Source organism: Cylas formicarius, unplaced genomic scaffold (assembly GCF_029955315.1).
Source record: "Cylas formicarius isolate icCylForm1 unplaced genomic scaffold, icCylForm1.1 PGA_scaffold_7__23_contigs__length_41026272, whole genome shotgun sequence".
NCBI lineage: Eukaryota > Metazoa > Arthropoda > Insecta > Coleoptera > Brentidae > Cylas > Cylas formicarius.
Genome location: NW_026844352.1, coordinates 3,618,956 through 4,054,700, shown reverse-complemented (window position 1 = coordinate 4,054,700; position 435,745 = coordinate 3,618,956). Strand labels below are relative to the sequence as shown.

Here is a 435,745-nt window from a genome sequence, read left to right as displayed (position 1 = left end):
GAACTCGAATACATTCACTGACACGACCGCCAGAATTGACAAACGTCAAAATTCAAAGCGTGGGAAATATCTCCAAAAACATCCCTGCGGTAAAATACCGGAAATGTCCGAAATGGCTCAGATTCGTGGGAAACGAAACTGACGCTTCCCGCACTCTAGATTGCGTGGTGTGTAAGTCGTTTATTAAACACTCGCTCCGCTCGTGTCAAATAAACTCGCGAGTCAAATGTTTGAAATGATCAAATGATTTTTATTATTATTATTATCCCCTTACACCGGGTATTTCAGCAGAAGTCGGCCTTAACGAAGAGAATTTCGTGCGTGTCTCTATATATTCTAAAAATGATCTCACGATATTTATCGCATCCAGGACTACAGGATTTTGCATCGTTCGATAGGTTGGTTAGGGAATATCAACGTCCTTAAGAGAAGTGCTCGGTTTCTTTACAATTCTTTCTGTTGTTAGGGACCGATATGTCAATTAGTAGCTTTTGCTTGGATTTGTCATTAATAACTGTAATATCCGGCCTGTTCAGTCTTACTGTCATGATGATTCCATCTCATAGAATGATTTTCTATAACTGGAGGTGGTTTATACTTGTAGTATGGCTCAAGGTTAAATTTGTTCAGTATTTCTAAGTAAACTATTGTAGCAGCTTTGTTGTGCCGTTGTAAATACATATTTGTCGCCAGGTGTGTTCGCAGCTAGATATGAAATGAAAATAATTCAAATCGACATTTTTTGTTAGAATCAACTCCTGTGGAGTAGTAAATTAATTACCCTGTATAGAGGACCATTATGACAATTCTTTTTTCTACCCCCGTTTGTAAAATCCCTAAATACACACCGATCTAGCGTGCGGGAAGCGCCAATTTACCACGTGAGTTTTATTTCCCACGGATCCGAGCCACTTCGGATATTTTCGCCATTTTACCGCACGGGTTTGAGAGCAATCGGATGCTTTCGGAAATATTTCCCGCTCCTTGAATTTTGACGTTTGTCAATTCTGACGACAATGTCAGTGAATGTATTCGTTTTGGTTAGTCAAACCGTCAAAACGTCAAAATTCAAAGCGTGGGAAATATCTCCAAAAACATTCGATTGCTTCCAAGCCCGTGCGGTAAAATCCCGGAAATGTCCGAAGTGGCTCGGATTCGTGGGAAACGACGCTTCCCGCATGCTAGATTGGTGTGTAATTAGGTATTTTACAGACGGGAGTAAAAAAACTTTTTAAGTCACTCTTTTATTAAACACTCCACTCGTGTCAAATAATGGCGAGTCAAATGCCGTTAACCACACTTGTTGCATAATATACTATTGTATAAATTACTTTGATTATTACGAATTAGGTCGATTTTTATGATTAATAATATTATCCCCTTACACCGGCTTTTACACCGGGTGTTTCAGCAGAAGTCGACCTTAACGGAGAGAATTTGGTGCGTGTCTCTATCTATTCTAGAAATGATCTCACGATGTTTATCGCATCCAGGATCCAGCGTGCGGGAAGCACCACTTCACCGCATCAGTCTAACGGTCGTAGAAAAAGTATAGTATGCAACGCGTTCGGTAAACTTTTTAAGTCACTCGTTTATTAAACATTCGCTCCTCTCGTGTCAGATGAACTCGTGAGTCAAATTCTGTTTACCGCACTTGTTGCATAACATACTATTTTACCACTATCACTCTCGATTAATTAAATTCCACGAAGTTTATTTGCTTTAATACTTTGCTACAATATGCAAACATAAATACGAAAATGAGAAAGATTCGATTTTCCTTGAACAGAAACGACGCAATGTCGGAAGCGCCGTTTCTTTTCATTTCCAATTTTATATTTTGCTGCCGCCCGGTTTGTCCGGCGCTAGGAATGTTGGGAACTTGATTCTTATTTGATAAGACCGTTTCGAATTGAAATATGGCGTATAAGGCTGAAGAGATAAGCCAGAATGGATGGAAATGTATAAGACGGCAGGACCTAAAACGGACCGTAAACATGGATATTACCTAAACGGCAGATCTATTACCGGCGTAATTCGTTTCGATTTTTTTTTTCTAAACGTTAATAACTTAAAATTCCCTACAAGCAAATACGGATCGCACTTGCATCCCCGAAACTCCTGTTTTATTTTTCTTTTCGGTGCTGTTCATTAAATTCGCATAAAAAGAAAAACATCTTCCTATAGCCGTAAATCTCGTGCTTCTCCGCATGGAAATATATGATCCATAAAAATCGGGACTTTTATTCTCTAATAACAAAACCGAAATGTTCCTCGAACAACCGCTGTGATTTCGCGTAAGAGGCAGTTCGGCCAACAACACAAATAGGAATGGATATATTTTCCACAAAATCGTAGAATTACATTTGTTGCGGGCAAATCGGGGCTGTACGGTTTAATATTATAAGTAAGATTCTTAGTAAAGTGTTAACGATAAAAAGTTTTAAAGATTGTTATGGTGCGCAATTTAAAATTACTTTAACGTTATCTAAATAAAAAATAACAAGACGCATGTGTTCTGTAATATTTCATTATGTTATATACATATTTTAACATCTACTTAGGAATATTTTATATAAATATTTAAGAACTACATTTAATGTTTCAAATAATCGGTCATTTTCTTTTGAATTTTTTTAATATGCCAATCTCGTACTTTGGCTTGTATTTTCACAATTTCTTCGAGGGATTCTTCCCTATGATACATAAAAAAATTCTCTAGCCGCCTAACTGAATATAGGGCTTGTCGAATGGTTGGTGTTGTTCCAGATTAACCTCTTCATATTCTTCTTCCTCTTGGTGCGCTTCCTCACCCTTTCTTGCTAACATAACTTCCTCTTTCAAGTCTGCTGTTGTAGTCAAATCCTGATCTATCACCATCAAATCTTGCAACTCCTCACTTGTAAACGTAATTGTTGTTTGAAACTGCTTTATCCACTTACTAAGTGGCTGATCACCTTCCAAGTCCAATTCGCATTCTGTCTCGGTAATAAGTCGTGCATGACGATAGGAGTGTTGAATTGTTTCTGCTGTCACCTCTTTCCAAGCTTTACTAATAAAGTTGACTGCATCTACCACATTAATGGAAAATTTGTATTCGAACTCGATCATTTCCATTAAAATATTTTTCCTGTATCGACTTTTAAGACTTTTTATTACGCTCTGGTCCATCGGCTGTAATACATTTGTTGTTTTGGCTGGAAGAAATGCCAATTCGATATTCCGTAGATTTGGAATATGGGGAGGTGCAGGGCAGTTATCTAAGAGAAGTAACATTTTCCACCCCTTTAAGTCTGCATCCCATTTCCGTATCTCTTCTTCAAAAATTTGCGATGTCATCCATGCAGACTTGTTTGCCTTGTAAGTGACCGGCAAATGCTTGACGTTTTTAAAACATCGTGGCTTAGTTGATTTTCCAATAACGACTAGCTCTCTTTTTTCTCTCCGACTCATATTGGCAGCTATTAACACTGTTATACGTTCTTTAGAAAGATTTTCACCGACACCCTTTTCGCTACGAAATTTAAGAGTTTTATCTGGGGTCATTTTGTAAAAAATACCAGTTTCGTCAACATTAAAAATGTCGCCAGCAGGATACTTTTCTCCTAGCTTTGGCCACGTCTTCTCCAGCCAATCGTTAGTGACGTTTCTGTCGACACCACTTATCTGTCCATAATTTATACCATGTCTCTGTTTGAATTTCCCCAACCATCCTTCCGAAGGCTTGAAATCCATAATGCCAAGCTGTTCAGCAAACTTTTCTGGTTTTAGTTTTACGATAGGTCCAAAGAGTGGTACATTTTTTAAGACGTTGTTGTTGGAACCACTGCAACATTGCCTGATCCAAATCTTCAAATTTTGGCTTTCTTAGTTTTTTACTAGAACTGCCTGCTGCTTCAGCCCGAATGATTTTTTATTTTCACTTGTGGATACAGTCGACTGTGTAAGTCCGTGTCGACGTCCCACATGAGTTTTCTTTTCTCGCCGTTCTATCTCCCTAATTAAAACAACTTTATCATCTAGAAATAAAATTTTTCGCTTATTCGCCATGCTCGTATTCGGTAAGTCAAACTAGAACTGATTGAAACAATGTTGTCCTTATAAACATACCGATAAAGGCATTAACATAATCGCTTATTACGAGAAAAACACTTAGGACGACCAGGTTCTCGGTAATTAGATTATTAGTGTTAGGAATTCTGAGAAGGTAAGAGACTCTATTAATTACAAGTCGGCCTACATTCCTTACTTTGTTACCTGATGTGCCCTTTTATCTTTTGGTATAGAGAGTGGGAAATTCGTTATACATAGTAGATTAATACATAGCTTTGTATGGAGACCTAACAGTACAACAAATTTTGTTCGTAATACAGATTTTTACGTCATACAGAGTTTCGCTATAGGGAGTTTTCACAAAACAATTTGTATGATTTCCTTAATAGTCTCAGGAAATGATTGAAAGTTTCAAAATTACCATTCCTTTCAAACGCAGATGAATAATTAGATATGGAGAATAGTATCAACCGTTGGTAAAATCCTTAAGCTAAGAAGTTTTTAATCGGTATTTCAGAAATCAGATTTACCATAAGCATCAAAAATCATTTTAGTTAATTGGCATTAATGTCGCCATTTTATTGCCAATATTATAAAACTCCGCTTAAGAGCAGCAGCAGCAGCGATAAATTAAACAAATATAAAGGCCCGTAGGCAGGTTTTAATTATTCTATCATTAAGGTGTCATTCATTTTCCTATACTGCTTCATAAAAGGAGCTCTACAGGGTGTTTCAAAACAAATACAAAAACTTAAGTGCGTGATTCCTTGTGTAATTTTTTATATAAATGTTGCGTCAAATGAGAACCATTCAAAATTATCTTTTTCTTTTAAAGAAAATCCTTAGAATGACAAAATGTTTATTTACTTTTTTTTAATTGAATGGAGAGGGTTGAATTCGATTACCCCCATTATTAAATTAAAAACATATATTTTTGATTTCTTGTTTCAATTATAAACTATTTTACTACCTCCAATTTTTTTCATAATATACTTCGTTTCCAAATACAAAAAATAAAAGCAATAGCATAACGGGATGCAAAAATTTAGTAGATCTAGTGGGCTGCTGTCACCGCTTAAGGCGTTCTATATTATTGCTTTATTTGACATTGTTCACGTAGTTTAAATACAAAATAAGACTAATTATTAATAAATAAATAACTATAAATAATAAAACTTTTAATTCAATAGTAAATCAAATAGTGTCGCAAATGTCTAATGATAACTTATTTATAAAATGTAATAAGGTAATTGATAAATGTTGGTACAAAATTCAGCTGCTTGATATCACCCGACTAAATTATTTTCTGAAACATTTCATTTTTGACATGAGGTACTTTATACTTAATTTTTTTATTTCGAATCTGTAAGTATTATGAAAAAATTGTGCGAGGCATATTAAAAACCAATATTCAAGGCATAAGTTTTTCCTTAAATTTAGTTAAGAGGAATATTAGAAGAATAGACTTTTGGCTGAACGTTGTGAAACATCCTGTCAAGAATGGCTCAAAGTTATACCTATGAACGGAGTTTTCCATTATGATAATTTACGCTTTTCTGTAACAGGCTATACATTTAGAAATTTTTTGAAATTTATCAACTTCTTGCTTAGAGATTTGCCTAAAGAGGTACACACTATAAATGGGAAGCTTTAGATGGTAACGACCGTCCATAATGAATGAAAATGAAAGCGAAACCGATACGCCAATGAAACGGGGCGATCTATATAAAGTTCGGGGATAAATAGCCACTCCCTTAGTCCGGCGAACAATCGGATCCTATTTTATAGGAAACAAACTCCCCCAAACACATTTATTATCGGGGATCAGTACCAGTCAAAAATGTAAATGCCGCATCCTGAATGCAAACACCATATTGGCTGTGTTTGAGGGATTTTGGATGGTAAATTATATAGACAATATTCGGGTGGATATAGACTTGGAATAAATGTGACAATAAATATTGATGCCGTTATTTCCTATGCGTATGGGCAGTAGAGGGGTCGACCTGGCAAAGTCGATCTGTTTCAAAAAGCGAACTCATCTCTACAGTCTTTGAGTTCCGATTCGTTCTTTTTATTTTTGTCAAAAGACGTGACAATATTATGAAGTATCTTTAGGGCACTAACATTATACATGTAGTGAAGTAAAATGAACCTAGAGTCAGTGGAAACAAATTTCAGACGAAAATTGAATTTGCTAATAGAAAAATTGAATTGTCCATTATCCATTATCTATTATCTGTGGTTTAAAATATTTTAAAGAAAAGAAAAGCAAATTAAATACCCCGCAATAATTATCGCATAAATTGTGGACCGATCAGATTAATTTTCCAGGTCGTGAGCTTAATTTTTGCTGGCCAAAAAACCACCAAATTTCCGCACTATTCAAAAATTCGGAAGACTAAATTCTGGGCGATTAACATATAAAACTTCAAATTCGGTTAAGTAAAATAGCAGGAACCGAATGTTAAAAACCGTTACTGTCAACGCCGATTTATTGATGATATTGACCGCCAAACCACCAAATTAATCTACTATTTACGTCATGAAACCTGGAAAAGGAACCTCTTAGAACACCTTCTACTCTCCCTAGTACTTCAACTTCTCGTCAGTTGTCAAACAGGATATTCTGTTGCTACCTGCAATCAGTGAATGTGATTCAACCCCTGCAAGGGAAGTTGAACTCTGTCAAGCTTCTTGCGAAGAACACAACATTACAAGAGGTTCTCATTTGAGGAGGTCAAGGTTCTTGGGGGCCCTCTATTCACATCAGGCAGATGAGACCAAATCCGCTAAGCTAATTTTTGAGTTGGCTTCTCTACCTCCAACAAATACAGCCACCGTACAACATATTTACCGGGTGTACCTTCAAAGCCAGGGCTGCTATGATAGACGAAAGGACCCTCTGAGCTGGGAATGGAGGACGTACTATGGATCCCGCGGAACACTGTTTCCTGCAAACTAAGGAGTGTAGAGGGAATGAAATGTTCTACTGCAAAGGCCAGTCATGCTCGAGCTTGGAGCATGGGGATGTGACCCATATTGCCGTAGAAGCAAATATTGGTAAGAATAGTGAAGATAATTTCGGTGAAGAGGATATACCACCGTGCTGTCCAAGTTTCACAAATTTGTATATACATTTATATCATCTTTATATTTAAATTTCCATCAGTAAACTTTAATTGTTTTTGTTACTTCATTGCACCTACACTGGCTATGATTAATTTGGTTATTAGGACATTAATAATAATAATAATAATATTACATATGAAAGATTTAAGTGTAATGCAGAATTTTGAAAAACTTAATGTTGATTTTTATTCGTACTACTCCAATTTCTACTCAGGTTATGCATTTTCATTTAACATTGCAAAGTACAAAATATTATATAGATTATTGATAGATTATATAGATTATACGCTTTTAGATTTTAAAGCGATTTGCAGATGACCTTAAATTAATTCCCCAAAACGGATTTTTCCGCTTGATTTTATTGGCCTATTGTAGTTTCACAAAGTTTTGCTGTATTTTCTAAAGTAGCGTGGAAACAGTTTGAAATGTATTAAGGAAAAAATCCAGATTGAAACAAATCAAGTAAACACACGTCTCGAAAGTGTGACACTTCTTTCCAAAATCAAAGGAGCATACTTTGATATTGTTCTATTGTTCTATATGATGTTGAATCGGCCATCTCAGACATGCTCAATCGGATTTAGTTCAGGCTTCTTGCTGGTTAATTCTTAGCGGGTATTTGGTAACTATCATGCATAAAAATGCCCCCTATACAAGGCCCAAAAGGGACTACGTGGGTCATCAATTCTGTGCGCCCGTTATAAGATATGCCCTTGCAGTAATAGTCAGCAGATCGATTCGAGGCATATAAAGAGGAAATTTGACCATTCTTCGATTTATAAAAGTGGAAAATTGTAACCTGGCCACATGGTGTTCCCTAGTTAATCGCGGACAATTTGGAAGTATTGTCAAAGAGGATATCTTACAGTTTGCAGGGAAATTTTAACTTTGCCGCTGTCTTAAAGCAGTAAGACGTAAACAATGATCATCATTACACCATTTGATATAATGCCGTGGGGACCTTGTCCTTACCTCCTACCTCCGTGGCGTTTCTCTGTAACGATATACAACTCTAGAGATGGTACTTTGAATGGCCTGTTCAGCAATTAAATGACATGCAAGAGGATTTGGAACTTCCACAACCAGACAGTTTTCTCGAATTTTACAATTGCTTACATAAAAAATGATCAATAAACAAATCCCTAGTTTTTATTCCTCCTCGACTATTTATTTGTTACAAATATTTTTTAGGTACAGAACAAGAAATGAAAACCCCGCATAGGTGTGAAATTTCAAGTGATGCGATGTCACATCACAAATAGTTATTAGTCCTCTTTTGATGTTTTTATTTGTAATTATTGTTATATCATTATTATCATTATTTCAATTCTAGGTTTGCTCTTTTAATGACATTCTTAACGATTTTCAACATTCATTTTGTCTGTTTTATTTGTTTATTTATTTATTTTTTAATTATTTTTGAAAATAAATAAGAACTAAAAGTTCAGATTTTCACGAAGTTATGTATTTTGACATGACAATTGTTTCGACAACACCGTGGGAAACATTTTAACTTTACACTGTTCGGTGAGTTCAAGAGTTCCGAAAAGAAAGCCCAAAATTTTCGGAAAGTTCTTCTATCTAATACTAAACTTCCCTTTTGAAATTTGACAATTTTAAATTTTGCTAACCTAACATATTTCTGGTTGTGCATTTTAATTGAGATAAAGCATAAAAGAAAATAAGTATTGCGCTCAAACACCTGCAAGATAAAATCGTATTATACCTAACGAAGAATAACATTCTTTCTTCGTATTTTGAAAAGGAAATTGAAATAAATTACGAAGCAGCCAAGAAAAACATCTTATTTCAGCCACCTTATAACATTGATTGTCAATTGTCGAGAAAAAAAAATGTGTAAAACCATGCCGACGATCACAAAGACATCAGCGAAAAAAAAAACGAACACGTGTACCATTTAATACGCAATCTTAATGGTAATTTGTTTCCATCGCGTGGCATAATTGAATCCAGTTGTTACCCGAATCCCTTAACATTTCGGTGGCCGAAGCGTATCTTGTTCCGGTTAAGTACACAATAAATATCTTGGAGGAATGGGCTAACCCCATCATACATCAAGAGCCAGTCCACTCTATTCCCTTCGCATCTTTGGCTTATTTCCTCCTTTAAGGGTCGGAATTGGATATATAAGCCGCTGACCCACGTACTGCGGATCGACCTAAGCGGCTTACTTGGGATATTGCTGAAATATAACATCCTGAAACGAAAACGGCTCCCAGACTATGCGATTGATTGTATGACGTGAGCTGCAATCTCAAATATACAGGGAGATTAATAAAAAATTGTCAATCTCTAAAATGGGCATGCTAGACGGGCAAAATATTATGATGGAGCTGTATTTCATGTTTCATGCAGGCAAGGTTTTTAATTTTATTGCGAATCTTCTAATTAATTGACAGTTTTTGGTTTTTTGACAATACAATTACGAGTTTGAAACTCATTTGGACGTTACTTCTAGAGGACACTAGTCCCATGGTATTATGTAGATAAATTGAATAATATTTTTGTATCTACATTACTAAATATTTCCGGGCTTTTGAGCCGTGGTCCCGAGATTAAACTCGACTCCTTGAACCACTCATAGGGAGGACAGCATCACACATCAAGGACTCGACTCAGTTTATACAGAAGATCAAAAACATCACATTGTCACCCACTATGGTGCCAGTCAAAGAGACTTTGGATTTAATATCTGCACGTTTTCGGAACGATGTCACAGAACTTTTCCGACACTGCTTAACCACCACTTATTTCCAATGGAACAAGGAGTTTTATGAACAAGTTGACGGTGTAGCCATGGGAAGCCCATTAAGCCCGGTCATAGCAAATTTTTTCATGGAAAAGTTTGAACAGCAGGCATTAAATACTGCCCAAAAGAAGCCCAAGTGTTGGTTCTGCTACGTGGACGACACATTTGTAATATGGAGCCACGGCGAAAAGGAGCTTCAAATCTTCTTGGCGCATCTCAATTCCATTAACAATAAAATAAAATTTACCATGGAGACAGAAAAGGACGGCAGGTTGGCATTCTTAGATGTGCAGGTAGAAAGGCGACCAAATGGAAAATTGGGTCATAAAGTTTATCGAAAACCCACTCACACGGAACGTTACCTGAACAAATTATCTAATCACCATCCGAGACAGAAAATGGGGGTAATAAAAACCTTAATGACAAGGGCTAATCGGATTAGCGAACCCAAGTACCTACGTGAAGAGATTAATCACTTGACCGATTCCCTGAAAAATAACGGATATACCACCTCTGAAATACAAAAAGCTATGAAAAATAGAAGATCTAAGACAAGAGATACGACAAAGGAACCTCAAGGGAATGTATCATTTCCTTTTATTAAGAACGTCACAGACAGGATCGGTAAACATTTAGAACGACACAACGTTCGGGTCATCTTTAAACCAACGACTACAATCAGACAAAGCCTCAGGTCTGCCAAGGATACAAGGGACGCCTTTTCTTCACCAGGGATATACCGCATTCCGTGTTCCTGTGGCTCGGTATATATAGGTACCACAAAGAGAAGCATTGAAACTAGGCTAAAGGAACATAAAAGGAACTGCCGGCTTGGACACACGGAAAAATCAGCAGTGGCAGAACATGCTTTTTACAAAGGTGACCATCGTATCATGTTCAAAAACACGCAGGTACTGGACAAAACACCACATTTTTATCCACGTCTTATCAGAGAAGCTATTGAAATTCAAAAACATCAGAATAATTTCAATAGAAAAGAAGAAGGTCTCAATATCAGTAAAACATGGACTCAGGTCATCAACAAAACAACGTGTTTACCCAGACAAGCTCAACCCAAGCCCGCCACCGAGGTCACGCCCACTACAGCGCGCTTAAATACGGCAGATCTTCCAGTCAACCAACCAGTCATCGGAGAGCAGTACGGAAGAACACTTCGACCGTCACCGCATCGCCGCTCTTGAAAATGTCTACCGCAGTTGTAGACGAAACGTCGAGTTTAATCTCGGGACCACGGCTCAAAAGCCCGGAAATATTTAGTAATGTAGTTTCTGGCCGTGAAAGCATAACATCTTTGATTTTTGTATCTGTCTAGTATTGGTTAAATTTTTTTCGATAGGTACCAGGTACGAGGGTTGCAAAAAATAACCTTTAACAATTTTAGTAATAGTAAAAGAAACCTGTCCAGCAAGTTCATTTTGCAATATACTTTTTTGAATTTGAATTTTTGAAAATTTCTCTGATATTTGTAATTCGACTCCTTGTATCTTATATCCCAACTCTTTCAGACTTTATTTAAGAGGTCAGCTCAGCGCGAAATTCACTAGATCCGCATTAGCATTCCATAAGGAATACTTTATAATTCTGTCCAACAACATTTGAAACAGCTCGTGTTTCTCTGTGCACATTTTGTTGCCTTTGCTTATAAGCAAGTTTCCTCCATATTAAAAGACATATTATAGACCAAAAATATGGGGTTGTGTGGAGTAGATCCATCGACTCAAATCTAATAATTCTGGGTTCCAGTCTAATGCCATCTATACAGATTTTAGCAGGGCCATCGACAAAATAAACCATAGATTCTTGGATCAGAGGCTTCCTGAGATCGGGGTTGAGGAGCAAGTTCTCTGATTTTATGATTTTAAATGCTATTTATGAATTACTCCTAAGCTGACTGCCTCAGAGTTCATGCCGGTTTTAACAGAATTGTATCCTACTCGCAAAGCGAAAGCTTATTTCTAAATGTAGCAACCTTCATAAATGTCTATAACCTTTACTAGAAACACAAACCCAACAATTTTTGACGTGTGAACAAAAACAGTGTAAAAAACCTAAATTAATTTAACTGGGTCCCAACGCCCCATAACATGTTTATTTTAAGGAAACTCAGCTTCTTAGGCTCTTCTGTCTAGAATCTGTGATATCAAATATACATTGAACGTTAAGAAAACGCACAAAGCAAATATTTAAAATATCTCTCTCACAAGAAATATCAACACATAAATGGTGATTATGACTCCTTTCGAATACATACATTTAGTTTCTTCCTACAAGATTTTTTATCAACAGTTAGTTTTTGCATTCCACAAAGACACTTGCACCATTACCAAACTTTTTCCACCCCATTTAGGTGGTGAGACCGAGTGGTTTTGCAGCCGAAAGATCGTGCGGAGACATCGTATTTACTATAAAACAAAACTTCAGAAAAGTGAGAGAAGAAGAGTAAGGAATCAAGAAACACATAAAATTTTTATTCAATTAGAAAAAGCGTATGAAGGTTAAATTAATTAAATTAATAAAATTAAATTAATAAATTAACGAAATCTTTTGAAATAGCCTGTTTCTTCAATGTATTCTTTGCCGCATATGCATGCTGTAAACTCCTGGTATCCCAAACGGGATTTTGTCTATGACGAATCGAAGATGGTGAAAGAGTGGTAAATCTGGTGGCCAGTGCAAAATTGGCGAAAGCAACCCCACACTTACCAGTGTTATCCTTCGTTACATTCAAAACAACATCTAGAAATAGAATAAAAAACGATCCAAGATTGTGTAGAATATGCATTTAGGAGTAAAAATTTCAAAAAAGAAAGAGAAAACTCGTAATATTTTCATGTCTCGTATCTCCAGTGTATAGCAGTATGTCTGTACTAGAAATTTGTATCTTCTTAGCTCTCAACAGGGAAGATCATTTTTCAAACTTTTCACTACCAAATTCCAAAAGGCATCATCGGCCCGTAACCGTAAAGTTTTACTGTTTCGAATTTTAAGGAGGACATGTGTCGATTTACAGCCGGTAGCTCTGTAGTAATACTTGGGATTTTTATTGTCAGTGTCTGGTAAATAGTCCTGCAGTAAGAGAAGAAAACAACGCGGAGGAAACAAATCCGCGCTGTTTGTATTTTTATGGCTCATTTTCTGTTCCATCAGTGCGACGTTAAGATAGGGTGCGAAATGTGACAAAGAGTGGACCAATAAAAAGTGTAATGGAGTTAGGAGTAATAAAATGCGCCTAACTCCATCGCCAATGGCGTATCGTTGGTTCGCAAAACAATGTTTCCCATTGCACCAGTATTAGCTATGAAAGTATGAAAAAACAATTCTCTGAAATGTAAGAATAAGAATATCAATCAATATCAATATGTTGAAATGTCAAATAAAACCTACGTTAACAATAAAATTACATCAAAGAAATTCGATGTTAAGAAAGGGGTACCTCGGGGTTCTATCCTGGTACCGTTTTTCTTTATTATCTACATAAATAGTATTTTTGGATGTCTTCTCTGTAAAAAATGATAAACAAATTAGATCCGATTCCGTAAAGTCCAACAAAGAAATGAACTTTAATTAATTTATTTCATTAATATGCTAAAATGGCAGTTGTTCTGAGGTCTTCAAACGCCAGACGAGCAGACAACTGTTCTTATTCTCACACATTTTTAAATACAAATGCTCATTTATATTAACAAGTTGAAATAATACCCTCAATTGCTGTGATCTGCTGTTGAATTCCTGTGAATATAAAACCAAGAGACATTTAAGAATTTTAAATTCCGTTTCTAATAAACGGCTGTTTTTATAAATAAATCGTTATTTAAATCAACCGTATTGTTGTTGTATTGTATTGTATTTGTTGAATTTGAATATATTTTCACGAAAATCTAATTAATAATTTGACTCTTAGCAAAAATTCTACTAATGGAAACAATTTAACAGTTTTAACTTTTGAAGAAAACAAGGTTATGTGGATATAGTTTATATTGCATTTATATATTTATTCAATTTATATGACATTTATATTCTGTTGCATTTTCGACGCCCATGCGATATTTTCATCAAGACTGAAGAAAATACTCGTCGCTTCAGCGATTTTGTATCTAAACTTCAGCTAATGTAATATAATTAAAATATTACTCCCAGGAAGGTAAAATGTGTGAGAATATGAAAAGTACAACAATGATGTTGAATACTTGCTGCTTTTACAGTAAAATCACATACGTACAATTTTTTTAAACTGGTTTAGTATTGAACTATCATTAAATTATTAAATGTTCTTGATAAATCTTTATTGACAATTTGTAACGTTATGTAACAATCTGAAATTGGTGTTTAGTAAAAAATAGAAATATTATTTTTGATTATTAAATGTACAACTGTTAGTATTATTTATTGGTAAGCAAGGTAATCCAGAATTATTTGTTGGTGTCATATATTTGCTTACTTTTATTTTTATAGTACTTTTTCTTTAATTCATCATCGACCCTGTTACTTTTTGAATGATTTTCGCAATCCTCTTCTTGAAAAATAATAAAACCATAATGATTCATATTGTCATTCAAAACATTCTAATTTTTATTGTGGAATTTGTATTTGTTTATACTAAATTTTCGCTAAAAATAATAAATAATAGATGGTCATGACTGTAAGAATGCTATTAACCTTTTAAGGGTTTTATATTGGCCCAACTTTGATTAGTGTTATATTTCTGGATTATTTGAAAATTTGAGAGATACAAACATAATGATTTCGGTATAACAAGAACTTTAATAACAAAATTCATTTAAACGAGTTCTTAGATATTTATTTGTTGTCTGATATCTCGTCAAATAATATATTAGTAATTTCTTCTAGTCGATATGCTCCAGTATAACCAATAATCAGCAAAACTTTAGTTATAAGAAAGTATTTATCTAGTGCTCCTATTAACAATTTATGCATATCCGCTTTATCTCATTTCCTAGACTTCTTTGCTTTCATGAATGTTGTTAATGGAAAATATTTGCTCATGTCGCCATTTTTCGTATTCGGTATTGAAAACGTACTCCCCAACCAGAAGGACTTTAGCATTTCCGATTTTTCTGATAAATATGTCATTAAAACGTCTTCACAAATGTTTATTAAATTCTTCTTTTTTATTTTTAAATTGTATTCTTAAAATTAAAATTCTTAAATTGTATGTTATTTTTTTATGTAAACCGTGATTTTCTGGACTAATATTAGATTAGGTTTTAAAAATGAGAAATTATTTCAAGTAACGATGCGATGACGTCAATCCACTTCCTATCACATCAATACCCGGAACTAGGTATCCTGGCCCAAATAAAATTAATGATCTTTCGTAACAGTGTTGAAAGGATAAGCATGTGCGACCATGGCCAACAGATGGTGCCAAAGGGTTAAAAATTAATTATCTCATCATAAAGAAAATTAAATTAAGAAACTTGCTCATAAGTCGAAGCATATGGCGTGGGGGTTCCATTAATTTCGTCGTTTTGAAAGAAAAAGGATAGAAAACAAGTCCTTTTATTTATCGCGAATTTTCGAGCATTAAATGAGCTTCCTGCTTTTTAAACTGACAGTCAACCGTAGGCAACTTGATCCAGTAAAATTTTTCTTTAGGCGACACCAAGTGGCTCATAATATTCCTTGATACTGGACCTTAAAAACTATATAACATATTTAAATCAAGCAGTTTTTTCTAACAACAAATTTATAATAATTGGTATACAAGATATTATACTGTACTATATATTTCGCTTCAAATTATTTAAAAAACCTTAACATTTAGATGTTAAATATATATAAAGTAAGTTTTTGTGTTGTTTTGGTTTGGCCAATAAGTATAGTTCGAACTTCGACATTTTTTCTATTTCTATATGCTAAACCAAACTAACGCAAACAATTATAAATATTTCTTAGTGTCACTCACATTTCGCGTATTTTGGTGTCTCATTTGCTACCTTGCTTGTTCTCTTTTTTGCCATAAAAATAAGTTATTGTTTATATTCTATACCAGTAAATTACGCTTTTTATCTGGCACTGTGTGACCCGATAGTTAATTAATCTTTTGAATTGCTAGGGCTATATTACGAGTGTTCTCCAATTTAACTTAAGTCCAATTACGTTCAAAGCCAAGTTTGTTGATTGTATACTGTGGTATGTGCTAAACCTAATGCCGGCATATTTTTTAGTTTTGTTTAGTATAATGTAAGATATATAAATAAAATTTTTGCTGATAGTGTCATAATATAGAAATTCCCATTAAAAACTTTCAAAGTTAAAGTCTGTTCATAGATATAAGAAAGTGACTAACTGATACGAATTAAGGAAAGACCCGGGCAAGCTGTAAGAATGAAATATGGCCGAACAGGTCCGTACTTTGCATAGAATTTAATTATTTGGGGTTTTGTTAGGAAAGATACTAAACAATATTTATTTATTTATTAATGTATTTATGTTTAAATCTAAAATAAAATTGCAAATTATTTTTATTACCTACTTAAATTAATTAAAATTCTAATTATTATTTGTTCTATATTATTTACAATATGGATATACGATTGTTCTGTTTTTTCTATATGAGTTTGAGGACATTGGAGTTAACACGGGGAAAAACATTGTTACGACGAATAGCAGATTTCAGTTGGTGGCAAACATGTTCAACGGGATTAAATATACAGCGGTAAGGCCTTAAAATTGTATGCCCTAGATTTTTTGCATAATTATCACAGACGTATTCCTTTTGTAGGTTCAAGCTTTGTAGAACCTCAATTAATTGCTTTTTGGTATAATCTTCGTGAAAATAAATGTCGTTTATTTTACACTCATCAGTTGAGTCAACCCAACCCTTTTCCGGGGTATCATAAGTATCGAACCAGGTTTCCTTCCAAGTAAATAATTGGCCTTTGTTGTTCTCTGCAAATCCTATTTTTTTCTAGATATTCCAGTTGCCATTTCCAAATCCTAAAAGATTCCATTATAACTTGCCTTTTGTAAATTTTTTTAAATCTAAAACCCATGTGTTGAATTCACTTCAATAAGATAGTTCTGGCACATTTAACACCGGTTTTATCTTTTTCAAGCCTCCTAATTACGATATCTAATATAGGCACGCTTTGTTCCTCGTATAACTGGTAAATTTTGCGCCGTATTATATCTTGATCACTTTCATCTACACTCGAGAAAATGTCAGCATCGCTTCTTTATTTCCTCACTGAAATGAGATTATTCACAATTTTCCATACAGTTGATATTGGAATTTTCGTCAATGTGGCCGTTTCTTCTAAAGACGCTTGCTTGCTGGCACCACGTTCAATGAGAGTCAAATAAACATTGTATATAACTTCCTTAGTCTCAATAGAATAGTCTTTTCTATATTTGGGCGGGAGCATCTCCTGAGATAAACTAGATTCTCACATATTTTGCATAATTTGCACACGATTCAACACACGCTGTATTACACACGAAATTAGAATGATTTCTAATAAACTTAAACTAAGTAGTATACCAAACCAAAGAATATTAAACACAGGTAGGTATAAAATTATTTTCTATTACGGATCACAATTTTACCTGAATTTAAATTCCGATACTTTAGGTAATAATCTTATTGCATTGTATGTTAATGACCACCCTTGGATAATCCCATTCAAAAGCAATTGGTCACTGTCTTATATCTATGAACAGACTTTACCTTTAAAACTTATATATTCTGAAACTAATTTTAAGCAGAAGCAATAATTCACCACTTATTTCCCAAAAGTTAACATCGCCGGCTGGCAATGAATGACCACGAAAATTATGACTATGTGACTGAACGTCCACAAAAAGGACATTTCTATACGCGTCTGCCAATAGGAGGGAGCTGGCTGGCTACCTTTAAACCGGATTTTAAAATAACCGCATGCAGGTGCTATAAGTATGACCGTGAGTTTATATTTAGTCGGCTTTTTAGAAGGGTGTTCTTATTATTAATATTTTTGGATATTATTGAAAAATAAAAAGAATAAATCTTTAAATGCATTGGATGCATTTTCAATATAATGTATATATTTCTACTAATTTATAGGTCTACCTAAAATCTGAAAAAGACGAAACTGACATTGAAGCAAACCAAAGTTTAGGGTGGTTCTCTCAATTGCTAGTTTAAATTTGTTTGCATAATCAATGGCAGAAAACTGTTAATGTAATCAAAATGAAGTTTTTTAGCTACATGGTTGGGTAGTATCTTATTTAATGCATTCTTCTTCAATACTTTGACGAAATCACACTTCACCGTTGAAATTCTTATATTAACAGTTAATTTTCAGGCCATATTTGACTCATAATAAATTAAATGGATTGAGATCGTATTGAGCAATATGGAATGCCGGTGCAAAATAATTTTTGCAATTGGTATTAATCAATTGAATTGTAGGAAATGAATCTTCCTAATGGAAATGGAAAACAACCCCCTGTAAACATAAATCTACTAGAAATGCCTTCCACATTTCTACCAAATTTCCCTTTTTAAACAAATTCACTATAAAAACCAAGCAATTTTCAATAAAGTTGCACAAAAAGCAGGTCAGAAAAAAATGATGAGGAATCTGTTCAGTGATAAACTATAATTGAATGTTATTTTACAAACCATAAGACAATTAACGAAAATAGTAATATTAAAAAATATGTTGATTATAACTAAAACAACGTGCTATTTTTTTATTGTAAAAACAAGAAAAAAAACAAGGAACATCAAACTTAAGCTATTACCTGAATAAAAATAAATTAACTAGGAAAAAACATAAACAAAAACTAAAATAATCAATGCAACTTTAAAAAGGAATATTACTTTTCTATTTGAAGTACACATTTTTTTTTGTAATTTGGGCCCGGATCAGAATGGTGCTCACCCGAAAATCAACAATCTATATATTGAAGCCAGGGGGAAATGATCTTTCGTCACAACAGTCACAACGTTTAAAAATAAAAAAAACTTCCTACTATTTCTCAACTTTGCGATGCCCATTTGTTTTCTCTTTACAATTCTAAATATAACACTACAAGAATTATACAACGCAAACTTCCGGTTTCCTTTTTTATTTTTTGTTTCTTTTTTTTAAACTTAGCACAAACCTGTAAATACATTCTCATTGGAACCTTTTTATTAAATTTTCTTTAGTTTCCTCATCCGTTCTGCAAAGAAATTTTTGTCTTAGTTTTTCAAACCAAGCGAACTCAGTCAGATTTCCATCCAATAATTTAAACAAAGTTCGTTGAGGGTGTCGTTTTTCAGGATTCATGTTCAAATACATTTCCGATGTCTCGTTTTTCTACATTTGTGCACTAGATACGAAATTGTCATCGACAGTTTTGAAAATTCATAGCTTACTAGGTATAATTTTGTTTGTTTGTTGAAAATTACAATTTATGTTACATCAATAAAAAAGAAAAAATAAAGTTCCAAACTGCAGACGAAGCCCAAAGCTAAGCGAAGATAACGCATCGCTGACACCGCATTAAAAGCCCTATTTACCTTTGTAACGGCCAGTTCGAATAAAACTATTTCGTTTTCCGTGTAAATAAATGTTTTTAAAAACGCTCTCCCGAATTTTGAACATTTAAGTAATGAGAAGGTATTTACAGATTTTTGCTAAGTTTTAAAATAAAGGCATAAAAAAATAAAAATCGAATTTTTTTCGGCCATATTTCCGGAAGTAACAAATATAACTTGAACGGAACATTATTGAACTCATCGATGCGTAACTTTGCTCTAATTTGAGTCACCCTGTTACTCATATTGAAACACTCGGTATAAATCTACTAGTGATCTAGTAAATTTAAGCTTTTAAAAATGTATAAATTTTCATACAATTTTATGTCCGGTTTCGTGATTGTGTTCGGCAACAGCTGATGATTTTATTTGTCTTAGTCGTAAGGCTCCTTCGTGTTCTTTGAGCCTAATTGATATTTTTTGCCCGGTCCCTCCAATGTATTCTTTGCCGCATATGCATGGAATGCTGTAAACTCCTGGCATCTCAAATGGAATTTTCTCTTGGACGGATCGAAGATGTTGAAAGATTTTTGGAGAAGTGGTAAATCTGGTTGTGACGTTATATTTCTTTAGAACTTTTGATATGTGGACAGTGATGTTTTGAATGTAAGGAAGAACAACAGTGGCAAGTGTGGGATTGCTTTCGACCTCATTGCTATTGGAAGGTTGTGGTGAAGTGTATTTTGTGATGGAACGGTTAATATCTTTAATGTGGAAATTATTAGAGAGAAGAGCAGAGATAAGGTGTTTTAATTGTAGTGTAGTGTTCAGTGACTCGGGCGGAGATAGTTTTACGGCTCTGGAAACAAGAGAGTTGATAATCCATGATTTTTGGGCCGGATGGTGATGTGACAATGCATTAAGGTATCGGTCTGTGTAAGAATATCTAATAGTGGGAGGTTGCTATTAGTTTATAATCCAATGGTAAAACGTATGTTAGGGTGGATAGAGTTTAAATGTCTAAGAAAATCGACTATGGATTCTTGACCGTGACAAATGTATCATCCACGTAGCGTTTCCATAATTTTGGTTTTAGATGGAGATGGAAGGAAGGCTCAAAGAACGTGAAAGAGCCTTAAGACTAAGAAAAATAAACGTATCAGCAGTTACCGAACACAAAATTTTATTCGATAAAACTAAAATTCTTGCATGTAATCAATTCTTCTACCAACGAAAAATCCGAGAAGCTACAGAAATCTATAAGCAACCTAACAATCTTAACCGCGACTCAGGTCTTTATCTGCAACCAATATGCCCCTCATTTAACTCCGCCCCCTCAAACAATATAAAAGCAGGTACAGAGTAAAATGCGAGCCAGTTTCAGTCAAGCTCTGAAGAAGCCAATATTATGATTGGCGAAACGTTAAGCAAGTTCGACTCAACAAAATCCAGAAGTTTTATAAAAAGTAATTAACTTGCAGTTTACAACGAAAATGGAAATGTTTCTTAATATTTCCAATTAAATTACAAACTTTTTATTGCATTTGCATGTAATTAAAAAAAATAGTGATTACAAATAAAGCCACGTGATACAATTTCTTTTATTGGAATATAAAACGCAAAAACAAAAACAGTAAACTTACGATATAATTTGCAGAGAGAGTGAGTGAAGTTTGTAGTACCAAAAATGGGAAAAATATCTGTTAAAACAATTTTCTGATGGGATTCGATCGAAATTAACGTGGCGAAAAATATGCAAGCATTTCGGCAACTTTCTCTCAAATCTACACGTCATATTTCTGGAAATAAAACTCTGATTTTACGATACTCCCGCATCCCGCAGGCATTTGCTTGGTCGTATTGTAGTAAATCTGTCCGCTTCCCGTCCCGAACCATCCCCTGTCATATTTGTGCATATTTACGTAGAGGGCTGGGCAGCATCTCATTGTGGCGTCAGAAGCTATCAGGCGTTTCCAAGGCTCTCGTGATTTAAATAAGCCCGGACTACGGACCCGCTCCGGGGAAACGGGATTTGGTTTTTGTCGCCGACCGAGTTTATATGTCACTGTCGCAGCCAACTACCTAATTTAAGTCGATATATTCCCGCGGCCAAATCCGTAAAAATGGGAACGAAACGACACGTTTTTTCCGCCTCTTTCATTCGTTTGTTCGGTGAAAAATAAGACCGATCAAAGAAGGCGAACTCGCGCGCATTCGGTTTATGATTGATGTTTTGTATTTTATGCGGCGAACGCGTAGGTGTCTTGGTTTTGGGTTAGATATTTAACCGGCCAAACATTTGCCAAACATAGATTTTTTGAATTAAATATTGTATTTTTTTAACAAACTCTTAAACTTAAATTATTTTCGTTTAGCAAATTTTGAGACCTTGATTGATAGATTATTCAAAATAAATCAAAACTCTATTCTATACTATCGGACAAAAGTAAAACAACACTTGCAGAAATATTTGCAAATTCATATTTCAACAATAACGTTTAAAACTGCAACGTAGGCTATGATTACAAGTGACAAAACAAATGAATTTATTTTGACATTTAATTTTAAATGTAAATATTAACGTGTCAAAAGTAGAGCGACAGTCAGAAAATGTGTTCACAAGACGGGTTTTAGCGAGAGTAAATACCAAAGAAATTGAATTCGCATCTCGCCGAACTTCAAAATTACGGCAAACTTTAGTAAATATAAACATTTTTGCTGGTTATAGCGATTTCCTGAAACTCCCTTTCGACACATTCTACCATACTGTTAAAAACAAATGAATCTATATTTTATAGTTTTTCATTAAAGGCTAATAATTTACCCACACAACGAACAATTTTCAAGGTCTTCTAGATTTTTTGCCCATAATCGACACACCATGTACATAACCCAAAAAAATGTCCCAAGTAAAAGTTATAGCCCCGAATCTCCCGCGTTTCCTGGTGTATTACTTTTATCTGATAGCATTTAATCGAAAACCGTCGTAATACAAAAATTGTAGCTTCCAGAGCTGCCTACAAACCAAACAGCCATATTTTTCACGAATTTTGATTTACGGCTAATAACTTACTCACGAAAAAACAATTTTCAGGATCTTTTGTATTTCTGTCATAACCTTGTATATAATCCATAAAATGGTTAAAATAAAAGTGTTACTCTCCAGATTTTCTGCGTTTATATATTCAAGAATTTTGCCGATAGAGTTAATAGTTTTGGAGGAAAGTGGAAATAAACAAAAAAAAAATTGTTTTTTTTTCAAATATTCGAAATTCTAAACCTTAAATGCGGGTATCGAATTTTACTTCCCTGCTAAATTTGAAGTCGATATCTGCAAATTTAAGACACATTATATATTTTTTAATGTATCACAGGATATCCGCAACACCTTGTACAATATTTTACAACATTAAATACCTCAAATACAACAGTTTAAGCTGCCTATACGGTCACGTGAAAGAATCTGACAACTGAAAACCACGTCTTCTAGTTATGATCTATTATTATTATCATCAATTTTTAAAAATTATTAAGAATACCCGTTTATACTATTGGACCTTGCGGATGTTTTGTAAATCGTTTTCGAGAAATGATTTGTTTCTTAGACCCATGCAAATACGATTATTTAAGGAGCAACAAAATATTCAAATCTGATACTTCATGTTATGCTTCCTTTTGCAGAATGGGAAGTGCCATTGCGTTTAATTTTCCAACAGGACAACGATCAAAAACCATTCACAAGTTGTTCAACAATGGTTTGGAGAAAACAAGGTTGGAGTTTTGCAGTGACCAGGACAATCCCCAGACTTTAACCCCATTGAAAAGGATTGGAAAGAAGAACGTCGCATTCGTATCCGACTATTTCCAAATAAACAATCCTTGCTAAATAAAATTGGTGAAATGACACGTTATCCCGAAAATGTCATTGAGAAGTTGTCAGGGTTAATTAGCAATGGATATTCTATCAATTAATAATGTATTACTCAAATCTGGTAAAGATTTTTTGCTAAAATAAAATACAATAAAATATTGTTGAATACTATTTGTTGATCTACTTTCGTGTTATTAAACTTAGGCAAAAATTACAACGCAATAATTTTTTCATTCAAACTTAAATAACTTCAGCTTCGTCCTGTTCCATTCTAATTTTATTTGTTCCGGACATTTTGTCAAGAATTAGTGTGACTGCAAGTCATCCAAAACCCTATGCGAGTACACCTTACAATACAGCATGAGGACAAATCAAGTATTAATATATCTGAATTTCTAAAAAAAATCTTATGGTGGCTGCAGATTGCACAGATCAACTGATAAATGAGTATCATATTTATCATTCCAGTCATGCAATTTCTGCAATAAATTAAACCTCCACAAACTATGCAAGAAGAATTATTGTCCTCGTAATCTTTTTCATTTAAAGAACCATTTTCCTCTTGCACTATTTATATCTGTATCTGATTAAAAAGTGCCTTGTTTTCTTTTTCAGCTTTTTTAAGATTTTTGCCCTTGACACCATTCCTCTTTCTTTTATTTCTTTCTTCTTTCGCTTTTATCAAATCATCTGTTTCACGTGTGTGTTATAATAGAGCATATTCCTTTTTTTCATGAAAAAACCATATAAATATGTTTTAGGGCTTAAACTCCACATAAATACGTGTTGCTGCAGCTAATTGCAATCCACTAATATGTTTCTACCTCCTTTACTCTGCCTTCCTAGAAAAACCATTGGTCGGTTTCGTTTTTTGTAAGGATCGATATTATCAAGCTCTAGCATAACATTTTTATAAATTTTTTTGATCAATCAATCAACATAATTAATTGTATTTATATTACTATTCACGGAATCTGCATTTTTTGACTATAGTTGGTTATCTTGTTCACGAAGCTCGATATGTTTTCAAATTTTTGAGGGGGATAAAAAAAAACTTCAAATTTCCGGGATTGTCGATTTTCAGCCCTCCGCGTATCAACTGCATCCCGAATTGCGAAGTTAAAGACTGCGTTAAATTTATTACACGTCAGGTTAGCGAAATTGACAGAATCGACTAAATTACAAGCTATTGATTCCTCCGAGGCCCAAACGAGATTAAGAAAGTTTCTTGTTGAAGTTTTGGACACGGCCAACTTGATTAAGTAGGGTGGACCTCGGTGACACAAACAATTTAATGCCGGGTCTGTACAGATTTACTAAGGTTCTTAGCCCGGCATAGTTAATGTGTACTTTACCGTTTCAATCCCCACAGACTAACAGTTTCGTGACGCCTCGTGAGAAATTAATTTCGTGCCGACTTCAGTTTATTTTTGCAGTATTAATAATTTATGTTTTATTAGTTGCTCCGAAATCAAATCATTTTTAATTCCACTGGATCTTTATACACAACAGGTTTTATAAAAACGTCACGTTTTCTACAGCCATTAGTGCATTTTTACTAAACAGCACTAACACATTCACTAAGTGACCTTCAAAACTAAAAAACTTCAAAATATCAAAACATTCCGGTCATCCCATCCGTGACTCAAGGAACAAAAACGATTGCAGTGTTTAATGACATTTTAAAGTCACATTTTCCGTACGATTTATCACTGCCTAATCAGGTATTTGAAAGTAGTTCTTCCCTATACAGTTTAGGAGCAAAGCAAAAATGCCTCCTTTTATTTGATGAACCAAAAAATTGCCATTTTCCCATTCTAATAACAATAATAATAACAGGACTTTGATAAATGACTAGAGGCAAAATATTTTCAAATTTGAGAATAGAGTTAAGTTTAGTTACATCCCGGCAACTGCCAGTACATAGTTTTTTATTTAATTTTTACTATTTAGGCCATTTATATTATTAATTGAACTGAGGTGGCTTTTACTTGATGAAAATCCATTTAACAAAATAAATACATAAATATATAATGTATAAAATTCACTATGGAGATTGAACAGGATAATTCTATCAATTTTTTAGACTTAACTATTACGAAAACGCAAAACAAATTAGATTTTTCCATTTTACCATAAATTTTCACAAACGGACACAGTCATACATAAAATCACCCTTATAGGCACAAAATGTCTGCATTTCACTCTTCTATACACAGACTTCTTAACAGGCCACTCTCAACAGAAAATTACAACAAAGAACTTAATATCATTAAACAAATTGCAGTGAACAACGGCTACAATTTGTCCATTAACGATAAAATTATAAATAAAAAACAAATCCAGACAACAGTAAACTCTATTTATCCGAAACCTAATACAGAACACGAACAATTTAAAACAATTACATACATATGAGAACCCAGTGAAAAAGTTTCAAAACATTTGTCAAAATTTCAGAACTAGCAACACAATAGGAAAATTTTTAAAAAACAATAAAACGAAAAGTCCAAAATCTCAAAATTCAGATGTTTATAGGTTGAATGGTAATGAACTGACCTCAGATCCGGTTACACATTCGGCACATTTGAAAGAAACGTATGAAAATTTAGGATTTTTTTTGAAGACAATAAACTACCGAGAACATCAGTTGATGCATTGAGAGCAATAGGGGGTTATACAAAATGTCCATGGTTTATTTGGGAGTGGTATAATCAGGCAAGCGATTTACTAATTGAGCTGAGGAGGCTTTATCAAATGTGATAAAGACACGGTGTTGTCGAAACAATTGTCATGTGAAAATATATAATTTCGTGAAAATCTGAACTTTTAATTCTTATTTATTTTATTTATATTATTGGAAATAGTAACCGAACTGAAAATAAAGCTTCTGGTAAACATGGTCGAACGAAAAGACACTTGAATGTGCACTATGTTGCCTGTACTTGAATTAAATACCTATTTGTATTTTGCACCACCCCGGACCAGTTTGATTAATTGGCACAAAATGCCTACCAACACATATAAACTTTAAAAGCATTATCACAGTGATAATTTTATACATTGGCCTAACAGCTAAATTCGTATTTTTAATAAACAAGAGACGTGAGATTAAAAACGCCACTCTTCAAAATTATTCCTAAATGTTTACCTTACGTACAACTGTTATTTCATCGATATTTGTATAAATTTTGAAGTTTTTGTTTAAAAACTGATTTTTGTTCTGCTCATGATATAAATGATAAAATGTTGAAACTATGCTACCATTTTATGTTGTCACTTTAAAGATTATTCGAGTTTGTTATACACATTTCTCGTAATCAATGTTATAGCAACAATTTATAAAGCCCTTTTAATCCTGTACATTTCTGAAAACGCAGTTTCACATTTTAAAAATAATTGCATTGCAAAACTGACTGATAACAATTGTGTAAAAAACATCACTCTCACGTTATGGACTCACATCAACATATTGATCTTATTAGAAAGCGACTGCGGCGATTTAAATTTACCCGGACTGCGATTCCGTGTACAATTACATTCCCCCCAAGTCCTAATGGCCACGTTTCTGGCGGGTCGCTTCGTGGGCCGTATGACAAACCGTCGCAGATGCTTCTAATGGATTTATATTTTTTGATGGTCCACTCTTCGATCAGAAGTAAACTTTCGGTGGGTCTTGACAACCTTTAGTTGCATGTCCTAGTATAAAGTTGTTATCGAGTTAAGTACAGTTTTCTTTCTGTTTAGTCCTTGTTCAACAGGTCAGTAAAGTACACACACTTATCTCAGGAGATGCTCCCGCCCAAATGTAGAAAACACTATTCTATTGAGACTAAGAAAGTTATAAACAATGCTTATTTGACTCTCATTGAATGTGGTGCCGGCAAGCAAGCATCTTTAGAAGAAATGGCCACATTGACGAAAATTCTAACATCAACTGTATGGAAAATTGTGAATAATCCCATTTCAGCGAGGAAAAAAAGAAGCGATGCTGACATTTTCTCGAGTGTAGATGAAAATGATCAAGATATAATACGGGGTAAAATTTACCAGTTATACCAGGACCAAAGCGTATCTACATTAGATATCTTAATTAGGAGGCTTGAAAAAGATAAAACCGGTGTTAAATGTGCCAGAACTATCTTATTGAAGTGAATTCAACACATGGGTTTTAGATTTTAAAAAATTGACAAAAAGCAAGTTTTAATAGAATCTTGTAGAATTCGGAAATGTCAACTGGAATATATAGAAAAAATTAGGATTTACAGAGAACAACAAAGGCCAATTATTTACTTGGATGAAACCTGATTCGACACTTATGATATCCCGTAGTAAAAGGCTTGGGTTGACTCAACTGATAAGTGTAAAACAAACGCGCCATCAAGAACAATTAAAAGAATGATTATTTTGCATGCTGGCTCTAAAGATGGTTGGATTCCAAATGGACTTTCTCTGTCTGCGAAAAAAAAGAATCTTCTTTGCATTACCATGAAGACACCACCGCGGGTTTAAAAACAAACTAGTTCCAAACATTCCTCCTAATAGAGTCATTGTAATGGACAATGCAAGTTATCACAATAGACAGTTGACTAAAACCCCTTCCTCATGTGACACAAAAGCAACAATCCAAAACTACATGTATAATAACGACATTTATTTTCACGAAGATTATACCAAAAAGCAATTAATTGAGGTTCTACAAAGCTTGAACCTACAAAAGGAATACGTCTGTGATAATTATGCAAAAAATCTATTGCATACAGTTTTAAGGCTTCCACATTACCACTGCATATTTAGTAACAATGTTGTTCCCCGTGTTAACTCCAATGTCCTCAAACTTATAGAAATCCAAGTCTTTAACATCCTTTCACAAAGTTGGGCAAATTCTGTTAAACATATAGAAAAAGCAGAACAATCGTATATCCATATTGCAAATAATATAGAACAAATAATAATTAGAACAGGCGATGATATCGATAGTGATACTGATATATCATGGGAATAATTATAAGTAATTTAAGTAGGTAATTTTATTTTATATTTAAACATAAATACATACATAAATAACAAATAATTAAACTCTAAGCAAAGTACGGACCTGTTCGGCCATATTTCATTCTTACAGCTTGCCCGGGTCTTTCCTTAATTCGTATCAGTTAGTCACTTTCTTATATCTATCAACAGACTTTACCTATTCGCTGTGTTAATATACAAGATCTTAAAGTCTTCGAGCCCTCCTTATTTAAAAGATAAGCTAGTTTTTAACTGTACAACTCATAACGTAAATATTAAGGAGAATACTGTGCATCAACACAAATCTGTCCTTTACAAACGGGGGTTTACCTAAAGGGGGGCAAAAACTTTTAATCGGCATAGACACTTCTTGGCCTTATCATGTTTAAAACTATTTCGGAAGAACATTAAACATTATTTTAATTATAAATTAAAACATTATTAAATAAATAAAATGCGGATTGGGTTTTTAGTCTTTTAATTAATTTAATTTAATTAATTGTTTTTGTTTTATTTTTCTTTACTATGGGTTATCTTGTTACAAATGGTATTGTCGAAGTATTGTGGAAGTACAAAAACTTGTTAAAAACATACACTTTTTGTTATGTTGGTAGACATGTTCCTAACATATATTCAGTTTCAGCTAATTTACAAGTTTAATTTTTTTTTGCGAGACAGAAGTGGAAGACGTCTTTTATGTGTTCGACGATTTTCTGCTGTCAAAAAAAATGGAACAAAGAATTTCCATAAAAATTTGAATAAAAAATGGAACACAGTGCTGCAAATCACTTGAAACGTTGACAACGGCATATGGTGAATGTACTTTGAGCAAAAAAAATGTTTATTAGTGGTGCAAGCTGTTCCAAGATGACCGAGAAGACACCGATGACGAACCTCGCTCTGGACGCCCTAGCAAGTCAATAACTGATGAAAGCAACGAAGAAGTGAAACAAACGATGTTGAAAAATCATCGAACCACTATTAAAGAAGTGGTTGAGGAAGTCGGCGTTGCCAGGCCATTGCTGGCTCGTGCCATACATTTTTGAGCATAAAACGTGTAATAGCCAAATTTATTCCGAAATTGCTTAATTTTGAACAAAATGACCGTCGAAGGAAAGCTGTTAAACGATGTTAATGATGATAGTGATCATAACTAGTGGTGAATCGAAAAGAGCGCATCAAATTCTATCAAAAGTCAAGGTTTTGCTTATTGTTTTCTTTGATTATCGTAGAGTAGTACATCAAGAGTTCTTACCACAGGGTCGTATGGTAAATCAATACTGTTACTTTGAAGTTATGCGCTGTTTGCGAGAAGCAATGCGAAGAAAACATCCGGAATTGCTTGTGTCTAACTTCTTGGCCAAAAACAAAACCACAATCACGATTCAGCTACCATGCTCACCGGATATGGCAACCTGCGACTTTTTCCTAATCCCAAAACTCAAGAAACCCATGAAAGTAAGGAACTTAAAAGTCACCTCTCTTTTTGAACACACCTCTTACAAACAATTTGTAAAAATTGTAAAATAAATATAACAGAAAATACTATAATACCCATGAAAGGAAGGAACTTAAATGTCACCTCTCTATTTGAACACAACTGTTACAAACAATTTGTAAAAATTGTAAAATAAATATAACAGAAAATACTATAACTGTTGTATCATAATTGATATTTTAATAGTGAAAGTTAATGATTACAGAGTTGTTGCATTTTTGCTTTGTTGCAGTCTCAGTATAATTTCAAAACGACTCTAACAAAATCTTTATGATAATGTGGTAAATTTTAATTATTTATCACACAATATTTATCTCGACCCTGCTGAACTAAATTCCTCTTCGCACACTAATTTAGATCGATAGTTAATAAATCTTCCAAAAAAATTAAAATCATTCTTCTACCGCTCTTTAAAATATCATATTTAAATAAATATTTATTTGACCTGCAGGTCAAACTTGTTTATAAAACATACAATAGCTAAAGACCCCGTCCACTTATAAAGTGCGACGTGTGATGATGCTGGGCACAAACAAGATCGAAACCAGATCACCCCTTCGGTCAAAGGTGAGAAGTCCTTGCGGATGCAGGATACGCTCAATTAGGAACGAGTTTGTCCCTTTACCATCATTATACTTTAAGCTAGGCATGTATAAAGGAAATATATATAACACTCGATCTAAGAGTTTAATGTTAGAGTAAAAATAGAACGTTATGCGGTATAACTGAACTGCTACTACTATCTACTATAACAATCATTGTCCAATATTTAAAAAATAATAAAAGTTTACTCGCCGCTGAGTTTTATACATAATGTAAAGAATTAATTAAAAGTCGATAGAGCATGAGGAACGTCAATTAGGGGTTTTGACCGGCAGTTGCAAATTTCAAAAAGCTTTACAGTATATACTGACAAAAGATATGTGTCTCCTTGGTGACAACATTTAACACAATGAATAATTGAAATTCAACAAGTGATGCTGCTTTTTCAAGCACAATAATTCTTAACGATGAAGCATATTTTCACTATCGTACCTTTGTTAATCATTAAAATTGTGTTACCCCCAGTAATTATCGAACAACCCACAACATGTCACTCTGGGTTGAAGGAAACATTGGACCCATAGGTTGTAGTGATCAAAATTGGCTCCTAGTGTGTAACATCAGATTTGTTCTTAGAGAGTATTTTAAGTCAAAGGTCGACAAGCCCCCAACCACCGATGCATCAATGACTCCACCGCTGTTACGCTGATTGATGAAGAACGATTTCAATAAAAGAGTACTTATTTGTTCAAGCAAAAGCGTATTATTCGAAACAATAATTCCAAAAAAAAATCAATATAAAGACTAAATCTGTATTTTCTTTTTGATGCAAACCTTGCATAATCTTATTTATAAATTAACTTAGGGAAATTTGATTTATTAAGCGACAAATTAATAAGTAATACGTATTACTAAGACGATATTTTCTGGCACTACATACGTTTGTACCTGCACGATAGACACTGTTAAACATTTAAGTGGTTATCCTGCCATGTTGAATTTTCCAAATACTGATAAATTTTCTTTCTCGTATGGTTGTATGACGTTTTCCACTATGTCAATGTATTCATACTGATCTATGTTACCAGTCACACCAATCCAAGAGTTATGGGTCAAGTACTTTACCCCTTCTATTTTATAAATTCAACTTGCCTTGGTTTCATCTGGTTTTTCACGAAAAACGAAACTTCATCTTATTTAACAGATAACACAAAACGTAATTATAAACTTTATTATTGACTGTGACAACACACAGAAATATAAATGTTTTCTCAGAAGGCTCAGTTGGGCAATACAAAGTTCAAAAAATCTTTTAAATTCTGCAACAAACATCTTTTGAGAAATAAAATCACGATCTACCTGTCATTATGACACCCCGCATAGATAACAAATTTTCAATATTAAGATTAAAAAAGGCCATTTTAAAATCCCTTAATATTAAAATTACAGTTATATAGCCGTTCTTTGAGCGTTTTCAATAAATTAATATAACAAACAGTCCAGGACTTGTCCCTGATATTAATTTTTGTTATAAGAGAGGGTTTCAAAAATTTCATGAAATGCCAGGAAGATATTGCATTTTTTGAGAATATTTTTAGAAATATTCCTACCTGTCTCCTTTATCTGTAATGAATTTAACATTTTTGATTTTCATCAGTCAATTCCCACTTTAAAAAAAATAAATAAAACACGGATCTTAAAGTCTCAGTCCCGTCCACTGTCTGATGTTGCGAAGCCAAGACATCCTGTTCCTGCCAATTCCTCTCTTTCCTTCAATCTTCCCTTCAATTATCAACTGTAGGAATTGGTATCTTTCGTTACGTATCAAGTGGCTCGACGTGTTCAGCAATTCGAGGTGTGTATTGATCATCCTCAAGATCTCATTGTTTGTTTTTCTTGATGTCTATGGTATCTTCAGTATACGTCTGTGGATCCACATCTCGAATGCTTCAATCTTGTTACTTCCGAAAATAGATGAAATCGAATTTCGCTCGTATTAAAATTTTATATCTCGGTAACGGTAAGTCCTACGGGATCGCCGTTGGTGCAGAAATGATCACCGTCAAAAAAAAAATTTTTTTTTTGTCTGTCCGATCTCCATTCTCCGTTCTCGTCTTTTGGTTTTTCCTGCATAACTTTCGAACCGTTGGAGCTACAAAATTGAAATTTGCCTCCTTTTGAACACTCCACGAGGCACATAAGCTTATAAGAAATGGCCCTGATCCGACGCCGGTATCCATCTTTTTTTCGCAATTTTCGACTGTTTTTTGGACCTTGCTATGATATGCTATGTTTACGAGACCAAAAAAATTTTTGAACCAGAAGATGCAGAAGATAAGGCTCTATATACTTTTATTTTTGACCATTTTTCAAAAATATACAGGGTGTGCCGCAAATTCAAAAAAACTGATAAATGGGCCCCCCTATTATTAAAAATTGGTTATGACTGAAAGACTATGATTCAGATCTCACTTTCTTTTATATTGCGATATAGCCTGCATAGATAGCAAAAACTTTTTTATTTAAGGTTTTCACCTATTGTACAGGGTGTTCCCGATATTCCGTGCTAAATGACAAATGTGTTAAGTGTCCTAAATTTGCACATATCAACTTCAAATTTAGCAGAGAAGTAAAAGTCCGTGTATACATTTAAACTGTAGAAATTGGGCGCAATCAAATATTACAAAGTATTTTTTAAATATATTTGAATTTATTTTTTTTTTAGTTTCCAGAGAAATATGTTTTCCTCCATAATCGTTCAAACCGATTGGCAAAATTCTTTAACCGGCAGACACAGAAGATCCAAGACAATAACTTTTATTTTAGGCATTTTTTCGATTATATACAGGGTTTTTAAATTGTAGGCAAAAATCTAAAAAACCTAGAAAATTGTTTTTTTACAGAGTAAATTATTAGCCGCAAATCAAATATCGTAAAAAATACGGCTAATTGGTTCAAACCGTGTCATAGGCCGCATCAAGAGCTACAATTTTTATATTTGCAGTTTTCCTCTATCACATATGCTGCTCGGGATATTTGAAAAAAATCATATTGAAATCGCTATTTCGGGGGCTGTCAAGACGCCATGACGTCATTGATTACTACGGCGCACTGCATGGTTTCAGAAGAAAAATATTTTCTCGAAAACCATTTATTATTTTCAAAAAATTCTTGAACCAGGACTCGTGGAAAATCAAGGGCTATAACCTCTACTTCGAACACTGATTGTATCATATGCAGGGTGTGTCGTTTATGGGCAAAAAATCTAAAATGTCCTTAAAATTTCCGTTTTTGTGGCTAAATTATTGGCGATAAATAAAAAACCGTTAAAGATGAGATAATTTTATTTGAACAGTATCGTAAATCGTGTCGTGAGAGTTTCAGCGTTCGTCAATTATATGAGAGATATTTGAAAAAACATCATTCGACAACGACAAAATTATGTATGCAAATTTTGATATTTACCTATGTTTGCTGTAATTTTGAAGTTCCACGAGATATGAAGGACATTTTATATAGAGTGCATGCATAATTAAATTACATTGATTTTGCAAAAGTTCCATAGTGGTCCGCAGGAGCACGATAGGACAACAATGCATCCCTTTACCACACTAAATCGTGAAGGTCTTTCCTTTTATGATAAAAAGCTGCTTCGCGCTAGGCGCTATGAACTTGTCCCACCCAGTGACGTTTTTTCGAAAGCAGTCTTGTTTCTTCTGTAGTTTTACTGAGTATACTAAAGGGATAGTATGGAGCCTTATAGCTGCAGCTTGCATTTTTTTAAATTTACCCGGAGATTGGATAGCAAAATCTTAAACCAAGTGCGGAAAATTTTTGAAAGAAACTTCTGGATTCCTTCTACGTCGGTTGTTGTTGGTTCCGAACTTCCTGGCGCTCTGAGGAAGCGTAGAGTATGATTGGCGAGACGTCAGCAAGTTCGACTCAACAACTATGGACGCAGGAGCAGTCAGAATTTTTGTAAATAGCATTAAATTGCGACAAAGTTTGAGACTTATTTATCTGGGGATAGACCCAAAAGGACGCATATATAAATCAGTAGAAACGAGAGCAAAACAGCAAAAATGAAAAGAATATTTTGAAGAACAAAAGAACAATCAACTAAGAAACGTATGTAAGGTATGCAGGGAAGACAGAGAAGGCGGAAGTGGAACCGGCTGTAACACGAATGGAATGCAATAGACTAGCCCGAACAGCAAGGGATTCCATTCCAGCATGCAAGAGACAACCAGTAAGGCCCTTTAAAACATGGAGAGATAGCTGGCAGTCCACATCTCAAATAGGACTGCCCAGCTTTAGAAAAAAAAAAGAGATCGGCCAAGAACAGCTCCAAGGCCTAATTTAAGAAAACGGGAGAAGGTAATGGTCAGAAGTATTACTAAATGTAACACCATCCCAAACGACCAATACTTCTAACATCGGGAACCTAATCTGTACGGAAGAACGGACTAACATAAACTCCAATTACTGTGAAAAATTTGTTAAATCAGCCCCACCAAGACCAGAATGCATCTTAAAGAGTAAATGTAAAGAAAAGTATGTGCCAAAAGACTCCCTTTCAGAAAAAGAATATACTTCGAACGTGAGTTATTTATATTGGGCAGCAATTTAAACCTTTAACTCCATATTCTATTAATCTACTTGATATTCTAAAATATGTCATTTATATAATTCATAGTTCAATCTATGGGTCTTTTCTAGAAACAAAACTTTATTTAAGATGTTTTTAACAAAGTTTTGCCGAACTCTGTTCTAGATTGCGATCTTTCGAAAAAGGCAAAATAACGCATTTTTGTAATTTAGTTATTTTGTAAAATATTCAAATGTTGTTAAAACTTCCATGGAGGAGCTTTCATGTAGAAATAAGCGCTCATATTTGATTTGCAACATTTTGATTTTCTGATGTTATTATGAAATTTACCTTTTATACAAATACATAATAGAAATTTTATAAAAATATAGTAATATTGACTTTATTTATTATTTAAAAAAAATAAATTTTTCCCATTGAAAAAATGGGAATTTTGTTAAATAAAACAGAAAAGGTGCAATTTCGTCTACACAATCTACTTCAATATAAAAAGCTGATCTAATAAATTTTAAACAATAATAACAAATGAGAATGGGAGAAGTAATCATGCCGGCTCGAGTTCCCAGATTTGAATGCTTCTATCAATGTCTCATAGTCTGAAACCAAGTTTAACACGTCAATTTGTAAGTATTATATTTTCTTTTTTGGAAACAGTATTTTATAATATGGATGATATCGTGCCTCGGTAAGATGCCTTTATTTCAATTTGATTTAATCTAAAAAAAAAACATCAAAAATCAGAAAACATACCAAAACCTTTACAATGTTTGCCAGGCATATTTCTTACCTAAAAGCTACTACTCTGCTAACATTGCAAACCACCAAAGCGAATATAGACTCGTTTTAGACTAAATTATGGCCATAACTATAGACAAACTATTTTCGTCATATCGGTTAGTTGCCCTACGAACGCAGATAAAAGGAATAGGTTATTTACTATGAATTAAGTATGGTGGTAGGAGGGATGTTGTTATTTATATAGTCTAGATGGTTGTTGATCAATTCATAATTTTACCTTAAAGAATATTTTTTCTAGCACATTCTAAGAACTGTGTATAAAAAAATATTTTAGCAGTGTGTACTCAGTATATGTGATGTACATTCATGTTATGAGGTGTACCTAATATCCTAATAAATATGTAATTCACAGATAAAAGCAAATGCGACTAAAAAACCCTTCTCGCCATCGGGAATTGGAAATCATCAAAAAAAAAAAGCATCGCTGTAACGTGAGTGTGTGAGTGTGCGTGTGTGTCGGGAGAAATCAAAGAATATAACCCTAATTCATATGCTAACGACGTTCTCGATGATATCCCATCTTCTTTTATTGCTTGATCAGAATATAAGGTCGAAATGTGTTGGGCGTGCGATACCATTTTACGTCTGGCTTTTTTTTATTAGCAACAAAACATAAAAGATGCAGCTAACGTTTAAAGATCGGAATGTGATGTGAATTTTTTATTGCCGCCAATTATTTTTTTTGTTATCGTCGTTGTTAATATTCCGATCTGGTGTCAGTTATAATCATTTCTCTATTTGTTTGTTATTGCATCTGGCTCTATAACGGCTATATGTCGCTACACGTTTATTTATGTTATTTGGTTAGGTGTTTTGTAGAGTCTGTCTCAATAGAGAAAAGCCCAGTGACGTCATTGTGAGATGCGCGAAATAAGCGTCGTATCTCCTTCTCCAGTTATTGCGTTCTTTATCGTATAGATGAAACAGTTGCGGCACTTATTTCAATTACATTATAACTGAAAATTTTGGGTGAAGGTGTATAGCTAATAATGTACATATGGCTCTTTTCAATTTATTAATGATGCGAAGATTGCTGGAATTTTTTAAGAAAAACAAAAACAATTAAATGAACTAAACACAGTACAAAGGTAAATATCCCCATTTTGCTCAATAACCAACATTTTTCGTAAAAAAATAAAACAAATTTATCAATATCTCCCAAACTTTCCAAAAGTCGGATGGGATTTTACAGCTTAGCAGGACAGTAGTTTCACTGACCAAAGACAGAAAAAATATTGAATTATTTAATCAAATGGGAAAATAAGTTAGGCACATCAATAATAAGTAAACAATATTTAATCAAACTACATAATTAAAAGGCATAAAAAATAAATAGAACACATTCTGAAAAAAAAAGAATTTTATGTAACAAGTCCGGAAACTGTAAATATCAGAATTTTAAATGACTAATGTGGAGTGCTGTATGAGCAACTGGAGTTGTCTGCACCCTTTGACGTTTCATTTAAAATCCTTTTGTAGGTAGAGAAGGAAACCTTCCTAGCTGCCAAACATTATTTTTTTTACTCAAGGCAGGAAGCTAACCTTACCTACAAACCTCCTCCATTACCCGGTCTTGAGACCGGCAACATGACTATGAGCTACTCAATCCACCAATAATGCAGGCGAAGTTGGTGTATCTCAATCCAAAATCTAAAAATCCAAAAGAACTATGACATTTCTGTTTGCAGCATCTTTTAATTCCGAGAAGGCAGAGCGTTAAATTTTAAAAAATATATATAATCAGAAAAACAAATAAACAATACAATAACAAAAGATGAGAAAAAATAAACATAGGCTGAACCTCAAAGTATTAAATCTATCAAGTCAAGAACTGGAAACGAGAGTAATATGGTTTAACTATGGTAGTATATATTGCTTTTTTTAAGATATGGATAATAAACACAATAAAATGTTTCCACCAGGCAACCAACGCAATTCCTTTTTGAGGAATTCTGGAGTATCTTCTCTTTTTGCATTTTGTATAAATTTGACTTCAAAACCTTCGGTTAATTTTGACCAAACTTTTAATTTAGATCTTTTCTAATAATCACCCACATACTTCAATTCGCAAATAAAAGCAATAGGGAAGTTAACAAAATTGCCCAAAATATACAAAGTAACAGGTTCCGGACCTAACAAAAGATACGGATCAAAAGTTCAGTGCAATAATGTAGACAATAGAGTAGAGAACATTTCCATAAACGTATTGATGCTGAACAAGATCTAAAGTGGATCACCCCTCGGGTCAAAGGTGAGAAAATTAAAACGGATTTGGGATGCACCGGTCCAGCGAGCTGCAAGTGGAATCTGTAGGGGAATATATATAGTAACAGAAGCGTGTCGCTCACAGGTTCCCTTTTTGTCACCGTTGGGAAAGAGAAATAAAGTCGATGACAACAGAACAAATAAATAAATGAAAAAAGAGTTTGCGGCAGAAATAATTATTACTAAGTTATCGTTTCAAAGGTTAAAAAAATTGTGAGGATTCATATTCTTTGAAATAGATGCAACAGAGAGAGAAATAGTATGTGCACCAAACTCGATGGCGTATTAGAAGTAAAGTCTGTTCATAGATATAAGAAAATGACTAACTGATACGAATTAAGGAAAGACCCGGGCAAGCTGTAAGAATGAAATATGGCCGAACAGGCGCGTACTTTTGCTTAGAATTTAATTATGTGGGGTTTTGTTAGCACAATACTTATTAATTTATGTATGTAATTATGTTTAAATCTAGAATAAAATTGCAAACTATTTTTATTACCTACTTAAATTACTAAAAATTGTTCACATAATATATCAGTATCACTATCGCTATCATCGCCTGTTCTAATTATTATTTGTTGTATATTATTTGCAATATGGATATACGATTGTTCTGCTTTTTCTACATGTTTAACAGAATTTGCCCAACTTTGTGGAGAGATGTTAAAAACTTTGGTTTCTATAAGTTTGAGGACATTGGAGTGAACACGGGGAAAAACATTGTTACGACGGATGGCAGATTTCAGTTGGTGCCAAACATGTAAAATGGGATTAAATATACAGTGGTAAACTGTATGCCCTAGATTTTTTACATCATTAATACAGACGTATTCCTTTTATAAGTTCAAGCTTTGTAGAACCTCAATTAATTACTTTTTGATAATCTTCGTGAAAATAAATGTCGTTATTATACATGTAGCTTTGGATTGTTGCTTTGGTGTCACATGAGGAAGGGGTTTTAGTCAACTCTCTACTGTGATAACTTGCATTGTCCATTACAATGACGCTATTAGGAGGAATGTTTGGAACTACTTTGTTTTTAAACCAACTTTCAAATAAATCAGCGGTGGAGTCTTCATGGTGATCCAGAGAAGAATATTTAATATTTTTCGCAGACAGAGAAAGTCCATTTGGAATCCAACCATCATTAGAGCCAGCATGCAAAATATATTCTTTTGCCTCTTTTTGATGGCGCGTTTGTTTTACACTAATCGGTTGAGTCAACCCGACCCTTTTACGGGGTATCATAAGTGTCGAATCAGGTTTCATCTAAGTAAATAATTGTAAATCCTATTTTTTTCTAGATATTTTCTGAATTCTAAAAGATTCCATTAAAACTTGTCTTTTGTCAATTTTTTTAAATATGAAACCCCTGTGTTGAATACACTTCCATAAGGTAGTTCTGCAACATTTAACACCGATTTCATCTTTTTCGAGCCTCCTAATTAAAATATCTTATGTAGGCACTCTTTGTTCCTCGTATAACTGGTAAATTTTGCGCCGTATTATAACTTGATCACTTTCATCTACACTCGAGAAAATGTCAGCAACGCTTCTTTTTTTCCGCGCTGAAATGGGATTATTCACAATTTTCCATACAGTTGATGTTGGAATTTTCATAAATGTGGCCGGTTCTTCTAAAAATGCCTGCTTGTTGGCACCACATTCAATGAGAGTCAACTAAACGTTGTTTATAACTTCCTTAGTCTCAATAGAATAGTGTTTTCTACATTTGGGCATTGGACTCGCACATATTTTGCATAATTCGCACACGATTCAACACCAGCTGTATTACACACGAAATAGGAATGATTGCTAATAAACTTAAACTAAATAGTATACCAAACCAAAGAATATTAAACACAGGTAGGTATAAAATTATTTTCTATTACGGACCACAATTTTACCTGAATTTAAATTCGGAAGCTTTGGGTAATAATCTTATTGCATTGTATATTAATGACCACCCTTGGATAACCCCATTCAAAAACAATTGGCCACTTTCTCATATCTATGAACAGACCATACATTTAAAATTTAAAAATCGCGTTGCAGCGTTGCCACGTCGATTCGAACCAAGCAATAACTTGATCACTTTCATCTACACTCGAGAAAATGTCAGCAACGCTTCTTTTTTTCCGCGCTGAAATGGGATTATTCACAATTTTCCATACAGTTGATGTTGGAATTTTCATAAATGTGGCCGGTTCTTCTAAAAATGCCTGCTTGTTGGCACCACATTCAATGAGAGTCAACTAAACGTTGTTTATAACTTCCTTAGTCTCAATAGAATAGTGTTTTCTACATTTGGGCATTGGACTCGCACATATTTTGCATAATTCGCACACGATTCAACACCAGCTGTATTACACACGAAATAGGAATGATTGCTAATAAACTTAAACTAAATAGTATACCAAACCAAAGAATATTAAACACAGGTAGGTATAAAATTATTTTCTATTACGGACCACAATTTTACCTGAATTTAAATTCCGAAGCTTTGGGTAATAATCTTATTGCATTGTATATTAATGACCACCCTTGGATAACCCCATTCAAAAACAATTGGCCACTTTCTCATATCTATGAACAGACCATACATTTAAAATTTAAAAATCGCGTTGCAGCGTTGCCACGTCGATTCGAACCAAGCAATAACTTGATTTTTTCAAGTGGAATGTCATGTATATTATAAAATTTTTAGGTTCTATGAAAAATTCATTGCGACAAAGAAAAATAAAAATAGTTGAAATTTTCTTTCACGAAAACAATTGACTATATTCTTCGGCCATTTTAGTTAAAAATTCGAAATTTTGGTTACCGGTTTGACAATGGGGTGCTGTATCATATTATGATATAAAATTTCAATGGTCGTATATTCAAACAAAACGGGAGGAATCCAGACGTGTATATAATATTACAGTAGCATGAGCTTTGAGAAATCAAGAATGTAAAAGAATTATTTTGACTGAGAAATATAAATTTTCCAAAGAAGAAATACTTAACAGAAGAAACTCACACTTTTGAGCTACATAAAACCCCAATTTGTTGGAGAGGCGGCTATGCTAAAAATTTAAATTCAGTGTTTTCTGTGGTGATAAATGATGAATGATTTCAATATTGTTCTTACACATACTCCCATTGAATATTTTACCTAAATGTTGTTATGGAGCTGTAAAACTTATTAGATAGGAGGCAACGTCTCCAGATATTACCCCACTTAATTTTTATTTATACAAAACGCTAATAGAAATAAGTTTCCAATGAACAACAATTTACTAAGCAATTTACTAAAATATACTAATATTTATACTTATCAGCTAATCAATAGTTTCAGTAACAACACAGAACAGAGCGTTATATTAAAAAATGTGGGAACAAGAAACTAAAATTAAATGATACGAAAAATAAAAAAAACATGATCAGCTAATGCTTGAAAGAGAAGCTATATAGCATGAATGAGTGTATCAAATATTCAGTGATCCAATAATATACAGATGATTCCCAAATTTACTATTATTTTTCTACGGAGAACTTGAAACGTTCTCTAATAAACTTCAATCTTGAATAGCGTGTTTTTCTATTATTGAAAACAAAATAACATGGAGTTTTGAGCTTTCTATAAATAATCGTTATCGAAACTAAGAATTTAGTAGTAATTTTTGACAAATTTCCTGCTTTTCAATCACATATTAATAGCAAACTGAAAATTGCTGCTCATGCTATACAGAACGTTCAAAACATTTATATGCATTTTTTTTTACAATATCCCATTTGGTAATCACATATTTTCGAGGTTAGCGCCAAAGTTTCCCGGCCTGACATAGATGCAGCTCCAGTTTTGTCTTCTTTTATATATATATATATGTATATATATATATATATATATATATATATATATATATATATATATATATATATATATATATATATATATATATATATATATATATATATATATATATATATATATATATATATATATATATATATATATATCTTAGTAGGTTGCGAAAAAAAATTGAAGTCTTGCGTGAAATAGTTTTTTATTGACAGCATTTTAAAGAAGACGTGTCCAAGAAAATGTCGCCAATAACGCAAACTGAGTATAGAGCAGTCATAAAGTTTTTGACAAAAGAATTGTTAGTACCTAAAATCATTAAAGAAGGGCTGGATGGTGTATACGGCCAAAGTGCCATTGTGGAAGAGGTGGTATTGAGTGATCGACGTTTAAAGAGCAAGGAAATCTCAGAAATTACTAAGCTTTCTGATACAAGTGTTCGTCGAATCCTGTGTGATAATTTAGGTATGCATAAGGTTAATGGAAGATGGGTTCCTAAAAACCTTTCGGCTATTCAAAAACAACGCCGTGTCGAGTGGGCGCGGTCTTTTTTGAAACTCTGTGGTTCGGAACCGAAGCCTGTGATAGAAACTATTGTGACGGGAGATGAAACTATGGTCCTCTATTATAACCCTCTATCGAAAAAAAAATCAATGGAATGGCGTCGTAAGGGTGAAGCAACTCCAAGAAAATTCAGAGTCTGCCAGTCAACAAAACAGGTGATGGCCACGATCTTCTGGGATTGTGAAAGAATTCTTTTGATAGATTTTAAAGAAACTAATACCACTGTCAATGGTAAATATTACGCAACATTATTACATAAATTGAGAGACTGCATACATGTAAAACGTCGAGGAAAACTGACTACAAGCGTGCATCTTTTGCACAATAATGCACCTGTCCACACTGCTAGTATTGCACAAGCTGCCATTTTAGAGTTTGGGTTCCAACAGATAGATTATCCTCCGTATAGTCCAGATATGACCCCCAGCGACTATTATTTGTTTGGATATTTGAAAAGGGACTTACGTGGACGGCGGTTTAACGACGAAGTTGAGTTAAAAGAGGCTGTTTTAGCTCATTTTGCAGACAAATCAAAAGAATATATATTTTTTAAGGGATTGAGTTGTTAATAAAGAGATGAATTGAAGGGGGATTATATTGAAAAATAATAAAAAATTGTTACTCTACTTTGTTTCTTTCATATTCAGGCTTTGAAATTTTGGCGCTGCCCTCGTAAATAGCATTATTAACAATCCAACATAGCTTGACAACTAAATAAAAAGTAATAATATTATTTTCATGATAGATATTTTTTGCCAAATTTTCTAAAAAAATATTTTGCTCCAAAACGTCTCAATCCAAATAAATAATCAGAATTTTTTCATTGGAATTTATTTCACTGCATTTAGAAAAATGAAGTTGGTGTTTGATACGGGTGGGTGTGGCAAGGCTGTTATGTTTAATATATTTTTAAAACCCCGTATAAGCAAAAAAAAATATTTAAAATTTTTGTCACCTGTACGTTTTTTTTTATACTGGAAATCCCTCATATTTTCGCGGACCGATGTAGGGCAAACAAATTGATGAGAGCTTTAAAGCGGATGGGAAATTTTATTGTCCACGACATCTGGGTGTTTGAAAGATCTTTCCCTATAAAAAGGCCACACGGTAATGGACAACCATTAGCTAATGGCAGATCTAGAAACGAAACGGCACACACGAATATATACGTTTATTTGGGACAAACCTCTTGCGTGCCACATTCGATGTGTAGTGACAATCGCACTAAAACTGAGAATCACTATGAGCTTCGACAAAAAACTTTATAATAACGCATTCCAAATCAACATTCTACAGAAATATAACTAAAGAGCGCCAGACACGAAAAAAAGGTTGGTACACAAATTTCTTGGACTCTCCTGAAGATTTAAAACATTATAATTTTGTTGATAGAGGGTGTCCCAAAAGTGTCCCCTCCCCATCAACTTTGTTATTTTGAATGGAACACCCTGTATATATTGACATTTTTGGAATCCTTGGTTAAAATAAACGCCGCTTTCTTAATAAATTCTTATTCGAATTTTGCATAGTCTAGGCAGAAATTGAGGTTATATGTTTTTTTTTTCATATTTTGATTGCCCCATATAAAATTGTGTTGTGACGCTACTGATCCAGGTGTTGCAATTTAACCACAGATTAAGGAGATGACTCAATCAGTTTGACAGCAGCACCTCAACTTATACAGGATGTCCCAAATAGGTGGTGCCGTTTTGGCCAATTTATTTAACGAAATTTTCAAATGTAATACCATATATTTTTATTAAGATATCAATTATTGGATAAAAAATAAGGTAAGTTGTAATTTCATACAGAACACATCTAACGCTTCTGTCTATAACGCTTATACAGGGTGTCCCAAAAAAAGGTTAACCTGCCAACTGGCTGAAACTGTGAACATATTTTTGGCACATGTGTACCAACATAACAAAAAGCTATCGAAGATGGAATGTACGTCCCCGCCCAATTACAAAAATCACCTTACTTTTTGAACACAGCTTGTATTTATAACTGGTTATTGTTTGGTGGCAGACACGATGCAATTTTCTAGGACAAAATGGGCTTGATTATTTTCGTGGAATTTCGTTTTTAGATGTTGTTTTTTAATTTTGGACATTTAATATAAACAAAGTTTTCAATGTTGGAACATCTTAAGTACACTCTTCAGCGAGAAGATTATAGGTCGATTGAGAGGACTACTTAGGCCAAGGCATATACTAAGTCATTGTATGAAAAAAATGTTATGTGATTCCATTGTTTTGTCAATTTTTAATTACTGTGACGTAGTGCATGGACCATGTCTAACGGTTAGACCTTCGAATAAGATAAAAAAAAAAAATACAAAAGTACTGCTTAATATGGCATACCACTGCATAGACAGCCAGTTAGACACAAAACAAAAAGATGCTTGCTAGCTAAATATGAAAACAAGATACTCAAATGCCGCCTATACTACAAAATTGTTAAATTTAAAAACCCAAATTATCTTTTTTTCTAAAATTAAATTCCTTACCCATGTTAATACCCTAAATTTAAATTTAGATCAAGGTATTTTGATAGATCTTTTACGTTTGACGAATTCCTTCCTATAACGACCCTTTCCTGTGTCTTCGTGGTTGCTAAATCTCAACTTTCCAAACATTATTGCAAGAACATATTATTTTATTTTTCTATCGTGTTCCTATGGACCACTATTAAACTTTCGCAAAATCGAACTAATTTTATTATGCACCCCGTATCGTTCAAGCCGAATTTCAGAGTTATTTCAGAGAGTTATTTGTTCAAATAGCAGAGGTTTCGAATGACATTTCTCCCAATATCTCGGGCACCTTGTATAGTATACGAAACCCGAAACTCTCTCGATAAAGTATACCTGTTTAAACCTAATTATCCCATGTTTTATAATTATTCATTTGCGGCTGTAATTTTATCGACCAAAACGGCACTTTTCAGGGTTTTTTAGGTTTATTATCGAAAAAATGCTAAAGGTAGAGGTTGTAGCAGTGCATCTTCCACGTTTCCTGGTATACGAATTTTTAATTTTTAAATGATTTTCAAGAAAATATGTTTGCCGAAAACTATGCTGTACGTAGTACTAGAAAATGATTTCATCGCGTCTAGACTGGTTTGGTCTAGACCTACAGGACCGTCTACAGCTATTTATTTACTCCCGAAAAGAACAATTGTCAGGGTATTTTGTCCCTAAGTCAAAAAAACTGTATATGCAAAAAACTACAAAAAATATTATTTTTCAAAAACTGTTTACGAGACCAAAAAAATTCTTGAACCAGGAGAACCAGAAGATACGGCTCTATAAACTTTTATTCTTAACAAATTTGCAAAAATATACAAATTCAAAAAAACTGAAGAATGGGTCCCCCTATTATCGAAAATTGGTTATAACTGAAAGACTTTGCATTTAAATTTTTCACATATTTTACAGGGTGTTCCCGATATTCAGTGCTAAATGAGAAATGTGCTAAGTGTCCTAAATTTGCAGATATCAACTTCAAATTTAGCAGAGAAGTAAAAGTGCTTGTCCACATTTAAACGGTAGAAAATGCCAAATGCCAAATTTTGCCAAGTATTTTTTTAACATTTTTGACATTTTTTTTTGGTAATTTTAGCTTCCAGAAAAATATGTTTTCCTCCATAATCGTTCACCCGATCGGCAAAATTCTTTAACCGGCAGACGCAGAAGATCCAGTGCGATAACATTTATACAGGGTTTTCAAATTATGGGCAAAAATCTGACGATGACGTCATTCATTATTACGGCGCACTGCATGGCATGAAAACCATTTACTATTTTCAAAAAATTCTTGAACCAGGACGCGTAGAAAATCCATGGCCATAAGCTCTACTTCGAACACTGATTGTATCATATACAGGGTGTGTCGTTTATGAGCAAAAAATCTGAAATGTCCTAAAAATTTCCGTTTTTGTGGCTAAATTATTGGCGATAAATAAAAAACCGTTAAAGATGGGATAATTTTATTTGAACAGTATCGTAAACCGTGTCGTGAGAGAGTTTCAGGTTTCGTCAATTATACAGGCCGCGAGATATTTGCAAAAACATCGAACTTGCCCCGCACAGTGACAATTTTTTGAAAGCAATCTTGTTAAAACCGTTCGGAAGTTATTCTTATATATATGAAGAAAGAACTTTCGAAAAATTCTATTTCATCGATTTTTCGAAAGCAACAAGATAATTTGTTGGTAGATGGCAATAAACGCAATTGTTCATTTTATGTATTTTCAATATCGAACAATAGAATTCCAAATAATTTATCACCACTCAATAGAAACGAGCGAGCAAAATTAAATTCAATTATAATATTACAAATTAAATAACAACTCCAAACTATCCGATTCCGTTTCTTAGCCATTCCTCTCACGGCTGTTCTGCGTACATACGGACTTTCAAGTTCTTTCAAGTTTGATGTTGTCTCTGGGGTGGCACATGGTCTTGCGGGGGGGTCAAAGACGACTGTAATGAGTTTCCAATTCCCCAAGGGCCTAACCCGAGCCGCAGCTATCCTTATTGTATCCCGCCTTTTCCTTATTTTCTTTCCGGAATAGTCCGGGAAACTCGCTCGTTGTTGTTTTTGCGTTCCCTGTTTTAGTTTTAAAGAGATAATAGACGAGGATAAGGTAGAACAGCGAATGGGGTAATTGGTTTTCGACCGTCTTGTTTCTATAGCGCAACGCGTTAATGTTTTTGGTAGCTATTTATTTATAACGATAACGCTAAATAATTACACCTATACGACGGATACAACTAGTGTTAAAGTAACTGCAAATCCCAGAAATGCCAAAGATGGAGCGACAGTCTCCGTGTTGGATTCCATGGAGGTTTCTAACTTAAGAATTACGCAGTCATGGGGTCCAAGTTCTGCTTTATCTGCACAATCATCGCTGAAATTTGAAAAAAAAATTATACTTTGTGCCCTGAACTACATTTTTTTTTTCGCCTATAGAATTTCAATATCTTCTATTAGTATCTTAGTATATTAGTACTTATTATAGCTTGTTTCTTAATGACAGTGAATAATAAGATGTAAAATGGCAATTTGCAGGGTGCACAACTTAAAGGTTATATTGTAAGGTCCAGATTAGTTACAATGATACACCTTGCATACAATAGACCTTTCATAAGTTTTGAAGAAGTGATTAAATAAATAAATAATCGTTTATTGACCACTTATAAATACAAAAACGTATTTTTGAAGTCAGGAAGAGTACAAACAAGATAAATATGTTACATATAAACAGTTAAAGCAGTGTAACTAGAAAGTAAAACTTTGTATATAAGAATAATTAATTACAAAATAAACTACTATGTAACAAATTCGTTTATTGGTTTTTTGATAATTGCTTGAATTTTTTAATGGAAAGTCGTTTAACGTCAATATTTTTGGACCGAAAAAGAGTGTACACAAATGATTTTAATGTTATGATATTCTCAGCTGTTTGAATCATGTAGCTGTGATATCCAGCATCAGTCGGAAAGACAAACAAATTTGAGTGGATTTCAATCTAAAGTTTGGAGAATAAACATACATGGTAACGTAAGTATTTTCAATTTTTTGAATATTGCAGACCGTAGGCACAATAGTAGCCCATATAAGACACTGCCAAACAGTGCAAAATAAACTATACGGATAGGGCTTGCAGTTATCTCAGAATAAAAACCTGAGAAGACCACTGACAGCACAGGTAGTCAATATGAAGCGACCAGGTTAAAAATGCATCTAGGTAAACACCAAGGAGTTTAACCGGTTCAGATTTTTTACTTCTTCTATTGGTATTGAAAATTATGGTCTTTGTTTTAGCGGAATTTAATTTAAGTTTATTTGCAGAGAACCGCTGCTCAATCATGGAGAGTGTAGTGACAGCCTTTTTATTTAAATTAGTTAGATCTTTCTCCGATTCAATCAATGATATGTCATCCGCAGCATTTGTTACAAATACTACCTCATTTATGTATATTACAAACAAAAGTGGACCAAGAATGGAACCCTGAGGCACTCCATTAGTAATGTCCAATCCAATAGATTCCCGATCATTCCAGACAACACATTGCTTTCTTCCGGTCAAATAAGATAAGGTAATAAATGTTTACAGAAAGGTCTACATTATTTATGTAAAATACGAAGCCTAACCTAAATAGTTTAAAAATTTTAAAACATATTTTCGCTTTTTTCATTTGTTTTTAACTCTTACATATTTTTTTCTAATAATTCAATTATTTTTATCAACATGCATTTATATTTATTAATTTACTTGTTACTTCGAGGTGCACAGAAAAAATTATTGAGATGCTTTTTAAAATCATTTGATGATTTTCTTCATATATAAAATTGTAAAATAATGATCACTTCAATTCTACTGGAAGAACTTTTTTTGCATTAAATTGTTTGATTCAAGTGAGGAGTGAAGTGAACTATTTAAATGTTTATTATTATTCGTTTAACAATGTGATGCTTTTTTTTATATTTGATATACTATTTATAATGTTACACACTTACATCAATGTGAGTCTAACGGATATAAATGTTATTATTATTATTGTTGCTATTATTATTTTCATTATTATTATTATTAAAATGTAGAATCGTTAATGACTAAAATCTATTTTGGTTATTACGAAATTTTTTTAAAACAAGTAAAGAAAACGACTATAAATATTACTTACTAAAAACTGAAAATAAAAAATATTTTAGACATATGTAAATAATAGAAGTAATAAAACTCGTTACCCTTAACAACTAGTTTCTAGTTACTTCAGTAGGATGTCTAAGCCGAATAATAGTCGTTCCTACATTTCATCAAATTATTTAAATACAAGCCTCGAAATCTACAATTTTTCGGACGATTCTGTCTGAAAAATACTGCTTGCTTTAAATCTAAAAAAAGCCCAGGGCCTGACGGCAATTTTTAGAATGTTGTCCAACTTTGGTATTGCCTCTCAATATTATTTTTAATAAATGTTTAGCACCGGGTACATTTCCAAAACGTTGGAAAGTAGAAATCTTAACAATCCAGAATAATCTCGATAGGTTCACTGCCTACTGTAAAAATCACAAACTTTTTTTATATTTCGATAAATGCAAAGTAATAGAGTTACCAAGATAAAAAGAACCTGCTAATATTGACTTAAAATTAGACTAATCAAAACTTAAAAAAGTTACTCATACTAGACTCTCAGTTAACATTTGCACATGTAGTAAATATCGTAAAGAAAGGCTTGAGAAACCGTGGTTTTGTATTACATAACACTAAAGGCTTTAGCAACAACAAATCAGTAATTCTATTTTATAATACCACATTAATCTTGGAGTACCCCACTGCATGGAATCTGATCGATCGGATTGAGAGTATCCAAAAGAGCTTTTTATAAACCTTAATTTTGGATATAAGAAAGACTACAATTAATATAAAAATAACCTACAGATTTATAAATGTAAAATGCACACTAGGCGAACTTTTTTTATAGACAGATTCAGATCTACTATTACTACTTCCCAAACTTGGCGCATCTCAGATGTGCTCGTATGTATAATAACTATGTTTTTCTGAATTAATTAATTAATTACTGTCCATTAGCTTATGGAATATCTGCTTGTTTGTCTCGACATTTTCAAGTAGCTGAAGAACTTCAGTTTTAACGTTAATTAAGCTTACCAATTCGACAAAATCATTAATTTTCAACAAGATGGGGCAAAATGTAAGAGACTACCTGGATCAAATATTTTCAAATCGGTGGATCGGACGAAGAAAGAATGGCCGCCTCATTCGCGAGATTTAAATCCACTAGATTTTTCCCTTTGTGGTCTCCTTAAACCTAAAGGGTACAAAACTAAGCCCAATATTTTAGGTGACTTGGAACCATAACACTGCTGAAAAAAGCACCTTTTTTCTTTGTTTTAATTGATACTTAAATTTACCAATTCGTTAATATGCAACAAGTGCGGCAAACGGCATTTGACTCACGAGTTTATTTGACACGAGCAGAGCGAGTGTTTAATAAACGAGTGACTTAAGTTTATCGAACGTGTTGCATACTATACCGTTAATTTTTGGGTATATTTTCGCAAAACAACACGAATACATTCACTCACATGACCGTCAGAATTTACAAACGTCGAAATATCTCCGAAAACATCCGATTGCTCCCAAACCCGTGCGGTAAAATCCCAGAAATGTCCAAAGTGGCTCGGATCCGTGAGAAACGAAACTGACGTCGTAAAGTGACGTTTCCCGGATGCTAGAGCGGTGTGTAATTAGGTATTTTGTAGACGGGAGTAGAAAAAATCGTTAATTATGTCGTTCATAAACTAGTTTATTAATTATTTTTGTTTATCATTCTTGCAAAAACTAAAAATAAAAACTTTGTCTAATATTATGAAATTGTTAAACATTAGTGATTGGAATAGTTCTACTTAATTGGGTGTGCTTTCAAGAACATTGTAAATATTTCGCGTGTCTTCATGCGAAGGTTATATTGCAACGCGATCTTACTTGGTGATGAACGGAACTGAAACCGAAACATCAAAAGAGTGACACTTCTATATTGTTTCCAGATGAAATGTTGATTTAATGCATGCAAATCGTTTCACATATTTTGTAGAATATTGTTTTTCTACTCCCGTCTGTAAAATACCTAATTACACACCGATTTAGCCTGCGGGAAGCGTCACTTTGCCATGTCAGTTTCGTTTCGGACATTTTGCCGCACGGGTTTGGGAGCAATCGGATGTTTTCGGAGATATTTCCCACGCTTTGAATTTTGACGTTTGTGTATTCTAACGGTCATGTCATTGAATATATTTGTGTTGTTTTGCGAAAATGTACCCAAAAACTAACGGTATAGTATGCAACGCTCTCGGTAAACTTTTTAACTCTTTCGTTTAATAAAAACTCGCTCCGCTCGTGTCAAATAAACTCGTGAGCCAAATGCCGTTTACCGCACTTGTTGCATAATATACTATAAATCACTCATAAGTTAAATGTCGCATAATATACTATTAAACATACTGATAACTGAAGTATTAGGTGATGTTGGCAAAATTATTTCCTCATGTTCACGAGGAGACAACAATGCCATCTTATCTCCTCGAGTGCCATCATCTGTGAGTAGATTTGATATTAATAATACTTTAACGCTAAAAACGCGCGTTAAAGTAAAAAAACACAATTGATCAAATTCACTTACATATTATTTCACAGACAGGTTTTATTTCATGAGTAGTAGGTAGGTCAAATTTCATGAAAATACATAGAGTCGTGTTGTATACGTGCATTATTAAAAAACGAATTCTTCTTAACAACTTTCTCTCTCTGTAAATCATTAATTGAGCAACAAGTTATATTGTAAGAAAAATTTTGTTTGAACATTTATTTTCATCTTTCATTCACCTCCAAACTTTTATTCTAGTTAACCTATGTTAAGACAATGTGTGCAACATTAATTGCTGGGCACAAAATCAGAAAACCAAAAATTGAATTGCATTTATATATAAAATGAATTTATGTACTGGGTATCCCAGTAAAACAGAAAACAATAAATATTAAGTGAATCGGCAAAAAGAAAATGCAAAAATTTGTTTTTGAGTTTTTAAAATGGCCGCCCTCGAGCGCAATCGCTTTATAACTCGGAGATTGCTCACCCTGCCACCAAGTGAAGTTTTGTTTACAAACAATTAAAAAAAAATTGATATGATATGAGTTTTTTATTATGTCCTAAGATAATAAAGGTCCCAACATCCCACCGAAAGTCGCATCTCAATACCATTCTTCTAATATAAAATATGAATAAAAGTTGGATTTTGGAAAAAAACTTCCACTTAACAGGGTGTTATTAATGTGTAATTGTTCCCAACGTATAAATAAATAAATAAAACACTAATTTATTTTTTATGATACCAAATGATATTTCAAATATAAATAAAATGTCATACTTGGCTTGCTTAGCGGGTTTCAAATATTTAGTATTATAACTGAATCTCCAACTTATAATTAGGTTTTATCGACTAAATAGAAAGTAATCACTTTCATTTTTATTGATTATTGATCTACAGGCAGTAGAATTTTATTCAATTATCAATAATTTCAATGCAATAAATATTTAACAAATTAAAAGTAATTAAAATGGTAGGAAATCAAAATACTTTGACGAGCATCAAATAACAGAAAAGATGCGAAGGCCTTTTTTTTTTGTTTTTTATATTTATATTTTATTTATAATAAGTGAATAATTTCTGTGGAACAATACTGCAAAATTGTCAGATGCGGGACCTTGGAAGTAATTATAAATAAGTAATAAACATGAATACCAATATTTTATTTTGATGTTAAATATCATTTGACACCATAAATAATAAATTAAAGGTTTAATTGGTAAATTCGGCATGATAATACATTAATAACAACCCATAAATTGGATTTTCTCTCAAAATCCACCTTTTTATAAAGATATTGTGATGAAGTTTTCACTGGAGTGTTGTATTTATTCTTTTTTCAGAAAATTATTTTTTTTTGTGTCACAAAAATCCACCCGGTAGCAAGGGTAACCACAATCGCGACACTTATAGCACTATTTTTAGACGTTGGGAGATATGGAAGTTTATTTAACATAAAATGTTCTCCAGCGTCAGCCCCCCCCCCCTAATGAACTTTCTTTTTAGAGACGGTATTAGACCAACAGGATTTGAATTTGTCTCAGATTTAAAATAGCATCCGAGACAAATGACAATTACGCCCATTGATGACCATTTCAGAAACTCGGAAATAACTGCCAACATTTTGTTTTGGTCGATTTATTTGAAATTGATTTTTTCGAATGTCAAGGACATGGGACGCCCGGTATAAGCATTAAACCCCATAGAAAGCCATATTGCACATTTCTAAAATCTTCATTATCTTCAATGAAACTTACTCTATGGCAAAACTGCTGTTAGTAGATGCCAGGGCGACCTTATACATTCCAGCTGTCTTCCAAATCTGTACTTCCTCAACAGAGTTACCGGCGTTGAACACGTAACTATAGACGTTGTCATCAGTACGTCTAACGATCTGGATGACGTTGTCCGATAGCGTTAACAGTGATAACGCATCAGATGAAACGTTCTTGAAATTTTCTCTGAATCGAATCAGCGACTTGTAAAGATTGTAATGGCTTTTTAAATCAGTGACGTTTTGTGCTGCAAGATTATTTGTGAGGTACTTCTCGCTGACCGGCAACCAGGTCGATTCAGCTTCGCTGAATCCCGCGTTGGAGCTGGTGTCCCATTGAAAAGGGGTGCGTTCAAAGTCCCTCGAAATTTCCGAAAATGTCGTACAGTTTTTAGTCGCCTGCGGATCGTAACCTTGCTGGCACGACACTTCTCCTACAATTTAAGAAACTTTCTATTGAACCAAGCCCATGTCCACCTAATTGCCTCGCATAAAGAAAAGGTATGCACCAAATTGCCAAATATGAGGTTAGTGAGACTATCAATGTACAACAGGAATTAAAACGTATACTTGTTGGGCAGTACAGTTTGATTACTAAAATGAGATTTATAGTATCTAGGAATGAAATCCTCATTGACCTGTATTGATTTAGTGTAAATGCACATATCCCAAAAAGAATTCCTTAAAATTGACCAAAATTAATCTTGTCATCTTAGAAGCTTTTCAAATTTTTAACTGATAAAGAGTAAAATACCCATATTTCAAGAAATTGAACAAAATGTTAAGAAAAGAAGAGTTTTTTGTTCGAAATATATTAAAAAATTTTTCAATAATTTTAAGTACTGTCGCAAATTAATCAAAATCAAATCAATTTAGCATATTTTGTTTCAATTCCGAATTATTTGTAAAATTGACTAAGCCGAAAGCTAGGCGATTATCAAGAGCACTTTCCTAATAGATAGGCGAACATCTTCAAATGTACGTAGAAGATTGACTGAAACAGGTACTTTGATAAATTGGCAAATCATAATCTAAAATCTATCTATTGATGAAAATCCGTTTCTATTGGACCTCAACCATGGCCCCCTAGGTCCCCAGATTGAAATGGTATTTACATGTCCTTTGTCTTTGCGTTTTTGAACTTATTGTGGTACATTCTTCTTTATTTCTACTGTTTTATGTATGGTCTACTTTGTCTAAATAAATTCCGCCCTTTTGGATGTGATGATATTTATAATTTCACTTTCCAGAAAAAGCATATCGCTAGGATAAGTTGTTCATTGCAATGGTTGTAATGAATTAAGATTTCTCAAATGATTTTCGGAGACTCCGCCCAATACAGCAAATCCAGCACATCATATGACTCTGTGCAAGTGACATATAAAGTTGTTTTAGAACAATCTCTGAGGTAAGTAAATTCTGCTTACAGTGTCCTAATCTTTTTGATAACGGTTTTAATGTGTAGGTCCCATCTTAAATGACAGTCTACAGTTATATCAAGATAGTGTATTCAGTCTCATCCACTTTCATACTAAGAAGATTCCAGATTTTTGTACTAGCCAAATGGAACGTTTTTTACCAGGTTTCATCGACAACTTCAACATTTGCCAAGCATTGTCAGAACAAATCAATACAGTATCATCAGCAAAACTCAAAATTTAACTTGCAGTTTTGCGCCTTGATGCACATTTGATAGTTTTTGTGTCGCCCTAGAACGGAAGATACAATAGAATATATCCCGAGATGTCATTCTTGTGAAAACGACTTAAGTGTATACAGATCGCTGTACTAATAGAAAATGACCGCCTCTAGACAACCATGTAATTATATCAGAATATGTGTCCTAATAATGAAACATTTGAAACTTCTCACCGTCTTCCATGCCAATTTCTTCCCCGTTATAAGTGACCTGTATCCCAGGCAAAAATGCGGCCAACATGTTAAAGGCGTCGACATTTTGAACCCCCAGTCTCGTAGCTACTCTACTGTTATCGTGATTTCCAAGCTGCAACGGAGCAATCAAGCAGCGTGAATAAAAAATCCTTCTAACTTACGACCCAGTTACTAGAATACTGCTCGGGAATAAAGCTTAGCCATTTGTCTATCGCCTGGATCAAATCATCAGCTGTAAATCCAGCTTTCAGATCCGATATCAGGTTGAAGTTGAATGTAAAATGCGCCCCCATCGTAGTCCCGTTTATGGAGCCGTAATATTTGAATGCGTCTTCTTGCGTTTCGGTGTAAGCTTCGGTCATCATTATCCTGCAACGCAAAGTTACGTTGTTGAAATTTAAGATATCGTTTCCGAAAAAATCAAAGACCTCGAGTAATTTTGGCCGACGTTAAAATCGTCCAAGACCCGTCGCCACTGGTAGATCATGTCGTAGGTTTCGTCTAGGTTTTTGGTGTAAGGATGTTTCAGGTACTCATAGTCAGTCGCAACGTAACCAGATACTCCTGAAAGGGTTTCCGAAAATCTGTTGTGGATTCCGCTACTCCCGAAAATGGCAGGTGTAAGAATATTTGATCTTAACATTTCTTAAACACCCTCTGTATTCAATTTATTTCATTAATCATTAATACTCATCGATTGAAATTTAAATTTTTATGTATTTTTTTGCTATTTAATACCAAGTTTCAAAAATTTGAATGTTCTTTTAATTTTTTGCAAAAAAATTAATAAATATATTTTGAAGATGTCAAAAATGATGTTTTGTCTTTTTTGTCAATTTACAAATCTTTTGGAGTCCTCCTTTTATTTCAATCTTATTTTTATAGATAATGAAATAATTTAAAGAGACCATTTAGAAAGAAATTTAATTTCTTTTTTTTTTCAATCAGATGTACGGTTTTCGCATAGAAAAATAAAAACTTCTTCTCTGCATTGTTTGTTAATAAATTAGTAACAACCTTTTTGAAAGAAAGTAGAACGCAGAAATTAGATAAGTTGTTGGAAGTGTTCTCCACCTTGAAGGATACACGCTTCAGCTCGTTCCCTCATACTCTGATTCTTATTAAATCACAGGAAGCTCTTCAGTAGTATTAACTGAGTTGCGATAAACCAGACTTTTAAGATGATCCCATAAGAAAAAGTCCGAAGTATTTAAATCTGGGCATCTAGGAGGTCACGGTTAAGGTCCGCCGCGACCTACCCTACTTTTTTTACAAAACTTCTGGTTTCCTCCGGCGTAGGTTTTTTTTGAGTCGAAACCGATTACAGAAGTTTCTGTGAAAAATTAACAAGCCTTTATGGAGAGGACATCAAGCGTAAAAGCAGTTAAAAGATCACCGACTGAAACTGGTAAGATTACTCTGGACACTGACCTTTTTGTTACGTTGTAGAGACCATAACGTTATCCCCGATTTTCTTAAAACATCCCATCAAGTCAAAACCCCATCCGAAAATCTAGTTTCGCTATACTTCGAGAAAGAATTCATCTTCTCTTCTGTTTCAACATCTTGAAATTGCTTCCATCTTGTCCCTGTCCGAGTTCGATACTATTTCAAACATGATTCATGACAAAGCTTTAAATCTTCGTTCATCTTTTATCCAAAATCACATTTAGAAATTTGCAAAACTATCGTCAACAGTAGTGAAACCATCAAACTCTTCTCAACTACCAAACACTGTGATAAATGTATAATCGCACCCACTTTCGAAAACGGAAAAATCAGTTTCTTTCAAATGTTTCCAACTTAGTCCTTGCCCCACGTATTATCCCAAAAGAGGAAATCATTTCAAATGTCAAATCTACCCTAAACAAACTGCCATCTCACACAGCTAATGAAATTCGATTTGAAACCGCAAAAATCCTTAAAAAATGAAAACCTAAAAAATCTAAAAAAAACACAAACAACGCAATCCTAAAAGCAGAGAAAGGAAACTGTGGTCATAATCACAATCAATATCAGGAAAAGATTCAAGATATTCTTACAGACAGATCATATCGTGAACTTAAAAAAGATCCTACGTCATCTATGGAAAGCAACCTTAAATCGGTTATTCAGGCTTCTTCTCTATTAGACTCCTTGAAAAAATCTTCCCAAAGATTCACAATCCAGTATTACCCCTTCGACATATTGTCAGCATCATTCGTTCCCTAACATATTCTTAAGCAAAATATCTAGCTTCCTTATTAAAACCCTTCACACGGAAAACTGGTTCTGGTCAGTTTCGACGTAAAATCCCCCTTTCCTAAAGTTCCTATTCCTGAAAATCATTTCAAATATATTAAAATGCAAGAATCTGCGGTCGTTGATGATACTTTTGTTATTTGGCCTTATGGTCAAGAATCCCTAGTAGATTTTCTTAGACATTTAAACTCCATACACCCTAACATACGTTTTACCATGCAATTAGAAACTAATAATCAGCTCCCATTCTTAGATATTCTTATCAATAGAACATCAAACCTACGTGCACAGACCGATACCCAAAAATCATCGGTTATCAACTTTTTCGTTACAGCCCGACTCACTGAACCCAGAATTAAAACACCTTACCACTGCTCTTCGTCAGCAATTTCGACCCAACAAAAACCGACGCAGAAGGAATCCAGAAGTTTTGTAAAAACTATTACAGTAGGCTGTGGAAGTTTCTTTGAAAGGTTTTTATTTTATAAGCGGAAACCGTACATCGGATTGCAACAATTTTAATCAGTGACGTGCCATCAATGTCTGCCAAAATAGACAGGTCAAATTCCGTACGCCTCAGACTGGAGTATTTAAAAAAAAGTGGTAAACTAAATAACGCCTCTAATGTGTACCAAATTTCATTAAAATATCTAAAGTGATATTATAGATATTAAAAAAAAGATAATTTATTTTTGAAAACTTTGCTGATCTGTGTCTCAAAAGTTAAGATTTTTGTAACATAGGTTCATATGAAGTTTTTTCTTTTTAAAATGGACACAAATATGGCCTGCTTTATTATTGACATTCAAATAGACAACCCTATATATTACCAACTTCCTTTTTAATTAATTACCTACGCATCATTACATCATGATTTAACTATGATTTCAAACTCAAAAAATTGTAATTTAACGTTCATTAAGAATTTAGTATTCGATCCTTTGGAAATCAATTTTATACAATTTTGAAAAATTTGTTTGAATTGAAAAAATGAAATGCCAAAGTTCCGTCATTTTGTCATGTTGTAATTTTCACAGTTGCTACAATAGTGCTACAGAAACAACTATTTGGGTGTCATAAAATTTTGTGCCAACAAAAACGAAGATTAAATTAGATATATTATTCATAATACCGATGCTTAAGTAAGTTTATGTCAATGCAATGTCACCTAATTTTTGATATACATATATACAGAAAAAAAGCGTTTTTCTTTTTTATTTTTGGAAACTACTTTTCTATATTCACCAGTGGTTCTGTAGAAAACATTATAATGGATATTTTTATCGAAAAAAAAACAACTGTACTCCACTGCCAAATATTAAAATCTTGATTAATCATTGGAATTAAATTAGAAGTTATGTACTCGTAACTGAATACGAAAATGAAGCATTAAACAAGCTGGAGGAATATAAGAAACATCTTAATTAGCCATTCAAATTGTCCCCAATCTGCAAGTATGCATACTTCAGCTCATTAAGTTTCGTCTTTCAAAAATTGCTAGAGCATTTCTGAAATACCCTTTATGTTAAAATAAAGTCATTGGGGAGGTCCCCAATCAATATAGGTACATTGATATCAACTCGTTTTCTTACTTGTTTCATACAAGAAATCCCTCCCTTAATGATTCGCATATTATTATGAAACACTCATTCGCACCACAGTGTTTTCCCAACCGTAAGATCTTGGCACATCGCGAGTAAGGAATGAGTTGCTTATTACCTGAAAGGGGTTCATCACTGAAGGAATCATCCTCAAATAAATACGGTACGGCGTCCATTCTGAACCCATCGGCTCCAAAATCCAGCCAGAAGAGCAATATTTCCTAAAATCGCACTCTTTATTAATTTTATGCTACGAAAATGAGAATTAGGACAGCAATTGGTAGAATTCTGGTACAAGAATAATTGCAACCTCTTGTTTAAGCAGACACTATAAAAAGCTATAAAACAACCGTATCTATCTGGTTTATACGTTTGTTGTTTGGGGTGGTCAACAAAAAACCCCCTACTGTTCACTAAAGATTTGTCTAATAAGACTGTAGTTTCCCCAAGTAGTCAACTAACAAAAGTGACCTTTTAAGCTCGCTGTGAGTTCATTTGCAAAGGCGGTTGATGCTCCCGATCTATAGATCAGTTGGAGAAGACCTTTTCTAGATATCAGTTCCATTAGAAACTCTAATCTAATATGACAAATTGACTTACAGAGTTTCCTACAGACTTGAAACGGATTCTACTCACCTTCATAGCCGCAACTACTTTTGGATTGCGATAGTTAAGATCTGGCTGGGCAGCGGAAAACTGGTGCAGGTAATACTGTTGCCTAAGCTCGTTCCAAGTCCACGCAGACCCTTTAAAAAGACTGACCTGATCCGAAAAGAATACGCATTGAAGTTAGTTGTAAGCTCCACATAATCGAGCGAAGAGCACTTGCCCAATTGTTGGGAGGGTATCTGGTATGATCGACAATTTTTGCATCCCTCCATATGTAAAAATCCTTGTATTCTTCATCATTCTCGATCGATTTTATGAACCAATCATGTTCGCTACTGGTGTGATTGGGTACGAAGTCGAGGATGATTTTTATTCCTGCGTCGTGAGCAGCTTTTATCAACTCTTTTAAATCCGATATGGTACCGAATATGGGGTCTAAAGTAAAATGGGAACGTACTTCTAAGATTAAAAAATGCAATGCTTTGCTTACCGATGTCCCTATAATCAGATATATCATAACCTTGGTCTACTTGAGGGGACCTAAATATGGGGGATAGCCAAGCTGCTGACACACCCATATCTTTCAAGTGGTTGAACCTTTGAATTATCCCTAAAAATACAGTTCCCGCAAAGTTCATACACATATACACAAAATCAACTATGCTTCGTAGTGCATAAACGCAGAAGTAGATGAAATTTCTGTATTAATGGATTGATGGGGTCCAATATTGGTTTTAATATTGGCCGATTCAAGGACCACAATTTACAAAGTTACTTGACGTAAATAAATTAACAACGTGTTTTAAATTATATCAAAATCAATGCAAATGAAAAGGACTTGGAGTTTGATTAAACAATGACAGAAAAAATATAATAATTCAATAATATTCTATTTGACAAAATAAAGTTTTTTGGTTTTGAAAATGTAATTGGTTGGTGAATGTTGAACACAGATATATGTCAATTCCGAATCCGAATAATCAGCGCTTCCCCTCGTAGCTGTATTGCTGTTTGCGGTTTGTTTGGAATATGGAACTATAGAATAGAGAATATACTATAGAACGTGAAAGCAGAAGCTAGAACAAAACGAATTAGCAAGAGAGATGAAGTATGCCTTTGGCCAGGAACCCATCATATCATTGCGCTCTCTTCTTGTAAATTGGATTTTGCTGCTTTCAAAAATTCAATATTCTAATTTTTTTGCAACCAAGATCCGTTAGAAACCCTAGACAAGACAAGGTTACAGATTCACCCGAGCGATCACCAATGGAGATAATGACAATAATAAAACTGTGCACATGGGAAAATAGAAAACCGGAAACAAACATGGAATAACTATTTGGAAGCAGGGCAATATTGGTGTGGTCTGCTCATAGATATAAGAAAGTGACCAATTGCTTTTGAATGGGAGTATCCAAGGGTGGTCATTAACATACAATGCAACAACATTATTACCTAAAGTTTCGGAATTTAAATTCAGGTAAAATTGTGGTCCGTAATAGAAAATAATTTTATACCTACCTGTGTTTAATATTCTTTGGTTTGGTATTCTACTTAGTTTAAGGTATGTAATACAACGTGGGTTGAATCGTGTGCGAATTATGCAAAATATGTGCGAGTCTAGTGTACCTCAGGAGATGTTCCTGCCCAAATGTAGAAAACACTATTCCATTGAGACTAAGGAAGTTATGAACAATGTTTATTTGACTCGCATTGAACGTGGTGCCAGCAAGCAAGCATCTTTAGAAGAAACGGCTACATTGACGAAAATTGCAATATCAACTGTATGAAAAAGTATGAATAATCCCATTTCAGCGAAGAAAAAAAGAAGCGATGCTGACATTTTCTCGAGTGTAGATGAAAGTGATCAAGATATAATACGACGTAAAATTTACCAGTTATAAGAGGAACAAAGCGTGCCTATATCTATCTATAGATATCTTAATTAGGAGGCTTGAAAAAGATGAAACTGGTGTTAAATGTTCCAGAACTACCTTACGGAAGTGTATTCAACACATGGGTTTTAGGTTTAAAAAAATTCACAAAAGGCAAGTTTTAATGGAATCTTTTAGAATTCGGAAATGGCGACTGGAATATCTAAAAAAAATAGGATTTACAGAAAATAACAAACGAAAAATATTTACTTGGATGAAACCTGGTTCGACACTTATGATACCCCGGAAAAGGGTTGGGTTGACTCAACTGATATGTGTAAAACAAACGCGTCATCAAAAAGAGGTAAAAGAATAACTATTTTGCATAATGGCTCTGAAGATGGTTGGATTCCAAATGGACTTTCTCTGTCTGCGAAAAATATTAAACATTCTTCTCTGGATTATCTAGAAGACACCACCGCTGATTTATTTGAAAGTTGGTTTAAAAACAAACTAGTTCCAAACATTCCACCTAATGGCGTCATTGTTATGGACAATGTAAGTAGACAGTTGACTAAAACGCCTTCCTCATGTGACACAAAAGCAACAATCCAAAACTACATGTATAATCACAACATTTATTTTCACGAAGATTATAAAAGAAAACAATTAATTGAGGTTCTACAAAGCTTGAACCTACAAAAGAAATACGTCTTTGATAATTATGCAAAAAAGCTAGGGCACACAGTTTTAAGGCTTCCACCTTACCACTGTATATATAATCCCATTGAACATGTTTCGCACCAACTGAAATCTGCCATTTGTCGTAACAATGTTTTTCCCCTGTTAAGTCCAATGGACTCAAACTCATAGAAACCAAAGTTTTTAACATCTCTCCACAAAGTTGGGCAAATTCTGTTAAACATATAGAAAAAGCAGAACAATCGTATATCCATATTGCAAATAATATAGAACAAATAAATAATAGAACAGGCGATGATAGCGATAGTGATACTGATATATTATGTGAATAATTTTAAGTAATTTAAGTAGGTAATAAAAATTATTTGTAATTTTATTTTAGATTTAAACATAAATACATACATAAATAAATAAATATTGTTTAATATCTTTCCTAACAAAACCCCAAATAATTAAATTCTAATCAAAGTACGGACCTGTTCGGCCATACTTCATTCTTACAGCTTGCCCGGGTATTTCCTTAATTCGTATCAGTTAGTCACTTTTTTATATCTATGAATAGACTTTACCAAATAGACTCCAAAGGGGTGCAAGTTGGTATTTATAGTAATCATCAAAGGAGCTATCGAGATCTTTTCAAAGATTATCAATATATGATGGCAGTAATATCTCTTCAGTGCTAAGGCTGAGATTGTAGAGAATGCCAAGGGGTTGACTCCATGTTGGGTACTCGAAGCAGAGTAATGTTGACACCTGAACGCAGTAGACTGTAGGGGAGCAAAAGATCTCACAAAATGCAATAGTCGATGTTTGTGCGTGACGGAATGAAAGATCATCCAAATCATAATTAATAATTTTTAGTTCTTAGTAGTTCTTAGTCAGGTACTTTAATTAATTCATTGAACATTAATTTTGATCAGTCTTTTATGGTCTCAGTCATAGAACTACGTCAAAGATCTTATTCGTTGTTCAGGGTCTGAGAAAGCGAAAATTACCTTGAATATCTCCGTTTCCATCCTTGTTGCTGTCCATAAAGGATCTCGGATATATTTGGTAAAAAACTGCAGTTTTCCACCACTCGTCATCATTTGATGCGCCATCATCCGTCGACGATTTGATTAAGTACCTCTTTGAAATTTCGGCATTGACCAAAACCGTCCAGGTTAGCAAAACTAAAAAAATTAATTTGGATGCCATCTTCCGAGACGCCTACAACGGAATAAACGAATTCTACATAAATTTGACGTGCTGATAAATCTCAATTATATATAATAATCGGTATGTTTGCGAGTCGATCGTATCTGCAGGACTCGTTTCAATGAAATTACGATCAAATCAAAATACCTGACAGTAGAGAGCGCAATTGTAATATGAAAAATTTTGCCTTGAAAAGAATAATGCCGGATAACGAAGATGCTTTGTATAACGCTTCCCAAAGTTATAGTTATTTTAACTGTATTTTTAATAGTGTTTGTCGCTAAATCAAAAATCAATTTCAACCAAATTCATGTATTTAATTTATTTATGGAATACTGCGTCCTTATTTACAACAGTAGAAGAAAAAATAACACAAAAGTTGTAGGATGGGAGTTGATGCATATTTTAAAAATATTTGTAAATATACGGGGTGGGCCAAAAAATTGTGACGTCATAAAAAATATATTACACACCCTGTCTTTTTTGTGGCAAAATAATTTTTTATTTGCTTCGATATTTCAGGCGCAACAAATGAAAACAAAAATAGAAAAATTTATGTTTTCTTTTCTTTAAGTAAAAGGGCGCCTTGCTGCAACTTTGACATTTTGAGATATGTATGAGAAAAATAAGACATTTTAATTAAATAAGCATCGTTTAAAAAAAATACAATCAAACCGAGTCCTGTGATTAAGGCCGACATCATCCACGATGTCAAAGAACATATAACCGCTTATTTTCTCGTCATTTCCCGTTTCACAATTTCCCCATTTAATTCAATTAACTCCGGGTCCATCGTTCGGAAACCGGAAAGGAATCCATTAAAAAATAACGTTTTTTTCGAGAGAATTTTCCGATAACGCACACGATTCCGAAAGCGGAAACATAAAAAATGAACACAGTAAATTATATCGGTAGACAACAAATTTCCTCGGGGGCCGTCGACAGCCACATAATTGAATGGGTCTCGCTGGCATCTCAACAAAAATATTGTGCTGGGACGGAGGGACTTCGATAGTTTATTTTCCAAACAAGCGAAATCGACAATTTCTCGTATTTCGACCGTGCATGCGAAAACGCTGACATGCTTCTGCAGCGCATAATTTCAATCTGGAACGTTCCAAATCAATCACCAATATCACCCCATGAGTGGAACCAATACTTTGAAATGATGCTGCCTGAAGATAGGTCACAATTTAAAGATGACCTAAATGTAGGCTCAAATATAGTCATACAAGGATCCCCAATACGAGCAACAGTAAGGAAGGAGGTCAAGGAAGCATGTAAAACACTAAAAAATGGCAGAGCCCAGGACCAGGAAATATCTCGGGGAAACTTATAAAATGCGGAAGTGAAAAACTGTATCATGCATTGAGACATTTATTCCAAAGATGCCTTAACACATCGGCAGCACCCGAAGAATGGAAAATGTCATACTTGTCAACTATCCACAAAAAAGGAGACAAAAGCAACTGCTACAATTATCGAGGTATAGCGGTTACAAGTTCCCTCAGTATAATATATGGAAAAATACTAAAAAAACGAATAGCTTTTTATTTTAAAAGAAGGCGCGGATTCTTGTTCTAGAGGGACGCACTGGACCACTATGGAACTTTCGCAAAATCGATGTAATTTGATTGTGAATACACCCTGTATAAAGTGTCCTTCACATCTCGTCGAACTTCAAAGTTACGGCACACTTCGGTAAATATTAAAATTTGTACTGGTAATCGCAATTTAAATTTATATTTTTTCAAATATCTTGGGTCCCCTCCATTACAGACGAAACCTTAAACTCTCTCTCGACACAGCATAGTGATTTTCATGTGGATTTTTTCAAGTATCTCGAGCAGCGTGTGTGACGAAAACCGCAACTGAACCAGCAAGTACACTGTACTCATAAAATTTAAATTACATACAATTATATACTTATCAAGGAAAATGCTGTGTAATTTGTTGTATATGAAGTAAATGTTTTTTTTTAATTTAGAAAACCGTTATCCATGAAATATTTCGTTATATAAAATATAAGTGTCATGTACTTGAATCAAAAAATACATTATTTTCATTAAAAAAAATCTGCTTTGCAACAGAACTATTTTCACTTGAGCAAATGTTGAAACAATTGAATATCGACTAAAATTTTCATCATTTATATCTCTTGTTCTTTTAAATTTGTGCAAAGCACTATCTCGTTGCCTCATAAAGATTTTTAAATTAAATAATTTAATTTTATTGCCAATTTTCCTTCCAACTCTGAATTAAAATTTGAAATTTATTGTTTGAATAAAATATGGGTAAGAGAACTTATGTTTGCAGATATTCTGGTAGGCTCCTCCACAATTTGTGTATATTGGAATTTTGTCTAAAAAGTGCTCTTAGCGGATTGAGTGGGTTAATTAATTAAAATCTCCTAAACAAATGTTTAATAGAGGAGGCAAAATAAACAAAAGTCATACGTCTTATTTTGTATTTTAGTTGAAGATAAACATGAATAATTATGTTTATTTTTTATTTATTTATTTATTTATTGAAGTAAAGTAATCACCAGACTAACGCCCAATAACGGATTACAGTCAATCAACAGTTAGCAAACAAAGAAAAGAGAACACATGCGTAAGGCCAAGGGTTTCATCTATGTACTAAACTAATAAATTAACATGTTACTTTTTAATCTCGGTAACGGTAAGTTCTACGGGATCGCCGTTGGTACAGAAATGATCACCGTCGAAAAAAAAATTTTTTTTTGTCTGTCCGTTCTCCGTTCTCCGTTTTCGTCTTTTAGTTTTTCCTGAATAACTTTCGAACCGTTGGAGCTACAAAACTGAAAGCACATCCGTAATACGTGGGAGACCCGACGCTATAACTTTTGTTTCACGCATTTTTTTGATTATATAGAAGGGGTTTTAGTTATGTACAAAAATCTAAAAGACGCTGAAAATTGTTCTTTTAGAGAGTAAATTATTAACTGTAAATAAAAATTCGTACAACCAATAGCTAATCCCTTCAAACAGTGTTATAAAGGTTCATACATTTAGTAACACGGATGACGAATATTTTATAAAGATACTAACTATTCATAATTCCGAAACCCCCATTCACAGGTAAATTTAAAGTTAAATTCGCGACAAGTTTCCCATTCTACAATTCCCCGCTACAGCTACAGCCTGCAACTCCTTAGATATAAAAAGAATATGGCGTAAGTTATTAGCCTCGGAAAGAGACGCGATACGTTTTCGACCGGGATATTTAAAAGTCTTTAACATCGGAAATGAATCGAACCTCCTTTTAACGCAAGAGACAGCCATTATGTGGGCAGTTTGTTTAGTAAAGAAAACGACTACATTTAAAGGGATCGAATTACCCTACTTTGAATTTTCTATAGTGCATTGTCCTCGTTTTCAAGTGGGAGTGACAACCGCTGACAGGCTTTTTCTTAATTTCTTTTGAAACACGCTGACGGTGCGAGCAATACGGCAGACCAAAAGTGCATTGACCAAAGGGTTTTGTTTTTTTTTTTCTGTAAAGAAACATTTTTTTATTTAGGAATTGAAATATCGTTCGAAAGAAAAACGAATTCGAAATTTTAAACAATCTGGGGCTCCCTTGCGACGGAAACAATCTGTTTCTACATTACTATGATCAATATTGTTAAAACTTTAAGTGGATATGTAAAATCGTATTCTGTTTCGTTCATCTTTTATCAACAATAAAACAAGACCATAACCAACATTACTAATGGCCAAGAATTGTAAACCAATCCCATAAGACTTGTGACGTAAGCGAAGTCCTCTAACAGTTTTTGTGTCAATGCATTTGAAGGCGTATTAAATCGTTGTATTTTGTGTTCTTTGAACAATTAAAATAGTTTAAACTAGTGAGTAGTGTCCTTATGTTTGTGTTAATTGTATTTCTGTAAAAAAAACTTGGACAAAACAGTGTTTTTAAGCTTTAACAAATACTTTAAAATTGAATGTGCTTGAGTGGCTAGAACTGAGAAAAACAGTATTTTTAACCTTAAACAAAGACTTCAAAGTTTTGTGTTCGTGCTGCTTATTAGCGGTGTTATTAGTTAGGAGGTAAGCTCAAAATATTACACATAATAATATAGGTAAAGGTAAGAAATACATTTCTTTTACCGTTTTCAGTGGGATAAGTTACATCAAAAAATAGTTAGGTATGCCTGGAACGAGATGTGCCATATATGGGTGCAACAACAACTATTTTGATGAAAAAGCAAGTTCTCGAAAATGTAGTTTTCATCGCTTTCCCAAAGGGAAAGATCTAGTGTCCCGAACTATTCGGAAGGAGTGGATAGTTCGATGTAGAAGAGAGGACAAACGTGATCCAAATAAAAGCTATGTCTGCTCAATTTATTTTACAAAATGAGTTATTAGGTTCTTTAATATATTCAAAAATAGGGATTTCTAGTTTATAAGTTTTGTTAATTTTTGCATATTTAAAATGGTAGCATGCTGTAAAACACAAAGTTTTACAGGTTAATCGTTTTGTTGCTAGTTTTATGTATTTATGTGTAACAATATTTAATTAATATATGTATTTCAAGATAATACATATAAGCCAAACCTGATTGCAACAGTATTACTTTTACCCTACCTGAGACCCTACCCTACGCTACTTCCCAATAATTATTAAATAAGTACTAAAATGATTTAATGTTGATATTAAATGAAAATAACGAGTGATTATCCAAACAAAATGCTATATTAGCTACTCAAAATACTCAAAGTCCATCAAAACTCGGGTCAGTTTCAGATTATTTCCATGCAACGCGCCAATACAGGACTTCACCTACGTCACAGCGAGCGAGAGTTTTCGCATTGCATTTGCAGATAGATTTGACGGATTAGGCAATCCTATTAGGTTTGCGATTCTTGACTAATGGCATTGCCAATTGGCTATTGAACTAAAGAAGAATGCAACAAACTGCATTGAACATAACCTACCATAGATAACTTACGTCCTAACCGCGTTTCATTTCGTTCTTTGTTTTCTTTTAACAGTAAGTAAACTGTTTCTGCCGAAATATGCTCTAAAGTTGTTCATTTTTAGTTTGGATAAGAGATGAAGGAAAAAAGTGTAGGCGAAAAATAAAAAGAAAAATTATTTAATAATTCTGCTTACTGCTTCCTAATTGCAATCATCGATCTATAAAGTCATAAAATAGTGTCATAATTATACTTTTCCCCTTTTTATTTGCCTGTAAATGAAAAGGAATATTGTATCTTCGTTGTGGAGCTTGTATAAATGTTTGTATTTCAATTATTAAATTCCTGGTGACCTCTTTGTTTAGCCGAAATAGGTTAATAAATTAGATTTAGATATAATTATAAGGTAACATATGATGATAATAATAAATTCATGTCTTAAACTGTCAACTAGTAGCGAAAATGTGATTGCTAAGTTAACAATCCAATTGAACAATGCATTGTTTTTTATGCTCCAAGTGCTACTGCGGCTACTGACTCTGTTAATAAAGCAAAAATAATAATAACAGTAACCGAGTAACTGACTGACGCAGGTTAAGTCTAATCGACAGCTGATTAGAGATTAACGATTTTCTCTGGTTGATCTAGCAGGCCGCGGATCGTTGATTTTATTTTGCAACCAATGATTAAATTAAATAAATTTGTTTACTTTAAACTCGTGTCGTGCTTCTTGTCAACATGTAAAAAAAGGTTTAACCCTAAGTCAGCCCCTTACCACACAAGATGGAAACGTTGGGAACAGTAAAATTATGATCTGGGAAGGTACTTACACCGGCCCAATCAATAAATTATGTCCTTTAACTTACTTTAATATCCGAAAACAACCTCTCTTAGAAATAGTCCTTTCCCCTCCTATTTTCTTTATTTTTTAATTTAAATTCTCTTTCTTTTTTCTTTATTTCCTATTTGAAGCTGAATGCTCGGGAACAGTACGTTGTGAAAACCCCAATAAATATTATAATAAATAAAATAAAGTTTTTTTACCTGAATTAACACTCCACTCAAAAAAGTTGTTAAGTTTCTCCCGTTTGTAAATTAATTTTAAAATATATTTCACTTTCTCTCTCTGCCTGCGGTGTAGCAATAGTTTAGATCAATAGATGTAGAAATGTTGTATTTGAAGCTTCTACGTCTCGTACAATTTAAAATTAAATTAATTGACGTAGAGTCGATTATAAGTACTGCAGAACTAAAAACAACCCCAGCCGTCTCAAGGAAGGCACAATTGTTTTCCGGAGTTTTAACAGTATCCGCAATAATTTATTTGTATAAAACAATCGCAAACTTATTGGATGGTGCAAAAATATAAAATAAAAAAAGCCTCAATGAAAATAAAAATAAAACTGTAACATGTCTAGTTAATCAAAACAAGAATTAGTGATGCTAATCTCATAACAGAAAAAATTATTAATGATTTTGACGATTTCAAGATTTGTGGAAATCTATAAAAAAAAATATGATAAAAATTAGAAGCCAAAAACTCAAGTTAAATTTTTTTCGAATAGTGGAGTTTCAATTCAGTTCAAAAAGGATACACGCATTTCAAAATTGTTCAGTTTTTATCTCATGTTGTAACGAACCACCACTGCACCGATTCCATTAAATCAACCGCAACGCTTTGAGACGGCCCGCTCGGACCCCGGCACGTGACGACGAGTCCGGATTCCGACACGGGAGTTGCGATTTGACGGCGTTACGCGTCGGACGCGAAGTTTTATTTTCGTTTTATTCACGCATTTGATCATTTCTTTTGAAACTAATTGTTAAAGACGCGCAAATTTAGTAAAATAGTAAGAAGTCTCTTCTGTGTTTTTCGTGCTATTCACTTTACCCCGAGAGGACCCCGTTCTCTTACAATGTTTTATTCCATTGATTATGAATCCGTTATAGTATTTGTCTGCTAGTCTTCTAAATGGGCAATAAATATAGATTTTTAAATTTTAGATAGTATTTCTCAAAGTAATTTTGATATATTTCAACAATTTTTTTATAAGAAATTCTATCGTCCAAAAATTATAGATAAATTATCGAATCACAAATATGGAAGCTACTCCAAATATATTTATAGTTAATATCATGCAGGTCTAATAGCTTTTATTTAAGTCTGGTTAGTTATAATTGGTCATTGATAAAGAGCGCAGAAGCTAATGATGATGCAAGCTAGCTGATGGTAGTACTAATAGCTTTTTGAAAACATTATCTCGAACTGGTCTAGCATATCTCCAACTCCAAATTTGTTTTTTAATGAATTGACTGGGAGTTGATTTTGTTTGTTTGTATGATGTAAGTTGATGTTCGGACGAGACCAGCACACATTTTCGTTTCCCGAATCCCACCAATAACTTTGAAAATGGCCTGGAATACCCAAATCATTGTTTTTTTTTTAAATTTTTTTGAAATATGTTGTTATTTTGATATTGCCTCAATCTGTAGTTCATAAAATCTTTTGCGCAATAGAGGAAGATCTTTTTCTGCAGCAACGATATTGAGTTTTTTTGTTTTATGTTCATTCTTTGCGAAACTTCGACAAGACTTCGCTCGACACCCAAAGAGAGGCAAAATTCTTCATGGAATTGCATTTTGAATATAACCGCTTTACACTGTGACTTGAGGGAAACTTGGTTGCCAAATGCTTTCCTGCTTTCAGCAAAAAACATTAAAGACTGCTCATTAGACTACCACGAATAAATTTAGTAAATTGAAAATTAGGTGAAAAATTCGCTTCTTACAGGTATGTCGCCAGGCAGCGTAATAGTTTATAATAATAATAAAAAGTACCAACGATCAGCAGCAAAAACGAGGCACTGACTTGGGTCCTACAGAAATTTTATGGGGCGAATTACAAAATGTGAATTAATACCAGAGAATGTCGTATTCATATATAGGACCATTTATCTTGGTAAGACACTACCATTCTGAGAAACTATAGGAGATGGAGCTAAAAGTTAAATAAAATACAGTGAAAACTTTCTATAGCAAAACTCTGTATAACGTAAAACTCTTTATTTCAAACAAAATTTGTTGTACTATTAGGTCCCCATACGAAGCTATGTATTAATGCGCTCTGTATAACGAATTTATCACTCTCTATACTGAAAGAAAAAAGGGCACATCAGGTACAAAGTAAGGAATGTAGGCCGACTTCCTTACCCTAATAATCTAATTACCGAGAACCTGGTCGTCCTAAGTGGTTTTCTCGTAATAAGCGATTATGTTAAGGCCTTTATCGGTATGTATAAGATCACACCATTATCTCAATCACTTCTAATTTGACTTAGTGAATAAATAAAAAAAATAAAATTTTATCTCTAGATGAAAAAGTTGCTTTAATTCGGGAGATAGAACGGGGAGAAAAGAAAAGTGATGTGGGACGTCGATAACAGTCGACTGTATCCACGATTTGGAAGTGCAAAGAAAAAATCATTCAGGCTGGAGCGGCAGGCAGTCCTAGTAAAGAAATGACAAGATCAAAATTTGAACGAAGCGGACAATGTTGCAGTGGTTCCAACAGTAACGTCTTAAAAATGTGCCACTCTCTGGACCTATCGTAAAACTAAAAGCAGAAAAGTTTGCTGAACAGCTTGGCATTATCGATTTCGAGGCTTCGGAAGTATGGTTGGTGAAGTTCAAACAGAGACATAGTATGAATTATGGACAGATAAGTGACGAAGCCCATGATGTCGATAGAAACGTCTCTATCGATTGGCTGGAGAAGACGTGGTCAAAACTAGTAGAAAAGTACAATGCTGACAACATTTTTAATGCTAACGGAACTGTTATTTTTTACAAAATGGCGCCAGATAAAACTCTTCAATTTCGAAGCGAAAAATGTGTGGGTGGAAAACTTTCTAAAGAACATATAACAGTGTTACTAGCGGCCAATATAAGTGGGAGAAAAAAAAGAAAGCTAGTCGTGATTGGAAAATAAACTAACCCACGATGTTTTAAGAACATCAAGCCTTTGCTGGTCACTTACAAGGCAAAAAAGTATGGATGACATCGCAAATTTTTGAAATGGAGATACGGAAATGGGATGCAGAATTAAAGGGGAGGAAAATACTACTTCTCTTAGATAACTGCCCTAGAGGATATCGAATTGGCATTTCTTCCAGCCAAAACAACAAGTGTATTACAGCCGATGGACCAGAGCGTAATAAAAAGTCTTAAGAGTCCGGGACAGAATGCGAACAGGACTTGGAAGATGATCAGCCACTAAGCGAGTGGATAAAACAGTTTCAAACAACAATTACGTTTACAAGTGAGGAGGTGCAAGATTTTATGGTGATAGATAAGGATTTGCCTGCAACAGTAGACTTGACAGAGGAAGCCATATTACAACAAGTTAGAAAGGGTGACGAAGAGCACCAAGAGGAAGAAGAAGATGAAGAAGTTGATCTGGGACCGCCACCAACCATTCAACAAGCTCTCTATTCGGTTAAGCTGCTAGAGAATTTTTGTATGTATCATGGGGAAGATGCCCCTCTCGAAGAAATGGTGAAAACACGAGCCAAAGTACGAGATGCGTTTTGGCATACTAAAAAAAATCAAAAGAAAATGACCGATTATTTGAAACATTAAATGTAGTTCTTAAATATTTATATAAAATGTAGATGTTAAAATATATATATAGAATAATTAAATATTAAAGAACACATATGCGTATTGTTATTTTTCAAGTGGCTATAACTCTTTATAACTAAAACTGTTTATCACGAAAAAGTCATTTCAATTTCGCTATATAGAATTTCGACAGTTAATTTGGGTATTACAAACGTTTTAATTTGTGTGTTGGTGTTTAATTTTTCGTGGACGAGTATCAACTTGCCTATTTTAAATAGAACACCTGGTATATTACTTCATTTTTGAATTCCATACAAAATTCTAGATATATTTTGTGTATAACATCCTAAACCTAACTCTAACCGTTTTTGACATTTTTATTTTTTTGCGAAAAATGACGTTTGCACGACGTAAAATGTCTGCCAATTTCTTCATTCGGAAGCGTTTATTGTCGCACTTGAGTAAGTTTTGCTGTAGACAAAGGCCTCGAATAACAGATTTCGTAAGAAATTTCGATACATATTAACACAATGTAAACCAGAAATAAGATTAAAAATGAAATTAAAAGAACTGCAAAAAAAAATTTTTTTTAATGGAAACTACCTATTTTTATAAACATGTCATATTTAAAAATAAAAATTAAGTGCAATTTTATGTAAGGTTGTATATGCCTAATATTTTTACTTTTTGAAATATTTCCTTTTAAACCTTTGTCTATCACAAACAAACATGCTGTTGTCATATAAGTTCAGTTAGTGCAACGTTTCAACAAAACAAGTGCTAAAGTGCTGCCACTATTATTGACCACTTCATAGTTGACTATAATCTTGCCGATGCGCTTGTGAAGATCCAAATATTATGTAAATGTATGTATGCATTATTTATACAGGATAAGACCAAGGATACGCGACAACGTTGGTGAATATTTTATTAACGAGGGATCAATAAAAAATTAATAGTTTACAAAAGATAATAATTATTATAACAGTTGTTCAATATGTTCTCCACTTTGAGAAATACAAGTAGTATAAACGGATTCTAGATACATAACAGAATTTCTAACAGTTTCAGTCCTATTTAAATATCCAATACCTTCTCTTATCCCACGTTTAAGTTCCTCGGCAGTTGATGGTTTGTGTTTACTCATTACGTGTGGCCTCATAGAAAAAAATGTAGGGGTGTTAAGTAGGGGCTCCTTGGAGGTCAGGTGTAACTACCATTCTCTCCAATCCATTCTCTGGAGTGCGCATTTAAATAGCTGCTAATTTTTTGACTTCTGTGATAAAGCACTTAAGCACTTCATTTTTAATAAAGGGCTGGATAATATTTAAAAGCTCTAAGTAGCCTTGCGCCCCATGACAGAAATGCTTCCTGATCTTGTAACTTCCATATGTATTTTATTATTCTTGTTGCTCCAGTAATGGATAATTTTAGTTGAGGTTGTAAATATGGACTCATCTATACAAATAATATTAGCCAATATATTTTCTGCAAAGTGTCTCTCCATCAAATTTCTGTACTGGACAGAATTTATAGGACTTTCATTTGTTTAATTGAAGGCAGGTTCGAAGCGTTGTCCCTTTGACATCTAGATCTAAAACCGCATTTCGGGTTGAATTTTTTTGTTTATTCAAGGTTCCATATATTCTGAAGTGTTTGGAAATCCTGTCAAAGACCTTTGTTTCTGTGCGCGTTCTTAATAACAATTTTGTTCTACAATCTCTCCGGTTTTATTCTTCTATAATTAATTTTCTAACATATCAATCTTTTCCTCTGTGGTAAACATGGCACGCAAGCAAGCGAATAAATTATATCTATAAATGATGAATAAATGAATCAATAATGTTAAAAAATATTTGAATTATGACAATAATCAACGACAAAATACGCGCCAAGGAGGCAACGTTCTATCACTTGTTTTGTCCGTCATAGCCACCTTACACTAACTGAATTTACATGGCAACAGCATATTATTTGTGTTTAAATGGAAATAATTTATAACGTAAAAATATTAGGCATATACGACCTTATATAAAAAGTGGATTCCATTTAAAAAAGGGTTTTGGCAGTTTTTTTATTTTGTTTTTAATCTTATTTTTGGTTTACCCTGTATTATTATGTTTCGAAATGTCTTATGAAATCCGTTATTCGAGGCTTTTGTCTACAACAAAACTTACTCAAGTCCGACAATAAACGCTTCCGAATGAAGAAATTGGCAGAAATTTTACGTAGTGCATACGTCATTTTTCCCATATACTAAAAATGTCAAAAACATCAAAATAAATTGAAGGTTTGTAATACCCAAATTAACTTTTTTATTTAACTTTTAGCTCCATCCCCCATAGTTTCTGAGAAAAGGTAGTGTCCCAATATAAACGGTTCTATTCATGAATACGACATTCTCTGGTATAAATTCACATTTTTGGTTTTGTGTTGTCGCGTCTAACTTTGTTTTTTAATTCGCCTTATAACATTTTTGTGCTGAAAGTAGCATAGCGGTTGGCACCCAAACTTCCTTGTTGCTGCAGAAGAAGATTTTCCTCTACTTTGCATAAGATTTTAAGTTGTCATTTCATGAACTACAGACTGAGCTTAGTCAATGTCAAAATAACAAAACATTTCAAAAATTAAAAAAAAAAAAATAGCCTCAGTAATGATTTTTTTTTAGTTTGTGTGGGTATTCCAAGCCTTTCCCAAATTTATTGGTTGGATATAGGAAACGAAAATGTGTGCTGGGAGGGGTCTCGTCCGAACATCAACTGACATCATACAAACAAAGAAAATCAACTCCCAGTCAATTCATTAAAAAAACAAATTTGGAGTTGGAGATATGCTAGACCAGTTCGAGATAAACCTTTTCAAAAAGCTATTAGTACTACCAGCAGCTAGCTCACATCATCAACACTGCATGCTTAGAATTTAACCAATTACAATTTCAAAATGAGCATACATTAGCTTCTGCGCTCTTGACCAATAACCAACTATAACTAACCAGAGTCGCAATAAAAGCTATTAGACCTGCTTGATAGTAACCATGAATATATTCGGACTAGTTTCCACATTTGTGTTTCGATAATTTATACATAATTTTTGGATGTCAAAAGCTATACAAATATGACATGTTTATAAAAATAGGTAGTTTCCATTAAAAAATATTTTTTTGGCAGTTGATTTAATTTTATAAATCCTTTATTCGAGGCTCTAACATAAATGCGACAATAAACGCTTCCCAATGAAGAAATTGGCAGACATTTTACGTCGTACAAACGTCAATTTTTCGCATGTAAAATTAAAAATGTCAAAAACGGTTAAACTTATATGTCTAGAAATTTGTATAGATTTCAAAAATGGAGTAACGTACTAGGTGTTCCATCTCAGAAATAAGAAAGTTGATTTCACCCACGAGAAATGAAAGACACAGAAACTTAAAACATTTTGATTCTTGCGTTTTCTAAAATATAATAACAAAGGTTTTCATCGCATATAAGATGCCAATTAAAATTTCCGAAACGGACTTTACGTCATTCTACGACGAGGCGTTCGGCAACTGCGTACCTCGACAACCACCCCCGTGAACCTTCGACCCTACGTTTTAGCCAGACCCGAGCAGTTACACGTATTCCGCATCTGCGGTATGCATTATTCATGTCCGGTCTGGCCGTTGTCCTAAGTTCCAAGCCCTTCGGCCGACCCACCCTTCGTGCTCCGACAGAAATCCGACCCTTGTAAATAGCCACTGACAAGGCCGATACGAGAAAAGGGTAGTACGTGTCTGTCCGGCAAAATGGTGGGGTTCGCTGGCCGAACGGAATGAAATGAGAACCGGTAAAGTCAGGACGGTGGAGAAATCAAATTCCGGCGTAAATTTTATCATTAAAAGTGATTGACAGACCAAAACTATCTCTATTTGATAAACTAAAATCGCAAACAATAACAAATAATAACTCAAGTCTAAATGTGACGAATTTATTTTTGAAAAAATAAACTATCGGTTGAAATAAAATCGATATTGCTTTCAAATGTTCTAATTTAAAATTAATATAAAGTATACAGGGTTTCCTAAAAAACGTAAAAAATATGTAAATTCTGTTTTGAATTCCTTAAAAAATGCTTCAATAATACATACCTAAACGTAACAATTTTTTGAATATTTTAATTTAAAAAAAAAATACTTGTTTTTAGACTTAAAATTACGATATCGCCATTACTTTTGATTGATATTTGATATTGACTTACTACTGTGTTCAAAATAAACGAATATATACATATTATATTTTTCTGAAATACCTTACAAAGCCCTACAACTATTATTAGGCCAAGTATATCATATTTTTAATAGTGGCCTTTGAGATGCCAGGGTTTTACAGCATTGAATGCATAATATCAACTAAGCTCAAACAACGTGAAAGAGTCTTAAGATTAAGACAAATAACACAATCACGAAACCGGACAAAATTTTATTCGATAAAACTAAAATTCTAGCATGTAATCAATTCTACTACCAACGAAAAATCCGAGAATCTATAGAAATATGACAATCAGTCATCCGAGACGATGTTGATGCCCCTCATTTAGCTCCGCCCCCCTCAACCAATATATTAGCAGGTACCGAGTAAAATGCGAGCCAGTTTCACTCAGTTCTGAAGAAGCCAACAGGATGATTAGCAAGTTCAACTCAACAAAAGCCGACGTAGGAGTAATCCAGAAGTTTTATAAAAAGTATTACAGTAGGCTGTGTATGTTTCTTTCGAAAAACTAGCTATAATATTTATTAGTTGACTAAACAATAACAAATTCAAAACATTTAGCCAATTTTTCACTATGTTTTAAAACCACATTGTTTTATTTTTGAAAAAATGAACTATAGGTAGAAATTAAATTTACATTGCTTTCGAATGTGATAAGAGAACGGTACATGAAAAAGTGGTAGAGATTGTTAGGATGCACAATTTAAAATTATTTTAAAGTAAAAAAAAACGAGACCAACAAAACACACCTTTTTTAAAAACAATATTTTTAAATTTTGTTTTGAATTCCTTTAAAAATTCTTCAATAATACATACCTAAACGTAATACTTTTTCCAATATTTCAATTTTTCTAAAAAAAAATACTTGTTGTTAGACTTAAAATTACGATGTCGCCATTACTTTTCATTGATATTGACGTAAAAGATGTATGCAACTGAATTTGAATTATATACTACAGTGTGTTCAAAATAAACAAATACATACATACATATTAAAATTTTTTCTGAAATACCTCACAAAACCCTACAACTTTTATTAGGCAAGTATGACATATTTGTAATAGTTGCCCTTGAGATGCCAGGAGTTTACAGCATTCCATGCATATGCGGCAATGACAATACATGGGAGAGAACGGACTAAAAATATCAACTAAGCTCAAAGAACATGAAAGAGCCCTAATATTAAGACTAAAATTCTTGCATGTAATCAATTCTTCTACCAACGAAAAATCCGAGAATCTATAGAAATCTATAAATATGGCAATCAGTCATCCGAGACGATATATAAAATAAATAATAAAATATATAAAAATATAATATACAATATATAAGCAGGTACAGAGTAAAATGCAAGCCAGTTTCAGTCAAGGTCTGAACAAGCCAACAGGATGATTGGCGAAACTTTAGCTAGTTTGAGTCAACAAAAACCGACGCAGGAGGAATCCAGAAGTTTTGTAAAAAGTATTACAGTAAACTGTGGAAGTTTCTTTGAAAAACGATTGCTATAATATTTATTGGTTGACCATGACGAAACTATTAGCCAACAGTGCTCGGTTAAAATTTACAAATGGACAGGACAAATAAATTTTTATTATTATTATGGCGCAATAAATGTTGAAAAATTTGCCCTTCTGCTTGGATAAACATGTTGAGTCATTTTCCTATCTTTTCTTAGCCTATACACGATCTTTGGCATATCCCCACAAAAAGAAACCTAATTCAATTGATTAAGGGGTCCATCTAATGAATCAACTTTTACCGATCCATTTCTGTGGGCAACCTTTTTCGATGGTAATGTGAAACCACATTTGTTGAATCTCAATGCTATCAACTTGGGATCGCAGTGCTATCAACTTCTTGAAGAAGTTGAGGTGAATCATTCTGCAGAAAGTTTAAGTGGTTTCCGACAAAAAGAATGGTCCAATCACTTTAAAGTGTATCATTAGACGCTACACATTAAATGAGCAATGATTTTGGTTTTGGTTAGTTTTGGTTAACTGCACCACTACTGCAAGAAGTAGTTTCGTCGGAGACAATTATTTAATATAAAAAATTTGAATCAGCCTTTATTGCTTTTTAACTTAGTTTAGACTTTGTTCAAAATCACGGTCTGGAAGTTGTTGGTGTAGTTCCATATGGAAGGGATGATATTTGTGTTTTGGGATGTATCACATGAGCCAGCTACTGGACAGCTTCTGACCAGGGGATTATCTTGAACGAGAAAGAAAATTACCAATTCTCTTTTCTCATCGGTAGCATTCGGATTTACCACACGTTTTTCATATTCAGTACTACCACTAATATCAAACGGTTCCATTTAATACTGAGTTGGTATACGTACGTCTATTAGGTTAGTTCGACCTGTAAAGTCTTAGGAAAATCCATACTTTATTATCATTTACTCAGTTGCCAGGTAAGAATTTCACAGTCATTTTGCCATAACCATGTTATAGCAATATCCTTAGACAGAAAACATTGGGAACGTTAAGAAAAATTCGCAAAATATTAAAAATAAATACTTAATAAAACCTGTAGGTTTCTGTTATAACTTTTAGAAAAAATAATATATACGATAAACCACATACATTCGTTTTTTTGAACACCCTGTAGCATTTAATTCAAATACTGTTGCATATGTCTTTTACGTCATCAAATATTGGAAAAACTTTTTCGGTTTAGGTATTATTATTAACAAAAAAGTTGTCATTGTCATTCGAGCCACGCTGTATGCCTTAAAATAATTTTAAATTGTGTGTCCTAATAATCTTTTAACATTATTTTCTCATAATTTTGAAAACAAAGAGATAATGAATATTATCGTTGACTCTTATGGTTTTAGCATCATGAGACAGTTTTACTTTTAAGTATATTTTTAACAAAAAGCTTGGGTAAATTGCTTACACGTCTTAAAAGATGTTATACACAAAGAGCCAAATAAATAATTTTATTGTTTTCCAATACAGTGTTTTTTCTTTTAGTTAGACGTCCGTGGGGCAACTTGTACATCGGTGAACTCCAATACGAAACGGTCACGTTCTGAAACACACCGACCATTTGCAAAAAGGGACGACCGCTGCAACTCTTTTGGGACCCGTCCAAAGAAAATTACATTCTTCGAGCTTTTAGACCGCCGCCATCGAATTTCGATACGTGTGAATACAACCATCGAAGTGCAAACGAACGATATTTTATTCACCTCTAACTTCTTTCTCAATTTCACGATTTTGTTATGTTTCATCTTCGAACGTTATAGAAAATTAGCGCAGTTATTTTTTGAATGACCTGAAGATCTTAACATTCAGCAATTTTTCTTTTTTTAAATACTAGTTCTATGTGTTCTACGTCTTCTCTATTGTTTAAGAATGTTTATAGTATTTTTTTTTAATGCACTTATGCTGTTTCCTTCAATTTTCATTGTTTCATATTATATTATGTATTATATTGTAATGCAAATATCATTTTATATCATATAAAGCAATTGAATAATTAATACTTTCGGTTCAAATCCAAGTAGGAAATTTTCTTTATCTTTTTACGATAGCTCGAACAACTTTGGAGATCATAGCGTTAAAAAAATTCAATATGTTATTCATAATCGGTCAAGTTAAGTAAATAAAATCATATTTTAATAAAAAAATTGACAAAAAACAAACTCTATGAGGTATTGACATTCAACTTTTGTATTATGTATTTTTTTAATATAATATAATATGGTAGTAGTAATTTGATTATTCTTAACCTGCTCGTGTGTGGCAAAAAGCAGATAAATAAATAAATAAATAAATCAATAGGTAGGTTGGTATACCGCGTGTCACTGAAATTACTAACGAATATTGAACAGCACTTTACCGGAAATAAGATCAACTTTCTTATTTAAAAAAATATATCTTTCCATTTTTATATTCTGCGGTAAATCCAAGCAGGAAATGTTCTTTATCTTTTCCGATAGCTCTAACAGTATTGAAGATAATAGCGTTCAACAACTTTAATATGTTATTTATCCTCAGTCACTTTAAATTAAAGAAAAACATATTTTTACCAAAAAACTCTCTTATTGACGATGAACTTTTGATGATTTTGGAATTAATGCTGATATTTTTTTTTTTTCAATTTCAATACAAACGTAAAGGCCGCAAAATATAAAAACAACTGGTTGGAAATAATGTCAATGAAGTCGGAACATTTGTTTAATAAGGAAATACTTAAGAAAAACTTTCAGATTTGTTTTTCCACAAAAAATAATAATAACAAACCATCTTTATTAAAAATCGAAATATTACAAGTTATGAGTAGGGACATTCGCAAATTGCGCTGTTCCGTGTAACCACAAGAACAACAGCACCAACGCCACAATTGTGAAAAGTTACCGAAGTGTGTCTAGAAACACAATATCTCAAACAATGACGGGTGTCTCGATTATGAATACCATTTCCTCTGCAAAGTTTATCAAACAAATACGACGGGATCTTATTGGAATTTACTAAAAAAACAAAGGTGGCTAACTGAACTTTATAACTCTGGTTCAGCATGAGCCAACCCGAATCTGAGAGGCACTGGAAAATATGGTCGTACTTTCTGAGGTTATAACTAAAACGAATAAAAGCATTCTGAAGTCGTTGGAGTCTCTCCTTATCTCGATTAAGTATATATATTGAGTAATCTTAAAAGAGGCGTTTTTTGCAATATCTTCCCTTTTATTTGCAAATAATAACATATGCGTTTTGTTAGTTTTCAATTAGAGGTTGTGAGAAGCAGGTACTTCTGCAATTATTTTTAAATCCAAAATTATTTTAGTAACAGTTAGCAGTTATTTTAGTGCGTATTGATGAGATTTAAAAAACAAGTAGAAAATTCAGCTGCATAAACTGAAACCAGCCTAGATTCCAGAATAATCCCCTGGGAAACACCCCTTTGATGAAAGAGCAGTACCTTTTATCCTGAAGAATTTCAGATTAGCTAAGAGAAGAAAATGATCCAAGGTTTCGAACGTTTTGCTATAGTCTAAGAGTATGAGACAAGAGTTTAATTTAGAATCAGCTGTTCCAAATAAATCAACAGTAACATGAAGCAAGGCAGAAGTAGCGTTGTGAAGAGGTCGAAAACCAGATAGAGTGTCTGGGAGGATTTTGTTATCGCATAAGAACTGACAAAGGTGTATAGCTGCAATTGTTTTAACAACCTTTGAGATGGTTCGCAACAAACTGATTGATCTGAAACCGTTAATGCCACTTGGACGCTCTTTCTTTGGAACGGGAATAACTTCAGCTTGCTTCCAAGAGTCCGAAAAAAGACACTTGTTAACAAGGAAAATGATATGATCGACTAAATAAGGGGTAGTCAAAAGAATCATTTTTATATTAATATTGTCTGAGCCATGAGCGTTAGTTTTAACACTAATCAAAGTTTTATTAACTTCCTCAGAGTAAACTTTAGCAAAACAGAATGAACCCAGGATCAATACCACCAACAGTTCCAACCTCCTGTCTGAAATCTTCATTCTGCATATTTGATTTACATCGATTCCGAGTTTTCTGTGTGTTTTCAGTTCATTAAGCAAATGATGCAAACTGAATTAATTGAACTAATGAACAAATTTTTTTAAAAACGCCGCTGATCTCTAATATCTTGCCCCACCAAGAATTTCTCAACTTCTATTAAAAACATGATTGTTGGACTTTATAAACAGTTCAATTTTAGCTGAACTGACGAAGTTGAAGTGCTAAATATAACTAACACTGGTAAGACTTAAGCAACCGAAACCGCTACAATTGTTACCTCACAATTGTGCATTATATTATCCACCTAATGAATGTATTTTGTTGTCATATTTTCTTGTACTGTGGAAACAAACGAAAATAAAAAAGAACTATTAGTATTCTGTCAACACTCTCTAATATCAAATAGCCAAGAAACAAATTTCAGCTTCGTTCAAAAATTGAACTGAGGCGGCTTTACCATTTGATAAAATAAATAAGAACTAAAAGTTCAGATTTTCACGAAATTATATATATTCACATGATAATTGTTTCCACAACACCGTGTTTTTATCAAATGATAATACCCATCTCTGTCCAATTTTTTTGAAACTTTCAAACTGTGGAATGAAGAACACCCAAATCAAACACAACCTCTACAACGCATATGGAAACAAATGCTGTTGAAATAAAGGCAACATTGACCGCATTTTGACCTTAGGTGCCTTTCAAGCTTCAAAAGAACCGATAGTAATGTTGTGGTGTACCAAGAGAGGTTACACTAGACCAGTTATTCCTGCAACTATGTCTCGCTCACGTTTTCAATTGTTGAGGAGTTTTTTTCGTTTTGACCATCCAAAAACAAGGGACGTCAGAAAGAAAACTAATAAGCTGATAAAGAGTGTTATAATCCCGGAAGCCATATTACAGTAGATGAGCAACTAGTTGGATTTGAAGGTGGTTGTTCATTTAGAGTTTATATGAAACGAAAATCAGATAAATATGGCCTGAAAATTTGGGCGGCAGCAGATAGTGAAAATTCATACACTATAAACATGCAACCATGCTTGGGAAAAATTATTAATACAGCAGGAAAGAATCAAGCCGAAAGAGTCGTCTTAGATCTTGTCGGAGATCTAGGAACCGGATATGGCATAACCACAGATAATTTCTTTACAAGTTTGTCCCTAGCAGATAAACTATTAGAAACAAATGACTCTTTGCGGAACATTACGAAAAAATAAATCTTACATTCCTGAAGAACTCTTGCCAAAACCTTCCAACCCATTTTTTCGTCAATGTTTGGTTTTCGGAAACAACATACAATTGTGTCCTATGTGCCTAGCAAGAATAAGGCTGTCCTTATGTTGTCCACGGAGCAGCATCATGATGATTCTGTTGCGGGAGAAAATATGAAGTGCAAGCCTGACATAATACTTCATTATAATAAAACAAAAGGTGCTGTAGGCACTACCGAAAAAATGGTGAAAGAATATTCAGCTCGTCGAATTAGTAACAGACGGTCGATGGCAATTTTTGGACAGCTATTGGACGTCGCGGCACTAAATGCAATTATTTTATGGAGTGCAAAATTTCCAGATGAAAAATCAAAAAGCAAAGACAGCAGAAGAAAATTTCTTTTGAAGAGTCATTGATAAGGAAAAAGAAGATTTAAAACAGAACCAAGAATTCCCAACAGTGTCAAATCATATGTGCTAGAAATGTTTCCAGAATTGGAAATACACCATGAAATCCATTCCGAAGAACCTGAACGACCTGTTTCTGGACGATGTTATTTGTGCAATATAAAGAAAGATCGCAAGTCCAGGCAATAACGTTGCGACCGCAAAATATTTACATGCACTGACCATAGCGTAAAACAGATAATTTGCACATTATGTATTGAAAAACGTATAGCTTTTTGTTAACGTATTTGAGAATTGTTTATTTTGTTCAACTTTTCCAATAAATATAATATGTATTATACATATTTTATTTACATTAACTATTTAATTTTGTTGTTACAATGTATATCTACGAGAATTGAGTTAGAGTGGGGTGTTCTACGTATCTTTTTGACCGCGGTACGACGAAGGTTAATTGGCTACCCTGTACACTTTACATCACCACGCATTAGGATCAGCAACGTTCTCTTTTATAATATCTACCTTATTTTATTTGAACGAATAGCTGGAAACAACAGGCCCCTCACATTCTAAGGACATTACAGAGGCGCGGAAAGGCGAGGTGTATGTTTGCGAATGACGCTGACAAGACGGCCATGTACGAGTCCCCCGAGGATGCCCCGGGGTCTTTGTCAGGGGCAACGCCGAACAAAAATCCCACTTTCTTATGCGACTGGCCGGCTTTTCATCCCCGAAAATACGGCACCTGATGCCGCCATTTATATAAATAATTTCGTTCTTCCCCATTCGTGCTTGGCCGCGTTTTGTGCGTCATTTATTATGGTTTACCTTTCGCGAATTATTTATAAACGCCACGCATAAAGCTATACACCAGCAAGTTTTATGGATTACCGACGCAAAATTTTAATAAGTCCAATTAATCTATAGTACGCTGGTAATTGGATTTAATTTCAATCAAGTTTAGTGTTTTTGACATGTTTACTATATTAAACATAACCAAAACAAACAAACATTGAATTAATTAATGAAATTAAAACAATTAATAATTATTGCCTATTAACAGGCGTGATATCAGCACCTTGCAATATGTAATAAAGAGTACAGTAAAATAATAATAAAAGGATTCCAATATCCAACCCAATAATGATACAAAAATTGTTATCGAGTAACATCCCTCTTTTTCTAATTTATGTCAACTGAAAAAATGAGAGCCCTGGAGAGTCATTTGCTTCCATATCACGCTCATTCAATGTCGACGAATCAACTGTACGATCGAAGATAAAATGAGGTCGTCTCTAGCTTCAACTTCACTGTGAACATTGGTGCAAGGGAACGATATCCACAAGACTTTGCAAATCTAGTGCCTGATCGAGGATTCATGTATTTATTGCAGAAGAAACTGCACTGTTCTAGAAGAGAATGTCAAACCAAAGATTCATTTCTAGAAGTGCTGCTGGATTTAAGGCAGCAAAGGATAGAGTTACCCTGCTGCTACGTTCTAATGCATCTGGAGACTTAGCCGCGGGGGTGGGACTCTGTAATTCGTTTTATGTGAAGAAGGAGAGATTATTTCGATAATGGCGCATTTTTAAACTCTGTAAGCGCTTTCGGATACGTACGGTGGAGCCGAACGTATTTCCGAACTTCAAGACAAAAGATCGCTAAGAGATTCTCGCTAAAAAACGTTTTTATATATTTGGTTCTTTTTGAGTGTCGATTAATTTATTAGTTTATTCGAATATGTGAAAATTAAGAAAGACACAATGATTTGTTTCCACAATTATTGAAGAGGTTGGAGCCAAAATAATTTTTTAAATTGAAAAGTGTCTGCATATTCTATTATGTAATGGTTTGTGTTATGTAAAATGTTAAATTAGTTCCGGTTTCTGCAATATTGTAGTTTTATTTTTTGTGTTAATTATTGTTTGTTATAAATAGTTTCCTTGTGATATGTTTTTTTTGTGTGCAATTAAAAACAACAACTATGAGCGGACAATGAGCGCTCCCCATTACTTGGTATACGGTTCAAATATTGATCAATGCAAATTTAAAAGAACTAACAGATTTTTCAGCACGTCATAATCCAAGTAAATCATCTGTTATTCTCTTTGTGCAAAAAATCTTGGCCTAAGAATTAACACAGATTTTGCGGTTTTGAGAGCTAGTTGGCTATTATTTACAAAAGGGATACGTCTCCTTAAAGTTGCTTTATCCGCATCGCCATTTATTGTCTGAGGCTCAAAAGATTAAATTAACGGATTCTCTAGTGTTAAGTCACTTTAACTATTGTACAAAAAAACTGTTCGCAGTTAATTTATGGTATAAGAAAATGTGATCCAGTCTCACAGAAAAGTACAGTAGTTGAATATGCAGAATAGGCGTAGACTACACTCCTTGATATTTTTTCACAACATTATTTTTAATAACAATCCCCCTTACTTGACAAATAAAATAACATTTCGGACAGATGCTTACAGATTGAACCTTAGATTTAGGGCTCTTATCTCTCCACTACTACACAGGACCTCACTTTTCAAAGAAGCTTCTCCTAAAACGTTTACAAACTTTACAATGCCGTTCCTCTCTCTTTAAAAGCCTTATCACCATTAAACTTAAAAAAAAATAAGGCAATAAATGTTCAGCCAACAAGCAAATTGCAAGTGATTTTCGAGTAAGTTCCAAATTTTTAATTTTTATATACATGTATATTATTTTGTAGGGGTTGAACTTGGAACAGTTTTAATTTCTTTCATCTCCTTTTTTGCAATTTATGTGGTTTATTGGTATTTTATTGTATTCTAAATTGAACATTGCAGAATAAATGTATTAATATTATTATGCATCTAAATCGAGTTTTAAAAACACCAATGCATCTTTCCATAGTACTTCGGGTGTATCACAAGTCATGACCCAGGGTTGTAATGCATACGCTGAATCACCAATATATTCCTTGGAGCTCGAATGAAGGAAACAAATATAATTAAAATATTCCTCGAAATACATAGGTTGGCATAAAAATAAAGTAAATGCTGAGGAGTTGACCATTTTTATCATATTCATTCAAAAACAATGATTGATAGATCACATACTATACATAGTGAAGAGAAAATAAAAATAAAAATATGTAGCGCAATCAGTTCTCGTTGGTTTCGGAATTCTTGAATTCCTAATACTATTTTCCATGTGTGGGAGCAATTCGTTAAATAAATTGAGAACTAGCTCTTTATTGCAGATTAAATGGATCACTTCTATCTCTCACTAAATTGTTTGCAATTTTTAAATTTGAGATCAGTCGTCGATTCTTCTCCTTATACAGTAAATGCGTTAAAACAGGATATATCTGTTGGGGATTATGAACACAAATTAATTAAAGTCGGTTTCAATAGAGAACTGCCTCCTTACCGCGTTATCGCGTTATTGCGTTCTTCATCGTGTAGGTCAGAAAGTATAAGATACAGGGGAAGGCTCCCATTAGTGGCAATATTAAAAAGCGTACACGAGTTTCAGCGCCCTCTAGTGATTGTGCCCAGTCATGAATTCAATTCAATTTAAAGTTTGAAAGGTAAAATGTGAAAAAAAATTATTTATGTCGAAACAGTTTAAATTTTTTTTATTAAAATATAAATAAAGTGCTGTTATCCGTTACAAGCTACTGTAGTATTTTCAGTGTGACCCATACTTTAAACCGCCATGACAGTACTTTAGTACTTGGACACACATAATAGATGGCATTCGTAGCAGTAACCTTCCCCTCCATCTTATACTCTTTGGTGTTGGTGAAACAGTGGCGGGACTTACTTCAATTACGTGTATTTTATTTTCAATTATTGGCGCTTTCACCAAATTTTTAATATCAGTTTGGCGGAAATAATATTATTTCATTAAAATTCATTCATTTTTTCATTAAAATTCCTTACCTTAACAAAGATACTAATCAAAAACCAAAACTAACCAACCAAAACGAAAATAATAATCTATAAATACCAAGGAAATATAACCACCCACGAAACGTAAACGACCGCAAAGATTTGATCCACGCCAGTGGGCCGCATTTTCGAACCACAGCTGACAGCCACTTGAAATTCGTCTTCTGGGCATCTGACGTCACTGGGCTCTTCTCTATTGAGACGGACATGTATTTTGCAATTTACCTATAACTCTCTTCAAGGAATATCCCCATACGTGGTGCCCGCCATGACGACAAAATGAACATAAATAAATATAGATTTCATGGTATTTTAAAAATTATTTTAACTGCAATCATTAACAAAACTAACTACTTACGGGGCAAGGTGAGTTAAATAAATGGCACATTAACAGGCAGAGATAGCATTTTCATCCCTCTTGTGAAGAATAAAAAAACAATGAAAATATTACATCGTATTCCACGCCCAAAAAAATGTTAAAATTGGCAAAACTAAGTTTCTCGCCGTCAGGAGTAAAGGTAAACAAAAATGGGCGTATACCAGGGTGCACCAAAAACTTTAAACGGAAAACGTGGCTGTTATTTTGTTGAAATTTGTCGTTAAAATGAGATTTAAACTTAAATTTCATAGTTTTCATTATGTTGTAGTCCTCTTTTTGCAAGAGATAAAAGATAAGAGCAAGTATGTAAAAGATGTTGTATTCCACGTTTTTTATTTAGAGTAAGTAGATTGAAAGTTGTCTCAAAAGCTTCGAGAAGTATTCGTTATATAATTTTGATATCTGCAAGGTCAAGTCTTAATGACAGTCTTTTATAAAATTATTTATAATTTTGTGTAATTCGGTGGTAATTCCGTAATATTGAAGGAATAATAGATAATAGTATATTATGCAACAAGTTCGGTAAACGGCATTTGACTCACAAGTTTACTTGACAAGAGAGGAGCGCAGAGGAGCGACTTTTTAATAAACGAGTGAGTTAAAAAGTTTACCGAACGTGTTGCATACTATACTTTTTCTACGACAGTTAGTTTTTGGGTACATTTTCGCCAAACAACACGAATACATTCATTGACATGACCGTCAGAATTGACAAACACCAAAATTCAAAGCGTGGGAAATATCCGTGCGGTAAAATCCTGGAAATGTCCGAAGTGGCTCGGATTCATGATAAACGAAACTGACGTGGTAAAGTGACGCTTCCCGCACGCTAAATCGGTGTGTAATTAGGTATTTCACAGGCGGGAGTAGAAAAAAACGTTTACCTAAGAGTGCACAAAAACTTAAAAAGTCAGGATCTCAATCCAATTGAGCACCTGCAGTATATATTACCATTCGGTGTTATGACATAGCATAGAATTGAAAAAAATAGGGGAAAATAACACAAAAACCGCTAAATTTAAAAGGTTACCCAACGAAACATTAACCTAATAGTGTAAACTGCTTCTATCAATACATTTTTAATTCACTAGCTTTTTGTATGTGCCTAGAAACATTTATATTTTGTAATAATTTAGTAGTTTTTTGGAATCTGTTTTTTGTTTGCTGCTATAAAACTATTATTATACCGAATATTTATTACGCTTTATTTCCGAAAAGATTGTTACTGTGCCTATTTTACTGTAGGCAGATATTCAGTCACTGCAATTTAAAAAAAATCAACTTCACAATAATATATGTACAATTTATTGTGGGCTTTTTTTACACGGAGTTTGATACAATATTTTACGCGCTACTTTAGAATTCGCTAGCTGTAACTAAAACGTATGTTGAATACAAAAATTTAGAAAGGTATAAAATCACATTGAGTGACATCTCTTCACATTGACAGTAAAAAGTACACACACAACGTTAAAAAAAATCCTATTGATACAACTAAGGGTGAATTATTGTGTAGATTGAACACTAGTTTGTAGCAGTTGAGATCTCAAAGGAGTTTTATTACATTTTGGTACTTGATTTTCACTTTAACTTATTTCACTAATCTAACACCATATGCATTGTTTGTGTATACTTTTTATTCATTTATTAAGTTGTAATAAGTATTGTTGTTAATGGATAAAGGAACTCGATGGGTAACCAATAGCAATTTTTAAGTGTAGATACAAAGAAAAAGATTCACTTAAGAAAATAATTAAATTGATTGTGATGACATCATATACTTTTCACAAAATGTATCCCTATGGATTATTTGTAAAACTATTCTAAATGATTGTACCTAGAAATTCCGTTAAGAAAAACGCATCGATACTAAAAAAATAGTCAGCGAACATTACAAACAACTTTCTCTGAGTTTTAAATTTAAGGGCTGACAGTGCCCCAGCCAACCGAAACTTGGTCGCACTTGAAACAAAATTTAAAAATCTGAAAAAAATATACAGTTTTCCATCGTCCTTTCTTTTTCAATATACAGCGCAAAATGTGCATATTAAGAGCATATTCAAGTCAAATACGATTTTTTTTAAAGGGTATTAAAGTTCCTCGGTTTTGTTGGTCAAATAAAACACTATTCAAAATAAATAAGAACTAAAAGTTCAGATTTTCACGAAATTCTATATTTCCACATGACAATTGTTTCGACAACACCGCGTCTTCATCAAATATCATTTGATAAAGACACGGTGTTGTATATAACTTCGTGAAAATGTGAACTTTTAGTTCTTATTTATTTTGTTAAATGGAGTAAAAGCCACTTCAGTTCAAAACACTCTTTGTAAATATAAGATTTTTCATCTTAGGTTATAATTAAACACAAATTTTTTCTATTTCTATGTTGCCGAGTTTAATTAAAACCAAGGAAATTTAGACACTTTATGAAATATTATGGTCAGGAAATAGTTATAGAGGTGATTTTTGAAGTCCGACAATGCAGGGTTAACTACAATCTCTCAACTACTTTTGGGAAATATGATAAAAAACCATTGGGATTATCACAACTTACATTAATCCTGGTTAATACTTTACTGACTTGTGACAATTCAAAGGCAGACTTTAGTCCCCATGGTAGTAGCGATGATCTTGATATGCACACTAGGAAACACTACGCTGAAATCAAACAACAGTTACTGTGGACTTTTAGGTCAAATTTAAACACACATTAATGGAAGTAACTCAAAACCTGGGAAGCATATTAGTAAAGACGGAATTTTTCAAATAATTTAGAACTGGAAAACTGTGAAGTGAAACATTAAAAACTATAAATTCTAATTAGCGTGGGTCACTTGGTTTTCAATGCCTCAAATTACAAAAGGACAACAGAAACATTAAAATCAGCATTTATTAACTTAAATTACGGAAAACACCAAAGAAATTACGTTGCCCATAGTGCAATGAAGAGCGAAACTCAATTTAGTCTCCAACAGCGTAATAATAAGGCAGTTTAAAGTGTTGTTAAAGAAAACAATTCAAATACTACACTTTATTATCGTATGTACTTTTTTATAGCTGGTATCACAAATAATACAATATCTATTCTAAAAGAGTAAATAACACAGTTGCTCACTTGATGGTCGCCGTGCGAAAGGCTTACGATTATTAAATGTTGAAAAAATGCTTCTTAATTACGTTTATTATTGATAAGGCGTGATGTCAAATAAATGTCAAATGTCAACTGTCAACCAGCTTGATGATGAAAGTATTCTTTCGTTCTGCGTTACTGATGTGATTTAGGTGAAGGTTATTTCTTATCATTTAATTTTGCTCACTTCAACCACATCGAAGGAACAGGTTTGAGGTTACATCATCTCATCAAAAAGTAGCAGAACTGCACCTATGGTGGCCAAGTTCCGCTCGAATCAATCAATGTTATAAAAATGATGAACCCCTGTTTAAAAATTAACAATTAATAGTTATCTACAGGCACGTTTCAACCAAACAAGCAACTGTTTAACAAAGGCGATTTTTTCTCGGTGTTATATACAACAGATCTGTTGCACACAATCACGCTTTCGCATTTATATCACTTAAAATAAAAATAAATAAACTTATTTACAAAAGATTATATCGGATGGGATTAATATATACAAATTAAAAAATTCATTGTTATATATTATGTACACCTAAGCTAAACTGATACAAGACTGATTGAACGAAAAAGTACTAGACTCGTAATATATATATATATAAAAAAAATAGATGTACACTAACATGCAACTAATAAATGGGGTTTCGATTAACCATATCGACAAAATTATCGTTTTCCGAGTCTCCGTAATGTGTCGGTGTAACAAAAATCGTCCCAAAAGAGACACGCAATTTGGGAACTAAAAAAACATCATATTTTAGGCGAAACCTCTAGCACCTACGTAACTCTTGAGTAAATCACTAACTACGCGCCGAACAAAAGTCGGCCATCTAAATTTTCAACTATCTTCTTTTTTTCTTTTTTTTTTCAATGGGCCCGTCACTTTTGGAACAAGCGTTTTGCCTCCGTTCGGTAATTATATACCAAAGTAAAAAATATATAAATATTTGCTGGAATTAAACGAATACTTTGGCTAATCCGTCAGCACCCGCGCTGGCTATGTAGGGTCGTGATGGATGGAAGGCCACGTCCAAAATGCTCTCGTCGAACTTTTTCCGATGGGCCGTGATTTCTTGCACGCAAGTTTTGTTATCCAAATGCCACAATCGTATAGAGCAGTCATGAGAACCTAAGACAAAGTTAAATTTCGCTGTTCAATGTACTCAAAGAATTTAGTTCACTTTTGGACACTTTTGCAAATTATCTGGAATATTATCAGATGTGGAAGGTTGTGGGGTCTGTCCCTCAATCTCTTTCAGATTTTGCATAAGTCGAAAGAACTCACTAGTAAAGTGTTCGTAGTCCCTTTTTTCCATTTAGTAGCTTTGATTATATTATTTTCGTAAAAGCAAAAATTTAAATTCCATTTTTTACAAAAAATAACGTTTTCAATAATTTCCAGATAATCCTCAAAAGTGTCGAAAAGTGACCGTGGCTAAGACATTCATACAATTTAATTAAATATGTGTTCTAATTATTGCTGAGACTGGTCAATTGACCACTTTTTAATTGACCAATTAAATTCGATCAAAATGTTTTAAATAACATCTTGCAATTATACAATGATATCCATCATTATTAAATAATAATATGAATTTTATATTAAATTATTATGCGTTTGTGACGTCCAAATTTACCAACGCTCAGAAAAAGTTTTTTAAAATGTACAAGAAATCACCTTAAATGTAATATAATATGTAATATATATGTAATATAAAATAATATAAATAAATATAAATATAAAATGATATAAAATAAATCAACCCTTTTCTACCATTTAACTAATCAAAATATAACATTTTAGGTACGTTTCATCAGGAGGAGAAAGGAGAAAAGAAGAATAACTTAGTTTAAATTTCTTTGCTTTAAAATTTTATTTGTCAGTTGGGCGTATATTTGTGACCCATTTTGTCCCAGTGGTGCGTTAATGCACCACCTATTCTATGATTTCTTTTTGTCACATCCAGGAAATATTTTTGCACATCCATTTAGAAATTTTATTATAATCACTAGTAAAGGACATAAAACCGTAGAAATCGCTAATTTATGTGTAAAGGAAACATGTTACATATGACTTCAAAAGTTAACAAAAGCGGTACATACATTTGTAGCATATTTTCAAGTGAAACCAAAATAGTAAAAAAAAATATTTTGGATTTGTATTGCCATTTTTGTTAAGTCTATAGCATGTAGATTACATAGCAGAAAACATACAGTGGAAACACTATATTAATTATGCTTTATTTTTTGAAAATATTTACTGGTGAGTGAATGCACCACTGGTTTTATCTGCGTAACAAAACTTTGTTATTGCAAGTCTAGACAAGTAACCGCATGTAGAATATACATCCACCAATTAGCGTGTTCTTTTGTATTAGTTTGTGTCTTGTGCAGTGAACGTTACAGTTCGTAAAATATTTTCGGAGGTATTTGACTCAAAAGGAATTAGAGGCGGCTATGAAAGAGATCGTGATGGATGACGGCAATAACAATGAAAGTCGTAAGTATTATTTGGATTTACGTATTCTTATGTATTGTAGCATTCCATTCCTTGTAAATTTATGCTAAAAATAACGTGAAAAAATATTTACAGAACATATTGACGCGAAAAATATGAACGATAACATAAATCTACAAGTTTGGTGAACCAAATGATATAGTTGGAACTTTCGAGTTAGATACACCGAATGATACAGCTGTCCTTCAACAGTCCTGCAATTCATCAACTACTGAACCTGAATGGGACTCATCAGATGATTGGTATGGGCTCGGGACGGCTGTCGGTGTGCGTGTTCGCTGTCATCAAAGGGGCATTCAATAACACGGCCCTGCAACTCGATCTGCAGGGCGGTGGAGAGTACTGGAGTGGGGACGGCCATTGTAAGGTGGATCCGCTCCATGCTAACCGACCGGAGGGTCGAGGCAAGACTGGGTGGGGAGCAGGTCTCCATCGGTTCATCACGGGGTTGTCCACAGGAACGGGGACAAGACCCCGCCTAGTGGTGAACGAGATATTGCATATTCTGAGGGAAGAACACGGGGTCTATGCTCAGGCATATGCAGACGACCTTGTGATAATGACACAAGGGACGGATGTGAGGAGGATGCAGGGGCTCCTGAACGGGGCATTGGCAAGATTCTCACAATGGTGCCTCGACAGCAAGTTGGCTGTCAATCCTGGCAAGGTGGAGATGGTCATCTTCACTAGAAAAAGGAAGATGGAGTGCAACCTCAACATATCGATGGATGGGGTGCCTCTTTCTGCAAGCGGAAGTGTCAAGTACTTGGGCGTATGGTTGGACTCTAAGTTGACCTTCCAGGAACACATAAGGTCAAGGACCAGGTCGGCCTTTGGAGCTCTGTGGGCGTGCCGGAGAGCGGTAGGGGGCACTTGGGGCCTGGGGCCGAAGATCATGCAGTGGATCTACGGTACCATGGTGGAGCCTATGATCACGCATGGGGCAGTGGCATGGTGGCCGGGGACCAAAAGAGCGGGAGCAAGGCTAGTTCTTGACACACTGCAGAGATTGGCTTGCCTCTGCATAACGGGCGCCATGAGAACGGCGCCCACGAGGGCCCCAGAGGCTCTGGTGGGGTTGCCATCTCTGGCGGCTCGGGTGCAGATGGAGGCGGCCAGGACAGCTGTGAGGCTGGCGAGCTGCGGGCTCTGGAGGGAGGGAACCTTCAATCGGGGTCCGTACGACATTTTAGAGAGCTGTCGCGGGGTCATGGGCATGCCGAGTGACGTCATGATCCCCGAGATGACCTTCTTTGACAAATTGACCTTTCTCTGTCCATCAAGGGAAGATTGGAGAGAGGGCAGGGTCGGCTCCTGGGATGGACTTGTCTGGTACACGGACGGGTCCAGAATGGGAGATCTGGCCAGAGCTGGAGCGTACTGCGAGACAACGGGATCGAGCTTGTCGGTCCCTCTGGGTCAGTACTGCACTGTGTTTCAGGCGGAAATTTTCGCTTTATTGATGGCGGCAAGAGAGGTGCTTCGGCTCAACCACGGAAGCAGGAGAGTCTTCTTCTACTCGGACAGTAGGGCTGCATTCATGGCGCTGAAGTCAGTGCGTACGCGCTCCTTGTTGATAAAGGAGTGCAAAGGGGTACTGAGGAGGGTGGCTGAGGAAAGAAGGGTCACGTTGGTCTGGGTCCCGGGTCACACCGGTGTCCGGGGCAATGAGGCAGCAGACGCCTTAGCCAGAGAGGGCTCCTCGCATAGGCATATAGGGCCAGAGCCCCGCTTGGGGATCGCCCCGTGTGTGAGGCGCGGAGCTCTCGAAGCCTGGGCGAGAGACCGGACCGCGGGGGGCTGGAGAGTTGCTCCGGGAATGAGGCAGACGAGGCTTATGATGGATGGGCCCGCCCTTCCTCGGACCAGGGAGCTGCTTAGACTGACCAGAAGGGAGTGTAGAGCACTAACAGGGACCTACACAGGACATTGCAGGCTTAGGAGGCATCTTTGCTTGCTAGGCATTGGAGACGACCCGAAGTGTAGGTGGTGCATGGAAGGGGAGGAGACCCCGTATCATCTGCTCACCGAGTGCCCTGCCTTGACATGGGCAAGATTGGGAGTCTTCGTAACCGCCTTGATCGATCCGGACTCAGTGCACGGTATTGGGCTAAAGGAGTTGCTGACCTTCTATAGGAGGAGCGGCATTCTGGACGCCCTCTAGAGCGGCCTGGGGGCACAACGGGCCCATCTGGTGGCCTAAGTGCATGGTCGCCCGCGAGGTCGCCCCCCTTTAATACCAATACCAATACCAATGCCAACATAAATCTACAAGAGTTTGGTGAACCAAATGATATAGTTGGAACTTTCGAGTTAGATACACCGAATGATACAACAGTCCTGTAATTCATGAACTACTGAACCTGAATGGGATTCATCAGATGATGAAACCTTGGAATTCAAAAGGAGACGTATGCTTTCTACAAACGACAGGCTTGCTTCTACTGTCAAATGGAATAAAGGTCAGATTGAGTACACTAACACACCTATATACGATGAATTTAGATCATGTGAGGAATTAAAAAAATTTTTGATGACGAAGTGATTAATTTGATTTTAAATCTTACATTGCTTTGCGACTTTTAAAAACTCATAAAACAATTACTCAAAGAAATCTTGCACCTGCCATATATGCGTTATGATAATCAAGATCACCTCATGATTATTCACGCTACTAAAGCCCGAAGCCACACAATTTACGTTTGTAATAAGTGTAATTGTGCATTTACATACTTCATGCTTTGTAAAATGTCACAAAAAATGAAACCGAGTGTTACCAGCACCATAAAATATTACGCGTTTTTTTGTATCAAATCAGGTTCTATTTGGAAAACAAGCTACTTTTAGTTGCGTCCTGTCGAATTTGAACTTTCTTTTGTATATTTATGTATAAATTATATGTTACATCTTATGTGCCCCAAAACATTATTAAATGTTTTTTCCCAGTGGTTCGTTTACGCACCAGTATTTTTTTGTATGTTTCGAGTTTTTTTTTTTTTTTTTGATACATGTAATGTATTCTTAAGCGCAACAAAATAAATAATTTCAGAGCAAAATGGTATTTTTTTATTTTTTTATGCTTGGGATAATATGGGTTAACTAGGCTTAAATGAACACTTTATATCTTATTTAACAAAAGAGTGTGCGAGAATGATAAATGTATTGGTTAAAATGATGAAGGTATGAAAGAAAAAAATCTGTTGGTTTTATTTTAAGAGTGTTATTATTAATTCAATATCAGGGTAAATTTAATTCCAATATAAACATTAATATTACATTGCTCGAAACTAAAAAACTGGACCGTCCAGTCTAGGCATAGCGTTAATAGAAAAAAGCACTTTCCTTACAATTTATAATGATGGCTTCTCTGTTTTAAATCTATAAAACGTTTAAATTGTTATTTTAAATATTTACAACAATATTTCGCGATGCTTATTTTATTATCTGTCAATTATCATATGAATGGTTTCCTTTTCAATCCAAATCCAGACAATGTTTTTTTAATAATAATAAGTAATACAAATTATCCTGCACACGTTAGTTTCAAGAATACATTATAGGATCATATAACGTCTTATTGATTTATGACAGAATCAAATCATTATAGAATCATAGAGCGTCTTATTGATTAATTAACAAAATCAAATTTAATTTTGATCAAATTGTTAGAAATTTTTTAATTTTACAACGTTTTTTCTCTCTTCAAGATATATCCGACCAGATTTACGTAACGCATAATATAAATAAGCATAAATATAATAAATATAAATAAAAAAATATACATTTCATTGTATTTTGAATATTATTTCGGCCAATTGTCAAATGTAGGACATAAAGAGTGTTTCCATGAAAAAAATATAAAACTTTTATTTGTGGGTGATTTCCTGCAACGCTCTGTACAAATGGTACAAATAATTTATTGATATTTCATTTAGCCGTTTTTAACATATTTCAGTCTAAAAATTATTATCATTCGATTTCTGGACAATAGCCATATTGTTTAAAAATTGTCAATTCTGCCTTGATGGTAACCATCCATATTATCTATGTTTGCAATTGCTTTAACAATGTTCTACTTTTGACAACTAATCAAAATTAAAGATCTGCAGCGTAAGTCAAATAACTTAAGATATTTGAAATGGGTTATACTGAGGAAGAAAAACGCCAAATAAAAAGATTACATTATTCAAATGGACATAATGTTGCAAGGGTTAAAAGAGAATATCGACAAATATATTCGGGTAGAAGAGTTCCTGCATTAAATACAATTAAAAATGTAATTAAACAACACACGGAAGACCAGGACAATAGAAAGAAATTTTAATGAAGACCTCAATATACTATTTTACTTTCAAGTTTTTGAGTTCTACTTTTTTAATTTTCATATTTCATATTTTTTAGAAAAACCTGAATATTCTATACTTGACGCGGAAAATTATTCGGAGCCTTGTAGTAAAATTCAACGAACGCTAAAATCATAAGTTTCACCCGTATAAGTTCCTTTCAGTGCAAAATTTAACCGATGAACATAAAAGACACAGGCTCGAATTTTGCACTGAAATGTATAGAAGATCTCAATCTCATCTCATCTCATCCCAACAGCAGGTGTATTTAATAGGAAGAATAAAAAATTTTGGTGCACTAACAATCCACACAAAATCCAAGGACAGGTGTCAGTTAATTTGTTAGAAAATATGCCAGTTAGGAATTATTTAAACTTAATTTGGCATCAAGATGACGCACGTTCACATAATGTAAAATCGGTTACCGATTATCTAAATAACAAACTAAATAGCAAACGCACCGACCTGAATCCTTGTGACACTTTTTTGAGAGGATACTTAAAAAATAAAATTTATTATAATAGGCCTGAAAGTTACAAGTGATAAGATATCGTTTTACAAAGTCTAAACAGAGAAAACGCTGATTTTACCACCTCGTGCATTAATAGGAAATAGAAAATAATGGAGGTTATGTGGAAAATGTTTAGCATTAACAATAGATATTTTTAATGTTTAAATAATATAATTTTATTTTGGGTTTTCCTTCCTCCATTTGAAATATCTTAAGTTATTTAACTTACGCTGGAGAACTTTAGTTTTCATTAGTTGTCAACAGTACAACAATGTTAAAACAATTGCGAAAAACAGATAATATGGTTGCTATCAAGGCAAACTTGACCATTTTTAAACAATATGGCTATTGTCCAGAAATCGAATGATAATTATTTTACAAACTGAAATATCTCAAAAACGGCTAACCCAAATGTCAATAAACTACATGTTTTTGAAATAAGGAAAAAAGGATCTTCAATTTAAGCTACTAATATACAGAGCATTCCATTTTTTAAAAAAATGATGTTGCGTAAGATTGACATTTGCAGAAGTTAATAGAGCAAAAATCTTCAAACTTTCGTATTTACACTTTTTTTCCTATCTGTGTCAAAATATAGAAGCAGTCGCCTCGCGCAGCGACAAGATTGCGAAAGCAATCTTACTACTTTCGCAAAAATCGATAAAATCGAATTTTTCAAAAGTATACGCGCTTGCCAACCAAACTTATATCTCGGCTACGGGATGATAAACATAGAAAAAAAATTGTTTGTTTTCAATGTCTGGCCGTTCTCTGTTCTCTGTCGACGCTCCATAAAAAATGTTGACATAAAATTGGGATCCCAGGGGCGCAATTTGTTTGAATTATGTAATTATATTATTTATAAATAAAAAATAAAATAAATCCCTTATCCCTCGCGCGCTACAAAAAAAGGTAACCAACAACGCAACAGACTCACCGGACAAAATGTACAGCCCGTTCGGGTCGACAGCCAAACTCGTCACAGCATCCAGATGGGCCACCATCGAGTGTACCATCTTGCCGGTGTGATTGTCCCAGAACCGGATGTGTCTGTCTTCGTGAGCCGTTATTGTCAGGGGCAGCGTCGGATGCGAAACGATTTTGTTTATGTACCTGGCGTTGATGTTGACGCCGTCCTGCGCGGAAGATTCCAATCGGAGGACCGGTTTGCTGGTTTCCGCGTCGAATATGACGCAATGGGAGGACGTGTAAGAAGCGACTATTCGATTCGGTTCGTCGCGCACGAAATCCACACTAGACGGGTTTCCGTCTTGCTCCGAAACGAACGTGTTCAGCAGTTGAACCTGTAACCAGAAATCGAAAAATTCTTTTTTTTAATGTATATAAAAAGGTACCCCAACATGACGGACCACGTCACAATTTACAAAGGCACACTGAGGATAATTACATTTATCTTAATTCAAAAGAGTAAAAATATTTCTAAACGAAACAGAAACAAAAAAGAACGAAACTAAGAAATTAATTGAATTTGGTACAAACCCGTCGAGTGACAAAAACAAAAACATTTATAATAAGTTATAACCAAAAATATAGCGCATTTATTGCTTTTACAGTACCTTAACCGCAGACCTTCGCAGGGCCGCGGTAAAACCCATCCCAACAGATGTTTATTCTGCAATGATGTAACGAATATTTGTAGAAACTTGACATTTTAATTTGAAACGTTTAAGGACCGCCTTAAATTTGAAGGCAGTCGCGTCGCGCAGCGACAAGATTGCGAACGCAATCGTGCTACTACTAGTAACGGTGCGCCGTACAGCATCGCCATTGGTACAAAAGGAATCGGCATCGAAAAAACTATTTTTATTTTTTTCTGTTTCTCCGTTCTCTTTGTCACGAGTTTTAATTCAATAACTCTTGAGCCGTTTGAACTAGGCGGCTCAATTTTTGCTCCTTTTTTACCGTCCACTAGGTGGTCATCTTTTTTTTTTTTCGATTTTCGACCGTTTTTTGAATATTGCTATGAAACACGATAAGTGTTCGAAAGTTGAAGCTATCTACTCCATTTTTGGCATTTTTGGAAGCTGGGTTCCCAACCAGAACGTATTGAATTTGAGGAGGCTGGGGGGTCGGGAAGTATTTAAAAAAAAAATCGCGTTTGCAAGGGTCTAAGAAAAAAATCATTTCTCTAAAACGGTTTATGCGACTGAAAAAATTCTTAAACGAGAAGACGCAGAAGATTCGGCTTTTTCCTGAAAAAAAAATGTACAGGGTACGTCGCAAATTCAAAAAAAAACTGGAATATAGCACTTAATATATTAAGTGCTATATTCAAAAATTAACAGATGTCCTTAAATTTGCATCTATCGACTTCAGATTTGGCAGAAAGGTAGAAGTACACACCCGCATTTCAAATGCAAAAAAGGACTTGCTCAAATCTCGCAAAGTATTTTTTAAAAATTAAAAAAAAAAAAATTCAAAATATTTTCTCCAAAACTGTTAACCCGATCGGCAGGATTTGTGAACCAGAAAATCCGGGAGATCCGGGACTATAACTTTTATTTCAGGCACTTTTTCCAATATATGCAGGGTTTTTCAATTATAGACAGAAATCTAAAAGACTCAGAAAATGGTTATTAGCCGTAAATCAAAATTCGTGAAAAATACGGCCAATTGGTTTAAACAGTGTTTTACAGGTCACATTGAGAGCTACAATTGTTGTGTTCACGGTTTTTGTCATCACATACGCTATTCGAGATATTTGAAAAAATTCAAATGAAAATCACAGTTTCTCGCCCTCAATCTAGACGCGATGACGTCTCTACGTACGACGTACTCTATTGGAAAAAATCATATAACTGCAAATGTGGGAGATCCAGGGCTATAACAAAAAATCTAAAACATACTAAAACTTTCCGTTTTTGTGTGTAAATTATTGGCGATGAATGAAAAAGTAGAAAGATGCGTCAATTCGATTTGAACAGTATACTAAACTGTGTTGAGAGAGTTTCAGGTTTCGTCAATTATGCAGGAGGCGCGAGATATTTGAAAAAATGTCATTGGACAAATTTTAATATTTAACAAAGTTTGCAGTAACTTTGAAGTTCGGCGTGATTTGAAAGACATTTATTTTATACAGGGTATATGCACAATAAAATCACATCGATTTTGCGAAAGTTTCATAGTGGTCCGCAGGAGCACGATAGAAAAACAATGCGTTCCCCTAAGACAAGAAACTGAGAAGCGACTTCTTTTGGAAACAAAAAGCTGCTTCGCGCTACTCGCAACGAACTTGCCCCGCCCAGCGACGATTTTTCGAAAGCAATCTTGTTACTTTCGCCAAATTAATGAAATTCATTTTTTGCGGAAATATACGCTCTTTACTTTACTTTCGAAAAACCGATGAAATCGAATTTTCAAAATTCGTGAAAAATATAGTCAATTGGTTTAAAACAGTGTTATAGGCCACATCGAAAAGCTGCAATTTTTGTATTTACGGTTTTTGTCTTTCACACACGCTGTGAAAATCCAAAAAAATCCGATGACGTCATTTACTATTACCATGGTTTCAGAAAACGTATTTTCTTGAAAACCACTTACTCCATTCAAAAAAATATACATATACCAGGAAACGTGGGAGATCTAGAGCTATAACCTCTATTTCTAACATTGTTTGAATTATATACAGGGTGTGTAGATTATGTTCAGAAAATCTTCAAGTTCCATAAAATTTCCATTTTTGTGGGTAAATTATTGGGGATAAATGAAAAACTAGAGAGATGCGATAATTTGATTTGATTGAATTTGAGAAAGAGTTTCAGGTTTTGTCAATAATACGTGAAATAAAAAGATGATCCGCGATACATGCGACGAACTTGCCCCGCCCACCGGCGATTTTTCGAAATCAATCTTGTTATTCCCGTATTTGTCCGACGCTTTCGACATCTTTGCACAAAAATAAGTCCAAAAGAGAGCTTTGAGTGCTTCTATATCGGGTAGGAACATTGATTATTTGGTGCATATTATTTTCTGAAGGTTTCTAAAGGTCTGCGTTTTTTTATCGGCTGGGTACACCAATAGGTTATCCCAATATACGTTTGAATTTCTGGTAGTAAATGCGTGCTGATCATCCTTCTATTTACTTGCTAGGTTGTGATCGAGTCCGATCTATCAATACAGGCCACTATTATCTTAAGTTGACCCATTTGCAGATCAAGACGTAATAAGTTAAGGTGGTTTAATATAGCATTTTTGACATATGCTACTTCGTTCCCTTATTCGATTTTTTACTAAAACGCGTCCACCATTTTGCAATTCACATCGCAGAAAACTACACAGAACTATTACAGAGGATTCAAATTTCAGGTTCACCGAAAATATGGTGTCATCCAGCCCAAACTTGAACTGTTAATATTATTATAGTCTTCGGTAGTGAGCAACTGTTTATTTATTCTATTTTCACAAATTACCGGGGTTATAATGTGAAGTGCTTTTCCCCGAAGTTACCAATATGAAAAGATAAGATTTGAATGGTCAATATACTGAGATTAAGAAGCGAATAAATTCCCACCTTGCTATGTGGAGCCCACAGCTTTACGGTTCCATCGGCGGCACAGGACACCACTTGCTGCCTCGAATTCAGCACAGCTAAACCCCACACGCCATCCGAATGACCATTCAGGGTTGTGTTTAATATATCAGGTTCGAACAAATCATAAGGATCGATATTTGAGTTCGGTATGTTCCAACAGTTGATCGCCCCATCTAAACCTCCGGAATAGCAATGTTCCCCTGTTCCCGATATAGCAAGGCAGAGTACAGGTCCTGTAATATGTGAAAACATCGAAAATATAAAATTTATCGCATCCATGTCGTGACGAACCTGCGTGACTTCTGAAGGTGTACAAAGGTTCCACGTCTAAACTGGCACTCTTCTTCGCTTGAACGGTTTTCTGCAAATTCCACAATTTCAAAGTGTGATCCTCGCTGGCCGTAATTAATACGGGTTCAGTGGGGTGGAAGGCCAAGGCCCTCACAGAGTCGAAATGACTGCGGAGGGTATATTTCGCGATCCACGTCTTCCGGAAGGCTTCTTTGCTGCTCGCGATGTCGTAACTGTTTTCGGCGTCGTTGTTGACCGTCAACTGAGCCAATTCACCTAAACCCAATGCGGAGTCTATGTGATCTTCTTCGCTCAGACCTAAAGGCCGTTTAGGAACTTGGGCTAAAATAACAAAGTCGTTTTTTTTGTTAAGGGACAATTTTATCCTAAGTTTACTTTTGTTCCAATCGGTCGGTTCGTTCTTGTGTTCTTGTTTCTTTTCGGCTTCCGAGAGCCGATTCAATTCATTGAAAACTTCCAATGCCAAGGCGTCCACGTCCTCGCCTTCTGGAAAAAATCCAACTAATCATAACTTAAACTAAACTTATCTACTATCCAATTAATCCTTTTTTTTCCTTTTTATTTTGCTTATTTCTGTGCGCCCTTGCAGGACCTCCTTTCCACTGAAGCGACTAACTATAAAAACGGATTTAAGTTTTCTTTTTTTTTTTTGTTAAAATGTGTATGAATGTATTTTTATGACCTCTCTTTTACAGTGATACAATCAACCCTCTTATCTCATACTATTTTATTTCTTATTGTTTATAGATATATAAATATAATATAATAATAAATAAAATAAATAAATAATAATATAAAAATTATTATTATATACCCTCAACAAAAAGAACTTAAAACATGTAGAAGAGCGGAAAGACCTTGGAATTATGACAACTTCCAAATTGAAATGGGAGACACTCTCTATAGCTAAACTCTGTATAACGTAAAACTCTGTATTACCAACAAAATTTGTTGTACTATTAGGTCTCCATACAAAGCTATGTATTAATCCACTCTGTATAACCAATTTCTCAATCTCTACACAGAATTCCTTACCCTAATAATCTAATTACCGAGAACCTGGTCGTCTTAAAAATAAAAGAACACCATTATTTCAATCAGTTCTAATTTGACTTAGTGAATGCGTCGAGCATGGCGAGTAAGCGAAAAATGTTATCTCTAGAAAATAAAGTTGCTTTAATTCGGGAGATAGAACAGGGAGAAAAGAAAAGTGATGTGGGACGTTGATACGGACTTACACCGTCGACTGTATCCACGATTTGAAAGTGCAAAGAAAAAATCAATCAGGCTGAAGCGGCAGGCAGTTCTAGTAAAAAACTAATAAAGCCAAAATTTGAAGATTTGAATCTTAAAAATGTACCACTCTCTGAACTTATCGTAAAAATAAAAGCAGAAAAGTGTGCTGAACAGCTTGGCATTATGTATTTCAACGCTTCGGAAGGATGGTTGGGGAAGTTCAAACATAGACATGGTATAAATTATGGACAGATAAGTGACGAAGCCCGTGATGTCGACAGGAACGTCACTAACGATTGGCTGAAGAAGACGTTGGCAAAACTAGCAAAAAAGTACCCCGCTGATGACAGCAAACTGGTATTTTTTACAATATGACAACAGATAAAACTCTTAAATTTCGAAGCGAAACGTGTGTGGGTGGAAAACTTTCTAAAGAACGTATAACAGTGTTAGTAGCTGCCAATATGAGTGGGAGAGAAAAAAGGAAGCTAGTCGTGATTGGAAAATCAACTAACCCACGATGTTTTAAGAACATCAAGCATCGGTCACCTACAAGGCAAAAAAGTATGGATGACATCGCAAATTTTTGAAGAGGAGATACGGAAATGGGATCCAGAATTAAAGAGGAGGAAAATATTACTTCTTTTAGATAACTGCCCTGCACATTCCCATATACCAAATCTACCGAATATTGAATTGGCATTTCTTCCAAAACAACAAGTGTATTACAGCCAATGGACCAGTGCTAATAGCCTTAAGAGTCGATACAGGAAAAACATTTTAATGGAAATGATCAAGTCCGAAGACAAATTTTCCATTAATATGCTAGATGCAGTCAACTTTATTAGTAAAGCTTCGAAAGAGGTGAGAGCAGAAACAATTCAACACTCCTATCGTCATGCAGGACTTATTACAGAGACAGAATGCTAACAGGACTTGGAAGATGATCAGCCACTAAGCGAGTGGATAAAGGAGTTTCAAACAACAATTACGTTTACAAGTGAGGAGTTGCAAGATTTTATAGTGATAGATCAGGATTTGCCTACAACAGCAGACTTGACAGAGGAATTATATTACAACAAGCAAGAAAGGGTGAGGAAGAGCACCAAGAGGAAGAAGAAGATGAAGAAATTGATCTGGGACCAGCACCAACCACTCAACAAGCCCTGTATTCAGTTAAGCTGCTAGAGAAATTTTTTATGCATCATGGGAAAGATGCCCCTCTCAAAGGAATGGTGAAAATACAAGCAAAAATACGAGGAGATGCGTATTGGCATACTTAAAAAATTCAAAAGAAAATAACCAATTATTTGAAACATTAAATGTAGTTCTTAAATATTTATATAAAATGTTCCTAAGTAGATGTTAAAATAGGTATATAAAATAATTAAATATTACAGAACACATATTGTTATTTTTCAAGTGCCTATAACTCTTTAAAACGAAAAAAAAAACGCAGTCCCTTCAATTTTGCTATATAGAGTTTCGACTGTATTTCAAAAGTAAAAAGGTAAATTCTTTGACGCCATAGTAAAACTTTATAAGTCTTTATATGGTCAGACAATATGGGACCTCTACTTTATTAAACACATTGAAATGCTTGAGAGCGTGCAAAGAAGAATTCCTATGAGGAAAGACTTGTAAAGCTGAATTACCCGACCTTGAAAGAAAGAAGATTACATGGCGATCTAATTGGGACTTATAAGATGATACAAAACTATTACTCATTTACATATATTTCTCATTATTCTTATTATATTAAATGGCCCGAAAATCCATCTACTCCAAAAAATTAATCAAAGACTGCCAAACTGCAGAGAAAAAAATTCCTGTCCAACAGAGTGGTATATACTGTTTCTTTTTGTGATATCATTGAAGATTTTTTTAATATAATTTGTATACACAGTAAATTAGACATAAATGTTATTCATCAGCCTCATCGTTAACGCATGCTTTTGTAAATAAATAAATAAATAAATAAATAAAAATATAAAAAGGCAACACCGCGCATGTACCTTTCTTATTCTGTTTTACTTCATCTTCCATATCAGCGGATGGATCTATGTCTCCTTCGTCGCTCATATCGTCATCGTCTTCCATGTCAACATCAGTATTGGACAGAAATTCCAGGTTTGCCATCACTGCGGCCTCAGTATCTAGCATCATTGCCTCCGCTAGAGAACTCGGCTGTGACTTTTTGGCTGGAGTTCTTCTCCCTTACATTTAATAATTTTAAAAAAACCTTCTAGCTTCCAAAGCAAAATAAAACCATATACAGCTGTTTTCGTCATTAACAAGGCAACCACTTTTTTGCACAGTCCTCAAAGCAGAGACACAAAAATTTGTCCGTAATGGTGACAGTGAAATTCGTATTCACACAAAAAAAAATACATTTTTTTTATTAACTAACCATGAGTATCAAAAAATGTCAGACCAAAAAACCACCATCAAATTTGACAACACTTCCAATAGAGAGCAAAATGCAAAAAGATAAACAAATTAACACTTACCCTGTGTTTCACTGGCCCTCTTATTAGATTCATTACCATTTACTGGTCCGCCATTATGACTCTCCTCCTGTTCTGGATTATTGTTGTTTAAGCCCAGTAATGCTCTAACCCGTGTAGATCTGACATCAATTATTCTGTCAGTATACCCAATTTCCTGCAAATACTGCCTGAGCAACTGCCTGCCTTGCTTCCAAGTTGAATTGGACACTGATACGTAGCTCTGCTCAATGTCTAATTGAGATTCTCCACTTTCCTCAATTATTGGAGGCTTCATATCACCTTGTTGCAGCTCGGTACCGTATTTCAACTTGTGAAACTTTGCCCTTTCTTGTTTCAAAGCATATTCCAGCATTTTTATACGACGCACCAAGTCATTTTTCAAATTTTCTTGGCCTTTTCTCTCCCCTTGTAAGAACGCAATCCTAGCCTAGCATAACAAAAACAATGCATTACATGGTGAAAACTTTTACAGAATTACTGAAGCGATAACTGCTAATAAAATGTAGATAGGTTTTATTAAATATTTCTCAACATTTAATCATATGGTTAAAATACAAAAGTAGAAAGTGGCTCTGGTGGAGTATAATCATTTGTTTATCAAAGCGAACGCTTTCTGATGGCATAATAACAGTTTGATCTTAGTAATAAATGCTGCATATCTTAATTTATGCGGCTTGAAACTTTTTAACAAACCATAAAAATAAAACAGAATGTACAAAAATTCACCATTCTTACCATGGCCACCTCATGTCCTCAAATAACTAGATACCAACCAACCAAAACTATATTTATCTTGAAAAAAAAAAGGTAGAAATAATACTAGAAAACACTGGTACCACTGACTGACTCTGACTTTTCAATGGGTCTTACTTTTCAACATACATAATAACGAAAGCAAGAACACTTGCGATACACAATAACACCGATTTTTTTTTTACTTTAAGTAGATAATATCACAAACAAAATACTGTGCAATATGTGAGTAAAGAAAATATCTACAATGGCCATCAAATACATTTCATAAAATTAGTCTAGTAACCACAATAAATTTGGAAGCTTTTTATAAACTAAATACTATTATTATACTATCTACCAAGATGTATAAAATGCAGTAAGAAATAAGTTTCTTGAAGAATTGAGGCAAAAGAATATTTACATAAAAATAAATTCTGATCTTTTTATATTTTCAATAGGATTGGATAATTTATTAAGGAAAAAAAACTTACTTGGAGTTCCGCTCTGTCCACTTCCCATTGGGTTCGTTCCAATTCGAATCTCGCCCATTCGTGTTGAATAAAATGCAATATACCTGGAATAGAGTAATGGGTTTTTTGAGCGGCTTCTTCAATTTGCTTGTTGTTTGTCGAATTTGCTGCTTGGGAACTCATTTGCCCTCCATTCTGATTAAGCGAAGTATCTTCCATTATTGTAGCTTTGTAGTAAAAATACTTTTGCACATACAACAGTCCTTCTTAAATCGCCATTTTAGCTTGCCTATGGATGGTATTCTAGCCTAATCATGCATTCGAACACTTAAAACACACACGACCGCATTTGCACCGTACGAACTTATTTTATGAATCGATAAGTTGATTTCAATTTATAAATAGGGATAAACGTATAAAATCTAAAGGAAAATCTGATCCGAACTCTTCCCAACCATCCATTAACATCTGGAACACCCTTCTCGCTCTTGCGCCTAGCGTTTCTATCAATCCATCTCTATTCGGAAAAAGACGTAGCACGTAACAAACCAAATTTATCTATGCTAGTCTGATAGAAAAAGCCCGAAAAAAATATTATGTCAGTTCCAGAAATATTAATGCAGTTTCTCCTCCCGGGACGATTCGCGTATTTAACATTTTGCAGAAAGCGACATATGTCCCATGACATCATCAAAAATTTTTTTAGCTTCTCGATATTGGCAACACTACATGCATTTGAAATGTTGGTCACAATGTGATTTTTGACGTCCTTGTTTCTTGAACCGGCTAATGAAATAAAAGTAATTTGTTAATTTGTTTGCAATTTGTAAACTTTTTTTTTTTAATTATGTCGAGTACCTCGCAAAAGCATCGCAATTTTGTCGCCGAACCCATGGGGGATAAGCCGGTTACCGAGTTGGCCGGTGTGGGCGAAGTTTTAGGCAATCGTTTGGTGCAAGCGGGATTTGATAAGGTTAGTCAAAATTTTTTATTTGAGAAAAATTTTCAATCCTTTGTACTGATACGGAACTGTGTTTTAGGCGTACGTTGTACTTGGCCAATTTCTTGTGTTAAAGAAAAATCAAGAGTTATTTAAAGAATGGATGAAAGACACTTGTTCTGCAGATTCCAAGAAGTCCACGGATTGTTGGCAGTGTTTAAATGATTGGTGCGAAGAATTTTTGTAAATAATCATTAAGCAATCATAACAATATTATTTTAAGGATTTTATTTTAATACATAATATCTTTAGGTTTGTGATTTAATAAAAGATTATCCAAAATTTGATTTTTCTCCAATTGTTTGAAATTTTTTAAAATGCTCACAATTATAACAATGAAAAATAACCTATGATTCATAACATATTAATAATCCACTAATTTTCTTTCTCGTTCTCTGCTTCTTTCCCGCCTTCCTTCCTTCTCTCTCTGCCTTCTATTTCTGGAAGATGATCTCCTATCCCTGTCATTACTAGTCCTCCTACTCCTTTCTTTGCTGCGACTTCTATCCTTAAGTCCTCTGCTATTCTCTTTATCATACTTTCTCAAATCCTTTTCTCTATTTTTGGGGGACTCACTTTTGTCACGGTGCTTGGAGCTGTTACTCTTATCAGAATCAGAGGAATCCGAACTTCTATTGCTATCATAAGCATGACGCTTCTCTCGTTGGCTAAACAATACTGCTTTCAATCTTATTAAATGTGACAAATTGACTTACCGCTTCCTTAATTTTATCGCCATTTCTCTAAGTTCGTCTTCCCTGGTTTGTTGTTCCTGTTTTTCGCGTTCCGCTTTGAGCTCTTCTGCAATTTTGTCTTTTTTAACTGAAAGAAAAACATTTTGAATAACGTTAGATAGAGTTCTGGATTCAATAATTACATTGCTTATTAATCAATGCTTGTCTCTTTCTTCTAAGTCGTTCCATAACGGACAAATTTGAGGTTTTCTAAAAAAAAAAGATGAAACAATATAAATCCATAGGGAACACATCTTAGTATTTCACTATTATTAAAAAGACATTTTATAAAACAAACTCAATGTCGATGAAGTTCTTACTGACTTTGATCTCAGTGCCTGAATTATTACCATGTCCAAACTTAGAGTCACCAGAGGCCCTAGAATAGTAAACATAAACGCCAAACATTGCTAAAATATACTATGTATACATATTATCGGCCAAATCAACATCCATTTTCTCTTCCTCTGAATTGTCTGATTCCGATGAACTTTGATCGCTTCTTTTACGACCGTAATACCTTGGCATTATACGTGGTGGTGCAGGGGGCGATATTTCCTTTTTCACTGAGGGACTTTTATTCGGGCTTCTGTTACTATTTTTTGATAGGGATCTGGATGACGATTTTGATTTGCTGGAGTCTGAAGATGAGGAAGCCGATGATGTTGAGTGCAAAGACCTGACAAGTAGTAGTTTATAATAAAAGTTAAATACACCTCTATACCAAGTAATACCCATCATTGGATCTGCTTCTGCTCTTTCTACCAATGGATCTACTTCTTGTGAATCTCGATCTTGAATAACTCTTAGACCTGCTTCTCCTTGACCTTGATCGGCTTCTTCTGGTCTTAGATATGCTTCTTCTAGACTTGAACCTACCATTTCTAGAACGAGACCCGCTTCTATTCCTACCGAACCAACTTCTTCTGGTTCTTGACCAACTTCTTGACTTCCTTCTTCTTTTATAAGACACTTCCCTACTGCCGGATCTTCTATTATAATACCCGGGTCTACCAGCACTTAGTTCCTGCTTTCTCGATTTGCCATATTTTACTTTATCCGCATAAGTTGTGGTTCTGCTGCTTGAGGGAGCTTCTTCATCATCTAAAAGAGAAAAGTTCAAGTTCAAGCTAGTTTTAACTAAATATATCCATACCACCAAATGATGTGATGTAAGTAATTTTGCCTGCATCAGGTGACGGGGATTTTGATGGAGATTTACTCTCATCTCTAAGAGATAAGCGTGTTGTTGTATCCCTAGCTGCATAGCTAGGTGGGCTGATAGTTCTGTTTGCTAATCTTTTTTCACGATGTGCTCTACAATATTAAAGCACTTTATACCAACTAGTTTTAAAGCAACCAATTTTACAAACAGTACCTTCTCTCTCTTCGGGACTTTCTTCCAGAAAATAAGGCTTTCTCATGTTCCTCTTCTTTAGCTAACCGAAACGTCTCTGCTTCTTCCAGATCATTAGTCAAGAAAGAGTAGAAATCATTGCCGGCCATTCCAAAATTACGACCATGTTTGTTCATCTCATGAGCCTGCGTGGAATCGATTTTGGAAACATTTATAGCTAAATCGACGTCCAAATCACTATCAGAATTGTACTCATCAGAATTATCATCAACTGAATCCTGAGATGGCATTGCTACGGCTATTGTTTATGGTTTTTAAAAACCGGTTAAACTTTGTGTAAGAAGATTACCTGTGCCTTCCTCATAGTTAAACCCTATGGCAGCACCAGTGCCCTTTGACTCCTTCTTCGTTTTAGTTTCTGTATAACCAAACTGTTCTTCCAAATGAAGTTGCTTTAGAAACTTTTCTTCCGAAATTCCCAAATAAGAATTTTGAGCAACTATCCTATATCTCTCATAATTTAAGTGTCTCTCCTCTTGAGTGAGTTCCATGCCTTCTTCCTTCCTTAAGGGTGGAATGTGGTCTAAATGAGCTCTTACATCAAAACGATCTATCAGATTATCAGTCTGACCCTGCCAAGGCATCCTGCATTACATTGATAAGAATATTAATATATTAATTCAGTTAAAAAATCATTAAAAGACATTTAATTACACATTTGTACTTAATGGCTATTTCATACATTACAGCGCTGTCCGCAGCAGAAGCTATAGCAGGATCCAAGTGAATTTTGCATTGTCTCCCGTGAACTTGTAAGAATTGTGTTGGATCAGCTTTCTTAAAAATGGGTTCTTTGAGATTAAAATAGACTCTCATTTTAAAATTCTTACAATTTTTTCATAAAAATCTCGACGTCTTTCTGCCCTTTTCCGATAATCTACTAACATGCCCCTAATTTTACGTTCCTGCCGTCTTGCTTCGTGCCACATTTTACTTATTGCGATATTATTTCTGTTTTAAAGGTTGTGTGACATGTTCAATGAAAATCCGACTTGGCCATATTTATGTACATTTAACACATATACAAACCAAAAATCGAGGATCTGTCACACTTTTGTTAATTCTCTGATGCAAAAAGTTTTTCCTCCTCTTTATTGTTTACTCAATTAAAGGTTGGGCAAAATTCCCTAGTTTGGAAACATTTGTAAGCTTTTTGCAAATGTGTTTCACTCTTTTAAAATTAAAAGTAATTATGTGACCTCCGAGATAGCCTCTCTGGAATTCGGTAACGACGAAATTGGAAAGGTTTTCCGTAATCCCTTATTGGTCCATGCTACTTTAACAGATCATCACGTCAGAAAAAGAAGAACATTTGAGGGGTAAATTTTTACCGTGGCCGAATGATCCTGGCATTCTGCCTAAAAACATTAAATCCGTAGCAATTAAAGCGATATGCTTATTACTATATGTATAAAATATAAGCTAGGTCTAGTAAGAATTTTCGTCAAGCGAGAGTATGACACGAATACAATCAACGAAACAAAATGTATGGAAAAATAATCAAAAAGTAAGGCATGCATTTTGCGTATCCTTAATGCAGGACAAAATTGCTTTTCTTTGAGCTTGTGAAAAATAAAAAAATATGTTATACGCTTATTTTGCATTTATTATATACCAGAAACAAATGAAGGACTAAATGACTAGTTAATTGCACCATAGCAACCAAAAATTAGCGGTGTAATAAAAATAAATTATACTTATATTACAACTTCTTAGTTACAAATAAAAAATAAATAGTAATAACAATACACATACTATAATTATTAAGAAACTGTTTGTTTAAGCCTCAGCAACTTAATAGGTAACAGGGTAACCATATCTTTGCATATCCCAAGTTCCATGGGAATAAGCTCTTGTGCCTTCAAATGTTTTTCACAGTAATCTGCTATATATTTGTAATGGGCGTATTGTTGCTCATTGTGTTTCAATTGGAACTGTTTATCCAAGGTAATGTATCTTCCAAAAAGTGCGGCAACATGGAAGTATGCTTGTAAAAATGGCTTTTCATTTTCATCTGGAATTTTTTCCAAATTTGTAATGTCCAACTTAAATGAATCTATAAATTGTTTATAATATTTTATACTTTTATCAACAAGAGAATTTATTTTGTTTAGAGCTTGGGGCTTTGGTCGGTCATTGCATTCTTTTAATTTTTCTGCTTTAATATCTAATAAATCCGAGTAAGTCCGACCCAACTCAAACCACATCTGTCTAGAGTAGTGCATATAGTATTGCGAGTTGATGTTAGCACTAAGAGTTTCTAACAGATCTATCCTTCTCTTATGCAATTTTGCTTGGCTATCATAGTTATCTTCAAAAAAAATCAAATTTAAATATAACTGAGTAAAATCCAACACGATCTCAATATAATCCGAGGCATGAGTATCTAAAGTATAATATTCTTGTGCTTTTCCTATCCATTCTTGAGCATTAACAAATATCCGTTTGGCATCTGCAATCGTTAATGCAAATTGATCTGAAATACAATTTTCATACTTGTCAACACTAATAGATGTAAACGACAAATTTTGTAAATCATCTATTGAAACTTGCGCTTCATCCGTCAGCTCGATTTTTGCAAGGTCTGACGTTATTTTGCAATTTTCGTCAATATCCTCAGTGTGTGCTAACAATCTTTCTTTTGACTTGTTCAATAAAAATATTCCATACTTGACCCAACAACGTGCCACATCTGCACTGCGATGATTAAACACTTCAATTTTAGAATCTAAAATCTCTCCCTGGTCTGTTCCCGAAAATAAATCTGCTTTATATTTATCAAGTATATATAAACTGGCTGCTAAATGATGACGAGCTTGTTTAAAACCACATTTCTCCATAAAAAATTGTGACAGTGTTGCAGAGTTCAATGCCCAATCTATTGGTTCATAATCATCCATTTCTAATTGCCTTTTTAATGTGATGTGGCAATAAACTGCACTTTTAAATGTCTGTTTTAGCACACCAAAAATCTGGGCCAAGTAATATAAAGTCAAAGTATGTAACTTTTCAAAATTTATTATAGCCAAATTATCATGGTAGGTGGCTAGATTGGGTTCAAAAAGGTCAGCTATATCCACGGGTATGTTTCCAGAGTTTTTAAAATTTTTATACAGTTGTTCAGCAACTTCTAGGTAAAATTTGGATTTCTCTGGATCACTTTTTGACCAAAGGATCCCAAACTGGTTGTACATATTCAGCGCAATTAATATCATTTGGGGAACATCTTCAGATAAGCAAATAACCTCCTTACACTTTTCCAAATGTTTTTCTCCCAAAGACAGTTCTTCTGTATCAATAGCCACAGTTCCCAAATATAAGTAAACAGATCCAAGCATGGCTGAAAATTGTGTGTAGGATTAAATTTGCAGTGAAGGGTTTCGGTACTCTTACCGGTAAACTTTAAGTGATCCTGCGTTCCTGGAGTTTGACTCCGTAAAATATTTTCTATATTTGCCTTCATACCTATTAAAATTTGTTTAGCGGAATATTTTGATAAATACGGTTCGGTTTCTGGATCATATTTGCTGTCTTCTAAGAGAAGTTTCAATACTTTTTGGTATTTTTCATGCAGATCAACAAATATTTCTTTATTAATGGTCATTCTGAATGGAAGACCTAATAAGCACAGAACATTAAGGTTAGCTTCTAATAAGGTCAATGTTTTTATTTCTTCTTCTTTGTAAATTACTAATCAAAAAGTTGGATCATTAGCTGGAATCATTCGTCCAATATAGCTGTACTTGCAGGAATATATACTAATACAATTAGGACTTTTTTTTAACAAGTATTTATTACGATTGCGACCGTGAGAAAGCGCTTCCCATGTATATGAATTAATATACGGATTATAGCAGCAATAAATGTACTTTTTGTGTTTAGAAGTTTTCTTTTCTTTCTTATTATACGATCACTTTGTAAAGAGGAAGAAAGGTGGGCGTGGTCTCGTGACCTTCCCAGTCATTAGAGGTGAATACGCTTCACAAATTTTCATTTGCTGTTGGGCGAGTACGTTAAGTGCTGAGAATAAAGCCGATTAATTTCTATTGCATTTTTAAAATAGGTACGTGAATGAATTATCAGTTAGCTACTTGAACCGAACCTATAGGGGTTTTTTAAGACAACCCTAGGTAACTGCGATTTTGAATTATGAAACTAAAAAAAATTAAATTACATAATTTTGGCAGATTATTTTTCAATAATTTTTTGTTTTAATAAAATTCGAGAAAATGGAATCCTCAAAATCGCTTAACGAGTGCAAATGCGTTAGTATTTTTTTGAATTGTTTTTCCATATTATAAACCTGAAGGTACATTTTTGAGATAATTTGGGGTAATAATTATTAAAATTAATTTTTCAGCGGCTAGCAATGGGTCGAAAATTTGTCGTTGGCGGAAACTGGAAAATGAATGGTACTAAACAGCAAATCAATGAGATCTTGAGCTTCTTAAAAGCTGGTCCCCTTAATCCTGATACAGAAGTGATTGTTGGTGTACCAGCTGTATATTTGGACTATGTTAAAACAAATTCGCCGGCAAATGTTGAAGTTGCTGCCCAGAACTGTTATAAAGCAGACAAAGGAGCTTTTACAGGTATTAACATTTGCAGACAAATGTCCAGGTGTCTGAAATTATTACTGCCTTAGGTGAATTATCTCCAATTATGCTAAAAGATATAGGTGTAAATTGGGTTATTTTGGGGCATTCCGAGCGCCGGCAAATTTTTGGCGAATCAGATGAGTTAATAGCAGAAAAAGTAGCATTCGCTCTCAGTAATGGCCTAAAAGTTATCGCATGTATTGGGGAAACATTACAAGAACGTGAAGCAGGCAAAACTGAAGAAGTTGTTTTTAGACAGACACAGGCTATTGCCAATAAAGTTAAGGACTGGTCAGTTATTAGTACTAATTAATTAATGAAAATTAAAATGATTTGTTTTTAGGTCTAATGTTGTCATTGCTTATGAGCCTGTGTGGGCCATTGGTACAGGGAAAACCGCCACTCCCCAGCAAGCCCAGGAGGTACATAAAGCCCTTAGGGAATGGATTGGTAAAAATATCAGTCAAGATGTTGCTAATTCTATAAGAATTCAGTACGGTGGTTCTGTAACGGGCACCAATTGCAAGGAATTGGGGTCACAGGCTGATATTGATGGTTTTTTGGTTGGCGGGGCATCTCTCAAGCCAGAATTTGTCACTATCGTAAATGCAAGACAGTAAATGGAGTGCGACATTGTTCGAAACTAAATTAAAATTTTGTTGAATATTTGGATGAGGTAATCAATGAAAGTATTGAATAGATCAGTTGTCTAATAAATTTGTTATAAAAAATCTCTTGATAACCTTTGCAGCAATGTGTTTTATTTTGGCCCATGCCTTGGTAATTGGGAAACAAAAAAGACCAGCAAAAATGATCAAATATGCTGGACAAATAATTGATAGAAGTCCATAAGAGGGCATTAAAAACTTCTATTTATTACAAATTATGGAGCACAAAAACAATGATAGTAGTTCCCAAGGCCGAACAAATCATTTCATTCAAAATTTTCAAATAGTTGATCGCTTAAATATTATTTGAACGAACTGGGTTCCCACTAAATCCATTTGCAATTCAAATAGGATTTTTTTTGACTCAATTCAAATAGGATTTTTTTTGACTGGATAGTCACAGGCTTATTATTGCATAAACTTCATTTAGACATTTTTTTAAAAACAATAGAATGTGGGATGATTAAATTGTTTTAATGTTCAAGACTGCACTCTCTCAACATTCTTCATTGAATAATTTTCCCAAACCCATAGATTCTCATGACTGTGGTAGTCAAAGTCTAAGAATAGCTTTTATCATGATTTCAAGTTGATTTTTTTTCTTAACTTTGAAATCTTCCACTAATCAATTCTCTGATAAAGAAATGTCTAATCTTTATGCTTTGAAGTTGAAAATCAGGTTTTCTTGCAAAGCAACTAAAAAAAAGATTTAAATCGACATTCAACAAATCTGCTACTGACAGGTCGTCATAAGTTAATGCTTGGATCTCGTTAAATTTTCCGGAGTTAAGTGTGTGGAGATCGCTGGTTAGTAAGTGACGCGAAGTGCAGCTTAGTATATGAAATGGAAAGGCATGCGTGGAAAATATCCATGCCGCATTAATTTTTTACCGTAGGACGGCCACTACAGTACCTATTTTTGAATTTTAGAACAAAAAAAACAACATAACCTCATTTTGCTGCTCCATACGATGTTAGACTTTGCGCAAGCGTCATATTCCGCGCATACTCCCTTTCCCAACACCAATCTCTGTTGTCTGTTAAACGGTCCTTCTATTGGATGGTTTCCACATCAAGTCACGAATATGTGGCCTCATTATTTTTAAATGTGAAATATTCAGTAGGAACTGAACGCACTGAAAGAATTGTCTTTAAAGCACTCCCTCCTTATTAATGCTTATTATTATTAGGACTTAAATTACATATTGACACTGCATATGCCGGCTTAGTATTTGATAGTTCTCGTAGATTTACCGCTCATATAAATAGTTGTCGAAGAGCTTATGTCAATAAAACATATCAGTCATCGTCACTTCATATAAAAAAAGGTAAATACTTTAGTTGTTTACACAAATTGTTTAAACAATTCTGATAAAAAAAAAATTCAGTTAATTTAAAATTCATGCCTTAGACTTAATCATGGAATAAGGAAGTAGCAGCCACTTTCACACAAACTCTTTGAAACAGGGTGGCTTAGCATGGAGAGGAGGAGAGAACTACATTCTGTTTCCTTTTTTTTTATAAAATTATAAACTTCAAATGCCCTACGTACTTATACAGTATGTATTCAGAACACATGTGCATAATTTTAATATCAGGTTTAGGGGAAAGATCACTCCACCATTTCATAGGACGCCAATGGTAACATTGCCCGACTTTTTAACTCACTCCCAGACGCATTCCAGGCATTGTCTGCCTCCAATTTTAAACGAAAATATAAAAATTATATTTGGCGATATGTAGAGCTTTTCATTATTTATTGATATGTTTTTCTAAATTACTTGCTTATATCACTTTTAGTTTTTTTCATTTATTTTATATATTATAGGTGCACTTCTTGGCCTAGGTTAAGTTTATAAATTAATTAATTTCCTACTTTGTGTCTCATCTGAACTTCTCCATTTTTTGAACATTTGTTTACTTCTCGCTATTCATTTGTAAAATTTATGTTCGAAAATAAAGACATTATTATTACTATTATTATTATATGCACTTAATCTTGCATTCTACCATTCTCTAGGGACGATTATCTACTACTTCCATCAGGCACCATTCGGGTGCATCCGGTCTGGACAGCGGCGTGATTCGGTACCGTCGACTTTTCTTACTGGTCTAACCCAGCCTCGACATCGGCGTGAATGGCGGCCTTCCCGATAGTTGAAGTGTACTTAACAAAAGTCCGCACAGCAACAAAACTGTCCAATGGAACTTAAAATTTATAGTGCAAACTCTTGTCTAAATATTTTAAACCGTTTTCTAATAATTAAATTTTTCATATAATTTATTTGAAAGCTGACAAGGGCGATGTCACTCACATTGTTGGTTGTTGGAATCGTAATTTGTCATCGTATGAATTTGATATATTTCTATTATGGCTGAACTTTCGTAACTGTGACTACAAAATCCTATCACGTTCATTAGCATTTATTTAAAAAAAAAATGTGTGTGCAATATCCGAAATTTATTTGCATAGTTTCCGAACTCATTGATTGTTCGATACATTAATTCACTTTCAAAAATCCCTGAACCTTTGGTAGTATTCTTCCAACCAAACTTTGGAAACTGCCTCATTTTTTTTTTACTTTTGTAATGCTGTTAGTAGCAAACTAGTCCGACAGTTATCAAACTGTTAGGAAATGATGAATAAACAACAGACTCTCGACAAGTTGGTGTTTGACTAATTCTCCTGCGCAAGTACTTAAACGGATAACCTGCGCAGGCTGATTAGTCAGTCTACTCTACGTCCAACATCGGAAATGGAAGAACCTCTAGAGAAGCTTCCTACTTGGCGAATTCTCCTGGATAGGTTAGCGGTATAAATAAAAGGCCTAGAAGTTAGTCACTGCTCCTAGTCAAACGTTAGGAAACAATTATAACCTGAATCAATACAATTAGTGGTTCCAACATCCCAAACCAGTTGCAAACTACCTATAATATCCAATTCTTCAGCACTTGAATAAGGAAGTGGGGAAAACAGCAAGTTAGGTTGCAAACGAAACACGCCAATTGTGAAGGGATGATTTAGATCTTTATTAGTTCCAAACGCATATTAATTGGAAAATAAAAGTCGAAAACGGCCCGTAATAAATTATAAACTCCGGGTAAAATGGAAATTTTTGTCTTATTGCACGATAACTAGTTAAAAAAAAAAACCCTTCACGTTTTACTTTTCGATTTAACAAAATATTTCTTTCTAATTACGCGTGCGCGAAAATTCGTTACCCGTCGAGAAAAGATAAACTTTAACGCGCGCGTAATTAATGTTTTTAATTAATAACTTTCCCCCCAATGAAAATAATCCAACAAAAAATGATTCCGTCTACTTTTTTTTTCCAAAACAAAAAACGTCAAGTTACTACGCCGTTGCTGCGACGCTTACAAATTTTGAATGTCCCAGAAAATTCAGCAACGCTAGGGGGGCCCCCACCCGCCCCCTCGACCAGAATCTCCTCCAACTGCCCGATATGATATTCCACTTGGCGCACGCGCCGTATCCAAGGATACGTTGTCCCGCCCCGAGTCTTTTTTCGATCATCAGTCGATGGAGTCCGTTTTCTCCGATGACGCACTCGAAATCGCACCTTTGTTTCACTCGAACCGCGATTAAACTTACACCAGACGAGCGCCGCTGCCGTCATTCGGACCAGAGTCGACGGAGATTCTGTTGATCGACCCGGTCCGATTGGCGGAACGCCCCGAATCGTGACGAGCGAGATATAGGGTGGTGCCCCCCGTGGACACGTTCGGATCGACATCGGGTAACGAGGATGTCGGTCTGAAACTAGCGACAGGCGTGTGGGGGCGCTGCCGCCGATGGCTTTGTACTTTGAATAATATACAGGGAGTTTCAAAAAACTCGTCACCGATTTCTGGGATTAATAAATTAATGAACAATGTTATTTCGGTTAATAAATGTGCACCCAAAAACAGGCCCCTAAAATGATTATTTTAGACCTGTAAATGAAATTTAAACCGCAAATACCGTTTGATTAGGTCTTCAAAGTGACTGTAGGCAAGAGTTTCACATTTCGTACAGCAACATTTTTAAAAATAATTTGGCGTTGATACGTATGGGGTGGCACAAGCGCCTGCCGACATTTTTATATTTCGTACAGGAATGTCGCGAAAATTATTTTTATTATTTATTACCATTTTTTGCCCAAAAATTATAATTTCTCGTCAAAAAGTTATTTATTCGTTCTTCGTAACACTTGTTACTATTAAAGCTTTTTGCGATTTTTGTTACTCGATTGGTTCGATTTTATTTGATGGTTCCTTTGGTTAGTTCGATTGCATTTCACATTAAGCAGCATACGTTGATAACTTCACAGTTGTTTTTGAAAATTATTATTTCCTAAGATCGTCTTTTTTTTTAAATCAATATGTCGTAAAAAAAAATACTTAGCTTGAAGGGATGGTAAAACCTAATGTTGATCAAATTTTAATCAATTTATCAATTTAATTTAATGTTCTGATTTTCAAACAATTTGTCGTTCATTGTCTTTTTATTTTTATTATTATTTTTTAGGTCATTGTTTCTTGCCATATATTATTAATTATTAAAGTTAGTAATTATTTTGGAAATTGTTTTGGTCTCGCAAGTTTAATCAAATTTCACATTAAGCATAACCTGACCTGACCTGACCTGAAAATAGCTTCAGAAGTTTACAAAATTTCTACTTCACAGTTCGGTCAGAATTGCTTCCTAAAACTTCAAACCTTTGCAATTAGTTTTATTTTCCTTCAAAAAACTGTTTGTTTTTTTTAATCACGCTCCTGTAGAAAATATTATTAATATATATATTTTCGATCGAACACAATTTTCTACAACAGTCTTCCGTAAGTTTAAGAAAGTAACGCCGACCAAAATAATACCTTGCTTGGCAGTTAGTTTGATTGCATCTTTTTTTTTTTAAACGGGCTTTGAAGTTAATCGAGGAAGTAACAACTCAGACCAAAACCATTCCGTGAACTCGAATTTTGTTGTCAGCAGTAAGTTTTAATAGCCAACCGAAGATCGAATTTGAAATTTCCCTTGTAAATTAAAAAGAAAAGAAAAAAGTTTTTTAGCACCCTGCTTTTTCGGCAAAAATTTATTAACCAAACTAACGTTATTTTTTTTTACGTTCCCTTCGCCCTAGCAACTAAGGGCGCGTTTTCTGAAACACCCCGCAGATTAACGCATATCCACCTTGCGGCATGCCCCCGCCCCGCTAAATTGCCCGCGACGGACGTCGCACCCTTATCCTCGACCCCGCCACGTCTCGTGGGCCCGTTTAGAGTCAATAAATATTCCCCAAAAATTTTTGTTGTATAAAAATTAAAAAAAACTTCTCTTCTGATAACGAAACGCAAAAGAAATTATACGATTTTTGAGTTGTTTCCGCCTATTTACAAGTTTTTTTTTTTTTTTTCGGACGCGCACATTATTTGGAGAGGGTGGCCGTCAGGGCGTTTTCGTCCGTCTCGTCCCCGTCGGAATTGGCCACGTACAGTTTCGGGTCGATCACTTTCGGTATAGGCTTGATTTCCGTACCCAGTTCCTGTTCGATGCGGTGCAACGCGAACCTGTCGTCGTAGGTTATCAGGTTGATGGCGATGCCCAAGTGTCCGAAACGGCCCGACCTGCCGATACGGTGCAGATACGTTTCTGCCATCTTTGGAAAATCGAAATTGATCACGACGTTTACAGCTTGCACATCGATACCTGAAAGGAAACATCGTTTTATTAAGTATTATTATTATACATTTAGAACGATAATGAAAAAGAGGCAAAAAAGTCAATGATAGAGCCGTGCAGAAAATATCCGAGCTCGAGCAAGAGGCAGAAAAGACAGGACCGGATGATGGACGAGATCCTTAAGTTAATGGAACCTCAGACCAGAATAAGTACCGAGAGCTGAGAAATAAAGTAAGGTATTAAATATTGACAAGTAAGGTAAAACTGATTAGTCAATTTTTTTAAATAACATCTTGCCCCTACAATGGCTAACAATTGTTATCTATCATTATTTAATCATATATTTTATAATCAATTATTAAGCATTTGTGATATCCAATTTGCCTACAACACTTATATGGTACTTACCGATTCGGGGAATCCCAATAAAAATACGAATTCTATAAACTATAAATTTTATAGTATTTTTAAAATTATTTCGGTCAATTGACACAAAAAAATTGGACTGGTCAATCCCAACAATATGCAAACTTTGATAGAACTAAACCTCCACACAGTCAATATCTGTGCTCATGTATATTTAGGATTTTAAGTTTACAATGTGATATTCGAAGTAAAATCAAGGAATGACGTGAGAAACTAAAGTCTGAATTAACCTATAGGCCCAGATTTTTAGCAGCTAGCTATAAATATAAAAATTAAAATCTTTGTCATTTAAAGACCATCAATTGCCCTGCTACTATTAATTATTAATTAATTAATTGATTAAATATCACAGTTAATAGGAATATTATGGTCATCTGTAAAATGGTAAGAATTAAAGAAATTTAAAAAAAGGCATAAATCGACTGCACAAAGAAAAAATTAGAGAACCCAATACTTTGTGGCGCTCTCAAGTGCTTCAAAGTTCTAGTAAAGATCTTAAAAGGTTAATGCTGTTTCTCATGGACCTCAAAGTAAATATACAAATGCGAGGATAGATTTAAATGATACCAATGCTAATGTTGAGTCATGAAAATATGAAAATTTTAAGAAAATGTAATTGTAGTGAGAAATTTTAGTAATGACTTATTCTTAATTGAAATAAGACATTATTTCCCCTTTTTTTGAAGAAAAGATTATGTAGATGCATATTGTTTATTAATTAAAGTGAAGGGAAACTCCGCAAAAAGTACAGATGTAATAAAGTTTCCATTGTCAATTAAAGAGATTAAAAGAAACTGTTGCTGAGGGTTTTCTCAAACACTGATTGGGCTACTGTTTTGGGACTATACAGAGTGAAGTGAGCATACCTCTGCTTGAGCTTTGTAGAAAAATTTTCAAATCCTTTGGAATACTTTACTCTCTTTGCATGTATTTAACTGATAACTAGCAACTTTGTCAGTTGTAATTAAAATTCATTACCACAGAGTCCTGATATTCTTTCATATGATTTTTCGAGGGTCGGGGAGGAGAGCTGATATCTTTTCGTTTGCTACCTTCTAGACTGGGCATCAAACTAACACACAGAACTTATTCCAGTGTATTGTTATTTTGCAGTGTTTACCCTTGGAATTGTTTATTTTTATTATTCCATCCTTCTACTTATTAACTTGGTAAGATATGTGTCTTATGAATGAGTTATTGTGATTTAAATGATTTACAAATTAAATTGCAATTTGACATCCTGTGTACCTATTTTGCCTAGTTACAAATAAAATGCGTAATAATAAAACAATAATAATTTTATTCATTTAGTTTGTATCCTGAATTTAACACAAAATTGAAATGAGCTTAACACCTCATTCTGGAAATAAAAGGTCGTACTAATCTTATATGTGGTAATATTGGTGTGAATTGACTGATGGATGTCCAATTTAAAAATGCGAATAAAAAAAAAAATCGGAAAATTATTTTTGCGTTACAACCACTAATTTTGATGATATTCATAGTTTCCACTTATAAATAACTCAGCAGTACGAGATTTTTCACGATGCATAATGGACAAAACAAAGAAATAATCCACATTTTTCAGTCCACCAAGGGTCCTGGTTAGTTTTTTTAAATTATAGAACAGATGATGGATATTGTACAAACAAGGTATATTATAACAAAAAAAATCTCCAGCAGTGTCAGCGCATGTTTTTCAAACACCTCGTACATACTCACAAGGACCAAGTCATAAAACAAAAAACCCTTTATATGCAACAATTAGTGTCCACTATCCACGGATAATGTTATAATATTATAAAAACATATTATGTCCCACAAATTTTATTTTACTCCTGCTAAAGGGAAAGGGATTATATATATATCAGTAATTTGGCTATCAATGAAAATTATGGTTTCAATGTTCGAATATAAGTTATATTTTAATATCTACTATTTATTTATATTTAATATTATTTTTATAAATAAATATCACAAAAAAAGGGATAGGAGTGTAACATAATTTTGAAATACCATAGTAATCTAGGGCTAAGGGTTCAATATAGATATTCAAATGAAATTATCTGAAATCTGAAAAGTTACCTCTTGTAAACAGATCAGAACAGACTAGGTTCCGGCACAGGCCGACTCTGAAGTCGTGGAAAACTCTGTTTCGATGCGCCTGCGCCATTTTCGCGTGAATGTAATAGCAGCAATATCCCAGCTCGGTGATTTTCTTGGCGAGCAATTCCACCCTCTGCGTGGAATTGCAGAATATAATACTTTGGTTTATTTGCAACTGTAAGAAAAAAAAAAGCGTGACAACCCAAAATCATAGGAGAAAGTGGGTCGTGTCACCTTGGAGAAAAGAGTATTCAAGCAATGGACCTTTTGCCTCTCTTGGACGAACGCGTAATATTGGGTGACACCCTTGAGCGTCAACTCCTCCATCAAGTTAATCTCGTATGGTTTCCGCAAATGTTTCTTCATGAACTGCTCAACAGACAACGGAAATGTAGCGGAAAACAGTAAGATCTGCCGCTCCTTCGGCAGATTTTTGATCACAGTGTCGAGAATACCTTTAAAATCTTGCGACAATAGTTTGTCTGCTTCGTCCAGTACGAGTATCTTGCATTGATCCATTTTGGCCACTCCTATTCGAATATCGCCACTAATTAATAACAAATTCATTCGCAACAATCCAAACTTAACCTTTCTCCATGAGATCCAATATTCGACCTGGCGTAGCGATGATAACCTGTACCTTCTGGTAGATTCTCATGATATCATCTCTCAAATTGGTACCACCCGTGGTAACCATTATGCGTACTTGCAGGTGTTTGGCGAGTTCAATGCATATCTGAGACGTTTGTAATGCCAGTTCCCTTGTAGGTACAATTACCAAAGCCTGAATATAGTCTTTCGCAGGGTCAATTTGTTCCAACACTGGTATTGAATATGCGCCAGTCTTTCCTAGACAAATACTATATTTGTAATAACAAATAATGAAATTCCAATCAATATGCATACTTTAAATTAGAAATAATAAAAATAAGCTCTGAATGAAAATAAAACTGAAATAACTTATTTTTTTCAAGATCCGAATCAATTACAACAAATATTATGTGGCTTCCTGTAAGTACTTCCAAAATAGCTTACCTTATCTTGTACATTTATCAGCAATATTAATTAAATAAATAAATAAATAAACAAAAATATTTAAAAAAAAAAAACACAATTAGTGTTACAAATTTGCAGAAGAGTAAACTAAATTTGGAAAAAATGAGAACCCCCATGAACTCCCAAAACTTCTTTCTATGACAAAATACCCAATGAAAAATTGGGCAACCGAATGAATTAATAAAACTAACCAAAACTAAATTATTAATTACATATATTACCAGAGTACCAATACTAATATACCAAAAGAAAGTTGCATCAGGAAATAGAAATAGAAATATTTTTTGAAAAATTACAACCAAAAAAAATATACATATATAACAAATAAAAAAAAAAATTAAGTGAAAAAGACCATCACACAAAACGCAAAAATGTGTCACAAATTCGAGAGTATTTTAATGTCAGTAAATATAAAATATTTGAGAGGTGATTCTTTTTATAGCAATACTTTAAATGTAAGTTATTTTTCTCTTTTATCGAGTAACAATGAATGACAGATCTTCCTTGAAAGTTCTCGTTACATTGAAATATATAAATTAATTGTTAAGTAAATAAATACCGGTCAATTAAACAACAGTTCTACGTTGTTTAAGTTGTATATTAACAGTATCATGATTTTTGTTGGACAAAAAATACCGATCAGTTAAAGGAGGATTTTAATGTTAATATAGCAAAATATGAACTATTAAGTTTTCTAGAGGCAGTCTGTTTGATTGGACCACCCTAATTGACGGTCAAGTTCAGTTATAGCACCTTGGTCTATTCATATTTTTGTTTATTGTTAGTTACATTTGTTCAGTTTCGACTATACAATGGAAAGTATAATACAATGTATGTGGCTGTTACTATTTGTACAAAACCGGTACAAAGAAATTATGAACGAGCCAAGCTATTTGTTTAGCATATTTGTCCCCCTAACCTAACATTTAAGAGTTAGGCCAGGCTTACTAATAATATGCCAAAATATCAATCACAAATCATTTACCAGTTCCATTTTTTGCTCTGGCAAGTACATCTCTTCCAGATAGTGCCATTGGAATTGCTGCCTCTTGAATAGGTGAAGGCTTCTCCCACCCTTTCTCAAATATCCCCATCAGGAGCTCCCGTTTTAAACAGAATTCGTCAAACTCGTTGCCCCTTGTATTTGTTACATCCTGATAGGAAGAAAGTTAATTAATATTATACCAGCATGCTAAAGAACGCTACTATTTTAAGCATGCACTTGGAAATTCAGATAGGAAACTGTCATTCACACAAGAATGAAGGGGAATCCATTTTTCATCATATTAAATTAAATAGAAACCAATACAATGAAAATATTTAAGTCTTCCAACTAGTAACAAGTAAATATTCAAAGACATAGAGAAAAACTTACACTTGTACGAATTCTGTGATCCTTTGGGGGAATTTTTAATTTAGCCTTCCATCCCTTGTCATCCACTTTGGAATTCATGTCACTAAACAGCAAAAACCTTACAAGGGCGCAAAAATACATTTTAAATAAAAACTTACACTTTACTATCCAAGGTCATCACATGATTGTGGTTGTTGGAAGTGTTTATACTATCTGCGGCCAACATTTTTTTTTTGTCCAAATGCCTGAAGCTGAGTTAATAAAAACTAGGGTTTATGAAACCCAAATCCTTCTACAATATGTAGATCTAAAGAAATCCTCTTGTAAACAGGAAACAGATCTGAAAGACTGAAAAAGTCGATCAACTTTTTGTTATACAGGGACGACCAAATAAACTATAGTACTACTGAAATAAAGTCTAATATTAATTAACGGATCAAAAGAATATTTATCGAAACGACCATCAGACATACAAAAAGTTCAAATTTAATTGTTAAAATGCCAAATTAACAACAGATGTAGAAGAAATTTTCGGAATTGAGAATATTATTTTTAGCTCAACTAAAATGGCTACTTCTCGCTTAGTACCCTTGACAAATCTGGTATAATAAAGTGGCTGTAATTTGTAAACAAGACTTGCCTGATTTTTACTCCGTTTGCCGTTGATAGATTTCTCGATCGTTAAAAAGTTTATTCATACTTTTCGAATACTGTCTTTTCTGCACTCAAAGTTATTTCGATTCCTCTTTTTTTACGTTTACGTCGACGTAGTTCGCCACACAAAGAATGATTTTACTAAAATGGCAGACCAATAGTAAAGAAATACAAGAACGAACCCTAGCGGCGTTTCTCTAAATCAGTGGAGCGTTTTTACATAGATTTATTATAAGAAGAAGATTGTACATTTTAAATATGATGACAAATGCATTAATTGTTAAGCTTAGCTTTATCAGTATATTCCAAAAAAATATATGTATTTTATGGAGATACAGTTTTCAAAATAGAGTATACCAAACATTATCGATTCTACGCCACTATGTGGCAATATTGAAATATTGAAACAGGAATAATAAAGATAATGTATTTATCCGACTAGTAACACAAACAATAATGCTTCTCAGAATGGTAATATGGGCTTAGTATGTTGTCCAAACGATATACGAGAATATCCCCGAAACGTAGAACATATTTTTTCATAAGATAACCTTGCAAAGTGAGAACTGCGCTATTTTATGTAAAGACTCTTTATTCATAGAAATACTTGACAATGTCGTATAACTTGGGGTAAAATTTAGATACTATTAACGCAATTATATATCACACATATTTCTTTTCTAATTTTAGAAATCATAATAATGAAAATGAGTATGACCCCTCTAGTTCTGATGACGATTATGATGAGAATGAGAAGAGGTTGTTGGAAAAGTTCAAAAATTCAAGTCAGGACAATTCAGATAGCGAAGTTATTGAACTAGTAAGTCAACTCTATAATCACACTTATAGCTCAATTTTTTTAGAGAGAAGTCTTCAGTGTAGGAGTAGAGAGTGAAAATGATTCCAATAATAGTGACATCGCTCTAAGTGATGTGGAGCGAGAAGATGATTATGATGACCTCCCAGATGTGAGGGCATGGGGTAAAGAAAAGAAAAAGTACTACGGAGCTGATTATGTCGATGAGGACTATGGAGGTTTTCAAGGAAAAGATGCTGAGGCTGCTGAAATTGAGGAGGAAGAAGCAAAAAATTTACAAACTCAGCTCATACAACAACTGGATGATAATGATTTTGCTTTCGATACTATTTTTACGGTAATATGTTTTAGCAAAATATTTGTATAACATTCAGGTTGTTAAATAAGAATCTATTTGGGCTGTTAGAAAAAGGATGAAGAACCTGAAGAAGGCGTGGAACAGATATTAAAAACTGGCATTGCAACATTATCAGAAAAAGAAAAACTAGAAATACTGCATAAGGAATCACCTGAAATGTTTGGACTTATAGGGGACTTTGAATGTATGTTTGTGTGTTAAATCTTTTTTTTTTTAATAATGCAGTGTTTTTTAGGTAAAATGATAATTATTAGGGATTATTTATACCCAGTTATACAGAAACACCAGAATGGAGACATCCCCAGAACCAAAGCTGTAGAGTTTGTTGAAAATCATTATCAATTAATTTGCAAGTAATTAAATTACTTTATTTTAAGTATTATTTCAATAAAAACTCCTTTTCAGTTATTTGGGCAACATATACATGTATCTACTCTTAAAAAATAGTAAGCAATTGAAAAATCATCCAGTTATAAAGCGGTTGTATCAATATAGACAGTTAATCGCTCAGTTAGGTCCAGTTTTTGATGAAATTATCAAACCACAAATAGAAGTGTTGTTGCAAGAGAAAGTCGAACCTCTGGAGGAAATAAAGGGAACTACAACGAAAGAAAAAAATAAAAAATCACGCAAATCGAGTGAAAATGTTGAGCCACCCAATAAAAAACTTCGAGCCGAAAAATCATCGGCCAAGAATAAACATGTTACATTTGAGTTAGAAGAATCTGGACTAAAGGAACATGTCGAAGACGTAGAAAAGGAGGCTGAAGGTACAATCTGGGAGAAGGTTCAAAAATAATTGTTTATTTTGCAATTTCTTATAGATACAGGCAAAAGAGCAATTACATATCAAATAGCAAAGAATAAGGGGTTGACTCCCCACAGAAAGAAGGAGTTCAGAAATCCCAGAGTCAAACATAAGCTGAAATACAGGAAAGCAATCATTCGCAGAAAAGGAGCCGTAGGATTTGTAGGCCCCTTGTCATTTAGATTTACTATCTTTTTTTTTTTTAGGTGCGTGAACCAAGAAAAGAGCTTACTAGATATGGCGGAGAAATTTCTGGTATCAAAGCCTATGTTTCTAAAAGCATTAAATTTAAAAGTTAATTTTGTTGTTTTATTTTTTTAATTGTATAAGTAAGACTTTAAGGCCATGGATAAAAACACAATCTGATGTATATAAATGTTTATTTACAAAGTGATATACATATACCAATAAAATTTGAAACACATTAATCCTATAGTAAACAGATGACAACTATAACAGATTGCTTAAGATGGAATCATGTAATTTCTTGATAAATCTAAAAAGAATCTTAATATATGGCAAAAAAAAGATAATAAATTAAATTCACTTAAAGCTAAAGGAAATGTTGTTTTTCTTTTACCACACCCGACTAGAAAAATAATAGCTTTTTTGTTTTATGTAAAAAAAAAACTGAAAGTGGTTGTTAATATTAAGTCTCAATCCAATGACTTTCGTATCAAAATACAAAACATGCGTGTGATGTTCGTTAATTGCCATGGGAACGGGTTATAGACTCATGAAGTGCTCTGAAAAGGGTATTGACAATTTAAAAACATCCCTATCGATATCGAAACAACTTCCAGTATAACAAAAATATTTGTTAAAAAAGTTGGGGGATTGTAGTAACATTAAAAATTATGCAAAAAGACGAATGCAACAATAATTATCAAATCAGTCTTTTCATCCTAATATTTTTAGGTTGTGAAATATAAAGAGGTCCAAAACATGATATGTACAAAGTAAATATTTATTTGAGTAGTTTTTCTGAATGTGGGCATGTATGTGAATAGCATATCATGGGAACCTTATAACTATTATTTTTTTGTGGTTGACATATATTACAAACAGATTTTGGGTTACAATGTGGATTATGACCCATGGCTGAAGTGTGGAAACAGTGACATGTTATAATATTCTTTTTCATCGTTTCAACAATGTGGACATTAGTATAAGTGGCGTCAATTATAAGTTTTCTCACATACAATCTATCACGTCAAGTTGCATTATATTTTCGGTGATAACATTCAGTCATGGGGTTCGTAAATCTGACAATTTTAAATATTTTATATATCCATTAGTGCTTAGTTAGTTAGGTTTCATCTGTATCTGATGGCGGATCTAAAGCTGTGTGTAAAGTTACACTGACTCCTCGATTGAGACTGACTGCGGGATAAAAAACCCCGTAGAGATCCCTGAACGCTACCAGTCCTTGGGGCTCCTCGTTTACGTAAAACTGCAAAACATGTTGGTCGAGATCTAATAATACCCCGATTGTGGACCCTATGTGAATTCCGCCTTCTACCCTTTGCTCGTGCGCCCCGCCGTGTTGGAACCAAGACCTTTGACGGTCAATGTACATTGCCCAACCTTTGTCGTCTTTACCTAAAAACATCACAATAACAATATTCTATAACAAAAGATAAAAATATTCTTTCTACAATAAAATGAAAAAACAGCATCTTCATCTACAAAAACTTTTTTTTTTCGAAAATATAAATACAACTTTTTCAGTTAACAGTTAAAAAATGATTTACCGCAATGAAATAGAATAACAACCTGCAAGAAATAATTTAACTATATTTGTTACATAGTGACATTTTGTTTATACTAAGAGTGTGTGGCAATAAAACCGACCATAAAGAAATAACAGTTATGCTCTGTTAGTGGTGTTAGCCGTATTACATAGGCGTAGTACTGTACCTATGGTAATCGTCAAGGGCCTCGAGAGTGTTTAAAATTAGAATTATAGTTACTTTCAGGCATTAGCAAAGTTCGTTCTTGAAAATCTCTAGCGTTTCTGAATTTGTTGCTGAGAAACAGATTAGTAAAACAGCGCTTTCTAAAACTGAGAATTGTTATTGGAGATGTGTTCAAAGTCAAAGCTCTTCAAAAATAGTTGAAATGTGAAATATGACTCAAGTCATACAGTCAACATGTATGCATGCAGGAAGAAAAGAGACTAATAAGTGTTGATAAAAAGACTACCATCAGAAGAATAATACCCTCGTTTTAATTAAAAAAAGGAAATACCACGGGTAAGAAGAAATTGAGGAAAACTTTGAAAGAAATGAATTTTCATTAAGAGCAAAACTGAAAACAGGAAATCATTTTAATAGAGAAAGGCGAAATTATCTGTTGGCGACGACGACATTCGAGAACAGTTTCGAAGGAAAAACGGGAATATTTATTACTGGACTAAACTTGAATAAATGCTGATGCTGATGCAAATATACAGAAGCGGAGAGCATAAAAGAAAACACTAGATAGAACCGCTTATTATTTCTCTAGCCTTCAACGACTACAGTTCACTTAACTACTTGGAAGGTTATGAAGTTTGTATATGGTAGATTTTTACAATTTATCTATTTTCAAATCCTTCTTATTTCTGTAAAAGTTATTTAGTTGAAATTGTCCGCTAATTTACAATTTAACATTAACTTATTGCTCATCTTATCGAAAATCATATTTAAAATTGGCTGTACCCATTTATTGAACAGTCAAGTATCGTTTAATAGAAACCTATTCTTATTCCTATTCTATTTGCGGTGCGTCCCTGCCGTTTACAGTATTTAGACTTTTCGATCCATTATGTCCCTACGTCTTCACACCCCAAGTTGCCTAAAATAGTATATTATGCAACAAGTGCGGTAAACCGCATTTGACTCACGAGTTTATTTGACACGAGCGGAGTTTTTGGGTACATTTTCGCAAAACTCGAATACATTCACTGACATGACTCAGAATTGGCAAACGTCAAAATTCAAAGCGTGGGAAATATCTCCCAAAACATCCGATTGCTGCCAAACCAGTGCGGTAAAATCTCGGAAATGTTCGAAGTAGCTCGGATTCGTGGGAAACGAAACTGATGTGGTAAAGCGACGCTTCCCGCACGCTAGATCGGTGCGTAATTAGGTATTTTACAGACGGGAGTAGAAAAACGTATTTACAAGGTATTTCCTACTCTCATTTTAATAATATTAATTGAAAAATATGTGAAACCAAGCCAACAATTGAAATTATTTTAGAAACAGCGTACCTAACATTTTATCCCTGGTGACATCTATCCGTGCAATTCCGAAAGCCGGATCGGTATCCGCATCGTATTTATCAATGGTGAATTCCCAATAGTGAATTCCTCTACTAAATCCCACGCTGCCCAAGGAAACGCGGTGTTCCCAGCCTTCTCCAGTCACGGTCGTGTTGTCCTGTGAATATTGCAGCCCCGGTCCCGATAATATCGGGTCAAAAGTGAACCACGCAACTAAAATACAATTTAACGTATACTGGCAATTTTACGATTTTGGTTGTTACCTTCGGCTGTTTGCAAGCCTATTAGTTCGCTGTACTCTCCTTCACCAGAACTGTTAAACGCCTTCACTCGGGCGTTGTACATGCAGTGAAAATGTAAGCCGTCGACGGTGCAGATAGTTTCAATGCCGCAATAGACTTCCTAAAAGTAAATTTTAATATGTTACACGGACACTAAATATTTTTAAATCGGAACATGGCCGCAACTTCGGCAAGTTTTGGGGTAGTTGGTGTTGAGGTTCGACTATATAGTTATTAGTGACGCGATACATTAAGGGAGCAAGAAGAACTTTAGTTTACCCCTGTATTTGTACAAATGAGCGTTTCATTCTATACAGTGTCGTCACTTATATAAATTACTTAAGTATACACAAACGAAATTTATGCAAAACCTCTCTAAATACCAGAAATATCAAAATATGTCCCAATTAAATTTTTATTGCAGTTAAATCACAGACCATCAATTTGTACGTGCAAAATCTTAACTAGTAAATTAACTACTAGATTTTTAATTTTTAAATGAAATTAATGTATTATTATTATTATTACAACTTGCAAGTACCCATAAAAAGAAAACAATAATAACAAAACGAAAATATGAAGCACAGACTTAGAGGCTTATATTAAATCTAGAAATTGGTGCACACCACTAGGTTACACTTTTGGGTAAATATTTTTAAGGTTTTTCATTATCATTACGATCTCTTATGCTAATTGGTACACAATTATAGAGCTTCGGACCCAAGCTTGTAGCAAATCTATAGTTATAGCCATAGAATTAAACAAACAAGTTCTGGACTGGTATTTCCCAAGTTTTATTTGCAAATTTGCGTTTTTGTATAAAAAGAGGCAGATGTTATAGAAATAAAACATTCCATTGGACGAAAAATGTTATTCTTATTGAAACACCACTTTTAATATATAGTTTTGAATTACACTGACATCACAGACCACTATTTGCTACTATAGCCAGTGCTTTATACGTAGATAACTACATTTTTTTGTTGACAAGTCTTCATGTCTTAACCACCAGGTGGACCATTTAAAAGTTTCTTCGTTGTTTTTGGTAATTGCAAAACATTTTTGAGGGTTAATTTAGCAGCCTCGTTCTGATTTAGATTTTAGGTATGATATAATTAGGCCTTGTATTTTATTATCATGTCATGGATTGATGTATACAACGTGTTTAAAAAAAAATGACCTTTTTTCAACAACAAATCGGCTCCGTTTCGTACCTACACGGTTTGAAAGAATTGATATTTGGCTGGATTAACTGACGTGTTTATGGTGATGCGAGGCAAAATGGAAGAAAAGCAACTAGAATTAAATCAAGACCGGTTTAAGAGGAATCGGTAACTTAAAGCCTTAAAAATCTAATTCCTACTACAAATATTAGAATCGTATCTAACGAAATGAGAAATATTTCCGCCTTATCTCTACACAGAATCTTGCAGGAGTAACAATTAAACCACCCCACTGCACAGGTGTTCAAGAACTTTTGTTGTGTTGTTTTTACAGACGAGAGAAATTTACATAGCTCGTCAGCTGAAAATCCCCATTTACTAAGTAAGTAACAAACTCGCAGCATCCATTTTTTAAAGAAACTTCCACTGATTACTGTAATACTATTTATAAAAACTTTTGGTCTAATCCTGCGTCCTTGCTAGTAAGTTCGATTCAACACATAACGTAGAAGAAAGGTCCTAGCGTTACAGCGTTACAGAAATATGCAAGGCAGTGCGAGTGTCCAATAAGGAAAATTGTACAGTTTGCATAATCCACTCTTCTTTTGTGCGAAAAAGGGCTGTTATTACATCTTGTTGTTGGTTGTTTATAGGGTACGTATTTCCATACACTCGTTGCTGGCCACAAAACGAGTGTATAAAACCGATGGGTCTTATCGCTCGCTTTTATAAAACGAATAATATATCGCTTAAAACTTTTTTCCAAAGCAACAGGGGGATAGGAATGCATCTTATGGGTAGGTAACGCCGAAAGGCGTCCATCAAAAAAACGAGGCCCTTGTTTCGTGCAAATATATCGCGTCATCCGCAGCTAAATTATATATTCGGGCGGCGGTGATGATTTATATTTGTCATTTTTTTATCCCAACCCATTTACCATTGGAATTAAGACCTTAAAATATGGATCAGATGTTTATTTGCAACGCCGACAACTGGAGAAACGTTTTCTTTTTCTTTCTTCCTCGGGGAAATTAATAAGAGTAACTAGCACTTAAAATATTCATTCGAGTTCTAACTTTGTCCAGAGTCGACTAATAAAAGCATTTGTCAACACAAAGAAAACGTGGACTCGTAAAAATGAATATTTGTTGTGTGATCGTGAAGGATTTACGAGTGCAGATAAAGTCCTTAGTCACATGGTGGTGGCCTCGTATTTACGATCGTGTTACTCGACTCGCCGCATTCACGAGACTCCATAAGCACGCGATTGGTCGTAAGTGAAGTATAAAAGTATAAACAGTTTGAAAAGACTGGTTGATTTGCGTTACGTATTAACGGACAAAATTTCTAAAGTACTATACTAAAGTATACTACAATATATGAAAGTAGCTCTTTTCAGCCAAGCAGCTATATATATATATATATATATATATATATATATATATATATATATATATATATATATATATATATATATATATATATATATATATATATATATATATATATATATATATATATATATATATATATATATATATATATATATATATATATATATATATATATATATATATATATATATATATATATATATATATATATATATATACATATATATATATATATATACATATATATATATATATATATATATATATATATATATATATATATATATATATATATACATATATATATATATATATATATATATATATATATATATATATATATATATATATATATATATATATATATATATATATATATATATATATATATATATATATTCTTAAGAAATGGTTCTTGGGTTTTTTTGGTCCTTTTTTAGTGAAATTAAAATAAGTTTCCGTTACTTGTGAAACATTTTTTTTTTTTGTGACGTTTCGGCCTTCAAGACCTTCTTCAGACATTTAATTTTAACCTTAAGCCAAAAATCAACGGTTCACTATATAGTTGTTTGGTAATTTACAGTTTTACAACATTCACAACAGACATATCGAATATGTAAATCGACAAGCCACATTGATCAAATGAAGATGTCAAAAACCATCTGAACCAGTTTTTTGCCAGCAAGGACCAAAACTTTTATGAGAGGGGAATTATGTTACTGCCAGAAAGATGGCAAAAGGTGTTGGACCAGAATGGCCAATATATAATTTAATAAAATATTTATTCATTATACGAAAACTGTCTTTCATGTTCCCCAAAAAAAACGAAATGACTTTCCGAACAACCCAATATATGAAAGTAGCTCAAACTAGAAAAAAAAAAAAAAAAAAAAAATATATATATATATATATATATATATATATATATATATATATATATATATATATATATATATATATATATATATATATATATATATATATATATATATATATATATATATATATAAGGAAATCGCTAAAATTTCAGGAGTGAACTAAAATTTAATGAAAACAACAGCTCAAACTATATATGTACTTTATAAAAAAAAACGAGGCTGCTATCTTATATCTCTAAATCTGCCTTTTAAATAAAGGCTTGATTTGACGCTGATAGTACTCTCATAAAAGCGATCTTAGATGCTAATCTCCACGATGATGTGGGTATACATTTATGTATTTCATCGCATTAAATACAAACCTTATTAAACTCTCATAGGTAATTTTTTTTTCATGAGAGTAGGTACTATTGCTCGCAAAAAAAAACTAGATCAAATATGACTTTTCAGTTTGACAGTAAAGGCCTATTTTATACAATATTTTTTGTCAACGAAAAATTTTCCTAGTTTTTTTTTGCTCGTGATGATACCTACTATCACCATGAAAACAAGCCTTAAAAAATAGGAAAAACGTTTTCATGAATTAACTTAAATTAAATTATACTTTATGAACGGTGATTCCTAAAATTAATACTTGTTTTTGGGAGGTGATTCTTGCATCCATTTTAAGAAAAAATATACTAATTATACTATATTCTTCAGAGCTTGACTGAAACTCAGAAGCCAACAAGATGATTAGCGAACCGTTAGCTAGTTCGACTCAACAAAACCCGACGCAAAAGGAATCCAGAAGTAAAAACTATTACAGTAGGCTGTGGAAGTTTCTTTGGAAAATCATTCACATGTTGATAACGACGGAAGTCCACATCTCGAATGACTCCACTCTTCTCAGTGCTTCCTTTGTCAGTGTCCATAATGTGCTGTGTTTATTTTCAGTTCATATTCTGCGCTAGTCTGTGCATTACTTATAGTTCCTGTGAATTATTACATGTTGGGCTTACCCAGTAACAATAGGTATAATTACATTTTGGGGGAGGATCCGTCAAAAGCCAAGACGCTATACTTTGAAACACACTTTACAGAGAACAAACTTACAAACAGATAACTCGGTTATTAAAAAGGCCCGTTCGGATCCAAACCCTTCATCGCTATTACTTTTCACTCGTAAAAATGACTTTGCCTTTTACAGGTCGCGTTTTAAATACCCTCATAAAATATTCACGTAAAAATTCCCTGCTCGGGAATATGAAGCGGGATTTCGGAACTTTACTGCCTGACGCGTAAAGCTATAAAAGAACAAACAACAGACGGAACTGATATTGAGATAGGACGTCCCGTCAGCCACCGCATACAGCATTTATTTTAAACTCGTCTAATCTCGACGGAATATTGAATATCCTCCCTTTGAAGTTCCAGTCGACGGGGGAGAGGGCGCAAATCTCCCATTTGCACCGACTGTGTCCTTAATATATGCTAAACGTTGACCTGGGGGCATTCGAATTTAAATCCGAAAGCAGGGGAGCATTGACACCGATAAAAAAAATTGATCGCTTGTCGTCGGCTTCGAAGGAACTGTGCTAAATTTAGAGGGGCGGAGTTTCGATGCTTAGATAAAATTATTGAATTAAAAAACTGAATGCCACAGAATATTGATAATTTTCAATATTTACGTTTTTTTTGACGAAAATTAAAACTCGTGTAATCTTCTTACCAAATGGGAAAATTTTCGACAAACAGTCCCTCTCTCCCCGCTTAAAAAAATATCGGGTTTAAAATTAATTAAAGACGTTGCCTTGGGCCTCTTCTACTGACTATATTTGTCACATGACATCTTGTTTGCGATTTTACAATGTACTCCTTTAGGCATGTACACTGTGTGTCAAATAAACGACTCACTATACGATCTGGAAACCCATAGGAGATACAAAAAAAGTTTTGTACAAAAGTTTCTTGGACTCTCCTGAAGATTTAAAATATTATAATTTTTTTGACATAGGGTGTTCCAAAAGTGTCCCCTCCGATATCAACTTTGTTATTTCAACTTGAATTGTATATATCGACATTTTTGGAATCCTTGGTTAAAATAAAGGTCACTTTGTTAAGAATTTCCTATTCGAATTTTGCATAGTTTAGGCAGAAATTGAGGTTATGTGTTTTTTTTTTATATTTTGATTGCCCCATATAAAATTGTGTTGTGACCCTACTGATGCAGGTATTGCAACGAAAATTTAACCACAGACTAAGGAGATGATCCACTACTCAATCAGTATGACAGATGCGCCTCAGCTTATACAGGATGTCCCAAATAGGTGGTGCCGTTTTGGCGAATTTAATTAACAAAATCTCAAGGTTTTCAAATATATTTTTATTCAGATATGAGATATCAGATTCAGATATCAATTGTAGGACAAAAAACAAGGTAAGTTTGTAATTTATCTTATATTTAAACTTGATGTCAAAGTCATTAAAACCAAGATTGTTTGATTTGTTGGTTTTAAGTCAATCAATTTTTGTGATACTGTATATGGCCCATATATGGTTTTGTGTGACATCAACAGAACACAAAGTGTCCAAAAGTCGGGTTCACGAGCCAGGGATCCAGATCTTAAAGAAACAAAGTGGCTAACAATGGAAAGTAGGCATAAATTACATTCAGTCTGTTTCTTAATATAGTATTGAATAGATATATAATAAAATTAACTTTCGTGCTGACGTGCACACACTGAACTTGAGATTTCAAAGATCTGTAACAACGTTTATAAACTTTAAGACTTAAAGGTCTCTATAGAAAGGACCTTCCCTGCACAGACCGTGAATTGTTGTACTTTTTTTCTGTTATGTTTTGTGTTAGTATTTTTTGTAAGAATTTATTTGAATATCACTTTCAGTGTTGTAATTGTTTTCAACTCCTTTTTTGCCACCATAAGGCTAAATTTTATGATACTTTCTATATTATTTTGTTGCGAAATAAATTTGATTATTAATTTTATCGGAGTTTCTTTTCTTTATTCCATCTGTTATTATTGAGGTATCTCAGTAGATTTGATGCTGTTCATTTTAAACCACGTTCAATAGATCATGTTTATAATCCTGATATTTTTTCTGTTTTTACGTTAAGTCGTTTAAGGATAGGAAGATATACAGTCGAAACTCTATATAGCGAAATTGAAGGGTCTCCTTTTTTTTCTTATAAAGAGTTTTCGTAATATAGAGTTATAGGCACTTGAAAAATAACAATACGCATATGTGTTCTGCAATATTTATACATTTTAGCTTCGTTTTTTTGTGACGTTATTATACATTTGTAGTTTAAATTGATTAAAATGTATTTTTGCATTTTAGGTTCAACGTTGTACCCCATTTTATGCATGAACCACTTCCATAAGGGCTCCGCTCTTCATTGCAGCATTCTGCAAATCGCTCTAATGGTCTTCGGTAGACTTTTTTTCGTCAATCACTACCAAAAAGGCATATTCTGGTCTCATCTGAGAACAGAACAAACCCTCGTTGGTTCAATGTAAAATTCAGATGATCTCGTCGATGAGCTGGAGAAAGTTTTGGACCGATTGCAGTTGTTTTTGGGATTCGATTATTTTCCTTCAGTCTTCTTCTCACTGGCAACAAGATGATTGGCGAAACGTCAGGAAGTCAACGGTGTTTAATAAGGAAAAGAACTAATTTCTTATATGAGACAAACCAATCGAAGTTTCCAAACAGAAATTTATTAATGCTTTCATTATTACTATTTATTTTTAATTGTTTAGTTGATAGTTGTGGGTGTTAATTCATTATTTTAAAACATATTGCAATCTCCAGAACTGTTACATTAACAATAATAGTCACTTCAAAACGAACGAACTTTTAAAAGTAGGAAACAACAATTTGAAGCACTTAAGGACAAACTTTTTGCTTATTTCTTGATATGCTTCATTATAATTCGGATAATTTGATTTGAATTAAAAATTCTCAATTACCCGCTCCCTACTTGTACACAAAGTAAAGCTTAATATTAAATATAAATAAACAGTAAGCGTTAATTTTCCAAACAATTCAATTTCCATCAAGTAGCTTGCTTTAAGTCGGGAACGGATTTATTAAAGTTTGAAGATGGGAATTTGCCCGAAATCGGGGCCGGGGTAGTTGACGAAGGCGAATGTCTTAAATTAATTTTGAATTATTTTCCATCCCGGGGACGAGATCGAAATCCTCGGAAACAAACAAGAATTTTAGGACGAGTTAATAGGTTTAACGAGTTGGGGTTCTCTGGAGATGTGTGCTTAATTGATTATCGATACCGAAAAATCAAAGGTTGGACACTGAAAGTACGGGTAGTACTCCCAGTGGGGTACGGCACTGGGTTCTGTTTAATTATGACCGCATCTGAATTTCATCTGGTGTGTATTACTGAATCCAAACATTAATGATGGATTTAACAACCAGTGGGAAAAAAGATTGTGGAGGACTATTCATAGGTGTTCGTAACGCTTTTTATAAAACTCCTGCGTCGGTTTTTGTTGAGTCGAACGTTTTGTCATTCATCCTGTTGGCTTCTTCAGAGCTTATCAGCTTATGTCCGGTTTCGTGATTGTGTTCGGCAACTGCTGATGAGTTTATTTGTCTTAGTCCTAAGCCTCCTTGTAAGGGGCAAGTGTGGGATTGCTATCGGCATCATTGCTATTGGAAGGTGGTGGTGAAGTGTATTTTGTGATGGAACGCTTAATATCTTTAATGTGGAAATTATTAGAGAGAATAGCAGGAGTAAGGTGTTTTTATTCTGGGTTGAGTCACTCTGGCTGAGATAGTTTTACGGCTCTGTCAACGAGAGAGTTGATGACCGATGTTTTTTGGGCCGGATGGTGACGTGACAATGCATTAAGGTATCGGTCTGTGTACGTCGGTTTTCTATAAACACAATGACCCAATGTTAGGTCTGATTTTCTATTGATAATAATCTCTAAGAATGGGAGGCTATTCATAGTTTCCCACTCAATAGTAAAACGTATGTTAGGGTGTATAGTGTTTAAATGTCTAAGAAAATCTACTAGGGTTTCTGGACCATGAGGCCAAATAACAAAAGTATCATCGACGTAGCGTTTGCATAATTTTGGTTTTAGATGGAAGGTGTCGAGATCTTTCTTCTCAAAGGCTTCCACAAATATATTCGCGATGACTCGTGATTGTAGATAACCCATAGCTGTTCCCGCCGTTTGTTCAAAAATTTGAGAGTTATAAGAAGTGAGAAGGCTTGGTTCCAGATTCTCGGATTTTAATATATCTGAAATGATATCTTGTGTATCAAATGTAATGCTTTTTAATTGTTCAATGAAGTGAAAGGAATTAAGTACGAAACTATTAGTTTTCCCTGTAAAGGGTTTTAATAAGGAAGCTAGATATTTTGCTGGAGAATATGTTAGGGAACCAATGGTGCTGACAATAGGTCGAAGGGGAAATCCTGGTTTGTGAATCTTTGGGAGTCCATAGAGACGAGGAATTTTAGAGTGGTGAGGGTTCGTAATGTGTTTGGTGCTGAAAAGGTGTCCAAGTGGTGTAATAACGCCTATATTATCGAGGACTTTGGAGGGCGGTAAGCAACTCTTTGCTAGTGCTGTGTGCTCAGCACGCCTCATGAAATAATTATGTTGCTTTTCCATCAAAATTGGAAACAATCTGCCATAGATATGCGGATATCAAATTTCCATTTATTGGAGGGTTTTAATTTTATCAACTTACATTTGGAATTGGCCCACGATATTTCTGTTTTTGCGCCCCTGTTTTGCGATAGCTTTTTCACAACATCCGGAGTAACAATAATAGGATTTTAGATTTGGTTATTTCAAATAACATGTTTGCTAGTGCCGTACGGCACTGTCGCCACTATAAAGAGACTACACGAGATTGGCGATGGCTGTGCCAGGGAGATATTAGGGAATTGGGAGAAATTTCCACAGGCTTCTGTAATACGATTGACATTTTTTTTATTTACAAAACTCCTGGTATCTCAAACGAAATTTTGTCTTTGATGTTGAGAGATTTTTGGACAAGTGGTAAATCTGGTTTAAACGTAATACTTTAGATATGTGGTCAATGATGTTTTGAATGGAAGGAAGGACAGCAATGTGGGAAACGCCTATTAGCTCCAATAGGATGTATATTTATAATTTATAGACTAATTTATATAAAAAAACTACATTTTAAAATAGCAATCTGAGTGAAAACACCACATTAGGCTTATTATGAGATTTAATATCGTTAACTTAATATCGTCACCATATAGTTTTAGTGAGTTGTCAACTTATTCCTGTTAATAATTTAATGTTAATTAATATTCCTTCGAATTTCTGCAGATATAAGTAAGATGGTTTCGCAAAAGAGTTACAACGAAAATAAAAGACAAGTTATTATTAATCTTCATAGGAAAGTTTATACCTCTGAAAATATAGCAGAACTGATTCTTCTACTTCTTCTTTTTTAGCGTTTTCTAAGTCCTATTTGGAACCTTTCTTCTACTATAGGCTATTTGTATCCAATTTCGGTAGGCGATTAGTTTTAAATCATCCGTTCATCTCTTTGGCGGTCTTCCCATGGGTCTTCGAAAATCGTATAGTCTAAAAGCAGGACTGATTTTGACCATTTGTTAGTTTCTCCCGTTGCAAGATATCCTGCGTATTTCCATTTCAGTCTTAGGGCTTTGTCCTCTTATCATTAAGAGTTCATGTTCTTCTTTGTGATAATCCATGTGCTGCGTATGTGGAATAGAGGCGGCTGTTAATTGATGAAGACCCATTTAACAAAATAAATAACTACTAAAAGTTCGGATTTTCACGAAATCATATATGTTCACGTGACAACTGACACATGACAACACCGTGTCTTTATCAAATGTAATACCTGCTACTATATATACCGAAAAATGACAATAAAACCATAATTAATGTTGTGAGAATTTAAGTTTAATCTAATTGATCGTTAACATTTGAATGTCTCATTTTATTAATCTCCCTGGCTTCTAATAAATTGAATTTTCTACTATTTGTGTGAAGAATAATTAGAATCTAGACTATTGTTTTTAAACGCTCTTTTATGTTCGTTAATGCTTTTCTTGAAGGATCTACCTGTGTGTCCAATATAAATTTTAGGACAAGATCCGCATTTCAACCTGAAGACGCCTGATTTTTAAGATTTTGGACATTTCGTTTTATTGTTTTGTAAAATTTTTCCTATTGTGTTGTTTGTTCTGAAAGCTATTTTGAAACCACATTTTCACAAATGTTTTGAAACTATTTCATTGGGTTCTCCTATGTATGTAATTGTTTTAAATTGTTCGTGTTCTGTATTAGGTTTCGGATAAATAGAGTTTGCTGTTGTCTGGAATTGTTTTTTATTTATAATTTTATCGATATTGGACGGATTGTAGCCGTTGTTCAGTGCAATTCGTTTAATGTTCTTTGTTGTACTTTTCTGTTGAGATTGGTGTATTAAGAAGTCTGTGTATAAAGGAGTGAAATATGTATAAGAATTCAATTGTCTGTCCGTTCCAACAAAGCAAGCAGATATCATCCATGTATCTATACCACCATAGAAAATTTTTACTTAAAGGATGTTCTAGTATGATATTTTCCAAATTATCCATAAAAATCTCGGTTAACAAAGGACTAAGTGGGTTTCCCACAATCAAACCTTTCTTAGAGATGTAAATCTGTAAATTAAATTCAAAATAATTTTGGTCTAAAGATACTATTAAGCAATCTAATAAATCTTGTTTCACCAATGGGTCAATCTGTTTCCGAGTGAGGGTGAAATCTACTAAATCTGTCACATCCATAGGTGAAATACGTATGTAAGTATTGGCAAGATGAATGCGTCAAAAACTTTAGTTCTTAGATTTAGTTGAATTTGTTGGTTCTTCAGTATATAGCTGCTAAGCAGCTTGTTACTTTCTTGTATTAAAAAACTCGCATAGCTATAAAAAAAGCGTAATTTGCAAGCAATCTTCTAGGTAGACCACAAGAGGGTTTCAACCAAACCAAGCCGGAAATCAACAACAAAAGCACAATTGTATTGAAACCAAAGGAGATTTGACAACCCGTGATTAATGTGAACATACATATATCATCATATTCGAAACTTTTTTAAATATAATGTCAAGTATTAAATAACAAAAACGATTGGCCATTCGTGTTCATGTACGATTCTTGAACCTTCTTCATATACACGGAGAACTGGTTTGTCCTTTAAATTAATAAAGAATTTATTGAAACGCAATTTCAGGTAAAAAAATCGACAGCATAAATTGGGAATACTTACAATTAAAACAAGTTGTACCAACCAGTATTTCATTTACATATATCTGAAGATTTCTAAAGATTTTAGAGCACTTCTTTGAATATATTTCAACATTTTTTTCCATGTGGTGGTTTCTGTGGAAGGGGATGAGGCATGAGCAGCAATTTCTTCCAGATGAAGAAGATAAAACGTGTGCGCTATCCATTCATTCTTCTTCTTCGTGTGCCCTATCCCTTGCGGTCTTTGACAACCAACATGGCAAGTTTAACTTTTCTAACTTTTTGTTCTGCTTGGTCTTCTTTTACTTTCCACTTTGATTTGTATCTTTAGTTGTAATACATGGTATTCGTTATTGCGCATGACGTGTCCAAACTATTGAAGAATATTGAAGTTGTTTAATAGTGAATGTAATTTTGTCTTTTCATTTTCCGTCTTTTTTTTATAGCGCTCTATAACTCAAAAATGTTATTTTATTAATATACATAGCTATGACATGAATATGTTTGTTTCATGTTAGGCATGACTTTTAAATGAATTGATTTTTACGACAGAGTTGGTGCAGAAACGTCAGTACAGCGTTGTCACCTGCTTATGCGCAGTTTGGTTGTATTGGTCGTCGCGCTACGGCGTTCGCGGCTGTTGTCTTCGTTGTTGTGTATTTCTAGAGTTCTATAACGTATAAATATGGACAGTGTGTGTGAACAATTCATATATCTGTGGTAGTTATGTCGTAGTAGGGCAGAGTATGTGCTTGTGATGTGATGTGATGATTGTTATTTTTGTTCGTGTAATGTTCAAGGATTACGCACAGAAAAAATAAGAAATAAATTGTGTATGAAGTGCTGTGATGCTCCTAGGATAACAGGTTTTACAGAATTAGAAACATCGTTTTTTTTTCTTTAATATTTGCAAAAAAACCTTACGTAATGCAAATAAATGCATCGAATTTTTGAAATCACCATTTTTTGTCAGAGAAGGTGACGTAAATATTCTATATTTTCTATTAATTTTCGATTAATTTCCGTAAACGCAATTAACTTCACGACTGAATATCCAATTGCGGCTGGGGTGCGTACGGACGTCATAAGGTAGTATCAACGTGTCGCCCCAAAGAAAGATTAATGACCCATTCCAACATGTGCAAGCTCTCTCTGACTCATTGATCCTATCGTTCGGATGGCGCGTTCGATATTGCTACGGGAGAGCATTCGGAAAACGAATATGTTTCGGAATAAATTGGTTTTGCGTATTTTGCGGCCGAACACGCCAAAAAGTCCGTGAGTTTTTGCTTTCGCGTTCTGGACTGCTTTTAACTGAACCGAAAATTAGGTGGAAATGGAAGAAATTTAAACTAGTCGGATCTCAATTATTTGTTTTTAAGTTTATAAAAAAGGCAAATGGAAGTTGTAATAAAATAATATTTAGTTCCTTTGACTTGAACATTCTCGAAAAAGCAAATGTAAAATACTGCCTTTCAAATTAGGAACATCTAAAACAATTTCTAATTACTGGCCTTCTGTACAAAGTTTTGATATACTAATAAATGAGTTTGATTTAATAAATAACATATTAAATAAAATTCCCTTTCCAGTTAAAGTTAAATAATAAATATAACATAAAAATACAAGAATATCACATCAAATTCTATTTTGGTTACTTTTAAAATTCTTCAATTTTTTTTATTAATAATATTACATACCTAAACCGTTTTTTTACTTCCAAAAGAGAAGATTACAACGGAAGTGCAGCTATTAAAGAAAGAGACAATAATTGTTGCTGCAGAGTAGATTAGTGGTACGTAGAGTAAATTCTGCTATAATGTGATGAGAGAATGAAAATTAGGATAATATAAAGAGACAATAATTGTTGCTGCAGAGTAGATTAGTGGTACGTAGAGTAAATTCTGCTATAATGTGATGAGAGAATGAAAATTAGGATAATAAAAAGAGCTATAAAAACTAAATCAAATTGTAGCCAGCGGCACCCAAAAATCATCTAATTTTATAGATTTATCAAAGAGAAGATTGCAATGGGGTGCAGCTACTTTTTACCTGCCACTAAAGAAAGAGTATATGTTTGCAGCAGTAGAGAAAATTAGTGGAAGGGAAACCGTACTGATAAGTAGAACACACGGTGGTGAGAGAATGACAATTAGAATGATGACAAGAGCTACTGAAGTTTGAGCAACTGTAGTTGCAATGATTTTAGCTGGCCTAATCACCAGTTTTCGATATTTCCAAAGGAAAATATTGCAGTTTCTTTTTGCGTGTTAGTAAAGAAAGAGTAGATATTTGCAAATGTAAATTATTAAATTAGGGCAGTGGGTACTGTAGTGGCGCGTAAAGCAAAGTGATGAGAGTAAAGAAAGAGTAAAGTCTGTTCATAGATATAATAAAGTGACTAACTGATACGAATTAAGGAAAGACCAGGGCAAGCTGTAAGAATGAAATATGGCCGAACAGGTCGGTAATTTGCTTAGAATTTAATTATTTGGGGTTTTGTTAGGAAAGATACTAAACAATATTTATTAATTTATGTATGTACTTATGTTGAAATCTAAAATAAAATTATAAATTATTTTTATTACCTACTTAAATTATAAAAAATTATTAATATAATATATCAGTATCGCTTTTGTTATCATCGCCTGTTCTAATTATTATTTGTTCTATATTATTTGCAATATGGATATACGATTGGTCTGCTTTTTCTACATGTTTAACAGAATTTGCCCAACTTTGTGGAGGGATGTTAAAAACTTCGGTTTCTACAAGTTTGAGGACATTGGAGTTAACACGGTGAAAACATTGTTTCGATGAATGGCAGATTTCAGTTGGTGCCAAACATGTTCAATGGGATTAAATATACAGTGGTAAGGTGGAAACCTTAAAACTGTGTGCCCTAGTTTTTTTGCATAATTATTATTATTATTTGTTTTACACTCATCACTTGAGTCAACCACACACACTTTTGTAGGTTTAAGCTTTGTAGAACCTCAATTAATTGCTTTTTGGTATAATTTTCGTGAAAATAAATGTCGTGTTATTATACATGTAGTTTTGAATTGTTGCTTTTGTGTCACATGAGGAAGGGGTTTTAGTCAATTGTCTACTGTGATAACTTGCATTGTCCATTACAATGACGCTATTAGGAGGAATGTTTGGAACTAGTTTGTTTTTAAACTAACTTTCAAATAAATCAGCGGTGGTGTCTTCATGGTAATCCAGAGAAGAATCTTTAATATTTTTTGCAGACAGAGAAATTCCATTTGGAATCCAACCATCTTTAGAGCCAGCATGCAAAATCTTTTTGATGGCGCGTTTGTTTTACACTTATCAGTTGAGTCAACTCAAGCCTTTTCCGGGGTGCATAAGTGTCGAACCAGGTTTCGTCCAAGTAAATAATTGGCCTTTGTTGTTCTCTGTAAATCCTATTTTTGTCTAGATATTCCAGTTCTAAAAAATACCATTAAAACTTACCTTTTGTCAATTTTTTTAAATCTAAAACCCATGTGTTCAATACACTTCCATAAGTTAGTTCTGCCACATTTAACACCGGTTTCATATTTTTCAAGCCTCCTAATTAAGATATCTAATGTAGGCACGCTTTGTTCCTCGTATAACTGGTAAAATTTTACGCCGTATTATATCTTGATTACTTCCATCTACACTCGAGAAAATGTCAGCATCGCTTCTTTTTTTCCTCGCTGAAATGGGATTATTCACAATTTTCCATACAGTTGACGTTGCAATTTTCGTCAATGTAGCCGTTTCTTCTAAAGACGTTTGCTTGCTGCCACCACATTCAATGGGAGTCAAATAAACATTGTTTATAATTTCCTTAGTCTCAATAGAATAGTGTTTTCTACATTTGGGTGGGAGCATCTCCTGAGATACACTAGATTCGCACATATTTTGCATAATTCGCACACGATTCAACACAGGCTGTATTACACACGAAATAAGAATGATTACTAATAAACTTAAACTAAGTAGTATACCAAACCAAAGAATAATAAACACAGGTAGGTACACAATTATTTTCTATTACGGACCACAATTTTACCTGAATTTAAATTCCGAAACTTTAGGTAATAATCTTGTTGCATTGTATGTTAATGACAACCCTTGGATAATCCCATTCAAAAGCAATGGGTCACTTTCTTATATCGATGAACAGACCATAACTAATTGCAGCTGTAAAGTAGATTAGTGGGGTGATAGCTCTAGTGGTACGTAGACCAAAAGCTACTACACTGTGGTGAAAGAATGATGAAAAGATATTCTTCTTCTTCTTCCTAGTTAGCGGCACTATAGTTTTCGATATTTTTAAACGAAAAGATTGAAATCGATGCTTTTTATTTGCTTTTGAAGAAAGGCTAGATGTCTACATTTGTAGTGGTCAGTAGTTTAAAGTGTGCTCCGAGTATTTTTGACAATTATTTCTGTACTTTGCTGAGTATTATATCCATCTGAACGAGACTTTACGATTGAAACTTCTGCTAACGACATTTCTGAGTACATAGTTCCGGTAGAAAGCTCCGGGCGCGGTATCCGCATCCCCCTTTAAATTAGATATAATCCAATATTGAAAATTCCACTTTGCCTTACACTTCTAGATGGTTACGTCGTATTAGTTTTGCTTACCCGAAAGTCTCCCCCGTTGCCGTCATCGAGTTCTAGAACGTAACCTTCGACGTGACTGTGCGGGGGCGGTTGCCAAGCCACTGTAACGGAATTATTTTCGGCGCTACATTCCTCCGGAATTATTGCCGGTGCTGCGGGCGCTGTGAGGAGGGAAATTTCCGGTTAAAATTTGCAACAAATCATCGATAGTTTGAGGCTAGAGAAAAATGTTTTTTCAAAATCCATTATTAAAGATTCCAAGGACCTATCTTGGAGATAAAAATGAGACTTGCGTTGGTGGGCAATGGCGTTTAAAAATATGAAAAAACACTTATTTTATTCATTTATTTTTTATTATAATTTATTATTTTTTATTATTATTTTAAATATAATACCCAGTGTGCTTTAATTTAATTGAAAATAATTTCTCTTCCTGGTTTTAAGAATGTAAAGTTTGCCCGTACTATCATTAACCATTTTTCCAATATTCATGTGTAAATTTTAAGTGCAATTAGTAAAACTTGAGTAGTTATGTTAATATTTTCATTTCTTACACAATATCTGCTCTTTCTTACTAAAGTTCTAGCTGCCTCAGACTTTGTTGCTTCGCAAGTGTTTGAAGGGAACTTAAATGAAAGCAACTGACTCGTTTTTTAATAAGATGCCTTAGCCTAGTTATTAATTTTAACATTTTATTATCAGTTTTAGTTGGGCTCTGAAGAATCCAACAGAATGATTGGCGAAACGTCGGCAACTTTCATTTATCACAGAAGGAATCAGTAGATTTTTAAATAATATTACAGTAGCCTGTGAAAGTTTCTTGGAAAAAAAAAAGAAATATGTTTATCAAATTAATATACCCAGTATATTATTTTCAAGATTGGCATTATACAATTTTTGTTTTAATTACACGATCATGAACATATTTCATCATATTTTTTATATAATATAATTTGTCATTCAGAGAGAACCTATAATGTATCAGCTAAATGTCAGTACCGTGCATATTTTTTTAAATTTAAACTAATTATTTTATAAGTTCTTCTTTGATCAATTTAAAAAAAAAATGAATCTTTCTTGGTTGATGTTTTAAGTTAACACTAAAATCCGGTTCCATAACTTTTGTAATCATGTTGGAAGTACTTGAAATAGATGAAGATGAAATAGTGCAAAAAGAGTTTCTATGATTTTAGAACTCAATAAGTAAAAAAGTAACAGTTAGAACGGAATCACTAATAAACTGTGCGGAAATCAAATACGAAAGGTGCCTTTGTGCCTAATTATCTTATAAATTCTTATTTCTTTGATCAAACTAAAAAAAAAGATCCTTTCTTGGTTGATGTTTTAAGTTAACACTAAAATCTGGTTCAATAACTTTAATCATGTTGGAAGTACTTCAAATAGATGAAGATGAAATAGTGCAAAAAGTTTCTATGATTTTAGAACTCAATAAGTAAAAAAGTAACAGTTAGAACGGAATTACCAATAAACTGTACGGAAATCAAATAGGAAAGGTGTTTTTGTTTTTATCCATTGCACTTAAAATTCCATTCCATTATTATTCAAAAGTGAATAATCTAAAAATTTCCATAAAACAAAAAAATTTTTGTATTTAATTTTTTTTTATGACAATTACGCCTTATGTGAGACACCACCTTATTTTTATACCATTATTTTATATAGTATGTTCTTATTTTTGTAGGGGAAAAATTTGTATCTCCAAAATAGTTCCTATGTCGTCCTGGGCCAATAAAATTCAAACATTTCTGTGGAAGTAAAATAAAAAAAAGCATGCTGAATATGTCCCATTAAAAACAACATGCTCTCGTTTCAGCGTCATGCCTTTTACCTGCTGGTACTCTCTCCTCTCCGTCTACGTATGCTGAATAATGAAAGGACATTTTTAAAAAATATAAGTTACGATTCAGGACCGCTGTGAAAAAACGCATGTAAGAGAACGAAATGATTCGCGAACGATGTTAAACGAAATATTATTTCTGGATTCACGAGAAGGTATTGTTAATTAGAGCAAATTAATAAAAGCTCTCGGCAAAAAGGCAAACGAAGCGAAGTTTTAAAAGCGTTCCCGGGATTATTTTGTATTCAGCAAAGAATGGAACTCCCAAAACGTTTCAAAAGAGACAAATCAAAACGACATATGCGTGAGGCAGACGTAGACTGCACAATCGAGGCCTGGTTTAACCGAAAATGAACTGCGGGGATGAGTGGCAACAATGCTATCGCGCCTCTATTGTTATTAATTGCTTTCACGCAAATCACACAATCACGGTATCGGGAGATTTTTAAACCTTTCAACGATTCGGACAATTTTAAGTGTTACCATTTTGCATTTTTTTCCAAAAGACACTGCAATTCATTTTATTAATTTTGACAGCCAAAATTAAGATGGAAGACTAATACAACTTTCCTTTTCCTTCCAATATCTTTACCAATAATAAATTATATATGATATAAGAAAATTGTTGCTGCAGATTGTTGAAATCGATTTTTTAAATAAAAAAAAAATTATTCCAGAAATCGTAAGAAGCTTTATTTTATTGAAATCAATTTTTGGACAAAACTAACCAAAACCAAAGCTATATAGAGTAGTGTAGAAATAGACAATTTTATTTTATAGTTACAAAATTTAAAAACTAAATTGGTTTTTACTTTTTGTTAAGAGAAAAAAAATTATTACTTTCGCTCATTTGTGTTTCGAAATTATATTAATACCTTTATTTTTTCACAAAAATTGGCTCGCCATAAATAAAAAACGCATTTTTTATTCGGAAATTTTGTTGTAATCATTTTTATCCTCTTGCCAACAAGAATTAATATTTTTAGAAAACAAACCTTAGAAATTTTCCTATTGTTATTATTTTAATTTGTGGTTTTTATGAAATATTCTTTACGTAAATTGACTAAGAAATAAAATTAAAGAAAACTGCAGCAAGCAATATAAAAAAGAGTTCAAGTCTTAATTTTAATAGATTTCGGTTTGCTAATTGATACACCAAAGCCTGGATTTGGTAGAACAAAGGATGACAATTCAGGTAGGTGTTTTTTTTTTGAAAATTCGGATATTTCTGCAAGAATGACAGGTATTGATGAAGAAATAATAGTTGGATTTCGAATAATGTTGCAACCCATATTCAGTAACTTCAAAGTAAACACAGAGCATTTAAAGACCCAGACCATGAACTCTGCTACAGAGATAAAAATATTATTGAGGAGGAAGATTATTATCTTAACTAAGTAGTAGTAGTAGTAGTAGCAGTAAAATGAAATTCTTTTTAATGGTAATCTAAAGTTGTTTAGTTTCGAATGGATTTACTACCAAATTGAAGTCATTTTCGCAATATTGGTGTATTTTGACGTTTGTTGACGTGCTGATTTGCAAAAATTAAACCAAAAGAAAAAGTATAGTATGTAAAAGTATAGTATGAAGTTCGGAACTTCAGTTTAAGAATTAATTAAGAGAGTTATCAACATTTCTGCGTTGAATCAATGAAATAATATGAGATATTAGTACTGGGTTTTTCATTATTAATATTCCAGAAGGAATTAAATTTGAAACCCATCGCTGGGTAAAAACCCGAATTCTTTCTCTCTCAGATAACGAACTCAAGGACATCTGAGAACAAACTCAGATGGCAGTACTGCTATTAACTTTTAGCCATTATACTAATCAATTACATCTCGTAAGTAGATGTACAATGAACTGTTAAAATATGGAACAACAGAAAATATACCGAGTGGGTCAAAAGGTTGATATCAAGTTTCTTTTTTTACGGAATACGATTTTTTCGAATCCATTTTCAAATTCTGCGTCAAATTTCATGTAGCTATCTCTTACTTGTTAGGAGCAATTTAATTTAATTTTGAAATTTAATTCTGACAGTTGCTAGTACCAGTAAAGTTCTTAAATCGTCACAATTACATTTCTGTCACTAAAACAAATGCGGAAAAAACGAGAACTCATCAACTTTGTAATTTATTGAACACAAAATATCAAGAAAGACTCATTATACGATCCACTAGTGAGTAAAATTGGGAGAAAATTGTATCGGGTGTCGAAAAATTTGCCTAATTTCGTATCTGGTTCTAAATTTTAAATCATACACATTTTGTGGTTTCTACCTACACACTTTTTATCTTAAATACTTCTAGAGGAAAAAATACAGTGGAGGAACATCTGGAGACCTTATTCACGCATTAGTCTAGCCAAAATCCCGGCCCAAACATATTTGTTTTTAGTGGATGTTGTAAATGATTTTATCTCAATTTGTTTTTTTTACCGTGAGATTTAAAAAACCCTGGCTTCATCATCAAACAGTATCTGACGGTGAAAAAATGGATTTTCGTTACGTAGTATTCTGCAGTCTGGATTATGTTCGTTCAATTCGTCGGTCGTAATGTCATCTTCTATTCATAATATTCTTCTAATAAAAAGGATAACATGAATTTTTGGATGATCTGGGATTAGACGATATGTTAGATGCTCTGTTTCAATAAATTTTCTCCCAATTTTGCTCACTGTGAATCTTGTAACTGGTGTTTCTGAACATTTTGCGAAAAGCAAATTACAAACTTCCTCATGAGTTTTCGTATTGTGCCCCTATCCAATAAAAATTAAAGTTTCGATTCTCTTGATTTCATTTAGATTTAGATTTAGTATTCTCTTTTTTTACTGATAGAAATGTAATTGCGACGGTTTAAGAACTTTACTGGGACGAGCTACTTACCCGTCCATCTCAAAATCAAATTCATGTTTTTAGTCTTTTTTACCAACCCCGTACATTTTCTGTTTACAGCAAGACACGAGCAAGAAAAATATTACGATGCACGTGCGAGCATTTTTCCTGAAATCCCACAGCTGATTTTTAAATGAATTTCTTCCATATTTTTGCAGTTCACTGTATATTTCAAAATTAACCGCCAATGACATTTATTTATTCTGTTAAACTTGGTATAAAGTCGTCATCCAGAAAATAAGACCGATTGAGAGACTTATTTTAATCACGTGACTAATCTTTTTTTTGTTTTCGCGCCCACCGAGGATCGAACTCTGGTCCGTCAGTTGTTGAACGCCGACTTTAACGCCGAGCTAACGAGCATATGTGTTCAATAGTGAGAATGTAAGTAACTAATATTAACTACGCTTACGTTTCATTTGGATAAAGTTGAGCTGTTCGATGGCTTTCAGTACAGATTTATCGTCCAGGGTGAGATCGAAATGGGGTGAGACTCGGGGCGCTGACCATTCTTTGTGCCATGAGTTGTCCGTGTTTGCAACGCGGCTTATCAGCATCGAACCGACCTAAAAAGTAATTAGCAGTTTGTCAGCGTGCAAATTGCTGCCAGCAAGATAGGCCCGATATCGACAAAGGGAGCCCCACCGACAACAACAAACAGAGACTACCCGAGTTTAAAGTTTTATTTGTTTCCGTTCGCGGGAGGATATATCGCTTCCCTTTATCTTTGGGTTTGAATATTTGTCGTTTGTCTTTTTATGAGTTATTTTTTTTTTAACAACGATTATTATTTTTCACCTGTAAGAAAGCCGAGCTATCTGTCTCCTTTAGCGCTTCGATGCAAAACTGAAGGAGAGCCGTGGTTTGCTGGAGTCTGGATGTACACGTAACCACTTGTTCCTTGAGCGCTCTCACTCTTAGTTCCTTGTCTTGTCTGATACATTCGATCAGCTGGTCGCGTCTGGCTTGAATCGCCAAGATCAGAGCTTCGCATTGCGCCGTCACAATCTGCTCGAATTCCTCGCAATTCTCCTGAAATAAAGTAAGAATAGGCTTACAGTTATTAAAAAATGCTCAAGCATTATCCTGTAAAAACAACACGAGAACAAGCTATCAAAGCTATGTGCGAATAAATAAAGTTTACAATAGAGCATTATATGCAAATGCTGGTTAGGCCAGAGTTAATCTAACTTGAATGGGATACCACTGCCAATGACATGTTTATTATGCGTAAAGGTATAATTATTGAACTGACTATGTGAAGTAGGAATAATATCGCTTGAATAATTAGTGAAACAAAAACTCTTAAAGCATTCGACTTAAAGAGTTAAGCTAAATCTATCGATAATCATTATATTTTTGATGAATTTTCAGATCACTATTTACAGATCAGCCCGCTAAACTAGTTTCAATTACAAATCCAAGACTGTTGATTGTTGATGAATCGAATTTGCCACGGATTGTCAGTCATCCCACTACCAAGAAACAATTCAAGATATTCTAACAAACAGATCCTATAGTCAACTTAAAAAAGTTGTTGTGGTATCTATGGATGGGAACCTTAAGGCAGCTATTAAAGGTTTTTTTCTATTAGAATGCATGAAAAATCTGTCACTCGCTTTGCCTCCAAAATTCCTCGTTTCTACTGACTTCCCAGGAACACCCTATCGACCTACTGTTAGCACCTATATTAAAACCCTTTACAAGAAAAACTGGTAGATTCGTAGTTAATTCCTTTCACTTCATTCAGCAATTAAAAAACATTACATTTTTTTTCCAGATATTTTAAATATTTTCACAGAGTTTGTAATTAAATCTTCTCATCTAAATTGAAAAATGTTTATCGGGAACTTATTTTTCCTGTAATGGTCAAATTTATCAACAAATATCATGAACAGTTATGGGTTCTCTCCTGGATTGATGATACTTTCGTTATTTGGCCTCGTAATCAAGAATTCCATTTTTAGATATTCTTATCAATAGAAAATATGCATTGGCGCATCACCATCCAGTCGAGAAATCAGCGGTTATCAACTTTCTTTTATGAAGTCATAAAACTGTCTCAAATAATTTCCGCATTAAATATATTAAGCTTTCCACTACAGAAATGCAGTGAGAAATAGGACAAAAATATCAACTAGGCTAAACGAACATGAAAAACCTTAAGACAAATGAACTCATACGCAGTTGCCAAAAAAATCACTATTTATTCCCCCATCAGATTCAGCTCTCGTGTGGACACCTCAACTGTGGACTTGATGGTGGTGTCTCCCCTCCCATCCTTGCTAGGAAGTTTACATGTTAATCCACTATGTCGTGGTATTTATGTTATTGTTCCCTTCCCTTCCCAAGTTCTTACAGTCTTAGAGGCGCTATGAGCCGTCGGAAAATATATTAATTCCTTGTGGCACAAGTTGCTTATTTTCCAGTATCCTTGCGGAGCTTTCTTGAAATACGTTGGTTGATAGTTTGGTCCTTTGGTGCTCCCCATAAATGTCAACCCTCCACAGCTGTCGATGAAGCCGCTGCCTTTGCAGCATAGCAATTTCCGCCTGGGTTGCTGTTCCTTGTGCCACCAGACTATACGCTATGATAGGCCTAATGAATATCGTGTATAGCAGGTATATCTGTTTAGAACCCATGCCCCAGGTTTTGCCACAAACACTCCCGCATGTCCAAAGCGATCGATGTGCTCCCACTATAGTGATGTGATACCCAGTAGGTTGTCCACCATGGAAGGGGGGAGAACATGCCGCCTTGTGGACAATCCCTGGTGGTCCTAAAGCTGGCCACATCTCCTATGGACGTCGTGATGGTTTTCCATTTGCATAAAATACTTATTGACAGTCAGTTCCGCTGATATGTCTACTCATGGATCCGGACATCAACTAACCAAACTAAAATTCTAGCATCTAATCAATTTTTCGACCAACGAAAAATCCGAGAATCCATAGAAACTTTTAAACGATTTCAAATTCAACTTAAAGCAACTGGTTTTTCCTCTCGACCGGATTATTGAGTATCAGTTCTGTCGATTTGCTGCTCTTGCAACCAGAATAAACTAAAATTTTAGCATGCAATCACTTATAGCAACTAAAAATTCGAGAATCCATTGAAATCCTTTAACAACTTTAATTTCAACTAAACTTCGTAGATAAACTGAAACAATCAGTCAGTTTCAGTTAAGCTTTGAAGAAGTGAACAGGACCAACGCAGGATTAATGCAGAAGCAATACTGTTTAGATATTGTTATAAATAAATAAATATTTTAACTCTGTGACAAGTATTTTTAAAGTGATCGCAATGCTTATCCAGGAGTCGTTAAACAAAACTGTCTAAATATCCTTTAAACTTTTTAATACCTCAAATCCAAAGTTCACGCGTTCCTAGCGAGCCTTTCGATATGCGGTACGTAAACTAACGAGACATTTTTTATTTGAATAATTACAAAAGTTTTTTGAATGCGGGGAAAAGTTATCCATTCGTTCCATTTTCCATTAATTACGAAGTTTCGTTATCGGATTTGACGAACGTCCGACTCCCTTTGTCACTGTCCAATTCGAAACGTCCTATCACTCCATTGTCGTAATATTTTCGACACAATCGCAATATCTGTTTCGATGCAACTGTGCCGTTGTTTTTGCGTTTTTTAGCTTTGTGTTGAAGTTTTAACGACAAATGCCAACATGTTCGATAGAAAATGGTATTTAACTCAAAAAAGCATTCATTTACCTCTTCAGCACTAAAGCTCGGTTTATGAGTTCGTGGTTCAATAGGGCCACTCTCGTCAACATTTTAACCATCAGCTAATCAACGAACAATAATAAAGTTTTGTATTTAGGTCATTGCTCAACTATTTGATGCCAAGGAGATTTTCTTAGAAACAATTCACATCAAAACTTCTCAAATAATTAATATTTTGTTTGTTTAATGTATCCTTTGGGTTATGGTCTGTGATCAAAGATTGGTAAAGTTGTAAGTGCGATAGACATTCTGTATTAGAAATAACGAAATTGTGGATTAGGTGGCCAACTAAGCTAGAGAGAAGGACCCATTGGAATTAAAACCCCACTTTTGAATTTTTTAGAGTTGTTAAAAATAATCTATGGATTTCTTGGTCCTTAAGATGGAGAAAAATGAGATCTTACAAAAATAGAATTCATACCAGCTTTCACGCCGATCCTCCGGTTAAAGTGTAGCTTCACCAGAAAAGAAAATATCACTACTCTCAATCCCTTTATAGAGATTTGATAAATTCTTATGTTCCCTCTTCTATTTCTTTGATACCTGCCATATTTTCTATGAATAATATGGAATCCATTCCTAAGGCTTTCTTATTGCCCATGCCTTACGTTTATAAAACTCTCGAACCTTCGAGTAACAACTGGTCGGTAATGTGCCCCCGTTGCAGAATAGCAAAGAACAGAAGGAGAATCCATTCTGTGCTAGATGTTAAGGTTATAGACAATATAATGTTAATACTAATAACAATAATAATAATAACATACAAGTTGGCTGTTGTGTTATCTCTGGCTACTAATAATATAATGCAAAAGAAACCAAGTTGTTACTCTTTTTTTTTTCAAAGAAACTTCCACAGGCTGCTGTAATACTTTTTACACAACTTCTGGATTCCTCCTGCGTCGGTTTTTGCTAAGTCGAAATTGCTGACGTTTCGCGCCAATCATCCTGTTGGCTTCTTCAGAGCTTGACTGAAACTGGCTCGTATTTTACTCTGTACCTGCTTATATATTGTTTGAGGGGGGCAGAGCTAAATGAGGGGCATCAACGCCGTCTCGGATGACTGATTCCCATATTGGTGACAGGTAGAGACCTGAGTCGCGGTTAAGATTGTTAGGTTGTTTATAAAATTCTATAGACTCTCGGATTTCGCGTTGGTAGAACTGATTACATGCAAGAATTTTAGTTTTCTCGAATAAAATTTTTATGTCTGATTTCGTGATTGTTTTCGGCAATTGCGGATGAGTTTATTTGTCATAGTCTTACGGCTCTTTCATGTTCTTTGAACCTAGTTGATATTTTTCGTCCGGTCTCTCTAATGTATTGTTTGCCGTAAATGCAGGGAATGCTGTAAACTCCTGGCATCTGAAATGGAATTTTGTCTTTGACGGATCGAAGATGTTGAGAGAGTTTTGGACAAGTGCTAAATCTGGTTTTGATGTCATATTTCTTTAGAACTTTTGATATGTGGTCAGTGATGTTTTTAATGTCAGGAAGGACCACAGTTGCAAGTGTAAGATTGCTTTCGGCCTCATTGCTCTTGGAAGGTAGTGGTGAAGTGTATTTTTTAATGGAAGGTTTAATATCTTTTATGTGGAAATTATTAGAGAGAAGACCAGAGGTAAGGTGTTTCTGTTTTCAGTGACTCGAGCTGAGATAGTTTTACTGCTCTGTAAACAAGAGAGTTGATAACCGAAGATTTATGGGCCGGATGGTGATGTGACCATGCATTAAGGTCACCAATTTGGGAATCAGTTATCCGAGACAGTGTTTATGCCCTTCAATTAGCTCCGCTTCCCTCAAAAAATATATAAGCAGGTACAGAGTAAAATACGAGTCAGTTTCAGTCAAGCTCTGAAGAAACCAACAGATGATTGGCGAAACGTCAGCAATTGCGACCGACGCAGGAGGAATCCAGAAATTTTGTAAAAAGTAAGTTGTTGCTCGTTTTTTATTAATCTACAACGAGAGCAACTTTATATAAATATTATATATTATATTAGGTATGTCCGAACCGCTGATTATCTTATTGTACGGAATAACATTGCTTAATGCGACTGAATACAGGAAATTCATTATATCACTGTAATTAATTTAACTATTTTAAGGATAACCTCGGAGTAAGTTAAAAGTAGTAGTAGTAGAGTAGAAATGAGAGAGGTTTGTGTAGTACGTTGTTTAAAGCAGGAGCAAACGGTTCAAATTTTTTTCGACCGAAGAATTTTTTGCGGATCTCAACAGTTTATATCAAAAATGTGAAGTAAATATGGATATAGTATGCCGATAATCATACAGTATCTAGAGGAAAAAGGAAATCGATTTTACATTGTGGCTTGAGTGAAAGTTAGACCACCGTCAGAACATGACGGGTGGAGTTTTTGTAAAACCGGGCAGCGAAATAGTTTATGAGAATGCCAGTTATCGCAGCACTTCAGCTGAGAAACTCCCAACGATCAGCAGCAAAATAGTGTGACAAAACTTATTTCGTTGAAGAGATCATAAAAAAATCGGTAATACGAGGTATTATATCTGGGGATATTACTTTTCGATAACACTTAAAAGTCACCTTACTTTTTCAACACACCTCGTATATGCCTTAGTTCACCACCACCACTGCTATTTGAATCTTATATGACCCCAAGAATTCTCGGCCAGGTTATTGATGTAATTAAAATACAGTGTAAATTAATACCATAGATTAACTTGGGGCAACTTAAAACTATTAATTATTCCTTAGATGGTAGTGATAGGACATATTTTAACTATTCTATTATATGTATTTATTATTTATATAATAGCAATTATACAGTACGCAATAAAGCAGAATATATTCCTGTATTTTGTGTTTTAATTTCATTACTGCTACCCCGGAAGGGTTTGACTTATTGGCCCAAAAATGCCTACGAGCAGATAAATGGCATTATTACAGTCATGAGCATTTATCGTTAGCGTATAATCTGTGACGATTACTTTGAAGAGTTTTTTGACCTAAAAATATTCTGGTGCTTCCGTGCGCGTGTGTGTATCTGAAATATTGAACTTATTATTGCCAAGAATCCAATTTTGCTGAACTTTGAGTACTTGTTGAGATTTGAGATAAATAAAACTCTGAGACGGCTTCCGGAGAAATACGTTTGGGAACAAAGTTTTCATATTTAAATTCTGGCAGTTTCAAGAGTTCCGATAGGGTCCAACGCGGCGTTTTATCTGATTTACAACAAAAGCACTTTTACGCGCTTCTGGTTCAAGAATAAGCTCCTCGCTTTCTCTCGACAATACAGTTTATCGGACCTAACGGCCAAGCTGATAAAAAATATGAAAGAACTTACGTTAACTTTATCGCTCATCCCTTTGAGTCGCTGAATGAATTCCGTAGTAGATCTCGCTCGTTCGGACAACTGTTGCAGGTTGTGAGAGAGTTCAGTCTGCAAGAAAAAAAGTCATCTTTAGCAATATGTTAATTTAGCGTATTATATCATCATTATTATCAAATAATTGTTTTATGGTATGTGTAGTAACTATTCCTTTTAGTCTTGAATAAAGGGGTAATATATCAGACAATTTAAATACTACGTACTATTAACTACAATTAAAATCTAGTGGACTAGTCGGTAAATAAAGTGACATTTATAATTTAAGTTAAGTTTATTAAGCACTCGCTCCGCTCGTGTCAAATAAACTCATGAGTCAAATGTCGTTTACCGCACTTGTTGCATAATATACAAATAGCTACTCTACTAGCGTGCGGGAAGCGTCACTTTACCCCGTCAGTTTCATTTCCCACAGGTTCGAGCCACTTCGGACATTTCCGGAACTATACCGCACAGGATTGGTAGCAATCGGATGTTTTCGGAGATATTTCCCACGCTTTGAATTTTGACGTTTGTCAATTCTGACGGTCATGTCAGTGAATGTATTCGTGTTGTTTTGCGAAAATGTACCCAAAGACTAGCGGTCGTAGAAAAAGTATAGTATGCAACACGTTCGACAAACTTTTTAAGTCACTCGGTCATTAAACACTCGCTCCGTTCGTGCCTATTAAAGAACGGAAACAACCAAAGATAACTGAAAATTAAATTTTATTAATATTAACATTTTTATGTTAATATGATGTGATAAAAGAAATCATTTCAGAAATATGAAATTATAAAATTGGCAAAGACAAATAACTTTCAAATGTTCAGTTGAATTGTTAGGTTTCGTAGGAGTTCAATTCTTACTTCGTTGATTAAAACAACTAATAGGTAAAAAGTTTTTCTATTCTGTGTTATTCACTTTGAATTTGTTCTGCATATATAGCTACTAGATATATATTTTTGAGTATGCCAGTATTACTGCTCATATATAAACATGGCAACATCTTGCATAGTTAAAATGGTACCCTCTGTATATCATTTCAGGAAATAATTTGCTAGATTTTTAGGCATTTTGGACCTTTGAAGAAATCTTAATAATTACTTGCTTTAAATGAACTGAATATCAAACTTTTCCATATAGTTTCTGGAAGGACTCAGGAATTCTTTCCTGGCACACTATTTTTAGATGGAATATACAGGGTGTCTCAATTTTTGTTAAAAAAGCAGTCTGCATTCGAGGTGGCCTCAAAAAGTAAGCCGACCTTTGAGTTTTATCAAAAAGTATTTATTTATTAAAATTAATATTGTCCCCTTCAAAGTTACTCCCCTCCCCCACACCAAGATATACTACACTTTTTCCAGTTCTCGGGTGGCTCAGGTACGTTTGTGATTTTGTTTTTGACCAAAAGGTTAGACACAAGCAACGATGAGAGAGCAGATGCATGATGTAAAATGCATGATTTGTGGTAGGAACTCTTGATATACTACGCCACGATAATCAAAGAAAGCAGTAAGCAACATTTGATCGAACTTTACGTGCCTTTTTCGGTCTTGGTTTCTTCCATAGGAACGACTGGGCTTTGGTTTTGACGTCCTAACTATATATCCATGATTCGTCATTCATATCGTTTAGCAGCTCTTGAGCGATGGTCCTTCAATTTTGCTGCTATGCGTTTCATGCCCAAATTTCGGAAAAAAATTCATGGTACGCTCCAATAGAGATGCCGACGTCTTCAGCCACTTCTCGAATAGTAATTCAGTAATAAGTAAACGATTTTTCAACACCATTTGCTATACTTCTTCAACGCTTTCATGAGTTATTGACATGCTGGGGCGTTCAGAGCGAGTTTCGTGATCGGCGTCTTCTCGGCCATCTTGGAACAGCTTGTAAAACTTTTAAACTATTTTTTTTGCTCAAAGTAGATGCACCATATGCCGTTGTCAACATTTCAAGTGTTTTGCAGCACTGTATTTCATTTTCTACATACAATTTTATGCAAATTCTTTGTTCCAAATTTTTTTACAGCAGAAAATCGCCAAGCACGCAAAACACATCCAACGCTTCTGTCTCACAAAAAAAATAAACGTGCAAACTGACTGAAACTGTGAACATATGTTAGGGACACGTGTACCAACATAACAAAAAAATATCGAAGATTGAATATACTTAGCCCACCCACTTACAAAAATCACCTTACTTTGTGAACATACCTCTAAAATCTAATCTCGAAATCGTAATCCTAAAAGCAGATAAAGAAAATGCTACAGTGATTCCGGATATTCTTACAGACTTAAAAAAGATCCTACGTCATCCATGAAACGCATCCTTAAATCTATCACTAAGACTTCTTCTCTATCAGACTCCGTGAAAAAATCTGTCACCCCTCATGACTCCAAAATTCCTCGTCTCTATGGACTCCTAAAGATTCACAAACTAGGATTACCCCTTCGACCTATTGTCAGCATCATTAGTTCTCCAACATATTCTCTAACAAAATATCTAGCTTCCTTATTAAAACTCTTTACAAGGAAAACTGACATTTCCGTACTTAATTCCGTTCACTTCATTGAACAAATAAAAAGCATTGCATTAGATGAACAAGATATCATGGTTAGTTTCGACATAGCATCCCTCTTTACTAAAGTTCCTGTTCCTGAAACTCTCACGATCATTTCAGATATATTAAAATTGGAGAATCTGGAACCAAACCTTCTCACCTTATTTGAAATATATTTGTGTGGAACATGTTTTCCTTATATTGGTCAAATTTTTGAACAAACGTCGGGAACAGCTATTGGTTCTCCACTATCACCAGTCATAGCAATATATATTTAAGCCTTTGAGAAAAAAGCTCTCTACACCTTCCATTTAAAATCAAGATTATGGAAACGCTACGTCGATGATAGTTTTGTTATTTGGCCTCACGGTCAGGAATCTCTAGTAAACTTTCTTAGACATTTAAACTCTATACGCCCTAACACACGTTTCACCATTGAAATAGAAACTAATAAGAACCTCCCATTCTTAGATATTCTTATCAAAAGAAAATCAGACCTAACATTGGGTCATTGTGTTTACAGAAAACCTACGCACACGATACCTTAATGCATTGTCACATCACCATCCGGCCCAAAAATCATCGGTTATCAACTCTCTTGTTTACAGAGCCGTAAAACCATCTCAGTTCGAGTCATTGCACCCAGAATTAAAATAGCTGCTCTTCTCTCTAATAATTTCCACATAAAAGATATTAAGCGTTCCATCACAAAATACAATTCGCCAATACAACCTTCCAATAGCAATGAAATCTAAAACAATCCGACACTTACCACTGTTGTCCTTCCTTATATTCAAAACATCACTGATCACATATCACACAAGTTCTAAAGAAATATAACGACAAAACCAGACTCACCACTTGTCCAAAAATCTCTCAACATCTTCGATCTGTCAAAGACAAAATTCCATTTGAGATGCCAGGAGTTTACAGCATTCCATGCATATGAGGCAAAGAAAACTAGTCTCAAAGAACATGAAGGGTCTTAAGACTAAGACAAATAAACTCATCAGCTGTTGCCGAACACAATCACGAAACCGGACATAAAATTTTATTGGATAAAACTAAAATTCTTGCCTGTAATCAATTCATCTACCAACGAAAAATCCGAGAGTCTATAGAAATCTATAAGCAACCCAACAATCTTAACCGCGACTCGGGTCTTTACCTATCACCAATATGGGAATTAATTATCCGAGACGGTGCTTATGCCCCACTTGTAGCTCCGCCCCCCTTAAACAATATATAAGCAGGTACAGAGTAAAATGAGAGCCAGTTTCAGTCATGCTCTGAAGAAGCCAACAGGATGATTAGCGAAACATTAGCTAGTTCGAGTCAACAAAAACCGACGCAGGAGGAATCCAGAAGTTTTATAAAAGTGTGACTTTTGTAATTGGGCGAGCTAAGTATAAAGAGTTTGCATAACATTTTGTGTAAAAAATGTAATCTACTTTGAGCAAAAAAAAATGTCTTACAAACTGTTCCAAGATGGCGGAGAAGACGCAGATGACGAATTTCGTTCTATAATTGATATAATATAATAATGAATATATTATGTATATATAATATAATTGATGAAAGCATTGAAACAAATGGTGTTGAAAGAAGAGCTATTAAACGAGGTCAATGATGATCTTGATAGACTCAAAAAGGTCATAACTGCTAACGAATCATAGGTATATGGTTATGACGTCCAAATCAATTACTGTATTTCTTCATTATCGTGACGTAGTACATCAAGACATCTTAGCACAAGTTCGTACGTTCAATAAAAAGTAATTGTGTTATGCCTCGTTTGCGAGAAGCAATACGAAGAAAACGTCCGGAATTGTAGGAAAACAAAACCGCAATCACACCTCAACCACCATATTAACCGGATATGGAAGGAGGTTTGGTCGGATTAAGGAGTTAAAGAAAAAATTGTTGGAAAACCTCAAGGCCACAACAGAAATTGCTCACCAGGAATGCTTCGATGATTGGAAAAAAAGTTGGAGGAAGTCTGGGGGAATTACTGTGACAGGTACAACTTTAAGTTTGATAAATAAATAAATAGTTTTTGCTCAAACTTTTTGAACACACCTCGTAGATCGCAACGAGGGAACAGCAAGCAGACGAGTTCACAAAAGTACTTGACACAAACAGATTTAAAGAGTTAAGAAATTTGTTATGTCTAAAAGAAAATAATGGGCTAAGAAAAATGAAACTGTAGTGTAATACCTAAGTTAATCTTAAATAATGATGCGAAACAAACAAAAAGGGGAAATGTTGAATTTATATCGATATTCTGTGTGTTATGTCAACACTGTTTAGTGTTTTCGTGTGCCAAAAGTTAGCAGTACTTCATGTGCATATGTTATATATAGCACAGCTTGTACGTCGTATATATTAATAAAAATCTTAATTGTACGCCACTCAATCAATTGCTATGTTGCGCAACAAATTAAAAATATCCGCAAAATTTACTACGACGTTAAAAATTTAATGAAACCTTGATGATCCCTAAAATATTGTCCTCCCTTTGTTTCCGTTCGCCTTATCAAATTTCGCGTGACAGCAAAACTTTCACCGACACGCTTCTTTCGGAATAAAAATTCGAGGCCATTTTTCTTGTTAGTCGTCTCTCCACCCCCGAGGACCCGCCCCAGAGGAATATAAAAACGAGCCTTTTCAACTGAATTGCAGTGAAACTTTTACTTTTTGTTTTCGTCCGAAAATTATTTTGGACTCTAGTTATTTCATAGTATTCTGGAGATATGGAACCCAACCAATTTATTAATTAGATCCAAAAGTAACATATGCCAGTATATGCCGCACGTATTAGGATTTGAACTAACAGAATGACTTTTGACCGTTCCGCAGCCACAGTTGACAGAAACTGCGTTGAAATTATAACGAAAATAATGCACAGATATATAATTGCTGGTATCTACTGACATTTTCCTTTTGAGAAAATTATTAACTAAATCATAACCTTGTACACAGGTTCAATTGTAAAATAATGTTAAACACCCTCTATATAAAAGAATAAAGCAAGAATCGAAGATTTTCTCGTTTTAAAATCAAATATAGATTTCACAAAATGTGATATACTAATTGCAACAGTATACCTTGTATAGAAAATTGAAACATGTTTCTTTGTTTCAGGCTCCTTCTCCTAGTTTATACTAGAAAGGACATTTACGAAATGGTAAAGGACCGCATAAGACACGGGTTATCTGATCTATTGCATCATCTGAAACCAGTGATTACCGGACGTAGTGGGAAAACGATAGATATTCGTGAAGACACGAAGGCATCATTTTCTACTCTATTTTCTAAAATTAGACAGAAGTCGCAAGCTGTCAACAGGACCGCGCATAAATTTGTACATGGAAAACAAGATTACTTTCGAAAAATCGTCGCTGGGCCGGGCATGTTCGTGGCAAATAGCGCGAATCAGCTTTTTATTTTAAAATCGTGCTCCTGCGGACCGCTATGGAACTTTCGCAAAATCGATGTAATTTAATTGCGCATGCACCCTGTATAAAGTGTCATCTCGTCGAACTTCAAAGTTACGGTAAACTTCGGTAAATATTAAAATTTGTATTGGTAATTGCAATTTAAAATTATATTTTTTCAAATATCTCGAGTGCCCTGTACTATAGACGAAACCTTAAACTATCTCTCGACAGTTTACGATACTCTTCATATCAAATTATCACATCTTTATAAGTTTTTCATTTATCGCCAATAATTCACGCACAAAAGCGGAAATTTCTAGGACCTATTAGAATTTTTTGCCCACAAACTACGTACCCTGTATATAATTCCAACAATGTTCGAAATAGAGGCTATAGCCCTGGATCTCCTTAGTATCCTGGTATCCGAATTTTTCCAATGGAGTAAATGGTTTTCAAAAAACTACTTGTTTTCTGAAACCATACAGAATGTGGTAAGAGTAAATGACGTCATCGCGTCTAGATTGAGGGCGAGGTGAATGGTGATTTTCAGTTGGATTTTTTCAAATATGTCGAACAGCGTATGTGATAGACGAAAACCATAAATACAAAAATTGTAGCCCTTGATACGGCCAATAACACTGTTTGAACGGATTAGCTATTTTTTTTACGAATTTTGATTTACGGTTAATAATTTACTCTCTAAAAGAACAATTTTCAGGGTCTTTTAGATTTTTGTCCATAACTAAAACACCTTGTATATAATCAAAAAATATGCGTGAAACAAAAGTTATAGCGCCGGGTCTCCCACCTATTACGGTTGTAAAATTTTTCCGATCGGATGAATGGTTTTGGAAGAAAAGATGTTTTTCTGGATGCCAAAACAAATAAAAAAAAATCAAAAATTAAAAAAAAAACTTCGCGTTATTTTATTGCCCTAAATTTAAAGAGTCTAAATGCGGGGCCAGACTTCTACTTCTCTCCCAAGTCTGAATTCGGTAGCTGCATGTATGTTTTTTAATATTGCACGAAATATCGCGAACACCCTGTACAATACTTAAAAACCTTAAATACAAAAGTTTTAGCTGTCTATATGGGCTATATCGCCAAGGAAAAGAAACTAACATTTAAACTACCCTCCAGATACCTAAGAAATATTGAATAATCTGTGACAGTTAAGGCACAATTTATAAATATTTTCTAAATTTTTTTTCTCAACATAATCCTAATAATTAGTTCTCCCCCACCTCCATAGGTCATTCTTTTTAATAGTTATTACAACATTACACGGGCCAGTTTGAAAAATTTCACTATACTTTTTTCAGAAGGCATTTTTTTTGTCACATTAGCCAAATGTCAACCGCCATCTTGTAAATGACTTTTTTTGAGTATATTAGGGATCAGAGAGATTGTCAAAACCCCGGAAATCCTATCGGAGGTCCGAAGTAGTTGCCAAGGCAACATCTCAAATAAAAAAGTGTCGTATTAATTTTCATGTAAGGAAAACTTTATAGCGAAACTCTGAAACGGGATCAAACTTTCGGATAGCGTAAAATATCTTTCGGTTTTCAATTTCGACGGCGACAAAGTTTTAATGGCTGCCAGCTCAGAAGAACCAGCAGTTAGAGGAGCATCTAGAAGCTGACAAGAAAAGGTTAATATACACAAGTTTAAAAAGTCTAAAAAAACGAATGAAATTGAAAATGAATAAAACAGTATATTTTTGAAATCCGTGTGTACTTTTGTCCCGAACAAAGTCTAAAAGTCAACCCACAAAAAAATATTTTAGATTTTGTTACCTGTGCTCCTCGTAAGTGACGTCTCTGGCTAAAATTTGACATTTTTAATTTTAGATTCAGCATGCCAAAATTACTAAAACAACTAAATTTATGTGAGTTTTCTTAATTTGCATAAGTTATTTTATTAGTTAAAAAGAAATTGCTTTTATAGGTCTGATGAGTCATGAGTGAGTGAAATACTTTTAACTTTTAAAAATAACAATTCCATATCGACTTCAGAGTTTAATTGAATCCTTAGGCCAGTATTAAATCAGTTGTTGCAGCAGTGAAACTTAATTTGAAATGTATTCGGACTGAGACGAGGAAGACGTAAGTGATTATTATCAATACCGCAGATAATGCAAGGTATGGTCTGTTCATATATATAAGAAAGTGACAAATTGCTTTTGAATCCAATCCAAGGGTGGTCATTAACATACAATGCAACAAGATTATTACCTAAAGTTTCGGAATTTAAATTCAGGTAAAATTGTGGTCCGTAATAGAAAATAATTTTGCACCGACCTGTGTTTAATATTCTTTGGTTTGGTATACTACTTAGTTTCAGTTTATTAGTAATCATTCTTATTTCGTGTGTAATTCAGCGTGTGTTGAATCGTGTGCGAATTATGCAAAATATGTACGAGTCTAGTGTATCTCAGGAGATGTTTATTTGACTCTCATTGAACGTAGTGCCAGCAAGCAAGCATCTTTAGCAGAGGCAGCCACATTGATGAAAATTTCAACATCAACTGCATGGAAAATTGTGAATAACCCCATTTCAGCGAGGAAAAAAAGAAGCGATGCTGACATTTTCTCGAGTGTAGATGAAAGTGATCAAGATATAATACGGAGTAAAATTTACCAGTTGTACGAGGAACAAAGCGTGCCTGCATTAGATATCTTAATTAGGAGGCTTGAAAAAGATGAAACCGGTGTTAAATGTGGCAGAACTACCTTATGGAAGTGTATTCAACACATGGGTTTTAGATTTAAAAAAATTGACAAAAGCCAAGTTTTAATAGAATCCTTTAGAATTCGGAAATGGTGAGTGGAATATCTACAAAAAATTAAGATTTATAGAGAACAACAAAGGCCAATTATTTACTTGGATGAAACCTGGTTCGGCACTTATAATGCCCCGGAAAAGGGTTGGGTAAACTCAACTGATAAGTGTAAAACAAACGCGCCATCAAAAAGAGGTAAAAGAATAATATTTTCTATGCTGGCTCTAAATAGACAGTTGACTAGAACCCCTTACTCATGTGACACCAAAGCAACAATCCAAAACTACATGTATAATAACGACATTTATTATCACGAAGATTATACCAAAAAGCAATTAATTAAGGTTCTACAAAGCTTGAACCTACAAAAGGAATACGTTTGTGATAATTATGCAAAAAACCTAGGGCATACAGTTTTAAGGCTTCCACCTTACAAATGTATATTTAATCCCAATGAACATGTTTGGCATCAACTGAAATCTGTCATTCGTCGTAACAATGTTTTTTCCCGTGTTAACTCCAATGTCCTTAAACTTATAGAAACCGAAGTTTTTAACATCCCTCCACAAAGTTGGGCCAATTCTGTTAAACATATAGAAAAAGCAGAAAAATCGTATATCCATATTGCAAATAATATAGAACAAATAATAATTAGAACAGGCGATGATAGCGATAGTGATACTGATTACATAAATAAATAAATATTGTTTAGTATCTTTCATAACAAAACCTTAAATAATTAAATTCTAAACAAATTACGGACCTGTTCGGCCATATATCATTCTTACAGCTTGCCCGGGTCTTTCCTTAATTCATATCAATTAGTCACTTTCTTATATCTATGAACAGACTTTACACGCACACGGGTGGATAAACCCCTTATAGAAAAAATGAACACAAATATGCGAAAATGTGTTCCTGCATTTACGCTGTAAGAAATAATTCACATTTTGATATTTCATGGAAACCACCAAGTTTTGACAGATGATTTAAGACCCTTTTTGGTGAATGTGAATTTCCTATTGAATGGAGTACGGGGTGAAAAGTCATTATTTTGTAGTTTTGAAGTACCAGGTTGAGACTGTGAAAAATCTGTGGGCTTCCAGGATGATAGTTCTGTCTAAGATTCCTATGTAGATTTCACTGGTAGTGAATTTTCCATGCAGTCACTAGCACAAGATATGTCTATGTCTGCAACGTCTCCGACATTGTCATTAGTTGGGGAAAGTGGTACTGGCTGCAAATTTTCTGCAGAAGGAGGAGCGCGCGTCTTTATAGACGGCAAACAAAATTGCATGGCTACTGCGTGAAAACTCCCTATAGCGGAACTCTTTATAACGTAAAACTCTGTATTACGAACAAAATTTGTTGTACTATTAGGTCTCCATACAAAGCTATGTATTAATACACTCTGTATAACGAATTTATCACTCTCTATACTGAAAGAAAAAAGGGCACATCAGGTAACAAAGTAAGGAATGTAGGCTGAGTTCTAATTAATAGAGTCTCTTACCTTCTCAGAATTCCTTACCCTCATAATCTAATTACCGAGAAACTGGTCGCGCTAAGTGTTTTCCTCGTAATAAGCGATTATGTTAATGCCTTTATGGGTATGTATAAAAGCACACCATTGTTTCAATCAGTTCTAATTTGAGTTACTGAATACTCTAGATGATAAACTTGCTTTAATCCGGGAGGACTTATTACCGGGACATAATGCGAACAGGAGTTGGAAGATGATCAGATGTTTACAACCGAGGAGTTGCAAGATTTTATGGTGATAGATCAGGATTTGCCTATAACAGCAGACTTGACAGAGGAAGTCATATTACAACAAGCAAGAAAAGGTGAGGCAGGGCACCAAGAGGAAGAAGAAGATGAAGAAGTTGATCTGGGACCACCACCATCCATTCAACAACAACAACAACATTCAGTTAAGCTGCTAAAGAATTTTTTTATGTATCATGGGGAAGATGCCCCTCTCGAAGAAATGGTGAAAATACAAGATAAAGTTCTAGATGCATATTGGCATACTAACAAAATTTAAAAGAAAATGACCGATTATTTGAAACATCAAATGTAGTTCTTAAATATTTATATAAAATATTCCTAAGTAGATGTTAAAATATGTACATAAAATAATTAAATATTACAGAATACATATGCGTATTGTTATTTTTCAAGTGCTATAACTCTTTATAACGAAAAAAAAAGCAGTCCCTTCAATTTCGCTATATCGCGACTTAAAACAGGAGGAACAATTTTTGAGGATTTGTAATTCTTCTTAAGGCAACCTGTTCTACCTAGTCCAACTAAATAAGATACAGGGAAACTTAAAAAAATGTTCAGGTAAAGTGCCCTCTGATGATAGATTTTTGAAAAACTTTTATTATGTAACGATGACTTTTACTAAATCAGGACTGCGAGTAAAATACCATTTTATTCTGTTGAGCATTAAGCCCACTGGATTAAAAATAAAATTTCAAAAAATGAATTGTGACAAGCTATAACTCGGAAAATATTACTATTTCGAATTTTTGTTACATGACTTACTGCCATTATTTTGCCACGTTGAATCTTTCCTCCAAGTTTTCGAACACCCTGTATATATGTTTTAACTATATCTGTGCCGCGCGATTACAAAATGACGAATAAAACGCAGACACGAAAAAAATATAGCCAAAATCGAACCGTTTTCTCTACTGACGGTGCTTTAATTTCGCGATAAATTACGTAGACAGTTTTCGATCCAAAATTCGAACTAAAATGGACTTGTACCATAAACACACAATGGGTTTATGCAAGCGAACGTGGAAACGGCACATCGCATTCGGCGGCAGCCCCTAGCATCGCCGAAGGGCCAATAAACGCTGAAAATGCATTTTGCGGCTCGAAGGAGGGTCGTTATTTTCGACTTTACTCCGCATAGTTATAAAATTCTCGCAGTTTTGTAGCGAAAATTATGGTCCCTTCCGCGATTATCGTAATAAGAACGTTGTCTGGGCCGTTATCCTCCTTGATCGCGAGGAGAATTGATAATGAATACATTACCTGACGGGGTTAATGTTACCGAATTCTCGTAAACCTATCCGGAAAAATCGACGGAACTATTACACGGGTAATAAAAATCCCAGCTCTGGAAATTCCAGATTTGTACGTCACTGTTATTTAATGTTTGTAAGAACTTTAACACACGCACACACACAGTAAGAAGCGTTTATGTAAAATTCCCATAACCTTCATTGGTAATATAATGCCTTGGATATACCAGTAAAATGTTAATTTTTCAAAGAAACTTCCACAGGCTCCTGTAATACTTTTTACAAAACTTCTGGATTCCTCCTGCGTCGGTCCAATCCAGACATCGTAATCCTAAAAGCAGATAAAGGAGATGCTACGGTAGTCGTGGACACAAATGAATATCGGGAAAATATTCAAGATATTCTTACAGACGGATCATATCGTCAACTTAAAAAAGATCCTACGCATCTATGGATCGCAACCTTAAATCTGTTATTAAGGCTTCTTCTCTATCAGATTCCGTGAAAAAATCTGTTACCCCTCAAGACTCTAAAATTACTCGTCTCTACGGACTCCCAAAGATTCACAAACCAGGATTACCACTTCGACCTATTGTCAGCACCATTGGTTCTCCAACATATTCTCTAGCAAAATATCTAGCTTATTAAAACCCATTACCAAATCTTCTCACCTTAATTGAAAAATGCTTATCGGGAACATGTTTTTCATATAACGGTCAAGTTTTTGAACAAACGTCGGGAACAGCTATGGGTTCTTCACCACCACCAGTCAACGCGAATATATTTATGGAAGCCTTTGAGAGGAAAGCTCTCGACACCTTTCATCTAAAACCAAAATTATGGAAACGCTACGTCGATGAAACTTATTTGGCCTCATGGTTAAGAAACCCTAGTAGATTTTCTTAGACATTTAAACTCGATACACCCTAACATACGTTTTACCATTGAGTTGCAAACTAATAACAACCTGCCATTCTTAGATAATTTTATCAACAGAAAATCAGACCTAACATTGGGTAATTGTGTTTAGAGAAAACCTACGCGCACAGACCGATACCTCTTGTTTACAGAGCCGTAAAACTATCTCAGCCCGAGTCACTGAAAACAGAATTAAAACACCTTACCTCTGGTCTTCTCTCTAATAATTTCCACATTAAAGATGTTAAGCGTTCCATCAAAAAATACACTTCACCACAACTTTCCAATAGCAATGAGGCCGAAAGCAATCCTACACTTACCACTGTGGTCCTTCTTTACATTCAAAACATCACTGACCACATATCAAAAGTTCTAAAGAAGTATAACGTCAAAACCAGATTTACCATTTGTCCAAAAATCTCTCAACATCTTCAGTCCGTCAAAGACAAAATTCCATTTGAGATGCCAGGAGTTTACAGCATTCCATGCATATGCGGCAAAGAATACATTGGAAAGACCGGACGAAAAATATCAACTAGGCTCAACTGACAGGAAAGCGCTTTACGACAAAAATGAACTTGGTAATACGAGAATCTATAAGCGCTTTGTCTCTTTGCAAAATAAAAATTGAATTTTAAACACAAGTAATATTAATTTCTTAATTTTAATTTAAGAACATGAAAGAGCCTTAAGACTAAGACAAATAAACTCATCAGCTGCTGTTGCCGAACACACTCATGAACCCAGACATAAAATTTTATTCGATAAAACTAAAATTTTTGAATGTAATCAGCTCTTCTACCAACGAAAAATCTTAACCGCGACTCAGGTCTCTACCTGTCACCAATTTGGGAATCAGTCATCCGAGACGGTGTTTATGCCCCTCATTTAGCATTAGTTGTTGATTAGATTGGTTGAGATATGAAGCTAGTCTACTTTCATTGAGTAAATTTGTTGCTTAAACTTTGGGAAATTAACCATCCTGTTAGCGGCATTTCGTTCATGAATAATAAGTATTTGCCATAAATTTTTGCTATCTACTCGAAACTTACTCGGCTCATCCAAAGTTCGCTTGTACATGGAAAAAGTGGAAAGTTTAAGAGGTTATTTTGCCAGTGGCTGGAACTTATTTAAGAACTTTCCTTTGAAAACTCGCCCGTGCATTTTAGCGTCGTAAAATTTTCAATTCTCAAAGGGGGCCGAAGTCGAGTAGTGGCTGATGAGTGCCAAAGTGCTTTTATTTACTAATTGGCGACCCAAAGTTATAATTACGGAAAAAAAGGAAGCGGCAAGCTGGAGGTTAGGAGGGCAAAGTGTGGAGAAACTACAACATTATTGAGTGTTGCCGTAAGCAAATATCCTGGGCTAATTACAATAAATATCTTCGACGCCAATAAATAAAATCGTTGATAAAAGATTTGTTTGATCGGTTGTGGTTTTTACCATATTTGGTTTACCCCATGTTTATGTTATTGTTGTTGCATCAATTTCTATAGCAAAAGTAAAATATTTAAGTACCAAATTACAATTACTTGTTTAATTAAATCGTAACATATTGGCAAACCAGCATATTATTCACAGAAGATGACGTTTAGATAAACTGGGATTTAAATAATACAATCTATGATTTATTGTCGTTTCAAGTGAGTTGTGATTGATGTACGTAATTAATATTTAATAAACTCATGATGAATAAAAAAACTTTTTATTGGGGATTTGGTTTGTAAATGTGATCAAATTATTTAATACATTTTCCTTTATTGTCACAGAGTCTCTCACGCGAGAAGCTGCCGTCTCGCTCGTGAGTCAAGGATAGTGTAAAGTTTATTATCTAATTGGTTTCAAAAGTTTTGAGAAAATGAGGATGCACAATTTAAAATTATTGTAAAGTATACAGGGTGGCTCAAAAAAGCGCGACGAATGAAACATATTTTTTTTATATGGAATATCCTATTTTCTAATTTTATTTTAAATTCCTTTTGAAATTCCTCAACTTTTTTAATAATAATAATACATACTTTAACCGAACAGTTTTTCCAATATTTCAATTTTTCTAAAAACATACTTAGTTTTCACTCTTTTCAAAAAATTACGATCTTGCCATTATTTTCGGAGGTAAATTACATTTTTTAATGTTTGATATATGCAACGGAATTTGAATTTGATGCTGCACGGTGTTTAAAATAAACGAATATATTTGAATCGTTTTAAATTGATAAATACAATATGAAACAATAAATTTTATGAATTTATTTACTCAGTTGTGAAATAAAAATTTGACAATGTCAGAAAGAAGAGTAAATATTGGAAATGAAAATAAATCGCAAAGTATTAAAAATAGATATATGAGATACGAGGCCTTTCCGAAAAAATAATAATACATATGCCACTTAGGAAAATTGAGATTTTTAAATTTAAAATGATCCAGATATATTCGTTTATTTGGAACCCTCTGCAGCCTCTAATTTAAATTCAAAATCTTTAACGACTTCTTTGGATGTCTTACTGTCTTACTGAAAAAGTACAGCTTGTGCGCGTCCAGAACTTCCAATCCAGAGAAATTAAAGTACCTTCTGGTGTTCCGCAAGGAACCCCTACTCTTCAATGTATATGTGAATGATATTGCCTTATGTTTTCATCATGCATTTTCCTATTATTTGCTGACGACCTAAAATTCTATATGAGAGTCCAAAATGCTGATGACTGTATAAAACTCCAATCCGATTTAGATCACGTATTGCTATCGTGCGATTTGAATGGAATGAAGCTAAATATAATTAAATGCCAACTAATGAACTTCAACCTGAGCAGAAACTCCATGCATTATACGTATAACATAAAAAGGTCACCTTTATTGCAGGCCTCCGTAATAAGGGATCTTGGAGTGTTACTCGGTATTAAAATGACTTACACATCTCATGTTTCATTTGTTGTGTCTAAATCACTTCAGATTTTGGGCTTTATTAGGCGTTGTACAGTGGACTTCCAGAGTATTCCGTCAGTCGGATTACAATTCTGCTCCCTCGTGCGTCCACACCTTTGTATAACATCCACATACAGGCCATAGAAAGAGTGCAGCATAGGTTCTTGCGGTATATAGCATTTAAGGAGCACCAAGGACTTGAGGACGACGATTACTGGGAATTGGAAATCTCTCTCCAACTTACAACTCTCGCCATTTTTTATAATCTGCTGTAACCAACTTCTCATGGACCTGAGCTGTTATGTAAGATTGGGCTTCACTTTCCCCCCGCCAGACCAGAATAAACCACTCCTTCCAGGTAGAGTTCCATGGTACTAACTATGGGCAGAGTTCTTTTCTTACTTGGTTAGCCGCACGAGCTCGCTTTTCGCTTTTCGGACCAACTTGACTGTTTCCACGGTGCAAGAATATTTAAGCAAGAACTTAAAGACTGTCAGCAAAACCGTTCCGTTGTTTGACTTCGAAATAGTACTGTATAATATTGTGTTGGCACCTCGCTACTGTTATATTTTATATGCGTTATATTAATATTTTGGAAAACCAATGTTTGTCATATTAGGATTGGGTCTTCATCTATCTATTTCATTCTGTTCTATTTTTATTTTATTTTATTGTTTACTATTTTGTTTATGTGAATCTTATTCTATACTGGGCGGTTGGACCGTTGATCAATAAATAAATAAATAAATAAAAACGTTTATAAATAAAAAATATATATTTTTTGGGTTAGGTTTTTCCATAAATTTAGTTAAGAAGTCTATTTCCATGCTTTGCAATCATAAAAAAATACTTTCTTAACATTCGTTTTTAAGATAAAACAAAAACCTTATTTTTCAGCCATATTTGTGTCGTTGGTTTTTGGTCCGATGCTTATACAAACTGCCATTCACCCCTTAAGTGTTTCGCATTTCTTTAGAAGCACTATGTACATTTCCATTTATTGGTCTCTTGCTTAATTTGAAAGGGAATTCTAAACATAAAACCCACGTTGCCTTGGGTTGGCTAGGACGTACGGTTCAATTTAAAGTTTGAAAGGTAAAATGTGAAAAAAAAATGTCGATAATTTTTTTTTATTAAAATACAAATTATGTCATCCGTTACAGGTCCCGGCCTGAATATGAAAGAAACAAAGTAGAATAACAATTTTTTATTATTCTGCAATATATTCCCCCTTAACTTCAGTACACTTATTACATCTCTTTATTAACAACTCAATCCCTTAAAAAAAATAATCTTTTGGTTTGTCCGCAAATTGAGCTAAAACAGCCTCTTTTAACTCAACTTCGTCGTTAAACCGGTGTCCACGTAAGTCCTTTTTCAAATATCCAAACAAAAATAATAGTCGCTTACACGTATGCAGTCTCGCAATTTACGTAATAATGTTGCGTAATATTTACCATTAACAGTGGTATTAGTTTCTTTATATCTATCAAAATAATTCCGTCACAATCCCAAAAGATCGTGGCCATCACCTTTTTTATTTCTTGGAGTTGCTTCACCCTTACGACGCCACTCTACTGATTCTTTTTTCGATAGAGGGTCATAATAGAGAACCATAGTTTCATCTGCCGTCACAATAGTTTCTATCACAGGCTTCGGTTCCGACCCACAGAGTTCCAAAAAAGACCGCGCACACTCGACACCGCGTTGTTTTTGAATAGCCGAAAGGTTTTTAGGAACTCATCTTGCACTAACCTTATGCATACCTAGACGATCATGCAGGATTCGACGAACACTTGTATGAGAAAGCTAAGTAATTTCTGAGATGTCCTTGACCTTTAAACGTCGATCACTCAATACCACCTCTTCCACAATCGCAACAATATCTTCCGTAATGACCTCCACTGGTCGACCAGTTCTTGAATCATCTTCAAGGGACTCCTGCCCCATTCGAAAACGTTTTGCCCATTCTTTCACTACAGAATACGAAGGAGAACTTTGGCCGTACACACCATCCAGCCTTTCTTTAATAATTTTAGGTGTTAACCCTTCTTTTGTCAAAAACTTTATGACTACTCTATACTCAATTTGCGTTATTTGCGACATTTTTTCGGACACGTCTTGTTTAAAATGCTGTCAATAAAAAACTATTTGAGGCAATACTTCAATTTTTTTTTCGCAGCCTACTAAGATGTATGTTTGAAAGAAGACAAAGTTTTATCGTGATACTGGAGCTGCATCTATGTCAGGTCGGGTAATTTTGGCGCTAACCTCGTACTTTAAGCCGCCACGACAGTACTTTAGTACTTGGATACAAATAATAGATGGCATTCGTAACAATATCCACGACCTTCCCCAGCGTTGCCAAGTGAGCAAGTTTACTTTTTTCTGATGGTATATGATGGACCCGCGAGTACAGTGGTTTACGAATCACTCGTTAGGTATAGCTTGGGGTTTATAGCCTGGGGTTTAGTGTATTCTCACCATTTTCAAAACACTGAAACTAAACTAACGACCAGCATGGCTATATTTTTGCGATCTGCGACGCTACCTTAGAATCGGCCTGTCGCAAAAGACGGCCATAAACTAGGCGTATAACGATTGTATTGCCTCCATTTCTAGCATTTGTCTTTTTTATTACTGACACGGAACAAGGATCGGATGAATCAGGATTTATAGAACGCGGGGATTTAGAATGAAACCGAAGCGGGTCTCGAAAACTCGTAGAAGGTCTGTAGGGCTCGGGTTTAACGGCTTATCGATTCGAATATTTCGTATTATGCGGCAATTTTTTGCCTTTAATGGTGTGTTCCGGCAGCGATTGAAACAGCCAGGGAAGGGTGGGTTGTTATTATTATATTAGATTAAATTAGACGGTATAGAATTGAACCCAAGAAATGATCATCAGGAAATCCCGTTTCATAAATAGGTAGGTTTTGACTAGTCGCTAAATCGCTGAATCCAATGGAAGTTTAAAGTTGAAGTATCCTGTCGTTTTCTATGAGACTGAGCGGAATTCCCAAATCGCATACTTTTGACAGAAATATCAAGACGAATATATTGTTTTCGGCAAATTTCTCACGTCTTGTTGTTTCGGAAAAATCAACAAGGTCGCATAGAACAGTTTATATAATATTAAATTATTTTCAAAATTTTATTTCAAGCTGGAACCTAATAAATATGCTATTCGCAGGAATTGTACTATTAATATGAACAACAATTTTCATATTACTTTTGTATACAATGATTTGCAAAATAATTCTATCGGTCCCTAGTGCAAATTTTTAACAATCGGAAATTCTCTAACCTCCAGACAGACAAATCCAGACAACAGTAAACTCTATTTATCTGAAACGTAATAAGGAACACGTACAATTTAAAACAATACATAGGAGAACCCAATGAAAAAGTTTCAAAACATTTGTGAAAATGTGGTTTAAAAATAGCTTTCAGAACTAACAACACAATAGGAAAATTTTTAAAAAACAATAAAACGAAATGTCCAAAATATCAAAAATCAGGTGTCTACAGGTTGAAATGCGGATCTTGTCCTGAAATTTATATTGGACAAACAGGTCTAGATCCTAATTATGCGACACACTTAAACACAGAAAAACACATTTTTGACGACAATTTTGATATTTTACATACAGCCACAAAAAGTAGAAAATTAAATTTATTTTAAGCCATGGAGATTAACAAAATGAGACATTCAAATGTATTGCTTAACGATCAATTAGATTTAAATACCTCTACATAAAAGGTTGACTTCAAGTATTTACTTTTCCTTTATTGAACTTAAATTCTCATAACAACATTAATACAGGTTTTATTGTCATTTTTCCGAATATTTAGTAGCAGGTAGTTTGTAAATATTACATATGATAAAGACACGGTATTGTCAAAACAATTGTCATGTGAAAATATATCATTTCGTGAAAATCTGAACAATTAGTTCTTATTTATTTTCTTAAATGGATTTTCATCAAGTAAAAGCCACCTCAGTTCAAAATTTATAAAAATAACAAAACATTTAAAAGACAATATGGCAAAAATATATCTCGACAACACTCATTCGGCTGTATGTAGCTGTAGGCTGTAGATAATTTAAAAAATATATAATATAAATAAAATAATAATCCTGTGCAATATAATAATTTAATTTTATAATTTAATAATATAATTTTTTTAAAAATATATTTACAATGAATATTGTAAATTTGAATAAACCTCTTTGTCGGAACTTTGTTGTTATGAAACTCTCTTGCAAGAGGAAATAGAGAAGAAAACCATGATATCTTCAATTTTGTAAACTATAAGCTCTTAGAAAATATGAAATATGAAATATTAGGACAACGAGGCAGAATTTCTAATGCAGATACTTGTCACTAATTAAAAAAAGACTGATTGGAACGGAAAATCCTTCTCTTAGGTGTAAATAAGCAGTTATATTTAGCATAGGTAAACTTGTGACAATTTGGAATCACAATCCAGATGACAAAAACTATTAACATATTCTCACCACATTCGTTATATGCTCAGAGCCTATTTAAAACTCCAAAAGTAATAAAGATACGGTTGCTATTAAGAAAATAATTAACTTTACAAATTACCGCGTAAGATTTTATTGTTTCTGAATAACTCTAAGAGGATAAATTTCAGAGGAAAGGCTAACGAAGAGTTAAAGGAAAATCATTGATAGTAGTTCCGCTAATGTTGTTGATTTTTAATTACTTTCGGGTCGATTTCGAATGTATTATTCAATGCGGGCGAAAAAATCAACTATTTCGCTTAATCCATTTACGGGCATTCAATTTAATGGCCGTCCAATATCGATTCATAACAAATAAAATAACAATTGAGAAATTAAACGAAAATAACCGCAAGCGAAATGGAAAAAGCTTTTCCGACAAATTGGTAATAATGTTTGCTTTAGATCGTGCATTTTTTAAAAGTTTTTAATGGATGAGTATGGAGGGGTCTGTATTTTATATCTTACCGAAGATATAGTTTATTTTGTGTCTAAAGAAAAAAGTGTTGTTGTGTACAATCAAGCTTCAGGTTAAACTTAATTTTCATTTGCTCTTTAATGAGAATAGAACGTAGAGGCACTATTTTGACTGTCCATACTGCTGATGTTACACAAGCTGCCATTTTAGAGTGTTGGTTCCAACAGATCATCCTCCCTATAGTCCAGATATGGCCCCCAGCGAGTATTATTTGTTTGGATATTTGAAAAAGGACTTACGTGGACGGCGGTTTAACGACAAAGTTGAATTAAAATAGGCTGTTTTAGCTAACTTTGCAGACAAATCAAAAGAATATTTTTTTAAAGGGATTGAGTTGTCAATAAAGAGATGTAATAAGTGTATTGAAGTTAAGGGGGTTTATATTGAAAAATAATAAAAAATTGCTATTCTACTTTGTTTCTTTCATATTCAGGATGGGAAATTTTGGCGCTGCCCTCGTACAGATTAAGCCATCCTGAAATGTGTAACTTCTAATATGGGTTTGCAGTATGATATTTAACAGGAATAAAATCGAGGAGTTACAGTGAAGTATTTTGGTGTTTCGTCATAAGCAATGTCATTAAGCAAAGCATTTAAGTAACATATTCTCTAAATCTAAATTTATAGTCTAGATAGGGGCCCGAGCTTCTACATGATTTTTAAAAATTGCAGTGGCAATTCCTCAACTTTTATTAGAAAATCTTGTATTCATCTTCTTCTACCTGAATATCACTTTCAAAAACTACTTTGCGGAATCACTTTTTTTAGAAATTAGTTATAAAGGAATTAATACATCCCTTGTTTTGGTGATGGTTACTGTCATCAAAAGACGTATACAAACTAGTGCTGTCCGCAAACAGATAACATTTTAGATTCTTAAGCTACCGAAGAAATTGGTAAATATAATTAGTGCACAATAGGGGCCTAGGTACTACCTTGAGCTACTTCGTATTTAATATTAACAAGTTTTGACAAAACAATTGATAGAACGAAGATGACTAAACTCATATGGATTATTCATTTTTGGAAGGGGTTCAGTTGTTTCCATACAAGCGAGAAATAATAAGATAATATGAGTTATCTAGTTCAAAAGTTTGATTAAAATATTTTTAATTATGTTCAAGTTATCTGTGGACTATTGCTGCTTGATGAGCAAAATTGAACCATTGCAGCACAACCCGCGTAATTTGACATTGGCTACTTTTGGAAAGGTATCAAGTACGATGTGAATTTAGGAGTGGAATTAGATGGTTTTTAGTGAGTTACATTTTTATTTTTTGACTCACAATCGTCATAGAGAAAGACAGTAACTTTGCAACTAATTTTGAACGAAACGGGTGACTGACTGAAATTTGTATTGCTCCATTATAAACTATTAAGTTTTTGCTTTCCTTGGTGCCCACAGTAAAGTACTCACATTTACCCTAATTTATTTTAAAGCCTACCTGTTTATATTCTTTATTCCATTTAGGAACTATATAGTTTATTTACTGTTGATTAATGTTGATCTTGTAGGTGATGGACACATAAACGGAAGCAAAAAAGGATGCTTACCACAAAAACCAGCAATAAACGCATCAATTAATTAATAAAAAAAAATACCGCCCATAAATCACACCATGGGAATTTTCTGGAGCGTCAGCTATTAAACTGGTGGTTCTGTATTCATATTTCATATTCTTTCAGCTGTATTGAAAAAGAACTATAAGATCTCCGCTACTATAGATGGATAGATAATTTATGTAAAGGTTAGACGAAATAAAAAGATTAGGTAAAAATTGGAAGATATAGAATATAATTAAATAGTGGTCATTAACAAGAAGCACACTATAAATATTTATTTTATTTAATCTTTAATATTTAAAATTTTCAAATGGCAAACTTCTGTGCTGATTTCTAGGTCTAGGCTATATAAGTTTAAGTCACGAGAATTTTTCATGCTTGTACTGTATTTAAACTTCTTTGTTTGAAGAATGTTTGAGGAGGAAGTAGGATATCCATGATTTTCTGAGTGGATTAATAACAGATTTTTTTCGAACTATATGGCGGTGGCAGTGCTTTTCTGAAATACTGACAATGGTCTCTAAGTCTCTGTTGAGTTCCCCCCCAAAAATGAATAAATAAACCAAACGAAACCAACACCAACTTCGAAGATTTCTTCTCTAAATCTTTATATTTGTTGAAAAGTTTAAAAAGTGATTTTTATCGCCATTTTATTTTCGGAGATTGGACTTACAGTGGATCCCTCTGGAACACTTATTGCAATGAGTTCCAAACCGTAAGAATCTAGTTTTCCTGTAACATTGAATGCTCATTGGAGCTTAGTACAAAGCAACTTTTCAAATAAAATTTTGGCACTGAAAATCCTCTAGGAAAGCAATACTAATTGTCATGTGTCACGTGTGGCCTCCCGATTTTAATGCCGTGCAAATAAACTCAAATGTAAAACTGACTATTGACATTTTCTCGTTATCTCTTGCTCGACGTTCTTTCGCCGACGTATTCGCAAACACAAACAGCGCTTTCAAATACTAATTTGAATTTGCATACTCCCCCCATCTTCGGTAATGTTCACTGGAATAAAAAGCCGTTTAGCTTCCCAAATTGAATAAGTTTTATCGAAAAGCTAATTTGTGGGGGGTGGGGGGGCGCACGAAAAACAAAGCCTCTACGTTTGTAGAGGGTACTTGTTCGGAAAACGAATCGAGTGCCCTTTTTTCTTTAAAATATAATGTATTTATTTACGTGTTTGTTTAGACAAGCAAGCAGCAGCAACTCAACAGACTGCTTGGAGCAGACCAATTATAGAGCAACGCGAATTAGAAACAACACGAATATTTTTTCAAAAAAATACGTGAGCTCATAAGACAGAAGCACTATCCTGCAAAAAGAAATTTGTAGGTTTAATAGCCGAATGTGGGGTGATAAAGCTTGTTGAAGGCTTTAAATAATGTGGCATGCTTCGTTGCCTCATAAATCTTCTGAAATAAAAGAAGACGATTAGTCAGAATAGAAACCATCAAATAATCAGAATTATTTGAATAACACGATTGCGATGTTAGATGGCGATTGATAGTCAAAGAAAACAGTACGAAGGCAGCGCCAAAATTTCCCGGCTTGAATATGTAAGAAACAAAGTAGAGTAACAATTTTTTATTATTTTTCAATATGATCCCCCTTAACTTCCATACACTTATTACATCTCTTTAATTAACAACTCAATCCTTTTAAAAAAAAATGTTCTTTTTGGTTTGTCTGCAAAATGAGCTAAAACAGCCTCTTTTAACTCAACTTCATCGTTATACCGTAGTCCACGTAAGTTCTTTTTCAAATATCCAAACAAATAATAGTCGCTGGACAGGACAGGTGCATTATCGTGCAAAAAACGCACGCCTCTGGTCAGTTTTCCTCGAGTGTTTTACACGTATGCGTCTCGCAATTTATGTAATAATATTATAGAATTCCCTCACAATCCCAAAAGGTCGTGGCCATCATCTTTTTTGTTGACTGCCAGACTTTCTTGGAGGTGCTTCACCCTTACGACGCCAGTCCATTAATTCTTTTTTCGATAGAGAGTCATAATAGAGAACCCTAGTTTCATCTACCGTCACAATAGTTTCTATCACAGGCTTCGGTTCCGACCCACAGAGTTCCAAAAAAGATCGTGCACACTCGACACTGCGTTGTTTATGAATAGCCGAATGGTTTTTAGGAATCCATCTTGCACTAACCTTATGCATACCTAAATGATCATGCAGGATTCGACGAACACTTGTATCAGAAAGCTGAGTAATTTCTGAGATTTCCTTGACCTTTAAACGTCGATCACTCAATACCACCTCTTCCACAATCGCAACAATATTTTCCGTTATAACCTCCACTGGTCGACCAATTCTTGAATCATCGTCAAGGGACTCCTGCCCCATTCGAAAACGTTTTGCCCATTCTTTCACCACAGAATACGAAGGAAGACTTTGGCCGTACACACTATCCAGCCTTTCTTTAATAATTTTAGGTGCTTACCCTTCTTTATGACTGCTCTATACTCAGTTTGTGTTATGTCCGACATTTTTTCGGACACGTCTGAATGAACATTCGTTGACACTTTATTCCTAAAGAAATCCCTAACAATCCTTCTCGATAATTGACATAAAAAATTAATCCCGGTTGACCATGACTTAACATAAGGTTTTAGTGTGTTTTTGAGAGATCTTTCCAAACAAAAACAATTATAAAAATCGAAGCATAAACAAAGATTTTAAAAGGGTGTACAATTCTTAAGTGTGACACGCTATACATATCGAATTATAAAAAATTTTGATAGTGTGATCAAAATTTTTGTTGTCCCTTTTAAAGTAATCCCCCCATACACTTGTACCAATGACTTTCGCAATCCTCGAAGTCCTTCTGGTAGGCACTTTCTGGTATAGCTTTGAGTTTTTTCAGCGATTTTTTCTTTATTTGTTCAATCGTTCCAAACTTCTTCTTTCCATGGGTTTCTTGAGTTTTGGGAACAGGAAAAAGTAGCAGGGGGCCATATCCGGTGAATATGGTAGCTGAAGCATGATTGTGGTTTTGTTTTTGGCCAAAAAGTTAGACACAGAATGAGCAGGTGCATTATCGTTCACAATTCACAATTCACACAATTTGTATTGCTTCTCGCAAACGGCGCATGACTCTTTATTGACGATACGACCTTGGGGTAAGAACTCTTGATGTACTGCGTCACGATAATCAAAGAAAACAGTAAGCAAAACATTTTATCCAACTTGACGTGCTTTTTTCAGTTTTGTAGATTCTGGGTTCTCTTATTTACTTCTTCAACGCCTATCTTAGAACAGCTTGTACCACCAAAATTGTATTCAAATTCTTCTTACCTTACTTATTTAACGTACCTCGTATTATATCACTAAGCAGCTTATTTCAAAGAAGTAGAAATAGAAATGTGTATTTTTTATAGATTCCATTGAGCTTTTCCGAAAATGTAGACTAGAAGTTTGACAAATAGAACATGATTCTACGTAAAAAAAGGTCTAGAATATTTCCATTTTCATAATCGCAAAGGGTAAATGAAAAACAAAGTCAGCTAGGATTATTAGGAAAAGAGGATCTTTTGCTTTACGAATATCACGAATGAAACTAATACCCCACAATAATAAAGAAAAATGGACACGCTGTATATTATCCCCGAATTTGGCCCGATTCATTCTTCTTCGGCAAATCCTTCTTTATTTTGTGCTCACCTTAAAGTGTGTGAGTTCAAACCAGTGCAGTCTCTGATGTTCTTCAGCCAAGAGCATTGTCGACGTCCGGCTTCACATTAAGAAAACAGATTTTTTATACCGAGCTACGGGGTTTTTCGAAATCTCAAAAAGTATTATTTTTACAAAAAATTCGTAAGGAACATTTTTTTTTGTATTTTCGACGTTCTTCAATTTGGTATTTTTTAATTTCACCAACTTTGTAGTTCTTATAGTTACCAAGATAGCCATAGTGGTCCATGGAAATTGGGATTCTCTGTATAATTATTCTCAACTTTCGTTTAGCTAAGATCAGTTATGGAAAAAATATTTATATCTTTTGTATTATTATTTTATAGAAGTACATATTTACGATTTATCCTATTGTAGTAGTATTGAAGCCTTGATTAACAGAAAATAGTGAAGTTTTTTCGTAAAAATGCTTTTTAATAATTTGCATTAGTTTGGTTAGGTTTCATTGGGTTGGATGTCTTTTCGAAATTTTATTTTTTATACGGATATTCACAATGTAAAATTAGTCGTCTACTAGGTGATGATTCCCTTGCGCCAAGAAAAAAAAAATTCTCTAAGTGAGTGAAAAAAATGTGGAAATACGACATATGTCCGAAATTTTACAGAGAATATATACGTTACGTTTTGCTGCAGGAAAACAATTTAAATCTAGAGTTGCTCAGTTTGTCGTAGACTTTTTTGAAAACATCCAGAAGATGCTAAAAGTATAAAAGGATTTTGTGAAAGCGTAGAGAACAGTGTATTAGTAAGGAAGAAGCATTAAATATTCTTGTCACCGCAAATAATAAATAAATAATAAATAAATAAATAAAATATAATAAATAGATAATAAATAAATAAATAAAATAAATAAATAAAAAAAATAATAGCGTAATAACAAAATTTTGTCAGCCATCTTAATTGTTTATACAATGCCGTAGGTGAAAATTTTTTTATGCTGAAATCCCTACTGCCTTTTTCAAAAATGACTAAAATTACAAAAATATTTGAGTAAAGAGCAATTGTCAAAGGCCCAGTTTTGTTGAACACTCTGTCTCGTTTTTTACCATTTTATTTAAATTGAAAGCTCCTTCTTTCCAAAAAATTGAAGACGAAAAATTTAGATGACATTTAAGAAAAGTTATATGCATATAAAAAAATGGGTTTTTGTAAAACGCGCTGTATTTTTGGGTTGCGCTGAATATGGTTTAAATCATGTGAAGTAACTATTTTCTTTTTAAATTTAAGACGTTGCTTTTGTACAATATAACTGTGTATAAAACTCATTTCTAGCGAGATTAAAAGTTTCAAGTAAAAAATTCTCATATCCATTGTGCTATGTGGACGTGACAATGAAATCTTAATTATTCGGATAGGCGTTAGTTTCCACTTCACCGCAGTCAAATTATCTGAAAATCCGAATGCGATTGCGTCCGCTTCCGTTTTAAAAATTCTTGCAAATTGACTCCGGCCATAATTTACAAAAGTAAAGTCGGCTTTTGAACAAACGATGCAGCCGGAGCGGCAATTCTGAATGAATTTTCCGGCAAATCTCTTCCCGGCAGGGTGCAAGGGTGTTTCTATGGCGACACACTGCGGGTTTTACTGAAAAGCCCGTTTCTTCGCCGCAGCTTCTTCAGTTCTTTGAGACGCACTTTACTTAATTTTACACGTCGCGCCTGATGCATCATCGATTTGGGAGACGCAGCGATTAATATCCTAAAGGAGTTTGTTTGTTTTATGTCGTTCCTGTCGGTTTTTATGTTGATAAATTGAATAACGTCTGTGTGTTCCGCCAAAGATCGAGCAAAACAAACGCCGCCATTTATTTTCCATGTGAAAGAAACGCATTATCAAATGGCAATGAAACTACTACTACTAGGTACTTCAGATGCAGATCTAATTTCTTTTAACACTTAATAGGTTAAGTCTTCACGAATCTTTTTAGTTGCACTTATCTCCGAGACTGACATAATAACTGAATCAGAGGAACCTGAGAAGCTTTCGATTCTAATGTCATATGATAATTGTAGTCTTTATGAAATAAATACTACTTGTTTTCAATACATTTAATAGTTCGATCTAAACATTATATGCACGGCGAAGAGTTGTACTGTTACATTCGAAGCTTTTTAATAATTGGAAGACCCAAGCCTAACTTTATTTATGATACAAGGGTGCCGACGGCATATTATAATAATGTACCATATGTTTAAGTTACTCTACGTTACTTTTCAAAAAACACTATCAGTTATAATTAATAATGCGATATGTTTAAATTCCGAAAATTTATTCACTCTGGTCAAGGAAATACACTTTTTTATCTTAATGGTATCGTGTTAAGTAAGCCATCAGGATTTACGGCTGGTTGTAGCTGTTCCACTGCAATATCTAGTGTACCAGATGATATATTGATATATTTATGAATTATCCTGTTGGCTTCTCCAGAGATACTGAAACTGAGGAGCCTGAAAATTGAAGCTTTCGTAACTTTGCTTTTATTAAAATCCAACCCATTTTGGCACACAGCGGATATAATTCAATTTTATTAACACTGATCAAAGGAATAAAGTTTTTATTTAGCTTGTTTTCTTTATATTTATCTTGGTGCAAATAAAAAGTGTGGTGGATGAAAATGGGTCAGAATATCTTAATGTGACCTGTGGTGTTCACAATGTGATAATTTAGTTCCTTTATCTGAAATAGTTCTGGTCAACAATTACAAAGATTAATCTGAGTAGATCGATCGCCATTTTGTTTCTCTTACATTAAGAGTTTATATAAACATTCTATAAAAAACTGGATGTGAACCATCCGCGCTGCCATGACACCATCTAAATTAGGACACAACAAAAATACTACCTGAATCTCTTGTTTTGCCGTCAATAAATTATTGCGACAGTGTATATAGACCATGCAATAATAAGTCTGATAATAATAGACGTATACAGAAACTCCAGAACTCTTGTCTGGGGTTCAAGGGAGGTATCTCATAAACTTAAAACATAATTGACTAATAGATAAAATAAGAAAATATTACGAAAATATTACTATTCTAAAAACACACATTCTGCATATTTTTTAAATTATTTTTAAACGAGTGGAGGGGATCAAATTAGACAACCCCCATCATTTTTCTTAATTAATTTAAAGGCATTTATTTTTGCTTTCAATCCGTTTTACAATTGTCTTAGCTTGGTGTTATTAAGTAAGTTAGAGAACCTATAAGGTTCTCTAACTTACAGAGATAGAGAATCATTATTTTAATCAAAGTCACAAGATTGATACAGGGTGAGTCAAAAAGTTTGTCTTGCTAAATTTTACATGTTTTGAAGTAAATCTTATTCAAAATAAATAATAACTAAAGGTTCAGATTTTCACGAAATTATATATATTCACATGACAATTGCTTCGAAAACACCGTGTCTTTATCAAATGTAATATTTAAAAACTACCTGCCACTATATATACCGAAAAATGACAATAAAACCTTAATTAATGTTGTGAGAATTTAAGTTTAATAATGGAGAGGTATTTAAATCTGATTGATCGTTAAGCAATACATTTGAACGTCTCATTTTGTTAATCTCCATGGCTTCCATAAAAATTTAATTTTCTACTTTTTGTGGCTGTATGTAAAATAGCAAAATTGTCGTTAAAAATGTCTGTGTTTAAGTGTGTAGCATAACCAGAATCAAGACTATTATTTTTAAACCCCCTTTTATGTTCGTTAATGCGTTTCTTGAAGGATCTGTCTGTTTGTCCAATATAAATTTTAGGACAAGATCTGCATTTCAACCTGTATACACTTGATTTTTGAGATTTATTGTTTTTTTTTTTTTAATTTTCCTATTGAGTTGTTAGTTCTGAAAGCTATTTTTAAACCACATTTTGACAAATGTTTTGAGACTTTTTTTGATTTTTTTTTTAAATTATTCGTCTTCGGTATTAAGTTTCGGATAAATAAAGTTTACTGTTGTCTGGATTTGTGTTTTATTTATAATTTTATCGATAATGGACGGATTGTAGCCGTTGTTCAGTGCAATTTCTTTAAGGATATTAAGTTCTTTGTTGTAATTTTCTGTTGAGAGTGGCGTATTAAGAAATCTGTGTATAAAAGAGTGAAATGTAGCCATTTTGTGTATAAGGGTGATTTGAGCTGTTATGTATGACTGTGTCCGTGTGTGCAGGTTTATGGTAAATCGAAAAAGCTAATTTGTTTTGTGTTTTCCTAATAGTTAAGTCTAAAAAAATAATAGTTATCCTGTTCAATCTCGATAGTGAATTTTATACGATTATGTAATGAGTTAATGTGATTTAAAAAAGAATTCAATTGTCTGCCGTTCCAGCAAAGCAAGCAAAGACATCATCCACGTATCTATACCACCATAGAAAACTTTTACTTAAAAGATGTTCTAGTATTATATTTTCCAAATTATCCATAAAAATCTCGGCTAACAAAGGACTAAGTGGGTTTTCCATAATCAAAACTTCCTTAGAGATGTAAATCTGCCAAATTAAATTCAAAATAATTTTGGTCTAAACATACTACTAAGAAATCTAATAAATATTGTTTCACCAATGGGTTAACCTGTTTCCGAGTGAGGGTGAAATCTACTACATCTACCACATCCATAGGTGGAATATTAGGAAATAAGTTTTGTACATCAAAATACAATAGTGTTGCGTTAGAAGGGATTTTGATATTTTGTTGATTAATTAAATCTGTGTGGAACTTTAAAATATTTATTAATTTTGTTGAGAGTTTAACTGCTGGAGCCGTTACATAAGACACGACTGGTCTAATTGGCATATCTTGTTTATGTAATTTAACTAAAGAATATAATTTTGGCGGTTGTGGATTCGTAATTGTTAAAAAATACTTGTTTTTGTCACTAAATAGTGTGGAGTTATCTTATTTACTGTTATTTCGAATATATTCTTTTATCTTTCAGGCACTTGTGGCTGAAGATGGTGTCCTTGAGAATGACGCTGAGCATATATTCTGGAGGCTAAAAGAGTACCCTTTTCTGCATTGCCATACTCCATATCGACAAGTTCCTCGCGAGGAATATATTATAAACAATAACATACGTAATTTATAAAATGCGAAATGTGTATTAAGCTTACTAAGAACAATAGCCACTGACTAGAGTCACTGTCAAATTATTCATTTTTCAAAGCAATATTGATTGAAATGTTTCAAGAGCCGCTACTTTTGGCAAAAATTAAGGCAAGTAAGAGATAACAGACACTCTGTATAATATATTTTGAAAATATGACATTGGTAATGATTTTGAACGCCTTGCTGAATTTTTATAGGGTCTATGTTAATTAAAACAAATAAAATAAATAAACAAACAAATAAAATATATATTTTTGACGCAACCCGTATAACTACAAATATTTTTAGCAAGTAGCTCCTCTATGAATCTTGCAACTCTGGTTAAAAGTTTCTTTCTCCTAATTTTTACCTATCTTAAGCTAATCTTTGCCATATCCGTTGTCGAAGCACCCTGTATAGTGAGTTTATATACAAAACTATGTGGCTATGTCGCCATCATCGCATAGAAACAGTCACTATTTTAACATAACGTAGCACAATAGTTACAAATTGTTGTCACTTTTGTTGACGGTTCTAAAATCAAATTTTAAGTTGGCAATAACATCGCCAACTTTCCGACAAATATTACCAACGAGCAAATGCAATTGTCTCCGAAACTGTCGGAAAACGTCAAATCAAGTTAAACACTTGCAAACGATTTATAATTAACCAAATCACCGTCCCCGTTAGCAATAAGTTAAGCCGCCATACTTGACGCTCCTCCAGAATTATCATTTTAAATGTCGTTCTTCAATAATTCGCTTTAAAATGATAAACGTTAAACCGCGAATCTAATCATCGAAGTCCCTTCTGAAACAAGTCAATAGGGAGTGGGTTTTAGGCTACAAGGAAACCATTTTGAATTCAATGCGGTTTTCTTTACTCTATTGCAGTAAATAATACCAAACCAGATCACGAATACAGACCCCGTATTCAACAATTCACTCACGTTTACTTGTTTAAGCGTTCACTTTATCGATGATCCCCTAGGAGAGTGTCGGAATACTTAAAATCCGCTCGAGGTGGAATTTTCTCTCCTTTTTCGCAATTAATCGCGAAAAGAAGTCGTTGTTTGGTTACCAATCTTCAGTCTATAACAATAGGCGGGGGCTATGTGGCAGAATTCGTTTACTTCTACTTCAAATGATAAAATTTCTGTTTAAATTTTTAACATATCCGGTACCTGCTGTATTTCCCAACGATATCTGTTTTTAGTCACGTATCTACTGAATCCTGTTAATTTAATTAACCTCGAGAGCAATGGAAACTCCATAAATATCCAAAAGTACCAAATGGAAGAGATATGAGATTTTTTAATATACAATCGAAACTCTATATAGCGAATTTGAAGGGACTACTTTTTTTTTTGTTATAAAGGTTTTTCGTTATAAAGAGTTAAGCACTTGAAAAATAACAATACTCATATGTGTTCTGTAATATTTAATTATTTTATATACATTTTTTAACATCTCGTACTTTGGCTTGTATTTTCACCATTTCTTCGAGACGGACATCTTCCCCATGATACATAAAAAAAATTTCTAGCTGCTTAACTGAATATAGGGCTTGTTGAATGGTTGGTGGTGGTCCCAGATCAACTTCTTCATTTTCTTCTTCCTCTTGGTGCTCTTCCTCACCTTTTCTTGCTTGTTGTAAATGGCTTCCTCTATCAAGTCTGCTGTTGTAGGCAAATCCTGATCTATCACCATAAAATCTTGCAACTCCTCACTCGTAAATGTAATTGTTGTTTGAAACTGCTTTATCCACTCGCTTAGTGGCTGCTCATCTTCCAACTCCTGTTGGCATTTTGTCCCGGTAATAAGTCCTCCTGGATTAAAGCAAGTTTATCATCTAGAGTATTCAGTAAGTCAAATTAGAACTGATTGAAACAACTGTTAGCATTCTGTCTCGGTAATGACGATAGGAGTGTTGAATTGTTTCTGCTGTCAACTCTTTCCAAGCTTTACTGATAAAGTTGACTGCATCTAGCATATTAATGACAAATTTGTCTTCGGACTCGATCATTTCCATTAAAATGTTTTTCCTGTATCGACTCTTAAGATTTGTTATTACGATCTGGTCCATCGGCTGTAATACACTTGTTGTTTTGGCTGGAAGAAATGCCAAATTAATATTCCGTGGAATATTAGGATGTGTAGGGCAGTTATCTAAGAGAAGTAATATTTTCCTTCCCTTTAATTCTGCATCCCATTTCCGTATTTCCTCTTCAAAAATTTGCGATGTCATCCATGCAGACTTGTTTGCCTTGTAAGTGACCAGCAAAGGCTTGATGTTCTTAAAACATCGTGGGTTAGTTAATTTTCCAATCATGACTAGCTTTCTTTTTTCTCTCCCACTCGTATTGGCAGCTACTAACACTGTTATATGTTCTTTAGAAAATTTTCAACGCACACACTTTTCGCTTCGAAATTTAAAAGTTTTATTTGGCGTCATTTTGTAAAAAAATGTCCGTTTTGTCAGCATTAAAAATGTATTCAGCAGGGTACTTTTGGAAACGTCTTTTCCAGCCAATCGTTAGAGACGTTTCAGTCGACATCACGGGCTTCGCCGAATATCTGTCCATAATTTATACCATGTCTCTGTTTCAACTTTCCCACCATCCTCCCGAGGCCTTGAAATCGATAATGCCAAGCTGTCCAGCAAACTTTTCTGCTTTTAGTTTTACGATAGGTCTAGAGAGTGGTACATTTTTAATTGCCCGATCCAAATCTTCAAATTTTGGCTTTCTTAGTTTCTTACTAGAACTGCCTGCCGCTTCAGTCTGAATGATTTTTCTGACATTCGTCGTAACAATGTTTTTCCACGGGGAAAATTCCAATGTCCTCAAACTTATAGAAACCGAAGTTTTTAACATCCCTCCTCTGGGCAAATTCTGCTAAACATATAGAAAAAGCAGAACAATCGTATATCCATATTGCAAATAATATAGAACAAATAATAATTAGAACAGGCGATGATAGCGATAGTGATATTTTAAGTAAATTAAGTCAGTAATAAAAATAATTTGTAATTTTATTTTAGATTTAAACATAAATACATACATAAATAAATATATATTGTTTAGTATCTTTCCTAAGAAAACCCCAAATAATTAAATTCTAAGCAAAGTACGGACCTGTTCGGCCATATTTCATTCTTACAGCTTGCCCGGGTCTTTTCTTCATTCATATGAGTGAGTCACATTCTTATATCTATAAACAGACTTTACAAGAAATTATCTTGGACGCGGCCACACTATAATTTATTAATTATACCACTTTTTTAGTATATTCCACGCCTGTAGAAGTAGTAATTAGCATTTACGTTGTACTTTATAACTGATCCAACTAAAATAGTTGCAGTTAGGTTGTGTAGAAGTCAAAACTAACCAAAACGTCAGCAAGTTCTTAGGAGGTATCCAGAAGATTTGTAAATAGTATTACGGTAACACAGTAACCTATAATATTTGATGATAATGACTTTCATTAGTATTGTTATTATTGATTAATGTCTTACTGAACTAAACGAGGAAAAAGAATTTCAATTTCAAACTGTCGATCAAGCTCCTTAACGCTAAAAAATTGACGTGCCACCAAAGAATAATAGGGACAGTTAAATTGACAACACGGTTGCAGATTTATCGAGTTGGTGTTAAAGTACAATTAATGTTGTTTCGGTTACTTTATAGACACTCAAGCGGTAGATTACGATATTAATAAATCGCATTAAGCAATCCGCTTATCCCTGAATTACGGCACGGAGAGGTTTAATTTGGACGTAGCATTTGTAGATTTGTTCTGGATCGATGAAGTCTGGGAATTTTCGGCATTTTTAATGCAAAAGGCAACTAACTAATCGGCAATATACCGCATTATGTATATAATCATATATCAACTGGACGTAACACATAGGCCTCTCCTATGCTGATAATACAGGCAGTATCGTAATGAACATGAAAAAATTTCGAAGAGTTACAACTTTGACGCTAACATGGCCGTTGAAAGTTTTCTGTCCGCTTGTGGCTTTTTTAGTGGTATTTCCAGCTCCAGATTTTTAAAATAGAAAACGATCTTTCTGTTGATACGTTACTCACGGGAATTGTGAGAAATATTTGAAGTATGTGTAAATATTCGGAGTGGCTGTTATTAAATCATTGAAATTATATAACCTCACTTTAAAAAGAATTTCCGCGACGTCTACCTCTTCTAGTTTTATAAGGAACCTTTCTAAGATTTGAGGACGGGTAATAGGAGGATGTAAATATTCACAATGCTTCCTGTTATCAAACCTTTCTTTATTTTCATCGTCTTTTGGACGAGTTTTTCCAGTTTTGCCTACGAAAATGTCAGGGTTTTCATTAAACTGACACAATTTAAGATTTTCCATAAAAATAAAATAGGAATTTTCAAAACATGTTGTAGAACATTTTCAATTTACATTTATTTCGCAATCTTGATTAGTTTATAACGTGGATGGGCGGATTTACATATACATCTTCTTCTTCTTGGGTTTGAATTTGAATATGATTTTTTTTTAAGAAATAGGTTAATTTGGGAAATTGAGTGAGTTCTTCTTTTTCATTTTTTTTTTTGTTTTTTTTACCGCCATTCTCATTTAGACATAACTAAAATTAAATTTGGAGTTCGTAATTATAGGAATAATATTTAATTGGCAGGTTAAACAAAATTATCGCTTCTCTTATTTTTGCGGAATTCTGCATACATATTCGAGTACATACTTATACTTATACTTAGCGTAAAAATAGGTTTTTAGTTTTTTATTCGAATCTTCTTTAATTCTTAAAATAAGCAAACAATTGATTATACTAACAATTTTACTGTGAAACTAAGTAATGAAATAATTACAAATAAAAATGAGGAGTATATTTTCAGAAGAAATGCAAAAAAAGTGCGTTGCAGTGAAAGCAATTGCTTATGTTTGCTAATCTAAACCTACGAAACGTTAGACTAATGGAATTTGTCTACTTCCTTCAATTATTTAATGTCAGAAAGATATTTTACTTTGTCTTTAGCGATATATTCCTGCTGAATTTGCCATGCAAAGTTTTTCGCCATTTGTGACATCTGTTGTCATAAAGTCGATATAATAATGATTAGCATCGATTTGGGCATACAACTTAAAGAGAAACAACAAAATAAATTTTATCCTTAACGCAGATCCGGCAGTGGCTGTTTCCTTAAAGTGTTCAGGTACCATTAAGTGGTTGAAAAAAAATGGTTAAGCCCATGAAATTCATATTCTGTACGAAAATCTATAATCTACCTGAGGTATGATAATTCTACTCTGTTATTTATTAATGTGCATAATCATTATCGGGTACGTAAATCACAAGAGCTGGTAAATTTTGATTAACCACATTTTAACCGATGGGACTTCATTTGGAATGCATCCTCGTTATTCCAAAAGCCTTTTCGCCATTGTGAATGATTTAACCGCATTAATAAACACGTTGGATCGGAATCCTCTCAACATGAATAGATGTATCAGATATTTAATTGGTAAGTATTAGGTCGTCTCCATTTACAACCGGATAGCATTTAATTAACGCGTATGGAGAGGTCTGACGCTTGATGGGTCATTTTTCTCATTTTTCATGTATTTATTAAAATCTCACAATACAATTACCTTCATTTTTTTTCGATAAAATAATAATAGTCAATAGAAGAACAATATTTATTCAATTAAGTGAGCAAATAGTATTTTATGGAACAAGTGCGGTAAACGGCATTTGATTCATGAGCTTATTTGACACGAGGGAAGCGAGTGTTTAATAAACGAGTGACTTAAAAAGTTTACCGAACGTGTTGCATACTATACTTTTTCTACGACCGTTAGTTTTTGGGTACATTTTCGCAAAACACTGACATGAACGACAGAATTGACAAACGTCAAAATTGACGGAGTGGGAAATATCTCCTAAAACATCAGATTGCTCCCAAATCCGTGCGGTAAAATCCCGGAAATGTCCCAAGTGGCTCGGATTCGTGGGAAACGACGCTTCCGTTAGATCGGTCTGTAATTTGGTATTTTACAGACGGGATTAGAAAAATATTTTTACATATTTTAACCATAATTACAATATTCAGTATCGAGATTTTTGAGATTTAAATATTTCTTTTTGTCTACAAACCCTAAATCTAAAACCTGAAAATATCCATAGGTCGCTGGTTCATATCCGGCTCGAAGGACCAAATAATTTCTTTTCGCGGAGTAACCACCGATATGAAAAGAAAATGGGCGGCGAGCTCGGAAGAGCTTTAAAGTGGACTGTAGGCTTTAAAGATTTAGAAATACTACCGATCGCCAAACGGGCCGCTAAAGAACTTTAAGGTCTCACCTTAAGCGCACGCCTCCGTCTCCTCAGCAGGCCTGCTTCCTCTTTGCTGTAAGTTTTGCTACTCAATTCGCAGAACTTACTGGTGTTACGCCACGGACAACATAAAAACGCACAACGAAAATCTTTAGAATTAAAATTCCCTTCGCGGAAAACGCGCGACAGATCTCGCTGCTGCCGCACACGCCTTGAGTAGGTAGGAGTGCAAAATTATATCAAAATCTGATTTTCGACATGCGTTTTGACATTTTCGGTCGTAGAAAAAGTATATATAGTATGCAACACGTTCGGTAATCTTTTTAACTCGCTCGTTTATTAAAAACTCGCTCCGCTCGTGTCAAATAAACTCGTGAGTCAAATGAAGTTTACCGCACTTGTTATATAATATACTATTTCATTTTCTGTACAAATAAAATTCGCCAGCGTCAGTTTCTGCGTTAATCCTATACCTCATTTTTAATTAAGTAACGAAATAACAATAAAAAATTGAAGACACACAGACAAAAAATTAAGACTAATGCCACAATATTTATTAGAATTTTATGAATTTAATAGATAAATTCTTGATTATTTATTAATTAATTCATATTATTCTTACTTTTTACTAAACTTCTGGATTCCTGATTACATGCAAGAATTTTAGTTTTATCGAATAAAATTTTATGTCCGGTTTCATGAGTGTGTTCGGCAACAGCTGATCTTTGAGTCTAGTTGATATTTTTCGGCCGGTCTCTCCAATGTATTCTTTGCCGCATATGCATGGAATGCTGTAAACTCCTGGCATCTCAAATGGAATTTTGTCTTTGACGGACCGAATATGTTGAGAGATTTTTGGGCAAGTGGTAAATCTGGTTTTGACGTTATACTTCTTTAGAACTTTTGATATGTGGTCAGTGATGTTTTGAATGTAAGGAAGGACCACAGTGGCGAGTGTAGGATTGCTTTCGGCCTCATTGCTATTGGAAGGTTGTGGTGAAGTGCATTTTTTGATGGAACGCTTCATATCTTTAATGTGGAAATTATTAAAGAGAAGACCAGAGGTAAGGTGTTTAAATTCTGGGTTCAGTGACTCTGGCTGAGATAGTTTTACGGCTCTGTAATTATTATTATTCTTGCTTCGATACAAGTTTTGAGTTACTTGCACTTAGAACAATTAAGATCTCAATTATATTTCCATGTCTATAATTATAATAATTACTAACTATTACTAACTACTACTATAATTACTAAACTCGTCTTACTATTGTATTGTATTGTATTGCATGTATGTAATAAAGATTTGAGGTGTGTTGGTAGTAAAAACTTATTTTTAGCTGAAGGATATTGAAATAATTCTATTTTGACTACTGTGTGGATATTGAGGCAAGGAATACCTCAATCTATTTGAACTTTACGATATAACATTTAAATTTTAATTTTTACGTTTGATTACTCTCTCCTTAATGACCTTAATACCTGGGAAAACTCGTTACGAAATCAATAGAAAAACTGGAAAAGCTATGCAGACCTACTGTAGAAAAAAACCACATGAAAAAAAACTGTAATAGTTTAATACACAAGTGTATTAAAAAAACTTAATAGGTCTTATTTTGCTCTCTTATGATTGAAACCTTCAATAAATCAGTATACTCAGTAATATTTCACAATATCATAAGTTGGAGAGACTAGTAGACGAATCTTTGTCCAATAAAAAAACTTAAAAATAGTACAATCGTGTAGAGATACTATTTGAACTATTTTTTTTTTATTTATTTACATAAAAATAAAGACAACTTTCAAACAAGATCTGATCTTCATTCTTACTCGACAAGAAAGAAAAATAACTTTCATTTAGAAAAATTTGATAAAAAAATGGTGAATAAAAAATCATCTTTTCATTCAGTGCAAACAAACTATAATATGTTTCCTGCTGAACCTAGAGAAGTTGTGCAAAAAAAAAATTAAAATCTTTATTGACAACAAATGTTTTTTATAATCTCTCTGAATATGAAAATCATTTGAATAATTTTCCTTTTTGTTGGTCTTTTTCATGTAAAATGTACGTACTTTACTCTACAGAAACTAATGAAGCAACTATGAAAAAAATTTTGAGAAGGTTCATTCAATATGCGCATGCGCTAGATATAAAATCATTAAAAAAGTGATTTAAATCACGAATTAACTTCTATTTTTTAAATCTTTTTCTTATTGAGACCAACACATAAAGCACAAATATTATCACAAATAAAAAGTAAAACACAACCTTAAACAAAGGCAAATAACATAATGATGTACAAATTATGCTTCTGCATTTTCGTTGTATAGTTTGAAAAAAAAACTAATTTTCCTCCTTTTTCTACCCCGACCTGTTCCTTATATCTGAGTGTACAAAAGTGCTGAATGTTCGTTCTACTAACGCTGAAGAAGCAGTTGCACACAGGAACTATTTCGCAAATTCTGGCTCATTCTTTTGTGATGGCGTGAGTGCCTGCTTATATCGATCCTGAATTTTTTGTATTTTTGATAAGGATAATTCTACAACACTCTCGAAAATGTATTGAAACGGTTTTCTTCACAGATTTTTAATAATATATTCCAATGAGTGACCGTACATCGTTGCTTTTTCCTCGTCATAGGCTTGTCGATAACATTTTTCTTGATGACGGCGCATAACCAGTTCATAATAAGGATTGAATGTGCTATTTGTTTGACAATCTTTTCTTTTTCAACTGTCGCAAATGTTCGCATTACGAAACTACTCAAATTTGGCTGATTTTCAGTTTTTTTCTTTGTTTGGACTTTGCGTGAATTTCAGGCAGACGATCTAGTGGCAAGATCTATAGAACTGTCAAGCGATATTCGAGTATCTAAAAAGAAAATAAAGATATTAATACCATTAATATTTATACCATTGTTAATAATTGATAAACCAAATACACGCCCAATTTTCCTTTAAAAAATTAGTAAAGCTTGGATTTTATTAAATTTTTACGCTTAATTTTTTTTTTAAATACATTGAAAATCGTGTATATTCTTTCCTCAAATAAAGAAAGTATACAACGTGAAATACCCTTCTTTATGTATAGTAAAATAAAATATGAATGAATACAAATTTTGCAAGAAAAGACAAAAAGGCTATGACACTTTTTAAATGAGAAATGCCGTAATTGCCGTAATAAAGGTGAAAATTCATTTAACAAAATAAATAACACTCGAATGTTCGAAGTGTTTTCGGAGCGCGAGCATTGAAGATGCCAAGTGATATTTTGGCGAAACGTCTGCAGGATTCCAGTCGGATGCAAGATTTGCAGGATTCCAGTCGGATGCAGGATTCCAGTCGGAGTTCAATGAGCGAACGGATGATATCCCGGAATATAGTGTCATCATATATATATATATATATATATATATATATATATATATATATATATATATATATATATATATATATATATATATATATATATATATATATATATATATATATATATATATATATCGAAAAATGACAATAAAACCTTAATTAATGTTATTCCACCTATGGATGTGATAGATTTAGTAGATTTCACCCCCACTCGGAAACACGTTAACCCATTGTTGAAACATTTGGATGTCTCATTTTGGACATTTCGTTTTATTGTTTTTTAAAAAATTTCCTATTGTGTTGTTAGTTTTGAAAGCAATTTTTAAAATTTACCGTAAATCTTCACACCCGGACATAGTCATACATAACAGCTCAAATCACCCTTATACACACAAAATGGCTGCGTTTCAGTCTTTTATACACAGACTTCTTAATACGCCACTCTCAACAGAAAATTACAGCAAAGAACTTAATATCATTAAACAAATTGCACTGAACAACGGCTACAATCCGTCCATTATCGATATAATGATAAATAAAAAACAAATTCAGACAACAGTAAACTCTATTTATCTGAAATCTAATACAGAGCACCAACAATTTAAAACAATTACATACATAGGAGAACCTAGTGAAAAAGTTTTAAAACATTTGTCAAAATGTGGTTTAAAAATAGCTTTCAGAATTAACAACACAATAGGAAAATTTTTAAAAAACAATAAAAGGAAATGTGCAATATCTCAAAAATCAGGTGTCTACAGGTTGAAATGCGGATCTTGTCCTGAAATTTATATTGGACAAACAGGTAGATCCTTCAAGAAACGCATTAACGAACATAAAAGGGCGTTTAAAAACAATAGTCTAGATTCCAACTATGCTACACACTAAAACACGGAAAAACACATTTTTGACGACAATTTTGATATTTTACTTACAGCCACAAAAAGTAGAAAATGAAATTTACTGGAAGCCATGGAGATTAACAAAATGAGACATTCAAATGTATTGCTTGACGATCAATTATATTTAAATACCTCTCCATTACTAAACTCAAATTCTCACAACATTAATCAAAGTTTTATTGTAATTTTTCGGTAAATATAGTAGCAGGTAGTCTGTAAATATTACATTTGATAAAGACACGGTGTTGTCGAAACAATTGTCATGTGAATATATATAACTTCGTGAAAATCTGAACTTTTAGTTCTTATTTATTTTAGTAAAAGCCACCTCAGTTCAATAAATTGTCATTATCATTTCAATCAATGATTTTTGATTCTTTTAATAAAAATTGATTAAACTGCGGAGCATCAATTTTTACCGTAGTAGGGCAGTGATAGTGATATTATCTAATGTTGGATGGAATTGCGCACGTATTGGGTTAGAGTTAATAGATAAATAAACACACTGTGGAAATATTTCCTGGACGGAGTTTAGGTGGCCGGTTGTTTTACGATCCATATAACTTCCTTGAGTCACGTGAAAATTATTCAAATATCATGGAACTACCATCGCGAAAATTAAATTTTAGCGCAAAATAAAACATTCTCCGCGTTCAAACCACAATACGGAAAACGCTCGGATATGAACCGGTCCTCCTCCGTTCACCCCTTCAAAGGATCTAATATTTGTTTTATATTAAAATCCTTTGCCGAGGAAATATTCCCAGCGACTGCGTTTCTCGAATTCGAATATTTGTTGGGCTTTAAAAACACTACAGGAAATATAGATTAAATGGGAATCTGCTCCTCGAAGATTTGTCTTCGTCTTCGCAATTGCAGCTCGCATCGTTTCACAAAAGACCATTTATTCTTGTGCCTTTACGATGAAAAACTGCTTGGTGAACTTGTTTGGAAACATATAATAATAAAAGAGCGGCTCATAATCGCAACACGTTAATTGGGGCTCGAATGCGATGTATATCTCCCTACACGAAACATATACCACGATGGAACAAGGAAGAATGTCTAAAATAAGCTCTTACGAAAAAGGGGGCGATATAATGACCAGGCTGGTTAGTGGAGATTATTTGGTAGGCCGGCGGTATTGAATTTCTATATAATACTACAATGGATGTTTATGTATGGCGGGTCTATTTTTAAAGATTCGGTTGCAGAGATTCAGAAGCCAGATTTGCTTCCGATGACGCAGAAAACACGTCCATAAACGTACAGGGGGCCTCGTTTAGGAGCTACGACTACTAGAGACTAGAAGAGATTGAGCAAAAAGTTAAATACAAAAGTGGGGTTAATTCGGACTTTCAATTTATTATATTTTCATCATGTTTAAAAGATTCCTGTTTTTTATTTTTCATTCCTGCAAAATAAAATTAAATTATAGAATGCAAATTGATAATTATATTAACGATTGGGTAAATTTAATTTGGCTTCTGACCACTACAGTCCTGCCATAGAAAACTACTTAAGTACACAGTATAGGAAAGGCAGCCTAGACCTAACTGCACTGGACTTTTTTTACAGTTTATAAAAATTTACCAGTCACTGCCAAGGTAGTATCTGAATATATACATTAATGTATACATTAACATATTGTCCAAAATACTATAAATAATTATTCATGTCAGTAAGTTTCGTTAAGATTAATTAAAGTTTAAATATGGGGTCAATAACGTTTCGTTTAAACCCCATACCGTTGAACTTCTCTTTCATAGTGGTAATATACAGGATGTTCTATTTTAACTAAAAAATATAATAAATTAACGGAAACAATTTTTTTAAATTTTTTCAACAATTTATTCCAGTTCCTGAGAAAAAGTAGTGGTCTCCTAACAAATCAGTTATTTTACATAATAAACAGCAAGCCCACTGTTTCGTTATAATTCAATTCTAAACACAAACTGTCTTCGGTAAAAAGTTTGGTTGAGACACCATCCAGAAACACCATGCAAAGAGAGTTTTAATGAAAAGCAATAGAAAACACTAGAGATAGAAAAATATTCTGACCAGGCTGGGCAGTTTCTCTTTTCATGAAATGTTCTGCTCATAGATATAAGAAAGTGACCAATTGTTTTTGAATTGATCATCCAAGGGTGGTCATTAATATACAACGCAATAAGATTATTACCCTAATTAATAATTAATAATTAATTAATTAATAATTACTTTAATTAATAATAATAATCTTGCATTGTATGTTAATGACCACCCTTGGATAATCCCATTCAAAAGCAATTGGTCACTTTCTTATATCTATGAACAGATCATACATTGTAAAAAAGATGTCCATAAATATGTCTATTGAAAGCAGTCTAGTCAAGCAACTTATAGCATATACTAGAATGATAGAATGTGGAAAATCATATAACGGAGGATGCATTGCGTGCATTAAATGTAGTGATACCGCCGAAAAGAAAGTAAAAAAATATTGCCAATTTGAACTGTCTGATTTAAAATACAACGAGAAACTTACTATATCTTTTAAAAAGTTTCAGGATCTGCAAGACCTTAAACGATTTTGTAAGTCTAATGTTAGTAAGCGCTTTGAAAACTTGCCTTATAAATACATTATCTTTTTATATGTTAATTTTACCACTAAGCGCATTCGTATTAAAAATATTCAGTGTTTGTTATTAAGAACTCGCCCTAAGCTTGCGCTATTCTTGAATAGTTATTTATAACTAGTAGGAGGTTTTTCTTCAAACCTATTATGGTAAGAAGCATGCTATTCACTTCAAACCAGTTTTCAAATAATTCGGCATGTTCAAGAAAGTATTAAAATATGAAATAAACAATAACAATATTCTGTGCCATCCCGCCAAGAAGATTTTGTTGAATTTCGTCAACAAAAATAACTTGCCTTGATACTTCCGTGTTTTTGGTCTTTCACTAATTCCTTAAAAGTTGTCATCTGAATCCACATTGGACAATCCACACAAGAGTTTTCTACTGTGGGTGTTCCAAGCGTAACAATATATCTGAGGGTTAATTGCAGGTTTTATTTTCAAATTCTATATCCAAATTAGTAAATTATGTTTTATTACACATTGGTAACTAAATAAATAAGTAAACATTTTTAAATGATTCTGTTATCCAATAACTTGAAAAGAATGATCTACATCGAACAAAAATTGATTTTAAAGTTTATTATAAAATAAATATATTGCAGGAAATATAAATGGCAAAATGCAAATAAATACGTCGCAGCCAATGAAATGACAATGCGTTCGAGTAATAAATGATGATAATACTACAAAAGTAACTATCACAAAAATAAATTACAATAGCAACAAAAATATATAAATCTGCAAAAAAAACTCAATGGAGAACGGTAACGTTTCCTAAAGTGTTTAAAAAAAAGTAGTACACATTAAATTGCATCATTTTCAACTTTCCCACATGCCGATTGACTTATCATTATTATTTTTAAGTCTTTGTTTATTTTTGATATTCAGGGTAAACTGAGTGTTTTGATAATTAGAAAATTGCAGATTGGCAGGAGACCACTTTCGACCGCTGGCGAAAAAGGTAAGGCTTTTGGTAATTTTCGAACACAGTAATACGGTCCACATTGTTTCAACGGTATCATTAATGGAAAAACAATTAAATTCACGGATACGGCACAGTTACAGATAAAAATAAAAGGATGAATGTTCATTAATCTTTCAGTGTTTGTTTGCTTAAAGTAGGAATAGGAAATCACCAACTCTCAATCTGGGAGAAAAATAACATTATTATTATTTGAGATGGGAAACACGGAAATTTACTGTTCTGACGCGTTTGGAAAAAAATATTTATTAAAATACCGCGGAAATTTGCAAGAATATTTTAATGTCCCCACACTTCTATTAAAAAAATAGAATTTGATGAGGGTGCTGGCTGGCAAGAGTCAAATACTTGATCAGTTTGTTCTCTTGCATACGTCTAAAGATGCCAACTAAGAAAAACTAGCATCCACGCCTACCTACACAAAGAATAACGAATTGATGAGACACCAAGATTTTACTATAAGCAAAATCCTTTTCAGACTCCATGGCTACGGTTTCCGATTCGTTATAGCTATACTTCTTTAGTTGTTTTTGTTAAAGCTCCAAACGAAACTGACCAAAACTTTGTATTGAAAACAAAGAAAACAGCAATAGAACTGATCATGTTCTTAAAATCATAAAATAAATGCCACCGCCAACCATTAAAATTTTTAACCATCCCTAAGCAATTAAATCAAAAAACTAGTTTATTTACGCTTAATATTACTTTTTTTTCCAGTACTTCCATCCATCCTACTCTGTTCCACAATTACGCACACCAGAGGTTTTGTAATCACTATAGAAGTTACTAAGTAAATTAATATTCAAGGAACACAATTAAACGGTATATTCCAATGTCAGTTTAAGTAGAAAGACAAGCTCTATCGTTTACCCAACTGTTTGTGAAACGTACTAAGAAGAACAAGAAGTAGTTCTATGTTAATTTATATAACGGCGCCACCATACCGGAATCCAGACAACTAAATTCAGGTTTCCAATTTGACTTTGGTGACTAACGCAGCTGACGTTTGAAAGTGAACGTTGTGCGCACATTTGATCAGTGCATAGCATAATTCGGTATTTTTTAGGAAGTGATTTTCTTTTCTATATTCATCTGCAGAAGCAGCATACGCTTTCGTTACTTATTATTCAAACAAACAATCCCGCGGCCGCGCCTAAAAAATTCCGTTTCTGTGTTTCGTAAGCTTCCATTTTGACGTGACTCGAACCCTATATATGGCTGGCTCGCATCAAAATTGGGGGGAAACAATACCCAGAAGACTTTTTTGCACGGTCGAAAACGTCGCTCCGGAAAGTTGAAAACACGCAACGTGTTGCCTGAATGATGAATTGCTTTAATAAAGTGTCTCATGAAGGCACAGCAGCTACTTCCACGGCTAAGGAAGTCACTTACTGACGTACGTCTCTGATTTTTGTTTCCCTTTTTGTTAGATCGATATCGTCCGTATGAGTTGCAGTATTGCAATATTGAGGAACAGAGCGAGTGTAAGGATAGCTAGACTTAAATATTGAAAATTTTCTCTTGAAAATTGAGCTGAGGTGGCTTTTCATGTGAATATATATAATTTCGTGAAAATCTGAACTTTCAGTTCTTATTTATTTTGTTAAGAACTAAACGTTCAGATTTTCATAAAATTATATATATTCACACATTTGTTTCGACAACACCGTGACTTTATGAAATGTAATATTTACAAACTACGTGCTACTATATATACGGAAAAAGGACAATAAAACCTTAATTAATGTTGTGAGAATTTAAGTTTAACAATGGAGAGGTATTTAAATCTAATTGATGGTTAAGCAATACATTTGAATGTCGCATTTTGTTAATCTCCATGACTTCCAATAAATTTAATTTTCTACTTTTTGTGGCTGTATGTAAAATATCAAAATTGTCGTCAACAATGTCTGTGTTTAAGTGTGTAGCATTATTAGAATCTAGACTATTGTTTTTAAACGACACCTGATTTTTGAGATTTTGGACACTTCGTTTTATTATTTTTTAAAAATTGTCCTATTGTGTTGTTAGTTCTGACAGCTATTTTCACTGGGTTCTCCTATGTATGTAATTATTTTAAATTGTTCGTGTTCTGTATTAGGTTTTGGATAAATAGAGTTTACTGTTGTCTGAATTTGTTTTTATTTATAATTTTATCGATAATGGACGGATTGTAGCCGTTGTTCAGTACAATTTGTTTAATGATATTAAGTTCTTTGTTGTAATTTTCTGTTGATAGTGGCGTATTTAGAAGTTTGTGTATAAAAGAGTGAAATGCAGCTATTTTGTGTGTATAAGTGTGATTTGAGCTGTTATGTATAACTGTGTCCGTATGTGAAGGTTTATGGTAAATTTTAAAAATAGCTTTCAGGACTAACAGCACAATAGGAAATTTTTAAAAAAACCTCAAAAATCAGGAGTCTACAGGTTGAAATGCGGATCTTGTCCTAAAATTTATATTGGACAAACAGGTAGATTCTTCAAGAAACGCATTAACGAACATAAAAGAGCGTTTAAAAACAATAGTCTAGATTCTAATTATGCTATACACTTAAACACAGAAGACACATTTTTAATGACAATTTTGATATTTTACATACAGCCACAAAAAGTAGAAAATTAAATTTATTGGAAGCCATGGAGATTAACAAAATGCGACATTCAAATGTATTGCTTAACCATCAATCAGATTTAAATACCTCTCCATTATTAAACTTAAATTCTCACAACATTAATTAAGGTTTTATTGTTACTTTTCGGTATATATAGCAGCAGGTAGTTTGTAAATATTACATTTGATAAAAACACGGCGTTGTCGAAACAATTGTCATGTGAATATATATAATTTCGTGAAAATCTGAACTTTTACTTCTTATTTATTTATTTTTTTCTCTAGAACTTGCTCCAATCGATTTATGATTAATGGAGAGGGCGAGCGATATACTGCAGACGGATTGATCCGAACTAATTTTTTTTCGCAATCGTTGCAGAGTACTTTATTCCAGACTGGCTGATGATGCGGCACTCGAAGAGAAATATGGTTCTAATTTGTTTCGCTAGTACGTTTAAATTCTCGTCAGAATATTTATGTTCGAAATTAGTGAGTTGCTCAGTTAAAAATTAAGACCGTTTTGAACGCGAGTTGTTTTTAAAGCTTTTTAAGTTATATTTTGCAGAGCCGTAGGAATTTATGGCAAAAAAGGTTCAATTTCCGTTTAATCTGCGGGAAAAGTTTCAATATTGTAGCGGAAATTGTAAAAGCGAAAAATTTAATAGGTATTTATATTATGTAAAAAGGATGCAGAAAGCCGTCGTCGATATTTTAATACTAAAAGAATATTCAAGCAAGTTAATTCAGTATAATTACTTAGATATTCTAGTGTTATTCCAGTAAAGGGCAGAGGCAAGAAGACTGAAAAGAGGTACATTTTTGTTTGTCGAGAGAGTCCAATATTACTTCCCAGCGTCTCCATTTTTGCGTTTGCTGATTATTGACCTTTATCCTGAAAACTCTTTTTTTATACAAATAAAAAGTATTAAGTAAGTTTAGAAAGAATCGTTGACACTCTTTGCAGCGATTGTCAGTGTCTAAAAAACGTTTCACCAAAAATGATTGCAAAATTAATATTGAAAACATTCATACGTAGATTATAATTGTAGCAAGTGATAAGATATAGAAGTTGTTATCTAATGGAAAGTCAATAATTATGGGGGCGATTTTTGCGTCCATTTTAAAAGAAAACTTTACTTACTTTACTTTACTTAACTTTAATTGTTAAGTTAGGTTTAAAAAAGAATGGTCGAGTTTACTAATTAGGAGTTGGCATGCATTTTATGTATGGTTTGGCTGATGACAGTGGGAAGCTAAGAGCTTATGTTAAGAGCTCTTTCGTAATAGAATCACACCAGATAGTCGAACATTTTCAAATGTACATAAAAGGTTGACTTAAACAGGTACTTTGAGGGGAAATAATTATTTAAAAGGGACTTCATAAATTGAAGAAGAAATTCAATTGATGAAAATCCTGTAGTAGAAAAATTGGAAATAATCTCGCACGTCTTTGTTTGGAAAACATATTCAACGAGTCCGAGCATTACTTTGTAGAGATTTTCCCCTGCGTGTCAATGGTTTTTGGACAAAATGTCCACTATCTTTTTCCAGAAATCCAATCAGAAAACCGAATGGAATTTACAAAATTTAATCATCATTCGGTAAATGTTTGGGCTGAAATTGTTGGAAATTACTGAATTGGATACTTTTTCCTACCAGAAATGCTAAATAGTCAATATTGCTAGAAGAAATACCACATTTAATTAGGAATTAGGAACCATGGCCCCATAGATTCTCAGATTTAAATAGTTTGGTCTTTTTCTTATGGGGGAACTTTAAAAGTCTGGTTTAACGCACCCCAGTTAACACTGTAGAAGAGGTGAAGGATCGTATAAGAGCTTCCTGTGATTAAATAGGGAAACACTGGAGGTATACTCCCAAGAGTACGCGACACTATGAGGAAAGAGCTGAAGCATGTATCCTTCAGGGTGGAGGACACTTTCAATAACTTATCTAGTTCCTATGTTCTACTTTTATTCAAAAAGGTTGATATTAATTTATTAACAGATTAACTAAGTTTTTTTTTCTAGTTGTTAACTATCGCGTTTTAGATAGATATTTTATTTTTAATAAGTTTAATTATAACCTAAAACGTTACCAAATAGAGAAGAAATTAACTATGATTTATGGTTGTATATCCGCAGTATCTAAAAACGGAATCGAAGGATAAACAAAAAATTAGTAATTTTAACTATTGCACCTCATTTTTTGGTTACGCCTAAAATATTAATATTTTTTTCTTGAAAGTCGTTTTATTAAGTAACCAAATGAGCTGTGCTACAATATTACATGACATTTGTTTTAAGGTCTTAAGGGAGGGTGCTTTCTAAATACTGTTTATCTTCTTTGAAGAGGCTTTCATGGCAGGATATTTCTGCAAAAAATTAAATCGGCGAATTTACTCATTTATTTAATATCGCATTAACTTGTTTCCCTATTGTTGGCATTCGCTTGTTGTGACTTTCCTTCTTCCGACATCCCAAAGGACAGATTAAATGCCACATTTGGTTCGACAAGGCATGGAAAGCTTATCGCGAACACCAAGGGACTTATATAGCCTCTAAAGGGTTGTTTTCCCTTTGACCATCCGTATACGAAACAACCCTGCCATTAACATAGTAACATGGCGGGTGACGGTGGATTGGGGAAGCAATTAATTCGCTCTAAGGTTAGTCCTGATCAAAAATAGCCATCGTCAATAATAAAATGTTTTCCGGAAGCGGTCCACAAATCGCCCTTTAATGACGTAGTGTACACCGTGTGCCAAATAAAACGATATACTATACAATCTGGAAACCCATAGGAGATACGAAACAAAATTTTGTACAAAAGTTTCTTGCACTCTTCTGGAAGATTTAAAATATCATAATTTTGTTGACACAGGGTGTCCCCAACATCATCTTTGTAATTTTAATCCGACATTTTTTGAATACTTGGTTAAAATAAAGGTCATTTTCTTATAAAATTCCAATTCAAATTGTGCATAGTTTAGGCAGAAATTGAGATTATGTGTTCTTTTTATCATATTTTGATTGCCCCATATAAAATTGTGTTGTGACGCTACTGAACCAGGTGTTGCAACGCAAATTTAACCACAGACTGCACTACTCAATCAGTTTGACAGATGCGCCTCAGCTTATACGTGATGTCCTAAGTAGATGGTGCTTGGTTAAGTATTATAATTTTGAAATGAAAACTATGTAAGCCGAGCGGGGCGACGAAATAACTGTAGCGACTTACCTCGGTGCCGCGGAGCTGCCTTGTATTCTGGGTTAGTCTTCGGGGTACCCCGTGGTGATACGGAAATGTTATTTGGCAAAATTAACGACCGGCGAAATGCAAAACAGGAAGCTAAAGCGGAAGCAACGTGATTTTGTAACAACAAAATTATAACATTTTAAATCTTCAGGAGAGTCCAATAAACTTTTGTAAGAAACTTTTTTTCGTGTCTCCTATGAGTTTCCAGATCATGTATGTCAAATTCAGCGACGCCAATAAAACGTAAGCAAATTGCTCGTATTGAACAGTTGACAGCCATATAATCACGAACGTTCCATCGGAATAAAATATTTGGTGGGGTGTCAAAAATGAATTCCTTCATTTTCTCGACTGCCGCGTTTGATTGGGGCGCAGACGAGATCAAAGGATTTTGTATGCCTTGAAGGTGTCACTAGGAAAGCTGAGAAAGGCGCAAAGTGATTAAACAGGGACGACATTTGAGTGTGGTAGATTGATATTTACAAAGAGAGATATCGACATCTGCCAATTTTAGTTTTAGTTTCTACGATATGCCCATTCCGAAGAAGAATACAGATCAGCCTTAAAAAAACAGAGCATTTCCAAACAGTTATCTGTATATATGTTACGTTCAATAGTTGAATTCTGACAAACGCGAAAAATTTATTTTAGTTTTGCGCAAGTAGAAGATAAGTGCTTAACAACTCTATTTTTTGCAGACGACCAAGTGCTCATAGCCGGTGATGAGGACGATGCAGACTATATGCTAAGAAAATTAGAAGACGAATATACAAAATGGGGTTTAAATATGAATATGACAAAAATGGAATACCTACCGGTTGGCAGCAAGAATGAAGACCCCGAACTTCATATAAATAGAGTAAAAAAATGTAAACAGTATAAATATCTAGGAAGCAAAAGGAGACATAAAAAACTGCAACAAACTCATTGCTTTGGTCAGAAAAAATTAGGTTAAATACAAAATTGACAATCTACAACGATATAGTGGAACCTATTCTAACATATGGATGTGAATGCTGCCAATTGACGGACAGACAGGAAAAACAAATTGATGCTATTGAAATGGACTACCTGAGAAGATCCTTCATGATATCTAGAACACAACAAATACGAAGTGAAAACATACAACGAAGAACAACCCCTGGATAGAAGAAGAAGAGCAATACCCTTAAGGACCTGGAAGGAAGCCATAGAACAGACAATGAAAGGCAGAGCTATCCAGGAAGACAAGTGGATGGATAGAAAAGTTTGGCGTACGAAATGCGGGATGCGCCAAAGAAAGCTGTATATATATATATATATATATATATATATATATATATATATATATATATATATATATATATATATATATATATATATATATATATATATATATATATATATATATATATATATATATATATATATATATATATATATATATATATATATATATATATATATATATATATATATATATATATATATATATATATATATATATATATATATATATATATATATATATATATATATATATATATATATATATATATATAGGTGAAGTAACATAAAAAAATCCAATACATACATGCCAACAAATGTCAAAATTATATTTTCCGCAAAAATTATAATTCATTCCAAATCATACTAAGTATACACTTTTTTTAGAATTAAAATCCCGCCAAAATCAGAAGTTACCATAAAACAGAAGTCCATAGGACTTTCCGGATAATTTTTTAATAAAAAAATTAAGAAGGTAGAACTCAAAGCCATGATGTCCAGTGTCGTATTTGCCTTGAAAGTAAAGTAATATATTGAGGTTTTCATGAAAATCTTTTTCTATTGTTCCGTGGGACTGTTTCGGTCTTCAAATTGTTTAATTACATTTTTAATTGTATTTAATGCAGGAACTCTGCTCTCTTTCAACCATTGCAACATTATGCCCGCTTGAATAATATAATTTTATTATTTTGCGTTTTTCTTCCTCAGTATAACCCATTTGAAATACCTTAAGTTATCTAACTTACAAACTACAAAACTAGAACGTTGTTAAAACAATTGTAAACAAAGATAATATGGTCGCTATCAAGGCAGACTTGACCATTTTCAATTGTCCAGAAATCGAACTGAAATATCTCAAAAACGGCAAGTCTAAAAGTCTAAAGTCTAAATTAGTTGGGAGTACAAAACGGAGGCATAAATACAACAGGACCATTCCTGGAGCTAAATGGGGGTATTCCATTTCACTTTGACAGCTTGGGATCGTCGTTGGTTTTTTTCTGACATTTGCATAAGATAATAGAGCAACAATCTTCACAATTTTGTGATTACACTTTTTTTTCTATATTTCAAAATTAACTCTGTAGTCATAATATAATGAATATCCCAATACGTGGGTACTTAAATATACAAAATAACCTTGTACCTCGACATGCATTACCGACGATGGAGGCTAAGATATAATAATGAGTATGCTCATACATTTTTTGTCACCTCTTTATGCGTCGATTGAACTGAGATGGCTTTTACTTGATGAAAACCCATTTAACAAAATAAATAAGAAATAAAAGTTCAGATTTTCATGAAATTATATATTTTCACATGACAATTGTTTCGACAGCAAATTAAAAAATCACAAACTACCTGCTACTACAAATACGTAAAAATGACATTAAAACCTTAATTAATGTTGTTGTGAGAATTTAAGATTAATAATGGAGAGATTTTTTTCGAAAATTTTGATATTTTACATACAGTCACAAAAAGTAGAAAATTAAATTTATTGGAAGCCACGGAGATTAACAAAATGAGACATTCAACTGTACTGCTTAAAGATCAACTAGATTTAAATACTTCTCCATTATTAACATTAAATTCCCACAACAACATTAATTATGGTTTTATTGTCATTTTTCGGTATATATAGTAGCAGGTCGTTTGTAAATATTAGATTTGATAAAGACACGGTGTTGTCGAAACAATTGTCATCTGAAAATATATAATTTCATGAAAATCTGAACTTTTAGTTCTTATTTATTTTCTTTATGAGTCGTTTGCTTTTATCGATAAAGGAACCAATTGGATTGCTGTTTGCTCGTGTCGCTTAGTCTGAAATGTTGAATAGTTTGTGGAGGTAATTTATTCCGACTTCGAATGCTGTTCTCGTTTTCCCATGAAACGGAAACATATTCGATCCATGTTTCACAAATCTCTGAACCGAGTTCGATATAAAAAATATGAGTTAAACAAATGCTGTGTTTATCTAATCTTGGCGACTCGCCCCCAATATTGCTACCGCTTCGCCATCATCACGTCCGACAACGCGATAAATTAAGCGAGACGTGGGACGGCGTTGAACGTACAGGGTGGCCCTACCTAAAATTATTTTCCTATTTTTATATACATTTTTCTAAATAGAATACCCTACATTTTATTTCATTTTTGGAAGACAAATTAATTATATATATATATATATATATATATATATATATATATATATATATATATATATATATATATATATATATATATATATATATATATATATATATATATATATATATATATATATATATATTTTCGTTTCGCAAAATGATACTTTTCTTAATTTTCTTAAATGAAACACATGGATGTTTTTTTCGATGTATAGAACTTTAAGTTGGCATTACTGTTCAAGATGGCTACCGATTTAAAAGCTGTCAAGTGATTTATTCTCAGTTTGGTTTGGCAATTCATTTTTTATTTCGGAAATAATGGTTCTGTGCGGAATCGTATCGCGCACTATGTCGATTTTATCGTTGACAAAATCGTCCATCAGAGCAGTTAATTCGATTAACCATGGAACGTTTTCGCACCACGGTTACTCCGTACGGTGCGTCCAGAAGAAGCTATTGCTGCTGTAGAGCGTAGCATTGAGGAAGACCCGAATCCAGTAAAACTGACTGTTTGGTGTGCTTTATGGGCTGGTGGAATTATTGGTCCGTACTTCTTCAAAAACGATGATGGCCAGAACGGTACAGTCAATGGTGATCGGTATAGAGCTATGATTACTAACTCTTTCATTCCTGAATTGAATAACCATGATGTCCAGGAGATGTGGTTTCAACAAGACGGCCCAACATGTCACACAGCTCGTGCCACAATCGATTTATTGAAAGACACGTTTGGTGACCGCCTACTTTCATGTTTTGGACCAGTGAATTAGCCTCCAAGATCTTGTGATTTAACACCGCTAGACTACTTTCTGTGGGGCTATGTAAAGTCATTGGTCTATGCGGATAAGCCACAAACGCTTGACTATTTGGAAGACAACATTCGCCGTGTTATTGCCGATATACGGTCGCAAATGTTGGAAAAAGTCATCGAAAATTGGACGTCCAGATTGGACTACATCCGCGCCAGTCGTGGCGTTCATATGCCAGAAATCATATTTAAAATGTAATGCCACAAGATTATCTTTCGGATAAATAAAATTTATGTCAATCGAATAATCCATCGTTGTTTTATTGCAACTTAAAGTACTATACATCGAAAAAAAAAACACAATTTATTACATAATACGGGTGTTGGACTTACCGTTTTGGCTTAAATGGCAATTATTTTCCAATAATACATAAATTCTATTACATTCATCATTTAATTACCTTGTAAATACGGACCTTAAATTGAAAAAAACTTTGAAAAAATATTTATATTCTTAATAATAAAAAATATATAGAAACCTACCTGGTGAAAGACACAAATACAAAATTGATGATATTATTAATTTGGGCATAGCACTAGCTTTGAAAACAATAGTAGTCCTCTGTCGTGATAATATTACTGATTTTTTGACAGTTATCAGTGTATTATAATATTTTAAGCGTATTTTTTCGGACTTCCACCATTTTCTATTTATTTTATTAAGTTGCATTATTGTTGAGTCTATTTTGTATAATGTGAACGAAGGAGGAGAAAGTTGATCTATTAAAATGTTATATCTCCAATAACAAAAGTCCGGCTCTTGCTCTCAGACAATATAGAGTCAAATTTCTCCATAGGCGATTGCCAGAATATTTGCAACAATATACTAGCAGTTTCAGTGGAACAAATTAGGAGCCGAACGGTTTTGGATGAAAATATGCAGCAAGATATTCTTCTGCATGTTGAAAATACTCCAGAGACCTTCACCCGGCAGCAAACAAACCACATTTGAAATATGTTTAAAAATTAACAGTTATAAGCCATTTAAATTCAGACCAGTACAAAAACTACAAGAAGCAGATTTTAATTTAATATTCGATTTTTGCAATATAATGATGGATATGCATTTTTTAGATAACGTATTTCAAAATATAACTTGGATCGATGAATCAATATTTACAACATCTGCGGTAATATTTAATAGAGATAGTAGTGTAGTTCAGAAAATAAAAAATGTGTTTTTCAAGTAAACAAGCAGCGGCGAAGATCCGTGAAAGTGGTGGTGCGTAAACTTATTAATAAACGAAATTCCCCATAGAGAGCATCCGAATTTAATTTGGCAGCAAGATGGGGCTCCTTACTATCGAAGTCCTGTAATCGTCAGTTTTGAATTTTACCTGCTAATTAAGCCAAAACGGTAAGTCAGAGACACGTACTATGTTATATAATTGAAATTGCTATTAAAGTGGCTATTCGAAAATCCAATAATATGCTGGTTGTCTCATTTAAGAGAATTGAGAAAAGTATCATTTTGCGAAACGTAGCAACACCGCGTATTTTAAGAAAATATTTGAAATTTGATCATTGCCCAAAGAAAATCAATATTTTCGTAAAAATAGTAGATGGAAAATGGAAAAAAGTTAAAAAAGTTAATAGGCAACCCAACAATGATGGTTTAAACATAACCCGAATTTTGAAGATGATCGTTAATAAGTTCGAAACGGTGCATCTCACATCTTAGAAAGGACGATCCAAAAAATACAATAAAATGTAGGGTGTTTTTTTAAAATGTATATAAAAAAGTGACCATCAGGAAAATAAGAAAAAGGTCATTCTAACAGAAACAATTTTGTATTTATTTTTTTTGTTACCTCCGTAGGCTTCGAGATAAGGTATAAGCCCTTTTTAAACGGGCCATCCTGTACGTTCAACACTATCCCACGTCTAGCTTAATTTATCCCTGTACGTTTTCCAGTTTATTTCCTGCGTTCCTGTATTCGCGGAACAATCCTTCACAAAATCAACGTGTCGTCTCGAGTAATTTCATTAGCAGATACGCCACTTTCACGGCGTATCTCGAGCGCGCGTGATAGACTTACTGCATTACGGATTTGCTTTCGACTCTGTTTACACCGCGAGCGTGTATCGAGTTTGAGAGCGCTTCAACGTTTGATTCAAATCAGAGATCACTTCTGATCCGGATTCTTTGTTTGTGTTTACGTTCGGTCCTTGTCGTTCCAAACTCAAATCACAGGTTTGAAACATTCTACCATCCAGTCAAAATAGACAAAAATAAGTCAAAACTAGGGCAAAATTCGCATAGAGCTGAAAATTGGCAGAGGCGTTAAATATATAAAGTTTCTTGGACTCTCCTAAAGATTTAAAATATTATAGTTTTGTTGATACAAAATGTCCCGACATCAACTTTGTTATTTTAAATAAAACACCCTATATATTTCGAAATTTTTGGAATCCTTGGTTATAATAAAGGTCGCTTTCTTAAGAAATTCCTATTCGAATTTTGCATAGTTTTGTGTTCCTTTAAATTTAACCATAGACTGAGGAGATGATGCACTACACAGGGTGTCCCAAATAGGCGGTGCCGTTTTGGCGAATTCAATTAACAAAATCTCAAACACACTATACTTACAGCTCAGTCGTGACATATACGTGATCGAGTGATAGAATGTTTAAGTTAGAACCAGCGATTTTTATAGGGATATTAAGTTTGAAACTTATTTAAAATGTTAACATTTTAATACTTTTCTTAAACAGGAATTCAGTTAATTGTGGGTTGTAAATTCATACGGTAATGCAGAACAGGAAAATAACCCCTTAACAAATGGTTTTTCACGACGACGTTTCATGCAGAAGGTGTAACGGAACGAGGTAAAATTGATTTAATATTTTATAGTAGCTCATAAAAAAGGCATTTTGCATGTTTAGTACAGAAACGTGGTATTTTATAACATTAATCAATTTATAGGATTAAATAAAGGTTAATAAATATATGTATATTCGAGTTATCGCAAAAAAATATCTCAGAAGCACAGAAACAAAATATCAAGCATCAGGAAAAGTTGAAGAGAACGGTGTATTCATCTTAAGGAAGGAGACCAAAAGAATATATGACTTGAGACAAGGTAAAGAAGTTATCAGTAATAAAAATATTTGTAGAAATGTGTAGTACATTACACTGTACGACTGAAACTATATTAGTATTAATACATTTCAATTATGTTAACGTAATTTTAGAAAGGCCGAAGGTGCCTCACTTCCTTCAACTCAGTATGTACCTCTAGGCAGAGGTGGAGGCAATCGAATGTACCTCTAGAATTGAAAGACTTGACTAGAGTTCTGGGAGCAAGCAAGTGACCTAGATATTAGTTTGGTTGTACAGTTTGGCACAAAAACTTGGCATGAGCAATTTTTGTCAACCTGTATGAAAGGATATTAAACTAATATGGGCATGATTTTTTTCTGGGATTAGCAAGTATTTTATATTTTTTCGGTAGGTAACCTCTACCTCTGTATAAGTTAATAGGAACCACCAGATAGGTATATGATAATTTTTGAAATCTTAAATAAATATATTTGATGGTTATTAACAAAATTACTGGTAACTCCTAATAAGGTGTATAAAGGTAGATGTTACCTTTGTCATAAAAATAAAAAATGTTATTATTATAGGCTTTTACTTGGACAAGGCACTCTTGATTGTACGTCAAATACAAGGAAATATGGATGAAAAAAAAATATTATACTATGATTTGGGAATAATTATTAAACTGTTTGAACTTATAATTTTTGTTTCATTTCAACCATTTGAACAGTTTTAATGAGGCCATTAGGGGACATTTCTGGACCGCTCTGGAGCCGTGAGTCCAGAAAGCAGGTCCACAATGCTGTAGATTTAAAGTATTTTTGTATAAGTACATTTTTATGTGATTCTCATGTGACTATAGGAAATTCCCCATCTTATTTATAAAGTAGGGTAGAATAGGTGTGTTATCCCAAGGCTCACTCGCAACTGGCTAGAACAAATTGCACGGTGAATTCAGTCAGCTTATAATCAGTTTTATTCCCATCGTCAGCTGTGGACATTGTCATTTATAAATTTTTTATAAATTTGACGTGATAGACGTCAACACCTTTCGATAAAATTAACCTATATTTTTTTGGAAACAATAATTGACCGGATGCATAAGAATTCATGGGTCATGTCCAATTTAGCAACCGATGTACGTCTAGTATCTTTAAAACAAGCACCGTTTTCCTAATTCGCATTTGGATTATAGCTATCTAGTATCGACTATCAAATTGCAAAGTCTGCCATTTGACCGCCTGCTACATCGAGATCCCCCGCGAGGCGAGACTCACCGAGACTTTCCGAAACGGGACCGAACGTCGTTCGGGATTCTCGATCATTTTAACATTCGATCATTTGTGGTGTTCCCGAACCCGTGCTCCCGGATCCGTGCGACAAGAAACTCACGTTTTAAAGTTACGCTTTCCGCACGCTAGATCGGTGTATAATTAGATATTTTAGAGAAGGGAGTGGCAAAATTAAATAAATTATATATTTAAAAGAAAAGTACTTTTTATTATAATTTTATTTATTTAGTTTTTTTTGCTTTATCCTTACTATCAATATTGAATATACTAAGACAATGTATCTTTGTTAGTTTCTGCGTCATGATCTTGTGGATGTACACAAGTGAATACCTATATACGCTTTCCAATTTTGCACACGGCACCAACCTTAAATACGAATATCTAATAAGGGACAATTGGTTTATCTCAGTCACACTATACAATCATTAGGAAAGCAAGCAAAAACTCTATACAGTGTATATAATGTCAAATAGCGTAGTAAAAAAATACTTTCAGGTTAATTGAAATTTAAAAGTTGTAATTAAAAAAAAACAGATTTTTAAAACCTAGAAGTAAAGCAACCTCTTCTACTACATTTATTTTATTTTTATAAATTTGATTCACACAATTACCTCATGGAAAGTCTAGGTATCTACAAACGTAAGCGTCGACTAAGATAAACCAGAAATTGATAGCCATAAATCCAAACAATAACCGAGTAGAATGAATATTAAGCATGCAAACCCCAAAAATTCATATTCCAATTACGCCAGTTCAACCCCAGAACTTTTAAAATAATGAAATACTTGTATTTACGTGTTTGTTAAACTAACATAATCCAAGTGTGCAATTGTCACTCGCTCACTGAAATCTTTCCTAGTTTTGTAGTTCGACATATCTATATAGTAGAACTAAATTAATAAACAATTTTTATTTTAATAAAATATATTTATTTTACGTCGTTTCACACTTGATAGTAAGGAAAAGAGAACGATACGAAGGTACGTATAATTGACTGAAACGAACCTAGAGGTTAAAAAAGAACTGAAAATTATTTATAGACTCAGCTTTGTCGCTGTCGATAACTAGCTATTGGGAAATCTGCAAACTACGAAAGTTAGAAAATCACTGATCGAAACTGGGAAGAATACTTTGTACACTGAACTGTTTGTTAAGCTATCATTATTTATCATGAAACCTTATCCGCTTATAAAATTCTTCGAAAATCTAGTTTAGGCCAAATCAAAAAGACTCTTTTGTTTCTTGATATTGACATTGCTTCCATCTTGTCTCCATCTGAGTTCGATACACTTTCAAACATGATTCAAGGCAACGCTGAAAATCTTCCTTCAATTTTACACAGAATCACATTATCTCAAACGAGGAAATCATTTCAAAAGTCTAGTATAGCATAAAAATCCTTAATCAAATATTCAGAAGTCTGAATGCATTGCTTTAAAATCTCTGAAATCTAATCCCGACATCTTAATTCTAAAAGCAGAGAAAGGAAATGCTCCGGTGGTCAGTCATCCGAGACGGTGTTTATGCCCTCATTTAGCTCCGCCCCCCTCGAACAATATATAAGAAGGTATGGCCTGTTCCTAGATATAAGAAAGTGACCAATTGCTTTTGAATGGGATTATCGAAGGGTGGTACTCAGGCAGATCTATATCACTATAACACTAGGTGGTAGCCGATTCAGAATACTAGGAGCTCAATTCATTGGTGAGAGTACAGGACTTCTCTACGGAAAAATAGGGAAACGAAATATTCGAAAGATCTGAATGCAGTGAATATAGCGCCATGGACATTAGGGACAGGTATGGTCTGTTCATAGATATAAGAAAGTGACCAATTGCTTTTGAAGGGGATTATCCAATGGTGGTCATTAACATACAATGCAACAAGATTATTACCTAAAGTTTCGGTATTTAAATTCAGGTAAAATTGTGGTCCGTAATAGAAAATAATTTTATAACTACCTGTGTTTAATATTCTTTGGTTTTGTATACCACTTAGTTTAAGTTTATTAGTAATCATTCTTACTTCGTGTGTAATACAGCTTGTGTTGAATCGTGTGCGAATTATGCAAAATATGTGCGAGTCTAGTGTATCTCAGGAGATGCTCCCGCCCAAATGTAAAAAACATTATTCTATTGAGACTAAGGAAGTTATAAGTAATGTTTATTTGACTCTCATTGAATGTGGTGCCAGCAAGCAAGCATCTTTAGAAGAAACGGCCACATTGACGAAAATTCCAACATCAACTGTATGCAAAATTGTGAATAATCCCATTTCAGCGAGGAAAAAAAAAAGCGATGCTGACATTTTCTCGAGTGTAGATGAAAGTGATCAAGACATAATACGTAAAATTTACCAGTTATACGAGGAAAAAAGCGTGCTTACATTAGATATCTTAATTAGGAGGCTTGAAAAAGATGAAACCGGTTAAATGTGGCAGAACTACCTTATGGAAGTCTATTCAACACATGGGTTTTAGATTTAAAAAATTGACAAAAGGCAAGTTTTAATGGAATCTTTTACAATTCGGAAATGGCGATTGGAATATCTAGAAAAAATGAAGATTTACAGAGAACAAAAAAGGCCGATTATTTACTTGAGTGAAACCTGGTTCGATACTTATGATATCCCGGAAAAGGGTTGGGTTGAATCAACTGATAAGTGTAAAACGAACGCGCCATCAAAAAGAGGTAAAAGAATAACTATTTTGCATGCTGGCTCTAAAGATGGCAGCAGAACAATCGTATATTCATATTGAAAATAATATAGAACAAATAATAATTAGAACAGGCGATGATAGCGATAGTGACACTGATATATTATGTGAATAATTTTAAGTAATTTAAGTAGGTAATAAAAATAATTTGTAATTTTATTTTAGATTTAAACATAAATACATAAATAAATAAATCAATATTGTTCAGTATCTTTCCTAACAAAACCCCAAATAATTCAATTCTAAGCAAAGTACGTTCGGCCATTCTTACAGCTTGCCCGGGGCTTTCCTTAATTCGTATCAGTTAGCCACTTTCTTATATCTATGAACAGACTTTACAGGGTAGAACGCGAGTCAGTATTAAGCCCTGAAGAAGCCAACTGGATGATTGACGAAACGTCAGCAAGTTCGATATATATAATATAAAGTTGAAGAAATAGCTGCGAAATACGGGATAGATGTGTTACGTTTACCACTGTATTACTGCGAGTCTATTGACTCTTTCAACTTAGATTCAACACAGATTTTTTTTTTGTTTTTACTCTAAACAATTTTCCTTCGATTGTTGCTCAACATTTCAAGCTAGAAGCATTAATAGTCTATCCTTTCCTGAACGGATTTCCCTCTCCCGTCACACCCATAAATCCCCACGAGGCTCCAAACAAAAGTGAATCCAACCGAAATTCCAGACGCGTCCGTTTCGTCATTAAATATTTAAAATAATCCGGAAACCTCTTTAACGTGGCGGCACTTAGTCACCTCCACTACTCCACTCTCCGTATGTCATTAAAGTCCCCTATTAAGATAAAGGAAAAGTCATTACCTAAAGGCGTTACGTTACCACTCAATAATCTTACATGAAACAGGGTTCCTTTTAAGGAAAAGCTGCACTTAGCTCCAGGTACGGAGGAGCTGTTAATTTGATTTACGCGGGTATTTTTAATAGCGAGAGGAATCCGGAAAGGGCACACGTATCAAGAGATTGCAATTTTCGGTGCCGAGACTTACCGACGTAGGGTTGCCCGATCCTATATTCAACCAGCTTGGCTTGTTATAACGGCATACACGCCGAAAACAAATCCGTAACGCGCAAGAGGTTCGTTAGCATTTATCCGGCTCCAAGTTAATTGGGAATTAATATACCGTCGTCATCGAAAATAATTAGTAACTGGCTTCGATATCATGAGCGCCCTAAACGATCAAAATGGAACAATGAGGTTGTTCTAGTTCGCCAGCGAAAGCATGTTGAGACCAGTTAAAGCACAAAGGTTTTTTACACAGATCGGTATCGAGAAGAAAAACTAAGCAAAACTTTCGATAATTTAAACGTTAAAAAAAAATAATTTAGAGCTTAGCTGGTTGTTGATAACTTGATCCTTACTCACGTCCATCTCCTTCTGCCTGGAATACATTGTACACTGTACACCAATTTTGGTCGCGACTGAGTTGTTAGTGAAGACAGAGCCTTGCGTTTTCGCAAACCTTTCATACCTTTTCAAATACAGGTTGATTTTGAAAATGTGTAGTTTTGGGATACGCCTCGTATCTCGGGTAGCCTAGGAAATGTCGGAAATGTGTAAAGCGCATCCGATATAGATTTTTACTTAGAATTCAGCGGCGTAGTGAGTTTCATTTTAAATATTTTCGTCTTGTTTAAAGAAAAACGTTTTTTTTTTTAATGGAACTGAAATGTCAATTTGATTCCACAAAAAACACCGTTATTTTCATTAAACAAATTGAAAAGGGAACGGATATGGGCTTTGGGATCTGTACTAGCGTGGAATAAGATTTAAGGTAAATTATGGTGTTCATGGACCTTGCAATAATCCGACAATTTAGATACATAACCACACCCAGATGTTGAAAACAGTTTCTTCCTCTAATTTTTATTTTTCGCCATAATCTAAGGTATTTTAATATATGTAGGATCTTATGAAGAATATAGTTCCTATTAATTGTATGACCTGGAAATTAAATGGTAAAATAGATGTCGTTAATAGTATATTATGCAACAAGTGCGGTAAACGGTATGAGTTTATTTGACACGAGCGGAGCGAGTGTTTAATAAACGAGTGAGTTAAAAAGTTTACGGAACGTGTTGCATACTATACTTTTTCTACGACCGTTAGTTTTTGGGTACATTTTCGCAAAACACTGACATGAACGACAGAATTGACAAACGTCAAAATTGAAAGCGTGGGAAATATCTCCGAAAACATCCGAAGGAGCTCGGATCCGTGGGAAACGAAATTGGCGCGGTAAAGTGACGCTTCCTGCACTCTAGATCAGTGGGTAATTAGATATTTTACAGACGGGAGTATAAAAAAAAATTACAGAAATTTATAAAATTATATTCTAAGCTACTAGTTACGTAAAAATCTTTTTATATTCCAAAAAAAAGATAATTTATATTTCCCAGAATATTATGATTATGTAGAAATTTATTTTGATGGAGAATTATGCTGTAACAGCTAAGACTTCAATGCAGTCAATTTAATTATCAGCTTTACCTACTATAATGTTTAAAAAAGTTGAATTCTAGAAAGTTGACGTTGAACATTCTTCCTATAGTCCCAGCACTAACTGATTTTTCTGTCCCCTACAGGATTTAATTCAGGAATACGTAAGTTAATTTCGTTAAAAAGGACTCCATGACCAAATTTGTCAAAAGCGTCTAACGGAATTAAGATAAATCTAAGCGGGGGCTACAGCTAATGACCGCGCTGGTCTTCTGCATCTGATAAGGGACGCGAGGCAAGCTCGAACCCGCATGAAATTTTTGTTTGATTATTATCAGACGATGATAGGCACTTATACCAATGGGGTTAAATGAAATCTAAAATTTAAATCTTCCAAAAAATGCTTTACTTTCAGCTTTCTGAAAATGATCTAGTGGTCAGTACAGAAAGGAAACAAGTGTCAAATTATCCAATAATTTTTACAGCGAAATGCTGATAGAAATATTGATAATTGTTTTACGAGTATAAATTACTTAACCCATATTATCCCAAAGATAAAAAAAAATAAAAAAATACATTTGTGCTCTGAAATTGTTTATTTTGTTGCACTTAAGAATACATTACATGTGTCACAAAAAATAATAATAAAAACTAGAAACATACAAAAATATGCTGGTGCGTAAACGAACCACTATGAAAAAACATTAGATAATGTCTTGGGGCACATAAGATGTATATGTATGTATAATTTATACATAAATATACAAAAGAAAGTTCAAATTGGACAGAAAACAACTAAAAGTAGATTGTTTTCCAAATAGAACCCTGATTTGATACAAAAAACCGCATAATATTTTATGGTGCGTGAGCGCACCACTGATAACACCCGGTTTCATTTTTGATGATATTTTACAAAGCATGAAGTATGTAAATGCACATTACTCTTATTACAAACGTAAATTGTGTGGCTGTGGCAGATTCTGCATCTCCTTCGGGCTTTATTAGCATAAACAATCATGAGGTGACCGTGATTATCATAACGCACGTGCAAGATTTCTTTGAGTAATTGTTTTATAAGTTTTCCAAAATCGCAAAGCAATGTTGAACGAAAATATGCCAAATTGAAGATTTTTTTTATTTATTACATCAAAGAAGAGTCTAACTTTTGAAAATTTATCATCATTTATCGTTTTGCTTTATCAATTAGAATCTATTGCGGCTCATACATTTTTTATAAGATCAATTCCTCTGTCTTCATTAGTAGACCAATAATGCTAAATATATGGCAGAGAACAATAAAATGCCTACAAAATTTAAAAGTTCATTTTTTGACAACGATAATTTATGACGGTTATTTTCTTGAGCATATTTTACTGAAAATTTTAAAATCAAATCAATCACTTCGTCATAAAAAACATAAAAAATATTTAAAGTGGAGTTTTTCCAGAAAGCCTATTTTTTAGTCCCTCTCATAATTTAAATCCATCGGATATAGGTGTGTGAGTTTACTCAATCTGACCTTTCTTCCATTTGACAGTAGAAACAAGCCTGTCGTTTGCAGAACGCATAGGTCTTCTTTTGAATTAAAGGGTTTCATCATCTGATGAGTCCCATTCATGTTGAGTAGTTGATGAATTACAGGACTGTTGAAGGACAGCTGTATCATTCGGTGTATGTAACTCGAAAGTTCCAGCTATATCGGTTGGTTCCCCAAACTCTTGTAGATTTATGTTATCGTTCATATGTTCTTCGTCAGTCAATGTATCCACGTCGAGTGGAATATGGACCGCGTCAATATGTTCTGTAAATATTTTTTCAGGTTATGTTTAGCATAAATTTACAAGGAATGGAATGCTACAATACATAAGAATACGAAAATCCAAATAATATTTACGTCTTTCATTGTTACTGTCCTCATCCATCACGATCTCCTCCATAGCCGCCTCTAATTCCTTTTGAGTTAAATAATACCTCGAAAATGCCATATTTTACGAACTGTAACGTTCACTGCACAAGGCACGAACTAATACTAAAGAACATGCTAATTGTTGGATGTTTATTCCACATGCGCTGACCTGTCTAGACTTGAAATAACAAAGTTTTGTTTCACAGATGAAACCAGTGGCGTTCACGCACCAGTAAATATTTTCTAAAATAAAGCATAATCAATATAGTATCTCCAATCTACAAGCTATAGACTTAACAAGAATGGCAATGCAAATCCAAAATATATTTTTTACTATTTTGGATGTAACAAGAAAAAATCATAGGTGCATTAACGAACCACTGGGTCAAAATGGGTTATTGCAGGTGAAATTTTTAACATTGAAAGATCAGAACTGTCTTGTTAGATGTAATAGGTAATGACTTCACCAAAAATAATTACTAATTCCTGCAATTTTGCGACACCTGGTTTTTTCTTCTGTGCATTGTGCTTGTAAGCTAAATCACAGTTGGCGCATTAATGTTGCAGTTCCGATGAATGCATTTCTGTTCTATCATTGTTACAATTAATGCTAGTTGGCTGCGAATGCAATAGAATATTGCTCAAGTCGAAGGGTGCCGATCGAAAACCTAGAGGGTTGTGTTATTTAATTATCAAGTTGCAAGGGTGAAATCTAATTATGCACTGGGAATAATGGTGTTCCGACAGTCGGTTAAACGCGTTTTATTTGACGCTAGTAGCCATTTTAGGGAGATATAATAAATGGTAATAGGGTAATATTTCAATCTAGACCGTTTCCAGCCTTAATTGGAATCATTCGATTCTTTCGCTTCGAACGGACATACGCTTGATAAAGGTTAATTCCGGCATTGCTCGACGACTGTCTTCTCTAATTAGTTAACTATTTTTAGATAAAAATGAAACATTTAAATGTCTACTCGACTTCATTATTTGCCTTCTTTTCCTCTGGATTGCCAAACGATTAAAACGCTTTTGGAAATTTGTGGTGACGGCCATCCCAAGAAATATAAAAAATGTTAACCTATAAATAAATTAAACCTACTTTAAGAGAATTCGTAACCGCATTATACGTAACATTACAATGTTAAATAAATTTGAATAAAAGCATTTTATACTCCTTTATTTATTTTGTAATTAAAAACACAAATGCAAAAAAAAACGTACATAAGCTAAAATGTAGACTTAATCTACAAAAATGGAGCAGAAAACAGTAAAAACTAATCAAAATTCAGTAATTACCATAAATCGATATTCATTATATTCATAAAATCGCAAAGTTATTATTTAATTTTAAACTACCGAAACACAAAATTTTGTAAATGTAAATACAAAGCTTAACAGAGAAGCGGAAAGCCGCAAAATGAAAGACAAAAAAAGAAGAACCATAAAACCAAAATTTTGTGAAAAATAAACAGATAATGTAATGTACGCCCCTTTGGCGCAAAATTTCTTACTCTTCTGTGTTTTCCCTACTGTGTGTTAATCTGTGTTATATAGATATTGCAATTATTAAAATGGCTTAATGCGAGAGAAGAATTTTATCTAATAAACGTATGTGCGATTATAACGTAAGGTAAGATTGCAATGTGTATTTTGAATCTTGAATTTAAGTATAGAGTTACCAAGTCCACTGACCAGATCATTTGATATTCTAAAATTTTAACTTTACTGTAAACATAGCACGAAGAATTTGTCAAAGGAAGCAGGTAAATTTGAAGCCAACTTTGCTTTATTATCAAGGAACCCCGGAAAAAGCTGTTACAGTTAAATATATATCACGTAGGTATATATTAGCTTTCTTTATTTCATTCTACACACATTATTTACATTTGTTGTTGTGAAATTCGTGGTCGTGATAGTAACTTTATTGCTATAGCAACGAATCCATTGGAGAATTAAAACGATATAACTTTTTAAGATGTATTGGGTTGTTCGGAAAGTCATTTCGTTTTTTTTTGGGGAACATGAAAGACAGTTTTCGTATAATGAATAAATATTTTATTAAATTATATATAATATACATATATATAATATACACCTTTTGCCATCTTTCTAGCAGTAACATAATTCCCCTCTCATAAAAGTTTTGGTCCTTGCTGGCAAAAAACTGGTTCAGGTGGTTTTTGACATCTGTCCAGTTGATGACAATAGACTTCTGAATTAATCGTTGTATTGTCCGGCAAAAGCTCAAAAAAAAACAATTCCTTTGACATCCCACCAAACGAAGAGCACCTTTTTTGGTGAATGTTGGCTTTTGACACGCTTTGAGCCGGTTTATCTTTTCTGCTCCATGACCTCTTGCGTTTAACATTGTTGTATACAACCCATTTTTCATCCCCAGTAATAATCCGCTTCAAAAATGGATCATTTTCTTGACGTTTGAGGAGCGAATCACACACGTCAACGCGACGACACAAATTTCGCTCCATAGGGACATGGGGCACCCACACATCGAGCTTCGAGGTTAAGCCCATGCCTTTCAAATGGCCATAAACAGTCGAATTCGACAAATTTAATCTCTCACCGATCTCTAGTGTGGTTATTCGCCGATTTGCATCAACTAATGCCTTTATCGCATGTTTGTCAGCTTCGACCGGCCTTCCAGCCCGTGGTGCATCTTCGACATCAAAATTGCCGGATCGAAATTTTGCAAACCAGTTCTGGCACTGGCGTACTGTTAACACGCCTTCTCCATACACATCCGACAATTTTTTTCTCGCTTGGGCGGCATTTTTACCTTTTCTGAAGTAAAAAAGTAAAATATGACGAAAATGCTGCTTATTGCTCTCCATATTTAAAAGGGCACCAACCAAAAACTACTGCGTAGAATTAATAGAACTTTTTCACACACAAGCCTTGCAATATCAGCTCTCAAGACATATAATGGTTATGCGGCTTAAGTGTGAAGTTGGTTTCGAAAAAACGTAATTAAGTCCTCTGACGGGAAAAAACGCAATGACTTTCCGAACAACCTTATAAAAACAATTCCAATTCGATGCAGAATTTAATGGTTTAAATATATTTTTAAATCTAATAGTTTAATAGTTATCATGTAGAATAGCCTGCATGTTTTTGAAAATTTCGAAAATGTTTCGAAAATTTCCAAGAATATATTCGGTTTGGACGACGCTGCTATAATACAATACATAATATTAATTTTTGGTTCATTTTAGTTTTATTCGTAATTTTACTATGATTATTTGCAAACAAGTTAATCTTTTAAGAAGTTAACAGCAACTTCAGCAAGTTCGATTTATCGTCTACTGACGTAGTAGGAATCCAGAAGACTTGTAAATAATAATGGAGTAAAATGTGGAAGTTTTTTGAAAATGCCAAAAACTATACTCTCTTCCCTTCCCTCTCAGTTGCAAAAAATTACCATTTCGATGAAATCCCTCTTATATGTTATGTGTTTAAAAAGCTCATTGAAATTATGGAAGGACATACAGGGTGTCCCATTGAAAAAAAACCTTTGGTTTGAATATTAAAATTTGCGATTTTAAGAATAAAACTGACTTCGCTAATAGAACCTACGTAAAAAGCTCTATCCATCCAATTTTTGTGTCTAAAAATTCAACATTTTCAAAATCTATCTATCTAAAAGTCCAATATAGCTATGACAGTACTGTTCGTGCCACAATTTGCGAATGAGATAAGTCGTAAAACCATAAAAAATGGGACACATTGTATAATGGCGTTATTTTAAGTGCCTCATTAGAAATAGAAAATTTCCTATTTTCCTTTTTCAAGTGTTTAAAGACATTTTCCATGTATGTACTTGTTATTTTACAATTTCAAAAGATGTTTTCCATTTTAGTATTATTGGTGCAAACGAGTTCTTGACATAAATAACATAAAACAAAATTCCGCATAAAAAAGTTCTTCCAAAAATTGTTAAATGTTATACCTAGTGGAAATTGCTATCAGTTTTTCTCTTCTATGTACAGTGTATCTCAAATTGGTTGTATTCTTTATGGTACCTTGTCATGAAAAATTTCATAGGCTATCAGATTACCAGAAGATATCGAGTCGTATCTTTGACATTTGCCAGATTTGTCTATGAATCATCGTTTAAAGACCAAAAAGCCAATGTTTCAAAAATTTACGAGACTGTTAGTTTTTAATTATATTTTTATTACCTATCCACGTGTTACTTCTGTATTAATTAATTTAATTAATTTTCTATAATAACGTCAGTGTCTTTCAGTTTCAAAATAAGGTGTGTAGCAGAATTTCACGGGGCAATTAATTTAACTTTCGAAACTATACGAAGGAGAATTATAATTCCTTTAAATACAATTAAAAAAATGTGTAAGTTTAGCATTAGAGAAAATGGTTTCCAATTTAAACAGCAGTTTTAGGTATAATGTTATGTTCATATTCTTTAGACATAATGTTATTTCCTATTAATTAGTAGTTCATAACCTATAAAACACATTTAAAAATTGACTTTCAAAGAATTGACATTCTAGTTTGTTAATAATTGTTTACTTGTGTATATAATATAAAATAGAATATGAAAAAAATTAGATTTTGGCATTAATTTTCAAAACAACTTTATACTAATACATATTTCTGAAAAGCTTGTATGATTTCCAATTAACTTAAAAATATACACGGCATTAGATTTAAATAATATATGCTTGTTTTATAACCGATAAACGGTTAGAGCAAGTAAAAAACAAACTATGCCACGGCATTCTAAGGAAAAACCGTATAATAACATTTGTTAAACTCCTCAATAACTTAAAAGACAACGGAGATCCGAGGGTGGTTCCAAAACTGACAGTTTTGGATTTTAAAAATCAAGAGGGCTATGACAAATTTGTTGACTGTATATTTAATTTCACAGAAAAGTAGCACAGATTCTCGTAAACCGCAACTTTCTATCTTAAAAAATAACAGAGATACCGCATAAAAGTGCCCAAAATGCGATAGCCGGTACATGTATATCTCGTAAAGTCGGAAAATCGAAAAAACTTTTTAAATCAATTTAAAAATCCGCAGTAACGAGCATTTATTATTTCTGGTAAACGCAAATAAAAGCCAAAGCGAATTGCAGTTAATTTCACTGCAAGCCCAATTTGCATTTCAAATTAACACAATTTTTTTCCGATCTCCGCCACTGTATAATTGATTTCAATTTTTTTGTTTGCGACAACGGCGTTTACCGACACGCAAAACGATGACACGATTTTTCCAGCGGAATTTCATTCCGATTGCAAATTGACTTTTAATACGTTAGAGAAAATTCTCTGCTTATTTATTCAATATATCGCGTTTTCGAAATTGGCCGATTTTACGGTCGACACCGTGGCCCCGGCATTTTATTTAATTCTAAAATAAAGAGCGGTAAATTATCCAACGATTGGAACCCGTTTTAACTGTTTTCCTGCGGATTGGGAAATGTCGGAGTTAAATAGGAAATGACAAACTGTCTGGCTCGTTCGCATTCGAATTCGCTGGAAGCCCAATTTAACATTTTGTGCGCTTGGTTCCTGGTCTTATCCTAGGAGGATTTGGTTACTAATTTCCAGGCCGACAAAGATGTTGTGATTTGGTATTTTTCATGTTTTTGAAGTTGTAGGGACTAAATTAATAGAGGAACGATAGTTTTTTGTTTTTATCGCCCATCGTATTTCCACCTGCTTCCATAATGCTAATTATTTTCTTTTCGCCGATGTTCGTTTACAGAGGGATTTAGAACGGTTGGCCCCATGGTGTCACTTGAATGGTATGGATACAAATCTCTCAAAAAGTCTAATTTGGGTGAAAACCTAAGAGCGTTACCAAATGTTAAAGACCTTGGCGTGCTCTTCGAAAGCTGCTTTACCTTTAACAGTCATATGTCAAACAAAGGCTAATAAAATGTTGGGCTTTATTAAGAGGTCTTCATTGGATTTTCAAAACGTGAATTCCATAAAATTCCTATGTTGCTGGTTTGACCCCACTTGGTATATGATGCTTCATCTCTATGGAATCCTGATTATCAATGTAATATTCGTCAAATCAAACAAGTTCAGCACCATTTCCTTCGCTATATAGCTTTTAAGTTGGGTGGCGACTGAAAACCCATTAGGCCGACCGGATGTTGCTGTTAAAACTTATTAATTACAGATTGCTTTTAACACCAATACGTAAAATAGTACATTTTTCCTAACGTACCACAAAACAAACTATGGACGTAATTCAGTCGTCGCCAGGGCAGCCCGGCTGGCCAATGAGAACGAGTCTTGACTTTTTCACTACTGCGGATAGGATTAGGAATCAGATTCAAGCAAGCATAACATAACATTACATAGCTTACATTAATTATTTATTTTTCCGTTCTTAGCTTGTGAGAGGGTAGCCTAGGCTTTTACTTTTAGTTTTTACTTTTGTATCCGCCAGTAATTTAACTGTGCAAGTTTTATGTAGAAATGGACTCCAGAAATAAATAAATAAACATTTCTTAATTAATTTTTAAGTCATATTTATTGTTTTTCATTTGTTCATGTATTTGTTTATACATTTTGCATTTTGAAGAGTAGTCCATTCATTTTCAATTTTCAAGTAGATGATATCAAAAACACTAGAAATTGCATTGATTCTGTTTGCAATGTCATTCATTTAAGACAGATCTTTTTGCTTTTACCGGGAATACCCTATAGTGTGGGTATATCTTGGGTAATTCTATAAATCTATTCATATATAAGAAAGCAGTAAAGCACGTGAGTTGGCCACAAAAATGCATGTTTCGTACAAAACAAACTAACGCGAAAATGTGCATTTTGCAATTTATCCGGGTTTTTAAAGTTTTTACAACAAAATTGAAGGTTGGGACTTGCCTTTTCCTGCCTAATACCATCTCAAAAAGTTGATCCTCTTGAAAGCAACAGTCCTCGTCCTGGGTCATCTTTTTTTCAAATTGTAGCCTATTTCTTTTAAATAAGCTGCTTAGTGATTTAATACGCGGTGTGATCAAAAAGTAAGGTGGCGGGCCTCGTACAGGGTGGGCACTTTATCCGGGTCTTGTACCTTTTCTCAGGAAAAACATTGGTTTAAATTAAATTTTAAAATTATTTATTTTTTATATATACGGGGTGTCCGATAAGTTTAACACCCTATATATTTTATAGAAACTGTTTATTCGAATTTTGTGTAGTTTAGACAGAATTTAAGATTATATATTTTTTATGCAAAATTATGTTCTTAGTAAATATGGTCTTCCACGGCAGGCAGTAATGACGACTTGATCAAATCTTAAACACATTTTTAGAACAATTCCTTCTAACGATGTGCGATGATTATGACTTGCAGTGTTCTTTTTTTTTTAATGAGACGCCCACGTTTTAGATATTTTTTCTTAAAGCGGGTCAAAAGAAGTATAATTTTGTATATATATGTCCTATATCTAAATCTACTGGTTTTAAATTTAAACCATGGAACTTTTGTATAAACCTTTTTTTTTAAACTATTTTCTGCCGTCAAAAAAAACAAAGACTTTGCATAAAATTTTGTGTGAAAAATGGAATACAGTGCTGAAAAATTCTTTTAATGTTAACAACGGCATATGGTGAATCTACTTTGAACAAAAATGTTTACAAGTGGTAAAGTCTATTCATAGATATAAGAAAGTGACCAACTGATACGAATTAAGGAAAGACTCGGTGAAACTGTAAGAATTAAAAATATGACCGAACAGGTCCGTACTTTGCTTAGAATTTAATTATTTGGGGTTTTGTTAGGAAAGATACTAAACAATATTTATTTATTTATGTATGTATTTATGTTTAAATCTAAAATAAAATTGCAAACTATTTTTATTACCTATTTAAATTACTTAAAATTATTTACATAATATATCAGTATCACTATGGCTATCATCGCCTGTTCTAATTATTATTTGTTCTATAATATTTGCAATATGAATATACGATTGTTCTGCTAAACTAATTGCTTTTTGGTATAATCTTCGTGAAAATAAATGTCGTTATTATACATGTAGTTTTGGATTGTTGCTTTTGTGTCACATGGGGCAGGAGTTTTAGTCAACTGTCTACTGTGATAACTTGCATTATCCATTGCAATGACGCTATTAGGATGAATGTTTGGAACTAGTTTGTTTTTAAACCGACTTTCAAATAAATCAGCGGTGGTGTCTTCATGGTGAAATAGAGAAAATAATCTTTAATATTTTTCGCAGACAGAGAAAGTCCATTTGGAATCCAACCATCTTTAGAGCCAGCATGCAAAATACTTATTCTTTTACCTTTTTTTGATGGCGCGTTTGTTTTACACTTATCAGTTGAGTCAACCCAACCCTTTTCCGGGGTATCATAAGTGTCGAAATAGGTTTCATCCAAGTAAATAATTGGCCTATGTTGTTCTATGTAAATCCTAATTCTTTCAAGATATTCCAGTCGCCATTTCCGAATTCTAAAAGAGTCCATTAAAACTTGCCTTCTGTCAATTTTTTTAAATCTAAAACCCATGTGTTGAATACACTTCCATAAGGTAGTTCTGATACATTTAACACCGGTTTCATCTTTTTCAAACCTCCTAGTTAAGATATCTAATGTAGGCAAGCTTTGTTCCTCGTATAACTGGTAAATTTTATGCCGTATTATATCTTGATCACTTTCATCTACACTTCTTTTTTTTTTCCTCGCTGAAATGGGATTATTCACAATTTTCCATACAGTTGATTTTGGAATTTTTGTCAATGTGGCCGTTTCTTCTAAAGATGCTTGCTTGCTGGCACCACGTTCAATGAGAGTCAAATAAAATAGAATAGAATAGTGTTTTCTACATTTGGGCGGAATCATCTCCCGAGATACACTAGACTCGCACATATTTTGCATAATTCGCACACTATTCAACACATGCTGTATTACACACGAAATAAGAATGATTACTAATAAACTTAAACTAAGTAGTATACCAAACCAAAGAATATTAAACGCAGGTAGGTATAAAGTTATTTTCTATTACGGACCACAATTTTACCTGAATTTAAATTCCGAAACTTTAGGTAATAATCTTGCTGCATGGTATGTTAATGAGTGCCCTTGTATAATCACATTCAAAAGCAATTGGTCACTTTCTTATATCTATGAACAGACGATACCGATGCCTGGAAGTGAATTTGGGGCCTACATTATACAATAGCCTTCCATTAAAAATAAGACTGATGAATAAAATAGGTAGATTTAAAAATGAAACTCGTAAATTTATATTGAACTTTATTGTGCGTTGTTTTGAACTGTGGTTTATTTTGTTATTATTTTGTTGGATTAGTTGGGAAGGGATTATTGAACTGCATTACGATATGTTAGTTTATATAATAGGGCAAGGGGGTAGTATAGAGTGTTAACATAATTATTATCTTATTCTGTTCTTAGAAACCTAGGCGTAACCAAAAATTAAGTGTATGTATAACTCCTTGTTCTTGGAATCTATTTGTACTTGTTAACCCAGCATGTTAAATAGATAAATAAATAAGGGGAAGCAAGATGCAAAATCAATTTAATTCTGTCTGGCATTTTATTGCCGACTATGCCATCACAAATATATCATCCCGACGCCTGTGGTGTCGGACTTGGTGGATTTACAGTCGAAATTATCCAGTCTTTGTATGATTTACCTCGGCCGTTGTCGTGAGCGCAAGTGCAATTTGTTCCTTAATCAAAATGATCCATGCGTTCGAGATAGCGTTAACCTGGTATCGCTTCCAGATTGCCCGAATTTCTCTTAAAACTGGCTCCTGAGCCAAACACGCGGCAAATTGACAATTAGCACTCTCGATATAATGTCGTTAGCAGGTCGCTAATCAGATTCCAAAAATGGAAAGTTTCTGATGAAAATACTATAGGTTTTGTAATGACGGAATTTATCCATCGCGTTAGCATGAAAAAAAAAGAAGAGTTTGTACTGTGGATATGGAATGATGGATGGAAGGTAGCGATGACAACATACATAACCAATATAACCACAGATCGGCAAAAAAGCATAACACGTACTTTAGCAGTAAGATACAAAGAATATCTCCAAAAAATTGAGGTAAACTTACAAACGCACCACGCACCACGCAAAATGATTAGGGATTGTGAAACGATAACAAGGAATAGTCCAGTAATAAGAAGAAAACAGTTCAGATAATTGGCGAACGAAAAAATTAGAGAGGGCTGGCAAAAATCCGAAGTAAAAACAAAGTATGAATCTACACAACTTTCTAGACCTGAAGCAGTACGAGTCTTTATATTGCGTTTTTTTTACGTAATTTTATTCACGTGTTGATATACAATGAAAAGGAGACGGTTCGGAGGAACAAAACAGACAAGATATTTTGTGCCTCCGTTTTTAAACCTATCCTAAGGAGAAGGTAGCACCGCTAGACAGAAAAAATACACATAAATAAATAAATAAATACCTAGTACGATCTGTGCAAATAGAGGGACTTACACTTTGGAAATAGTTTACAGTAGACGTTACTTAAATATTTAATGATAATAATACTTCACGCATGTGTGTGGAACGGTATTGTTTAGCCATTTAAGAGACTGATCCAATGCATTATATGTTTTAGGCATGTCCTATGTAAAGGATCTTTCAAAAATTCCATAGGTGTGACGTGGAGGGGCGAGCAGGCCTTTAAATCTTAAATTTAAATTGTGAACGTCCGCGTGAAAGCTGATTTTTTTGAAAAGATAGCCCGGAGACTTCAATCTTATAATTTTGTTATAGAGATTACATTTATGGAGATATCGCCGATTTTACATATTAAGCCATTCTGTTTCCTCCAGTTTATGACTAACAGGCCTGCCGCGTTTAATCCCAAAAATGAATCTTAGACAGTATTTCTGGATTTTTTGAATCCGTTCTGAGGCAGCCGCTGTCAGACATGGGCCATATACGACATCACAGTGGTTAAAAGAAGATAAAACTATCGAATCACACAGGAACTTTTTTAATGATTGTTTTAAAATATTTTTAGAACCATATAAGCATTTTAAGTTAGCAATGGATTTTTTAATACATTATGTAATGTGACCATTAAATCTTAGCTTACTGTCGAGCATAGGCCCAAGGTTTTTTGCCTCCGTTTTCCGAGGAATGCACACATTCGATATTTTTATCTCAACTAATTGCGATAATCGATTAACATCCACGGGCCTACCAAAGACCATTGCTATAGGTTTTTTTGGATTTAAATGGAGTAAATGTTCTAGGGGCACCCTGTTAATGATTTCTAGATTATTATTTATGATTTGACAGGTTTCCAAAATTTTATCTCCCGAAAATGAGTAATAAACTTGTGTATCATCTGCATACATTTGGGTTTTGCAATACTGTATAAAACTAGGACTCGCGGACGTATATATACAGTATAAAATTGGCCCCAGAATGGAGTTTTGAGGCACCCCAGATATTATAGCACGGCAGTCTGATTGCTGTCCATTTAGAATCACTTTTTGTGTACGACGTAAGTAGTTCCCCATGAATTCGACAGAACTCTTATCAAGCCCTATGTATTTTAGAATAGTTAGCAAAGGTACATTTGGCTTCGTCAATTGTGCGGAATAAATTATCAGTGACGTTTAGGAGAGCAGTTGCATAACTGTGCCCCTTCTTGAAGCCAGACTGAGTTTCAGGAAGAATACTATTTTTTCTCCAAATGATCAATCAGTTGCGTTTTAATGACATTTTCCAGAATTTTGGAAACTACAGACAAAATGCTAATAGGGCGTAATTCACTATAACTTGTGGGACTTTTAGTTTTAGAAAGAGGCACAATAACGAAATTATTGATGCAAAAATTAACGATGTGGCAGATATATTTAAGAATAAATGGACAACAAAAGATTAGAAAGTTCACATGTAAACCATCTGCTCCGACTGCTCTGGACTTAATGTTGCATACAAAATTTCGACACATCAGTCTCTGTGATAGGACAAAATTTCAGCTTCAAACTATTCAAGACAATTGGGTTATGATAATAGTCCGATATGATATCCGTACTAGAGGTGGGTGACACCGGGATTGAATTAAGGAAGTACTTAAAAAAGGAAGAAAGAAAGAAGAAGAAAAAAACGAAGAGAAGCGAAATACTATTGCGTACTGTCGTGTATATTAAACTTAAATTGAACAAAAACTATATTTCAACGTAGCGACTTTTTAAAATTCTTGTTACGATGTTGATGTTGAGGAACAATAATTCACACAAAATTAGTTACAAATACAATTTTACTTTACAGACATCAAGTCAGGTACTATGGGCGTTGACGGAATCACCTTGGAGATGGTAAGGTTGTGCATGGCAGCAATAGATAAATACATTTGCCATCTAGTGAATTGTTGCCTTGAAATTGGATACTTCCCAGCTACGTGGAAGGAGGCATTGGTTGTTCCTATTCTCAAGAATACTGATCCGTCCGCAGTTGCAGATTTAAGACCGATAAGCTTGTTACCAGTTTTGTCTAAAATTCTAGAAAAAGTGCTGTACAGACAGATAAATGAATATGTTGCTGTAAAGGACATACTCCCAGCCCACCAATCTGGTTTTAGGAAAGGGTATAGCACGGTTAAACTTGTGTGATGATATCCTAAGAGCCGGTGACAAATCTATGGCGACGGCTCTGGTCCTACTGGATTTTTACAAAAGCATTTGATACTATCAATCATAGACTGTTGATTGCCAAGTGTCAGTATATGGGATTTGATGACAAAACGTTAAGCTTTTTTGAATCGTATCTATATAACAGGTGTCAAAAAGTTCTGTTGCAGGACAGGCTATCAACTACTCTAGATATTCCATCAGGGGTACCACAGGGTTCAGTATTAGGTCCATTATTGTTTTTGATTTATACAGCAGATTTGGGTGCCAAGTACAATTTTTTGTCGATGATACGCAATTGTTCCATAGTTTCGAACGCGACCGTTGCGAGGAGGCAGTGAATAGCATAAATAAGGATTTGGAAAACAGAGTCACCTTTGCGGAGGGTCATAATTTACGTTTAAATACATCAAAGTGTAGTGTCATTATTTTTGCCCCTAAGAGCAAAAGAAACAGTTTAAAGTCCAAAATGAAATTATACGTTGACAACAATCTTATTCAAGTTGTAGAATTTGTTAAAAATTTGGGTCTATATATAGACGAGAACATGAAATTCTTTAATCATGTTAAGCACTCTCCAAACAATGTTATATGAGTTTAAAATTATTATATTCAAATAGAGATATATTGTCCTACGACATGAAACTACAGTTGTGTCAAAGTCTTATCCTCTCTCGCTTGTCTTATTGTAACATTGTGTATTACCCCTATTTTGACGCTGTTACATCTTATCCTCCACAAAAAATCCAAAATACTTGTTGTTGCTTTCTTGTTAACCTACGCAAGTTTGACCACATATCCGCCGCTCTCAAAAGATTGAATTGGTTAAAAATCAAAGATATTTTCAAATACAACTTTTTATGCTGTTTGAAACGTGTAATAAATTCCAAAATTCCAAAATATTTGAATGACAAACTAGTATTTCGGAAATCCATTCATGTCTTGAATCTAAGACACCAATCATCACTCACTATGCCATTGCACAAAACAAAAAAATTTCAATGTTCTTTTACATATAATGCTGTAAGCTTATTCAACTTCTTAAATATCGGTCTCAAATCAAAGTTACTTGGTTCATGTAAAAATTTGAGCTTACATTTAAAAAAAACAGTTGTAGTTGTAGTTAGAAATGGGTTAAGTGTGAGTAAAGAGTATTTATTATTATTATTATTTAAACCTGGAGACCTAGAGGGCCATAGCTGAAGTCCGCAATTTTTGTTTTTGTCCAAAAACCATTGACAAAAATTAATTCGAAAAGGAAAATCTCTAGGATCTCTCGCTTGGATGGCAAAACATAGGCCTGCGAAGTACTCAGAATATTTCCATTTTTTTAGTACTAAGATTAGGTTTTTCATCAAAAGAATTTAAAACTGCTTCTTCAATTTTTGGAGTTCTTCCAGTCCGATGGGCCCCTTTTAAATGAAATGTTCCCCTATCTGGTATGACTCTATTAGGAAAGCGCTAGTGATATAATTCCCTAGCCAAACCATAAAAAAAAATGCATATCTGCCAATTGCTCATTAGCAAACTCGACTATTCGTTATTAAAATAACAATGCTGGGATATTTTAAACACCAAATGAACAAGACGCGAAGAACTTAATTTAAAAAATTAATCTTTTTAGAAATGATTTATATTGTAAGAACATTTTTTTAAAGAGAAATCAGTGGCTTACCATCAGTGTTTGCCAAAATAGACAGGTGATATTCCGTACTCTCGTCTCTGGTGTATTTAAAAAAAATGCGGTACACTAAATAATGCCTGAAGTGGTGTTACAGATACTCCAAAAATATTTCATATTTTTATATTTTTAAAAGCTTTACCACCTTGTATCTCAAAAGTTAAGACGTTTAGCACATATGTTCATATGAAGTTTTCTTTTTAAAATTTACGCAAAAATCACCCCCTTAGAAAAGATTCTGTATATCTCATAACTTGCTACAATTATACCATTTCTTGTATGAGATGTAATCAATAGATCCATCTTTGTATTTATCAATTTAACAAATTAAACAAAAATGTCATCGCTTGCCGACATAAAAAGCCAAAAGCACACAATGCTTTCAATAATCATTTTACCACCAATTTCTCTAAAAGTTTGTTAGGCACTGACAGATCAAATTAATAAGACGGGAGAAAATGAATTTAAAAAAACTGATGCCAAACAACCGCCTTGGCAACAGACTTAATAATTCTTACAGCCTACCACAATGATAAGAAATAATTATAAAGATTTCAAAAATAGTATTTGTATTTCGATTTTAGAATAGTCAAAGCCAAAAAAGTAATAGGAGCTCTGAATGGTATCCTATGGAGCCAATAAATATCCAAGAAACGGAAATTTAATATCTATGAAGCAATGGTAAAAAGCACCCTTCTATATGGATCAGAGACATGGAGAATTTCCGAGGGATATAAGAAAAGGGTTGAGGCTGTCGAGATGGATGCAATTAGAAGATCAATGCGCATTTCACGAAGAGAAAGAATAAGAAACGATACCATAAAACAGCTAATGGGATTAGAAGGCACAATAACGCAAAATATAGAGAAAAAACAACTTACTTGGTACGGACACGTGGAAAGAATGTCAAATACCCGATGGCCGAAAACGATATTCCACTGGCAACCAACAGGTAGAAGAAAACGAGGCAGGCCAAAACTAGAGTGGCAAAAAGCTAAGCATAAATGCATGAGTGAAAGAAATCTGACTTCTGAAGATTGTTAAGATTGACGGGGTTGGAGTTTAGATAATTCTCTGCATGCTATCTGCTGTGTTTACTTTTTTAAACGAAAACCGTACATCGGATTGAAAGAAGTCAAAAAATAAAATTTCTTTAGAAACGATTGGAGATAAATAAAAAAACAAAAAATAAAAAATAGATAATATTGTGACATACTAAATAATGGCTTTTGATATATAGTACACGTGTGCCAAATTTCATCAAAATATCTAAGATATTAAACAAAAAAAAATTGAAACTTTTACCACCCTGTATCTCAAAATCGCCAGCTTAATTATTGAAATTCAATTATAAAACACCCTGTATATTACACGTATTTAAAAAACTAGTAAAAAGTACAGGACGTTCTATTTAAAATATGACAGTTGTTACTTGTTTACGAAAATTCAAGACTGAGTAAAACCTAACTCGAGCAGTGCTAAAAAATCACAACATCATGTCCACAATTCGTTGCAGGTTACAGAGAGTAACAAGGAATCTGACATCTAAAGCTGGAACCATCTACGAAGAAATTTCCAAAAGCAGAATAGCACAATTAGTCGTCTACTATATCTGTAAATTTGCTCAATTTTAAAAATGTAGTTCAGCTAACGTTAACACAATCTAGTGATGTCTCCTAGCTTCACCGGAAGCAATACTCGTGCCAAGATCTCAGGTACTCCTTGTTAAAGAGTAATCCAGTGATTTGAATCAATATTAGTGAGTGAAAAATTCTTATCAATAGGTTCACAATTGCACCCCTGTTCATGAAAACAACTGGACAGACTCTTTGAAACCTTTAATATATAACTATAAAAAAATAGTGATATTGTCTTACCATTGCCCAAAGGGTTTATTTTCTACCTTGTTTGAATTGTGCGCAAAGCTTGCGAATGGCACTGCTGACCGCGAAATCAATGGATTTTCATTATTGTCGGTTGCAATTAATTCTCGTTATAGTCTTGACCACACTAGACCGCCTCGCAATATGTGGAGCGTCTGAATGTGGTCAATAATTTAGCGAACTTCGCGTTAACTTCAATTACGTGGAATAACGAAATAAATACCTATTAAATTTATTGAGTCATTGTAATTAAATAAAGAATATAATGGAAGGTCATTGTAAAAGAGACAACTTTTAGAATATTTTGCAACTAACGGGTTTCTTATGAAGAAGCACGGAAAATATATAAAAAAAAATCAAAAATAAAAAAATTAATAGAAAAAAAAAAGATTTTTCCAATTTGTTAAAAAAATGTGTGCCTTGAGAATACGATTCGAAAATCAAAATTAACACAATGCGGTACAAAAACATAAAAAAGTCTATGCTACAAAAATTAAACCCAAAAAAAATGCTCTATAGTTTTCGAAAAATATTAATAAAAAATCAACAAAGTCACTAAATAAACCGACACTGGCTGACAATTTCAATGTAGTGATACCGGGAAAATCAAAACAAGACATTAACACAAAGGCAGAATCACATCAAGTACCAATGAATGTAAAATATGATTGAATAAAATAACACGATGCTCAAGAGAAACTATAAAACTGCAGTCACATGCTCTAAGTATATTATCAAAACATTTGTAGTGAAATGGAATTTGCACAATTTGTTTCAATTCTTTTACCATTGCGTGTGAAATAAAGCATTGCCACATATTTTTAAAAGCATATTTTTCAAACTAACCAATTTTATTTCGGATTTCATCTGTGTGTGTAATTTAAAATAACTCTGTTATTTCCTTTACTCTTAATTGGGATATTTTCTGGCCCACAAATTGATTCTTAAATAACTTTCAGCATCGGCTAGACCAAGTTGGAACTAATGATTAAATAATCATTAACCACTTTTTAGTGTAATGAATACTAACCGTAATGTTGGGTGATTTGATCTTAATGGTTGCTTATAACCCTGTAGAGTAAACAATATGGCCGGTCCGGTTCAATTTCCAGTCGATCATTCGTTCTTTAAATTGGCCTTTAAATATTTCCCTGTCCTTTATCTATTTTTATTTATTTATTGGCCTGTGGCCCCACAAAATCATGTTGGAAGAAAAATATAACTTAATATGTGAGCAACAAAATGGTTTCCGTGGGGGTCTATCGAAAGAAACGACGCGAAATCAAACAATATACGATAGATACCAAGCGTTAGACAATAGGGCTATTTTTACATATGTAACTAGTTTTTAACAAAGGCGCTAAATGAACTACTCTTAACTGGGCCAGATTCTACCCTAATAGACAGGTACAAACTGAGAGACAAAGGTCCAACAAACAATTAGTCACAAGAGGCACACCGCCAGAGTCTTATCTATCATCAACGTTTTTTAATATCTACGTTTTCGGAGATCCCTAACAGCCGCAGGACTTCTAGTGTCATTCGCTGACAATTTCATTGTAATGATACCGGGAAAATCGAAACAAGACATTAAGACAACGGTAGAACCAGCCATAAACATAATGTCAAATTGAGTATAGGCAGTATATCAATCGAATTTGCCGCCAAAAATGTAATAGCTACAAAATTCCAGCATTCTATTAAAAACTCACAAAAAATCCTTATGACACGTTTTTGCGACAAAATTTCTTCGAATATTTATTGACTAAAACTTACAAGGGCTACTCATCTTGATTATCCACCATGCAAATTAAGCGCATATTGTTTTCTATTAAAAAATAGAAGAGACATAGTAACTATAGATATTTTAAAATTAATATACAATCTACTATCTCTTAAGGGGTAGTCTTGTGGGAAGCTTAAAAGATTCCGGAAAAATATGTATTTCAAAAATACAATATGTTGACTTTTCCATATATTTATTCTGCGATAATGTCCACAAAAAATCATTGCAAAGTATGATTAAGAGATGCGAAACAAACGAATATAACATTAGGAAGATTACATGTTGGATAGTTAAATGAAAACTGCTATTCTTAATTTGTTTTTAAACTTTACACGTATAAAAGTTGTCCTTGAGTAACGTTTTTTGTGTTAAATTTTAGATATCAAGTTTCTTTTCTTGACAATCCCATAGTGGCATTTGTGTATTTTTCAAAGTATTTAAATGCTCGCTGTGTATTCTGATACGGTCCCAACCTTTTGGAACATCTGTGATATTACAGAGACTGTGATATAGAGATGACCGCTATTTCTGCATATGCCATGTTTGTGAATATAATACTAAACATTTGGAAAATAAGTTTAAGTCTGCAATAAGGCCAGTACCACATGACCCAGATGTCCCAATACCTGAGAATCCAGCCAATTTAGAAGGAGATAACATCAGTTATTCTAAATCTGAAATAGATGAAAATACCCTTAGTGATGTTGGTGATATAAGAGGTGTTTCTAAGCAATCACAGTTATTTTCACAATCAGAACATAATGACTTGGTGAGAGACTTAGGCTTACTTAAGGATAAATATAAACAATAAAAATAAAATTTTACTGGTGCAAGACATTAAAATCTCATATTTCAGGAAGCGCAAGAAAGAATTTATAGTCTAGTTTGAACACTTGTTTATTGTACCAATTTTCCTAATCTATTTTAATGACTCATCCAAGAGGAGCCTTAGAGCTGTTCTTTTGTACATCACATGTACTTGCTTCTGTACCTGTTGCTCATTCGGCTCAAATGAAAGAATGCTACGAGAACCTGAAACTATGGCTTGCGAAAATCAACTACAAATACTATAGTTCGGTCATTTGTGGTGACTTAAGAAATTTGTAACTTCTACTTAATTTTTCAAAACCAGATTTACCACTTGTCCAAAAATCTACAAGACAAAATTCCATTTGAGGTGCCAGGAGTTTACAGCATTCCATGAATATAACTAGGCTCAAAGAACACGAAAGAGCCTTACGACTAAGACAAATAAACTCATCAGCTGTTGCCAAACACAATCACGAAACCGGACATAAAATTTTATTCGATTAAACTAAAATTCTTGCATGTGATCAGTTCTTCTACCAACGAAAAATCCGAGACTCTATAGAAATCTATAAACAACCTACAATCTTAACCGCGACTCAGGTCTCTACCTGTCACCAATATGGGAATCAGTCACCGGGACGGTGTTTATGATGATTGGCGAAATGTCAGCAAGTTCGACTCAGCAAAAACAGACGCAGGAGGAATCCAGAAGTTTTGTGAAAAGTAACTTCTACTTAGGTTAGCGTCAGGTTATAAGAAGTACACCTCTTTTTTGTGTGCGTGGGGCAGTAGAAACAGACGGCAACATTGGGTAAAACGAACTGACCAAAAAGCGATAATTTCCCTCCCAGTTCAAAAAACATTCTTAAAGCCTTAAATAAGGATTGAGCGTGTGTTAAATACTTCAGCTGGAAATTTCTCGCTCCTGCAGAGAGGATTTTTTCTGGGTCCTCAAAAAATGCGATTAATCCAAGATGAAGATTAAATTCTTAGCAGGATATTATATCTTTAAGTAAAGATAGAGAATGATTTAAATATTTATGTGGAAAATTTACAGCTATATCAGATGCAAAATTTAATGAAGGAATTTTTGCAATTCCTTAATGGGGTTTCATGTACTGGTGTTATAAAAGATTTTCTAGGAAACGACTTAAAAAGAAGTTGTGGACAATAGGTTAGCAAAATTTAGAGAAAACTACATTGTTTAGACTTACATCTAGACTACTTTCCCGAAAATCTTAGTTACGTGAATGAGAGGCAAGGTGAGAAGATCCACCAATGAAGTTTTTCGATCAAGGGGGAAAGACCCACCAAACCTATTATTTTTAATTCGGTTTTTGTTCTGGTACTAATAAAAATAATATTTTAATCATCCCAGATTTTCATTTTTTTTAATATCGATAAAAAACCTTACGTGATAGAAAAAAATGCTTATCAGATAAAAATTCAGGAGGCCTAAATTATACATAATGAAATGTCAGATGGAAATCAACTTTCAAAAGTTTCACAATTGTTGACCTGCGTAATTAGAGTTAATTATAATGGAATTCGGTCTTCTAAAGTGCAAAGTTTTCTACCCATTCAATTTGAACTTTATCGAATATTAGTTCAAGTTTCCCCCGATGTAAGATAATAACCGGACTTACCAGACTCGGTAGAAAGCAATGTTATTTTGCAGTCGAGCATTACCTGCAACAAAAAAAAACTGTTAACGATCAAACGAATTAAATTTACATTTGAAAAAATGCGACAACTTCAAGCAAAGTTAGATAGCAGGATCAGATATTGATTTTTCCATAAAACAGTCCCAATTAGGTTAATGTCGAAATACAGCGTTTAGCTATCATGCAAATATGGATCGTGAAACCGCAAACCGAATAGCTTTTTGTAAATACGCGGTTCTCATTAAATGACCTCTGACCCGTGTTCGAAACAAAACATAATAATTATGATGCGGCTCATTATCCAATTAAATATCCCTGTTTCGCCCGTATCCCCAATACACGTTAAATTAAGCCTAATTGCCAGGTCAGGAATTTCAACGCGAAACACGATTAGCAACATGGCTGCAACATAAATGTGCAATTTTCACAACCTGGCCGCAATTTCATCAAAATGGTAAATTGCACAGATTGCCAACCGGGCATGAACAGGCGAACAACGTAAATTCCAAGTCACTTTTGTGTTTTAACACAAAACACACCAAAAAATTAAGCACTACTTCCTTGCCAATTAACTATAACGAATGTCTGTGTGGTCAACGTGATTGAATTCATATCCTATAAACTCTGCGGCATGTGTAGGTTGTGTGAATTTTTTTTTTCAAAGAAACCTCCACAGGCTACTGTAAACTGTAAACTTGCTGAATCATCCTGTCGGCTTCTCAACTTAAGCTCTATCAGAACAAAATTAATTGAAAGGAAAATAAAAGGTCTTTATAAATGTTCAAATTGACTCCCGTTATTTTCTATAGAGGAATTTATCCTGCGTCGTGTGTTTAATACTAATTTCAGCTCTTGAAAGGTTGGTTACAGCATCTGGGATGCGAACAACCATATTTTCAGAGGTAGTAGTTTGATAAACAATATCTTTTATTCTACCCCAAGGGTAAATCCCAGGAAGTAAGGTTTGGATAAGTCTGGTCTAGAAAATTCCTAACTGGATATCCATCGTGTTGCAGCCACATATCTCTTCTTCAAAGTCTTCAAACAAAGTTACAATACTTAAATTTAGTCTCATAATTTCCTTCTCAAACTCTTGTCTTACATATATTACTTTAGAACATTTTTAGTGAGTCTTTTGGAAAATTTGATCCAAGTGATCCTCAAACTGAAGCTGAGCATCCAATATCAGTCCCAGATTCCTTGCTTTGCTAATTTTTATGTTAAGCATATCGATTAATTTTTACTTCCAAAAATCAGTAGGCATGATCTAGTGGAGTTGAATCTGAGGCTGTAGCTTGCTGAAGTCACTTGAAATACGTATATCAGTGTTTACATTATCAGCTTCAACGCAATCCTCAGCGTCAAAGGAACCCTTTAACTGCACGCTATGTTAGCAACTTGCAGTAATGAAGAGGTCAGAATATCGGATGTATAAACCGAAAAGGCATTCCAGAGTGTGAAGCTATTTAATAATATATCATCATCATATCATCATCACATTTGTAGTGAAGCGGAATTTCCGCAATTCATGTCGACTCTCCTTTTACTATTGCGTGTAAAATAAAGCATAGACTGTTATATTTTAAAAAGCATAGTTTTCAAACGGAGCAAAACTAGCCTATTTTTTTAAGGATTCCAGTTATCCTGAATATTTTCTCACGGAAGTGTAATTTAAAATAAATCTGTTATTCCGTTTGCTTTTAATGGCGTATTTTCAGGCCCACAAATTGATTCTTAATTAACTTTCAGCATCCCCTAGACCCGGGCAAGTTCGAACTAATGATTAAATAACCATAACATGCACTTTATAGTGCAATCAATACTGACCGTAACGTTCGGCGATTTTATCTTAATGGTTGCTTATAACCCTGTAGAGTAAACAATATGGCCGGTCGGGTTCAATTTCCAGTCGATCATTCGTTCTTTAAATTGGCTTATACATCCTTCCCTGTCCTTTATCTATTGCGACGCCTTAATATTCATCGAGTTACTTATATTCTCGAAAAAACTTACTAATTGTTCATTTACCACGGGGTATCGTGACTTTTCCCCAGCGAAAAAGTTAATTAAAACCTTCCAAATTTAGTGGCCGGTCCAGTCCAAATTTAATGAATAAATACATGTATAGGGCCGATTAGCATTCACCGAGGTTACCGAATTTATGATGGTTGCTACCTTGTATAGAGCTCTTTAAAGGGACGCTTTCTGGGGTGTCAAATTTTATTTATTTATTGTTATTTATTTTATTTATTAATCATAAACAGAAAATTTTAAACGCCATAATGGTGAATAAACTAACGAATCCTGAAATTACGGTTTAATAAATAATATTTGAAATACAACATATATATATATATATATATATATATATATATATATATATATATATATATATATATATATATATATATATATATATATATATATATATATATATATATATATATATATATATATATATATATATATATATATATATATATATATATATATATATATATATATATATATATTTTTTTTTTTTTCGCGTATTGATTCACGGATGGAAAAATGTGATGACACTATATTCCGGGATATCATCCGTTCGCTCGTTGAACTCCGACTGGAATCCTGCAGACGTTTCGCCAAAATCTCACATGTCATCTTCAATGCTCGCGCTCCGAAGTGTTCGAAGTGTTTTCGGTGACAGATAGAGACCTGAGTCGCGGCTAAGATTGTTACGTTGTTTGATTACATCCAGTCCTAGTCGTAATGCTCTTTCGTGTTCTTTGAGCCTAGTTGATATTTTTCGTCCCGTTTCTCCAATGTATTCTTTGCCGCATATTCATGGAATGTTGTAAACTCCTGCCATCTCAAATGGAATTTTATCTTTGACGGACGGAGAGATTTTTGAACAAGTGGTAAATCTGGTTTTGACGTTATACTTCTTTAGAACTTTTGATAGTGGTCAGTGATATTTTGAATGTAAGGAAAGTGGCCTCATTGCTATTGGCTCGGGCTGAGACATATTTACGGCTCTGTAAACAAGAGAGTTGATAACCGATAATTTTTGGGCCGGATGGTGATGTAATCATGCATTAAGGTATCGGTCTATGTGCGTAGGTTTTCTGTAAACACAATGACCCAATGTTAGGTGTGATTTTCAATTGATACGAATATCTAAAAATGGAAGGTTATTATTAGTTTCCAACTGAATGGTAAAACATATGTTAGGGTGTAAGACAATCTACTAGGGTTTCTTGACTATGAGTCCAAATAACAAAAGTATCATCGACGTAGCTTTTCCATAATTTTGGTTTTAAATGAAAGGTGTCGAGAGCTTTCTTCTCAAAGTCTTCCATAAATATATTCACGATGAGTGGTGATAGTATAGAACCCATAGCTGTTCCTGACGTTTGTTCAAAAATTTGACCGGTTTAAAAAAAATATGTTCCAAACAAGTATTTTTAGATTAAGGTGAAAAGGTTTGGTTCCAGATTTTCGGATTTTGATATATCTGAAATGATGTTGACAGTTTCAGGAATAGAAACTTTGCTAAAGAGGGATTCTACTTCGAAACTGACTAGAATATCTTGTGTATCTAATGTAATGTTTTTAATTGTTCAATGAAGTGAAAGGAATTAAGCACGTACTTAATTTTTTACTGGTTGATTTCTTCAACAATTCTTTTTTTGTTCTCATTTATCTATGCTCTGTTTCTTAATGCCAGAGAATTATTATGATGATTGCCAAGGGTCCCGAGAGTGCGAGGTAGACGGACAGGTAGTTGTTCTACCAGTGCCAGTTTTTGGCCAACGTTCCTCAAAACAAGCTTATTCATAATACCTGCAGATATTTAAACTTTGGCAATTATCATGGAGGGTTTTCTTTTTCATTGTGCCCCAATTCTAAGATGTACACACTCTAAAATCTTGATCCGTGAAGCATAAATTTGTTAATGTAAACTGGTGCAATCAACGTGTTACAGTATTCACTGCCGTAGCATGGGTCTCCAATAACTGTCCCTTTTTTGCCGTGGTTGGTGACAATCATAATCACGACAAAACTATTCAGATTATTCAGTGGTTAAGAAGTTACTATTCGGTTCTAAAATAATGTCAACAATTGAAAATTTTTTTTTTGAACAACTCTCGTTTACTGGGGAATTTTAAACTGTCCTAAAGATCGTTAAGCCGCGCTTAGAGATCCATTTATTTCTAAAACTTAGGCATGACAAATGAATTTTGCCAACTTTTCAACGTTATTATTAGTCGTTTCTGCCTTTTCAGATGTTACAGAAAACATCCCGCTTTCCAGGTGTCAGGCGCCTTATGTCATCCCTGGAGTAACATTGTTTTACCTGCTTTACCAAATCTTCGTCCAGTTAAGTTTATTTCCTCACATAATGTTTATTTGGAACTTTAACTACATACGAATTAATTTTTTTCCACAACTTCTGTTTGTTTTTTTGGACAAATTTCATTTCCCTCAAAGCTTTTCCTAGGGCTTGCGGCGACTGTGGTGACTTAAAAACCGTTGCCTTTGTGACTCATTTTCTTTAAATAAGTTGTAATTTTTTGGATTTTGTTTCAGTTTTTCTGAGTGCAATTTAGCACTTTGTCGTTCACTTTCTTCACTGGAAAAAAAGGACTAAAAAAATAAGTATGGCCTATACGATCTAGGCAACCAGCAGCTACTCTTTTACGTAAGAATTAAAATAATATATTTTGTAATGTAGCTAAGTTAAAAATAGATAAACAATATCCAAAAAATTATTGTTATTATTATGAAAAAACATACTTTAAGGGATGTGTACATTTTGGTAAGCATCTCCACTATACGAAATGCTATTGAAATAAGAGTTCGTTGTTTATCTTAGTTTATATTAGCGTTTTACAATATCATAGACTAGACATTGATACTACGTTGTGATATCCTTATCTGTTTTCAAATACTGGGTATTATCACTTTTCTCATCATTATTATTACTGATGTCTTAAGTAATAGGTAGGTAAAATAAAGTATCTCCTTTCTTTTCAGAAAACGTCATTAATATTCTTGCCACATTAATGCCCATTTATGTTAAGAAGAAAAAGTTTGGATCTTGATATTAGTAAAACATTATTATCTACATCCCTGTTATTTGAATTACATTAGGCTCTAACCAACCAACCCAAACTTCTTTTTAATTTTAAATTTTTTTATTTATGCGTTTTTGAATGGACTGTTTGGGCTCTTGTTCAACTATCTATGACGTAATTTTTTTTGACATTATATCATCATGAGTATGATCTGTTCATAGATATAAGAAAGTGCTTTTGAATGGGATTATCCAAGGGTGGTCATTAACATACAATGCAACAAGATTATTACCTAAAGTTTCGGAATTTAAATTCAGGTAAAATTGTGGTCCGTAATAGAAAATAATTTTATACCTACCTGTGTTTAATATTCTTTGGTTTGGTATACTACTTAATTTAAGTTTATTAGTAATCAATCTTATTTCGTGTGTAATACAGCGTGTGTTGAATCGTGTGCGAATTATGCATGTGAATAATTTTAAGTAATTTAAGTAGGTAATAAAAATAATTTGTAATTTTATTTTAGATTTAAACAAAAATACATACATAAATAAATATTGTTTAGTATCTTTCCTAACAAAACCCCAAATAATTAAATTCTAAGCAAAGTACGGACCTGTTCGGTCATATTTCATTCTTTTAGCTTGGGCGGGTTTTTCTTTAATTCGTATCAGTTAGTCACTTTCTTATATCTATGAACAGAATTTACCCTGCGATCTGGTGGCTGGCAATCATCTCTCTCATTACGCGTTTGATAGCATAGAAAAAGTCCTCGTATAACGACTCCCAGTTTAAGCTTTAAAACACTGTCCTCCTTTATATAAATTTTTTTTGCAGAAAACGGGTTTTAAAATTTAAGATTACGCCCTTTGATGGTCATTGCAGAACCTCCCGAACCGCCCTTACTGGTACACCTGGTACACAAGTGCTCTCCCCAAATCTTACCCAGAAACAGTTGAAACATGCAGGCACCAAAGTATATGTGGTCGTGTGAAGCAAAATGTTTTAAAAAATGTGTTGATTTGTTTACAGGCGTTGGTGACAATTTTTAATATTCAAAAACATCAAACGCCTAACGTTTTTACAGTAGCATTATCCACCGTATCTTATTCACTCGAAGAATTTCACTCCATTAGATTTAATAAACAACTTCGCGCAGATAGGCAATAAATCATGAGAATTTTCTCATCGAACCTTATAGGAAACCTCTCGTGAGTGATTTTTTCCTATCCGCTGAATATTTTAACGTCGATTATAATTCCCCAGGGTAACCTTTGAAGATTGATGCATGTCGACCGTATCATATCGTGGCATTCTGCGGGAATTGCAAATGAAGCGTGCTGAACTTGAGGAATTTAAAACGATTCGGGGATCTTATCGCTCTCAGTTCGGCGAAAACTCGTTGGGTTTTTTGCAACGGAGTATTTATAAAGGCTGCATTTTTGGTTTATGTGACGATTGACACGCATGTATACTAATTTCGTCGCAACCATTCATGTGGTTCGGTTTTTGACTTTACAATTATTTGGTATATTTTATTATGGCTAAAACAATAAGTACCCAGAGAAAGATAGGTATTACAGTGGTAGAAAAAAGGATGGAGACTTCAATTAATTCTTGAAGTAAACCGTTTTTGTTTTTAAATTTCCATACACTAAGAGACGCCACTAATAAACATTCCTATTGCGTTTAACAAATGAAAAGGAATTTTTATTTAAGTTTAAGTATTGAAACTTTTTTTATATGTGTTTCAAATTATTGAGTCTTGATTTGATGCAAAATAGCTATTTATCATGCCCAGTCGCTGTTACTCTGCATATGGTTTGAGATTAAAAATTCTAGACAAAAATAAAATGGGGGAAAAGGGAAGGTATGGTCTGTTGATAGATATAAGAAAGTGACCAATTGCTTTTGAATTGGATTATCCAAGGGTGGTCATTAACATACAATGCAACAAGATTATTACCTAAAGTTTCGGTATTTAAATTCAGGTAAAATTGTGTTCCGTAATAGAAAATAACTTTATACCTACCTATGTTTAATATTCTTTGGTTTGGTATATTATTTAGTTTAAGTTTATTAGTAATCATTCTTATTTCGTGTGTAGTTCAGCGTGTGTTGAATCGTGTGCGAATTATGCGAAATATGTGCGAGTATAGTGTATCTCAGGAGATGCTCCCGCCCAAATGTAGAAAACACTATTCTATTGAGACTGAGAAAGTTATAAGCAATATTTATTTCACTCTCACTGAACGTGGTGCCAGCAAGCAAGGCATCTTTAGAAGAAATGGCCACATTGGCGAAAATTCCAACATCAACTGTATGGAAAATTGTGAATAATCCCATTTCAGCGAGGACAAAAAGAAGCGATGCTGACATTTCCTCGAGTGTAGATGAAAGTGATCAAGATATAATACGGTATAAATTTACCAATTATACGAGGAACAAAGCGTGCCTACATTAGATATCTTAATTAGGAGGCTTGAAAAAGATGAAACCGGTGTTAAATGTGGCAGAACTACCTTATGGAAGTGTATTCAACACATGGGTTTTAGATTTAAAAAAATTGACAAAAGGCAAGTTTTAATGGAATCTTTTAGAATTCGGAAATGGCGACTGGAATATCTAGAAAAAAAATTGAATTTACAGAGAACAACAAAGGCCAATTATTTACTTGGATGAAACCTGGTTCGACACTTATGATAAGTGCAAAACAAACGCTCCATCAAAAATTGAGGTAAAAGAATAACTATTTTGCATGCTGGCTCTAAAGATGATTGGATTCCAAATGGACTTTCTCTGTCTGCGAAAAACATTAAAGATTCTTCTCTGGATTACCATGAAGACACCACCTCTGATTTATTTGAAAGTTGGTTTAAAAACAAACTAGTTCCAAACATTCCTCATAATAGCGTCATTGTAATGGACAATGCAAGTTATCACAATAGACAGTTGACTGAAACCACTTCCTCATGTGACACAAAAGCAACAATCCAAAACTACATGTATAATAACGACATTTATTTTCACGAAGATTATACCAAAAAGCAATTAATTGAGGTTCTACAAAGCTTGAACCTACAAAAGGGATACGTCTATGATAATTATGCAAAAAATCTAGGGCATTCAGTTTTAAGGCTTCCACCCTTACCACTGTATATTTAATCCCATTGAACATGTTTGGCACCAGCTGAAATCTGCCATTCGAAAATCTCTGCCATATAGAAAAGCAGAACAATCGTATCGTTGCAAATAATATAGAACAAATAAAAATTAGAACAGGCGATGATGATACTGATATATTATGTGAATAATTTTAAGTAATTTAAGCAGGTAATAAAAATAATTTGTAATTTTATTTTAGATTTAAACAAAAATACATACAGAAAAATATAAATATTGTTTAGTATCTTTCCTTACAAAACCCCAAATAATTAAATTTTAAGCAAAGTACGGACCTGTTCAGCCAAATCTCATTCTTACAGCTTGCTCGGGCCCTTTCCTTAATTCGTATCAGTTAGTCACTTTCTTATATCTATGAACAGACTTTAATTTCAAAGTCTTTAAATAATTTCAAAAGTGCTATATAGAAAAGATTACAAAAATATGTGATGTGAGAAATGCAGCTCGTAAATGTATATGCAGGATTGATAAAACAATTTTAAGAATATCGAAAGTGGAAGACTTGCTGTTAAAAAAACGCGTCTCTCATAGAATAGAAATAGAAAGGCTTGAATGGAGTTTGCCAGAGTCATCCGTATGGGTCAAGAGAAAAATGAAATGCGGTTCTTTGGAGTGACGGATGTGATGGTAGATAATATGTAACCATGAAACCTTGAAACATGGAGAAACATAATGGTTTGGAACAATTTTTCTGTATCTGGAGCAAGGCCAAGAACAGGGTAAAATGGACAGTTTTTAATGCAATTTCAGCACGAATTCAAGTTAGTCAAAAAATGGTTCAAATTGAGCCTATACTCGAACGGTCATGACAATGGCCAGATCTGAACCACATTGAACATCTTTGTGATGTATTCGAATGCATTCTAATGTAAAAATCGAGAGCAACTCTTTGCTATCACAGAAACTCTACAAAAATTGACTAGTCTAATGGTCGAAGTCATGCTGCCAAAGAATAAAAATAATAAATCGAAATTTTGTATAACATTTTTTTATAGAATAATAACAGTTTTGAAAGTCCCTTAAAATATGAAAATACCAATCTGAACGAAAATATTAAGAAAAAACATTATAATTAGTGCTCAGATGCACTTTTACTTTAAGTCTTTGATGTGGAAAAACGACCAGGATTTAGATTAAACTATCTGTGTTTCTCTCGGAAAATGAGGCTTTTGGTTAATAACTAAAGGTTTGCGGTACTTTAGAATAAAAAAATTGTGTCGGCTGGAATTTGATGGTAGTCCATTGGAGAAGCACCACTGATTTTTTCGGTTTTTTTCTGTCCAAAAGCTGGTGGTTTGTAAACTTGTGCAAATTGGTGCAAAATAACACGGATATTTTCGCGTAACTCTATCAAAAACAAAAATAATAATATAAAAAAAAATCTGCCTTAGGACAAATTAATCCTATGAATTGTGTTGGTTGATTTAAAAGAAAAACCCGCAAGGAGCAAAAAAACTTCGCTAATGACCACGACAAACCTTAATCGCGTTTCCCTTAAGAAATATGGCTTGCTTTTTCAGAGTCGCCCGCCACACCTAAAGGGCTTGAAAAACTTTGATCTTATCAGTCGTTCGAAAGTGATTAACGTTCTTTGTATAGACGATTTACATAATTTTGCACTTAACTGTTGTAAAGGGGGAGCGTGATTTCGCGTTCTAATTCGTGTCATTTTACTACGGCGCCATTTACAAGATTTGAGTTTTTGGAAAGGGTCAAAATTGTTTAAGAAGTTTCAAGTTTTTTTTTGTCCTTATATTCCATATAAAAACCATACGCTGCTCACGAAGGTTTGATTCCTTTTGAAGTAAGTACCTGCATATTTTGGGATAAAAAAAAATTGTTGCTAATAAAGTACGAGGTGTGTTCAAAAATTAAGGTGACTTTTAAGTTTAAGTATTTAGTTATTTAAGAAAATTAATGTTGTCCTCTTCAAAGTAATTCCCCCAAATATGCCAAAGTTTTTGCCTTGAGTTCTGCCAGAGATTTTTTCCTTACCTCTTCAATCGTTCCAAACCTCCTTCCTTTCATGGGTTTCTTGAGATTTTTTAAAACAGAAAAAAGTCGCAGGAGGCCGTATCCGGTGAATATGGCGGCTTTGACAAGCGTGTGGTTTGGTTTTTGGCAGACGTTTTCTTCTTATTGCTTCCAGCAAACCGCGCACAACTGTGTACTACGTCACGATAATCGAAGAAAACGGTAAGCAAAACCTTGACATGTAATTTTGGCGATTCTGGATCCTTCCATTGGGACGACTGGGTTTTGGTTTTGACGTCACAACCATATACCCAAGATTTGCAACCAGTTATGACCATTTTGAGCATATCAGGATCATCATTGACGTCGTTTAACAGCTCTTGAGCGATGCTTCTTTGATGGCACGAGCCAATAGAGATGCCGACATCTTCAGTCACTTCTCTAATAGTGATTCGACGATTTTTCGACACCATTTGTTTCGCTTAGTGAGAGTGAGGTGTGTTTAGTTCTGCACAGTATGACAGACTTAAAGGGATCTCTAATGTCTCCCTGAAGTAGGAGTAGGACTCGCAATAAGAAAGTATATACCGGGTTGACAAGGTTATGGACAAGGTAAAAACAAACAAGTCCAAATACTGTTTCCAGGACTAACAAGATTGCTTTCTGAAAATTGTCGGTGAGAGGGGCAAGTTCGTCGCGAATAGCGTGGGAATGAAAAATGTTGGTTGGGTGAATCTGGCATTTCCACAAGAGTCTTCAAGGACGCTTTTGCGGTGGTTGGAAATCGAATACTGGACGTTATCAATGCGGCATTTCCTAAAGGGCAAAGGTTCCAGGTACTAAGCTGCATTCTAATTTTAGACCGATCAACACTGTGCCAGTGTACGAGAAATTATTGGAACAAATTTGTGAATGTGATTCTGAGTAGAAGATAAACGGAGATCTAAAGCTTTGTCATGTCTCATGTCGGATGGAGACAAGATGGAACCAATTTCAAGATGTAGGGACAGAAGAGTCTTATTGATCAGATCTATTTTCTTACGGGTATGCTAAATTCTTTCTCGAAGTAAAGCGAAACTAGGTTTTCGAAGAATTTTATAAGCGGACGAGGTTTTGACATGACGGAATATTGTAAGAAAATTGGGGCGACGTTATGGTATCTACAATGTAACAAAAAGGTTTGGAGTACAGAGTTCGAGTCAACAAAAACCCACGCAGGAGGAATCGAGAAGTATTATAAAAAAACAGCTATAATATACGTAATATACGTTTATGTTTAAACACGTTATAATACTGTGTAATGTGTGCTTCGAAATGATATGGCAATGCTGAAGTGTCCAAATTTTTAAATGTTTATCCTCCCTCAGTATACTTCTAATGGGCAATAGTTGGGAAACCCTGACATGATATACCAAATTTTCTTTCTTGACTTTACATCATAGAACAAAATACAAAAACGAATATTTCAATCTTATAAAACTAGATTCGGAAATTTTAAAAGTGAAATTTATCTGACTTAACGGCTTCTTATATACACCGCACTTAAACGATCCGAGGCGCAAATCAAGGAAACGTAGCAACACAAAACAAGTGAATGTACATTTCCAAGAACTTCTTATACGGTGCCAACGGTGCTTCGGCGCGTCGCAACTTTTTGCATTTCAAAAACTCGTCTTCTATGGTTAGTTGAACCTCCAAGTTATTAATATTGCGCCGCTTTGTGCTCTCGAGTTTTGCTTTTTGCTTCGGCGGATCGGTCGCAGAGACTTTCTTTGACTGACACTCGGTAGTTTAAATTTAATCAGAACTTTTGCGAGACGTGCCTTTTGGAATTATCGTTAATTTAAAATAGATATTCCTATTAACAAAATAAATAAGAAATAAAAGTTCAGTTTTTCACGAAATTATATGTATTCACATGACAATTGTTTCGACAACACCGTGTCTTTATCAAATGTAATATTTACGAACTACCGGCTACTATGTATACCGAAAAATGACTATAAAACCTTAATTAATGTTGTTGTGAGAATTTAAGTTTAATAATGGAGAGGTATTTAAATCTAATTGATCATCAAACAATATATTTGAAAGTCTCATTTTGTTAATCACCATGGCTTTCAATAAATTTAATATCAAAATTGTCGTCAAAAATGTGTTTTTCTGTGTTTAAGCGTGTGGCATAATAGAATCTAGACTATTGTTTTTAAACGCTCTTTTACGATGGCAGCGCCAACATTTCCCGGCCTGAATATGAAAGAAACAAAGTAGAGTAACAATTTTTTATTATTTTTCAATATAAACTCCCTTAACTTCAATATACTTATTACATCTCTTTATTAACAACTCAATCCCGTTAAATATTCTTTTGGTTTGTCTGCAGAATGAGCTAAAACGGCCTCTTTTAACTCAACTTCGTCGTTAAACCGCCGTCCACGCAAGTCCTTTTTCAAATATCCAAACAAATTATAGTCGCTGGGGCCCACATCTGGACTACAGGAAAAAATGGCAGCTTGTGCAACACCAGCAGTATGGACACGTGCATTATCGTGCAAAAGACCTGTGGACACCTGATTTTTAAGATTTTGGACATTTCGATTTATTTTTTTTTTAATTTCGCTAGTGTGTTACTAGTTCTGAAAGCTATTTGTAAACCACATTTTGACAAGTGTTTTGAAACTTTTTCACTGGGTTCTCCTATGTATGTAATTGCTTTAAATTGTTCATGTTCTGTATTAGGTTTCGGATAAATAGAGTTTACTGTTGCCTGGATTTGTTTTTTATTTATAATTTTATTGATAATGGGCGGATGTCGTGCCGTTGTTCAGTGCAATTTGTTTAATGATATTAAGTTCTTTGTTGTAATTTTCATGTTAAGAAGTCTGTATATAAAAGAGTAAAATGCAGCCATTTTGTGTGGATACGGGTGATTTGAGCTGTTAGGTATGACTGTGTCCGTATGTGAAGTTTTATTGCAAATGGAAAAATCTAATTTGTTTTGCGTTTTCGTAATAGTTAAGTCTAAAAAATTAATAGTTATCCTATTCAATCTCGATAGTGAATTTTATACGATTATGTAATGAGTTAATGTAATTTAAAAAAGAATTCAATTGTCTGTCCGTTCCAACAAAGCAAGCAAGGACATCATCGACGTATCTATACCACCATACACAGAAGATGGAAATCATGTGTCATAAACGATGATTGTGTAGAAGACTCAATATATGCCGAAAGAGAAATGAGGAAATGAGTTGACAACAAATATAGACACATTAAGAAAAAGTCACAATACAAATATTCACAAGTAATAATCTCAGAGGAGGGTGGAGACAAAAAAATATACTCAGTGCACACTTGTAGAACCTTGTGCTGCTTGGGGGGGATCAGAAATATAGACACTGAATAAAAAACTTCAGCAAAGAATAATGACAGTTGACAATGGATATTGGAGTCAATGTTACAAAACTACACTGTTGGACCGCAAATGATCAGAATGTATAAGAAACCAAATGGAAGTAAAAAATACCATTCTAGAAATAATAGGATTCCCGATGATCGATAGCCAAAGAAAATATGGAACTGCACTCCAAGTAGAAGAAGTACCAGAGAAAGGCCAAGAACAAAATGGATGATGGAAACTATAAACGAAAATAACTGGCGAAATAAGAATGAACGAAGGATGCGACAAAATGTAAACAAAAACTCGATATAAAATAGCTAAGTATCATAAAAAGGATATCTGGGAGCATCAGTATGAACGCGAAGTCAAAATTTCGTCCACAGTTTGAAAGAGGAGTGATTCCAACCAGTTTATTTCCAAAAGAGTATCTTGCACACCCTCTATATTTATGCTCATTATTTTCAATGTCCATGTTTATTTCTAAATCCACAGTATAACATTCTAGAATCAAGTTATTTTAAAATGCCGCATAAGACCCATCGCATAATAACTTTCGGGATTTGCAGGTAACACTAACAATAAAACGTCATAGTCAATTTGCCGTTTCAAAACTTGTATTTTATTTCTTATCATTTCAACCGTGGGACGTTTAAATTTAAACGCCTTCGGAATCACAAAAGCGGAAAAGTTGGCGTAGTTCTGGCACTGACGAGTTTCCGCAACGTCGCTCGTAAAAGCTGCAGAAATATTAATTCCGCGCACGATCTGAATTGTTCAGATGCGTTTAAGGTGCACTTAAGCTATCCGACGACAAACTCGCAGTAAAAATACAACGTTTTCCGCTGTTTTAAAACTTCATTTTAACTCCACCTTATCCAAAATCAAGTCACATTTTTCCGTTCTCAGGAGAAGGCGTTACGTATCATTATGGGAAGGAAAGCATTGTAGTAACCAAGAGAATGAAAGTTATACTATTTAAAAATCTTGTTGTTGGCGCTCAACATTCTAGTTTAAGTAGAAATATTTTGATTTAATTTCTAAAAAAAATATCAAAAAACTAAAAATTCGAAATGCAAAATCCCACATGGCTCATATTGGTTATATCTATGTAAAAATTTGTCATCTGCCTGGCATAAGAATGATTTTACGCAGACGTCATGCCTTTTAATTTTAATTTTCGGCAGTTATAGAAGTTCTGTGTGCAAAATACCTACATTCAGAGTCAAAGAGTCTTCTGCAAGCCTCTTCTAGTTTAAGTGGAAATATTTTGATTTAGTTTGATCGGGAAATAATTAATCGCACCAAATATACCCGAGAAGATCGTCTAAATTTACCATACAAAAGTAATACATCACTGGCATCAATTCGGTTCTCGAGTTTCCAGATATAACGTCTGATTCGATCAATCAAATTTTTAAACTTTTCTGAAGCAAACCACTATTCATCAATTGCGGTTGTCCATGCAAGCTGATTTGTGGGGAGCAGAGGTAAGTGGAAAGTTTCGACTATTAACTAAAGGCCGCATAAATAACATTCTAACTGTTTTTAAAAATACGGCCTCAGAAAAGCTTCCATATCTGAACGATACCCTCAGGGACATTCCTTCATATAAATAAAATTTAAAAAAGAACAATAAAACCCCACGATTATAACAATAGAAACATAACAGAAGAGAGAGAAATGATAGCTAAAATATTTCTAATAATCTAAAATAAATCAATCGATCCAATCTTTAAACTTAAGTAAGTGACAAATTTTGGTTATTAATTAAAGACCGAGGAAAGAGCTCAACTTTTTTAAATACAGCGACGCTAAGAGAATTTTCCATATCTGATAATTCTCTTCATATTTTCATTTAAAAAAGCGGCTTGAGGAAGAAATTTGCTTTCGATCAGGAAGATCGTGCATAGACAATATCTTTATAGTGCAACAATCTTCCTACTCATTTAATATTCATAGATTCATGATTCCCTTAATAGAATGCTTTGAGACTTTCGATTTAATAATCTATACATAAAAACATCTGGAACCTCCATAAAGATGCACAGAGGGCAGTAAAAATTGCCAACAATGGATCAAATCATTCTTCGATTAATAAATACTTCAAGCAAGGGTGTAGCTTATCTCCTATACATTCGGGAAGCCCTAATCAGCTAATCAGCTTCACCTTATCCAAAATCATGTCACATTTTTCTGTCTCAGGAGAGGACATTACGTATCCTTATGGAGAGGAAAGCATTGCAGTAACATACAGAACTTTATAACCAAGAGAATGAAAGTTGTACTATTTAAAAAACTTCTTTGTTGAGTCGAACTTGCTAATCATCCTGTTGGCTTCTTCAGAACTTAACTAAAACTGGCACGCATTTTACTCTGCTCATATATTGCTTGAGGGGGGCGGAGCTAAATGAGGGGCATAGACACCGTCTCGGATAACTGATTCCCATATTGGTGACAAGTAAAGACCTGAGTCGCGGTTAACATTGTTAGATTGCGTATAGCTTGCTATAAACTCTCAGATTTTTCGTTGGTAGAAGAATCGATTACATGCAAGAATTTTAGTTTTATCGAATAAAATTTTCGTGATTGTTTCGGCAACTGCTGATGAGTTTATTTGTCTTAGTCTTAAGGCTCCTTCATATTTTTGGTCCGGTCTCTCCAATGTATTTTTTACCGCATATGCATAGAATGCTGTAAACTCTCTATCTCAAATGCAATTTTGTCTTTGACTGATGTGGAACTGCACTCCAACAAGTGGACAAGTGGTAAATCTGGTTTTTGACGTTATATTTCTTTAGAACCTTTGATATGTGGTCAGTGATGTTTTCAATGTAAGGAAGGACAACGGTGGCAAGTGTGGGATTGCTTTCGGCTTGATTGCAATTGGAAGGTTATGGTGAACTGTATTATGGAACGCTTAATATCTTTAATATAGAAATTATTAGAGAGAAGAGCAGAGGTAGGGTGTTTTAATTCTGGGTTCAGTGACTCGAGCTGAGATAGTTTTAGGGCGCGGTAAACAAGAGAGTTGATAACCGATGATTTTTGAGCCGGACTGTGATGTGACAATGCATTAAGGTGTCGGCCTCTTTGCGTTAGTTTTCTGTAAACACAATGACCCAGTGTTAGGTCTGATTTTTTATTGATAAGAATATCTAAGAAATTCTACTGAGGATTCTTGACCATAAGGCTAAATAACAAAAGTATTATCCACGTGGCGTTTCCATAATTTTGATTTTAGATAGAAGGTGTCAAGAACTTTCTTCTCAAAGGCTTATATAAATGTATTCGCGATGACTGGTGATAGTGGAGAACCCATAGCTGTTCCCGACGTTTGTTCAAAAATTTGACCATTATAAGAAAAATATGTTCCAGACAAGCATTTTTTGATTAAGGTGATTCCAGATTCTCGGATCTTAATATATCTGAAATGATGGTGAGAGTTTCAGGAATAAGAACTTTAGTAAAGAGAGATTCTACGTCGAAATATATTGTGTATTTAATGTAATGAAAGCAATTAAGCACTAAACTATCAGTTTTCCCTGTAAAGGGTTTTAATAAGGGAGCTAGATATTTTTTGATTGATAGAGAAGAAGCCTTAATGATAGATTTACGGTTGCGTTCTATAGATGACGTGAGATGATCTTTTTTAAGTTGACGATATGATCCGTCTGTAAAAATATCTTGAATCTTTTCCTGATATTCATTTGTATTCATGACCACCGTAGCATTTCCTTAAACAATATATAAGCAGATACAGAGTAAAATGCGAGCCAGTTTCTGTCAAGCTTTAAAGAAGCCAACAGCTAGTTCGACTCAAGAAAAACCGACGCAGGAGAAATCCAGAAGTTTTATAAAAAGTATTACAGTAGCCTGTGGAATTTTCTATGAAAGAATGTAAGTTAATGTCGCTATGGTCCACCCTTTTCAACAATTTCCGAATAAAAGAGACCCATTGTTTATTTGAAGGTCATAAACAGTGATAAATGATAATGGAACGCGATATTTTGAACTTTTATTGTTTGTACTATCAACTTTTACCGAAGTTTCAATTGAGCAAGTATCTCCAGTCGTCTTCGTATATACTTCTAATGGCACTCGATTTGTTTGGTGGTTTTGTTTGAAAATTAAAAAAAGCAATAAATTACTAGTTATAAAATATTGCACTTTTTATGGTTACAGTAACAATGCTTTTTAGTCAATAGTTGGCAGAACCTGATGGCCCCCTTATCCAACTTGAGTAAAATTTGAGTAAAATATCCTGAATTCCTGACATGGTTCTCTCTATTTCACTAAAGGTTCTTGTGTTCTGTGTACAGACCGCTACTTCGACTTTAGACTTTCACAAATGCTTTTTGAAGGTTTTACTTAAGCTTTTTATTATTTTTTGACTACCTTTAACTAAATTTGCCAAAATTTTCGCCAAGCTTCTTCTATTTATAATGTCATATATAATAAAAAGTATTTAATAAAAAAAATGTTACTGATAAATAACTATTTTTCTATAGATTAAAAATTTGTTATTGGTATTTATAAAATTTTCGAAAGCTCTGGCTTTACGCTAAAAATTATCCAAAACTTAAGACTTTCAATATAATAATTATGATTCGGTAACAATAATATTAGAATTTTTACCCCTATAATTACACAAAGGACTAGAAATGTACAAATAACCAGAATTTGTGATAATAGGAAGAAAAAACGAAAAAAAAGTTTTGGTCAGGTTTTGAGGTGGGCCTTCTTGCCCCAGGGGGCCGCCTGGCCAGACCCTCCCCTACATTACTAATTATTTTTTTATGTACACATGACCCATTGCAAAGGCGATATTCTGATGCGCAGTAAACTGTGTTTTGATTGATATTTGACTATGTCTTTTGCCCTTAGCATTTTCAGCAACTTGACCATTCAATTCAAGCATTCCAGTAGACGAATCACTAGTAGTAATAAAAGAACGAGAGTCACCCCCCCCTGGCATTAACAAAAGAAGTTTTTGAATAATTTTGAAGAACTTGAATATTCAGTAAGACTTCATTGCAGAAATATTACACAAAATGTACTGCTATTAAAATCGAAAATTATTTCATTTTTTTTGTGTGTTTTTATTTAAAATTTGTTAAAATTTACCATTAAGATTATAATCGATAAATATTGGACCAAGAATAATTTTTTCAAAATTTGTATGCGAACAAAGCGTGAAAAGACGTTTACATGACCCCTCTTAGCATTAAAGAAAAACTGAAAATGGCACCCTGCTGTTATTCCGTCATTTTGAGATATTGTTTTATACCAAAAAGTAGCCAGGGTACAAGAAGAGGCCCCAACATTTCCCAGACACTGTATATAAAACTTCTGGAAAGAATTCAAAGTAAGTTTATGAAATATATATCCTTCAATTCAAATTATAAAAATCCTATGAACAACATTCCACCGGCTAGACAACACTTCCATCTATCATCCTTAGTACGAGGCTTCTATTATCTATAGCGATAATTTACAAACTTTTTGGATTTTTTTAAATACAGAATAAACCATAAATCTTGCGAAAACTGTCGAAGCTCTGACAAACACTAGGCAGTACTTTTAATAAATTGGGTACTTTTACTTACTACCCGAGATATAGAGAGAATACAATTTAAATTCGGAAAAAAAAACTTTTTTGAGTGAAGGGCTGAGTCTGACATGTTTCTTACTGACGCCATTAAATTAAATGGCGACAACAAAAATCATTACCCCCTGGCAAAATAAATAATAAATAAATAAAACCGCCTTCATTTTAAGGTCAGCTGAGCTGTTAACCGAGTATGTAACAAGATAATGCAAACTTAATTTACGTACAAAGATATGAATCAAGCAATAAATCAAAAAAGAAAAACGATAAAAAACAATATTAAATAAAGAGACTGATTAACAATCTAGGCATTGTACTAAGTAGCCTAAAGGGTATTTAGAAAATTAGGTATTTCATACCGAAAATTGAAGTGGGTTCAACGGAAATGAATGAGATTTCTACAAGTTAGTTCCAATAAATATGAGGGGCATCCAGTTTTATGTAGTTTATGAAGAAAACAAGCAAAATGTAATTCTTCTAGGCTCGATATGTTTAACCATTTTAAATGAATGAATTACATGATCTCTTCGTTTAAGGTTATAAATAAATCGAATACAGGAATTCTGTACTTTTTCTAACTTATATTTTGTCAAAACATCCAAGCGGGTTCCATAGACAAAATTACAGTAATATAGATGATTCAAAACCAGTGCTTCATAGAGATTTTTTTTAAATCTAAAGTATAGAATGTCTTTACTTTTATAAATACAATACTACGTAAGCGCTTAATATCTACGACATACAAACCTTAACGAATAACATGAACGTTTAGAAACCCAAAACCAAAATACAAATTGCATTAAATTAATTAATACAAATTAACGCTGTTTTTCCAAATTTGTGAACGCGCCAAAATGGAATAAATCAGTCGCAAAAACATATAAATGCATAAATTAAATGGAAAATTGAAATTTTAGACTAAAATTTAGGGCCACACCAAATGGAAAAAACTAATACCGAGTTGAGAGTAAATTTAACTGCATTCGACATGTTTTTACGCAAATGATTTAATAAATTTAATGGTTAAATAATAAAACACTAAACGTGTAGCAACGCGTTACAGAGCTCTGCAAATTTTCTATAGAACCGATATCAAATGTCGTTATTATCGACGAACATTGTGCGCAAAAAAAAATATTTGCTGAAAGTCCATTCCGAATATTAAAATTTTATTTCAATGAATATGTTTTACTGTTATTAGGATTTCCATATTTGATTTTTAATAACGTCAAAAATATACGACAGTATTGGCTAAAATCATATCAGAAAAAAGGGAAAAGTATGGTCTGTTCATAGATATAAGAAAGTGACCAATGGCTTTTGATTGGGATTATCCAAGGGTGGTCATTTACATACAATGCAACAAGGTTATTACCTAAAGTTTCGGAATTTAAATGCAGGTAAAATTGTGGTCCGTAAGAGAAAATAATTTTATTCCTATATGTGTGAGTCTAGTGTATCTCAGGAGATGCTCCCGCTCATATGTAGAAAACACTATTCTATTGAGACTAAGGAAGTTATAAACAATGTTGCAAGCAAGCATCTTTAGAAGAAACGGCCATATTGAAGAAAATTCCAACATCAACTGTATGGAAAATTGTGAATAATCCCATTTCAGCTAGGAAAAAAAGAAGCGATGACATTTTCTCGAGTGTAGATGAAAGTGATCAAGATATAATACGGCGTAAAATTTACCAGTTATACGAGGAACAAAGCGTGCCTACATTAGATATCTTACTTAGGAGGCTTGAAAAGGATGAAACCCGTGTTAAATGTGGCAGAACTACCTTATGTATTCAACACATGGGTTTTTGATTTAAAAAAATTGACAACAGTCAAGTTTTAATGGAATCTTTTAGAATTCGGAAATGGCTACTGGAATATCTAGAAAAAATTAGGATTTACAGAGAACAACAAAGGCCAATTATTTACTTGGATAAAACCTGATTCGACACTTATGATACCCCTGAAAAGGGTTGGGTTGGCTCAACTGATAAGTGTAAAACAAACGCGCCATCAAAAAGAGGTAAAAGAATTACTATTTTGCATGCTGGCTCTATAGATGGTCGGATTCCAAATGGACTTTCTCTGTCTGCGAAAAATATTAAAGATTCTTCTCTGGATTACCATGAAGACATCACTGCTGATTTATTTGAAAGTCGGTTTAAAAACAAACTAGTTTCAAACATTCCTCCTAATAGCGTAATTATAATGGACAATGCAAGTTATCACAGAAGACAGTTGACTAAGACCCGTTCCTCATGTGACACATAAGCAACAATCCAAAACTACATGTATAATAATGACATTTATTTTCACGAATATTATACCAAAAAGCAATTAGTTCAGGTTCTACAAAGCTTGAACCTACAAAAGGAATACGTCTGTGATAATTATGCAAAAAATCTAGGGCATACAGTGTTAAGGCCCTTACACCTTACCACTGTATATTTAATCCCATTGAACATGTTTGGCAAAAACTGAAATCTGCCATTCGTCGTAACAATGTTTTTCCCCGTGTTAACTCAAATGTCCTCAAACTTATAGAAACCGAAGTTTTTAACATCCCTCCACAAAGTTGGGCAAATTCTGTTAAACATATAGAAAAAGCAAAACAATCGTATACCCATATTGCAAATAATATAGAACAACTAATAATTAGAACAGGCGATGATAGTGATATATTTTGTGAATAATTTTAAGTAATTTAAGTAGGTAATAAAAATTATTTGCAATTTTATTTTAGATTTAAACATAAATACATACATAAATAAATAAATATTGTTTAGTACCTTTCCTAACAAAACCCCAAATAATTAAATTCTAAGCAAAATATGGACCTGTTCGGTCATATTTTATTCTTACAGCTTGCCCGGGTCTTTCCTTAATTCGTATCAGTTAGTCATTTTTTTATATCTATGAACAGACTGTACATTTTAAAAATTTCTAGCCCAAATTTAGAAAGAGTCTAGTGTGTGAAAATGCGAAATGCGACTGACACAGCAGGTGTTGTCGAATTTCCTCACATAACCAGGTTTCAATTGTTCTTTTTCACTTTCCACCCGATGTGTCTTCGCAAAATTGAAAGTCGTAACATCACTAAACTATACTTTTTATAAAACTTCTGGATTCCTCCTGCGTCGGTTTTTGTTGACATCATCCTGTTGGCTTCTTCTGAGTTTCAGTCAAGTTCTGAAGAAGCCAACAATATGATCGGCGAAACGTTAGCTAGTTCGAGCCAACAAAAACCGACGCAGGAGGAATCCAGAAGTTTTATAAAAAGTATTACAGTAGCCTGCGGAAGTTTCTTTGAAAAATTATTAATAAAATATATCTATACCGCTATATTATCCCCAGTAAAATAATAGTAATAGTTAGTTAATGTGATGTGAGCGACTAAAAGAGGAAATGTCACTATCCTTAGAGAAACAAAGAAACAAAAAAAGATTATTTTCATATTTCGAATCTTTGAAGGCATAAAGTTTGCTAAGCAACTCAGGGTAGCCTAATAATCTAGTTTCATAAGTTTGATATTAACTTAACTATCGCTCACTTCCCCTGAGCTATTTTGTTCAAGATATCTTTTGTGCTTTTGCCATCCTCGGACACTAAGTTATTAACGGCGCCATTATCAACTTGCAAATCTTGTTGGAGGTCATCCCCTGCTGCTATATATTCTGGGATATAAGTTGATTACAAGACCTCATTTTTTGTACTCTCTTCTAGCTGTCTGATCATGTAACTAGAGTCCTCACTATCTGCTGCAATCACGACCTGGTCATTTGCGAATTGTAACTGAAATATTCTTAAATACACCAACGGCGAACGGCAGTCGGCTATATTACTTGGCATTACACTTGATAGTAGACTTGACTGCAAAGATCATGTTTCATCTCTTAAGCGAAAACTATCTTCCAGTCTTTAGAAAAATTAGGGACAGCCTGGACCAAAATTTAGGGCATTTTGGTTTGACAGTGTATTATGATTTATTTCATTCCCACATATCATATGGCACAATATTATGCGAAAACTCTGTCATTGCTTTTCAAATATTCAGGAAACAGAAAAGGGCTATAAGAATTCTTGCTGGGGCTACGTACAATGTACATTGCACTCCATATTTTAAAAAATATAATATAATGACACTGCCCTGTATCTATATTCTCCATAATCTTTTAGAAATTCACATATATAATACATATAACACATATATTTGAGGGTGTGTCTCATAGTTAGCCAACACGTGCAAAAAATCTTATAAGAGTTCCAAAGCACAGACTTGTTACATCAGACAAAAATTCTTTAAACATTAACTTGTACAATATGCTAAAAGATAGGTACAGGCATATGGCTTTTGAGGTGTTCAAGACAAATATTAAAGTGTTGCTTATTGAAAATCGTTTCTATAGTGTGGACGAGTATTCCATCAAAATAAACAATCTTAATTAAAATCCTTGGCTTACTGAAATGTGTGAAGATCATAGCATACTATCTTGCACTTTACATTTGTTATTGTTCACTACTGTGTTATTTATAAAATACATTTTTTTACAACTTTTTACATTTTGTTTTTGTATTTTACCTTATATTGAAAGGCTGCAATTGTATTATTATTGTACAATATGAGGTTAATAAATTCTTCATGTTCTTTTTCTTCTTGACAGAACCGTAAACGGTGCTACTTTCAAAGTTTGCCAACCACAGTTTATGTTATACTGTGCATCGTTTACTTTAGTTGATTTTCTACATTTTCCATTTGTTCCACATCGTTGGTTTTGGTAATTGTAAAGCATATCACGTTTCTTAGAACTCATTGTGATTTTTGTTATTCATTTGTTTATTAATTTAATTATTATTATTATTATTATTATTATTATTATTATTATTAATTATTAAATCGATCGCCTATATTGTTTGTCGTTCTTTAATAATATATCTTTGAGCTTTAAGCATACTGGCAAAGCAAACACTATAAGGGAAATATTTGTGTTGACATGTCTTTAAGGCAACGAACACAGTCCAGCATTGTCGATTATTTTTGACTATGTATTAAAACTGGGTTTCTACAATAAACTCAAAACACAAGTATTTCTTTGTTCCCAATTCTCCTGTTATTGATTCTCATCCACCACCAAAACTTGCTTTATATACGAAAATATAATATATGATTTAGCTTCCGGGGATATAAGCCCCCAATGTCAGAGACTAAAGACAAATGGAAGTCGAAGAGGGTAATCTAAAATGTGATACATACTTTGAACCCTAATAGACGAGGTTAGAAGAGATTTGCGGGGGCGACCCTGATAGCTCATGGGCTGCTTTAACTAGGACGTTGTAATTTGTTCTACAAAAAAATTTTCCTTTCGGTCGATATAAACATAAAAAAAACTGGATATATGTGAACCAAACCTAATTAAAATAATACATATTCAATTGATTATATGTTAATTATATATGTATATAAAGCGTTTATGGAATCACTAATTAGGTATAGAATTTTTGTTTGGGGAGGCTTATAAACTTATACAGCTTATATAAGCTCAATATCATACAGAAATGTATTCTTAAAACTATTTTTAAACAAAAGAAACGATATCCTCCTCACGCAAGAAATTTTAAATATTAGATATATATACATAATAACTGTCTGTGAATATCTTCATAAGACGAAGGCTGTGAGGAATCTCCTTGACCTTAACTATTTGACATGTCACAGAACAAACAGAAATATTCAAGTACCAACCAACTACAATAACATAAATTAAGTAAATAATATATTACCAGAAGAGATAAAAAATATTACTAATTCTAGAAAATATATTCAAGCTCGTAAATCTTTTTTATGGCATAACAGTGAAAGATAGCAATCTCTAATATATACTGTACATATTTTTGTTGTAATACATTTATATGTTGGGAATATTATTTAAGCACTATTGTTCATAGTATGTAATGAAATTATATGAAATTGAATGTTATACCTTTTTATTTTGCCACTTATTGTGAGATACATATAATGATATTGTACTTGTTGCGTTTTGTTTGTTTTTTTTTTCATGTAAGACTTTGCAATAAAAAATAAAAAAATAATAAAAAATAAATTAGCTAAGACTAGTTGATCAGTGTGTGTCTTTAAAACATACTGTTTGAATCGTATTACGTATACATTGGAGTACAATATGGACTGCCCGGAGCCCTTATTTAAGGGTGATGGACAAATAACAATAAAAAAAATACAAATAACACATAGTGCAGTGGATGTAGATGTAGACTCCCAGTAATTGAGGTTTCGGGATATTCCAGCAGTATATGAATGACTAACAGTGTGATCTATCTGTTGGAACCCACACTCTAAAATGGCAGCTTGTGCAACACTAGCAGTATGGACAGGTGCACAAAAGACGCACGCCTCTGATCAATTTTCCTCGACGTTTTACACGTATGCAGTCTCGCAATTTATGTAATAGTGTTGCGTAATATTTACCATTGACAGTGATATTAGTCTTTTCAAAATCTATCAAAAGAATTCCTTCACAATCCCAAAAGATCGTGGCCATCACCTTTTTTATTGACTGGCAGACTCTGAATTTTCTTGGAGGTACTTTACCCTTACGACGCCACTCCATTGATTCTTTTTTCGATAGAGGGTCATAATAGAGAACCATAGTTTTATCTCCCGTCACAATAGTTTCTACCACAGGCTTCGATTCCGACCCACAGAGTTCTAAAAAAGACTGCGCACAATCGACACGGCGTTGTTTTTGAATAGCCGAAAGGTTTTTAGGAACCCATCTTGCACTAACCTTATGCATACCTAAATGATCATGCAGGATTCGACGAATAGTTGTATCAAAAAGCTTAGTAATTTCTGAGATTTCTTTGACCTTTAAACGTCGATCACTCAATATCACGTCTTCCACAATCGCAACAATATCTGCAGAATAAGAAATTCAGAAGGGGAAGTAGGAGCAGCAATGGAACCAAGTGACATGACCAAAGTTCCGAACTGAACTGTAAGAAAAATTGTTGCGAAAGTGAGAGAAGATGCTGGTACTTCGGTACATGCAGATCTAATTAGGAGTACAATTTACGACGCTTATAAAATGAATATTGTTTTAACCCTTGAAAAACTGCATAAAAAAGTACTGACAGACTCAAACATTAGTTGTGCCAAAGAGTCGTTGCGCACTTTTTTGAAGGAAATAGATTTCCGCCACAGGTAGCTAAAATATCAGTATAAAGTTGGTCTATAAATTCCTAGGACGGAATGGTTACGGTGTGGTTTTGTAGTAATTAAGAGTAGGCAAAATTAATCACGGGGTCGGTTGTGAAAGCACTATATTTCTGCTCTAAGTATAACTAAAAAGCGACAGAAACGTAAGCGGCGCGGAACAGTTCCGATCTTTGGGTGGTGGAACTAATGCGGCAATCGGCCTAAACAGACGCAGTTCGATTGTAAGTAAAGCGAACTTTCAGCATTTCAGGTGTCGAAGCGATAACCCGTCCATTTCCGCCACTCATTCCGTTTCAACAAGTCCGATCTAAAATAAATAAAATGAAATGTGCCGCTCGTGCCTCATTTCTCATTTTATAATCACAATATGTATGTTTAACGTCCATTTATTTATGGCGGCGCGGGCATAAATTTGATAGCGGTTATTGATAACTTACACTGCAATTCGACGCTGAGGTTATTGAACGTGTAATGTTTGTTTAATATGTCGGTACGGGAGGCGAAATTTTATGGCCATATTGTAGCAGTGTTTTTGATAATGACGTTAGTTGTTAGTTCGGTTGTCTAGCATTAGTTTGCTTGGGGTTATTTAAGAAATTTATAAGTACCATACTACAGTACCATTTGTGAAAACATAAATTGAAATAGAATTTGCTCCCATCAAATATACAATTAAAAAACATGATACGTTTAAGAAACAAGGCTTTTTGCAAATATAAAAAAAAAGAAAACCGTTAGTAGTTGGGATTTTTGTAAGCAAATGAATACGAGAGAAGTACGTATCTCCAGCATACGATTACAACTAACGTAAACAATTCTAAAGTTATATAGCTAAATAATTTAGGTTTAAAAAATATACAACAGTGCTACATCTGACATTTGACTTCTACATCCTTGCTATTATCTTCTTGCACTTTTATCTGTGTTCAGCCTTGTCTCGCCAGTTTTCGAAGTTTTCGTTGCTCTTCTCTCTTAGATTTTCAATGGCATTTTCTAGTCACTGCCGACGGCTTCTCTTTCTTCTTCCTCCATCGGCTCTCTCCAACATCGTTTTTGCCCATCTGCCCCCATTCATCTGCTATGCCCTAGCCAGCTTAGCCTCTGCTTCTTAGTTTTTCTTCTCCACTCCGTTGCATTTACCTTAACACCTCCATAGATTTTCCTTAAGATTTATCTTTCCCACTTCGCTAATTTCCGTTCTTCTGGTAATCTAATCATTACTGGCTCTTGCTATGAGGTCTATATTATCTGAGTTGTCTAAACATTGCTATCATAAATTGTTCTTTTTCTATCGATTCCGCTATCTCTAAGCACCACTTCCAAGACCAGACTAATGAATGATGTCGACAACGGGTCTCGCTGTCTCAGACCTTTACCCACCTTAAAACGATCCGACAAGTGGCTACACTGTTCTCCGTATTAGTCAAAGTCATTTTAATTAATCTTTCATCTTCCTCGGGACTTGCAGTCTTTGCAACACCCTGATAAACTCATAAGCTTGATTAAAGTCTATGAATAATAAATGCAGATTTAGGTTTTGCTCTGACGTGTTAGACTGAAGCATCTTGCGGCTAAAAATTTGATCACTGTTACTACTCTGGTACACTACTACCCTGCTCCTTTTCTTTAGGATCCTTCCAAATATTTTATAGACAACATCTCCTAACGGTTAGTCTCATTTCCCTTTTTGAGTATCGGGCAGATTATAGCACAAATTAGTTGAATTATTTACCCGATAACTTGAGCAATGAAATAAATGAACATTATTTAAATGCAAATAAAAATAATTCCACCGATTTTTGGGTACATTTTCGCAAAACAACACGACAACATTCACTGACATGACCTTCAGCATTGACAAACGTCAAAATTCCAAAAAATGTTCCATTATGTAATTGAGCGACAAATGAAATAATACAAAAAAATTCAAACTTTTTTTATAACACTGACAGATTTTGAGATAAGGTATAGCTCCTTCTTAAACTGGCCACCCTGTACATCAAACGCAAAGTCTGTTAATTTAGATTTTACAATAATCCTAGAAGTTAAAAAGTTAGGTTCGTTATTTAATTTTCTTTTTTGATATTTTATTTTATATTTTTCTATGGTTCTATATTCTATTGACAAGTTTTAAGTATCTCACGCTATGCGTATGCGTATACGCTCGAAATATTACCGGCATTATCTGAAGCTTTCAGGCGGGCCGCGTATAATAAAGACGACCGAATCGAAATAGGGGGAAAATTAATCTGCATTAGGGTTTTCGACCCTCGTCGCCCTAGGTGTGTACTACAAAATTTGGACGTTTAGGGTAAAGGTCATTTTAGCGTTGGGATTCTGCTTTTTCCCGCCTATGGCCTTTTACTTTATGGAAATTCAAAACCAGATGCGGCCCGCTAGGATGATTAGGGTAAACCTGGCGCTACGGACATATGCTGAATGTTTGCAAATTGATTAGTCGGGAGAAACCACTTACGAAACCGCTTTCCGTAGAATGATGGCCCAAATTTATTTGTCCAGTATATAGAAAAACATAGAAAAATACAACGTAGAAAAAAGTGGTTTTTTAAAGAAAACCTTCGCATCCAAGTGAAATCTAAAATGCATATTCAATACACTTATTTAACGGCCCTTTCAGAACCATTATGTATTCAAACATCATAAAATTTTGAAATAAATATATAACTTTTATTTCGCGTGAATACTATTTCTGAATCATAACACTGTCAAATGAATAGTTTAGAATAATTTATTTCCTATGTCATTTTAATCAATCAATAACAGTCGGTTTTAATCCCTGTTCTTTTCTCTCGAATGATTGTTCTGAATCGGCTTGCAAAAATCGAGTAAGATACAATGAAGCTTATATAATGTGGACCAAAGTGATTTCGAATAATCCAAATTTCGGTAAATAATCCTTTTTTCGAAAATTGTTTATTGTACATACATCAATCGTTACATCAACTTAATAGTATATTACGCAACAAGTGCGGTAAACGGCATTTGACTCACGAGGAGCGCAGAAGAACGAGTGAGTCAAAAAGTTTACCGAACGTGTTGCATAGTATACTTTTTGTCGACCGTTAGTTTTTGGGTACATTTTAGCAAAACAACACGAATACATTCACCGACATGACCGTCAGAACTGACTAACGTCAAAATTCAAAGCGTGGGAAATATCTCCGAAAACATCCGTGCGGTAAAATCCCGGAAATGTTCGAAGTGGCTCGGATTCGTGGGAAACGCACCTGGCGTGGTAAAGTGACGCTTCCCGCACGCTAGATCGGTGCGTAATTAGGTATTTTACAGATGGGAGTAGAAAATAGTATATTATGCAACAAGTGCGGTAAACGGCATTTGACTCACAAATTTATTTGACACGAGCGGAGCACAGCGGAGCGAGTGTTTAATAAACGAGTGAGTTAAAAAGTTTACCGAAAATGTTGCCTACTATACTTTTTCTACGACCTTTAGTTTTTGGGTACATTTTCGCAAAACAACACGAATACATTCACTGACATGGCCTTCAGCATTGACAAACGTCAAAATTCCAGCCGTGCCGAAAACATCCGATTACTCCCAAATCCGTGCGGTAAAAGCCCGGAAATGTCCGAGGTGGCTCGTATTCGTGGAAAACGAACCTGACGTGGTAAAGTGACGCTTCCCGCACGCTAGATCGGCGTGTAATTAGGTATTTTTCAGATGGGAACAGAAAAAGCGATTAGTTAAAAGAAACATGGAACAAATTATTTATTTGATTTTGATTACTTATACAAAGCCTTCTTCTTCTTCCTTCTGAAGGTCACATTCTTATGGGAATATTGTCAGTGCCTTTTACTTAGTCATCATCATCACTCTTTATTTCAATAACATTTTTGCAAACACTTTTAAATATTTTTTTGTCAGTCATTTCAATACCGTTGAACCATTTATACACTTCTGTTTCAGTGAAATTGTCGCGTCCTGTATTTTGGTGAAAATTTGCGGTAAACTTTCATCATGCACCTGTCAAATGTTCCTCCTGTTGTTGAATTCAATGTGACCAATATTTTTCCAGTTTCCAAGTTAAAGTTATATAATATACATCATTTTGCAAGTTTATTTTCTTCTGCGTGATACCTTTTTATATTGTGTTGCATTTAAAATTTAGTTTTTTATCTTAAATGATTTATTCACTTTGCCTTTATCTTTCCATTATACAATTATTATTCTTTCTTTTTTTCATTTTTCTATGATTACATATAAAACTAATAAGCTAAAGTTTCACCCACGAGAATCCTTTGAATTTCCTTGGTTATATTTTTATATTTTAAGTATTTTAAATTAGTATTAATATTTCTCCTAAAGGACATTTAGTTGACTTTACTGAAATGATATCCTTTTTACCTTTTGCCATTATATCGTAAAACTCTGACACGTGTTAACCTGCTTATAAGTCTAGAATGAAAAATAAAATCGATATGCGGCTTTCACATAACTTTATTAATTTTTTATAAGTTTCTTGTGACAGTGTTGCCAATTTGCGACATTTTCTTGAAATAAGGAGACAAAGTTTTTTTTATTATTATTAATTATCCGCAATATGGAATAGGGATGAGAACCCTCAACTGTCACCATTTACTCCTAAAATTACGCGAAGTATATAGAGCGTTCGCAAACATATCCCCGAATCAACTTAAAAGCCGCTTTGAAAGTAAATTTAATTCCCCACGTGATTCGTGTAGGGGATCGGATCGGGAGAAATAACACGGATTCATGAAAGAAATAACAAGGGGGGTGGTTTCCCTTTATGAACGGTTCAATGGACAAACATAAAAGAGTACTTCGAAGGACTTTGTGCCGTAAAATTCTTTCTACGCGTTTAAATAAACCGCTGCGGTTGATATTTACGCTGCCGAAGATTTAAGAGCGGTAAAGTGTGAAAGTTGCTCCAACGATATCGTCATTAAGACGTAACGAAAATTCTGAAAACGACAATAGGCGCACAGGCGCGAGTGAGATTCATAAAATGCAGGCACATTTCGGACCTAATTGTCCGTATCATACTTAGTAATTATTACTTCGCCTGTTTTCTTTGTGCTTTACGTGAATAGGATCAATAAAAAAAACAATTTCGCAGCTGATTTGAAAAGAAAAGCAATTTCCTAGTGTTTCTTACAAAGTGATATCGAGTCCCATTGCCACTTTTGAAATTTACTGTAAAGACTGTCCCTGTTCGAAGGCAACAGCAGTATATTTTTATTGTCGTGTGGATAATTGACATTTTTTAGCGGAGTATATTAGCCAAATTAAATTTAAGGCCGATTTTCAAAAAGGGCGATAAAGGAGACATAAAAAAATTATAGATCCGTCGCTATACGAGGTTTATGCAAAAAGTAATATATGTTCACAGTCTCACCCAGTTAGCAAGTTTACTTTTTTCTGTGTAAGAAGCGTTAAACGCGAAGAAGCATCACGCAACAGCTGTTACACGACGTCCATGATGAACCTGATATGCTCAGTCGTCCCAATGGAAGAACCCAGAGTCGCCAAGACCAAAAAAAGCACGTCAAGTTCGATCAAACATCAATTTTTTGCGTACTGTTTTCTTTGATTATCGTGGAGTAGTACCACAAAGTAGTACGATCAATAAAGAGTATTACTTAGAAGTTATGCGCCGTTTGCATTATGTATTTGGCACCATCCATCGTTGCTTGTGTCTAACTTTTTAGCCACAAAAGCAGAATATTGCCTCAGCCACCATATTAACCGGATATGGCCCCATGCGCCTTTTTGCTGTTCCCAAAACTCAAGAAACTCATCAATGGAAGCAGGTTTGGAACAATTGAGGAGATAAAGAAAACATCGTTGGAAGTACTCAAGGCTATACCAAAAGTGCTTCGAGGATTGCAAAAAACGTCGGCACAAGTGTATTATATCTGGGGTGAGTAGTTTATAGCAACCAACATTAATTTTAATAATTTATAAATACCAAAATAGTTCATAGTTAAATTAATGATGTACATTGACTGGCACGAATAAATTTTAATGTTCAACAAACAAGTGCAGCAATGTAGTAATCAATAGAATGCGTGGACTTGCTAATGACAATCAGAATGCATTGGATATTTTTAGTATATCTACATCACAACTGTGTAAAATTTTACAAGACACACTGTAATTGATACGTAATTAGCAAGTAGCTAGTTTTATTTTATTTCTATGTTGTTTATACTCGAGTGTGTTTGCGTGAAAGGTTGTGTGTTATGGAAGCTGAGGCTAAGTATAGTAAGGTAGCCGGAGCTAATTAAAAAATGAAACTAATAGGAGATGGCACTGGGGATATCACTTTCAAAGTAGGTACCCAGTGATGACAGCAAGTTAAAACAAAAGTCACTTTGACATATTCACCTCATTTTTGAGTTGTGCGGTGAGTTGTCGGTCTTTTTATGTTACGGGTGCGAATGTCAAAAACTGGAAATGGAAATATAGATGAATTTAAATATACCATCTAATTCTATGGCTTTTTTTGCTTTTTTTCAGGCTTAAAAGAATATTTTGGGTATAGATGTTAGGACAAGTTTGAATATTAATTTACTTGCTTATTGTCGGGGTTGCAGAACCCCTTTCCTGTGTGGAATTGAAGAAAAGATTTAAAAGACAGGTAATTTGATCTTGGTTAGAATAAACCTTAATGATGTTTATTTGCTTCTGTTTATGTTGCTACTAATTTACTTTCAAAAATAAATATGGCTAAATGCTCTGTATGCCATCCTCACAATTTCTAACATCATATTCAAAATCGACTCGTTTTTGTACAATTTAATAAATTAAGTAACGAAAACAGCTTAAATTGTACCCGCAAGAATTTCATTTACCTACGGCTTATTTTCATCAAATTGTTTTGAACTTTCTAGATCTTAAAAATCTTAAAAATTAAAGAATAATATAAACAACAAATACGTTTATTTAAATTTTGTAATGATCAGAATAACGCCTCTTGTTTTCTAATTTGTCAAGGACAGAAAAAAAAGCAGCAATTCAACCTTGGGCCTTATAAAAAAGCTAAACAATTCAAACAATTAAAATGTAATCTTAAGACTAATACTTGAGGAAATGTTACCGTTTTCTTTTCTATTGTATTGTTTGCATATGTACTTTGTATAGAATGAATACTTATCTGTTTATTTTTTTCTGCAATTTTTACTTGTTACTGTGATTAGGTGAATACTTAATAATTTTTGCATTATACTTTTGTTCCAATGTTTCTTGCTTCTTAATTTAAAACCATCTACACATCAGAGTAACAAAATTCTATATACTTGGTCAGTTATTGTTTTAATTTTAATTGAAATGATTTTACATTCAGAATACATTTACATTTAAATATTTTATACTTTAAGGTTTAGCGTGAGTCCTGCGTTTAGATCAAGCTATTAAGCTGCAGGTCTAGCTGAATCATTCTGTCTGTTAGTTTCTCTATAAGTACAGTAACATGAAAATGAAAAACATATAGAAAACAATGGCTTCCTTAATCAGCACGCATATGCTTAAACATATAATTTTATTAGAATTTATATTATAGGCGGCAATGGCTTTACGACATTTAACATAGTTAAGAAACAGACAGAGCCGAACTTTTTTAACCCAGATAATTCCGCGGTAATGCGCCAGTACAACCTCGGGCTAGTTCGTAATTACGTAATACCGTTAATAATTTTGCCTTTCTCCGCATCGATTCATCACCGAAAACATGTCTTCTGCGATTATACAGTTTTAAAAGAATAATCTAGGCAAAACTCTAATCTCCAACATGATTGATTCGAAGTTGCTTCTCTCCACTATGATATATTGAAGCTTAAGAAACTTACAACATGGTTTATTACAATAGAAACTCTTTCTGCGAGAACCGCTTCCTATAATAAAGATTTCGCATTGAGTAGAAAGTCTTCAGACGTTCCAGCACGTGAGTTCTAACCTAGCTTTAATTTATTCACATCAACCACACCGTAGTACTTTCTGCTTTTATTTTTTTATTGCGATATAGGATACTCTGAGGATTAGAAAATTACAAAGCGCCTCCTTATCGTTGACGTTTTATGTAAACATATAATAGGTAAATAGATGGGTATTTTATTGACTATATTTGAGTGTGTATATTGAGTGTAGGTCAAACATATAAGATAAACAAAATCGCAATAACAAATAACGTAGAATATTGCATTTTCTACGACCGTTAGTTTTTAGGTACATTTTCGCAAAACATCACGAATTCACAGCTTGGGAAATATCTCCGAAAACATCCGATTGCTTCCGAACCCGTGCGGTAAAATCCCGGAAATGTCCGAAGTGGCTCGGATCCGTGGGGAACGAAACTGACGTGGTAAAGTGACGCTTCCCGCACGCTAGATCGGTGTGTAATTAGGTATTTTACAGACGGGAGTAGAAAAATAATATTGAGGACAATTATCATCGAACGCGATTGATACTCAGATATGTTAGAGAATGCTTGCAATTCTGCAAATGCTTCAATCACAATTTTTAACTTTTTTAAGATATTTAATATGATTCGGGAGAATATTAAACAGTTGTAATGTTCAAGGAGCTTAATATCGATTTAAGCAGTAGTTATAGGAATAATAAAAATATGCACGGTAGAAAGGTTTTTCCAATAAAAAAGGATTTTAATATAGCTTTGAACACGTCTTAGCAGGTCCGTAAGTTATTTGGCAAATGGTTAACTACTACTTACAGATTACAACAACTTCAGTATTTAAATTATGTGTATCACAGTTAAAATATAAAATTGTTTGAAATAAATCTCTACAACTATGAGTTTTTGATATTCTAGAACGTGTACACCTTTTATCAGCAATAAATAACAGGTGTGTTCAAAGCGACTTTAAAGTTTTATTAAAAAGAATTTAATTTTTTTATTAAAAATTTTTCCACACTTCTGGTAAGCACCTTCTCGTAGGGCCTTGAGTTCTTCCAGCGATTTTTTCTTTATCTCTTCAATCGTTCCAAACCTCATTCCTTTCGTTTCTATCCTGAGATTTGGGAACAGGAAAAAAGCGCATGGGATCATATCCGGCGAATATGGTGGCTGAGGCATGATTATGGTTTTGTTTTTAGCCAAAAACTTTGGAAAAAATTGCATGGCACGAACCAATAGAGATGCTGACGACTTCAGCCACTTGTCTAATAGTGATTCGAAGATGTTTCAACACCATTTGTTTCACTTCTTCAACGCATTTATCAGTTATTGACGTGCTGGAGCGTCCAGAGCGAGGTTCGTCATCGGCCATCTTGGAACAGCTTGTACCACTTATAAACATATTTTTTGCTCAAAATAGATTCAGCATCAACATTTCAAGTTATTTTCAGCACTGTATTCTATTTTTTACACAACAAATTTTTTGTTCTATTTTTTTTTTTTTGACAGCAGAAAATCGCTGAGAACACAAAACACTGAACATATGTGTATCAACAAAAAAAATGGAATAGACTTTTTGAACACATCTGTAACGATGTTTGGCAACTCCAGAAACAGACATCATATCGGCAACATTGTCCAAATAAACCTGAATCAGGTTAATTAAGTCAGGACAGAGCTTTGAGAGTTTGCTTTGATATTAAGTTAAGACCTTAAGAACATATTTTCACATGAAGTTGTCTTATTGACATTCAATTAGAAAACACCCCGAATATCCCGCTATTGAAGGTACTCTCTCCTTGCCACATTGTTACTTTAGAAAAATATAATTTTTCCAAATTACCTACGCTCGTATAAAAATTTTATATCTCGGTAACGGTAGGACCTATGGGATTGCCATTGGTACAGAAACGGTCAGCGTCGAAAAAAAAAAATTTTTTTTGTCTGTCCGTTCTCCATTCTCCGTACTTGTCTTTTGGTTTTTTCTGAATAACTTTCGAACCTTGGAGCTACAAAATTGAAATTTGCCTCTTTTTTAACCCTCTACGAGAGCTTGTAAGAAATGGCCTCGATCCGACGCCGGCATCCATATTTTTTTCGCGATTTTCCACTGTTTTTTGAATATTGCTATGAAACACGATAAGTGTCCGAAATTTAAAGCAATCATATATATGCAGCTTTGCCCTGTGACCGAACCTATTGAAGATGGGAGGGCTGGCGGGTCGGGAAGAATTTTTAAAAAATTAAAAATTGCGTGTGCAAGGTTCTACAAAAAACCATTTTCAAAAAACCGTTTAAAAGACCGAAGAAATTCTGGAACCAGAAGACACGGAGGATACGGCTCCATAAACGTTTATTCTCAATAATTCTTCAAAAACATATAGGGTGCGCCGCAAATTCAAAAAAACGGAAAAATGGATGCCCCTATTATTGAAAATTGGCTATAATTTAAGATTTGTTTTAGATATCAGTTTCTTTTGCATGACGATATAGCCCATATAGACAGCTACAACTTTTGCATTTTTAATTATTGTACAGGGTGTTCACGATATTCCGTGCAATATTAAAAAACATGCCCTAAATTTGCAGCTACCGACTTCAGACTTAGAAGCGAAGTAGAAGTCTGGACCCGTATTTAGACTCTTTAATTTGGGAGCAATAAAATAACGCTAAGCGTTTTTTTTTTGTTTCTCGCCCTCAATCTAAACGCAATTACATCATTTACTATTACCACGTACTGCATGCTTTCAGAAAGCAAGTAGTTTCTTGAAAACTACTTACTCCATTGGAAAAATTCGCATACCAAGAAACTAAAGAGATCCAGGGCTATAGCCTCTATTTCGAACATTGTTATAATTGTATACAGGGTACGTCGTTTGTGGGCAAAAAATTCTAATAGATCATAGAAATTTACACTTTTGAGGGTGAATTATTGGCGATAAATGAAAAATTTTAAAGATGTGATAATTTGATATGAACAGTATCGTAAACTGTGTCGAGAGAGGGTTTAAGATTTCGTCTATAATACAGGGGACGCGAGATATTTTAAAAAATATATACCAGTACAAATTTTAATATTTTCCGAAGTTTGCCGTAACTTTGAAATTCGACGAGATGTGAAGGACACTTTATACAGGGTGTATTCACAATCAAATTATATCGATTTTGCGAAAGTTCCATAGGGGTTCGCAGGAGCACGTTAGAAAAACAATGCGTCCCTCTAGGACAAGAATCCGCCAAGCGCCTTCTTTTTAAAATAAAAAGCTGATTTGCGCTATTTGCGACGAACTTGCCCCGCCCAACAACGATTTTTCGAAGGCAACCTTGTTTCATTTGCGTCAAATAGTGTGGACAATGTCTTAGCCGATGTGGACCCACCTTAACGCAGGTGAATTACGTTTTTAATAAGGAATGTAAGGGAAAACCTTAAAAACCTTGGCAGGTCAGAGCAAAAGCCCCATAATAAAATACCGATTCGATTTTCTAATTCCGCCACGTAGTCCTTCGAGTGGATATATTTTCTGGCATTCTCACTGATCCTAGATTTTCGAAAGTAAGTAATTAAAGGAAGAAGGAAGGATTGAGGCCCGATGGGGATTTATCGTCGATGTCTATGGGGACACTACCTAAAGCCTAGAAGATGTAAAATTTGAACTATTATTATAAAGAGCACCTTTGATTTTGTTTTAGGTTCTACAAAATAACAAAAAAATCCTATTCTCCATGACAATAAAATTCTGAAAAACCCTTGAATAAACTAATTAGTGCCGCAACAGCTATGTCGTATTAATTTAAATTGCAAATACATAAATAAAAATGTTGGGAATTTACACTGATGCGATTTGTTAGAATTGGCGTTTAAAATATGCTTTTGACATACAAGGAATTCTGCAAACCCAACAATAACAATTAACGGTAAAATAATTATCATGTTGGTGGTGTATGGTTATTTTAGTTAAATTTTGATGCGGTAAACGCACGAAATGTAATTCCAAAGTTTGTTTAATAATGAAATTATTATTCGGTACATTTATACGGTTTTAGTTGCGGTCGGTTAAATGAAATTACTGTTTCAAAATACAAAGCTTTTTACACAAAGAGGAAGTAAAAATATTTTTCGAGATCGAAATATCCAGGATCCAGCACTTAAAAACAATTGAAAATTGAAAATAAATTTAAAAAAATTAAAAAAGTATAATTTTTAAAAATATAACTAATGTTCTAGCGGTAGTCCTAGACAGAAAGAAGGTTAAATATTAGAAAAGTTAAAATAAATCGCAAAGTTGTAGGTTTTTATAAAATCTTTCAGAGTAAATAATATTATATTTACTTTTAAGTAGTTTCTTTTAAGTTTAAAAATAATCGAGCCCCGGAACCGGAGGATATCCCTGGCGAGTTGCTAAAGTGCGGAACGAAAAGACTCTTTAACGTGGCAAAGGCTCTAAGACACTGGAAGAGGAAGTGCAACGGTACAATTTGCGGATGAACAGGTTATCATGGCCAATGATAAAGAAGATCTACGAGAAGAGACGAGAAAATTGCAATAAGAGTATAAAGAATGGGGTTTGGAGATCAACACGCAAAAAACCAAATACCTACCGATTGGCGCGTAATTATCTACTGTACAACTAGAAAATGAGGGGAGTGATATTTGAACTGGCAAATATGACGAGGATATCAAAAAATGAATAACTCAAGCTAGGCGAACAGTTGGCTTTCTGAACGGAATATTTTGGAGTGCAGAGATGGGAAAGAAACGGAAAATCAATATATATGAGACACTGATAAAAAGCAGTCTACTATACGGCGCAGGAACGTGGAGGATAACGGAGGCCAATCGAAGGAGACTTGAAGCGGTAGAAATGGACGCTTTTAGAAGAACACTGAGAATTTCGAGAAGAGACAGGATCCGCAATAAAGAAATTAAACAACAAATAGGAATATATGGCTCTCTAAGTACCCATATTGAAAGAAAACAACTAATATAGTATGCTCACGTTCAAAGAATGGACGATAGCAGACTTCCGAAGAAAGTAATGGAATGGATACCCCAGAACCGTTTAAAAAGTGGTAGGCCCAAATAAACATGGAAAGAGGGGAATGGAATGGAATGACAGAATGACGTGGAAAATAGGCATCAGAAAACGTTTTAAAATCGATATCTTAAAGTAAAGTTTTTTCTTGGGTATTAGGTCCATATCAGCAAGAAATAAGTGCACTGGTTTTAATTCATTGAAATATATTGACGTTTCGACCATAAACTCGGTCTTTCTCAAAAAATCTAAAGACATCAGGCTTCTGTAGAATACATAAGCATAAAAATATTAAAACTTACCCTAAGTTAGAAAGAGTTGTCACAAATTAGAAACATTCAGTTAATTCAAACAGATACTTCGACGTTACATTGTATAAATAAAATACAAATAAAAACAAAAAAATAAAAAAAAAATTGTTTGATTTGTGTACGTCATTATTATCATTTTTTATTTTTTGGTTATTCTCTTGCTTTTTTGGACTTCGATTGACTGGTGCAATTCTCTTTTCGTAACGTTGGGTTCTGTCTTTATTATTTTTATCTATTGGAAATTAAAAGCATGTTTAGTTTCTTTACTATGTGAGTGAATGGCTGTTTTGTTCGTCTTGTCAAATTTATGTCCATTTATTCGATTTTTCAAATATTAGAACAAGGGATTTCATACACCACGTTGCTTCTTTTTTCATCCGGTATTTTTGATTTAATTTAGCTGAAAAATTGTTTTTGTAAATTGTATCCTTTGTGGCATATTTTAATATCATGTTCTTTTAAAATGTTTTGAATTTTTTCAGATAAGCCAGGAATGTATGCTAGTGGTAGTTATTATTCTGATTTTGATTTTTGTTTTGGTGGTTATTGTATATTCTGGGATATCATCCGTTCGCTTGTTGAACACCGACTGCAATCCTGCATACGTTTCGCAGAAGATGCCACGTCTGCAGGATTCCAGTCGGATGCAGGATTCCAGTCGGAGTTCAACAAGCGAAGGGATGATATCCCGGAATATAGTTTCTGTTAGTTAGAAACTGACAAAATTAAGCGAGAATATGGTTTTACAAAACTGCAATTGCATAAAATAAAATTCACTCCATTTCCAGGCGAGGAGCTCCAATTTACGTATTTTTAGTGTTTCTCCAGGTTTGCACTATTTAGAATTGCAGGTCTGGGAACACATTTTTGAAACAAATTAGTTTAAAGCATTTTATGAACATGAAAAACAATTTTTTATGTAGTTCTTTTGAAACACTTTTTATTGTTACTCAGGACTGCAGCATACATCCCTGCAATTACAAATTATGCAATTGCTTGGAATAAACTTGTGCGAGTAAAATTACTTACTGATTATTACGTAATACCTATAAAAACCATTGCATATCAAAACTACAGTTAATGATAAAAATGCCAACTTTTCTCCAACTTATAATTATAATATAGTATTTACACCTAAGGATTAAGTAATGCCGTTTAAATGGTTAGGTTTATTTTATTGTTGATTGGTGATTTTGTGTTGATTATACAGGGTGTCGGAAATAAGGTTCCCAACTCTCTTAGCTGAGAAACTACGAACGATGGAAAAAAATTGCGTAGTTTATCTAAATTTTTGATTTTTTTATGTTTCGTATATATAGAGTGTTCATCTGAGGTAATTGCAAACTTTATTACTAGATATTTGAATTCCGTGAGAATTTCTAAATTCATTTATAATATCCTAGACCTAAGTCTCTGAAAGGGACCTATTGTGATGTATTGAAAAATGAATTACCAAAATTAAATTAAAAAAAGGTAAAAACTCAATTTTTTCAAAAGGAAATCCCCCTATTTTTATAATTTTATCCGATTTGGTGTTAAATTGAGGTGACTTTGTATAAGGTCAATTCCGCAAATAATAGTAGTAGTATAGTTTTATATTGTTTTATCGACAATTGTTTGTAGATATTTTTTCTGACATTCTCTTGAGGTTAAAACGATACTTTTGTTGTTTTCAATATAGATTATATAGATCCTATCTTTCATTTTCCGAATACATTCTGGAGTTTAATGGAAAAAATTGATTGATTAAATCAGAAAATAAATTAATGACATGGCATGTTATTAGACAGTGCTTTGTCAAATGACATTTTTGTGCTAAAACGTCACTCGCCTAAATTATTAATTATTTCGTAAACTATACATTTCCCGAACCATATACAAAGTCACTTTAAATTTAATGCCAAATCGGATATAAATTTTTTAAATGCAAAATTTGGCACTGTTCCACGCTTTAATTCGGCTTCAAATTAGGTCTTTGTTTCCGCTTATTTTGTTGAAAATGTTAAATTATTTTTAAATTAAACAGACGATAAATAAATGGAAACAAAATTAACAGTCCTATTGAAAAAGTCAATAATTTAAATATGCGTTTTGGGAGGTTGCTTACAAGATTATACAGAAGGTTCAGCTTGAAAAAAGAAATCCTCTTCTAACTTTCCTTTTTTTGTGTGTTTTCGATATTGAATGTTTTGATATTATTATTTAGTTTTAGTTAATTTAGCAAACAATACATTAATTATCGGTAGTTTTCCTGATCTGAACCTAAAACGCATGTATCTGATTATATACAATTATCTTGAAGATAATTAAAAAACCTGTAAAACATAGAATGCTTTCGCTTTTGCAGAAATATATATACAACGAAAAATTCCAGTTTGCACAAGAATACCCTAAGCGCTACAGTGGAGCATAATTGTGGAGTGCCCCAGGGATCTCTACTAGGGCCACTGCCGCCTTAGTGTTGAAAATACTACAAATGGGTGGTATATCAAAACCCCAAAATTAATTTTAAAACAACGAAATACAGTCAAGTATCTGGGACTCGTCCTCGCTGACAATCTGAATTGGAGTACCTAAATAGAAAATATCGAATACAAAATAATTTCCCTAATAGGGGCCACTTTTAGGCGTAGAAAATTCTTGTCAAACAATGCTAAATATAAAATTTGCAATGCATATATTTTATCACCACTAACATATCTGTTACCTATTTCGGGCGCGTATGGGAAACAACTTCAGAACAAGGCTCACATAGAGGATCTCGAGATGATGCTAAAAGTTTTGCCAGTTTCTAGTGTGTTTAAATTTGAGCAGTCTAAATTAGTCTATAAAATCACTAATAATTTGTAAAATCAAATTCACATTGAGGAAGTTCATTATACAAGGAGAAACAGCAATATCGATGTAGGTAATGCTCGAAGAAACAAGTTTCTCTCTATAATCTCATAAGTGAAGCATCAATCACATTTAATGACCTTCCAGGGATGATAAAAGTACCTTTAAACTCATTGAAAAGGAAATTTAAAGCTTATTTCAACTAATGACTCAGGATGAACATCACCAATACTTAAAGTATTGTCTTGGAATTATTTTTTTTTAAATCAGTTAGAAACTTGTTTAACAAAAAACTAAAAATCCATAACCAAAACAATGAAACAAACTTTATACCTAATTTTTGCTGGTCCTGTGTTAATTTATATCAAAAATATGGGCCCTTTCCTCAAAATTCCACCAAAATTAAATACCTAAGGCTCCCTTATAGAAAACGTGATTTATTACCTAAAATTCAATATTTATCGAAAACGGATAGATTTGCAAATTGCAAAAACATAGAGGATGATCTTTTTAAAGTAGGAAAGCTGCTTTCTGGCACAGATGAACGGAGCAATCTGTAGATACATAAAAAATAATAAAACTGCAAGTTTCTATTAAACTTTTTCTTCTATCGTTAGTAGTTTCTGAGTTAAGGCCGAACCTTGTTCCAGACACCCTGTATATTATTAAACATTTAGTTCTTAAAATAAATTCGTTACTTGGGGTATTTTTCTCGTGCCAGATCACCCCGGAAGTTTTGTCTGTCCATAGACATTGTTTGACGCGAAAGCTGGCAAACTGTAAACGTCAAAGATGCTTTGCATTCAACTTTAAAGTTTCAAACACAATAAGGCTTCGTTAATTTTTAAATAGTTGATTATACGTGCGCAGATGACAAATTCTCTCTATTTCCGGATGCGGTCCAATTAAACTTTCCATTCCACTTGAACTTCTGTTTTGATTAAGAAGAAAGTTGAAGTGAATACTTGAATCAACTTAAGGATGATTGGCAAGTTCGATTCATCAAGAAAAATTTGTCAATGACAAATAAAAATCATTCCAACTATATTATCTCGATAATATAATTGTGTTTAAAGTATTCGTCCAAATTGTGAGAGTAATTTTTGAATGTGAAAATTAAACCATAGAATAAATAATAATACTGAGCGGCACTACGTATCTACTACTTTTTAATACTCTCGTTTTAGCATATCACTTTATGTGACGTTCTAAAAGTTATAGGAATTTTAGTGACGCTTGAGGTAGGATTTACGAAATTTTGCCGTTTTCCATCTTTGCGAGAGAGCGGTACAATAAATCAGCAATAAAATTTTGGCCAGAAAGATGTGAATTCCAAAAAGTGAAATGTACGGGGTTTTCATTTCTATTTTGACACCCACTTGCAGAGTATATTAAAGGGGATAGGCCAAAAACTTTTTATACCAATATTTAATTTTTCTCTATTATCTTCTCAACATACCAATAAAAACAAGTGAGCGGCGCAAATGTGGAATAGAATTTATTAACCACGTTTTGTTGATACAATTATGGCAAGTCAGAAAAAAAATAAATAAAGTGTGTATAAATTACATAAAACAGTGTATAGTGTAGTTATGGTAAAAGGAGTTCTGACTGAAGCTGTCTATGTTTTTGTGCATTTCTAATAATTGATAATAAATATACAGATAAGGAAATGCCATAATTTCCAACTTCTTAAGAATTGGTCGACAGTGTTCCAGATAACCTGCGCCGGCAATCAAACGAACAACTTTCTTTTGGAGTTTAAATGCTTGGTCTGTCGTGGCAAAATTATCCCAGAGAACTATGCAGTAAGTTAGATGAGAGTGAAAAAGAGAAAAATAGGTAACTCGCAATGTACCCACAGTAACCAATCTTTTAAGTTTATCGATTATAAAAATATTAGAGTCAAGTTTTTCACGCAAGATGTTAATATGAGGGGCCCAATTTAAACTATCGTCAAGCGTTACTCCCAAGAGCCTTACATTCTTGCCCTCCAGTAGATTATTATTAGTTGAGAAAACAAGACGTTGTGTCTTATCTGTGTTTAGTGTAAGGTTTGTTGGTGAACCAATGTTCCGCCATCCGCTCAACATGATCAACATTGTGCATAAGTTCATTATAGTCTTTGCCATAAGTCACAAACAATGTATCGTCCGCGTAAAGTGTATATTTATTGGGGAACAGAAAATGATACAAGTCACTGATGTAAATAGTGAACAGGAGCCGGCCAAAGACCGAGCCCTGAGGCACGCCACTGCTCACAACCCTTAACTCCGTTATGTTATTGTTAAAGACGACACAATGTACACAGCGGATAAGATCCTGAGGGTGACCACGGACACCATATCTGCCAAGCTTCTCCAGAAGCAGGTCATGAGAGACGCAGTCGAAGACCTTAGTGAGGTCACATAGCGTCACTGCAGCTTGCTCCCCTTTTTCCAGGCCTTCCACCACGTCTCCCACAACCCTGCAAACCGCCTGCACAGTGGAGCAGCCGGTCTTAAAACGATATTGGGAATGACAAACTCATTTTGTTTTTTGAAAAAATCGTGATCATTGATTCTTTAAAAGTGTCTCGAAGACCTAATCAAATATGGGAACTATTAATATGAGTCGGAAATCATTTAGAGAGTTCAGCGACTTCAATATTTGTTAAAAAATGATTGGAAAAATTATTTTTACTGATGAAGCGATATTCAATACTACAGGGACGTTCAACAGTAGTTTTTGAAGGGTACGGATACTAGGCATTGATACTTGAATACATAAGAAATAACCAAGCAAGGCAAAGCACTTTTAGATGGACGCCGAATAGCGTTGATTTAAATCCCCTTGATTTATTATTATGGGGTTCCTTTGATAGACTAGACACCATTCTGGTTTTGTTTTGAAAGCAATCACAAGTAGGTTAAGAAGAAAAACCTGCTCAGCTGCAGAGAGTAAGATGAAAATTAGAAAATTAATTATTATTTTGAGTTACTGTTGGACTGAAAAAATATATTTTTCTTTTCCAACGCAATGTGTATGTTGATTATTAAATTCTACATTTGAATAATAAACTCAAGCTACTTAAAAAATTGCTAAACCAAATCCCGACGAACTATACAGTTTTGAAATCGGGTCAAAGAAGACTTTTAGTTAAGTAGAAATATTCAGGGTGTTCTATTTAAAAAATGTGAAGTTAATTTGTTTGATGATGCAATTATTTTGTTAGTCTTTAAGTAAGTTCGTTTTTATTTTAGCGCAATATATGGTAAAAAGTTACTATGCGTCTGATAGCTGGAGGTTTTTTGGCATGAAAAATTTGAATTCGTTCTTGTTGCGCTCCAATTGTAGAGAGATATTTGTATGCCTCCTCTTACTTTCAGCGGCTTTGTACGACCCTCAATTACAAAAAATAAAGAAATTTTAGGTGAATAAAGTCATCTTATTGACCGTTATTTATTGGGTACATTTTTGCAAAACATCACGAATACACTGACATGTAATGAGGAACCCTATGGGCATTCTTCAAAGAGCGTGTATATTTTGTTTCTCTATGTTCTACTTTTTGTTTTAAAATGGACCAAAAAATAGCTCCCATGCGCATAAAATTTGTTCTTATGTAGAATCACCTTCAAGACATGTTTTTGAGTAGCAATCAAAGATTCGATCAATCAATCAAGTATTATTGACTGCACCGCATGCAATGATACAGTAATTAGGAACTGAATCAACTAACAAAATAAATAAGAACTAAAAATTCAGTTTTTCACGAAATTTGTTTCGATAACACCGTGTCTTTATCAAATGTAATATCTACACAAATTACCTGGTACTATATATACCGAAAAAGACAATAAATCCTTAATTAATCTGGTGAGAATTTAAGTTTAATAATGGAGCGGTATTTAAATCTAATTGATCGTTAAGCAATACATTTAAATGTCTCATTTTGTTAATCTCCATGGCTTCCAATAAATTTAATTTTCTACTTTTTGTGGCTGTAGGTAAAATTTCAAAATTGTCGTCAAAAATGTGTTTTTTGTCTTTAAGTGTGTAGCATAATTAGAATCTAGACCATTGTTTTTAAACGCTCTTTTATGTTCGTTAATGCGTTTCTTGAAGAATCTACCTGTTTTTTCAATATAAATTTTAGGGCAAGATCCGCATTTCAACCTGTTGACACCTGATTCTTTAGATTTTGGAGATTTCGTTTTATTGTTTTTAAAAAATTTTCCTATTGCGTTGTTATTTCTGAAAGCTATTTTTAAACCACATTTTGACAAATGTTTTGAAACTTTTTCACTGGGTTCTCCTATGTATGTAATTGACTTAAATTGTTCGTGTTCTGTATTAGGTTTCGGATAAATAGAGTTTATTGTTGCCTGGATTTGTTTTTTATTTATAATTTTATCAATAATGGGCGGATTGTAGCCGTTGTTCAGTGCAATACTCCGACGGAATTTAGAATCCGAATACGCCATATCTAAAGTGTTCCATTCATCGGCCATATTGCCGTCGACGACGCGGAACAAAGCGCATTTACCGGAGGGAGTATGTTTTATTGTGTATCGTCGGGCGGCCTAGAGGTCGACAGGTTTGCAGAGCTGTTATCGGGATTATACACGATGCCCGTGGGACCAACAAAACCAAGGGAATACTGGTGCCAAAGTGCGGTGCGTTGATAGATGCACTTGAGCCGAAACCCGGGAGATGCGAACGGAATATCTTTGGTTTTATTGGGGGTCATATATCACGAGAAGAGCAAAGTTTGCAATCTGTATGGACGAGCTGGAAGCGTGTGCTTTTAATGACCTTTGCGAGTGATTATTACATTCATAAATATCCCAAATATATACAGCAACAAACTTTTTTTAGACCAAATAGTCAGAGAGAGTTTCAAACTGTATACTTTTGATTTGATTTCGTACTTAGAAGTGAAGTTATTCAAGGAATTCTACGTCCTTGCGCCCTGTCCCTTTTGCGAATGAGCTTTCGACCATTTAATGTGTTGGTTGTTATTATATATGTGGGTTTTATCCCTCATTGTGTGTCTCCTATTTTCTTCGACTCTAACGTTATTGGGTAGGACTACTGCTCGATGCTTCTAATTTTGTGCTTGTAATTATTTCTGCGGAGCATTTTAAGCATTGACAACTATTCATGTTTTAGGGAACGATGGGAACGAAAGGCTTGCAGATTTTGGTCTTGACAAGAACTGTTTTGGTAATAAAGAGAAGAAAACAAAGTTGTTCTAAGTAGAATCTGTTCAGTACGGTTGTACAGAAAATTGTGTGGTTAAGGAATTTTTAAACTGATGACTTATTAATCAATTTGCTAATTGTATCAATCAGAAAAAGAACCTTATTACCTTCTTATTAAATTAAAAGATCACAAAAAAATGTCCTGATTTTTATATAAAAGAGATTATTTTCACGATCTATGTTACAATCGCTTCTATAGTCAATAGTTTTGGTTGCTAATTAGATTCGACTTCTGTGGTCTCCGTAAGCCATACTTTGAACATTAGTCCTTACCGTTTTGTTATTTTCTACGATCAAATACGAGTAATTTATACCTTGACGTTTGAAAATAAAAAAGTAAAGAATTTTTCGATATTTCATAGACATGTTAAAAATAACCGTATTAATTATATTCAGTCAATCGTCCGTTATTTTTGCGTTTGTAGTCGACATCGATTGGTAATATTTCGTGCAATGGTTCAGTGTTTTGAATTGTTGCTTCTTTTGGCAGTTATGGGGCTCGATATTATGTACAAAGAACGCCGAATAATGTTATCCTTCGTGGAAGAATAAGTGGCAAATTTCGCAGATCTAATTTTTGCTCATATAAGTGCTTTTTTATATTTTGTACAATCCTGATGCCGAGTATAATAATGGCGAAAGCTTGATTGGCCAATAAAAAGCCGTCAGGTTGAAATAGATCCTTAATTACCTTTGCATTGTTATAAATTTAAATTTAACAATGAAGACCCATTTAAATGAAATTGGTCATTAAGTAATTTAGTTATTTGCAATTATATTCTATATGTAAGTGTCCGAACTTTTATTTTTATACGCTCTTTCATGTTCGTTAATGCGTTTCTAAAATGTTCTACTTGTTTGTCCGATATCAATTTTGGGACATGATTCACATTTCAACTCCCTATATGAGGCCAAATTTAGATAGATGTTTCGAAACTTTCTTGGTACATTCTAGTGTGTATGTTATCTTATAAATTTGGGGATCGCTGTTTAATATGGGAGGGGTAAAGTTCAGAGCTATTTAAAACTGTTTTCCAATTATAATTTTACCTATTAAAAGCAGTGTTAAAAGCTATTTGTTTTTTCAATATTTAATTTTTTTCAAAATTTTCTATGGAAAGTAGTGAGGGTGATTTCTGTTATTATGTATTAGTGTGTTGTGTGTGTGTGGTTTATGATAAATGAAAAAATCTAATTTGCTCTCTAATTTAGTTATAGTTAAGTCCAGAAAATTTACACATTTTACAATAGCCACAAGGTAAAGACTTTGTGAAAAGTAGTAAACAAGAGGTTAAATAGAAACATAATTACAAAAGACACCATTAATTTTGGTATGTTTTTCCCTCGATTGTTGCTAGTCGGTTGAATACACCCTTTGATGAAGGTCTTTTTTTTTACTTTTTCCCCGTAATTTGCAGCCAATATTGCTAAACTTCATAAAATATCTATAGAGACTGGAGAGTTTTTGAAAAATATATTTAGCTATACCTATTCATGAGAAAGATGACCCAATGTCACCCGAAAACTATTGAGTACTATTTTCAAAATTTTAGAAATAGCCATAGCAGCGGGGCATTGGCAAGATTCTCACAATGGTGCCTGGACAGCAAGTTGGCTGTCAATCCTAGCAAGGTGGAGATGGCCATCTTCACTAGGAAAAGGAAGATGGAGTGCAACCTCAACATTTCGATGGATGGGGTGCCTCTTTCTGCAAGCGGAAGTGTCAAGTACTTGGGCGTATGGTTGGACTCTAAGTTGACCTTCCAGGAACATATAAGATCAAGGACCAGGTCGGCCTTTGGAGCTCTGTGGGCGTGCCGGAGAGCGGTAGGGGGCACTTGGGGCCTGGGGCCGAAGATCATGCAGTGGATCTACGGTACCATGGTGGTGCCTATGCTCACGCATGGGGCAGTGGCATGGTGGCCGGGGACCAAAAGAGCGGGAGCAAGGCTAGTTCTTGACAGACTGCAGAGATTGGCTTGCCTCTGCATAACGGGCGCCATGAGAACGGCGCCCACGAGGGCCCTGGAGGCTCTGGTGGGGCTGCCCTCTCTGGCGGATCGGGTGCAGATGGAGGCGGCCAGGACAGCTGTGAGGCTGGCAAGCTGCGGGCTCTGGAGGGAGGGAACCTGCAATCGGGGTCCGTACGACATTTTAGAGGGCTGTCGCGGGGATCGCGGAGTCATGGGCATGCCGAGTGAGGTCATGATCCCCGAGATGACCTTCTTTGATAAATTGACCTTTCTCTTTCCATCAAGGGAAGATTGGAGAGAGGGCAGAGTCGGCTCCTGGGATGGACTTGTCTGGTACACTGACGGGTCCAGAATGGGAGATCTGGCCGGAGCTGGAGCGTACTGCGAGACAACGGGATCAAGCTTGTCGGTCCCTCTGGGTCAGTACTGCACTGTGTTTCAGGCGGAAATTTTCGCTTTATTGATGGCGGCCAGAGAGGTGCTTCGGCTCAACTACGGAAGCAGGAGAGTCTTCTTCTGCTCGGATAGTAGGGCTGCACTCATGGCGCTGAAGTCAGTGCGTACGCGCTCCTTGTTGATAAAGGAGTGCAAAAGGGTACTGAGGAGGGTGGCTGAGGAGAGAAAGGTCACGTTGGTCTGGTTCCCGGGTCACACCGGTGTCCGGGGCAATGAGGCAGCGGACGCCTTAGCCAGGGAGGGCTCCTCGCATAGGCATATAGGGCCAGAGCCCCGCTTAGGGATCGCCCCGTGTGTGAGGCGGGGAGCTCTCGAAGCCTGGGCGAGAGACGGGGCCGCGGGGGGCTGGAGAGTTGCTCCGGGAATGAGGCAGGCGAGGCTTATGATGGATGGGCCCGCCCTTCCTCGGACCAGGGAGCTGCTTAGACTGACTGAGTGTAGAGCACTAACAGGGGCCTACACAGGACATTGCAGGCTTAGGAGGCATCTCTGCTTGCTAGGCATTGGAGACGACCCGGAGTGTAGGTGGTGCATGGAAGGGGAGGAGACCCCGTATCATCTGCTCACCGAGTGCCCTGCCTTGACATGGGCAAGATTGGGAGTCTTCGGAACGGCCCTGATCGATCCGGACTCAGTGCACGGTATTGGGCTAAAGGAGTTGCTGACCTTCTACAGGAGGGGCGGCATTCTGGACGCCCTCTAGAGCGGACTGGGGGCACAACGGGCCCATTTGGTGGCCTAAGTGCTTGGACGCCCGCGAGGGCGCCCCCCTTTAATACCAATACCAATACCAATAGCCATAGCAGATTTTGACTGAAAATAAAATTTTATTAAATGAACAACAGTTCGGCAAGGGCATTCTACTGAGATAGCTACCGTTAGCGTTATGTAACATATTAATGATTCACTGGGGAGGAGGGAGTACGTGTTGGGGTTTTTGGGGTGACTTGACGCGTGCGTTCGACTGTTTAAAATTTGGATTCGTAGTCTCTAAGGGTCAAACAATGGGTATGTGCTGCAAAATTGGGGACTGGATAGCGTCATAGCTTAAGGGTTTATTCGTCTGAGTATGACGTCAGACTGGAGTGCCCCAGGGTAGTACTTTGATCCCACTCTTATTCCTCATATTTATAAACGATTTGTCGTTTCATGTATCTCACCAGGAAGGTGTTTTTCTTATCGGCAATGACGATCTAAGTGTAAGACCATCTGTGTCTATTTTCATAGGCAATAAAAATAGATCCACAACAGGTTTTGTTGCTAAATAACAATTGAAACTGGCTTGATCACGTTGAGACAGTTTATAAGAAACTAAACATCGGTTATTATGCTCTTTTAAAAATTAAACATGCTGCGTATTATGCACTATGTTCAGCTAAAAGCTATAACCTGATATCATATGACGCCGCTCTGAGCGGCATAAATCCAGGTACACAATGTGCATTCTCGCAGATCTAGCAATACCCGCGTTCATTGGGAGGACGAGGCATGCAAAATAGTTGGTTTGTCTTTTTAAGTCTGCAAGCTTTTCTTTTAGCGTCTCTTTTTTGCGGTGGAATTTTATCTCGATACAAAATTGAAGATTCGATTTTCTTGATCATTTAAATGTATTTGACAGTAAATGCAGTTGTCAAACCGACTTATTGAAGATATTGTGTTATGTATATGAGCCTAGATAATGCATACCTGACTAGCAATAGAGATCAATTAAAATTGAATGCATACACATTGCAGGTATAAAAAATCGCCTGAATGTGCAGGATATCTTCTCTAGAAAGAAAATTGAAAGCGGTTCTGATAACAGAGGCATTTTATGACCTACATGAATTAAAAGAATGCTTTTCGGATACCTAGAATGAGCAAGCATTTCACATACAATTATTTTTTTTTATACCTATGTGTTAAAATTTTGTAAAATTCTGCTTCTATTTTATACATATTTTAATATGTATTTTTTCGTTGCCTCTTGACTTGTCCAACACATCTATCATTAATGACATTAAGCAATTACTAGAAAAGGGGGACAGCTACAGACCAATAAGTCTGCTGCCGGGATTCTCAAAAATCTTTGAATTTGCTATGTGCAAAAGATTAACAACAAACTTACTGAATGAGTGGGACCTACTTTTGAATCACTTTGAAAAAAGGGAAGCAGCGGTTTTAATGTTCTTAGACCGGGCCTATGATTGCCTAGACGGAGACATACTATTAACAAAATTAGCGAGATATGGCGTAAGGGATAAAACGGATAAAGTAATATCTAAGCCAACATCCTCGAATCGTTAAAGTCTACAAAAATCGACAGAGTGAAAACCCAAAAGTTTGCTATAATAACCATGGCGTAGCTCAGGGAAGTATATTAGGGCCCATTATGTTTTTTATATTCATCAATCAATACACGGTTATAGAAAGGTCCAGACAAATAATAAATTATGCAGATGACACGAATATCCAAATTGGCTACATGTGTCTGTATAAACTCCTAAATGAATATAATAATTTTATTAATTAGCAATTAAAAGGGAAATTAAAAAACTCTTAATTGAATTTGAGCCACATAGCTTAGACAACTATCAAAATTCGTAAATAATCCTTATTTAGAATATAATGTAGTATTACGATTGTTCTAGCAATAAATTGAACTGAGATGGCTTTTACTTGACGGTATATATAGTATCAGGTAGTTTGTAAAAATTACATTTGAGAAAGACACGGTGTGTTGTCGAAACATTTTTCATGTGAAAATATATTGGGTTGTTCGGAAAGTCATTTCGTTTTTTTTGGGGAACATGAAAGACAGTTTTCGTATAATGAATAAATATTTTATTAAATTATATATTGGCCATTCTGGTCCAACACCTTTTGCCATCTTTCTGGCAGTAACATAATTCCCCTCTCATAAAAGTTTTGGTCCTTGCTGGCAAAAAACTGGTTCAGGTGGTTTTTGACGTCTTCATTTGAGGTAAAGGTTTTGCCATCCAAAAAATTTTGCAGAGACCGGAACAACTAGTAGTCGGAAGGCGCCAGATCTGGAGAATATGGTGGATGTTGCAGTACGTCCCATTCAAGCTGTAAAAGTTTTTGGCGAGTGACCAAACTTGTGTGAGGTCTCGCATTATCCTGGTGGAACACTACACCCTTCCTGTTGATTAATTCGGGCCTCTTCTCTTTAAGTGAATCATTCAATTTGTCCAGTTGATGACAATAGACTTCTGAATTAATCGTTGTATTGTCCGGCAAAAGCTCAAAAAAAACGATTCCTTTGAGATCCCACCAAACGGAGAGCACCACCTTTTTTTGGTGAATGTTGGCTTTTGACACGCTTTGAGCCGGTTCATCTTTTCTGCTCCATGACCTCTTGCGTTTAACATTGTTTTTCGTCTCCAGTAATAATCCGCTTCAAAAATGGATCATTTTCTTGACGTTTGAGGAGCGAATCACACACGTCAACGCGACGACACAAATTTCGCTCCGTAAGGACATGGGGCACCCACATATCGAGCTTCGAGGTTAAGCTCATGCCTTTCAAATGGCCATAAACAGTCGAATTCGACAAATTTAATCTCTCACCGATCTCTTGTGTGGTTATTCGCCGATTTGCATCAACTAATGCCTTTATCGCATCTTTGTCAGCTTCGACCGGCCTTCCAGAGCGTGGTGCATCTTCGACATCAAAATTGCCGGATCGAAATTTTGCAAACCAGTTCTGGCACTGGCGTACTGTTAACACGCCTTCTCCATACACATCCGTCAATTTTTTTCTCGCTTGGACAGCATTTTTACCTTTTCTGAAGTAAAAAAGTAAAATATGACGAAAATGCTACTTATTGCTCTCCATATTTAAAAGGGCACCAACCAAAAACTACTGCGTAGAATTAATAGAACTTTTTCACAGACAAGCCTTGCAATATCAGCTCTCAAGACATATAATGGTTATGCGGCTTAAGTGTGAAGTTGGTTTCGAAAAAACGTAATTAAGTCCTCTGACGGAAAAAAATGAAATGACTTTCCGAACAACCTTATATAATTTCGTGAAAATCTGAACTTTTTATTTCTTATTTATTTTGTTAAATGGATTTTCATCAAGTAAAAGCCACCTCAGTTCAATTTTTGAAAGAAGCTGTAATTGATTTCTTGGCTATTTGGTATTTCAAATTGTTTCTACGTCGCCGAATATGTTCCCAAAACATTTGGTTTTTTAACAAAGTTCTACAAAATAAAGGTGGTTCCCAAGTTTATGAAATTAAAAACCAACAACAGAGGTCCCGCTGCAAGGAAAGCCCTGATCCAAGGCCAGACGAAATGGATGAAGGAAGAACCAAGACACGAGCACAGAAAATGGGATACAAACTACATTTATGTAAATTCTTTTCATCTATCATTCATAAAAAGTTTCTTAGACAACCAATTTTACAACTGGTTCATAAACTTAACAGACACAACATTTTCTGAAAATGAAGTTGAATTTCTGGAAAATGGTTTCAACTTTAACTTACATCACTCGAACATTAATAGACAATTAGACTGTTCAGGGATCGACTGTGAATTAGCAATTAAGGACATTAACGATTCTAAATTAAACAAACGTGTATTAGCGAATATAATAAATTCTCAATTAACAGATAACAACAAACACCAAGAAATTTCTCAAATGTAGCTAGGAAAAACTATCAAAAACAAAGCTTCTGAAAATAATATAATATTTACACGTGCAGATAAAGGGAAGCAGTCATAGCTATCGATCTCCCAGAATATATTTCAAAAACAAACAATTTTCTTAAATCAGAACTTTTCCAATTTATCAAACACGATCGTACTGAGTTATATCAAAGAAAAGTTAAGGAAGTAATTACTAACTCTACACTATTTATTGACAAAGACAAATATTTTTTACCAATTATGAATCCACAACCGCCGAAATTATATTCTTTAGTTAAATTAGATTTTAAACCAAAATTTGTAATAAAAAATTCTTTTGAATTAATCAACAAAATTAAAGATATGAAAATCCCTTCTAACTCAACAGTCTTTTGATGTACAAAACTTATATCCCAGTATTCAACCTATGGTTTGATTATGGGAAACCCACTTAGTCCTTTTTTAGCCAAGGTTTTTAAAGATTTTTAAAGGATGTTCTAATATGATATTTTCCAAAATATCATATTAGAAGATCCTTTAAGTAAAAGTTGTCTATGGTGGTATAGACACGTAGATGATGTCTTTGCTTGCTTTGTTGGAACGGACAGACAATTGAATTCTTTTTTAAATTACATTAACTCATTACAAAATCGTATAAAATTCACTATCGTGATTGAACAGGATAACTCTATAAATTTTTTAGACTTAACTATTACGAAAACGCAAAACAAATTAGATTTCTCCATTTACCATAAACCTTCCCACACGGACACAATCATACATAACAGCTCAAATCACCCTTATATACACAAAATGCCTGCATTTCACTCTTGTATACACAGACTTCTTAATACGCCACTCTCAACAGAAAATTACAACAAAGAACTTAATATCATTAAACAAATTGCACTGAACAACGGCCACAATCCGTCCATTATCGATAAAATTATAAAGAAAAAACAAGTCCAGACAACAGTAAATTCTATTTATCCGAAACCTAATACAGAACACAAACAATTTATAACAATTACATACGTATGAGAACCCAGTAAAAAGTTTCAAAACATTTGTCAAAATTTGGTTTAAAAATAGTTTTCAGAACTAATAACACAACAGGAAAATGTTTAAAAAACAATAAAACCAAATGTCCAAAATCTCAAAAATCAGGTGTCTGCAGGTTGAAATGCGGATCATGTCCTAAAATGTATATTGGACAAACAGGTAGATCCTTCAAGAAACGCATTAACGAACACAAAAGAGGGTTTAAAAACAATAGTTTAGATTCTAATTATGCTATACACTTAAACACAGAAAAACACATTTTTAACGACAATTTTGACATTTTACATACAGCCACAAAAAGCAGAAAATTAAATTTATTGCTTAACGAACAATTAGATTTAAATACATCTCCATTATTAAACTTAAATTTTCATAAAAATAATTGAGGTTTTAATGTCATTTTTCCGTATATATATATAGTAGCAGGCAGTTTGTAAATATTACCTTTGATAAAGACACGGTGTTGTCGAAACAATTGTCATGTCAAAATATATAATTTCGTGAAAATCTGAACTTTTAGTTCTTATTTATTTTGTGTGGCGATAAATACTTCTAGTCGTAGCTGACCTACTGCGAGTCTTTGACGTCGTTTTATTTATCGTTAACATGAGTAACAATTTTTGGAATCAATAACTATCTACCTATCATCTATCTAAGCATAGCATCGGGCGAGTCAGAAATGTCTTCAAGAAATTTCGATTACCAGTCGTAGGAGACATACCTGTTTGCAGATTTTAAGAACGTGGTTTGGAAAAATATCGGCAGCAGTAGCACCATCGAAAGTTAAAATTGCAGAAGCACCGAAGAAGAAAATAAATCGATGCTTGTTCATAACCAAACGTGTGCACGACAAAATTTATGATACAGATAAAGATCTTCTTAAGAAAGTTAAATCGGTTCGAAAGCGTTAATAATATCTAGACCCTTCGGCCAAGTCTAATTAATTATAGTGAAAGCAAAACGGGAATAATGCCCGTATTTTATGCACACATTGTCCGACATGAAAGAAGATCTCGCGAGGGGGCAAACCTGGTGGCAGCGCAACCGAAGCATATGTATTATTTTTAGGTTCACGATCTCTACGGTACTTTCTCTCCTTCGTACGCTTATTGGCCGACGTCCCACAAATTTTAGTCGGGTTTTAGTTGCCGATCTCTCGACTAATCGTAGATATTTTTAGTAGTCGATTTTGCGGATGTTGGGCAAGACGCGCGTTACTGCTACGTTGCGGTCCATCATGACGGTTTGAGCTTTATATCACTAATTACAAAGCGCCATGGAAACTGTGTCAGTAATTAAGGCACGATGTGAAGGCGGACAACAATAAACAAAGGTAAATTATTAAAACGTATTTTTAACCTTGGGACCGTTAATTGGAATACTTTTTAGTCGGGTTTTTTAATGTTGGAACTGGGTGATTCGTAGTTTAGTAATTTTCAGAAATTTGCGTTTTCAAATAATAAAGACTGATACAACAACTGAAGGACTAAGTACGTAATATGTTTGAATGACAGTAAACCTGATTTAAAAATATACAAAAAAAAATCTAAGGCCAATTCCAATAACGTATATATTTTGGAAACAACAAAATTGAAATTACCTAATTCTTACGTTTATTCGAGGAAATGTTCTAAACTAATCCGTAAGCAAGCAATTTAAGCGCCATTCATTACAGCGTCAGTGGAGTGTAGCTTGAATAATTGATCTAATTTTAGAGTTTGAATCGATTTGGTCATTGCCAATATTATGCGCCAAACAAACTAACATTCTCGTTTCCATTAAAAATAAACGGGAGTTTGTGAATGGCAAAACCTATATAGGTATGTCATGAACGTGCCTAGGTTGTCACAAAAAATGTAAACGAAAATATAAATAAATAAAAGGTATGTATATAAAAAGTACTGAAATTAAAGTCTGTTCATAAATATAAGAAAGTGACTAACTGATACGAATTAAGGAAAGACCCGGGCAAGCCGTAAGAATGAAATATGGCCAAACACATCCGTACTTTGCATAGAATTTAATTATTTGGGGTTTTGTTAGGAAAGATACTAAACAATATTTATTTATTTAAGTATGTATTTATGTTTAAATCTAAAATAAAATTACAAATTATTTTTATTACCTACTTAAATTACTTAAAATTATTCACATATCAGCATCACTATCACTATCATCGCCTGTTCGAAATATTATTTGTTCTATATTATCTGCAATATGGATATACGATCGTTCTGCTTTTTCTATATGTTTAACAGAATTTGCCCAACTTTGTGGAGGGATGTTAAAAACTTCGGTTTCTATAAGTTTGAGGACATTGGAGTTAACACGGGGAAAAACATTGTTACGACGAATGCCAGTTGGTGCCAAACATGTTCCATGGGATTAAATATACAGTGGTAAGGTGGAAACCCTAAAACTGAATGCCCTAGATTTTTTGCATAATTATCACAGACGTATTCCTTTTGTAGGTTCAAGCTTTGTAGAACCTCAATTAATTGATTTTTGGTGAAAATAAATGTCGTTATTATACATGATTGTTGCTTTTGTGCCACATGAGGAAGCGGTTTTAACCAACTGTCTACTGTGATAACTTGCCTTGTCCATTACAATGACGCTATAAAGGAGGAATGTTTGGAACTAGTTTGTTTTTAAATCAATTTTCAAATAAATCAGCGATGGTGTCTTCATGGTAATCCAGAGAAGAATCTTTAATATTTTTTGCAGACAGAGAAAGTCCATTTGGAATTCAAACATCTTTGAAGCCAGCATGCAAAATAGTTTTTCTTTTACCTCTTTTTGATGGCGCGTTTGTTTCACACTTATCAGTTGAGTCAACCCAACCCTTTTCCGGGGTATCATAAATGTCGAACCAGCTTTCATCCAAGTATATAATTGGCCTTTGTTGTTCACTGTTAATCCTAATTTTTTCTAGATATTCCATTGTATGTTAATTACCACCCCTGGATAATCCCATTCAAAAGCAATTGGTCACTTTCTTATATCCATGAACAGCCCATATAACAAATACATATCGTTAAAGAAAGATTTTTGGTTATTCTTGAATTCCTGGCTTAGTAAATGATTTTCAAAAATTATTTTTTTCTCCGTAGGGATATAGGTTTCATAATATTGGTTTTTGCAGCAAATTTACTAGAAATTTGTAATGGCAATGGATAATTTTTGTGAATTTGATTAAATAAATATATATAAATCGTAAATCACACTCTGCATTTCCATTTTCACATTTTGCCTCGAATCTTCAGTTTATATTTTGTAGTCTTCTTCGGTATTACATTGTGACAGCCCTTAAACTGATCCCCAGAACTTTCGATACTACTGAATATTCGTGGAAAGAGAATAAAGAAATTCTCTTTCATTTTTAAAATAAGTTATTAAATTTAAAACTATCGATTTTTCATGTCAAGTGTAGGTCTACCTTATTTATATAACGAATTTTATTTTGAGGGCACAGTTAAACAAACAGACGGGTTAATTAAACAGGGTGGACAACTTAAAGGCTATATAGATAAGTTTACATAAATTGCAACGATAGATTTCCTTATTTCAGTTTTTAAGGTCTGCACACCCCCAAATGTTGCTAAATTAGAGTCACACTAATTTCCATGCAATTTTTTAATTATATAAAGTTATAATTAATTAATTTAATTATAAGACCGCAAGTTATAATTTGGTATTAGTGTTAGGTTATGTTGTGAAGGAAGGAAGAATATCACCTTTTTGGGATGACGCGAAGAAGCAATTACGATGTAAACTTTATGGTACACTTTTATTTTATAAACCCCTTTTAAAGAGCTGTTTTCGTTTTTTGACCCCGAGAGTACCGACTACAGAAGTAAAAATATTATGAAATTAGATACCATTTTAATCATTATGCTTAGAGCAGCGAGCCCAGGGAAATAATAAATTGCTCTCCAATTTTTTATAGCTAACGAAGAAAAAACACACACAAATTTAATTTTGATATGAACAGGTAAGTGGCTAGCACCAGTAAAGTTCATAAATTGTCACGATTACATTTCTGGCAGTAAAAAAACTTAATATGACGCATCTAAATGAAACGTAGAAAATTCCAGTTTTTATTTTCGTTGGATATGGAGGCAAACGGAGGTTTACGGAGAAGTTTGTAATTTGTTTAAAGCAAAAACAGGGCGTGTTAAACTCGTCTACTCTGAGGTCGTCAAAAAACCAACAATCCAACCAGTCAATCTTCTGAAGTAGCTTTAAATAATACCCCATTTTGCTCCACAAGTGCGTGAATGTTAAAACTATTTCCAGATACTAATCTACAAGATTTTTCGTCCGGGGCTATTTAAAATAAAAAATGTATAAGGAAAGAAACAAAATTTAGATTATATGAAATTGGGATAAAATTAGATACGAACTAGGGCAAATATAGCCTGAGTAATGTCACGAAAGGTTTTAAACCGATCAAGAAGCTAATGATGGGCATTTTCGATATCTAATAAAATAATTTCTTTGACATTGTGAATTTTATAAATTACGAACTTCTTCTTATCGTTTTGTCTTCATATCCCATAAAAATGAAAATTTCAATACTCTGGGTTTTATTTAGGTAGCGATATTCACTTGCTTTAGTGACAGAAATGTAATTGTGACTATTTGAGATCTTTATTAGCACTGTTGTGTTTGTCTTTTTATTATTATTATTATTATTATTATTATTATTAATTTATTTATTTTATAGGCGCTACACCAGTTATGTGCGAAAAATGACGCTGAATTCGAAAATGGATATAAAAAACTCATGTTCCATTCCTTACTCGAATCAAAATAGTTGATCTCCCAAAGGAATTATGTAATCCCGAAATACTTGATAAATATTTTGCATCGTGGTTGATAGTATTTCAATTGATAAAATAAACTATTATAACTCCAATGTGCATCCAAATATTATACATAATCCTCAATTTTAATTTAATTAGCAAAAAAGACGGAATATCTATAAAAGCTGTCAAGCTTTGTCCTCCATACTGTATAAATCCTTCAATTAATACTGTTAACAACTGTTTCTTGGATAATTATTTTCCCACTGTTTGGAATAAGGCCATTATAAAACCAGTTGCTAAAATATCAAATTCCTCACATCTACCAACAAATGTCTACCTTTGTAAATTTGGTCAAGTACAACGACCAGTCTAGTTAAGTTATTGAATGACGTTCGCCACAATGAAGATAGAGGGAAGCTACCTGTTCGGCTCTTTTGGATTTTAGTAAAGCTTTCGACAGGATTAATCATAATATATTGTTGGAAAAACTTAATTATCTCCGTTTCTTAACTGGATTTGTAAAGTTAAATTTAATCTAGAAAAATCTAACTATACCCCAATCACAATTGGATGGCAAAAGGTTCAATTTTGGGACCCTTATTGTTTAGTATTTATTTAGCAGAAGGAGTGTGTCAAATATTCAAGGAGGCACCTTTTTTTTAAGTTTTATAGTTAGTTATGTATTTTTTATATATTTTTGTTATCGTTTATTTCTTATACAGGCTGATGTGTTGTACCATAAATGCAGGGTGATGCTTGAAGCTTATCCGACTAGTTTTTTTTGTAATCGCGGTGCAATCTTCTTTGTCATTGCTATTGTTAAATGTTAATCACACTATATAGCTCGACAAATAAATAAATAAATACGTACATAAATAAAAGGAATTTGGTATATTTTCTTCCAGTATACTTTCTATTTGCTGCAATTGTGCTAAATATTTTAGCCGTTCAAAGTATATCTTCGATCGCTTCGACATCCTTTGGTCTTTAGACGTTGAGTATAATGTCTCTGAGCTCTATAAATACGCCAACCTTTTTTTTTAGATTGAAAATTTGTCAAGGTTATCTATCCCGCGTTCTAATTTAGTTAAACGGAAACTGAGTAATTTCTCTGGTGCCAAAAACGCTCACTACCGCAGACTACTGTCTTCATAGTAAACTTTAGCACTGCCATCGGGATCGAATCGAATTTTATTAAACTATACGCGTTCATTTAAATAATTATCAGATAGTAGTTTATCGTAGCAGAGTAAACACCAAATGTCTCATCGCCCTGTTTGTTGCAGGATATTAGTCATACCCCGGCCGCATTGCAAACAACAACGGATTGAAATCAAGAAGACTGACTCTACGAAACCTGTGATCATTTCGTGTGATTTTTTTACTACTAACACTTCCACAATAACGACGCAAACCGTACGAGATGGATTTCCTCTCGGAATTCGACGAGGTGATGGCGAAAGACAACATGTACGACATAAAATTCGGCAACAAGATCCAGAGGGTGGGCAAGATCTTTTCCTACACGTTTTGGAGGACGAAGATCGACGGCGAGATATTCTGGAGCGTCCAAGGCAACAATAACGACGGTTCGGCGTGGATCGTGACCCAATATTTTGGCCCGCCGGAGGAAGCTAAACGCTATCAGCAGGAGATCATTTTGCACCATCCCAGCGAGAAGAAAATCAAGATGGTGTATACGTCGCCGTGCACCAAGGGAATGAACTCGATCAAGATCTCCAGGGCTATCGTCTACCATTTCCGGGACGACAACAACAGCCTCAATTTCGAATACAGGATAACCCGTTTGAAGAGGAGACCCTATCCTCAGAGAATCATGTGGTAGACACATTTGTTGCATTTGTAATCTTTATTTATGTTATTTGGTAACATAACTTTTAAGATTACGTAAGCGTTTGAAGTATATGCGGTCATAATCTAGTAGATAGCGGCATTTTAATGGAAGGCGTCTTAATTACGCATCGTGCGTGTGCTTTACGATTAGTTATAATACGGATACGGATTCATATGGACGGCGAGTTGTAAAAATTGTTAATCGCGTTAATTCTTTTGACCCAGACGATTTTCTATTAATTTGAGTTTGTTGTGTACGAAAAATTTAACTTTTACTTAACGGTTTAATTGTTACGACACAAAAACAGCGGTTCGTTGCAAAGTAACGTAAGACAAAAACGGCGGCCACGTGAAAGCGACAGACACGCCACGAGACGTAAAAAGAAATAATTAAGAAGTTAGAATTACGGCTGATTTTCATGGTGCTTGAATCCTAAGCCGCCATTTCGTTAAGTGGAATATTAGAACCGCGTGGAGATGAGTTGAAAGTTCGTTTACGCACTAGACAAAAGTAACGTTTATTTATTTATTGCATGAGCAAAATTTTGTTTTAGTAGTCGATATTTCTACACGTAGTTTCGTTTTAAAAACTCCCAAAAAAATATGCAAATATTAAAAATGTTCCCAAAAATAAAGGTACTACTTAAGCATTGTGGATTTTATTTGATTTCTACCTAACTACCGTTTTATCACTGAAATGAAAGTGATAATTAGGTGATGATTTATATGTGAAACTAACCAGAACCATGATTAACTCGGCTCAAATATGTGAAAGCATTCATTGTAACTATTATTGCTTACTTAACATTTATTACGAAATATTACTAATGAATTAGCTTTAATTGCTTTCATATATGAAGTTTTTTTTTCGGCGTAACAAACGCAAAAGTTTGTTCGGTTTGATCAACAGGAACTTATTTTTTCAAAGAAACTTCCACAGGCCACTGTAATGCTTTTTACAAAACTTCTGGATTCCTCCTGCGTCGGTTATTGCTGAGTCGAAATTGCTCTGAAGAAGTCAACATGATGATTGGCGAAACATCAGCAATTTCGACTCAGCAATAACCGACGCAGGGGGAATCCAGATGTTTTGTAATAAGTATAAACAGGAAGTTATATTTTGTTATTATTAATTGCAATTTTTCTCTTACAGTTAAAAATAATATTAAAAAAACAATTTCCTAAATTCATTCCTAAATATTAAACCTATATTAAAATATAAAAAACCTTAATAATATTAACAATAAATAATTTCTTTTTAATGTAAAAAATAAATATAACAATTAATTATCATTTAAAATTAATTCATTGATTTTCTTAAGTAATTCAATTAAAATACTGTTCTTGCAAATCATTCATGAAAATTTCTTCTTTGTTTCAGTTAAGCTACCTTTGTGGGGCCAAAGATTGCATGAAATGTCACAAAAAATGTCACTCACATAATTTTTACTAAGAAGTATTTGTGATTTAGCATTTAACATAACAGCATGCTCCGTCTAAAAGATTGTTCCTTGTTTGTTCAATATATTTTATTATTACGTTAGATCGTAAGAGAAAGACAACAAATACCGTGCTCCTTATTATTAATATGAAGCCGAAATATATAACTCAATGGAAATTATTTAATACGTGAGTTTTTCCTTCACTTAATTCTTCAGTATACAGGTTTCCTTTTTAATAAGTCCTCTACTGATTAAAGGTTCATATAGCTATTTCATAACTCATAAAACCGTTTTTTTTAAAGCATAGTAAACAGGGATATTAAATATTGCTACTGATATATCAGTTGAAATATTAACATACCTAACTTATTTTAAGTATCCTGTGCATTAACAACTAATGATGATGATGATGATGAGACTAGGACTGACTTACTTAAAAAACTTAAAAAGTTTTATTACTTTATTATATTTCGCATATCCAGTGGCTTTGTTACTTACCCTTGGCTCTACTTTCTTATTATTATTCTTATTGTTTCTAATTCTATAATAAAATTGGTCGGATGCGTATATTAAATATATAAATAAAAGCTAAATTCTGTTCATAGCTATAAGAAAGTGACTAACTGATACGAATTAAGGAAAGGCCCGGGCAAGCTGTAAGTATGAAATATGGCCCAACAGGTCCGTACTTTGCTTAGAATTTAATTATTTGGGGTTTTGTTAGGAAAGATACTAAACAATATTTATTTATTTATGTTTAAGTCTAAAATAAAATTACAAATGATTTTTATTAACTACTTAAATTACTTGAAATTATTCACATAATATATCAGTATCATTATTGCTATCATCGCCTGTTCTAATCATTATTTGTTCTATATTATTTGCAATATGGATATACGATTCTTCTGCTTTTTCTATATGTTTAACAGAATTTGCCCAACTTTGTGGAGGGATGTTAAAAACTTCGGTTTCTTGAGGTTGAGGACATTGCAGTTAACACAGGGAAAAACATTGTTACGACGAATGGCAGATTTCAGTTGGTGCCAAACATGTTCTATGGGATTGAATATACAGTGGTAAGGTGGAAGCCTTAAAACTGTATGCCCTAGATTTTTGCATAATTGTCACAGACGTATTCCTTTTGTAGGTTCAAGCTTTGTAGAACCTGAATTAATTGCTTTTTGGTATAATATTCGTGAAAATAAATGTCATTATTATACATGTAGTTTTGGATTTTTGCTTTTGTGTCACATGAGGAAGGGGTTTTAGTCAACTGTCTACTGTGATAACTTGCATTGTTCCTTACAATAACGCTATTAGGAGGAATGTTTCAAAACTTTCAAATAAATCAGCGGTGGTATCTTCATGGTAATCCAGAGAAGAATCTTTAATATTTTTCGCAGACAGAGAAAGTGGCGCACCAGGTTTCATCCAAGTAAATAATTGGCCTTTGTTGTTCTCTGTAAATGCTATTTTTTTCTAGATATTCCAGTCGCCATTTCCGAATTCTAAAAGATTCCATTAAAACTTGCCTTTTGTCAATTTTTTTAAATCTAAAACCCATGTGTTGAATACACTTCCATAAGGTAGTTCTGCCACATTTAATACCGGTTTCATCTTTTTCAAGCCTCCTAATTAAGATATCTAATGTAGGCACGCTTTGTTTCTCGTATAACTGGTAAATTTTACGCCGTATTATATCTTGATCAGTTTCATCTACACTTGAGAAAATGTCAGCATCGCTTTTTTTTCCTCGCTGAAATCGGATTATTCACAATTTTCCATAGAGTTGATGTTGGAATTTTCGTCAATGTGGCCGTTTCTTCTAAAGATGCTTGCTTGCTCACGTTCAATGAGAGTCAAATAAACATTGTTTATAACTTCCTTAATCTCAACAGAATAGTGTTTTCTACATTTGGGCGAGAGCATCTCCTGAGATAAACTAGACTCGCACATATTTTGCATAATTCGCACACGAATCAACACACGCTGTATTACATACGAAATAAGAATGATTACTAATAAACTTAAACTAAGTAGTATGCCAAACCAAAGAATATTAAATACAGGTAGGTATAAAATTATGTTCTATTACGGACCACAATTTTACCTGAATTTTAATTCCGAAACTTTAGGTAATAATCTTGTTGTATTATATGTTAATGACAACCCTTGGATAATCCCATTCAAAAGCAATTGGTCGCTTTCTTATGTGAACAGACTATACCTAATGGTCAACGCTCAAGAAATTCCGTCCAGACACTGAAATATGAACAAATTATTCATTGACGCCAGCAGCATGTTTTATCTATTGGTATAGCAACTTTTTAATTATATTGATAGCTTGTCCCAACCTTAGATACACTAGTGCGAAATGTGTGGAATGCTTGGGTTCAGTATGTTAGAAGTATGGGGTTCTATTGAATATTATTGAAACTATGTTTGTAAAAAGTTATTGGAATAAAAACTAGATATATCCTAGACTAGATTGCCTTCCTATAAATTTTATGATACTTCGCGAATACTGTTACTGCTACCGCTATTACAACGTTTTTTTTTGTCGACACTTTGTGTTGTACGAGTTGTGTTCAATGAGTCAGGTAACTTTAAAGTTTTATCAAAAAGTATTTATTTATTTAGCAAAATTGATGTTGTCCGCTTCAATAATAGATACAGATATAAAACACTTGTGCCAACGTTTTTTCCAATCTTCGAAGCACTTCTGGTATAGCTTCAAGTTTTTTCAGAGATTTATTCTTTATCTCCTCAATAGTTCCAACCCCCTTCATTTCATGGGTTTTTGTTTTGGAACAAAAAAAAGTTGCAGGCCAAATCTGGAGAGTATGATGACTAAGGCATGGTTGCGATTTTGTTTTTGGCCAAAATGACGCAAGCAACGATGAGTGAGCAAGTGCATTATGCCAAATCCATGAATTGTTTGCACACAATTCCGGACGTTTTCTTTATATCGCTTCTCGCAAACGGCGCATAACTTCAAGGTAAAACTCTTTATTTACCGTACGACCGTGTGGTAACAACTCTTGATGTACTAAGCCACGATAATCAAAGAAAACAATTAGCAAAACCTTGACATTTGATCGAACTTGGTCCTGGCGATTCTGGGTTCTTTCATTAGGACTACTGCGCTATGGTTTCGACGTATTAACCATGTATCGTCACCAGTTATGACCTTTCTGTTGCTGTTACACGTTTCATGCCAAAACTTCTGAAGAAATTGCATGACACGAACCAACAGAGATGCCGACGTCTTCAGCCACTTCTCTAATAGAGATTCGACGATTTTTCAACACCATTTGTTTCACTTGTTTCGACGCTTTCATCACCTATTGACGTACTGAGGCGTCCAAAGCGATGTTCGTCATCGGCGCCTTTTCGGCCATCTTGGAACACCCTGTACCGCTTATAAACATTTTTTTGCTCAAAATAGATTCGCCATATGCCGCTGTCAACATTTCAAGTGTTTTGTAGTACTGGACTCTATTTTTTACACAAAATTTTATGCAAGTTCTTTACTCCATTTCGACAGCAGAAAATCGCACATAAAACACATCTAACGCTTCTATTTCATAAAGAAAAAGTAAACGTGTAAATTGGCTGATCAGATGAAATGTACCTAGCCAGTCCAATTGCAAAAGTCGCCTTACTTTTTGAACACCCCTCGTATATACGCGTCTAGGTTAGAATTTGCTTTAAATTAATCATACAATTAATTAATTCAGGTAATAAATAATAAATAAGGGGCATTTAAATTTTATGACCTATTTTTGCTATGCGCTTTTTTTGAAAGCCAATTTGTCAAATGACTTGGGTTAAGGGTATTTTGAAGCTTTATTTGAATTTGAGGGTTTATTCACTGGTATACTTCTCAAATAAGAGGTGATTTACGTTGCTATTGCCTAAACAGTTATCTAAACAGAGACAATTGTTTTGCGTGGTTTGTTGATTTAAGTCATCCTAACCTCAATTTTCTCGGAAATCAGTGACATATTGGCATCATAATTGGTGGTAAAAAAAACCTATTGCTCAATGAATAGAGTGAACTTACATTTACTGCTAAAAATTGCATTTATTCAACACCAATCGAGATATAGGGGGTCTATTCTTATTCAAACCCCACAAATGTCAGAATAAACGCGTTAAATTGCCTTTTAAGTCACATCATGCACTCGTTTTTATCGGGAGGGCCATACGTGATGAATAACCATTAAATTAAAAAGTTTTGTATTTCTTTCCTGCCGTAATTTACCGAGGTTTCTACGGTTGACAGTATCCGGGTGAGTTGTGTGAGCCCATAAATTTTTTAGATTTATGGTGTATTCGATTTGAGCGAGCAGCTATTTTCTCGTAAGGAATGGATCAATTCCATAATGCTTATAAACGGGCACACCTGGCCACCAAACTTTAAAATTAATTGAGGAAACTTGAATATATTAAAATATGTAATTGCAACATATGTACATGCTGTATATTTGAGTAGGAAAATTTAGATTCTGCCTAATAATAATATCTTTATTATCCCATATATTTAGAATACAATCAGTAGGACAATATAGATCATGCAAATGAGGCAGAAAATTACATTAAACATTTATATAATAAAAATATATGACAGAGCACAACAATACAATGATGACAAACATTAATAGGTAAAATATTCGTTTAAATTATAAAAACAGTTTTATAGGAGGAAAAACTTTAGTTTGGATTTAAAAATGTTGACATTACTACTGCTCTTTAGCTCTGGGGAGAGTTTATTGTAGACTTTAATACCGATGTTCGTAAAATATTTTTGTGAAAATTCTAGTCTATTTTTTTTATGGAGAAACAATCTTTGTTACGTGTATTATAGTAATGGAAATCTCCGTTTTTGTGTAAGGTATGTTTATCTTTATATACCCATAAATAAACTTCTAATATGTATATACACGCTAAAGGCAGTATCTTAAACTTCCGGACGAGGGGCCTGCACGAACTATCAGACGACACTCCAGCAATACACCGTAGGACTTTTTTGGGATTTGAAAACAGATGTCGCATGACTTGAATTTCCCCAAAAGGGAACATCATAGAGTGATCTCGAATAGATGTGAGCATAGTAGAAATTTATCATGCACTCTTGAAGAAAGTAATTGACAATGAGTTTCCCAAGATAGTGCTCTTTTATTTGAAGGCGTCCCCGTCCGACCAGACATTCACCGACAGATCTTTTTTGTTTTGTGGGCATTTGAATATTAGTACACTTGTTTTTTGGGCATTAAAAAAGAGTTCGTTGGTGTTAAACCAGCTATTTAGCAGTGCAGTGCAGTGCAGTGTAGTACAGTGCTGAATTAATTCTGTCATGAAGAGTTTGATAACAGTGTGAGGAGACAAATTGAACAGTTGTCAGCGAACTCTGATAGACCCACCTAGGTTGGTGAGCCCAAAGTTCATTGATAAAAAGGATAAAAAAACAACAGGGCCAAGCATTGTACCTTGCGGTACACTTCTATATACAGATTGGACTTGGGATTTTTTAATTTGACACCAGTTGCCCCTCTCCTGCCTTATTTCAACATACTGGCTACGATTTGTTAAGAACGATCTGGACCAGTTCAGAGCAATTCCACGAATTCTGTACAGTACATACAGTCAAACGCCCTGCTAAGATCACAAAATATCCCAGCAGGGTGCTCTCCAGACTCAATATAGTTGATAGCATGCTCCAAAAATGAATGGATTGCTGTTTGGGTTGATCTACATGTTCTGAAACCGTCTTGACTTTCAGACAAAATTTTGTTTGATGTGATTGCTATTGGACGATAATTTTCTGCAGAGTGCTTGTCGCCCTTTTTAAAGATGGAGGTCACAAGCGGAATTTTCAGGGCTGTAGGAAAAACTTCCTCTGTTAATGATTCATTTATCAGGGAGGTCAATGGACTCAGGATATAGCCGGCACACTTTTTGAATATTACAAAAGGCACACTATCAGGGCCATAAGAATTTTTGTTTTTTATTTCATTTTTTATTAAGTTCGATATTTCCTCTTGAGAGAAAGGTCTAATGTACATACTTTTAGGCAAGCTTCCAATTACATCTAGAAATGAATTTTTCTGCATGTCATATGACTTCTTAATTTTTTTAACTATTTTATTAGATGTATGTGTATATATTAGAGATTTTAATTTATCGAATTTAACTTGGTCGAGAGACGTAAATTGCAATGATTTGTTGCCTAGTAATTCCTCTGATCCGCTGAGTAAATGTTTTTCATACTTTTTTTCCTTAATAATCTGCGACAATATAATAACGTTTTAAATACTAGAAACAAAATTTTGGATCTAGCCATGTCTGCTTCTCTAAAGACGAAGGTAATTGAATGTAATAGTCCGCTAGTTCCTGTGGACAATTTGAGCCGCGAAAAAAAGATTATTTGTAATTTTTGCGAAAAATTAATTTTTTCTAAAGTAAATTATGCAATTATTAATGAAATTCGTTCTATTCCTTGGAATGCTTTATTGACATCCAGTCATGTTGATCGTAACCTCGACTGTTTTTATGAAAAATTGTCAGAAATTGAAGATACACATATACCAAAAATTAATATAAAAAAACGGAAATATACCTTATGGTTCTCGAAGCACATTATTGGATTGATAAAAAGCAAGGAACGAGCTCATAGAGACTGGAAAAATAGCGGACTAATAGTTGATGAAGTTTTTTCGAATTTAAGAAAGACCGTTAAAATTATTATTAGTAAAGATTACAAAGCCTACATTGCTGTAACAGAACAAAATATTAAGCAAGATACAAAATATTTTTGGTCGTTCATTCGCAACAAAAAAGAACACAAACACTTCAGATGCTTGAACAACCTTGATATCTGTGAATTTTTCTCAAGCTTCTTTAGTAGTGTCTTTAAATCATCTGACACCTCTTCAGTAATATATCCAATTAAATGACAAGAATATTTTAATGTTGGTTATATATCAAAGGAAAAGAAGTCTTTATGCTCCGTTAATCCCTAAAAGCGACCTGGGTCAGATAGTTTTCCTTCGATATTTTTAAAATCATGCCCGATCTTTGTGAGCCCCTCTTTTTTCTCTCTTAACTGGTAAATATTTTTAAAATTTAAAATTGAAACTAGAGAATTTTGGTGTGCTCGCCCTCCTTAAGGGTTACTTGTGCGGGCGATCTCAGTATGTTGTTGTAAATGGGATAAAATCAAAGAGTACAAATAAAACTTCGGGGGTACCTCAAGGGTTGCATTTGGGTCCCTTATTGTTTACTATTTTCCTATATGATGTTGGCCAGTGTTTTCTACTTGCTCCTTGTAAGCATATGATCCAAAAATTTCAAAATCAGTCCACTCGGCGGCAGATTACGTATTGTTGAACGGAGATTTGTCAAATTTTGAAGAATATTGTTCTCTGCACAGATGGTTTGTTGACCATGAGAAATGCCACTGTGTTTTGTTTTCAAAAAGGTTACCACTGAACTTTTCGGACTCTGTAACGGACCTGGGTATTACATTGGATTCAGGGCTTCTTTTTGAGATGCAAACATTGTTCAAATGGTTCTAAAGAATCTTGGATTTATTTTACGGGTGACTCATGGGTTTAATAAAAAAAAATCTTTAATAATACGTTTTTACAATCTTGTCAGACCTGTGTTTTAATACGCTACGCCAGTGTGGAGTCCAATGTATTTTAAAATTTCGAACGGCTGGAGAGTGCACAACGAAAATTTGTGAATAATTAAATATCTCGGTTATGAGTAAGACTGGCTTGCTATTTGCGCGTCATGGTGATACTTTTTTGAATTTTTTATAGAAAAACTATCTGGTCTAATGAAGCTTGTATTAACAGTCCGGCATTTCAAAGAGGGAAAATAATCGTTACTGGTCCCAGCAAAACAAACATGTATTTCCTCGGGAGCAACAAGCCAGATTAGGTTTTAGCATTTAGTGTTTTGTTTCAGGAAGCAACATAAAATTTTTTATATGCAAAATAAGCTCGGGCAAAAAGCATATTTTTTCAAAGAGTCGGAGCTACTGTGTATAAAAATTCTAAAAAATATTATATGAGACTCTACGGATAAAGATGTGAGTTTTGCATTCGAGAAAACGGTCTCCAATTTGAACAACCGTTTTAGGTAGAATATTATATTAATATTCTCTAGATATATTGTTATTTCGTATTATTCAATATACATGACAATGGACTATAATAAATTGAAAATCATTACAAATAGCACTTCATAACGTATGAAACATTGAACTGAGATGGCTTTTACTTGATGAAAATCCAAATCCAAATTAAGAACTAACACCGTGTGTTTTTCAAATGTCACATTCTAATTTGACTTTGAGCATGGCGAGTAAGCGAAAATTTTTATCTCTAGATGGTAAAGTTGCTTTAATTCGGGAGATAGAACGGGGAGAAAATAAAAGTGATGTGGGACACACCGTCGACTGTATCCACGATTTGGAAGTGCAAAGAAAAAATCATTCAGGCTGAAGCGGCAGGCAGTTCTAGTAAAAAACTAAGAAAGCCAAAATTTGAAGATTTGGATCGGGCAATATTGCAGTGGTTCCAAGAGCAACGTCTTAAAAATGTACCAATCTCTGGACCTATCGTAAACACCAAAAGCGGGAAAGTTTGCTGAAGAACTTTGCATTATCGATTTCAAGGCTTCGGGGAAGATCAAACAGAGACAAGGTATAAATGATGGACAGATAATTGGCGAAGCCCTTGATGTCCACAGAAACGTCACTAATGATTGGCTGCAGAAGGCGTGGCCAAAACTAGCAGAAAAGTACCCTGCTGGCGATATTTTTAATTCTGATGAAATTGGTATTTTTGACAAAATAACGACAGATGAAACTCTTAAATTCCCAAGCGAAAAGTATGTGAGTGGAAAACTTTCTAAAGAACGTATAACAGTGTTAGTAGCTGCCAATATGAGTGGGAGAGAAAAAAGGAAGCTAGTCGTGATTGGAAAATCAATTAACCCACGATGTTTTAAGAACATCAAGCATTTGCCGGTCACTTACAAGGCAAACAAGTCTGCATGAACGACATCGCAAATTTTTAAAGAGGAGATACGGAAATGGCATGCAGTATTAAAGGGGAGGAAAATATTACTTCTCTGAGATAACTACCTTGCACATCCCCATATTCCAAATATACGGAATAGTGAATTGGCATTTCTTACAGCCAAAACAACAAGTGTGTTACAGCCGATGGACCAGATCGTAATAAAAAGTCTCAAGAGTCGATACAAGAAAAACATTTTAATGGAAATGATCGTGTCCGAAGACGAATTTTCGAATAATATGTTAGATGCAGTCAACTTTATTAGCAAAGCTTGGAAAGAGGTGACAGCAGAAACAATTCAACACTCCCATGGTCATGCGGGACTTATTACCGAGAAAGAATGTGAACAGGACTTGGAAGATTATCAGCCACTAAGCGGGTGGATAAAGCAGTTTCAAACAACAATTACGTTTACAAGTGAGGAGTTGCAAGATTGTATCAGGATTTGCCTACAACAACATACTTGACAGAGGAAGCCATATTACAACAAGCAAGAAAGGGTGAAGAAGAGCACCAAGAGGACGAAGAAGATGAAGAAGTTGATCTGAGACCACCACCAACCATTCAACAAGCCCTATATTTAGTGTTAGAGAATTTTTTTATTTATAATGAAAAAAAAAAAAAACAGTCCCTTCAATTTCGCTATATAGAGTTTCGACTGTAATTGCTTCAAAACTAATAAACGGTTTGAGCAAGTAAAAACCAAAGGGTTTTAATGCTGTTTTGTGTTGTAAAGCGTAATTCCTGTGGGCTTAAATTTATTTATAAATAACAACTTCCCAACAAATAAAAAATATTGTTAAGTTGCGAATATAATAATTTAATGCTGTACTTCTTTCTCCAATGGTCAGTACAGTGACCACCCGCTGTTAGAACGACGTTCCAGAAACAACGATGAAATATAATTTATTTAAAAATTACGCAGGGCTTCAAAGCGGGACCTTTGGGGAATGTTTTGATGAAAGCGAACAAAGCACCCGCGCCTTTCGCAACACGGAATACAAAACACACAAAATATCTCTGATTTGCGTGGTGCGTGCAAAATAATAATTGCCCCCTCATTCTTCGGCAGCTAGACACACGTGAAATTAAATTTCGTGCATCCAGGCTAAAACAAGCATTCACGTTAATTGTATTTCGGAGGGAAACGAATTGAAGCGCTTTTATTTTTCGGCGAATTTCCAGACAAACGCAGGACCGTGTCGCAGAAAACAGACAGAACGGTTAGGTTTAGTTGGGCTAAAACTTAAATGGATTTTACGATCTTAATAACACTAAAAACTTGTGAATTAGTGGGAAAAATATTTAATATTTTAAAAAATTATTTGGGAGCAATCGGATGTTTTGGGAGACATTTCCCACGCTTTGAATTTTGAAAAAACTCGTGAGTCAAATGCCGTTTACCGCACTTGTTGCATAATATACTATTTTCTACTCCCGTCTGTAAAATACCTAATTACGCACCGATCAAGCGTGCGGGAAGCGTCACTTTACCACGTCAGTTTCGTTTCCCACAGATTCGAGCCCCTTCGGACATTTCCGGGATTTTACCGCACGAATTTGGAAGCAATCGGATGTTTTCGGAGATATTTCCCAAGCTTTGAATTTTGACGTTTGACAATTCTGACGGTCATGTCAGTGAATGTATTCGTGTTGTTTTGCGGTAAACTTTTTAACTCACTCGTTTATTAAACACTCGCTCCGCTCGTGTCAAGTAAACTCCTGAGTCAAATGCCGTCTACCACACTTGTTGCATAATACACTATTAAAATAAAACTAAAACACCCCCAATTAACAACTGAGAATCTTTTTGCACAGAGTAAACTGTTCATTGGACTGTCTTGAAATAAAAAAAACTTAATTATGTAAAATAGATGTCAACCTAAACAGTTGCCCTTAAAGCCCGTGGAAATAGAAGAAAATACCATTTTTTCCCAGGACTGTGCAAGTCACTACCAATTAGCAAAAAAAAGTTTAATATCAAAACCAAATCATGGGCATTCAGTAAACAGATTTTTTTCTTAACCAATTTAATGGATTTTAATTACTTAAAATGAAAAACGCCTCTAAAATTTTCTTTTCGTTGGGTACTTATTTAGACAAAAAATTAGCACACAGATCCCTATAAAGTGTAAATCATTATCTAATTACACATAAGGTATTAAATCCTAATACCACAACAAGGTGGTGCTTCCGATGTTATCACCAAAGGTTCTACATTTGGAAAATTTGTTGTTTAAGTATTATTTTGATTTTGATTTTTTTCATTACATTCTATTCTATTTCCGTGATTTTCGGAATAAGGGAATCGAAACTAAAATAAAAATGGTTCTTGATAATAATTAATAATAAGCTAGCTTATAACAGGGTAGCGCTTAACACTCATTTGAAAAAAAAAAAAATTGCTGTCACATAACATTAAAAGATAAATATCAATTATAGAAATTGTTTTATAAAAGCATAGTAATACAAGCGTATATTACATATAAATTTTTAATAGCTTAATACAGTAAATCTCTTTATTGGACCACCCTGTATCTAATCTAAAGATCACGACAGAAAATCTGTCCGTCAGTTCCTGCTAAATCTTGCTAAAGATCTTATTGACCAAGGTATAAAAAGTATTAATTTAGCCCCATCTTCCTGTGTCAGTGCGAACAAGATGAAATTGTGTAACTTATATTTAATAAGTTTATTTATTATATTTAGTTGAAAATTTTTTAGTGGTTATGGTGTGATATGACAAAAGAATTATTTATTGTTCTTTAATGCCTATGTCCAAAAATTGTGTTTATTATTCTGGAAGGCAAAAATGCATTGGAATTGTTTGTGATTAGTTAGATTTACCAATAAACTTGACGATTTTATAAATAATGGTTTCCACCTATCTTATCACATAAGCCACCCCCCCCCCCCCACGTACCAAAAAAATATAAAAAAAAATCAACCGGTTTTAACTGTAATTGTATCTATTGTAATGTTTATTCTCACTCAATAAAAATTTTGTATTAATTAGATGATCATGAACATATTTTTTGTTTGAAATTTATCTATAAATTCTTAATTTTTTTATGTCGCAATACATAATCTAAATTGCCTCATAATTTCTTATTTCTATGAACAAATCAAAAAAATTACACACAAATTTGTTTGTAAAATAAATGAATTTTTGAAATTTTAAGTAAAAAAGTAACAGCTAGAACGGAATCGTCGATTTACCAATGCAATGTGATTATTCTATATAAACAAATTTTTTTCTTTTTAGTAAATTTGTGTCTTTTCTTTCCTCTCTTTTCTTTTTTTTTTCATCTTTTGTATGGTTTTGCTTTTTAGTTTGCATCTTGTACGGGCTTAGTTATAAATTAAAAATTTATAAATATTAATATTGAGTAAAGTTAAGTTAATTGGTAGAATTATTGAACAACTAATAACTACTAACTAATAAAACTAAAAAAAATAAAACTAATAAAATAGTCGTTTTCTTAAGTAAGCATTTCAAGTTTATATACTACTTGATATCGCGAAACTAAAGAATATTTTTTTAACAGTTTTTTGGGGTAGTAAAATCCAATTACATTTCAAATTTGGGATCACCAAAACAATTTAGTGATGAAGGGTATCAAATGGAACAGCATCTAAAGGTAAAGTACCACTTTTGTCTTATATTTCATATGTAAAATTATTTTTGTAAATTATTAATAAAAACGAATATAACGGAATAAATGTGGTAGAAGGACGAAAGCTGAACACCATAAATCAGTTAGATACAGGGTTTATTCAAAAAATAAGAAAAAAAATTATCTAAAATTCGTCAAATTTGACTTTGGAATGAAATAATGTTTTAGTTCCCCTACTAAACTCTTAGTAATGGTTTTGACTTTATTAAAGGATATATTAGATATATCCGCATGCCTTTCGAGTTTATGCAAATATATGGAGCCACATTGTATCTATTTTGAAACACAAAAGTATTTACGTATAATTTGGAGTTTTACTTTTTGGCCAAAGCACTCAAAGTCTCCTGCGTCTTAAAAAGGCTTTTAGATTTTACCTCTCAGTAAATATCTATATGAAATGATGTTGCGAGCACAGGGTAATAGCAGGAATTTTTTATACGAATTTCATTTTCTTTCTTCATTCTAACATTACAAATTGGCAATTATCCGAAGAATGCATTACATTTGGCCAAGCACGATCCTGGAAACAAAATGTCGGAATTACGCTTTTAATGAAAACATATTGCGTGTTCAGATGGATGGGGTTTTAAAATATAGCGAATAATTAATTTTATTAAGCGCGAGTACTTTTAATTTGAGTGTAAATTTTCACATTGAGCAGCACAATACGTGGCAATTAAATGGCGGCCGTGGTAACAAAACGTAACCAAATGATTTTTAGAAGGTAGCAAAGGATAATGTTTGCAAAATTTATTTCAGATTCGTAAATATTCGATGATTTCGACTCGTTCTATTGACACAATGGCGGCTGCGCATTCAATTAAATAATAATTGACGTTACTGCTCGAGAAAACGCAATAAGACTAATACACTGGTAAAATTCTCCGGCAACTGTCAATGACGACAGATCCATAGATAAAAGATTTAAATGGTTGTATGTAATAAAAACCAATTCGTCCTACCATGCTGCCAACGGGATCGCAGAATATTTGTAAATAGTATTACAGTAGCCTGTGGATATGTTTTTGATAAACTACAGCAGTGTTGCTGAATTTCCAAAAAACTTCTATAAATCTTTGATTTTCGTAAAAATAAGAACGAAATATTCACAACAAATTTTGTGATATTAGCAATCGTCACCAACCATGATATTTTCTATTTCAGAACAACTGACTAATGATCGGAACAGTTTTATCTCCGTAATAAAATACTGAGATACGAATTTTTCAAGTAACCATTAATACAAAAATATTTTTCTACAGCAGTAAAAAGCAGCAATATATTTTTTCTACTCCCGTCCGTAAAATACCTAATCACCCACCGTGCGAGGAACGTCACTATACCACGTAAGTTTCGTTTCCCACGGATCCGAGCCACTTCGGACATTTCCGAGATTTTACCGCATGGGTTTGGGAGCAATCGGATGTTTTCGGAGATATTTCCCACGCATTGAATTTTGGCGTTTATCAATTCTGACCGTCGATGTCAGTGAATGTATTCGTGTTTTGCGAAAATGTACCCAAAAATTAATGCCATTTACCGCACTTGTTGTATAATAACCTATTCCCTTAACAAAGATTCACAGCAATAATTTTATTGAAGTTATTTAATTTCCTATACAATATATCCACGGATTAACTTCTTATTAAAGCACAGAGAATAGACAATATAGGAAATGGAACCTAAATTTCACATATTGCTTAATATAGCTAAATTTCAAAAAATTCCTTGAAATCTCTACTGTAAAATTTTATAATTTGACATAAGCCATTTTCGTAAAAATAGGGACGAAATATTCACAGCAAATTCCTCAATAAGTAAGACATATTCTAATTCAACAAAAATGACTAATGCTCCGAACAGGCCCCAACATCTTAATTGATTGAACCATCGATATTTTTCATTATCATTTTAAACAAACTTAACTCGAAAAATGTTGCATTGGCGATTTTCTTCGACCCTGTTATTTTGTTTTATAAATATTTTCCTTTCCAAAATCAACATCTTTCTTGTTTTGACGTATTTGTCACAATCGCTAAAGGTGAAAAAATAAATAAAAGAGGTGAAATATTTTTTTTTAAATCGAAATTTTAAAATATCTAATTTTTTCTTGCAAATGAGTAAAATAATGAATTTTTAAATGTAAAACATTTTTTTTTATAAAATTTTGTATTTAAGCTGTTAACAAGCAAACAATTTTACCAAAGAACGACTTTTTCCATATCTTTCAATTTTAAAAAAGACTACAACCCAAAAAGAAATTCCTGAAACGGTTAACATTACAAAATAAAATTGTGTCTTACAGTTTCAATTGTCACTCGAGAGAGTATGCAATAAAGTTTTTCTTCTAAAAGTTAACACAAACGTGCCTTTTACTTATCTAGGACTCATCCCAATAGATAATGGGCACTCACAGGACATGGTAAAATAAAACTGTACGAGGACAGTATAAAAGCGCAAATGATGAAATATTGAGGCGAAAAGCTCATTGCTTTCATGCATAAACTGATGAAAGAAGCAATGAAAAGAGGCAACACCATCTCCTATTCGTAAGAAAGGTGACAGATCTGAACGTGAGAACTATAAAAAAAAATATATTCTTTAGTTAAACTACATAAACAAGATATGCCCATTAGACCAGTCGTGTCTTATGTAACAGCTCCAGCAGTTAAACTCTTAACAAAAGTAGTAAATATTTTAAAGTATCACACAGCTTTTAAACCAAAATTTGCAATAAAAAATTCTTTTGAATTAATCAACAAAATTAAAGATATCAAAATCCTTTCTAACGCAACACTATTGTCTTTTGATGTACAAAACTTATTTCCCAGTATTCCACCTATGGATGTGATAGATTTAGTAGATCTCACCCTAACTCGGAAACAGGTTAATCCATTGGTGAAACAAGATTTATTAGATTGCTTAACAGTATCTTTAGACCAAAATTATTTTGAATTTAATGGACAGATTACATCTGTAAGGAAGGTTTGATTATAGGAAACCCACTTAGTCCTTTGTTAGCCGAGATTTTTATGAATAATTTGGAAAATATCATACTAGAACATCCTTTAAGTAAAAGTTCTCTATGGTGGTATAGATACGTGGGTGATATCTTTGCTTGCTTGGTTGGAACGGACAGACAATTGAATTCTTTTTTAAATTACATTAACTCATTACACAATCATATAAAATTCACTATCGAGATTGAACAGGATAACTCTATTAATTTTTTAGACTTAACTATTACGAAAACGCAAAACAACTTAGATTTTTCCATTTATCATAAACCTTCACACACGGACACAGTCATACATAACAGCTCAAATCACCCTTACACACACAAAATGGCTGCATTTCATTCTTGTATGCACTCTTCTTAATAACAGAAAATTACAACAAAGAAATAATATCATTAAACAAATTGCACTGAAAAACGTCCGTTATAGATGAAATTATAAATAAAAAACAAATTCAGACAACAGTAAACTCTATTTATCCGAAATCTAATACAGAACACGAAGAATTTAAAACAATTACATAAATAGGAGAGAGAACCCAGTGAAAAAGTTTCAAAACATTTGTCAAAATGTGGTTTAAAAATAGTTTTCAGAACTAAAAACACAATAGGAAAATTTTTAAAAAACAATAAAACGAAATGTCCAAAATCTGAAAATTCAGGCGTCTACAGGTTGCAATGCGGATCTTGTCCTAATATTTATATTGGACAAACAGGTAGATCCTTCAAGAAACGCATTAACGAACATAAAAGAACGTTTAAAAACAATAGTCTAGATTATAATTATGCTATACACTTAAACACAGAGAATTTTGAGGTTAGAGAAGGTATCTTAGTCCACTATACACAGAACAGGACTCATTTCTGGCAGTTGAAAATAACAACAGCAGAACTTGCAGTTTGCAGAATTTACCAGAAAACCAAATCTAAAGCAAGAAATTCAAAGCAGGTTATTGAAATAAAACAAATGTATATACAAATTTGAGAATTTACTTAATAGCAACTTGCTATCTAGAAGTCCAAAACTAAGAATAATATTATTCAATAAGCAACAATAAGCAACTGCCAGAGCTATTTAATCAAATTGACATTGTAGGCACAGCGACGGGTATATATAATAAGATGAAAGGGAAAAAAGATAATTACCAGAAATAATGAGAGTTGAATAACATAAATGAATTAGGTATTAATAATTGGAGAAGAGAAGCAGAAAATCTTCTAGACCTCCAAAGCTATTAATCAAGATGTAAATAGTACTAAAATAAAAATATCCCCCTGTATTATTGAAAACGGTTTTTTTTATTGGTTTATTACTCCGTTTATTGTAGCCGGTAGACCAGGCAAATCATGGCCATTACTGGTATGCTGGACTATACCCCGTCCAAATGAAATAGAAGGCATATTTTATTCAAACTGTCAATATCCAACGCGCCTAAAGACTTCGCAAGAAACGGACGTTATTTTTATCTGAAAATCGATATCGTAAAAACAACCCAAGCAAACAGAAACCTATTGGCATAAATCGAATTGAACTTTTTAAAAACTATTTCTATTCTCTTTCGATTGACTGTCTGTCTATTTACCGGAAATTCGGCTTTAATACCATCAAACGACAAATTCAATCGAGCAATACGTCAATCACTTCGTACGTTCGAGCAACCTCCGATTGACTGTATGTAATTTCATTTGCATCCAATAAAACATAGGGAAATTAATAACCAAATATTGTGTGCACTAATTACACATGTTTTATATACACAGGCGACCAGAGTTTAACGGCGCTGAGCAAATCCATATTACATGAAACCCTAGCGTGAAGTATGGAATAGACAGGGTGATTCATAAAAAAATGTCGATCGACACTAGAGATATAGTTCAAAGTTTAAATTGAAAAGAAAAAGGAGTCCTGTTAAGAAAATTCGTTTTTTCACTTGTACATTGTAGGAGACCTGGTAAATATTGAGGCAATAACTTCTGGAAGGAGTTATTTCCATAACATAACGACAACTTTTAATTTGATTTTATTATATGTGTGTCTGTTATTTAGAAATAACAATAAATCAGTACTGTGAACTTTAAGAAAGAAAATATGTTGGTTAAATGTACATATCAAGTAAATAGGTGTCTATGGTAACCCTTTTTTGAAATAATACTCATAAAAACGTACTCCTATTCTCTGACCAACACGTTGCTTCAAACGGTTAAAAATGAATGAATCATTTTCAATTTCTAATCAATCAGCAATTATCCATGTATGCGCTTTTTTGCGGAAATTTTCTGGTAAGATGAACATAAATTCCATTTTTTTGTATTAATATTTAAGAAAGATTTAATTAAGATAAATTAACACAATAAGGTAATTAAACAAACCCAATTTGTATAAATGAGCAAGAGAAAGTTTTAGTATTTTTTTTTCCTTATACAACATAAAATAGTAATTTAGTAACATTTTACAAGATTTTCGAACATTCCGTCGTTACAGATCATCCCATCAATATTTTTGAAAGCCTCATTTACATATTTACATTTCTTGCAGCTAAGGATTTTTGTAAATTTTGTCTCTTAGAAATCGTTACAAAAAAAGAGCCTAAAACTGAAAGATCTGGGAAATATTTCATGTTTTCTTTCCGTTCGAAAATTGACAATGGTGGCTAACGGCGGTCAAAATATCTGTTAAAAGGAAGTCTAAGGCGATGTAACTGGAAGTGGTCAAATTAATAAAACATTGTTCTTTGTCACAATGGTGACTATCATCAAGGTTCTCCCATGATAGTCACATCGAGATTCCTATCTTTAATCTCTAATCAACCTAGAAAAACAAGGAAAAAACTAAGAAGATGTTGATGAGAAAGTGGGCAGCAAGAAGAATTACTAGAATACTAGTTTTGCTTTAAACACAGTACCGGCGTTTGTTATAGTTCACAGAGACTTCCTTATTTCAGCCACTTCTTGATTATAAGTACATCTAATGACGCAAAGTCGCCATACAGGTAGCAGAAATTCTCCTCCATGATCTCTATGGACTTTTTATTTTTTTTATCTATTTTTTATTTATTTATTTATTTATTATTTATTTATCAAATTATAAGCCTACAATAAGTCAATGCTAATTAAAATCAGAAATTTTAAATTAACTAAAGAAGATTAACCATACCAAAGGAAGAATTGTCTAGAATATAGATTATGACCTCTTCAAAAAATATCTTAATTTTTTAAATTTTCCTTACATATACAGAAAGTAGATAACTTATAAAATGTATGCAATAAGAACCTGGTTTTTTTTGTTAAGTACAGCACATGAGTATCCTATTTAAGGTTTCTATCAACCGTCACTTCCAAGTACTTATAATATTAGTTTACTTAACTAGCTGTACTAAAGTTTTATTTATATTAAGGGATAGTTTAAAAGTGCCCAAGTGCCATCTTTAATATTCTGAACCATGCTACAATTTTATTTTCGCAGTGTCGTCAGCATAGGAAACAATCCCGCTACGCACGTCTAACTTTCTTAATTCATTTATATATAATTAATAATAATAATTTATAAACTAATAGAGTATACTGCCAGGCTTAAATATCTTTGTTATCATAAGATCAACCATAAGCAAGTGTAAATATTAAAAAAATTGTTATTTTCTCATTCATAGTGACTGGAGTTAAAACACTTTGTTTTATTATTACATTATTGTACTTCTTTTTTATAGATTGTTAAAACATCGTCATCTTTTTAAAAGATATATTTTCATTAAGTCGGCTTTTATTTCCACTTGTAGCTTAATTAATTAGTTCATAAATTTTTCTAATATTTTTATTGTTTTCATTTACTGTTTGCATAAAAAATTTTTTTTAGCATTCATTAAGTTTTATATTCATTAAGTGCAGGTGTGGGCTTCTTATCAATTCTCATTGATAAATATTTTTGTATTTGAACCAGGAAGTCCCATCTGTAGTGAATTAAGAATACATTTAGCTTGCTATCAGGTTGTCCAATGCCATTGATGATATGTCACGAATTTTCCGCATTAAGCCGATTCAAGACTCCGCAGCGCAGTTTCCTCAAAACACTGAAATGCCAACGATGCGTTGTTCAAGGTAAGAGCTTTCAAATAAGAGATGCGTGTAGAGCGACAACGGTTGCACTTTTATCCCATTACAAAAAATCCAATTTGCTTTAATAAGATTCTCGTGCCAGCAATTTTGCGTAGGTTAAGGTCGGAAAATAATAGTAGATTGTGACGACCGGGATTGTGCCAGTGTTCCTTATTTGCTTGCCAACTCTAAATTTAAACGTTATTGTAGCAATAATGGTTTTGCGTCATTCGAGGTGTGTGCGTTACTACGGTCCTCCGGGCGTACGTTCAGCTTCTAGCAAATTTCAAAAACAATCCTTTTTAAAATTTCAAGAAATCTAACGTTCACAACAAAGTCGATCTAGCTCATTTCATGTTAAAACCGGTATGTTAGTTTTCGTGGGCCAAGATGGTAAAAATTTACCTCTACGTACATGGTGTACCGGAATACCCCTAATAAATTAGTAACACAAGAATTTGATTTTATAAGATATCAAGTAAGAAACCGATTAAATTTTAAATAAAATTGTGGTATTTGCGTAAGTGGGCGATTGTTGTGTCCATTTTAGAAAGAAGAAAAGAACATATGTCAGAAATTTCTTAACTTTTGGTAAAGTTTTCAAAAATAAAATATATTTTGTTAATATCTGTTACACCACTTCCCTGTACGATTATAACAATATCGTTAATATGAAAACATACATCATTATTATTTCTTACTTAAGTAAATGTCTATTTTTTTTATTAAAATACTTCCAACAATCGAAATACGTATGTAAACAATGAGGTATTTTTTTGAAATCCTTATCTTCAAGGTGGAGGAGGTCACTTTCAATAACTTATCTAGTTTTCCAAAAGGTTGTTATTAATTTATTAACAGAAAATTTTGTAAAAAATTATTAATAGTAGTTATTTTTTTAAATAAGATTGTTTATTATTTATCTGGCTGTTAAAAACTGAAAACGGTAAAAGTAAATATAACAGTCTCCTTTTTTTTTTCGAAAAGACACTAGTTGGTAACTAAAAACTAAATATTTCCTTTTAGATAGATATTTCACACAAGTATTATTTGTTCATAGACAGTCAGTGGCACGCCACTGGTATCGTTAAAAAAATGACATTTGCATTCATTTATGAACAGTATATTGCGGTATTGCTATGACGAAAACCGTATATCGGAATGAAAAAAATCAAGAAATTAAATTTCTTTAGAATTGATTGGAAATCGTAGGATGCATGCACTGGTGTATTTTACAAAAAATTGTGATAAGCTAAATAATGAGTCTTGATACATAGTAGGCGAGAAGGAGCCGATTAGAACAGAGACTGAATTATTGGATTTACGAACGCATCATTTGTCTTTCTTAATCTCCAATGCCTTTTTAATACTGGTAACACGGAACTACAAATCTATCAGTTGCCAATTTACGTCAATGTCATTGTTAAACAGAATAAAATTTGTCGGTTACTTTACGGAAACGAAACCAAACATTTTTATCTTTTATTGTAAACAGATTACTGAAAACGTAGGTATTAATTTTGAGTTTTGACTATTTCATAGTGTTGTGTATATTATAGCAAGTGTGTTACCAATATAAGTTAATTAAATACAAATTTCTTGGTCGTCTACATAATTTTGTCTCTGAAGGATGGTATTGGGGCAGATTTAACAGATTTACATTTGTGAATCACAATGGTAAGAAATTACAAAAAGAAAAAAGAAAATGAAAATGAAACGAAGAAGATGCTGAGAGAGCTGTATTGTGTGTTGTCAACCGCTTTGTACTTTGTACTATAGAGTAAAGAAATATAAAGATAATGTAATGCCAAAAAATATAAACTATAGCAGCAAACACACTGTGCACCAAGTTTTCACTAATCGTGAGGAATTTATACTGGAAAGGTACTTTTTACATACTTACAAGGTTGAAAATTGGCATATCAATATGCAGTAGCGTTAGATAAGTATCCTGAAAAATGGTTAGATAGAATGGATGAAAACTTTATGAAAAGGCAAACAGAATTATCTTTACGAAAACCTGAACACACTAAAATAAACAGGAACACAGAAAATATATGGAGAAAAGTAACCATTACTCTTGAATCAATAAGACCGTTTCCTAAGGCAACTCCTAGTACCGGAAGAAAAGGCAGAAAGAAAGGTTCATCAGGAATCTTAACTGATACTCCCGAAAACTGCGCAGTAGAAGCTGCTTATTTAGATCGGATGAAACGCAAGCCTCCAATTCTGCCTTTATCAAAACGATGACAATGTATGCCTAAAAACAATACGTATAAAAAGAAAAAACCGTTGCCAAAATATCAGTCAAACTCATTCTGACGGAAATATATCTTTTCATGATGATTCTGATATGTAATTATCTTATATTTTTTAAAATATGAAGTACAGTGTTCATTGTGCTTAGCCCCAGCAAGAATTCTTATGGCCTTTTTCTGTATCCTGAATATTTGAACAGCATTGACAGAGTTTCCGCATAATATTGTGCCATAAGATATGTGGGACTGAAATAAAGCATAATACACTGTCATTAGGGCATTTTGGTCTAGGCTCTCCCTAATTTTTCTAAGGACGAATACGCTGGAAGATAGTTTTCGCTTAAGAGATAGAATATGATCTTTGAGGTCAAGTCTACTATCAAGTGTAATGCCAAGTAATTTAGCCGACTGCCGTTCGCTGTTGTTGTATTTATCTAGCGAAAAGAATATTTCTTGAATTTTGTCCGTATTCAATTTCAATTGTTCGCATTGCTCTCCAGTTCCCCAATAATGTTGTCCAGGTCATTCCAATTCCAATATAAGGTAAAACTGGCATCGTCTGTAAATAACGCACATTTGACAGACCCCTAAAAACGGCATAAATCAGCAACATACACTATAAAAAATACAGGGCCGAGCACGGACCCTTGGGGAACCCCACTGGAGACCTTCACCAAAGAGGATTTACGTCTGTCATCGCCCACAAACTGTTCCCTGTCTAATAAATATGATTCTGTTAAGGGTTCCGCTGCATAATCCATACCTAAACAGCTTCTGTTTACACATTGTCAACCCCACCCGATTTCCAGTCTCAAGACCCACCACCACATCTCCCACAACCTTACTTATCGCTTGTATGGTAGAGCGCTCCTCCCTAAATCCAAACTGCTCATTCCCAAAGATATCCTGATGCTAAAAAAAATAACCATTTGTGGTTTTATAACAACTGTTAGTTTTGGAGAGGGAGTGCATGTCCTTTGTTATTTATTAAAGCCATCCGGCATGTCCAACACAGAAATATTCTCGTGTAAATGTGGTAAGTACTTCCGAAGGTACATATTTTAAACAAAAAAACAAACTTTGTTTTCTCCATACCCTTATATACGTTAAAATCGAACCATAGAGAAATCGAAGACTTATACTAGGACCCATGGGTCCATTAGGTTAGTAAACTCGACTTTTAAAGGGTTTTTTAATTGGCGCGGGTAGATTTTAGCGGTTGATGAAACATACAGAGCTTGTTTTATTTCATCATCCACACTCTCCATTGAAAAGAACCTCAAAATTAATTTAAGGTAAAACACAACTTATTTATCTGTTATCTTAACGGTTATTTCTAATGCAAACATTTCTGCATCGTCATATCCGTGTGGAGAAAACGTAGATTATATATTCAAAGCAAACAACGAAAACCCAGCAGAGGTGCAAATTTATAAGGACTAAGCTTCGGAGCAACCTTACCCATGGCGGATAAATGCGATTGTTATACTTGAGGGCATAGCGTACCACGTTGCCACGTTTATTATTTTTTCTCAAGTCGCTAATCCATCTTATAATGGGCGATTTTCGAAACGATCCATACTAAAAGCTGCGATAGCTTTATTCGTTAGATCTATTTGGAAAATAAATGTTTCCAAAAAAGACCTACACACTTATTAATTGTTCGGTATGGTTAATATAATAATATTTGTAAACATTTCAATATTTAAACAGTTTTGAGTCGGGGCAAAACAACTTGATCTTACTCGAAACAAAATAGGTGGTTCACAGTGTTTAAATTGATAAAATTAGCTATCACAAATCCAATGTGCATCCAAATGTCCAAATATAATCTAAATTTTAATTTAATTACCAAGGATTACAGATTACAGATTATAAACAGAATATCCAGCCACGCGACTAGAGAAGACGGAATTTCCATAATACTGTATAATTGCTTTAATAAATATTATTAACGGTTGTTTCTTCGTTCAGTATACTTCCAGTTTAGGACACATTTTAGTAGTTTCTTATAACAGGTGACTTTAACATTCGTTTCTTTAGTTGTGATGTTATTTTTTATAGGTTTAAGCATTTATTAATGTGCTCAATTTTGAAATTTTGGTGAGTCACAGTACGAGGGGCTGGAATTGTCTTGACAATGTTCTTACCAATTTTAATCACCAGATCAAATGTCGAGTGTTTGATCCGGGTTTATCTAATCATAAAGCAATCACTGCAACATGTGTATTACGATCTCAAACCACTGAAAAGCGGACTTGCTACCAAGCTGTATTCAGATGAAGGTATGGTTTTATCTCTAAGGCCGAAACTACAACTGATGTAAAATTTGAATATATTTATGAAAATTTTAGTACATTTTATCGATTTTTGTCTTCCAATTAAAACTTTTCACCCAAATTCTCAAAAAAAAAAACAAAATTCGAAAATTGGTTTACTCCTGAGCTCAAATTCAATGGCAAATGGCTTTGATTCTGACCAGATTAATGCCTATTCTGTGAACGTTGCGCCTGGGACAGCTGATCAGCTACCTTTGTTTGACAATCACACTTTTGAGGATTTTCTCGATAAACGTCTACTCATTAAATTTAGCTTTAGTCCAGTACCGCAGATCGCGGTTAGGAATGTTTTTGATAGTTTGAAAAAGAAAAACACTAAAGACTTATGATTTTAAATTGAAACTATTATTATCTATTAAGAATTTAATTATTTCACCATTGACAAAATTATAAAACATATACATAGCTGAGGGCACATATCCTAGTGTATTAAAAATGTTAAAAGTTGCCCAAAAAGAAAAATATTCAATCTTTAAATAATTTTCGCCATATAGCTGTTCCACCACTTTTTTCAAAAATTTTTGAATCTCTTTTAACAACTCAAATGACAAACTATTTTGAGGTAAACTCATTGTTTTACGAGCGACAATTCGGTTTTCGTTGCGGCAAGTGTACTATGGAAGCTGCTAGTGAGCTTATGTCAGAAATAGGACAGGGCTTTGAAAACAACAAATTTGTTGGTTCCCTCCTGTTTGGTTTACAAAAAGCTTTTGATTGAGTAAATCCAACCATATTACTACGCAAGTTAAAATATTATAATTTTACTGATACAAGCATCAACTTAATTGCATCATTTCTAAACAATCGTAAGCAATACGTACTGTATGACGGAACGAAGTCTCAGGTAAAAATCAACCCCACTGGTGTTCCACAAGGCTCCACCTTTGGCCCAGTACTATTCCTTAATATACATTAACGACATAAGACTGACTGATATTGATCAAGGGATTATCTTACTGTTCGCTGACGATACGGTTGCAATATATATATATATATATATATATATATATATATATATATATATATATATATATATATATATATATATATATATATATATATATATATATATATATATATATATATATATATATATATATATATATATATATACTTATAACGGTATTAAATTTTATAACTCTTTATCAAACGAATTCACTTCAAGAGTTATAAAATTTAATACCGTTATAAGTAAGCGATATCTGGAAGATGGCAGTCTATATATATATATATATATATATATATATATATATATATATATATATATATATATATATATATATATATATATATATATATATATATATATATATATATATATATATATATATATATATATATATATATATATATATATATATATATATATATATATATATATATAATCTTTCAACAATAAGTTAAATAATGGAAAGTCTGATATATACAATTGGTGCAACTGCAATTTACTCAGTCTTAACCAGCAAAAAACACAGCAAATATTTTTTACTTATAGAAACCATGATTACGAAAATCCGGCCTCAGTAGAATACCTAGGGTTTCATTTTGATCCACATCAAACGTGGAACGATCATGTAGACAAATTGTGCAATAGGATTACCGGCGATATATTTTTAATTAGATCACTGAAGGATCTTGTGCCTCGGTCTGTGTTAATGTTGGCTTACCACTCCCTTTTTGTCTCTAAGTGTTCTTACGGTTTACTTATATGGAGCCATTCTGCTCATACATATCGTGTACTTTCTTTACAGAGTGAGAGTATTGTCGGCAATAGGATATGCCGATGGCGTAAGACCATATTTTATTGGCTTCCGTATTCTGACGTTGCCAAGTCATTATATTTTATTGGGTCTTATTTACGTGAGGAAGAATGCAAATCTCTATACGACAAATACTAACATCCACGAACATAACACCCTTGGTACAACTGATACAAGATTGCCTTTTACAAGATTGACTCATAGGAGGTACTTTCATAACTATTGCGGTCCTGTCTTTTATAATAAATTACCCAACAAATTAAGGGATTTAATGCGCTTATAGCGAACTTTAAAAAAATTATACTTGAAAGGGCTTTCTACAATATACAAGAATATCTCTGTTTGTGGTTGGGATTGGCATAGTGTTATTTAAATTTTGTAAACTGCGTTTTTATTCATTTGTTTTGTACATTATTGTGTTTTATACTTTTGATTAGTTGTATTTGTTTATTTATTAGTATTATAATATGTGATGCATAGAGTGTGATATCTTTTGATATCTTATGATTTATAGTTGACGTGTGGAAACAATTGTTTTATTGTAAATATCACGAAATAAATTTGAATTTGAATTAGCGCCAAAGCGGTCCACTTTAGGTTTTTATTATTTTTTGTCGTTTTTAACCATAAAGTCGATTTATTATTGACTAACTTTAACTAAATTTACACAAATTTTGGCGAACCGTTTTTTTATCGATAAAAAAAAATGTTATTTTTGTATAAGATAACACTTAAACACAATAAGTTAACTATGATTCGATTATAATAATATGGAATAGCATTTTTTAAGCAATTTTCATCGGTGCGTTTTACCCCTGGTATTACACAAAGGGCTAAAAATGTACAATTAACTAGAATTTATAATTGTTAGAAGAAAAAACGAAAAAAAATTGATGAATTTTTGCCCCACCCTCCCCTACAACTTCCAGCCTATGAAGATAGGAGGGAAGCTACCTGTTTGACTCTTTTGGATTTTAGTAAAGCATTCGACACAATTAATCGCAATATTTTATCAGCAACATTTCATTATTTCTAGAAAAATATACGCAAATCACACCGGAGTGCCCCAAGGTTCAGTTTTGGGACCTTTATTGTTTACTTTTTGTGTAGCACATATGAATGAGAATCAAACATTCAGTTTTAAATTTCTTTTTCTAAGGAGTTCTCTAGTAAACTTCAATCTTGATTTGAACTGTCTATTCTATGGACCATAAACTCAAACTTAATGCCTCTAAGTCTTGTGCTTTTCTATTTAATATTGAATTTAAAAATTGAATATAAAATAAAGGGGAGCTATGAGCCTTCAATAAATATTGATCTTTTTCCCATCGTTACCGAGGCTAAGAAGTTAGGAGAAATTGTTGACAAATTTCTTGCTTTTCAATCACAAATTAATACTAAACTGAAAATTGTTTATATGTGTTTAAAAAAAACTGTACGATTTTTAAAAAGTTTTGAAGGCTAAAACTAAATACTGTGCGATGTTTTCATCTTGTCTTAGTTTCATTATGCGGATGTTGATTACGTATGTGTTTTTCTTACATTATCCCATATTTAAATAGCAATAACATATTGGATATGAATTACACCACTTCAGGGTTCTTAAGCACAGAACGGACGCTTTTCAAGAGTCAATTGCTTAGATTAATGAAAATAGCTTAAAAATTGGAATTAGTTATCACCTGGATTTAAGAACGTCAAAGTAGAAAAAACAATTAACATCAAAATTTGGCATAGGGTAAATCCAACAAAAAAGAACAAGGTGAGTCTTGGAAAAGATCGTTTTGCAAGATGGAGAAAAGTTCAAATAATCTGGCAACACTGCAAATGTGTGCGGCTCAGCCAGATGGACTGACTGCCCATCACATCGAAGGTTGTATATTTCGGATTTTTGTATGATTCGAAACCGGTTGTCTCGATCGACGCAAAGCGAGAAAAAGAAAAATCCCCCGTGGTCCTCCAGTGGTGTGGTGTACATTTTATAAAGTTGGGGAAAAAATATTTTCATATACCGTGCAAGGTTTGTGCAAATTTAACAAACGTCACAAAGTTGCAGTAAAATTGGCAACGCATGCGCGAAAACTACGTTTATAGTTATGTATTTTTACTTAATTGTTAAACTATATTCAACAAATAATACAAATTAACCATCAAAAGACGGTTAATTTCAAATTATTTATTAAAAAAATAGACATTAGACATTGTCATCATGTAACAGATGACGTAAGTTTGTTATTAAATATATCTACGGCTAATGAGAATATACACAAAACAGCTTTCTTATAATAAAATATTGTAGACCAAATATAAACGTAAATAATAAAGAAAACGCTTTTCTTGCAACAGTTTGAAAGAAAGATAGCATACCACCAAATTTTTTATACGAGTTTGGGGCCTCATGAACACAGAAGACATATAAACCACAATGATTGGGCCAATAAAATATAATCGAAACAGTTTTATTAGAAACTTTTTTTATATAGACACAGTAAATAGTAAATAAAAAGAATAAAGTTTTTGAGCGTTGAATTATAGGCTACCATGTCATTGTCATCCAAACTTCTTTGTTTTCATATTTCTAATACTAACACTATCAAAAACAATCAGAATTGTCACAAATGTTGGAAAATAAAAGCAAGCCACATATAAGCAGAGAGTTATAAGGAAGAATTGTAACCAAGCTAGAAGATGGTTAGTCCTTATCAGCGGTTGATAGACATTTCAATGTAAGCAGAACAACCGTTATTTCCATTTTGAGAGGAAAAGGTGATTTGGCAGACAAACAGTTAGTTCAGTTCAAGAAGATCAGGTGCTCCTTCGTACAGTCAAGATTGACCCGTTCCAAAGCACGAAGAACGTAAAAATTCTGCCGTAATTTCAGGGCAGTAAAACCACAGTTTGTCAAAGAATTAAGGCATCGCATCTCACGGCAAAAAAACCGCACGAACTCCCTAACAGAAGCAAGCACGGCTTATTTTCGCTTTTAACTATCAAATGTAAGAACAGTAGTTTTGGGATAGAGTTCAATTTTCATATTGCCCTATGATTTCTTCCAAAAAAAGGGATGAAATTTGTTAGCAAACTTATGCAGAACAGTATGGTGCCCAGTGTGGAACAGCTTTACCCTAACTTTACAAGACAACGGTACTGTGCACACTGCAAATATCGTTACATAATGGCTCCTTTCAAGTTTTTCTTCTTGTCCTGTTTATGTCAAAATGTTGGTCCTCCGCTGATAAGCATCAACCATCTTCTAAATTTGTTAAAATTCTTGCATTTACCTAAACCTAATCATTTTTTAAGGTGTTTAAGTTAAAATTTTTATTTTTATTTTTGAAATAAATAAAACTTCAGTCTGTCTAGTTTAGACGTTACGAGAACAACGAAGGACAACAATGAAATTGAACAAAATACTGATGCACTTTTCTTGTAGTTATGGCAATGCAATATAAGATACGCGCTCTGGTGGCTTTGGCTAAAACAGATAACGACACAGCTAGACTGAACCATTCGATATCTACAAGGAAACTCAAGTCCATAACATAAAACAACTCTAAAAACTATGAGTATTAATTTTAATTACTCAAAATGTTTGCACAAATCTGCCTTTAGATCCCATAGTGGTCGTCCAAACAAATTTGGTTTTGTCAAAATGTAATAGGATGGCGTGATTATGTGTACACTGCTGAAAATATAAAGTGGAATTTTCAAGCAGTATCAGTTTGTTATGAATTTAGCTGTACATGTATATTTACCAAGGCAACACAAACTCACTTTTTTGTCACTAACCACTAACAAGCTGCAAACTACTGTGATCTCGGAAAACTACATTGATTTACCAGAAATGCAGTCAATGTGACCAAAGAGAATGGGATATTAGTTTTCATATATTATGCAATAATAATACAATATTATTCTATATTTGTTCGGCAGGTCCTTAAAGTATTGTATGACTATTTTAAAAACACATTTTTCCGGTTTTAATTAATATGCGTTCAACAATAATAACAGCTGCTTAGTAATTTATTCTTAACAATTACAGGATGAGTAAATAGGAGGTAATGTATTTGACAGAGTTTGGCAACGGGCAATCAATTGCCAAAATAATATAGCATTATTCATTTCTGGCGACAAGTATCGATGTGAATGGAGAAATAATAAACAATATTGCTTGGAAGAAATTGAAAAAGCTACGACAGGACAGGGGACTTAAACCTTAACAAATGCTGGCCAGCAAAACCCGACAGTTAATGGAACACTGAAAATGGAAGCAAAGAATCGAAATAAGTACTAGTATTGAAAGTCAAAAGCCAACATTCAACAACATCATGAATCCATTCACACAGTAAGACTGCTATACAGTGACAGAAGCATTGACGAAAAAGCTGAAGCCATTCCAAATTCAAAGGAAATATCATCACCATAAATGAATAGATTCCATTGATTTGGTCAATAGTCAAGAAAACGATAGGCAACAGATGAAGACCAGGAAGAAGACATCTGTAGCTCCACAACTTGCGCCAATAGTTTGGATTGACATCAGTCCAATTATTTAGAAGTGTTCAAATAAAATTAGAATTGTGATGATAGGCAACCACACACATGAAGAAGAAGTTTATTTTGCTTAGTTTTGTTTCGTTTTATACCAGAGATACCATTCCCCAGGTTTGCAATTGGTAATAACAATAAATTTTTGTGGAATACTGATAGATATACTGATAGATATAGTACAACACTAGGAATAACAAAATGTGTGCTATTTAAATTGTTATTGCACCTAGATCACAGCCATTCTGTATGTGCAAAATTTTTTAGATTCCCAAATTGTTACCCAAATAAAATGAATGTAATATTATTACAACCTTCAAGAGAAAAAAAAACATAGTAGTAAACAAAGGAACAAATGCAACTTGCACAGATTGTAAAAAGGTTTCAAGTAGGCAAATATTTTTAAATTGCAAAGTTTTCTTATGCTAATTGTGCGGGTCTTTGTTATAAAAGGGAACAAACCATTTCCGGTTTGTTATTTGCCTAATTTGATATGTATGCTAAAATTATATTTGAAAATTTGTGCTTTTGTGCCAAAGGCGGGAGACGTTATCGGAATAAAACATTTTAATAATAAGTATACTTACATTAAGTTAGAACAGAATCAAACAGTCGCTTATACTTACGTGTTATTATCCAGAATATAGATAGAAACGTTTAAGTGCGGATACCCACCTGAAAAAGAAACGAGAAAATAATTTACGAATTATCAATAAAGAAATAATCCCGAATAACCCGAAACGACGCCCATGGTTCGATTCCGGCCTTTTAATAGCCTGCAACGTATCGGCCGTAGCAGTGCAGAATGCGTTTGGGTGACTCATCGATATGAAATTAATTGGAGATAAACGATCATTCGCGTCGAACAAATTTGTAACACTCATGCACTTAATTCTGCTTTTACACAAAACCGGAAATGGATTGGGGATTATGCACTTCAGTAGCGGTCAATAATCCTCTATCCACTCCTATAGCTTTCTTTAACTTTAGTTACAAGTTCCAAAAAAAAAACTGAGTTGAAGTTAAGTCACTTGGCTGGTAGAGTTAACATATTGCTTGTCTCGATCTTTTAAAAACCATTTAAGATATAGACGTAGGATACACTATGGTTGAAACTAGATGGATATTATACGAACAAGCAGTACCGTTATAGGAAAGTAGCTTCAAACTGTACTGTCCAGCTCTTTTAAAATCTATTTAATATTTGTCGTCAAAACACAAACCGCAAGAAAAGTATTCTTGGAAATAGTTAATAACAAATTAACCAATTTTATTGTGGTACCATGTTAAATTTAGTAAGGAAAGTGGTTAATAATCAACAACCGCAATTTGAAAATCTTCTAATCAGAAGATTGATGGTTTTCTGCAACGTATAAATGCAATACGTGAAGTTGAATCTGATACTTTAATACAGCATATATCTCTGGAGATACGTGTAACAACTATAGTTCTTTGTTATGCAAGTGGTTCCAAATTTTAAGCATTATTTATAGTATAGTACAGTTTTTCAATAAATACTTTCTTAAAATAAATAAATAAGAACTAAAAGTTCAGATTTTCATGAAATTATATATATTCACATGACAATTAGTTCGACAATACCGTGTCTTTATCAAATGTAATATTAACAAACTACCTGCTACTACATATTCCGAAACACGACAATAAAAGCTTAATTAATGTTGCGAGAATTTAAGTTTAATAATGGAGAGGTATTTAAATCTAATTGAACGTTAAGCAATACATTTCAATGTCTCATTTTGTTAATCTCCATGGTTTCCAATAAATTTAATTATCTAATTTTTGTGGCTGTATGTAAAATATCAAAATTGTCGTCAAAAATGTGTATTTCTCTGTTTAAGTGTGTAGCGTAATTAGGATTTGGACTATTGTTTTTAAACGCTCTTTTACGTTCGTTAATCTACCTGCTTGTCCAATATAAAATTTAGATCAAGATCCGCATTTCAATCTGTAGACACCTGATTTTTGAGATTTTGGACATTTCGTTTCATTGTGTTTTAAAAATTTTTGAAACTTTTTCACCGGGTTCTCCTATGTATGCAATTATTTTAAATTGTTCGTGTTGGATGTATTAGGTTTCGGATAAATAGAGTTTACTGTTGTCTGGATTTGTTATTTATTTATAATTTTATCAATAATGGACGGATTGTAGCCGTTGTTCAGTGCAATTTGTTTAATGATATTAAGTTCTTTGTTGTAATTTTCTGTTGAGAGTGGCGTATTAAGAAGTCTGTGTATAAAATTACTGTGTAAGTGTGTGAAGGTTTATGGTTACAAGCAAAAAATCATAAAATATAGCAAGAGCTTTTGAAATTCAGACAAAAAAATGTTAATAAATTTAATGAAAAGTCAACTGAAACGTTCAAAAAATCGGATTTAAAGACACTAAGCACAACAAAAAACATACAAGGCGACCAAACCAGCGAATCAGGTCTTTACCTTTCCCGAAGATGGAGACAATGTGCCCTCCTTTAGCTCCCCCCCACTACCCCACCTCCCTAGGGTACACAGTAGAATGCGAGCCCCGTCAGCAAGTTTGATTTATCAACAGACGCAGGAGGAATCCAAAAGATTTGTAAATAGCCCAACAAAAAAATGGGTTATATGTGTATTTTTCCGACGTATTTGCTTTATATTATTTTATTGTTAACAGAAAAATTTTGGGCTGATGTAATTCATCTCCAAACCTAGACGTAAGCTTCGAGCTCTATTTTACGGTGCAGAAGTGTGGACCTTAAAAGTAAGTACCACGAACATAATGGCTCCTTTCAAGGACTGGGTGCCTTCGAAAAGCTGATGTTTAGAAGAATTTTCAACATTCCAAGGACACATCAAAAAACAAATCAAGAGGTTCTTAGAAAAATGCGAAGGGGCAGCTGCTAGCAAAAGAGAGAAGATAATAATAATAGATGGTAAATGAGGTTAAGGCGGACGACTACATTCATGGCTGAAAAATATTCGTGAGTGAAGAAGTGAAGAAGAATAGTATATTACGATTAATATTAACAAATCTTATCGAAATCGACAATTATTTCAGTTTAGTTACAATAAATATGGGAATTCGATTTTGACTGGAATTTGACTGAAATCAAGAAGAAAAAACTGCTATTTGACCCAGACAGGGACGATATAAGTTTACCGGAATAATATATTGGTCCAACAAGTCTATTTTCATGGGAATTTGGTTTAAATTCACAATTATTTAAGCGGATATCTGCAGGTTTGACGCCTTTTTAGTTACAAGTCTCGGAAAAATCGATTTTGACCGGAATCTAACTGAAATTAAGAAGTAAAAGCTGCTATTTGACCAAGAAAGAGAGTACCTAAGTTGATACATGCAGGTTTGAACTAGATTTTGGCACAATACATGGGTGACAAGCCGATTTTGAGTGGAATTTATTCAAAATTGACAAGAAATGGCTACTATTTGACACAGAAGGTGAGGTTTAATCTCATATTTGCAGGTTCGATGTCACTTTAGTTACAGTAAGAGTCAGAAAAGTGGATTTTGATTTGAAAAAGCTGCTATTTGGCTTGAAAAAAGATCTAAGTTAATATATGTAGGTTTGAAGTAGATTTTAGTACTATATATGGTTGAAATGCAGATTTTGACTAAAATTTGATCGAAATTGACAAGAACAGGCTGATATCTACAGGTTTGATGTACTAAAGGGGCGGGAATATCTCGCGACCTTGGGTAATGAGGCTGACATTTTAAAATGAAACTTTCCGCTGATTCGTGTAAAATGGAAAAAAGCTTAGCTTGGAACACATTTTGCGGTGGTGTATTGCTTTAGGTATAATCGGAATTTGTTTTCGCGCGTCCTCGTAAACTGTTCACGACAGACGACGAAACGATTGTGTGTAAAACTTCTACCGCATTCGAGATCTCCAACCAAAATATACTTCGTGGATCTTACGTTTACGTTTATAACTTTATAACAGTCTACGCGGCAGTAGGTGACACGTGGATATGTATTTTTCAAAAGGCATTAAGGCGTTTATAAAACTTGAAAAGCTTTTCGAAAACTTTGTGTTTGCGAAAAGTTTTATCCACATATACGGAAGTGAAACCAAAAGAAAGGCAAAGCTGTATTTTATGTCTTATCAAAGGTTACAGGTAATAAATTTTAAGTAAGTATACCGACCTTGCGGCAAGGCGTGTCATATGTAAAATAATAGGCAGAAAAACGCGCAGTTTTGCAATTGAAATGTTTGATGCAGAACTAATGCAACTGAATTAACATACTAAGCGGGTAAGTAGAGATCATAGTTTTGGTTAGTCATGACCACTGTTAAATAGAAACTTCTAAATTGGATCTCGAACGAAAAATTTCTTTCGAAAAGTAGCTTTATCCCATTGGACTTAAAAGCTTATTATGATGCTTCGATAACTTTATTTGCAAAACTTATATCAGTATCTCGCATTGACCCTAATTCTCAAGGCGTATGATATCGGTATATTAATTCTGATAAGGAACAACTAAATCTATAGCAACAATAATAAATAATCTTTACGTTATGTACCTATATTAATCAAATGTACAGTACATACATATATAGGATTTTTCTTACTAATTGCAGAACTGAAATGCTAATACAATTATTTCAAAAAATTGAACAAAATTTTATTAAAAAAAAACTATCTAGAATTAAAAGTAGTGGCTTAATATCTAAACAGGGAGTACTAAGAAAAAAAAGTTTTTTGTTAGCAAAATATCCCAAAATCAAATAGAAGCAAATTTCTGTTCCAATTCCCTCTTATTTGTAAGACTAACTAAGATTTTTAAATTTTGAGTGAAAAACAAATTTGACGTTTGTTGAAACCATATTTAACACTTAAACATTTTATAAAAATGCCTTTTAAGCAGCCAAAGCGTTGCTAATTATAACATGCATATTGAGAAATCGTCATTTAAATGGCAAAATTTTCATTTTATATAATTATTGAAATATGTAACAGCGGGTAACAAAGAAAAGACTTACTAAATTACATAATAATATTCATATTAGCCAATTTATAGCTACACAGTTTAATAAAATAGGACAAATAACAAATTTTATCAAAATTATCAATGAAAACATATTTAAGGGGCAGAAAAAATAAAATAATTACAATTAAATTTGCTAACAAATTTCAAGTTCGTCAAGATTATTAAATGGTCGATCCCTATAAACTTTTGTTTCAAATATTCCCAAAAGAAAACAATTTAATGGGGTGATATCTCTCGAACCGAGTTAATGACGTTTTACTCTTGTACAATTTTTGTATTTTTTGTCCTATGATGTATACTGTTGTATGAAAATGGAATATGTACCGACTTTTGACATTAGTATTTTAGTTGTGTAGCCATGTAGTAAGTAAAAAAATCCTATATAATAATAATAAACGACTTTTTTTATTAGTCAAATAAAAAAAAAACATACATATTCACAATATAATACAAACAATTCCGACTGAATCAGGGCGCAGTCTTGCCGAAAGGACTACTGTACTCAACCCCAAATCGTTGGATTATTGCACAATGTTTTTTTAAAATTATATGAGAAAATTAAAAAATAATGTAAGTTGTTGTATGTTGCACAGTAAAATGGCCACACTGAATACGAAAATAGAAATGTTTTTCTTTATACTTAACAACCATTACAGCTCTGTTTGGCGATAATACAACAAGTAGCTATATTGTCTAATTGATTGACTACCAAAAAGTAACAAAAATCATTAATTTATGAATGCAATATCGACAACGTTGGAGGAAATTGAATATTACACACAGTTAATGAAGGAAACGTCACGGAAATAATGTCTCCCAGTAGTTCAGTTAAAACAGGAATATCAGATCAATGTGGTGTTTATGTACTTTTTATCTCCCAAACAACTACATATTCGAAAGATTAATATTTTTAAACGATGTTCCAAATTTAATTATTATATAATATAAAATTAAAGAAAATAATAAAAAGAACAATATCTTTAAACGTGCTCTGTTTGTTGATACCAGTTGGACATGGAAACAATTGAAATATTAATGAATAATTATTGAAAACTTGGCGCTTTTTTTGGTTTTCTGTTTATGTTTTTAATTGTTACCTATTACAAAGCAGGGTAGAGCCTTAAATGTTTGACAAAATGATTTACAAAATGTGTACATAAATTAAAAGACAACTAAAGTAAATGTATCAATTTTTTTGCCACTTTTAAAAAATATATTAATTTTTAAAAGCTGCAATTGTAATATTTAAAAATATTTGTTTTGCCATTTTTATTTACTTATATCGCTCTATTGCCTTCTTACTAATTTGAGTGCCAAGAATTGCCAGCATAACACTTTTTTAGAGATTCAATAATTATTGAATAATAATTGAGTTAAATTATTTTCCAGATCAATGGAAAACTTCCATTGGAAAGCCCTTACCTAAGATAAAAAATCCAACAAATTTTAATGATCTTAGAATTATCAGTATTTTATCGGTTCTCTCTAAAATTTTTAAAAAAGTTTTATACAAAGAGCTATTTAACTATTGCATTGTTAATTATGTCATACCCGGGTGTCCATGTGGGTTTAGGCAAGATTTCAGTATTGCGGTTGCTTTGGTTGGTTTAACAGACGATATAATTTCCGCTATTGATAAAGGAATGCATACTGCACTCATACTCTTGGATTTTTCAAAGGTTATTGAAACCGTTAATCATGCACTTCTATTAGCAAAACCTGAATATTATGGACTTTCACAACAGCCTATTGATCTAACATCCTACTTTTCTAACAGGTTTCAAAAACTTGTGTGTAGCTGCGCGGTTTCAGAGCGAGTTCAGATTTGGTCAGATGTTCCGCAGGGCTCTATCCTCGGGCCTCTGTTTTTCATTATTTACACAGCTGATATTTTGAAGGCCTTGCGGCACTGTAAAGTCCAGGCCTATGCCGATGATACGCAGATTTATTTTCACTTTAATCAGGTTAATAAACAAGGACTTGAATATATTAAAAGAATTTTCCTCAGAACATAACCTTAAACTTAATCCTCTTAAATCTAATTTAATGCTTTTCGGTACACGCACGGAATGTCAAATTTATTAATAAAATCACTGTGCCACGTCACCAGACTGCCATCTTCCAGATATAGCTTACTTATAACGGTATTAAATTTTATAACTCTTTATCAAACGAATTCACTTCAAGAGTTATAAAATTTAATACCGTTATAAGTAAGCGATATCTGGAAGATGGCAGTCTATATATATATATATATATATATATATATATATATATATATATATATATATATATATATATATATATATATATAGATATAATTTCACTAATAAAAAAAAGCCGTTTATTATTATCTATTATTAGGTCTAGGTATTATTATTATGCTTTAAGGACATTTTTTTTTAAATTGCGTCTAACGCCTAAAAATATTTAATCTAAATATTTACTTAATATACTTCATAATAATGTTTACAAACATAAAAGTCTTCAAAACTTTAAAATATATAAAGTTGTTTACAAAGTTTAAGTTAAGTTCAGACTTAAGACTTGTACCACAAATGGTGTAAAATTAGATAATGGATGTTGGGTAAACGTAGACAAGTATACAAAACATATTATATATTCTTAGAGCTTATAAACGAAATAATTAAGGCACTCATAAATATCATCATTAATGGCATGTAATGTTTCAAAATTTTCCATCAAAAGCACAACCCATTCTTCAACTCGAAAATCTCGGAATACGCGGTATAATCGAACACTACAACACTAAATATTTTTTTTTTGCAAAATGCTGCTTTTCAGGACAACTTTGAAGAGCCTTGCAGTGACCTCTCAAAAAGCTATTGTAAATTTCGCTCGGTTTTGCAATATCCAAAAATAATACTGACGAGGGAGAATATGCTCGCAAAATAAAAAGCACTCGAAAAGTTAAAATCGGAAGCCAGTTAAAATCACCTGCACACTCCAAATTAAGGTTTACGATGTGTCTGGCACTCGAAACGGTTGTGTTAATTTCGAAGCAGTTGTTTTGCTTGCCCCTTTTCAGCTGCTTTGTGCAGTTAGCTCGACGGTGTATTTGATGAAAAGTGCACTTCGTTCACTAGGGAGTCGCTTTTATATTTTTAAAGAATTCAATAAATATGATTAGAAAATACATTACCCTACATCTTCAGTTTGTTGTAAAATTATTGAACCAACCGGTGCTATTATTTGCATCACTTAACTAGGATTTTCAGAAATAAATAATTCGATGAATATCTTCACTTTAATGTGGAGTTTTGTGACGTCGTAAGATTATCACTCTTAGACCCCGGGAGCTTCTTGTATCTAATTTCTCTTTTATATAATATTATTATTGCATCCTCATTATTATTATTATTATTATTATTATTATTATTATTATTTATTGTTTCCATCTCCACAGGTAAATACTTTGGACGCGACTTTCAGCAATCTGTTTTGATTTGAGGAATTGACATTCAAGACCCTCCGAGCAATGTGGCATGTTCCCAGTATGACCGCCTTGTGAAGCTAAAGGTAAGAGTTTCGGTGGTAGTTGCAGCGTTTGAAGGCTCCAGTATCGTTTTAGAGGTATTTCACCAGTTGCTCCCAAAATTATTAGCACAATAACCACTTTTTCTTGCTTCCAGATTGTTTTCAGTTCGGCAGTGAGTGGCATGTATCTTCGGACTTTCTCAATCTGTATTCCCAGGACGGCGGGACCACAATGTCTGGCCTATTGTGTTCCATAGTGTGATCTGTTAGTATGGTTCTACTCCAGTAGATTTTGTGAGTTTTACTTTCAGTAACAGGTTCTGGCGTGTAGGCATATTAAGGAGGAGTCTCCATCAAAACACCAATTCTTTGGGCTGTTTCGGTAGTTTAATGCCGGTTTTACCTGATCTTGAAAGGCGTGTATAAAGCCCTCAGTTTCCGCCATCAGCGTACTGTTTTCTAACTAGGTGTTGGAGGTATTGGTGTCTATTTGGTAGAGTTCAATTGTAGCGGGGTAAAGTCCATGTAGTTCTTTTGATTTCCATTTGTGCATCTTATCTTCAACAGTGGTTTTTTATAGCAATGGTTGTTAGTCATATTAAGAGGCGTAAGTTTCTTATCTGCATTCACGATTTTGCGGTGGTACGTGGATGTTGTGGTTTTTTCATAAAAGAACATTCTCAAATCACGGTTCATGCTTTGAATATCCATTTAATTAGCCCGAAGCTGTATGTGACTATTGGCATAGCATACGTATTGATCGCTTTTATTTTGTGTGCAGCCGTGAGGTGCGTTTTTAAAATAGACCTGATTTCCCCATTAGCTCGCTTGGTCATTTTCTAGGTATTGATAAGTTTCACGCCTGTTCATGACCTCTATGGTTCTATCTAATTCCAGACTGAATCCAGGGTGCTATTGCCACTGTCCTGATGATGTATTTGTTGTCCGTTATGGAGCTGGAAACCTACTTTACGTTTATTTAGTATTCTAGACAGTGGAGCTAGTGCAATACAGTTCCTCCCACTTCCATCCATTCCTGACTCCGTTGCAGAAAGAGGCTCGTTCTCCACTGGGGCATTAGGTGTGATTTATGGACTGACTTTAAAAATTTTGAGAACTGAGTGAGGCGCGATATCAAATGCCTTTTGTAGTCAATGTAGGCTACATATAAGTCTTTTCCCCTTTTTCTAGCTTCCTCACTGGCTATAGCATCTATGGTCAATTGCTCTATGCAGCCTCGGCCGCCTCTTCTACACCCTTTTTGCCCTTCAGGTAGTCTGTCTATGTCTATCTAAATATTTATAGATCTGGTTGCAGATTATGGTGTTTTATACAACGTAGGTAGGCACGTGATGGGTCTATATTTTGCTGGATCACGAACGGGGGAGAGGTTTACGGAAGAAGATAGGTGTTGCTCGTGGTAAGAAAGGCCGTGATTTCCTCAACCTGATGCATAATGGATGTTAACAGGCATCGTGTGGTCCGTTAAATTTTTTAAGCCTGTAATTATGGATTCCATCTGGGCCCGGAGCTTTCCAATTCTGGGAGTTTTGCAGTGCGTCCTTCACGTCGTTTTCTGTCACAGTGTTGTATATCATTGTGGGAACTCTGCCCAGCAACTTCTTCTCTTCGGAAAGCTATTTTGCTTGTTGCTTATGGATCTTTGTGTTTTCCCAAATATTGGCCCAGTATGCGATGGTTTCATCTTGTACTGGCAGTTCCTCTTCCTCATTTTGCTGTGCTTGTTCCAGATTTCTGTAGAATTTGTTTGTTTTCGAAGGTATGATTCCTTTTATCTTCTCAGCCTGTTCGAGTACACGATCAGTTTTTGTTTGAGTTTGTCCAGTAGCGGCGTTTGATTATCTTGATCTTTTTGTATTCTCATAATTTCATGCACCTTGTAAGTTAACTTGTTCGTTGGTTTTTTGGTTCGAGTGTGCTAAAGTAGTTATCCCATCGATCGTCTTATCTTCCCCATTGTCTTCTCGATTCTTATATCCCATTTGGGCTTAGTTGCTGTTGCTGTCAGAAGACTTCTTCCTCCCTAATCTCGTGGAAGGTATTATCATTAATATTATTATTATTACTATTATTATTTATAAGCATTTCTACTAAGAGTCAAATTCATACACATATGTCTTGAAGGTTATCTTAAGTCCAATCCAAACATCCTTAATGTCGCACTTACTTCGGCTATAAAATCTTTTTTCTCTTCTTTTAAAATTTATGAATTTCACTTTTGTTTTATTTGTTTGTTTGTTGTCTAAGGGAATAAATCCCCTTCATCTCATCAAAAAAATAATGTCATTCACCGATCATTTTAAAAAACTCAAATTTTCAGTGTTTCTAGTGAAATATCATTGATGTTAAAAAAATCCAAAAACCCTTCAGGACATCTTAGAGAAGTTTTTCGTCAATCTGTTCAATGTGGAGTTATTATGAAAATGAACACATCACATAAATTATAATTAAAAAATCTCAAGGGAGGTGCAAAAAAATTAGAATCTAATTTCAGCCCTTTATTAGCAAGTAATTACATACAGGCTTAGTTATCAAATAATTTTAGAAATAGCTTTAACCCAACAGACAGTCAGGATCCCTTAGGGTTGTGTATATTCGATAAAAATTGCCACCTTGACGAGTTACTTATATATCTATATAAAGGTGAGCAAAAAGTTTTAATTAATCTTAATATAATTAAACAATTATGGGAGGTGATCGTAATTCGGTCATTTTAACCAAATAGAGCAACATCGACTTACAGGTCAAGTGCTCGATTTTTGAGAAACATCTAATACCAACCGAGATATAGAGCGTTTTTCAATTTTCAGCCCTTTTGAAAATTGATTTATGAAAACTTTGGATTGGATATTGGCTTGCAAATTTCATTGAGGCAGTTAATTTGGCAATTATATTCTTCTAAATATCATGACTGTCACCGAAGGCTTTGGAAATGTTGAATAATATGACCTGTTGCGCAGGTTAATAAATAATAAAGTTATGTTTTACTTTTACGTAACTTTTGCAAATAAATTATGTAGTTTCCCAGAACGAAGACAACCCAATAAAAGTATATTTCGTAGGTCTAAAACCAACATAACACCCACCAATTCTTATAGAAAAACTGAGGATAGTGTTGGCGTTTCAAAATCTACATTTCAAGGAATTTTAAAAAAGCACAAGTTTAAACCTTTTAAATTAGGTTACTTCATAATTTGAATCTCGAAGACAGCAACGAAAACTAGAATTTTGTCATTTATTTACAGAATTTCAACAGAGACTGGGATTTTCACAGGACAATTAGTTTGTAAATATTACATTGGATGAAGACACGGTGTTGTCGAAACAATTGTCATGTGAATATATATATAATTTCGTGAAAATCTGAACTTTTAGTTGTCATTTATTTCTTTTTTTATATAACTTTCTATTTTTTCAACAGGACGTAGCTCATACGCCCCATTCTCAAACCATACGTCTATATTTAGACAATAATTTTCGTAATTATTGGACTTGGATCATTGCACCATGTTCCACAGGATGATAGCTCCAGTTCCTATACGAACTTTTATAACTTTTTTGGGGGGCATATTAAATTGTCAGTGATGGAAGTTAGAATTCTAGATCAAAATTACTGACTAGGGACCACCAAAATGTCGCACAAAATAGCAGTCGAAACAATAAATACACTTCGCGTCAGGCAAATTTGGTTTGTATAAGCCTTCAATGAATATTCAATAAATTTTATATGAAACGTCTACTTGATGTGTATTGGTGCCACAAGGACTTCGCATTCTAATATATACCTTGTTCAGTGTCTGTACCTTTGATGTTAGGCATATTTATGGTTGAATAGGCAAACAAGCTTTAAATTAACTTCCGGGATTGTAAATTTGGCACAAAGTCGACTGTCTCGAGTCTAGACCTTCGGTGTCCTTCAATAATAAACAAAATAAGGTTCGGGTTGGGTAAATAAAGAGGCAAATCGTCGTAAGCACCGGCGCGATAAATAATAAAAGGTCCCAGTTACGGGCCAAATATTTGAGGAAAAGGCCAGAGCGGTACTCGTTTGAGATACAAAATTAATTTTGTTTTAAACAACAAAGCTGAGGCTGTTTTTGTCTCGGAGGCCCAATTTCATTATTTCGCCAAGTATTCGCTTTTTAATATAAAACGACATATTTTCTATTTAATGTCATATTGCCAACGTAAGAGAGAAGATTTTGCGATTTTAATGAAAGTTGGATTTGCTCGCTGTAGTAAATAGATGATTTGCTCCTGAAAAATCAAATTTATTTATTCTAGGTGGACAACATTTTTCTGCCAAATATTTCAATAATTGTAAAAGGTAAATAGAATACTTAACGTATTGTCCCTATTAAATAAAAAGGACAAGAAAAAACTTCCTAAAATGGCACGAAACAAAAGTAGAAAAAATACTACGAAGACATATAAACCGAAACCAGATCGGAATATAACAGAATCTCTCCATCAGAAGGAAATATATTGTAGTTAATAGGGAAAAATCAAAAAAATCAATAAAACAAATGAAAAGTAGTCTATCCAAAGGACCGGAAGAAATCCCAACCCATCTACTTTTTATAAAACTTCTGGATTCCTCCTGCGTCGGTTTTTGTTGACTCGAACTAGCTAACGTTTCGCCAATCGTCTTGTTGGCTTCTTCAGACCTTTTTTTGTGCCTAGATGATATTTTTAGTCCGGTCAGAAGTTTCATAAAAAGTATTACAGTAGCCTGTGGAAGTTTCTTTGAAAACTCCAACCCTTCTAATTAAGAAAGGATCTGAGAAACTTTTCGAAGCTCTCACGTGGTGAAAAAAAGGCATGTCCATAAAAAAATAAATAAATTGGAACGCTAACTAACTAACCAAAATTGACCAAAACTTTAGGCATATCGGTTACCGACCCTATAAATAAATTATGGAATGTTGTTCAAAATCAACTTAAATCAAACATTAAGATCTATATAGCACAGACATTATTAAACCTGTGGAAGCGCAAATATTGGGGTATGGGGATAGACCTAGGACAAATATACCACATAATTCTTTGGCGAATGAAAGAAAATATCGAATAAATGGCTAGAAAACTGCAGGAACATACGAAAAATAAAATATGCACTTACAGATATCCAGGTAGAAAATGGAGGTACCATCATATTCCGGAGGGTATATACGCTACGCAAAAGAAGTCTTCTGTGTGGAGCCAAAACACGAAGATTAAGAACAAGAAGATCCTTGAGAATATCTAATCAGTAACACTCACTAACAACAAAAACCGAAATAAAACAGCTAATATGGGATGAACAAATCTAAAGAATGGCAGTTACAAGACTGAAAAAAAAGGAAGGAAGAATATATATATATATATATATATATATATATATATATATATATATATATTCTTCCTTCCTTTTTTTTCAGTCTTGTAACTGCCATTCTTTAGATTTGTTCATCCCATATTAGCTGTTTTATTTCGGTTTTTGTTGTTAGTGAGTGTTACTGATTAGATATTCTCAAGGATCTTCTTGTTCTTAATCTTCGTGTTTTGGCTCCACACAGAAGACTTCTTTTGCGTAGCGTATATACCCTCCGGAATATGATGGTACCTCCATTTTCTACCTGGATATCTGTAAGTGCATATTTTATTTTTCGTATGTTCCTGCAGTTTTCTAGCCATTTATTCGATATTTTCTTTCATTCGCCAAAGAATTATGTGGTATATTTGTCCTAGGTCTATCCCCATACCCCAATATTTGCGCTTCCACAGGTTTAATAATGTCTGTGCTATATAGATCTTAATGTTTGATTTAAGTTGATTTTGAACAACATTCCATAATTTATTTATAGGGTCGGTAACCGATATGCCTAAAGTTTTGGTCAATTTTGGTTAGTTAGTTAGCGTTCCAATTTATTTATTTTTTTATGGACATGCCTTTTTTTCACCACGTGAGAGCTTCGAAAAGTTTCTCAGATCCTTTCTTAATTAGAAGGGTTGGAGTTTTCAAAGAAACTTCCACAGGCTACTGTAATACTTTTTATGAAACTTCTGACCGGACTAAAAATATCATCTAGGCACAAAAAAAGGTCTGAAGAAGCCAACAAGACGATTGGCGAAACGTTAGCTAGTTCGAGTCAACAAAAACCGACGCAGGAGGAATCCAGAAGTTTTATAAAAAGTAGATGGGTTGGGATTTCTTCCGGTCCTTTGGATAGACTACTTTTCATTTGTTTTATTGATTTTTTTGATTTTTCCCTATTAACTACAATATATTTCCTTCTGATGGAGAGATTCTGTTATATTCCGATCTGGTTTCGGTTTATATGTCTTCGTAGTATTTTTTCTACTTTTGTTTCGTGCCATTTTAGGAAGTTTTTTCTTGTCCTTTTTATTTAATAGGGACAATACGTTAAGTATTCTATTTACCTTTTACAATTATTGAAATATTTGGCAGAAAAATGTTGTCCACCTAGAATAAATAAATTTGATTTTTCAGGAGCAAATCATCTATTTACTACAGCGAGCAAATCCAACTTTCATTAAAATCGCAAAATCTTCTCTCTTACGTTGGCAATATGACATTAAATAGAAAATATGTCGTTTTATATTAAAAAGCGAATACTTGGCGAAATAATGAAATTGGGCCTCCGAGACAAAAACAGCCTCAGCTTTGTTGTTTAAAACAAAATTAATTTTGTATCTCAAACGAGTACCGCTCTGGCCTTTTCCTCAAATATTTGGCCCGTAACTGGGACCTTTTATTATTTATCGCGCCGGTGCTTACGACGATTTGCCTCTTTATTTACCCAACCCGAACCTTATTTTGTTTATTATTGAAGGACACCGAAGGTCTAGACTCGAGACAGTCGACTTTGTGCCAAATTTACAATCCCGGAAGTTAATTTAAAGCTTGTTTGCCTATTCAACCATAAATATGCCTAACATCAAAGGTACAGACACTGAACAAGGTATATATTAGAATGCGAAGTCCTTGTGGCACCAATACACATCAAGTAGACGTTTCATATAAAATTTATTGAATATTCATTGAAGGCTTATACAAACCAAATTTGCCTGACGCGAAGTGTATTTATTGTTTCGACTGCTATTTTGTGCGACATTTTGGTGGTCCCTAGTCAGTAATTTTGATCTAGAATTCTAACTTCCATCACTGACAATTTAATATGCCCCCCAAAAAAGTTATAAAAGTTCGTATAGGAACTGGAGCTATCATCCTGTGGAACATGGTGCAATGATCCAAGTCCAATAATTACGAAAATTATTGTCTAAATATAGACGTATGGTTTGAGAATGGGGCGTATGAGCTACGTCCTGTTGAAAAAATAGAAAGTTATATAAAAAAAGAAATAAATGACAACTAAAAGTTCAGATTTTCACGAAATTATATATATATTCACATGACAATTGTTTCGACAACACCGTGTCTTCATCCAATGTAATATTTACAAACTAATTGTCCTGTGAAAATCCCAGTCTCTGTTGAAATTCTGTAAATAAATGACAAAATTCTAGTTTTCGTTGCTGTCTTCGAGATTCAAATTATGAAGTAACCTAATTTAAAAGGTTTAAACTTGTGCTTTTTTAAAATTCCTTGAAATGTAGATTTTGAAACGCCAACACTATCCTCAGTTTTTCTATAAGAATTGGTGGGTGTTATGTTGGTTTTAGACCTACGAAATATACTTTTATTGGGTTGTCTTCGTTCTGGGAAACTACATAATTTATTTGCAAAAGTTACGTAAAAGTAAAACATAACTTTATTATTTATTAACCTGCGCAACAGGTCATATTATTCAACATTTCCAAAGCCTTCGGTGACAGTCATGATATTTAGAAGAATATAATTGCCAAATTAACTGCCTCAATGAAATTTGCAAGCCAATATCCAATCCAAAGTTTTCATAAATCAATTTTCAAAAGGGCTGAAAATTGAAAAACGCTCTATATCTCGGTTGGTATTAGATGTTTCTCAAAAATCGAGCACTTGACCTGTAAGTCGATGTTGCTCTATTTGGTTAAAATGACCGAATTACGATCACCTCCCATAATTGTTTAATTATATTAAGATTAATTAAAACTTTTTGCTCACCTTTATATAGATATATAAGTAACTCGTCAAGGTGGCAATTTTTATCGAATATACACAACCCTAAGGGATCCTGACTGTCTGTTGGGTTAAAGCTATTTCTAAAATTATTTGATAACTAAGCCTGTATGTAATTACTTGCTAATAAAGGGCTGAAATTAGATTCTAATTTTTTTGCACCTCCCTTGAGATTTTTTAATTATAATTTATGTGATGTGTTCATTTTCATAATAACTCCACATTGAACAGATTGACGAAAAACTTCTCTAAGATGTCCTGAAGGGTTTTTGGATTTTTTTAACATCAATGATATTTCACTAGAAACACTGAAAATTTGAGTTTTTTAAAATGATCGGTGAATGACATTATTTTTTTTTGATGAGATGAAGGGGATTTATTCCCTTAGACAACAAACAAACAAATAAAACAAAAGTGAATCATAAATTTTAAAAGAAGAGAAAAAAGATTTTATAGCCGAAGTAAGTGCGACATTAAGGATGTTTGGATTGGACTTAAGATAACCTTCAAGACATATGTGTATGAATTTGACTCTTAGTAGAAATGCTTATAAATAATAATAGTAATAATAATAATATTAATGATAATACCTTCCACGAGATTAGGGAGGAAGAAGTCTTCTGACAGCAACAGCAACTAAGCCCAAATGGGATATAAGAATCGAGAAGACAATAGGGAAGATAAGACGATCGATGGGATAACTACTTTAGCACACTCGAACCAAAAAACCAACGAACAAGTTAACTTACAAGGTGCATGAAATTATGAGAATACAAAAAGATCAAGATAATCAAACGCCGCTACTGGACAAACTCAAACAAAAACTGATCGTGTACTCGAACAGGCTGAGAAGATAAAAGGAATCATACCTTCGAAAACAAACAAATATATATATATATATATATATATATATATATATATATATATATATATATATATATATATATATATATATATATATATATATATATATATATATATATATATATATATATATATATATATATATATATATATATATATATATATATATATATATATATATATATATATATATATATATATATATATATATATATATATATATATATATATATATATATATATATATATATATATATATATATATATATATATATATATATATATATATATATATATATATATATATATATATATATATATATATATATATATATATATATATATATATATATATATGATGACACTATATTCCGGGATATCATCCGTTCGCTCGTTGAACTCCGACTGGAATCCTGCAAATCTTGCATCCGACTAGAATCCTGCAGACGTTTCGCCAAAATCTCACTTGGCATCTTCAATGCTCGCGTTCCGAAAACACTTCGAACACTGGGAGGTTATCGGCGGTGCGTGCGGTATTTATACTCTGCGCCGGAGATGGTAACGGTGCTGCTTATGCGTGGGGGGAGGTGGCTCCGCCCCCTGAATTGTCGCGTTGTTAATTTCGCCCGATCGTAGTTGCGATGTTCCCGTTGGCTGCTGCGCATCGCTCTGCTGTTTGATTATCGTTCTCCACGTGTTGGATAAATGCAGAGCGTCGTCTCTCGTATTGAGGTGTCCGGACTTTTCTATTTCGATGGCCTCTCGTATAATCCTAGTCCTAAAATCAGGAATATTAGCTATTTGTTTGCAAGTGCCGAAATCAATTTTATGGCCTGTCTGATGTTGGTGCTGAAACAAAGCAGATGTTGTTTGTTTGTTTCTTATGGCTAAACGATGTTCCTCGAGCCTGGCTGAAATCATTCTGTTGGTCTGTCCCACATACGTCAGGCTGCACGATCCGCATGCTACACTGTATACTCCTTGGTTTTCCAGAGTAATTTTTTGTTTTGGGTTTCTTAGTATTGCTCCGATGGTATGGTCAGGTTTGTATGCCGTTGAGATGTCGTTTTTCCGTAATATTCGGCCGATTTTGTCAGTAACCCCCTTGATGTATGGCAGGCCATATATATATATATATATATATATATATATATATATATATATATATATATATATATATATATATATATATATATATATATATATATATATATATATATATATATATATATATATATATATATATATATATATATATATATATATATATATATATATATATATATATATATATATATATATATATATATATATATATATATATATATATATATATATATATATATATATATATATATATATATATATAAATTTGAACTTTTAGTACTTATTTATTTTGTTTAATTTATTGTTCGTGTAATTCCAATGGACAAATTAACAATGCCTTCTTATTGTTTGCGTTATTTTCCTTTCGTTCAGTCATTAACAATAGCCATTTAGGACCTGTTCTTTCAATTTGATCACCATTATATCCACTGCCATTCAGAAAGCCCCATCTCAAGTGGTCGGCAATCTGTGGTCACTGCCATTTAAATGTCAAGCCCAAAGGGGTAAGGACGTCGCATAATCAATTTATATCCAAAACACATGCTGCGCTTGATTGAGTCGTTGCATATTAATAAAAGGCTTTAACTAATTTAGACGGTTTGATTCGGTAATCTGTGGCGGTGGGAGTTTAGAAATTCAATTTGTAGTTTGCGAAACTTGACTTTAATGACGGGTTACGATTGTCGTAAAACATTAAACTTTTTTTTTACAATGGGCTGTGAAATGATCTGTGGCATTAACGAAATGATTGAATGATTCCTTTTATATACTTTGAGTATATTCATCAAACAATTTATTACGAAAACCGAAATATTACACTCAGGGACAAAACTAAAGATTGTTTCTCAATTTTCATAATTTCTCTTTGTAAAAATAAGAAAATAAGGAGATTTACTTCTTCCTTAAATGTTATGTGAAAGTCGAATACAATCATTTTCGTTGCATTTAAAGCATAGTTAGCACTTGACCTCTAATTACCGCATGCTTTTTTCCTGGCACGTGTTTAGGTATACCTTAAACACATTCCCATTCATACAGGGTGATTCACGGTTGACGGTACTTTAGACGCTTACTGCGAACGGTACATTGGATTATTCCATTAGATTAGTTCCTTTTTTTTTCAAAGAAACTAAAGAAACTTCCACAGGGTACTGTAATACTTTTTACAAAACTTCTGGATTCCTCCTGCGTCAGTTTTTGTTGACTCGCCAATCGTCCTGTTTGCTTCTTAAAATACAAAATTCTTTTGAACTAATCAACAAAATTAAAGATATTAAAATCCCTTCTAACGCAACACTATTTTCTTTTAATGTACAAAACTTACAAAAATACCCAGTATTGCACCTATGGATGTGATAGATTTAGTATATTCCGCCATCACTCGGAAACAGGTTAACCCACTGGTGAAACTAGATTCATTAGATTGCTTAAATGTATCTTTAGACCCAAATTATTTTGAATTCAATGGACAGATTTATATCTCTAAGGAAGGTTTGATTATCGGAAACCCACTTAGTCCATTGTTAGCCGAGATTTTTATGGATAATTTGGAAAATATCATACTAGAACATTTAAGTAAAAGTTTTCTATGGTGGTAAAGATACGTAGATGATGTCTTTGCTTGCTTTGTTGGAACGAACAGACAACTGAATTCTTTTTTAAGTTGCATTAACTCATTATATAATCATATAAAATTCACTGTCGAGATTGAACAGAATAACTCTATTAATTTTTTAGACTTCTAAAACGCAAAACAAATTTGATTATTCAATTTACCATAAACCTTCACACACGGACAGTCATTCATAACAGCTCAAATCGCCCTTATCCACACAAAATGGCTGCATTTCACTCTTTTATACACAGATTTCTTAATACGCCCCTCTCAACAGAAAATTACAACAAAGAACTTAAATTGATTAAACAAATTGCACTGAAAAACGGCTACAATCCGTCCATTATCGATAAAATTATAAATAAAAAACAAATACAGACAACAGTAAACCCTATTTATCCGAAACCTAATCCAGAACACGAACAATGTAAACAATTACGTACGTAGGAGAACCCAGTGAAAAAGCTTCAAAATATTTGTCAAAATGTGGTTTAAAAATAGCTTTGAGAGCTGACAACACAATAGGAAAATTTTTAAAAAACAATAAAACGAAATGTCCAAAATCTCAAAAATATTGTCCTAAAATTTATATTGGACAAACAGGTAGATCCTTCAAGAAACGCATTAACGAACACAAAAGAGCGTTTAAAAACAATAATCTAGATTCTAATTATGCTACACACTTAAACACAGAAAAACACATTTTTGACGACAATTTTGATATTTTACATACAGCCACAAAGAGCAGAAAATTAAATTTATTGGAAGCCATGGAGATACCTCTCCTTCATTGAACTTAAATTCTCACAACATTAATTAAGGTTTTATGATCATTTTTCGGTATATATAGTAGCAGGTAATTTGTAAATATTACATTTGATAAAGACACGGTGTTGTCGAAACAATTGTCATGTGAAAATATATAATTTCGTGAAAATCTGAACTTTTAGTCCTTATTTATTTTGTTAAATAGATTTTCATCGAGTAAAAGCCACCTCAGTTCAATTGTTCAAAAAGTATTTGATTAGTTCCACAATCATTGATGCTCTATCGATTTGCCACCGCTTTAAAAAAGTAGCATCAACATTGAAACTTGAAAAAACTTGCAATTAGGCTTGCTTCATTCAATGTTTGACTATTTTTGAACCCATCTTTAGTAAGTTATTTTTGGTATGTGTTGATTGTTGATATTTGTTGACTATAAAAGCTTTACAGAAATTAACCCCTTAAGAAAAAACGTGAAAAATAAAAAATGAACATTCAAAGAATACAATTAAGACTAAGTAGAGTAAAAGTAAAAGCATAAATAAATGATTACGCCCCTTATTTAAAATAGTGTTTAACATCTGTATAGTGTTACATCGATTGATAAGGATTAAATCATCACATTCATAATGTAATTAGCCCTTTCAGAAATGCACCAATTTATCAACTTATTTATTACCTTTATTATTAGTCTATTATGCAATAAGTGCCGTAAACGGCACTTGACTCGTTTGTTTATTTGACACGAGCGGAGCGCAGCGGAGCGAGTGTTTAATAAAGGAGCGACTTCAAAAGTTTACCGAACGTGTTGCATACTATACTTTTTCTACGACCGTTAGTTTTTGGTATATTATCGCATTCACTGACATGAACGTCAGAATTGACAAACGTCAAAATATTTCAGAAAACATTCGATTGCTCCCAAGCCCGTGCGGTAAAATCCCGAAAATGTCCGAAGTGGTTCAGATCCGTGGGAAACGAAACTGAAGTGGTAACGTGACGCTTCCCGCACGCTAGATCGTTTTGTAATTAGGCATTTTACAGAAGGGAGTATAAAAATACAATTTTTTTCTTTGCAGATCATATTTATAAGACATCTAACATGGTCATATCTATTACATTTCAGGATTAGACGCATTGCTTTCTTTCGTACTCTTTAAAATTCAACAACTTTATTAGGTATACCGAAAAATAAAGTTGAACAATATTGCAAATATTTGAAAACATGTGTCATATCAGACCAATAGGTGACTAACATCGGTACGTATAAGTCTACAGCGATAGTTAAAAATTAATTTGCACTAGCGACTCAGATTATTCCATAATTTATTTAATATTATTCAGACATCTTTCTGTTGCAATGGAATTCTTTATACCGAAACATTTTCCCCTGAAAATCAAGCCAACTTGACATTTTAAAAAGTCCCTCTCACGTAATATTCATATAAATTTCCTATCCTTAACCGTATAAAGAGTTTCGTGACATGGCTTGCGTGTTCAGTTTTGAGACATAGTACTAGATCATGACCCCCATTTCTAATCCTAATTTAATGCCATTCGTTTAATCATTACGAGAGATATGGGGTTAGCGGCCGAAGCACACAATTTAGGGTTCTTAGGTTGGCGGCACATCGTCATTCAACCGGGAACTGGAGCATAATTTATGCTTTCAGATAATATTAAAAAAAAAAATTTTATACGTTACACAAAATTATGCGACTCTTCTAACCAACACGTATATCAAAGTAACAATTCTATTTCCGATATTGTCGTAATTGCTTAATTTATTTTTATTTAATTTAATTTTTAAAAATTAATTTTAAATTAAAAGTCCAATTTGAAAATTCGGTTTTTTAATATAAATTAGTTTTGACTCAAATTCATATCGCGAATGCTGTAAAATATAATCGTGCATTACTAATTCTCCAAAGCGAAGTAGAAAAATAATAACAAAAATACAATTAAATTTCTTGATTTAACCCATTTTAGTTATGTGGGTTGCCTTGTAAATTGTATTTTAACGCTTCATTTTACTGTTATTATTGGTACAAAGAAACATCCTTTATCAAAAAGTAGCTGAGTAATTTAAATTACTCTCTAGTTTTTAAATTTTACAACAACGGCTTTCTTTTTTGAAAAACTTCTAACCTACAATTCCAATATTGTTTGAGAAATACAAATACCTAATAGTCAAAAGCAAATATGAGTAACTGAGTTACAAGGAAAATTCTTCGCGAAACTATTACTACGTGGGAATGCGTTAGATGTATCAAACATCCTTCTTTGCGTTTAGGTTTTCGTTCATGATCCGACAAACCGTATGGCACTTCCATTCTATTTCTGTTTGCACGCGACTGATTTTAAAGATCTATGCCAAGTGTGTTGTTTAGGAGTAGCCCCGTTTATAGACCAACAAAAAGAATAAAGAGGACGACAGTCGATATTTATAGCCCGCATCGTTGTTAACTTTTTTACGATCAAAAATCGATATAGCTTTTTCAAAATTGTGTAATAGCTATACTAAATACTTTTACGCTTCCTTAAACTGCACTTAAATTTGGATTTAAGAGTTTTCAAGAATTTTACTTAGCTTTCAGCTCTTACTCATTAATCTTTACTAATTGCGACAATACTTTGGTGGGCTAAATATAAAGAGTTCTATATGATGTGTTCGAAAAATACATGGAGATATTTTATGTTATAAAATATGAAATCACCAAAGCTGTTATGCAGATAAATTCTTAGGTTTATACTAAAATTGGGAGGATAATAAAAGTTATTTGGATAAGTACATTTGGAGGTAATTCTGCTAGCAGTACTGTCCATTCTTGTTGAAGAAATTCTAACTAAGATTCCCTATTTAACCGAACGAGTAAAAAGAAAGGACCAATTAAATTGTACCCAACAAGACCCAACCACAAATTTGTTTCTTTTAAAAAATATTAAGAATGGAGTGAATACATTTATTGGGATTCCCGGAATCGCTAAGTATCGCATTCGGGTATTCGTTGGACATCACAAACGCAAATACTTTATTATAAAATATATATTGATAGTCCGTTATGGTGACGAATATTGGCTAGGAACAATAATCAGTGACGAAACTTTGAAGAAGGGCCTTAATTAATAAATTTTAGAAATGGGCATGAGACTGTACTGACTTTTAGCTGATATATTGTAGCTTCCCTCTGAATGACAAATTATATTATATAAAAAATGATGATGATCATGATCATCTAATTAATACAAACATTTTATTATTAGATTAACAATACAAGACTTGAAAAATCACAATATTGTTATTTAATTATGATAGATTACACTTTACAATTGTTATTTAAAATATTTTTTTTTACTTTATCGGGCAAAACTTTTTTTAAATCGCACAATTTTCAGTTTGTTATTGATACGCGATTGCAAAAAAAATCTTGCCGCGGTTACGATGGGTAAAAATTCATATAGGGGGCTCAAAGCTCTCAGTTAGTTTATATTCAATGTTTTTATTATTATTAAATTGAAGACCACAAGACATAGAGGTATTGAGTGTGAGGTTATGGTGTCTGGAATAGACAGATACACTGTACAATTCAAGATTGAAGTTTATTAGAGGACGTTTTAAATCCTCCGTAGAAAAAAGTAAATAGATGTTTGGGAACCTGTCTTTATTAAAAATCAAAATATTACAATATAAATTATAATACAAGAGTGGAGACATTAGCAGATTGCGCTCTTGCATGTAACCACAAGAACGACAGCACCAACACCATAATCGACAACAAAATACACACTCGATTATACATTGAAAATACAATTATTAGACGCAATAGACTAGCGGGGCCTAATAAACAATATTAACGATTTTGGAAGGACTTTATTGTGGGGAGGGATGTCGTAGCATAAAGTATTTCATTAAATATTTTGACTGCGTTATAGCTAAAAGTTCTCTGGAAAGTTACAGAGGTGTGTCTAGGAACGCAATATCTCAAACAATGACGGGTGTCTCGATTATCAATATCATTTCCTCTGCGAAGTTCATCAAACAAGTACGACGGGGCCTTATTGGAGTTTAGTAAAAAAACAAAGGAGGCTAACTGAACTTTATATCGGTCCTCCAGCTTGAACCAACTCGAATTATGATTATACATGCTGAGATTATAACTAAAACGAATACAAGCATTCTGAAGTCGTTGGAGTTTCTTCTTACCTCGATTTAGTATATCTGGCCAATAGACGATATGGGACACAACTAACATATCACAGAGTTTAAGTTTGACTTTTTTACTGAGAAGATATTTATGAATATACAATGTCATCAACTCATAGAAGGATTTTTGTAACACCGCGCCAACATGCTCAGAAAACCGCAGGTCATCGTCAAACCATAATCCTAAATTTTTATACCCATCTGAAGAAGGAGAGATAATCTCATCATTTAGCGTAATCTTAAAAGATGTGTTCCTTACAATTTATTCTCTTTTTTTTTCCAAATAAATTTCCTATAACTACTCTTTGATATCTCTGACTAAGACAATTTTTAAAAAAGGGGAAGGAAATGATCCATGGTGTCGAACGCTTTGCTATAGTCAAATTTAGAATTCGCTGCTCTCAATAAATCATCAGTAACATGAAGCAAGGCAAAAGTAGTGCTGTGAAGATTTTGTTATCGCGTAGGAACTGACGCAGTTGTTTAGCTGTCATTTTTTCAACAACCTTTGAGATGGTTTGCAACAAACTGAATGATTTAAAATCCTTAATGTACCTTGGATACTCTTTGGAACGGGTATAACTTCGGCTTGCTTTCAAGAGCCCGGGAAAACCCCAAAGATAAGACACTTGTAACAAGGAAAGTGATATGATCGACTAAATACGGAGTAGTAAAAAGAATCATTTTTATATCAATATTGTTTGAACCATTAGCATTAGCAAAGTTTTATTAACTTTTTTAGAGTAAACTTTTGCAAAACTGAATTAATTAGGACCAAATTATTTATTAATAAATTTTGCAGATACAAGCTCAGGACCAAAACCAATAGCTCCAAGTAAAAGCGACATTAACTATTATTTTCAAACATTAAATAATTATTACTGTGCACTTGGAGCCTCCTCAAAATACGCCAAAAATTTTTAGGATCAGCTTTAAATGTACTTTGGATAATTTAGATAATAATAAACCAACAACTTATCTGCATTTCGATCAAAAAGGAGCTTTTGATGTAATTAACATTCCTGTGGATCGGATAATAATTATCTATCACTATTTGCTGATGATACAGCGGTGGTTTCCTGCGATACCGACATGGAGGATCCCTCTAAGAACTCTAATGAGGCGGTGACAGATATTGTTGATTATTGTAACAGAAATAGTCTTCTATTAAATCAAGATAAAATTGAATTAATTCATTTCTCACTATGAGGCATAGATAAGAGCATCTTATTTAATAATAAAACGATCGAGGAGAGGCGGGTTGAGAAATTTCTAGGAGTTTATTTCGATTCTCGTCTTTCTTGGTCTCATCAGGTGGACTATATTCTTCAAAAATTATCCACACAATGTTTTGTCATTTGATAACTTCAGAAGAAGGGGGTAATTGCTCCCGATCGCATGAAATATTTTTGTTGCAAAAAAGGATTACTCGTACAATGCACTTTAAACCGAAACATTATTCCTGCAGAAATATATTTATTGAAATGGCAATTTGGACATTTCCCAGTCTATACATATTGAATTCGGTAACTATGGTTAAATCTAATTATTATTATTATTATTATTATTATTATTATTATTATTACTTTCCAAATATACCCCTTTGTCGGCTCTCACACAGGATTTCAAAAAATTTTGTAATTCTCTATACTTGATTAACGCAATATCTGACTTAAGAAATTTGTATCTTAAACGTGACCTATTTCGAGTTTTATTAAAAGTTTAAGCTTTTCGGTAAACCAAGAGGCTGGGGGTCCATTAATTACAACTCTTTGTAATGGAGCATGAATATCGAATAAATAATTCATATTATTCGTAAGAAAGTCAACTTGTATGTTTATATCATCAAAATAGTACAAAAGATGCCAGTTAATTTATCTGAGACTATTCATAAACAATTCATTATCGAATGCCGAAAATCTCTAAAGATCCGAAAAAGGGTTGGATGACGGTCTTTCTGCGGCTTGAGATTGCAAGAAACAAGATTTGAGATATCCTTCATATCATGGACTTCGATATTATCAACTAAAAATGTCAACTCAATTGGTTTATCGGCGAAACTCTGAATATTCTGCGGTTCTCTTCGACAAATTCCGGTCTAAAGATGCTCACGGAAGAACTCCCTTTAATATAGCTTCATCGTGCTGAAACTTTTGGACAGCAGACTGAGGAGAGTGGTCGGCCGGAAACCACCTCGGCTTCAGTAGCGACCAGACGCAGTTATTTAACTAACTTTGCCCAACTGCAGCAGCTTCACGTTGAAAGGTCCGTGCAATTAAAAGTGCGGTCCGTTTCGGGAAAATAATTCGGATCGCTCGATCTTGTTTAGAACTCAATTAACACAAACGACTCGCCAAACTGTATAATCTCGACACTGTTGCCAGTTTTACGGGGCTTGCAAAAATTCCAAGTACGGCAGTTAAACTCGCGCGAAACGGCAAACTTTAAGTACCTATCTGGCGACGTGGTCATGGGTGGGGAAATAAAATTTGCTGCTAGCGGTTAGGAGGAAAAAATAAATATTTATTATTTACACGAAATAAACTCGCGCGTAACAATTTTATTTTTTTTCGAAATAATTTGGAAAGGAAAGTAAATAGTTTTGAAAGCCAACTTAAATTCAGTGTCTTTCAAAGACGCGTTATATTTTTAAAATTCTTCTGTACCGGATCCGCTGACACACTTGCATTTTTAAGTCCGTACTATTTTTAGAGCTTAATGTTAGGGCCGTTCCCGTCGAAAGCTCGAGAAAGCCTGTGCGATTTGTCAAAAAAAAGAGGAAAAGGCTGATTCGCTGGGAGTCCACAATTTATTTATTTTTTATTAGCCCGCATACATTTCCAGTGATATTGTATGGTCTGAAAGATGATTTATAAAAACCACATTCTTTTGTGGTCTACGGTGTCTCAGTTTTCAAATAGAACTACGAACATTGACATTTTAAGCGATCCCGTATTACCGTACTAGTTGCAAAGTTTAGTTTTACTATAAACAAACTAGAAATTAATAAAAATATGGGATGTTCTATTTCAAATATAGAATTAAAAAAAAACACAATTTTGAAATACTACTGTCAACATGGACATTTTAAGCAAACTTGTAATTTTGTACTAGTTATAAAGCTTAATTTTATGATAAAATATCTAGAAATTCACTCAAATACAGAATATTCTATTTAAAATATAAAAACTGAACAGGGTGTCCAAATTTTGAACACCTACTATGTAACCTAGCATTTTTGTACCATTTGTGAAGCTTTTTTGAATTACTATTATTAACAGAGGCATTTTAAGCAACCCTGTACTTTTGTACTCATTGCGAAGCTTAATTTTCTTGTGAAAAGTTAAGGAACTCGCAAAAATATGTTCTACATTTACATTTGAAACAATCCTGTACTTTGGTATTAGTTGTAAAGCTTATTTTTCTTATAAAAAACCTAGAAATTCACTCAAATACAGGATGTTCTATTTAAAATATACAATTTAAACCGGGTGTCCCAATTTTGAACATCTACGAACATCACATTTTAAGTAACCCAGTATTTTTGAACTATTTGCTTAGTTTTCCTATAAATATAATAAAAATATATAAATATATATAAAAAACGTAATTAAAATTAAAAAAATCAAACCTGTATTTTTGTACCCATTGTAAAGCTTAATTTTCTTGTGAAAAATATAGAAACTCACATTTCACATTCACATTTTTAAACATTATTGCCAACGTGGATATTTTAAGCAACCTTGAATTTTTGTATTAGTTACAAAGGCTAGTTTTCTTACAAAACATCTAGAAATTCACTCAACTACTTAAAATATAAAATTTAAACAAGGTGTCCCAATTTTGAACATCTACCATGTAACCCAGCACGTTTGTATTGTTTATGAAGCTTGGTTTTCCTGGCTGGAATCTAGAAATCCAGAAAAATGCAGGACGTTCTATTTTAAAAAAAAGTAAACGGTGATATTTTAAGCAACCCTGTATTTTTGTACTTTTGTAAAGCTGATTTTTTTTGTAAAAAATCTAGGAACTCCCAAAAATGGGCATTTGAAGCAACCCTGTATTTTGTATTGGTTGTAAAGCATAGTTGTCTTATAAAAAATCTAGAAATTGTCCCAATTTTGAACACTTACTACATATCAACATCGACATTTTAAGTAACCCAGTATTGTTGTATTATTCGTGAAGTTTTCCTAGATGGAATCTAGAAATCAACAGAATACACTATTTAAAATATAAAATTTAAACAACCCCTCATTTCTGTACTAGTTGGAAAGCGTAGTTTTCCTAAAATCTTCTAGAAATTCACAAAATGCAAGATGTTCTATATGCAATTTAGAATTTAAAGTGATATATCCTATAGAGAAAGCAAGTGATTCCTTAGAAACCCATTTTGAAGAACACAATTTTTGTATAACCTTTGTGTTTTAAAATTGGAAATAAATGTGCTACGAAAGCCACATCAAAACGTAAAACATTTATTGGGTTTCTCCTCATAATTTAGTGTTAGTTTGGTATGCATTATTACTTAAAAAGTTATTAAGACAATCCCAGTAAATAAGTGATAAATCATGGGCATTATGAGCATCGACACGAATGCTACATTTCAAATTTATTATTTTTTCTTGTGAAAATACACCTTTTGAAACATATTTGGTTCATGTTACGCTTCTGTAAGAAACTAACTAATAAAAATGGACACGTCATTTAATATTTACAATATACTGTGATGATCACCTCAACTACAGGTAAAAAATCCTACATCATCCTAGAACCACTTTATCCTTCGCACATATTCTTTTAGCTACAACCTAGGCAAATCGTTCTGTTTCATACTATAAATAACTCTGACGTTAGATCAGAAAGAGAGATGTCTCCAAGCCCTCTTCTACCTGCAATTTCACGTTTCCATTATGAGTGTTAGGTATTTGTATCTTATGCCTGTGTGTGTCCCAGGTAATTTGTTGTGCTTCTCTAGATAATTCCAAAAATTTAATGGTTAATTTTTTTCTTATCTTTTGTTTTCTTTAGACAGAGTATGCAACTCTGCCTTAGAGCTTTTTTGTTGAGTACGTTCTTGGTTAATTTATCGTATTCCCTTATGTTTCCCCCGTTTTGTCATATACATATGGCCAAAAATGTGGAGTGAGGATCTATTTGTTATTATCAAAAACTTGAAAGCAGGCTCCAGATGACTCGTTTATTCTAGAAATATTAAATAGTACAAATATTTCTTCTTGAACTGTTAGGCAGGCACCCGAGGATGCACCTGGAAACCCTTTTTTTATTAAAGGTTCTGTTTAAAATACAGGAAATAAGTTGACAACAGATTTTGAATTGGTAACGCTTTTTCACTTAAACAAAACGTGCCTAGTAGTATTCCCCAGGGATCATTGCTGGGACCAGTGCTATTCTTAGTGTATACCGTGGTTTTGCTCTCCAGCATTGATTCTCATGTGAGCGCTTATGCTGATGACCCAAAATTATTTGAAAATCTTTCAGCACATGCGGACGTATTGCAGAGAGACTTGAATACTATTTCCAAGTGATGTTCAACTTGGCTTTTGCCGCTGAATGCTCAAAAGTGCTCTGAGCTGCATGTTGGCAAGAACAATCCCGGTTTGAACTATTATATCAATGGAAACTTGGTGTCAAGTGTCGATTCTCAGATGGACCTAGGTGTGACAGTGCGTGGTCTGTACATGTATCAAATATTGCAAAGAAAGCAAACTGCACCTTATTTTTTTAAAAAAAGACTTTTAAATATCCTAGTCCTTGCATCGCTTGCAGGCTTTTCACCACTGTTCAACATTCGTCTGGAACCCATGGTTATTGCGTGACTGTGATGTTCTGGAATGAGTGCATCGAGCCGCTACGCGCTGGTCACTTCAGCTTAGACATACACCTTACGATGACCGTCTCAAAATACTTAGTCTGCCAACATTTAGTCAGCGTGGGCTGCGAGGGGATCTCATTCCAATGTATAGGTTCGCATATGACCAATTTCCATCTGAAGTTAAAATAAGAAAGGAACCATTCAGGACTTCACATCGCCTGCATTTTATAAATAACAGGACTTTCGATTATTGGAACAGTTTACCCCCAGATGTTGTGTGTGCGATGAACTTGTCTGTATTTAAAAGTCGCTTGAACAGTGTATTGTTTCACAGCAATAACAAAATATATATTATATGTATAACATTTTCATGCTAGTAACTATCAATGTGCATGGTAGGTTCTCTTCTGCACTTTATTCTTTGTAATAATAATAATAATAACATAAAGTTTGCGAAATTGATGAAAGATAAATTCTTGACATAATAATCTTACTTTCGAGCTGGGGGCAGCTGAAACTTGTAACACTGGCATTATTATAATTAAAATTGTGCCATATTTGCGTCGTTACTAGTTAGATATTAGTTTTGAGAATTATATGACAATTATTTGCATTAATTTTGATTGCCATACACACCGTTTTAGGCTTAGCATGAAACGTGAAAACAGTGGCACGCTCATGGCAGTATATTTTCGCCCCCGTATAAACACAGAACTCGGTCGGGGAAGTCTTTATTTGTCGAATTCGTTGTATTGTTGTTTGCTCGGGTTACGATAATGGAGCTTGTGTTAATACCGGTATTTGTCTGAGGGGTTGTAACATTTCCTGAAAGGTGACATCGTCCGACAATATAGTCCATTAAAGGAACTTGCCTTCAGGCGATAATTTGACATTAGAGAAAGCTCAACGTGTCTCTCAATTAGTTTTGAAGTAACTGAATTGTCGGGTCGAAATTAAAGAATATTCAGAATTTTCTATTATCGAGGCCGCTTCAGTATCTTTCGGTAGTGGAAAAACAATAGAAACTTTTTCGAATATAGGAGTGTAGGTGCTAAAATATAATTCTATATTTTAGAAATAAAATAAAATAAAAAATGGGCAAAATGTACATTAATCGATATAGTATATATTATTAGATAGTCTTTAGATGCGATACAAGAATCCACCTATTTTTCATTGTCATTGAGCCATTGATCTGAGCAAATTGTATTCACTAGGTGCAAAATATGTCATAGCTATCGATCTCCCAGGATATATTTCAAAAACCAACAATTTTCTTAAACCAGAACTTTTCCAATGTATCAAAGACGATCCTATCGAGTTTTATCAAAGATAAGTCAAGGAAATAATTACTAACTCCACACTACTTAGTGACAAAGACAAATATTTTTTATCAATTATGAATCCACAACCGCCGAAATTATATTCTTTAGTTAAATTACATAAACAAGATATGCCCATTAGACCAGTCGTGTCTTATGTAACAGCTCCAGCAGTTAAACTCTCAACAAAATTAGTAAATATTTTAAAGTTCCACAAAGATTTTAAACCAAAATTTGCAATAAAAAATTCTTTTGAAATAATCAACAAAATTAAAGATATCAAAATCCCTTCTAACGCAACACTATTGTCTTTTGATGTACAAAACTTATTTCCCAGTATTCCATAAATTGATGTGATTGATTTAGTAGATTTCACCCTCACTCGGAAACAGGTTAACCCATTGATGAAACAAGATTTATTAGATTGCTTAATAGTATATTTAGAGCAAAAGTATTTTGAATTTAATGGACAGATTTACATCTCTAAGGAAGGTTTGATGATGGGAAACCCACTTAGTCCTTTGTTAGCCGAGATTTTTATGGACAATTTGGAAAATATTATACTAGAACATCCTTTAAGTAAAAGTTTTCTATGGTGGTATAGATACCTGCAAGATATCTTTGCTTGCTTTGTTGGAACGGACAGACAATTGATTTTTTTTTAAATTACGAAAACGCAAAACAAATTAGATTTTTCCATTTACCATAAACCTTCACACTCGGACAGAGTCATACATAACAGCTCAAATCACCCTTATACACAAAAAATGGCTGCATTTCACTCTTTTATACACATACTACTCAATACGCCACTCTCAACAGAAAATTACAACAAAGAACTTAATATCATTAAACAAATTGCACAGTGAAAAATTTTCAAAACATTTGTCAAGATGTGGTTTAAAAATAGCTTTCAGAACTAACAACACAATAGGAAAATTTTTTAAAAACAATTAAACGAAATGTCCAAAATCTCAAAAATCAGGTGTCTACAGATTGAAATGTCCTAAAATTAATATTGGACAAACAGATAGATCCTTCAGAAAACGCATTAACGAACATAAAAGAGCGTTGAAAAATAATAGTCTAGATTCTAATTACGCTACACACTTAAACACAGTAAAACACATTTTTGACGACAATTTTGATATTTTACATCAGCCACAAAAAGTAGAAAATTAAATTTATTGGAAACCATGGGATTAACAAAATGAGACATTCACGATTAACGATCATTTAGATTTAAATACCTTTCCATTATTAAACTTAAATTCTCACAACAACATTAATTATGGTTTTATTGTCATTTTTCGGTATATATAATAGCAGGTAGTTTGTAAATATTACATTTGATGAAGACACGGTGTTGTCGAAACAATTGTCATGTGCAAATATATAATTTCGTGAAAATCTGAACTTTTAGTTCTTATTTATTTTCTTATCCTATTCTTTCCTACTTTTTTTTAGCTATGATTAGTACATTTATGATTAGCTTTTACGTTCGCTAGTATATATATTGGATGATTTACAATTAATATTTCCTGTAATTGGGTCATGTTACCTGTTGAAAATAAAGTGCTATTATTATTATTATCATATCCTAAAAATTAATTTATCAAAAGAGTACCCAAACAGAAAATTTTAAGCTAATGTTTACGTTCCCTTTCCGAAACTGTTCATGTAAATACATGAAGATCTACTGTTGACAAAATCGAACCAATTGCTAACTTTATTGAGAAGCTAAAGTAAAATCCGACAAATTGCTCGGCCGTTGCATCTTTTTCGTTCCACAATCGATTACGAAATAAAGATTTTTCATTGCAAGAAAGTTTGCTTCTATAAAGGGCCAATAAGTTCCTTAAGGAACTTATGAAACTTCTTTCGATAAATGGCAATGAAATCCAAACGTGACTCGACTCTCAGCAGTCTGCCGGGACAAGTTTTGACGCCATCACTGTTTACGTATTATTTTCCATCCGACGATTCATCCATGTGTTGAGTTTTTGAGTTTTTTACGAATTTTAACAAATCACTGTGACCTCGATTTCACGAATCTGTGAAAGAAGGGAAACACAATTTGGCCTAATGGACATCTGCGTTTTGTTAAGGCTGCTTCCATCTCGAAAGCCCTTTTTGCTTTGTCTGATTGCGTATGGAAAGGGCGTTTTGCCGGGTTAGTTTTATATTTATCTATGTGTGGCAAAATATCACGTCATTACATAAATTGAAGCGGTGGAAGCTCGGTGTTCAAAAGTTTTCCGAAATAAAACGAATAATTTGCACAAATTTTTATATAGGATTCTAGGAACATTGTTCTAATTGTTAACGTAAAATTTAAATCACAATAAGATGTTAAGTCTTAGCGTGTCGTAAGCTATCTGGTCTGCTCTAAAATAAGCAAAGGTGATTTGGGTTTTGACCTAATCAACATATTATTACCATATTCCGCTAAGTAAAAGAATATTTTTCTGTTTACCAACATAGGTTTTATACATAAACTTCTTATGGCAATGGAAAATGAATTCCAACAGATTCTACGAAACCATGAAACTTTGCTGAAATGATGATTTGGTGACAATATTTTAGTCAGAATGTTTTAAAACAAATGCAAAAAACTACTACCCCGATTACCCCTATAATTGTTCTTAACGAAATTTAAAGAAAAACTTCTGCAAAGTTTTAATTAAACACTTTTGTTTATTGATTTTTTTTTCATAATATTTAAACGTTCCCAAACACAAAAATAAAATCTGCATGCAATTATTACGATTGTTGAATACTTTTCATTAAATCAAAAATCTGTAAATAACGAACAAATGAAATTTCCTGAAATGCCCATATTTTGATCAAATGATTGTTTTCAAGTTATTTGTAGATAGTGTGACGCTTGGTCGCACCCTAACCAATTTTAGGAAATATTGGAAATCAATAAACTCACTTCGCAAGTTATGAGATATAAGGATACAGGACTAAATTAGATAATATAATTATCGAAATTTGTAACAAAATATGTCTGTGAAGAAAATTACTCAATTAAAGTAGAAGAAAGAGAATAAATTTTGAAAACGAAATCAAAAACATTATATTTATGAATTCATTAATTTTATATACTGACACTAAAAATACTTTTTTCGACTTAAAAAAAAATAAGTATTTTTTATACATAATTTTCACTGAATATTGTTTTAGTTATGACGGAAAACAGAACCTTCCACCACCTAAAAATTGTTTGTTAAAATCTGGAAAAAAAGTTTGATTTGAAGTTGAAAGATAAACTTACTTACTATAAAAATTGTATTTTTGTTTTATAGAAGGTATTTATTTTAAGTTTACGCATGAACAGATCAATTAGTTTCAGAAATGTGTATTAATAAATGATTTTTATATAATTGAAGATAATATGTACGCAACTAAATTATGACCTTAAAATATTTGTTTTTATCGGTATGTAATACTCTACATTTAATTTTTTTCTCGGAATCAGTAAGTTTCGTGAAAAAATATAGAAGACAAAATTAAAATTAATTTTTTCCATGTCGATGGGTAGTTTCTCTTTAGCTAGTTACTGAATGATAGGGGTGGTTTAATTTGATCTCCACCACTTATTTTAAAAAATGAAAAATATATAGAAATTGCGCTTTTATGACAGCAATACATCCTCAATATTTTATTGTTGCTATCTATTTTTATATAATAAATAACAAATAATGGTTGGCTTTCGAGCCAATCTTTATACAACAAACATGTTTTAAACAAGACCTCACCCCCTTAAATTTTTCGCATTTGTTTTGCAAACATCTACGAGTGTCTCACACAAGATTTTTTCAAATTTTGATATGGAAAAAAATAAAAACCTCTCCTATAATTATTATTTCTAAATGTTTTGAAAATTGTTACTTTTAAATGTTAAAACAAAAAACAATTCCTGCTTCCCTGACATTTTTTTGATGGCCGGTTTTTCCAGTTTTACTCCCGTATTATTATTTTATTAATTTTTTTAATTAAGGCTTACATGCGGTGGCACAATGACAATTTCAGCTGGGTTCATACAAAAAAAACTTCAAAGCTTTGTGGATAATATAAAAAACTATGCTTTTGGTTAACATTCCAAACACGGTCATCATTAATGAAGAAAAAGGATTAAATTTATCCCCAACCAAAATTCCACGTGGAAAGGAAAATGTACTCAACAAGCCGGAGGCATACATACAGTGGGTAAACCTTCCTCTTTTAAAATTTTCGAGCCCAAAGCAATAGACAGGGCCTTGTTTTCGTCGTGATGCTGATATTATATAGTCAAAACGACATCTTGGTTGGAGTTCATCTCAAGTTGCCGAAGGCTACTTTGAGGATTCTGTTCAGGATAAGGTTGTAATAGCCAACAAATTCGAGATGCAAATAGTTTAAATACAGATATTCATAATCATAATTTGAACAGTTCCAGAAATCCCACATCAACAAATAATAAATAATGGTTAATATTAATACTACGTAATTATGTTAAAAAATTGTTAAAAAGATTTCTCATAAATATTTAATAATTTCTTGATAGTACTGGTTCTTAAAACAAAACATTGTAAATAACAAGACCAAAAAGTGCTAGTACTGGACTGCAATTTGTCTTAATTAGATATTAGTTAAATTTTCTAATTAAACTCATTGTTTTATATTGACTTGTTGCAGTTTCGCAGTCTCTTGCGATTTATTCGCTTTTTAAAGACTGTATCTCCAATAAAAACAGTTGTTAACCACAATACTGCCACAAACCGCCGGCAATCATGTGGAAATCCCAAAAATCGCTCCAAATTATTGCCGAATCGGAAAAGTGTCGAACTATATTGGGCGACCGGTGACGTCAACATTGTATTAACAAAAGAAAATACGGTACAAAGTGATGCGCCTATGTGACGCTCCGTGGTGACATTTTAATTATGCGCAGTCGCAACAGTTCCGTGTTCCAGTTTAGTATTAGGCTAAACAAACTCTTGAAATGTTTCCGGCCTGACCAAGAAAAACGATCCAATTTTTTTTTGCGGTGTTCTAATTTGGTTATACCAGTTTTAAACACAGATTCGTCAAGCTCCTCAAAATACTGATTTACAGCTTCTTCGTTGCTCTTAAATGTTTATTCTTCGCTAAAAGAGGTAGGTCTTTTAATTTGCACCTCGTGCTTCAAACATTGCAATAACTCTGCCTAGTATTACTCTTTTCAAGGTAATCTATGGCATCCAAAAAAACAGTGGCTGATAAAATTGGTTTTCTACCCCCGTCTGTAAAATACCTAATTACCCACCGATCTAGCGTGCGTCACTTTACCACTTCAGTTTCGTTTCCCATGAATTCGAGCCACTTCGGACATTTCCGAGAATTTACCGCACGGATTTGGGAGCAATCGGATGTTTTCGGAGATATTTCCCACGCTTTGAATTTTGAAAAAAGGACAATTTTAGAAAAAAACGCTTAAAAGTGCAAAAAATTTTACTTATTTTAAAAGAATTTAAAATGAAATAAACTTTTTCAACAGATCTGATCGATCTATTATCATATAATATAACACTAGGGCTTCTTTCTTGTGCCTAACGTTAAAATTTAAATTAAAAAAAAATGTAATATTAGATTTAGGTTTATGTTTATTTATCTGTGTATGTATATGTAGCAGACAAAACACAATAAACCAATAGATATAAGGATAATAAAACAATATATGAATAAAAGTATAAAACACTTTAAAAAAATTGCCAGTAGATGCCTCTCTTTATTACATTTATTACATTTATTACAAGTTTTAATGGCAAAGTTTTATATCACAAGGTAAGTTCAAGAATTTATAATGGATTTATTAAGACGATATCGGGGAATCGTTAACTGGTGTGTGAATGAGTGTCAAACTGAGCAGAAAGACTTAGATTGAATATCGATTAGTTGTATATGAAAGTGGATGGGAAACTCAAACTAAGAAGAATTCGGAGAGCTTTTTCTTGAAAACTTAACACGCACTCTGACTGCAGACCTAGATCCATCCCCATAAGGTGACCCCATATTGCATTTTAGAACCACAAAAGTCCAGTTTGTACATCTTAGTAGCTGCGAAATTATGATAGCTAATTAAAGACCTCGACAAAACAAATGATTCGGGCTTCAATGTGAATCCCAGCCGACAACAGTCGCCACCGCTGCTGCATCCTACAAGGTGTCGCAAATTTAGGGAAAAAAACTTCTCCTTTCTTGTTTCTCAAAATGTCTGAGAAAGCCTCGTTACTGGGGAATAAATCTACAATTTCTACAAAATCTACAAAATTGGGGTCAGATTTTTTTGCCGGTGAGTGTATGTAATTATTAACTAATGGTAGCGGAGACACGTAGGTTTCGCCAACTCTTCGCCGTTGTATTTTTAAAAGCAACAGTTTCCCAACGGGCGAAGCCTAAAATAAAACGCGAAAACGACACAGATTATTAAAGTGGCTGTTTTTCTATACGCTCGGCTGTTCTATAATTAAATTCTTTTTTTCCTGCTTCCGGGATACACGTCCGAACCCATTCAAAAGCAAATTGAACTATCGCAAGCGATATGCATAATAACATTCAAGAGTAGGATTGGATGTTTTTTTTTTATATCTTGGGCGGGCGAGAAAATAAATTGGACGTTAATAAAGTTAGGGGAGGGTGGGGCAAGGCAAAAATTAAGCAAAATTTTTTTTCGCTGTTTCTTCTAATAATTATAAATTCTGGTTATATGTATATTTTTGGTTAGTTTTCTATGGAATTAGCCTTAGGCCAGAGCTTTCGAAAATCGTATAACACATTTTTTAATAGATATAAAAACAGTTACTTAACAGTGACGTGTTATTTTTATTAAATCCTTTTCAATAAATAATTATTATACGACGGCCACACTGGGGCACAACGGAACTGTCCTGTATAAAATAAATAAAACAAATCTATTTGATGGTTAAAAGCCACAAAAAATAATAATAATAAGATTAATTGAGCCGCCTTGCCCAACCCTTCCCTTATTATTTATTGATGTGCAACGAAATTTAGATGATAGCACGTACTCGGTAAAAATCGCGTGCAATTGATTACTACTTTGGTATAGAAAACTAACCACAACTACACAATACAGGGTGTTTGAAAAGAACGCGCAGCTAATTTGTATGGTATGTCAAAAAATATTGTGATATGTTAGATATTTTTAATTTTTTGGGTCAAAATTTTGTAAACACTTTTAGTAAAGTAAAAAAAAACTGGGTTACAATTTAGTTGAGGTTTCAACAATTTTCACATATTATAAAAAAAATTAAATGTCTTACTTTGATTTACCAGAATTAAGTAGCTAATTAAAATACCTAGTAACCTACCGATCGAGCGTGCGGGAAGCATCGCTTTGCCACGTCAGTTTCGTTTCTCATGAATCCGAGCGAGTTCGGACATTTCCGGGATTTTACAGCACGGATTTGGGAGCAGTCGGATGTTTTCGGAGATATTTCCCAGGTTTTCAAATTTAACGTTTATCAATTCTGACAGTCATGTATTTGTGTTGTTTTGCGAAAATATACCCAAAAACTAAAGGTCGTAAAAAAAGTATAGTATGCAACACGCGCTCCGCTGCACTCCACTCTTGTCAAATGCCGTTTACCGCACTTGTTGCATAATACACTATTAACACACTGATATGAAGAAAGAAAAAAAATCTAGGGACATTAATTATTAACTATGCAGAGATATGTGCTAGACTTTACATTGTCTTTTTATTTAACAATAGAGTAGAAACCACGAGGTATTCTTCAATGATCTTACGTTTAAACTCATATCAATCAAAATAGAGAATAGTATGGATAGACAAGATAATTTAAGACAATTATTATTATTGGAATATTGGCAGTATTGTTCCGCAACTTAAATAAGAATTGAGGAACGTACACTATAACAAAATACTTAGAGTAGTTTTAAGGCGATATTTTCGAACCAACTGTAGCCATATTTACCATCAATTCTTGAATGTTTTACCGAAACATAATTATGATTTCTTACAGTACAAAAAAACAACCAAATCAATGCAAAAACAAATAAACGACAACAACAAACACAAAAAAACATACAAAATTTTAGGTGCAACTCACCCATCATATTGGACGTTTTACCTAGTTAGGCAATGAAGAAATATCAACAGCCATACGGCTAAATTCGAGTATCTTGGGTATTAGAGTGTTCAAGCCAGAATCGAAGAGACCAATAGCCCTCAAATTGAAGAAATTCTTTTGTAACACACATTTAACAGTAACCACTAAATTACTTTGGTGCTATATTTATTCTATATCCTTTTTAATATCACGGACTACAACTGATCATCGATGGTAAAATTAAAGAAGAATTTGCTGTAGTTATCGCCACTCTTCTTTGAGAAAAGGCAAGTGAAGGAAAAAATATTAATTTAAGACCAACTAAAACTAAAAAACTGAAACTGCCAGCTTATCATCATCAACATCAGATGAAATATATCCGGGAATGAACAGTAATGAACGTTCAAAAACTCATCAGAACATCAGAAAGACGAGAAGAATTTGCTGTGGTTATCGTCAATCTTGAAGGCATTTTACAACGCTAATCACTGATTGAAAGATTCAATATTTGATTTCTTTAGCAATTAAAATTTTTCGGATTTAAAAAAGTCTAATTTAAGACCAACTTAAATGTATAACAATAAGAAAAAAGTAAAACTGTCACCTCATCAAAGGTAAAATTGGAGGAAAGCGACAGACATATGAAAAATATCCGCGAATGAGCTGGAATCAATGTTCATACACTCATCAGAACATCAGAAAGACGAGAAGAATTTGCTGTAACCATGAGATTTGTGATTAAAAAAAGACTACTTCGAGACTAACCTAAAAGTATAATAATAAGGAAAATGTAAAACTTGCAGCTTCTTTTCTTCCTCAATTAAAGGCAGTCAGATAAATCTGACGCAGTATCACTTACATAATAATATGTCGTTTCAGGTCTAGACTTTACTAAATGATAATTAAGTCTCTATTTGGTATTATTATAAACTTGTTGATTAGATTGAATTAATCGAAGAGCAGAACGGTGTTAATTGGTAAACACTTAACTGAGACATACTGTGACTGCCCAGAGCTTCAAGCCAACATGAGAGCAACGGCAATATGCAGCGCAAAGCCCACCGACTTAACTTTTAGATTGGCTATTTCACTGATTAATTTTATGAAACCGAGTTACTGCAAATTACTAAACCGGGATTCGTATTTATTTAAGCCCCGAAACGGTATACGTGGTTCGGTGCTGGAGAAGAATTAAGTACACAATCAAGCTTTTCCTCGTAACACTCCGCATGAGAATGGGAACGCTTAAATGTTGAAACACAGTCATACCTATGGCGGCAAAATAATTGCTACGGCAGTTCACTTAATTTACGAGTGTTCTCGACTTTGCTTTAAGGGGCGCTACTAATTTTAAAAAACAAGTTAAAGTCCTGGCCCGTCAAATATATAGGGTGTCTCATGTAAAATGTAGCCGAAAGGATAGCAACCGATGTTATTGAGTGGCAGAAGTATGAAGAAAGCCTATGCGTTGAGAATGATTTGGGTTAGCTATAAAACTAATCTGTGTTCCCCATTATATTAAAAACGAAATGAAAAGTATTTAAAAAAAAATCAAAAACCACATATCTTAAACCGCCGGGGTTATCGGGACAAAAAAATGAAAATTTGAGAATGACCACGACTAAACCACCATGATTCAATTGGCACTATCTTTCATTTTACTATTTAGGTCGTATCCAACGCTACACATTTGTTTGTAAAGTTATCGTATATCGTTTGAAATTTGGTAGGAGAAGGATAGTGTACCTTCACATTTATACCGTAAAAAGTGGTCGCGATCAAACTTTACGAGGTAGTTAAACAAATATTTTGTGGGTTTTGGCTTTTTTTTTCTCGAAAACGATTTACCCGATGACAAAATTCTCAGAAAACGTCGGAGGTCGGAGGCAGTAACTTTTAATTCGGTGATTTTTTCGATCATGCACAAGGTGTGTCGGTTATAGACAACAAACCAAATATCTCTGAAAATTACCTTCTCCCCAAACGAAAAACGAAGCTGATTGGTTAGTTTAGGCCTTGTCGAGGCCATTTCTCGTCCACCATACAGGGTGTGCGAGATATTTGAAAAAATGTAGTTATAAATCGCTATTACTGGCACAAATTTTTATATTTGCCAAAGTTCGATATGACTTTGAAGTTAAGTTGGGCTAATATTTTAAACGCACTTTATACAGGGTGCAAGCAAAAAAAGCATCCTTTTTTAGTTTAGGCTGTGGTTCATTGTGAGTATATAATAAAAAATCAAATGAAGCGGTTAATGAAACTAAAGCAACAAAAACGGCCAAGGGTAGCCTTTCTGTTATTAATTTAATTGTTAGTTGAAAATGTAAGAGCACGTAAGCTGTTTGAGATGGCGCTGATTCAGCAGTCACCGGTATATTAAATAAAAAAAACGCATCATGGAAGAAAATAGTAATAACATATGTTATCAATTGTTGGGACAAAATTTATTAGTCTAATAGTCTATCCAATCAATCCTACTTACACCCAAGATTTTTATAAACAAATGCTGCAATTTTTGAAAGTTGATAACAATTACATTAATGTAGGATGATTCAAAATGTTTGAATATTAAATTCTTTGGTTTTGTTTAATATTTGTTTTAGTATTTTCTATTATTCAGAAATAGTATATTATGCAACAATTGCGGTTTGACTTACGAGTAGGTTTGACTTCGATCCGTAGGAAACGAAACTGACGTGGTAAAGTGACTTCCCGCTCGCTAGATCGGTGTGTAATTAGATATTTTATAGACGGAAGTCCAAAAAATTATTACAGGCAAGAGTGGGAAAACGTATAATTTAAATAAATTTGAAAAATGTTTCCTTTTTATTTACGTTGAACTGCAAGTTTTAAAGAGATAAATTTTGGAAAACCAAAAATCCAGCAAAATTTTCGTCCCTCAAGTTAATAAGAGGTAATTCATTAATCAAAATAGTTAAATTGAAAGAATGACCCTGGAAACCATATAGCCCATTGATTCGCCTCTTTCCAGAACATTTAACGAGATCTTATTGACGATCTGTCACCGGCCATGTTGGTTATTGAATGCTTCAATATCAAGCAGTTAGTTAGCTACTGCAAAGCTACTTTTGGAAGACCAACATTTTATTTAATTTAAATACATAAAAAACAACAATTTGGGTTCAAGGGTCTCAACAAAGAAGTATATCTATCTATTCAGCAAAAAATTTTATTAAAATCAGTGGAACACAATTAGAAAAAGGTCAATTTATATCACGACATGTTCAAAGACAATTGGTCAGTTTACAAGTACAAGTACAACTGCTCTAAACACATTTTAAAAAATTGAGTTAGCTGTTGAGAGTTGGATGCCCAATAGTGGCAAAAAAACTGATAAGCTTAAAACATTCTGGTTAATGTGATCTTGTGAAAATCTTCGCCTTTGTTTCCTTCGCATATTTAAATCGTTTAAATTATAGTGTATTTTGCTGATTTTGATTTCCAAAAAATTGTTTCACTCCATAAACTGATTTGGCATAAGGTGCGAATGGATTTTTTACATTTTTATTTGTACTTTTTTATATTATTAGTTAAATAAAATGAGGTATAAATAAACATTTATGTTTTATTATTCTACATGCCCCTTCCATTATTAAGCAAATTAATACTCGTTTTCTTCCATTTGCTGCAACTCCGTGAAGCTTGGTTTTTAGCATATTTATTTCTTCTTTAATTTTGTATATATCGATAAATATTTGACTTTATTATCAAAGTTGCTTTACTTTTGTCCGATAGGGTAGCATTCTCGACACATTAAATAAACGTATTTGTCTTGAGATTTAGTTTAACAACATCTGTTGAAACCGTACTAGAATGCTGGATGATTTGAAACATTTTTTATATACATTGAAAGCGGATATCACTAAGGTTAAGAAATAATTAAATTCATCGATATTGCTACCTTATGAGGCTGGATTATGAAATATACTTCGACCAGAAATATAGTGCTTTTACAAACGACCTAGTTATTAACTTTGCCCACTGCTGATTACTCCAAAACCGCCGCCCTTTTTAAAACACCCTGTCGAGCAGACCCTTCCAGGACCGTCCTAGGAATTTATCTACCTATAAGTATGTTTTCAATATTTTTCGCCGAGCTATTCTTGAAACATGTATATAAAAAAATTAGTCTACATTAGTTCTACATAGTAGCAATACTAATATACAAAATACTAAATATAATAATAATAAAGTTAGTCACTTAAAAAATCGTCACTATCGCTACTGTTGTCACCTAGTCCAACGATCAACTCCGTCACTAATTGTTCTCGATAACTTTTTTCTTCATTTATTTCTCGGTTTTCACAGTTAGGCCAGCCTTGTACTACTGATATTTTAGCTACCTTTTGCCGAATTACGTTCATGATACTATGAATAAATTTTGATGTAGTGGTATTTCTTCTGTAGTGGTATTTCTTCTTATATGTGCTTTCAATTCAGACCAAATCAACTCAGTCGGGTTAAATGTACAATGATACGGGGGAACTCTCACGATTTCATGCCCGTTTTATTAAAATGTTTTATTTTTAATAATTCCAGAAGTTGTTTTTCGTAAAGCTCTCTGCAAAATATAAATCGTTTTGGTGCAGAAATTCATTAATTTCTTCTTTATTTGAAGAAGTATTTCGAATTTTTCTAATTTGGCGATAGTTTTGGCAACCGTTTATTTTCAAACCAGTCCTCAAATATTTCGAGCGAAGTACCAGCATCTTCTCTCACTTTCCTCTTGACTATCCCATTTGCAACAATTTTTCTTACTACTTCGGCACTTTGGTCATGTCACTTGCTTTTATTGCTGCTCATACTTTCCCCTTTGAATCTCTTATAAGATTGTTATCATTTAAAACAATTTCTTTAGCATCCGAAGACAAATGGATCAGTTTTCTTATTTGCTGAGGTAGTTCGTCTTCTAAATTGTCATTAGGTTCGATTACCATCTCCACTTCGTCTGTGTTGTTGTCTATGTCTTCTTCCAACAGGGGAACATTTGCTTCATTCCACGGTCTCCAGATTTTAAAGTGTTAAAAACAGGAACCTTCAAAAATGTGTAATTGTAAGATTCTAATAAATATTTATTCGTATTCTTATGACGTACCCTAACCTATCGCGAATATAATGTATAGTTTTAAAAAAGACTGTTGTTGTTGACAAATCGAAGAACCATGTAGAAGACACAAAAATAGAAGAAGAAGAAGAATGTTGTTAAACGACAGGCATACAAGACAAAAATGATTATTTTCAAACTTACCTGTAAAATAAATGGAGTACGCTTACCTTTTGAACTATCCAGTGAAAACAGCCCCAGCTCGAGATCATAAATACGTATTTACTTGAAGCTATGTATTAATCCACTCTGTATAACGAAGTTTGCTGAACACCTGGGCATTATCGACTTCAAGGCTTCGGAAGGATGGTTGGGGAAGTTCAAACAGAGACATGGTATAAATTATGGACAGATAAGTGGCAACGAACGTGATGTCGACAGAAACGTCACTAACGAGTGACTGGTGAAGAAGTAGCCAAAACTAGCAGAAAAGTACCCTGCCAACAACATCTTTAAAGTTGACGAAACTGGTATTTTTTTACAAAATGACGCCAGATAACACTTAAATTTCGAAGCAAAAAGTGTGTGAGTGGAAAACTTTCTAAAGAACGTATAACAGTGTTAGTAGCTGCCAATATGAGTGGGAGATAAAAAAGAAAGCTAGTCGTGATTGGAAAGTCAACTAACCCACGATGTTCTAAGAACATCAAGCATTTGATGGTCACTTACAAGGCAAACAAGTTTGCATGGATGACATCGCAAATTTTTGAAGAGAATTTACGGAAATGGGAAGCAGAATTAAAGGGGAGGAAAATATTACTTCTCTTAGATAACTGCCCTGCACATCCCCATATTCGAAATCTGCGGAATATCGAACTGGCATTTCTTCCAGTCAAAACAACAAATGTATTACAGCCGATGGACCAGAGTGTAATAAAAAGTCTTAAAAGTCGATACAGGGAAAACAATTTAATGGAACTGATCGAGTCTTAAGACGAATTTTCCATTAATATGCAAGATGCTGTCAACTTTATTAGTAAAGCTTGGAAAGAGGTAACAGCAGAAACAATTCAACACTCCTATCGTCATACTTATTACCGAGACAGAATGCGAATAGGACTTGGAAGATGATCAACCACTAAGCGAGTGGATAAATCAGTTTCAAACAACAATTACGTTTACAAGTGAGGAGTTGCAAGATTTTATGGTGAAAGATCAGGATTTGCCAACAACAGCAGACTTGACAGCACGAAAGGGTGGGGAAGAGCACCAAGTTGATCTGGGATCACCACCAACCATTCAACAAATCCTATATTCAGTTAAGCTGCTATCGAAATTTTTTAAGTATCATGGGCAAGATGCCAATCTCGAAGAAATAGTGAAAATACAAGCCAAAGTACGAGATGCGTAGTGGCATACTAAAAAAATTCAAAAGAAAATGAACGATTATTCGAAACATTAAATGTAGTTCTAAAATATTTATATAAAATGTTCCTAAGTAAATTTTAAAATATGTATATAAAATAATTAAATATTACAGAACACATATGCGTATTGTTATTTTTCTTATTTTAATTATTTTTATTTATTATTTTCTTTATAACTCTTATAATATAATAAAAAATTCCGCTATATAGAGTTTCGACTGTACGTGCGAACATATTGCAATTCAGATTAAACTCTTAAGAACCATATATATCACTTGATGTTAAAATAAACGCTTCTACTTTTCAAATAAAAATTTCTACAAATATTCGTTACGGTCCATCTCAGGCAAGACCTACTTAATGCAGAATTAACATCTGTTAGGATGGGTTTTACCACGGTCCTGCGGTCAAGGTACTGTAAAATACTTAAAACGTCAAAGCAATAAGTGCACTATATTTTTGGTCGTATTACATCCGCAAATCTATATGTGCAAAAGAAAATTGAAACCCCGGAAGAACCGGAATCAAAATGTTCAAAACATTGCCGCGAGTGACAGTATGAAAACATAACAAATATTGCGTAGTCCCAGCATTAGAAAATACAGCATACGACAGAGAAATACGAAACGACCAGGTGCATGGACGATATCGAAACCACGAAAATAACACGCAGCGATTTCACAAAGCGCGATGTCAACTATCGATTGGGTTTTAAGAATTTCCTAGTTAATGCAATACCTCTTCGGGCTAATAGCTTCCGAAATATGAAACCTCCATTTACTCCAGCTTTTATTAGCGATTGTGAGTTTGTGCCACCCGTCTGTTGGATATTGATACCCGGCTCCATATAGTCGTCGAAACACTCTAGTACAGGAGCGCTAATAACAAAAACTCTATTATCACAGGAACAGTTGGTACAACAAAATTGAAAATTCAATTCGAGGACTTTCAATTAAGTCCCAATCAATAAAACCACTTGAAAACAGAGTGCGCTGTAGTGCGGTAATAGATATTTCGCTTGGAAAACGAAAAACGATATTCGATTTAGCTATAGCGGCAATTTGATGGAGCAATCATTTGATTGAGCGCATTTTGAAATTAGAGGCCTATATATTTTTGAAAAATCTACCAGAAGATATTGCTATAGGCAATCATATCGCTGCTCCCGCAGAACAGTGACGTAAGTGAAAAATTTTTGGAAATTGAGTTAAGTCCACCATTAATCCTTAAATGGTTTAATATACACTCGAAACTCTATATAGCGAAATTGAAGGGACTGTTTTTTTTTTTTTTTTTCATTATAAAGAGTTATAGGCACTTGAAAAATAGCAATACGCATATGTGTTCTGTAACATTTAATTATTTTATATACAGATTTTAACATCCACTTAGGAACATTTTATATAAATATTTAAGAGCTACATTTAATGTTTCAAATAATCGGTCATTTTCTTTTGATTTTTTTTTATTATGCCAATACGCATATTATACTTTGGCTTGTATTTTCACCATTTCTTCAAAAGGGACATCTTCCCCATGATACATAGAATATTTCTATAGCAGCTTAACTGAATATAGGGTTTGTTGAATCAACTTATTCATCTTGTTCTTCTGTTGTAAGGAAATCCTGATCTATCACCTCACTTGTAAACGGAATTGCTGTTTGAAGCTGCTTTATCCACTCGTTTAGTGGCTGATGATCTTCCAAGTCTTATTCGCATTCTGTCTTGGTAATAAGTCCTGCATGACGATTGGAGTGTTGAATTATTTCTGCTGTCACCTCTTTCCAAGCTTTACTAGCATATTAATGGAAAATTTGTATCCGGACTCGATCATTTCCATTAAAATGTTTTTCCTGTATCGACTTTTAAGACTTTTTATTACGCTGTGGTCCCTCGGCTGTTGTTGCTTTCGCAGGAAGAAATGCCAATTTAATATTCTGCAAACTCGGAATATGGGGATGTACAGGGCAGTTATCTAAGAGAAGTAATATTTTTCGCCCTTTTTAATTCTGCATCGCATTTCCGTATCTCCTCTTCAAAAATTGGCGATGTCATCGATTTTGTTCGTAATACAGAGTTTTACATTATACGGAGTTTCCCTATAGGGAGTTTTCACTGTATATGGTAAAACACAATACAACAATACAATACAAAGTTGTCAGGATAAATACCAAAATTTTATTTTCGCTTTTTGATTTTTCTGCAAAATAATGCTTTTTGCAGTTCTGTCAATTTTTTTCAAATTTCATCTTTAATATAATCATACTTAAATATCGAACTAGGATTAAGCCATACTATACATCTCAAATTAATTTTAACTAACTTTATTTGGCCACAGCAAGGCAATATTGTAGGTAGAAAAATGGACTTAGTTTATGGGATATTATATGAAAGGAAGGCCCAGAGTACTTCAGACTATTAAATGTAAATGTATATTATATTTTCAATACAAAATGCGTGGTCTTGTTAACTGTCCATTAATTAATAATTAGAGGTTACAGAAACCAATTACAATTTAATAATGAAAGTAGTTACCCCGGAATGGGCGGAATCAGCTGAGAGTTTGGTGATGAATTTAAACTATGGCCAGATTACTCATATAACCCATACTAATCATTGTTCAGCAGTTTGTAATCACAATTTGAAATTACAACGTCTCCATTCAATGAATCTTTAAACGGTAGTTAACAATAAAAAAATATATTTAACCGATCTGCTTAGAAAAATATCGTGGGACACTCTGCATATGCAAAACAAATCATTTTGATGGTATTCTTGTATTGTAAAAAAACGTCACAACATTTGCTTGCTCGAGGTTGTGTAATTTATTAACGAAACTTATTTTAGATTTTACATGTACAAATTTAAAACTAAAAAAGGGCATCAGCAACAATGTCACTTTTTAAATTGATTCGTATAATGATGCTTTTTTTATAAGAGCGCATTGACAGGAAGAATTCTTGTATTTCCCTGTACTGTACGATATAATGTAACATGACTTCATTTGGGAGTGGTTTTATCATTAAAGGGATTTGGAACGTGTCCTGATAACGTTATATTCTTAGCGATAAGTATCAAGGTTCCAAAATTAGCGAACAATTATCTGGTAGTAAAGTAAAACAACAACACAAAGATTTTAGTTTCAATATAATTACCAGAAAAAGTTATAAGCTATAACCTTTGAGAAGATAAGGTAATATTTACCTTTCCAAACACCAAGAAGAAACAAATAATATTGAAAATATTGTTAAAACTAAAGTAATAATAAATTGTCAATAAGGTCGCCAAAACGTGAAAGGAAAAAAGCAGAGACACACTCTGACGGGGACAACAAAGGCATGATAGTCGATTCGGCATCTGCTTCGATCGACCCCTTTTAAAAACGTAGACCCTGTCTATCTAACCGTCCAGGTGCGATCTACGCTGAACTACCGATTACATATAGTGCGGGTTTCATACTTGGCATAAAATCAGTGAATCAGCTGGTCGCAAAAATTTGAGATATGACGCCATGGACTATTTCTTAAAATCGATTTTTTAATAATTATTTTCAAATGGTAAATAAATTTCAAATTGGAATGCCCAAGAGGCATGCACTGCGTATAGCAATTCTTTTTTAATGGTAATGGTTTTTTATTGGTAAAAAAAACAAATCCCTTAAAGCACATTCAAACAAAACGATTTTTTTGTCAAGAAAAATTTTCAAGCCTACAAGGTCTCAATTATTATCGGTTTTGTTTGCCCCTTTCGGAGATACTACCTAAAAAATAAAAATTTCCTCGTTCCGCTTTGTTTGTTTGCGCTTTGGAGATTTGAGTTTCATAAAGCATCGAATAACTTGGACCTTATAGAAATAATTATGTTCTAAATTGTACTACCTTATTAAACTTATTTTTAATTTTTGAAAAAAAGGGTTTAATACAAAAGCTGTAATGCTTAATGTGCAAATTTAATATTATATACAAAGTTAGCCAAAAAAGCATGGCATATAATATTAATAATAATAATAATAAAGGTCTTTATTTGAATTAATTAATTTGAATATCTACGTGTTATATTTGACTCAAATTTGACGTTTCATCTAAAAACATTAATTTTACATCTAGAATAGGGAAAAATTTGTCAATTGACACCAAAATCTTATTGTATAACAACCTAGCTGCTCCCTATCTAGAATTTTGTTCCACACTTTTGTTCAATTTGCATAATTATAAATTAGGACCATGAGAAATATACTAAAGTGTAACAGATATACGCCAATTCAAAGCATATTGAGTGTTCTTAATTTCTTGTCCGTAAAACAAAAAGTAATGCTTAATGTCTATGTATTTATTTTTAAAATTAAAAAAATTATTTTTGTGAAAAAGTTACCTATTTCAGAGATATTCATTCTTACAACACAAAAAATTGTGGTAATTTTATATTGAGAGAATGTTATTCCAGTCATGTACAAAACTCTATATTACATAAAGGCCCAAACCATTTTAACAATTTACCCTATGATATTAAAAACTGTGATACTCTTAATCAATTTAAAAGACTATTAAGACGCCATGTATTGTCCAAATTCTGATTTCTGTATGGTAAGCTTTCGGTTTCCGTTTTTCTGGAACTTTATATTTTATATTTAGAATTTATATTTTGTATTTTTTATGTCGCATTATGCTAAATAAAGATTATATTAATTAATTAATTATAAACAATGACAAGTTAAGATTTAGACAGAAAGATGAAATTCAATCTACTAAGGATTTATAGATTGTTCTGCACAACCCAAGGAAAAAATGGAAAAAAAGTACATAAATTTTCATTTTTCAGTTGTACCTTGCATCAAATAAAAATAATTACTTTTCCCGCGAGAATCAGATACAAATAACACACAGCTACATATAAATTTCTTTAATTTGTTCATCCAGTAGTTTTTGAAAAAGTTTAATTTTGAAACATCTATTTTTTATTTTATTTGGTAAATTATTTAAACACGAAACAATATTATATATATATATTTTATAACAGAGGTATGGAGGAGATTTTCAACTTGGTATTTTTCAATTGAGAACCGCAAAATGAAGAAAAACCAAAAACGCACCAGATATTCGTAGGACATTCTTTTAATGCTTAAAATTCACGATTTTCACGACCTTTTGTAAACATTTAGAAACATACTTTGGCAAGCTTCACCGCGAGAAAAAGAATGATGATCAGAATCCGACAAGATAAATTTTGTGAAACGAGAACTATATAAAATGAAAAAAACAGTCCTAAAATGGACCCCTGACGTTTACCTTTATTATAGTCTATCCCAATCTTCATCGCGCTGGCCTTTGCCCGCAATTATGTAAGTTACTTGCCAACGTCAATAAAACTCGGGTCCGGTAGGTATTAAAGCAGAACATTAGGGACGGAAATGAAAAAACAATGACATTAAATATACACAATTAACTCATAGCTAGGAATATCTATACATAATTACATTTTTATTGTATCAGAATCGTCATTATAACAGGACTTACGTTGTTTTGTGTAGAAGAGTCCTCAATTTTGATAATGTGATAATTTGATGAATTTAGGGCTTCTAAAAGTTGCGGTTATTTGTAACTGATTTCAAGATAAATATTATTTTCTGACAAATAATCCTGGGTTTCAGTTTTTAAACTTGATAAGGCTTTTTCGTAGCCGACGGTTGTGGTACACCGTTATTGGGAATATTTTTTAAAAGATTGTTTTAAAATCAATTTTCAAAATGTTCGGCGCTTGTATCCTCATGGCAATCCAAGCTAGAATCTTTAATATTCTCTTCAGACAACAGCAGTTGGGGAGAAATCCGTCTTCTGACCCAGCCTGTATTACCTGTAGGTACGAAGCTAAAAGTTTAATGGCGTTTTAGGAAAAACTAATAAAATTTAACATTGAAATAAAACTTTGGTGATTCAGAGTAACAACTGCTTTCAAGTAGTCTAAAAGTAGTAGAGGCGTAGTACAGCTACATTCCGCTTGATATCCTGAGTAAAGAAGATATTCAGGTTGTTATCTAAGTGTTATCCAAGAATTCTAAAAAAGTAGGTAAAATAATGAAAGGGCAAATATTATTCAGGACTGTTGGATTTACATTTTTTGGTAAATGTATGAAGAGTGTTTTTTCCACTAATAATGGAAAATGAAATATTTTGCGCAATAGTTGGGGAATACATAAATTGATTGTAGGAATATGAATACCATCGCAACCTACAGCTCAATAGTATTTATAATTTTATATATTTAATTGTAGGTAGAAAAATAAGTAAATAAATAAGAACTAAAAGTTCAGATTTTCACGAAATTATATATATTCACATGACAATTGTTTCGACAACACACAAGATTCGTAAGATCCATATTGCAAATAATATAGAACAAATAATAATTAGGAGAGGCGATGATAGCGATAGTGATACTGACATTATGTGAATAATTTGAAGTAATTTAAGTAGGTAATAAAAATAATTTGTAATTTTATTTTAGATTTAAACACAAATACATACATAAATAAATAAATATTGTTTAGTATCTTTTCTAACAAAATCCCAAATAATTAAATTCTTGGCAAAGTACGGGCCTGTTCGGTCAGATTGCATTCTTACAGCTTGCCCGGATCTTTCCTTAATTCCTATCAGTTAATCACATTCTCATATCTGTGAACAGACTTTGCCTAGGCAAACATAAATTTTGCATTTCTCGGGTAACTACTTAATTTTGTATTAATGATAACTACGATAACATATTTTTTGTTCCTTGTGATACAATAATTAACGGGTTTAGATTCTTACACCAGTACGGAATGCCTTTCCAAAAAAAAAAAGAATTACAGCAGAATTGCGTGAAATTACGGTGAACTCGTCATATTAGACCCTATAACTATATTAAACTTCTTTTTTTCTAAAATTATTTGTTGAACGAAATTGCCAGCGACTAGTGACATACGCGCAAATGATGTCCCTTTATTGTGTAGGCACTCCACCCGCTTGTGTAAATACAAAGCAATTTGCGAGGGTTCCTCTTAAATGACATATAGGAAAATATTTATCTGTTTTGGATCATTTCGTTTTCCGGTCACGTATATGGAGAATTCCTTAACGAGTCTCGTAGGAAATTTTTCAACAATTTGCGAAACGCAAACCTCAGCGGAATACAATTGTGTACCGTTATAGAGGTACAGTCTATTTCCTGTAAGCTTGCGACATGATTATGTCGATTACATTATCTCCAGTAGATACTAGAGCCCATATAGATTTAAAATAAAGGTATAACAACATTAAATACATTCAATCAATGTTTTTTTATATTTAGTATATTTAGTTTAACTGCACAGCGCCACTTTTCTATATGTATGGCCAAGTCAGTCATTTATTTTAAAAATCAGGTGCTGAATTTCGAGAAAAATACTCGCACACATCTATTTTTTGCGATGCACGTGTAGAGAATTTTTCTTGAAATCCAATGCCAGAATTTGTTACTGTTTTACTGTATATATGTGTTCCCTTTTAGATTAAACAAGAAACAAGACTTGTTACTTTCGAAAAATCGATGAAATCGATTCTTTTCCAAAGTATACGCGCTCCTCACTAAAAAAAAAGTTATTATTTTTTGTCTGTCCGTTCTCCGTTCTCTGGTCCAGGGTTTTTCAACGATACCTTCCGAACGGTTTGAGCTACACGCTTCAAAGTTTGCTCCTTTTTAACCGTCTACGGGGTGCATAAGATATGTAAAAATGGCTGCGTTCAAGTTTCGGCGTCCATCTTTCTTTTTTTTTTCAAAGACCTTGAAAATTTTTATCTTCCAGAGTACAATAAACGTATTTATCTGTTGGACAAAAAAAATTATTTTATACTGGTAAAAGAAATTATAACGCACTACCTCTAGAACTGAAAAATAAAATAAAATTAAAATCATTTTTAAAAAAATTAACTAAGTGGCTTACTCATCCTAAATTGCAACTTAAGTTTCCAAGTAGCTAGTTATTATAAGTCAAATTCACAGATTCATTAATGTATTGTAACAATATAAAATAGTTTCTTTTTTTTTTGGTAGAATATATTTTTTTTCATATTATATAATGGATAGGAAACATAGTTAAATTAATCTGCGTTATTTTCAAGGATGGCTGTCGAGTTTTTTACTTCGTATACCTTGAATATAAGTGTGTTTTGTATTAATATTTATTTAATCTTTACGTTACAATAAGTTGTTAAATTGTAGATTTTTATTGATTTAAATAAATATTATTATTATTAATATGATTTCTATTATTATTATTATTATTATTATTATTATTATTATTATTTTAATGCTTTATATTTTTACCTATTGTTTCTCTCAATAATATCTAAATCAATGACAAACGTTTAATTCAAACATAAGCCATAGTATACTTAGATATGATTAGTTTTAGTATTATTTAGTTTTAAGTAATTCCATGTTCAAAATACAATACGAAAGCCTCTCGTTTGTCAGGGAGGGGGCGGGAGCAACTTTTTGAGCAAAAATATTAGTGAACACGCTTTCAAAATGTTGACAGTTGCAAAATGTCATATTTTGACATTTCTAAAAAAATTTAATGATTAAAGGTGACATTCAAAAGCAAGATAGGGAGATGTACGCCGTTTTGACCGATCTGATAAAAAGGTGGTAAAGTTAGAATATATAAATGTTCAAATATCAATATTCGGAAAACTTATTCACAAATTTTAGAAACTAAAACGCCAAAATGGCAACAATAAATGGAATTTTTAAAGGAGATCTCAGGTAAAGGGGTAATGGAGATGAAACAATGTTCGTTCAAAAAGAGGTGAATCAAACGATTAAACTTCCTTTCGGCAAAGTTCTTGCAATACATTTTCGATTGGCCTTCAAAATAGAATTTTATAAAGAATCAAAATGTATAAGGAAATTTCACTTCAAACTATTTTATAATTTTTATATCGAAATTTACTGAATTAGAAATTATGATACGAATTCTTTTAAAGATTTCCGCTTAACTTCTATATGTTATCACATATTTCGTAATATTTTCCCATATTTAATCCGTAATTACCCTCAATCCCCAATAAGAAAGTATTTCCCAGATAGTCTCTCCTTCACCTTGGCTGTTTCAGAAATTCCAGGGTTTTCGGAGGAATTTTTCAAACTCTGAGAACCTTGCGGCTCTGAAACGTTCTGAAACAATGAAATTCAGCTTAGATGTTCGCTAATTCTAAAGGTAAACTGTCCGACTCATGACGGATTTGAAAAAGGCTGACAAATAAATATTTCAAAGAGCCCAAAGCGCACATTCCGTTAAAAATGGTATTTTTAATATTATTTTTTCGTGAAACAAAAAGCAGGCTTTGTGCGCGATTCGGAAAACCAATTGTAATATACCCGACTTCGGCTACCACCGAGAAAGCATCATCAATATTTGTTTGTTTTCGTATTTTCTGTGCAAGGTACCGTATAACTTGGCGTAAAAAATGTCAAGGAGATTTAGCGAACAGGCTTTCTCGGAATCGCGCAAAACGATTATTATTCTTTTTCTTTTGTTTTGAGGACGTAACGCGTATAATATTTCATCCGGCGTTTTTTTACTCTCTTTCTGGGCTGGCGTGACTGACAAGGTATCCAGTTCGAGCCCTTGCAGAACGGCTTTGAGGATAACTCTTAAAATTTTTAATTTTGCGATTACGTTGCAAATTACAACAAAAAAATAAATGGACTATTTTTGTTTTATTGTTCGATTTTGTGTTGCTTGCGATTGGGACGGCTTCGCTTTTAAAATAAAAGGATTAGTCAAAGTGTTAAGTGAATTTACAAAATTTGACCTGCGCCGGTTGTTCATGAATAGAACTTGCTGACGTTTCGCCAATTATCCTGTTGGCTAGTTTGGCTAAAGCTCAACTAAAACTTCAATTTCAGTTCAGAAACTTCAGATCCAGATAAGTTCTAATGAAGCCAAGAGGATGATCATCAATCATCAATCAACCTAAATAAAACTTCAATTTCAGCTAACCTCTGAAGAAGCCAATCGCATGATTGGCGAAACGTCAGCAAGTTCCATTCAGCAACAACAACCTATGCGTTGTTGTTAACCTATCCTTATTTAAAATGCTTTATTGATTTTTTGCTTTTTTTCGTTATTCTCCCGCTTCGTGTATTATGCCGTTTTCTTATTACAGTTACTAGTTTATGCAACTAAAATTATTTTTTCCTCGACAATTTTTGATTTTGATTTGACATGAGTTTGCTAATTAGTGGAATTCTCTCACCACCAAGACAACAAAAAGTCACATTATATTCGATTAACACTTTTTAAGTGATAATACTGCACACAAGTTTTAAATTTAGTATAAGGAAAAAACTGCCACCGACTTTCGAGGTTAAAAAATTAAAAAAATTCGTCTCAGACAAATTTGATCCCTGAATTAAGATCAACAGCAACTACGAATGTCTGCGGAAGACTTTGATCTCTTGGTAAATTGGGTGACGAATTTTCAAGAATTTTAAATAAAAGTAAGAGAGGTTAACTGAAACAGTTTCTAAGATTTCTAAATATATATTTTTATAAAAATATAATTTTTATAAAAAATCTTATTTTTATATATATTTATATATATATATATATTTGCAAATAATATACCGTCCGTCTTTATATACTATTAGTATTTTCTCCAATATTTTGGTTACTCTAAATGATAAAACGAATGACAGAAACCTTCAAAAATTTTGACTTTAACTGAAACTGTTTTCTTTGTTTTGTTATTATATTACAAAAAAATGTATGTTTTTATAAAAATCATTTTTTTAAATCTTATTTTGATACGTTTTTTTTGTATGTTGCAAACTGCATTTTCAATTTTCTTTACACACTATTAATATTTTCTCCTGTATTTGGGTGACTTTAAATCCTTAAGAAACAGTGTTTAAAATGAATAATAGAAAATTTTAAACATTTTATATTAAAGTAAAAGAGGTTAATTGAAACAGTTTCTAAGATTTCTAAATAGTGCTTGTGAAAGTCTCTTTGAAAAATTTAATTATTATAATATGGAAAAATACATATTTTTAGAAAAATCTAACTTTAATAAAAAATCTTATTTAAAATAATAAAATAAAAATTTAAGATATAGTTTCAAGAAATTTGGTGCAAATATTTTGAAACAGCCTTGAAATAAAAAAGTGCGAACTAAGTTGCTTAGATTATCGTGTACGCTAATAAGCTCTAACTAGTCGGCAAGTACTTGACTCTACAATAAACTTTCAGCAAAATTCTCGTCTGCACGCATCCCAAGTAACTTGTGAGACTTGTCTAGGCGAATATTCTTGTAAGCGGGTACGAAGCTTACATCTTTTGTAAAAAGCTAGCCATAACCGTAATTAATGTTGGTTAGCTTGAAAAAAATGTAGCCTAGCCACTCTCAATAGTAAGTAGTTCTTGCTTTTTTGGTCTCAATTCTGTCTTTCGTTCTTGAAATTGACTATTAAACAAGCAAAGCATTTCTATAACCGGACATTTCCTTTTACCCAATATTTTTATAAAATTTTGTTGTATTTCGCAATCTTGAATGCAATGGAGTGAATTTTATATCGCTGAGACTTACAGATTTGTATCGAGAACGTGATTGCTGATGAAATCCTTCACAATCATTACAGATACAAAATGGATTCCTGAAATAAAATCGCCCAAATAATGAACACTGAAATAAAAAACGAATCAAAAAGTCCACTTCTGATAACACTTTTAAATAAGGCAAAAGTAGACAAATCAATCAATTTGTGGAGTTTATCCATCGAAATAGTAAACACCAACGAATAAAATTGAACTCAACTCTCGTGAGGGCGAAATCATATACATATACAAAAAAGAAATACAAACATTTATTTGCATTTTCATTTTCCGGACATTATAACAGTGGAGTATTAAACCCCATGTTTGCTTTGTATTTGTTAGTTAGTTTCAGTTATAATGTAACTGATTTCGGTTATTCTAAAGTCAGAAAAATTAAAATGACGCATTTCGTCAGGAACATTTTTGTTTTTATATAGGGTTATTGGTTTTCAAAAAACCTACTCTACTTTTGCTTTAATTCAACTGGATGGAAATGCTTATGCGTCACACACCAATATTAAACCAAACCAATAAGGATTACAATAATAACATTTGTATTAGGCTACGCTTGAAAAACGACAAGAATCTACAACAGATTGACACTCACAGAAGTTATCAAATTAGTTAAATTGCAAAGTTTAAGTTTGATTGTTGTGTTTGTGTTATTTTATGATATAATAATAATAATAATAATATGTCTCTATTTCTGTATATCCATACGTTCTACAAATAACCGTTTTCTTTTATAAAATGAATGTATATATATATACATATACAGAAATGGGCGAAATCCAGATATGGATAACATCAGTATGTTAGCCACCCTGATCTATTTAACCCAACGGATTGAGAAACAAAAACTCTTTTTTATGGCGACAGCGATAGCACAATAACAGAAAAAAAAATTTTTTTCTTCTTCTCACACTTATTAATGTATCCTATTTTGCTCACGTTTGTTAAATAAAGACTGTGCTTTTTTTTAAACTTTACTTTTCGAAAAAATATCTGAAAGCATAAAATTGAAATCTACTTGAAGTCAGGGCTTTGAAGTTATTAGGAATACTATTATACAATTTAGCGATATTAAAGGAAAAAACACACTCAAATAGTGTTGTTTTATGTAGAGGAGGAGTCATGGCACCTCTAAATCCTATCTAAATCCTTTTGTACAGATATTGAGGACTGGTAGTATAAAACTTTGTGATAAAAACAGTTTTCTTCTGCTCTCTATGGTCAACCGTTTAGCCTTTACTAGTAATACCGTATATTATATTAGTCGCTAACATGAATTCTGCACTTCCATATAAAATATCACCGTGATTGAACACAGAAAGAACAAGAGACTCACACAATGCAATTTTTATTTTTCTTGAGAGATAGTGACGACCACCATAGAGTTGTTTATGCTCTCCGGACGCAGTCAGAGACATGACTCTCAAATCTCAATTCAGAATCGAAGAAGACTCCCAGGTTTTTAAGTTATTTTTTATATATAGAGTAGTGTCCCCAATGTTGATTGTAACTTGAGCCTAAACACCATCCAGATCATTTTTTCTGCCAGAACGCATAATACAACATTTCTTAGGATTTAAGAATAGTGAGTGTTTCAGTGAAAAAGATTGTAATTTTTTTAGATCTCGGCACATGACTTGACACCCCAGACGAACGCTTGACCTATAACAGGAAAAGTATATATGTGTATCGTCTGCATAGTATTGTGCTCGGCAGTTTTTAATGGCCGTAGGCCGATTTGACGCATATTTTGCGTACAACAACGGGCTCAGTATTGATCCCTGCGGAACGCCACTGACAACAGTCACCTCACCATATATATGATGATATTTCAAAACGACAGCTGTGCAGTCGATAATCGACTGACAGTACGACAGTTACTTGAGCAGAGTTTTCCTAACCATTGGATTGGAAGGACACTGCCCAACAGATACAAAATACCGAATAAGGAAGACGATAAAAAAATTGAGTATTAATGTAAGAAAATAAAAACTAACCAAAACTGCATCAACCAATTCTTAGAATTAGTACATGTTATTTGAAATGATACAACGTGTGAGACATTGTGTTCATTGTAAACATGTGCCCATAATGTTGGGCAAGTAATCCAGTTGAATTTGAAAAAAAAACTGCCTTTTAAGACTTTAAAATTTACGTTTTTGCGAAAAAAGAAAAGAAAAGAAGAAATGAACATATGTCAAATTCTTATAATGTCACATTCACAAAATAATAGTCCCGCGAAAATCAGCGATTTAGGAAAATAAAAATTGAAAAATTAAGACAACTCATATCACTTCCCCTATTTACTACAAAATTTTTAGTGATATATCTTTATAATTATATATTGTTTTGCATTATTCTCTTTTTAAAACTGGGCTGCCGTTATTGATTTTTTTTTCACATCAATTTCACAACTAGCGCAATATTTTGATAATAAAATTGTCAATAGAAGAGTAGATCAAAGTTTTAACGTCATTTTATTATAAAAATATAATACGGCAGGTTCATTTGCGAGTAGTAATTAAAAAAATCCAAAATGGAAATTAAAAAATGTGGCACGTAAACAATAACCACAAAAAACATCATTTTGATACTTGAAGAAGAAGTAGGTATTATTTATAAAATAAAAGAAACAAATATTATGCAAACAATAAACAACAACGGACCTATAGTTTTTGGTAGAGAGCTAATGTTGTTAAAATTATAAGAAACAAGAATTATCATGCCACCTAAACAAAAGCAAAAAATTCTACATTAAAAGCAACAACCAACTGACCTGGTTTTTGGAAAATAAACAAAAAGTACAAAGCAACAAAAAACTGTGACATTTCAGTTTTTGTCGCCTTTCAGGCTATTATAAAAATGACTGTGACATTCTTGAATTGCATTTCTTTAAAGAAGTTAGTTTAAGTTGAGTTTTTAGTTTTTTAAAATCTGAGAAATGACAACGACTTCGCGCTCTTTATCAACTGGGTTTTATACCGATTTCGTGCGTAACATCGTCACGATACGCTCGAAATTCAATAGCGGCACTAAAGTGAGATAGGCATGAGCCAGTACTGCTCGTTGTTAAAATACAAATCTGCGAGTTTTATGGTACAATTAACTAAAAATAGCCATTTTTTGATATGTGCCATTATTGCACCCAACAAGCGATATGGTTTGTACTTGATATATTTCCTTTGTGTTACATAGTTTTATAAACTCATAACAAGCCTGGTAAAAATATTAAAGCAAGTACAGGGTTTTCCATTAAAAACACACAAACACAACCTTAATGTATATATCAAAATTTGTGAGTTTGAGAAGAAAACTGACTACGCGACTGTATCCATGTTACCATGTAATAAATCTTCGAGTACTTAGTCCGAGAGTAAACATTCAGCTGTTTACAAGCAAGTAAGGTGTTTAAGAAAATTTTTCTAGCTCCTGGAATAATTAATGAGTTTTCAATTATTTAACAAATATAAACCAGCTCACCACAGCTTCAAAGTGTGCATCCTGGGCACTCTCAATTGTAATTCATATTTGTTTATTCACATTAATATCCATGATCATGTATCAGGAAGCAAACAGGTTTAGAATCAAAGAATTCTTATAAACGGACATTTGCTTTTACCAAAGAAGAAATAAAGGAGAGCTCGCAACAAATCAAATATGGCCATCCGACCACTCCATCCATCATTAAGCCTGTAACGAATATCAAAAACATCCGACTGAAATTATTAGTCTCCGAGGTATGACCATAACCTACAATGCTTCTTTAAGTTACTTTTTCAGAGAACTAGAAAATAACATAGCTTTTGATTGTATGTTCTATAGAAGTGCAGCATATCAGGGATTTTGGAATAACCACATACAACCAAAGTAACTTTTGAAATGTATTTTGAAAACATAGTAAAGAAAACGTATAAAAACTTGGGTTTTATTTTATATTCTATAACGCCTGTGTGCGGTGTCATTGAATTTGTCAGTGATACATGGAGTCCTCAAATCATGTAAATAGAATGGAAAACTTTCAAAAACGTATATTTTTCTGATGAACTTTAGATGTAACCGCAATCTATTAGATGTATCGTATGAAGCAAGCCTTGGTTTTTATCATATGTTGGAATTATCTGCTTTTGCATATTATTGTTAATAATAGAGTAGACTACCCAAAACTATTAGAAGAATGGTCTTTTAGAGCTAGGGTGGCTCTAACTAGAACGCCTACTTTGTTCTATGCATCTCAATATAGTACAAATTTAGGAAACAACTCACCAATATCACTCTGCAAAATACTACAGGAACATCTAGACGCTCCCACAGCCGGACACTGCGGAGTAGAGCGAACATATTATAAAATTGCAAAGTTGTATTATTTCACTAGGATGAGGCAATACATTATATATTATTATATATTATTATAATATCGGACAACGGAGTTCAATTTATATCCCATATCATGCAAAAAGTGTGCCACTGCTTAGGTATCAAACAGAATCTGACACCATTGTTTCATTCACAAGCGAATATAGCACATAGATATTTTTTCTTTGTCGCTCCATTCGTTTAAGAATCAAGAAGTACTTCCATAGGATAGTAGCGTCAACTAAGCATTTATCTTTCATAAGTCTTCAGAATCTACTCTCCAAATGGCCTTCTATTTTTGATTAGGAAAGCTATCATGCAGTGCCGTCTTTTAGGATCTTAGATTTGTTAGCTGCCTCAGTCTCATTGACAATTATAAAAGATGTACTTGCAATGATTATATCGTTTTCTGATACCATTTTCAAATAAAGCAAGAGTATACAAACTAACCAATTCGTCGAGTGAAAATAAATGAAGACCAACGAAGAAAATTAAGCTCGGTAGTTCTAGTTTAGCTTCAAATATTTCTCTCATTCTTGAAGTTGCCTGTTAAAAGTACAACCGGACATTTCCCTTTACCAAAGAAGAAATAAGCAAGAGTTCGTAGCAAGTCAAACATGGCCATCCGAGCGCTCTTAACTTAAGACTTAATAATTTCATTATGCACGACTATTTGCATTAGTTCTAGTGCTCAGTATCTAGAGTTAAATGGGACTAGATCTCAGTATACTGACACATGTCTGGCATACCTCAGGGACCTCTGCTATTGATTTTAGATGCAAGTAAATGTTTTCGTTTGGAACGCCCTTCTGAGGAGCATCGATCAATGTCGCGGGTTTCAGAAGGATTTTGACAGGTTTTATGATTACTGTATAAGAAATCGACTGTTTTAAAATGTTGACAAATGCTATATTATCTTAAGTTCAGTAAACTAAAAAATGCTATAGTTTTTTTTGACAGTCGACGTAACTTCAACGTTTTGTTAATATGATTAATTATTTTCTACATGAATTTTAGATATAAACGCAGCCTACTTGACTTCTATCATATGTTAAAATTATCTCTTAACTGTTGGAAAAATTATCTTTTAATGCTAGGGTGGTAACGACTAGAACGCCTGTATTCTATGCACCTAAATGTAGTACAAATAACAAACAACTTCCCAATATCTCTCTGGAAAAAGTTACTTTGCCGCTCAATTCGTTTTTTTTTTCATTTGTCTACAAATATTTTTACGTATTATTTCGAATTAAGCGTTCTATTGTAAATCGTAATGTCAGTTCGTCATGTTGAGTTACCTTGACTGACGGGTGAGGAATACCTTTGCCTCACCGGCGTTTAAACGTTTTAATCATTTAATAAATATAAACCAGACGACTGCGGCTTGATATATGGTCTGAGATACTTCGGAGATCTCTGCTGTTCTCTTTGTTCACATGGGACGTGGGTAAATGTTTTAGTTGTGCAAAATTTATTTCATATGACCAAATCTCGTACGCTCTTGTGAGGAGCATCGATCACAGTCGCGGGTTTCTTGGATCTTCTTTCTAGAATCTTGATCTTGATTTTTTTTAATATTAAAAATTGATACTATTTTAACGTCAGGCGTAAGTATTAAAAAAGTGCAGCACATCAGGTATCTTGGATAAATTCATGTTAAAGGTACGTTTACTGTTTCTTATTATTGTTCCTAAAGTTCAAATATTAGTTTGCAACTGCTGTCATATTTGTTGATTTCATTAAATATAATCGGTTGCCACCACTGACTTTTTTGACAGTCGACATCTCTCTGACGTGTTGTCAATATGACCAATTAGTGTTTGTTGTAGCACGGAATTTCGTTTTTTTTTATTAATAAATTATTAAAGCTCAAGGCGTGAATTTATTTGGACACTGACTAACAAGTTTTCTGTACTACAGACACCAAACTAAGTTTTGAAATTCATATTGAAAACATAGTGGAAAAAGCTTACAAAAAGGCTTAGCAAAAAATTCAAGATCCCAAGTTGCTGATCCTACTCTACTCTATTTTCAGGTTTCCAGTGCTATATGGTGTCCCCAGTATCTTAAAAATGTAAATAGAATTGAAAAAATGTTTCACATGAACTTTAGATGTAATCGCTATTTACTAATTGTATCGTCTAAAGCACGCCTTTTCTATCATATGTTGAAATATTACCTAGCTTTTTTTGCATAATATTGTTAATAACAGCGTGGGCTGTCCAAAACTGTTAGAAAAATTGTCTTTTAATGCTTGGGTGGTAATTTCGTGAAAATCTGAACTTTTAGTCCTTATTTATTTTGATAAATGGATTTTCATCAAGTAAAAGCCACCTCGGTTGCTAAATTTGTTCAAGAATGAAGACATTTTATTTGTTTCAACTTTTTTTTTCCTCTGTTTAGAAATATTTGTACTTAAGTTAGCGCGAAGCAGCTATGAATTTGAAAAAGCAGCAGCTTCGGGGTTTCTTGTCAAAAATGGGACGCATTTATTTCTATCGTGCTCCTACGGACCACTATGGAACTTTCGCAAAATCGATGTAATCTAATTGTGTCTTTCACATCTCGTCGAACTTCAAAGTCACGGCACACTTTGGTAAATACAAAAATTTTTTCCAAAGAATAACAATTTCCAGTGATATTATTCCAAGTACCTCATGCACCCTGTATAATACACGAAACCTGAAACTCTCTCTCCTCACACTTTACGATACTGTTTAGACCAAACAGTCAAATGTTTTATAGTTTTTCATTTACGGCTAATAATTTACCCCAGAAAACGGCAATTTTCAGGATCTTTTATATATTTTAATTAAGTGGTTCTCAAGGACATAATTTTTTTCTCAATATCTCGAGCAGCGTGCGTAATAGACGAAAACTGCAAATACAAAAATTGTAGCTCTTGATGCGGCCTGTGACACTTGTTGAACGGATTAGTCATATTTTTTACTATTTTTGATTTGCGTTTAATATTTTACTCTGGAAGAGAACAATTTTCTGGGTCTTTTAGATTTTTGTCTATAAATGGAAAACCCCGTATATAATCTAAAATATGTCTTAGCGCTGGATCTTCCGCATCTGCCCGTTAAAGAATTTTGTCGATCGGGTGAATGCTTATTGAGAAAAGCATATTTTTCTGGAAGCCAAAATAAACAAAAAAAATTTTAAATACTTGGTGAAATTTGATTGCACCCGACTTCTGCTGTATAAATGTGGTCAAGAACTTGTAATTCTTATATATTATTATACACACTTATAGCATTTCATAGGAATGTCCAAAAAGTAGTCGAAAATCGAAAAAAAAAAGATATGCATGCAGGTATGCATCCCGTGGACTGTTAAAATAGATCAAAATTTGGGGCGTGTGGCATAAACCGTTAGGAAGTTATCGTCGAAAAACCTCGGAACAGAGAACGGATAACGGAGAACAGAAAAAGGAATTATTTTTTGACGTCGATCATTTCTGTACCAATGGCTGTCCCCTAGGGCTTACCGTTGCCTAGATATAAGTAAGTTTCGTTGCCAAGCGCGTATACTTTCGAAAAATTCGATTTCATTGATTTTTCGAAAGTAACAAGAGTTCGTAGCAAGTCAAATATCGGAGCGAAACGGTCTCTTACATGCCTAAGTGTCATTACCTTTTGAGCTTTGCACATGACCGCCAAACTTTGGACGTCGTGGCTGGCGTGTCTCGAATCAGTCAAGCACAAAGCACAGACACCGATTTTGCAAACCAAACAATACATGTTGAGGGGTTCGTCGGAATGTTCGGGACATTTCCCGTCTCTAGGTTTGCCGGTACCGGTTCCGCCGCGTTTCGGCTCGTTCAAGACGTGTTTGGCCAACGGGCCGCGCGAGGGATGACAAGACTCTCGACAAGACTCACAGTACAGGACCTCGCATTGTTCGCACATCACGGTCGCGTCTTTGGCCGGTTCCTGTTCGCACATTTGACATTTCAACGTGAGATTTTTCAACTCCCCGTAGCGTTCGACCACGCTTTGCATCACTCGATACTTCGGCAAGTTGTGGGCCCCGTTGTCGTCGAAGTACACGACTTTCTGACAAATCGGACAGGTCAGCGAGAGGGCGCCGGGAAACAGCGACCCGTTGGGGGATCCCACGTACGAATTGGGACGCGAAGTACACACGACACCGCTATCGGTCTCGCTCAAAATCGACAACTTATCGGACTCTTGATAATCCCCCGAAGAACCGGAAGCGACGCTTTCCGCGTTCTCGCCGGTCACGGCAGTCGCGACATTGTTGTGATTGGCGGGCTGTTGCAAATTTAGGGCGCAGTGTAGACAGAGTCCGTGGTAACACGGCAGCAGCACCGGATTGATGTAGAACTGTTTACAGGTGAAGCAGCGCAGCTCCTCTTCCATCGTCCCGTGCGGCGGAAACACGACTAAACGCGCGCCAATGCGCGAGGTTTTGTTTGAAAACAGAGCGACGACCGGCACACGGACGAAAACGCGCGACTTTGGACGAAGAGACACCGAAGGGTGGGACTCGGTGGTGCAAGCTTTTCTGCCGGATTTATTTCTTGTCGCGGAGGGAGCGGAAAAACCGAGCCGGAGCGGAACCGGAAGTCGCGTATACGGGGCGCTTCGATATGTGGCTGAAGTTAGATTTGGATTTGCAAATATTATTACTTACCTTAATTAAAAAACATAGTTCTGTGGATGTGCCGGGTAAGGAAGCACGGAAATGTTACCAAGGAACTCCCAAAAAAATGTTGCTGTGGAAAAAATAATACCTTTTCCCCTTGCACGGATTCAGACTATTAAACAGTGGCTCGGTGGAAATAAATATAACGAATTTTAGGACATCTCATTATTGGGGGTAGTTTTATACCTTCCCGGCTGTTTTAAGCCGGTTAAGCAATACATCATTTTGAAGCTGTCCCAAGTGGGTCTTCGATGGTCTAATTATCTGGGATAACGTCAGATTTTTTTGCGATTCCCAAATAAACAAAACGAATTTTAAGGCATTTCATTATTGGGGGTAGTTTTATATCTTCCCGACGGTTTTAAGTTGGTTAAGCAATAAATCATTTTGAAGCTCTCCTAAGTGGGTCGTCAATGGTCTAATTCAATATCTCGGACAACATCAGATTTTTTGAGATTCCGAAATAAATAAAACATATTTTAGGGCATCTCATTATTGGGTGGTAGTTTTATATCTACCCTAATGTTTTATACTGGTTAAGCGATACATCATTTTAAAGCTCTCCTAGGTGGGTCTTTAATGGTCTAATTCAATATCTAAAATAACGTCAGATTTTTTTGAGGTTCCGAAATTAATAAAACGAATTTTAGGGCATCTCATTATTGGGGGTAGTTTTGTATTTGCCTGATGGTTTTGAGCAATACATCATGTTAAAGTTCTCTTAAGTGGCTTTTCAATGGTCTAATTGAATCTCTGGGACAACTGATAATATTTCCTTGTTTACTTACCCAGCATATCCACAGGAATATATTTTTTTTTAGTTAAGCGATGGCATAATCGCTCATAAGATGCTTCACTCGAACATAATCTGTCACAATCTTCTTCGTGTTGGTTTTCGGTGGACCCTTCCCAACAAAACTTTAATATAAATGGGATTTAAGTACCGCAAAATAGGCAAAAGGCAAGTAGTAATGCAATCCGACATATTACGGACTAGGGTATTTAATTACCGTCAAGAAATTAAAAGATGTAGATTAGACAACAGATCCATAATTTATCTTGATGAAACATGGTTTCATACACACGACCCTATATCCAAAAGGTGGATGGATTGATTCCATTCAAAACTGTCAGACGCAGCTTCAAATAAAGGAAACCAAATGTTTTACATTACAATTCACAGCTTTAAGAGTTACTAGGAAGAAAAGAACATTTTATTTCCAATTTTCCGACAGAATCCATGCCATTACTTGTTTCCATATTTTAACCACGTATTTTGAATATCGTCTTGTTTTTTTTTTTTGCCTTTCCGAACACACCTTTGAAATTAAGAACAGCAAAATATGAAAGTGTTAAAGATTTAAAATTTGGAAAAGCAAGGTCAATTATTATTCCTGTGTTCTGAAATTACACAGACTTAAACATATTTATATTTATAAACTTCTTAACATTCTGTATAGATATCAGTGCATAATTCGAGGTTGCATATAGCAACAATGTTTAAATAATTGCAACATTTCTTTAGGGCCAACCACTAGTCCATTTTCCGATTGTTGTGGCACTGGAACGCGTAAGTAGCCTCATGACTCATTATAGGCTCATGAAACAGATGAAACAGTTGTTTTCATGAACTTACATTGACAGATCAATTTTCTACCAACTGCTTGTTCAGTTCTTCATTTTGCCATTGCTTTGTTTACTCCTCTGCTGTTGATTGATTAGAGGAATTGACATTACCTATGATCATGGCTAATATTTTTACTAAACACCTTTATGATTTCTCAAGAAATACTTGTTTCTCAAGGTATTTCACTGCGATGCAGATTTCGGGAAGCAAAATATTTTCTACGAATTCCGAAAGGCTGGTACCATATGTAAATGTTTTATTTGTGGTTTGGGTTTGGTGCATGTGTGGACTTCCCCGTACATTGGATCATTTTTAAAATCTATCTACACACAGCTCAGCAAAAAAACTCTATTGTATTATATGTCTACTACAATTTGTAAATTTTCCTTGGTATCAGGTCCTGCAAGACAAGTTTCGGTTCAAAACAATTAGGTCATCTTCACAGTTTTATTATCGCATTGGTTTCAAAAATTATGAGAAAATGGTAAACACAAAAGTTGTATACAAGTTAAAACTATTAGAAAGTATAGATGGTGGCTCAAAAGAACGTGACGAATAAAGCATACATTTTTTTAAATTTAGTTTTGAATTCCTTTCAAACATTCTTCAACTTTTTTGTTAATAATACATACCTAAGCTTTAACAAAAAGCTCGATATTCTTAAATGGCACACTATACATTATTATTATTTCTGAAAAACCTTTCAAAAACTTACATCTTTTATTAGGAATGTCATAAACCTACTTTTAATACTTTGAGATTTAGTTTAAGTTTGCCAATATTTGCCACTCCTTTTGTGTAAGACTTATTGCTATAACGTTAGTTGACTAGGACAAACTGACATGGTCAAATTTTTACCTGGCAACCGAATAAATAAATTCATAAATTTTATTGTACTGACCGTAAATTAAAAAATTTTAAAGCTGAATTTATTGATATTATTTATATACTGGATAAAGAGGAAAAAAAGATTGGTAAAATTGGACCAAACAAGTAGAAGGGCATATTTTTGAACATTTATTTCGTCATAATAATAATTAAAAAATTGATAAGTTAATTTTTAGTAATATGTATTTAACATTATTTACTTCTTCTGTAAATTGAAAATTTGGCTGTTATTTACACTAAAATTGATAATAACCATCTGTTGCTCCAACTCCAGCAAAGTTCTTTTTCCTGTTCATTTTTTAATCTTAACAAAGCCCTAATATTACAATAGTAGTCATGGACAGAAAAAAAGGGCGAACATTGGAAAATTAAAATAAATCGCCAAGGATTAAAAATAGATCTATGACATGCTTAATAAAAGTTATAGGATTATATACGGTCTTGATTTAACAAAATCCAAATTTTTCAATTTAAAATGATCCAAATATATTGGTTTGGTTTGGTTAGCATCAAATTCAAAGTCCGCTGCATATATTTTTCACGTCAGCTTCGAAAAATGCTACTACCAAATATGAGCGATCTACTTTCAACAATAACAGCCCTATCGTGGCCTTTTTTGCACGAGTGAAAAGAAGTATTTTTTTAGAAAAATCAAAACATTGGATAACTATTAAGTTTAGAATTTCAAAACTAATTCAAAACAAAATTTGAAATTAGGATATCTTTTATTAGTCGCGCTTTTTTGAGGCACCCTATATACTGTAGACCAACTTTACATCTTTTGTATTTACCATTTTCTTTTAACTTTTGAAACCAACGAGATAATAGGTTTTACTCTATCGCTGACTCACCCTGTATATAAAGGAACTTAGTTAATTAAAAACTTAATTCATTTGCTTCTCGTAAAATATTATTTCAAATAGGCGATGGACAAAGGCTGGCATATTTATTTGATTGAGCGCAGGAACTTTAAAGAAAAATAGTTTTTAATATTTTAAAACAAATCCAATTAATCTTGCCATTGCAACGGAAAAATATAACTCAAAAATCATTTCCGTGCAGATAATATTGGTAGTAATAAAATAATTGCCGTAGCAAAAATTGTAAAGTCCACCGTTATTATGACGGCATAAAAAGTTTGAATTAGTTAATTTAAGTTGTTTTGATCACAAATATTAAACAAATTTAACCAGAAAATTGGTTTCTGATGTTATTGCGTAACAAAAACTAGCATTCGTTAAAACTAGAGCGGGATACGAAAATACGACCATTTAACCGATAAGATAAGGCGAGAGCACCCAATTCCTTAAATTGTTTCGCTACACTCATAGAAATCTCTCGCTTGATTAAATTGTTCAAACATCATTTATTGTCCATTGTTTGACAAAGAATCGTGACCATTAAATTGAATTTGCCCACTTAACTCAAGCAGCGTTTACTGACACAAAGGCACGAGTAGTACTATTTCGAATGTCTTGTTGCACAAAAAATGCCACTACATACATAAACCTACATCCAGAGACGTGGTTATTTATAAAGTTCTTTCTGAAGAACGGTCCTAGAGAAAATGCTCCATAATATTTTTAAGTTTCCGAAGTGGTCATCAGGGGCCGCAATTATTATCTTCATTTTTAAAAGTGAGTACTATCTTAGAGCTTAGAAAAAGTCATACCTCTTTTGTGTATTGCTGTTGCAAGTGGTGAGTAATTTTGGAGCTGTTAAAGCCGCTATACAATGGAAATATATGAGTTTGTTTGTGTCATTAGATAATAAAATAATGCCAAAAACTCAGTGAAAACTGCATCTCCGTATCTTTATCCTAACCTCAAATATGAACAAAAGAAGTTGACGCTCAAAGGAAAAAGTTGTATTATGGGAAAAATTTCAACTTTACTGGTTGTTATTAATGTCCAATTGTCCCGAATTTGACAAATCAAACACTAAAATACCACTTTAGGATGTCAATGATTATTAAATATCAAAATTATTAAAATCGAGGACATCAAATACCCCACAACTGATTTTACTAGGTTTTATTATTAATATTTTAGTTTCGTCAACGAACCAAAACTGATCAACTGTCGAAGACTAACAACTTTTGTTCATTATTGAATTATTTAAGTAGTACATTGTGTATGAAATAAGTAATTTTCTCCGTTTCTAATGCGTTGATTTCTGCTAGGCAAACTAATTAAATCGGTAGACAATCAGGAGACTTTAGCAGGTAAAATAACGACACGAAAGAGGCGTAACAGGCTACTGTGTCGGTTTTTGCTGAGTCGAGATTGCTGACGTTTCGCCAATCATCCTGTTGGCTTCTTCAGAGCTTGACTGAAACTGTTTCATCGGTTCTTTTTTTTTGTATAATTGCTTGTGTTGCGATAACAGAATAATACTACCCCTGGGGGCAAAGTAAACAAATCTCAATCGCACCGTTCACAGCCTATAAACAGCATTTTTTTTTACTATTCCAAGTTTATTAAAATAAGTTAAACCTTTTTGGAGATATAGACATTTATTTACATTAAATCCTAGGTGGTCATTTTGCGTAATATATATGTATTTTTAATTCGAAGACCATGAATATTCTAATTTAAATTAAAATAAATTAAGTTACTTAAATTAGTTAAAAGCATAAAATATCCACATTACATTTTAATTAATTATAAAATAATAAATGGAAAACTATATATTTGTAAAATAGCATTATTAGTTGTGTCTGGCATATTCCTACTGAGAACCACTTTTATACTAAATATGTAAAGGATTTATTAGCTGAAGCAAATGTCGAACTATTAAAAAAAATATGTTTTTTTATTTTTTTTTCGCAGAATCCAAAAAAGCAATAATACACAGCATGTTACAAATTAAAATATCAGAATTTGGTTTTACGATAGACTCATAAAACACCTTGTATCACAAACAAATACTTAAGGATATATATATATATATATATATATATATATATATATATATATATATATATATATATATATATATATATATATATATATATATATATATATATATATATATATATATATATATAAGAATTGTAACATATAACTAATAACTTGCAACTTAACACAGGCAAGTATAAAAATGTAGATGTCGCTTTTACCATCATGAGTGCAGCTGCGAAATATGGCTATCATATTTTTGATAAAACTCTCTATCGTTTTAACACTATTTGTAATTTGAGAGTAATATCTTACTAGAAATTGTCTTTTGATCCTCATGTTAATAAGGTACTGGCAAAGCTCTAAAAAAGCTATGGATTTATCTATTGTACGTGGCACCAGAGGCTTTGAAAATACAGAAGTGATAAAAATATTATACCACTATACTATACATTTGTACATGTACATGGTAGACTTCTTTAAATCAATAAAAATAAATAAATTAATAATTTATAATTAAATAGTAGGTGGGGCAAGGTTTTTCCTCGAATTTGGAGGTAAATGGACTTTCCACCCCATTGACTGACATTGCCAATTAATATCTCATGCCCAAACTAATGAAATATTATCTTCTTTGACATAACCTCCCGAATAAGTCTTTCGATTAAAAGTTACATTCAGAAGCTTACTAAGACTAAGATGCATCTTACTACTCCGATAGGTCATTAAGGTCTGCGTTATCGACGAAATTCTTCTTGGATGGCAATTACTGTTTGCAAACATAATTCAAGCGATATCAAAATCTTGCCGCAGCATTATGGAGTTTTCCATTACAATTTGCTATTTATGGCTACTTCGTGACGAATTCTGCGGTTGTCAGATATAATACCTACACATAAAGCGTTGTTTTTGGTTACGCAGAATTGTAAAAATGATAGTTCATTGAGTTTCTCTCGCCACCATTAAATCTTATCGGATGTTGGAGAATGAACAGCATTAGCCTTCCTCTCTTCTGAAAGTGAAATGAAAACTGTTGCAGCCCAGTAACTCGAAGTTACTTTCATCCTCGGGGACATAAGCGCGTTGATGAACTTGTTGCATAATATATACTATTATCACTCGTTTCACAAAAAAGGAAAATACTCTTGAGGAAACCGCAACTCTTGACCAATTAAGATAAACGACATACCACGCAAAATTCAAAGAAGCACTGAACCGCAACTCTTGACCAATTAAGATAAACGACATACCACGCAAAATTCAAAGAAGCACTGTGCAACTAACCAAAACTTTTTCACTACTCGAAAAACTAATGTGAAATTCGCAACCATTCATCTTTTCAAAATATACTGAAACTAGACCTCCTGGAATTAAGTCATAAACTGGAACTGATAGCTTATGAATAAGTTTATTTTACTGCTCGAAGAAATTGATTAGTTTAATCTCCTGCCACGGAAAACTTGAACCATGCTTATTTTGAACTTATCCTTAGTTTTGAAATTGCTGAGAAAAAAAATTGCAACGAAAAAAGGAAAAACCAGAGAACTTTTTAGTTGAAGGAGTACCAAAAGGAAATCGCGAAGAAAAGAAATCTTAGGTAAATAAGAAGAATCTGGCAAAATGCTTTAGAAAGAGCGCCGAAGAATATTGTTTGTACCAAAAAAGACACAAAATATTTTTAGACGTCTTTTGTAGAACAAAAAAATAAAACAAGTAGTACAGAAACTTTTTTTAGGGAGCAAAAGAGTTCAAGTTTGTGGTAAAATACTTGCAAATACGTTGAGTATCAGTGATAAAGTATTGCGTTCAAAAACGAGAAGATTTTGTTGTGTTCGATGAAGAAAAATTCGCTTTTCGCAATAAACCACACACAAAACTTTAAGACACAGTATTGTTGGCCACATAAATAGATATCGGTTGGTTTTTAAAAGTATGAAGAAGCCTAAGATGCGTCAGGGCGGGTTATGCCGAATACAAAATGATGGCATACAAAAAAAAAGTTACAGATTAAGGACGCCTACGAAAAACACGCAGTACGACAAATCAAAGAAAAGATTAAAACTGATGCCCAGACTGATTCTACAATTTTTACTCTCTGTTTCGATCTAGAGCAGGTAACAAATTTATCTATTAAGTCTGCGAAAAATATTAAAGATTCTTCTCTGGATTACCATGAAGACACCACGCTGATTTATTTGAAAGTTGGTTTAAAAACAAACTAGTTCCAAACGTTCCTCCTAATAGCGTTATTGATGATAGCGATAGTGATACTGATATATTATGTGAATAGTTTTAAGTAATTTTAGTATGTAATAAAAATAATTTGTAATTTTATTTTAGATTTAAACATAAATACACATATAAATAAATAAATATTGTTTAGTATCTTTCCTAACAAAACCACAAATAATTAAATTCTAAGCAAAGTACGGACCTGTTCGGCCATATTTCATTCTTACAGCTTGCCCGGGTGTTTCCTTAATCCGTATCAGTTAGTCACTTTCTTATATCTATGGACAGACTTTACCTATGTGTATCACAATAGAAGGTTGAGCGTGTTTAACTTAACACTTTAGGATTTAGCTAGTCGCAACTATTTAAAACATTAAAAAAATACGACGAAAAAAAAGAGATTCAATCTGCCATCCACTTGCTGATGGACGCGGTATACTAAACAAAAATTCTATCATGGCCGTTGCTCTTTTTTACACTATATTAAAATGAGAGAATTTAAAAGAAACAACCCTACTTTATTGCCATTCTGCTTTCTCCCTATTAAGTAGTTTTTAATTAAATTTACGGATGCCTCCCCAGAACCTAAGTATTTAAGAATAGTGAGCAGAATATTGTGACTAATGGTGTTAAAAGCCTTAGAATAATCGAGTAGAAGCAACACTTACCATCACCAATCCCTATAATGATGTCATCTATCACATTAAGAAGAGCTGTAGCACAACTCCGCCCTCTCCTAAAACCCCCTTTTCAACATAATTTGTTACTTGAGTTTGAAGGACACGTTCTATAACCTTGGATAATATTGGCAGGATGGAAATGGGCGTTAAGTTGCTAAACGACTGCGGGTTGTCAATCTTAAGAAGAGAGACAATATTAGCAACTTTTCAAAGAGAGAGAAAAACAGCATGGGTGATGCAAAGATTTACAAGATGGCAGGTGTACTTTAATATAAAAGGGCAACAAAAAATGATAGAGTTAATATGGATTCCGTCATGACCAACCGCTCTAGTTTTAATTTTGAAACTCATTCTCTCATGGTAGTCGATCATTGGCGATGTTGAATTTTACATTGGAATAGAGTTAATGAAAGACTTGTTTATTAAATCTGGATCTGATAGTTGGTCAGGACTCTTTTTCCCAGTGTTTTTTGTACTTTTAATCACATCCAATTTTTTTAAAGATTTCCAAATTACTTTTTTTGTCTTTATTGTTTATTGTTGTTGTCTTTTTATTGTTATATTGACAATATTTTTACTAACTCAGATTCGGTTAAAACAATTGTATTAGAACATTACATTTCTGATCACGCAGCACAAAAAATTATTTTTGAAACACAGTCAAAAACTCCTGAGCTCCCTGTGTATAAACGTGTTTTCTCACAGGGAGGGAGGGATGATTTTCTGTGTGAACTAAAAAACCAAAACTGGACTGTGTTATGCGAATGTAGCAAAAAAGATGTAAATAAGCAGTGGTCAATATTTATAAGTACGTATAAAATTATCTTTAATCAGAAATTCCCTTTTAGATTAATATCACATAGCTTCAACAAAGCTAAAATAAATCCGGAATTACAGGAAATTAAAAAAAGGCTAGACATTCCCTTAACCGGAAGTAACAACAATAATAAATATAAAGATGATTACAAGCATACAAAAAAAGAATACGACAGTAAGCTAAAATATATTCAAACAAAAAGCTATCAAGACCGAATTATGAAATCTGATAATAAAATGAAATGTATGTGGGCAATAACTAAAGATATTACAGGAAATACTAGAAATGATGATATTCACCTAGTTGGAAATTCTGAGCACATAGCTCACAAACATAATAAATATCTAACATCAATAGTCCCAAATATTCTTAAATACATAAAACAAAATCAGTACCAATTCAGTATAATACCTAACAACCTGTCAATGTACCTAAAACCTGTCACTCCTGAAGAAATTTGCCAGCTATACTCTGAAATAAAAAATAAACATAGCAGTGGCATAGACGAAATACCAACTAGTATTATTCTAGTAACAACTAATATTATTCTGTAAATGAGTTAAAGGATATATTGTGCCTTTTAATTAATAATTAATTTAAAAATGGAGAATTTCCAGACTGGTTAAAAATATCACTAGTGAAACCATTATTTAACCCCCAAGGCCCATCAGTTTATTGCCTGGATTATCTAAACTCTTTGAGCTGGCCGTGTATAAGCGCCTAATTAACTTCCTAACAAATTGTTACTACACAATAATCAACATAGGTTTTTAAAAGGAAAATCGACTCCAACAGCAATCTTTCAATTTATTAAAATAGTGTTGCAATTTTTGAAAAAGGAGAAGTAGCAACGGGGATATTTTTGGATCTAAGCAAGGCCTATGACTGTCTGGACAGAGATTTACTGTTAAGGAAATTGGAAAGATATGGGGTTAGGGGTTACAATCCTCCTTAATGGACGAATGCAGGTAGTGGGAGTTACTAAAAATGGTGAATCCAGTAAATCCGACATTCTAAGTAACGAATATGGAATCGTCCAGGGTAGTATTCCTAGGGCCACTTTTGTTTGTCATTTTCATAAATGATCTGTATATAGATTCAGAACACCCCTGTCACACAATACTTAATTATGTGGACGACGCAAATTTGATAACTGGCACCAAAAACATGGCACAATTGTTAAGCGATAGCGGTAATTTTTTCGTACAGGTAAAACAATGGTTTAATCAAAAAACCAAAACAAAAAAAATAAAATTAGAAAATATAACAAAACTAGAAATCTCGGAGAATTCATTCGACGTTTCGGAAAGTGTCAAGATTTTGGGTGTTTTCGTTGATGCAAATTTCGACTGGACATTTCATATAAATCCATTACAAAACAAACTAAATTCAATATGTTATGGAATTAGAGTTCTTGGCAAGTATTTAGATAATAAAACCTTAAAAATAGTTTATTTTGCAAACTTCGAATCTGTACTTAAATATTGAATAATATTCTGGGGCGTCACAGTAGAACACAAGATATATTCATATCACAAAAAAGAACAATTAGGGTTTTAATGAAAATGGACAGAATTCAATTCTGTCAAAATATTTTTAGAGAGATGGGAATTCTGACGGTGCACGCCTTGTACATCTTTGAATGTCTAATGTTTTTACGTAGAAATTTAAACCTTTTTCACCATTTAAGAAACAGTTATAGAGAAACCAGGGCGGACAGTTTTAATTACCCGATATATCACCTTCAAATTAATGAAATAGGCCCGGAATATATGTGTGTTAAGCTTTACGATAAGTTACCACTGCATATTAAACGGATTGAGAGTCATCGATTGTTCAAGACGCAAATTAAACAGTTGTTAATTTAGTTAGAACCTTATTATCTTAATCACTACATCAATATGTAATATGTAATAGGCTAGTTAATTTATTTGTGACAGACTTATGTTTGACGTCATTTCACTTTGTTATAATATGTAACAAATTTGAAATAAATATTATTATTATTATTAAAGAATGTTCTATGCCTTTTCCTCGCAATGAGTCACTTTGTTAATAAAGTTTCTAAGCTCTCTATAACAGGCCTGATTTTCAGCTGTTTTTTATTTTTGTACTTTGGCTTTATTTCTTAATTTTATTAGAAACTTAGTGTTTTCTGTGATCCAAGGTAAGTGTTTCTTTTTAAAGGTGACTGCGTTTAATGGACCATAAGCATCCAATAGAATGTTGATATTTTCATTAAATAAAGATACTTTTTCATTAATACAACTTAAGCCAAACATATTACGCCAGGGAATTATCCAAAGAAATAATATCTACATTTTTAAAGTCTCTGTACCTAGTTGGCTCCAGTCGATCTCTCCGCTCATTCAACTCAACATCCGCAAAAATCAATTTGTGATCCGAAATTTTGTCATCAATAGTGCCCGACCTAATGACTTTTATCTCTTTCCAATCTAATAGGTGATCTATTAACTTTTTACTGGTACATGTCTCTCTAGTCGGCCCATCGATGATCTGCTCTAGCTCCAATGTATCTAAGAGATCCTTGTATGAACGAACTCCATACTCGCTTATGTCGAATAAATTTAAATTTATGTCCCCAAAACAGATTAAGTTATCAGTTTGTGGATTAAAATTTGGGGCCTATGGACACGCCCAACGGTTAAATTTTTTGATTTATTTAGTTTTATTTTTACCCAGAGACATTCAGTCACGTCATGGTATGAGTCTAAAGTTTCATGTTTTATGATTTGATAAAGATAATATATTTTCATCCTTATGATCACTATTGTCTGGACGGTGAGTTTGAAAATCACTACGTTTATCCCATTTCCTCAATTCTCCATTACAAATAATACGATATTGGCGTGTAAGTAGTTTTGTTTTGAAGCTTCTTCATTATAGTTTCATACAAAATTTTCATATCCCGTTCAATGATTCAATTTGACTAAAAAGTGATATGCTAAATTTTGACTGTCCGCTACGCGATATATCGACGTTTGATCCGGGCGGCTCACCCGGTGTGTCCTATCGACAACTATTAATTACCCAAGTCGGATTTTCCGGATTAATTCTATCCGGGACCTGTGGGGTTGTTTGTTTTTGTACTTTAATTTGACAGTTTAATTGACCGTTTGCTGAATCGCCGGACAGTAGACTGACTTCCCATAAACCGGCTGATTGAGGTCGCATAGATGGTTCTTTATTAGTGGGGAATGCAGGCCGCGTTGCGGCGCATTATTTAGATTTACTGAAGCTTGCGTTGCGGATAGAAGCTGCACAATTTGAATTACGCTTCGACATAACTTACGGGCATAGTGGTTTGCTACAATACTTCGGGTGAGTGCTGAGACCAGCTTACTTCACAGTTACGCGGTCATTTCACTTAAAGCGGATAGGCAAACAGAGGATCAAGTTTCCAATTTTAGTTATATGGCTTGTCTCCGGTAGATGCTTAGATTTACCTTCCTAGTAACTTTCGAAAAATCGATGAAATCGATTCTTTTCGAAGGTATACGCGCTCCTCACTAAGCTCGAGATCTCGATAACGGTGCATCGTACAGCGTAGCCGTTGGTGCAGATGAAATCGGCATCGAAATAAAAACGTTTTTTTTGTCTGTCCGTTCTCTGTTCCAGGGTTTCTCGACGATAACTTCCGAACGGTTTGAGCTACACTTCAAATTTTGCTCCTTTTTGACCATCCACGGGGTGCATAAGATATGTAAAAATGGCTGCGTTCACGCCTCGGCGTCCATCTTTTTTTTTTCGATTTTTGACTTTTTTTTTAACATTGCTATAATACACGATAAGTGTTCTAAATTTCAAGCTATCGACTCCAAATTTGGCAGGCAAATAGCGTTTGGTCCCCTAACAGAAACTAATGAAATTGGGGCGGTTGGAGAGTCGCGAAATATTTAAAAATAATAAAAAATCATGTTTATACGTTACGTACGTTACCGTTAATATGATCAAAAAAATTCTTGAACGAGAAGTCGCATAAGATTTGACTTTATAAACTTATATTCTTGGTAATTTTTCAAAAATGTACAGATTGGGCCGCAAATTAAAAAAACTGAAAAATGGGTCCCCTTAATATTGAAAATTGGATACAACTAAAAAACTGTATCTCTGATGTTAGTTTTTTTTATATAACGATATAGCTCGTACGGACAACTAAAACTTTTGTATTTAATGTTTTCACGTATTGTCCCGGGGGTTCGCGATATTTCGTGCTATATATAAGAAATCTGTTCAAATTCAGCAGAGAAGTAAAAGTTCATGCCCACGTTTAAACAGTGGAAATTGAGTGCAATCAAATTTCACCAACTATCTTTTTTTTTAATTTTGAAATTTATTTTTTGGTTATTTTGGCTTCCAGAAAAACATGTTTTTGTCCATAACCATTGAGCGGATGGTCAAAATTCCTTAACCAGCACACGTGGAAATCCAGTGCTATAACGTTTATTTAAGGCATTCTTTCGATTATATACAGGGTTTTTCAGTTATAGGCAAAAATCTTAAAGACTTCGAAAATTGTTCTTTTCCATAGTAAATTATTGGTATAATTGGTTTAAATGGTATTGTACAATGCATCAAGAGATACAAGGTTTTTATTTACGGTTTTGGTCTATTACATGCACTGTTCCAGATATTTGAAAAAATCCAAATAAAAATCAGAGTTTCTCGCCCTCAATCTAGACGCGATGACGTCATACCGCATAATTTCAGGAAAAAATTATTTTCCCGAAAACCGTTTACTCCATTGGAAAAGGTATTTTAAAAATTGATTATTTATGTTTTTATAATAAACATGTTGAAAAAAACATTTCAAAACATTAAATGATGAAAAAAACATTTTTGTATCAATTCATTAACTAAATTTTCTTTATATATAATGAAATGTAGGAATATTAAATATAAAGAGAAATGCGAAACTGGGAAGATTTTTAGAAGCCTTCGACATAGGGATTTTGCATTACATTACATTTACATTATGGTCAATTTTTTTTAGAATAAGAACAAACAACAATTTTTGTAGAGCAACGCTTACCATTTGACACAAAAAAAATTGATATGTAATTCTATAGTAACCACATGGTAAATATCAATAAAATACGGATAAAAATAAGGTGTTTTCACATAGTCGTTATTGTAAATCCAGGGTGAATTTAAAGAATTGTTACATTATACACAAGAAATCTTGTTTTTTGCACAAATTTTACATTTTGTTTAAAAACATTTTACAAATTATATATTGTAATTTTTCCCTTATTTTACAAAAACCTTATAATACTTAGGTACAACAAATTTTCTGGTATTTAATGGTAATTTTACATAAAATTTACAAAAACTTGGCGCACATTTATAGTAAATATACATAACATTGGTAATAGTATATTACACAACAAATGTGCTAATATATAGTGGTTTATAAATAGGTATATAGAAGGCCGCAGTAGAAAAATAGTACAAGTACGGTAAACAGCAATTGACTGACGAGTTTATTTGGCACGAGCGGAGCGAGTGCTTAATAAACGAGTGAGATAAAGAGTTTACGTGTTGCATACTATACTTTTTCTACCACCGTTAGCTTTTGGATACATTTTCGCCAAACAACACGAATACATTCACTGACATGGCAGTCAGAATTCAATGTGTGGAAATATCTCCGAAAAACATCCGATTGCTCCCAAACCCGTGCGGTAAAATGCCGGAGATGTGCGCTAGATTGGTGTGTAATTGTGTGTTTTGCAGACGGGAGTAGAAAATTAGTATATTATGCAATAAGTGCGGTAAACGGAATTTGACTTACGAGTTTATTCGACACGAGCGGAGCACAGCGGAGCGAGTGTTTAATGAAGGAGTGACTTAAAAAGTTTACCGATCGTGTTGCAGAATTGACAAACGGCAAATTTAAGGTGTGTTAAATATCTCCGAAATCATCCGATTGCTCCCAAACCCGTGCGGTAAAATCTCGGAAACGTCCAAGTGGCTCGGATCCGTGAGAAATAAAACTGACGTGGTAAAGTGACGTTTCCCGCACGCTAGATCGGTGTGTCATTAGATATTTTACAGGCGGGAGTAGAAAAAAACATTTTTTTAAATTTACAATATTTTAATAATAATAACATAATATAATCTTTATTTAGAATTATTAGCAAATTCCAGATAAACGGAGACCAAAAGCTAAGCACACAGAAATTAGAATTTGGACAATACATGACGTCCTAAAAGTCTTTTAAATTTATTAAGAGTATCACAGTTTTTAATATCATGCGGTAAATTGTTAAAATGGTTTAGGCCTTTATATAATATAGAGTTTTCTTGTATTATAAGAATGGATATCTCTGAAATAGGCAAATTTTTCACAAACACAATTGGGAACACACTGCTGTTTAATTTTAAAAATAAATACATAGACATTACACCTTACTTTTTGTTTTACAGACAAGAAATGAAGAACACTCAACATGCTTTGAATTGGCGTATATCTGTTACACTTTAGTATATTTCTCATGGCCTTATTTCGAACAATCTGCATTTGCTCTAATTTATAATTATGCAAATTGAACAAAAGTGTGGAACAAAATTCAAAATGGGGAGCAGCTAGGCTGTTATACAATAAGATTTTTGTGTGAATTGACAAATTTTTCCCTATTCTAGATATAAAATTAATCTTTTAATAAAATTTATTCATTATGTAATCGGCATGCTCATGAAACGTCAAATTTGCGTCAAATGTAACGCCCAGATATTTAACTTCGTTTTCATGAATTAATTTTTTGTGTTATGGTATATATACATAGGTTCTCATTGAACTGGGCTTGTTTGTTGTTTTCTTGTGAGCTTTCTTCAATATAATGTATTGTTTACTGGTAGGGTTCGCTTCCTTGCAATTTTCCCCAATGAAGTAGAGTTCTACTGATTTGACATGCTGCAATGATATTTTAAGAAATATTTCCTACTTCTACCAAATGAAATATCTGAGGATAATACATTTGTAAATAAATGCAAATTGTTAACGTTACCTGCCAATAATTTGCTTGAATGCTTAATTTACAAAAGCAGCAAACTCCTAATGCGAATAAACATGATACATATTCCATTTTCTACCACCAAATAATAATAAAAATAATTGAATCGTAGAGGAACAATTCACTTTTCAAAATAAGGGGCACAGAAATGTTTCATGACGATATCAAGGATATTAAAAATCGCATCTCCTATCGGATTCTGTTTGCAATAATATTTCATTAACTTAACAAAGAACCTTTTGCCTTTACTGGGTAATTCTATGACTCTGTTCATATACAAGCAAGCAGTAATGTAACACACTAATAAACACGTGCCGTTTCGACAGCGTCTTTATTTGCGAATCAAATGCAATAAATTCTCTATTATTGGAAAAATACCTGTTTTGTACAAAACAAAAGCAAAAATGCAAAAAAATGTATTTTGCATTTTCTGCGCTACTTAGACTTGTAAATACATGGGGCTCGACAGAGACGAAATATTTGTCCTATCGCATGCCTGGTTCGTAAAATGACAGTCTAGCGCGATTGGAATATAGAATGTCAGCGACACCGTGAACGTAATGTGCAAAGGATTGCATATCATACTTCTATGCACGTTTAGCCAAGCTATAGTCGGGCGAAAAATAACGACATTTAAATACTTCGATGATGGAGACACCAACACGTTATACGAAAATAAGGCGCAACTTATTTTTTGGTAAAGATAAAGAAAAAAATTATTAATGTGGAAGCTGCCAAAATTTACTTAAATGACCTTCTCTTACGGTCACGTAGCTTCATTGGCCCAGAAATCGTTTTACAAGTTTACTGTAATAAAGATTTTCTGGCCACAGCAATTAAGTTAAAACTTACCGATTCCTTAATTCTCTACTCAATGTCATACTCCATGGTACTGGCCCGCCCTACTTCAAAAAGACAAGGTTAGTCTTCAGCGTCTTCAGAATGCTTGTCTCAGTTTCTCTTACAACATTCGTAAATTTGATCACTAGCCTAGAGGATTCTCGCTGGTTAACATTAGATTAAAAAAGTAAACATACTTCGACACAGTTCCAGCGCAGTTTCACGTATAATGCTATAAAGGCTTACAACAAACTCCCTCTCCAACTGAGATCAACCACCTCACTAACTTTTTTTATTTATCATAATATAGACTTATCACAAAACTAGTAACTGTCAAATAGTATATATGTATAGCGTTTTTGATGTAAATGTTTTTTTTCACAATTTAACTCTACCACTTTGAATTAATGTCTATGTAAGTTATATGCTATATTTTATCTTATAAATAGTGTGATATGCTGGTTGTAGTTATATATTTTGTAAGATATCTCCTTCGAAATAAATTATTATTATTATTATTATTATTATTATTATTATTATTATTATTATTATTATACATCATACACTTTAAATTTTCTGCGTTTCAACTAGATATACTTTCATAGGGATAGGAAAAACTGATTACAGCAGATCATACTAATTTGGTTGTTTTTAACCAGCTAAACCGATAATAGGTAGATTTATTTTTTTAACAGTTTTAAAAAATAATATTTATCATAAACTAACTCGTTATAAAAACTCCGAAAAATGCGTATACAACTTGAAGAATCTACTTTAAAAAATTGTTTATCATCTTTCTCTAATCTACAAATTTTAAATTATTTCGTTATTATTAAACTCAATTGAACGATACGAGTCATATTTTTCCGGAACTAGCGAGACTAAAACATATTAGTTACGATGTTCTGCAATGTAAATGTGCCTTAAAACATTAATTTATTGAAATGAAATTAAAAATTAATAGCATCAAGGTTCTAAACTATTTGATCCTCTTGTGTAGAAATAACGCTTTTTGCTTCGACGAGGATAGATGACATGATTGCTAAACTGGCGGTCATAAATCACTGTTATAACTATACTATTTGGTTTCCTACCCCTGGGAAACCCTCAAATTTGAAATGATAGTTAACTACTCATTAATCCATGTAGAATTAGGTACATTTTCCTTTGGGAGTGATCGGCTGTTTTCGGCCGTATTATTTCGACGTTCGTCATTTCTGACGGTCATGTCAGTGAATGTATTCGTGTTGTTTTGCAAAAATGTAATCAAAAACTAGCGGTCGTAGAAAAAGTATACTATGCAACACGATTGGGATTTTTTTTAAGACTAAAATTGAATTTGTCAAACTTGTGCGTAATATACTATTATCTTTAACGATTTTTTGCTATTCGACAATTCATTTTCTTACCAATTATCTTAACATTTTTCATCATAAAATGCTTACTGACTATACAATTGTTTTAAGAAAAAAAATCATAAAAAAAAATAAAAAGTTATTATCAATTTCTACTAATTTTGATCGATTTAATTAACTTTAAAACCATGACCTTTCATGCTTACAATGCGTGTACCGAATTTGATAATAGATAATTTGATAATAAAAATTTCAAAACAAATGCAAGAGGTTTGTTTAAAACAAGGGCCCATATAGCAGACGATCATCAAAATGACGTCATTAACTAGTCACCAAATGACGAAAATAACTGTAATAACTAACTTATATATATATATATATATATATATATATATATATATATATATATATATATATATATATATATATATATATATATATATATATATATATATATATATATATATATATATATATATATATATATATATATATATATATATATATATATATATATATATATATAATTCTAAACTAAACTATCCTGCTAAAATATTTTTATTTTCGCCATGCAAAAGCTTTACATTTTATTTTTTTATTTGGAAACTACAAATTTCAAATTAAAAATCTAAAATACAAAAAATATTTTTTGATGTCATAGCATTAGTTGAGAAGCGTGATGGGGTTAGTCTAATTCAATTCCATCAACTCGTTTTCAAAAATATATGCAAACAGTAGCAGCATTTATTGTTAAAAACTTTATTTTGCAGCCATAGTTTGCGTCGCGATATCTCCCTGATGATAGACTTTCGATCCAAGGTTTATATTACAAACTACCCTTTATTTTAAAGAAGAAATCTTCCACTTAAATTTGCTGCATTTGTTTTGAAACATCTTATATGTGTATGTAAAAATTGTGATTAAAAATGAGGGGTGTTAAAATACTTAAAGATACCCTGAGCACGGAGCCCAATTCTTTTTACATAATATCTAATACAACTTGGATAAAAAGAAATAAACCTTAGCAGACTTACATTAACTAAAATTAACATAAATTTAGTAAAATGTAGGTACTCAGATTTTCTGTATACATTTTATTTGCCTTTACTATATTTTATATATTTTGCAGGTATTCCGAGTTCCCGTGTCTTTTGTATGTGCTCCGTTGGTGCAGTGTAGCGCCATCTTTTATCGAAGGGCTGAACAAACGCGAATTATTAAGCAGTTTTCTACCTGGCAGAACAGGGTTGTGGTCGATTACATAACATCTAAATAAACGAAAAGGTGGTTCGTGTGTAAACGTGTTTCAGTAAAGAAAGGTAAAAGTGTGTATTTATTCTAAATGCGGACAAACCTTAAATTCATTATAAAATACTGTTAGATGTGCAATAAATTTTAAAGTGTTGTGTTGATTTTTGTGTGGATTTTTTTTTCTTGGATACATCTCTGAAAAATGTACTAGAACCTTGTTTTGCTTATTGCTTCAACTTCAATTTATGCCCAACAGACTATTTAACAAAGGAGAGGGAAGAGTGAAGTACTACAAGGGATTTTTAAAAACATAAATTGGCAACGAATTCTTATTCAGGAGTACTTAAAACCCGACTATACCAATTTTTATAATGTTTCAAAACTTTAAAATCTTATGTTTCCTATTACATCGACCTGAAGTCATGGCTAACTGGGACTAATTTTTGATGTCAAATATCGAGAAGGGCTATTAGAGATTTCTTTAAGAATAAAGGGTCAACGAATTCTTATTCAGGACTACATAATACTAATTTCCATGAACTTCGAATACAGGGTGCTCGAAATGGGACGGTTTATTCGTATAGCATCGCGTATTCATGGCTGACACAGTTTTTTGAAGCGGAAAATCGTGTACTTTTAGAGATTTTTTCAAATTGAAACTAAATGTAACTAGACCAGTGACCAAAATGTTTAACGTTTTAAAAAAATAATTATTTTATATGTGATTTTAAGATCTTGCAAGTTTTAATTATACAAATTTATTTATTTATTTTTTAGTAGCATCCTAAAACAACAGCATTAATCAATCTTTTCGTATTTTTGTTATTTTCATTACTAGATGAGAATTAAAAATCCTTTTTAATTTAAAAAAATACAGCGTTGTGAAGTCGGTTTAGTTCATATCTAATCATATTTAATTTTAAGAAAATTAGTGTCTTTTAAAAAACAACATTGCGGCAGAGTACACATGAACAAAATTTTAATTCTATGAGTCGCTACCCTAGTCACTCAGACCTATTAGCTGTTAGCATAAAAAATAAAGCAACAATTTTGCTTTCTACTTTACATTTTGAAGATACTGCATCGGAATAAACCAAAGATTCTTCTTCACGGGGCATAAATTCTTTTCGAATACCTTGGCATATACTGGACATGGCAGATATCAATGCTTTGAGACTGTGAGAAACCAAATGTAACATATACCCAAAACCAAAAATCGTGATGCATAAAGAACGTCTTTCTTCCGCATAAATATTAGAAAAAGAACGTATTATTGGAGTTCGGAAAAAGTTGTCGGCTACTCAGATGATACTTGCTTGGAAGAATGTTGAAAAATTTGAAAATATTTGTAAAAATGAATAAATTTAAAACGTTTTATTTTATTTTATTGGCAATAATAATGGAGAAATTGGTTTATTGCTTCCAAAATAATACATTCAGTACACTCATACCTAGATGATACAAAGTGGAAGGAAAATAAATTCTTTGTAAAGCACCTGCACCTTGAGAAAAAAAAATGCATGACATTTATAAAAATAAGATGGGATTATACCGCTTAGACTTCATATTACAGAAAATCATTAAAACCCAAAAAAAGGCAACGTGTTTGGTAGATTTTTATTATAATAACAAACAATAACAAGGATTAAGAAAGGACACTAAGATGAAGTGCAATGCAATTATTACTCATTCAAAATAAAACTTCTTAATCGAAGAATATTTAGTATATAATAATTATGGGTTTTAAATTATTTTTGGGGATGTGATCCAAGTAATAGACAAAGTTATTAAAATTTATAGATAGCTTAGTTTTGATTAGTTCCATCGGCTGGTTAGTCCATCGGCTGTAATACACTTGTTGTTTCGACCGGAAGAAAGGCCAATTCAATATTCCCTAGATTTGTAATATGGGGATGTGCAGGGTAGTTATTCAATAGAAGTAATATTTTTCCCCCCCTTAAGTCCGTATCTCCTCTTCAAAAATGTGCGATGTCACCCATGTAGACTTGTTCGCCTTGATGTTCGTAAAACATCGTGGGTTAGTTGATTTTCTTTTTTCTCTCCCACTCAAATTTAAAAGTTTTATCTGGCGTTATTTTGTAAGAAATATCAGTTTCGTCAGCATTAAAAATGTCATCAGCAGGGTACTTTTCTGCTAGTTTTGACCACGTCTTTTCCAGCCAATCGTTAGTGACGTTTCTGTCGACATTAGTGGTCCGCCACTTATGTGTCCATAATTTAAACCATGTGTCTGTTTGAACTTCCCCAACCATCTTTTCGAAGCCTTGAAATAGATAACGCCAAGCTGTCCAGCAAACTTTTCTGCTTTTAGTTTTACGATAGGTCCAGAGAGTGGTACATTTTTAAGACGTTGCTGTTGGAACCACTGCAACATTGCCCGATCCAAATCTTCAAATTTTGGCTTTCTTAGTTTTTTACTAGAACTACCTGCCGCTTCAGCAACTTTATCATCCAGAGATAAAATTTTTCGCTTACTCGCCATGCTCGCGGTATTCATTAAGTTAAATTTTAAGTAATTGAAACAATGGTGTGCTTTTATACATACCGATAAAGGCATTAAAATAACCGCTTATTACGAGAAAAACACTTGACGACCATGTTCTCAGTAATTAGATTATTAGGGTAAGGAATTATGAGAAGGTAAGAGACTATTAATTACAAGTCAGCCTACATTCCGTACTTCGTTACCTGATGTGCCCTTTTTTCTTTCGGTATAAAGAGTGAGAGATTCGTTATAGAGATTAATACATAGATTTGTATGGAGACCTAATAGTACAACAAATTTTGTTCGTAATACAGAGATTTACTTTATACAGAGTTTCGCTATAGGGAGTTTTCACTGTACTTTTTAAGCGACCTTCTGATTCCTAAGACTGAAGTAAGTAAGAAGTAAGTTAGCAACTAAAAACTAGATATTTTGTTTTCGATAAAGATTTTATTTTTTACAAAAAAAAGTTCTCGATTTATCCAGTGCAGTGGCGACCTGATGAATGAAAACATTATCTGTTAAAAAATTAAATTATAAATACCACTGAGGTTGTTGAATTCGACAGGATCTAGTAGCATCTGGAAAAATAATACGAAGGATGGAAAGCGATCAGAACAATACACAACTTTATCTTTCACATTTTAAAGAGAAGATAAAACGACGGTGTATTACAATTTATATGAAAAAACGAGAGTTTTAGTCGTATTTTCATTGCGGTAAAGTCTGTTCATAGTTATAAGAAAGTCACTAACTGATACGAATTAAGGAAAGACCCGGGCAAGCTGTAAGAATGAAATATTTCCGAACAAGTCCGTACTTTGCTTAGAATTTAATTATTTGGGGTTTTGTTAGGAAAGATACTAAACAATATTTATTTATTTATTTATGTATTTATGTTTAAATCTAAAATAAAATTACAAATTATTTTTATTACCTACTTAAATTACTTAAAATTATTCACATAATATATCACTATCCCTATCGCTATCATTGCCTGTTCTAATTATTATTTGTTCTATATTATTTGCAATATGGATATACGATTATTCTGCTTTTTCTATATGTTTAACAGAATTTGCCCAACTTTTTGTTTGAGGACATTGGAGTTAACACGGAAAAAACATTGTTACGACGAATGGCAGATTTCAGTTGGTGCCAAACATGTTCAATGGGATTAAATATACAGGGGTAAGGTGGAAGCCTTAAAACTGAATGCCCTAGATTTTTTGCATAATTATCATAGACGGATTCCTTTTGTAGGTTCAAGCTTTGTAGAACCTCAATTAATTGCTTTTGGTATAATGTTCGTGAAAATAAATATAGTTATTATACATGTAGTTTTGGATTGTTGCTTTTGTGTCACATGAGGAATGGGTTTTAGTTAACTATCTACTGTAATAACTTGCATTGTCTATTACA

General features: G+C 33.6%; 10 protein-coding genes and 2 long non-coding RNA genes across 19 annotated transcripts; 6 read left to right on the top strand and 6 right to left on the bottom strand.

Annotated features, from left to right (window-relative positions):
* Positions 1–47,080: 47,080 nt before the first annotated feature.
* LOC132704958 (maltase 2-like) lies at positions 47,081–63,659 on the bottom strand. The gene is made up of 10 exons (XM_060675316.1): positions 63,319–63,659; positions 60,238–60,357; positions 59,968–60,182; positions 59,775–59,900; positions 59,257–59,359; positions 55,725–55,860; positions 55,458–55,665; positions 55,276–55,408; positions 53,387–53,837; positions 47,081–47,364 (listed from the first exon to the last, which is right to left on the bottom strand). The coding sequence occupies exons 1-10, from the start codon at positions 63,518–63,520 to the stop codon at positions 47,211–47,213; spliced, it is 1,848 nt and encodes a 615-aa protein (XP_060531299.1). The 5' UTR covers positions 63,521–63,659; the 3' UTR covers positions 47,081–47,210.
* Positions 63,660–90,062: 26,403 nt separating this feature from the next.
* On the bottom strand, positions 90,063–109,573 carry LOC132704524 (striatin-3). 3 transcript variants are annotated; one of them, XM_060674553.1, is made up of 8 exons: positions 109,109–109,573; positions 107,883–108,309; positions 107,388–107,588; positions 104,512–104,622; positions 104,116–104,457; positions 103,804–104,057; positions 100,210–100,576; positions 90,063–93,029 (listed from the first exon to the last, which is right to left on the bottom strand). In XM_060674553.1, the coding sequence occupies exons 1-8, from the start codon at positions 109,304–109,306 to the stop codon at positions 92,857–92,859; spliced, it is 2,073 nt and encodes a 690-aa protein (XP_060530536.1). In that variant the 5' UTR covers positions 109,307–109,573; the 3' UTR covers positions 90,063–92,856. The 3 variants fall into 3 exon arrangements, with proteins under 3 accessions (XP_060530536.1, XP_060530537.1, XP_060530535.1); XM_060674554.1 differs by having other exon boundaries at positions 104,512–104,619; XM_060674552.1 differs by having other exon boundaries at positions 104,116–104,619.
* Positions 109,574–109,771: 198 nt separating this feature from the next.
* LOC132705292 (barrier-to-autointegration factor) lies at positions 109,772–110,392 on the top strand. The gene is made up of 2 exons (XM_060675787.1): positions 109,772–110,060; positions 110,128–110,392. The coding sequence occupies exons 1-2, from the start codon at positions 109,935–109,937 to the stop codon at positions 110,272–110,274; spliced, it is 273 nt and encodes a 90-aa protein (XP_060531770.1). The 5' UTR covers positions 109,772–109,934; the 3' UTR covers positions 110,275–110,392.
* On the bottom strand, positions 110,302–113,475 carry LOC132705291 (CLK4-associating serine/arginine rich protein). 2 transcript variants are annotated; one of them, XM_060675785.1, is made up of 11 exons: positions 113,069–113,475; positions 112,921–113,015; positions 112,528–112,823; positions 112,200–112,476; positions 111,978–112,138; positions 111,556–111,925; positions 111,252–111,500; positions 111,146–111,200; positions 110,965–111,031; positions 110,804–110,909; positions 110,302–110,755 (listed from the first exon to the last, which is right to left on the bottom strand). In XM_060675785.1, exons 1-11 carry the CDS (start codon positions 113,165–113,167, stop codon positions 110,452–110,454), a joined length of 2,079 nt encoding a protein of 692 aa, XP_060531768.1. In that variant the 5' UTR covers positions 113,168–113,475; the 3' UTR covers positions 110,302–110,451. The 2 variants fall into 2 exon arrangements, with proteins under 2 accessions (XP_060531768.1, XP_060531769.1); XM_060675786.1 differs by having other exon boundaries at positions 112,893–113,015; positions 113,069–113,122.
* An 88-nt stretch (positions 113,476–113,563) lies between these two features.
* On the bottom strand, positions 113,564–115,878 carry LOC132704760 (KIF-binding protein-like). The gene is made up of 2 exons (XM_060674987.1): positions 115,632–115,878; positions 113,564–115,578 (listed from the first exon to the last, which is right to left on the bottom strand). Exons 1-2 carry the CDS (start codon positions 115,840–115,842, stop codon positions 114,002–114,004), a joined length of 1,788 nt encoding a protein of 595 aa, XP_060530970.1. The 5' UTR covers positions 115,843–115,878; the 3' UTR covers positions 113,564–114,001.
* Positions 115,879–116,184: 306 nt separating this feature from the next.
* LOC132704821 (triosephosphate isomerase) lies at positions 116,185–117,580 on the top strand. Of its 4 annotated transcripts, none has more exons than XM_060675092.1 (4): positions 116,185–116,301; positions 116,599–116,830; positions 116,884–117,127; positions 117,180–117,580. In XM_060675092.1, the coding sequence occupies exons 2-4, from the start codon at positions 116,608–116,610 to the stop codon at positions 117,454–117,456; spliced, it is 744 nt and encodes a 247-aa protein (XP_060531075.1). In that variant the 5' UTR covers positions 116,185–116,301; positions 116,599–116,607; the 3' UTR covers positions 117,457–117,580. The 4 variants fall into 4 exon arrangements, with proteins under 4 accessions (XP_060531075.1, XP_060531076.1, XP_060531074.1 ...); XM_060675093.1 differs by having other exon boundaries at positions 116,218–116,368; XM_060675091.1 differs by lacking the exon at positions 116,185–116,301 and adding an exon at positions 116,429–116,503.
* Positions 117,581–120,492: 2,912 nt separating this feature from the next.
* Positions 120,493–128,925, bottom strand: LOC132704820 (ATP-dependent RNA helicase me31b). The gene is made up of 8 exons (XM_060675090.1): positions 128,767–128,925; positions 128,285–128,474; positions 128,148–128,229; positions 127,758–127,926; positions 126,305–126,565; positions 125,951–126,246; positions 125,696–125,891; positions 120,493–123,211 (listed from the first exon to the last, which is right to left on the bottom strand). Exons 2-8 carry the CDS (start codon positions 128,350–128,352, stop codon positions 122,931–122,933), a joined length of 1,353 nt encoding a protein of 450 aa, XP_060531073.1. The 5' UTR covers positions 128,353–128,474; positions 128,767–128,925; the 3' UTR covers positions 120,493–122,930.
* A 339-nt stretch (positions 128,926–129,264) lies between these two features.
* Positions 129,265–131,111, top strand: LOC132705183 (something about silencing protein 10). Its single transcript, XM_060675628.1, has 8 exons — positions 129,265–129,410; positions 129,471–129,588; positions 129,644–129,934; positions 130,004–130,139; positions 130,191–130,308; positions 130,361–130,725; positions 130,780–130,916; positions 130,970–131,111. Exons 1-8 carry the CDS (start codon positions 129,394–129,396, stop codon positions 131,060–131,062), a joined length of 1,275 nt encoding a protein of 424 aa, XP_060531611.1. The 5' UTR covers positions 129,265–129,393; the 3' UTR covers positions 131,063–131,111.
* Positions 131,112–132,057: 946 nt separating this feature from the next.
* Positions 132,058–411,925, bottom strand: LOC132705182 (E3 ubiquitin-protein ligase TRIM9). Of its 2 annotated transcripts, XM_060675625.1 has the most exons (9): positions 411,155–411,925; positions 162,480–162,575; positions 156,208–156,441; positions 155,822–155,975; positions 152,505–152,537; positions 150,677–150,816; positions 134,295–134,433; positions 134,020–134,244; positions 132,058–132,365 (listed from the first exon to the last, which is right to left on the bottom strand). In XM_060675625.1, exons 1-9 carry the CDS (start codon positions 411,902–411,904, stop codon positions 132,073–132,075), a joined length of 2,064 nt encoding a protein of 687 aa, XP_060531608.1. In that variant the 5' UTR covers positions 411,905–411,925; the 3' UTR covers positions 132,058–132,072. The 2 variants fall into 2 exon arrangements, with proteins under 2 accessions (XP_060531608.1, XP_060531610.1); XM_060675627.1 differs by lacking the exon at positions 152,505–152,537.
* On the top strand, positions 170,343–193,652 carry LOC132705616 (uncharacterized). The gene is made up of 3 exons (XR_009619473.1): positions 170,343–170,392; positions 170,452–170,609; positions 193,385–193,652. It is a non-coding gene; the product is annotated as an uncharacterized LOC132705616 (long non-coding RNA).
* On the top strand, positions 219,885–221,153 carry LOC132705556 (uncharacterized). Its single transcript, XR_009619455.1, has 3 exons — positions 219,885–220,661; positions 220,759–220,915; positions 221,028–221,153. It is a non-coding gene; the product is annotated as an uncharacterized LOC132705556 (long non-coding RNA).
* On the top strand, positions 306,807–312,971 carry LOC132704825 (uncharacterized). Its single transcript, XM_060675098.1, has 2 exons — positions 306,807–306,989; positions 311,754–312,971. Exon 2 carries the CDS (start codon positions 311,891–311,893, stop codon positions 312,311–312,313), a length of 423 nt encoding a protein of 140 aa, XP_060531081.1. The 5' UTR covers positions 306,807–306,989; positions 311,754–311,890; the 3' UTR covers positions 312,314–312,971.
* Positions 411,926–435,745: the final 23,820 nt, after the last annotated feature.

Excerpts from the sequence above, each read along its gene's own strand:
- LOC132704760 (XM_060674987.1), bottom strand. The coding sequence starts at position 115,842 with ATGACCATTAATAAAGAAATATTTGTTGATCTGCATGAAAAATACCAA. Across the intron at positions 115,579-115,631 it reads GGATCACTTAAAGTTTACCG|CCATGCTTGGATCTGTTTAC; the intron begins GTAAGAGTACCG and ends CACAATTTTCAG.
- LOC132704524 (XM_060674552.1), bottom strand. The coding sequence starts at position 109,306 with ATGGAAGATACTTCGCTTAATCAGAATGGAGGGCAAATGAGTTCCCAA. Across the intron at positions 107,589-107,882 it reads GAGGGCCAGTGAAACACAGG|GGAGAAGAACTCCAGCCAAA; the intron begins GTAAGTGTTAAT and ends ATTAAATGTAAG. Across the intron at positions 93,030-100,209 it reads CGGGCTGTACATTTTGTCCG|GTTCTCATGACTGCTCTATA; the intron begins GTGAGTCTGTTG and ends ACTTTGTCTTAG.
- LOC132705292 (XM_060675787.1), top strand. The coding sequence starts at position 109,935 with ATGTCGAGTACCTCGCAAAAGCATCGCAATTTTGTCGCCGAACCCATG. Across the intron at positions 110,061-110,127 it reads TGCAAGCGGGATTTGATAAG|GCGTACGTTGTACTTGGCCA; the intron begins GTTAGTCAAAAT and ends ACTGTGTTTTAG.
- LOC132705291 (XM_060675785.1), bottom strand. The coding sequence starts at position 113,167 with ATGTGGCACGAAGCAAGACGGCAGGAACGTAAAATTAGGGGCATGTTA. Across the intron at positions 111,501-111,555 it reads AGAAGCAGATCCAATGATGG|GTCTTTGCACTCAACATCAT; the intron begins GTATTACTTGGT and ends ACTACTTGTCAG. Across the intron at positions 110,756-110,803 it reads GCGATAAAATTAAGGAAGCG|CCAACGAGAGAAGCGTCATG; the intron begins GTAAGTCAATTT and ends AGTATTGTTTAG.
- LOC132705183 (XM_060675628.1), top strand. Across the intron at positions 130,726-130,779 it reads CGTAGAAAAGGAGGCTGAAG|ATACAGGCAAAAGAGCAATT; the intron begins GTACAATCTGGG and ends AATTTCTTATAG. Across the intron at positions 130,917-130,969 it reads TCATTCGCAGAAAAGGAGCC|GTGCGTGAACCAAGAAAAGA; the intron begins GTAGGATTTGTA and ends TTTTTTTTTTAG.
- LOC132704958 (XM_060675316.1), bottom strand. The coding sequence starts at position 63,520 with ATGGCATCCAAATTAATTTTTTTAGTTTTGCTAACCTGGACGGTTTTG. Across the intron at positions 60,358-63,318 it reads TGGAAACGGAGATATTCAAG|GGATAATTCAAAGGTTCAAC; the intron begins GTAATTTTCGCT and ends CTGTATTTTTAG. Across the intron at positions 53,838-55,275 it reads AGAAATTGGCATGGAAGACG|GAGAAGTGTCGTGCCAGCAA; the intron begins GTGAGAAGTTTC and ends CTTAAATTGTAG.
- LOC132704821 (XM_060675091.1), top strand. The coding sequence starts at position 116,468 with ATGGAATCCTCAAAATCGCTTAACGAGTGCAAATGC. Across the intron at positions 116,504-116,598 it reads CGCTTAACGAGTGCAAATGC|CGGCTAGCAATGGGTCGAAA; the intron begins GTTAGTATTTTT and ends TTAATTTTTCAG. Across the intron at positions 116,831-116,883 it reads AGACAAAGGAGCTTTTACAG|GTGAATTATCTCCAATTATG; the intron begins GTATTAACATTT and ends TTACTGCCTTAG.
- LOC132705182 (XM_060675625.1), bottom strand. The coding sequence starts at position 411,904 with ATGGAAGAGGAGCTGCGCTGCTTCACCTGTAAACAGTTCTACATCAAT. Across the intron at positions 162,576-411,154 it reads TCATGTGCAAAGCTCAAAAG|ACTGAACTCTCTCACAACCT; the intron begins GTAATGACACTT and ends TTTTTCTTGCAG. Across the intron at positions 155,976-156,207 it reads ATAGCTCGGCTTTCTTACAG|GTCGGTTCGATGCTGATAAG; the intron begins GTGAAAAATAAT and ends ATTACTTTTTAG.
- LOC132704825 (XM_060675098.1), top strand. The coding sequence starts at position 311,891 with ATGGATTTCCTCTCGGAATTCGACGAGGTGATGGCGAAAGACAACATG.
- LOC132704820 (XM_060675090.1), bottom strand. The coding sequence starts at position 128,352 with ATGTTGGCCGCAGATAGTATAAACACTTCCAACAACCACAATCATGTG. Across the intron at positions 128,230-128,284 it reads ATGACCTTGGATAGTAAAGT|TGACATGAATTCCAAAGTGG; the intron begins GTAAGTTTTTAT and ends TTTGCTGTTTAG. Across the intron at positions 125,892-125,950 it reads TGAATACTCTTTTCTCCAAG|TTGCAAATAAACCAAAGTAT; the intron begins GTGACACGACCC and ends TTTTTCTTACAG.